The sequence below is a fragment of the Theobroma cacao genome, chromosome 4 (genome assembly GCF_053813885.1).
Source record: "Theobroma cacao isolate CCN51 chromosome 4, ASM5381388v1, whole genome shotgun sequence".
Lineage (NCBI taxonomy): Eukaryota > Viridiplantae > Streptophyta > Magnoliopsida > Malvales > Malvaceae > Theobroma > Theobroma cacao.
In genome coordinates this window covers 38,792,261-39,329,064 of record NC_142642.1, presented here as the reverse complement: position 1 = coordinate 39,329,064, position 536,804 = coordinate 38,792,261, and the positions used below count along the sequence as shown (strand labels likewise).

General features: G+C 35.6%; 96 protein-coding genes, 3 long non-coding RNA genes, 3 other non-coding genes and 12 pseudogenes across 162 annotated transcripts in view; 51 read left to right on the top strand and 63 right to left on the bottom strand.

Annotated features, from left to right (window-relative positions):
- The window catches only part of SYD (P-loop containing nucleoside triphosphate hydrolases superfamily protein), a 19,069-nt gene extending 7,808 nt beyond the window's left edge, over positions 1–11,261 (top strand). For 3 of the 4 annotated variants that reach the window (XM_007035392.3, XM_007035394.3, XM_088805375.1), the window contains exons 17-33: positions 1–47; positions 145–317; positions 414–627; positions 805–930; positions 1,022–1,111; positions 1,340–1,456; positions 1,570–1,650; positions 1,967–2,074; positions 2,531–2,700; positions 3,307–3,385; positions 3,474–3,548; positions 3,757–3,854; positions 3,962–4,069; positions 4,356–4,413; positions 4,531–4,761; positions 4,872–6,096; positions 6,199–11,261. The exon at positions 1–47 is cut by the window's left edge and continues 50 nt beyond it. In XM_007035392.3, the coding sequence (XP_007035454.3) occupies positions 1–47; positions 145–317; positions 414–627; positions 805–930; positions 1,022–1,111; positions 1,340–1,456; positions 1,570–1,650; positions 1,967–2,074; positions 2,531–2,700; positions 3,307–3,385; positions 3,474–3,548; positions 3,757–3,854; positions 3,962–4,069; positions 4,356–4,413; positions 4,531–4,761; positions 4,872–6,096; positions 6,199–11,129 (7,931 nt within the window). In that variant the 3' untranslated portion in view covers positions 11,130–11,261. The remainder of the gene's footprint in view (positions 48–144; positions 318–413; positions 628–804; positions 931–1,021; positions 1,112–1,339; positions 1,457–1,569; positions 1,651–1,966; positions 2,075–2,530; positions 2,701–3,306; positions 3,386–3,473; positions 3,549–3,756; positions 3,855–3,961; positions 4,070–4,355; positions 4,414–4,530; positions 4,762–4,871; positions 6,097–6,198) is intronic. The other variant, XM_088805376.1, reaches the window with a different exon arrangement.
- A 336-nt stretch (positions 11,262–11,597) lies between these two features.
- LOC18603419 (bifunctional 3-dehydroquinate dehydratase/shikimate dehydrogenase, chloroplastic-like) lies at positions 11,598–17,368 on the top strand. The gene is made up of 11 exons (XM_007035387.3): positions 11,598–11,879; positions 11,973–12,217; positions 12,601–12,706; positions 12,913–13,131; positions 15,259–15,605; positions 15,859–15,922; positions 16,007–16,115; positions 16,195–16,338; positions 16,446–16,594; positions 16,823–16,985; positions 17,102–17,368. The coding sequence occupies exons 1-11, from the start codon at positions 11,859–11,861 to the stop codon at positions 17,140–17,142; spliced, it is 1,608 nt and encodes a 535-aa protein (XP_007035449.3). The 5' UTR covers positions 11,598–11,858; the 3' UTR covers positions 17,143–17,368.
- Positions 17,369–17,699: 331 nt separating this feature from the next.
- On the top strand, positions 17,700–20,570 carry LOC18603418 (Tetratricopeptide repeat (TPR)-like superfamily protein). Its single transcript, XM_018118858.2, has one exon. It carries the CDS (start codon positions 17,985–17,987, stop codon positions 19,869–19,871), a length of 1,887 nt encoding a protein of 628 aa, XP_017974347.2. The 5' UTR covers positions 17,700–17,984; the 3' UTR covers positions 19,872–20,570.
- Positions 20,571–21,142: 572 nt separating this feature from the next.
- On the top strand, positions 21,143–26,282 carry LOC18603417 (DNAJ heat shock N-terminal domain-containing protein). The gene is made up of 2 exons (XM_007035385.3): positions 21,143–21,297; positions 22,863–26,282. Exon 2 carries the CDS (start codon positions 23,031–23,033, stop codon positions 25,965–25,967), a length of 2,937 nt encoding a protein of 978 aa, XP_007035447.3. The 5' UTR covers positions 21,143–21,297; positions 22,863–23,030; the 3' UTR covers positions 25,968–26,282.
- A 604-nt stretch (positions 26,283–26,886) lies between these two features.
- TRNAP-UGG (transfer RNA proline (anticodon UGG)) lies at positions 26,887–26,958 on the top strand. Its single transcript has one exon. It is a non-coding gene; the product is annotated as a tRNA-Pro (tRNA).
- A 104-nt stretch (positions 26,959–27,062) lies between these two features.
- Positions 27,063–27,134, bottom strand: TRNAP-AGG (transfer RNA proline (anticodon AGG)). The gene has a single exon. It is a non-coding gene; the product is annotated as a tRNA-Pro (tRNA).
- A 117-nt stretch (positions 27,135–27,251) lies between these two features.
- Positions 27,252–33,175, top strand: LOC18603416 (BRCT domain-containing DNA repair protein). Of its 5 annotated transcripts, none has more exons than XM_018120284.2 (10): positions 27,252–27,442; positions 27,584–27,728; positions 27,903–28,301; positions 28,430–28,480; positions 29,003–31,479; positions 31,564–31,833; positions 31,912–31,992; positions 32,252–32,363; positions 32,451–32,517; positions 32,789–33,175. In XM_018120284.2, exons 2-10 carry the CDS (start codon positions 27,602–27,604, stop codon positions 32,880–32,882), a joined length of 3,678 nt encoding a protein of 1,225 aa, XP_017975773.2. In that variant the 5' UTR covers positions 27,252–27,442; positions 27,584–27,601; the 3' UTR covers positions 32,883–33,175. The 5 variants fall into 5 exon arrangements, with proteins under 5 accessions (XP_017975773.2, XP_007035440.3, XP_088661971.1 ...); XM_007035378.3 differs by having other exon boundaries at positions 27,572–27,728; XM_088805845.1 differs by having other exon boundaries at positions 27,252–27,446.
- Positions 33,176–33,382: 207 nt separating this feature from the next.
- LOC18603415 (RING/U-box superfamily protein) lies at positions 33,383–38,330 on the bottom strand. The gene is made up of 8 exons (XM_007035377.3): positions 37,940–38,330; positions 36,309–36,719; positions 35,910–36,030; positions 35,153–35,462; positions 34,803–34,875; positions 34,316–34,406; positions 34,149–34,228; positions 33,383–33,822 (listed from the first exon to the last, which is right to left on the bottom strand). Exons 1-8 carry the CDS (start codon positions 37,994–37,996, stop codon positions 33,688–33,690), a joined length of 1,278 nt encoding a protein of 425 aa, XP_007035439.3. The 5' UTR covers positions 37,997–38,330; the 3' UTR covers positions 33,383–33,687.
- A 1,006-nt stretch (positions 38,331–39,336) lies between these two features.
- LOC18603414 (DNA mismatch repair protein) lies at positions 39,337–41,600 on the top strand. The gene is made up of 3 exons (XM_007035376.3): positions 39,337–39,576; positions 40,372–40,480; positions 41,223–41,600. The coding sequence occupies exons 2-3, from the start codon at positions 40,384–40,386 to the stop codon at positions 41,345–41,347; spliced, it is 222 nt and encodes a 73-aa protein (XP_007035438.1). The 5' UTR covers positions 39,337–39,576; positions 40,372–40,383; the 3' UTR covers positions 41,348–41,600.
- A 5,444-nt stretch (positions 41,601–47,044) lies between these two features.
- LOC148763393 (peroxidase 3-like) lies at positions 47,045–48,991 on the top strand. Its single transcript, XM_088805814.1, has 4 exons — positions 47,045–47,340; positions 47,604–47,795; positions 47,869–48,034; positions 48,368–48,991. Exons 1-4 carry the CDS (start codon positions 47,053–47,055, stop codon positions 48,772–48,774), a joined length of 1,053 nt encoding a protein of 350 aa, XP_088661940.1. The 5' UTR covers positions 47,045–47,052; the 3' UTR covers positions 48,775–48,991.
- Positions 48,992–52,005: 3,014 nt separating this feature from the next.
- On the top strand, positions 52,006–53,618 carry LOC18603412 (peroxidase 24-like). The gene is made up of 4 exons (XM_018119136.2): positions 52,006–52,312; positions 52,434–52,628; positions 52,717–52,882; positions 53,005–53,618. Exons 1-4 carry the CDS (start codon positions 52,076–52,078, stop codon positions 53,409–53,411), a joined length of 1,005 nt encoding a protein of 334 aa, XP_017974625.2. The 5' UTR covers positions 52,006–52,075; the 3' UTR covers positions 53,412–53,618.
- A 983-nt stretch (positions 53,619–54,601) lies between these two features.
- Positions 54,602–55,172, top strand: LOC18603410 (Heavy metal transport/detoxification superfamily protein). Its single transcript, XM_007035372.3, has 3 exons — positions 54,602–54,634; positions 54,720–54,801; positions 54,907–55,172. Exons 1-3 carry the CDS (start codon positions 54,602–54,604, stop codon positions 55,170–55,172), a joined length of 381 nt encoding a protein of 126 aa, XP_007035434.1.
- A 1,322-nt stretch (positions 55,173–56,494) lies between these two features.
- On the bottom strand, positions 56,495–60,786 carry LOC18603409 (putative 1-deoxy-D-xylulose-5-phosphate synthase, chloroplastic). The gene is made up of 10 exons (XM_018120108.2): positions 60,282–60,786; positions 59,808–59,942; positions 59,527–59,691; positions 59,257–59,407; positions 58,526–58,797; positions 58,163–58,436; positions 57,736–58,043; positions 57,329–57,610; positions 56,934–57,218; positions 56,495–56,822 (listed from the first exon to the last, which is right to left on the bottom strand). Exons 1-10 carry the CDS (start codon positions 60,417–60,419, stop codon positions 56,664–56,666), a joined length of 2,169 nt encoding a protein of 722 aa, XP_017975597.2. The 5' UTR covers positions 60,420–60,786; the 3' UTR covers positions 56,495–56,663.
- A 2,740-nt stretch (positions 60,787–63,526) lies between these two features.
- On the bottom strand, positions 63,527–65,261 carry LOC18603407 (Ribosomal protein L33 family protein). Its single transcript, XM_007035368.3, has 2 exons — positions 65,130–65,261; positions 63,527–63,829 (listed from the first exon to the last, which is right to left on the bottom strand). The coding sequence occupies exon 2, from the start codon at positions 63,825–63,827 to the stop codon at positions 63,651–63,653; it is 177 nt and encodes a 58-aa protein (XP_007035430.1). The 5' UTR covers positions 63,828–63,829; positions 65,130–65,261; the 3' UTR covers positions 63,527–63,650.
- A 17-nt stretch (positions 65,262–65,278) lies between these two features.
- On the top strand, positions 65,279–67,514 carry LOC18603406 (Cox19-like CHCH family protein). Its single transcript, XM_007035366.3, has 3 exons — positions 65,279–65,421; positions 65,542–65,762; positions 67,154–67,514. Exons 2-3 carry the CDS (start codon positions 65,575–65,577, stop codon positions 67,284–67,286), a joined length of 321 nt encoding a protein of 106 aa, XP_007035428.1. The 5' UTR covers positions 65,279–65,421; positions 65,542–65,574; the 3' UTR covers positions 67,287–67,514.
- A 535-nt stretch (positions 67,515–68,049) lies between these two features.
- Positions 68,050–71,787, bottom strand: SCL28 (SC35-like splicing factor 28). Its single transcript, XM_007035365.3, has 7 exons — positions 71,447–71,787; positions 71,154–71,231; positions 70,758–70,922; positions 70,585–70,643; positions 70,417–70,456; positions 68,419–68,766; positions 68,050–68,317 (listed from the first exon to the last, which is right to left on the bottom strand). The coding sequence occupies exons 1-7, from the start codon at positions 71,620–71,622 to the stop codon at positions 68,308–68,310; spliced, it is 876 nt and encodes a 291-aa protein (XP_007035427.3). The 5' UTR covers positions 71,623–71,787; the 3' UTR covers positions 68,050–68,307.
- Positions 71,788–73,934: 2,147 nt separating this feature from the next.
- Positions 73,935–79,723, top strand: SPL7 (squamosa promoter binding protein-like 7). The gene is made up of 10 exons (XM_007035363.3): positions 73,935–74,657; positions 75,121–75,293; positions 75,404–75,621; positions 75,726–75,800; positions 75,907–76,014; positions 76,604–76,721; positions 77,052–77,187; positions 77,393–77,552; positions 77,856–78,422; positions 79,126–79,723. The coding sequence occupies exons 1-10, from the start codon at positions 74,101–74,103 to the stop codon at positions 79,435–79,437; spliced, it is 2,424 nt and encodes an 807-aa protein (XP_007035425.3). The 5' UTR covers positions 73,935–74,100; the 3' UTR covers positions 79,438–79,723.
- A 98-nt stretch (positions 79,724–79,821) lies between these two features.
- Positions 79,822–80,769, bottom strand: LOC108661790 (uncharacterized). Its single transcript, XR_001927622.2, has 2 exons — positions 80,689–80,769; positions 79,822–80,587 (listed from the first exon to the last, which is right to left on the bottom strand). It is a non-coding gene; the product is annotated as an uncharacterized LOC108661790 (long non-coding RNA).
- A 1,788-nt stretch (positions 80,770–82,557) lies between these two features.
- On the top strand, positions 82,558–86,323 carry LOC18603403 (Major facilitator superfamily protein). The gene is made up of 18 exons (XM_007035362.3): positions 82,558–82,962; positions 83,237–83,299; positions 83,383–83,472; positions 83,571–83,630; positions 83,728–83,793; positions 83,884–83,949; positions 84,039–84,114; positions 84,254–84,318; positions 84,404–84,496; positions 84,590–84,670; positions 84,756–84,840; positions 84,930–84,976; positions 85,069–85,131; positions 85,227–85,286; positions 85,379–85,432; positions 85,512–85,571; positions 85,695–85,809; positions 85,892–86,323. The coding sequence occupies exons 1-18, from the start codon at positions 82,783–82,785 to the stop codon at positions 86,005–86,007; spliced, it is 1,440 nt and encodes a 479-aa protein (XP_007035424.1). The 5' UTR covers positions 82,558–82,782; the 3' UTR covers positions 86,008–86,323.
- Positions 86,324–86,938: 615 nt separating this feature from the next.
- LOC18603402 (LEC14B homolog) lies at positions 86,939–91,653 on the top strand. The gene is made up of 11 exons (XM_007035361.3): positions 86,939–87,073; positions 87,545–87,595; positions 87,678–88,173; positions 88,314–88,433; positions 88,557–88,634; positions 89,034–89,210; positions 89,384–89,461; positions 89,610–89,785; positions 90,036–90,194; positions 90,716–90,776; positions 91,111–91,653. The coding sequence occupies exons 3-11, from the start codon at positions 87,793–87,795 to the stop codon at positions 91,294–91,296; spliced, it is 1,416 nt and encodes a 471-aa protein (XP_007035423.3). The 5' UTR covers positions 86,939–87,073; positions 87,545–87,595; positions 87,678–87,792; the 3' UTR covers positions 91,297–91,653.
- Positions 91,654–92,416: 763 nt separating this feature from the next.
- Positions 92,417–93,363, top strand: LOC18603401 (Low-density receptor-like protein). The gene is made up of 2 exons (XM_007035360.3): positions 92,417–92,765; positions 92,916–93,363. Exons 1-2 carry the CDS (start codon positions 92,618–92,620, stop codon positions 93,035–93,037), a joined length of 270 nt encoding a protein of 89 aa, XP_007035422.3. The 5' UTR covers positions 92,417–92,617; the 3' UTR covers positions 93,038–93,363.
- A 7,378-nt stretch (positions 93,364–100,741) lies between these two features.
- On the top strand, positions 100,742–106,176 carry LOC18603400 (nucleoside hydrolase 3-like). The gene is made up of 13 exons (XM_018120315.2): positions 100,742–100,893; positions 101,138–101,436; positions 101,644–101,823; positions 101,982–102,092; positions 102,226–102,561; positions 102,658–102,834; positions 102,998–103,282; positions 103,515–103,637; positions 103,835–104,032; positions 104,328–104,581; positions 104,674–104,875; positions 105,206–105,511; positions 105,646–106,176. Exons 2-13 carry the CDS (start codon positions 101,257–101,259, stop codon positions 105,940–105,942), a joined length of 2,649 nt encoding a protein of 882 aa, XP_017975804.2. The 5' UTR covers positions 100,742–100,893; positions 101,138–101,256; the 3' UTR covers positions 105,943–106,176.
- Positions 106,177–107,414: 1,238 nt separating this feature from the next.
- AHP1 (histidine-containing phosphotransmitter 1) lies at positions 107,415–109,044 on the bottom strand. The gene is made up of 6 exons (XM_007035354.3): positions 108,847–109,044; positions 108,500–108,630; positions 108,306–108,374; positions 107,914–107,985; positions 107,745–107,817; positions 107,415–107,656 (listed from the first exon to the last, which is right to left on the bottom strand). The coding sequence occupies exons 1-6, from the start codon at positions 108,904–108,906 to the stop codon at positions 107,597–107,599; spliced, it is 465 nt and encodes a 154-aa protein (XP_007035416.2). The 5' UTR covers positions 108,907–109,044; the 3' UTR covers positions 107,415–107,596.
- A 2,464-nt stretch (positions 109,045–111,508) lies between these two features.
- LOC18603397 (2-oxoglutarate (2OG) and Fe(II)-dependent oxygenase superfamily protein) lies at positions 111,509–114,475 on the bottom strand. Its single transcript, XM_018119505.2, has 7 exons — positions 114,232–114,475; positions 114,080–114,137; positions 113,899–114,003; positions 113,398–113,455; positions 112,529–112,704; positions 112,119–112,188; positions 111,509–112,025 (listed from the first exon to the last, which is right to left on the bottom strand). Exons 1-7 carry the CDS (start codon positions 114,375–114,377, stop codon positions 111,730–111,732), a joined length of 909 nt encoding a protein of 302 aa, XP_017974994.2. The 5' UTR covers positions 114,378–114,475; the 3' UTR covers positions 111,509–111,729.
- Positions 114,476–114,750: 275 nt separating this feature from the next.
- Positions 114,751–118,770, bottom strand: LOC18603396 (Protein kinase superfamily protein). The gene is made up of 9 exons (XM_088805394.1): positions 117,388–118,770; positions 117,077–117,192; positions 116,558–116,983; positions 116,225–116,476; positions 115,972–116,126; positions 115,766–115,845; positions 115,533–115,668; positions 115,302–115,451; positions 114,751–115,221 (listed from the first exon to the last, which is right to left on the bottom strand). Exons 1-9 carry the CDS (start codon positions 117,534–117,536, stop codon positions 115,036–115,038), a joined length of 1,650 nt encoding a protein of 549 aa, XP_088661520.1. The 5' UTR covers positions 117,537–118,770; the 3' UTR covers positions 114,751–115,035.
- On the bottom strand, positions 117,088–122,045 carry LOC18603395 (PH-response transcription factor). 5 transcript variants are annotated; one of them, XM_088805396.1, is made up of 9 exons: positions 121,615–122,045; positions 121,435–121,503; positions 120,878–120,934; positions 120,739–120,778; positions 120,433–120,525; positions 119,974–120,198; positions 119,557–119,599; positions 119,220–119,298; positions 117,088–117,192 (listed from the first exon to the last, which is right to left on the bottom strand). In XM_088805396.1, the coding sequence occupies exons 1-9, from the start codon at positions 121,891–121,893 to the stop codon at positions 117,187–117,189; spliced, it is 891 nt and encodes a 296-aa protein (XP_088661522.1). In that variant the 5' UTR covers positions 121,894–122,045; the 3' UTR covers positions 117,088–117,186. The 5 variants fall into 5 exon arrangements, with proteins under 5 accessions (XP_088661522.1, XP_017974993.2, XP_017974991.2 ...); XM_018119504.2 differs by lacking the exon at positions 117,088–117,192 and adding an exon at positions 118,920–119,135 and having other exon boundaries at positions 120,739–120,763; positions 121,615–122,043; XM_018119502.2 differs by lacking the exon at positions 117,088–117,192 and adding an exon at positions 118,920–119,135 and having other exon boundaries at positions 121,615–122,041.
- A 7,055-nt stretch (positions 122,046–129,100) lies between these two features.
- LOC18603394 (proline-rich nuclear receptor coactivator) lies at positions 129,101–130,350 on the top strand. The gene has a single exon (XM_007035345.3). It carries the CDS (start codon positions 129,332–129,334, stop codon positions 129,905–129,907), a length of 576 nt encoding a protein of 191 aa, XP_007035407.1. The 5' UTR covers positions 129,101–129,331; the 3' UTR covers positions 129,908–130,350.
- Positions 130,351–133,464: 3,114 nt separating this feature from the next.
- Positions 133,465–134,429, top strand: LOC18603393 (protein DMP2-like). The gene has a single exon (XM_007035344.3). The coding sequence runs from the start codon at positions 133,630–133,632 to the stop codon at positions 134,203–134,205; it is 576 nt and encodes a 191-aa protein (XP_007035406.2). The 5' UTR covers positions 133,465–133,629; the 3' UTR covers positions 134,206–134,429.
- Positions 134,430–136,012: 1,583 nt separating this feature from the next.
- Positions 136,013–137,042, top strand: LOC18603392 (protein DMP2). Its single transcript, XM_007035343.3, has one exon. It carries the CDS (start codon positions 136,297–136,299, stop codon positions 136,846–136,848), a length of 552 nt encoding a protein of 183 aa, XP_007035405.3. The 5' UTR covers positions 136,013–136,296; the 3' UTR covers positions 136,849–137,042.
- Positions 137,043–137,994: 952 nt separating this feature from the next.
- Positions 137,995–140,142, bottom strand: LOC18603391 (DNAse I-like superfamily protein). Its single transcript, XM_018119255.2, has 4 exons — positions 139,018–140,142; positions 138,726–138,933; positions 138,507–138,636; positions 137,995–138,427 (listed from the first exon to the last, which is right to left on the bottom strand). Exons 1-4 carry the CDS (start codon positions 139,944–139,946, stop codon positions 138,159–138,161), a joined length of 1,536 nt encoding a protein of 511 aa, XP_017974744.2. The 5' UTR covers positions 139,947–140,142; the 3' UTR covers positions 137,995–138,158.
- Positions 140,143–140,721: 579 nt separating this feature from the next.
- On the bottom strand, positions 140,722–142,917 carry LOC18603390 (tRNA/rRNA methyltransferase (SpoU) family protein). Its single transcript, XM_007035340.3, has 4 exons — positions 142,510–142,917; positions 142,314–142,415; positions 142,088–142,214; positions 140,722–141,303 (listed from the first exon to the last, which is right to left on the bottom strand). Exons 1-4 carry the CDS (start codon positions 142,915–142,917, stop codon positions 141,083–141,085), a joined length of 858 nt encoding a protein of 285 aa, XP_007035402.3. The 3' UTR covers positions 140,722–141,082.
- LOC18603389 (pyruvate, phosphate dikinase, chloroplastic-like) lies at positions 142,879–149,641 on the bottom strand. Of its 2 annotated transcripts, none has more exons than XM_018119547.2 (20): positions 148,998–149,641; positions 148,588–148,650; positions 148,057–148,290; positions 147,800–147,937; positions 147,410–147,572; positions 147,051–147,286; positions 146,823–146,951; positions 146,445–146,624; positions 146,121–146,258; positions 145,861–146,025; positions 145,602–145,763; positions 145,432–145,521; positions 144,929–145,067; positions 144,620–144,797; positions 144,171–144,300; positions 143,949–144,077; positions 143,552–143,689; positions 143,399–143,476; positions 143,188–143,279; positions 142,879–143,109 (listed from the first exon to the last, which is right to left on the bottom strand). In XM_018119547.2, exons 1-20 carry the CDS (start codon positions 149,007–149,009, stop codon positions 143,067–143,069), a joined length of 2,637 nt encoding a protein of 878 aa, XP_017975036.2. In that variant the 5' UTR covers positions 149,010–149,641; the 3' UTR covers positions 142,879–143,066. The 2 variants fall into 2 exon arrangements, with proteins under 2 accessions (XP_017975036.2, XP_017975037.2); XM_018119548.2 differs by having other exon boundaries at positions 148,588–148,647.
- A 787-nt stretch (positions 149,642–150,428) lies between these two features.
- On the bottom strand, positions 150,429–159,012 carry LOC18603387 (pyruvate, phosphate dikinase, chloroplastic). 2 transcript variants are annotated; one of them, XM_007035326.3, is made up of 21 exons: positions 158,855–159,012; positions 158,396–158,717; positions 157,239–157,295; positions 156,694–156,927; positions 156,390–156,527; positions 155,908–156,070; positions 155,501–155,736; positions 155,247–155,375; positions 154,842–155,021; positions 154,407–154,544; positions 153,985–154,149; positions 153,739–153,900; positions 153,558–153,647; positions 152,981–153,119; positions 152,598–152,775; positions 152,207–152,336; positions 151,871–151,999; positions 151,483–151,620; positions 151,312–151,389; positions 150,933–151,024; positions 150,429–150,839 (listed from the first exon to the last, which is right to left on the bottom strand). In XM_007035326.3, exons 2-21 carry the CDS (start codon positions 158,690–158,692, stop codon positions 150,797–150,799), a joined length of 2,916 nt encoding a protein of 971 aa, XP_007035388.3. In that variant the 5' UTR covers positions 158,693–158,717; positions 158,855–159,012; the 3' UTR covers positions 150,429–150,796. The 2 variants fall into 2 exon arrangements, with proteins under 2 accessions (XP_007035388.3, XP_007035391.3); XM_007035329.3 differs by having other exon boundaries at positions 158,396–158,720; positions 158,855–159,006.
- Positions 159,013–161,622: 2,610 nt separating this feature from the next.
- On the bottom strand, positions 161,623–166,180 carry LOC18603386 (putative E3 ubiquitin-protein ligase RF298). 5 transcript variants are annotated; one of them, XM_018119965.2, is made up of 4 exons: positions 166,019–166,180; positions 165,704–165,749; positions 163,325–165,470; positions 161,623–162,264 (listed from the first exon to the last, which is right to left on the bottom strand). In XM_018119965.2, exons 3-4 carry the CDS (start codon positions 165,461–165,463, stop codon positions 161,722–161,724), a joined length of 2,682 nt encoding a protein of 893 aa, XP_017975454.2. In that variant the 5' UTR covers positions 165,464–165,470; positions 165,704–165,749; positions 166,019–166,180; the 3' UTR covers positions 161,623–161,721. The 5 variants fall into 5 exon arrangements, with proteins under 5 accessions (XP_017975454.2, XP_007035387.3, XP_007035384.3 ...); XM_007035322.3 differs by having other exon boundaries at positions 162,100–162,278; XM_088805545.1 differs by lacking the exon at positions 161,623–162,264 and adding an exon at positions 162,780–163,205.
- Positions 166,181–168,075: 1,895 nt separating this feature from the next.
- Positions 168,076–168,676, top strand: LOC18603385 (Cox19-like CHCH family protein). Its single transcript, XM_018119277.2, has 3 exons — positions 168,076–168,244; positions 168,345–168,390; positions 168,481–168,676. The coding sequence occupies exons 1-3, from the start codon at positions 168,104–168,106 to the stop codon at positions 168,534–168,536; spliced, it is 243 nt and encodes an 80-aa protein (XP_017974766.2). The 5' UTR covers positions 168,076–168,103; the 3' UTR covers positions 168,537–168,676.
- Positions 168,677–169,460: 784 nt separating this feature from the next.
- On the bottom strand, positions 169,461–171,354 carry LOC18603384 (uncharacterized). 2 transcript variants are annotated; one of them, XR_016025881.1, is made up of 4 exons: positions 171,217–171,354; positions 170,191–171,081; positions 169,856–169,918; positions 169,461–169,785 (listed from the first exon to the last, which is right to left on the bottom strand). It is a non-coding gene; the product is annotated as an uncharacterized LOC18603384 (long non-coding RNA). The 2 variants fall into 2 exon arrangements; XR_016025882.1 differs by having other exon boundaries at positions 169,461–169,742.
- Positions 171,355–172,320: 966 nt separating this feature from the next.
- Positions 172,321–176,068, bottom strand: LOC18603383 (F-box protein At3g07870-like). 2 transcript variants are annotated; one of them, XM_018119974.2, is made up of 3 exons: positions 173,582–176,068; positions 172,773–172,908; positions 172,321–172,690 (listed from the first exon to the last, which is right to left on the bottom strand). In XM_018119974.2, the coding sequence occupies exons 1-3, from the start codon at positions 174,775–174,777 to the stop codon at positions 172,688–172,690; spliced, it is 1,335 nt and encodes a 444-aa protein (XP_017975463.2). In that variant the 5' UTR covers positions 174,778–176,068; the 3' UTR covers positions 172,321–172,687. The 2 variants fall into 2 exon arrangements, with proteins under 2 accessions (XP_017975463.2, XP_017975462.2); XM_018119973.2 differs by having other exon boundaries at positions 172,321–172,678.
- A 140-nt stretch (positions 176,069–176,208) lies between these two features.
- On the bottom strand, positions 176,209–178,001 carry LOC18603382 (peptide methionine sulfoxide reductase B5-like). The gene is made up of 3 exons (XM_007035316.3): positions 177,802–178,001; positions 176,627–176,783; positions 176,209–176,513 (listed from the first exon to the last, which is right to left on the bottom strand). The coding sequence occupies exons 1-3, from the start codon at positions 177,897–177,899 to the stop codon at positions 176,328–176,330; spliced, it is 441 nt and encodes a 146-aa protein (XP_007035378.1). The 5' UTR covers positions 177,900–178,001; the 3' UTR covers positions 176,209–176,327.
- An 899-nt stretch (positions 178,002–178,900) lies between these two features.
- Positions 178,901–187,697, top strand: SAC3B (SAC3/GANP/Nin1/mts3/eIF-3 p25 family). 2 transcript variants are annotated; one of them, XM_018119135.2, is made up of 15 exons: positions 178,901–179,262; positions 179,692–179,787; positions 180,113–180,346; positions 180,919–181,161; positions 181,507–181,731; positions 181,821–182,080; positions 182,356–182,456; positions 182,539–182,754; positions 183,359–183,586; positions 183,662–183,753; positions 183,832–183,925; positions 184,175–184,267; positions 184,360–185,300; positions 185,375–185,489; positions 185,771–187,697. In XM_018119135.2, the coding sequence occupies exons 1-15, from the start codon at positions 179,150–179,152 to the stop codon at positions 187,550–187,552; spliced, it is 4,833 nt and encodes a 1,610-aa protein (XP_017974624.2). In that variant the 5' UTR covers positions 178,901–179,149; the 3' UTR covers positions 187,553–187,697. The 2 variants fall into 2 exon arrangements, with proteins under 2 accessions (XP_017974624.2, XP_088661705.1); XM_088805579.1 differs by lacking the exons at positions 178,901–179,262; positions 179,692–179,787; positions 180,113–180,346; positions 180,919–181,161 and adding an exon at positions 181,218–181,420.
- Positions 187,698–188,003: 306 nt separating this feature from the next.
- On the bottom strand, positions 188,004–192,214 carry LOC18603380 (Protein phosphatase 2C family protein). 3 transcript variants are annotated; one of them, XM_007035309.3, is made up of 4 exons: positions 190,483–192,214; positions 189,919–190,050; positions 189,139–189,379; positions 188,004–188,527 (listed from the first exon to the last, which is right to left on the bottom strand). In XM_007035309.3, the coding sequence occupies exons 1-4, from the start codon at positions 191,392–191,394 to the stop codon at positions 188,511–188,513; spliced, it is 1,302 nt and encodes a 433-aa protein (XP_007035371.3). In that variant the 5' UTR covers positions 191,395–192,214; the 3' UTR covers positions 188,004–188,510. The 3 variants fall into 3 exon arrangements, with proteins under 3 accessions (XP_007035371.3, XP_007035372.3, XP_017975056.2); XM_007035310.3 differs by having other exon boundaries at positions 189,158–189,379; XM_018119567.2 differs by lacking the exon at positions 189,139–189,379.
- Positions 192,215–196,122: 3,908 nt separating this feature from the next.
- BUD2 (Adenosylmethionine decarboxylase family protein) lies at positions 196,123–198,303 on the bottom strand. The gene has a single exon (XM_007035307.3). It carries the CDS (start codon positions 197,765–197,767, stop codon positions 196,733–196,735), a length of 1,035 nt encoding a protein of 344 aa, XP_007035369.1. The 5' UTR covers positions 197,768–198,303; the 3' UTR covers positions 196,123–196,732.
- Positions 198,304–205,658: 7,355 nt separating this feature from the next.
- On the bottom strand, positions 205,659–211,572 carry LOC18603376 (clathrin adaptor complexes medium subunit family protein). The gene is made up of 8 exons (XM_018119524.2): positions 211,375–211,572; positions 211,023–211,169; positions 210,290–210,601; positions 209,425–209,717; positions 208,414–209,309; positions 207,802–207,858; positions 207,607–207,654; positions 205,659–207,471 (listed from the first exon to the last, which is right to left on the bottom strand). The coding sequence occupies exons 1-8, from the start codon at positions 211,440–211,442 to the stop codon at positions 207,400–207,402; spliced, it is 1,893 nt and encodes a 630-aa protein (XP_017975013.2). The 5' UTR covers positions 211,443–211,572; the 3' UTR covers positions 205,659–207,399.
- GATL4 (galacturonosyltransferase-like 4) lies at positions 205,907–206,965 on the top strand. Its single transcript, XM_007035305.3, has one exon. The coding sequence runs from the start codon at positions 205,907–205,909 to the stop codon at positions 206,963–206,965; it is 1,059 nt and encodes a 352-aa protein (XP_007035367.3).
- A 679-nt stretch (positions 211,573–212,251) lies between the features above and the next one.
- LOC18603375 (F-box/RNI-like superfamily protein) lies at positions 212,252–216,324 on the bottom strand. Its single transcript, XM_007035300.3, has 8 exons — positions 215,901–216,324; positions 215,285–215,530; positions 214,623–215,029; positions 214,210–214,395; positions 213,812–214,004; positions 213,396–213,472; positions 213,089–213,239; positions 212,252–212,885 (listed from the first exon to the last, which is right to left on the bottom strand). The coding sequence occupies exons 1-8, from the start codon at positions 216,165–216,167 to the stop codon at positions 212,589–212,591; spliced, it is 1,824 nt and encodes a 607-aa protein (XP_007035362.3). The 5' UTR covers positions 216,168–216,324; the 3' UTR covers positions 212,252–212,588.
- A 2,058-nt stretch (positions 216,325–218,382) lies between these two features.
- Positions 218,383–223,869, top strand: LOC18603374 (Mo25 family protein). Of its 2 annotated transcripts, XM_088805921.1 has the most exons (12): positions 218,383–218,730; positions 219,431–219,478; positions 219,549–219,713; positions 219,790–219,908; positions 220,199–220,273; positions 220,983–221,076; positions 221,184–221,243; positions 221,561–221,626; positions 221,717–221,815; positions 222,365–222,409; positions 223,087–223,186; positions 223,343–223,869. In XM_088805921.1, the coding sequence occupies exons 1-12, from the start codon at positions 218,608–218,610 to the stop codon at positions 223,429–223,431; spliced, it is 1,083 nt and encodes a 360-aa protein (XP_088662047.1). In that variant the 5' UTR covers positions 218,383–218,607; the 3' UTR covers positions 223,432–223,869. The 2 variants fall into 2 exon arrangements, with proteins under 2 accessions (XP_088662047.1, XP_007035360.1); XM_007035298.3 differs by lacking the exon at positions 219,431–219,478 and having other exon boundaries at positions 218,385–218,730.
- A 978-nt stretch (positions 223,870–224,847) lies between these two features.
- Positions 224,848–226,566, top strand: LOC18603373 (BSD domain-containing protein). The gene has a single exon (XM_007035297.3). It carries the CDS (start codon positions 225,102–225,104, stop codon positions 226,218–226,220), a length of 1,119 nt encoding a protein of 372 aa, XP_007035359.3. The 5' UTR covers positions 224,848–225,101; the 3' UTR covers positions 226,221–226,566.
- A 1,524-nt stretch (positions 226,567–228,090) lies between these two features.
- Positions 228,091–230,658, bottom strand: LOC18603372 (Bax inhibitor-1 family protein). Its single transcript, XM_007035295.3, has 4 exons — positions 230,326–230,658; positions 228,908–229,021; positions 228,653–228,810; positions 228,091–228,532 (listed from the first exon to the last, which is right to left on the bottom strand). Exons 1-4 carry the CDS (start codon positions 230,591–230,593, stop codon positions 228,326–228,328), a joined length of 747 nt encoding a protein of 248 aa, XP_007035357.1. The 5' UTR covers positions 230,594–230,658; the 3' UTR covers positions 228,091–228,325.
- Positions 230,659–231,988: 1,330 nt separating this feature from the next.
- On the bottom strand, positions 231,989–234,224 carry LOC18603371 (Tetratricopeptide repeat (TPR)-like superfamily protein). The gene has a single exon (XM_018118703.2). It carries the CDS (start codon positions 233,890–233,892, stop codon positions 232,060–232,062), a length of 1,833 nt encoding a protein of 610 aa, XP_017974192.2. The 5' UTR covers positions 233,893–234,224; the 3' UTR covers positions 231,989–232,059.
- A 489-nt stretch (positions 234,225–234,713) lies between these two features.
- LOC18603370 (protein FAR1-RELATED SEQUENCE 7-like) lies at positions 234,714–237,888 on the top strand. 3 transcript variants are annotated; one of them, XM_007035292.3, is made up of 2 exons: positions 234,714–234,932; positions 235,437–237,888. In XM_007035292.3, exon 2 carries the CDS (start codon positions 235,472–235,474, stop codon positions 237,743–237,745), a length of 2,274 nt encoding a protein of 757 aa, XP_007035354.3. In that variant the 5' UTR covers positions 234,714–234,932; positions 235,437–235,471; the 3' UTR covers positions 237,746–237,888. The 3 variants fall into 3 exon arrangements, with proteins under 3 accessions (XP_007035354.3, XP_007035352.3, XP_007035353.3); XM_007035290.3 differs by having other exon boundaries at positions 235,432–237,888; XM_007035291.3 differs by having other exon boundaries at positions 235,428–237,888.
- Positions 237,889–238,947: 1,059 nt separating this feature from the next.
- On the top strand, positions 238,948–240,042 carry LOC18603369 (F-box/kelch-repeat protein At3g06240-like). The gene has a single exon (XM_088805801.1). It carries the CDS (start codon positions 238,948–238,950, stop codon positions 240,040–240,042), a length of 1,095 nt encoding a protein of 364 aa, XP_088661927.1.
- Positions 240,043–242,081: 2,039 nt separating this feature from the next.
- On the top strand, positions 242,082–243,519 carry LOC18603368 (F-box/kelch-repeat protein At3g06240-like). The gene has a single exon (XM_007035288.3). The coding sequence runs from the start codon at positions 242,220–242,222 to the stop codon at positions 243,336–243,338; it is 1,119 nt and encodes a 372-aa protein (XP_007035350.3). The 5' UTR covers positions 242,082–242,219; the 3' UTR covers positions 243,339–243,519.
- A 646-nt stretch (positions 243,520–244,165) lies between these two features.
- LOC18603367 (F-box/kelch-repeat protein At3g06240-like) lies at positions 244,166–245,961 on the bottom strand. The gene has a single exon (XM_018118713.2). The coding sequence runs from the start codon at positions 245,916–245,918 to the stop codon at positions 244,494–244,496; it is 1,425 nt and encodes a 474-aa protein (XP_017974202.2). The 5' UTR covers positions 245,919–245,961; the 3' UTR covers positions 244,166–244,493.
- A 1,593-nt stretch (positions 245,962–247,554) lies between these two features.
- Positions 247,555–248,450, bottom strand: LOC18603366 (uncharacterized). Its single transcript, XM_007035286.3, has 2 exons — positions 247,736–248,450; positions 247,555–247,616 (listed from the first exon to the last, which is right to left on the bottom strand). Exons 1-2 carry the CDS (start codon positions 248,448–248,450, stop codon positions 247,555–247,557), a joined length of 777 nt encoding a protein of 258 aa, XP_007035348.3.
- Positions 248,451–249,499: 1,049 nt separating this feature from the next.
- Positions 249,500–250,495, top strand: LOC18603365 (F-box/kelch-repeat protein At3g06240-like). Its single transcript, XM_007035285.2, has 2 exons — positions 249,500–249,599; positions 249,672–250,495. The coding sequence occupies exons 1-2, from the start codon at positions 249,500–249,502 to the stop codon at positions 250,493–250,495; spliced, it is 924 nt and encodes a 307-aa protein (XP_007035347.1).
- A 983-nt stretch (positions 250,496–251,478) lies between these two features.
- Positions 251,479–252,576, top strand: LOC18603364 (F-box/kelch-repeat protein At3g06240-like). Its single transcript, XM_088805800.1, has 3 exons — positions 251,479–251,950; positions 252,092–252,237; positions 252,319–252,576. The coding sequence occupies exons 1-3, from the start codon at positions 251,479–251,481 to the stop codon at positions 252,574–252,576; spliced, it is 876 nt and encodes a 291-aa protein (XP_088661926.1).
- Positions 252,577–261,920: 9,344 nt separating this feature from the next.
- LOC18603361 (uncharacterized) lies at positions 261,921–264,097 on the bottom strand. The gene is made up of 4 exons (XM_018119133.2): positions 262,744–264,097; positions 262,367–262,533; positions 262,307–262,325; positions 261,921–262,202 (listed from the first exon to the last, which is right to left on the bottom strand). Exons 1-4 carry the CDS (start codon positions 262,795–262,797, stop codon positions 261,993–261,995), a joined length of 450 nt encoding a protein of 149 aa, XP_017974622.2. The 5' UTR covers positions 262,798–264,097; the 3' UTR covers positions 261,921–261,992.
- Positions 264,098–264,375: 278 nt separating this feature from the next.
- Positions 264,376–267,231, bottom strand: BAM1 (beta-amylase 1). The gene is made up of 4 exons (XM_007035278.3): positions 266,389–267,231; positions 265,707–265,917; positions 265,459–265,569; positions 264,376–265,370 (listed from the first exon to the last, which is right to left on the bottom strand). The coding sequence occupies exons 1-4, from the start codon at positions 267,216–267,218 to the stop codon at positions 264,564–264,566; spliced, it is 1,959 nt and encodes a 652-aa protein (XP_007035340.3). The 5' UTR covers positions 267,219–267,231; the 3' UTR covers positions 264,376–264,563.
- Positions 267,232–270,184: 2,953 nt separating this feature from the next.
- LOC18603358 (uncharacterized) lies at positions 270,185–277,400 on the top strand. Of its 4 annotated transcripts, none has more exons than XM_018119910.2 (16): positions 270,185–270,591; positions 271,477–271,629; positions 271,805–271,921; positions 272,027–272,111; positions 272,489–272,597; positions 272,703–272,770; positions 272,851–272,976; positions 273,056–273,133; positions 273,257–273,993; positions 274,278–274,481; positions 274,591–274,651; positions 275,266–275,379; positions 276,226–276,339; positions 276,449–276,556; positions 276,843–276,914; positions 277,077–277,400. In XM_018119910.2, exons 1-15 carry the CDS (start codon positions 270,524–270,526, stop codon positions 276,867–276,869), a joined length of 2,169 nt encoding a protein of 722 aa, XP_017975399.2. In that variant the 5' UTR covers positions 270,185–270,523; the 3' UTR covers positions 276,870–276,914; positions 277,077–277,400. The 4 variants fall into 4 exon arrangements, with proteins under 4 accessions (XP_017975399.2, XP_088661659.1, XP_007035334.3 ...); XM_088805533.1 differs by having other exon boundaries at positions 273,056–273,175; XM_007035272.3 differs by having other exon boundaries at positions 273,056–273,993; positions 276,449–276,535.
- A 3,457-nt stretch (positions 277,401–280,857) lies between these two features.
- On the top strand, positions 280,858–287,030 carry MOS2 (D111/G-patch domain-containing protein). 2 transcript variants are annotated; one of them, XM_088805278.1, is made up of 2 exons: positions 280,858–282,408; positions 287,012–287,030. In XM_088805278.1, the coding sequence occupies exon 1, from the start codon at positions 280,948–280,950 to the stop codon at positions 282,343–282,345; it is 1,398 nt and encodes a 465-aa protein (XP_088661404.1). In that variant the 5' UTR covers positions 280,858–280,947; the 3' UTR covers positions 282,346–282,408; positions 287,012–287,030. The 2 variants fall into 2 exon arrangements, with proteins under 2 accessions (XP_088661404.1, XP_017975170.2); XM_018119681.2 differs by lacking the exon at positions 287,012–287,030 and adding an exon at positions 283,502–283,863.
- On the bottom strand, positions 284,980–287,378 carry LOC18603356 (agamous-like MADS-box protein AGL80 pseudogene; annotated as a pseudogene).
- Positions 287,379–287,516: 138 nt separating this feature from the next.
- SMAP1 (small acidic protein 1) lies at positions 287,517–287,981 on the bottom strand. The gene has a single exon (XM_007035263.3). The coding sequence runs from the start codon at positions 287,903–287,905 to the stop codon at positions 287,723–287,725; it is 183 nt and encodes a 60-aa protein (XP_007035325.1). The 5' UTR covers positions 287,906–287,981; the 3' UTR covers positions 287,517–287,722.
- A 151-nt stretch (positions 287,982–288,132) lies between these two features.
- Positions 288,133–290,369, top strand: LOC18603353 (uncharacterized). The gene is made up of 2 exons (XM_007035262.3): positions 288,133–288,536; positions 289,590–290,369. The coding sequence occupies exons 1-2, from the start codon at positions 288,204–288,206 to the stop codon at positions 290,121–290,123; spliced, it is 867 nt and encodes a 288-aa protein (XP_007035324.3). The 5' UTR covers positions 288,133–288,203; the 3' UTR covers positions 290,124–290,369.
- LOC18603352 (putative defensin-like protein 165) lies at positions 290,295–290,855 on the bottom strand. The gene is made up of 2 exons (XM_088805799.1): positions 290,804–290,855; positions 290,295–290,648 (listed from the first exon to the last, which is right to left on the bottom strand). The coding sequence occupies exons 1-2, from the start codon at positions 290,853–290,855 to the stop codon at positions 290,422–290,424; spliced, it is 279 nt and encodes a 92-aa protein (XP_088661925.1). The 3' UTR covers positions 290,295–290,421.
- A 1,197-nt stretch (positions 290,856–292,052) lies between these two features.
- Positions 292,053–296,544, bottom strand: LOC18603351 (Peptidase S41 family protein). 3 transcript variants are annotated; one of them, XM_088805133.1, is made up of 13 exons: positions 296,363–296,544; positions 295,313–295,673; positions 295,068–295,217; positions 294,635–294,717; positions 294,271–294,479; positions 294,001–294,069; positions 293,580–293,698; positions 293,205–293,280; positions 293,088–293,129; positions 292,892–293,000; positions 292,604–292,694; positions 292,419–292,512; positions 292,053–292,338 (listed from the first exon to the last, which is right to left on the bottom strand). In XM_088805133.1, the coding sequence occupies exons 1-13, from the start codon at positions 296,468–296,470 to the stop codon at positions 292,329–292,331; spliced, it is 1,521 nt and encodes a 506-aa protein (XP_088661259.1). In that variant the 5' UTR covers positions 296,471–296,544; the 3' UTR covers positions 292,053–292,328. The 3 variants fall into 3 exon arrangements, with proteins under 3 accessions (XP_088661259.1, XP_088661258.1, XP_088661260.1); XM_088805132.1 differs by having other exon boundaries at positions 292,597–292,694; positions 296,363–296,543; XM_088805134.1 differs by having other exon boundaries at positions 292,597–292,694; positions 295,313–295,521; positions 296,363–296,502.
- A 3,627-nt stretch (positions 296,545–300,171) lies between these two features.
- Positions 300,172–302,028, bottom strand: LOC18603350 (ammonium transporter 1 member 1-like). The gene has a single exon (XM_018119969.2). The coding sequence runs from the start codon at positions 301,943–301,945 to the stop codon at positions 300,479–300,481; it is 1,467 nt and encodes a 488-aa protein (XP_017975458.1). The 5' UTR covers positions 301,946–302,028; the 3' UTR covers positions 300,172–300,478.
- Positions 302,029–302,822: 794 nt separating this feature from the next.
- Positions 302,823–304,014, bottom strand: LOC108661643 (ammonium transporter 1 member 1-like; annotated as a pseudogene).
- A 1,310-nt stretch (positions 304,015–305,324) lies between these two features.
- On the bottom strand, positions 305,325–311,463 carry LOC18603348 (P-loop containing nucleoside triphosphate hydrolases superfamily protein). The gene is made up of 15 exons (XM_018119867.2): positions 311,175–311,463; positions 310,728–310,985; positions 310,288–310,472; positions 310,010–310,204; positions 309,255–309,431; positions 308,765–309,150; positions 307,994–308,174; positions 307,601–307,723; positions 307,392–307,508; positions 307,060–307,164; positions 306,670–306,810; positions 306,495–306,560; positions 306,152–306,310; positions 305,748–305,829; positions 305,325–305,658 (listed from the first exon to the last, which is right to left on the bottom strand). Exons 1-15 carry the CDS (start codon positions 311,371–311,373, stop codon positions 305,606–305,608), a joined length of 2,427 nt encoding a protein of 808 aa, XP_017975356.2. The 5' UTR covers positions 311,374–311,463; the 3' UTR covers positions 305,325–305,605.
- Positions 311,464–311,972: 509 nt separating this feature from the next.
- Positions 311,973–314,902, top strand: LOC18603347 (Haloacid dehalogenase-like hydrolase (HAD) superfamily protein). Its single transcript, XM_007035254.3, has 5 exons — positions 311,973–312,377; positions 313,087–313,129; positions 313,593–313,653; positions 313,741–313,875; positions 314,225–314,902. Exons 1-5 carry the CDS (start codon positions 312,041–312,043, stop codon positions 314,387–314,389), a joined length of 741 nt encoding a protein of 246 aa, XP_007035316.1. The 5' UTR covers positions 311,973–312,040; the 3' UTR covers positions 314,390–314,902.
- An 832-nt stretch (positions 314,903–315,734) lies between these two features.
- LOC18603346 (uncharacterized) lies at positions 315,735–317,394 on the top strand. The gene is made up of 3 exons (XM_018119315.2): positions 315,735–316,364; positions 316,692–316,793; positions 316,906–317,394. The coding sequence occupies exons 1-3, from the start codon at positions 315,810–315,812 to the stop codon at positions 317,044–317,046; spliced, it is 798 nt and encodes a 265-aa protein (XP_017974804.1). The 5' UTR covers positions 315,735–315,809; the 3' UTR covers positions 317,047–317,394.
- Positions 317,395–318,792: 1,398 nt separating this feature from the next.
- On the top strand, positions 318,793–321,974 carry LOC18603345 (Major facilitator superfamily protein). 3 transcript variants are annotated; one of them, XM_088805352.1, is made up of 3 exons: positions 318,793–319,622; positions 320,289–320,999; positions 321,087–321,974. In XM_088805352.1, the coding sequence occupies exons 1-3, from the start codon at positions 319,100–319,102 to the stop codon at positions 321,437–321,439; spliced, it is 1,587 nt and encodes a 528-aa protein (XP_088661478.1). In that variant the 5' UTR covers positions 318,793–319,099; the 3' UTR covers positions 321,440–321,974. The 3 variants fall into 3 exon arrangements, with proteins under 3 accessions (XP_088661478.1, XP_007035314.1, XP_088661479.1); XM_007035252.3 differs by having other exon boundaries at positions 318,794–319,622; positions 320,289–321,974; XM_088805353.1 differs by having other exon boundaries at positions 319,407–319,622; positions 320,300–321,974.
- A 254-nt stretch (positions 321,975–322,228) lies between these two features.
- Positions 322,229–324,818, bottom strand: LOC18603344 (pentatricopeptide repeat-containing protein At5g16860-like). Its single transcript, XM_007035251.3, has one exon. The coding sequence runs from the start codon at positions 324,366–324,368 to the stop codon at positions 322,452–322,454; it is 1,917 nt and encodes a 638-aa protein (XP_007035313.3). The 5' UTR covers positions 324,369–324,818; the 3' UTR covers positions 322,229–322,451.
- A 1,699-nt stretch (positions 324,819–326,517) lies between these two features.
- Positions 326,518–328,048, bottom strand: MYB305 (myb domain protein 305). The gene is made up of 3 exons (XM_018119295.2): positions 327,799–328,048; positions 327,339–327,468; positions 326,518–327,241 (listed from the first exon to the last, which is right to left on the bottom strand). Exons 1-3 carry the CDS (start codon positions 327,950–327,952, stop codon positions 326,728–326,730), a joined length of 798 nt encoding a protein of 265 aa, XP_017974784.2. The 5' UTR covers positions 327,953–328,048; the 3' UTR covers positions 326,518–326,727.
- Positions 328,049–335,860: 7,812 nt separating this feature from the next.
- Positions 335,861–337,509, top strand: LOC18603342 (Surfeit locus protein 6). Its single transcript, XM_007035248.3, has 2 exons — positions 335,861–335,995; positions 336,244–337,509. The coding sequence occupies exon 2, from the start codon at positions 336,244–336,246 to the stop codon at positions 337,285–337,287; it is 1,044 nt and encodes a 347-aa protein (XP_007035310.3). The 5' UTR covers positions 335,861–335,995; the 3' UTR covers positions 337,288–337,509.
- A 960-nt stretch (positions 337,510–338,469) lies between these two features.
- LOC18603341 (AWPM-19-like family protein) lies at positions 338,470–339,526 on the bottom strand. Its single transcript, XM_007035247.3, has 3 exons — positions 339,276–339,526; positions 339,009–339,186; positions 338,470–338,902 (listed from the first exon to the last, which is right to left on the bottom strand). The coding sequence occupies exons 1-3, from the start codon at positions 339,397–339,399 to the stop codon at positions 338,668–338,670; spliced, it is 537 nt and encodes a 178-aa protein (XP_007035309.3). The 5' UTR covers positions 339,400–339,526; the 3' UTR covers positions 338,470–338,667.
- A 2,999-nt stretch (positions 339,527–342,525) lies between these two features.
- LOC18603340 (histone-lysine N-methyltransferase family member SUVH9-like) lies at positions 342,526–347,741 on the top strand. Of its 2 annotated transcripts, none has more exons than XM_018119981.2 (2): positions 342,526–344,820; positions 347,251–347,741. In XM_018119981.2, exon 1 carries the CDS (start codon positions 342,688–342,690, stop codon positions 344,752–344,754), a length of 2,067 nt encoding a protein of 688 aa, XP_017975470.2. In that variant the 5' UTR covers positions 342,526–342,687; the 3' UTR covers positions 344,755–344,820; positions 347,251–347,741. The 2 variants fall into 2 exon arrangements, with proteins under 2 accessions (XP_017975470.2, XP_007035308.3); XM_007035246.3 differs by lacking the exon at positions 347,251–347,741 and adding an exon at positions 344,951–345,453.
- A 538-nt stretch (positions 347,742–348,279) lies between these two features.
- LOC18603339 (uncharacterized) lies at positions 348,280–350,690 on the bottom strand. The gene is made up of 4 exons (XM_007035243.3): positions 350,447–350,690; positions 349,301–349,371; positions 348,864–348,999; positions 348,280–348,551 (listed from the first exon to the last, which is right to left on the bottom strand). Exons 1-4 carry the CDS (start codon positions 350,601–350,603, stop codon positions 348,466–348,468), a joined length of 450 nt encoding a protein of 149 aa, XP_007035305.3. The 5' UTR covers positions 350,604–350,690; the 3' UTR covers positions 348,280–348,465.
- A 156-nt stretch (positions 350,691–350,846) lies between these two features.
- Positions 350,847–353,699, top strand: LOC18603338 (putative F-box protein At4g22660). The gene is given in 2 exon segments (XM_018119132.2): positions 350,847–350,885; positions 352,177–353,699. Coding segments are annotated over 2 exon segments (1,404 nt in total). The 3' UTR covers positions 353,542–353,699.
- A 638-nt stretch (positions 353,700–354,337) lies between these two features.
- Positions 354,338–356,980, bottom strand: LOC18603337 (MDIS1-interacting receptor like kinase 2-like). The gene is made up of 2 exons (XM_018119130.2): positions 355,072–356,980; positions 354,338–354,893 (listed from the first exon to the last, which is right to left on the bottom strand). Exons 1-2 carry the CDS (start codon positions 356,834–356,836, stop codon positions 354,541–354,543), a joined length of 2,118 nt encoding a protein of 705 aa, XP_017974619.2. The 5' UTR covers positions 356,837–356,980; the 3' UTR covers positions 354,338–354,540.
- Positions 356,981–358,319: 1,339 nt separating this feature from the next.
- Positions 358,320–360,502, bottom strand: LOC18603336 (uncharacterized). The gene is made up of 2 exons (XM_088805912.1): positions 360,370–360,502; positions 358,320–360,242 (listed from the first exon to the last, which is right to left on the bottom strand). Exon 2 carries the CDS (start codon positions 359,912–359,914, stop codon positions 358,502–358,504), a length of 1,413 nt encoding a protein of 470 aa, XP_088662038.1. The 5' UTR covers positions 359,915–360,242; positions 360,370–360,502; the 3' UTR covers positions 358,320–358,501.
- A 2,734-nt stretch (positions 360,503–363,236) lies between these two features.
- Positions 363,237–364,070, bottom strand: LOC148763392 (putative F-box protein At4g22180; annotated as a pseudogene).
- Positions 364,071–366,259: 2,189 nt separating this feature from the next.
- LOC148763391 (putative F-box protein At4g22660) lies at positions 366,260–367,898 on the bottom strand (annotated as a pseudogene).
- A 3,729-nt stretch (positions 367,899–371,627) lies between these two features.
- On the top strand, positions 371,628–373,316 carry LOC18603333 (Calcium-binding EF-hand family protein). 6 transcript variants are annotated; one of them, XM_088805258.1, is made up of 4 exons: positions 371,628–372,056; positions 372,135–372,189; positions 372,796–372,858; positions 372,962–373,316. In XM_088805258.1, exons 1-4 carry the CDS (start codon positions 371,713–371,715, stop codon positions 373,061–373,063), a joined length of 564 nt encoding a protein of 187 aa, XP_088661384.1. In that variant the 5' UTR covers positions 371,628–371,712; the 3' UTR covers positions 373,064–373,316. The 6 variants fall into 6 exon arrangements, with proteins under 6 accessions (XP_088661384.1, XP_088661385.1, XP_017974780.2 ...); XM_018119291.2 differs by having other exon boundaries at positions 371,629–372,056; positions 372,796–372,882; XM_088805259.1 differs by lacking the exon at positions 372,135–372,189.
- A 5,720-nt stretch (positions 373,317–379,036) lies between these two features.
- On the bottom strand, positions 379,037–381,037 carry LOC148763390 (uncharacterized). Its single transcript, XR_016025962.1, has 3 exons — positions 380,835–381,037; positions 380,104–380,183; positions 379,037–379,235 (listed from the first exon to the last, which is right to left on the bottom strand). It is a non-coding gene; the product is annotated as an uncharacterized LOC148763390 (long non-coding RNA).
- A 3,252-nt stretch (positions 381,038–384,289) lies between these two features.
- On the top strand, positions 384,290–394,984 carry MSH1 (MUTL protein homolog 1). Of its 4 annotated transcripts, XM_007035235.3 has the most exons (23): positions 384,290–384,614; positions 385,262–385,400; positions 385,490–385,587; positions 385,969–386,044; positions 386,142–386,261; positions 386,595–386,642; positions 386,943–387,007; positions 387,303–387,388; positions 387,805–387,969; positions 388,581–388,690; positions 388,788–388,893; positions 388,987–389,062; positions 389,644–389,702; positions 390,165–390,232; positions 390,463–390,636; positions 390,744–390,950; positions 391,268–391,524; positions 391,610–391,753; positions 392,275–392,332; positions 392,625–392,924; positions 393,597–393,747; positions 393,829–394,307; positions 394,420–394,984. In XM_007035235.3, exons 1-23 carry the CDS (start codon positions 384,496–384,498, stop codon positions 394,645–394,647), a joined length of 3,333 nt encoding a protein of 1,110 aa, XP_007035297.3. In that variant the 5' UTR covers positions 384,290–384,495; the 3' UTR covers positions 394,648–394,984. The 4 variants fall into 4 exon arrangements, with proteins under 4 accessions (XP_007035297.3, XP_017975471.2, XP_088661573.1 ...); XM_018119982.2 differs by having other exon boundaries at positions 393,597–394,307; XM_088805447.1 differs by having other exon boundaries at positions 384,291–384,614; positions 385,272–385,400; positions 393,597–394,307.
- A 245-nt stretch (positions 394,985–395,229) lies between these two features.
- On the top strand, positions 395,230–397,687 carry ATSEC20 (Sec20 family protein). The gene is made up of 7 exons (XM_007035234.3): positions 395,230–395,688; positions 395,951–396,020; positions 396,275–396,330; positions 396,505–396,580; positions 396,701–396,737; positions 397,014–397,128; positions 397,217–397,687. Exons 1-7 carry the CDS (start codon positions 395,402–395,404, stop codon positions 397,455–397,457), a joined length of 882 nt encoding a protein of 293 aa, XP_007035296.3. The 5' UTR covers positions 395,230–395,401; the 3' UTR covers positions 397,458–397,687.
- Positions 397,688–397,965: 278 nt separating this feature from the next.
- On the bottom strand, positions 397,966–398,876 carry LOC18603330 (Adenine nucleotide alpha hydrolases-like superfamily protein). Its single transcript, XM_007035233.3, has 2 exons — positions 398,429–398,876; positions 397,966–398,309 (listed from the first exon to the last, which is right to left on the bottom strand). The coding sequence occupies exons 1-2, from the start codon at positions 398,842–398,844 to the stop codon at positions 398,144–398,146; spliced, it is 582 nt and encodes a 193-aa protein (XP_007035295.1). The 5' UTR covers positions 398,845–398,876; the 3' UTR covers positions 397,966–398,143.
- A 756-nt stretch (positions 398,877–399,632) lies between these two features.
- LOC18603329 (F-box protein SKIP23-like) lies at positions 399,633–400,981 on the bottom strand (annotated as a pseudogene).
- Positions 400,982–401,771: 790 nt separating this feature from the next.
- On the bottom strand, positions 401,772–402,830 carry LOC18603328 (F-box protein KIB4-like; annotated as a pseudogene).
- A 681-nt stretch (positions 402,831–403,511) lies between these two features.
- On the bottom strand, positions 403,512–409,602 carry GATB (GLU-ADT subunit B). 4 transcript variants are annotated; one of them, XM_088805868.1, is made up of 9 exons: positions 409,297–409,436; positions 408,314–408,993; positions 407,713–407,925; positions 406,660–406,800; positions 406,349–406,552; positions 405,613–405,810; positions 404,804–404,872; positions 404,198–404,314; positions 403,512–404,110 (listed from the first exon to the last, which is right to left on the bottom strand). In XM_088805868.1, the coding sequence occupies exons 2-9, from the start codon at positions 408,938–408,940 to the stop codon at positions 404,030–404,032; spliced, it is 1,650 nt and encodes a 549-aa protein (XP_088661994.1). In that variant the 5' UTR covers positions 408,941–408,993; positions 409,297–409,436; the 3' UTR covers positions 403,512–404,029. The 4 variants fall into 4 exon arrangements, with proteins under 4 accessions (XP_088661994.1, XP_088661990.1, XP_088661991.1 ...); XM_088805864.1 differs by lacking the exons at positions 403,512–404,110; positions 404,198–404,314; positions 409,297–409,436 and adding an exon at positions 409,452–409,602 and having other exon boundaries at positions 404,551–404,872; XM_088805865.1 differs by lacking the exons at positions 403,512–404,110; positions 404,198–404,314 and having other exon boundaries at positions 404,551–404,872; positions 409,407–409,465.
- A 9-nt stretch (positions 409,603–409,611) lies between these two features.
- TRNAS-AGA (transfer RNA serine (anticodon AGA)) lies at positions 409,612–409,693 on the top strand. Its single transcript has one exon. It is a non-coding gene; the product is annotated as a tRNA-Ser (tRNA).
- A 279-nt stretch (positions 409,694–409,972) lies between these two features.
- On the bottom strand, positions 409,973–411,416 carry LOC148763389 (putative F-box protein At4g22165; annotated as a pseudogene).
- A 1,052-nt stretch (positions 411,417–412,468) lies between these two features.
- LOC18603325 (uncharacterized) lies at positions 412,469–414,251 on the top strand. 2 transcript variants are annotated; one of them, XM_007035226.3, is made up of 3 exons: positions 412,469–412,604; positions 412,845–412,961; positions 413,658–414,251. In XM_007035226.3, the coding sequence occupies exons 2-3, from the start codon at positions 412,862–412,864 to the stop codon at positions 413,876–413,878; spliced, it is 321 nt and encodes a 106-aa protein (XP_007035288.1). In that variant the 5' UTR covers positions 412,469–412,604; positions 412,845–412,861; the 3' UTR covers positions 413,879–414,251. The 2 variants fall into 2 exon arrangements, with proteins under 2 accessions (XP_007035288.1, XP_007035286.1); XM_007035224.3 differs by lacking the exon at positions 412,469–412,604 and adding an exon at positions 412,637–412,766.
- A 692-nt stretch (positions 414,252–414,943) lies between these two features.
- SETH1 (phosphatidylinositolglycan synthase family protein) lies at positions 414,944–417,072 on the bottom strand. 4 transcript variants are annotated; one of them, XM_007035221.3, is made up of 2 exons: positions 416,905–417,072; positions 414,944–415,965 (listed from the first exon to the last, which is right to left on the bottom strand). In XM_007035221.3, the coding sequence occupies exons 1-2, from the start codon at positions 417,004–417,006 to the stop codon at positions 415,015–415,017; spliced, it is 1,053 nt and encodes a 350-aa protein (XP_007035283.3). In that variant the 5' UTR covers positions 417,007–417,072; the 3' UTR covers positions 414,944–415,014. The 4 variants fall into 4 exon arrangements, with proteins under 4 accessions (XP_007035283.3, XP_007035284.1, XP_007035282.1 ...); XM_007035222.3 differs by having other exon boundaries at positions 414,944–415,936; positions 416,905–417,068; XM_007035220.3 differs by having other exon boundaries at positions 414,944–416,089; positions 416,905–417,064.
- A 179-nt stretch (positions 417,073–417,251) lies between these two features.
- LOC18603323 (3-isopropylmalate dehydratase large subunit, chloroplastic) lies at positions 417,252–421,948 on the top strand. Its single transcript, XM_007035219.3, has 15 exons — positions 417,252–417,513; positions 417,608–417,742; positions 417,833–418,003; positions 418,414–418,566; positions 418,678–418,746; positions 418,841–418,957; positions 419,448–419,522; positions 419,703–419,780; positions 419,905–420,000; positions 420,145–420,194; positions 420,535–420,589; positions 420,776–420,907; positions 421,137–421,184; positions 421,294–421,452; positions 421,615–421,948. Exons 1-15 carry the CDS (start codon positions 417,460–417,462, stop codon positions 421,753–421,755), a joined length of 1,533 nt encoding a protein of 510 aa, XP_007035281.3. The 5' UTR covers positions 417,252–417,459; the 3' UTR covers positions 421,756–421,948.
- A 422-nt stretch (positions 421,949–422,370) lies between these two features.
- On the top strand, positions 422,371–427,423 carry LOC18603322 (3-isopropylmalate dehydratase large subunit, chloroplastic-like). Its single transcript, XM_007035218.3, has 15 exons — positions 422,371–422,870; positions 422,984–423,115; positions 423,220–423,390; positions 423,844–423,996; positions 424,111–424,179; positions 424,282–424,398; positions 424,894–424,968; positions 425,156–425,233; positions 425,343–425,438; positions 425,589–425,638; positions 425,963–426,017; positions 426,125–426,256; positions 426,479–426,526; positions 426,625–426,783; positions 427,002–427,423. The coding sequence occupies exons 1-15, from the start codon at positions 422,817–422,819 to the stop codon at positions 427,140–427,142; spliced, it is 1,530 nt and encodes a 509-aa protein (XP_007035280.1). The 5' UTR covers positions 422,371–422,816; the 3' UTR covers positions 427,143–427,423.
- A 2,694-nt stretch (positions 427,424–430,117) lies between these two features.
- On the bottom strand, positions 430,118–432,842 carry LOC18603320 (auxin-responsive protein IAA12). 2 transcript variants are annotated; one of them, XM_007035216.3, is made up of 5 exons: positions 432,322–432,842; positions 431,433–431,752; positions 431,017–431,134; positions 430,728–430,789; positions 430,118–430,626 (listed from the first exon to the last, which is right to left on the bottom strand). In XM_007035216.3, the coding sequence occupies exons 1-5, from the start codon at positions 432,696–432,698 to the stop codon at positions 430,577–430,579; spliced, it is 927 nt and encodes a 308-aa protein (XP_007035278.3). In that variant the 5' UTR covers positions 432,699–432,842; the 3' UTR covers positions 430,118–430,576. The 2 variants fall into 2 exon arrangements, with proteins under 2 accessions (XP_007035278.3, XP_007035277.3); XM_007035215.3 differs by having other exon boundaries at positions 431,433–431,749; positions 432,322–432,839.
- Positions 432,843–438,392: 5,550 nt separating this feature from the next.
- LOC18603319 (uncharacterized) lies at positions 438,393–441,057 on the bottom strand. Its single transcript, XM_007035214.3, has 2 exons — positions 440,924–441,057; positions 438,393–440,803 (listed from the first exon to the last, which is right to left on the bottom strand). Exon 2 carries the CDS (start codon positions 440,152–440,154, stop codon positions 438,712–438,714), a length of 1,443 nt encoding a protein of 480 aa, XP_007035276.3. The 5' UTR covers positions 440,155–440,803; positions 440,924–441,057; the 3' UTR covers positions 438,393–438,711.
- Positions 441,058–441,530: 473 nt separating this feature from the next.
- TPR4 (Tetratricopeptide repeat (TPR)-like superfamily protein) lies at positions 441,531–445,098 on the top strand. Its single transcript, XM_018119801.2, has 7 exons — positions 441,531–442,598; positions 443,145–443,311; positions 443,543–443,627; positions 443,733–443,969; positions 444,078–444,250; positions 444,438–444,585; positions 444,685–445,098. The coding sequence occupies exons 1-6, from the start codon at positions 441,804–441,806 to the stop codon at positions 444,583–444,585; spliced, it is 1,605 nt and encodes a 534-aa protein (XP_017975290.2). The 5' UTR covers positions 441,531–441,803; the 3' UTR covers positions 444,685–445,098.
- A 331-nt stretch (positions 445,099–445,429) lies between these two features.
- LOC18603316 (nuclear transport factor 2-like) lies at positions 445,430–450,042 on the bottom strand. Of its 2 annotated transcripts, none has more exons than XM_007035204.3 (10): positions 449,820–450,042; positions 449,550–449,672; positions 449,280–449,414; positions 448,444–448,750; positions 447,771–448,033; positions 447,468–447,657; positions 447,123–447,244; positions 446,976–447,041; positions 446,439–446,520; positions 445,430–445,889 (listed from the first exon to the last, which is right to left on the bottom strand). In XM_007035204.3, exons 2-10 carry the CDS (start codon positions 449,586–449,588, stop codon positions 445,666–445,668), a joined length of 1,428 nt encoding a protein of 475 aa, XP_007035266.3. In that variant the 5' UTR covers positions 449,589–449,672; positions 449,820–450,042; the 3' UTR covers positions 445,430–445,665. The 2 variants fall into 2 exon arrangements, with proteins under 2 accessions (XP_007035266.3, XP_007035267.3); XM_007035205.3 differs by having other exon boundaries at positions 445,430–445,868; positions 449,820–450,037.
- Positions 450,043–451,787: 1,745 nt separating this feature from the next.
- On the bottom strand, positions 451,788–454,501 carry LOC18603315 (28 kDa ribonucleoprotein, chloroplastic-like). The gene is made up of 4 exons (XM_007035203.3): positions 453,919–454,501; positions 452,686–452,787; positions 452,212–452,484; positions 451,788–452,107 (listed from the first exon to the last, which is right to left on the bottom strand). Exons 1-4 carry the CDS (start codon positions 454,369–454,371, stop codon positions 452,054–452,056), a joined length of 882 nt encoding a protein of 293 aa, XP_007035265.3. The 5' UTR covers positions 454,372–454,501; the 3' UTR covers positions 451,788–452,053.
- A 1,699-nt stretch (positions 454,502–456,200) lies between these two features.
- Positions 456,201–463,223, top strand: LOC18603314 (pentatricopeptide repeat-containing protein At2g03880, mitochondrial-like; annotated as a pseudogene).
- On the bottom strand, positions 457,607–461,608 carry LOC18603313 (receptor-like protein EIX2). Of its 4 annotated transcripts, none has more exons than XM_088805101.1 (4): positions 461,460–461,608; positions 459,419–461,333; positions 458,155–459,388; positions 457,607–457,936 (listed from the first exon to the last, which is right to left on the bottom strand). In XM_088805101.1, exons 2-4 carry the CDS (start codon positions 461,166–461,168, stop codon positions 457,915–457,917), a joined length of 3,006 nt encoding a protein of 1,001 aa, XP_088661227.1. In that variant the 5' UTR covers positions 461,169–461,333; positions 461,460–461,608; the 3' UTR covers positions 457,607–457,914. The 4 variants fall into 4 exon arrangements, with proteins under 4 accessions (XP_088661227.1, XP_017974427.2, XP_088661225.1 ...); XM_018118938.2 differs by having other exon boundaries at positions 458,155–458,716; positions 460,862–461,333; positions 461,460–461,595; XM_088805099.1 differs by having other exon boundaries at positions 458,155–461,333.
- A 4,869-nt stretch (positions 463,224–468,092) lies between the features above and the next one.
- On the bottom strand, positions 468,093–471,650 carry LOC148763388 (receptor-like protein EIX1; annotated as a pseudogene). Its single transcript, XR_016025898.1, has 2 exons — positions 468,620–471,650; positions 468,093–468,408 (listed from the first exon to the last, which is right to left on the bottom strand). The product of XR_016025898.1 is annotated as a receptor-like protein EIX1 (transcript).
- A 4,522-nt stretch (positions 471,651–476,172) lies between these two features.
- On the bottom strand, positions 476,173–480,056 carry LOC148763387 (receptor-like protein EIX2). Its single transcript, XM_088805141.1, has 2 exons — positions 476,682–480,056; positions 476,173–476,485 (listed from the first exon to the last, which is right to left on the bottom strand). The coding sequence occupies exons 1-2, from the start codon at positions 479,709–479,711 to the stop codon at positions 476,456–476,458; spliced, it is 3,060 nt and encodes a 1,019-aa protein (XP_088661267.1). The 5' UTR covers positions 479,712–480,056; the 3' UTR covers positions 476,173–476,455.
- A 6,331-nt stretch (positions 480,057–486,387) lies between these two features.
- Positions 486,388–490,038, bottom strand: LOC18603308 (receptor-like protein EIX2). Its single transcript, XM_018118832.2, has 2 exons — positions 486,999–490,038; positions 486,388–486,777 (listed from the first exon to the last, which is right to left on the bottom strand). Exon 1 carries the CDS (start codon positions 490,036–490,038, stop codon positions 487,003–487,005), a length of 3,036 nt encoding a protein of 1,011 aa, XP_017974321.2. The 3' UTR covers positions 486,388–486,777; positions 486,999–487,002.
- A 4,743-nt stretch (positions 490,039–494,781) lies between these two features.
- LOC148763386 (receptor-like protein EIX1) lies at positions 494,782–497,572 on the bottom strand (annotated as a pseudogene).
- A 3,899-nt stretch (positions 497,573–501,471) lies between these two features.
- On the top strand, positions 501,472–505,616 carry LOC18603306 (uncharacterized). Its single transcript, XM_018120275.2, has 2 exons — positions 501,472–503,876; positions 505,329–505,616. The coding sequence occupies exon 1, from the start codon at positions 501,694–501,696 to the stop codon at positions 503,611–503,613; it is 1,920 nt and encodes a 639-aa protein (XP_017975764.2). The 5' UTR covers positions 501,472–501,693; the 3' UTR covers positions 503,614–503,876; positions 505,329–505,616.
- Positions 505,617–505,802: 186 nt separating this feature from the next.
- LOC18603305 (uncharacterized) lies at positions 505,803–509,025 on the bottom strand. Of its 2 annotated transcripts, none has more exons than XM_018120276.2 (5): positions 508,641–509,025; positions 508,412–508,540; positions 507,782–507,877; positions 507,587–507,682; positions 505,803–506,846 (listed from the first exon to the last, which is right to left on the bottom strand). In XM_018120276.2, exons 2-5 carry the CDS (start codon positions 508,488–508,490, stop codon positions 506,593–506,595), a joined length of 525 nt encoding a protein of 174 aa, XP_017975765.2. In that variant the 5' UTR covers positions 508,491–508,540; positions 508,641–509,025; the 3' UTR covers positions 505,803–506,592. The 2 variants fall into 2 exon arrangements, with proteins under 2 accessions (XP_017975765.2, XP_007035255.3); XM_007035193.3 differs by having other exon boundaries at positions 508,648–509,024.
- A 262-nt stretch (positions 509,026–509,287) lies between these two features.
- Positions 509,288–513,094, top strand: LOC18603304 (S-adenosyl-L-methionine-dependent methyltransferases superfamily protein). The gene is made up of 4 exons (XM_018120144.2): positions 509,288–509,621; positions 509,897–510,125; positions 510,954–511,106; positions 511,428–513,094. The coding sequence occupies exons 1-4, from the start codon at positions 509,403–509,405 to the stop codon at positions 512,132–512,134; spliced, it is 1,308 nt and encodes a 435-aa protein (XP_017975633.1). The 5' UTR covers positions 509,288–509,402; the 3' UTR covers positions 512,135–513,094.
- Positions 512,323–513,094, top strand: LOC108661804 (mitochondrial import receptor subunit TOM9-2 pseudogene; annotated as a pseudogene).
- A 322-nt stretch (positions 513,095–513,416) lies between these two features.
- Positions 513,417–515,513, bottom strand: LOC18603303 (putative pentatricopeptide repeat-containing protein At5g52630 pseudogene; annotated as a pseudogene).
- Positions 515,514–518,819: 3,306 nt separating this feature from the next.
- On the bottom strand, positions 518,820–520,560 carry LOC18603301 (plasmodesmata-located protein 2). 2 transcript variants are annotated; one of them, XM_007035188.3, is made up of 3 exons: positions 519,622–520,560; positions 519,294–519,407; positions 518,820–519,154 (listed from the first exon to the last, which is right to left on the bottom strand). In XM_007035188.3, the coding sequence occupies exons 1-3, from the start codon at positions 520,406–520,408 to the stop codon at positions 519,147–519,149; spliced, it is 909 nt and encodes a 302-aa protein (XP_007035250.3). In that variant the 5' UTR covers positions 520,409–520,560; the 3' UTR covers positions 518,820–519,146. The 2 variants fall into 2 exon arrangements, with proteins under 2 accessions (XP_007035250.3, XP_088661319.1); XM_088805193.1 differs by lacking the exon at positions 518,820–519,154 and having other exon boundaries at positions 519,187–519,407.
- A 2,993-nt stretch (positions 520,561–523,553) lies between these two features.
- Positions 523,554–526,773, top strand: LOC18603300 (TLD-domain containing nucleolar protein). Of its 3 annotated transcripts, none has more exons than XM_018119533.2 (8): positions 523,554–523,988; positions 524,598–525,079; positions 525,181–525,253; positions 525,377–525,457; positions 525,624–525,687; positions 525,949–526,036; positions 526,143–526,227; positions 526,321–526,773. In XM_018119533.2, the coding sequence occupies exons 1-8, from the start codon at positions 523,890–523,892 to the stop codon at positions 526,330–526,332; spliced, it is 984 nt and encodes a 327-aa protein (XP_017975022.1). In that variant the 5' UTR covers positions 523,554–523,889; the 3' UTR covers positions 526,333–526,773. The 3 variants fall into 3 exon arrangements, with proteins under 3 accessions (XP_017975022.1, XP_007035247.1, XP_088661582.1); XM_007035185.3 differs by having other exon boundaries at positions 526,520–526,750; XM_088805456.1 differs by lacking the exon at positions 526,143–526,227 and having other exon boundaries at positions 525,949–526,091; positions 526,258–526,773.
- A 256-nt stretch (positions 526,774–527,029) lies between these two features.
- Positions 527,030–533,382, bottom strand: LOC18603299 (pre-mRNA-processing factor 19 homolog 1-like). 2 transcript variants are annotated; one of them, XM_007035184.3, is made up of 18 exons: positions 533,198–533,382; positions 533,025–533,110; positions 532,682–532,753; positions 532,528–532,590; positions 532,071–532,157; positions 531,426–531,570; positions 530,737–530,858; positions 530,506–530,622; positions 529,903–529,998; positions 529,752–529,811; positions 529,479–529,553; positions 529,269–529,373; positions 528,695–528,811; positions 528,517–528,594; positions 528,345–528,441; positions 527,999–528,050; positions 527,608–527,678; positions 527,030–527,525 (listed from the first exon to the last, which is right to left on the bottom strand). In XM_007035184.3, exons 1-18 carry the CDS (start codon positions 533,208–533,210, stop codon positions 527,410–527,412), a joined length of 1,572 nt encoding a protein of 523 aa, XP_007035246.3. In that variant the 5' UTR covers positions 533,211–533,382; the 3' UTR covers positions 527,030–527,409. The 2 variants fall into 2 exon arrangements, with proteins under 2 accessions (XP_007035246.3, XP_017975021.2); XM_018119532.2 differs by having other exon boundaries at positions 530,737–530,852.
- Positions 533,383–536,804: the final 3,422 nt, after the last annotated feature.

Here is a 536,804-nt window from a genome sequence, read left to right as displayed (position 1 = left end):
TGAATGGCATTCTTGCTGATGAAATGGGTCTTGGGAAAACTGTTCAGGTATTTGTGGTTCTGAATCTATTCAACTCTGAATTGCTGTCTATAATATGATTCTGTTGTCAAATTTTTACATTTATACTATTATGTGTTTTTGTAGGTTATTTCTCTTATTTGTTACCTAATGGAAACCAAAAATGATAGAGGACCATTTTTGGTGGTCGTACCATCTTCAGTGCTGCCTGGATGGGAGTCAGAAATCAATTTCTGGGCCCCTGAGATAAATAAAATTGTCTACGCTGGGCCTCCGGAAGAGAGGCGTAGATTATTCAAGTAATGACATGTAGACATGAATAAAAACCTTTCTTATCCTATACCTTTTTGTTACTTTACATTATCTGTAAGCCTGGTTCTCCATTTCTGTTGCAGGGAGAGGATTGTACAGCGGAAATTTAACGTTCTTCTGACAACATATGAGTATCTAATGAACAAGCATGATAGACCAAAACTGAGCAAATTACACTGGCATTATATTATAATTGATGAAGGTCATCGGATAAAGAATGCTTCTTGCAAGTTGAATGCGGACTTAAAGCACTATCAGAGCTCTCACAGATTGCTGTTGACTGGAACACCACTACAGGTTACAGATAATTTTCTTGGGATGTTTCTTTTTTTCTTTTTCTTTTTACATTTGTAATGGACACTTGCAGCCACTTCCCTCTTGGTGACCCAGCTGTATTTCCTGCTTTTTTTCTCTTTTGAGTTTTTGGTGTTGATGCAGTAGAAGGACTAAGTTGTACCTTGTTTCTTTATGTAGAACAATCTTGAGGAGTTGTGGGCACTGCTCAATTTCTTATTGCCTAATATTTTTAATTCATCAGAGGATTTCTCTCAGTGGTTCAACAAACCATTTGAGAGTAATGGGGACAATTCTGCTGATGAAGTAAGTAGTGAACTTCTTCCATCTAGCTACCAACATTGTTTACTGGATTATCATTGAACATTATGTGCTTATGCTGGTTGTTTTTGACTAGGCCCTACTATCTGAGGAGGAAAATTTGTTGATCATTAACCGTCTTCACCAAGTTCTTCGACCTTTTGTACTTCGAAGGCTCAAGCATAAGGTTTGTATTTACAGGGATATTATGTTAGGTATCATTTTTTCCATTGAATATTGATTGTCTGTGCATGTTTTTATGTGTCTCATTATAAACTAACACTTAATTAGAACTTAGGAAATATTGAGGGGAATGATATCTTGAAGTCATTGTTTTGTATGGTATTAAGATGCTCAGAAAATTTAAAATTCTAGTATGCTAAATGTTTTTGTATCTTCTTCTTCCTTTTGGTAGGTTGAAAATCAACTTCCTGAGAAGATTGAGAGGCTTATAAGATGTGAAGCTTCTGCTTATCAGAAACTTTTGATGAAGAGGGTTGAAGAAAATCTTGGTGCAATGGGAAACTCTAAGGTTTCTTTTGGAAATTTGATTCTCTTTTATTTCCATGCAAAGCTAAAAAAATTGTAATCAATTACTATTTTAGACATTTACTTTTGCTAGTTCTGATCTTTCTTCTTTTGCAGGCTCGGTCGGTGCACAACTCTGTTATGGAGCTTCGTAATATATGTAATCATCCATATCTCAGCCAGCTGCATGTGGAGGAGGCATGTCCCTTTCCTATACACTAATGCTTAGTTTGCTTTTGATAAAAAATTGTGGAAGATGAAAGATAAGAAAATATAAAATGGTCTTCTTTCCAAAGCTTCCTATGGACCTTTTATTTCTTTATGTAATTAATTCTGGAACAAATCAGTGGTTTTTTAATATCTTTATTTTATGTGATAAGTTGGAACACGCAATAGTTAAAGATAATGTGGTTCCAATTGTTTGCTTTCCTGTAGTGAACTAGGGGATCAGTAGTTGGCTGGTATAAGTTTTGCTTCTTCTGGTGAAACTTAACTCTTGGATCAATTTTTGTAGGTTGACAATTTGATACCACAGCATTATTTGCCACCAATGATTAGGCTTTGTGGAAAGCTTGAAATGTTAGATCGACTACTCCCCAAGTTGAAGGCAACTGATCACCGGGTACCCAACTCTTCTTATATGGTTATGTTAAGATCTAATAATTTCTAGAAGCTGCCTTTTGATGCATTATGATATTATAGTAGGTTGTTTGGATGAAAATTTGTGATGCTCAGTTGGGCCTTTTGTCCTTTTTATTATATCTTATTGACTAATATTGTTGTTATATTCTAGAAATTTTGTGTTGATTTTTCTTGTGCTTTCATTTTCTGTTTGTTTTGTTCCTCTTCATTTGAGATGGTGGTGCCATTTATGGTATTTGGCATTCTATATTTAGCCCTCTTTGTTCTTTTGAATCTTGGTGGAATGCATAAGAAGCAGTGTTAACATGACCATCTATAATTTTTCAAGCAAGAACCTCCACCTTTCTTTCTCTTTTAATGCATGCTTGTAAATATTATAGTTTTATTTTGAAAATAATTTCCTTGAAGGTTTACTCCTTTAATTTGAAATTTGTAGGTTCTTCTCTTTTCCACGATGACTAGGCTGCTTGATGTTATGGAAGACTATCTCTCCTTAAAACAGTACCGCTACCTTCGGTTGGATGGGCACACATCTGGGAATGATCGGGGTGCACTTATTGATAATTTTAATCGACATGATTCCCCCTTTTTCATATTTTTGCTCAGGTAATTTTGTCTCCGAAGTCCACACAAAGAAAAATGAAGTCATAGGGATAAAGCATACCCACCCCCCACCAAAAAGAAAAATAATGAGAAAAAAAGGGTCATCTACGCTTGTAGTGATTCTGACCTGCACTGGCTTTTTAAATGAGAATGTTCTTTTACGGATTGAGATAAGGGATTAAAACGTTGTAGAGGAGGAGTGTAAGGAGAGAAAATTCTAGTTTAGAAGTTTATTGGAACTCAGGCATGTTCTTATATTATCATTTATTCTATTTTGTCTTGGCGGATAATATATGGTAGGAGGTTGAGACATTAAAGGGGATGAAGGACTTAAATTTTGGATGTCTAATATGTAGTAGGCATCTTTCTGAAGTTAGAAGTTAATTTTTGAGACATCTTTTTTTTTACCTACAAACCTCACTGTTGGAAATTGCCCTTTCACTTCTGGCAAATGTTTTGGGAGGTTGAAAAGAACTTAATAGGAAGAGGGTAGGATGAGACTGGGAGTCCTTGCCTAACTAATTACTGGTTGTTAGGGGGTGTGTGTGTGTGTATGCTGTTGTTTGACTACCAAGTAAAGTTGTTCTGATATTTGAACATTGGTATCAGTATTCGGGCTGGTGGTGTTGGAGTCAATCTTCAAGCTGCTGATACTGTGATCATATTCGACACTGACTGGAATCCACAGGTTGTATAGAAAGTTAATTTCACTTGACTAGAGTTTGTTTTGTTATTGGTTTTAATTTTTGACTTTTATTTTTTTGGTTGGTCCTCAGGTTGACCTGCAAGCACAAGCAAGAGCTCACAGGATTGGCCAGAAGAAGGATGTGCTTGTCTTACGTTTCGAAACAGTATGTTTGTATTCACTAAATAATATTTGGGGTCAAGTGCCTTTTTTTCAAAAGTTATTATACAAATTTTTGATCGTAACTTGCTTTTTTTTTTTTTTAATTATGTTTTTATGACTACGTTAAGATTCATCTTTTCCTATTTCATGGGGGTTGTTTTGTACCTTGAATGCTGTTTGATAAAATTATTAACTATATTTGCTGTGATAAGGTTCAAACTGTTGAAGAACAAGTCAGAGCTGCTGCTGAACACAAATTAGGAGTTGCTAACCAGAGTATCACTGCTGGCTTTTTTGACAACAATACCAGGTAAATTGGGATGTTTGTTGAGCTATAGTTTATTGCATGGAGTACAAGCATATTCAAGATGGTTTTGGCTCATGTTCTTAAGGATATTTTTGTGATTTTATTGACAGTGCTGAAGACCGTAGGGAGTACTTAGAGTCCCTCCTTCGAGAATGTAAGAAAGAGGAAGCTGCTCCAGTGTTAGATGATGATGCTCTAAATGATGTGTTGGCCCGCAGGTTTCATTTTAGATTTTTTTTCTTTTTATTGATGCATCTGGAATTGACTGGTGAAGAATTCCTAGTACAGATAACATATTTTGAGCAGTCAGCTTTGTCTGCTTTAGGCTGCATGCACTTGGAAATCACTGCTTTTTCCTTTTAAGATACTTTTGAGTTTTTGTACCGAGCCAGTTTTATTTGTTGTGCCTTAATTAGCATGAAAATTACCATGTAATAATATTTATGAGCTTTTATTGCCCACATGATTTTGATATTAATTTTTTTTGCATGTCGACTGATACAGTGAGTCTGAGATTGATGTGTTTGAATCAGTTGATAAGCAAAGGCGGGAAGAAGAGATGGTATGCATACAAGTCTCTTAGACAGGCTGTTTCTTCAGTTGATCATGTGCAGCATAAACGTGGTTGGCCTGTGGCTTTACTTCTGTTTTGATGCCAGCTTTTTTAATGAACATGCAGGCAAAGTGGAAAAAGTTGGTATTGGGATCAGGGATGGATGGCTCCAAGACTTTACTGCCTTTACCATCTCGCCTTGTAACAGATGATGACTTGCAAGAATTTTATGAAGCAATGAAATTGTATGATGTACCAAAGACTGGGGTGCAGCCTAATGTTGGGGTAAAGCGGAAGGGTGAAAATCTCGGTGGTCTTGATACTCGGCAATATGGGAGGGGAAAACGAGCAAGAGAGGTTTGTTTGTTGTCTTTAATTTTTTTTACAGCCTTGCTTGGTGTTGGAGCTGCCTTTATAATTGAATATGAACTTTGGTTTATATTAATCTTAATATTTTGCTATATTAGGTGCGATCGTATGAAGAGCAATGGACAGAGGAGGAGTTTGAAAAATTGTGTCAAGTTGACTCACCTGAATCTCCTAAATTGAAGGAAGAAGCTGTGGAGAGGAACTTGCCAAAAGATGCTTCAGTGGAGACTGTTAGTAGCACAGAAGCTAATGCTCCAGCTCCACCACCTCCACCTCCTCAACCACTTCCAGTGGAGCATGCACAGCAGCCACAGCAGCAGAGCAAAGATGCAACACCACCATCTAAACGGGGCCGTGGAAGGCCAAGAAGAGCAACTGCAGATAAATCTCCAACTACACAAGTGCTTCCAGCACCTTCTGGAATCAGTAAAGTGGATGCCGGGTTACAGAAAGTGTTAGAGTCTAGCTCCTCAGCATCCCCTGCTCCTGATCCTCATAATAGTACAGGAGTTTCTCAGAACTTGCAGCCGAGTATGCCCTCTGTTTCTGCTACTCCTGATCAATCTAATCCACCTGGATTCTCTCCAATGGTGCAATTAAAAGGACAAGGTCGAAAGGCTCAAACTGGAGGGCAAGCACCTCGTCGAAGGGGAAAGAAACAAGAGCCAGCTTTCAGCTCTGCCATCGATGGTTTAGCTGGTTCTCCTCCAAAACCGGATGAACAATCTCAGATTAAATCAGTTAATCCAGCAGATAGTCAAGCTGTTGCTATTAGTGGAACTGTCCCTGGTGTTTCCAGTGTTCCAAAGACTGAGTACGCCAATCAGTTACCCACTTCTGCAGGTGTGGATTGTGCTAGTGGAACCAATCATCCTGCTGGTGCCGGGATTAGTTTGAACTCTCAGTCAACTCCTACTCCCTCTGGTGCACCAATCACTCAATCAACTCCTCCTTTGCCTACTGTACCTGTCCAAGTTAAAGGCCAAGGCCGTAAGGCTCAGAGTGGGTTAGGACCACCTAGGCGTAGGGGAAAGAAACAGGCACCAATATCAGCTGCTTCTCTGGATGTTTCAGCTGGTCAGGATTCAAAATCAAATCCACAAGCACAGGATAAATCTGCAGATGCATTTCCAAATAAAGTCATTGCAATGAGAGGTAATCAAGAAAATGACACTGCTGATGCGACAAAGCTTATTCAAGAGCAAGCACAGGGAACGAAAGCACCTGCTGCCATAACTGCTCAGGATCAACATTCTACTGAATCTCAAAGCAAGCAGCCAGAAAGCTCACAGGCTGTGCATAATAGTACCGCCATAACCCTTGGTAAGAACATTGCATTTTTTAATCTGGATGAAATTGATGCATCATTTAATTATTAATTCAATGGATATCATACTGTACACTCAATACGTGAGACTTTTGCAGGTCCTGCTGTGGTACAAATTCAAAATGCTGATGTGCATGAGAAGGCTTCTGTGATTACGGAGGTTTCACCTGAATGCAGCTCTCAAAAATCAAAGTCTGGTGAGGTATGTGGTAACCAAGGTGGTGCTGTACCAGTTATACCTGTATTAAGTCATACCTCAGTTGAAGTGGTAAAGAATCAAATTTCAGAAGATAAAGTGCATGCAACTATTTCAACTGTGAAAACAGCATCTTCGGTTGCTGGTGCTACAATGGATTGTTTGCCTTCATCAGATCCTTTAGAAGGTGCCAATAAAACCATGCCTAGAGCCACTGCAAAGATTGCTTCCAGCTCTCAGCCTTTTCCAACTTATGCTCCTGTTGCTTCAGCACCTCAGTCTGTTGCTTCTTGTCCCGCTGAATGTGTTCAAAGTAAAAGGCCAGGTCGAAAGACCACAAATAGGGCAGAAGCACCTAAGCGTAGAGGACGGAAACCTGTGATTCCTGACGCTTCATCTGGTCAGGACTTGAAAGTAAATTCTCAACCCCAGAATAAATCAAGGGATTTATTGGTCAATAAAGCTCCTACAATGAAGAACAGTCAAGATTCTGGCCCTCATGAACTGGCAAATGTTACTCAGGTACATGCATCTGAAGTTCATTCTCCTGGTGCTTTAGTTGGTCATGATTCGAAGAGAAAAGTGACTAGTGCAATTCAATTTACTCGAATTCAGACTGCTGATGTAAATGATGTTGCCCGAGTGATGAAGGAGATTTTTTCTGAAACCTGTTCATCAAAAACTAAAGTTGGTGAACCTGCTGGGAGTGAGGGCTGGAATACTCCTACTGCACCATTATCAAGCAAGACGCTTGAGGAGGTAACCAAGAACCAAAGTTTAGATGGTAAAACATGTGTCAACTCACCAGCTCATGATCAAGCTGCTGCAGCTTGTGATGTTCCGACTGAAAAAAATACAAAGCAGGCTGAGACCAAAGCCGATGCAAAAGAACTGGAGGACAACACATCTCTTGTGGTGAAGGACTCTGTTCAGAGAGCTGATTCTTTGAAACCTAAATGCAAGACCCATACCGGCTTTGACAACATTGCAGATTCGGGACAAACTACAAGTGAAAATTCAATTACAGAGAGTAATATGGAGGTTGATAGTACATGTCCTCTCAATGCTGGTGAGAAGAAAGATGTGTGTCAAGGACCTCCTGGTCCTGGTGGTGATCACACAGGTTCCAGAGTTCAACCTGACCCTCCTGGTCCAATGGACCTGCCTCAAACTGCTGAGAGTGATAAAACCAACATAGCGCCTGTTTTTAAAGAATCTCCTAAAGCTGATAATACATGTGATAATTCCAGAGCGGTTCCATCTGTTGCAGGTGTGGTGGAGCCTTCTATTATTGACTCTGAAACCAAAAAAGAAAGTCCTAGTATGACTGAGATTTATCCTGGGAATGAAGTAGAGCCTTCTTTGAAAGAATCTCCTAAAGCTTCTGATGATAATGGTAGAAGTGTTGGTCTTAATGGTATTCCTTCAGAAACATTGGATTCGGATCTATCTGCTGTTAATTTGAGTGGCATATCCTTTGACAAGTCAGACTTGCCTTCTGTAGTCTTAAAGTGCTCTACAGAAGCCATTGTTGTTGAAGGTCCAGAAGTTTCAGAAAACTCAGACAACCTTGGGGCTACTGCTGTGGTGGACGATGCAGCTCCAGCCTGTGAGACTTCTATTTTGGATGAGGCTCCTGTTGACAATTGCGACGTGGATGGTCAATTTGGTTGCGGTGAAGCTAAGGGTGACCCTGTACCAGAACCTTTTCTCTCTACTGCCACTGATTCTACTGATACAGAGCTTGTTCCACAAGATGGCGGGGGCTTGCAACAACCACTTGTTGTTAAAGATGGGGAGGGTGATGGTGTTGAGATTCACAATATGGAAGTAGATCCCTCTGAAACGGATGTGCCCTCTCTGAATGATTTTACTGTTGAATCAGCCAGTAGGGATCCTGCTTCAGAATTTAATGGTGGTAAGCAACTGTGTGCAGGAGTTAAAAGTACTAAGGGTGATTATGTTGAAGTTTGTGATGCAGAAGTTAAACCCTCAGTAACACAATCATCAGAGCCAGCTATGTCATCTCTGGAAATAGCAGTTCCTGTTTCTGATAATTTACAGGACAAGAATATTGAACAACCCAGGATAGATGCTGATGCAAACAAATCAGAGGAGAAACCTCCTGTTGTGGTTATGACCCCTATTTCGGAAAGTGTTTCTTTAGTATCTCAGTGCCAGGCTGCTATTGGCTCTGAGAACATTTCAGATTCCAGAAAGCTTTCGTGCGAAAACTCAAACACTGAGAGCAGCATGGGGGTTGATTGTAAAGTTCATCTCAGTGCTCGTGAGGAGGAAGATTTTGCTTCCCAGGGATTAAAGAGTCCTAATGGAGATAGCACTGACCTGACTGATGGGCCCTCTAGCAACCAAATAGAGTTATCTGTGGCATCTCCTATTAAGGTAGAACCTCCTCAGTTGAATAGTTGTGGAAATAAAACTGAGATCTCTTCAATGTCTCCTTGTGATGTTAGTAAACTTGAATCTCTCATAGACTCTACAAATGGAAGTGATGTTCGTAATCATTCTGAAGCTATCTCATCTATTTCTGTTTTGATTGCGCCTAATGTGGCCAGCTCTGAAGACAAAGAAAAATCTTCCATGGAATTTTCAAACTCATCTCCTCTTGATATTAGTTCTTCAAAGGCTGGTGCTGCTTGTGATTATTCTGGAGTGACTGCGGTAGTTCCTTTGAGTTCAGATCATTCAGTTGCTGGAAGCCTTCCTGATCTGGCGATTCCATCTGAAAACAGTTCAGAACCTTCTGCTAGAGAGTCTTTAGGATCTTCTGCTATCAATGTTGAAAGTGCTGAAGGTACTCCAAATGTCATCAAATTTCATGATGTTGCTGATAATCCCGGAGAGTCTTTACCTATTACCATTGGTCCAGATAAGTCAGGCACGGTGGACACACCTGCTATGGTTGAGAGCAATTCTGAATGTGAAGCAGAGCCTTGTCCAGATAAGTCAGGCATGGTGGAGGCACCTGCTATGGTTGAGAACAATTCCGAATGTGAAGCAGAGTCTTTTCCAGATAAGTCAGGTGTGATGGAGGCACCTGCTATGGTTGAGGACAATCCTGAATGTGAAGCAGAGCCTTGTCCAGATAAGTCAGGCATGATAGAAGCACCTGCTATGGTTGAGAACAATTCTGAATGTGAAGCAGAGCCTTGTCCAGATAAGTCAGGCATGGTGGAGGCACCTGCTATGGTTGCAAACAATTCTGAATGTGAAGCAGAGCCCTGTCCGGATAATTCAGGCATGGTGGAAGCACCTGTTATGGTTGAGAATAATTCTGAATGTGAAGCAGAGCCTTGTCCTGATAAGTCAGGCATGGTGGAGGCACCTTCTGTGGTTGAGACTAATTCTGAACGTGAGGCAGAGTCTTCTTTGGAATCTTGTCAAAAAGCTTCTGCCCTCGATGTTGAGAACCTTGGAAGTGCTGCAATGTCCAAAAAGCCTGATATTAATGATGTTCCTCTTGTGACTTCAAGTATTTCTCCAAGTCCCATTCATTCAGCAATGGTGGAACTTCCTGCTATTACTGAGAGTGAATTGGGAAAGGCAACAGAACCTTCTTTGGAAGAGTCTTTACAATCCTCTGCCACTGAGAGAGGAAACCTTGAGGCCCTCAGTGTTTCCACCAAATCACATGCTCTTAGTGATCATTGTCCAGAAGCTGTAGCTGCTGAATGCTGTGGTGAAGCCTTTATTGGAGGTCCTGAAGTTTCACAAAAATCTAATGATCCTGGAGCTGCTCCTGTGGTGGTTGATACAGCAGCAGGTGACAATCATGTTTCACATCAGGCTTCTGATAATGTGGATGGTCCATCTAGTGGGAGTGAAAATAAGAGGGACTCAGTGTCAGACCCCATACACTTGGTTGCTTCAGAATCTACTAATATAGAAACTATGCCAAAAGATGATGCGTTGCAAGTGTCATCGTCTGTTGAAAGGGGTGATGGTAATTCTGTTGATGTTAGCAATGAGGAAGTAGACCCCTCTGGACAGCCAATTTCTTCTATGAAGGATTTTGCTGCTGAATCTGCTAATGTAGATTTTGTTCCTGGGGATCATGGTGAGGTGAAGCCCTCTCTGGGAATTGAGAGTATAGGGAGTGATCATGTTGACAATGATGCTGACCCTCTGGAAATAGAAGCATCCATCGAGCAAGATGTTGTGGGTGTACCATCCGGCATGGAGCTTGTTCCTGGAGATCACAACAAAATGCATCTTGAAGTAGGAGTTGCAAGTACCGAAGGTGATAATATTCAGGTTAGAAACACAGAAGTTGACCCCTTGGAAGCTCATGCAACTTCATCAGAATTTACCACCAAGGAATCCCCAAATGGAGAGCATGTTCTAAATGATCAATCTCAAGAGCTCCCGGGAATTGAGAAGATGGAGGCAGACAATGTTGAGGCTTCTACCATTGGACTAAACTCTTCAGAAGCACAGGAATCTTCACTGCAATCTGGTGATTCTGATAATAGAGAGCTTGTTCAGAGGTCTGAGGTTGATCTAGTTGAGCCCTGCAATGTGGAATCAGATCCCACAGAAGGACCATCCTCATCACAAGTTATCTCTGATGCATCTGCCAATCCAGAGCTTACACATAGCGATCAAGTTAGAACCGACCTTCAATCAGAAGATCATGGTAAAGCTTCTCAGCTGCCTGAAGTTGAAAGTACCAATGTCTCCAATATGGAAATAGATCCCACAGAAACCAAAGCTTCTTCACCAGGTGGGGATGAAACTGATGTCTCCAATATGGAAATAGACCCCATAGAAACAAAAGCCCCTTCATCGGGTGCGGATGGAACTAATGCTTAGATTAACTCGGGATGAAGCTAGAGTTGTGTAATAGACAGAGGTGTCATTCTTTTGATCCCCTTCGCAGTGGCACACTGAATCATTGTTTCAAATTTGTAGATATTTATCTAAATCTTATCGCAGTTGTAAATACCTCCGCTCTTTAGCCGTAAGCCTGAGCATCAGCAAAAATAGTTGGTTACTTTTACTTGCTTTCTCCAAGTCCAAGGGTTGAAGAATTTAGAAAGAACTGCTGAGCAGTATAATGAAGTAGCTATTAGCTGATCTTCCCTGCTTCTTCTTTAGATCCCCCTTTCGTCTCCCATTCTTAAACCTCTAACTTTACATGCCATTAATTATTAATACAGGACATTGTTTTAAAGCTAAGTTGGGATTTCCATATGCAATTATTTAGTGAAGAGTTTTTGCATTTATAGGATCAAGCGTACATCAAGGATTGCGATTCGCCCATTTTCGCACCCACCAACCAAAATTTTGCCACCCCAGTCAAATAATATTCCGAAAAAGAAAAAAGAAGAGGCAAAGATGCTGTAAAACCGAAGTCTCCTTTACATAGATTTCACCTTCACGTCCAAGAACTTACTCAGAGCCGTTGATTTCCCCACCAACCAAAACCAAATCATCCTTCCCACCAACCAATTTGGACCCGAACTATAAATTTAACCACCGACCCGAGGAACACCTTCTCTTCCAACGAGTCTTCACAGTCAAAAACACCCCTTCGCACAAATGGACACTCTCAACCCTCTGGTAAGCTTTCCTTCTTTTTCCATGTAGAATTCATTTTTGCTCAATTGTGAACAGGGCGAGATTGTTGATTGTTTTTCTGTTTCAATTTGGTAGCTTGTTTCATCTTCTGCTGGTTTGAATATGGAAAGTAGAGGAGGCGTGTGGAAGAATCCCACACTGATATGTGTTCCGATAATGGCTGATTCTATCGCTAAGATGGTCGTTGACATGGCCAAAGCTAAAGCTAGTTCTGCTGATCTTGTGGAAATTAGATTGGATACTTTAAACAGTTTCAATCCTTATGAGGACCTCAAAGTTTTAATCAAAGAGTGCCCTTTGCCTACACTGTTCACCTACAGGTTTCAAGATTTGATTTTTCTTTCCAACTTGAATGCTTTAGTTTCAGGAACAACTTTTTATAGTTTGCGTGCTCAGTCAAGTTTATGGGTGTTTTCCTTTTTCTTTCTTTTGTAGGATTTCCTCTTTACCTGGGTTGGGATCTGTCATAAATTGTAGTTTTGACCTGTAAAGTTTCGGGTTATGCCATTTTCATTTTTTTCTCTTTTCGATGGGTCTTTTTCCTTTTTCGTGGCTTCCACTTTATTGATGTTGGGAACTTTCAGACAGTCTGCCTATTGTTGCAAGCTTGTTCCTTTACTTCTTTTTTATGGTATTCGGTTGCTTAATTTATAAATATCAGTAAGTGTAAGTTTTTTTTTCTTTTTCTAATTTTGTCTTACAGACCAGTATGGGAAGGTGGTCAATATGATGGTGATGAGAAAGAGCGATTAGATGTGCTTAGATTAGCCATGGAGCTGGGGGCTGATTACATTGATGTTGAGCTTAAGGTTTTCTTTCTCACTTAATTGTAGCTTCATAAAGTTTGAATTATATAGTGCTTATTTCTTACCATTGGTTGAAACATGACTTCTTTTATAGGTAACCATTTAGGTAAAGTCTACTGAACTTATAGTGATGCAAATATTTTTGGTAACCATTTAGGTAAAGTCTACTGAACTTATAGTGATGCAAATATTTTTTGCTCTGTGTGAAGGTTGCCCATGACTTCATGAAATCCATTGATGGAAAGAAGCCTGAAAAATTGAAAGTTATAGTGTCTTCTCACAACTATCAAAGCACTCCATCTGTTGAGGAGCTTGGCAACCTTGTCGCAAGAATACAATCAACTAGAGCTGATATAGTGAAGATAGTAACAACCGCCTTGGAGATCACTGATGTGGCACGCATTTTTCAGATAACAGTGCATTCTCAGGTAAGAAGCAACATACCTTGAATATAAATCTAAAATAAAATCTTATAACGTCTACTTTGTGATTTTCTTTAAAATGACTTGTTGAACTGTGATATGCTGGGTTATTAAGAATTGGTTAAGGAAGTAATGGGTTTTAGATGAAAAATGTTCCTCTTTTTGAAATATTTCATAGGTAATCTTTTTGTTAAAATGATTAACTTGACTGAGTTGGACGAGGAAATTTTGTTAAGTAACTCCTAGATAGAGTGTAGGAGATGTCAGTAAAAATCTCACTACGTAAGTATACATATCGAATAGATAATATATTAGCAAGTAGGGTATCGATCCCACAAGAAATTGATCTAAAATTTTACTAAGTACTAAAATTAGAACAATTTAATCTTATCCAAATAATCAAAATTAAATAATTAATTAAAATTAAAATTAAAATTAAAACTAACAGGAAAAATTAAAATAATAACTTGAAAAAATATCAAATCAACAAATCTAAGATTACAATATCCTTCACACTTCATCTAAATCTTACCTCTCTTTTTTAACTTATTTTAATGGGTTGAATTACTAACTTAGAGTCTTAAATTATTTATAAGGGTTTCCCTATTCATCTTATAAAAATATCTATTTTAATCAAAACACTATATCTCTATGTGAATTGAAATTAAAACAGACTCATTAAGTTCATGTTCTAATCTGACTACATATGGCCTATAGGTATATCTCTATTTTATTCGCAAATCAATTAATATGATCATATGCTATCTCAATTTTGGTCTATACTAAACTCTATTTTCCAAGTTTGTTTAGGTTCCTAGATTAATTTAATTAGTGGTCAGGCAATTAAAAAACATTAAGAACAAATTGGAATAAACAATTCAAATCCCATTAAAGATAAATAAGAAAGAGATTAAAAATTTAGACTATATGTGGGTTCAATTGCAATCTTAGAAAAAGAAATTTAGCTACTCATAATTACAAAACAAAATAGCATTTTATAAAATTCAACTATTGAAAGTATCAAGAAAGATAAAAGCTAAGGAAGAAAACAAAACAATATTTTTTGCCTTGATCTCCAAGTTTCAACCTTAACTTGTAACTTCTTGAATCTCTCAAAAGTTTTCTCCTTAATGTTGTTAAACATATTTTATTTATACTAATAAACTTAACCTAAAGTTCCTTCAGCTGACTTAGGGTTTAATTGGGCTTAAAAGTATAATAAGAGGCCCAAAATTCAATTTTCAATCTTAACAAATTTCCATTCCCGGCACAGTACGCCTAGCTATTTTTCGACGTAATTTTCTCCATCTTCGAGGCAGAATTGGGCAAAGTGATCTTCATGAAAGTTGTAGCTCTATCTCTTAGCTTTCCACTGGTCCAAGAATCGCATCATTTGGAGTTCTGTAGCTCAAGATATGGCCAAAATACTGAAGCATATGCAAGCAGATTCTGGGTCTTTTAACATCTTACTTTCCAAAATTAAGTCCAATCACTTTTAATCTTACAAAAGAAATAAAAATCAATAAATAATAATCAAATTAACAAGAAAAATATAAAATTAAAATAATTAACTTAAAAGTAACCTAATAATAAAATCAACTAAAAATAAGTAAATTATAATTAAAAATTATGAACTTAGCTAATATTTAATAATAAAATTAAAATAAAATAATTCTATAAAATAGAATGATCAGGAGAGCATTAGGATGTGCATTCTTGAGTAGATTCATATTTTGTTAATGCAGTGTCTGATTTTTGAATACTGAAAAAAATGCTTCTTAATTGATGGGGACTGTGCAGCAGCGGCCATATTGTTTATGGCAGAGTGCTCATTCTTCTGTGCCAAGCCTTTTGCATACTGATGATAGTTGCCAAAAGGGTCTTTTTCATCGTAGTTATTTCTGAACTAGACATCAGTGAAATTTACCAAAAGAAAAAGAAAAGATCTGAAATTTATTCTTGAATTTGTTTACTGCAGTGAAGTATAGTGCTTATTATTTTCTTTGGTCTCCCTTTTGGACAACTTCCTATATATTACTGATAGTTGTCAATATGGACTATTTTATGTTTTTTTTTTTCAAGATTTTTCATATGATTAAACTTAACTCGATTCATCGTTGCTGAAATTTTCAGGTTCCCATAATTGGACTTGTTATGGGCGAGAGGGGGTTGATTTCACGGATTCTTTGTGCAAAATTTGGTGGCTATCTTACTTTTGGGACACTTGAGGCAGGAGTTGTTTCAGCTCCTGGTCAACCAACAATTAATGATCTTTTGAATCTATACAATTTCAGGCAGTTAGGTCCAGATACTAAAGTGTATGGAGTTATAGGGAAGCCTGTTGGTCACAGCAAGTCACCTATGCTGTACAATGAAGCGTTCAAATCAGCTGGTTTCAATGGTGTCTATGTCCACTTGTTAGTGGATGACTTATCAACATTTCTCCAGAGTTACTCGTCCACTGATTTTGCTGGATTCAGGTCCATTCCCCTTTTGGACATTGCATTTCTTAAACATAAATTTCAATATGTTTGCGTAATTGCTCTTGTGCTGGTTTTTACAAGCTCTATTTCTAGAGTAGTTTAACATATGGTTGTAGTTACTAGTTCAGCCTATTACTATACTTTGTACATTGGTTTCATGTAGCATATGTTGCAAGATGAATCTGCTCTAGTGGTGTACTGGACTTATGTACTTAAGTAATGTGGTTGCATAACATTATTTAACATGCAGCTGTACAATTCCTCACAAGGAGGCTGCAGTGAAGTGCTGTGATGAGGTAGACCCAATTGCTAAGGTAATTGATGGTTTATTCGTCTAGCAATCGTAATGTTGCCATCTTCATCAATGTAGTTTGTAATTCTTTGATTAAATATCACAGTCCATAGGAGCTGTTAATTGCATTATAAGGCGACAAAGTGATGGGAAGTTATTTGGTTACAATACAGACTATGTTGGTGCTATTTCTGCCATTGAGGATGGACTACCAGGTTTATTGCCCTTCTTAAGCTATGTAGTTTTCAACTGATTTTTTGTTGGACGTTCTTTATTCCTATCGTTTCTTGACAGCTAGATTAAACACAAGCAATACTGCTGGTTCACCCTTAGCTGGTAAGCGGTTTGTAGTTATTGGTGCTGGTGGTGCTGGAAAGGCACTTGCTTATGGTGCAAAACAAAAAGGAGCGAGAGTTGTCATTGCCAATCGCACCTATGGTATATGGTTCTTTCTTCTTTGTATAGCATACTAGGGAAGAATTTTTCCTGGTTTAGTTTGGTAATGATTTGAGATTTATTATTTAATATATCTATTTCACCTGTAGAACGAGCCAGAGAGCTTGCAGACATAATTGGAGGAGATGCTCTGTCTCTTGCTGATTTAGCTTGTTTCCACCCGGAGGAGGGCATGATTCTTGCCAATACAACTTCTATCGGCATGCAACCAAATATTGATGATACACCAATTCCCAAGGTTTGCCACCCTGCCTTGCAATCTTTCCTTATAAATATCACATCCTCGTTTGAAATTTTTTTGAAGCCACTTCAATGCTTTTTTTTTCTTTTCACAATAGAGAAAGGGGAATTTGCAATATTCTTCCTCTCTAAGGAAGCCTTGAGTGATATGTTTCGCAAACTTCCGCATATGGACCTGTAAAACACATTCAAATGGGAGGGAATTAAGCCATTTCTGTTTTTGCAGGATGCTTTGAAATATTATTCACTGGTTTTCGATGCCATCTACACGCCTAAAATAACCAGACTCTTGAGAGAAGCTGAGGAATCTGGAGCCACGATTGTCTCCGGGGTGGAGATGTTCATCGGCCAGGCATACGAACAGTTTGAGCAGTTCACTGGGTTGCCAGGTAAGAAGAAAACTATCTATTGCGTGTTATTTCATGGTCTTTTCGAACACTTATACTTAATTAATTTTCCTTGATTTCTTCAATCTTCCCCTGTTCTTTCATGGTCCCGCCTGCAGCGCCAAAGGAGCTGTTTCGGAAAACTGTGTCAAAGATTTAGCTAATCTTTCCATGTGCACCCAATTTTTTACCATTCATTTTTTGAGGAGGCAGTGTGATGGCAGTACATCTCATTTGTAATACACAATAACCCAACTTTCTTTCATGGGAAGTTGCTTTTATTTACTTCATGGGACCTCCTAATGAATGTTTTGGAGGATGTATGCAGCTTGTTTGCCCTTTGAATGTATAGCTGAGATAATTGCAAACTTGAGATTTGTCTGCAAGATATCTGACTTCAGATAAGAACGGATCCATAATTTTAACTCAAAAAATATGTCTATGAGAATGAGAGGGTTGTGTAATGTTCTCGTTATATGAACTCTTTTAATTATAAAAAAAGATTTATTTTGATCCGAGTTTACTTTGATCTCATCTTTTATCGAAGTATTTTACTTCAATGAAAAATTAAATAGGCATAGAAAGATTTTATAGTAAAATTTATATTATTTTTTCTTGATGTAAAATAAAATAAATTTTCAACTTTTTGTTAGTAGAAGAGAAAAAGAATCAAACTTTTTTAACTTTAAACTTTTATATTAAACGAATGATGATTGATAGATCACGTCTGAATACTATGTAAGTCTCAACTCTCAAGAAAACATAAAGGAAAAAGTATAGAACAACACCATGTTTGTGAAGGAAAAGACAACCCAGGCCCAATACGAAATCTTATTTCCTCCTTTGATGGGCAAGATGAACAGACAAGACAACCCGGACCCAAGGACGAAATTGAAAAACCCCCGAAACAACCGCCAATTGGAGATTTGAAATCGTTTTTGTGCTTTAAAACATTGCTTGCTTCAACCAAACTTTTCGGAACTCAGTTTCGAAACATGACACATGCCTTCAACTCTGCATCAACTCACGACCAAGATCGTGTCTTTATCACGGTCCGGCCTTATCACAAGCGCTCGCAAACTGTTCGACGAAATGCCTCAAAAGGACTCAATCACTTGGAACGCAATGCTTTCAAGCTACTCCCAACTGGGTCTTCACAAAGATGCTCTCTCTCTTTTCCATCTCATGAGAATCAGCAACGCGAAGCCCGACCACTTCACCTTCACATCAACTTTAAACGCTTGTTCCGGCCTCGGTTCACTTCAGACCGGAATGAAAACCCACGCATTAATCATTGCTTTTGGGTACCAATCCTTTTTACCTGTTAGTAATTCTCTCATTGATATGTATGGGAAATGCTTAGTTCCTTCTAGTGCAAGAAAAGTATTTGAAGAGATGGGTCAAAGTCAAAGAAATGAAGTAACTTGGTGCTCTCTTTTATTTGCTTATGTGAATTCTGGTCTGTTGAATATAGCATTTGAAACCTTTTATGGAATGCCAAACAGGGTCTTAGTTGCTTGGAATATTATGATTTCGGGTTTTGCTCGATTTGGAGAGGTTGAAGTGTGTATTAATTTGTTTAAAGATATGAGAGTGAGTTTGTGTTGTTGTCCGGATCAGTGGACTTTTAGTTCTCTAATGAATGTGTGTACTGAATCATTGGAATACACATGTGGGTGCGCTGTGCATGGTTTTATTATTAAAAGTGGTTGGAGCTCAGCTTTGGAAGCTAAGAATTCAATTCTAAGCTTTTATGCTAAACTAGGTTGTGTGGATGTTGCTATGATGGAGTTTGAGTCTGTAGGGTTGCTCAGTCAAGTGTCTTGGAATGCTATGATTGATGGTTATATAAAAATGGGGAACACATGTGAAGCCCTTAATGTGTTTCGGCACCTACCTGAGAAGAATGTGATTTCATGGACGTGTATGATTGTGGGGCATGCAAGAAATGGGGAAGGAGAACAAGCTCTTAGCTTCTTTGTTCAGATGGTGAGAAGTTGTGTACTGCCGGATGATTTTACATTTGGAGCTGTACTTCATGCGTGTTCAAGTTTGGCAGTACTAGGGTATGGCAAAATGGTCCATGGTTGTGTGATTCGATATGGTTTTCAAGCCTATGTCTATGTTGGCAATGGCCTGGTTAACATGTACGCTAAATGTGGGGATATCAAAGGGTCAAGCTGTGCATTTAATAATATTCTTGAGAAGGATTTGGTCTCTTGGAATGCAATGTTGTTTGGATTTGGAATGCATGGGTTGTCTAGCAAAGCTTTACAGCTATATGATGATATGGTGGCACATGGGGCAAAGCCTGATAAAGTAACCTTCATTGGCTTGTTGACAACTTGTAGCCATGCAGGGCTTATTGATAAAGGTCGTATATTTTTTGATTTGATGGGCTCTGTATGTGGGCTAACCTATGAGATGGATCATGTAGCATGCATGGTAAGTATGCTCGGCCGGGGTGGGTATTTGGCAGAGGCAAATGAGTTGGCTAGTAAATACTCAGAAAAAGAGAGAGTTGAGGCTAAGAGCACCTCATATGAATCCTTGCTAGGAGCATGTTCCATGCATGGGGATGTCGGAATGGGGATTAGTATTGGGGATCGTTTACAAATTTTGGAAGCTCAGAAAGATATGGGTTATGTGTTATTATCAAACTTGTATTGTGCTAGTGGGCAGTGGAAGGAAGCGGAGATTGTCAGGAAAGCAATGGTGGATAAAGGGGTAAAGAAAATGCCTGGTTATAGTTGGATTGAAGTGAAAAATAGGGTGACGGTTTTTGTTGCAGGACACATTTCAGATACATATATGGAAGAGTTATGTAAGATTTTAAACTCTCTTGAATTGGAAATGAGAAATCCATACTTTACTAATTTTGAAGTTTGAAGCAATCTGCAATTTTTCTGTCGTAACATATGGCAGAAACCAGTTTACATTACTTATTTACGCAAAGGTGCCGCATCCAAATGAATTTAACTACATTTTTTTTGACTTGGGATCAAAGGACACTTGCATTCATATGTCTTAAGCTATCTTCTTACAGCAGCCAGTCTTAAGGTTGTTATGTCCAAATACAGAATCTGTAGCAAAGATATGTGCAGGGGCAGAGTTGGAAAAGATATATGCAGGCTCAACACTTTACTGACAGACAGATTCCATTGTGGTGTTTACTCACTGAGGTTATAACATAATGTCAAAAAGGGCTACTTTCAGATTAAAAAGTGCTCAGAGGCAAAAACCCAGTGCTCTTCTGTCTTCCCAAAGTCATGTTTCCATTACAATAACAATGTTGCTCCTATCAGCTGGAAACTACAGTGCTTGGACTTGCCGCAAACTTTCTTCCCTTGGAAACCATGAGGAAAAGGGAATGAATTCACTGCTTGGTTTGATGTTCATTTGACTCCAAGTCAATCAATGAAGAATAGTGATGCCATTGGGCCCTAGAGCCTTGAATTAACTCCATAGAATAAGCATGCCTAAAGATCACTACTTGGGCAATAAAAGAGCATTTTGTCACCTCTTATGGTGTATGTCAAACTCAAAAAAAGTAGACATGTCAAACGGAAATTGATTCCTTTACTTGCATTCCTAGGTACTGGGAAGAGTTTGATGAGCCAGTGACCCATTCAAGTCCTCAAGGCTGGCTACTTTCCCACTAAATCTGCTTCACAGCTCAATCCAAGTTTTTTATTATATATATAACAATAATAGTAATGGATAGTACATTTCTTCAGATTATTTAGAACTAGAAATCAAACAATAAGGATTAGTTCAAATTCTTTGGAAAATTAAATTTTATAATTGTTTTCTCACGTACTTAGAGTTAAAAGAGTTATTTATACATTAGATAATCAATCATATTTTCGAATTTGAATATGAAAAATATTATTAAGTTTAGTTTTGATTTAATTTAAAATTAAAATATTATTTTTTTATAAGTAATTTAGATTCGATTTGATTTAATTCCATTCAAAAATATTATTATATTAATAAATATTATATTTTAATTTAAAAAAATTTAGTCGATACATGGACACTTATATTATACAATAGTAAATCGATGAAAATACAAGGGCATTTTGGAAAAAAATCCTCCCCAATTGACCCTCATTTTGGCCAAAATCACAATCATATCCAACATTGACCACAAAAAAAGTGGCAATAGAGAAATTAAGTAGTACTCACACACTTTTCTGTTCCTCTCCAATTTGGTACTCTCCTTCTCGCCTCTGGATTCTGTCCCTTTCTCTAATCCCCTAAACCCCGCCTATTTGCGACTTGTTGCCCTTCTCTTTTCGAATTCAAAAGCCAGGCAAGTTTCATATCTCTGCTTCTTCCCTTTATCGATCTTCCGATTTTAGGGTTCTTTTGGGTTTCTTTGTTTGAAATTTTTGACTTAGTCCCACTGGCATTATTCTGGGTTTTGCTTCATGGAATTGCTTATGTGCATGTTTCTTCATTTATGTTTGTTAATAGATTCAATTTGGGTTTTGGGTTTTCAGTTCTGTTTAGTTTGCGGGTTTGAAATTGTTTATCATTAGGGCTTTGGGTCTTAAGTTTTGAGCATTATTTGTGTTCTTTTTTATGCTGGAAAGAGGGAATTTGTTTGGTTTCTCTGTTCATTTATTTTATGGGTTAATATTCTTATAGCAATGTTAATGGAAAATGTGATGATTATGTGAAAGATATGTGGAAAGTTGGAACCTTGTTAGTCATATTTGATATGCATCAGGGGCAAAGCCAGGATTTTAGTTTTGGGGGGCCAGGAAAAGAATAATATATTAATTATAATTCAAATAAGAGTAGAAAATAAGAAAGACAATCTCTTTGATAAAAACCATAGTAAAAAAAGTATTTAAAATTTAAATAATAATTAATTGCATAAAAAGCAATTAATGCTTTTATTAGTAAAATATATATAAATTGGAAACATTGTAATTCATATTGCATACTGAAGAATTGAATACAATTTAAAGTTTAAAGAATAATTTTCCTTAAAAGTAGAATAGAATTTGCAAATAAGTTTTTTTAAAGAAACTAATTTAAAGGATGAAAGAAAATAAAATAAGAAAAGTAAAATGAAAGTTGCATGCATAATTGATTGTATCCTAGTCATAGCAACTGAATTTTCTTTAACTAATATATTTTTTTCATTTGTCTTAATGTGTTAATTAGAGTCAACATTCGTATGTGATTGATTGAGAAGGAAATTTTCATGATTTAAGGAGTTAATAATGAAGTATAATAATACTTATATATAAAAAAGACTCAAAGAAAATGAAATTAGTAATTAAGATAAACTAAAAATATAGCAAATAATTATTAAACTTACCATATTAATCACAAAGTTTGACAAAGGAAGTGCCATGTTATAAAATTTTGGGGGGTGCCAAAATCATAATTTCCACTTGTGCTTGAGAAAGTAAATGTGTTCTCTAAAGTTTCAAGAGACCGGGGTGGGCCAGGGCCACTGCCAGCCTCTCCCTCCTCCAAATTTGCCTCAGAATTATGCATGGACTTGTAATTTTCTGTTGTGCAGTGAATTATTCTTTGGTGTTACTATGGTCTCATTTTAGGATTTCATGTTTCCTTGTTGTGGTCAAAAGTTGAATTCTAACTTGTTTTGTTCCATATGAGGGTTTTGCTCACTTCATGTGAAAGAATGCTGCAAGACCTTTCTCTTTCCCGTTACATCTTCAAAGTTAATCCTTCTTTGTGTTGAGCCTAGCATTTGTGTCTTTATGCATGCACACCCGTGTATTTTGAGTGTGATATTGGTTATGAAATATCAGCTTTTGATTGCTTTAAGTTTATTTCTTTCTTTTGTTTAGTCAAATATAGGTTCTTAATTGGTCTAATTACATGAAACTTCTGCAGGAATCATCCAGAGGTGAGAGATGAGTTTCTTGTCTGTTGGTTAAGAGATCCTGGAGGAAGAGTACAAGATTTCTCTTTGTAGTTAATTACATTAGTCTATTAAAAGCAATTATCTGATCATTTTGTCTGAAACTGATTAAACCACCTCCAGTCTGGATTTTGTTGGTGATGGACTGCAACAAGGAAGAGGCCATCAGGGCCAAAGACATCGCGGTGAAGAAAATGCAAAATAAGGATTTTTCTGGGGCTCTTAAAATTGTAGCCAAGGCCCAACAACTTTTTCAGGATCTAGAGAATTTATCTCAGATGATAATGGTGTGTGAAGTGCATTGTGCTGCTGAGAAAAGATTGTTTGGTAATGAAATGGATTGGTATGCCATACTTAAGGTTGAGCTAACAGCTGATGCAGCTACAATTAAGAAACAGTACAGAAAATTTGCCCTCCAACTTCACCCTGATAAGAATAAGTTTCCGGGTGCAGAAGCTGCTTTTAAGTTGATTGGGGATGCACAAAGAATTCTTTTAGATCAAGGTAAAAGGTCTGCACATGACATGAAACGAAAAGTGACTATTAATAGACCAGCTCCGGCAGCAGCATATCGGCCCCCACAGAAGCCAAGTTGGTACCCCCATGCAGCTGTTCCCAACAATTTCCGTGCCAACTTTCCTGACTTGAATTCTCAACAGCAGTCACAGCAGAGCCAACAACCAACTCAAACTGGGTTCTCCAATGGCCGGCCAACTTTCTGGACCAAGTGTCCTTATTGTACAGTTAGATACCAGTATTATGCAGAAGTACTTCACAGATCTCTTCGCTGTCAAACTTGCAACAAGACCTTCATTGCCTATGATTCAGGTGCAGTTCCACAGGCAAGTAAGATGAGTCAGCCAAAATTTCCCCAACCTAGAGTTGTGCAGAATCAGGGTGCTTTCAAAGTTGGTCAGGGATCTCCAGGAAATTTTGCTGCTGAGAATGCTAAAGCAGCCTTTTCTCCAAACGTAGTTCGCACTTCAGAGGTTGGGACGGAAAAAGTGAATGGTAAAAGAGGAAGGAAGCAAACTATTGAATCCAGTGAAAGCTGTGACAGCGAAAGCAGCAGTGAGTCTGAAGAGGATGTGGTGATTGATGACAATGGTGATGTTCTGGCTGGAAAGAATTTTGATCGTCAGGTAGAGCAGAATCTGCGGAGATCTGGTAGGCGTAAGCAACATGTTTCATATAAGGAAAATTTAAGTGATGAGGAGGACGTGGTTAGCCCTCCAAAGAAGGCTAAGGGAAGTGGATCACCCTGTGCAAATGAAGAGGGTGAAGAAATGCTGAAAGATGACAAGTCTAAACTCAATAATCAATCTGGTGTAGCTGGTGAAGTGAAAGAAGATCAGAAAGCAATGGAACAAAGAGAAGGTACTAGGTTAGGGGCGACCTTACCCAATGGGAAGAAGGGAATTGGAAAAGGATCTGAAAAGGAAGCTGCCAAAGAGGATGATCTTAAGAAAACCACGGAAGCTTATGCTGATGGTGTTAAGATAAATTCAAACCCTGATGACAATGGTTCTGAGTCACATTCGAGCATCAATGAAACAGAAGAGCCCATGGTTTTTAAATACCCTGAGCCAGAGTTTTATGACTTTGACAAGGAGAAGAAAGAAGGTTGTTTTTCGGTTGGCCAGATTTGGGCTCTGTACGATACACTGGACGCCATGCCTAGATTCTATGCTCGGATCAGAAAAGTATTCTCTTCTGGGTTCAAGCTGAGGATAACCTGGCTAGAACCGGATCCAGATGATGAGAATGAAGTAGAATGGGTCAATGAAGGTTTACCTGTATCTTGTGGTAAGTTCAAACATGGGGTCTCTGAAATCACTGAAGATCGTCTTATGTTCTCCCATTTGCTATATTGGGAGAAAGGAACTTTTAGAGATACCTACAAGATATTTCCAAGAAAGGGAGAAACTTGGGCCCTCTTTAAGAACTGGAATATTAAATGGAAGTTGGATGCTGGCACTGACCAGAAATACGAATATGAATTTGTTGAAATTTTAACAGAGTATGCAGAAGGTGTAGGTGTACATGTTGCTTACTTGGCTAAGGTAAAAGGCTTTGTGAGTGTCTTCTGTCAAACGAGTAAGGAAGGAGTTGATACATTTCTAATTCCACCTGATGAACTATTCAGGTTTTCCCACAAGGTTCTGTCCTTTGTACTGACTGGTAAAGAGAGAAAAGGTTTGCCAAAAGGTTCCTTTGAACTTGATCCAGCTTCTTTGCCTGCTCATCCTGAAGAAATTGTTGCTCCCGAGGACTTGAAGGTGGATGGTGATTGCAGACATTCTAATGCTTCATGTTCGAGTTCTTCCGAAAAAGTGAAGCCAATGATGGAATCTGAAAAAAGTGCTCCTCCAGCTTCAAACCTAGAAGCCTTTGAAATTCCGGAATCAGAATTCTACAACTTTGATGCTGACAAATCCCAGGAAAAGTTTCTTCTTGGTGAGATATGGGCATTGTATAGTGATGAGGATGGCTTGCCAAAGTACTATGGTGAGATTAAAAAGGTTGAGTCCAACCCAGTTTTCAAAATACATGTGAGATGGCTTGAACCTTGTTCATCACAAAGGACAACCAAGTGGTATGATCCAGCGATGCCCACTTCCTGTGGGAGATTTAGGATTAAAAAGGGTGGTTCCCAGAACTACTATACCTCCACTGTTACCTTTTCTCACAAGTTAAATGCTGAGTTTACTGGTAGGAAGGATGAATATGCCATCTTGCCTAGAAAAGGTGAGATCTGGGCATTGTATAGGAACTGGACTCCTAAAATTAAATGTTCTGACTTGGAGAACTGTGAATATGACATAGTGCAGGTTATGGAGGAAAATGATAGGTACATAAAGGTGTTAGTTTTAGAGCGTGTGGATGGCTTCAATTCTGTTTTCAAGGCCAATGTAAAGGGACTATCTAATGTTACAGTGGAAATCCCTCGGGTGGATCTGCTTAAATTCTCTCATCAGATTCCGTTCTTCCAGCTAACCAATGAGAGAGATGGTAGCCTGAGAGGCTTCTGGGAACTTGATCCTGCAGCATTGCCAGTACATTATTTTTCTTCTTAATAGGAGTAGGAAGGTAGAAGTCTTGTGCTGTCCCTTTTTATTTTAATTTTTAATGAATGTCTTATAGCTGTCTTTCATACCCGATATGTGTACATTATATGCTCTTCCATTCAGTGGGTACTTTCCTTACAAGGCTGATGTCTAAGACAGAGAACAACTTTTGGAGAAAGTCTAAATTTCTGAGATGTAACTGGCTTCTTAAGTTATTAATCTCATTCAATCATGTTTTAGGCTTTCTCCTCAAAAGGTGCATGAATTGAATTGGTTGAGGATCTGAATGTGGTTCCTTCTGGTTATTACTGACCAGTTTAATCAGCTCTCTATATTGTGGGTGTGAATCTAGTAACAATGTAACATCAGTATCTTCTTCCAACTCTCACCCTTCAATGTAAAAGCTTCTTTTTGGTAGATGATCTGACTGCCAAAAATAATGGTATTATGCTTAATTAAATTAGTAACCAACCGAACAACTAAATCAAGGTACATCAAATTGAATATATTATTATTATTATTATTTGCATTGAGCATTTATAACAAATATATCTTTCCTCCAAAAATTAACTTAATGAGATGTAAAACGTCAACATTTAAATTTTAAAAAAATTTTGCATTTGTTCAATATGCGATTCAAACATTTTATTTATTCTTTTTAAGGGCTTAACATAATATTCTCTTTCATTGTTATTGATCATTTTGTCTATCTTTTTTTTAAAGTACTTAATGTGAATTAAGTCTAAATTGAATATGTTATAATACTACTTTATCACGAAACATTGCGTTCTCTTCAAAAAGGTTAACATGATAAGATGTGTAATACATTTATAAGATTTTCAAATTTTTCCACGGATGAAATTTAAATATTATGGTAAAGGACATTTTTTTTGTTTTCCTTGTATAAAGACCCACAAAAAGATGTGGTGGGCGTTTGGTCTAGTGGTATGATTCTCGCTTTGGGTGCGAGAGGTCCCGAGTTCGATTCTCGGAACGCCCCTCAAAAGATCAATTTATGTTGTTGTCTTGTTTAAGTCAACGAAGAGTTAGGTTTTTCCCTCGTTGACTGGCGTATTTTCATTTTTTACTGAAAAAAAAGGCAATGGGGCATTCCGAGAATTGAACTCGGGACCTCTCGCACCCTAAGCGAGAATCATACCACTAGACCAAATGCCCTGCTTGATTTCCTCTCTTTTTTCTCCCTACTTCAACGTAAAATATTTATAAAACCCTTTCCGCCTTTTCTACTGGGAAAGTAGAAGATGGTAGCAAGACGTACAAGAATATTCTCTCTCATTTTACAAGACCACGACCCTCGAACCCAACCAAAAACTGTCTCAATTAAAATACCCCAAATCTTGCTTCAATTTCCCTCCAAAAAATGTCCCCGCCATCTCACTCCTTCTTATTCCCTCCTTTTTTGAAACCCTAATCCCTCCCCTCTCTCTCTGCGTGTGCATGTGTGTCTGCCTCCTTCCCTCTTAGTAGGTTATTTCTCCGATTTCACGCGTATTGTCTCTCTTTTTATGATGTAAAAAGTCTCTGCTTTTTTAGATATTTAATGTCGATTTGGCTTTCTCTTTCTTTCTTTCTTTCTTTCTTTTTTTATAAAGTTTATTTCGCAGATGAATTGAAGTGAAAAAATGGGCTCTCTTGGAGACGACAATGGCAAAATTAAACCTTCTCAGATGAACCCGAAGACCGATTCTTCTCTTGCCGAGACGCAGCCCTTTGACTTCGACTCTCAGTTTTCGCTTCCTGCAGTTTCTGGTATTTTTCCTTCAAATCCTTAGAGGGTTGTGAGGCATTGTCATGATAATTTTTTTTAATAATTTTCGCGTAAATATTTTAATTATTACTTATTTTTGTTTTATATTATTTGAATTTTATGTGAAATGTAATTACTTATGTGAACATGTGTTGAAAAAATTTAAAAATTTTTAGGTGACAAAGTTGATAATGAGGATGATGACGGATTACAATATTTATGGAGTTCGGCTCCTTTCGATGATGATAATGTTCCAGGCGAGGATGCATTCGAAACCCAAGTTGTGAACTTTTGTGGGGAAACTCAAGTTTTGAACTTTGGCGGTGAAACACAAGTGTTGGATGATGTAGATTGCTTTGAGAATATGGAGACGCAATTGTTGGATGAGTTTGATGACGAAGTTGCTCTTGATAATGATGGTGAAGGAACAGACGTAACTGAGGTTTTGGCTGATGGTGATGAGGACTCAAATGATGATTTATCAAGAGGAGATTGTGGTCGATTTTTGGGCCAGGAGGAGAAGAAGGAATCTTTGGAGCAATGTAATGCTTCTATTGACGAACAGAGGAGTTCAGGTATACTTTTTTTATTGAACCTTTTAGGAATTCATTGAAATATTCGCTAGAAAGACCTGTATGTTTTGCATGCCAGGAAGTTGTCACTTGTGTCTGAATTAAAGTTAAAGATGTGCTGTGTATTTCAGCGGTCCATGTTTCTACACCAGATGTCGAAGCTGTGCCAGAATCGAAACCTGGTATGTTTTCTTTGTCTTCTTCATGGTTACAAATGCATGATTATTGTCAAAGTTTTCTGGGAATTTCTCAACAATACATGGCTCTATATCAACTACTCATTTTCTGTGTAGCTGATACTTATCACTTAACAATATGATGAAACAGTTTGGTATACCTTTGTAGCACTTTTCTTTACCTGTGCTCATACTTGCATCTGTTGTCTGAAAATTTGTGTGCAAGATTAAGCTACCTTTAGGAATCAATAAAAAACCTTTTGGACTAAGGAAAATTACTGATCTAAATTCTATATTTCATCAACATTTCCAAATGATTCCTGTTTTAATCTAGATCAGCTGTGATGATGAGTAACATTCTCTTTTGAAAGAAATTTTCTTTAAGTGGTTTAATTTCTCTAAGTAATTGGCATTTGGCAGCATCATCATCTCATCTTCCAACTTTCAAGATGGTGGGAAATGATATTTGGTCAATTTATTAGATACCGGGTCATTCTATTTTCTGCTAACATTCATTATTTTCCATAGGATCTGTGCGAAGGTTTACTTCGGTTCGTGCAGCATCCTTGCGGGCCTCTGGTCTTGCAGCCCGCAATGCAGCATTACGGGGAATGAACAGTGAGTCTTGTTCTATCCGGACTGATAGTCAGTTTTCAGACCAGTGCATAGGCAATAGTGATGGTTTGAATCCTAAAGTTGAGAAGATTAATCAGGCACATGATCAGGGGAATCATGATGAGAAGTCAATCAGTTTAAGAAATGGAGTCAATTGCAGTGTTGGTTGTTCAACTGCAAGAAAACTTTTTGCTGAAAAGGAAGGACCTTTTTGTCGCGGTGAAAATGCAGATGCCAAGGAAGGCTTGCTTCAACGTGATGGTTCATTGGCAGGTTTCAGTTATATTGATTCTCAAGAACCTGGGGAGTTATCTCAAGCTAATGCACTTAATTTTGTGGAAAGGTTCGTAATTGATAATTTGATGGAGCTTGATGGTGAAGTTGATCTTGGAAAAAGTACTAGTGGAAAATCAAAACTTATTTCAAGTGCCAAAGGTTTGCAAAGTTTGGCTAAGAAAACTATTGAAAGAAGCACAGCCGGTGAAACAAGGATTTTTGACTGGGATGATTTTATTGAGGATGAAGGAGGGGGTGATATTTATTGTAGAAAGAAGGAAGAATTTTATGGTAATGAAAGTCGTGCTCGGAAGTCTTCTACCCATCCCCAGAAGCCTAAAGGAAGGAAACTAGATGAATCTTGTAATGAAGACCGACCAAACTCCCATGATAAAAAGATAGTTTATTCTGATTCAAAATTGTTGTTGTGCAAGTCAAATGTGAATGGCAAGAAAGTAAGTGAAGGTTCAATGAATTTTAGAAAGAATCTTTTCAATGAGTCTGATGAACAATTCAACTCAGATTTTTCTAGAGGACAATTAGAAGCCACTGCTTCAAAGACAGGTGCTCCTGAACTAGTAAATGTAGGTTTCGACACTCAGATGGCTGCTGAAGCCATGGAAGCCTTATTCTATGGGGATGGGGCTACTGGCCAGAATGCTAATCGGGGTGCTGAAAGCATAACTAAGGGTTCCTCTAAAGGTTCACTTAGAGGAAAATCTAGGAAGAGAGTTTCTTCTAGAGAACCCACAATGGGAAAGGGTGTTCGTTGTTCTGATGCTGGTCCAGTTACAAGGCGATCCAAGAAAACTAAATCAAGTAAAGAGTGTTTACTTTTGCAGGAGAAACATTCCAAAAATGTCAGGAAGGAGTGTGATACGGAGCTGCTTCTGCCAGAAATGAAGAAAGCTAAACAAAATACTGACGAGCACCAAATTGCTGGTGGCATTGATATGTTCAAAACGCCCTCTAAGAGTATCAAGCAAAGAAAGGCAGGTGGAGCTTTGGAAAGGAGTCAATATAATGGCACCAGAAGATCAACTAGGGGCAGCTCAATTAAGAAACGCCATCCTGAGAAGGTTCATACTTTTACACCCATTGCTCATCGAACAAGGCAGTCCTTGGTCATGAATGTACAAATGTCTGAGACTCAAGCAAGTGATTGGAGAAAAGGTAGAAAACATCAAAAAGAGGTTGATTTCCTTCAAGAAAACAGAACTGGGAGTACAGATATTAAGTTATCTGCAGTGTCAAATGCTAAAGGGCAACTTTCTGAGTTGGGTTCCAATCAATCTGGAGAATGTGAAAATGTCAAATCAAGTGATAATGACCAATTGCATTTGGAGTTGATTGCCAGGAGTAGCAATCATGCATTGAGCTATCCTAAACAAAGAAGATCCTCTTGGAAAATGTGTGTTGATGTTGGTGAATCTGATAACTTAAAAGCGCAGTCTAAAAGATCTGTTCTGCAAGAAGACAAGGGACAATCCATTGCTGTGCTCAAAAGGTCCAGAAGCAACAATAGAAGCACTCATATTCATTCAAGCACTAGGAGGATAACACGATCGTCTGTGAATTCTCGTCCAGTTCTGTACTTTTCAGACCAGAATCCAGAAGGAAAATTGTCTCATCAAAGTTCAGATAAAGAGGGTTCAGAGGATGATGTGATCGATTACAATTCTACTGAGATGAATGGGAGGATGGTATCTACAAGAATAACCGGACCAGAGCCAGCGAAGTCAGCCAAGCACTCTGATGGAAACCGAGATGCAGTTTCTTCACCAATTGCAGAAAGTGTAGCTGTGAATGTCACTTTAGATAAATCACCGAAAGAGAAATCTAAATCACCTGGTTCTAAATGCACTACACCAGTTAATTGTCCGACACCAATCAACGCTGCCTCACCTGTTTGTATGGGTGAAGAATATTATAAACAATCATGCAAGAAGAACCTTTCAAAATCTTCACTTAACAAAGAACTCAAAAGTTTAAGCCCCATCGAACCAGAACCTATTTCACCTTTAAAAGATATGAGGAAGAGAAGGGATTTGGCCAATGTTAGAGTCTTGTTCAGCAACCACCTAGACGAGGATATAATTAAGCAGCAGAAAAAGGTACTAGTTGTTTCTGATAACAATAGCTCCTTAATGATACACAATCTGGTCTAACTAAATCTTATGCCTCAATTTTGTCACCAGATCTTGGCCCGCCTAGGTATCTCTGAGGTGTCATCTATATTAGATGCAACACACTTCATAACTGATAAATTTGTGCGCACTAGGAATATGTTGGAAGCAATTGCTTCTGGCAAACCAGTTGTTACATATTTATGGCTTGAAAGCATTGGACAGGTTAATATTCACATTGATGAAGAAGCTTACATATTGAGGGACATAAGAAAAGAGAAAGAGCTTGGCTTTTGCATGCCAGTTTCTTTAGCACGTGCACGCAAGAGACCCTTATTACAGGTAAAGTTTGTCTAGGTTTTTCTTGTTGCATTGGACACTTGTTCCATTTAGTTCTTTACTATAGTGACATTTATGCAGGGTCGAAGAGTTTTTATCACCCCAAATACGAAGCCAGGCAAAGAAACAATCTCACATTTGGTTACAGCGGTTGGTGGTCAGGTATGTGGGCAGTTCCCTACACAATTCTTTCAGAGTAGCATGCATTAAAGATTTGTTTTGTCACGAAATTTTATATAAATATTTTGAGTTGGGTGCTGTATCTACCCTTTTTCTCTGTGCATGGTTTTGCATCTCTCTCTTTCTCAATTGGTCCACCTGTCAATCCCCAGTTCTTTTACTTAATACGTTTGGATGCTTCTAAATCCTATTAAAATATTGATTCCTTTTCTATGCTGATTTCTTCCAAGATGCTTTCCAGGCTGTAGAGAGAATTGGCAGATCTGCTACGAAGGATGACAAAGTCCCAGATGATTTGTTGGTTCTATCATGTGAAGAAGATTATGTGATCTGTGTTCCTTTTCTTGAAAAAGGTTATAAATGCTTTCTTAGTTATCTCCTTGCATGTCTTATGAAATTTGGACTTTTATTAGAATCTTTTGCTGCCTTTATGCTTTCAGGGGCAGCAGTATACAGTTCAGAGCTGCTACTGAATGGAATAGTTACTCAGAAATTGGAGTATGAGAGGTTGGTACTATCTTTATGAAACATGACTCTTCAGTTTTTGTGCTTTTGTTACAAGGCAAGGGAGCATGGCTGTCAACCATGAACAACAGATAAAAAATTTATATAGCAGACTCAACTGGCTGTCAAGGCCTTCTTGAGTATGATCATTTTGTTATTTTCTTGTCCATGCTCTCATTTATCTAACAATTTGTTCTTTGATGGGTTATATATTGGCTGAGATGAGGAACGTCTACATTTGTCGCATTCCTAACACACTTTTACCTGCTGGCAGGCATCGGCTCTTTGCAGATCATGTTAAAAGAACACGCTCTACCATATGGCTGAGGAAGGATGATAAATTCCTCCCTGTGACAAAGCATAAATAAAGTTTTGTGCTTTCTTTTTTATTTTCTGCTTCCTTTGAATTTTCTTCTTGTTTTTCCATTTTTTCAGCACGCTGTTTTCTTAGTTAGAGAATTTAGGATGTAATGAGCTGTACATAGTGTGGATTTCTTAGATTTATTTCCTTGTAGAATTAGTTTAGCTGTATAGTAAATGCTTAGATGTGGGTTTGATTTATTTTTCTTTAATTTATTCATAAATTTGCCATCATGTATAAATTTGCTGTAACTTTTTCTTAATGAGAATTCTTTGCTGATCTGTGTACTTGACAATGCAATCATCAGGGTGCAAAATGGAATTTAGTAATGTTGTCTATATAAAGAAGAATCACTATTTTTGTTGATTTCTGTTTAGTTCTCTTGTTTCAGACCATAGTTCATTGACTTGCCACATGGATGCTGTGCTAGTTTGTGATCATCACAGGCAAATTGATAACTGGACAAGAAATGAATGATGGGAGTGATACGAGTCAGAATGCTAGATCTTGGGAAAAAAGAAAAGAAAACCAACTCTATTATTCATAGGCCATTTTTGCTTCAGTAAAATTATAATACAACTCTCCTTACTGCTGTTACAAACAATTTCAACCTAATACTACAGAATAAATGGAAAAAGGATTGTCCAATATTTAGCACCAGACTACCCCTTTCTTCCATGGCATCATACCATGGAAATAGATAAAAACTTTATTCTTCTTACTTGAATACTTCAGCAACAAATGTATGTACACCTAAGGCCTCAGTAAATAAGTAGCATCAAATGTATGGACCTTCTCGTTCTCCAGATCCGTCACACCGGGTTAGAATTTTGGGCTACCTGAACTCGCCATCCAAAACAGTAGATATACAATGAATTGAGTGTCACTGCTATCCCCAAACTTAACACTCCCGAAAGCAGTATAGAGAAAACAGCCTTCAGATGGAGCTGCAAAGACATTGAAATGCCTTGATCACAATTAGTTCGGAAAAAACTATTTCAAGCAAATAATTTGAATTATCTCCAACAATAACACTTCAAGTTTCAGTTCCTGGATGTATTCTCAGCTACATCCTTCAGTAAAAAGCATTCAAAACATATCTATTGATACACTTATGAGAATTGCTTTAAAAAAGATGCTAGTTTGAGAGAGAGAGAGAGAGCGAGGTGGGGGACATCAACACTAAACAGTAAAGGATAGAACAAGCCATATGTCATCATGAAATTTAGTAGATTGAGCAGAATAATATAGAATACTTTTAATTATTGCTCACCACAGAATAGAATATATGGGCATTCAATGCCACAAGTGCGAATTCAAGAGCTGCAAAGGTCCATATGTACTCCTTGATTGCTGCAAGCCAAACAAGACAACATTAAGACAATCACAAGTCACAACTCATACAGAAACAGAAACGTGATTTCTGAGGCTCAGCCAGACCTAATAAGACTGCAAAGATAGATGCTAAGAGGCCCAGGGTTAGCGCAAATGGTGCTGCGATCATAAGTGCTTGGGTCTTCATTTGTTGAATCTACAAAATGATAGGCATAAAATCAAAATTGTCAAGCTAGCGAGGATGATGATCTGATATAGAAAGCCATGTGTTGTATAAAACTATAGGTGAGAGAGAGAGAGATATAATTCAGGGGCCATAAAACAGTGATATTGTAAGTTGGAAGTACAATTATGTATGTTGGAGCAATTTAAAATTTGCACGTGTAGAAGGTTGAAAGGCTAATCTGAAACCAAGTCTTTCCCCAGATCAGTAATAAAAATATTGCTAATAAAATGTTGAATTGCTTAAGTTCAATGTTTACGAATTAGGTTGAGCCGTTAAGTGGACTTAATAGGCTTGGATAACATCCATATCAATAAAATAAAAAGATCATTCTCCAGCTCAAGTTTCTCATAAGGCAAAATGGCATACCAATAGCTGCTCCAGGAAGAAGAAATAGCATATTGTGCTAATTAACACGAGCACCACAAAGTCCTGCCAGGCACTGCATATTTGAGGTAAGTATTTAAATTAGAAAAAGATAAAGAGGCTAATTCTAAAGAAACTCATGCTGTGGAATAATTATTGATGTTATTATTGACTTGCTCAGCTGTGAACTTAGTATCAGTACCACAAAACAGAGTTCTAAAATGAAAAAAAAAATCAATTCAAGCAAGCATTTGAATAGAATGCTATTAGATTCAAGTTCATTATAAAAGTGTCAACAGTTTAAGATCAAAAATAATTAGATGCAAGATAACAAAATTTATAGTTAATACTACCTCACGGACTCTGATGGTAAGCTCTGTGAATTAATGCTCTGCCTATTACCCCTACGACCAGTAGGCACCCGCAGTAAAGTTACAGGTAAGTTCCGCACTTCTTGCCTACATACGTCGCAGTTTTTGTTTCCTTTTGTACTAAACCATTTAACAGCACATGCTTCATGCACAAGTTGTAAGGCACCTTTGCAGCTGCATTCCATTTTGAGTGTATTTCCCTCTTCACATTCATCCAAACAGATTCTGCACACAGCTTCCTCTTCAGGAATCTCCTCATCATTGGTTTCTCCAGGAACAGGATTGATTTGATCTGCATCCTCACAGGAACAGGAAATCAACCTCAAAACCAAGACCAATAAACCAACAATAAATCAAGTCAAAAGTTGAAAATACAGAGTTGCAAGTCTAGACAAATTTTCATGGCTGAATGTACTAGAGTAAGCAGCTCAAATTTTAATATAATTTAATTATAATGCATAAACCAGGCTAATGCGGCAGTTAATCTTGTAGAAGAACTTTTGGTATCTTCTGGAAAATTATATACAACTCATTTGATTCTTTCAACTTTAATTGCAGAAAAGAAAAAACTTAGCTCAGATATTAAACTGCCAAACTATTTGACTCCATTTGCTACAGGATGACTCATGTCAGACAAGTATGAGGACCTATGAGTTGAAGTAACGACAATAAAAAGGAACTTGAATAATGGAGTAAAAAAATAAAAAATTAGTCATTCAGTGCATGTACCAGTACATACCATCGCTATTATCTGCAGAGACATGCTCTTTACAGGTATCAAAAGATGCAGATCTCACTATAACAACATTTCGCCCAGGCACCGACAGGGACCTTGAAACTACAGCATGCTTTGCTCCTTTCTGCATGAAATTTACTGTAACCATCTCAAAATGCTTTTAAATTATTTTTACACAACTTACTTGGAGATTTGTCCCATATAAATTTTGGCTAAAAATTTTGCCTTAGAAAGTGAAAATGTTTTGCTAAAAAAAAATTTGGCTTTTGTAATTGTTGGCATATAGATATGTTAGTACCCAATTTTTTCTCCATTGATTGTTTGGATAAAGTTTTCAACAGCTGCAGCGGACAAAACAATAATTCAAAGTTAATAAAATAGTCAGAACCATATGATACATACATTTGATTTATTCTGTTCACCAGCCATCCTTGCTGAAGCAGGCATGGGAACCGATGGGGACAAATTTGATGCAGGTGTAACAGGCAGAGATGTACATCTTTTCCAATTGAATGGGGATGGAAAACTAGCCATATTAGAACTTTCAGGGCCTGTCTTGCTGTCTGGAGTGAGGAGAGAGCTTCCCTCACCATCAGCTACAACACCTTTTTTCTTGAAACTTAAGCCACGCAAGAAGCCTCCTGATGATGAAGTACCTTTACCGGAACCCAGGGACTGAAGTAAACCTTTTCCACTACGGCTACCAAATCCTAGGGGTCTAGGGGGTATTTGAAGAGATAGATCTAAGCGCCTACCACTCGTTCCAGGTTTAGAAACTTCGCTATCTGAGGGTTCCAGAATTGGAGATTTTGCCTGCAATTAATGAAGGTTTAATTACATTTCCAGTCATTTCTTTAATAAGCCTTTGCAAAAAAATTCAACAGTACAACAAATCATGTGACATCTCTGATCAGAGGGCATGCCAATTACAAACCCAGAATTTGATTCCATTTTCTTTTTCCTGGATTAGTGATAAAATCTGAATATCAGATGCCCTAGATGCAAAACATCTAGAGGCTAGATCCAAATCAGTATTTCATGTAAGTGTTTGGGACATAATCATTGGTCATGCGTGAAAATTAACAGCTCCTAAATTTCAGGTCTTACCTTGAAGAGGCCTCAGTTTGGATCTAAAAAAGAACAAGGTAAACAAAAAGGGAGATGGTTATGACCTTATCACAAAAAGTGTCCTTGCTTAATAATTTACACAATTTTCTTGTTCCCGATCCTATTCTTTCCCTTCATAAGGAGAAACGAGGGATGCTTATTGCTTTGATTACTTCTAGGCAGAGCTATAACGAAAAGAAAAATAGGGCAAATGTAATGCTCCTAAGTCCTAACAATATGCGTATATATCATATTTCATAATGTTGCCTTTCTAAAAACAGAAAGAAAGAAAGAAAAAGATAACAGTCCCCATTGCCATTGCTAATATGCTCGGTCCAACCATGCAAAGAGAGTTATCCAAAAGAAAAAAAAAATGATATTGCTAGTCATTTCCAATCTAACATAATAATTAGGATATAAAACAATCATGTCACAACATATATACAATGATTAAGGAGACAAACAATTAAAAACGTCACAACATACTCAAGAATAAGATAAGATCAAATGCCTAATTATATGTCAGAAGTAAACTTAACTATCAAAACATTTTTTAAGGGAAAAAAAAACTATTTCTAGTTAGCATTCCCTTTAGGCCTTTACCATTACGAGATTAAAAAAACAAAAGAGCATAGAATTAATCAGAAAGGGCTTTTATAAACCACAAACATACAAATGAGACAGAAAAAGACACCCTAAAACATTGAAATTATCAGCAATCTCAGATTATATGACAACACCACTGAAGTAACAAAGGTTTAACTACCAAACTACACAAGCAAAATCTACTTTCAACACAATAAGAAAGCATCACTTAAATTCACACACACAATATTGAACCAAAAACTGAAAACCCTTCAAACCCTTTTCTAAGTATATAAACGTTAAAAGGTAAAAAGAAAAAAAAGAAAGTGATCACGAAGAACCTGAGAAGAACCCTTAGAAACTCCATTGCTGAGAGCTTCAGCTTCAGTTGCTTGCATTGTTTTCTTGGGTAAGCTCCCAAGAAACCCAGGAATAAAAATATAAGATAAATGAATAAATCACTGACAATAAAATAAAAAAGAATAATATGAAAGCAAGCCAACAAAGATTGAGAAGACGAAGAATCAAAAGACAGTGCAAAGCTAGTAATATACGGAAGAATAAATCGAATAAAATATTATTATTTTAAATTATGTTATTGACTAAAATTTCCAATAATTTTGACGAGTTAGAGGGAAATGGGGGGGTTGTGTGGTCTGGTCGGACTGACTTGGGAAGATGACGAGAAACTCTTGTCTGAAAGAAGGACCGTCCCTCTTTCCGTTTCCTTGCCGCTTTGTCATGTCGTCTTTGTTCGCTTTTTCTACAGACTTGCGATTATCGTGAGTTTCCTACTCGCTTTGGATGCTTGCCACTTACACAATGATGTCATTTTTTAAAATTTTATTATTTTAACATTCCACTCCAAAAATTAAAAAATAAAAAATTTTTACTTCCTTAAAATTTTTAAATGGAATAAAATTATAGAAGTACAATAATAGTTTAATCTCGACATTGTCCTTGGTTAGATTAAAATAAAATATTTACATTTAAAAATTATTCTCTCTATCTTTGAATATTTATTTTTTAATTTCATAATTATTATGATAAATTTTTGTTTTTTATGTATTTTATGAAAAATTTGAAATATTTTATAAAAAATATTAAATATTTGTAAAATAATTTTTTAATTTTTCACGTTAGTTTCACGTGAGAGTGGGGATGATATTTATGTAAATGGAGCAAGTGGGAGAGTGGAATAAATTTGGAAGTTATGAGTGGGTCTAGGGTTACAATCATATATTCATTACCCTAAAATTGTTAGGAAAATTCCCATGCCCAAACAAGCCTCTTTTTATATTTAAACTGGTGAAACCCCATTCCACCTAATTTTCTCCCACAAATTTACTTTGTTTGGGGGAAAAAACGACAGGAGAGAAGAATTTGTTTTCCTCTCTTTATATTATGTTTAAAGAGATGGAAAATAGAAAATAATTAATGATTGAATATAAGTGAAAATATGTACCTAATTAATTAAAAAGTGTAGAGATACTCGTAATTTACAAGAATAGATTTTATTTTTCTATCAAATAAAATTATTTTATTTTTTAATGATGTATAAATTAAATAATAATAAATATTTAAACTTTTAACTCATTAATTAATATATAATCTATCTACTTAAAAAATAAAATTTAAACTTTTTTTTAATTATAAAAAAATAATAATAATAATAAAACCCAAGATGTTGCCGTTTCACTTTCTATTTTCCTGAATCCGGTGTTGCGGATTCCCACTGTAAAGTGATTAGGCTGGGAAATGTCATTCCCTTCCGTCACGCAAGGAAAGTAACTTTCTTTTGGGAAGGGAAAGTTATAATTTTTTTTTTACCAAATTGTCCTAGCCATTGCCTGACACTCTCTTCTATTTTCTCCTTCTCATCTTCTTCCTCCTCTCGCCCCTGGTGGAACCTTAGCTACTCACTTGCACATTTCGGTCAAATTTCACGGCCGAATCCGCCGCTTCTTGTTCTTCTCAGGTAATTATTCATGCATCTCTCATGCATTCCTTTTTTCTTTTTCTGAGAATTAGGACCCTTTTTCTTGAGGAAATTAGGGCTTTTTTTTAATACTTCTTCTTTAAAATGCTTTTGTTGGATATTTGGGTTATTGGAGGTGTGATTTAAGAAGGTGTAGTCATTTTCGTAGATATTTTCTTCAAACAGTTTTGGAAACAACAAAGCTTGGGTACATATTTTGTCCCAAGTTGTGAACTTTCTGCATTTGGTTGTCTGTCTGTCTATTTTCCTATAACAATTCACAATTAGAAGAAAGATGAAATTTTCTGGGAAGAAGATTATTACTGAACAATGGCATTTCCCGTATATCTGTCAACTTTATGTCTGCCTTCAATGTTGACGACAATATTTTGCATCGCCGACTGGGATTCCCTCGGCAGCGTCGGTGGTGGCGGCGGATAGTGAGATGACGGTGCTGTCAGCCGGCTGGACCGCAGTCTCAATTGGTTTATGAGCACATTTCTCTTTCATCCCTCTTCCTCAAGCAGCTCAAGGTCCCTTGTCGTCCCTGAAAATTTTGGATCACAATAGAAGAAAGTTTTTTTTTTCTTTCTTTTGAGTCAAGTTGGAATCACTTTTTCTAGACAACAAATTCCTAACGATAAGAATTTTGCTTCATATCTGTTTTGCAGTTTTAGTTAAAGTATCAAATATTAGTCTTTGTAATTGACATCTCTGTAATACAATTTAGCTGGAGCAATATATATAAATATATATTTATTGAAGTTCTGAATGAGCTATTATTATTTTGTGCAGTAAATAGAAAGAATGAGAATAAAGTTTCTTGATTGGTATTTGAAGATTGCGGTTGGTTCAGCTCTAATTGGAGGTTCCATGGAGATGTTCATGATAAAGACTGGCTTCTGTGTGAGAACCCTCCAATTTTTTCCCCTTTCATCTATCTAAGTTGATTCCATTTCAGCATGTTATGGTTCATTCTTCATAAGGAAAAAAAAGGGTAGTTATTGTTTTTCCGTCTGCTCTGGTTGTTGTGGTTTGATGTCTTTATGATTCCTAATTTTGGGGTAGAAGCGATAGTAGTATTTCCATATTATTGTTGTTAAGTTCTGGCTTTATGTTGAAGTTATTTTGATTGTCAATTCAAACTTTCGAACCCAAGGATGATTTTGTTTTGAAATTTTCAAAATTTTGTTATGGTAAGAATGGTTAATTTTGAAGTCTCTAAGTCATATGAATGGACACCAAAGATGGTCTGAAATGTGGATCTAAAATCTTATTTCCAAGTCCTAATTTCTTATATTAATGCTATGAGTATGGTCAATTTCATAGTCCTAATAATTTAAAATAATATCTTACTGCTATCAGCTTATCACTGTATAGTTAGTGAAAACAAGCATCAGTGAAAGTTAGTCGTGGTGGAACCTTAACAATTGGTTGAAAGAGATTCGGTTTGAACTGTTATTTGTTACCCCTAAATCTAAGTCGCCTTAGTGTTTAAGGTAAAAGAAGATTGATAAGGTCCCTAACTATTTTGGTGAAAGATCATAGCCTGAGTTTGGCTGTTAAATGGTATGCTATATGGTAATTCATCTTGCCACATTCTGGTCTGTAAGTCTTGATTGAACCTTTAGCTTTGTATGTTGTAGATGACAAGGTGACTGTTCTGGAATCAGAGAAGCGCGCTTGGGAGAGTTCCCCTGAGGCTCAAACAATCAGGGAAGCTCTTAATCCTTGGAGAAATCATGATGCACAAGAAAGGAAAAATTCCTAATAGGGTTACCTCTAGAAATGGGCTCTTCTTACTGTTTTATTTGTTCATGTTCTGAGCATAAAGCTGGTTATACAGCACAATACACTTACTGGCATCAAGAATGAACGTGTTCATCTGAGTTTTGATGTCGGTTCTGAAATAAGTTGAGTAGAAACCCTTTTGATGCCTGTTTTGTAGATCAATTTTACTTATTGATAGGCCAATTTTGGAATGAATTTAGTCATGCAACTTGACTGGTGTGCCATTTGCCTTATATTTGGCTATGATTTTTTAAATTTACAAATCTATTTATTCATTAATATAATCAAATGTTTTAGACTGATAATGTGTAAGAGATGAATGAAATATGGCTGATTTGATTACAATCTGCTTTGAGGACATTTTTGCCTAAAGGATTAACAACAAAAATTTTCGAATATGTGATTCATTTTTGTAACAGAGTCTTGATAGGAACAAAAAAGGGAAAAGAATTAAACAATTCATCAACAAGCTGGAATTTCTTATACGATTTGTTTGTAGTGAAGAGCATCAATACAAATAAAGACATAAAACCATTCTGGTAGTTAAGAATATGACAATCTTATTTGAGCAAGTGAGTTGTCACCAGTTTTCCTTGAGATAGTTCTAGCGGATTTGTGTATTCATTGTTTGTATGTCCAAGTAGGCAAATTGATTGGCTATTCCCAAAATATTATCTTATAGTATTAGTTATACTCTTCCAGAGGAATCTAAGCAATTGTCATCCTAAATTCATTCTTGCACTTTGCTTATAGACATTGCATGGCTGTACAAGTATCATTACCTGATGTTGCAAAACTACTCCATAACAGAGAATCAGAGACTAGTTTTGATCTTCTGATATTTGTTTATATGATCCCCAAACATTGACATGGATGATTTCTTCTAGCATGTGGATCTTGCTAGCTATTATCACTACTCATAGACCGTAGATTCTGACATGATTATGTTAAGAGAAACTTTGGATTTGTCCCTAGAAGGTTATGTGATTCTCAATGAGTAAACAGAATATTGTTATTTTTTAACATCAGTGTTCTTCAAGTGGGTATGACTGCTAATTTGCTTCATTTGTTCATCCTGATCTGTCATCTATTATTTCTCAAAAAGTGCCAAGGATGGTTGAATTAACAATCAAGGATAGCATCACACTTTAGAAGGAGTCAAATGGGGAGGATCATTTGGTGGTTGCTGGTTGCACATCAGTGCCTAACAGCCGCAGCTAACTCTAATTAGGAGGAGATGCAGGTAGAGAGCCAGAGTCTTTCTAGCACCTTTTTGCTGTTTCTTTTGCCCTTTCATAAATGAACAAACAGAAGGCAGGAAGGGATGATGTCAGTATAACATATGTTGGGCATATGATCATGAAAAATCCTCCTGCTTAACAAGTAATGCTGTAAGGAGCAAAGTTGCTTAGCGACCCTTTTAAGCACTCGTTTCATTGAGAGTGTTGTAATCAAGAAGCAACCAAATTACAGGATTTTGATCATGAATCTCATCCTCCCCAAACTCCAATAACTATACCTAGACTTAATATTCATAAATCAAGACCACTTGACAGTAGTGAACTTTTACCTCTCTATTCTTTGAGTTCCATTGGTATATATATTTCAACCCCGTTTCCAATTTCATCATTTGTGTGTACTTTTTACTAATTCATCTTTTTGAATAAAGTGAGTGATGATCTGAACATACATAGTTTCTGAAATTGACACAGTTCCAAACAGGCTCAACGTTCAGTCCTTTCTTTTTTCTAATATTTTGACCTCAGACATGCAGACAACATGTCGCCAAAATATAGTCTTGAAAGAAAAAGAAAAGAGTGGGAAGCATCCGATCTTAAGCTGAGTGCTGCTGCCTCCAATGAAAAGACTTTTAGTGCTCATCACATCGAAAAAAATGTTGAAGCCGTGCGTCGGTAGAACCCAACAGCTAATATGTCCAACCAAAGAAGTAGTAAACAAAGTTTAATCGTTTTATAGTACATAACAAGAACACAAGTCAAGGGTACTGTTCCATGGAATTCTCAACTTTGCCCTCAGCAAGAGCAAGCGTATCAACTTGGAGTTCCTAATCGCAAAGGGTCTTCGAGAAATGATTGCCTAAATTCAATTCCACGAGTGTTCGACAATGGTGGTCAGTGGCCCGAGCTCTCTGTTGCTTGAGAGAAGTTAAAATATCACTGTAAAACCACTGTTTATATATTCAACCAGAACTTATTGCATGGAATGTGGAACACTTTACCGTCCTTTGGACGGTTGGTAACCGTAGTGCCTTAAACAGGTCGCTAAATTAGGAGAGATGCGATGGGGAATTAAGGCGGTACAATGAGTCATCCTAGCATCACACAAAGCTCCTTGCTGGTACAAGTTGAAACAGTACTACTTCTAGATTAATTACCTTTGTTCTGATTCACGGGGTTTGGAATAGACACGCAATAAATGTGATTCTGATTACTGATATAATCTTTGTTTATGGACATAGTCATCCAATATCCTTTGCTTTAATTATTGCATTTCATGACTTACCAGTCCAACATATTCCAAGTGGTTTTTTATTTAGTTGATTAGGGTCTGTTTAGTCCCATCTGAAATGGTCCCTGGAATTAAATTCTAGAATACAAAAGCCTGTGCTGATGGGTCATGGATGTGCAACGAATAAGCAAATTCTTTCTCTTTTCCACCTCTTTTCCAAGCCTCCATGGACCAAGAATTCAAAAATCGACTGGCTGGTTTTCTTCTCTCTCTCTCTCTCTCTCTTTCGTGTCAAAAGGAGCTATAGACCATGACTTGAGAAAAGAGCAATGGATGGATGACATGAAACCCACCAATAAAAATGGATTTTCAAGCGAGAACCTAACACCTTTTAAGAAGAAAGGTGAAATGTATGGGCGTAGTCAATGCTCATCAATGACAATAACTTATTCACCGAAACGATATAAATATGAATAAACACTAGACAGAAACAGCATAGCTTTACCTAATGAGAAATTTTTTTTAAAGTCTTAATAGAACAGTGACGACCACTCTATTTACTTTTCTCTATGTACTATAGCTTTGCATACATGGACAACAAGAACGGAATAGTGGATGTTACTTGCTTCCTCCTTGTCGAAGACAGCGGGGACTCTGAGCTGGACTGTGAACCCATCATCCAGCAGTGCCACAACATGGATGTAGGCATAGCTGCTGATGAAGATGATGCAGAGTCATGCAGCTGTGACACAAGTGAGAGACTCGACGATTGTTATGAAGTTCTTCAACTTGATGGCGACCAAGATTTCAGTGATTGGGATGAGCCTGCGGATGGTTGGAGCAGTTGCGAGATGTGGTCTATAGATGAAGCCTTGGGATATGCATCAGCCGAGGAGGGAGAAGAGGAACCGAGGTTTGATATCAATTTGTGCGGAGAGGTAATGGATGGTATGGAAGACAGGCTCTTCTGGGAGACTTGCATGGCAGTTGGATACCCTTGAATGTTGCTTCTTTTTTCTTCTTCTTCGTGTTCTTCTTTTTAATTATTTTGAGACTGATAAGACGAGAATATATCTGCTGCACTTTTCTTTCTTGAAGAAAAGAGAGATTGCTTCCAACAGATTGCCTATAGAATCGAAAAAATGCATACAATTATCATTGAGTTAAATATTTGTAAATATTATTTTATGTTCGAGTGCAAAAACAACTTTGTAAATTATATTTGTCTAAACTTTAGATTAGTGGGTTGGTTATATGTATTATGTTTTGCCTATTAAGAATTGTCTATTAAATCATATTTGCCTAATGAGAATTGTAAATAGATGGGTCAATAGCATTCAAATGGTTACTTTTGGGATCAAACTATCATAAACCCCCAGTTTCATCATATAGCAACCATGATATCACGCCCCAAAAATAATTTATTAATAATTATAAGTAAATTATTATTAATATTAATTATGTGAGGTGAAAAGGTTGGATAGAAAGAAAATTTAAGAAAAATTGGAAAGAAAAGGAAGAAGATTGGACCATTTTGAATGGAGCAAAAGGGTGCAATGCCAAACCCAATCTCAAAATTAATTTTCCATTAAGTCAATTAATCTTATCAACAGAGCAAATGGGTAATGGGATATGGGTCGTTATTTAAATACAAATTAAATGGGTAATGAACGAATAGTTGTAACCCGACCCATTTATGACCTATTGGAACTCATTCAAACTCGTTGATTATTTAATTACATATTTTTGAGGATTTTCAAATGAGAATAATTTAAAATTAAAAAAAAAGAGCCTTAATTATTGACTAATTTTATTACTAATTTGACTTCCTATATATTTTTTGATTTAATATTTAAAAAATTGCAGTGATATTGACTCGGTTAAGTGTATGGTCATTAGTTACTATAATAACTTTATATTTTTTTCATGAGGAAATATAATATGTAAGATTCGGCAAACAACTCCCTTTTATTTTAAAAGAAACTGAAATTTATAATTAGATATATTGCAGCCAATAACACCAAAAGTTTAGGTTTGTGTTCATGTTTATTCTTTTCACATGAATTTACCCAGAAAAATTAAGTAAAGCACAGTAAAAAAAAATATTTTCCTTTAATAATTATCAATTGATAAAAATTTGAAATTCATATATTCAAAAAAATTCAAACTTAATAAAATGTTCAAGTTCAATAAAAGATTCATCCGATTTTTTTTTACTTTTTAATTCATATAAATAACTAATTAATCAATTTAATTCTCTAAAGTTTAATTAATTTATTAATATCATATTCTTAATAAAATATTTATAAATCAAACCTTACAATGTTATTTTTTAAAGATTTTAATAAATACTTTCTCGTATATACTAAACGTTATAACATTAACTTCTTATCATTAATTTAATATCCAACAATTATGATTTTAAAAAATTAAAATGATGAAACAGACGACTTTGTCTTAAGTATAAAATCTATAAATAAAATAATACAAAAAAGGTAAAATAAAATATTAGTCGATATTAACCCTAATTTCGAACTATCTTTTCATTGAGGTCAGCTTGATAAATTAAAAGATTAGGATTTCGTAATAGAATTAGTAACATTTGTCACTCATGATGGTGTAGAAAAGCTTGGTGGATGCAACTAATCTTTCAGTCTTCTTTGTCAAACATATATATAAATTGCTTTTACCTATTCTATTTTTTTTTTTACTCTTTATTTCAAGTCTATACTCCATAGTCCTACATGAGATTTCCACATTTTGGTTGGAAGGATTGGTTCAATTGGTTAACAACTACCATTTCTTTTTCTTTTTTGCTTAATTTATTTTTTTCGAAGTTTATTTTTAATGATGAAGAACTAATTTTATAATAAATAAATCTTTGAATCTTTCAATATTATGAAATCATTTCAGGATGACCGTGTAATATTTTTTTTTATAAATGAATAAAAAAATTTAATGGCTTAGCGGCAATACCTAATACCTGCATTTGTAAGAACTACTTGAGTTCAAATTGTTAATTTATGGGTTTAATCCGTTATGGTGCAGCCACATCTCAACTAATACAGTGAATAAAAGTCAAATATTCTGAAACTTTTGACCCTAGACATTAAAATTGAGGCTTTTTATCCATTTTTAAAGCGGGGTGATTAACTGCTCGCAGTGAGGAGAAGGTCATCAACTTTGTATATAAGGATGCAATGTCTTAGCTCAAAAATGCAGCAAAATTTAAAGAGACAGAAGCTCAGAAAGAGATCAAAGAGAGAGAGAGAGAGAGAGAGAGAGATGAAGAATAGTTTGGTTTTCTCGTTGATTTCTCTGATAGGATTGAGTGGATTTGTGGGAGTACTATGCCAAGGAGGGGCGTTGTGCAATAGCTTTTATGAGACGAGTTGCCCCCTTGCTGAGCATATTGTTCAAAGCATCACTTGGAAATATGTTGCTAGCAATTTTACTTTGCCTGCAAAATTTCTAAGAATGCATTTTCATGATTGCTTTGTCAGGGTAACTACACTAACACTCATATCTCATATAGTATCTGCTCCATATTACCATGTTCTTTAACATTAATTCTTGGTGTATCACTGAAACTAAAAACATTTGTAAGATCAATGTTAAAAACCTTCAAATTTGATGTGTATGCTACTGATGTTTTCAGTATTTTGCATGAGAGAAGATTCCCATTATTTTCCAGCATTCATCAATCAGTGCTTCCAAATTAGTACTATAGTTCTAGTTTGAGACAGTGATTTTGGCTTGTTTCTTAGGGTTGCGATGGCTCAGTGCTGTTGGATTCTACAGCAAATAACTCAGCGGAAAAGGAGGCAATTCCAAACCAATCCTTGGCAGGATTTGATGTTATTGATGAGATCAAGAGCAAGCTAGAGGAGACATGTCCTGGAGTAGTCTCTTGTGCGGATATCTTAGCTTTAGTAGCTAGAGACTCGGTTTCCTTCCAGGTAAGTTTCAGTATTCATTACTTAAGCAGTTAACAGTACTAATATGATGACCAACTGAACATGTACTTTTCAGTTTGGAAAGCCATTGTGGGAAGTGCCAACAGGGAGAAGAGATGGAACCATTTCCAGAGCTTCCGAGGCTCTTGCCAACATTCCTTCACCTTTCTTCAACTTCACCACCCTGAAACAATCTTTTGCCAACAAAGGCCTTACAGTTCAGGATCTTGTTGTTTTGTCAGGTAAAGTCTATATAATTTTGAGAAACTAGAAATACAAAAGCAACAGGGCTTGCTCCCATGCAAGTGTCTGCTGCAGCTACTTTGCTTGGCCGCAGCCTGAAATTCCAACTAAACACTTCAGAGAAAGTTAGCTTTAATTAAACAACTCTCTTTTACCTGCACCAATCACAGAGTTTCAGAAATATAAGTTAAGGTCAAAGAGCTTAACAAAATTCTATTTTAACACCAAGCCCATCAAAATGTTTTGAAGTGCCACAAAAAAAAAAAAAAAAAGAAACTAATCCCTAATAAAATAGATAGAACTGGTCTAACCTGGAAGGAAAACTTGGTCAGGTGGACACACTATTGGAGTAGGACATTGCAATTTCTTCAGCAACAGGCTATACAATTTCACAGGAAAAGGTGATGCAGATCCATCTCTAAACTCAACTTATGCTGATTTCTTGAAAACCAAATGCCAAAGCCTCTCAGACAACACAACTATAGTGGAAATGGACCCTGGAAGCTCCCTATCTTTTGACAACAATTACTTCACAATCTTGAAGCAAAACGAAGGTCTCTTCCAATCTGACGCCGCCCTATTAACAGACCAGGGCTCTAGCAATATTGTTGATGAGATGCTTAATTCGAAAACATTCTTCACTGAATTTAGACAATCAATGGTAAGGATGGGGACAATTGAAGTGCTTACAGGAAGTGCAGGAGAGATCAGAAAAAAGTGTACTGTGATCAATTCCTGATGATGGCAAGCTGTCGTGCTTTTGAAGTTTGGGGTTCTTCAAGTTCAAGTATTTTCAAAAGGAAAAGTTGTTCCTTTGTTTCAAATCATGTGAAAATAATTTCAATGTTTTTCCCTTTGAAGTAGCTATCAAAGTCTTGTTTAATAACTAGTTACATTTTTGTTTGGGTTTCATGTTCCATGGAAATAAACATATTTCAATGATTGGCTCGATTCAACTTTTTTATATATATTTGACTTAAAAAGTCTTCCAATATTATTGAATCAACTAGAGAAGTTGTCTAACAAATATAATAATAACCTCTTTAGAAAAAAACAACTCATTAATTATAAGTTTACCAAGCTTTCTTTCCCTTGTTTCCATGGGAGCTGGAGCAAGGTTTGCGGCTAACCCTATAGCTTGATAGCTAATTAAGCGTCTAAGCCTCCATTACCATATGCCTATCTTGTTAAGTTAAACGCTGCATTTTGCAATGACAAGTTTCTTACATTCTAAACCGACATACCTCTGGGTTTCATTATTGCTCGGGTGATCATCACCTTGCACTTTTCTTGTTTCTTGCTTGAATTACATGATTAATTAGAGTAAGCAGCAGTTGTTATTCCATGTGCTGCAGGAGTGAGATGCTTCATTTCTGTTGGATTCAGCTGGTGGCAACGCATCTGAAAATGATGTCATTCATGATATAATTACAAGTTAAAAAAACTAGAAGAAGACCATGAATGACCTGAAACTGTCCGCTGCTCCGATGTCATCGCCTTGGCCGCGCGAAATGCTGTTTCCTTTGGTGGTTAATTTACAAATGAAGTTAAGTATACCTTACTCAAGTCGAGATGGCAGGTCAGAGATTACCCGAAAAAGCCCTTGGACAGCTTTGCATCCATGGTAAAAGCCATGGCTGTGGTGGTGAGGACAAATAAGACATCTCTCTCGATGATTATGTCGGGTATTATATTCTAGGATTAGATACATGTAATCAGATTCAATCTTAACGATGAAATACATATTTAACATATTAATCATCCAACTACTTACAAAAGTGGGGATGCACCCTGGGAACTAAATCCAAATTTCAGCAACATTTGGAAGAATTTCAGAGAACCCTCATGTTTTCTTAGCTCGTTTTGCACAATCATTGATGAAAAAAAAAATGAGTGTCATGCATCATGCCTCCAGGAGATAATGAATCGAGAGATTCGGAAAAAGGCTTAAACTTTAAAATAAGTTTTTGTATTATACTCGTTTATTTAATTAAACCCTTTATTATTATTACATTCAAACAAACTTCTAAATTTTTACTTAAAATTAAATCTTAATAAAAAATTATTCGTTCGCAAATTCAATATCAATTTATATTTTTTATTTACATGACTTATGACATGATTTGATAACATAATTACAAGATAAAATCACAATCAAAATTAATTTCTAACCGTTAACTGATCGTAAATCACTAATAAAAAAATAATTTTGAAATAAAATATGATTTTGTGCATCCAAAGAAATGATTCCATAAGTATCACTTAATTGATGATTTTAAGGGTTGGTGTTGATTAAGGCCAGCCTGAAGTGCAAGGAGAAATGTCAAAATCAAGGAATATTGCTTTATGAGTTTGATATTGGTGAATGTTTTTAAATTTAGAGGGGCCTGCATCCTTCCCCTTATAGTACACAGAATATAGTACATAAATGCATGTAATAAATCTCAGTTCAAAATAGACTGACCAAGAAATGAGAATACATAAATGGCATTTTCAGGATTTGACGAATATTGGGAGTTGGAATATCTACATCGTGACAGGCACAAAAGGAAATTCTAATTGTGTGGAGAATATTCGTACTAAAGCTTAAACAAGTTAGTGGAGACTTATTGGGTTAGACTTCCATTCGAGAAATCTAAAAGAAGATCAAGAGACTGAATGCTAAATGTCTAACCCTTTATTATAGTTTCCAAAAAGAAAAATTAAATCTAATCCTTTATTAAAAGCGTATTTAAAATAAGCTAAACACCGTACGCGAGTCCAAATACCAAAAATATATATTGATAATGTTATAACCAAAATTTTGCATCGAGTCCCAAGGGCAACTCTCTCTGACTCTCTCCACCCTTTCTTTCTTTAATGAAACAAGGCACATGTCATTGCTAGTGTAAATAATTTAATCAATCAGTATAAAGACCACAGCACTAATCCCTGGGTAATTACAGCCTGTCCAGTTCGTCTCTATAGCCCATTGGATTCCGGAATGTCATTGAAATTTTAAACAAGGAAATTTTGTCTCTTGGAGGTGTGAAACAAAGTGATAAGATCATGAGACTTCGTCCAAGTACAAACCAAGAAGAAGTATTAAGTAGAGAGAGGAGCAGAGCTTGCAACTTGCACTGCAATTGCATGACATGACTCTGAGCAAATTTACCCTAAATTCGAAGGAAGAAACCAAGGATTTGATCAAATGACCGCCGGGAATCAAGGTGCCGCGCACTGCCACCCTCGTCACAGTTGTGTTTATGTGTATATAATATTTGTGTAAACGGTTCACCGTGATATCATCCATGTTTTAGGGAACATTAATTTCAGATAAATTTTTCCTTTCTTGGTCTGGAAACGGATTTATGGTTATTTTCAAAGAATCAGTTAATTGCTTCTAAAATCTCTGTGAAAAATCCAGTTTTATTTTTACCGTAAATCGATAAATTGTTGTTGTTCATTATAAGTTTGTAACTTATAAGTATTTTCGACAAAATATTTTTCGTCAATTCTACGAAATATTTAATTTTATCTAAATTTTGAAAAGAGAAATTATTGATTTTTTTAAAATGTGAGATTCGGGTATTTATCAATTTCACAAAAGCAAAGAGAAAGTTTGTGTTCATTCTTTATTACATATAAGTGCAAATAATTGGAGCTCGGATTCCTCAATTGGGTTGTCACCCTAAAATGTTGATAAATTATTGATTAAAAAAATAAGGTCAAATGAATGAATTAGTTCTTAAAACTGGAGGTGGCCACGGCCTGATCCAGTCTCATCTGGTTTGTTTAATTGGGAAGGTTCAGTTTGAATAATGGAGAGTTTCAAGATATATAGTTAGATTGGCTTTGGAGGAATAAAAAAAAAAAAGTGGGGGGGTCATTGACAAAACCCTCAATCTAAGGTTGAGGTTGATTTTAATATTGTTATACTATCATCCTAGCACATCCATTTCCTTGTCTATATATTGGAAACTATCTCGAGTTGTTAAGCACTCAGCTCGATTGTGTTTTGATCTTTTCTTCTTCAATTTTGATTCTAAAATCCGGTGAAAATGAAGGCTGGATATAGCATTTTCGTTCTCTTTGTTTCTCTCGCTTTGTTTGGAATAGTTGAGGTTTGCAATGCACGTGGTGCGCATGGGTTTAGTAACCTGAGTTACAACTACTATAGGAGAACTTGCCCACGGGCTGAGAAGATTGTTAGAGGCATCATCCGGGAAAGAGCCCGGACTAATCCAGCTTTGGGTGCTAAACTTATCAGGATGCAGTTCCATGACTGCTTTGTTAGGGTAACCAATACAAAAATTTATTTCAAAACAATGTGCTTTTCTTGGTTTCTTAGGAAGCCAAGCCAAGTACTGACTCTATTTTTGTTTCTTCTTTTGGTGATGAACATGTTTGTTATGTTAGGGATGTGATGCATCTGTGCTGCTGGACACAGTCAATAGCAGTTTTCCGTCTGAGAAGAAAGCAGTTCCTAATCTATCTTTGTCTGGTTTCGACGTGATCGACGACATCAAGACTGCACTCGAAAAAGCTTGCCCAAAGGTTGTTTCCTGTGCTGACATTCTTGCCTTGGCAGCTCGTGATGCAGTTTCTGCCCCGGTAAACACCCAATTTCTAAAGTGAACTATACAATGCAGCAGCAAGTATATATAATTAGTAACATTTCAAATCTTTTGTTATATTACAGTTTGGGAGGCGCCTCTGGGACGTGCCTCTTGGAAGGAGAGACGGTAGAATTTCCCTTGCATCTGAGATCAATGGAAACATCCCTGGACCCTCTGCAAATTTCAGCAGCCTGTTGCAAACATTCAACAAGAAAGGTCTTGATGTTAATGATCTCGTAATTCTTTCAGGTATAAGTTTCCTTTCTGATTTGCCTATTTATACACGCACAAGCATGTTCCTATGTTGACAAAAGCTTGCCTTAGTGGCATGCATGTGACATTCGAATAAATCTATGAATTTCCCTGAACAGGTGCACATACCATCGGTGTTTCTCACTGTGGAGCTTTCTCAAGGAGGCTTTACAACTTCACCGGCAAAGGCGATGCTGACCCTAGCTTGGACCGAACATACGCCATCTTCCTGAGAAAGCAGTGTCCCAACCCCGCAAGTCAGACAATCACTGTGGAAATGGATCCTGGAAGTTCACTGAAATTCGACACGCATTACTACGACGTCTTGCTGCAAAACAAGGGGCTTTTCCAATCCGATGCTGCACTTCTTACAGACGGGCACTCGAGAGGGTTGGTGACTACGTTACGAAGAAAACGTTCATTTTTCCCTGCCTTTGCGACATCAATGATGAAGATGGGAGCCATTGAAGTTCTCACTGGAAATGCAGGAGAAATCAGGGCAAACTGCCGTGTTGTCAATCCATGAAAAGGATTGCATTTGCATCCCAATCACTTGCATTGTTGTATTGCATTCAAGATTCTAGAGAAAGAATATGAATTAATACAACAATAATCGAATAAACTTTTTAAGCAAATTAATCATGTGTACTATTTTGATGCAATGTAATAAACTGACTCAGAACTCAGAAAAGTTAATTCATTGTAGGCATTTTTTGCCTATATTCATCCTCCATTTTGCAAGCTTTTTTAGCTGTTTCTTGCCAAGCTGTTTCATTGCCCCATTTTTCAGTTATCCCATATTGAAAAATTAATTAAATATAATTTACAGACAGTCCAAAAATCCAAATCATATAAAAAAAATTATAACAATGTTTATTCCAAGTAGCACATGATTTCATCAATTACAACATTATCTCTTTTTTGTATTGTACTTTTCCTTCCATTTAAGGCATCAATCAATGAACATGTTTTTCCAGTCAACAGCTTTTTTTTTTCTTTTTTTTTTTGCTAAGTTCCTTTGACTTTATACTAGAATTTTCTAAGTTATTATTCCATCTGTTACACCATGTAGTACCTTTCACCATGCTTGGAATTCTCCCTTGATTAATTAAAGCATCCAATTTCTCTCTTGCTTCCTCGTCTCCATACCTACATATTCCAAAAACGTGTCGATTTACTTACATAATTAATAAAATATTAGGTTTTAATCAAATATCATCTTAACAATTCATTGCTCTTCAGCATGCAATAAGTTTTTTGTATTAATGTCATTTTTATCGTTGGATTTTTTATTTGTACTATTAAAATTCAAAATTCAGAATAAAATTATGAGAGAGGAATTTTGTTTTTAATTTAATGTAAGAAATTGACTTGACTCCATCCCCTTAACTCGAATTTATGATCTTCATAAAAAAAATAATTTAAGATAATTAACAGTCAAATTTCATATATAGGGCAGTTACTTGGCAAAGGGCAATAAAGGAATTAGAAATTTGGTCCAACTTGATTATTGGGTAATCACTGGGGAAGCGCAAAAGTTATATTCTTTTTATCTTCCCTAAAATTAACTGTTGGTAATTCCCTCTTTGGTATATAACCGCAACCTTAATCATACAAATTCAAAATATTTACTGCCATAAAACCACACCTTCCCCTCCATCTCTTCACATTCCTTTTCATGCTTGTGTTTTGATCCCTTCGGTTTTTACAGTTTCAATGGCAAATGAGAAGAAAAAAGATGAAAAAAAGGTAAGACTGTAACATCTCGCCAACCCCATTACATCCATAATTCTACTGGTGGGATTGATTTCTTCTTCCCTTGTTCATTGGAAAGGTAATTGTTGCAGAATTTAAAGTTTCAATGCATTGCAATGCATGTGAAAGAACTGTTGCCAAAGCCATTGCTAAATTGAAAGGTACCCTTTTCTCCAATTTCATGTAAATTTTCCCATGATAAACTTTCATTTATCGGATTGATAATGTTTTTTCTTTTTTTTATCTTGTTCTTTTTGCATATACAGGTGTGGAGAAATTTACGACGGATATGAATAAACACAAAGTTGTAATATCGGGTAAAATCGATCCGCAAAAAGTGTTGAAAAAACTAAAGAAGAAGACAGGAAAGAAGATAGAAATTATGGTTAAAGAGAAAAAAGAAGAGATTTCAAAAGATACAAGTAACGAGAATTGTAAACCGTTTGTAAATTCATTACCGTTGAGTAGGTGTAATGAAGCATTGATGATGATGTTTAGTGATGAGAATCCAAATGCATGTTCAATCTTGTGAAAGAAAATTCATTGCGTCTCAAATTGTATTAGACATTGTGACAAAGACAAAAGATAAGTTTAGAGATACCAAATGTATTAATGAAATAAAGAAAACAACTTGATTATTTTGGATTGTCTAACTTTTTTGGTTTTTATCCATTAGTTCTTCAAAACATGGACTCAAATGGGACAAATAATATCAAATTTACTAATTTTGATAAGTCGATAAGATTCAAGTTATAGATGAGTGATGACCATATTCATTGAATTTTTAAATAAACACATCATCTTGTTATGTATATCTTGAGGGATGATATGATAGAGAATTACTCTTTCTGTCTCTTTTTCTTTATCAATCCATTTTTGTGAAAATGACCAACAAATTTAGACAAAGGTATACATTACAATTGTTATTTAAATAGCTTAAAAAAGCAACCAATTGACTCATTTTTCAATTCTCTTTTCTCCATTAATACCACCATTTCCTGTCTCGAGAACTTACTTTCTCCTCCCTTCTAGTGGTTTCTTTTCTTCTTTGGGAATGGCATAGAGACAACAGCCAATCAAATATCTCCCACTGGCGAACCCTGCCTAACATTGGACTTGGATTTGAAAGCAGAGTGATGGGGTAAATGTTTTAGATATTGCTTTTGGCTTTTTTTTCCCTTTGGTTTTGGTACACGCAATGTTATGACGAGGGTCATATCTTTTGCACCGCCCATTGCTTCGTTGAAGAAGAGGTGTCAATTGCATACAAACGAAAACCCCACCAGAGTTTTCTTTGCCTTTTGCCAACCTGACTTTCCATGGCTCTTTCCTGCACAAGCACCTTTGCATTTCTACAAACAGTGAAGCCTAACTATCCATTGGTTGTTGGAGTTCATTAAAATTTGTAATGGAAGTGAAGTCAAACATGCCCCAAACCTTTTTATCCATTAATAAAGAGAATGGTGCGTTGGAAGCTTTACCTTCCACTTGCAAGCTGCCACCCCACACCTATTGTTTTAAAAAAGGGCAGCTATCTAGGTCTTTACCTGTTGAAAATTCAATGCCACTAACAAGCTTTTGAAGACAACTACAACTTGGCCAAGTGTCATGCATGCATAGATTTAACTCTTAATGTTCTCATACATGTGTCACTGTTGATGACATTGCCATCCACTAAACCTGAATGATCTAACAACATGCTTGACGGTGGAAGAATTTCATAAAACGCAGGATGGCTCCCTTTGATTTAATACCAACAAATTGCTGACAACATGATGGGCTAGAAGATAGGACAGTAGCCAATTACTTAGCCATAAATGTACTATTATGCCAAAGGTGGCAAGACTTCCAAGATTTGTAAATTCAGATATTACTTCATAAGTTTAAATCAAATTGTTCTGTTACATATTACATTATATGGCAAAGTAGTACAATTCCTAGGATGTGATTCTTCTTTTTACATCAATGTAACAGGAAAAACAAAATTTTGTACATTATGGGAAATTCAAGCTGATGGGGTTCTTCAGTTTCTTGAGGACATAATCTCAAGAGCCTCTCTTTTTTGTCCGAGTACATTGAATACTGTCGCAGCAATGTGTGATGGTGTAAGACCAGCTTCGGCCAACTGGTCAGCTGGTGATCCATGGTCTATATACCGATCAGGAAGAACAAGTGGCCTCCACTGCAAATTAAATGGGAAGTTTCAATGCAAAGAAAAAGGATTCTATGGCTAAACCACTTCCAATTACTACAGCTATGGACGAAGTTCAAGTACATGATTTTAGATTGGTACCTTTACTGTGCCATCAAGAAGACCGTCAAGGGCAAGGAACTGTGCGACATGAGAACCAAAGCCCCCGATTGATCCTTCTTCCACTGTAATGAGAACCTCATGTGATTTTGCCAGCTTGCGGATGAGAGTGTGATCCAATGGTTTACAAAATCGGGCGTCTGCAACTGTCAACCGTAAGCCATGTGATGCCAATAAAGAGGCAGCACCTAAACAGCTCTGAACTGCTGATCCATAGCCTAATAGTGCCACTCTTTCCCCTTCAATCAGTACCCTGCCTTTTCCAATCTGTAGGAATATTAAAAGCATTTTGAAATTAAGTAGTTAGTATGATTCCTTAAGTGTTTTCTTCTTCTTTTTCACAATAGGAACATGTAGAAGCTTGCGTCGAAAGTCACCTCAAGTGGAACTCCTTTGTTTCCAGGTGGCACCTGAACTCCCAACCCATTTCCTCTTGGGTAACGGAAACAGCTGGGACGGTCATCTATGGCAGCAGCCGTGGCTACCATGTGAAAAAGCTCAGCTTCATCAGAGGGAGCCATGACCACCATGTTGGGGAGGCATGCCATAAAAGTGACATCAAAAGCCCCGCAATGCGTGGGACCATCTGCACCAACAAGGCCAGCTCTGTCCATTGCAAATCTTACAGGCAGCTTCTGCAGATCAACATCATGTACAACCTGTTGCAGCAAATAGAGCACATTCTTAATGAATTTGATGCAGAATTTTGAATTAGTACACAGAATATTAATCTTTTACAATTTGTAAAAGATAGGAAATAATGTAGAAAGCTTTAGTAGCTTGCCTGGTCATAAGCCCTTTGCATAAATGATGAGTAGATTGCACAAAATGGTTTGAGGCCTTCACAGGCCAGACCTGCGGCAAAAGTGACAGCATGTTGTTCTGCTATCCCAACATCAAAACATCTCTCTGGGAAACGGCGAAGGAAGAGATTTAATCCTGTTCCACCTCCCATTGCAGCATGGATGGCAACAATATTTTTGTCAGCCTCTGCTTCTGCAATCAAAGCCTCTGCAAAATATGTAGTGTATGACTGGGTAGCAGAACTGCCTTTGAATTGCTTTCCAGTTGCCAGATCAAACTTTACAACTCCTGAGAAAAGAAAGCCAAGTACAATTTATTCTTTTTTATTCTTTAAAGTAATGTCATAAATCAAGTTGGTTAAAGTAAATCAAATGAAGTGATATCTCTTCTAAAAAGGCTTTTTATACCATGGTACTTGTCAGCAGCTCTCTCTGCATATGGATAACCTCGGCCTTTCTCAGTGACAACATGGATCAAAACCGGACCTGTGGTTTTAGTACTCTTAACCTCTTTGAGAATAGATACTAAATCATCTATATTGTGACCATCAACAGGTCCAATATAATATAGTCCAAGCTCTTCAAAAAGTGTTGACCCGGAACCACTGATCATTCCACGAGCATACTCATCAACCTTTGCAGCCAGTTCATGCATAGGCCCACCAATTTGCTTGGTAACTCCCTGCAACAAGTCCACATTTAGTTCCAGTTACTTTTAGTTTCCAGGCAAAATATTTTTATTTATTCAACTTCTACACTTTTCTACTTTACCTTGGCAACCTCTCTTAGTTCTCGAAGAGGCCTGTTTGATTGCAGCCTACTAAGAGCACTGCTCAAAGCTCCCACAGGTGGTATAGGTCCATCTAGCGTAGCAGTTGGCAGAGAAACTTGTTTATTGTCATTAAGAATAACAATCATATCAGAATCCAGGTATCCCGCATTGTTCATGGCTTCATAAGCTTGCCCTGCAGTCATGGCACCATCACCTATAACAGCAACTACATTATTCCTTTCTCCCTTTAGATCCCTGCCCACAGCCATTCCTGTCCACCCAAAACATCAGCACGATTATATCTCCGAAGACCGAGTGAACAAGGCTTTACATAATGGAATAAAAAATAGGACTTCACCATATTGACTTCAATAGTAATGACTGGGGAGAAAAAGCAAAAGTTCTTGTCCTGTAAGGTTATAACACAGCAAAAATTGCATGCTAGCAGAAGAATAAGGCATCTATATCTAACCACTTCTTAGAAAAACATCCCAGAATAAAAAAGATAAACAAAAATATATATGCACAGCACTTTAGTTATGAAGAAATTATTCAAAAGATTTACATGCAACACAAGGAAAACCTTGGGACAGATTTTAGAAAGAATTGGTGTATATACTTTCCACAGGTGTTATCTTTGACTAGGAAAAATTTGAGTCCAATATCGGTTATGTGTTACAACTTATTAACCTTACTCTGCAAAATGAATGGAAAAGGACGAGGTTAATACCCAAGCCTGCAGAGATTGTGGTTGAACTGTGACCAGTGCCAAAGCAATCATATTCACTCTCTGATCGTTTTGTGAATCCTGCCAATCCATTAGTTTGCCTCATAGTATACATCTTATCTCTTCTCCCAGTCAAGATTTTGTGAGGGTAAGACTGCAAATCAAATGAACTCTCATCAGAAGGATTTTTCTTTTTTCTGTTAATTAGAGTAGTATTAAGTCTTTCACAGTAAGCTATAAGAAAGGAGACACTAAGAAAAATGATAATTGAACCTGATGACCAACGTCCCATAATATTTTGTCTTTAGGGGCATTGAAGACATAATGAAGAGCCACAGTGAGTTCAACCACACCAAGGCTTGAGCCTAAGTGACCCCCAGTTTTTGAAACATTGAAAATTACGTCAGACCGCAATTCATCTGCTAGTTGTTTTAGTTCCTGTGTTGAGGATTATTCAAACATGCAGTTTAGGAGAGTTCCCCATATTCCCATATCAAGAAAGAGATTAAGGTGTCATAATTCAAACATAGTTTGACATGTTTTGGCTGTTTTACCTTGACAGAAAGATTTTTCATGTGTATTGGATAGTTTATAGTGTCCAAGAGAGGTGTTGGTGGTCTCTGGGAGTGATATTCTGCTCTCTCTGATAGTGATGCACAAACCCCACCTGGCCTTTTCCTGACCTGCACCTAATCAAAACAAAAACACCAATTTCTTTCAACAAAAGTTTCGTATACTTCTAACTGAAAACCCAAAAATTCACTGAATTCCAAATCAAAGAGGGAAAACCCAAACCAAGGAATGGATAACAGAAAATTTAAAAAGAGAATATATTGGCGGGCTCTCCCTTTCTGATAACTAAACTAAACCCGGTAAACAAGACTCAAAAACCTTTTAAATAAAGTAAACAACTTCGAATTTAGTAAAAACAAAGAACCAAGTTTTAAAAAAATTTGACAAAAATGAACAAAACCCAGTTTTTCTCTTCACATAAAAGACAAGTGAACTTCCATTTTGACATTACAAACCTGATTGAGCTTATGTAATGGCTGGAAAAGCAGATCTGTCCCACCAAGCAAATGGGAAGCAAAAGAAGTAGACTTTTGAGGATCTGAAGCTGCTGCCCGGTTGATATGAGCGGGAAATGAAAATGCACAGAGAGCCATGGCCAAGAATATACAGAGAGAAATGGAACTATTAACAGGCCTCTTAAAAAAAGCTGTCACTAGAGCTCAAAATGAGAACAACCCAGAAAAAGTCTCCGCCGTTTAGAGTGCAAGAGTGAAAGAAATCCACTCAACGAAGAAGATTTATAAAGTATTTGGTCATGGCTATGGCCTGTCTTTTCACTGTGTTTATTGCTGATGCTAGTGGAGGAGTAACTTGAATTTGGACTAAGCCTAATTTCTTAAAAATAAACAAACATAAATAAGAAAAAAATAAAAGAGAAATCAGTCTTCCGAACACGCCTGTGGACTAAAAGTGACGGTTAAAAGACTAGAAAATAAACCAAGAAAGACACGGAGCTTTTTAGTCTTTGGCTTTCAATTCATTACAGGGGTTTTATTATTACAGGGACAGCAAGGCTAGGCTGCAATGCTTCACGATTGAGGTGGCAGGTCGTTCTCTCATTGGGCCACGTCAATGGAAATCAGGAGTGGATAGATTGGGAGATAGATTGTGCAATGCCCGCCTACTTTTTCCATTGTATCTATTCCTCGATGGAGAGATGGGTTTGTCCTTTACCACCTACAATCTGGTCTCCTAGGCTTTGGATACTTCTGTCGTCTCATTGGTTGATGTGAAAGGCGTATTTCACCTCTTTTATTCTTCATTTTTGTGAATCCTACCATCATTTTCAAGTAAACTATGGCGTGTACACATTACTAAGTTTCAGATTAATTGTTTCAAACTGTACTTTCCATGCATGTCTCACGTGGGTTACAAAATAGTTTAGGTAGCCATTAAGGGTCCTGGGCCTGCCCTGTTCATAACCCAAGAGAGAGTTAAATGAAATAATGGAAAATTTAGCCATGTTTAGTGATGATATCATCATTAATCATCTTATAATAACAATCATGGTGATGCTGCAATGCAAGCAGCCAAAGACAGATTGCCAAACCAGGAAACCACTAGTTCTGTGGGTATCAAGCTTGCCTTTGATTCTTCTCGGCCAAAGTACGATAAAATTGGCTTACACTTCTATAATTTGAACTTTTTTCACCTAACGTTTTGTATATTTTTTTCAATTAGTTTTTTATAGATAAATTTTATTTTCGAAAAGGTCGCAGCTTCTATTTTATAAAATAATCAACAAGATATTTTCTATTCAAAAGTTAGTCAATTTTTTTATATTTGATGAATATTTTGATAATTTTATTAAAAAAATTAACATTGTAAATGAAAAAATTTAAAATTACAAGAAATGTATGTAAATTTTTTTTTTATTAAAAAATTTAACGAATTGAATTTTATAAATTTTTTTTTAAATGACACTTTAAATTATATCATTTTAATTACTTTGAAATGACTCATTGGTGCCACCTAAAGGTAAATAGCCAAAATTAATGTACCATTAATGTGTACTATTCTTCTTTTGATTGGTCAAAAATAATTTTAATCAAGATAAGGATACATGCACAATCTCATTCTAGTACATATTCATGCCATGTCAAGATAGCTAGTCAAAATTAAAGTATCATTAATGTTCTGTTATTCCTTTGATTGGTGAAAACATAATTTTAACCAAGATAAGGATATATGTCCAATCTCACTCTAATAAACAGTAGAGAGGATGTAGGATTCATAATTCGTTTTTAAGATCGTGACGTCTTTTTTGATATGAAAAAGGAGAGGATGTCATGATCTTATCGAAGAGTTATAAATCTCACATCTATGTATTAAAATGAGATATAACATTTAAAAGTTCACACTATTTTTAATTTGGGGTTTTTGTTAAATAAATCGTGGTTAAAATATACAATATCTTACAAATTTGTGTAGATTGTGAAAATAAAGGAAAAAATGAGAAAAAGAAAGCAGACTTAAAGCCTAGCTATCCTTCAATTTTCTATTATGAAAACCAACAATTGGCTCAAAAATTGGCCTATGCTCCTCTGCTATTATTGAAAAGAATAAATGAAACAAGTTCTGACCATGGAAAGCACTATCTTTCTCTGAATATCAAGATTAACTTCTTAATTCTTTCATTGACTTCCAGAGGTTATTTGACAGTTCCAAGTCTTAATGCAAATTTCCAGTCAGATCATTGACAAATATTATCCTTTGCCAAACCATGGGCTGCTCCAGGGATTGATTGCTTTTGGCCACCTTGACTTGACATTCATATTCAAGTCCATTTTCTTTGTACCAAACATGTTTCTGGCAAAACATTGGAAAGGTAAATGAAGATGCCGCTTGCTGAAATGGAGAAAAACACAGCAGAAAGGCAGAGAGAACACTGCAATATGGGCAACCCCATTAACTCGAGGATAAGAACCCTCTGTCTTTTTCAATCAGTACTCGAATTCTAGAGCCAATGGCAGTGATCCATTAAGATGGTGCAAGGTGCAAAGTTTTTTCAAGGAAATGGGACACACTGACGGCAAAAGCCATCTTTGGTAGGCCAGATACCATAGAATATGAAATCTGCAAAAATTGCCAATCCATTATAATTATCATTCATAGACAGATAAAGAGAAGGAGCTCTGATAAATAGACCAAGGCTTTTCCTTGTTTCAATTTGCTTGACAGCTCGATTCTTTCCCTTGTGGCTTGTGCCATTATCAATGGCCAAAGGAACACAACATTTTTTTATCTCACACCTCAATTACATTTTCAGAACCCACGCCAACCCCACCATGCATATCACGGAGGACGGAGACCAAGTTTAATTTAGGGAGAAACACGTGCCAACTACCATCACAAACATGTACATGAAATGAGAAGACAGTGCCCAATTTGAAGAGTTCCATCACTGGAAAACATGAAGCATGTGATCTATGCCATAATGTGTGAAGTTTGTGAATTTTTTTTTTTCTAGGATTAAATGCTTGTCATTGACAAGTTCATAAAGTCATTGGTAGTTTTATTGCCAGTCATCTACATAAATAATGCAGCATTTAACACATGATAATGATCCTCAATAATTCAAACTTTGGGCCATATCCTGGAGGATTAAACCAACAGGCCATATGGCAATGAAAAAATCATGCTCGACTTGAGAGAGGGAGGGAGGGAGACAAAAAGGGAGCATAATTGATGGAGAAACAAATACAAATAAAGACAGACGCACTTTATTCAAGCTCACATAATTTGATATTGTTGACAAGAAACAGCACTTGTACATTGATTTAAAATTTGATGGAAAACAGAGCAGCTGATACATAATAGGTTCCTTATTTCATTTTTTGTTCTGTGAAAAGAACATGGCGATTTACCCGAGGATCATACTTGCGAAACTCAAGTTTCTCTGCCACTTTCTTAGCACTTTTCCTCTTCACATAGAAGAACCCAGTCCCAGCAGCCGAGACAAGCCGGATAAACATAAAAGTCTTTTTCTTCTTGTCACCCATTCCTGAACGTACAAGGGAAAACACAATCAAATCAGTAGAAACAGAAAGTTTTTATTAAGAAAACAATGTCTTTACAAATTAGCAGTAAGAAACATTTTTGATCCCACCATTCTGTATATGTATGAATAAAAGTGTATTTATTATATAAACTTAATTGACCTACAGTTTTAGATCCACACATGCATATAAATTTGGGCTTCACAGCAAGTGAGCAACCGTCTGGGTCCAAATACATACAATAAACATCAAATATGTCGACAAAAAACACATAAAGCACTCCACCATCCACATCCCTACAGCACTCAAAAAGAACAGAAAGTTTGCACTCAATCGAGCGGGGTGGCCCCTCCAGTCCAACAATTCCAGTCAATTTGAGCCAGGAACAAATATTTAGCTGAGTTCAGCTCGACTTGAATGACTAATTGATTATATAAACAAATCTTTTTAGTTTTTATTGAAGTATAAGTTAAAAAGTTTGCAGAAAGCGGGAGGGAGGGTGTTAAGTGTTCAAGGAAACAATAACTTTCTGCCCCTTAATTTGTGGCTGTAAGTATATAAAAATGAAGAAACTTTCTAATGTTGCAAATTGCAAATACGAATAAATCATAGTAACTAGCTTATTAATATAGGAATTAACAAAATAGCAAGAGCTAAATTTCACAGTGCGCAACCGAGCATTTGGCTCATTGGTTTGTGCATGATCCCTGCCTAAAGAGCAGGGTTCGAATCCCCTCTCCCCCAATTGTAAAAAAAAAAAAAATTTCACAGCATTTCCACCCCGTCAACTCATTTCCTTCTCTAAAGCTACCAAAAAAAAATCCTAAGACAAACACTAGTAAAAACTAATCACCCAATTGCTAATCAATCACCATTTCTGTAGGTTTAAGAGCATACATCTAAGCTAAAAAGCCAGAGACATTGCTGAATAGCCAAACCCCACTCTGCCCAACAATTTAAGTCTATCAGATGCCAAGCATTTCATCCACTTCAGAAGAAAAATGGGTTCTAGCCACAATTCAGAACACAAAGCTAAAACATATAGTACTACAAAGAACCATCACTCCTAATGAAAAAAGAAAACCCATCTTTTGCAACAATGCAATGAAAATGAAAAGGCAACTATTTGGTTCAAATCAATACTTGAAAATTCCACGCTAATATCAGATCAAATATCTCTGTAAATTCCAGCAAGCTCAACACTTTCTCTACCACAGACATCATAAGGAACAGAAAGATGAAGCAAAGAAGAGATATCAAGGAAGTCGCTTTAGCACTAGATCAAGTAACAAAATTTGAACTTACTGTTAAATTGTCTCGGAAATCACTGTTTTGAGATTGGCTGAAGAGAAAGAAGGGCAAAGAAATTGAACAAAGCCGAGGGTTTTGGGGGCCAAGTGAGCGAGAAATACAAAACCCCAGAAGCTATATACAATGACATAAATACCCTTCAATCTAAAATGAATTACCAATTGGTTCCACCGTTAGCATCGGTTAGCATTTCCTCAGTGTCTTCACTGCCCTAGAACTTTAGACCCCCATTTCTCTCCCTCAGTCTGCTCTCTCAGTTTAAGCAAATACTCAATTAATTGATAAGGTAAACGATTAATTCCCAATAAATTTTCTTTCTTTTTTCCTTAATTGTGGAAAACTTGGAACTTTTTGAGAAAAAGTTGGGATCTTTCTTTATTCTTCGTTTTTCTTGGGATTGGTGCAGAAAGAAGTGATCTTTGTCAGGGGTGGGGTGGAAATGGCGAGCGTGGTAGATGCGGTGGGAGAACCGATCCCGACGTCGTCGGTGCTGATGTCAGCAGCTAAGCACATAGAAATTACATGTATGTCGGAGAACGTGGAATTCCTCAAGTGTAAGAAGAAAGATCCAAATCCTGAGAAATGTCTCGATAAAGGCCGCCAAGCTACTCGCTGTGCCCTTGGCGTGTAAGCATTGATTTTCGGTCTTCGATTTCTCAAAATTATTTGTTTTTTTTTTCCTTTTTTTGCTAAATTTTTTCATATAAGATAATGTTGGAATTGAAAAAGAAATTGCAATGGTCTGATTGAAGCCAAGATTAACTAGGACTATTGGATTTTAATCCTTTTAATGGAAATGTAGCATGTGAGAACTTTTGGAATTGGGTTTTCAAAGGTTTTATACTGTGAAAGTGAAGCTAAAAAGAACATGGGATTGGCCTCATCACTGCGAAAGGGGGGGGAGGGGGGAGGGAGGTGGGGGAATGAGCCTTTAGCATTGGTTTCGAATTGTTGATTGAAGCTAAGTTTAAGTTTTGTTAGGAGTAGAAGTGCTTTCTTATGATTAGGCGAAGTAGATTCTGATTAAGCCTCAAACTGATGATTTTTCTTCCTCTTGGTATGTTAGTTTGGTTTTGTGGTTAATTTGAAGAAGTTTTACATCGGTGTAACATAGACGAATCAAGTCGTAATTAGGTGGCCTTCTCTTTGTGTTGAATGTAACCATAGGGCTACCGACTTTCTCTATTTACAGAGTAGGTGTTTGCCATGTTCACCTACTTTGTATCCGATTACATGGGAAGAAGCATTTTGTAGCTTAAAATGCCCTAAATACTGACTATCTTGTGGTTCTTAGTTGCGAGTTACCAGAAAGCTACGGTTTCCATTTTGATATAGAATCTTTATGAAGTTCCAAGGCAACAATAATTAGATCATGGCAGCATTACATGATGTAGAGTTCTAAAATGCTAGGTCATTATTTCTTTAGTCTTTTAGAGTGCATATCTGAAACAAATTAGAACTCAAGTGATTCAAAATATCCTCTTTAAGTTATGGTACCTTTCAATCTTTTATCTTTGTAAAGTCTGCTCTACTGCTTTTTGTAGCAATAGTGATATTGAATCCCTTGAAGGTAAAATGTGGGAACTCGATATTTCACTCTTTTCTTTCTCTATCTGCCACTTTAATTTCATTCCAACCAAATAAGGTAGTAGTTTAACCTCATTCCAATTGCTTAGTTTCTTGGAATGGCTTTCTTTTATATATTAAAGCACACATCCTCTTTGCTTCTCTTTACTGATCAGTAGGAACATGGTACCTTCCTATTCCTGGGTTAGATTGAACAGTCGGTTTTTCTTGCCTGTGAATCATCTGGACTACTAAGTTAGCTTGTATATTGATGCTCTATGTAGACAACTTAAGTTCATAACAACCGTTTATCGAAATCTAAATGATTATATATGCATGAATGTAGCACAATTTCCGGGGAACTGAGCATTACCCTAATACACGTTACAATGAGTATTACCTCATTGCTTTAATAGATTGTTTTCTTAATCATGGAATGTTTGACTTTGCAGGCTAAAAGATCTTTATCAGAGATGCAAAGACCCAATGGAAACTTACGTCGGATGCATGTATTACCACACGAATGAGTTTGATTTATGTCGCAAAGAGCAGCAAGCATTTGAGAAAGCATGCCCTTTGAAGTGATTGGCAAACAAACACCTGTAGTTCCATGGTTGAAATAAGTTAGGCCAGTTTGCAATGAGCAAAAACTGTTGTTGCGTACACTTATATCCAGCTTTCCATGCGATACGCATTGTCTCCCTTTTGTATGGTTGAAGATTGTTCTTGGGAAAAAATTTTTTCATTTTCAAGCGAAAATGACTCCACTGCCATTTTTGAACATAATCAATGATGAGTGATTCATTCATGATCTTTTCTTTTGTTATCGGCTGCTAAAAGCATGTAGGTTTTTGGGAACCGAACCACATAAATCCGGTGCTCTGCAGTATTATAATTCTTAGTACTGAACGTAACCCAGAATCAGCCTTGTGTCAACTTCTTGAACATAACAGAGAGCTCGTTTTGTTTAACTGGTAATGGGACCTTTATGAACTTATTTGGAGAGAGAGAGCTTAGCATCATGATGACTTGAAAACCCGCCAGGAATAACATTGTCTTTGAATAAAATCAAAACTGCATCTTCCCACATCAACAATGAGCATAGACACGAGAAAAGGTTTACTTGGCAACTTCCAATATTTCAAGAGACCTATCATACACAATATTCTCAACTGCATTAAGTAAATTCGAATGTCCTTCTGGTGGATTCTGCAAGACATTAATGGGTTAACACCAAAAACGGTGGTCGGCAGCAACCACATTTCACTCACACCTCAAACCGCAAAAGCAGGGAAAGAGCATAGAATAAGCTCCATCAGAAATCACAACTCCAATTTGACACATATACTACAGATCAATCCGTTAAAGATGGAAGGTAGATTGCAACATCAGTCAGACATTGTATCTCAAAATCCTTGAAAACAAGATGCAGCCATATCTCTTAAGAATACTTAAAACTGCTAGAGTTTGAAAACGTCCTTAAGCTACCCTACTAACTCATAATATTGCTTTCACCTAAAATAAACACCAAAGTAACACATATTACAGTTTCCAGCAGCAACCACATGCACATCACCACAAGAAGGCACCATAATTGGAAAAGCCACTAGCGAGGACTGCAGAGAAGAAAGCACCACAATTTATAACTTCAGCTCTTGTGCAGGACTCCAACTGCAAGTATCAATAAAAATTTGTCAGAAAGTTGGAGAGCACCTACCTGAAGGATCGTGAACGAGACCTTGAAGGACTGAGACTGTCACGCCTTGGACTCCTTGACTGGCCATGCGCATAGCGTCTCTCATCATGGGAACTCCGACCATTCTCCCTAGGACTTGGGGACCTTGGCTTGGTTCTGTATTCCCTATCACCATGTGGAGAACGTGCAGAAAGAGACCGTGAAACAGATCTAGATCGCCTGGGAGAGCAATAATCATCTTTTGCCCCATGATCCCTTGAAATAGATCTAGATCGACTGGTAGAGCGATAGTCATCTCTCATGCCCCGATCCTGTGAAATTGACCTAGATCGCCTGAGGGAGCGGTAATCATCTCTCACTCCCCGATCCCTGTCCCCAGTTTCAAGTGAAAACAGAATGCATAAGAAACTATTACTCCATACAAATAACACATATATTGACTATAAGGGCAACAAAATCTATTCAGTGCATATAACAACAGTACATAGAATGTATAGAAAGGAGTATTTTTCATTAAGGGCAACAAAATCTATTCAGTGCATATAACAATATTACATAGAATGTATAGAAAGGAGTATTTTTACTCTTCACAAGGCAAACCTCTTCCAATATAAAATAGATGATACGCATGAAGATGACAACAATTTTCTACAAGCATCCTCGCACAAATCAACGGATTTAAATATTGACCTTTACCTGCACCTTTCCAGTGTTTCTGAACAAATATATAACACTTGGATCCAAAAACTGAGTTAGGCTCTATAACGTTGTACTGGTTGATCAGCATCTGACAACTTCATAGCTCTCTTTGCCCCAACTTTCTAAAACCTCAAATTATCTTTTTCTTGGACAATGCCAACAAATCTCTACCAGTAAATACTTTGATTGGCTTCCTTTGTTTGAGGATGATTCTTTGACCAAATATAAGCTCTAAATTCTTTCTTAACTGGATAGTATATGAAAAGAAGATATCAAACTTAACAAATTTTCTCATGAAAAAAACTAATTAGCAACTCATATGCAAACGAAAAAGATAAGGTACTCCTGTGATTTTAATCATCTCACAAACATTTTAGCTGGTCAGTTCATTCAATGGCAGCAAGCCTCACAAACCCAAAGTCAAAGAACAAGACCCCGTTCAATTTGTAGGCAATAGCTGGTGAAGGTGGAATTATGGAAAATACTTATGGAGAAGCTTTGATAGAAAATCAAGTTGTCCATCACTTTATGATCTCTTTATCTTTATTAATCCAGAAGACTTTAAAATCTCCCTTTTCACTTTACTATCTGCATAAACAAGGCCACCACAGTATATATTATTTTAATCTACTGGAGGACTTAGCATTATGTCTAAGCGACAACAATCATTGAATATTAAAACTTAAACAAACACAAAGGAAAAACAAACGGAAACTATAACTTAAGTTTGGCAGCTTCCAAAAATTTAGCTCTCACCATTGTAATGCATAGCTTCATTATCACCATTAACAAATTCAATTGAAAGAGATGAGAAGGTAAACAAATTTTTCTATTTCACTGGTGATATAACATCATCATAATGCTAGCATTAAGTGAATAAGAGTAAGAAATTAAAAAAAAGATAAAGAAATTATCCATAGCTACAACTTTTATTCATCTTCCTAACTATGCCACATGGGGAAACCCACAGAAAGTAGTAACTTTTGGACACTTGCATGAAATGAGGCAAGACAATATTTGTTATCAGACTTGATTACCATCATGTCAACATTAATAAACAACTTATGAGTTAGAGTACTGCCAAAATTATATGGCCAGACACATCATAACATTCCAATTGCTCTCAGCTTCATGGGTTATAATTTCCATATATTCCTCTATAATCAAAAGAAAGGATAATAGAATCCATAGTCAATAATCTTTACCACACTATAAATGTTGAACAGTGGAGTTATAGAATAACTCAATGCCAACAAGAAGAGCCACTACTTATAAATTAAAAAGGAAGCATAAAATGCCTCAAACAAATAAAATTCAAACCTTGAATCATGCCTAGCAGGTGAAGGCGAGCGAGAGTAAGCTGTGAACAAAAACAACAATAATTAAGCTTGTATTAAAACAGAGAATTATCTTCACAACCATATCCTATTAATGAGGTCTATTAAAAAAAAGATAAGAGAAAAGCATAAGTAAAAAATTTAAACTGACAGCGATATCTGCGTCTTGGGGACCTTGGTGGTGTTCTCCTGCTTCCTCCATGTCGACCACTTCAAATGAAATGAAAGAGTAAACAATGCTTGATCACGTCAGCATTTTATTTTAACACTCAGGTGGCAGAAAATAACCATGAGATTACATAAGAGAGAAACTAGTTGTGGCACCTTGTGCGGGTACTCAAGCGCATTTCTTGAGGAGTTTTTCTATTCTCCTCAGCAAAAACAATCCTTATCTCACGTCCACCAATAACTTGATGATTCATTCGTTGTTTTGCTTCAGCTGCATCTTCACCATATCGAAACTTCACAAAACCAAAGCCCCTTGGCTCCCTACAATTTCAAATCATAACAAACCACAATAGAAGTTGGACACCTTAATTGTTACGAAAAACAAAATATCAGCAGGCCAACAAACGGGTAGAAAAACAATTTCTCTAAGAATATTATTATGTTCTTATTTTCAGTTCAAAGCAATACAAGTATCAACATACAAATCAAAATCTAAAATATCCAGAGAAAAAAAACAAATGAATAAGAATATAAAACCGAGCAATAGCATACCCGGTGTAATAATTTTTCGGCAGATACACGTCCTTCACTGGACCGTACCGCTCAAACGGAACCCTAAGATCTTCTGGCCTGCAGAGCACAATGAAATCAAACTTTTAAGTCTCTCTTTCCAACAAGAGAAACTTCCTATGACACAAATTTTAATAAAAAATTCTTCAAAAATTTAACTAAATTCAAATTTCCTATCCTCTATTCAATCGAATAAAAAAAACTAAACAAAATTACAGTTAAAGACTTAAAATCAGTGTTTATGAATAAATGGAGAGAGAGAGAGAGTTAAAAACCTAGCGTCGAGAGGGAGATTGCGAATGAGCAAGCCGGAGGGAGCAGGGGATCGGCGGTCTCGGTGAGAGCGGTGACGGTCGCGAGGGTCATCCTCGTACTTCTTCCTGCCACGTGTCGGAGTCCTGCTACGGCGACGTGGACTGTAGCTTCTACTTCGGCTCCGATACCTCCCCATCCCCTAAAGCAAAACACAAAACCCTAGAGCAGAAAGGAGAGAGATTGAGGGGTTTCTTTTCTTTTGGGGGGGGAAGGGGTATTTAGAAAGTTTTGGAGGGAGAACAGAAAAGCAACGAGGGGATAGACGAGAGCGAAAGCAAAGGTAAAATTTACCTTTAGTGAGGGTGAGAGACTGAGAGTGAAGGGTTAAAAACATAAGGAAAGCAACTGCTCTTTTCCAATCTCTTAAACATTAGTCAAAGTCAATGACTCGGACGAGATTTTAAAGCCCATTGGGCTTAATCTCATTTCGTTGACATGTCTGAGAATAAAAAAGTGGACGAAACTTGTACGGCCTCATCGCACCTTGTTGGGCTTCGAGCCGTAGTGCATGATGGACTTGACACACAGATTTGAGCTCATCTCGATTATCATTAAATCAAATATTCAAGATATTTCCAATAATATCTTAGGCCTCTGGAATTTGTATATTTAACTTGAAAGTTTCAATTAAATTATATTATTATTATATGATTCAGGATTTACTAAGTCTCTATATTTATACTGGTAAAAAAATAAAAATTTAAAGCCTTATTCAAAATTTTGTTCTTCGTATAAAAGTTCAATTTGAAAAAAAAAAGAAAAAAAATTTTACTGCACCTTGATTAGATTAAACTAATTTCAAACTCAAATTGAACTTTGTGTGTTTACTTATATATTTATATTGAAAATTTATTTATTTACTTTTAACCAACTAAAATAATGTGATCATCAAAACTTCAATAGTAAATGTGACATTTATCTCAATTATATAATACAATCTTTTACATATATATATATATTCATTTATTTATTTTAAGATCTAACATTTATCAATATTTCATTTCAAGACTCGACTTATTACTATTTTCAATCCAATTGTGATGTACCCTTTTGAATTTTATCCATTTAAGAAAATATTTATATACTAATGTTAAATTTATTTACTTTTTAAATTAATAAATTTTTAAAAAAATTGAATTTTAATTTAACGAAAATAATAAATTGAATTGCTGAAATGAAAATTCGACACAATTAGCTTGTCATGATTGGGTTGTGCTTATGAATTGAAAGGTAAGTTCAGCCTTATCTTTGGTAGTTGCTTTCTTTCTTTAAAGCTTATGCAAACAGTTTGGTCACTAATCCTTACTTCAAAAGCAATCCTCAACCTTTTCATGCAAAATCCTGTTCCAACTAAAGACAGATTTCAGTATTTCAAACTTAACATGAATTATTATAATAATTGGAAATTGCTGAATGAAAATATTTTATTTTATGGTAATGATAATGGCAAGCATGATCAATTGATGAGTGACAATTAATATTCTTATATATTTTTAATCGCCATCATTAAGTTATTGTCAAGGCATCTAATGAATATCATGAATTTTTTTTTGTTGCTTTTCTAATTTAATTTTAAAATTTCAATCATTGTAAAAATCATTACCATTAAACAAAATTATATGTTACGAGTTATTTTCTATAAACCGAACTAATTCATTTTTTTTATCTACAACAATAATATGTTCGAAATTCAATTTTATCTTAATTTAAAAGATTATTGATCTTGAATATTTCGTCGAATCATTGAGTTGCGTTTACCAATAGAGTAATGTGATAAACATCAACCCTAATTCAAGGAACGAAACAAGATTGGGGTTGTTTGTTTGAGAGTTGATATTGGAATCGATTTTGACAATAGTAATTATTCAAAATCAATGTAACTTAACTTAGGAATCAAGACTCTAACAAAAAAAATAAAAAATCAACATTAAATCATACACAAATTCATCGTCTTTAAAAAATGCTACATGCATATTTAATAAAAAAATCATGTTTTTAAAATTAACGAATCTCTCAAAACACTTGTTAAAATTAATTAAATTAATATTTTTAAATTTAAGAACAATTAATATATTAATTATAAATATGTTATTATTTGGCATAACAATATGCTCTTTTTTTTTAATGAAAGGCAATAATAATAATAATAAACTTTATAAGAAAAAATCCTTTGGACAGCTTTGAGGCCAAAGCAGCACCATCTAAATGTATGACTTTTGGCTTCTGACAAGCATCTTCCCCAATAATATCCGACTTTATTGGAGCAAACATGTCATCACATATCCTCTTCATTTCTTTCGACAACGATCCTCCACCTTCCAACTCCCACGCGCTTCCCTTCCACGCATTCTCACAACCCAGCGCGTGCCTCTCCTGCGCGTTTCACCGTAATATACCATGTCGGCACATTAACCACAATTGCGGAATTGCCTAATTTATTAATAAAAAAAAAAGAATACAGTAAAAAAAAAAAAAAAGAAGGGAACGAGTTCGACTCGAGACGCCACCTAATCTTAAACTGACCCGACCTCCTCCTCGATTTCTTCCCTTTTCCGTCAACTAATTCAACCACCACTAACCAAATCATCTGGACTTTTTAGGGTTTTTATTTGTAATGGAACGAGCTCCATCTTCTCCTACAACGCAGACGCCACGCGGAGCTCGTCGGTCTAAGGATCCAGAAATGGACGTTCATGTTGGGGTGAACGAAGCTGACCCGACCTCCTCCGTTTGGGACTGGGGCGATCTCCTTGACTTCACCGTAGACGATCACTTCTCCATCTCCTTTGACGACGAGAACTTATCTCCTTATCCTTTAGAAGCTCCAGCTCCGGATTCGGATCCAGTTCCAGGGCCGGATCGTGTCAGGAAGCGGGACCCTAGGTTGACTTGTTCAAATTTTCTAGCTGGTCGCATTCCGTGCGCGTGCCCCGAGATCGACGAGCAAATCGAGAAGCTTGAAGAGGAAGAGGCGGGGGCGCCGGGGAAGAAGCGAGCCCGAACAGGTAGGATCGGGTCAGGGACGTGTCGTTGCCAAGTTCCGGGTTGCGAAGCGGATATTAGCGAACTTAAAGGTTACCATAGGAGGCATAGGGTTTGTCTCCGATGCGCGAACTCGAGCACCGTTTTGATCGATGGAGAAACCAAGAGATATTGCCAACAGTGTGGCAAGTAAGCTCTATTGTACTCTCTTTTCTTACTTTTGCTAATTTTTTGCCTCTGCCATTCACGTTTTAGGTTAAACTTAAGTCAATCTGCTTATAATTTATGCTTTATTGTTGATTTTTAAGGATTTAATGAAGTATAATTGAATGCATAATTTATTTGTATCTTTAGGTTAGAAGTGAAATTTTAGAATTACATTTTAATTTTCGCAAAAAGTAAATAGAAAAAATAACAACAGAAGGGAGCCTTGAAGTTGTAATTCAATTTTCCCTCTTTGCAAATTCAGCGGAATGTACAATTGAATACATACTTTGTGTTTTTGGTTAATGGAAGTCTATAGAAGTGATAATTTTGAATTCTAGACCATGAATGAAGTTGTTATTTATGGTTAGATGTAAAAGCTGGATTGTTTTGGTTATTGTTATTTCTTGTATTGAACTGTTTATTTTGTCTATCAATTACTTGTCAGGTTTCACCTGCTGTCGGATTTTGATGAAGGTAAAAGGAGTTGCCGAAGGAAACTAGAGCGTCACAACAATAGACGACGTAGGAAGCCTGTTGGTTCTAAGACTGTGGCCAACAATGAATCCCAAGGGGCTGTGCAGAGTGAAGATGTTGCTTGTGATGGTGAAGCAGGAAAAGGTTCTATAAATTTAGTTTAATGAAGCTAGTTGTGGATGGAATCATCCTTCCTTGTAGGAGCTGCAAGTTTTCCTTCCATGTTGGATAATGTGTTCTTATGTATTATACAGATGGTTCAAGCTTGAGTGGCCAGATAGCTGAAGAAGAAGCAGCCTTCGAGTCTGAAGACGGGCGTGGTTCCACTCATTGCTCAGCTCCCATGTTACAGAGTGTTAATAATGATAGTGTTGTAACTCTTATTGACACTGAAATGGATGGAAGGAAAGATGACTCCAAGTTCTCACTTTCTACTTCTTCCTGTGACAATAAGACTGCTTACTCATCTATGGTGGGTTCTTTGATTTGTTTATGCTATCTGCATTTTATCTCAGTTTTTGTTCATAAGAGGAAGCTTGCCAGTGATATATTTATTGATTGTGTGTTTCATTATAGTGCCCTACAGGCAGGATCTCATTCAAGCTTTATGATTGGAATCCGGCAGAATTCCCTCGAAGACTTCGGCACCAAGTATTTAAAGAATTACTCTTACAGTTTAGTATTTAAATAAGTAGAGCCATTTTTTGTGGTTAGAGATCTGAGGAATTGATTGACATGTGGCTAACTGAATCTACAGATTTTTCAATGGTTGGCCAATATGCCTGTTGAGTTGGAAGGCTACATCCGCCCTGGTTGCATAATCTTAACTGTGTTTATTTCAATGCCGAAGAATATGTGGAACAAGGTAACAGTTCAATCAGATGGTTTTGATCTCTTTTTAAGCTATATTTGATCATGTTTTGACCATACAGACTTGCCTACATAAATCACAGACATCAATATCCAAGTTTAAAGCCAATAACATGTTGTCCTCTTTCTTTTTCTCTCAGCCAGAAATGTAAGGAGAAAAAGCTTTTGCTGATATTCCCTTAACTACATAGTTTTGGAAGTCTTGAGTTGTTAATCTGGTATTTGTAACTTGCTTGTGTTTATCAGCAACAAATGATCATTTGGTATATGCCTATATGGTATATTCATCAAATAACTTAGAATGTACATAAGAATGCAATTTGTTCTAGTGTGGAAATTTTGTTGGTTATTGTGGATGTGCATTAGGAAAATTCCCTAGATATCACTATAGACAATTTGGAAATATGCTATGTTCTTGAGTGTTTTATGCTCTTATTTGTACTTAATTAATGTCGATAGTCAATATGAATGTAGGCCAACCTTGTGATTAGTTTTTCTGTCAATTGCTCTTGCATTTCTGTCCTCTTTCATGTTTTTGGCAGATTTGACAGGAACTAACCTCATTTTTTTCTTCTACCAAACAGTTATCTGAAAATCCCATGACCTACATGCATGACTTTGTCTTTACGCCTGGAAGGATGCTATATGGGAGAGGCTTCATGACTATTTATCTGAATGACATGATTTTCCGTACCAGGAAAGGTGAGAATAACATGTAAATTTCACTAACACATTATTTTCATTTTCATTTTACATTTCGATGTCTGCATTTGAAAAGCTTTGAAGCGATGGTATATTGGCATTTCTGGAAGATAATTTCCAGTGAATGATTTTTTTCCTTATGTGCGGTCATGTGCCAGCCTTAGCAGCATGCATATAGGAGTTAAGATTTTGTATCATGGATTAGGCTCTTGATTTCATATTTATTCTAAATTGCTTCGTTTCCTTGTTTTTAAATTCTTCAGTCTTCTAGGTGGCTGCATTTGATCCATTTAGACCTCTTAGTGTGATTAATGTATCTTGCTTGTGTAGATGGAACTTCTATGGTGAAAATTGATATGGAGATGCAAGCCCCAAGACTTCATTATGTTTATCCCGCATGTTTTGAGGCTGGCAAGCCAATGGAGTTTGTTGCTTGTGGAAGTAATTTGCTGCAGCCCAAATTTCGGTATGGGTATTATCTTTATAAATTATTATGTGTAAAATTTCTCTTTCCTCTTGATTTTTATCGCATTTATTACTTTTTTTTCTTTCTGTAAAAATCTTTAGTTGACAATTATAGGAACTGTATTTCTTTTCAAATCTCCTTTATGTTGTGTCAGAATAGTGAATTATTATGATATAAAGCTTAAGAAAGATGATAATTATTCCAGGTTTCTAGTATCTTTTGCTGGAAGGTATCTGGCGTATGATTATTGTGTTGCATCCCCACATGTTCAGAGTAAAGGGGATTCTCCTAGTTGTGATCATCGATTATACAAAATACACGTCCCTCTAACTGAACCTGATCTCTTTGGTCCTGCATTCATTGAGGTGGGTATTGTGAAAGTTCTGTCTGAATATTTGGATAATTGTCTCATCTCAAAGTGAATGTTTGACAATTCTATTTCAATCTATGCTTTATCTTGTTAAATGGATAGAGGCAATGTTATTCACATCCAATACTTCTTAGCTATTGCTGGCATGCGATAAGATTATTACAATTATATCAAATCATTTTCTTTATCCCCTAAGTTTAGGTGCGATAAATTTATATCGATCTGGATGAGGTTTTGCCTTAATATGTTTGAGTTCTCTTATTGGGGCATTTTTTTCATTTATGGATGTCTTTTGTAGGTTGAGAATCAGTCTGGATTATCAAATTTTATTCCTGTCCTAATTGGAGACAAGGAAGTTTGTTCTGAGATGAAGTCAATACAGAAGAGGTTTGATGCATCTCTTTTTCCGGGAGGATCAAAAATGTCTGCAACTGGGTCATTGTTGGAGGCATGCGAAGCTTCAAGTTTGCGACAAAGAACTTATTCTGAACTTGTTTTAGATATAGCATGGTTATTGAGGGAGCCTAAACTGGAAAATTTTCAAGAGATGATGGCCTCTTCTCAAATTCAAAGATTCAATTGTTTATTGAGTTTTCTCATACACAACGAATCAACAGTCATTTTGAAGAAAGTATTACAAAATCTGAAGATTCTGGTGGAGAAGACTGGGTTTAATGGAGCTAATGATTCTGACATAAGATTATTCGAGAAACATATGGATTATGCTAGAGACATCCTTAGTATCAAACTTCAGAAAGGTGAAAGTCTAGTGCTGCATTCAGAGTACATCGAGCGAGAAAGAAATTGGTGTTTGCAGAGCAGCTTTAAAGATGATGAGCTATCAGTTGTTCCAAATGCTTTTCAGGTGAGAACTGAATTTTATTAAATAAGCCAATTTTTATTTTCTTGTTTTGTATGTTCTAAATAAGGCACAATGGTTTTGTATGATCCATGTAGTATGCACCATGTCTGTGGAGCAGTGTTTGCCTGTTGATATTTTCTTCCTTTTGGTCAATCCTCTTTAATTTTGTCTCTCCTTAAACCTCATTCTCTTTTTTCTCTTTTCCAAGCTTGTCTCCCTAAAACTATTCTTTTTCATTCTGTGAGCTATACACACTTGTCCAAAATCCACTTTGTTCTTTGATGGTTGGCTGTGGCACTCTTTGCACTCCTCCCTCTCTTTTCGTCTTCATCCAAGTTTACGATCTTTTTCTTTTTTCTGGCCATGAAAGAAATGTAGTAGTGTTTTGTGTAGAGCATATTTTATGTTTCCCTATCTTGAGAAATTTCTGCCATAGCATCTGCTATGTATAAATATTTGAGACGTGTTAAAACTTCTCTAGTGTGCTACAAATTTGGTGTTATGCTTTATGAAATTTTGAGCATTATGGTGTCTTAATGCATAAAAAGCGTTTTACTTTGTGTCAACCAGGGAATAAATATATTTCATTACAAAACATATCATCAAGGAGAATATAAGAGGGATTTCGAAACCTCTTGAGGTCATTTTATTTATCTTTTTACATATTATACTTAATTCCATGCTTATAATGTTGTTTTATTTGCAGGACTTGGAGGAAAGAACAAATGGTAAATTACGAGCAATGACGGCATCAACTAGTTTCACTAGAAGTGAGACTGTTCCGCTTTTAAATAGAGAAATAATCATGAATGTGAACCTTAACAAGGAGTGCCCAAGAAAATCATGTAGTCCCATTTTCACCGCCACAACATTGAGATCTCGTCCTGCTGTATTAATACTTGCTACTGCTGCTATATGCTTAGGGATGTGTGCAGTCCTTTTCCACCCTAACAAAGTTGGTGAGTTTGCAGTAACAATACGGAGGTGTTTGTTCGACAGGGTTGTAGATGTTGAATAAGGTCTTCAAACCAAATAAGTGCCATGGATCTCCTCATATGTAAATACATAATGTATGTTAGGTTTGATGAAATCAGGCTGTCGGAAGCTTCAGCATGTGAATGTACTCCCCGGTTTTGAATTTGATTTCTTCGATTTATTTGACCTCTGTTTCCTCAATCCAAGTGCATCTGACAAAATGGGCAATCTAGAATTTGTAGAAGTATGAATGGCAATATTGCAGGATGTTGAATGTAAGACTGAGGGACCTCAGTTATTGTAAATCTTAAATCTACAATTGTTAAGCAGTTTTAGTGTGTTCGTAGTTCCCTGTATTATTTTGTTCTATTCCATGGGTTGGCTCTCAAAGCATTATCCATGTACTGAAAAATTTTCTTTCGGCAAGTTATTTTCCGGTTACGAAACCAAGTCTAAATCAATATTCAGCTTCTCAAACTCGCCAACAACAGTGACTACAAACCTGGTCTTGTTATTTGGTTAAAAGCAGGAAAGAAAAACAAACACAACAGAACAGAACGGTATTGCGACAAACTGATCTTGCAGAGGCGTCGATAGGATGTGAAGGCAAAGAAGACGACAATGAAAGATGAAAGCCAATAATAATAACTGAAAGATCGTAAGAGCATCAACTGCGATACAAGTAGGAATGTTACAAGTTTCCTACAAGCAGCAGCCAATTACGATCCATGGACCATGGCCATCACACCAGTTCAAACCAAACAGTCCGACCCCAAAACTTGAACGCTATCTGGCATTCAATTCTGTATTGGGCCGCTCAGTTAGCTTCATCCCTCTCCTTGTGAAAAGTAGCCATATCTCCAGACCTTGGCATTTCTACATATAAAACAGGCTTTGGATGAGAACAATTCAATTTAGTGGAGCTTTCCCCGGGGAAACTCTTGAACTGCCGCAGAAATGGGGTTGGGATTTCCCAAACCTTCTCTTAACATCGGTTTTCTCTTTACTCAAACTTTGAATGGAAAGAGAGCTTGGATTGAGCTTCAATTTATTGTACTAGTTTTTACTTGTTATCCCCGGCAATAATGCACTGCCAAGGTTTCACTGAACCTTTCTTAACGTTTACTTCCATGGATTGGAGTGGTTGTTCACCCGTCACCATGCATGAAGCTTCCTAATAAGATCAGCGAAATCTGAATAAACAAACAAATATTACATATTAAATCATACAGATGAGCCACGAGGAAAATTGGCAAAATAAACAAGATTGGTCGAAATTTGGCACCAATCTTACCCCAAGTTGAGGAAATAGAAGCTATGGTTTGCGTAGGCTCTGACTCAGATTGACAAAGGCATGTCGGGGAAAACAATTGCTTTTAAGTCACATACAGCTAGCTTCCTAACTTTCTTTTTTAATGTACGTTACTTCCTGTTTGTCGATTGAAATCTTGTCCTTTTGTTCGAAATGGGACTTCCCCAAACAAAAATTTAATCTAAGTCCCTTGATTCTTGATTTAATCATGTGACAACAAAACTTTAGGTTTTGCTGCCTTAATGATTATTTGTGGGCTGTCTAGGTAGCTGTCTATCAATAAAGAAAACAAGGGTAATTATTAATAATTGTGATTAAATAAGTTAAAAAAGGGGTTAAAGTTATACTTATAATAATAACCCTAATCTTGTGCCATCATAATCAATAGGGTGTCAATGAACGTACATTAGAGAGTGACAGCACAAGTTGCAACAATTATGAATACATGACAAATTTTGAGATACAACAAAAAGTTTTTTGTCACTTGTAGTTTCAGCTTAAGGCTGGTTAATGTCATTAAGCCTATCTCATGTACTATGTTGTTTCTATTTTTCTTTCTTTCTTGAACACCCAACCACATTAATTAGATACATCAAATAGGTTACCGTCACATAATCACAGATACCAAACTCTCATCATTGTACTAACATTTTCATGATGTGATACATAACCTTCAAGACTTTTTTTTTAATTTTTTTATAAAAGCACTTAAACATTAATTACCATAAAAAAATCTTTGGATAAACTGTGAAATAAATGTCCATTATTGAAAATCATATAGTATTAAGTTTGATTTTTTAGCTGCTCTTTTCAATACAATTAAGGTTCTGCTTGGTAGGAAGGAAAATTTTTTCCAAAAAAGGTTTTCATGAATTTTAACTATTTGGAATAGAAAATATTAATTTTTCATGTAAAATATTTTATGGTCAATAAAAAAAATACCCGTTGATCATGTAAAATGTCTTACTTCTTAAATAATAAAAGTTAATGGGAAATATTGAGTTAGACTACCTATAATTTCTAAATTATTTTCAACCTTTTTTCAAAAAAAAAATCAAAGCATATTAGTCAAATTAAATGGAAAAAATTCAACTAAATGGCAAATGGATATGGGACCAGATCATAGTAGGTGTACGACATTAATTATGCCCTTAACAAATATCTATGGTGGAAGTTACTTAATTATCCTCTAATTACATTTAAACAGCAATTACCCTTTTCTTTTCTTTTGGATATAGGCATTCTTTTGACATGATTACCATTAATGTTTACTAAAAATGGTTAATGTTAATATAGTAATAGTTTTTTTACCTTTTTCTTAATACCAATAACTTTTAAACAACTAATAACATAATTTTTCAACTTAATTCATCAAAATCAAAATTTTTATTTTAATTTTCGTGAAAATTAAAGAAATACACATACGTAGAGATGAAGAGTATATATATAAAAGATTTTGATAAAATCGAAACGAACAATTTTAGTCAAACACGAAAACGATTACGATAAATGCCTACCAATGCTTTCATTTGACCAATTGATTTTAAGGTCAATTATGAAGTTATAATACTAAGCAAATTGTATCAGAAATGTCCAATAGAATTTTTGCGGCTTCTGCATTTCAAGATATCCATTTGATGAATATGTAACGAAGATAAAGCTGTTCCATAGTTACAATGCACCACGTCAGTGGCAGCTTCGTTCTCACATGGAAATCCAGCCCTTTGCCAATCTGCCAATGGCGGGCTGATCTTCCTCTGACTCACTCTTCAATCATTGACAACAAGACAAATATTCTATTAAATATGACGCCAATAATAAAATTTTTTCTGTGTGAAGACAGAAAAGGGCCAAGGAAGAAAGCCATGGATGGCCATTTACTTGTCTAAATAGTTAAATAAAAATATCTACATGTCGAAGAGTGAGAAAAATCTTGAAGGGGTGATGTCTATATAAAGCTCATCTTCAAATCTGGCTTTCACGCACACCTTGGCTGCTACTTCGGCTGTCTGTCTCTCTTTTGGCTTTCTTTTTCTGCTTGGACTCCCAGGTTGTGTACTAGAGAGGGAGAGAGAGATGGCAATTGGGCAGTTGAAAGATGTTGAAACAGGTGAAATTAATGGCCTTGAAGATTTAGAGAAACCATTGATTGTTGAAGAGCAAACGGTTGTCGGTAGTGATGAAAGTGGATCCATTTGGATGGTTTTGATCTGCACATTTGTTGCTGTCTGTGGTTCTTTTGAATTCGGATCTTGTGTGAGTACCTTTACTTCTCTGAAACTTCATATTTGTTTTGTCATTAAAGCTTTCAGAACCAAGTTTTCTGTTTCTTTTCTCTTCTTTTTTCTTTCACCTTCATCAGTTTGAGATAGCTCCTGGTTTAAACGAAGTTCTTGGTTACTAAATTGTTTTTCTTTTTTCCTTTGTGTTTTTGTTTTTCATTTTGGTTAGGAGCCAAAACTAGAAAATGAACAAAAAACCAACCAAAAAAACAAAAGGTTTGTTCAGCTTAAGCTAATTCTTTTGGCAGGTGGGCTATTCAGCACCCACTCAATCTGCTATCAGGGAAGATCTTAATCTGTCTCTAGCTGAGGTTGGCCTTCTGTTTCTCTTTCCATTCTTGATTAATGCTTCCATATTACATAAGGAGTCACTAACCTGTTATCAGAATTTCAGTTCTCAATGTTTGGCTCTATCTTAACAATTGGTGCAATGCTTGGTGCTGTCACTAGTGGTCGGATTGCAGACCTCATTGGTCGAAAAGGGGTATGTTAAAAGTTTCAGAATGTGATTGAAAAAAAGCAAGAGTTTTTAAATTGGTTGTCTCCATTGCACTAAACTTCCTGGAATCTTCATGGAGTCAGGCAATGAGACTGTCAGCTGCTTTCTGCAGTACTGGATGGCTTGCTGTATATTTCTCTAAGGTATGCACTTGCTGCTCATCTCAGACTACTTAAGATTTTGGCAAAACCATCAGAAAATTTTGATAAAGTACCTACATTTGCATGTCTCCTAATGTAGGGGGCTCTGTCACTGGATATTGGAAGGTTTTCCACTGGATATGGCATTGGAGTTTTCTCCTATGTGGTAATTTTTCTGAAAAAACTATGTATTTCTTGATAGAGTACTGATAACTGATAAGTAATGTTTTAATAAATTTACCAACTAAATGAACAGGTTCCAATCTTCATAGCCGAGATAGCACCAAAGAATCTCCGAGGAGGACTCGCAACATTGAATCAGGTGAGAGCCTGGAAGAATCATAAGACTTGTGAATAATGGTTAGCAGTGTGGTCTCTGTCTTCACCCTCCTCACTTTCTTTTCCATGCAGCTCATGATTGTTACTGGTTCATCAGTTGCATTTTTAATAGGAACAATCATACCATGGAGGGCACTGGCTCTTACTGGTAATCCTAATTATTCTTCAAATTTGTAAATGTACCAAGATTGTGATCTATGTTCTTTACGTAAATTATCAAAGCAATTAATCATAATCAAAAGCCAAAGAGAAGATTATTAAACTAATTGTTGGTATTATTTTTGAAGGACTTGTGCCATGCATTTTCCTGCTTGTTGGTCTCTGCTTCATTCCTGAATCTCCTAGATGGCTGGTAAGCATTTCAATAGATACTACTTCCACACTTTCTATAAACAAAATAAAAGCATGGCATAACTGCTGAAAATTATCGATGGCAGGCAAAGGTTGGCCACAGCAAAGAATTTCAGGTTGCTTTACGAAAACTTCGTGGCAAAGATGCTGATATCACTCAGGAAGCTGCAGAAATTCAAGTATTTACCTTCAATTATAGACTACTGAAAAATCACTAGTACCAAGTTGACATACATGTAATAGCTATGCTCATTACTTTGGTGTCTGAACAGGTATACATTGAAACTCTTCAAAGCCTTCCCAAAACTAGAATATCGGACTTGTTTCAACCAAAATACTTTGGTTCAGTGATTGTGAGTTACTTCTTTCTTGACATCTGATGAATTAAAGATTCTTGCTTTAGTGGTTTCTAATACAACCTTTCTGTATGATGTTCAGATTGGAGTTGCATTAATGGTATTCCAACAGTTTGGAGGAATCAATGGAATAACCTTCTATGCAAGTGAAACCTTTGCATCAGCTGGTAAACAATAGATTCTAGGCACCTTATTTCAATGCCCGTTGTCATTAGACTTCCATATTGAAACCCAAAACTCTATAAACAAATTGCAGGCCTTTCTTCAGAAAAAACTGGAACCATAGCTTATGCTTGTGTTCAGGTAATTACCTTCTGTCATTCTGATAAAAAAAAAAAATTCAATGAAAATTCTTTTCCTTTCTTAACTCAGCCATCTGAAAATAAATTTTATAGGTCCCTATAACTATTGCTGGAGCAATGTTAATGGACAGGTCAGGAAGGAGACCACTCATAATGGTAAAAAGTCATCCCATCATGTTTTGGTTTTCTTCTTACCTCTCGAATTTTGAAGGGAAATTTGGTATGAGAGCATATGCTTTTTCCATATACAGGTGTCTGCCACTGGCACATTTCTTGGCTGCTTTCTTGCTGGCACTTCTTTCTATCTCAAGGTAAGTCGTAATAATTGTCTATCTGTGAAATGATCTTTTGTCTAGCCCTTCCTGTTTCAGTTGTTCAACCTGTTCAATGATTTATGAATCAGGACCACAGTCTTTTGCCTGAATGGGTGCCAATATTAGCTGTTGGTGGAGTATTGGTAAGTAATATGTCTAAGATCTTACTATTTGTTTGTCCCTTTTTCACTCTAAATTTCATATTTTTTCCAATGTTATCAGATTTATATAGCATCTTTCTCAATTGGAATGGGAGCAGTTCCTTGGGTAATTATGTCTGAGGTGAGCTGGGATCCTCTTAATCTTGTTTACTTTAAACCAGATAAAGCCATAAGGAATTAATTAGGATTCTGACAAGGACAGTGCAGAATTAAACTGAAAACCTATTGTTTTGGGTGTGCCCAGATTTTCCCCATAAATGTCAAGGGAGTTGCTGGCAGCTTGGTAGTCCTGGTGAACTGGCTAGGTGCTTGGGCAGTCTCCTACACATTCAACTTTCTCATGAGCTGGAGTCCCTCAGGTGAATAAAGCAAGAACCTGGTAACTGTTTCAGAACTAAACTCTGATTCTGTCTCAACATGTTTGGTTTCTGTCATTTTCAGGCACCTTTTTTGTCTACTCCGGATTCTCTGTGATGACTGTCCTATTCGTGGCAAAGTTTGTCCCAGAAACCAAAGGGAAAACACTGGAGGAAATCCAGGCATCCATCAATTCATAAAGGGGCAAAAGCAATCTACTGGTTCAAAGCTTATAACACATAAATATCTGCAGAAGATGCCGAAATTTCCAAGTCATGACACCGCATGAATTGATGGCTTCGACCCCGTACTCAATTCTTGTGGACTACCAATGGATCTGATGGAAAGTTATTACTGGATAAAGGATCATGCAGCTCTAGGCAGTGTTCCCCAGCTCATTTTGCCTTTGTTTATTCAATTTTAGGATAGGATAGATATAGAATAGATTCTCTCATGTTAACGTAATAAGCTCCAAGCATGGTAAGCTTATATGAATGAAGTCTTGCTTTGTTAGAATCTTCTTGAGTAGACCTATCCATGGGCCGGGTGGCTCATTGGGCCCATGGGCCTAACCCGATGGAGTCAAGTCTTGGATAAAATTGTTAAAATCCAAATTCAATTTGATTCGGGATATTATCATATTAATAAATTATTTTACTTAATATTAATTTTTAAATAAATGGATTGGACTGATTCTTAAATTAAATTTTGAAATTGTCAATCGAGGTCAATTTGGAGAAGTAAGGTTCAAATTCAATATTTAAAATTAACACGTAATTAAACTGTCTAAATTTTAAATTTAACTTGAATAATTTAACTAATTACTGAATTAAACTAGGTCAAAACCTTTTGACCATAATATATTTACACCATTAATTATCAATTTATCACGCTAAAACTTCAAAAACAACAAAAAAAAAAGAAAAAAAAGTGTAAACCTTAAAACGCACCGTTTGGATCACTTGTTAGTTGTTACTGCAAATTAGAAAAGTGCGGAGAGCAATATGGGAGTACTTTTGTCGTCACTACGCACGTGATTACACGACACATGATCATGATCGAACACGTGTAACGTTGTCTTCCAATGAACCGTACTTGTCGCTTATACTTCTCCGAAGAGGGAAAAGGAAAGGAAAGCCATTTTTCGTACGCAAAAATGGTAATAATAATAATAAAAAAAAAAAACACAAAGCGAGTATATAAAGGACACTTTGATCAATCAACCCTCTTTAGATCCGCTGTTCCGCTGGCAAACTCAAGAAGGAGGTAAGACACGAAATTTGTTACTTTGATTTTTTTTTTCCTGTTTGGTTGCTGAGAAAATGGAGGAAATCAAGGAATTTGAAAAGCTGAGTGACTGTTTCATTCAAAAGAAAAGAAGCTGACTGTTTGATTTGAATAATTCTCTTTTATCTTGTAGTTTTCACTGTTTTGTTTGACCGGACTGATATCAATTCTCTTCCTTTTCTTAATTTGATCAGAAAAAGTTTGTGTTTGTTTGTTTAGCTATTATTTCAAAGTTTGAAACTTATCACTTTCCTCTTGTTTTTCTCAGCAACCAAACAGATTTTTTTTTTCTTAGATATTCAGTTTTGCGATGTTATTTGAATTGGAGCTTTCACCAAAGCTTCAATTTTTGGGGAAGTTATTAGTATTACTTTTTACTGTAAAAAAAACTTTTAACCCTACAAAGCTTGATTTTAATTAGTCTTATCACTTATGTGGCTCCAAATGCAGATAATTTGAATGTTAATGAAGCAAAGTACCTGTAAATTTTGGGAACAAAAGGTGATTTTTTCATTTTTAAATTGTTTGTGTTGTTGAAGAGCTTGAATTATGACATTTTAAGTAAAACTGTCTCTATTTGCAGGATCGGCAAAGGAGAGAACTAAGTTACAGATTTTACAGTGATATGAAAGATTGCTGGGGTTCTACATTAAGTGGAAATTGTATATTTGGTTTTATTTATATAGTTGGTGTACATAATGAGTAGGCTTCGGAAGGATGTTAATGCTTGTAATGAAGGGAATGCCCTTAGTAGAACTTGTGCAAGACAAGGTTGTAGTGAGAATTCTGGTTACCTTGATCATGATATTTTTCAACTCACAAACCTTAGATCAGGACCCCATGACCTTTTGTCCCGGGGTGTGCCAGGCAGGATGAAACTACCTGTTTCTACGTTGAAAATGTTGGTTGGGCGAGAGGGTAATTATACGGGAAGAGGTAGATTTACACCAGCTGATAGTTGTCATGTTTTAAGCCGGTATTTGCCTGTCAATGGTCCCTGGTGGGTGGACCAGGTGAAAAGTCGCGCATATGTCTCTCAGTTTTCAGCCGATGGTTCTCTTTTTGTTGCTGGATTCCAGGTATTGTTTCATTCCCTTGGGCTACAAATGGAATAGTGATCACTTGTATAGTTGTTTCACTCACTGGTTATTTGGCTTTGCTTAATGTGAGTGTTCATTATCTTATTCTTTGACTGATTTTACTCATTTCCTTGAGGCAGAGAAGCCACATTAGGATATATAATGTGGACAGGGGATGGAAAGTTAAGAAGGACATCATGGCTAAAAGCTTGAGATGGACAATTACTGATACCTCTCTTTCACCAGATCAACGTTTTCTTGTAAGTGTGTTACTATTGTTTGTTGGGTTAAAATTTTTAGTTACTGGTATTCTTTCATCATTTTGTCCCTCTCCCCTCTTTCTTTTGGTTCCATTTCATTTAACTTAATTGCTATTATTGCAGGTGTATGCTAGTTTATCCCCTATTGTCCACATTGTGAATGTTGGATCCGCTGCAACAGAGTCAGTTGCAAACATTACAGTATGTTCTAAAAGTGCTACTAACTTCAAAATTTATTCTTTGTAGGAATATTGACTAGTTTAAGTATTATTGCAAATGAATATGCTCAATGTTGCCAAATAAAATGAGCTCTTCTCTGTAATCTTAGATGTCAGTAAATGGTTATGAAGTTTATGAACTAAAGAAAATGCCATTCTGCCTCCAGAAATGGATTAGGTAATCATTACATCGGATGGTCTGAGAGAAATATTTAATCTGCTTCATTCTCAAGAGCATCTTTAAACGTTAAAAATTGGGGGTGAGGGACTTTGTATTGCTAATTGCTATGATAAAGTCAATTAATACCAGCTGCAAGTCATATCATCCATTTTGAGTTGTTGCTTTTGGTTCTAAATTAATACTAGCTCTTTTCTTATGCAGGAAATTCATGACAGTTTGGATTTTGCTGGTGATCATCATGATGATGATGGATTCGGGATCTTCTCTGTGAAATTTTCTACTGATGGAAGAGAGCTTGTAGCAGCAAGCAATGATAATTCTATACATGTTTATGATCTTGAGGCAAAAAGGCCTAGCCTTCTAATCCCAGCTCACAAGGTATCACAATTAATTGTCATGCCAACACATTGTTAAAGTCTTTTTCCTTAAGTGCAGGGCGTCCCAACTTCCAATGATTATCTTAGTATAAAATTTGGCTTTATTGAATAGATGAATATCAAACTTGAAGGTGTTTAGAGATACTAAAGTCCTATTCCCAATTTCTCTTGCAGTCTGATGTCAACACTGTGTGCTTTGCAGACGAAACTGGGCATCTCATATTTTCTGGCAGTGACGATCATCTTTGTAAGGTAAATTTATACGTTTGTCACGTTGAAGATTCATGTAATGTTGATCCCAACTTTCAGCAATTATCTTATATATGCTAATTTGGCGTTGGTTGAAATCAAAGTGGCATCTTGTATGATTAAAAAAGCCCTTTTTTATTGGCTTGAGCAGGTGTGGGACAGGCGTTGCTTTGTCACTAAAGGAAAAGCAGCTGGGGTCTTGATGGGACACCTAGAAGGCATTACATTCATTGATAGCCGTGGAGATGGCCGTTATTTTATTTCAAATGGAAAAGATCAGACCACAAAACTCTGGGATATACGAAAGATGTCCTCCAATGCTGCATAGTAAATTTATATTAACTCCCTTTTCTACCTCTTGAAGTTTTTGGCATTACTTCTTGAAGTTCATGATATATTTTTTTTTTTTTTAATTTGATATATAAATCATATCAGTGAAATATTGATTTTAGTAATTATTCAGTAGTATCAGCTTTGAGCTTACAACTATGCTCAAATTTATAATGGTTAAGGGCTCTGGTCTTTTTTGCCAATGCTTTCTGTATTTCTTACCACTAATATTTATTTCTTTAAACAGCACTCCAAGGCTAAGAGATCCTGAGTGGGACTACAGATGGATGGATTACCCAACTCATGCAAGAGCCTTGAAACATCCCCATGATCAGTCAATAGCAACATACAGAGGCCATTCAGTGTTGTGTACTTTGATTCGTTGTTACTTCTCTCCATCGTATAGGTAATCTAATATAGGCATGCCATGGTTGGGCTGTGCTTCATTAAAAATGCTTGCTTGTCTAACTTTCTCAAGACTTGGGCTATACTTGCACCTTTTCTGAAATCTTAGTCTGAATCCAGCCAGCTGAAAACCTTTCCTGAGGTCACATGGTTTGATCTCTTTTCTTTCATTAAGACTGGGCTTTAGCTATAATTTCACATCTAACCTCCACATTATATTTCAACGTTTTACGTTAAGTGGCTTGATATGTGTATCATACAACTTAAGTTTGCCTCATGACTTTGCTAGCCAAATTGGGTAGTCATTCCGAGTTTCTGACCCCCTTCTCTCATTTCAAGTTTTGCAAATTCTGCTAGATTTTATCAACAACACCTTTTTGAGTTGAGTTGCTGGAAGAACTAGACAGTCTGGTTATTAACTTCTTCAGGTTTAGGGTTTACATTTACCCTTGAGATTGTGCATTCAATTAGCAGGTGCAGGCCTTTACAATATTTTCTAACTTTGCAAATCACATTTTGCAGCACTGGTCAAAAGTACATTTACACTGGCTCTAGTGATGGTTCTCTTTTTATATATGATTTGGTAAGTATCCCATTTCATCATTTCTTTTTCCAACTAATTTATGTAAGATACTCCTTCGTTCTCTTCTTTCCCCCCCTTGAAAAAGTTGATCAGTTGGATGAAAAATATGGACGGAATGCTAAGCTGGCTTCGGAATCTATACTGAAGTTTATACTTTACATCTTTCTGTTCTTGCTCTGTAAAATTTGCCTATGGGATTGGATTGCTTGCTTAGATTATGGTGTTCTAATCATTTCTAAGCTGTCCCCTGCCATGGAACCTATCTGAGCTCAGTTAGACACCATTTCCTTTGCCATTATCTCAAAGCAAGTTGTAACTAGGCTATTCTTTGTAGGTGAGTGGAGCTCAAGTAGCAAGTCATCACCATCACGACGCTCCAGTGAGAGATTGTAGTTGGCATCCGTTCTATCCAATGATGATCACCTCCTCCTGGGACGGTGTCATTGCCAGATGGGAATTTCCCGGCGGCAATGAAGAACCCTCACGATGGGAGCCGAATCATAGAGGACCTTTCTTTTGAAAATCTCTATGGGTTCCGCAAGTACAGGTTAGATACCATGCAAGTTTATCAATCCTCTCTCCTGCCTCAAAGAGTGCAACAGTTTGTATAGGTAAATTCATAGAGGTTTTGCTTAATTTGAATTCAGCATTACAGAAGTGGCTGGAAATAGGGCATGGTAAAAATGTGTGAAAAACCATTTTGTTTGACCACAAATGTATGTAGTTCAGCTCTTTTGCTGCTTCTATGTTCACGTTTTTCATGTTGCTATTATTTCTTGCGGGTGGGAACCAAACATCAAGCATTTGTGCTCAAAACCAGACTTCAACTTTAAAAAATTTTGGTTGAATCGTCTAGCAGGATACCAGTTACTTGTTAGATATCTTGACTCGTATCTTATCTTATATGATAGCACTTTATATTTGATTAAATTTTTGAATTTTTATTTGAATTCATATTCAAAATTTTTAAATATTATATACAAAAAGTAATATATATAAAATTAAAATTTAATATTAATAATTATTATTTATAATCATATTCGAATAATGAATATATAAATTCAAATTTTATAAAAAATCGTGCCGTATAATAATTTTAAAGTAAATATTTTTCTATTTTTTAAGTTTTAATTCAAATTTCAAATGATTTTATTAGTTTTCAAAATAAACGTTATGTCTTAAAAAAAATCTTTTGTTGAACTTGTGTATTCAGCTATTAATTAACGGTTAATGTTTTCGTTAGTTTGATGATATAATAATATTAAAATGATAAATTTTTTTATTAATTTTAAAAATTATTATCATATAATTTTTATTAATTTAAAAAAAGTAAGGGAATAAGGATAAATGCTCTCCAAGGGAGACTGGTGCTCTCGCACTTATTTTTTTTTTTTAAATTATAATAATTTTTAAATTAATAAAAAAGTATTTTAGTTTAATTTTTTAGATAAAATATTTATTTTAAAAATTAATAAATTCGTATGAAATTTCTATTAAAACTAAAACAGCATGCTATTTTACCCATAATTTTATTATCTGAATTGTTGTCAAATCTGATTATGAATACCTTAATTGGTAGCATAAGGCAAGATCGAGATACCAATTTAACATCATTGTTTAATCACACAAACCTTGGATCAATATAATCCACTGGAAACGACACTTAAACTTACTACAGGCTATGATATCTGGGGGAATTCCAAAGCTCACGTGGCATCACCTCCTGCATCGGCGCATTATCTCCCGCTGATTGTTTTTTTCCTTCTTCCTTTCATTGCTCCTGTCGTGCTCTTCACTATCTAGAGAAATCTTCTCTCAAGGAAACCAATCCAATCAAATCAATGGCTTCACCAACGGCTAAGATCGCATTCCGCACAGTAATAGGGGTTCTCCTCCTGCTGGCTCTCTTCTACGTCGGCCGTCCTCTTTACTGGAAAATCTCCGCCACCGTCCACGACATCCGCCACAACAAGCAAACCGTTCAACAAGGCAAAAACCCACTTTTAAAATAGCCTTCTGTTTCTCTTATTTCAATTTGTGCTTCAATTTCTGATGCTGTGCAAAAAACCTTTTTTGGTATGATAATCTTAGTCCGTGCTTTTGATTTCTGACATTGTTGTTTGTGTTGGGTATTTCCAGGTATCTCACAGATTATGCATGAGGCCCAGAAATCCGTGGGGTGGTTTCATGATGAATCCGACTCGGGGTTCCGTGAAGATCGCAAACAGGCTTCAAGGAGATTGCTTTTCAAGGTCTTGTGATGGGATTTTTTCTCGTTTGATTCCTCAATTTTATACAGTTATTGTTAACTTGTTATGTTAGTCAATGGCGTAGATCTGAGTTGCTCTTTGGGTGATTAATAATTTTAGTTTGGTTTATTTCAAGTAAAGTTACGAGAACGCTTTGTTGCTGTTTTAAATTGAAGGGTTTGGTTTTGTCTGTGTTTAGAGCAAGTGTAAGAGTTCTTCATTTTGTGATTAAGTAGAGTTGTACTGTTTTTGATGCATACAATTGTAATGAGTTTCAATGATGCTGTAACCAGAATTGTAAATGAGATGATTACTCTTAAGACTTTTGCTTCTGTCAAGTGTTGGAAATTTTGGCGTATGGTGATTGAATCTTTGGTTATTACTCCATGAAAGGAAACCTTTCCCATATCAATCACATATTGATGAAATGATCTCTTCTTTGAGGACTTAAAATGTTATTTTTTTTCCGAAATTCGATATCTCACAGTTAGATTACCGAGTCTTGTTCTGTTCAGAAGGAAGTGTCTGATTATCAGCAGCACCAGAAGAACTTGTTGTGCAGTTTCATCTTCATCAAACACTTCAAACTTCAGGACTTGTCTACTACCATCGGCAAACCATATGTGTATCCCTCATTGTTGTTTGATGTCTTTTTCCAGCTTGATTCCAGTGAACAATCTCATATCCATCGTTTCAATGTTTGTCAATTGAAACTTTACTCTTGACTACATTGCAAAGAGAATACCAAACCGTTCAACAAGGTTTATATCAGTTGTTTCAGAGTTTATTCATTTTCCCTGTAATCAGCCTAAAATCTTATACTGTTGGAAGTCATTCAACAAGGTTATAATCCAAACTCTCATCAGTTCTAGCCAAGGCATCCCCAATGCAAGCAAATTATGAATCTTTCTAGCAAATCTGTATGGAATCCCTGGGCTATTAAGCCCAGAAAATGTAACTTTTAACCAGTTCTGTTATAGTCCTTTTGGGCTTAGGCTCCCATCTACTTTCCCCAGGTTCAAGTTAAACCCAAGTTTACTTGGTGGGTGTCGTTTGAGCTATTGGGTTAGCCCAACCAACCATTTCTCCATCTAAGCCTTTTATGATTTGTAAGAATCACCCCCACAAGTACATTTGACTAGAACTCCAAGTACCAATAATGCAAAGATGAACATAGACTCTGGAATCTTTAGACTTTGGGTGTCCACTGTGAGTTTTTGTTCAATTTTATTTTGGTTTATTTCGAAAAAAACAGAAAAATTCAGAGACAAGAGTATATAAATTTATCGATCTTTGTCGGTGTCTTGTCTCATGTTTCCACAAATTTCATTGTCTAATCTCTATTCATTGAACCTGAGGAAATCAAAAGGCAGGTTTATAATCATCTTGGAAACAAATATGTGGCACTTGCTTGAGCTTGACATCAAAATGGAAACCATAAATTCAAAAGCAACGACTAAGGCAATGAATGCCCTTTGGCTCCAACCCTAGTTTCAACATTCTTGTACAAAAAGTGGGCCCCCTCCCCTTTTCTTCTTCTAATACGCTATCAACAAGTAAATGGGAAACAGAGCAACGATTGGCTGAAAAACTTCTAGGTTTCCTTCACATCAACTCTATGATTCCATTGTCAAAGTCATAAGCAACATTATTGTAGCACTGGAAAAAAAAAAAAAATTCCAACACCCCTTTCCTACCATCTAGCCGCGCAGTTGCGACTTGGGAGCCCCCTCCTTTATACGTACCTAAAGGATCCTTTCACATACGTGACATGAGATTGACAATTGACTTACATTTATTTTAATAATTAAAACCCAATAATAATATGGTCGGAAAAACAATGATGTGAATTTACAAAAAATGTTATATTCAAATTTTTTCATTTTTGAAATAAAAACGTTGCATATATAAAGTTTTTTATTGTCTCCAAGATTTGATGGTAAAAATATTATAAAAATTGAATTTTGATTATTAATTTCTCAAGGGGCGATCATATCAACATTAATGCATTAAATCTCATTAGAGTTTAACAGTTAAATGTATTTGGACGAGAACAGTAATAAGATAGATGACTTCCATATAAGTCGTCGTCTTGCACCATTTAAAAGAAGTTTATCAAAAGAAAAAAAAATACTATTACTTTGCAATTTTCTATTGACTTTGTCTGCAATTGGTCTCATATATTTTCAATCTGTAATCAGTGAAAAGCATGATTACATGTGTTTGACATTGAAGGTTGCATAAGATTCTTAATATATATATATATATATATTTGTAAATGTGTAGATTCTAGTCAACTAAAGCCCCATTTCTTAATGGCCACGCTTGTTGGTGCTTTGATTCTTTGTATCAAGCCATCGAGCTTGAGCTTTGAAAATAGATTCATTGAGTTGAAATTAATTAAAAAATTTGCTGGCAGGATTGTTGTTTAGCTGGAGAATCCAATACATATTCAACGTCAATTATTGTAATCTTCTATCTGTTCATAGTAGAATCTCAAATGCTCTCTATCCAATAGATTGCACAGCTAAGTGTGACATCTTTTCTATGTCTTTGCCGCACACTTTGCGGCCAAACTAGCTGTTCCAGAAGACCTCATATCGTCTCCTTAAGTAGATTTATAGTATGAATTTTTTTTTTTAATAATTAGAAAGAAGATATTCGAAGTTTACTCTTTAGATAAGAGATTATACACTAATAAATAAATCAAATGCTCGAGTGCAGATTTATAACATGATTTTTAAGAAATGTTTTCAATTTTTATCTCCAAATTAACCATAGATACCATGTTATGTAATCGATCAAAATAATCAAGCAAGAATTTTTAAATCGAGTTGAGTAGTTCGACTCATGAATAAAATTAGTTAGAATTATTTTAATCGTTAATTAATTTAAGAATTATTTTTTTATTTTCTTAAAATAGAACATATATTTATTTTTTTCAAGTTCATTTATCTTTGATTATTAAATGGTTTTCCATTAATCATCTAAAATTCATTTAATATAAATGACTTTTTTTTTTCAAATATAAATACTACTCCCTCCCCTAAAAAGGTTAAGATTAGGAGGGGATTAGTTAGGTAACTAGACCTTGTTATAATTATTCATTACGTTAGGTTCGATTTGATTAATATTTTTATTTTGATTATTTATTATTTTATTTTATCATAACCAAACCCTAAAATCTAAACCCTAAACTTAAAGTAACCTCCCCTCATATACAAATAATAAAATGTGAAAAGTCAAATTGATCATGAGCAAATAATAACAATTTCATGCAATGTTATTATTTAATAAATTGTTTTCTCAAAAGAAAAAAGATAAAGTGAATTTTCTTTGGATGAAGGGGGATTTCATTAATTAATATCAAAATAAAAGAATCAAAATTAGAAAAACCAAATCAAAAGTATCACAACCCTAAAAAAGTTAGTGCTTGGGGAGGGTTAGGAAGGAAAGGATCATGAGGAGAGAACAATGGCTTAAAAAATAAGGAAGAAAAAGATGATGCTGCTAATTAAATTAGTCTAATCATCGAGTGCCCATAGAAACTATAAAGTCTAATTACCTAGAAGAAAAATGGGCAATTTGCTTTCAGTCTTATCCTCAAAGCCCCCTCCCCTCCTCCCCCAAGTTTCTTTGCAAAGTCTATGCATTTTTTGGTAGGTTCTGTATACTTTCTTTAGTGGGGAGGAGGATGTGATCAAGCTAATACCACTAAGTACAAGATTGGTGACTTCTAATCATTTCTATTCTCTCATGCCTCTTATTTTTAAGTCTTTGCTTCCAATCCCTAGCTACATCACAAAAGGCTAGTTACCTTTTTATTACAATAAATATTTATTTATTATTATTGCAAGGGACCAATATCCTACTTAATGCCATGTATTTTTTTTTGTGATAAAATATGTTTAGAATTTCAAATTCTAATTAAATTGAAAGAAGATTTTCATATCTTATTTCTTTTACATATGATATAAATAGTAAATTTTTACGTGTTTAAATTCGTTTGACACCAATTACATAAGTATATCATATTAATCCCGACGTAAACTCGAATTAATCACAGTAATTTTATGTCTAAAATTATAATATAAACTAGATAATTTTTTTCATAATGTGAGAATGGTCCATATTCTCAACTCTTTTAATACTAATTCCCATGTGGTCCAAAGCCTTCCTTGGTCAATAAAGATAAACGATGGGCATTCATTGTTGATTTTGATTAGAGGAATAACCCACAACTCAATGGGAAATGATTTGATCAGTTAATTGACTCCTAAACTTTCTTGCACAAGGAGTGAACACGTTATTCTAGAAGAAACTCACGTGGGTTTTATTGGTGTTTGGTAACAAAGCCAATCCTATTCCAAGATATGCCCTAGCTTTGCAATAACAAGTTAAGATTGCTTCTTCTTTTTTTCCTTGGGTTTTGTATAAGCAAACAATTTAAAATTTTAATCATGGATTTTGGTCCCATAAAACTCTATTACGTGTCCGAACACTCTCATAATTAAGGATAAAAAAACGAGTCTTGACCGAGATAAAGGAAAAAGGATCGACGGGTAAAAGGAAAGCTCCTTTTATCCACATAAAGCTTCAAAAAATATATATAATTATTTTCTAAAATTCTTCTAATCCCCTTTTTAACTTTGCATTTTCTACTTTATCCAAAATATTGTATTAAGCATGCACTTTTATAGAGCCTCCACCATTGTGAAAAAGGAAGTTATATGTGGGACTATCTCTCAACCCATAAAGCCAATTCTCATTCAATGGTTCGGAAACAACATCTTTCATTAGTGGAATACCCTTTGCCAACTAATCAAATGAGAGTCCTCTAACTATAAATGGATTTGTAGTCAGGATTATTCTGACATTCACTTTCTAATCCCACTTTACATATTACCAATTTGAATATAAATTAAAAAGAAAATGATCATCGAGATATAATTTAATCCTACTTAAAATACGACAAAACTAAATCAGATAAAAGAGATTCGCAATCGATTGTCTAACGACAAATCAATCTAAAAAAACGAATAAGTAGTCTCTTTTAAACCATAATGACAGGCTTATACGACAAATTAACCTATTTCACTAGTATATCGAGAATTAAATTAGGATCTCAAACTTTCTTATAAAGGTAGATGCTATTTTAGATTATAAAATCAAACTTTATAAAGAAAATGATACTTTTTGCTCCCAATTTCTAAAAAATCTAAATTATATGTATATGATGTGACAAGAAACAGAAAAAAAAATCGAGATTAGATTTTTTAATATTTAACAAATAATTCAATAAAAATAGTTAAACCTCGAAGTTTCAATTTTGCCTAATAAATTGTGGAACTTGTAATTTTTCTTTTAATAAAACCCACTTTTAATTCTTAATAATACATTGAATATGATAATGATTTTTGGTTCCAACCAGTCCAAGATTGAAGATTCCAACCGTCAAAACTGAAGAAGAAAGTGGGTTTATTGGCTGAAATTGGATTACATCATTACTTCTAATTAATTATAATTATCAACTTTAATAAAAAAAATAATTTAAAAACAATGGACAAATAAAAGGTAGCCATCCATCCACGTTTGAATCCCACGAAGGGAAAAACATTACGTAGGAAAAGCACAATAGGGATTTCTTTCTTTATTTTCAGTTGTCAAATCAGATTGAAGGAAGTGAAATACGTGGACCAATAGGAATTCCCCATTTCAGCAAAGGGTTTTTCAACGTCAAAGTGGGTCACACGACTCGGATTGGGATGTTAAAGCAGATTTTCAACTCTTTTAACCCAAATCTTTTTCTTTCCTTTTGGTCGGTTAATTGTTTGTTGCCGCTGTCTGCTAATCTTTGATTCACATTCAAAAGGGAAATTACCAATAGCTTTTACCCCTAAGGTACGTTTAATCCAATTTTCCATCTCGTATTTAAGAATCATAAGTCTAATCGAATTTCAAATTTCGAATTTTTATCTTTATCATTTTTTTTGAGATATTTCGAAATAAAGGCACTTATTACTCTTTTTTTCTTTATATTATAATTTTTTTAAAATTTTAATATAAAATATATCAAAATCAAAATTTTTATCTTAATTTTTGTAAAAATTAAAAAAAAAAGATAATGTCCCTGTATATCTATATATATATATATATATATATATATATATATATAATAATATGAATAATAAAAAATATTTTTACATTTGAACATTTAGTTTATTAATTAATACATGATTCCTTATCAAAAATATAAAATTCGAATCATCTTGACCTCAATTATAAAAAAAATAATATTTCTCTACTTTTGTTGATTCTCTACGAATAAAGAACCAATAATATGCAAGTTCCTACTACCTAACTACAGAAAAATGAACAGAAAAACCCAAATGGTCATTTAATTTATTATTTAATACTGAATTTTAATTGACCAAAGAAATGCTATATATTTAAATTAATTTAAAGTAAGATAAGTACCCGAATGATATTGGGTCAATGAAAATAGGGTGATTAGTCCCAATAACGTGATCCATGGTAAGCTACTTGGAGGACACAAATCTAATGAAATATTCCATCGTCTGATCTCCATAAACCCCTGATTTACTCACTAATTAAATCCAATCAGATTTGGCTTTGTGTTAATTCCTGGTCTGCTTTTTTCGGGTCAGCAAGATCTTCATGTGGGTTCCACCCCAACCCCCAATTTTTTTCCTGTACTCTTTATTTTTATTATTATTTTTTATATATTTTTTAATTTTATACAAAAAATCATATATTGATCAATAAATTAAATCTTTTCGAGTGTTACTTCTTACGTTGAACAAGGCAAAGAAATCTTTACATCTTTTAATGGTTAGAGTTCCTTACCAACCAAACATGTCCAAAAATCAAACATTTACATTAAAAAAAACACAAAGGCACTGAGAAACTCAGAAATGTCCAAAACCCCAAAGACAAAAGAAACTGAATAGATGATTTTACAAATCGAAACAAAATGAAACACCCCCGAGAAGTCAAACCATATTGTCCAAAAATGAATTTAATATTTCATTGGCTTGTTAATTCAATTTTGGCAGTCCCAACACGTGGATTATATAAAATATATTATAAGCCCATTTGCTCTCCTTGAATCCCCCCCCTATATTTCATGTGATTTTGTATTTCTTTAAATATTTTTCCCATAGATTGTATGGAAAACCACGGGGGATTTGGGAAATTCAAGTTATTTTCATATTAGATATGATTTTTTTTTTGAAAATCAAATTTGATATGATAATAAGCCTGTTCACACAAGCTTGATTTTTATTTATAAAAATAAAAATCTTCTGCTTCAACTTAATACTCTATCTAACCTCTATTTTATAACTTCGCATGGTACATATGTATTGCAATAACTCTTCACTTAATTATTTAATTTTTTATAAATAACATACAATTATTAATTAAAATTTAACATGATATCAGAGCATGTTATTGTCTCCTCTTAGATAGACAAATAAGTATTATTCACCCCTTAATTTACTGTTTTTAAAATTTAAGTAAATACCACAAGGTAAGAAGTCTTTGGTTTCGTTTAGCTCTTACCTGCTATACATGTTTTTTCCCTGGTAAGCTAGTACTAGTCAATCATAGTAACCATAGGCGACATGATCACGTCTCTCTGGCATGTATGACTCTTAAAAAATTCAACTTCAACAACATTATAAAAACTCCAATCTCGTTCCATTTGATCTATAAATCAATGGGTTTTTTTTTTTTTTTTTGCTTTTCTGTTGCATAAGAGTTGTAGGAATCTGATCCAGTACAGTTAGAGAAGACAGAGCAGCATCTCATTTGTCTCTTCTCTGTCCTACCGCCGTTCTCTGATGGTAACCGGCGTTTTTACTGCTTTCTCACGTGCTTTATATCAGAATATTATCATTGAAGCTCCTGTTCCTACTTTATCTGGACAATATTGCAGAAAAACTGTTTTGTTGCATCCCCTATTTTGTATTATTATTATTATTATTATTTCTCATCATATCTTTTAAGTTATAGAGTCTTTGACACTGTTAAGGATAACATGTTCGTAGAGCTCACTCTCTGACTGATCTTTCTTTGTTGTTCTTTTAGTTACGAATGAGGTTGATGTAACAGTCTTTCCAGGGGATCAAAAGCAGCTGTTTGATCACTTGTCATTCTCGGGAGGGAAGAGAATTTTTGTTGGGGGAGCTGTGACTGGAGGAGACAGAATGTTGTGGCAGAGAAACTTTTGGATAGCTATAATTTTGATCATAGAAGTCTTTGGAGCAAGTCTTTACACCATTCAGGCCAAGCCTCATCGGATTCTTTTGGATACAGATGTGGATACCGATGATTTCTTTGCTCTCTTGTACCTCTTGAAGCTTAACAGATCAGAATTTGAACTGGAGGTAAGCTTGATGTAAAAAGCTCATGCTTTAAGCTTACATTCAACACAGACAAAGTTGGAAAACCCTGCATGAGTCATGGTTAAACATGTTGGGTTTTTCCTTATCTTGAATTCTTTCTTAATTTGCACATATGGCTCTTTTGAGTTCTTCAAGGAAACATTTCTTCATGACAGAAACTCTCTGGTAATTGATAATGATCTGATGCAGGCAGTCACTATCAACCCAAATGCATGGACTGACGCCGGGCATGCCGTGAATCAACTTTACGACATTCTTTACATGATGGGCCGCGATGACATAGCTGTTGGAGTAGGAGGAGAGGGTGGAATCCTGGAAGATGGTACCATACTACCAAATGTCGGTGGATATCTTCCAATAATTGAACAGGTCAATCTCTTTATTTCCATCTAATTATTAAAAAGTTAGATGTATGCACAGTAGCATCTTCCTCTTACATTTCTGATCATTATTAAAAGTTATGCTAAAGGTTGAAATGTCATTCGGCTTACATTGTTGCATGTTGAATTTGTAATTGTACTTATCAGGGGATGACAACAGCAGGAGGTTGCAGATATAGGCAAGCAATTCCAGTAGGCCTTGGAGGAAGATTGGATATAGACACTAACTATGGCATTCGAAAAGCATTCCTTCCACAGGTATGAAGTTTGCTTTCATTGTAATTGAGGGGTAGGTGTTGTGTAGCAGCCCAGGGAAGCCTGGAGTGATTTATAACTTCCCTTTTGGCCATATCATCTAGATTTAGAGCTTATGGTTTCTCCATGGAATCAGGGCAGCAGGAAATATTCTCCTCTTCGACAGCCTACAGCTCAGCAAGTGATGATTGACAAAATATCTGCAGGTCCTATTACTGTGTTCGTAATCGGAGCTCACACAAATGTTGCCATTTTTCTCATGAACAATCCTCATCTCAAAAAAAATATTGAGCACATATATGTGATGGGTGGTGGAGTGAGGTCCAAAAACCCAACAGGTTGCTGTCCCAAGAATGCCAGCACATCTTGCCAGCAGCGCCAGTGCGGTGACCGTGGGAATCTGTTCACAGACTACAACAGTAATCCTTATGCTGAGTTTAATATCTTCGGAGATCCTTTTGCAGCACATCAGGTAACTGAAGAAATTGCCTTCTTAGAAAATCCTCGTTGACTGATTGCATATGGATAGAGACCTAAGAGTAACAAATGTATGCGCCAATATTTGTAGGTGTTTCATTCTGGTATTCCAGTCACCCTTGTTCCCCTGGATGCGACAAACACCATCATGATCACTGAGAAGTTTTTTGAGGCATTTGAGGAGAGCCAGGTCACTTATGAGGCACAATACTGCTTCCAGTCTTTGAAAATGGCTCGTGATACTTGGTTTGATAACCAATTCTACACAGTAAGCCTTCTGCAGAATGCTTGTGCAGCATTCTTTTAATTCATGTTGGTAGAACCTTGTAAGGGATACTAATATCATGTTTCCACTAGTTACCAACCATGCAATGCGTATGCAACAACATGTTTTCTGGTGTTAATGCCTTTATTGTTGCTACCTTCTGCAGAGCTACTTCATGTGGGACTCCTTCACATCCGGTGTGGCAGTCTCAATCATGCGTAATTCACACAAGAATAATGGGGAGAACGAATTTGCTGAAATGGAATACATGAATATAACTGTAGTTACTTCGAACAAGCCTTACGGAATATCTGATGGTTCCAATCCATTATTTGATGGCCTCAAAGTTCCAAAGTTTAATCTGAAGAAAGGTGGGGTGCATAGTGGTCATGTCCAGACAGGACTTCGAGATCCATTTTGCTTTGTAGAGAATGGAAAAGGGAAATGCAAGGTAATTGCTTTCTGTCAGTGGTAGCATAATGGAAAACTTTCCAGTAGATGAAACAAAATTTCATCATGTCTGAGTCTAGTGTACCACCATAGAATCTACACTCTTCTCTATATTCCAGCTAAGTGGCAGATAATTTTTTAGGTGACAAGTGACCTTTTAGTGCATACTTGCCTTTACATCTATCTAATTGTTACTGACTATCTGGAATACTTTTTGCATTACAATCAAATAGGATGGTTACACAGAGGAGGTAACTGGTCCAGATGCAGTTCGTGTTCTTGTTGCTACAAGGGCAAAACCTAATCAGGACGTTAGCAGCAAACTTGACCGAGAATTTTTCATAAGTTTCTTGGATGTAAGTTCCTACCATTTTTCCTGAAAAAGAGATTGAAGTTTTATTATGTTACTCTGATTTGTCTGATATTTACTGATGTTATGTCAGAAAGTGATGCTATTCTTGCTTTTCAAAAAAACAAATTGATGCTCTTCTTATATTTTCCTTTTGCAATGATCTGTGTACTAATGAATGTCACACACATTGCTGGAATGCAGGTTCTAAATCGACCTGAACATGCTGGGAGGTTCAATCTTACCACAGAATTTCCTTATTACAGAGAAGTTCTTTATAAACCAGATTTTAAGAACAAAAAGTTGGGGAAACCTGTTGTTTTTGATATGGATATGAGTGCTGGAGATTTTATGGCTCTATTCTATCTCCTTAAAGTGCCTGTGGAAGTGCTCAACCTCAAGGTAAGTGGTTTCAGTTTTATCAGTTTCACTGGCTATGCATCATATCCACATTAAAAGCTTAACTGAGATGTCAGCACTGGTTTACCAACTAAATTGACACCAAAATGCATGTATGAGCTCTCAAAAGAATGGATATAAATGGCCTAATTGTGTTAACTATTAGGCGATTAGTACATGTTGCTTGCTACTCAAAAAGTATATAGCACAAAATAGGTTCCACTGAATGAAAGTAGAACGAATTTGGTTTGCCAATTATTAGATAAAGCTGCAGATTTGATCCTTCTCTTTTATCCAGGCAATATTGGTAAGTCCAACCGGTTGGGCTAATGCTGCAACAATAGATATCATCTATGATTTGCTGCACATGATGGGCCGTGATGACATTCCAGTTGGTCTAGGAGATATATTTGCAATGAACCAGTCTGACAAAGTTTTCCCTCCTGTTGGAGACTGCAAGTATGTCAAGGCTATCCCACATGGAAGTGGGGGATTTCTGGATTCGGATACTCTTTATGGGCTAGCTCGGGACTTACCACGAAGTCCTAGAAGGTATTGCTCCTATATCCTTGTTGTTCTCCCTCACTCTTTTGTCCTGTCCTGAAGAGCTTAGAACTGAAGTATAGTATTGACTTTCACTGCAGGTACACAGCAGAAAACTCAAAAAAATCTGGAGCTCCTCGGGATACTGATCACCCTGAACTAAGACAACCTCTGGCACTGGAAGTTTGGACTTCAGTATTGAAAACTCTGGATCCTGGATCTAAAGTTACCATATTGACAAATGGACCTTTGACTAATTTAGCCAAGATTATAACTGAAACAAATACAGCTTCACGAATTGAGGTAAGTGGATTTTATCTCTTCCTTTTGCTCTGCTATGTGAAACATCTGTAAGGAGACAATTCTATACTAGACAGTCCAAATTGATGAATAACACAGACAGCAGGTTACTTAATCAAAGTCTTTCAGAAATCAACTACCCTGTCGATAGCTGTAGGCAGTAGTGACCAATATTCTCTGTGGAATACTCTCAGAATCCTAAATAGTTATGCAGCTGAGTCTGAAGCGGATGGATTTGATAGAACCAACCTAAACGCATGATATACAAGTATTCTGTAGAATTTATGTTTGCTGTATAATGAAACCAACTATTGATTTTCAATGGAATTGCAGAAAGTGTATATTGTTGGAGGACATATCAGCCGATGTAGCCATGACAAAGGAAATCTCTTTACTGTTCCTTCCAACAAGTATGCTGAATTCAACATGTTTCTTGACCCTTTTTCCGCGAAGACAGTCCTCGAATCAGGACTGAACATCACACTCATACCACTCGGCACTCAGCGTAATGTCAGTTTGTTTGCGGAGACCCTAGGGAGGCTGAAGCTGACAAGGAAGACTCCTGAAGCTCAGTTTGTCAAGCGCCTGTTGTTCAGGCTATACACTTTGCAACAAACTCACCACAGATATGGCCATATGGTAATGTTTCTAATCTATAAACTGCTTGATGTTGAGAAAATGAAACTTTCTCCATTGTAGAACCCTCCAAATTATCCTTGTTTCCTTCCCTGCTTGCTTTCTTCTGCTATAACTGTTATCTCTTTCTTTTGCAGGATACATTCTTGGGTGAAATCCTCGGCGCAATATTCTTGACTGGAGATCATCCCAATCTAAAACCCACCTTGCAAGAAATGCCCATCAAAGTCATTGCTGAAGGTGTTGAATCCAGGGATGGACAGATTTTGATTGATAAAAGGCAAGGCAAATCAGTCAAAATATTGAATAATGTTGACCCTATGGCCTATTATGATCTATTTGCCAATAGATTGGGTGATAAAAAGCAGTCCGCTGTGTTAGGAAGCTATGATGAACAGAGAATAATGTGGAACACACCGCCTAATCAAACTTAAGGAGTTTCCTCCCATTAGGAATTAAATTTTTGTATTCCTTGAAAACAGAAAATTCAATTTTTGGTTTCATGATAGAGCAGAAGCTTTATTTGTATTTGCTCATGTTCTCCATAGCAGAATCTCCTTAGAAGAAACCAACTCTGTTTTATGTTCAGATTAACAAAATGCCATAGCAACACAGGAATACTTTCATACCACTGAAAGTATGAATCAAAGTTCTCTTTTTCTTCCTTACTGTTCCTATCCCGGCTGAGTTATTCCAAGTCTTGCATCACTTTATGCAATCTTTAAAACATTGACCAAAAGATGATAGTCATTAATTCTCCACCAAAAGTTGCAGTCAAAGATTGGGGACCAGATGAACTGAGTTGATGTTTCTTTACAGAGGGTTAAATGTGCTTTGCGTGTTACTGTTTCCTATCTTGGGTTTTAATATTACTTGTTGATTGGCCTGTCAAAGAACTTTCTCTTCCTTATTTCTTCTTATTGCTTTTGATGATGAAACATTCATATTTTAGAGAAAAAAGACCAAACATTTACTGATGTGATTGCCCTTTTCCTTGAAAGTTTCTTCCTTTTTTACTTAATTAACAAAGTATTGGATTGGAAAGTAGGAAAGAAGACTCCAATTTCCAAGTTGCTGTCCATTGGCAGCAGACAAAGAGACAGACCCAACAGATTACGATTGACATTTCTGAGCATCATATCTTCATAAATGGATTTATATTCCTAAATTCCTACAATGGGGAGAGAGGGAGAACAGTAGTACGGGGGGTAAATGAACATGAATTGGCTGTTGTTTCTACAATTTGATTAAACCGCAGAATTCTTTTCTTGCCGCTTTAAATGAGTCTTTTGAAAGCATGGATGCCAACCAAGAATGCTTGACTAATAACAGTAATTAGTAGTAACGGACAATGATTCTTTGGAATTGAATGTGTGGGGGGTGTGTGGCAAGAAACGACATGCTTATGCTGATCGCCTGATGGGATTTGTTTCCTACAATGGGAACTTCGATACGAAGGGGCTTCCAAAGCAGGAAGTCTAGCTCTCTCCCCCTGCTGTCTCGCAAAACATCAGATTGAGGAGTAAATTGCGGGAATGGCCAATATCCTACTTTGGGGATCATACGCCACCAATTCAGTATTTGGCTGTATTGACAGTTATGTAATCACCCGACATGAGTCATGTGTGCGAATTCACGTGTGCATGTATGTGTGTGTGCTTGCTGTTAACTGTTGACCTGTTACTAAATGATGGGATCTAATCTAAATTCTGTTCTCTTTGATCCATTAGCGAAGCAGCATTTCATGACAGTCTTCCACTCATGAAAGACGTGATGGCATGTTTGTAGAACCACCCAAAGCAATGAATGGCATTAGAAATTTTAGCAATTCTAGTGCTTCACAAACTGGACATGAGTCACATGAATGGAAGAAATAGTAGTAGTGAAAAGAGAAATATCAACAGAGTTGGTGGAACTAGCAGGAAATCTCTTTGTTCATGAAAGTCATACAAGCACAAGCTCACTGGTAAGAAGAAAGAGAACCTTATAGTAAGTGACAGAACGGAAGTGATATTACAAAAACCACATGTGCTACTGTTATAAACCATCCCCAAAAATCTTGCTTTCCCCTTCATGTTCATGATGGCCTTACAAACCCATTTCCATCAAAGGAATTGACCCACCAGCAGCCACAATCTGTTGCTCTAGCTGCAGCAAAACAATAAGAAGAACCAGTTTCATAACTCAAGTCATGAATGAATCAATATCATTTGAAGCAAAAAAATAGTGCACTAACCCTGAACAGAGTCTCGAGCTTGTTCTTCACAAGGTAATACTCTTGTTTCACTTGTTGAAGACATCTAAGGCACCTGCAAAAAATTTTTTTCAAGGTTCATAAGCTTTGGGTAAAGAGGAACAGAATAGGAGAAGGACAAAAAGAAAGCTGACAGAGTAAAGCAACTCACGCGTCAATGTTCTGCTCCTCACAGAAGTTGCGGAAAGCAATGCAAGCATTTTTAACTCTCTGTGCACCAATGCTGTTAAACACGCACATACACATCAACCATTGACTCTCATCAAACAACAAAGAGCAAAAAACAGGAACAACTCAACTTTCTAAAAATCTTGTCTCAACTATAACTTCTCTATCACTTGAATGGTCAGATCTAACAAGTTCAGACCGTTTTTCATTTGAATTACCCTACTTTTTGTAGTGCAACTATAGGGTTCAACTACTGATGAAGAAAAAACAGAAATTTCCAAAGAGAGGGAACAGGAAAGGCTTCATAAGGCAGATCAGAAAAGAAGGCCCAGGTTGTCCAGGTTTGAAACTAAAGAAAGGGAACTTTATAAGTACCTGGAGCTGCTACCCTTCAACTGATGAACATGAGCATCAACTTTTTTGAAGTCTACATTTGGCTGATCTCTGTATCAGAAAAAGAAAAGTTAAGGAGAAAATAAAAAAGAAAAATTCAAAGATGCAATGATAATAATAATAGTAGTAAAAGAGAGCCATGGCAAGAATAAAGCTGACACAGACTGAGATCTTACAAAGCCATGGTGAGATCATTGAGAAGTTTTTCAGAATCATCGAAAAAGAGAGAAACAACTTCAACAACAAAATCTGGGTTGCTCTCATCCTGAAGCTGCTGAAGCTGTAAAAACTGACCATCCAAGAAACCCTTCTCTCACCAACAACAAAAACAACCACCCAAAACAGAAACTATCAAAACAAGACCGAGCAAAAAGGAAAACAAGATAAAGCAAACAAATCAAACATACCAAAACAAGAAGAAGAAAACAAAGAAAAAACAAACCCAAAAAAGAAAATGAGTTTTTTGCTAACAAACTTGTACACATTTCAAGTTGTTTTCTTTCTTCCTTTTTTGGGTGTTTACCTCCATAAACAAGGATTTTGTGTAGTCCACCAACCTTCTCTGCATCTGACCCACCTCCATGCTCTTTGCCTTTGTTTTGTTCCTCTCTCTGCACACAGGCACAAAACAACTTCCCACTAACAAAAGCTCTATGACCCAATAAAGCTGAAAGTTTGTGGCTTAAATTTTAGATCTTTCGTTGGAATGGAATTATAGGCACAATCACAAAAACAAAAGGGTATAAATGCTTTCACAAACCTTTGAAAGGGATTTGATGAATTTAATGTGCCGGGAACAAAACTCCAAAAAAACTCTCCCCTTACTTTTCTTAAGTTATTTGTCTAGGAGTGCTAGTGCTGCTACTACTTCTACAGTCTATAAAAGTCTATCCTTCTATTTCTCTGGATTTGTTCTTCAATGCTTGTGTTCTCAGTGTTTTCTTACAGAATCATAGCCCCTCTCCTTCCCTTACATGCACTTTCTCTCCTTCTTTGGCATTATTTATAGGCATTTTAAAAGCACCCCCCCTTCCCCCACTCTTCTCCTTTGCCTCCTCCTCTTTCTCTCTCTACAAATTTTATTCATTTAATTACTTTAACAATATTTTATATGAAAAATTTTTATCTTTAATTCCTTTTTCTCTTTTGTTTTTCATGTTGGCTTGAACTATTGGTCTACGTTGAAACGTCACACATGGTGTTGACGTGCAAATGACTTCAGGGCCCAAGATTTTTGTTTATATATATGAATATATATGAAAAAGTAAAATGTACCCAATCATTGGATTTAATAATGAATGTATAATTTTTTTATTATAAAAATAATCAGTAAATTTTGTATTAATGAACAATAGAAAGAATCCTTTCCAAGATAAACCATTTGTGAAGTAATTCAAGATGAAACTATTGACTACAATGGCATGTGCATTATCAGATAATGGGATTTTTAAATTTTACAAATGGATTTGTAGAGTTTAAAAACTCTTTGATCATGTGTAGCAAATTTGTAGAAGCTCCAATTAAGTGCAGAAATGGGTCTTTAGGTAACCTGATTGCAACATCACCGTTTAAATAGGGAGAAGAGAAAGAAATGGACCTGCAGAGAAAGTGAGGAAAGTTTGTATAATCCCATCAGTCCCTCAAAAAATGGAGCTATCAGGGAACAGGTCCTGTCATCACAAGCTGGAAATGCTTGGGTTTGACTGCTATGTTATGTCCTTCATTTTCATACTGTTAGCATCATAATAACGTAAACATATGGGAAGCACCAAGCCCTTCATGTAGTCTTTCTTAGGCAATGTTCTCCTTCTCCTTCTCCTTCTCTCCCTTTAAAAAAGTTTAGAACAAACTTTTTCCAAGATAGCATTGTTTATTCATCGCATCCTAAAAATTTTATTTTTGAATTATTTTCGTGTTTATATTTACTTCTGCGTTATATTGATTAGTCCTATATTTTTAATGGAAGAAGTCGATTTTCCACGAATTAGTCCATGCCATGTGGCACTGATCGTCGAAATCAGCCAGATGGCAAAAGGGGATTGGTGATAACACTTGACTTAAAGGCCTCTCCATTAAGCATTGATCTCAGCATGTTTTGCATATAATAAATTTTAAAAGATCGGAAGAATCTTGCTAGGGAAGAAGCAGACTTACAGACAGCTAATGTTGGTTCTAATTAGTTGGCTTTTGGTTTCGATGAATAAAGAAGGGACAGCTGGAGAAAAGATATGGGCTTAAGGTGAGAAATCCTCTGTACCCTTTTGGCCATTCTTCTCCATGGACAACCACAAACGTGCAACGGAGAATCCTTATCGTTGTTAATATTTTATTGCTTGGAAAAAGAAAAAAGAGAGGAAAGGGGAACACAGTTTAGGTGATTTGAGATGTCCTTCTCTTTTAATTATTCTTTTGCATATCATGGAAGATTACATTTTCAATGTGCTTATGATGGACGTTCCCATTACTTGCACTTTGAGCTTAAATCAGGGGAAAAGCCGGTTGTTGATGTTGTTGGTCGACATCGAAAATATTGCAATATTGAATTCTCCGAATGTTTTCTCCTTTTTGGTTTCGAAATTGAAGTTTCAAACTTCTTAATCGAAAGCTCGAAGGAATTATCTATTTTTACGTATTATATATTTTCAACAATTATGATATAATATATCAATCCATATTCATACATCGACTCGCACCGTTACGTTACTTTTAATATAAAATTAACGATTTTGGATAGAAGAATCTGTCGATCCAACCATTGAATTTGAAAAGGACAAAATAGGATACAAAGGCCAGTGGTGTATGAGCATCTGGTTCAACCTCTTTTTACCGACTTTTTTTTCAACTTCGCCTCAAATGAGAAGTTTCAGGCACCTAAATGAGATCATTGATCACGTATACCCACCACAGAACAGGTTGACCACTAACATGCTAGGCATCAATCTGGGAACATTTCCTTTAGCTGCAGATTCCGTGGCATCATGGGTCTGGCTGGAGACAATTTCCCACCTACCGCCAACGTCACCTCATTTTCAAGCACAAGTAGAATATGGACAAACTTTGCAGCTACCTGACAAAGACTATGTATGAGAAATGAGAATCTTACTAAAGAAACAAGTTAACCAAGCTAATAAGACCAGATCCTGTTGTCTTATAGGAATACTGTTCGAACTATCTACATCTATACGTTTCATTTTCAGACGATTGGATTAACAAATGGAGGATGAAATAGAGTAATTGATCAGTACAGGTAAAGGCAAATGCGTGTTTAAAATACATGTAATTCGACTATGTTTGTGAAAGCCGTAACAGAGGAGTGTGTATTTATAATAATCCACCAAAAAATTAATAAATAACCACTAGAGAAAATCCAGCTGCAGATGCTGTCATGGAAGCATGTGGTGTACAACTAACATACTTTACAGCTTCTCCTACAATAGCCAGGAAGCGCTGCAGATCCAATCATATACTCTGGGTTCTTGGAGCACTCACCAAGAGCAGCCCATCTCTCACAACTCTCATTCAAATCTGTGCAGTTGCCACCGGCTTCCAAATTCTTGTCAAAAGAATCAACATGAATCCACTTTGTTGCCGACCATTTCTCACCTTCAATCACTGGGCACCCAGCATGCAGACTGCTTGGGTCAGGTATAGCAGTTGGGGAGAGACTGAAGAAGAGAAGGGCATCTCCTCTTCGTGGTTTCACTAAATATTTCCAAGGTGGATATACAAAACATCAATTAATTGCTAAACGAAACTATATGAACAATTCAGAAAAGCTTTTCCGATGTTGCTTACCTGCAATTCCCTTCTTTGCACATTCTGAGAGGTCATCATCTGTTGCAGGAGTCTTACGACGTGAAGATTCCTGATGATGAAGTTCAATGAGAAAAAAATGCATTATGCATTATCATTACTTGAGAGAGAGAGAGAGAGAGAGAGAACAACTGCAGTCATCCGCACCCAGCACCTCATTACCCACTTATAAGAAGGGAAGCCAGGTGGGAAGCTTATTCCATTGCCCATCCATGAGCATGTATCTTGTACATAAGAACTGATCTCAGAAGCTTCTGAGGATAAACAGAATCATCAAGCTTACAAAATGTTCAAGCCACTGGAAAACAACAGTGGCTTAAATAACAGTTGACTGCAAGCATATGAAACAACACAAGAAGAGCTCTAATAGAAATAAGGGCACTTAAACAAACCTCTGCTTGGGGGAATATTGTTTCACCACCTTTGGTCACATCTGTAAGATACATCAGCACAGTTGCTATACGGTGTCCACCCCTGGCAATATTCACCTTGTCGACAAAGTAGTCGTAGTGTGGATCATATTTCTGTCCATGCTCATATCTCAACACTTGTATGTCTTCCCCATTTTCTGGAAATCAGAAAAAAATCATGTTAATATGCATTTCCTTAATTTAACTACAATTGCTAATTTCTATTCAAACATGTATATATCTGGTTTTCTACTTATCATATCACAAATGAGATTTATGTGTCCCAGCCAAAAAGTAGCATGCAGCTTTACAATGATGACCAGAAGATGATCACGTAAACATGATATACATATTGATATATTCACAGATCATAAAACAAAAGGGTTGCATTCCAGATGCATAAATTAGCAATCTAGATATATAGTTCACAGACAAATAGGAATTAACTGCAGACAGAAATGTGCAAAATAAACTGCCTTTTGTCCTATGAAAAACATTTAACATCTTGTGTGCCCACATCATACTTATTGGTCAATTTCATGATTATGAACCTTATCTTCTAAATAAGGTTACATAGACAAACTGGTTGGAAGAATCACAGTAGCAGAATCTAGCTAAATCTTGATCACTTGAAGATACTTTTCAAAAGTCCCTGATATATCACTATGGTGTGCAAGCAATCTTCACAGCTTATTTAAATGTCATGAAAACAGAAATTTGTAATTTAGACATGGAACTAATAAAAGTGGTCTTAATAGACCACCGAAATTAAAATATGGTAAAAACGAAGATCAAGATTCAAGAGACATAGAAGCTTGAGCAACAATCTTTTTGAACCATAGTATACAAACCTTTGGGAAGAAATGTCCATGTTGAAATCTTGTCCTCTATACCAGCAACAATAGGATCCTGCAAAAGAAAAAAAGAGCACGCATAATGCTCCTCACAGAATTATCCAATGATCCAATGCACACATTTATTTAAAGCATAATGAGTTCCAGTGTTGTGAGTGCTTCTTTCCAAAAACTTATGGCTAAAAGCTTGTCAGATTGAATTCTTCTGAGACCATCATTAACATCTGCTTACGAATCAAGCCTATAACAATACAAAAGCATGAAATTATCTATGGCACTATTAAATGTTAGTTATAAAAAGCACGAAATTGACTACCATTTTAGCAAAACTCTACCATAATAGCTACTATTCGATATCTAATGTCCTACCAATGTCAGAAAAGGTAGCTGTCAGGTAAAGCTTACAGCTTGAAATGCCAAGAATTACACTTTCCATAATTGGCTAAACAAGAAAAAATACGATTGAGAAGCAATATCAAAGTTGATAAAAGATTGAACCTTTCCCTTAGATATAAACATCCCTGAGCTCGTACGGACTTCGCTAAGCTTGCTCTTTCCACTAACATTATCAGCAACTGCAGATCTCTTTAGCTCCGATTTCGCCTTCAATAATAATAAAAACTAAAATTAAATGAATTCAGGTTAAAAATGAATTGACGAAAGTGTAAATTGAACTTACGAGAGAGATCAAATGATCGCATTCGAGGTCCGTTAAGAAGCCTTCATAGACAAAAGCCCTGCAAAAAGAAGGGAAATACAAAAAATTGAAAATTTTACTAGATTCGCTAGCCAATTCAAAAGAAATCGAGAGAGATATAGAGGGAGAGAGACCTAGGTTTCCAGGAAACTTGTTTGGCTTTAGCAGGATTGATGATGGAGCTTGGAGGAGTTAAGAACGAATCACAACATTGGTACAAGATTGAAGCGATTGAGAGCGATATGGCGAATTGGAGAGGAAAACTCCTCGCAGCAGCCATCGTAACGTAGAATTTGGATCGCGAGAAAGAGAGAGTGAGATTTTACGGGAAAGAAAAGTCAATGTTTTCTTGGGAAAACGAGACTTCCTGACAATAATTCTTCGCTCGTTTCTTTTATGTCTGGCCATCTGGGATAGACAAAACGTTGTCGTTTTAAACATCATCGCTTCCCAAAATTTTGCTAGTCTAGACGAGTATTAATTAATTTGTAATCTAAATCAAATTAGTGGTAATAAGAAGTAATTACTTCCATCCTATACGCATTGTTTTATTTTCAGCTTTTTTTTTATCCTTGTTCAATAAAAAAAATCGTAAAATCATCAAAATAGTCGTGTTTGTAATTTATAAATTCGAGATTTGATATCTTTTAAAATATCGAAATTGTAACTGTAATTTATAAATTCGAAATTTTAATTAATAAAAAAGAAATGTATACAAGAATACAACTTCCCTCCTTCAAACTGTTCTGATCCCTCAACTTTTGGGGATGCTTCATTGCTGAAACTAGAACTCAATACAAGACTGTAAAGAAAAGCTGGAAGAAATCCACAACTCCACAGAATTTACAGCTTTCCATAGAAGAAAGAATTCAGATTTCAAAGTCACCTAATGAACATAAAAAAGAAAAGGACTAGGGAAACCTCTTGTCAATGTTTGACTAACAAAGTTCTTCATTGGGCTGTCCTAAAAGAATCTCCATCTGACGAAGATCGTTCAAGTACTTTGTTGAGTTGTATTCTTCTGCATCATGGATCTCCTCCGAGTAAGTCCTCTGAAGGATAGACTTTTCGCGATGTTTTAGCATCTCCAAGCAGGTAAGATCACCCTTCAGGATGTCTACAACCTGCAGGCAAAATGCAAAGTTTTTGAATCAATCAGGATACAGCAAATATTTAATTCTTCGGGTTGTTGATTCGGACATGCCTGGCTCATTTGGGGTCGATTCACTGCAGACTGATGTATACACATAGAAGCTGTTGCAGTAACACGGTTCAACTGGTCCACGTTATAGGCATCCCCCAGGGTTGGATCAACGAGTTCTTCGATCTTGTTTTCTTTGATCAATGGTTTTGCCTGCAACAATTTTGTTCAAGGAAGTTGAATCATGGGAATACTCTCAGAACAGTGCGACACGGTGGTGTAAAGCAAACCTACCCACATTACAAGGCTTTGCTGTGAACTATCCACGGCTTGCCTGCCAGTGATGAGCTCCAGCAGCAGTACCCCGAAAGCATAGACATCCGTTTTTTCATCTACGATGCCATGCATGAAGAACTCTGGAGGAAGGTAACTGTCAACGACAAGGAATTATTCTGTTGAAATTTCTTTATGTAATGAAAGAGTTTTTAAGGTTCAGAAATCAAAAATGGGGTTTTCAAGTTACAAACCCAAATGTGCCTTCCACTCTAGAGACGGTATGATGAGTCCATTGATCAGGTAACCACTTTGCAAGCCCAAAATCAGAAATCTGGATTACATTTGGAAAAATTCAACCTTAAGCAAGGAACTTCTATAGGAAAAAACCTATAGTTTTGCATAGCTGCTGCTCCATTCTTCTGCAGTTCATCAAAGTTGTTCGAGTTTCAAGATGTACCTGTGCATCAAAGTCCTCTGTGAGCAGTATGTTTGAAGCCTTGATATCTTTATGGATGATTCTCCTCTGGCAACCTTCATGAAGATAGCTGAGGCCTTCAGCAGTCCCTACAGCAATCTTGAATCTGATGCCCCAACTCAGTTTCTCCTTTGGACCTGGATGTGCATAGCAACAAATTTGAACCGCTAAATTTTTGCGTATTAAGAACATGTGAAGAAATACCAGAACTAAAAGAGGTTTCGGAGAAACAAACCATAGAGTAATGATGCCAGGCTTCCATGGGGAGACAATTGAAGAACGAGGTGCATCCCTCCTTCAACCCCATACCCGATTAATTTAGCGATATTGGGATGGTCAACATGAACTATAATTCCAAGCTCAGACAAGAAATCCATGGTCATCTCTTCTGATGAACCTCTGGTTAGCCGCTTAATTGCAACAAGCTTTCCACTTTTCAACTGCCCTTTGTAAACTTCTGCATACCCTCCTTCTCCTATCAAATATTCTACTCAAAAACAATAGATGCGACATAAATGTTTGTCAGGTGTAAATTTGACCCAAAATCAAGTAGGAGGAGGAAATATACCATGGCTGAAGTTATTGGTTGCTTCATGAAGCTCTGAGAGCGAGAAGTTCTTCCAGGTAGATTTGAAACAGCATAGTTCAGCATCCAAAGTTGAAGATAGTTGTGGAACCATGTCATCTCTAACTCTTTTGCTCTTTCTTCTAGTGAGCCTAGGCTTTAGAGGAGGTAGGGTTTGAAAGGGGATTCCAGGTCCTTTCTTCAGTAAGCGAAAGAAGCCACGCCAGTGAACAGAAGTAGCTGAACTCTGATGATTTTCAGAGTCTGATGAAGTGCTGGCCTTGGAAGAAGTTGGCTCAGATTCTGCAGATTCTATAGATTCCACACTTCTTGATTCTATCGATTCTAAACTTGTTGAGCAGTCCTCGAGAGCAGCTGTTGGAGATGGCTGATCTATTCTCTCTACTTCGGCGCCTAAAGATGCCAAGTCTAACATGATAGAATTGTAAACATAAGCAAAAAATCATTAAAATTCTCCTATTCTATGTCTAGAGAATTTGGAAATGGATGATTAATTATTACCAAGAGATGATATTGAGTCAGAGAAACCAGCACGATGTCTTCTCCTCATATGACGAAAAGGCTCCCATTTCCTGGCAGTTTTGTGGGAACCATTGCTGTCAACGGATAATTCACCACTACAAGAGGGAAAAAGAAAACAGATGATATGACAAGTTATGATAAACAAGCAAAAACCCAGAATGGCAATCTGGATTATCAGAAGAAATAATGAACAGGAAGATCAGAAGAGCCATTGAAACATCATCTGTTACAAATGAAGGTGATGAATAGAAGATAAAAGAACAAAGCCTGGAAAAAAAGAAACAACAAACCGAGAAATAGGTTCCAATAATTGGTAATTAAATGCAGCAAAATTGTAGGGAATTCCATGGAACAGACTTAATATTTTGAACTCCAATTCTTCTCGAGAATTACAAGCTTCTATTGCTTCCCTCCATAAAAAAGCAAATAGCATATGCATTAGGAATACAAGAGAAATCCTAGTCCCTCCTAAGCATTGTGATTTTGAAAAATAAAATCTATTAAATCTGAGAGAATCAAAACAGCCAAAGGTATATTGAAATCATTGAAGCATAAATGCATGAAACTTCTAATTCAGATGGAAACATGAAGGCTCCAAGCCTGAAAGCCAAAAGCTTATTCTAGGTGATAATAATCCTTGAAGATTGTTAAACAAACAAAACCCAATGCTGCAAACAGGAAAACAAATCATAAAGAAACCAGACTCAAAAGCTAAGAGCCTGAAAAGTATGCATGCCAAGTACCATGAGGTAGCAGAATTAGGTTCTCTGGCATCCCTCATGGCTTTTCAGAGGTGACCAAAGACCAGAAGCCAAAAGAGAAGCTAAGGAATGAGAGAGAGAGAGAGAGAGAGAGAGAGAGAATGAGAATGAGAATGAGAAAGATGAAAAATGGAAGTAGCGGGTTGGCATTATTCTCTGAGCTTTCTCTAATATCCATATTGTTTTTTTGGACAGATCACCTGATTTTTGTGCCTAAAAGTAGGCTATCCGGCATTTCCTCCTTCTTAATCCATTCCCTTTTTTTGGCAGAGATCTATAAAAAATAAATTGAAAAGAGAATATTTTGATCCTATATTTAGCATATGTTAAGGAATGTTGAAGGCTTGTCAGAAGCACGTAACGGGATCTCTTACAAGTTTCAAGTAACAGCCATTACAGCAATGTCTCCCTTATTTTGGGTCTTTGACGCGTGGAACAAACTTCCATTTTTTTTATACCTTCGACCAACAAAATCCTTCTGGTTCAACAAGACAATCCTGACATGTTGAGAAAACAGGGGAATTTGCCACTTTAAGTGCAGATTCAAACCAGATGAGCTGGATTTCCCACAAGAAGTACATCATCAGAAAGCCTTCCTTCGAGCTAAGTAAAGCAAAACAGGGAGGGATTATTTTACCCCAAGCCATTTCATCTTCGTATCTGCTTGTCAGGGCCAGCAAGGGTGGAAGCTTTCAGCCCAAGTTTAATTATTACTATTATTTTTCACCAGTTTAATCAAATTTCTTCTTTGCTTCTTCCTTCCCTCACTTCCCCAGCCTCTTTTTCTTGGTGAGGGCCACATAGCCTAAAATGTTACTCCTTAACAATGATAAAATCTTTTACTACAAGTCACAAGAAAGTATGATCCTTAGAGCAAAATACAAACAGAGATCAAGTATTTCTACCTTTAATTGAACAAGAAATTTCAGCCAAAGCCTCAGGTATCCTGATCAAAGAAGTTTAAGTATGTTTCTTGTTCCTTTCGACATGCATTTTTTTATGTTTCTCACCATTGAAACAGCCTCATGCACAAAGTTGCATCCAATACAAGATATATGGAGTTTTTCTGAAGGTGTCACAACACAGGCTTTATTAGGTATTTTACGCCAAAAAATGTAATATAAGTCACAAAGTGGAAAAACCCGAAGATCACAAAAGCTAGGTACAATTTTATCTCAGCTGATTTAATGGACATTGCGATTGATTAAACCCTCAAATATTGCATAAAGATCTCTGTTATCTGGGCCAAAAATCTCTTCTCCCTTTCTTAAAGTCTCCTGGATAATTCAGATAAACAAGGAAACGAACATGTTACAATGAGAAACAAATTTAAAAAAAAAAATGGAAAACAGGTTGCATACTTCTCTCGTTTGCTTGTGGGAATTTAGCTCTTTAACATTGGCCAGGAAGGCACCAAACTGCTCATAAGACAAACGGCTCCTGATGAAACAAAAGTGGTGGTCAGATAGGCAATTTGTTATAAGCCATGCCTTCAGGTGCAGCTAAAACTTCAAGGCTGGTGATATAAATCGATACCCAAGAACAAACTGTGAGGAATTTTGATCAAATTCACATGGGCGTTTCCTTAAACTGATAAAATAAGCTCTATGATCAGATATGTAGATTCTGCATATTTCAGTGTACATAACAGTTTAATCTTTCCACAATTATATGTTTTCATATTATGGATGTATTTACCTGACTTGGCGGAAGAATTCCTTTCCATCAACCCGAGTGCGTCCTGACACATATCCAGAAAGAAGTCATATATTAAATACTATATAGTTGCTTCCTTAAAATTAGTTAAGCTGTTTCTTTTATCATAAAATCTAAAAACTCTTCCGGTATCAGGAAATAAAATTTCATGATAGTTGCAACATTAATATAGTGGGGTGCCCCAGCCACATATACATCAATATAGCTCCAGTGACTGTTTTTCATTTCCTTTCTTCTCTTTTCAACATTCTCTTTCAGTTAATGTTTATATCAAGATGGTTTGACATTTAGAGTTCTTTGTTAGCAGTTCATTTAGTATTGCATAACTACCACATCCAGCCCTACAAGCAATTAGATTCTGAATAAGTTATTATCCTAGAAGAAAGTTTCACAGCTAACCTGTCTGTGATCCACTGTCGGAGCTTGACATTGGCAACCTATCATCAAACATGCCTCTTGAGGTAGAAAATGAAATTGAATGTCTCTTAGGAGACACTGGCTTAGATGTTCTTGTGGGAGATACAGAAGCTGACAAACTTGGTGGAGAACCTGGAGGAGTTAGCCGAGGTGAGCTTGTTTGTGACGCTAGCAGGAAGCTATGTGGCATGCCAGGTCTTGAGGCTGCTATTATGATGGTACTTAGTAAGAAAAATAGACAACAATATTGAGTAAGAAATGGAAAAGAATTGACTCAGTTGCAAACATTTGCATTTTTTACATGATACCACGCATGCTTGAACAAACATCCATGAGCAGAGAACAGGAAGAACTTCAGTAATGTGTGGAAGACATCAAAAGTTGAAATAATCATGTTTATGAATAAATTCTGCAACACTGCCAAAACCAACAAAGACTTACCATCTGTGTCACGATCCTCCACTAATGAATTTCCCGTACCAAAGTGCTGGCTACGCATTGAAGAAGTTCTTGAAGGCAAAGTAACATCATTTTCTGAAAAGGTCAGAACAAACCAAGGGTTATATCATAATAAAAGGAAAAATGTTTAAGCACGGACCAACAGCTTAAAGCCTTAAGCATCACAAAAAGAACTATGAGGAAGGCACCTTTTATTGATGCATTTAAGATTCAATCTAGACTATAGATACACTGCATGAATGAAGTTCAAACGAGCTCAACTCAGTCAATGGGAAAATAAAACCATACCTGATGGTGTTGGCTTCGCTATGATCTGAGGACCCCCTGACTATAGCAAAGTTAGCAAGTCCAAAAACTTCAACAAATTATCCTAGAAGAAACAATTCTTGGAATAATCAATAGAGAACTCCGGTGGAAAACAACTTACAGAACTTTCCTCATCCTCTTGAAGCGACTGCATAAGTGTCCTTCTAAAGACCTCCAACTGTGCATGCGGAAGACGGTACAACTTCAGACTACGTTGTCTAATAAAACGATTGTACACTACTTGCCATTTTCCCAAAGACCATTTAGCTCAAACCACATCATCCTCTTGCCTGTTCAGAGGCATCTATGAAGGGGACACTCAAATTTCTAGAATTCTCATCATTTTGTACCACAAAATACATACATAACCCACAATATGATAACATTACAAATCATCATGAAATGCTTATGCCTTCCCTTACCAGGCATCTAAGAAGGGCACATTGGCTATAAAAATTTAATGGGCACCCTTTGTTTTGCATGAATGTCAAAATATCCTCACCATTTCAACTGCTATATAGCTCATATTACACATACATCGAAATACTTTCTTCTTCTACTTCCTTTTGTTCAATCAAATTTCCTTTTCTCTTAATAACTAAATTGTATTAAAAAAATAAAAATTTACAAGCTTTAGTCAACCAATGAACCAAAAGTCAAACCCCATTAACATTTTACCTTGGAAACATCTCTCTGAAGCTTCCTTACAGTGTTGGAAAGCGAAGCATTATCTTTCATCAAGCTCGCCTACCCCAAAAAAAAAAAAAAAAGAAAACAGAAAGAGAAAAAAAAAGTCAATTATTCATTTATTAATTTCTTAAAAAGGGCAAGAAATTAAAGTCAAAGCCGATGTCGGACCTTCTGCTGGTCGGCCTTAACGAGTTTATCCGAGGTTTCAGACAAAGAAGCATCGAGGGAATCGATCTGGGCATAAAGGTCGGCGATTTGTTGGTCTTTCTCGGCGAGCTTGAGCCGAAAGGAAGAAGACTCAGCTTCCAGTAAGGAGACACGTGTGGAGAGTGCAATGGAGGTGATCTTGCGGGCCACATCGAGTTGCTCGAATGGATCCGAGGGTAGTACTTGCAAGACTTCCTCGGGAAGATCGAAGGTCGAACCACCCGATTCTTTCCCCAACATTTCTCTCTCCAATCTTCTCTATTCTATCCTATTGTTGCTTACTTTTTTCCGTTTTATTTTTTTTTTTAAATTTCATTTTATATTGCATGAAAAGTAATGGGGATTGGATAGATGGGGATTTGGTCAGTTGGACATGGGGTCAGAATTGAGAATGTGTGGGTGAGTTGTTCTGTTTATTATTACATTGTCTCGATAAAACAAGAACCAACATGTGGCTTGTGAATGGATAGGCAAAAGACAAAAAGTTTCTAGTGGTCTGGTTTTTATTGCACTGCTGATTTCCTTTTTCCTTTTCGGCTTTTCGTCTCAGAATCGGGCAGAGGGTTTGGTCCTACAATGGGATTGGGGGGGTGTTAGGGTGGCTTTGTAAAGTGAGAGTCCTCTTTCATGGGCTTGGCAGGCTATCTTCAGGAAAATGGGCTTCTTCTTTCAGTATGGTTTCTGGTGCAGAACTGCCTGTCTCCTGGAGTAACCCAACAGCTAACTAGTCCATTAACCTCCTGGAAAAGTGGTTCTTCCTTTCCTTCTGTATGGTTTTATTGCAGAACTGCTTTTCTGGGGCCTGATATGCTTCCCGTGGGGACTGTCTGTCCATTGCAGACGGGCGGAGCCTCCTTATGGAATGGCCCCATAAAATTTTAAAATTTTATTACATATTAAATAATTTTTTTAATTTATTTTATGAATTTTCTTAATAATCTCTTCAAAATAAATTTTATTTAATAATGAATATAAATAAAAAATAAAAAAATAATTTCATATACTTGACTTAATTTTAAAATTTTTTTATTTTGTAATTTATATTATATTATTATTTATTTTTATTCTATTTATTCATATGTTTTAAATTTTTGTAGATTTTCTTTCATAAATTTATACGAACCATCAATCGTATTTTTTTCTTTCTTTTTTATTATGTCATATGTAGATTCCATATTCTACTCATCATGTTTTTTTTTCTTTCTATTATGTAGATTTTATTTTTTATGATTTTAATTTTTAAAAATAAATAAATTATTATATAATTTCTAAATATAAGTTACACCGTTGTTTAAAATTTCATCAATATATTATTTTTTATTCAGAACAACCAATATATCTTAACATGCAAGTTACAAATTTTAAGTAACAAGGATATACATATAAATTGATGGAATGAAATAATTGTATTTCTTTCAATACAATTTTATCTATTGTATTTATTTTTAATGGCTCTCAAAATAATTTTTTATTCAATAATTAATTTTATTCTTCAAATTGTTTGATAATATTAGAATTATTATGGTTAGCAAATTGCTAGTTAAGCCCAACAAATAAATTCTAAACTAATATGTTAATCCTATCAAATTCACACAAAAAAATAAAAGTGAGCGTACTAATCCAAACCCATTAAATTTTAATATAAATTTAAACCTATTATAACATATTATATTTTAACAGTCAAACCTAATAACTTATCATAACATATTATATCTTAATAATTCAATCTAATATGTTAATTAGCAATTTAAGAAACAAATAGAAAATAAGAGAAAAGTTAGGATGCATAAAGTAAATAGATAATTCATTTAAGTTTGAAAAATTATTTTCTCTTCCATTCTTGCGCGCAAAGAGTGAAAGAGATTAATTTTATAGTTCTATTCAGTCATTTATATAAATAACACCGTCATTATTATTAATGTGCATTTTTTATTTATTTAATTTTTTAGATAAATAATAATTGAATTATATATAAAATTATTGTTAACTGTTTAATATTTTTTTCTATTTGACCCTTTCTTTGAAAATACTCTAACTCCGCCCTGATTGCAGAAGCAATGGAGTCAATATATATGAACTGCCTAACTTCAAAAATAAGCTAAGAAAGCCATGTTGATCATGTTGTTAAAAATCAGTTCAGTCTCCGGGAAACCAAGATAGTCCACAAAGTCATGGAAAATAAAACATGCCAGGAAACCGACCAAAACCCAATAACATAAAAAACATGTGAGGTCAGAACAGTTGGGTTTAGAGGCTTTGGAGCCAAGATTCTGAAGTCTTTTATAAAAGGGTGAAACTTAGTGGTAGGTCTTTTGATATGGTAATCTAGAGATAACATAGTTCATATTTGATAGTGAGTTTGATTCTAAAGCAGGTGCCTACCAACTCATATGGTATCAGAACTTCATAAGCATATGTATAACTTCTATTTTGATTGGAAATAGCTGTAGTGGGAGTTGATAAGCATGTAAGTTATCAAAAAACAAAACCGGATGCCTGAGTCATCCAGCACTTCCCAGGCTTAGCTAGGAGATCACCATCAGTGGGCAAATCTATGGGACCATGAAGTTAAATCATTATATCCATCCCAAATTCTTCATCATTGAAAAGCAACACAAGTGGGCAAATGAAATTGTTGAGTGAACAGAAGCCAGATTCACTGATCTGCATCATATTAATTAACAGAGAGAAAAAAAAAAAAAGATTCTCCAACATGAGTTAAACCACACCGCAATGGAAAAAGAAAAAGTAAATTAATTGCCTTCACTCTGTCCTTGGATTCATCTTCTTAGCCTCATTGGTGAATATGGGTCAGTTCCAGTTCAGTCCTTGTTAGAAACCAGTTCCTATCCGCTAAGGGAATCTGTTCTAATTTTTGGACCATGAGTGGAATGTTCGTCCTTGTAAACACCAAAGAGGGTGGTGACAAGTAGTTTGTTCTCAGCCTTGTGGCCTTCGGGAATGTGACAAGCAAATTCCCATCTTCCTTTCACATTCAAACTAAATTTATTGCACCCCCTTGCTACTCAATTCAACAGAAACAAAGCTATTATCTTCAGCAACCCAGTTTTGACCAAAAGGGCACTGCTCAAGACTTGACCAAATAATGATAACATCACCCAAAGGTGTTGGCTTAGCTAGCTCAGAGTCCACAATCAAATCCAAAGAAAAGCTCCACAAGGCAGGTCAACTATCATTGGGTATTAAGGTAAAATATATATATATATATATATATATATATATATTCCCCCATCCCCATGGGTGACCACCTATATAGTTTTTCTAAAGGGCATGAACCTTAATAAAGTTTCCCCATGGTTCTCAATTCTCATCATAAACTTTAGCTTTATGCTTTAATCTTTATATTTTATTTTTTATTTTATTCTATTTTTCTCTGTCCTATTTTTTCTTTCTAGGAGGATGTTTCCACTTATGCTTCCCAATGCAGTACCATCTTCTTTTTGTATAAAGGGCAATGAAGATGGGAGACAAGAAAGCATTATTGCTTCCTTACACTTCACTTCTCAAAAATTGAAAATTGGAAAACCCCACCTTTCTTTATCAGATTTGTTCCCTTTTTTTTATTTCACTTTCTATTTTTCTTCCTTTTTTTAGTGGAAAATTATTGGGAATTACTTGGGGCCACAACCAGATAATCAAAGGTCCACTCAGTTTTATTCTTTAAAAAAGAAAGAAAGAAAGAAAATTATATACTTTTTGCAAAGCATTTCATTGATTTGAGCACCTTCTTACGATAAGTCAAACTTGCCCCTTTCTCTCAAAGAATATTTCAATTTGTTTCATAATGATACCATTGACAGCTTCATTGGTTTTATTAAGAAAAGAATCATAATGCAATGAAATCATGTAAGATTAAAATCAAACATTTGGAAGAGTAATATGGCAATTTCCAAAAATAAAGATAAATTTTACCTACATATTTTATAGTTTCAACTTTTTCAATATAACACATTGTAGTTTCTTTTTTTTCCATTAATATATTATGTATATCCATTTTTTTTAATATGAACCCAGTGGCTAACTTATGTTTCCACAAAAGATTAAACTATTAATTTTGTTCAGTAAAATTACAAAAAGAAAACCTTAAATGTTAATAAATAAAAACTTAAACAAAAATTATCCAAAAGTGTTAATTAAGAAAAAAAAAACCACGAAAGGTGATGAGTGAAAAAAAATGAAATTACAAAAAATATAGATAAAATTTACCTTAAAAATAATACATTGAAAATGGTCGATATATTTTAAAAATATGTAATAATTAAAAATGACTATTGACTTTTAAGTAATTAACCTTGGTGGGAACTTTTTTAAGCACTTCAACCTATGTTAACATTAATTTAAAGATTAAAATCAAGATTAAAGATTTCCTCATAATTTTGTATTCTATCTTTAGACAGCTGTGGAATATAAAAAAACAAAAAACTATGTGAAACCCTTGACATGTCTCAACAAACAGTAACATGATTTTGATGTCTAATTCAATGAAGATGCATCATGTACCACATATATATAAAGAAAAAGATAAAGAAAAAAAAACCTTTATTTTAAAACTTTGATTAATTTACTTTTTTTGGAAGAGAAAAAAAGTTGTGGGGCATAACAATAATTTAGAGAAATGAGTGGAAATCAAGAGGCCATGTTGCAATGATCTTGAATAAAGAAACATTAGGGAACAGGAGAAAGAATATTATTTAATAACCATAACATGTGAAAACCCTAAATTAATGATTTCCTAACCATGGAATTAAATTAATTAACTTTTGATCTGAGTCAGATGCTAATTGGATTCTAAGCATATAATCTTTTTTCATTGTCATATCTACATGATTGTTTTATTTTTTGAATTTTTTAAAATATAATAATGTCATTTTGTTCGACTTTTATTGTTTAGTTGTACACAAATAGTATGTAATGATTTATTTTATATGACTAGTTAGATAATGGAATTGTCAAACACTTTAACCTCTCTTTAATATATATTAATATGAATGATGATTAAAAATATATAAACAATTATTCTGGCTAAATTTTTAAGGTAAAATATTATCTCTTTTAACTTTTATGCATAACTTCACATGAATTCATTAGTATTAAAAATAAACAATCTGTAAACATTATTAACAGAAAATATAAAAAAATTAAAATATTATTTATTATTTATTAATTTTTAAAATTATTATTGTATAATTTAAAAAAATTAAAAAAAGAGACATGTTCTTTCCTATGGGGAGCACCAATAAGTGCTTTTTTGATTTTTTTTTAAAATTATATGATAGAAATTTTTAAAATTAATAAAGCATACAAATATCATTAAATTAACAGTTGAATTTATATGTCTAACGAAAGATTTTTTTTGGATAGAATATCTATTATGAAAACTAATGAACTTGTTTGAAATTTTGATTAAAACTTATAAGTGAGAGTATTTTACCTAAATTTTTATGAATGATGAAAAAGTGATAAAATAAAATTATTTTTTCTTTTAGTCAAAATAAATAAATAAATATTGTAATATAAGTTAATTCTGTCCAATAATTTAATATGCGACAAGGTTATTAACATTGTCACGGCATCATGAATAAATCCATGATTTTTTAAAATTTTGTATCTTTAAACAACAAAAAATATTATGTTACAAAAACTCAAAATGTTATTTCATTAATTGATTTTTTTCTTGATAATAATTAATCATTTTAAAATTCCCATGTTCTTCATTTTGCCGAAAATTTCAGTCCCAGCTTTCAACTTAAAAGAAAAAACCAACAATAATTTATTTGAATATTAAAAAAATTGAAGCTTCATTGTCAGTGCTGATAAAACTTAATGCTAGCTGGGTCAAACAAAAGAGTGAATCACACTCCAAATATGACTTTGAATAGAGATATATCTACACTTTTCTTAGACCACTTCAAGCATAAAAACGTCAACAATTTCCCATTTAATTATAAATTAAATTAAATAAAAGATAGTATGAATATTTGATCTTAATTTAAGAAATTAACTTTATTTTAATATTTTAAAATTTAACGCATTTGATCATAATCGATAATTTATCACATATATAAGGTTATAACTGAACAAAATTGAAAATTAATTCAAATAACGGGCTTAAAATTTCACGATGTGAACCAAATTATAAGAATAGGTTTCCTTTTAGTAATGAATTTTTTTAGTTGATGAAATTTTCTTCAGATCAAGTTATTTACAATTTTTAGAAAAAATAATTAGTAGGTGTGGTAGTTAATATAGTTGTCTTGTTGTGAACCAAATTCACCCTTACTTAAAAAGGTTTTTATTTAAACAACAAACAAATTTATTAATTAGGCAAAGTCCTATTTCTAAGAAACATGTATTAATATATTTAACCCTAATTTCCACAAGGGAAACTAATTTTCATTTAAGCATCATGTACTCACACTTACTAAAAATTGCTGATAATTGATGGTGAAAAGTAAACATGATTGATTAATACGATAAAAAAACAATACATAGTTGAAAGAGTTTAGATTTAAAGTTATTATATTACATATATTAAATGAATTTAATTTTTTTAATTAATCGTATTATCATATCAATTCATATAATATAATTGATTTGACTCGTTTATAATATTTATTTAAACAAATTAATAGTGTTAATGTTATTAAATAGATTTTGTCATGTCATAAATTTAAATTGAATTTATTTAATAAATGTATTAATTGTATTAATAAATATAATAAATATATTTATTTATATGTTTAAAATTTTGATAAGTTTAATTAATTATATCAGGGGAATATATTTACCGTCTGTAAGTTTGTTGTAGGTGAAAGGCTAATATTTCTAATAAGAGACCAGCCATCTTTCTGTCCCATCAATATCAAATTACTCCTTTGATTTTTCACAAGGCTTTTTTCATGGCAAGATTTTGTCCTTTTTGTATATATAAATTATAAATAAAGAAAGAAAAAAAAAAGTAAGAATTTGATTAATGGGCACACAGGAAAGCAAACCGAACCACCACTGTTCACCACATAAATGAAAGGCAACGTCATTATCCGGTGTGGTCCCCTCACCTAAAAAAGAAATAAAGAATTTCCCATAATAAAAAATAAAAAATAAAAAAATTCTACAAGCCGACAACTAACGATTTCGACACCAAACGTCCGTTACGCTCTCAAGTATCATCAAATTAGAACTTCAGTAACGACAATTGAACAAAAGCCAATCACTTAACGGTCTCCGTTATAACAAACAACCCATTTTAATGGGGTCTACATGACATGGACCCCGGTCACTTCAAACCCGAGCCGCCCGGGGGGGAGGGTCCACCCGACGCGTTAATACAAAGACAAAGACTGAGGAAGCTCACCACGAACCCGACCCACCCACCCTCTTTTTCCTCGCCATTTCTTTCCTTTCCCCCCACTATATATTTCCCTTCCCTTATCTCTTTCCTCTCGACAGATTGAATCACAGCAGAGCAAACAAAAGGAAGGGAATTTAAGAAAAAAAAGGGAAAATTCAAGCGAGCCTCCCTTCTTCCTTTGATTTCCCCTTATGAGGAAGAAGAGATCGTAGAATTCTCGAGTCCTTCCTTTTTTTTGTTGTAAATTTATTCATCTAAATCGCAGTTTCTTTTCAATTTTTTGGGGTGTGTTTCGGGCAAACTAATATGGGGACTGAAGTTTTACGGCCTCAGGATTGTTTGATCGAAAGGATCCGGTTTGCTCCGACGGCTTGTTCTCGCCGGAGATACGGAAATGGTAGCTTTAACCCTAGTTATTATTATAATAATAACAATAACAACAGCGGAAATGGTAGATTTAACAGGAAACCCGCTCACAGGAAGCGGACCGGGTCGGAGCAGGCGATATCGAAGAGATCTAGTTCCGCCGATGACTTGAAGACGGTGAGGAACAATGTTACGATGGAGAAGGTTACGCTTTTGAGAAGAGGAGAGTCGTTGGATTCGAAGATCAAGAGCAGCAGCGGTGGAAGGGAAGGCGGGTTGGTTGTTACGGGTACGGATCGTTTGGGTCCGGCTCCTGAAATGGTCCCGAAACAGATCAAGATTGTGGATATTAGGTCTGCGGTGACCGCAAAATCAGACGTGTACGCCGGATCTGCATTTGCGGTCTCTCCGGCTCCGAGTTCACTTCCTTTGCCGTCTTTCTCGAAGAAAAAACAGGTTTCTATCGATGATTCAGCTACTAGGGATCTCCGTCGTTTGCTCCGACTTGATCTCTGAGATCCTAATGTAGATTTGGATCCAAAAAAGAAGTATCCATCTCTTCGTCATTATATATATCTCTTTCTCTCTCGCGATCGGTTCGTCTCTAGTTAGATCTCTCCGGAAATTTCAAGATCCGATTACCTCCGTGATATTTTTTACAAAACGGTGGACGGATTTGAAAATCGGAGAAAAGATTAGGGGCGATTAGATAAAGATTCCACGTTGTTGTATCAGTTTATGGGTTAAAAAAAAAAGTATGGGGCTGTCTTTTATTATGGGATGATGAAGAAAAATGTAAAAGAAGGAAGAAAAATTAAGGGGGGTTGAAATGTAATATTAAGGAATTGTAGGTGTGGGGTTGGGTTCTTAATTGTCGGGCTGTGATGAATCTGTGTTATGCTCTGTTGTGAAAAAGAAAAAAATTGTAAGAGAGATTTGCAATCTCGTCCCTTTGTTCAGTTTGTTGTAAAGTAAAAGATAAATTAGGGAGTAATTTGAGCAGATTTCTTTTATAGTTTATCTTTTGTTAATAGATCTTTAGATTTCTGTTTGGGTTTTTTTCTTTGCATTTCCTTTCAATTCAAGGAATGGAAGGAAGAGGAAAGGGGTAAAGAACATTGAGAGGGCGGATGCATTTGGAGACTCAGTATTAAAGACTTAAAACGCTTTTCCTTGTGTGGTGGGAGTGTCGGCTTGGCGTGAGCCGTGTGGAATCCTTTCACGTTATGTGGGCACGGGGCGACGGCTTCCGAGTCTTGTCCCAATTATTGCACCATGGGTCCTCCCTCAATCTGAACCATGCAACACAAAAATCTAATGCTCATAAATTGAGGTCTCAAATTTGCTTTAATTATTATTATTTTTGCGTTCTCTCATTGATTTGGAGGAGATCATGGCCATTCATTCACGACTTGTTAGGTAAGAACTATGAAAATTTATGGTAAGAATTGATGCATGCAGCGTGGCACAATCTTATGGGAGAATCGATTGAATATTTAACTAGTTATATTATTTTCAATTTATGAGATTTGCAGGTTGATGTGGATTGTGACATTTTGTTATCATAAATATAATCAAATAGATGATCGATGATTAATCTTCTTAATTTTCTCTTGAACTATGATGGAAGATTGGGGACCGTGAAATTATTTCGAAGTAGTTGCCAATAAAGGAAATTGCTTGCGAAAAGTTTAATGCAGTGTGTGTTACTGCAAGTAAAGGAATACTATTAGTTGTTTGGAGATTTCAGTCTCCAATTTGGACGCGGCTGGTGTGATAAGTCAGTTCCTGACTTCTTCCTAATTTCCTATAGAAAGGTCTCTATCATGTTTAGGTACAGGGGGAAGGGATTTTTTCTTTCCCCTTGGATTCTCAACCAAAGACTTTGATTTTTTTATCTTTTCTTGTGTCTTGTGAGTTTGTGATGTGCAAAGATTTGATTGCTAATTCTTCCAACCCCTTTACCATTTTGCCAAATGTTTGAATAGGTTTGGTGCCCTTGCAAGTAGGAGACTGGAAAAAAGGATCCAAAAGTTTGAGGGGGCATAAATTGACCATGAAGACAAATACATATCATTCAATGCTATGCACAGTAATCATTGGTTTATTTCAGTCATTTTTGGGTAATACTTTTTGTTGTTGAATTTTGTTTCATTCATTTCCAGCCACCCAATTTAGCTAGAAAGAAGAAAATGCCTGGCCATGGACGGAACTTGGAAGTGTAGTGCATGCTTCCTATGTGGGCCTGTGCTGTGTTCTCAGAGTTTAAGACAGATCGTAAGCAGTAATGAGACTGGAGCCAGCCTTGGAAGCCCTTCTGCCTAACGGGGGATGGCCCAAAGCACAATCTTTCATTCCATACTCCCATATTTCATACCATTCATTTCTAGGTGAGTCAGTCCAATTCCAAAGATGAAAAGCAAGAGATTGTATGCTTTAGTAGCCAGCAAAAGTTACTAGCAAATTCAAAGGCCAGTTTCATTACATTCTAGAAGAGACAATTTTGATTTAGTTTCTAGTTCAAAGTAACTCACTTACACCAACCATGATAATTGCATCTAGGAAAATTTAGTTAACTAGATCACAGAAACTTCAATAATTATTAATTTTGTAAGTTCCCTATTCCATATTTAAATTACCTAAAAAGCATCTGACCCATTTAAAGAAACAACCATAAGATTGTACAATACTCTCCTTAGGAGTTGAAAGATTAGCCTGATAATGATCGAGCTGCTCACCAAACTTGTGACCCAAAATCAGGCACCAATTTGGTAATTAGATTAAAAACTGTAATTGTACAATTTATTAGCCGATTTTCTCAATTAAACTCAATTAATACGGTTTTGGATATTTATAAATGAATACAGGTAGATTTTGGATTGAAAAATTAATACTCGAAACGCTTTTGGATAGAATTTGAGTTTGAGGGTTAAGATTCTCGCTATAAAAAATTGTTTACATATAAATAGAATTAGATGTGGATATTGAATAAAATTCGTTCCAAACCAGTTGAATGAGGGAAAAAAAATTTAAATTTTTGCAAATATCATGATTTGAACCTTGGCAAATTCATCTTCTCTCAATACCTTAGTCCAATTTATGATTTTGTAATAACTTGACAAAATAATATATATATATGATTTCACAATTGATATTTTATTTCATATTTAATTATTATTTTTAATGTGAATTTAGAAGTAGGTTATCATGTTAAATTTACTTTGTAAAATTGACGAGTTTCTTTATAAAAATATTTGTAATATAATATTTTAATTTATAAAATTAAAATTCTGGGTTGGATAAGATTGTATTCGAGTTTTTTATATGATATTTACTAAATAAACAATTTGAAGTAATTACCGAATATCATTAATCAATTTCGAGTGCTAATCTGCTACTCAACCGGCTCTAATTAACAATTGACAAGACTTAATTGTCTTGTTGATTATGCAAATCTTTAATTTGACGCATTGCTTACATTTAACTTCTATATGCACTTAAGACAAGCATAAAAATGATTGCACATCTCTCAAGCAATACTTATTTTAGGGATTTATATATATATATATATATATATATATTTAGCTCAATAATAGCTTCCAATGTCAAATAATTAATTAACGTAACACGTTTTTACATATGGGTCTTAATATAATAAACTAAAAAGGGTATTGGGATAAGGATAAATATTGCTAGCTTAAACAAGATTATTATACTCTATCTAGTAAGAGTAATTAATTAATTAATTGATTTAGTCAAATTGATTAATTAGGAATTTGTAAGTGAAAACAAATCAAGAAGTGATGAATGCAAACCCTGTTTTAGTGGAAAAAATGAGATCATTTACTTGTCTGACCCAAATTAAAAATTTATAATAATATTCATAATTAAAATCTTGTACATTTTGGATGCTCTGACTTATAAATAATTGGTTTTTATGTTGAAATCAAAGCACAATGATTTGCTTTGAATGTTTGGTTCATGGGAAAATTGATTGAAGATAAGGCATGTGTGGCTTTGTAAAAAGGGTTCAAACCTCATGCTTAAAGCAAGCTTTCGAAGAGTATAAGCAAAACCATTCTATCTACAGTAGCCCAATATTACGTAGAAGTAACTCTCTCCTATCCCTCAACCTCCACCGGCCCCCTTCTCTCTATAAATATTCCTCAGGAATACCTCATTTTCCAGGAAAATTAAGGAACTTCACTCCCGCATCTACCTCCCCAACCCTCCCAAAAATGGCTAAATCCAGCACCTCTTCCTCGTCAACTTCCATCTCGGACAAAACATTTACAAGTATCGGGAACCTTATCAAGCTCCTCCCGACAGGAACTGTCTTCATATTCCAGTTCCTGAACCCTATCCTAACCAACAACGGTGATTGCAGCCCTGCCAACAAGGTCCTCACCAGCATTCTCATTGGCCTTTGCGGCTTCTCCTGTGCTTTCGCTAGCTTTACAGATAGCTACAAAGGCAGCGACGGGATAGTTCATTATGGTATAGCCACGGTTAGTGGTCTTTGGCCTTCTACAAATTCGGGTTCATCTAACTTGTCAAGCTACAAGCTGACGATCAGCGACTTCGTCCATGCATTCTTCTCTGTCATCGTCTTCGCCGTGTTGTCTCTGTTGGATTCCAACACCGTGCAGTGCTTTTATCCATCGTTTGAGTCTACGGAGAAGGCTTTGCTCATGGCTTTGCCTCCTGTCATCGGTGCAATCTCGGGAACACTCTTCATGGCACTCCCTAACAGCCGCCAGGGCATAGGCTACCGTTCTAGTACTGATTCCTCAAGCTCTTCGAACGACTCTTAATTTGCTTGGTTCATGAATAAATATTACTTGGTTTATCAGGATTATTAGACAAATCTTTGTAATCTTCTTTGTTTGTTCTTTCCCTTTTTACTTTGTAAGCAAAATATTTGTTTGATGAAATGTAAGAGGGGAGAAGGATATGCCAAATGCATTCCAGCACCCCTTGAATTATTTTATGTACTAGGGTTTGATGTATTATGAAATAATGATATTTTTCCTTCTAAGCTTTTCTTAACTTTGAAAACAACTTTTAAATTGAAAAAATAAAAGATAATTTCATTATACAAAATTTAAGGAGATAATTTCATGTCCTAATTAATGATCAAAATTCTTTTTATTAGCATATGGATCATGCAAATTAAGAATATATGTCTCAAATTGTAACAAAAATTGAGGGTTCAAAACTTGGGTAATATCACAATGAAATTCTTTTGGTGACGTTTTTCATCATAAAGAACAAAAAGAAATTGTAGGGGACGTTTGGAAGGGGAACCAATTTCGTTTGAGAAACTTAAAAGATAAATAATACATTAAGTTTCAACGCACATGACGTATTTTAAAAACAAATTTTCAATAATATTTAAATGTTTTTTATTTATTGTTACGTAATTAATCTCGGAAATGTAGATTTTAAAATTTGTAAAAAGATATATAAATATTTTTCAAAGTTTCATGATAAACAATAACTTAATTATGTTTGACATGCAAGAAAAAAAAAAAGGTTAAATGTCAGGAATTTAAGCAGCAAGTTCAAATTTGGATTTCTCAATTCCAAACAAGAGAATAAATTGATTCATTATCTTTTTGCTCCAAACTGATTATAATCAAAGTCGTTTACGTAAACTATGCAATGAAATTCAGTACAAATTATGTAGTTAAGTTCAACACCAAACAATCAAAGAAGGAGATGAAGAGTAAGTAAAAGAACATGTCAAATTGGACAATGGCCAAAGGCAGATGGCAAAGGACAATGATCCATGCATGGGGACATTTTCAGTCAGTATAGCATTCCCGTTGCAAAGGGGCAGCAGCCCTCTTAAATTTCAACAGGCAAAGGCTTTAGAGATTGTAATCATCTGGTTGAATGAGGGGATCAGACTGGTAGTTAAACATCTCCATTAGTTTTGCTTCAAATGTCGTGTCTATTTAATACTATATGGTTTCCCCCATTGCAGAAAAGTCAAGTTTAACTATCTTTTCCCTATAATTAGTGGTCTTAGCACGCTTGTTTGACATCCAAGCAACACCCAATAAAGTTCTTAATTAGCTTGCATGAACTGGATTATCTTGTTCTTTATCTTTTGCCAAGAAAATATAATCAGAAACTTGACAGTTTCCTCAGAAAAAAAATCTGTATCTTGAGGATACCAGGCAATGGTTAGCTGACTCCCAAGATAATAAAAACCTTGCTCACAATGTTTGAAAGACATTGATAGGTAGGTTTTCTTCTTCATCAAATTGTGTTAAACAAGCAACCCCTTGGCAGTAGATATAATACTCTGGATTAATTAAGCATAGCTGGCCTTAAATAATACTAATCTGACACATTCAACAAAAGAAAAAAAAGTGTTACGTAAGGGATCCTAGAGCCAATTAGAACCTTGATTTATCCCACTAAGAAATGAGAAAAAACAAAACAATGTAATATGATTCTTCTTGGGATGTAAGTTGGGTTCCTTTTGATTGGTTGATGCTTAATTTATCTCACATGTTCATTTGAGACCAATCTGAGTGCAAGAAGTTTCCAATTCTACAAGGTTAAAGGCAAAAATTAATGCAAGATTCTGCATACCTTGAAAACAACTTGTTAACAGATTTAAGCTCAAAGCAAGTGTTTTACGTTTCTAACTATTATTCTATCCTCATTAGGTCCTCTACGCATCTCTGTGAATACTTCACTGAATTTTACGTGGAAGCAATCCTCTCTATTTTCTTTATCCATTCTCTCCACTTTCTCCTAAGGTGTTTTTTTACTCATATAGTCAGATTCTTCCCCTATAAATACACACAAGAACAGGCTTACTATACTCCAAATCCTGAAACATTTCTTTCGAGGGTCACTTCCTGGTTTGAAAGCAAAACAAACCCAAGATGGAACTTGATTCAATATGCTCGAAAATCGGCAACCTTATCAAGTTCCTTCCAACAGGAACAGTCTTCGTTTTCCAATTCCTAAACCCTGTTTTCACCGACTATGGCAAATGCGACAGGCTTAACAAGTACTTGTCGGGCATCCTCATTGGCCTCTGCGGCTTCTCTTGCATCTTCAGCACCTTCACCGATAGTTACAAAGGGAGTGACGGCAAAACTCACTATGGGGTAGCAACTTTTAAGGGTCTTTGGCCATCACCCAACTCGGAATCATTGGACTTGTCGAGCTACAAGCTGAGGTTTGGCGACTTCGTTCATGCTTTCTTTTCAGCAGTCGTGTTTGCTGTCTTGGTCCTTTTGGAACCTAACACCGTGGAGTGTTTCTACCCATCGTTTGCAACCAGTGCCAAGGCCTTGGTCTGCCTTGTCTTACTGCCCCCGATTACGTTTGTAGTTTCTTTGGCATTCATGTGGTTCCCTGTCAAGCGCCATGGCTTCGGGTATACTTCCACTGAGCAATCTTCGAATAAGATCGACCCGCTTCTTCCATAAACAAATTTCTTAATTAAAGTTTCTGTAATGTTAATCAAGTTTTGTACGTTTTGTTTCTTTTTTTAAGTCTAGAGTTCGTGCAATTAATATAACAAGTGAATGATGGAAGGATGGATCTGTGCCATTTTTCATTCTCTTGAATTAGTATGTACGTAAGTTTGTTTCCTTATAAATAATGGGGTCTGAGTTAATGATGTTTTCCTTTTTATGGTTAATAATTTTCTTTCTGAAAAGTAAAATCATATCCATAGAAGGCATGGGACAAGTCTATTGGTATTTTCAAAAATTAACTAATACTAGTAACAAATCCTGATTGTAATTAATTTTTGGTCTTTGTAAGTTTATTAGTTAAATCATTAACCGGTAGGAAAAATATAGTGAAACGATTACTTTTTCGATTGAACTTTTAATGATGGAAACAAGATTTATCATTCAACCAAATCGCATTTGTTGAATCACTTTTGATCGATATGTCATTGTTTGTTATGATATGTTAATATATTATGTTATTATGTCACATCAAATACAAAATATTACTCAAATAAAGATTTATTTTATGTACTTATATGGATTTATTTCCTCTAGTTGTGATGATTTTTTCTTTCATTTGATAACATGATGGAATTGAATTCTAACAGTTTCTTCTGCCAAAATCGAGAGTAAAATATCTTGGGCCTCTTTAATGGGGAGTAGACTTTGATGTACCTTGCACAATAAGCATTTAATTTACAAGTGTTTAAAAATTCTTAAGTGAATACATTCAAGAATAAATTTAATCTAATGTCTAATCAGCTTACAAGTTGAACATTCTTTCATTTAGATTAACAAACTTGCATCAGAAATTTTCAAAGGCTATGGAAGCAGCCATGCTTTTCCCATTAGTTTAGTTACACAGCTTTCTCTGACAGAATGCTTTCATTTTCAACTTGCAACTTGAACGTATAATTAATTGATTTTAATTAATTGGTTTGTTGCCTGTTAGTTGTTTTAGAGAGAATGACTTGTGAAATTTGCTTAGCCTCCTGGCAAGTCTATATTCTGCTCCATGTTTGACCCCTGGATTATGGGCTTGTGGTGGTTTACCAACCAATGACTTGGCAAACTGCTGCTCATTTTGATAATCAGTAGGAAGAAAAAGAGTGAAAGTTCATTGTAAATACACATGCTTGATCTATATTTTAGATTAATTTCTGTGAAATTATGTGTCAGCCATCAGGAATAGATATTGATATACATGCAATTTATTTTGGTTCAAGTACCCAATACGAGCATTGAAGCTATCTTAATGACAATGAGAAGGAAAACCAATTTCAAGCATTTAATTTCCATATGCCTCCAGAAGAGCAGCTAGAGTTTGTCATGCGTATGACCTTCTTCTGGGTAGGTTTCCGGTCTCTTTTGATGACATTTTGCTGAGATTTCTCACCTCCTTTCACCAGATCAACCTTAACAATATGGTGATCTGATGTACCTTTGGATGAAATGACTGAGTAGGATCCAGGAACAAAGTTGTATGGGGAGTTTGATGATGCCAAAATGTAATCCACACGCGTGCCATACTTGCATGTTCCTTGGACATCTGCATCAGCAGAATTCATATAAACAAGCATGAAAACATGTAAAAAGGGGGACAGTATATACTAAGATAGGTCATGTACTTTGGCCTTTGGCTATGATGACCACTGGTTCACATTCGCCCGCATAGTCTTTAGCATCTGTGTATTCTCTTCCCCTCAGCAACTTCATTACTTCAGTTCTTGGTCTAGGCTTGCCTATGTCCTCATAGTACTGCAATATTGGCATTGTCTTAAAACTAGTGTACTGGAAGATCAAGCAAAAATCCTTCTTTGCATACAGCTCTAATGTGGTAGAATTACCTTGACTATGTCTGTCCATCTCTCTGATGAGTAATCTGATCCATTCAGGGAGTTCAAACCTCCTAGTAATAGGTGGGAAGAGTTGTTCGATTCAGTTATTGCTTTTATCTGCTTCATTCTCCAATTCTCATCTAAATGGTCAAGTTGGGTGCAGTAGAAGTTCACTTCTCCTGCCCAGGGTACTTCAATTGTGGCCTTGAGCACATTCCTGGGTTAACACCCAACATGAAGTTAGTAAGAATCATGGCTTTGCAAACGTCATTGGCTTTTTCAGAGATCAAGGAATGCTCACCTGAAATCGTCATCATCAGCTATCTTTTGTACTGTCCATCTCTTGATCGGCCATTTTGACAGGATGGCGTTTCCGTAGTCCGGAGCCCAACTTTCAGCAAAAACATACTTCATCCCGAGGGCTGCAGCTAAATCGGATAAAGGCTTCATGCCTTTTTCTTCCTGTGCCTTCACATCTTGAAGAGCCAGGATATCAGCATCCACCTCTCTAAGCACTTCTGCAATGCTTCTACCACTTCTCAAGCTCCCTTCATTCCAGAAGTTAATCATACTGGAAGGTAAACAAACAGGGGACCTCATAATGACATTGTTCCTGTTGATTCTGCTGGTGATCATGTCTGATGCGCCCTCTTTTACATCTTCCACAAAGGTGAGCAGTTTCCTCTGTGCCAATGAAATCTCATTATCAGGAAGGTTGATTGACACCTTCTGTTTCGATCTGGAGAACTTCTTTTGCTTAGAGATACTGTCAGGACTGGTGTGGGAATTATGCAAGGGAGATTGCTTTAGTATACTCTTTGGATAACAATTCGGAGACTTTGTGTGAAGGTTGAACTGGAATGGGCTTTTTAATGCCATATAATCCTCCTCTCCATAGCTGAACAGACCTGCTTCCTCAGCTTCTGAAATGACAGGAGCAAGGGAGAACATGGCAACATTAAATGTTGCAATTCTTATTGGCCTTTTAGGATTGGAAAAACCCAAGTCGCCATACAAGTGAATGCTGGAATTCTTGGTGCCAAGATCTCCTTTCCTCTGACCTTTCGAGTTCAACCTCCCCAACCTCCTGATGATAACCTTCGGCCTTGGTCGCTTCCTTATCAGCCACCTTATTCTCGAGCAAAGCTGACACATTTTTCTTCTGAAAATACCCAACATGTAAGCTGCTTGATTGCCGCAAAAGATCCCTTCAATCTTTCTGGTCTGCATTGGAAGTTTCAGCCTTTACCCACTAAAATCCCAGGAAAATGAGATAGTTTTTCCTCAACTGTTAGATGGGATGAGTAGTGAAGAAAGCTCTAAATTGACAGATTTAGCAGGCAAGAACTGTGGATGCAGAGACTGAGAAAATAGTTAAAAAGACAAATGATCCCCAACTGCCCCAAGTAGAGTGGCGGGAGTTGAAATTTGGCGCTAGATTGTTGATCTCCTTCAACAACACGCCAAAACTACACTAACTACTACCACTGAAACAAAGGTTCTTGCACCTCTCTTATTGGACCCACAATGTACAGGAAAGTAGGAAGTAACAAGTACAAAACTACTGAAAAATCTTACGTAAGTGATGCAAAGGTCTTTGCATCGAGCTACAGCTAAAATCCCAAACTTTCCTCAAACGGTTACCAAGACTTGTCTGGATCTAAGATTTTAGCAACCTTAAATGGATTCCCTCTCTTAATTCCTGTAGCATGACACGGCTTAAATGCAAACAATAAATGTCAATCTCAAATAAGAGAACAATGAAAAAAAGATGCGTAAAGTTGAGGCCAAAACATGTGTTACATATGGTCATGTCTGGTTTAATGTGTTAGCCGTCCTCAGAAAATGAAGATCCCCATGAGTTTAATCTTTGGTTTTGGGGTCCTAGCCTCCTAGGGCGTTCAATGGGGTTGCAACCCTTGGAAGCCTATTGACATTGTATCTCAGACAATACACAGAAAGAGAGAGAGAGAGAGAGAGAGAGAGGGTTCTACATATACACGTGAAATTAAATTACTGCCGCAATACTTATGAGTAATTATTATAAAAAACAAAACAATAATGTGATCCTTGATATGACCATTACAATTTATAAAGATGCTGACCAAAGCAAACCAATACAAAATTCAATTATTGTCCAGTCATTTGAGGTGCCCTAGGTCTGAAAGGACTCCCTTGCAACCCTTTTACTCAATGGATTCACAGACAGCAATTTCTTCAAAAATCGGGCTTCTCTTCTGTTCATGGTTAGGTAGAAGCTGTTTGCCACATTTCAATGAGGGGGACCATTGGCCCAAATTTCTTTCCAAAGTTCAGTGGCAAAGTTTGTATCATCTGCAGAGAAATTCGATCTTTGATTCCTTCGATCACTCCTCAGTAAACACTGAATCCAGAAGATTAGCAGAAGATGCACCATTTTTTCCTTCGTCGAAGAATCCATTGGAAGCATTTTCCCTTCTTGATTTTCGCTCTTCAATGATAGAATCATCTGTTTCCGTGCAGTATTTTCGGCTCACCTGTTTCAAAGGTTTCTCAGCCACAACAAACTTGTTTCCATCACGAATTCTCTCTGAAAACCCTGCCCAAACTGCACAAGGGCATGTATAAGAAGATCGGCAGATTGGTTGCATAAGTAACTTAAAGAGAGATAACATAAATCCCAGTATTCCCTTCAAAGTCAAGTAAAACATGTTCACCAGCTTAAACAACATCCAGTTAGACTTCATTTGACTGCTCAACTGAAGTAAGGATCACAAGTTGCACATAAGCAATAAAATGTAGACACAAGTCAAGGAACTCTATTGAGAGGTAAACACTACTTTAAGTTTGCATGACGGATAATAAGAACTAGGAATCAGCACAAAAAGGGCACTAATGACTAATTGATAAGAACAAAAGAACCAAGTTCAATAACTTAGATGTATACAACATGTTCACGGATATGATACAACTCATACTAGTTACTCGGAGAACCAATCTGGTAGGAAATTGTAAACAACTAGTTATAACAACTTTAGGATTTTATAGGTTAATGATCTTGACTGGTTTTTCTCTAAAATTTATGGCAAGCACACCCATCTTCCCAACAATCCTTAGCAACCTCACAAGAAGAAACTATAGAAAGATTTCACTCTTCCCCATAATCAACTATACTGGTCATTAAAAAACATTCAAGGGGATTACAAAAGTTAAAGCTTCAATACTAAGAAACTATCTACTCCGAAGGAACATTAACAATCACAAAAAAGCCATGAAATGAAGCAATTCAACCACCACGATTGGTTAAACTTATTCATCTAGAAAAGCTCATAGAAAATGGGCATGCTGACAGTTACAAGCATTTGTAAAGTAGGATTAGAGGTTTGCAATACCTCCAAAATGATGCAAAACAATAGAAGCAGCAACAGTGACATTCAAAGAGGCAGTGCCACCTCCATATTGAGGAATGTAAACAAAGAAATCACACATCTCACATTCCTTAGCAGAAAGCCCCGTTCCCTGCAAAGCATTAGATAAAGAAAAAAAATGTTAAAAGAAAAAAGAAAAAAAAAACCCAATAATCAGAAAATTCAGCTAAATTTAGCAAATGGATTTTACCTCATTACCAAGAAGAAAAGCAGTGCTTTTCTTGAAAGGATGCTCAGTTACTGAAACGGCACCGTCGGTGATCTCAACCCCACAAATATCACAATCTTTCTCCTTACAATGAAAAATACAGTTAATTTAAATAAAAGGTTGAAAAAGAAGGGATTTTGGGACATGGGTTTGTTAGGGAGAGGAAAAAGATGTTTACTTTGAGGTAAAGGTTGGCGTCGGTGAGGGAATGGAAGTGGCGGAAACGGAGGTGGGAAGTGGAGCCGTGGCTACCAAAGGCGTTGAAGTCACGGCGGCCGACTATAATTATTTCACTGACGCCGAAGGCGGTGGCACTTCTAGCTAGCGTTCCAACGTTGTGCTTCTTTGCTATGTTGTGGACCACCACGTAGCTCTCTATCGCCATGTTGTTTCCCCTCTTTGTGATCTGCGAAGCTCGAAAGCCATGGAGGGGTTTTTCTAGGGTTTTATTTTTAATCCTTTTGCTGTCTGCTTTTGGGCCCAAAGCCCAAGACCCACTTTCTTTAATGCTATTGTACACGACTTTCACTACATGAACAGACCTCCATCCACAAAGAGAGAGTGCTTGTATTATTTTTTTATACATTTCAACACAACATTACCATGGCAGATTCTTCCTATTTACAAAAATGTGCATGATTTCTTAGAACTATGGTATTATTTTTGCACAATATCATCCATGACTGATCTATATTGACAAAAGTGGAAGGAGCTGAGTTGTTCTTGGAATGGTACTCAGAGAGCAACTTGAGCTGCTGCTAGCCTTGCAATGGGAACCCTGCCAAGAATTTCCCTTGTTTTAGGATTTCTGGAAATGTTAAGGAAACCAACTTTGAGGTGAAAAACATCACATTACCTGAATGGAGAACATGAAACATAGTCAAATCCAGCCTCTGCAAAGAATGCAATGGAAGAAGGCTCCCCACCATGTTCCCCGCATATTCCAACCTGTTACATTAAAAATGGTACAGATTTGGTATTGGAAAGAGGCAGAGAAGATATAAGCATTGCAGAAAAAAAAATCATTGTAAGGAAGCTCTCCAATTGATCTAATACTATGTTCTTGCCTCTAGGCCAGGCCTGGCTTGCCGTCCTTTCTCCACTGCAATCTTAATAAGTTGGCCTACACCTTTCCGATCGAGTACCTGCAAGCAAAATGTTCCATTTACTTGACTCAGAAGCCTTGGAATTTAAGGATGATGAAAATGGCGCTGACTAACCTCAAATGGATCACTTTGTAAGATGCCTTCTGATAAGTACAAAGGAAGAAATTTGCCTACATCATCTCGAGAAAACCCAAACGTCATTTGTGTCAGATCATTGGTTCCAAAGGAGAAGAATTCTGCTTCCATGGCAATCTATCAAAACGAAATAAAGATGTAAGAACTAAGTTGGGGAGAAACCTACATAAGTTTCTGACATGGATACCCTAAAGCTTAACCAAACTAGAATGGCATGAATCTTAAAAATCTTTCCACCAGACACCAATCTGGAGGTTGATTGTTGTTGCAACATGTTGGAATTGTGAAAGATACTTGGTTTTTGCTATTGATCATGACCTGGCTAGTATAAACTCAAAGTAAAAGAAATGGTAGACTGAGAATCTATGTAGCATACTTCATCAGCAACCAGGGCAGCTCTGGGGATCTCAATCATTGTCCCAACTTTATAGCTTATGGAAAAACCCATCTCAGAGAAGACTTCGTTTGCAACACTGTGGATTAAACAGACTTGGTGTCCTAGTTCCTGCACTTTAAAACATCAGTCTTCCTAAAGAAAAACCTAAGAGAACAAGAAGAAAAATAAATGAAAACACACAAAGGCAGAAGAGAATTATACCTCTGGTGCTCCTACTAGTGGGACCATTATCTCAGGAAGTACTTTAACTCCTTGGTTGCTTACTGAGACAGCAGCCTGAAAGATTGCCCGCACTTGCATCTGAGTAAGCTCAGGAGAGGATATTCCTAACCTGTTGGCAAATGAAGGCTCAAAATCATAAACTGTATAACTCATATTGGAGTTTTGAGAGTTGATCTCTAACGCACAGCAGAACAAAGCAGAAGCATCAGGAACTTTCGTTTTCTGTACATGCTACTTTTTGCATGTATCATAATCCAGTTTCAGAATAGTTCAATATCATCAAAAGGGTTATTAAACTCAGAATCCTTCTTCAATGTGCTTTCAGAAGGTCTTAGTTCAGACTACGATAAATGGCTAAAGCAGTGGGATATTGTGAGCACTAGTACAAAAGAAAGAAATTCAGAAACGCTTATCAGAAGTAACAGAACCTGCAGCCCCTCAAACCAAGCATGGGATTAACTTCTGATAGCTTCTCGATTTTTGAGAGAACTTCTTCTTTGCTCAAGCCAGTCTCTGAAGCTAATTCGTATACTATCTGTTCTGCATCACCCTTGGAAAGAAACTCATGAAGTGGAGGGTCCAGCAATCGGATTGTTACAGGAAGGCCTAAAATTGAAACACTTAATATAAGATAATTGACAAAGCAAATCAAATGAAAATGATAAACACCATTAATTTGTCAGTCCAGCAAACAGAAAACTACGGAAGAAAATAAATGAATAAAAAGAGGAAGTTACCATCCATTGCCTTGAAAATTCCCTCAAAATCAGATCTTTGATAAGGAAGCAACAGCTCTAGTTCTGCTTCCCTCTGTTTAGGTGTTACTGCCATGATCATCATTCTCACAGCCTTTATCCTCTCCTCTGAAGCGAAAAACTAAAATTACCAAACAAGAAAGATTGGAAACTCAATAAATCCGGTTATAACCATGTAAGCTCTAGGATAATCTACACTAATTAAGCCAATGACCAAATCGAGTTGTGAGACCAATGCTGTCTCTTAAATCAGTGATCCAGATAACAAAAGTTCCATAATACCTGTCATATAAATTGTTTGAAGTTTAAGGAGAAATACAGTGTGAAGAAAAAAAAAAAGGTGATTCGTCCAATTGTCCTGCTTTATCTCTCTTCATTTCCCACAATTCTCTCCTTTGTTGTTATCTTTGATGGTTTATTCACAGTTAACAATTCGAATAGCAGATATATGATGCTGCTAAAGGTGTGAAAGAAAAAAACATTACCATATGTTCTGTCCTACAAAGACCAATCCCCTGGGCACCATTCTTTCTTGCAGTCAGTGCATCTTCAGGCGTATCAACATTTGCCATAACCTATAACAGCATATCCACTATGATTCTTTCTATCTACTAATGTAAAAGACAAGAACAATGTAGCAGTTAATTGTACAAACCTTAAGGTGCCTAATTTCATCAGCCCATGACATAAATGTTTCCAAATCAACACTTAATACCGGAGGAGAGAGAGGCTGTTTTCCCAGGATCACTTCACCCGTTGCCCCGTTGACAGAGAGCCATTCTCCTTCTTTAAGCATCATTTTCCCGATCACAAGAACCTGCTTTATTGATAAGGTAACATTACAAGATCCCCTTTCATGAAACAGGTATGACGCAGGACAGAAAGGGAAGATGGTATAAGAGTTAGAGGTCGACCTTCTCAATGTCATTTACTTGTATATCAGAACAGCCAGCAACACAGCACTTTCCCCACCCACGTGCTACAACAGCTGCGTGAGATGTCATGCCACCTCTAGCTGTCAAGATACCAGCAGCTGCATGCATGCCTCCAACATCCTCTGCGCTGGTCTCTGTCCTTACCTTCAACCATAAACAACAATAAAAGCGTTCAGCTAGCGGAATCAATACTATTTGCCCGTACTATACATTTTTGAAGCTAATTCATTAGCATATACCAAGATGACACTCTTTCCTTCAGCATCCCATTCTTCCGCATCCTCAGCATTGAACACAATCTGCCCTACTGCTGCTCCAGGAGAAGCAGGCAAGCCCACAGCAAGCACCTTGTCTTTGTAAGAAGATGGATCTTCGAACTAATTAAAGTAAACAAGAAATATGTTGGAAATACAGGAAAAATCATCAAAGTTTACTTTTGTTAACAATTGCCCAAGCCTGAAGCATAGACAAGGTTGCAAATAGAACTATGCTTTAAATGATTCAATCTTGTTTTAGAATACATCAGATTTTCATTGCTTCTACTGTTGTGTGGAAATTATTACCCAAGGATGAAGAAGTTGGTCAAGATGACGCGGCTCTACCATCTTAATTGCAGTTCGAGTGTCAACAAGCCCTTCATTAACCATGTCTACAGCTATCTTCACTGCACCTTTTCCAGTACGCTTCCCTGATCGACATTGTAACATCCATAACCTATTTTCTTGTACCGTGAATTCAATATCCTACATTTGCAGGGAAAACAAAAGGCTGATTAGTTTATGTCAGAACTGTTTAACACATCAGGTATGACTGAATATAATACAGCTTAACTTGTACAATAATCTATCATTGATAATTCAAGATAACAAAGGGGAATAAACACGGGAATCGATAACATAAGTAGAAAAGTATGATATTCCAGTTTAAAGTGGAAAATTTACCATCATATCTTTGTAATGTTGCTCAAGAATTTTGCAGTTCATAACAAGTTCTTTGTAAGGTTCAGGCATGTGACTTTTCATGGTATCCAAGTCTTCTGGGGTTCTGTTTCCGGAAACCACATCCTCTCCCTACAGAAAGAGACATGTTTTAGCCTTGTTATATGATAAAACCATCAAAAAGAAGAAAGAAAATAGTAGTCAGACAGAGGTGATGCCAGTGTGTGTAACCTGTGCATTGACTAAAAATTCCCCATAAAGCTTCTTTTCACCAGTGCTTGGATTCCTAGTGAACAGAACACCTGTCCCTGATGTGTCTCCCATGTTTCCAAACACCATGCATTGGATGTTTACTGCTGTTCCTTTCAACCCACTTATTTTGTTAATGCTCCGATATTTAATGGCCCTTGGGCTATCCCAAGAATTGAAAACTGCTTTAACAGCCAACTGTAACTGCTTCTTTGGATCTGCAAATTGATGCCAATAAAAGAATGTAATCTTGAGTTTCTTCTGTAATACTTCAAAGGAAAAAAAGGAAAAATATCAAGCATGAGCTTCTTTTAACTCCATAATTAGGATGGATAAGATACCCGAAGGAAACTCTTCACCCTTGACTGTGAGATATACATTCTTGTACTGCTCCACCAGCTCCTTAAGATCAGATTCAGTTAGCTCAGTGTCAAGCTCAACCCCTCTCACTTGCTTCATCCTTGATATCTTCTCCTCAAATGAGGAGTGTGGAATGCCCATAACCTCAAATTCAACAAGAGGAGGTTTTAACAAATTCAGCAAACTTTGAAAAATAGATACAAGACTGATACTATCAAAAACCAAAATATTAGTTGGATTGCATTCATTAAGGGAATCAGACAAAGCTGGTTAGCCAGAAATCGGGCAGAGCACAATGATTAAATTAAGCTTTGACAGTTGAAAATTAAGATAAGTTAATGCATAGAACTGCATCAAGAAGAAGTACTTACAACATCCCCAAACATGTCTAGGAATCGTCGATAAGAATCATAAGCAAAGCGCTCTCCACTTTTTGCAGCCAAACCAGCAACCATATTGTCATTTAGTCCAAGATTCAGGACAGTGTCCATCATGCCAGGCATTGAAATCTAGACATATAAAGCACAAGTCAGTCAATAAACAAGATTCTCTGACATACTTAGTGGTGTATAGGTTATTCCAACCATGCCTGCGTAAGCAATTAAAATGGAACTTGGCAAGATCTTACCGCTGCACCAGAGCGGACAGAAAGGAGAAGTGGCTTGGAAGGGTCACCAAGAAAAGCTCCCATGTCCTCCTCCACAGTTTTCAAGCCTTCCAGTATCTCTTCCCATAGTCCCTCTGGTAGTCTCTTGGCATTCTGCTGATACTCCTGGCATGCTTCAGTTGATATGGTGAACCCAGAGGGCACTGATAATCCAATGCTGGCCATCTCTGCCAGGTTTGCTCCCTTGCCCCCCAACTACAATATTAATTGGCAATGCATTCATCCATAATCTGTTTGATTCCACTCGTATAACATGCCAGCTGGATTGAATGATCTTTGAACAAAATTTAAGCTAAATATAAAATTTGATCCTTGTAGGAGCTTCTGTGACAAAAGTATAAATATGCTCTTCCTTTTCTCTTGATTGCATTTTTCGTCGTGGACAATTTACAAATGAGTTCTTAAATATTAGTCAAAGAAACATTATCGAGGCAAGAAGAAAGGGAAAGAAAATTAGTTCCTTGGAGGACAGGAACTTTGAAGAATGCTTACCAAGGACTTCATGCCCTTGTTGCCTTCACTCCTTCCTTTGCCAAAGGTGAACACCCGCCGCTGCTGCATAAAGAAGTGGGGTTTTATAAGTTATAAGCTTGCAAATCTTCTTATTGGATAGCACTCTTAGCATTAACTTAACTAAAACTCAAACTTTTTTTTCAAGTTTTTAACTGCTATTAATCATGTTTTCATCATTGGAAGATCGTGGGAAAGGTAGAGAAGTTGTTTTTGAACATTATGACTTTTCATGTCAAATCTCACAATAAAGCAACTATGTGCCAACTGCCAAGGTTCACCCTCCAAAAGAGTATAGCTGCTAAAAAACTTAACAGCTAGAAAGGTTCTTACTCAATTCAACTCTTTAACCAACCAAAAAAATGAACCAAAAATCAAAAGAAGCACATTACCCCGATCACCATGATGGTCAGTCCGACTCTGCAAAGAATCCAACCAAGTTAAACCACTTGAATGATTGAATCTTCAGCTGACCGTACAGGTAAAACGAAATAAAAGAGAGGATAGCTTCAATAGGGTGGCAAAAATTCTAGCCCAGGGATATGCTACTGAAACACTCAATCCTCAATGTCATATGCCAAAGTGTTAAGACTGTCAAACGACTAAAGTCTCTTTTATACTATGAACAAGTGACTTGATAGTGTCAGAGTCACCATCTATGCCATGGGACCATTGCATCTATATAGGTATATCCCTTCATCAGCTCCTTTTTTTTTTTAATCCTGTGGGAATCTGTTGGTATTAGACAGGTCAATTTGCAGCAGACTTTCATGCATACTTCAGCCAGCACTCAGCAACTAGGAAGTGAGCATTGCAGTTTTTGTTCTTCATTTTTCTTGCCTCCTGGTTTGAATTGCCCCGGTTTGCTTGTTGAGTCACTTCATCTTAAGTTCATAGAGACAATCCTGGTCTTTTTTTTGTTCCCTAATTTTTTCACTTTTAAATGCATATCTTTATACATCGTTGTCGATGACGATGGAAGAGGTTTTCCTTGGCAGAACCTTGGAGCGCCCATGGTTTTGCGCTTTGGTTGCTGTTGAACTTAAATTAAAAAATAAAAAAGACCACTAAACAAAGATCCATACAGTAAAGGCTCAGCCCAGGTGACCCAAGCCCTCAGCCGAACCAATCATAAAAGATCATTAGGATCATTAGATAAGGATTCCAGGTATGATATTTTCATGTAGCTCCAAAAAGCTGTTGTGTGTAATACTTGCTGACTTTATGCTTTTGTTGACCTTTTGACGTGTGGCTACTTATCTGTTTAACATGCAGACGTTATATCTACTACGTGCTACTTTGCGTGAGAGACTCTCAATCTAATGCAACACTTGTTCAGATAGTTTTAACAAGTGTACTCTCTTGTTTATTGTTTTTTATGACTCATTGTATACATTGAATGACTTGTAATGAAAAGTATGTATGAATCTGAACCAAGAAATGGAAGCTCTCTGTGTGCCCCTGTTTCTTGTACCAAAGACAGAACTTGGTTCTTTATTATCTGTGTCATTTGATAACAAAAGCAGATAAGGATGACACTAATTTTAACTTTTAACTTATCAGGGTGGACACAGAAAAGAGCCTTCCCCATAAATAAGGTTGGCTTTGGAGGGAACCTAGGTTTTGCTAATCACCTGGAAACGGGGAAACTATGGGCATGCATGTATTAGATTTTAAGGTTTTTAACAGTACAAGAAGCTTTGTTCAAAGCTTTGAGCTCGATGTCACAAGCAAAGACACAGTGATTTATTTTGTTGGTGCAATGAACTGTCAAAATTAAGTTCCTTTAGGGTAGTAAATAAAAAATAAAAATAAAAATGTAATTATAAGAACATGTTAGTTTATGACCTAAATGTTTATGATAAGAACATGTATAGTTTACTTGTACAAAATAACAAGCCATCCTATTTTACATGCTATTGAGCTTACAAAGACAGAATTAGAAGATATAGGCCTGCTGAGCTTTTTCTTGTAATTCTCAAGTCTCAGCTCCAACTCGTGTCAATATCATAGGAGCTGACTGTTATTCAGTATTTACACTTTTGTATAATCATATGTTCATGGTACTTTTCTTTTTAGGCCTTTTAATATGACAGCAATACGGTTGCAAGAAATTTATTTACAAGAGCATAGGAAAGTTACAGCATTTCATCCGACATGGAGTTGCTTGGTAGCTCTCAAGATCTTCTTTTCAGATGGCAACTTGAGCTGCTGCTAGCCTTGCAATTGGAACCCTGTCAAGGCAATTTGAAAATGAATTTGATCCGGTTTTATATGTAAACAAGTAGTATATAAATTACTGTTTCAAGGTATAAGAAGCATCCAACCTGAATGGAGAGCATGAAACATAGTCCAATCCAGCTTCTGCAAAGAAGGCAACAGAAGAAGGCTCCCCTCCATGCTCTCCACAAATTCCAACCTGTTCATCATCATTGTATTATTCCCAGAAGAAAATGTTTGAAATCAGTACCCAAAATATTGACAAAGGGTGACCTACAATCTGCTTGACATCTAAATGTACAGATGAATGTCTTTGTTTTTGTTTCTTGTAAGAAGAGATCGACACTGCAGGATTCCATGTCCATTGCAAGCAATAGGTTGATACCAAACATAGTGATGGGTGAAGAAATTCTACCCCTTGTTCATGAAATTGTGATAGTAAGTATGGTATAATATTATGCCTGCTAGTAAAACGCAAGTACTTGCCTTCAAGCTAGGCCTAGCTCCACGACCCTTTTCTGTGGCAATTTTGATGAGTTGGCCTACACCTTTCTGATCAAGTACCTGGCAATTCATTTACTAATTGTTGGTATTGAATTTGAAACGGTATTCTGTCTTCAGGGAAGGCTAATGAACACTCATATACTGTTGACCAACCTCAAATGGATCGCTTTGAAGAATGCCTTTGGATAGGTATATGGGAAGAAATTTGCCAACATCATCTCGGCTATACCCAAATGTCATTTGAGTAAGATCGTTGGTTCCAAAGGAGAAGAATTCGGCTTCCTTTGCAATCTACCATGATCAAATGTTAAATATTAGGCATACTTGTCGAGATTCATGAACATTTCTCAACCTTTATTAACCACAAAAAATAATATATCAACTATTTTACTGAGATTCATATCTGAAATGCTTCTCCTAGGAGAAAGTACAGGCAAGACTGCAAGTTTTATGCTCAAGAGTTTGAAGACAACGAAAATATACAAAACCCCGCTATTACAGAGTTTAGGAAAACAATGAGGAGATAGTTTGTTTAACGTACCTCATCAGCAACTAAGGCAGCTCTGGGGATTTCAATCATTGTCCCCACCTTATAGCTTAAGGAAGAACCCATCTCAGAGAACACTTTCTCTGCAATACTCCGTATTAAACTGACTTGATGACCAAGTTCCTGCAACTTTAAATTGTCAATTTTTTGCAACATCAATGGATCTGAGTGCTTAATCATGAAAATAGAGGAAACCCCATCAATTTTGATGTGTTGAAATCAAAATCAATCAGGAAGAATGAATTAGAAGCTAATTCTGAAGAATATTGACAAAACTTTGTAATGAAGATATGGAAAACACAACAGAAGCAAGAAGTTAAGGACTCATGCCTGAGGGGTTCCAACAAGGGGAACCATTATCTCAGGAAGAACTTTAACTCCTTGGTTGCTCATTGAGACAGCAGCCTGAAAGATTGCACGCGCCTGCATCTCAGTTAGTTCAGGATACGATATCCCCAGCCTGTTGACAGAACATCAAAAATCCATATAAACAAGATGAATTCTACGATAATCCAAATTCGACCTATACTCTATTTGGCACTTTCATGTGCTTCATTCATTATTTGCATGTACTGTGATAAAATCAGAAACCTGAATATTTCATAAAGATTTTATATCCTTATGCAACTAAGAAATAAAAAGGAAAAAAAAATACTGTCAGCTTTGAAGGTTCTAAGAATCAAAACTTAGACTAGAAAGCTCATTAAAATGGAATATTAACCTGCAGCCACGGAAACCAAGCATGGGATTCACTTCTGATAACTTTTCAATTCTTGAGAAAACTTCATCTTCAGTCGTGCCGGTCTCTGAAGTTAACTCACTTACTATCTGTTCTAGGTCACCTTCGGGAAGAAATTCATGAAGTGGAGGGTCTAACAATCGGATAGTTACTGGAAGGCCTGGAATTAAAATGAAATTCACACTCATCACTAGAGATGTAAACTAAAAGAGGAAAATATGTTCCTGTTTGCAAATTTTAAGCACCAATAGAGCTCCGACCAGGTTGGCATCACACTGTTAGTATTTCAATGCTACTGAGCTTGTAAGTCCTTGGACAGACAATGACACATACTGTAAAAGAAAAACAGAAGATGAGGAAAGTACCATCCATTGCACGGAAAATTCCCTCAAAGTCAGATCTCTGATAAGGAAGTAAGAGGTTAAGAGCTGCTTTCCTCTGTTCTGGTGTTACTGCCATTATCATCTTTCTGACAGCCTTTATCCTCTCATCTGAAGCAAAGAACTGAAAAGGATTCAAAAACATGAAGCAATTAGTAATTCTATTACCAGATATGATTTTTAAATATAAAACTGTCTGTTTTCAATGCACAGGACAACATACGTCCATAAAATGCATTTAGGATAGAATTTGATTTGACATCCCAAAACAGTATGTTCGTTCTCATTAACTAACAATTCATGCCAAAATTGGGGGGATGATAAGGATACTCCCCTGTAATCACCAAAAGAGAAAAAACAGTATATAATGCCCTCTCTCAACTGAATATGTAAGGCATGCATACTCTTTTGAATGCATATAATGAACTGATGGTAGTCCTGTGTAGTATATGAACCATCAATCTGCATGGAACTTGTAATATTTATTCATGGATCATTAAAAATGCTGCAAAGTCAAGGAGTTAATAAAAGACAAAGTCAAATATGATGACAGAAAAGTTACCATGTGTTCTGTCCTACAAAGGCCAATCCCTTGAGCACCATTATTTCTAGCTGTTAGTGCATCTTCAGGCGTGTCAGCATTTGCCATTACCTGTCAGCAAATTATAAGGCTGAATCAATCGAGAGACCTTCCAAATACTTAGGTATATAGCACTAATGGCCAGCTGAAGGACATATAGAACCTTGAGGCGCCTAATTTCATCAGCCCAAGACATAAAGGCTTCTAAATCACGACTTAATGCTGGAGGAGCTAGCGGCTGTTTTCCTAGAATTACTTCACCAGTAGAACCATTTAGTGAAAACCATTCTCCTTCTTTAATCACCATGTCTCCAACTGTGAGAACCTGCATTATAGATAAAGCAGCATATACAGCGAACCCCATTTCATGAGAACAGGCAAATTATAGGAGGAGGAAGAATAAAATTACCTTCTCAGCATCATTCACACGAATATCTGAACAGCCAGAAACACAACACTTTCCCCATCCACGTGCTACAACAGCTGCATGAGATGTCATTCCACCTCTAGCTGTCAAAATCCCAGCAGCCGCATACATACCTCCAACATCCTCCGGACTGGTTTCTGTCCTTACCTTTACACATGCAAAATCATGAGAGTGTTCAGTTCCTCAGATTATAGAAAAAGGAAGTTTAACTGCATAGTACACAGTTTTCTCACTGATAATGTGTTAGAACATAGAAGATTTCAGTAGTTCACACATCTGAATGGCTAAGCCTTTCAACAGGCAGTATCTTTTTCTCAAAATTACACATAATTTATACTTTTTTGAATTCAGCTTAGAATAGGATGATAATAAAATGTTATAAATGGACATCAAGATGAGCATACCAAGATGGGACTCTTTCCTTGTGCATGCCATTCTTCAGCATCATCAGCACTGAACACAATCTGCCCCACTGCTGCTCCAGGAGAAGCAGGTAACCCCGTGGCAACCACTTTGTCTTTGTAAGCAGAAGGGTCCTCAAACTAATTGGACCGAACATAACATTAGTCATGTTATCTTAATATTTACCAACTAACTAAAACATACTGAAAATGATATGATAATGATAGCCGTTATTGCATATTATTACATCAATCTGTTTCTGTTGTCCTCTGCATCAAAGATTGGTTTTTGTTCCCTCTATGGATAGTTCATCAATGCAAAAGTAAAGGTGGTCCTATCATTCATAGTCCATGCTTTTGGATCTGTACTTCAAGTTTGTTTTCAAATAAAAACAAAGAAAGCATATTTCCCTCATATTTAGTGTCTGGTGCACATACCTGTGGATGAAGAAGCTGGTCAAGATGTTGTGGTTCCACCATCTTAATTGCAGCACGTTTATCAACAAGTCCTTCATTAACCATGTCTACAGCTATCTTTACTGCACCTTTACCAGTACGCTTTCCAGATCGACATTGCAGCATCCATAACCTATTTTCTTGAACTGTGAACTCAATATCCTGTGTTTAACAAAGGGAGCAATAACCAAGAGTTAATTCTTCGGCTATTGGTTCAAGAGTGATCACCATGATATCTGTTTAAAAGATAATTTGGGAAAGTATTAAAAACTGGAAATATAGGTTCAATTTGTACTATAAATTACAACAAAGAATTGCACTAAATTAAAGTTGTCAATATACAAACTTGAATGAAGTTTTATATATTATGCAAGTAAAAACTTTTACCATCATATCCTTGTAATGTCGCTCAAGAATCTCACAGTTCTGCACAAGCTCTTTGTAAGCCTCAGGCATGTAACTTTTCATTGTGTCCAATTCTTCTGGTGTTCTAATTCCCGCAACAACGTCCTCTCCCTTTTCAGAGCGATTCATCAGTTACATTCATAAATTACCACAAAAGAGTCTTATTCTAATTTTAGAAATATGGAGAGAAATGAGGGAGTTGTGTAGAGATAGGAACTTTGGTATATGTTTACAACCTGAGCATTGACTAGGAATTCTCCATAGAGTTTCTTTTCTCCAGTGCTTGGATTTCTAGTGAATAAAACCCCCGTCCCTGAAGTATTTCCCATGTTTCCAAACACCATGGTTTGAATATTTACTGCTGTTCCCTTTAAACCAGTTATCTGATTGATGCTTCTATACTTAATGGCCCTTGGGCTGTCCCAAGAATCAAAAACTGCCTTAACAGACAACAATAACTGCTTCTTTGGATCTGCAAATAAAGATGCATCAAAGGTGAGAGTTTCAAATTTATCATATACATTCCAAATTTGAGGATAACTTAGTTTGCCAAACCCTTACGTGAAATCCACACTTGAGTATATTCAAAATTATAATAAAAGTTAGTACAGTGAGGAAAATTGATTCGAAGTTGCATTCCTACCTGAAGGGAACTTTTCACCCTTGGCTTCTACATAAACATTCTTGTACTGTTCTACGAGCTCTTTGAGATCAGATGCTGTTAGATCAGTGTCAAGTGTAGCTCCTTTTGCTTCCTTCATTTTCTCTAGCCTCTCCTCAAACAATGAGTGTGGAATACCCATTACCTAAATTATCAATGAAAAGAGTTTTGACAAAAACTCAGCAACAATGAAAAGAGATGACAAAATTTTTTTCGGAGGAAACTATCACAAATACCTTTGAGAAAAAATTTCAAAAAGTTGCACTAATTGACGAAGTTCAATGCATTTAGGTGGTTAATGTGTCTCACTGGATTTTCTATTTTGGGCCTAATCATTTCATTGAGTTAAGGTCAACCGAAAAAATTGTGTGAAACACATTAAATAAGAAACTCTGCTGACAGTGCATTTATTGAGATATGTTAATGTAATGAACCATATCAACTCATGAAAAAGAATAACTTACCACATCTCCAAACATATCGAGGAAACGTCGATAAGAGTCATAAGCGAAACGCTCCCCACTTTTTGCGGCCAAACCAGCAACCACTTCATCATTCAGTCCAAGGTTAAGGACAGTGTCCATCATACCAGGCATCGAGATCTAAACATATGGAAGAAATATCAGTCAACAAGCAAGCTCGATGTTCTACATACTGCATGTTTGCTGCCTAGAGTAAGAAATATGCCATGCACAGTTGCTTTAATTACCAGAAGCTGTGCATAACCCATAGGATCATTGCATTATTTTAAGCATCCCAATCCCTTACCGCAGCACCAGAGCGAACAGAGAGGAGTAGTGGCTTTGCCGGGTCACCAAGGATACAACCCATGTCTTCTTCCACACTCTTCGAGCCTTCCAATATCTCCTCCCACAGGCCTTCTGGTAGCTTCTTCCCATTCTGCTGATACTCCTGGCATGCTTCTGTTGATATGGTAAGTCCAGGTGGAACTGATAACCCAATGCTGGACATCTCTGCCAGGTTTGCTCCTTTCCCCCCTAACTACATTAATAAAAAAAAAAAAACACATTCATTAATCTGTCCAGAAACTCGCAATTTTACATAATAACCTGGTTTCTAGAGTGCATATATTGCACAAAATAAAATCAAGAGGATTTAACTGAAAATGTGAGCCAGTGCCATAGCAAAAAATATGTTTGAGCCCTATTCCAGCTTGACTTTTCAATACCATGGCATGCACGCATCCACGTAGAGATAAGACATAAAAAATAATATAAAAAAGACTAATAACGATAAAAATTTTGAAAGTTTCGTGAACTAATTGTTGCATAATAAAGATGAAGAATGCTTACCAGGGACTTCATGCCCTTATGGCCTTCACTCCTTCCTTTTCCAAAAGTAAATACTCTCTGTGCAAAGAAGTGAAGAGTCAATACAAGCTTGTAGCTAGTCCTTGCATTCTAAATTACAGATTTGGCTAAGTAGATGATACCATTCTAGCGGTGGATTTATATCACATCTGGTAACAAGCAAAGTTGCAGCAATCATGCCTATATGTGTTAACATGTGTATTTATATCCTTTTTTGGATTTTCATGGAATTAACATTTAAAGGCATTACGATGGTGAATTCCAGGAGACAGCAAGCAGGATGGGAACGAAGCTATTGCTATGCCGCATTGATGAATGCACATTCAAAGTCATCTCTTAGCTTGTTATGAAAAGACAAACACACGACCATAGATAGAACAAGGGACTTAATCACTTTAATCACGAAAATTATATTTATATAGACATTACATGTAGGTATCTCCTGGTTCCTACTCTTAGTAAGTACTATCAGTTTATTCATTCTATCAAACTTTTTTAATTCTAAATCTTGTTAGTTATTTTTTTTTATTTGAGAAAAGCGGAGATTCAATGCCCTCGAGCAAGAAAATTATACACTAATTATTGAATCAAATGCTTGAATACATTTTTTAATTAACTTAATTAATTAGTAAGATAATCTTGGAAATGTAAGATGAACAAATCAATGAATCATACTCCAACACCATCTTCTTCCCTCCCATCCATGGTCCCACTCAAAACTACCCCAACGACCGGAAATGCTCCATTTTGTACATAATAGGGCCTATCTTAGTCCGATCCAAGTATTCAACCCAAAACTTTGCAGCTCGTTACAGCCCAAACTAAGCCCCCATTGGCCACTACCCGACAGAACTAAAGCTGGCTAACTAACCCAATCCCAAGCCATCCAGCGGTCCCATATATTGCAGCAAGGTCATGCACCAGAAAACTGACATATGAGCCCAGAAACATGAAAGGCCAGCCCAGATAGGTCAAAACTACAAAAACTACTGCCACCTTATCCTTCATTAGTATTACATCCTAAAGAAGCTGGTTAATCTTGTTTTAGTTAATTGGGCTCATGCTTGCTAATCTAATTTTTAACTACTGAGTTTTGCATGCAGTCTTAACTGATAAGAGAAGAAAAAGAACGAGTATACCTTCTCCATAGTCCGTGTTGGATCAGACACCGGCGTAAGTATGGCTTCCGCCACCGTCTCAACCTTCCTCTGTTTCGAACTCGACAACTTCTTTCCGTTACTACGGGGATATTCTTCGGTGACGCAACGAGCAACTCCAAGACGACGGACACACCTTGGCCTCGCACCAAGAAATGAACGGTTCTCTCTAACGAGATCAAAGTAATGATGATGATCCGTGTACTTTCCCTTGAATAGCCCCTGCTTACATACATCTGCCGTACTCCTTATAACTATTCCTTTCATAGCCGAAGACATTTTCTCTTTTCCTCAACTTTTTATCCTGCTTAATTCGATTTGTTTGAATAAATTTTAAAAAAAAACAGCAAAATTATGAAGAAATAAACAAAAAATTCAATGAAAGTAAATAAAAAAATGAATTAAAAAAATAAAAATTTGATATTGGAAAATTGATGCTACCTGAGCTTGGAAAGAGAGGGAAGAGTGATTGATTCTTTGAACCTTCGAGGCGGAGAAGCAGACCTCGGATGGAGTTAAAAAAATGGCGGTTGGTGTTTTATATATTTATTTATTTATTATAATAAGTTTTAAGAAAATAAAATGAATAAAAGCAAAATAAAAAGGCTTTGATGAATGACATGAGTGGATGGGATTGCGGTTATAGCGCTAAGTCATGGGGGCTAAAGGAACTTTGAATTCCTCGAATTTCCTTAAATGCCCTCGTAGGAAATGGAGAGAAATTCTCGCTACAACCTCGTTTCACGAAAGTTGCGAATCATATTCCAACACGTGCCTCGTCGCCATCTACGTGTCATTTTTGAATTGGTTGTTGGTGGGTGTTGAGCTATTTTGTCTTGTGTGTTGCATGAGATTGCGTTGTTGTCCTTTTTCTTTTGTTTTTTTTGCCCTTTATTATTAAGAATTTCAGGATGTTGCATGGCACGCACATTAACAACAAAGGCCCATTCAACGACAAAAGAGTTCAGTTTCAGCAATGGTTGGAAGGATTTAATTCCTATTTCAATATCAATATCACCGTCCATTTCTATCCCAATTGAATGTATGTTCATGGTTATTCTCATGTGAGAAATACAATAACATATTTAAATCTCTATATTCTTTTAAATTTATTTTTAAATTTCACTTGCACGTCCTGTTATCATAAATATGATATCACTAAAAATTAAGTAAATTTTAAATTTATTCTTTCAGTCTACATTTTCTGAACAAATAAATTAGTTGTTAAATTGAGTGTGTTTTGATATTTTATTAAGTTAAACTAACGATATAACTCCTTTTGAGAATATAATTATTTACAAAAGATTAATTGAGAAAATAAATACGATATGTTAATTATATGAAAAAAGAAAAGGTATAAATCATATGAGATGGAAGTGAAATTTATCATTCTTTTTATTATTTTTTCGGTTGAACTTGACCTCAAATTATATATATTTAAAAAATTTGGGTTTATCAAATGTCATATCATAAGATTTTACAAATACATGAGGTTGCAAAATTGTAAAAGAAAAATGCTACTACATAATAATAAATACCTTATAAGATTTCTTTGTCACCAAATTAATTGGAGAATAACATCCCATGTATGAGGAACTGCGAATCTGTTTTCGTGGCATTCAATCAACACTATGTCGCCTTTGGGTCTTTCTCGATATTTCTTAACTTTGTTTGTCTTTGGACCACAATTCAAATAACATGTATATATATATATATATATATATATGTCATTTCATGAAAGCCTTAAGATATTATTGTAGTAGATAAATATAATTAATGGGACAAATTGGTCGTCATTCACAGAACACAAAGCAATAGGACATTTTAGGGAGTTCCATTCCATTGGAGTGAGGGATGATCTAGTGGTTGAATCTGGGTATGATGAATAGAAGAAAAACCATAACCAAAGAGTGTTTACAGTAGTTGTTGAGTGTACTTTGACTCCACAGGTATCATGCCACGTGGCTAAGCCATGGACACAAGAGGGAAACTGCAATCTTGCTCTCTCCTGCCTTATCCTTCCAAATATATATACCTATCAGCTCTCAACTCACTCTCACATATGTATGAATCATGGTGGTGATGGTGGTGATTATGATCCAATCAAACTCCTTGGAGTCACACCAATTGCTATCATGGAAGCCTTTTATGGACGTAATCAAGTTAATACAATAAAAACCTAACTCAAACTCAAAAAATAATCTATCAGATTAAGTGCTAAGTTAATCTGTCTTTTTGCTCAAAGAATTAAGTTCAAATCTCTCATTTCCCAAATCAAAATATAACTTAGAATATCATAAATCCTTGGAGCTTGTTAGACCTTAGATCAACACCTTCTCTAGACCTCTCCTGCCTCCAAACTCCAATGGATGAAAGAGAGAACAGCATAATGACCATGCTGCTTCTAACCCGAGAAATCGGAATGACAAAAGGTAGACATAAAGAAGAAGAGGAAGAAGAAGAAAAGGAAAGCATGAAAGTCCATGCTGTCAATGTCTGAATGTAAACAAATATAACAGAACTTTCTTTTCCTTATAAACGGAGGGAAAGGGAAAATAAGACAAAGCAGCCCTTGTTAGTTGTTACAGTGGAAACTGTGAAAACTAGAGTCAGTCTCTTGGCAAGACATGACACTTGATAAAGCAGCAAATTGCTAAAAGTTAATATTGACAAGAACAATGGAAGGAGACTCATAATGTTAGGAAATGCAAAATAAAAGCACAACTCTATATATGAACTACTAATGTGAAATGCCTCTAGTTAAAGAGCTGGTTGTCTATCGAGAAACATAGGGTTTAGAAGGCATATAAGGAAGGAAACATATAAAGAAAGAAATAATTTGCACCCGAATATTTAGTTCATTGGTTGGTGCATGATCCCCTGCCTAGAGAGCAGAGTTCGAATTCTCCCTCCCCCAATTATAAAAAAAATAAAAATGCAATATGTAATTAACTTCAGGTGCAGCTTGAAAGTTGCTTTATTGTTCATCAATTGATAGTGAATATCAAACGGGTTTAACCTGTATCTCGGTAGTCAAAGCTACCCCTTAGAAAGTATTCCAGTAAATACTAAAGAAACTCACAGAGAATCACATACTTTAGACCTGCCTTCTGTCTAGCTTAGTATGTTAAACTAATTAACTCTTATAACCACTTGAAATAAGGGGGAAAACAAAATGAAGCATCATCTTGCACCGTAATGCAACTTAATTGTCTCAACTCTCAAAAGGTGCAACTCAAATGCATTATTCAATTCAAAGGAGTCCCACAAACATTATTCAGAACACTCAACTCACTTCAAGATTAAAATTAAGAGCGAGCATAACGTACAGGAATACGCCGCTGGATGGGACTCCTACAAGAAGGACAGTCCTTCATCCCTTGTTTCTCATGGAGCTCATTGCATGTAGTACAAACAACCTGATGAGCACATGGGATAAAAACCACAGACATCTCCTCTGACAGGCACATCACACACTCACGTTCACGTTTCACACCTCCTCTTCCTGAGAAGTCTTGGAAATCTGTCACAACTTCTGAGATAAAAGGGGTTTGAGACTCCTTTTGAGCCATGCCATATTTGCTGTCTATAAATCTGCCCACATAGCTTCCATCAATGCCCCTTCGAAGTGCAGCAATTTTGGAAGAGTCTGTCTTCAGTCTCAATTGAGAGATTTCCTTTTCAAGTTTCTGAATATCCTCTTTGTACTTCTGCAAACTGGTTTCTGCTTTTGACTTAATCATTAACTCCTTTGATTTTGCTGAAGCCTCAATTTTTTCTCTTTCCTTTCTTATTGAACTAGCCTGAGTAAGTACTTCTTCCTTTGCCTTCTCTTCCTGTTGCCATCTAGCCTGAGATAGTTTTCCTTTCCAATGAGAACAGGGCAATAGCATAAGCCATAATTACAAGAAACACCTACTCAGACAAGCAAGGGATCCCTTTGTTTTTTAACAAACTAGCAGCGTACCTTCAAAGTCCTGACATAATTGTGGCTTGAAACCATACATTTGATATGTTATATCCAGTCAGTTAGAAAACAAATAAAAAAACTCTCGGAAGCAGCTTGAAAAATTGTGGAAATATGTGTAAGGTGAAGTGAATATGCTATAGGACAACTCCACACCCAAATGCTAGGGCATAATATGAAATCAGAGCTAGGATGTAGTGACTACTACTTTCTGTCCAATTTTCTTCCGAAAATTTGGAAACAAAAAAAAAGGTAGTAATAAATAGTCGGAAACGTGTATAACTTAAAACATAAAGTATAGAATTGGCCCACGAATGTGAAGATATATTGGCAACCTATACTCTTCTGGCATGTACTAGAATGGACAATCTGAAAATACCCAGACTCCTTTTCTTTGCATTTGCATTACCTTTTACTAGCAAAAACAGATCTTTTGTGCACATTACATGCACAAGAACCCTTTACATGCATTTACCATATTCGTTTGCCATCTCAAAGGAGTATCCCAATTGTGTCTGCCACACTTATTTGATGTGAATGTCACACCAACTACATGGAATACATGACACCTAGAGAATGCCATGCAAAAGTTTTAGATTCAACACTTCCAATTTGGGGACTTCAGAATTGGTGTCAATTCATTAAAACACTTTTCACAATCCCATCTATGAACTACCTCTCTGGAGCAGTTTGGCAACTTCTTTTGACCATTCAAAATATGCAAGATGTCAAAACATTACAATGTGAGGATGATTCTCAGAAATCTGACTTGTCTACATCAAGTATCGGATGCTTTCCTCACCATGTCTCATGTTTACAAAGCTGCTGGTAGAAATTTATTATAAATTTATAGTATATCAAGGATTACCTCTTGTTTCTACGAGGAGAAAATTGGGGGAGAGAAAGAAGAGATAAAGAAATGCTTGGAAATTAAACTTACATACCTCAAGCTGTTCTTGGAGAACTTTAGCCTGCTGTAGTTCCTGCAACAGCTGGGCAACCTTACGCTTTTCAGTCATGAGCTCTTCCTGGAAAAAGGTTTTCTGCTTCTCCCAAGACTGAACTTTCATTAGTGTTTTTTTCTCTCTCTTCGACACCTCCTGACAGCTAGCTGCAGACTCAGCTGCACGTAATTTTGCAGCCTCCATCTCCTGCCGTAGTGCTGCATTTTCCACCTCAAGCCTGCGCACAGTAGCATTAGCACCATCCACCTGCCCACCAGCCTTACTCAAAGCACTCTCCATCTCAACAAGCTTCTTCAAAGTGTTATCCTCCAAAGTTGATTTCTCTTTCTTGAGCCGTTCAACTTCTTCTTTCTCTTGCCTCAAAGTCTTAAGTTCAGCTTTGTCCTTACTTAGTCGACGAGCAGCTTGCATAACCTTTTGATTGGCCCATTCTGTCCATTCCTGGAGCTGATTTTGCAGTTCCTGCACCCTAGGGACCAGCTTCAGAATCATCTCATCCTTCTTATCCTGAGGGACCCACTGCCCCAGGGATTTATCATATGGCATCCCAGCATAGCTCAAATTAGCAGACTCACAATGAGAAACAGAAGGCACTACAATTGAGTTGCTTTTGGTGGGCAGTGAGAGCGAAAGCTCAGTATCAGCAGTTGATAATGCAGGTGGGTTATTGATAGGTAGTAACGCAGGTGGCATGTTTACTTGGGGTGAAGTGGTTGCTATATTGGTCTTAGGCAATGCAGAAATATTATTACCATTATCTAAGCAAAATGTTGCAGAAGAAGAGGGTCCCGAATTGACAGAAAGATTGTGACTCCCATTATCTTGAGGGATATCAGCTCCCATTGCCTTAATTTTCAAGGATGCATTTTTTATATTGACAGCTGCAGAGTCAGAGACAGATTTTAGTTTCTTGTCCAATATTAAACCTCCCAAACCACTCAGTTTAGCTCTCGATGACCCTCTAGTTCCATATGTCCTGTAGTTTTTCTCCAGATGAAGTGACTTCTGCCGAAGAATGTATTCCCTCTTGGTAGAGTGAATCTTTCTACTCCCCACAAACTTTTCTTCCAGTGTTGAAGACTGAGATGTTCCTGCTGCACAGAAAGTTTTATCTGCACTATCAGAAATGGAGCTTGTTCCCTCTTTCTCTGAGACTATACCACTTAGAACAAGGGAGTTCTTAGATTTTGTTGTGCTATTGACTCCCATAGATGGTGCCTTTGGAAGAGAACTATGAGAACAAGGAATGCAAGGAACAGGTTTACAAGGATTAGGAAAATTCATATCAGAACTTTTAGCTTCTGTCTTCAACAGGTTAGAAGTAGAAGAACTCCCATTGGAAGCTTCGTCGCCAACAAAACCACTCAATGGGTCACCATCCATAGAACAAGCATGCGATACATTCATGTCACAAATCAACAAGCACCACATTGCATCCCCAGTGCTGAAGAAAGGCCGAACCTCTCGAAGAACACAAACCAGTTCTGCTAATATATACTTTTCCAGCTGCTGTAGATCCTCAAAACAGTGGTCCCTGGAAGAGTTGATGTCTTGGCCACTTCTAAGAAATGCTAAGGTATTATCCACTATATTTGAAACAGTATCTTTACAACCATAACAAAGGCCAGACCTCAAGACTGCCTTAGTAGCAATTTCTTCTGTGTAACCACAAGCAACAATTTTCTTTATTGCACTCTTGAATATTGCATCCAAATTGCTTAAAACAAGTTCTTCTAGCTGAGATTCTGTGAGATCACTCCAATCAGCATCTTGATATTCATCTGCTTCTATTTCCTCTCTAGGCTGGCTTGGCCCAACCTCAGAAGAACCTACCGTGCTGGACAATCCCAGGTCAAGTTTTAATCCATCTGAATGATCTTGGTTAACACCGCACAAGTCACATGCACTAGCTTGACCATGGACTGGGGTGATTTCAAACTTCTCAGCACAAAATTCATAACTTGGATACTCGTTTTGAGGTGAAGGTATAATCTTATTTGGATCGCCTAAAGGCGGATCAGCCCGGAACTTTCTCTTATTCCTGCTACCTTTTTCTTGAATTGATATCAAGGGAGACACTTGACTACTACTACTACCGTTAAGAACCATTGATGCCATTTTCAAGCTGCATCCAGAAAAACCAACAATCCAATTACATTTATCAAACTATCTATCAATCCTCAATGCAAAAACTAAACTATCCAATGACCCATTTCACCAAACCCAACAAAAAATATAATATGCACTCCAAAATTCAACTTAATCAGCTCATTAGATCATACACTATCAAACTAGACATAGTAATAATATCAAATTACACATTCAAACCAAAAAAATAAAAAAGGACAACAACCGTACCTTTATATCTCAAGTATCAAAATTAAAATCACCAAAAATCAAAATTCTGCAACAAAAGAAAAAAGTAATCAATTAAAAAAAAAAGGAAGACTACCGGATTCTAGAATTAATCAATGCATTAGCAAATTACCCACTAAGTAAAACTGCAAAATTTTTATTCTATCTATCAATTTTTAATATATAATCCAAAATTAAAAATAAGCCAACAGATCAAGAAAAAAAATCCAAAAAGAAAAATCGATTGAGTAACTACTGAGGCAACAAAAGATCCTTTTATTTGATTTATGATTTGATTTCGGTGATCGAAATACATACCCAGATTATAAAACTTATTTGTTGAAGCAAAAATCAAAGGTAAGACGAATCTCAGACCATCGGTGAAAGGTAAGAGAATACATATATATAGAAAAGAAGCAACTCTTCTCTTTTTTTTTTTTTTAAGTTTTTTGGGTTTATTTTCTTTTAATTTATTTTACCTGCATTGAAGGTCTCTCTGTCACTCTCTAGATAAATATTTTTGGTTTGGACAATTTTTTTTTTTTTTTTTGTCTGTGGAACCATGGTTGGCAATTTCGCTGTCTTAAACTAACCATGGTTAAGGAAAATTACACCTGATTTAGATTTTTATTCATTTTTTTAAAAAATAAAATGGAATTAAAAAATATCATCATTATTTTTGCAAAGAATTTTGAAAAATACAAATAAATTTATTATTTTAAATTATTTTAACATCATATTAAATTAAATTTAAGGTAAAATATTCGTACTTATTAAGTTTTAATCAAAATTCTAAATAAACTTATTAATTTTTAAAATAAACACTCCATTTCAATAGTATAAATATTGTTAACAAAAATTATAAAAAACAAAAATATTTTTTTATTAATTTAAAAAATTATTATTATTTTAAAAAAAAATCGATCGATGCTTCCACCGGCCTGTGCTCCCAAATATCAAGCTCCCAAGAGAGCTCCAGTGCTCCCCAAATGGGGAGCTTTTTTTTTTAATAAATAAAAAATCAATTAAGGGAAAATTATCTTTGTATCATTATCATGTCATTAATTTGATAAAAACACTAACGGTTAATTTAACTGTCTAATAAAAAATATTTTTTTAGATGAAGTGTCTATTATAAAAATTAATAGATTTATATGTAATTTTGATAAAAAAAATTAATACGTAAGGGTATTTCATCATTAAATGTAACATTTATGATCAAACTTTTTTTTGTTATTAATTGTTTTGCCTAATTTACAGAAAGAATTCAATAAAGGTAGGCTAAATATAAATTTTATAAACTTATATTTTAAAAAAAAGTTGTTGAATTATTTTACTTATTGAACATAAAAAAAATATTTTTAAAATTGTGTATCACACAAATCCTTAATTTTAATAAAAATTTTAAAATAATAATATTTTAAAAAAATTATAAACTATTTATAAATTTTAAATAAATTTTTATACTTATATCACATTATTAATTATCACTAATCAAAACATTATTCATCATTTTTATGTCAACATGACGTTAATGTGATATTAAGATGATGCGTGAAAATACTATATCAGCATGTTACATTGTTATTTATTATGATATACAAACATGTCACGACAACATCATGTGATATAAAAATAGCATGTGATGTTTTGACTGACGACAGTTAATCAATTGTTAGTTATAAAATCTTATTTGATTTAAAATAAAAATACCAACTTGATTAAATATAATAAAAAATTAAAAACTTATTTAAAATTTTTTCAATATTTGAAATTTTTTTTTACGTATTATGATAGTTGATACTTTTCGCTCATGTGATATATAACATGTCTTAATAACCTTAATTAAGACATGAACAGATAATAACAATTAACATCAAAGTTGTAACGATTTTAGATATAAGTATCATGACTTTTCAACGTCTGAATATTTGGTGCATGATCCTTTATTTAGAGACTAAAATTTGAATATTATTTTCTTAATTAAAAAAAGGGATCATGACTCTCTAAAATTTTCAATGTTTTGTATTGTAGTTAAGTTGAAAAACACAAAAGCTTTGAAAATTTGGAACTTGAAACTTCTTATAAAGAAAATTGAGTTTTAATTGATTGACGTGATGATTTCAACAAACCATTTCCACATTGTCTTAATTTTAAATTGAGCATTATCTTTATATTAAAAATTATTAATAATTTAAAAACTTTTGAGTTAATGTTATATATATAATATAAACTTGATTTTTTATTAGAATTTATTAATTGTTTTTTTTTCTTTTTTCAATTAAAAACGGTTTAAGCCTAATGGTTTTGACCGAAGACCAAAAAGAGCTAAACCACACGCTACAACAACCCCACACCACCCCCCCCCCCCCCCCCCCCCCCCCCCGCACCCCCCAAAAAAAAATGGACCAAGAAGCGCCACCGCCAAAATCTCCGCCCCTGTCTCAACCGCAGCAAGCGGTGCTCCACCAAGACGACGCCACCGACGACGATGAGAATGTGAAGCAGCTCGAGGAATGCTCTGCTCTCTACTTGTCCTTGCAAGTAAATAAAATATTCTCTTTTTTTTTTTGGTTCTTTAAACCACTCTAAAACCCTAGTTTAAACCCTTTTTTTGTTAAATTTTCACTGCATATGTTTGCAGGATTGTCTTGTTAACAGCAACAGGAATTGGAAGTCTTGTCAAATGGGTATGCTTTAAACTCCTTCATTTTCTTGTTGCTGGTAATAAACCCAGTTGGAAAACTTGGCTCCTTGACCAAGTTTCTGTTTTTTGACAGAGGTTCAAGCTTTGAAGGCATGCAACGAGAGGAGGAAGAATAGCAAAGGGAAGTGAAATTTTTTGCTGTAAGATTGAGGAAAATTGCTTCACAAGTTCACAAATTCTGAGCAAAGTTTTGATTTTTGTTGTTGATTGGGCTGAGAAATGTAATGCAACAGCTATTAATGGACTCCATGTTTCTTTGATCTTGACAAGTACTTTGTAGAAGATATCTTATGAGAATTTATCCTATTGTTCTACCAAATCTTAACTTGTCAATCTGCATTTGCATTTTGGCCTTCATAGAAAATGTATTACTTTAGCAACTGGGTGAATAGAATCCTTCATAAACTACAAAAAAACTCCTCAGGGGAATTTCTCTGTTGGTACTGGGAGCCTGTAATCTTTGATAACATGATTTTTACTGCAAATATGTTCTCAGTTCCTCCTTGACTCTTGGTTTAGCTTAACCAACAACATGAAATGAAATAATTAACTTATAGATTCTAGAATGAAATGAATCAGAATAGAAACATAGGACCTCTCTGCCTGGTGACATTACTGCCTGCCATCCTTACTGTCCCTTTAAAAATAATCTTTATTTAATCAGAATTAAATATAATCTTGCTCTGAAGTATAATGCAGAAAGCTTAAAATACCAAAAATACTTTTAATTTTATGAGAAAAACAAAATTTAAAAGTTGAGAGTAATTGTTTAACAAAGTAGCACAATGGGCTGGTTTTCCTTTCATAAGGGAGAAGTTACAACAATGGAACAGGAAATCATATCCACTTCTCCAGGATGGAGAACGAAGAACCCAGGTAAACTTTAGGTTGTTGTAATGGGCATAGTTAACATCTAACCTAGAAAGATGTTGTGGGGGAAAAGGAAAAATGAATTTCATCATTCAACATAGTTCAAAAATAAAAAGAGCTTGATGAATAGAAGTTGCAGCATCTAATAGCTGCTTTAAAAATTAAAATGAAAGTTTCCAGTCATATCAAAAGAACAATGTAATTATAACTTTATCTGCATTTTTGGTCTTCACAGAAACAGTGTTACTTACTATAATTAACAATGTAATGAAGGTAAATCAAAACATCAACAAAACCCTTCATATAAACTTAATAGGGTAAATGAAGATTTCTCAAAAATGGAACTTCACAACGGGATTGCTCTGTTTGTTCTCCAAGACTTTCACTTTGATATCACAGCTTTAACTGCCCGTAGCTAACCGCTAAAAGGATGCTAAGTTCCCTTCCCTTGAGTCCTTGACTTGGCTGAAAGGTTGTCATTCCATGATTGCGAAATTGCAACCAACAACTGGGTCAAGGAAATTATCAACTTATAGATCCTAGTATGAACAAATCAGAGTATAACAAAGGAAACTCACAGTGACTTTTACAGAAGACCTTGTCAAAAGCAGGTGCTGCCATCCTTCCCACTGCTTCTCTTCCTGGATAATATCAAAGTGTCATGCCAGTCATTCAAGAGGTGCACAATTTGCAAAGGGGTGATCTAAGAAGCATGAACTGACAATGTTTGGTGTAAATTCAACCCTGTTTACCCTGTTTCAAATTCATACTTCTACACACAACTTATTAAAGGACATGATTTTTAACACAAATAGTCAAATCCTTGTACCAAGAAGACTTATGATTGAGTTCGAAAGGAATATAAAGATGCATCCAATATACACTAACAGATGCAAGGATTATAGTAGGATACCTTGATATCTGTTCTCCTTTAGCAAAATCATCCAGTGAAACAAAGCATGGGGTGTATCCAATTGTGGTGAATTCTCCCATGGTTCGAAAAATTCTAGTGTCTCGAAGGCTTCCTTTTTCCAGATTGTAGCAAACTACAAACTCATCATTGAAGGAAATCAGGATTTCCCCATTCTTCAAAAAGATTAGTGGATAATAGTAGTCAGTCTTGCAGTCAGTCACATAAGGATTTATTCGAAACTGTGTAGTCCAGGATTCCTTGACACCATAGTCCTTCGTAACGCAAATTTCTAATTCCCAAGCACCGTTGGCACGATAACAACATGCAGATAGACAGCCATCAAACACCCCCAACCTCAAACGATCGAATGAAAGCATGTCTAATTTGAATTGAGGCGGTGCAGGAACTTCTCCTAACAGGTCCTTCTCAAAGTCAAAACAAGTAATTGCACCATAACAACAAACAGCAAGGTTATTTTCAGTAGCCCAATGAAGAGTTTCATGCAAGAAAGTGTTAAAAACTCAAGGAACTAATTTCACCAAGTGCATTTCCAATGCTTCTCCATGATCCTGTACCCAGAGTGTATATTTCAGCCTCTAGTAGATACGGCAGCACTTTAAAAGTATGTAACACCTTGAATTCATTAGTTCTGACATTGAAGCCTAAAGCAAAAGATTTATTATATCTCCCATAATCATCAGGCACCGGAATAGTAATGTACTCACCTAAAACTGGGTTGCATACATAGATTGATCCCTCTTGAACCCCGGATAGGCAAACCAGCCCATTGCAAGAATTGACAAGGTCACATTCATAGTTCTGTAAGTCAAATTGTTTTGCGAAATTCATCTTCTCGAACCAGAAGCGGTTTGTGCCAGAATCCTCTACCACCTGGGATAAATGCAATATCCTCGGTTGGCGCTTATGCGGTTTCTTTTTATCAAGATGCAAATGGGTGATATTGAAAGGTGAAGTTTGGCAAACTGTGGATCAGAAATTATACGAAACCAAGTTTTGCAGACGCACCTGCATTTGCCGAGGGCCTTTACAGGAAGCCTTAAGAATATCTCCACGATGATACTCGATGGGAAATCTGTCAACTGCCATTCTGTTTCTTCTTTTTCAACCCTCTTTGGGGACCCCGATCCTCTTTTTATCTTTTCGCCATCCATGAAAATTTTTTTTGCCCACTACTATTTTTCCCACTTTTTTCTTTGATGAATTTAAGCTTTTAAGGAGGGAAGAGGTAGGAGAGAACTGTTCCTAGGTAAGCCTCAGTTATGGGGTTGAAAGGTGAACTTGGTAGCGGGATTGTGGGCGGGCTCTAGATGCAGGGCTACCTTTGATGGGCTATTTGGCATATATGGGCTTCATAAAATTGTTTACCCAAGAATTTTTTTCAATAATTTTTAACAAATTCAACTTATTTTATGAACCCTAGTTCAAAATTATCTTTGTTGCTTTTAATGAAATATGGCTGAATTAATCTAATTTGACAAATGAAGGGTTTTTTTTTTTTTTGAAATGGGATTTTGATGAGGAATATTCATGGAAAGAAACTCAAAAATAACATTGATAAGTATTCTAAATTCTGATTCTTTCATGAGGCAGCTGCACTTCTTTCCAAAGACTAACACGAGCTAATTGTCAGACTTTTTTATGTTTGAGATTTTATTTGTTTTAGTTAACCAAGGTCAAGAGGAAGAGCCTTTACATGCATTTATCAGTAAGATGTACTAGTAGCTTTATGTTTCAGGTTCCAGGTTCCAACCTGAATTCATACCAGCAGAATGTTGCTGAACTGCTGATAAAGTTTCTCAAAGAATAAAACTACCATAATCTCCATTGAAGGTCGAAATTCACAAATGGCTACTTCAATCTAATTAACCATTAAAATGATCCTCGGATAAACAAGGGTTGATTGTCAAGTGCCCTGACTTTCTTCAGGTGAGAGGATTCAGCTGCAGGTGGAAGATTGATTGGCATCCCCTATTTCTCTTTTGAATGGTAGCAAATGGATGCCACATCTTAAATGACTTGAATGCCATGAATGCTCTCCCTAGTTTCTAAGCTACAATGGTCAATGGCCCTGAAAGGTCTGTTTCTGGGGATATAAGAGGACTGAAAATATTACTTCAAGGCCTGAAAACTGGGCAGTTCTCTATTTATTTTGGAAGCATATCTACTCTTCTATTAGCATACTAATCTTTCCCTCCAACAGGAAGATGTCTCGATATTTACAAGCACCAACAGCAGTAACAGCCGATTTAGTAATACATCGCAAATCGGGCATAGTGTTCAATGCCGGAACTCATAATAAAAATTCCAAAGGACTTAGTTGATACCATAGTCAAAATGGCTCCTCATTTATTAATTACCATTTTCCTCTTCATAGACTCCCTAGGGTCAGAAAAGATTTCAAAGGAGCAGCTTGGTGTTTGTCACAAGCTGTACATATGATCTCCGAGTTTCTTGCACATAAATCTTCCTGAAAATTTTACTTTTTATGTTTCATTAAATCACAACCAATGCATATTAAATGCGAGACTCATATAAAAATTCAAGGAAACAATATAACTTACAGGGTAATTTACAGCTCCACAGGGAGCACCAAAAGCTGGAATACTATAGCCAGGGTTAATGAGTGGTGCTCCACAGCCAGCACAAACTTGGAATTCTTCTGTACAGAGCTTTTCGTATTCTCTGGTGCCTTGGATCCTATATATTAATAACATTTTAGCTTATTAATTAACCATGTAATATGGGGAATAGAACCATATGGATTTGTACATGGAAGAAAATCAATTAGAACAAGTGTCCAGAAAAAAACAGACAAGGTTCATGTCTCAATCTAACATCTCAAGCATCAAGCAAGCATGTGTTAAATTATCCAGAAACTGCATTTTATAAATAAACCACTAGCTTCAAATGGCTAAAGCTCTGTCTATCACTAAAATGGCATGAAAGGCATTTTCTTCAGACCAGCAGTTTTAATATTATGTCAACAACCAAAGATATAGTCAAGCAGCAGGTGATGAAAGAAAATTCCCAAATCACTGTAATCCTAGTACTAAAGTGCATTGCTATGTTGAGTTTAGTTGTATATGATGCAAACTTCATGGTATGTATTCTTGAATCAACAGAACTCTGCATCATCAAATATACTATAGCACCAAGGAAACAAATCAATCAACTTCTGAGAAGAAAATATCTATTGCCACTCATTTGAAACAAAGCAAATGCATGAGCATTTCATACCGGCGAAAAAAAAAGTCCAATTTCAAGACATCTATCTCACCAAAATCATTAGCTGAAGTCTAAGCTATCAGTTCTTTGGCTGAAATTCTAAATTGATGAAGCATATGCCAATTTCAGGCTTGTATTATAGTACCTTGAAATTTGCTCTCCTTTTGCAACATTGTAAAGAGAAATAAAGCAAGGGATGTAAGCAATTGCATCAAACTGTGAGCGAGTCCGGAAAAATTTAGTTCCTCGAAGATTTCTCCTCTTCTGATTGTAACAAACTACTGCATCATTATTGTACAACATCAAGATTTCTCCATTGTTCAAAACAACCATTGGTTCATAGAAGTCCCAGCTGCCTTGCTTTGGGTACAAATTTTCAATAACAAACTGTTTGGTCCAAGACTCCTTGACACCATACTCCTTCATAACCCAAATATCAAATCGTATCGAATTTGTGAAGTAAATTATAAACAGACAACCTCCTAGCACTCCAATCCTGGCGTAATTTGTAAATTTCTTATCCTCTTCACGAAAATGATCAGGTGGGGGAAGTGTCCCAAACTGCTCAGTCTCAAAGTCAAAAGAATGTATAAATTCACTACCATTTGGAGTACAAGGAAACCAGTGAAGAGTTCCATTCAAAAAAGCATTGAAAGGTAAAGCAACAGTGTCAGTAGGTGCATTTCCAATGCTTCTCCATGAACCAGTCCCAATGGTGTATATCTCAGCCACTACATGACGTTCAGCCGATTCGATTGCTGGATAATAGCTTTGCAAAACTTTGTATTGATTAGTCACAGCTGAATAACCAAGTCCCCAGAAAGTACCTCTATGCCTACCCTTATAAGGTGGTTGAATTGTGATAAATTCACCCAAAATTGGGTTACAAACATAAAAGGAAGAATCTTTTTCAGCTCCAACTAAACAAAGCAAGCCATTGCATGCATTCATATGAGAAATATCGCAAGTGGGTACGTTTGATTTGGGAGTGAAGTTCATTTTCATGACCTGGCAATTTGCACCATCGGCTTCAACTTGGGCTAACTGGAGCCTCTTCGAAGCATTTTGGAGTGGCATGGTTTTGATTAAAATGCAAAGGGGTGATCTTGAAAGGTGGAGCCTTGCAAATTCAGGATCAGAAATGAAACAGAGGAATCTCTTGCAAACGCACCTGCAATGGAAAAGGGTGTTGATGGGAAGCCTTGAGAAAATGTCAAAGATTGTACGGCGTGGGAGTTGAAAGAAGTTGCAAGGATTGGCGGTTGGTTCATGTCCTACAACTCCTCCTCCGCCTTTGCTGCTGCTTGATGGATTGATCGCTGCTTTCTTTCTGCCCCTCATTTTTTTGAGACTCTGTTTTTGTTCTCGGACTTGAAATGGGTTTGAAAACTCTGAAATTTAAGACTTTATAAAGTAGAAAACTTGGAATGATTTAAATGGTAAAGGCTTCATTTTTATAATTGGGAAACTAAGAAAACCCTAATACAGGATTTTGGCGGGTATTTTTGCTGCTGTTTGTTCAATCTTTGTTTCTTTTTCCCTGAAATTTTTAATCTGTTGCAAGTAGGGGATTACTAGTTACACTGTCATCGACTTCAAAGTACTATCGCAGAGTTGCTTTGAGCACCACAAAACTTTGTCTTGTCCACTGGTCTTGATGTCAACTTGCAGAGTTGCATTGGTGTAGTACTGTGGTCGGTCTATTTCCATTGATGACGGCATACATCTAATTTCTTTACTCGATTACTGAAGCTATAACCCTTTTCCAAGGAATAGAAAAAACTTGACCCCGTATTTGCAAGTTTGCTCTCGTTTCAGTCCATTAGCCAAAACCAAAGGTCTGATATATACATTCAGAGCAAGGTTGATGTGATGAATTGGGACTAACGCCCTTTTTCGATGCTTGTGGAATGCTCAACTGCAATGGTGTTCTGCAGCAATTAGCTCTTTTAGTGCTTTGCCTTATAAAGCATCCAACGCTGGTTATGCTGAGAGCTATTCTAACCATCTCCCTTTTCTCACCTTCAATATATATATGTGTGTGTGTGTGTATACATATGTATACATATGTAAATATCTAATCTATATTGCATGACAGGACGAAGACTGTTGTTGCCATCTTGATAGGATTTCGTTTCCCCCTGTGGACTTGTCTGTGCTAATCTCTAGTGATTGTCTTTCCACTTGGTAATTTGGTCGGGCTGTTTAGCCCCTTTGTTCTGAACAAGAAAAAAAAAATCACTGTCCTTCCTGGCAATCAGTTCCCATCTGTGTTCCACCCGTTCCCATGGCACAACCGCAACCGAGATGATACAGGCTCTGTGATTCCAAGACGATTTCACATACTGCTATACACTTCTATCCTCCAAACCCCTCCAAATCAACCACAGCATTGTTCATGATGATCCAGAGATAGAAACAGCCATCCAATCACATCTCATCGTATAAAAGCTTAACAAATAACTTTCTACAATGTTCTGCACCCGAACATTTGACTCATTAGTTGGTGCATGATTCCCTGATTAAAAAGCAAAATTCGAATCCCCCTCCCCTAATTACAAAAAAAAAAAAATTTTTACAATGTTCTGTTATTCTCTTGTCAATGCACACAAAAGATGACTTGGGAATTGATAGGAATGGCACAAAATCATTTAATGTCAAACAGAGGCTCAAAAATAACCAAAATAGTCATGAGCACCAGACCATTTGGCTCATTAGTTGATGCATTCGAATCCCCTATCCCCAAGTCAAAAAAAAAAAAAAAACCCAAAATAATCATTAAGTCAGGAGGCTTTATTGGAAACCAGCACAATTAGTTTACAGTTTTCACACTCATAATTATACTCACCAATTTCATTTATTTGTTACAATTGTACACTTCAGCTTGTTCTTTATGCTGAAACAACTTTTTCCTCACAGGGAGGAGCAGAATTAGCAGGAACAAACTTGATCGCAACACTGTTGACACAGTGGCGTTCATCTGTTGGCACTGAGAACCCCTCCCCTTTAAAAACATGACCCAAGTGCCCCCCACAAGCTGCACAAGTAATCTCAGTTCTTCTCTCATCAGGATCAGGCTGCAAAATCGTTGTTTCCATGTTTAGGATCCAATAAAAGGCATAACACTAGCATGATACTAAGAGAGAGAGAAAAAGGGGGGTTGGGGGATGAGAAAGAATTTGAAACTCACAGAGCGGTTTATGGCCCCAGGGAAACCCTCATAGAAAGCAGGCCAACCACAGCCAGAGTCAAATTTGGTTGTGGACTTGTAAAGCGGTTGCCCACAACCGGCACAATTATAAACCCCTTCATCAAAAAATTTGCCATATTCTCCAGTTCCTCGCATCCTGCACATCATCAACCTATGAGCACACCAGACCAAAGTATCTGATGCTACATGAATTTCATCAGGTTAGCACAAGAAAACTAGTAAGATTCCACGTTCACAAAAATCATAGTTTCATAATCATCAAGGAAACACTTTAACTTTCAGGACTTCGGAATTTGGAAATTTTATGTTTCAACAATGACATGAAGGAAGTGTGAGGTGCATGAAAGGGAAGAAGGTAAAAAACAAGGATTTCATCAATGCAAACCAGTGTCTCTAGACTTACATAAAATGCACAACTCTTTGTCATCACTTATAAATCAAGAACTTGCTACCAATTTTTGAGCTCTCTTTCCACAGTGATAAGTCAATACAGGAGACACAATCTCCAAAACATTATTAGGAAACAAAGACAAGTACCCCAGTGAGACCAGCAGCATGTGCAAAAGAAAGAAAGCCATTGACATTGACTTGCTAGAAACTCATTTTTCTAAGGGCATTGCCTACTATTTTCACATTACACAAATCCACCACTGCCATTCAAGTATATCAAATGTTACAAGAATCTGTAATCACCACTCTTCAAAATTAGACAGAGAACTTTTGGGGGAAAAAATCTTTCTTTTTCCCCAATTGAAATCCTTTTGTTAATCAAATATTCTCCCACCAGATACCAGCTTGGGACCTTCTTCACAGTTTCTTCCCCATACCTCCTCCTTTTCATGTTTTAAGACAACAAATGACCACAACAAGAGAACCAAAACCAACTTTTCAGGTGAAATTCTAAGATTTAGCATAAGAAATTACAAAAATCTAAAGCAATCAACATGTTCACAGTCCATCTGAAATTTCGAGACAAGGTCAACCCAATCAAATTGACCCCAAAAACACAAGCTTTCCCATCCAAAGAATTGTTTGATGGGACAAAACAAAGATACCCAGATTCTAAAACATGTCAGAGATTCTAAAAACCAAACAACGAAGAAGGAAAAATAAACATGTACTAATGAGATTCAATGATGGGATTTTGTTTTTACTCGGTTCCTTTCTGGCGCAGAATCCGGAACTGCTCCGGAGACAGAATTGCCCGCCATTCTTCCTCTGTTTTCTGAACAGAACCTGATGATGCGCTCATGTTGACAGCCGCAGTTGCAAGTTCTAGTCTCGTACTACCACTTCTTTACCTAAAAAACCCACACGCGAATCTGCAACCGAAAAGAAGATATTTAAAATGAACCTGGACAGAAACTTCAATTAAGAGGGGAATTTCAGATTCATCCAGAATCATTGGGCATTAATATCTTTTAGACCCCTCATTTTGTCTTAAATTAGTGTTTTTCCCCTCCCAAATTTAATTATGAGTCTTTTTAATGCTTAAAAAAAATAAAATATTTCAATTTCATTTCAGATATTAAAAAGTTTAAAAATGTTGTATAAGTTAATCTTTGAAAAAAGAATATAATTATGTAACAAAGTTGTATCAGAATATACTTGAATAAAATCACATCGAATAGGTAAAAATTTTAAAAAAATTAATAAATATGAATATTACACATCCTATCAAATAAATTTTTTGACAAAAAAGAATTATAAATTTTCCATAACAACACATAACCCAGATATGTTTAATTATAAATTTGTGTTAATAACAACATAGCTAAAGTTCTTGCCTTTTGTCTTTTCTCTTCTTTGCTTTCAACAATAAGAGTTATTTCAAAAAATTGTAATTATAGTTCTAATGAATATTTACAAAGGGTGAGTGATTTATGAAATTCTTTTATGATTTCTCAAGTAATGGGGTTTATTTATAAAATTTATTATGATTAATTTTTTTTAATAAATAAAGAGATAAATTCAATTTCAAGCAAAGAAAAGGATACAATTCGGGTGTAAAAATAAAAATGCAAATTAAGTTTATGTAATCAAACAAAATTAAAAAATGTTATTATTTTCTTAATATTATGGGCCAGACCTGGCCCATAATTGGGCCGAACAATTCTTCTGGGAGGATTCTAAAAGGCCATTAAGGCCCATTTTGAATCCAGCATACGCCCAAATTTGGAGTGTAGTTTGCTGGGCCAGCTTTTCTTAAAAGAAGAAAGACCAGACCGGCTTCGGTTTCAGTCTGAGAAAGCTTTTGACAGCTCAAATTCTTGGTTCTTCACTGTTTTCCTTTCTCTTGTCTCTTTTGATTCAAAGAGCCTGGAGTATAAAACCAAGATCACTGAGCTCTGAACTCCAACATTAACAACCAAGATCCCAAAGAAGCAATTATAGTCTTATACCCATGTTTTGAATGAATTGGATATGCGTTAAAGAGCAGAAGAGCAAGAACAAACAACAAGAGAAAAAGAAAAACCGGGAAGGAAAGAGGGAGGAGAAAGAATGTCAGGGTTTGGGAAGCATTCAGGTCCGACAACTGCCCCAAAATCTGCAAACCCATTTCAGATTCAACGTCCTCCTCCTCCTTCATCCACTGCCCCAACAAGATCCTCCAGGTATTTTGCTTGAAAGTTTGTTTTTCTTTGGCTTTAATTTGATCTTCATTTCTTAAGGTTCAAGTCTTTAATGGGTTTTTCTTTTCAAGGTACTTCTTTAATGGTTTCTTATTAGTTGGGGGTTTAGGACAGTAGTTGCATTGAAGGAGGGAACAAAGAATGTAGAAAAGGATGAACCCTCATGATTTTGTTAGGGTTTCGATTGCTTATTTGATTGCAAATTTACATTTTTATACACCAACTATACTTATGGAACGGAGGTGTAAGCTTTTTTTTTTTTCAAATTTTAAGTGAATGATTTTGGCTTTATGGAACCTGGGAATTGCTTTTTTTTTTGGTGAATCTAGAAGCATAATTCACTTTTTTAGTTGCACATTTGGTTCTTCTTTTCTGTTGGTTAAAAACTTACGGATTTTGTGCCAACTATAGGGGAATTGAAGCTGTAGATAGAGTGCGGCGACCCCCGGCAGCTTTTGAGAACTTCAGTCCTGCTGTGAGACCTCATCAGTATGGTGGAGTCCAAAGGTATGAGCGTATGAAAGTATAGTTTTTTTTTTTTTTTCTCTTTTTGCCTGATGTTCATTTCCTTCATTGTTCAAATTTCTTTCTTCTGTTAATGGCAATAAGGCTTCAGTTAGGTAACATGCCACTTAATGGAGGGAGAGTTTATGTATCAGTTCTATGAGCCACAAATAAGTTTTCTCTATCGAAAATTAAGTCTTGAGTTTAGCAATGCATGTCATCTTGTGTTTTCTTATATCTGTTCTTATTTGGGCAGTTCTTCTGATTATAAAATATAGCCACATGTTTGTCCCTGAATGCTGTATTGATAGTTTTTATTTTCTTCCAGGCCCATTGAATCTCCTCCTAGATGGGCTGGTGGGCAGGGTTTGTTAAAAGATGATGCTGCCCAAACTCATCTCAGGCCACCTGCAGTAGCATCATTCATTGCTTCACGTATTTCTGAAACTAGTGTTACATCTAAGATTGCCCGATTTCAAGAGTCAAAGAGAGCTAGATCACCTCCATCATTATCTGTAGATGACACTGTACCAAGAAACTCCAGTCAAGCAATCCTTCAGAGGCATGTTCAGTCTATCCTTTTCAGCACTACTTGCATGTGACATCATAATCTTTCTTGATATTGGCTACAGATTGGTGTCAGTATTTTAATAACATATTGGTGAAATCTCCACTTTGTTTTTCCCTTTTACATTCCCTTTTCACCAGAAACTTCTGATGATGGCTTCCATTATTTGTAGTTCTTGCCATAATGTTTGGTTCTAGTTATGAGGGGTGTCTGTCAAGATGGTACAAGAAAGTCTCGTCTATCCACTTTTTTAACCCATGCTTTAGACTTGTGGCTTGAATGTGACTTGACTCTTGTCGAAATTACTATCCTATAAAAATTCTAGAGTGATTAATTCTTTTTTCATACAATCTCTAGTACTTGGATTAATCGACTGTTCCATTGACTCCAATATGCATTTGTGTTCAGTCATGGTCCTGGGATTCTCATTGAAGGACATTCCTTTGTACGATACAGATTTTTATGCCAGTACTTTTGTTTTAAGGCTTGATTATATTGTATACATTCTACTACATGCTGAATCCCCTGCAGTTACAAGTTTTGGCAGCTATTTTGTTTTCGTGCAGGCCTTCTTTTTCCCCCCCTATGCAGCACAATCCTGCCAAGTTGCCAGCCACTTATCCCAACTTGCCAGCTCATCAGGACCAGTCTGTGGTCTCATCTCATGTAGGTCCCACTGGTTATAGAAAAAGCTTTGTCAATGAAGTGCCTGATATGCAAGCCCCAAAACAAGCCAGGTTACCACGTACACAACCTGCAGAAGAAGTTACCCCGGAGAATTTTCTATCTGTTCGCAATGGCTCTAAAAGGTCAATATGCAATCTTAGCAGATACATAAATCTTTTTTTCCCATGTTTTGTGTTTGACAGTCATGATCTTAAAGGAGGGTAAACAATTTGTTCTTTTTTTCTCTATTTTCTTGCATCAAATGAGGACACTACCTGATAGAAGTATTAAAGAAAGAACCAGGCAGTGTTGTAGGGGTGGGATTCACTTGAAATTTCGTTTCAGAACTGAAAAATTATGTGCTCATGATACAGCTTTCTTTACTGCCTTGCCACTCTCATGGTATGTGGCTTTGTGCAACACCCCCCCCCCCCCCCCCCAACCCTTTTCTATTCCATCACATTAAATTCAGTAATTTATTCTTGCAGGCCTTCTGGATCTCCTCCACGGTTAGGTACCAAGTCAAATATTCTTTCTTCTAGCTCTGATGTCCCAATTCGTCCGAGATCCTTGCCTTCTGCACATGGTATTGTTTCTACTGCAGTGAGAAACACTGGGCTTCCGGTTTCTAAAAGAACAAGGTCTCCTCCTTTAATTTACCGTGATGAATTTCTTGAGGAAAACTCCAGTCCCATTGAAGATGGTACTGAACGGTAAAATTTATAATCCAGTGATAACATTGATTAGCCACTGATTATAACTTTCATTTTAATATTAATTTCAATCTTTCACACGATTGCAGAGAATTGCAAGCCAAAGCAAAGCGATTAGCTCGTTTCAAAGCTGAATTGAGTGAAACTGTTCAGATGAGTCCTCCTGATATTGTAGATCAAAGATTGTCTGCAAATAGATTTCAGCAAAATGTGGAAGAGAGGAAGAAACTTGTTGGGGAACATTCTACAGATTCAGCTGGCGATTTCTTGAATGACACTGCTTTATCTGATTTTGAGGGCATGGAAACATCCAGCATTATCATTGGGTTATGTCCAGATATGTGTCCGGGTATGTGTCTGGACCCTGAAACCTAGGAGCAAGCTATTAACAGGAATAGTTGAAATGAAACTTTGAGAAAGTTATGTAACTAGAATGTTGAGGGAAAACTACCATTCTTGGAAACAATGAGATCCTGTTCTATATTTAATCTCTCTTAAGCTTCAGTTTTATCTGATTTTCTAGTGTCTTCAAGAAGCATATATCCTATTATTGCATGTCAAAGAGTTGGCTAACTGACAGCACTTTCTTTTATTGATGTGATTTGAATCTTGCTTCAATTTTAGAGTCGGAAAGGGCAGAACGAGAAAGAAAAGGTGATCTTGACCAGTACGAACGCTTGGATGGTGATAGAAATCAAACAAGTGAATTCCTCGCTGTTAAGAAGGTAATTTAAAAAGAAACTGCTTTTCTTTATGATTTCCTTAAGTGGTAAAGTATGATGGATATGCTTACTTTTACTATTACAGTACACTAGGACAGCTGAGAGAGAAGCAAGTTTGATACGGCCAATGCCAGTCCTGCAGAAGACAATAGATTATCTACTCAATTTGCTAGATCAGCCGTATGGTGACAGGTTTCTTGGAATATATAACTTTCTATGGGATAGGATGAGAGCAATTCGAATGGACCTGAGGATGCAGCACATCTTTGACCAAGGGGCTATTACTATGCTAGAGCAAATGGTATGTCCTTGCTACTGTGTCTTCCTTATCTGTTAGCACATTATCGTGATTCGTGAATACTTATGCATCTCGTAAAACCAAACCAGCAAAATATTATTGGAAAAAAGTTCATTTTAGTTCATATAGGTTAATGGAATTTAATCCTGTTTGTAATGCGCATGTGACTTATATTACCTGAATCATTAATAAAGTTCACGTTATAGTTGTTCCTGTTGGGGCTTTAAATGAGTACTGCCATTCTGATTCTTTACCGCTATCATTTTTATCCTAATTCAAGTTGCTTGCAAGCCACTGCTGTTGCAGGCAAGGTTTCAGACACACAACATGTATTGTTGTCATGTGGCATGTGAATACTGCCACCAAAGCTTCTGACCTTTTTATTTCCATGAACTACATGGCATTTGTCACCCTCTTATATTTAAACTGAACAAGTAAATATACTGTGGCATTCTCATTGGTCTTGCCTACACTTTAATCCATCCATGTTTACCTCAATACTTGAAGCATAAGCTGTAATTTGTTGCATTTAGAGGCAAATGTTTTGACTCATTCCATGACTTGTACTCTAAGACTAATTAGTGGTGCTGATTACTGTGGTTGTCAGATAAGGCTTCACATAATTGCCATGCATGAATTATGTGAATATACCAAAGGGGAGGGCTTCTCTGAGGGTTTTGATGCACACCTAAATATTGAACAGATGAACAAAACATCAGTTGAGTTATTCCAAATGTATGATGATCACAGGAAGAAAGGAATTAATGTTCCAACAGAAAAGGAGTTTAGAGGTTATTATGCGCTTCTCAAACTTGACAAGCATCCTGGGTATAAAGTAAGTCCCTACCAATGGCAAATCAATTATACAAACTTCATCAACTTCTCTTTGAAAATAAGCACTCCCCACTAGGTTGAACCTGCTGAGCTCTCATTGGACCTTGCTAAGATGACTCCGGAGATAAGACAAACACCGGAAGTGCTCTTTGCTCGTAACGTAGCTAGGTTGTTACTTTCCTTCAACTTTCATTGCCACTGGAGTGTTGAACTGGGTCTAACTCTTTAAATTTTTGGCTCTTCCAGGGCTTGCAGAACGGGTAATTTTGTTGCCTTCTTTAGGCTTGCAAGGAGGGCAAGTTACCTACAAGCATGCTTGATGCATGCTCATTTTGCCAAGGTAGGTATGATGGATTATTCCATCTCCTTCCCACCTACAAAGGAAAAAACTCACCAATTCTTTGTTTTCCTTTCATTCCATATCATATCCCTATTCCTCCCATATCCTTAGTTTATGATGTGCTATTTATGGAAGTCACAAGTCTTCTTGAGTGTAAATTATGACATTTTCTCTTATGTGCTGCATAACTTTTGTTTCTTTTCTCTTTTCTATATCATTGCGGGTGATAAATTATGGTGCTTTGATCAGTTACGAACTCAGGCCCTCGCTTCTCTACACTCCAGTCTCCAGAACAACCAAGGCCTCCCTGTTACCTATGTTGCCAGGTGGCTTGGTATTGAGGTAATATTTCTTGCCCTAAATGCAGATTACATTTTTTTTTCATCTTCATGTTAAGTTCCTTATCTTATGCTGCTTCTGGTGGTTGGATTTAGGAAGAGGACATTGAAAGCCTTCTAGACTACTATGGCTTTTCGATAAAGGAATTTGAAGAGCCATATATGGTGAAGGAAGGTCCATTTCTTAATGTTGACAGTGACTATCCTACCAAGTGTTCAAGACTGGTTCATCTAAAAAGATCAAGAACAATAGCAGAGGATGTTGCAGTTTCTCGTGAACTGACATCCTTGCCCATAAGAGCAACCAAGGAGAGTCAACTCGGTAAAATATATAAGCAAAGGTCAAATGCCTTCTCTTCCCCTAGAAGGGCGAGTTCAGTTATAGCAGTTGATGAAGAAATGCCTGATTCTAAAGTTGTTTCTTCTCCAAAGGATGGTGTGCAACTGCATTCAGTGACTGAGACATCTATAGGTGTTCAACAGCTCCAACGTCATCTCAAGACTGGTGCCTCCTTCAAACCATTGGATTTCTCTGTGTCTCGTAGTTCCCCTAGATCACTGCCAGCAAAAGTTGCAGTTATGGAGAAAGCAAACAATGATGCTCTTTTCACCATATTGCCAGAGAGGGCAATCACTTCTGGCACAGAACAAATGCCATTGCAAATTATGTCCAAAGCATCTCTGCCAGAGAGATCCACTAGTGGTATATTTGATCATGCTGTGGAAAACTCCAAACCTCAAAGTATGGCTATTGATAAAGTAAAATCTCTGCCAGCAAGATCACCTAGTGGCAAATATGATTATATTACAAAGGACTCAGTACCTCAAACTATGGCTACTAATGACTTAAAATCTCTGTCAGAGACACCAAGTGACAAATATGATTATGCTTTGGAAAATTTAGTACCTCAAGGAATGGCTGTTGATGATTTAGGAGATGAACCACCAGATAGTCATCTAGAAATTGAGAATCAGGAAACAGTAGCAAATAATCAAGATAAGGAAGTTGCTGAAGCGAAACTCAAGTTGATCCTAAGGTCTGCAACATTGTCAATCTGGTTCTGGCTGTCACCTAGTGTTATATTTTTCTTACTTGCATCTGTCCTGTCAGGTTGTGGAGACGACGGGCTATAAAACTAAGGGAATTACGTGAACAGAGGCAGCTGGCAGGTGAAGCTGCACTAAGGTCATTACCATTGGGTATTCCAGTTTGGCAGAACAAAAATGTACGATTTTTTTGTTATTCTGCTGTGATTATTAGTTTTTCTCATTGTTTACTGTGTAAGTAATTCTAATTGCCTGTTGTCATTTCTTATTTGGGACATTGACCCTGAACTACAGCCCCTCTTTCTCCTAAAATCTCCCAGTTTCTGTGATATTTATTCAACTTAACTGCTACTTACATATTTCTATGTTGTATGGACACACACTTCATTAGTTGGCAAAGTTGCCAATTCTTCTGTACTTTTACTGTTTTTATTCATATTCTTTTATTGTTCCTTTGTAGCAATGGAGTACATTTGGTGAGCTTGATTTTGATCATGTCATGAGGGAGAGATATGAAAAACAGGAAAGATCATGGTCAAAGCTGAATGTTTCGGATGTAGTGTCAGGAATATTGGCTAACAGAAACCCAGGTGCTAAATGTCTATGCTGGAAAATTGTGCTATGTTCTCCGGAGAACAAACAAGGAGACCAGCTGATGCAGAAGAGCCAGGTTGCCCATTTGGCAGCAGGCTCGTGGTTGTTCTCTAAGATCATGCCTTCCACAGGAGATAATAATGATGATGATTTAGCAGTCTCATCTTCTGGTTTGTCAATATGGCAGAAATGGATTCCTAGCCTATCTGGTACTGATCTAACATGTTGCCTGTCTGTTGTTAAGGATGCAAATTGTGGTGATCTGAATGAGACAGTATCTGGAGCAAGTGCGGTTCTGTTCCTTGTATCTGATAGCATTCCATGGAAGCTCCAAAAGATCCACCTTCATAACCTTCTAACATCAATTCCTCCTGGTTCGTGCTTACCTCTTCTGGTCTTGAGTGGCTCTTACAATGTAGAAGGTTCAGATCCTTCCGCAGTTATAGTTAACGAATTGGAGCTGCATGACATTGATAAATCACGAGTAAGCAGCTTTTTGGTTGTTTTCCTTGTTGGTAAGCAACATCTGGAACACTCAAATTGGTTTTTCAGTGATGAACAGTTAAGGAAAGGACTGAAATGGCTGGCCAATGAATCACCTGTACAACCTGTTCTTAGTAGTGTGAAGACACGTGAACTTGTAATGTCTCACTTGAGTCCTTTGTTGGAGGTGTTGGATAGGATGAGTGATCATGAAGTAGGTCCAAGTCACTGCATCTCAGTCTTCAACGAAGCATTGGATTGGTCATTGGGAGAAATTGCTGCTGCTGTTAAAGCAAATCCTACCAACTGGCCTTGTTCTGAGACCATGCTGCTGGAAGATTCAAGTGATGAGCTTTTAGCAGTGAAGTTGTTCTTGCCAAGTGTGGGATGGAGCTCAACAGCAAAAACTGCACCACTTGAATGTGCATTGAGAGATTGTAGACTGCCCAGTTTTCCTGATGATATCTCATGGTTGCGAAGAGGTTCCAAGATGGGGAAAGATATTGATAACCACAGATTACTACTTGAAAGTTGCTTCATAGGATACCTAACACAATCAAGCAAGATGATGGGAATTCCACTAGCTACAAAAGAGACGTCTGTAATGCTACAAAGAAACACACAGCTTGAGCTGCACGGCATGAGCTACTATCTAGTGCCTAACTGGGTCACCATTTTCCGAAGGATTTTCAATTGGCGTTTGATGAGTTTATCAACCGGGGCCTGCTCTTTAGCTTATGTTTTGCAGTGTCATAATGTTGCTGCGAAGTTGGGAGATATACCTAAGTTACAGGATGAAGGTGACACTTCACCTTATTTTTGGAGCTATCCATCTCTAGACGAAATAATCGAAGTTGGCTGCAGCCCCCTCAAGTCTCCGAGGGTTGGCTTGGATCCACAAGCTTCTCAACAAGAGACAGTCCTCGACATTGAAGTTCAGGAGGCTGCTACGACAAGTACCTCCTCCATAAAGGATAAAGGAGATTCTTCACAGAAGCATGGATTGGCTATTGCAGATGATGTTGCTTGTACGATCAGAGAATCAAATAGCAGTTACAGTGAAATAGTGATGGCTAGAACAGAAACGGATAGATTAAGCCAGTTGCTGGAGAAATGTAACATAGTACAGAATAGTATAGGTGAGAAGCTATCAATATACTTCTGATATAGGAATCATTCTGATGGAAGAACTTTTGTAACTTCCACATCATCTCTCCTTAAGAAGAGGCGGTTTTGTATTCTTAATATTGTTCCAGTTTTTTCTCATTATGATGAGGAAATAACAAGGCTTTTGCACGTATTAGGCAGCATGTTCTCTCTCACTAACCTTAAATAATTAACTAGTGAAAGGAGAACAATAACAGAACTTGCTATATTCCTTGTAGAACTATAACCACTCCTATTAAGGAAAAGAAAAATAAAAACAATTTTTCTTTTCATTTTTTGTGTTAATAGAAAAGTTCAGGCAGACAGACAGGCTTTGGAATCCCCACAAAACCTAAAAAGAAGCCTTCTACACATTTGAGTAGTGTAACTTTCATCTTCAAGAGTATCGTGCAGCATTCAAAGCTTTGAACAGAGCAAAAATGAGAATACCACTACATGCATAGAGCATAGATCATAAAACCTGTTAATTTATCATTAAGTAGCTTCTGTACCATTAAAGTCATTCAAATTGATATCTCACAAGAAATTTACAGAATCCATCGTGGGCAGTTAGCAATCAAGGTATATCTCTGCCTCACCCATCATCCCAGCAGTGCTGGAAACAATTGAGATATCCTCATGGGTATGCTTTAGAGGCAATAAACTAGGGGAGGTTCTTCCTCGAAGATCTTGACATTAGAAAGAACATACTTCCTAATCCCCTTTCCATCATCTTGTGATCATCAACTCTGAACTTGCCAACAGAATTTCCTTGAATCTCTCCAAAATGGATCTTTACTCTACATGTTCGGATAACCAGATGCAAGATTACAGGCAGAAGGAGCGCACTTTTCTTCAACAAATATCATGGGGTTAACCACCACGTTATCAGCAACATTGGCAAAATGTCATAGGGCCTTGAGATCATTCACCATGAGAATCTTGTATGTGGAAAAAACAATTTCCCTTTGGTTCCTTTAAGCTAACCCACATCCTGATAACAGCCAAACAAAACTGTGTCAGTTTATAACTAAAAACTAGTACTTAATTTGCTCAATTAATATTTTTAAAGACGAGGTGCAACAAGATGAAGCAAGTATCTCTTCTAGAGAGATACCAACCACTATTGATTATTAAAAACCAGTCCACCCCACATACCTACATGTGTGCATATTAAAACGATGAAGATACACTTTCAACTTATTCCGCCCTATAGCATGTCACTCACTATTACTTGATGCATTTTATTTTACTGACAATGACACAGAAACCAAAAATCCTTAATATAGCAAGGAAGAAAGACGGTACAATTCCTAGGTTTTCTCCTACCTCTCAGGACATTTTTTCCCCTAATTGGTTTTATTTGAAATTTTGTCAAGGGTATAACCAATGAGTCAACCAACAGAGTTGGCGGACACCAACTCTTCCAATGGCTATATGTATAATAGTATTAATATACATATTGAAGAAAATCAGATGAGACAGGTAGCAAATCATAAAAAATAAGGGATGAGGCGGCTTCTGTCAGATCAACAAATCTAATAGCGGCAGTGAATGAAGAACAGATTACTCAAAAATATGGAAGGATTAGAAAATATTCCAAACCATAGCTTGAGTGACCAACCAATTGCAAAGGCCTCTGACGCATTGGTGATGGAACAACGATAGCTGCACTTCGATTCATTGAAATACTATGTTGGCAAGACTGCTGTATATCTGACAAACCACTTCTTACTGAAGCATAGGTTTCTGACTCAGAGACACTGGACACATCATGAGTTCCCTTGACTGACCTCATAATCATTGGCCTGTAATCTATTCCACTATCTGTGGCACCAGCACCCATCTGCAGGAATCCCAAGAACATCAGTTAATTGCAATGCAATTAATGAAGTACTAGGAAATAATGCCTACTTTGAGAGCATCAATAGATTACACAGAATATTTACAATTTCTTTTAGGCCAATGAAAATTTACAAATTAATATCACACATTCTATAATCTATGGCCACTAAAAAAGTCTTTTTAGATTAGAGCTTCCCTACAATTTTGTATTGGGCAGGAAAGTGCAAGTTATATCACTGCAAGGCACTATAAGCAAATCCATACTTTTTTTTATCTTTAAATCAAGATAGATTTTATGACTCTAATTCAAACTAGGATAATTCGATGCTCTTCTAAAAAAAAAAAAAAAAACTAGGATAAGTTGACATGATACTGCAAAGTGCAAAGTGGAACTTTCTGCTGAGCAATCCTAAAAGATCACACTTCAATAACTTCTGAGAAAGAATACATCACCAAGGGACAAAACTAAGCCATAAAGCACAATTTGTTTTTAAATATTGAGAAAATGAACAGCCAGAGAAAGATTTAAATAATTCATACATTAGACAAGTCTTTAATCTGTACAATGATGATTGTGATATCATCAGTCCGATTTTCATTCTCCAACCATAGTTTGTAGGATTCTCCAGCAATTGCAGCACATGCATCCCGGGGATCTGTGTATGCTGCTGCCTATGTGAAGAAAATTATAAATTTGTTAAGGAAATGCTCAAATAATGACTCAAATATCTTGCAGTAACCAGCAGGAACAATAGATTGCTACATCTAAGAAAAGCCACTTATACATATGAATGAGTTATTTTCATGATAATTTCAACAAGTGGAGAGATATAACAGTTCATAAAGCAAAAGACATGGGAAAATGCTTTTGCACCTTGCTTCATTTTTTAGCGTCCTTATCAAACTCCATAGTATACTATAGGTTTACAAACATCAAGTTGCAGGGAACATGCATTAAAGCCTTCTGTATTAAACACTCTGGCAGTTGCATGCAAAAAAAAAAAAGGCAAATATTTCTCATAACAGCAAACATTCAAAAGTCAACAGATGAATGACGGATATACAATAGTATAAACAAATGGGAAAAGAAGATAACGGTCATACCATGTTGACAACAATTTGGCTACGGAGAAACTCGAAAACTCCATCACTTGCAACAACAAAGAATTGATGATCAGGTGTAAGCTTAACAATTGACACCTCCGGAACAGCAATCACACCAATCTTCTCTGCTGTACCATCTCCTACACTCCTTGTAAATGCAGTACCCGGATACATCCCATTCGGAACCCACAACCTTGGAGGATCACCACCTTGACTTTCTTCATCACCCCAATTTTGAATATTAGGGTCTTTAAGACCTTCCACTTGATCAACACTCAAAACCCTGGCCCCACAAAGCTTAACCCTATCATATTCATCTTTCCTAAATGGTGTTTGATCCTGGGATAAATCCTCAGCCAAAATTTGATTTCCATCCTTGCGAGCAATCACAGCTCTTGAATCACCCACATTAGCAACATAAAGAGTATCTCCAACAACAAGGACAGTTATCGCCGTGGTACCACTCATAGTATCATCAATCTCACTATCATGTAACTCAGAATTTGTAGCTAAAAATGCTGAAGTATAAGCTTTTAAAGGATCATCCAACAATGTGGGATCATTAGATAATATCTCTACAAGTCTATCCTTGACAAAGTTTGAACATTGAGCACCATATTGACCATGTCCATCAAATACACCAAAGAAATGAACATTTGGGTTACCTTGAACCTGTATTTTCACACAGAAACTATCTTGGTTTTCCCTCTCAACTGTGTCTGGATAATAACCATGCTGAGTTAAGATTGAGTACTGCAAATTAAAGTTGTGAGATGGAACAGGAACTAACTCCAATGACCTTTGTGTAAGAATGTGTTTGTTAATGTAAGGCCTCATTTCTCTATGGTGATCTGAATCACCATCTGATGATGATGGGTATTTACTACAACACTTTCCATGAACACAACCCATGATTTCAAAACGGAAAGTAACGCAGAAAAAAAAACAAAAAAAGGGAAAAAATTTTCAAAATGTAGCTTACGTGTTTGTTAAAAGGCCTAAAAGAAACCGGATGTGAAATGCAGAGATGGCGTAGATGGAAGCAGTTTTAGGCGAAACTGGAGAAATGGGTTCTTCTTAAAGTTAACATTTTGGGTATTTTTAAAGGAAATTTGGCTAGAAAACATGCCTTAAAGAGAAGAAATTGGAGAGAAAAGAACAAAGGAAAACAAAAACCCAGAAGGAAAAAAGAGCTAATTTTTACGTGACAATGCAAACCAAGAGGAAGACAACAGGAAGAAAGAGAAGAGAGAACAAACCCTTCAACAAGCCAAAAAAAGAAAGAAAAGAATAAAGAAAAGAGAAGAAAGAAAAGAGAAAAAGCGGAACCCTAAATCAAGACAGGGAAAAAAGAAGCAAACATTTTGAGGATTCAGGGGATTCCTTCTTTAATTCAAGGCAAACCCAAAAAAAAAATTGTACTTAACTTGTCTTGAGAGAAAACAAGATCAGGGTCTCAAGAAGGCAAAGAAAGGAACCAATGAATGACCCCAAACAAGAATTTACAAAACAAAAAAAGAAAAAAGAAAAATGTAAACCCTAAAGCTGAGGGAAGTCGAGGGTGGGTTTGTTTCAAGTTCTCAACTTTCGAGAGAGAGAGAGAGAATATCAATGTGTGTGCATGGGTGAGCTTGTCCTTGCCCCGGGAAATGCAAAAACAAAGGAATGGAAATAAAAATGGAAAAATGCTGGTAATAAAAAGCTCATTTTTCGAGGAACAAAACAACACATTTCACACACCAAAACAATACTGTGAATGTGTGATGGAAACGTTCTGGTTTTAATGTATCACTGTTTTTTCTTTTTTTTTATTTTTGAGATTTCTATTTTTATAAATAAAATATTTATATATGATCGGGTTTATGATAAAATCTGAATACTACCATAATCGAATTTGAGTACCAGTATTCTAAAAGTGATATCCGAAATGTATTATAATTCGAGTTAGTAATAAAAATTTTATTAAAATTTGTCTCAAATTTAAATATAAAATATTTTAATTTTATATTATCAAATTACATATTTGTAAAAATTTAATCTATTGACATTTTTTGGACAGAAACGTGAACAATGCAACTTCTGGTTTTGTCATGAAAATTCATTAATTCTTGAGATTTAATTCAAGTACATTTAAAAATTACATTGAGTTATTTACGATACATTTAATAGTATATTCTTTTATAAATATAAAATAGGTTTATATTAAATGCATTACAAACATATATAGTATTTCTACATTATCATTTGCGTCTTATTAAAAATATATAAAATAAGACTTCATAAATATTCAAAAAAAAATTAAAATAAATATTTTAAAATTATGAGTATTTAATTTTTAAATTTATTTATTAATGAGGTGATAACATTTAGTTTGTTGATAGTGTATTGAACATATCGAATATAGACTCATTTAAAATGTACTTTCTAGAATAATAAAAAAAATAGTTAATTACAACAAAGGGAGACAACCACAACCCTTTTTCACTAATGAATTTCCCATTGTCACAATTCAAATTATGAATTTATGATCAACATAACATACACCCATCCTTATTAATCTTAATTAATACCAAATTATTAAATTCCAATAGAAATAAAAGGCTAAAAAATAAAATAAATTTCAATGAAGAAAATACAAAAGGAATAAACTATTTTTCTTTCCCCTTTATCACAACAGGTGTGTGTGCTGTCCAGTAGACAGTAGTATGATTTTCTGAATTAAAACTTATCCCTTTGCATACTGCAGTATACTTGCATGCATCCCAAGTATTCCCCTAAGTGAGGTTTGGGTAGGATTTTCTCAAGTGATACAATCAACAAGGCAGGAGCAATCTCCATCTGTCTTAAAGCTCATTATTTGATGGCATTAGGTAAGGTTGGTTGTAACTTTTAGCTTTGTCCCCTGATCTGTTTTGGAAGTTTCCTAACAATATTGAGAGTTCAGGACAAGGACTGCCCTGCTGCACCCCACCTGCCCTGAGAGAGTGTTTTCAAGCAAAATTCCAATCCAAAACTGCTTTTTGGGAAGAAAAAGAAGGCTTTGGGTTGGGTTAACATGACCTTTCAGTCCCACCAATGTTCTAGATTGTATTTGTTATTATCTTTTATCATACCTTTCCTTGCAGTATCTCCTTCCTTCCCCATTGATCTTGAAATTCTTTCTACTGATAAGCACCAGAAAGAGATTGGTTTGCACATCAATCTTCTTGTATATTTCCATTAACAAGAACCTTACCATACTTAAGTCAATCTCAAAGGATAAACTTTCTAGTTCTATTTTTGCTGCCATCCTTATTTACATTGACAATAATCATTGACCAATGAATTGCAGCTCTAGACCTCAAGATTCAATGCTTTGATTTGCATCAGACATTAGAAAAAGTAAACCAGCATGCATAGACATAGATCTGCTTATTTTTGGATTTTCAGTTTTTAGGAGTTAAATGAATCTAAAATCATTATCCAAACTCTATCCGACTCGTAACGAATAATAATTTGACTATTTAAATATTATCAAAATTTAATTATATGATGCTCTAATTTTATTTAATCAAATTAAATAATATAAACTATCATTCCTAAAATGTACCACACTAAGTCCTTGCCCTTAATTTTACAATTTCAGAGCTGGGAAAGCAAAAAGCTCAAAAGTGTAAGCTATGCCAAGCTGACACCTTGCAATTTATAAAGCTATAAAGTTACACTACAGAACTTTCCAACCCCACTTTCCAAGAAAGAAAAATTGGAATAGAAACAGTAAGGCAACTCATGATTGCAAAATTGGTTGAAATTGGAAATTTTGTTGTTTAATTCTGCCTAGTGACAGGTAATTAATCCCCACTAACTTTGTGATAGGCTACCTGTTTAAGTCCTAGAGGTTTCTGCTGTTCTCAGTGTTCCCTACCAAACCAATTTGTACCTACCATAACAACAGTTATTCAACATTGCTCAGTTATTTAAACTTGAATCTGGTATGGGAATTCAATTTAGAAAGGGCATTTAGCTAAGAATTTTCTTTCTGTTACCTGATTTGTAACATCCAAATTGATGAAGTTGAAGCCTGGGGAATACCAGCAACAGAGTCTGGAGATCAAAAGGGTTCCTTCTCCTCAATGTGGTAAGCAAATGGCATTATTTAACCACCATATTTTAACCTCAAATGAATCTCCTTTACAGTCAAAATCATTAGATGAAAAGTTCATGATTTAGAATGGTTTTAATGAAAGTTTTCGTAATTGAATTATAAGTTAATACGACAATCACGTATTTGTGGAACATGACTATCATTATTAAAATTACATTCATATTTTTATGTTTTAAATTTAAAACATTACGTACAGATATTTTCTTGTAAACCATACATAAATATATGCATACTCTTACTTGAAAGCCAATAGTTTGCAAAGAATAAGCTTGTCAAATTGGATTTAACAATTTTCTCTTGAAAAGAAGGTTTTAGTTACTTACTATAGCCTTGTTAACAAATTTTTTTTGTAGGGAAAAGTCCCTGGAAAAGGATTCTAGTAGTTCCCTTTTCAGACCAACTAGTTAGTGCAATCAAGACTTCACCTAGGGTTACTGCCATATATTATACACAGCAGAAAGACATCAACAAATTTCTATTTTGTTGCCATTTAATTTAACATTTGAAATAGAGTTAAAAGCCTGTCTAACAGCAGGAAAAGCCCACGCTCAAAAGAGACCATGTTGCTTGTTGGGGTTAGAAGCAAGCCCAACCTACGTACAAACCTATTTAATCCATTTTCCACTGACTAATAATCATAAACTCATTTGACTCACTAATCATATACAGAGTTGGGAACGTTGATTGATTGAAACCTAGGGGTTCTTTCTAAGAGGTTGTCCCTACTTTCTAAGGCCAAAAGAGTGGGAAAAAGGGTCTTTGGAATAAGCCCAAATCATTTCCTTCATGATCAGAACCACCCAGTCTCAATTTCTATAGACAAATTGGAACTGAATCTTTCTTTTTGTTTGGATAGAATGGAAAACAACTGACTCTTTTTCCATGCATTGCTACTTGCTGGTTCTCAAGTCCCCCAAGCCATCTACAATGGCAGCCAGAAATTGGCTTTACCTACCATTTCTGAATAGGCCCAGTTCAAGATTTAGACCCCTCAGAGGGCTTGGGCCTTGCTTTTTGATTATATCAGAATGATGGTAGCGCTCTAGAGTCTCGAGTCTAGAGAGAGTTTGGAGTTTCAATCTTACCAAATGGTCATGGCAATTTTCAGTTGCTTTGCACAATCCCTTTGATGTATAGCAGTTTCAATGCATTTAGCAAACCAGCAATGGCATATACATTGGAAGCCGTTGCATTTGTTTTCTTTTTGTGTTTATTTTTTTTCTTTTTTTATCATAAAACCAACAATTTCGAATGAATGATATTACAATCACGTGTAAATTATGTAACAAAACGACAAAAAGCTATTTAAAAATTTTTTCATTACGATAAGATATGTGGTGTGGTGACTTCCACGCGAGCTACATAATCATGGTAAAAGAAATTTTCCAATTCATTTGTTTCAACTTAATTTTCGTTCGAAATTGCATGAATACGATCAATTCGATGAACCGATATAGCATGAAATACATAAAAGTGGGGAAAAGAGAGAGAAAGAATGAAAAAAGAAGAAGTGTGATTTGTTTTTCTTGATCACCTAAAAACATATAAGACAAAGGGAGGGAATGGAATGGAAAAAGGAAAAAAGAAAAGAAAAATAAGGAAAAAGAAAGAGGGGATGGGTGGGAAATAAGCAAAAATAGAAAGAAAAGTTTTCATTTAAACCTCAAAAACATGAGCAACTTGTTTTTTTTTTTTTTTGGATATCTCCCCTCCACTACACAACCTCAAAAATCTTTTAGGCGTGACAAGCCAAAGTGGGGTGCATTATCATGGTGAACCCAATTTCCCACATCTCCCCATCCCCACCTTTATGATTCTGCCACGTCATTGCCTCTTCCCCCCTTCCACTTTTTATCCTTCTACTGAAGTCAACCCCACATTCATCACCCTTTTCAACCAATGAAATCTCTCCACATTATCACATCTGTCTTTTTTTTTTTTTAAACCCAATACCCAACAAAAATATGATCATCCTAAGAATTCCTTTTGCCCCAACTAAAAACCTAGACTTTCACTGTTTAAAAGTTTTAAACCCCTCCCCCATTTTTTATCTACCTTTTTGTTTTGGTTTTTTTGTTTGGGTTTTTTTGTCTTCTTTTGCCGGAGTTATTTCCGGCGACACGCCGTGAATGTTTGGAACACAATGCTACCGGCGGCGGGGAACTCATCCATTGCACAACTCCGGCATTTGAGTCCTAGGGGTTCCATGGCATGTGCCACCCTTGTCCAAACTTCGTGGCTATTGCATGTTGTTGAGATGGAGAGTGTGGCTGGCCTGAAAACTTGAACAGCCTTCTTCAGGGTTTCGACAATGTCTTGGTCGTCGTAAATGGACCCGACGCACTCGAAGCTAGCGTAGCTGTAGCCGTCTTCAGGGGTGACGTGGATTGTGGAGTAACGGTCACCGTCAATGCCGTTCATGGAGTAGCCGCAGGGGTCGAATGCGAAGTCGCAAATGATGGCGCCAGGGTTGATGTTGTCGATACCTGTTAGCTCTGTCATTTCCTTGCCAGCCGAGTCCCCTGTTTTGCTATCCCCTGCCCGCTTGAAGAATTTACGTGCGAGGAGGCGGTCGAGTTCCGTCATGCATACTTCGACAGTGAAGGTGACGTCGGGGGCTTTCAAGGCGTAGCGTGGCATGTGGGTTTGGCCACTGGCTGTGAAAACGTGCCATGAATAAGAAGGGAGTTTGGAAGGCATGACAGAAGCTTTCCTATAGCAGAGACTGTTGGGCAGGTTTTCTTCGATGTAAATGACTTCTTCCTTGAAGTTGGTGTGAGGGAAAGGTTGTGACTTGGGGAAAATGAAGCTGCCTCTGGTGTACCTACACCCGCACAAAGTCAGGCCAAGCTTGTTCGCATAGTGGATTAATGGACGGATGGATTTGAGCAGTTGGGTGGTCCCGCAGGTTTTGATGATGATCTTCGTAGGGTAAACGAAGAGACTGGATTCCGATAACACGTAAGCATCAAAGAAATGGTTCCCGACGGCTGATACAACAGTGCATTGGACAGCATGTAGAACTTGCTCCAGTGATTCCAAGTCGAGCAGCCTAAGCCCCATGTCAATATTCACCGGATCATCCCCAAAGAAATGGAGCTCTAGGCGCTTCTCAAAGCCTTCAAACCCTGAAACAGCCATTTCTCAAAACCTGGACAACAAACAAAACACAACACCCAAAGACAGAAACTTGGAAAAGGAGATATACTATTGAATGGAAACGGGGAACCAAAGACAGAGAGAGAGGTTTAGTTTTATGGTGTGTGAGGAACTACAGGTGAGAGAGAGAAGTGGGAGGTATATGGGATTTTATAGGTGGGTTGTGAGAGAGAGAGAGTGGTGAGCTGCAGGGCAAGTGAGAGAGAGAAGGGCATGCGGGTGAGGCAACCAAGAATCATGATTGCAGGCATAATGAAGTGAATAAGATGATGATATGTTGTATACAAATTTCCTTTTCCTTTCTTTTCTTTTTTTTTTTCTTTTTTCTTGTGTGTATGTATACGCAAGAGAGAAAGAAATCTTTCATGAGACAAAGGATGCAAGTAAACGGGATATATGCCCACGCGCATGCATTTCAGGTTCTTGTCATGCACTCACTCTGCCAGCTTTCCAGTCAGTTCCAATCACTATTCTTCCATTACTCATGAGTACCAACAATGAACAATGACCCCTTTAGCTTATCTCTTTATTTGTGGAGTAGAAGATGCCATAACTTTCATAAACAAAAGAAAAAAAAATACACTACCCTCCTCCTCCGACTACTTACTATACTGTATATCCTTTCTGATACAAATTTTTTATACTCGGAAGGAATACTGATTTAAACCCTCCCAACAACTTGTTCATATCAATTCTAACAGTATCAGATTTGTTAAATTGTTCCATTCTGATGAATTTGAGTGTGATGAGATTGTGACGGAGGAACGAACTAATGAAGCATGGAAAAGGAAAAGCATTCGTTTTCTGATAAAGTGATTATGCTGATCCATTCAAACTTGTGTTCATTGAATAATTCAAGGTACTGATTTAAAGATGATGATGTTGGGGGGGGGAAACACATATACATTTGGAGGGACCAATATAGTCATAGGCATAATCCTGCTTGTCCATGAACATTTCACTGAGAGTGATTAAGAACTTTGTCTCAGATTTAGTTCACATGCACATATGTTGTTATTGTACAAACACTCCTTCTGTCGGCTTTCATTGGTTTCAAGTAAAACAGATAACAATGAGTTCGCAGTCACTGTTCCTGCTCTGTTTTTTCACTTCTGAAAAAAATTGGAGGACTTGACCAGTTTTGTCTTTGAGAAAGTACTGTTCACAGGCAAACTTTGATTAGCCAACAAACTGGGATTTTCGCATGGGATCATCAAATCATTGAAAACCTTTTTGGGAATGTGTTTTATTTAATTAGAAAATTAAAAAAAAAAACCTGCCAAAATGGGAGTTGAAGTCGAGTTGAAAAAGAGCAAATTGAATCCTTTCCATTAAAAAGGGGGGTCATTCAAAGAAAAAAAGAGAGAGAGAGAGAGAGAGAGAGAAATCTGACGAGGATTGGGTCAAAACTCATGGAGGAATTACTGTTTATAAGTCATTCGCATGGGCGTTCTACAAGAACCAGCAAAATAATGATAGGCTGGACCAAATGTTTCTATGCAGGACAAACAATCATCTGCCTTTGCAAATGAGAAATGACTTGGGTTGGATTGGGGTGAGCCTAATTTTTTCTGTTTATAGATGTTCTCGAGTAGCAGCCTATAGGGTCAGGAAGCAAACAAGACAAAACAGGACAAGAAACAGAACAGAACATCAACACAAGAACTTATTGCACCAAAACTAAATCTACAAAATGAGCAGCCCCATGAGGTTACACCATAATTTTGAGGAAAACCCAACATCTCAAGCATGATAAACGATCCATTGAAGTGAAAACCATAGTAGGAAAGAATATGAGAGCAAACTGGTTAAATGGACAGCTTTGTCCATCCCAAAGAAGGCATATGCTGATTAAGAAAAGCTAGACGTGCCAAAATATCATCAATATTACAGGGTAAAATAATAATTATGCAGAACCACAAGTCTGCAGAGGGAAAAAAAAAAACAAAAGGAATCAGGCGTGGCAGCTAAATAATGAGAATATCCTTGAATTAGGGGAGGCCCCCGTTCGTGAAAATCAAAAGCAATCTCGCATCATTTTTATTCTCCATGAACAAAAGAAAGAAGAGAATTTTCATGTAGCTTGGGGGCATTATCATCATTTGTTCTTTCCTTTTGCGTTGCTTAAATGCACTCTTCTTAACCATATCCCCTAATTCAAACAGGAGCAGTTCTTTCTAAACGCAACAGTTTTAATCAGTATCACTTTTTTTTGGAGTTATGAACAGGTTTAATTATGCCAATGATCATCATTTTCTTGTCAAATCTATGACAACTTTTCTCTGTTAATGCCTCAGTTTGTCCTAACATCACTTGAAAATGTTGTAATACAAGTATATCCTCATGGTTTTCTTCAGTCTTCTGCAGTTCCCTGGAAACTGCAGATAGTATAGTTTCCTGTATGATTATGTTGTTGTTTTGTCATTGTCATAAATTATGGTTCTTTGATCATTTAGCAGAACAGAAAGTTGAATAGGGTTCTGTTGTAGCTTTAATGAAGATTGAACCCTAGGGGTAGCAAAAAAAACATTTGTATTAAAATAATGGGGACGAATGGGAGGTAATTAGTGCTTGGTTTGGTTGGGTTATGGAAGTAGTTTCCTAATTGACTTAAACTACCTTCCTCATGACAATTTGCAGCCTCTCTTGGCTTTTAATTTAAGACTTTACACCAAAGATTACAATAATAATTCAACATGATAAAGCTCCAAGGAAGCTTCCCCTCCCAGAAGTATACAGGACAGATACATGAATAAGCAAAATGAGGGGAAAAAAATACACAAGGAAAAGGAAAAAGGGTACTCAATTCAACTCAACTGAAACCCCATGATTATCTCAAAAGCAAGCTGGTTAAGAGTTGGGAAATGGTCCAAAGTTTAAACAGAGTGAGTGAATATGAAACTGATGGTAGGAAATACAAAGGGAAAGGGGTATATGACAACAAAATGAAGACAAAGGGAGAGGGTGGGAGAGGCAATGATGGAAAATGGTGAGTTTAGAATCAAAATTTGCAGTTTTAAGAGGAGGAGGAGGAGGGAATGATTCAGAATGTATGCGTCATGAATAATCTTATGGGTGGCTGGCAGCCCCCATTATGACCACAATCCCACATATTGAGCTGCACGCGCACCCACCAAACTCAAGCACACAAAAGCCCCCAACCCAACTCTATGAAAGAATGAATGTTCTTTAGGGTTTTTTTTTTTTCTTCTTTTTGGTCTGTCTCTCTCAAACACAAAAATGGTCAAACACTTGCAACAATAATACCCATACATTTGAGATCAAATCTTACTTAAAAAGTCTCAAACTCAACCAAAAACCCTCAACAAAATCCCACCTTTTACATCAAAAGATGCAACCCCAAAATCTTGCTTTGTTAGGATGTTAATTTCTCTTTTGAAAAAGCTTTGGGTAATTTGAATGGACAAAGAAAAGGATCTTGCCAAAAGAGAAAAAAAAAAAAAGAGAAAAGAGAAAACCCAACTAAGGCCTAATCCTAATCTTTTGGTCCCACTTTGTTACCTTTTTAACCTCTCAGTCTCACCCCTTTCTTCTTCTTCTTCTTCTTCTGCTTCTTCTTCCCAAAGAACCCAAAATCATGCAGCCTAAGCACCCCATGGCTGGGTCCCGCGCATCAGTTCAATGTGCCCCCCGACAACCACCGTGGCCTGGCCCCATTGCAAACTACACATCATCTAATGTGTGCCCTAACATCTTGGCATACAAAGGTCCAGCCTTGAATTCATTCTTGGGACAAACAGTCCCCACGGGGTCCTTGGTTGTTCAACATCTGCATTCTTCCTGGGGCATGGAACAAGTTGCCTTTAGCCGCCATACATGCTTGCACGCGCACCCATTGCCACACATGTGGCAATACTGTGCAAGTGCAATCCCCAAAGATTAATGGGTAGTTCCTCTTTTCCTCCCTTTGGGAGCACTAATGAATGAGTATGAGGCTTTGCTGAGTGCTACTGTACCATGCGCACAAAAATTTTGTTAAAATTGTACATAAAAGGCCCACCACCTCTTCGTTTTTTAGGATGTGCTGCCACTGTTCTGCTTGATAAGATAGTGCCCAAACGCTTTGAGAGCTTTGGGTTTTCATTTTCATGGGATGCATCACTTTCAACTTGTCAAGCTGCTTGAGGGGGGGAAAGTATGTATATCAGGGATTGAATGGTTTTAGTTCTGAGTTAAGTCTCCATTGACTTCCCTAGTCATTGACTTTCCCGATTTACACAAACCCACAAACTTGGATTTGGTGGATATATATTTCGGCTAGCAACTTTCCATGACATTCCATTAGGACTACAGTTTCCCTTGTGAAATAAAAAAAACACCCCAAAAGCAAATCTTCTGAGGCAGATATAGCTGTTTTGTGGTCTGATGGCATTAATTTTTGATTGGGTTTGGGACCTTTTTTCCATATAATAAGATCCAATGTTGGGTAGAGACTGCAAGTGGGGAGTAGCTACCTAGCATGAGCATGCATGTTTTAATCAAGTATTGTATGTTTCTAGGTAACGTTTGGTTGAACTACACTTAAAGATGAATGTGGTCACCACCACAGCAGAATTTAAATGGGAAATTTTGGGCAGTGGTGAACCATTGACAAAGATGGAGCTGAAGTGAACACCCCCCCCATACCATAAAAGAAATCGATGCTGAAAACTGTCCTAATCTAGTTGGATATGGCTCCCACAGGAATCATACCTCGTAGGTGCTAAGATTTTTGAGGCAAACAAGACATGTTAGGGAGCTTTTAAGTGGCCACAACATAATCTTGAAAAAGCTAGCCCCACAAAGTCAAGTAAGTCTGTCTGTCTCTCTCTCTCACCCATGAAAATGAGTGAAAATACATGCCTCGAGCCCCAGGATGGGAAAGGCCAAAAATCTATTATCCGACCAACAAGGATGGAAATATATATATGGGGGGGAAAATATAGACAAAAGGAGAAAAGGGCATCCAATTCCAAGCCATCAACAGCACAACCCAAACACGCCACATCATTCCTCGTGCTGATCTTGTGTAGGATTAAAAACAAGAAGCACCCTTCTCCTTAAGAAAGAGAAAGGAGAGAATATGCAGAATCTCTCTATGCCTTTGTGTCTGCCTGTTTAGAAAAATGAATTGCTCCACGCAAGAATCATTTTACTGTGTGTGACACCTTCTCTCTGACTCTTTACCCAATTGCCCTGCCTTTACACTACTACTAGTACTGTACTGTCTCTCCTGTCTTATTCGTGACCTTTCCCGTACAGTTTAAGTCTGCTTTGTACAGGAGTTTGCTTCTGTCCCACCCCCAATCATGCTCTCTGCCTCTGTTCCAATTCACTCTGCTTTCCTTCCATTTGAGAATGGAACCCCCCCACCACCCGGATGCTGCCTTATCTAAAGATTTTTCCTTAGCTAGTTCTCACTCCTTTGGTTGTTATGTATCTTACTTTGATGTCAGAATACCATTTCACTGTTTACTTATATCAAATTCAAGCCTAATTGACAAATGAATTGGTTTCTAAATACAACTAACTGATAAGAATGAAGGGTTTTGTTGCAATATGGATGACATAACCATGCGTCATTCCTTTTCCATATGCCTCTGGGTGCCGAAATTGGACCAACCCAGAGTAGCACATAAAACCAGTAAGTGGACCCAAAGGAAAAATAGGAAAAAAGTGAGTGGGAAAGTGCATTCTACAGCCTACTACCTCCAGCAACGGAGAGAATTTCAAGAGATTTCATGAAATTTAGACAGACCCCAAACATCTCTTTTAGATGCCATTGATAATGCAAAAGGATAGGGGAGGGGGGTCAGGCATGGATATGTAAACATGGAGGCCATCATGTTCCCTCTGCTCCAAACTCTCTGCCCTCTTCAAAAAGCTGGTCACTATTAACTTATTAAACCCAACTTTCTACATCCCCTGACTCAAAAACCCACCTAAAAACCAACCCCCCTCCCTCCCTTTTTAACATTTCTCTGGACAAATCTCTTTGAAAAGCTCCCCTACAGTTTCTCCTCACTTTCCCCAATGAGAGTTTTTGGAGAAGCCAAAGTTTATTGTGCTATGGTGATTAGGCTTTTGGGACAGTGGACCAAAAGATAGAGAGCACTGCCGACATCTTGGAACTCTTAATACCGGTTTTAATAAGTGCTTAGAACAGCATATGAGAATCTAAATGTGTACCACTTATGATTACCTACCATTTTGCCAAAACCTTATCTAGGATATGTTGTCAAAGCATATCTCTAACCTTGTTACTCCTCCCTTTGTTGGGTTCTTTTTTTGACAAAAAAAAAAATAAAACACTTTTTTTTTTCTTTTTTTAACACGAATATCAGAAAATTTACTTATGCTTGAAATTGGTTTGTTTAATGTTGGAAGTTTGATTATTTGGCACAAAAGATGGACACAAGTAGTAGGATTTTCTTGCAGACCAAACAGGTCCTTAGGAAGCCCACCAACTGGTTTCATTAGGTTCTCTAGGGAGACAAGAATCTATTACTCTAGCAGTAGGGGAATGAGATGGGGAAAAGAAGTGTATCCTGCTAAAAATGTAACATAATGATTGTAATGTTGATATTGTTATGAGTAGATTATATGCTTAACGTGACATGCATGATACAGCAGGCATCAACTTAAGAAATTAATTCCCTTTTTTTTAATTAAAATATTTCAATGCCAAGTGTAGAGAATCATGTTCCATCAAGTAAACAGTAAGAATCCCCTACTACATCTATTTGTATTCATGATCCCATTTTGCCATTTCTTCTTTGGTTGCCTTCCCCATCTTTCTTGCTCATTGTTTCTCTAATAATTTATAAGAATACTTTTTCAAATTAGGGCTTGAATTGGAGTTCTACTTTCAATTAGAGCCATTGGCATGGTGTACTCTTATTCCCTGGTTTTTTCTTACCTTTTTCCCTTTGATCAGTAGATTAAATTCTGACAGAGCACACAGGAAATACAAGGAAAGCGTATTGAGATAAGTCAACGACCTTCTCATTTCGTTAAGGAATACGCAACCCATCCCCACATGGGATAAGCCATAAGTCCAGCCTCCCCTGCATTTTGAGATACGAAAACATGTGTTTTTGACCTTTGCTAAAAAGAAAAAATGCATGCGCATATGTTGAGACCACATCACTTCACCAGGGGCTCAACCAGGTCAAAGTTGTCAATCATTGCCTGCCTGCCTGCCTACTTCGTTCTCTTTCAGCCTTCGGTTCAGTCGATGGACAAAAGCCTGGTGGGGATCAGCTCGGACGGGCTAGAATGTGGCCCAGGTACAAGAATTTTGGAACCCCAGACAAGTCAAGAACTGGGCTTCTATCGGACTCTGTGTCTTTGGGCTTACAATGGTTCAACAATGGCGTTTTGTCATATATTCAGGATTCTATTTTTAGGACATTAGTTCTCTGGTTGGATAGTCTTCCTTCACCTGGTATTTGTCTTCAACATTCTGCTGCAACAAATATCTCAAAATAAATAAATATTGTTAAGGCAAACAACAGGTAGAGGTTACGAAAATTGTTCTGATAGACAAATTTGCAGAGCTTTACCAGGATTCTAACCTCTGTGGAGTATTTCATAAAACCAAAAGAAACCCCCTTTTTTAGCAAAGTCAAAAACTAAGTGGACGTGGGAAATTGAGATCAAACCAGACCAAACAAAATATGTCTGAATGCATGCCATTGCATTGCAGGGCATGCTCCATGCAATCCTCAAAATGACTCTCCACCGTTGTTCAAAAATGGGCAAACTTCTTTCGTCTCTCAAAATGGGAAGTTAAAAATTAAACAAGGAAATCTCTAAAATTCCCCAAATATCTCCAAAAATCTAGCTATCTCTATCTTCTCTTGATGTTCCCTTTTTGTTGTTTCTTGAGGACAGGCCGTCCGTTTTTCTCTTCCTTACAATTTGCAGCCAATTCTCTCATTCATCCTAAACCATCAAACAAGTTTTCTACCAACCTCTCCTTTAAACCCTTTTTTGTTTTGGGGTGCCGTTAATCAGTTTTTTTTTTTTCCCTACATTTTTTTGTCTCAATGGCTGCTCTATCTTTCATCCTCTAACCTTGAAGTCAACCCCCACAAGAACCCCTGAAGAAGGAACAGGATGGCCTCGTGGAGAACCTCGACCTCTATAGCCTCACTCCTTGGCCTCCTGTCCTTTCTCCTCCTCCACTGCAGCACCACCTCTACCGCCATTCGTGTCAGCACCATCATCCGCAACCCTTCCCCAATGAAACTTCCCATTTTCCGGGAAGCCCCGGCTTTCCGAAATGGTGACTCGTGTGGATCAGAGGAGGCTTACAGGATACACATTGCTATGACCCTTGATGCCAATTACCTCCGTGGCACAATGGCGGCGGTTCTATCCATGTTACAGCACTCAACTTGCCCAGAAAACTTGTCATTCCATTTCCTTTGCGCGCATTCCGATAGTGAGCTCGTTTCAAGCATAAAATCAACCTTCCCTTACCTGAATTTCACAATCTATCGTTTCGACTCAAACCGAGTTCGTGGGAAGATATCCAAGTCAATTCGACAGGCTTTGGACCAACCTTTGAACTACGCCAGGATTTATCTAGCTGATATACTACCAGCTGATGTGAAAAGGGTGATTTACTTGGACTCGGACCTCGTTGTTGTCGATGATGTAGGGAAGCTTTGGGGTGTTGATATGGAAGACAATGTGCTAGCAGCACCCGAATATTGCCATGCAAACTTTACTCTATATTTCAACGATGCTTTCTGGTCTGACCCGGTGCTGTCAAAGACATTCCAAGGAAGGAACCCATGCTACTTCAACACGGGAGTAATGGTGGTGGATGTAGAGAAATGGAGACGAGGAGGATACACGAAGAAAGTTGAACAATGGATGGCGTTTCAGAAGCAGAAGAGGATCTATCACTTGGGTTCTCTGCCACCATTTTTGCTTGTGTTGGCCGGGAACATCAAGGCAGTGAACCATAGGTGGAACCAGCACGGATTGGGTGGAGACAACTTCGAAGGAAAATGTAGGAACCTCCACCCTGGTCCGATTAGCCTTCTCCATTGGAGCGGGAAAGGCAAACCTTGGCTTAGGCTAGATTCCAGGAAGCCATGCGTGGTTGATCACTTATGGGCTCCGTACGATCTTTACCGTTCATCAAGGCATTTTTTAGAAGACTGACAGAAAGGGAGAAAAAAAAAATGTTAGAGACACGGAGAACCATATACACACATACATATATAATTTGAGAGACGGGAAAGGTATAGTAGAGGAGAACCAAAGCAGGCTTTAACACAAATTTAGATTTTGTAAAGAAGCAATGAAAAGTTTTATGTGATAGTAGCAGCAGTTATTAACTTGTAATTGTTTATAGAGTTTTGTGTATGATTTAGAAGACATTAAATTCTTGTCGATCAACAGAATCTTTGTTAGATATGTAATATGAAGTGCTAATTAAAGTTTTAAAATAAAATACCAAATTCTTGATCTTGTAATAATTACATAATACAACAAAAACAAAAGTTGTAGCATTTTCAGTTGGGGCAGCCGATTGCATTGCCTGCCCCTGTTGCAAAAGTCCGTCTCTGTTGGTGAGCTGTATTGTATGCTTTTCGTTACACTTTTGCAGATACAGCAGATGGGCACTTCCCCAATGTATTCCACAAGATATAGTCCCCGGAAGCAATCTGTTAAAAGTTAAACCCACAATGTGCAATGAAAACATGAAGATACCATGCATTAGGTTAATCGTTGTCAGCCCTTTCAAAAGGAATGTGAAGCTAATTCTATCGAAATTTAGATAGGTTTCGAGCTCATCGTACCTGAGTTGATAATTCCACAGGTGCTTTTACAGCAGGATAGATGCTTACCTATGTACAGCACGACAAAATATAAGAAAGCTAGCAACTTCAGTATAATAAAAACATTTCCATTGATGTTCTTGTTAGTTGTTACAGCATGCAGTGTTGTCGAACTGGAGTTAATCGTGGGAGGCAAGTTGGAGGATGTAGACTTACTGATTTGGGATCAATCGACATTCCAGATAATGATGCCCCAACAATCTTGAAAGATACCTGTAACCATGAATGAGGATCAGTGATATGCACTATTGACTGTCAATCACCACTCTACAATATCCAACAAATACATGTTTGATCTTTTTTTATCCTTTTGGGGCCCTCATTTTTTAAGGTAGGAGATGCAATCAGTCTTTAGCAACCCCTTGAATGCTGTCATACCAAACTTTACTCACAAAGGAACCAATATTAGAAGAAGCGGCCAAGACAGAAAACCTGCAGAAGATGGATCCTTAATGAGCCAGCTCTATAGGGCTATAGGCATTCTCTTGAGAGGCTTGAGCAATAGTCTTACTTAAGCCATACCATGCTAAGGATTCAAACCTAGGACTATCTAGCCACTTTCACATTTACCACTAGGTCAATGGGATTCAGTGGTTCAAAAGAAAAGGTTCAATTATGGTTTACAGACCACACCCATTCCCCTTTTCTTTTAGGTACAAGAAGAAGTCTGCAGATGACAAATTAGCAACAAACAGAGTAACTTCAGGTAATTTGCAGAAGTCAAAAAAACAACCAAAAGGATAAAAGGTTCAAGACAGAAGAACATACTTTCGCATAGTTGTATGCCTGCCAGCTAAATGGCTCCTCTAGATCAACTGGAGGAAGATCCTTACTCATTTTCTCCATCAAGAACTCCTCTACATTTACCATATTATTAGTACTCTCTGTCTCATTATCACTATCATCATCTGCTGTGCCTTCAAAGACTGACCTAAAGGAACTTAATCTTTGTGTCTGCCATGGTGCAAACCTAACTGTTCCAGGGAAAGTTGCCTCAATACTTTTCCCTGAAAGTCCTCGTCCACTTGTTATAATTTTCCATTCGACAGAATGCTCTACATTTGAAACTGTTCCAATCGATGGAGTCCCATCAAAAGATAAAATCCTTCTTCTAGGAAAAGGCATAGTCACATTACAGAACTCCATTGTCAAAGGGGACTTATAACCTTCCATTAGACGCAATTTGAACAAAAATGCACCTTCATCCTCAGAGACCATAGACAATTGATAGAATCCCTTTACAGGAGGTCCAAGGCCACATGCTGCCTGATAACGCATCAAAACAAAATTACCCAAAGGCGGTGAGAACATCAGAGCCTGCTTATCCACATTTTGTTCTGGAACCTGAGCACAGGGATGGAATGATAAAGACTCAATCTTAGCTGTGGTCAACCCTGTCAAGGGGAATGACACATCAGGCAGTCCTTCCAATTCTGCTCGACAGTTTATCTGCCCAGAGACTGATAATCTATCAGGAATCTCATCTCGATCATACATGGCAGCATGAAGAGTTTCATGAATGGTGAATAGCAATCTCTGCTTTCCTTTGTACAGATAAGGCTTCCATGCTGGTTGCTTGAGGTCCTGGGGAGGAATATCTAATGAAGAAAAGCCATTAACCTTGATAGAAAAAATATTGGAATAGCTGAGGTCCATGGGTGTTCCTGTATAAAAGATAAATAGTCATTATTAAATAGTTTTGGCAAATTAACCATAAGCAAAAGAAAAAATATACAAGGACATCTGTGATGAGAAATACCATAATGAAAAAGTACCAACCAAAAGGCATTGCGCTACTTATGAAACTTCTAAGTGCATCTTTATCCAAAAGCCTTGAACCAATTTTTGGAACATCAGATGCAAGAGCTCCTATCGCAGCAGTGCCAGAGGGTGTAGAAGATGCAACAGGTGCAGCTACTGGTTTTGCCCTTGAGGAGATACCTGATATCCCAATACTTCCAGTTAGTGAATCTAACAACCCACCTACTGATGGTGATGCACTTACAACCACCTCAGGTTCTACTACATCCCCAGTAACTATGTCACCAATGGCATGAGCCACCATGAATGCCCTGCAGCATAAGAAAAAAAAGCACTAAAACAATCAGCTACCTCCCTTTTTTCCTAGTAACAGAGAGGATACAAAATTGCGTAATGAACAGAAAAATAATGAACCATTTCACAATAACTGAATTAAGAAAAAAAATTTTAGACAAGTTTTGTTTCATTGGAAGTGTGAAGCAGTTCTACTACAAACTCAAAGCACAAAACAAGCTGAACACCAGATTTAGTCACAACTGCAACAGAAGAAATTACATGATAGAAAAATTCTCATAGCTTTCTATTCTATATGTGACACGTCATTAAATGAACTGAGAACATGCAGGACAAAATGATTTCACATTCCTTCATGGCTATTTTCAAAATAAAAAATGCATACAGTGATAACAACAAGAAAATATAGGAAATGACTATGTAAAGCCAGCTTAAAAAGGAAAATGAACAAACAGAATAGATAAGTTCTTGAAAGAGGAAAAGGAAGATAAAGAAAGATTTATAAGAGATGATTTTATTTTTAAAAAAATGTGGAGATAATCTGCTGGCACTATGTTTTCTGAATAATATTGCAAGTAACTTACCATACCCTGTGATGGATGGAAGATCAAGGAGTAGAGAAGATAAATGTTCATCGGTCATGACAGCATTTCCGCAATCAGATCTCTGACACAACTTAGCATAAGCCTTTACATGCCTGGGCTCAACTAAAGGCAGTATAAGGATGCAATAAGGACCCTTTATGTGCAATGCTAAGGGCCACAATAGATTATTCTCTCCTTCCTCCCCTTTGTTTATGTAAAGGCCTATAATATGACGCGTAATTGGATCATCAACCCATGAATCAGATCCTTCTCTTGACTGCGTTACGCGTATACCAAATCCACGGACAGACCCCTCCCTACAATTGGCAGCGAAACAAGTCAAAAGTAACAAAGCACAGATATTTGAATTGAAATTAAATTTGGAAATGCAAGTAGCATCATTTACACAGGATATATCATATAGCTATAGGGTGGAAATTTTATGCACTTGTTGGTTGTTACTTTTATAATACTTTGCTTTCGAATCGAAACGCAGCGTTTCGGTTTTTGCTTCCGGAAGAAAAAGGTAAGTACCGAAAGTAACAAACAAATTGAGCCTTATCAATAATGATTTCGTTAATTTAAGCAACTATTTAATTTCATAGTAAATTAGTAAGGCCACAATAATAATAACACTCATATGCAATTTAAGCAGTAAAAGAAGTAATCAATAATAAAAGTTATGTTCATGTCATTAATAAAAGAGATTCGTAAATGGACACTAGAAGATTAGCTAACCTTCCCTTTCTCTCAAAGAAAGCGGCAGCTAACTCTGAATCGGAGGGAAGCGAAGAAAATACAGTGTACTTAACAGGATCATCGACGGAGCTCTCTTTTTCACTCTGGACAGCAGCTCGCCACCGCTTCTCCACCACCGGAAACCTCCTGAACATTTAAACCAAATCAAATCAAATTTAGATTATCTTTTTCCTTATCGAAATTCTTTGGATCTTAAGCACTTCTCCTTAGTAATATCAAGCTCCATTTTCAAATCTCAAAGCAAAAACAGGAAGAAAATAAATCCCTAAAGAATATTCGTACAAATGAGAGATTAGAAATGAAAAGGTGAGTTCCCGGTTATGGATTAAACCTGGAGAAAACGACGGCGTCGAAACTGTTGAGGATCCACAGTGCTCTGATACTGCAATCGTTAGGCATGACTTTGCTCTTTTACCTTTTTTTTTTTCTTTTTTTTTTGAGAGAGAGAGTTGAAGACGGGAAATGAAGGTGCCGAGAAAAAGAGCCACGGAAGGAAGGCGTTGGTTCTCTTTCGGAATCTGGAAACTGTCCGATGCTTATTACCAAAACGCATCGTTTCGTTTCAGTAAACGACGTAGTATATTGTCATCGAGACAGGACCACGACAGGAGTCCTAACCAATGTCAACGATGTAATTGAAAAAGTTTTCTAATATTTCTTTCCCCTCAAATCTACCACCATTTAATTATTCTAATATAATATTTTAAAAAATTTCGAATTATTTAATAAAATAATTTTTATATTTTCACTTTAAATCAAATAGACTTTTATAATAAAAGATTGATTATCCATCATTAATTAAAACATCAATAGTCACTTTTATTTCACATGAAACTACCTTAAAAGATAAAAATGACACAACAATATTATCATAACACATTAAACATATAATATTATCATCCACTGTAATGTATCAATATATCATATTAATATTGTATGATATAAAATAATAAATAATATTATTTTGAACAATAACATTTAATTAACTATTAATCATAAAAAATTTAAAATTTAATTAAATATAATAAAAAATTTAAAATTTATTTAAAATTTTCTATATCATGTCAAACTATATTTGATAATTTCTTAGTCCAATTCATTATTGATTTTTTCTTTTACACTAAAATGAATGTCTCGCGGACGTCAACAATGTGTCATGGGATTAATATGTGGGTGAAATTCAAAATATGTAGCAATATTCTTCCATCTTAAACAAAAAGATTTAGCATGTAAACTAGACAATATTTTGAAGGAAAATACAGAAAGAAAACTTGAAAAGCATTCCTTAACCTAAGATTTCTATAACTAAAATGTACATAATTTATTAAAGAAAATGCCATACAACAAGAACCTTGATATTATTTCAAAAAAAAAAAGAACCTTGATACATGGAAAGTGACTTGGAAAAGGCAAAAAAAAAAAAAAAGAAAGAAAAACCATTAAATAAGCAGGAAAGGCATGTACAGTAAAAACTTGAATCTTCTTCATGTCATGTTAGCTGTTTGAGACGTGGTCAGCTTGATTTGCACAACTCGATGTCCTAAACTACAGGTCCACGCAAAGATAGGAGAGGACTGAACCGGCTCTTCTTTTGGTTCTAGGGCTAACCTTCCATTTCTCGACCAGGACCTTCTTTACGCTGGGGCAACTAGAAACCACGGTGGCAACTCCGGCGGCGGTTATGCTAGGGCAGTAGACCATGTGGCAGGACTCAAGCATTTGGCAATTTTTTACGAGGTGGGAAAGACCAATGTCGGTTATTTGGCGGCAATGTGAGAGGACTATGTCCTTGAGTAAGGGGCAACCTTCACCTAACTCAGCCAATGCCATATCTCCCAAATTCTGCCATAAAGGAATCAATAAGCAAATATTAAAAAGGAATTGCAAGCAAAAGAAAACACCAATTGGATTGAGGGGGAGGACAGAGCATCAGAGGTTGCAGCACACGGACCAGGGTATACAAACAAAGTAAAACAGAAGTACATGCACGTGAAGAAGCAAAGACAAGGAGAGGGAAGGAGGGGGGGGGGGGGGCGGGGACACACCTGGAGAACACTAACATCTAGGTAGGAGAGTTGAGGGCATCCTCTTGCAATGGCTACAATTCCAGCATCACCAATTTGGTTGCAGCCACTGACATTTAGATGTTGTAAGGGGCATCCCTGACCAACGGCAATAAGAGCCTCATCCCGCACCCTAGTAGTAAAAAAGCTAAGCTTAGACAAAATGCGAATAGGTGCACCATATTTCAGACAAAACAAAAATTTCACTAACAGCTGAAAACATGTAGCAGTGTGGACAAATAGCATTATCACACAAACTAAGCAGAAGGGAAAGTACAATGAGACACACCTATCACAAAATCGAAGACTAAGATCCGTGAGAGAGTGACAATTCTCACCAACTGCTATGATTCCCTTGTTTCCAACCTATTGACAATGAAAAGCATAAAAGTTAAGGATTTATATCACCATTTTTTCAATTGCTGAAACTGAAATAACAAACGACTGAAAAAGCATCCAAAAAAAACCAGCAAGTCTACACAAGATGGAGACTCAAAAGATGAAGCATTACAATATCTGAAAAATTCTTGCTTAAAACATTTCTGAGAATATTTTGAATCAAAACTATATTCTTTAAATAATGAACCACCTAATTTCCATGTTACATACAAAAGAAAAGCATCGTGCATCTAGTAGTGGTTCAAGCAAATTGTCAGCGGAGGAATAACTCCATCAGAAGAGAGAGAGAGAGAGAAAGAGAGAGACCTCATAACATCTCCTAATATGGAGTTTCTTCAAATTTCTGCAACCATATGCTATACTGCAAATCGCTTCATCTCCAATGCTAGAGCAATCTACCAAGTGAAGAGCTTGCAAGTCTTTACAGCCCCTTCCAACTTCATAAAGAGCAAAATTACCAATTCTTTGGCAGTATAATAAAGCCAACTCAGTAAGGCGCCTACACAAAATCAAGAGCTTCAGAATTAACATAGTTCAAAATTTTCAAGAAAATTATAGACACTTGGAAATGTTGATTAACTACAGTTTGCAAGCCCAAAAATGCCCAACCATAGGGATTGGGTATGAGCCCTAGCTCCTGCTAAAGCCTGGGACTCTTGCCTCCTTAAAAAGTAGCAGGGGAGAAAAGTAAAAGAGGAACATACGGGCAATATTTCCCAACAGACTCCAGTCCAATGGTTCCAATATTGTGGCAGCCATTAACTTCAAGATGCGTAAGTTCAGTGCAACCAGTGGCAATTGCCTCCAGACCCTTGTCGCTCAGGAAATAACAATCACTCAGAGTAAGATTTTTTAGCTTCTTGCACCCTTTCCCAACTGCACGAAGACCCCTGAAACATAAATCAAAATTATATTCAACAATCTTACCATGTATCACTAAACATAATCCATAGACCTTAGAATTAGACAACAAAACTTTGGTAAAGCTCCACTTTTTTTCCAAAAGATAGAATTAGAGGGGGGAAAAACAAACTGGTCACATTGACGTAGGATATCCAATTCAATTAGGGTAATATTTCTATCATCTTGCATAAGAAATCCAAGAAGAGTAATTAACTTGTCTGTAAATTGCTGGAAACTGTACAAGGCCAACATTTCCAATGACAAACAAGAAACTCCCACAGCCGTCAGTGCCTCATCTGTAACATTAATACATAGTAACTTCAAGACTTTTAAAAGAGGACATCCTTGGGCAATAGCAAGGATCCCTTTATTGTGGATAAACTCTGAATCTAATGACAAGGTCTCAAGAGATTTGCAGTGAGACCCCACAGCTTCCAATGATCTGTCAGTTATTCTGGCACAAGCAGCCACACCAAGAGATTTCAATGATTTCCCACAACCAGTGGCCAAATCAACCAATCCTGCATCAGTCAAGCTTTCACAGAAACGCAAATTTAGGTCCTCGAGTTGCTTGCAACACTTGCCAACAACAGCTAGACCTTGATCTCCAACATAGCAACCCTAGAGAAAAACATCATAATCAACAGAAGTTTATGTAGTGCACTTTTTACTGAACATGACAAGTAGAAATTCATAGAATATGGTTCTGCAGTTTAAGTATTACCGACTGAGGATGGACACTTGACAGCGGAATATATACATATCACTAGGTAGTAGAAATAATTTGTTGTAACAATAAGCCATAAACAACCAAAATGAGCTACATGATAAAGTATATCACCACGCACTCTCTGCTACAACGCAATGAAAAATTACCTGCAAATCCAAAGATTTCAAGAAGTAACATTTCTGTGCAAGGGACATTATGCCCAAACTTGTAACATTAGAGCACCAGATTAAGCTCAACTTTTCTAGTTTAGAAAAGCCATCGGCAACTGCAGTCAGACCAGCATCCGTCAAACAGAATGATTCACACACCTCTTCTTCGGACCCACTTTTTTCACCAGCATAATGCACCTTGAGAGATGTCATAGCATTCTCATCTCGACCACGCCTTTTCCCCTGCACCAACAGTTTAAACCACCTCTTTAACATGTCCATTTCGTTCCTTCTTGCTTCTGGACGTAAAAAGCAAGAAACACCTTTGGATATAAAAGGAAACAATATTTTATAAAATAAATATTAAAAATGTAATTATTTTTTCATAGCAAATGTAAATGATGTTCCTTTTACATGAATATACTAATTATATTATAATCAATATTACGTTTCAGTCATTTGTTTTTAGGGTTAAATCAATTATGATTTTTTATTTCAATCAAATAAAGTATTAAAGATAGTAATAATTATCATTTCCAATGCGCATAAACTTACAAATTAGGCCAAAAAATTCTCAAATTAATCTCAATTTAACGAATTCGAGGTTTGTTACCACGTTGACAGGTACATAAACGGACAATCTCTCGTCAATGTGGACGGCTTTGACATTGACGAAGCGTTGAGCGAGGAGCTTGACAAATAAGTCGGGGCTTCCTGAGGCGTCGATGCGGAGGGTGCTGCGGCTGAGCCTTTCGAGGCCGAGCCACCGTTTACAGACGAGGGAACAGGCGTCATGGCTGGCTTTGGAGTCCACCCGCCGTAAGATCTCCAGGATCAGCTCGTCGGGAAGACACGTGTTGATCCAATCATGGCCTCGCATCGGGGACTTTCGCGAATTTTTTTCTTCCTTTTTAGGATCTCGAAACGGAAATTTTTTTTTTAATTTAATTTTTCGAACGTGATTTGGAGAAAAGGAAGGAGAAGACTTCGTGCTTTGGGTGTGAGTGACAAATTAGCTTTCGTTGTAAATATTTGGGCAATCGGTTGAGTCGGCAGGCAACTGGGAAAACACCTTCGTTTTCATTTTATTCCCGGTAATGCCACCCGCCCTTTTTTTTTATTGTTGTTTGTAATTAAAACGTGTAAGGACTTTAATTTGGCCAAAAATAGGACGAGTTATTTTTATCTAATATTGGATAAATTTGATAAATGAATAATTATAAGATAAATAAATGATGGAGTAATAGCTTGAAAATAATAATTATCCTACTATTTATATATATAATTATACAATAAAACAAATTTACTAATTAAAATTTTTAATTACTAAATTTGATATTTTGTCAATGCATCTATTATTAAAATTCGAATTTTAAGAGTAACAAGATCTTATTAGGAATTAATGGATCCGAGATTTAATAGTTTTTTTATAAACAATTGAATATTTTGTTTAAAGTAAAATCATATAAAAATTTAAGGATTTTTCATATTTTTTTCATTTATAATCTTTTTATATGTTGTTCAATTCGATTTTTTATTTATTTTATTGGGTATTTAAAATTGAAAATATGGTATAAATATGTATTTCTTTTTCTTTTCTTTTTGTTTTTTCGACTTAAACTATAGAAAAAAAAAAGGTGAGAATGTGTATGTTCACAATTAATTTTTTTATTCATTTACATTTAAATGGTTAAAATTTGAAATTTGAACTATAAAGCTTTTATATTAAAATATTGAGGAAAGATAGGATTTATGAAATAATCTAACTTATTTTTTATAACATAAGGATCCAATGACTTTCACGTGTAAATAAACAAAACTTATAATTGTCATATTTCCTTTTCATAGTTTTTATTACTAGATTTGTATTTTAGTGTTGAATTTTTTTTAAGTTACAATTACAAGTAAAATTTTCAATTATAATCAAATAATTTTCATATGTATCACAAATTACATTAATAAAAATACTTAATAAATTAATAAAAAATTAATTAAATTAACATATGGTGAAACTTGAGCTTAAATTGAAAAGTGAAGTTAAAATGTTAGCATGTAGTGAATTCAAGTTCAAATTTTAAATTACATTAATCTTTTCACATTGTATTATAAAAAATAATATGATTTAAAAATAAAAATATATAATATTTTAAAAATTTTGAAAATTTTAAATAAATATTTTTGTTTTGAATCAAATAGACTATTGTGACAAACGATTAAGTAACTATCATTAGAAAAAATGTTACCTATCATTTCTATGTCACCTAACGATGATGTAGAATATGAAAATATTATGTAATTATATCATCGTATAAGATCAATGTATCATGCTCTTATTTATTATGATATGTCAACATGTAACATCAATATCGTAAAATAACGAATGAATTTGATAGATGATGTTCTAACTACTTATAATTAATTATCATGTAATTATATTATCATATCACATCAATACACTACATTATCATACATATTATATCAATATCAGTATATTATATTCTTATCTATTATAACATGTCAATATGTAATGTTAATATCGTAAAATAACGAAAGAAATTGATAGATAATGTTATAACTAATTATAATTAGTTGTCATGTAATTATATCGTCATGTCATATAAACACACTACATTATCATACATATTACATCAATATCTTAAAATGACAAATAAAACTAACAAATGATATTGTGATTAATTATAATTAATCATTAAAATTTATTTGAATTAAAATAAAAACATACAAATTTGATTAAATATAATACAAAATATTTATTTTATTTTTTTAATAGCTTAAGAGTTTTTTTAATATTATATCAAATAAAAAAACTATCTTATAAATCGTGATCAAGTTTAAAAATTTTGTAAGCTGATTTATATATTTTTTGTGTTCATTTAGATAATCATGTTAACTTAATTATTCAATAATAATCTTTATTTATAATAAAATGAGCACATGGTAAATATAAAAATCATTTAATAAAATCGTTAAAATCAATTGTTGGTATGTAATAAGGATGCAAGTCAAATGTGCATTAATAATTTATATTTATCAATTATTTAATAATAATAAATAGTAACAAAGAATACTAAATTATTATTATTTTTGCCATAGACTTGCATGTTTTCTTTTTCACTTTTTGAGCAATTTCTGTTGTCCTAAATTCCCATGAATTTCAAGTGAAACAAAAATGTGAAAAGTCTCCATGATCAACAGATCAATCGATTAATTTTGCCTTTTTCTCAATCTACAAGTCCTTCATCGAAGCGAAATTGAGAGAATTGAATTTGGGTCATATCATTTGCAATAATTGATCGATCATGTCTTTCTCATTCTTCAAGCCGTCGAGGCCGAAAACCCCGCAAGAGGTAGCCAAGGCGATCAAGGACAGCCTCATGGCACTCGACACCAAAACCGTTGTTGAAGTTAAAGCCCTTGAAAAGGTCTACTTTTTTGTTTCTGGGGTTTCTTTCTTATGCTCAAATTTGGTACAATTTCATACATTATTTGAATTCCTTTTTGTTTTGGGATTTCAGTTAAGTGGGTGAGTTTCAAATTTGTTATAAAATTGGAATGATCAAATGGGTTTTAAGAATTATTTTATTTGGTAATGGTTTTGGCATTGATTTTGCTGGTTGTTTTAGATGTTTTACATGCTATGTCATTTACTTTGCTGTTCTTCCCATATCTTTGGAGCTCTTTGCTTTCCCAACTTGCATGAAATGCTAATGATTGCCATTAGGATGTCAGTAATGAAAATGTTCGCAAATGTCATTTGTTGTAATAAAAACCAAATGGCTAATGCTTTGTTTCTTTTTCTTTTTCTTTTTCTTTTCTGTACATAAGAAAATCCATTGCCCTTTGAGCTACGGCAATGGAGCTACAGCAATGGAGTTAGCTTTCCCATCTAAGTCCACTTCAAGATTTGAATCTGAGACCTCCAAGTTGAATGTTTCCAGTTCTAAACCTAGGGGATAAAGAAGGCAATGCTTGCTTGGTTTCTATGCCTGCCAATGTTTGCTCATGGGATCAACACCATTTTAGCCTACTTTTCAGTACATGTTAGACAGAAAGATGTTTGGTTGCGGATGGATGATTTTTGTTTTAGCAACAAGCAAATGTTGGGGTTTTATTTTATTGCAGGGTTTATGTTCAGAAATGAAATCAAGAACGGACTGCCGAGGCATTCAAGTACTTTGTTAACTACCCATTTACATTTTCAAAAATTTGGATATCAATAGTTTTGTTTTTATTGTCTTAGGCTATGGAAGAAGTTGAAAAGAATTTTGTGACAATGAGATGCATGCTTTCTGGAGATGGGGAGGTTGAACCGAATGTGGATCAAGTCTTACAGCTGGCACTTGAAATTTCGAAAGAGGGTGTTCTTTCTCTTGTTATTCACAAATTACCCATACTGGGATGGGAAGTAAGTTCTTGATATTCTACTATTTGGCTCATATATGTTATTTAAAGGCATGCCAATGGAATATGTATTTTTGCAGGCAAGAAAGGATTTGGTACACTGTTGGTCCATATTGTTGAAGCAAAAAGTTGACTCCACATATTGCTGTGTGGAGTACATTGAGAACCATTTGGAGTTACTAGACTTTCTTGTAGTTTGGTAAGGTTATGAATGCATTGTCTCATTTATCTTTCTCCATGCCTTTTTTTTATTTTTGAGCTTTAAAATCTCTATAATATGTTGTCTATTACGTGCTTAATAAAGAGGTCATAAAACTGGTTTAATGTGACACTTTCTCTCTCTTCTCTATTTGTTGGGTTAAGAGTGGGTTGTTTATCTTTATAGGATGGCATTGACCAGTATTTATACTGAAATGACATGGACAAAATCATGCGTGCTATTTAATCATTAAAAGTTGTGTAAGACTTATTGCTATCTTTTGGAAGCAGCTATGATAACAAGGAAATTGCTTTAAGTTGCGGAAATATGTTGAGGGAGTGCATCAAATTTCCAACACTTGCACAGTAAGACATTTGAGCTTTATGCCTATTTCTTCATATGATTGAAGTATATTATAATGTTGCTAAAATAATGCTAGGGTTAAAAATGTTACTTATATATCATCTAAATTTTGGCCATCTTTCCATGTTACCTTGATTGATATCATCAATTTCATTTGTATACTCTTTTCCAACTATGGTTTTAGATGTCTAGCGTGTACCAATTCTTATGCATGAGGCTTTCTTGAGATGAGGTAGTGAAGAAGCAGAATATACATGAAATATGTTGGTTTAAGCTCAACATCCAGATATGACTCCAGTTCTTGGTAGACTAATTAATGATCACTTTCAATATCTTAAGGTATTAACTTGAAACTTAAGTTCCTGGAGATAAACTCTTTTTAGTATTCTAAAATGGTATGTTTTAAATTATCAAGTGCAAAGCATATTATGAGGATTTTGAGTAAAAGAACCTTGCATGCTGGGTATTCAGGAACTGGTTAAGTTTAGAGGTTGGCACCCATTCTACTTCAAAAGTGCTGGTTGCTGCTTTTGTCAGATGTCAAAATTTTAGCTGGTTTGTGTTGATGAACTAGTACAAGTAAATTAAAGGAGGAAAAATTGGCTGCTAGGGCACTTTTTTCTTTTTATATACATGGTTTTTGTGCAAAATGTCTTTACTGAAAAGCAAGTTTCACTTTTTCACCAGTTATATTTTGTAGTGATTTTTCAGATACATATTAAAGTCTGCTAGCTTTGTATTGTTCTTCAAATTTGTGGAGTTGCCCAACTTTGATGTTGCTTCTGATGCATTTTCAACATTTAAGGTTAGATCTATTAGTTGTTAAGTCTTACTGGTACTTGAGATTAAGCAAATACATTTTCAGGCTCCATGCTTTCTTCTTCTTATGCATCTTTCATTGAATTTTCTCAGGATCTGCTTACAAAACATGGAACATTGGTATCTGAATATTTGACTGCTCATTATGATGAGGTACATTAACAACCTGCCTACTCTCATATCTTTGTGACTCGGGACTGATCTAGGCGGAGCCTGATTTTGCTTTAAGACTTTTAGTGGAACTATGTTGATTGAATGTTTCAACCTAGAAGATCTGCTCAGCTAAATAATTTCTTTGAGAATGTTTTATTTTGTTTGTAACCTTTTGGTAAGGGACATCAAATGCTACCCCTGATTTTTTGTGTATCTGCATGTTGCAGAGCTGTGAAGGTGTTTGTCTTCGTGATTTTGTTAAAATGTTCATCTTCCATTTCTCTGTTACCTTATCTAATGAGAAAATGTTGTTCCAGTTCTTTGATCTGTACGAAAAACTCTTGACATCTTCTAATTATGTGACAAGAAGGCAATCTTTAAAGGTTGGTTTTCCCTCTCTCTTGCTCTCTCTCTCTCTGTTTTGCTCTGTTGCTTGGTAAGATATCTTAATGCTGCAATATTTCTGGATTTAGCTTCTATCGGAATTTCTTTTGGAGCCTCCAAATTCCCATATAATGAAGCGCTACATTTTAGAAGTTCGGTATTTGAAAATCATGATGACATTGCTAAAGGTATGGCTTCTTCTTAACTGGACCTTTTCTCGTTTCTGATTGTTTTGGTGTTAATTGGTTTGAATTATCCATTGGTAGCCATGATGTCTTATTGAAATGGGTTCTGATTTACATTCAACAATCATACACTCTTGCATCTTCCACTGTCCACTATTGGGCCTGAAGAGACATGAGAGATGAGTGATGCAAGGGTGAGAGGTGGTAGTGCAGGATGATATTTTTGTTTTATGGAAACTACTCAACTTATTAAATATTCTTTTGGCCTTTCAACTTTGAGTGATGCTAGGGTGAGAGGTGGTAGAGCAGGATGATACTTTTGTTTTATGGAAACTACTTAACTTTTTCAATATTCTTTCGGCTTTTCAACTTTGAATGCATTGGACCTAGTGGACCCATTTGAGCTTTCTGTTTTAACTTGTATGTCGGATAAGATTGTCTCAGTCTGATTCCTTGATACATCAAATATCTTAACTGTTGAGAAGAACTTGTTTGAAATTGTCTATTGTATGGTTTGACCTTTTTTTTCTGCTCTATTTTGTGTCAAAGCAGGATGCAAGCAAAAACATTCAGATTTCTGCTTTCCATATCTTCAAGGTGTTTTTCCCCTCTCCCTCTCACTCATTCACACACATAAACAGACATGCATGGACACATCTTTTTTGCTAGTCCCATTCCAGGCCTATCTGCAGGCAAGTGCATGTTCTGGCATGAATTCTTAAGAATGTGTCTGTTGTAAATAAGTCTCAGGGCAATGTGATAAGTTAATAATTAGACAAGAAAGATGCCTGATGGTAGGCATTAGTTTGAAACTGATGGGATGGCACTTGTATGCACCAAATTGAACTTATTTGGTAAGTTTATCATACTAACATTGAGAGAAGAACTGAGTTGTTTCAAGCTAACCTCTGTTCAACTTGGCTGTGAAAGTTCCCAATGTCTCTTATCTCTTTCTCTCACTTCAATTAACCCTAAACTATGTCATAATAAATGGAAAATCCTTCACATCTTATGATGGTGATAAGATGTTCTCAACTGCTCAAAAGCTATTCAGATATTAATGTTGAAGATAACCTCTTCAGACTGAAATTTAGCCTTGGGCACATTATGCATAGGAGTATTTTTCCTGCTGCATTTTCAAAGCCAGTTGGCTCTTCTCGACATAAAATTACTTGGACTGTTGGATGCAAATTACTTATATAAGCTAGATAAAAGGAAAAGGATTTTACTATCTAATTGCTAGTATTGTTTTTCTCCTTTGCTATCACATGCAGGTTTTTGTTGCTAATCCTAACAAACCAAGAGAAGTAAAGATTATTCTGGCCAAAAACCATGAGAAATTGCTGGATTTGCTTCACAATCTCTCAGGAAAAGGTACTTAATCTTTTGGCCATACATTTTCTGAAAAAATGGCACCAGATACACGGCTGGGTTATAAATTTTCTATTTGAAACTTTGTTTAAATGGTTCTCATAAATGGAATTTTAGTTTTCTTCCTGCTAATCTGTTAAGAAATAATTGTTGTCACAGGTGCTGAAGATGAGCAATTTGAAGAGGAAAAGGAACTAATTATCAAGGAAATTGAAAGAGTATCCAGGTTGCCAATTCTTGATCGCTAGGTACCTTCTCGTTGATATCTATTCTATTAAGTGCTAATTCTGAGTGATGATCTTCCATGGTGTGGAAACTGTCTGCCAAGGATAGAAAGTTGCATTTAAGGATTATCTGAGCCCCTGGTTTTAGAGGATATATGAGAAATTGTAAGCCCTTGTAATATCTTGTTAGGAGCGTCTCTGGAAAGTATGGTATTGTTGTACAAGGTGTGAAGAAAAAATAACTAGATTTGACTTCTAAGTGGCCAAAAAGGGTGATTGTATGAGCATCTGCCCACTCATTGTGCTTTAGTGTAATACCATGTAAGTGTTGTATGACCCGGGTGTGTAGCATAATTGAAGCATTTTTCCCCTTAGCAAGTAAAGGTTTGGTTTGTTAGTTCTTTGTCATGGAATCCTGTGAACATTCTTCAGTGATTGAGTAATATGATGGAATTTGCTGTATTATTGGTACTTGGTAGCTAGCTATCTTTCTAAGATACTAAAGCAAAGCTTCCCAAATAGAAAAACTTGACAGCCTGCCGTTTTTGAGGTAAGGGACTGTGAACCATTGGGCACATCCAGAGCATTTGAAAGGATGGGGTTTGGCAACCCTTGATCAGGGCATCCAAAAGTTAAATTCAAGCTCATATTATTCATTTTCTCTGTTTGTTAATATACGAATTTTGGAAGAAAGATGATTCGAATCTGAGTTTCGGAGATGAAGGTAGATACACTTAGCTTAGAACTGATGTCGAAATCGAACCAAGGTTTATCTTACGCACCATAATAAGGTAGTTGATTTAAATTATTGAACTTTTGTATTTACCAAATCTAGTGTAAAGTGTCCAAGCTTAAAGAAGTGACATGGTTTGTATAATTAATAATTATATATCAAAATATTTGATTTATTAGTTGATATTTGTTTTTTTATTTAAAAGTAAAGTTTATTTTTTTTAATTAGAAAAAAAAAAAAACTACACGAGTGAATCATAACAAACTGCCTTTCTTACTCATGCGCGGATGTCTTAATCTTGTCATCATTAATTCAATCATTAAAAGACTTGTTTCATAATTCTTAAATTTTAATTTTCAACTTTTATTTTTAATATTCATGAAATTTCCATAACAAGATAAATATGTTAAAAAATTTGTATTTTATAGATTATCATTATAAAAATTTTATTTATTATTCATAAATTAAATGTTATCATTTCATTAATAAATAAATTTAAAAATTAAAAAAATTTGAAAAATAAATGTTTATTTTGAATATGCTTAACAAAGTTAGGATTTGGAGGGTCAATATCATGCCATTTTCTTGATATAAAATTAATAAAATAGTAAAATTAGTTATAATAATGTAATTAGAGATGTGATTAAAAGCAAATTCTTAGTAATATTAATAGTTCTACTAAATTAAAAGCTGAAGTGTTCAATTTTTACAAAAAAAAATGGAAAAGTTTAGAAAAATTGGAACACCTCTCAAAATCGGCAATCCCTATCGCCTCGGACCGGCATGATCTGAGCTTCCCATGTGACTTAATTCCCAAGTCTCCCCCAAAACCTTCTCTCTCTCTCTCTCTCTCCCTATCCTTTCAGAAACCCTGATTTCGCATTAATATAAAAGAATTATAAAAGAGAAAGAAAAAAGGAGTGTTTTCTTCTGTTCTTCCGATTGAATTTGTGCAATCTCAATGGATTTCTTCAAATCCGTGTTCTCCGACGATGCCCAATGTCAATTCTCCGATCCACCCACCGACCCGAATCCGAATCCGAATCCGGGATCGAGGTGGAGCTTCGGCGGCCTAATGAGAACCCTTGCCGACAAGTCGGAGTCCGTGATGGAATCATACCGGAAGGACTTGGAGGATTTTGGATCCGGGTTAAAGAAGGAGACCGAGATTATTCGGAGCGTAGCCTCACAAGCCGTCAACGATTCCCTCGAGATCGGCGCCTCTGTTGCTCAGGAAAAGCTTGAGTCGGTGGGACAGGCCATTGATGACATCGGTAGCTCCGTTTGGAAATCAACAGCTCAGATCATCGCTCACGGTAAAGACACGTTCTTATCACCGTCCGACGATGATAATTCTGATTCTGAAAATGCTAATAGTAAGAAATTGAATATTAGTAATAATAGCAGCAATGAAAAACGGTACAGTCGTTTTGAGATGCAAATTCGAGCGCTTCAATCCGATAGAAGTACTTATTGTGCGGAACCGGAGGATTTGGAGGATTTTGAGAAATGGAAATTAGGGTTTAATTTGGAAGAAAAACAAGGGGAAATTGAGGATTTGTTTAAAGAAAATTCGGTTATTGAAGATACTTTCAAAGAGGTTGCTTCTGATGAAATCGAATCTAAGAGATATTGGAGTAATTATTTTTATAAGTTGAGTAGGCTAAGGAAAGCGGAGGAGGCGAGAGCTAAGCTTGTTAAACGTGCAATCTCAGGGGAGGAAGAGGAGGATTTGAGCTGGGATATTGATGAGGATGATGAAGAAGAGAGTAGAAATTCAGAGAGCGAGAAGAAGAATAATTTGACTGAAGATGGTGAGAAATGGTTGAAAAATGAGGAGGAGAAAGCAGATTCGTGTAAGGATAGTGATGTTTCAGTAGTTTCAAGCAATCTATCAATGCCTGAGGAGGAAGGGTGGGATGAGATTGAGGAGATACGGAGCAGTGATGAGAGTAAAGGGGAAGATGTTGGGAGCGGTAATAGGGTTGATCTGCGAAAGCGGATGATTGTTGCGGAGGAAGAGGAGGATTTGAGTTGGGATATTGATGATGAAGAGGAGGATCGGCCCGTTAAAGCTTGATTTGATATTGATATCTACAAAGGGATCAAAATCAAGTGTTAAATACTAGAATCATTGAAGTTCTTCTAAGATGATTTTTTTGTTTTTTAGATTTTATAGTTTACATATGATAAAAGATAATAAACATTGCAGTTCATTATGTAAATATTTCTCAGTCATTGGATTCAATTGTATAACTCAATTTTTTCTTTGAATTTTCATAAATATAAATCAGTCTATGTGAAACATTGGCAGAATTGTGTCTTTCTGATTCAAAATAGTCAGTCTACATGTTGTATGTTTGATCTAAATATTCAAGGCTATGATTAATAAACAGTGAATATTGATACTTGATTTTCTTTCTCAAGTATGTTCTTCATAATTTCTGGTTTTTGTCAAGATATTTTCAGCAGAGATGTCTATGCTTTTTGTTGTAGATTCCTTTGTGCTGATAGAGATTAGCATGTTGTCAAATGAGACGTACTAATTCCAACAAACTCATCTCAATCTTATTGCCTTGCTCCTTGCTTCAGTCGCTTGAATACCAAATTATTTATATGTATCTTCTTCATCTCAATCTTATTGCCTTGCTCCTTGCTTCAGTCGCTTGAATACCAAATTATTTATATGTATCTTCTTCATCTCAATCTTATTGCCTTGCTCCTTGCTTCAGTCACTTGAATACCAAATTATCTATATGCATCTTCTGGGCTTTCTTTCTATCATTACAGTGTTTGGTCGTAGTTGGGGTAAATGATGGTATGCTAATTTATATTTTATGAAGTACTTTGTTATCAGTTTGGTATGAATGATCATTAACTTTGCCTTTTTGTAGTGAAATTGACACTAGAGACCAATTTTGGTGCTTTTGGGATGTGTATCTTCAAGGCCATTCATCCATGTTCCCTCTACCCCCTCCTCTTTGGCCTCTTCCTATGTTCTTTGCTTTCTTCAGGCATAGCCTTATTGGCAATATTTCTTTTTGGTCATTCATTTTCTCTCCTTCTTTGGCCACCATTTTCCCACTGTAGTCTCCCACGTTGACCAATATGCTTTAGGGATGATGTTGTTTTGTTGCAAGGCAAACGAGATGCGGGGTACAACTTAATATTTGCTCAATTGGTGATTGCTCTACTTGTCTCATTAGGGGATGAGACCCTTTGTTTTCCCATTTGGCATGAATATGATTTTAGGCATGGTTCTCATTTCCTTTTAACTTCTTGACCAACTGTTTGGTCCGAAGTCTCAAGCGGCTCTCTGTTTCTTATATCTCTATGGTTCTTTGTTCACCATTCTTTCCATTGCCCTTGAGGATGGAGGAGGGCGCGAGGTGGGGGTGATTCGATGATAAGCAGCCCGGAAAACCACCGGTTGGGATGGTTACATTGGTTGTGCGGAATGGCTAGCCCGCTTTGGGGTGGAAGGTTAGGGTGACCCAAGTCTCGGCCTAAGAGCAATAAGAAGGTGAAATGAAGGCTTTGGGGTACAAATGGTAAGGAGAGTAGAAGAGAATGAAAGTAGGAGAGGTTTATGCCTACTCAGTTGTTACTTGTGGACTATGAATTTATATTTTTACTCAAACTCCCAATAAGAAAGATGAAGACTTTAACTAGCTAACATTTCTCCTTGATATGCCAACTCCCAATTTCAAGGATTAGCACATTCCAAGAAACGGGGCATGAAAATAGCCCAAAGACAAGATGCTGATCTGCAGCAAAGCATGAAGCAAAGACTGCAGCCATTACAAAAATCTAGGAAGCTTGTTTAAGTTCATTGCTAGATCGATTGACAATGGCTAATATACAATCTCTACAAGGGTAAGCAATTCCCCAACTTAAGCAGCTTCATGAACAAAAATTACTAAAGAATAATAAAAAAAAGGAGACTGATATCAAACAAGAAGAGAAATGCAATAGTAAAGTTGGGATAATCCCAATTATGCATCCGCATATCACAAACTTAACAGGTTAGAAAATGCAAATTGGAGCAGCCAGCACTAGTGCTGGTACAAAACCACAAGAGAGAATATACTATATAGAAAATTAATACTTTTCCTATGCTTCACACGATAGTTCCATGGCCATATGATTTCTTGCCAATCTCACCTTGTGAGAAATACTGTACATCTAATTATCCCCAGATCTCAGCACCCGCAAAATGGAAATGAACAAATTCAGGATGTCCAAATAGAGAGCAGCAGAGGCCAATATGTAATCATCATATGTGAAGCGCTTGATCAGGTTGTCAGTGTCATAGACAATGTATCCACAGAAAATCAAGGCACTAATTCCACCATAGATGGCAACAGATGTTGGGCCGAGTGGGAAGAACATCTGCATGATAATAAAACATATACCGAGTCAGATGAATCCTACATTTAAGTATTTGGAAGCACAAATAATCATATAGCGTTGAACTTCCAATTGCATAGGTAGACGACAGACACATCTCACCTGGATTAGACCAGTTAGGATGAGGATAATAAGGCTGGTGAACAAAATTGGGCCAAGATAGCTAAAGTCCTTGCCCTTCTTAGATGCCCAGAAAGTGTAGCCAGTAAGAGATGTAACCACACCTGCTGTCAAAATCAGTGCTTCAAGCACAATTCTTCCTGAAATCATACAATGAAAGCAAATAGTTAGAGTATAACTCTATATTTATATCTAAACCTAGGATTTGTTAACAGAAAACATCAGGTAAGCACTAACCATCAGTATTAGCACAGCTCACACCAACTGTGAGACTCAGTGACACAGTGAAGAGGCCAAGGACGATCAAGTTCACAGGGTGCTTTTGGTGATAGACGTGCAAGGGCCACAACACTGCATGAATTAAGTTTTATAGTAACAATAAGGCATAGCAGCGTGACACAACAAATGAAACATGGCTCCTTCAGATATGAGTAAATGCTTGGGAGAAAAGGAGGCCTTTATAATTCAAGCTAGTAGATTACAAATAAAGTCAGGGAGTTCTTAACTTGTCTGCTTTTAACCATTTTAAAAGAAAGATATGTTTTATTCAGGTTTAATATCAATCTGAAAATAAGGTTGAGGGCAAATATGACTTCAATGACTACTGAGAGTCTGAGACCAATCTTACCAAACTTATCAGAATTCAAATAAAGCAAATTTAGGTCATTATAAGGGGTATACAGCATCAAATTTTAAGTTCTAAGTTTACAAAAATTATAGGTCATGAAAACTATTAACTACCAAATATTTTAAACCCAAACAAAGAGAAATGTAAATTAGTAAAAGTTACAAGAAAGCTCAATGGTTAGTCATTTGCCATTGATTACAATAATTATTGGTACCAACTGCAGCACAAAAGCCGGTAAACAGTTTCAAACAAAGGTAAAGTTATTATGGGAAAGCAACAAAGTAAACAAAACTCACACAAAAGCAATAGGCTATTGCTAATATGCTTTCCAGTATTTACTTTGGTTTCAAAGTCTTAACTCTCTACTTCTCTTTATCATATTCCAACATACAAATCATCAAAGCAAAGTAGAAGGTCTCCAGCATTAGTTTCTGTTACGAATAGTGCACAACACTTTATTTAAAAACCCAACATTACAAATTAAATGACACAAAAAGAGACAGCAATAAGTCCTTAAACTATAAATTACCTATGAAAAGCGTCGGAATAAAGCAGCAAACAGATAGAATCAATATACAGTGACAATGGCAGAAAACTGTCAAATCCTTACTTAAGCCCTACAGTTAAGAATCTTTTCTACACATAAATCCCATCAACCCTTTCTTCAAACGATTCTCTATTTTCTTTAAAAGCATCATATATTGCAATTAAATTCTATCATCATTTTATATAAATTCAATAACCCAGCTTTGCTCATCCATCGAAACCCTGATTATAGAGATGGATTTAATCTAACCTTAACCTAACGCTAGAAAAAGATTAATTTAATCTAACCTTAACCTAATGCTTCAAAAAGAACAACTTCAGAATAAAAATTGAAAAAATTTTGCTCTAATTCACATATAATAGTATTTAAAGGAACCCTAACAAACATTTCTTTCAAAAAAATTTAGAATTTACCAAGATTAAAGTGCGTGAAAAAAAAATCAAAATGAAACAAAAAAGGAAAAAAAGGAGAGGAATTTACAGATGAAGGGGATTAAACAGAGGAAGAGTAAGAGGCCAGAATTTCCGCGGAGGAGCTCGTTGACCGGAGCCGACAACACCACGAAGGCGGAGACCACGGTGGTGAGAACCAGCTGTGCCGCCAGGATGCCGTAAACCTTGCGGATAAAGCCCCATCGCAACTGGTTCTCGCCGTAGCTGATTCCCGGGTAAAGAGTCTCCCCTGACTCTAGATCTATCTGTTCCGCCTTGCTGGCGCCCTTGCTGTTCACGCGCTCGTATCCGTTCATCGTCTTTTCTCTGTTTCCTTGCTCCTTCTCTTGTTTTCTCGTAAAATGAGATGGGTAGAAAGTCAAGTAACCGTGGGAACATATATAGAGAGATGAAGGTAGCCAATCAAAATGGTTGGTAAGGTGGGGTCCACGCGTTATTAAGAAACCTGATAATTAATCATCAAATGTTTACTTTAATTTGATTGGGAGTTTATAACTTTTTTAGATTTTTTCAATTTGACCTTTATCTTATTGTTGGAGTCATCCAATTAAAAAAACAAAACTCAAAATTCTGTATTATAAAACACTTTAAATGGTGATAATTAGTAATAATTTTTTTGGTATAATATTTAAAAAATTATTAAATTATTTAAAAAATTTTAAATTTTTAAAATTTTTTTATTATATTTAATCAAATCCATGAAATTTTACTTTGAGGTAAAAAGGTCTTTGTGACTAATTAGGAACTAATTGACCTTAATTATTGATGTGGAAGACGAAAAATGCTATATGATCAAATCATTTTGTTACATTTATATGTCATGTTATCATTTATTATGATATATCAACATACCACGCGATATACAATAAACAAGTGACATAACATATTATAAATGTTATAAAAAAATAAAAATTTATTTAAAATTTTTAAATAGTTTAATTTTTTTTAAGTATAATGTCTCTCTCTTTTGTTTCAATGAGAAATGGGAGAACTTTACAATTGAGAGTAGGGTTTTCAATTGGAAATTGAGTTGATTTTAACAACTCAAACTATAGGATCATCCCCCATGGGTAAAATTTCATGGAAATGTGGAAATTGGGAAATTGAAACTTCAAAGTTGTACATGGACATACTCAAAAGTCCAATACCATAATTTCTCAGAAAATCCATGGATAAAATTTCTGCAAATTTGTAAGCATAAACCCCTTGAAATGTCAACACTAAGTTCAAAATTTTGGCATATTTATTCAATGAAAGGAAAATGATGATCACAGAGACTAGATTAACACAATCAACAATGGAAGCATGTTTCTCATCAATGAGGAAAAATAATAACTAGAATAAATTTTTCAAAGTTGTTGGGGGAGAAACAAGGTAATCAAATGAAGAGCTTGCTGAAAATGAGACAGACTCATGGTTGACTTCTATTACATGCTAAAATTCGGAATTTTAAAACCAATAATTTCTTTGTTGTATTGTTCCTTTAGCCAGGGCAAAGTATGTTAGATGTAGATATATGCAGACAAGCTTCAGATCGATTGAATGTCATCCATTGGACAGCATTTTGCTGTTCTACAATATATGCAAGTTTCAACTCATTCAACATTAACATTCATCTTATTAGTTGGTTGTCATAAAAAGTGAAAATCACTGCAATGTTAGTCTCGAGATGATCTAAAGATACCCAAAGCAATCAAAAGAACATGCATCGATTATCTTTGCTAGTTCATCATAGATACGTTACAAAAAGGAAAAGCTTTGCTTAATTTATTTCTAAAACCTCTCCTAAACATGATTCAACAAAATGGGCATTTCGTTCGCAAAACTTGGTAACCAGGGAATGGCATATGCCATTTCTAAGTGCATAACCTATTCTAAACATAAAATCCAAAACAAGTAAAGAATCATCTAACCTATCACTTTGTGAGAGACACTGAACCAGTTTCTCAAAAGTCTCCTTTCGTGGTTTGAGTCTATTCTTCAGCATTTCTACCAACCGTTCCATCCCCTCTGCAACATATCCTTGCTCACACAATCCAGCAATGACATGATCATGTGTACAGACTATTGGTTCTAGACCCCTAGTTTGCATATCATTCAACAAATCTTTGGCTTCTTGCATGTGACCCACCTGACATAGATTTTTGATTATAGGGGTATAAGAGGGAGTAGACGGCTGTAAACCCTGTACCAAGAGTTCTTTCAGAAGATTTAGACTCTCTACAATTTTCCCTTCCATGCAAAAGCCCTTGATCAGAGTGTTGAATGTGATTAAATCACGAACAATGCCCTTTTCAGGCATTTCTTCAAATAAACGATAAGCCTCATCCATCCTTCCATGCCAACAAAACCCTGCTATCATGGTATTGTAACTCACAGTGGTTTCTCCGTAGCCTCTGTCCAGCATCTCCTTAAATAACTTTTCTGCCTCTTCGAGGTCATGGACCTTGTAAAGCCCATGGAGAAGTGCATTATAAGTGTATTCATTTGGGAGCATTCCCTTATTAATCATCTCAAACCACAGTTTTCTAGCATGCCCAAGCCACTCCATCTTACATAGACCATGAATCATTGTTGTATACATGACCCTGTCTGGAGCATACCCTCTATCCTTGAGATCATTGAAAATCCTGTAACCCTCCAGCCACTTTCTCTTCTTACAGAGTCCGTTAATGATTTCCTGATATGTATAAATATCCGGAGCACGATTCCTAGCTATCATTGTGTGAAGAAGTTCAGATACTCTACCATAATTCCTTGTCTTGCAGAATCCAGCAATCAATTTGTTAAAAACAACATTATCTGGCACCAACCCATCTTCCAAAACCTGTCGAAGAAGCTCATAACCTTTCGAAGCATTCCCATCATTACAAAAGGCTTGAATCAGACAACCAACAGTCGCAACATCAATATCCACCACAACACCTGAATCTATCATATCCTGATACAATTTCCACACAAAATCATTCCTGCCAACCTTAAGAAAAGCCAACAATGCTAAATTCCACGTTGCTACTGATGGACGATATCCAATCTTATTCAACATGGAAAACATCTCAACTGCTTCTTCGACCAATCCAACCTCACAAAGACGTCTTAAGTAAAGCTCTAAAGCACGCGGCTCAGGGCTGAAACCAGTCTGTTCAAGAAAATTTCTTGCTGCTTTACAGGCATTAGCCTCCACAAGCTTATCAAAAAGCACATTACAGGAATCAAGGTCAGGTGAAAAATCATATTTAGACCGCAGCCAGTGAAAGAAACACAGAGAGAGAAACACATTTTCTTGCTGTCTCAAAAGCTCCCGAAAAAACACAGGATCCGAAAAATTAAAAGAAGGGAACTTTGAGAGCAGATTTTCCTCCCACCTGGGTATTGTTCTAGTAATCTTGCAAACTTGCTTTACAATGTCTAAATTTGGTTGGTTTATAGCATCATCCGTTTCTCTACTTTGGTTTTGAATTTCTCTCAATTCCTTCGCAATAAAATTCGTTTCTTTGGAATCTACACTGAGATTTCTAATCTGGGTATTAGGGCTTTGGAGTCTACGAGGGTTTTGCCTAAGTAAGGTTATTAGGAATGATGAAGCTCTGGCCATGGAATATTAGTGTTTTCACTAATTTACATTAATGGGTATTTTCCATTTAAGGCAAAAATGGAAGATTTAAGGTAAACAACTGAATAGGTACATAGAAGAATCAGAATGGAACTTACTGAGTTATTGGATTTGGAATTCCAAGTTGGAACATTGGAAGATGAAATCGTATCCAGCGAGAGAATGACTGTGCAAAGATTGAGAGTGAATTCAACTGCTGTTATTGTCAGTTTGACAAGAGCAGAGAACAATACAGAGAGAGAGAGACTGAGGAACTTTGTGGCTGAAGCTCTGTTCCTCTGCCTGGTGTGGGGGCCTTCTCTCTGTTTTTTAAGTAAATTTAATTAATCAATTTTCATGAAATATAATATAAAGTTTATATTATAAGTGAACTAAATATGATTTTTTATTAGTAAATAATTTTAAAAATTGAAAATTTTAAATAAATATTTATTTTAAAAAGTTAAATTTTTATTTTTGCATATTTATGAAATCATATTATTAAGTGTTAACATGTAAATACGTAATATATCAAATATAAAATCATATTTAATATATTATTTGTGTATAAATATTTATGAATGAATTAAATATAATTATGTTATTAATAAATAAATTTAAAAATTAAAAATTATCCAAAATATAAGATAGTATAATAGAATCAAGAAATACAATAAAAATAAAATTCAGAAATAGTAATAGAATAAAAAAAACTAAATAAACATAAAAAAATGAAATAACTATATATATATAAAAAAGAGACGTGATGGGCTATAGTAACTATATAGCAAGACAGAAAAGAGAAGAGCCGATGCTGAAGAAAGCGGTCAATGGAAGATTAGGAGCCAACAGCAGCATTAACCACTTCTCTTCTCTCCTTTCAAAACCCTTAATTTTCCTATCTCTTATTTTCCTTCTGCCCCATAATTTCCCGCCAAAAAAAGGAGACAAATCAGAAGCAGATTATACAGATTTAGTGATTTGACTCTAGACCCGGAGATGGGCATTGATTCAGGCTCAAGCCACTTCACAGATTTCAAAAGGTAATTCATTGTTCACCTTTTCTTGGGGTTTGGGGGAGGAGGGGAACCCCTGATTTTAATTTGTCTTAATTTGCCGTTAATCCAGTTGTTATTTGTTTGGCCGTTGAATTTTAATGCTTTCTTTGAGCTTTCTTATGTGATTGAATTTCTGGGTTTCTCTTCATTTCTTCATCAAATTATTGTATATGTTAATTTTTCAATTCCTAGTCCATTATAGTGACTCCACATAGAAGTAAAAGAAAGGAAAAGAACGGTTTTTTTTTTAATAAAAAAATTTTTCATTTGGATTTTAAAGATGCAGGTGGAATCTTCATTCTTTTGGCTTTAATCTGTTAAATGATGCATTTATACAAAGATATTGATTAATCAAGAAAATTTTGAAGAAAATTTGCACCCTCAGAAAAGCAGTACAAGTATTTTATTTGGAGTTGCTGAGGTAGAAAGATCAAAGCCATATTTAGGTGATCTTCTTCTAATTATTTGATTTTAATTAAGGCAGCTCAGATATAAATGCTAACAGTGGAGAATGCGTGAATGCTATGTTTGTGAAAGCCTACCCTGTTGGTATGGTGCATATGCTTAACAATGGTAATGTGGAAGACGAAGGAGAGTCTAGAATGGAACCATACGTGGGTTTGGAGTTTGATTCAGCAGATGAGGCACGTGAGTTCTATGGTCAGTATGCAATCCGTGTCGGGTTCAAAATTCGGACTGGTCAGCTGTATCGCTCAAGAACGGATGGGTCAGTTTCATCGAGAAGATTTGTGTGCTCAAAAGAAGGGTTTCAGCTGAATTCAAGGACAGGTTGTCCTGCTTTCATTAGGGTACAAAGACGTGATTCAGGGAAGTGGCTTATTGACCAAATTCAGAAGGATCATAACCATGAACTTGGGCCTGTAGGCGAAAGCCATTCACCTATTTTGCAGCAGACCCCTCCTGTGGTTACAAAATCATTGGTTGAAGTGTTGCGTAGGCCGAAAGTCAAATTGCTGGAAGAAATAGATAATGGGGGACTGATCCCATCTGGCATCATTAATTTCAAACGGCACAAACGAGGAGGAGATGGAGGGCAATCTATAGCTGAACCATACACGGGTCTAGAGTTTAATTCAGCTAATGAAGCATATGGATATTATCAAGCATATGCTGAAGGTGCTGGGTTTAGAGTTCGGATTGGTCAGTTGTTTCGCTCAAAGAATGATGGTTCAATTACTTCCCGCAGATTTGTGTGCTCAAAGGAAGGGTTTCAGCACCCTTCAAGAGTAGGTTGTGGGGCATATATGAGGATTAAGAGGAAAGACTCCGGCACTTGGATAGTAGACCGTCTTCACAAAGATCATAATCACGATCTTGAAGTGCATGCGGTGTACCAGAGGAAATTTTCCACAGCTTCAAAGAAATTATTAGAGGAGGAAGCTGGTGGCCTGGCCTCTATGGATCTAGTTGAAGTAAATAATGGCAAGCTTGTCAAAAGAAGGCAAGAAAACAAAATTGGAGCTGAGTGGTACTCTGTACTTTTTGAGTATTTTCAAACCAGACAAGCAGAAGATACTGGATTCTTTTATTCAGTAGATGTTGACAATGGTAGTTGCATGAGTGTTTTTTGGGCAGATGGCAGGTCTAGATTTTCATGCAGTCAATTTGGTGATGTTATTGTTTTTGATGCTTCATACAGGAAAAATAACTATGTGGTGCCATTTGCAACATTTGTTGGAGTAAACCACCACAAGCAGCCGGTGCTTCTTGGATCTGCTCTGATTGCTAATGAATCAAAGGAGTCTTTTACTTGGTTGTTTCAAACATGGTTTAGGGCAATGTCTCGGTGCCATCCCAAGTCAATTATTGCTGATCAAGACATGGCCATCCAGCAAGCAATTGCTAAAGTCTTTCCTGGGACTCATCATCGTTTTTCTTTGTGGCAGATTAGAGCCAAGGAGCGAGAGAATTTCCGGTCAATGCCTAATGAATTTAGATATGAGTACGAAAAGTGTGTCTATCAAAGTCAGACAACTGTTGAGTTCAATACCACATGGAATTTGCTTATTACTAAATATTGCTTGAGGGAAAACATTTGGCTGAAACATATGTATGAAAAGCGTGAAAGTTGGGTTCCATTGTATTTGCGGGGAAAATTTTTTGCTGGCATCCCCATAGGTGAAAGTGTTGAATCATTATTTGGTACACAAGTAAATGGTCAAACACCACTTAGAGAGTTTATCTCACGATATGAACAGGGACTTGAGCAAAGTCGTGAAGAGGAAAGAAAAGAAGATTTCAATTCTTTTAATTTGCAGGCTTATCTGCAAACAAAGGAACCAGTTGAAGAACAATGTAGAAGGCTCTATACTTTTACCATCTTCAAAATATTTCAAGATGAACTTCTCCAATCTTATAGTTATATTGGGATAAAGACTTACGAAGAAGGGGCCATTAGCAGGTATGTGGTTCGACGGTCTGGGAATGAGAATGACAAACATGCTGTTACCTTTAGTGCAGTCAACCTCAGTGTTAATTGTAGCTGTCAAATGTTTGAATTTATAGGGGTACTATGCAGACATGTCTTGAAAGTGTTCAAACTGTTGGACATGAGGGAACTTCCTCCTCAATATATCTTATATCGGTGGATGAGAAATCCCGAGTATCGTATTCTATGTGGTGCTGAGTCAGGGATAAGCTCCCAAGAACTAAAGGCCTTTATGGTCTGGAGTTTAAGAGAAACTGCTTGTAAATATGTGGAATGTGGGGCAGCATCTGTAGAAAAATATAAACTTGCACATGAGATTATGCGTGAAGGTGGAAAAAGGCTATGTTGATTGAGATTACTTTTTGTAATAACCTGTTTAGGTTAAATCATGTATGTTGAATAGCATGTGTAGCTAGTTTTTTGACTGGTTGGATGTAACTGAAGACTGTTAAGTTGTTTTTGGATAACAATGCCTTGTGTCCATTTGAATCATACCTGTCAATATTGCATACCTCCATAGCCATGTTCTTTTTTCCGTTTTTCAGAGACCATGATCTTTTCCCCAAAAAATAATCAGAGACCATGATTTGATGATTGTTAAGCCACAGTTTTTGGCACAATAGTTTTGAAAGGACCACTTCTCCTAGTGATACTTGGGTAAGTAAGAGCCGAGTGCCGTCTAGAGCATAAGCACAAATGCTGACAATGTGTGTAAACCAAGTAGATAAACTAGAGCTTGTTTTTAAGTCAAAAATGACTTACACCAACATGATCATGCCTGGAGCAAGACCCTTAGTATGATCAATAATTTCGTAAGCATATGCCTGCTACGTTCTACTTCCTCAAGGTAATTACTAGGAGCAGTGTCCTTGTATTTCTTCCACTGAACGGGTTGCTGCAACACTTCAGACTCAGAAATTTAAATTAACACCATGTAGTTTTCTTACCATTACATGTTAAGTTTGTAGGCTTTTTCATCACCAAAGTAAGTTTGCTCGTTTGTAGGCTTTATTTTTGTTGATCTTCCTTCATGTTCTTGCTATTGCTTGACTGCAATTTTCGGTTCTCTGTAATGTTTACCAGCACAAGCAGCGTCTATTTTTGGGCCTTGTATGTACAAAATAAGCCTAAAGCATAACAACAAAAAGTCCAACTTCAATATAGACCGTGGGCTCTCTGAGAGGCTAAGTAAAAGACTAACAAAGTGGAATAGCCATTGCATGTGAACTTGGGTTTTCAACCCACATAGAATCTTCCGACTCTGATAGTCACAGGAGCACTTTAAAAAATAAGAATGAAATGACAGAGAATTGAATCTGCTTCATCGTAGAAAAGAAACACAGTTGCACTAGGAGAGAAACTATAAAAGATTTAGGCTTGATACCTAAATAAGTCTCTTCTGAACTACACCAGAGTGAGAGATTAATTAATTTAATCTGTTTTAAGGTTGGCTTACAAGTTATATAAAGAATAGTATCGAAAGAACTCTTCCAACCTTACTTCATGCAGCCGCTCTCTTAGAAGAGCAGTATCCGAAGAAAGCAAGACAACATGGCAAGGCCTAATGACGTTCCACAAGATATTTTAGATCAGATACTCTCACGCTTGCCTGTCAAGTCTCTGCTAAGATTCAAGAGCGTCTCCAAGTCATGGAGGTGTTTCATCTCTAGCCCTCCATTCACCGGAAACCATCTCCGACGAGCATCATCTCTGGACCCTGGAATCACTGCTCTAAAGATTCTTATATCGAAACCTGATGGATTCAGGTTCGTAGATTGTGAACCATCGCACTTCCCTGCTGCCGTACGCCTTCGTTTTCCACCAAAAGTAACACCTGATATCAGTGATCATGTCCAGTTGTTCGGTTCGTGTCATGGCTTGGTATGTTTAGGTGTTGGCAACCCCAGGCATCTGGTTTTGTGGAACCCATCAACCGGAGACTCCAAGACTTTGCCAGATAATTATGATGTTATACCAGTTCCAGCTATGTGGAATTGTATTGGGGGTCTTGGTTATGACCCATCCTCTGATGATTACAAAGTGTTTCTAAGTAATAATTCACTGTTTGTGATCTTTTCACTGAGGAAAAATTCGTGGAGAAGGATACAATTAGACTACGGGCCTTGTGTCTATACTAATGGGGTTTATAGCAATGGAGCTCTCCATTGGAAGAATTACGGCGATGGTAGGATCTTTGGTTTTGATTTAGAGACAGAGAGATTCTATCTAGTGCCAGGACCTGACCTTGTCAATAACGATGCGCTCTACTTCCAAAGAGGCACTTTATTTGAAGTCGGTGGAGAAAGACTTGGCGTTGGTGGTTTTGAGTTCTGGTTGATGAAGACACATGGCGTCAAGGAATCTTGGACAAGGATACGTAATACACCCGAGTTTGATGAATGGCCCCGTATCTGGAACTCCTTCAAATGCCTTTTAGAAAACAATGATTTTATAGTACTAGGTGGTCTACAGCAAGAAATTATAACGCATAATGCTAACGGAATCGGAAGACAAATTAAAAATACTATGATTTGCGATGATCCAATTGCAAGTTGGTGTAGAGACTGGAAGGTTCGTGGTCATCCGCATCGACGTGAAGCAATTGCATATATGGAGAGTCTGATTTCACCTCATCTCAGTCATTAGCCTATCAGGCACGGAACAAGAATAAAATAACCAAGTAGATGAACTATAACTGGTTTTTAAGTTAAAAATGGCTCACAGTACCAACATGATCATGCCATCAATAGTTTGCTTAAGGATATGCCTGCTACTCTTTACTTCCTCAAAGGTGGAAGTGTCATTGTTTTTTCTTCTACTGAATGAGTTGCTGCAACATTTCAAACCCAGAAATTTAAAATAGACTATCTACTTTTCTTACCATTACATGTTGAGTTTGTAGGGTTTTTCATCACCAAAGTAAGTTTGTAGGCTTTCTTTTTTCTGTTGATCTTTCCTTCATGCATGTACTCTGGCTATTGATTTACTGCAATTTCCTGTTCTTTGTTCTGTTTTCCAGCCCAAGTAGCCTGGCCTTCGACATACAAAATAAGCCTAAAGTATGACACCAATGTGTCCAACTCCAATGTAGACCATGGGCTATCTAAAAAAGACGAAGTAAAATACCAACAAAGTGGAATAGCCAATGCATATGATATTGGGTTTTTAACCCACAGAATCTTCCAATTCCACAAAAAAAGGGGAAAATTCATCAAATAAACATATTATCAGATTCACAAGAGCACTTTAAAACATGTATCATTGGGAAAAAAAAGAACTTAATAACCCCTGTGAACTGAACAATACAAAATACAATCCAAGAAAGAACCAAAGTCATTGTTGACATTAAATGTGCAAGAATCTAAAACTTGAGCCTGTGCTCTGAAAGATGGTCTTGTTAGAAGACAAGGTTCTCCCCAAATATAAAGAAGATCATCCATAACACTAATGGGTCCACGAGGAGCATGTGTCACTGCACACTCATCAGGCTGGGACCCGAAAGTGTGTGCAGACAAAACCTAGTATAACAAAAGAAAATGATGGAGTTTCGGATTAAATTGATAAGTGGAATGATGTATAATTTCAGGATAATAATAAAAAAAAAGTTGAAAAAAAAAGAGAATAAAGGAAATTATTTATTTGAGGATTTGATTTGTAATGGGAATTTAATTAGGGGGGGGGGGGGGGGGGGGGGTGGTGGGATTAAGAAACTCTGTTCATTTTTTGTTTTGGTTTAGGGAAGGGTAATGGTTTAAAGCTTTTAGCGGAATGAGGGAGGATAGGGAGAAGAGCAGGGGAAAAAGTAAGTGGGTGGGGGAAAGGTTCATCAGGGGGAGTGAAGTTTAAGGATATTCTTTAGGGGGTGCTATGAGTCTAGAATTAGGTGACATGACAGTGGATGTTGAAAGAAAGTGAGAAAGCTTGATTTGTTGAGTGGGACTCGGAAAATACAAAACTTATTTAGTCATTAGAGTAGGAGTGCTGGTAGGAGTGTACCATCCACGATTCGAATGGCGAGGAGAAAAGTTCTACTACTCTTACGCCATGGAATTTTTTTTCTTCTGCTGCTGTTGCACCTTGGCTCTTGGCATAACAGGGTGTATGATCAAGAGTCTTTTCCAGCTGCAGGGTTGTGAATCATCACAAGCTGAATGAAATGAAAAAACCAGCAAGGGTGATGAAGAGAAAATGAATTCAACATGCTGGAGAGAAAAGGTTAGGGGAAGCAAGGGAGCACTAAAGCACGGCAACAGAAAGTTGGAGTGCTATGCTGCTGGTTGAACAAGGTTTATCACAGTTTCAACAATGAGTTGAAGCTGCTCCAACTTTTCCCTTAAATGTTTGAGTGATCTTTCTTGTTTGCTGGTTGAATATTCTGCTGCAGTTTATCAATGGAAAGCTGTTGCAGGTTCATTACAGGGAGAAAGAAAACCGTAATCAGTGAATGTAATGCTGGGCTTGCAGGATTAGCTTTCTTTGTTATGGTATGCAAGGAAAATTATTCGTTAATGATCAAATATATAGCAATCATATTTCTTAATGATCAATTTGAATACAAAATAAGAATGAAAAGAAACACAGTTGTATTAGGAGAGAGAATTATTTGTTGCTCCTGTATTTCCATTTGTCTCTCCTAATACAACTGTGTTTCTTCTTCTAAGATCATAAATAAAAACTAAGGGGTGGAAGGTTAATTGATCAATCTGTTCCATGGTTTGCTTAAAAAGTTATAAAAGGAACTACTATTGAAAGAACTCTTGTAACCTAACTTCCTGCAGCCGCTCTCTGAGAAGAACAGTATCTGAAGAAGAAAGCAAGAAAACATGGCAAGGCCTATTGACGTTCCTCATGATATTCTAGATGAGATACTCTCACGTTTGCCTGTCAAGTCTCTGGTGAGATTCAAGAGCGTCTCCAAGTCATGGAGCCGTTTCATCTCTAGCCCTCCATTCACCAGAAACCACTACCGACGAGCATCGTCACCGGATCCTGAAATCACTGCTCTAAAGATTCTTATATCAAAACCTGATGGATTCCGGTTCATAGATTGTGAACCATCGCGCCTCCCTGTTCCCGTACGCTTTCGTTTTCCACAAACCAGAACACGTGATATCCATGATCATGTCCGATTCTTCGGTTCGTGTCATGGGTTGGTATGTTTAGGCATTGGCAACCCCAGGCATCTGGTTTTGTGGAACCCATCAACAGGAGACTCCAAGACGTTGCCAGATTATTATAAAGTTTTGTCAGTTCCAGCTATGAGGAATTGTTTTGGGGGTCTTGGTTATGACCCATCCTGTGATGATTACAAGGTGATTCTAACTGATAATTCACGGCTTCTGATCTTTTCACTGAGAAAAAATTCGTGGAGAAACATGCGAGTACGCAACGGGACTGGTGTTTTAACTAATGGGGTTTATAGCAATGGAGCTCTCTATTGGAAGAATTACGGCGAGGAGAGAATCTTCGGGTTTGATTTAAAGAGCGAGAGACTCTATGAAATGCCACAACCTGACCTTGTCAACGACGATGCGTTCTACTTCCACACAGGCAGCTTATTTGGAGTCGGGGAAAGACTTTGCGTTGCTTGCAGGAAACCGATTACAAATGACCTTCGTGGTGGTATTGAGTTCTGGGTTAGTATGAAACCTGGCGTTAAGGAATCTTGGACAAAGATACATAGAATGCCCAAGCATAATCGATGGTCTTGTTTCTGGAACTCCTTTTTGTACCTTTTAAAACGCAAAGGTTTCATACTACTAGGTGATCCACAGCAAGAAATTAGGACGTATGATGCTAACGGCTTTGGATTACAAGTCGAGAAGACTATGTTCTGCAATGATCCAAGTCGGTGTAAAGACTGGAATGCTCGTTTTCATCCCCATCGACATGAAGCAATTGTATATACGGAGAGTCTAATTTCTCCAAATCTCAGTAATTAGCCTGTCAGGCAAGGCAGAAGAATTCATATACATGTTAAAAAAATGAGGTAGATAATCACTTTTGAACATTGCTTAACTCCTCCTATTGTTGCATTCTCTTATACCTTAAAGATTTACCATCAGCCTGTAATTGTTGTTATTATGCATTGAGGATTTTATAATTAAAACGTGGTTTGGCCAAGTTACTTGTTAGAATGTACAGTTCCGGGAATAACTGGAAAGCTCTGGTCACTTGGGGTTGATCTAATGGAACGGAAGTGAAAAATCAGCAACAAAATGGACCAAAAGCCAGCTTATATATGTTCCATATGTTTGTGAAGATGGAAAAGTTAAAGATTGTCGAGTTACTAGAACAAATTGTTTGTCTATGTATGTAATAAATCCTTCACATGGTTTATTGAAGGGTTGAAGTTCAGAGCCTGGTTACATATCGAATGTCTTTTTAGCATTTGAGATTGACCAGAAATAGATCAATATGTTTTTCAAGTGCAGGCTCGATATGGGAAAACCAGGAGGACTGATAAAGCATCAGAATTGGCTTTGTTGCCTTCTATATGGGATTTTGTTCTCTTCTGCCCAATCCCCATAGATACCTAAATCTCAGCAAATCAGGGATTTTTCCGTATCTCAGGAAATATTGAGGGAAAGCTCTTTGAAAACTAAGTGATGCACTGAAATTTTGAGATCACTCAAACTTTGCCAAACACAAGGCAACCGGTATTTAGTCATCTCTCTAAATGCCTGCCAAAGGAGGAAATAGGTTCTAACTAAAGGATCAATAAAAAACAGTATCAGATAGACTAACTTGCATAAAATCATAATAAAAGGGAGACTGGAAGGCTTCATGACGACTTATAGGTTCATGACCGAGAACAGGAAGGTTTGGCACTCAGATCCTCAACCTTCCTGTCCAAAAAAGATAAACGTGAAAACTGAACTGTTCATTTTCTGCCTCATGTGTCAACCGTTTGCACTCAAAGTTGCCACAACATATGTATTGAAAGAGATACTTTAAGCACAAGAGTATGAAACATGTATTCTAGGGAGCAGAGCTCACAAATAAGTAAAATTACAGAAAATAATAGGAACAGATGCTATTAGTTTTTCATCTTTAGCTCTTTTCACCATCCCCAGGCTCCTAAATTTCGTTGGTACTCAATATTGCATCTGCATTCCACTCCTACAGTAGCCATTGGGTGAAATGAGGCTCTCCAAGTAGGTATCTGCTTCAAAACCATCCCCAGCAGGAATGCCATGAACTTCTAAGTACCTAAAACTGTCATCTTCCAAGTTGTACAGCAACAGTTTCCCATCAACCTCCAGCAGGGCTTCTCCACTGTGTGCCAAACACAAAGGCTTCATGCATATGTATGAGATACTGAGGGTCAATTTAGTCCATGATTCGCCTATGCCATACTTGGTCATCACCCAAAAATCATTGTGCATCTGATTGCGGCTATGAAGCACACAGAGGCATCCATTAAGAACCCCTACCACAAATTCAAAGCTAGTATCGACAACGTCAGGTGCAGACATATCTAAAAAAACCTCTTTTTCTAAACTAAAAGCAGCAACCACACACTCATAATCCGCCCCATCTCCACGACTGGCCATCCAGTGAATAGCCCCATTGAGAAGCACTCCGGATTCATACACATTATCATCAAATGGGAAACTCACAACCTTTCTCCAAGAATCAGTTCTTAATGAGTAAACACAAACAGTTCCACTCCCTAGTTTCACCACCTTATAATCATCATTAACAAAATCAAAACCAAACCCATAAACACTTAAACCACTAGCAGCATACTCGGAAGGCGGGTCAGGGATTCTTTTGGATTCCCTAGTGGAAGGGTTAAACAAGAAAAGAGTATCTTCATCTGGGGCAATACAAACCAACCCATTACAAGAACCCAAGATATCAACCCAATTCCTTGGGTTCACACAACATGGCAAGTTTAGCTTTACCATTACAGGAAATTCATCATCCTCACTTCTTTCACAATACAAAAAACCATCTTTAGCAGAATCTAATAGCTCAGCCAATCCATTTGGGTTGTCTTTCAAAGGATAATCAAGCTCTGAAGCTACCAAATTTTCATCACAGCTAGCGTCTTTACCAATTGATTCATATTCAAGAGAGTACAAATTATGTGAGGAAATGATCACTCTTTTCCGCTGAGAATAAAAGTAATCATTTTTAATGGTTTGTTTGAGGTGGGCTTTGGCTAACAGGGGATCTGATATAAGAGAAAGCCAAAGTTTGGAAACGCACCTGAATTGGCAAAGGGATTTGATGGGTAATCTTGAAAGGATTTCCACTATGATTTCTTGGGGAAGAATCGGAATTTCAGCTTCTTCTTCAGCTGCTGTCGGTAGCTGCTGAATTATTCTTTCTTTTTTCATGACTTCAATTGTTCTGTAAACTCTTTTGCTCTTTCTCAAGAAACAATTTTGATGGAAATATGGAGCACCCAAAGACAAAAAAGATTCCAGAAAACAGAAGAAATGAATAATAAAAGAAGAAACGAGAAGAAAGGCTGGAAGTGAGCCGTTTTCTTTTTGAGTCAACTTGGACATTCTTTATCGAGTTAACTCAGGCCCAGCCCCTCTTAAAGGATAAATGTTAAATTTGCCATGGCGTGTATATATGCCTTTTTCAATTTTGTTCCCCTTTATTTCACATCACATGTGAAAACCTATAAGATTAATTTCCTTTTCTCATTCTACTCCATTTAACTCATTCAATTCTTTTTCCAGTTTTTTTTTTTTAAATTAAAGAGAAAGTCAAATAATTCTTTTTTTTTTTTGGTTTTTTAAAGTGACAGTGACTATGAAATTCAATTTGCACATCTTCTTTTCAAGTTGTTGAAAAGTTTAGTTTAGGTAGAAGTAGAAGTTTGAAGAACCAATCCAAGTTTAATACAACTTCGTACAATGCTAGTGTTGTGGGTTATTGTCCCAACCTCATTATCCAAGTTGCATTCTTTGCTTATTCTTTCTGTTTCTTTTACAATTCTTAATTAATTTCTTAACTTAGAGAAGCAATTATACTCTGCCCCTTGGGTCTATAGATTTATTAGCATGCAAAGAACTATTTCATTCGTGCACTGCTGCAGCCTACCATTTACACTAGTTGAAGCTTATTCTCTAATTTTTCTCTTGTTATGAGTTCTTCTAACTTGATCACAGAGTTTCTTTTCTTGTAGCATACTTAGTTGATCTGTATAAATCCTTCACATTGCTTGAGGTTCAGAGCAGTGTCACTTCGATTTTCTTATCAGCAACTGAAACTGACTGTTGACCATTCAACAACTGTCATTTCTGTTTCCAATCTTTGATTGACCTAAACTGACACGAATCTGTTTTTCCATCGGCGGACTTGGGTACTGTTGGATGCAGCACAAGGCTCTATTTAAGGAATCCTGAGACTTATCACATGACCAAAAGGATTTGCTTGGCATCAGAAGCAAATTGGAAGATGGAGTGAGAGGAGGGAGTAAAAGAAAGTACCATGGCACCAACTTCCACATTGCTTGTAATGAATTTGACACAATCAAGTCATTTTGAGAACTTTTAAGTTGCTTGTAGCCATTTTGTTCATTGAAGGCTGTAAGTAGAAATAATGAGTAAGATAAAAAGAGAATGCTGTCGATAACAGAAAACTTATGAATCTTGTTAACATCAATTAAGATCAACGTTGTTGATCTCGTATTATAACACAAATCTCAACAGAAGTCTAGTTTCAGTTGCTTCTTGTATTGTCCAAACTCATCAAAATCTTTTAAGACAGGAAATGAGGAAGTCTATGAACTTGGAGAATTGCCTAAACTGCAAGTACTACAATTTGTCCTTTATTGATTATATGAAACTCAAAGAAGAGAGAGGGCCAACATTTGGTCGCAGATCATGCCAAGCCAAAAGGCAGATGGAATGCATATTTTTTCGAATTATATTTTCTACCTTCCCACCTAATTTTCAAGTAGAGGAAATCAAAACTGCTATAGAAAACAGATAAAAATAATACCAAGATATCCATCAAGTCCTGGCTGATGGACTCAGATGTCGAAATAGACAATGAACATTAATCTTATAGATATTTTATTGATTGGTAGCAATAGTCATTAAACCAATGAGAAGATCAATCTCACGGTTCTTTTATTCAGATACAAATCTCAGACATAATATATAATTTGAAAGAGCAAGCTACAGCAGCCTAGAATTTGTTGATACACTTCTGGTAGCAGTACTTTACATAGCCTGCCACTTTCTTCTTATCTGCAAGAACAAGAATACCAAGAAGAGTCTTTTTTATCAGAAATCAATGAATACAGCATTGGATTCCAAAAAGAAGAATTACAAGGGTGAATGGAAGTTAATTTAGGTAGTTTTAATACCTGATTTGAAATTTTTGGGCATGGACTCTGCACAATGATTAGTACAATTGTAGATCAGCTGCGAGTAAAGGAGTATGCATCTTTTCCTGCAGACTTTGTTGCATAAGTTATGAAGTATAGGAACTTTCTTTCTCATGCACGTTGTAGCACACTTTGTTTTACAAGTGTTTTCTGGAGTCCATGGACGTTTTGGAGAAATTGGAGCTTGTGTAGGCAATGGGGTTTCTGGAGGTAACGGTGTTTCTGAAGGCAAAGGTGCAGGAGATTGAGGAGGCCGACGGATTTCAGAATGTGAATCAGTTTCCATGGCCAACTGTTGGGTCTCAAGGGCCAAACTGGAGTCTTCAGAATCTTGAGGAAACTCGAATTCTGAAGGCAGAGAGGTTTCTTCAGAAAATGACTGTGTTTCAATGGGCAAATGTTGGGTCTCAAGGGGCAAACTGGTGTCTTCAGAATCTTGAGGAAATTCAGAGTCTGAAGGCAGAGAGGTTTTTTCAGAAATTGACTGCGTTTTCAGGGGCAACTGTTGGGTCTGGAGGGGCAAATTGGTGTCTTCAGAATCTTGAGGAAATTCAGATTCTGAAAGGAGAGAGGTCTCTTCAGAAGAGGGATAATCAGAAGGAAATAATTCTTGGGCTTGAACTGCAACTAGCAGAAGCATAACGGAGACTACCTTGGTTATCACAAGTCTCTTCTTCATGGACATTGTTTCCATGGTCTTTTTTTCTCTTGCTCTCACCTTTCAAATCTTTTTGCTGTTGAGTTGCTAACCACAAACAAGAATTTATAAGCCTGGAACCTTGTTGCCACCCATTGGAATGCCATTGATTGCTGCATATAATAATTGCTAATTTGTACATAATTGAGGTGTAATTGAGTGTAAAACATTGAAGATCAACTTCTAAAGTTTTAAGAGCTTTGATATGGGAGATTCAGTACCTTAATTCTAGTACTGATAGATTGTTAGAAAAAAAAAAAAAGAAAAAGAAAAAAGAGAGAGAGATCAATGATTTCCCAAATCATTTACTTGTCCCTTCTTTCTTTCATCTTTTCCTTGATTGATTCTCTCTTTGAATGAGTTTCCAAATACTATAACCTGCATCATTTATTTTATGATCCCTTCAGTCATGGGTTTGAGCTGGTAGACACAGGGATTACAAGAGCAAAAACTGTTAACAAATAAAACAAGGTCCTTTGCTTTGATATGAGAATCTCAAGTCTGACACTTCTTTGCCATAAAATTGATGCTATAACCTTGCATTCTAATTACAAGGGTAGTAATTTTGACACTCATTTTTTGTACCTTCTTTAAATGACTTTATGTCTGGACTTTATATTAAACGTACTGTCAGTATATATACTATCAGTTGTGAATTAAATGTAACGACCCTTTAAAATAAAATATAAAAATTGAAACCCTCAAAAATAAAATATGCAAGGTCAGTGTTTGAATTATTCTTCACTTGTTAGTTTAAAATAATTATATAAATCATTTAGTTAAAGTTATAATACAACACTAATATCTAATTAGATTACAATATCTAGTTAATAGTTATAATATAATTTAATTAGTAAGTTAGAGTTTATATATATATATATATATGTACTAAGAAAACATGAGTATATATGCCTTCTTAATCCCATGAAATAAAACTGCTGCAGCCTTTGGCATGCAATAGTCGGCAAAGAAAGAAACCCATCCAACCTTCATTAGACAATGGCAACGGCTGATTTGCATCAAGTTATTATAGAAGAGGTATTCTTATGGTTGCCTGTGAAATCCCAGCAGAGATTCAGGTCCCTGTCAAAGTCATGGGGTTCTTTGATCTGCAGCTCCCAGTTCGCCAAACGGCACCTCCAACAAGTATTGGAAGACTCCGAAGATCAGAATTCACAACATTCTTTTATCAACGGATGATGACCTCAATTTCTTAAGAGAATCCGAAACATCTCGATTTTCCGCCGAAAGAAGCTTGGGAACCTGTCAGACTTCTAGGTTCCTGCAATGGTTTGGCGGCTGTAGCCCTTAACGCCACCGAGGATTTGTTTATTTGGAACCCAACTACCGGAGACTATAGGAAGTTGCCAGATCCTTTTCTTTCATCTGAAGCCTATCTTAGTCAGCTTTTTGTTTATGGTTTTGGGTATGACTCATCCACTGACGTTTACAAGTTGTTCCTTGGAAGGACTGAAGGCGTGGTGCAATCATCAATGGAAGCTGAAATTTTTTCACTGAGAAGAAATTCCTGGAGAATGATTGAAAACCCTCCCTACCTTGAAACTAATTATTCCAACAATGGAACTGAAACGCCTTGCTCTTTTGTCAATGAAGCTCTCCTTTGGTTAGTAGGGTGGTCTATGTCATTCAACAGAGAATTTCATGACATCCTTTATTTTGATTCAGCGGGAGAGAATTTCGATGAATCGTCACCACTGCATTGGCGTGGTAACCCTTTTAACTTGAGGTTTTGCCTAACTTTTTCTATTGCTAGTTTGTTTCCTTCTCACTCGTGGTGGGTAATGGAGGACTTTGGCAGTACGGGTTCCTGGACTAGATTGCTTCGCACTGAAAGTAACTACCTTTGTTCCTTTCAGGCCTTTCGCCTTTCAGAAAGAAGAGCAGTTCTACTTATAATCAGGGATGAGGATGATGATGATGATGATGAAGCGAAGTTCAAAAAATTTAGTATTCGGAAAGACCCGGAACAGTGTGAAGCTGTTGCGGACATGGAGAGTCTAGTTTCACCTCATTTCTATTAACCTTCCTGCGAATGAACAGCAAAAGAGGGACAAAGCAATTCCGACGAGGAACAAGAATATGTTTCTTGAAAGGTGCTGTTCCCCGAAACAGATCAATTTGTTCAAACTTCCTTTAATTTTGTTTGAACCAATGCATTTTCAGGGAAAAAAACTTTATCATGATTTATGTCAGAAATTACTACAGCTGCTGTAATTTCCATGAAAACCAGTCAAAGAAGATTGCATTTATAACTTTTCTGAAGGGAAACTGGGTTGTGCTCAAGTGAAGTCCTGCACTTCCAAATACTCCTATATATGTAGTGATTAAAATCATAATATCTATAGTTTCTTTCATAATTTTACATCTAGTGTCCTTTAGTTATACAATATGTATTTTATTGTTTAAATTAATCATCTAGCTCTTATAAATTTGAATAATGGTATTATAATTTATGATTTATATTTGATAAATTATCATTACGTAATATAGTGTCAATCTCATAAATCTAAAAAAATAAATATTCAAAAATCTTTCAAAATAAATATTTTTTAAAAATATTTGTTCATTAACAATTAAAAATTTATTATTTAAAGAAACAATTAAAATTTTATTTATTAACAATTAACAATAGATAACATTGGGTTTTTTAATAATATATAAAATTATACCCTGAAAATACATTAAATAATAAATATAAATCATATAATTTATATGAAAAATAATCACATATCTTTAATGCCGAATACATTTCATTCATGATAATAAAAAAAGAGTATTATCCTATTGAGAAAAATAGCTGATATTGACATCCTAAAGTTAATTAAAGATTAGTAAAATAAGTTTTTAGCCTCAGTTTTAGTTCTACTGAAATTGAGCTTCCCCGACAGGTTGAAAACTTGTGCAGTTGTGCTTGAATCATTGATTATTCATGAATGAAAAAGAACAGTCCCAAGGTCTATTTAACCCTGCCTTGGGCTTTAGAATGACAGGAGGAGGAAACCAGATGGAGCAAAAGCAAAACAACATGTCGAGGCCAGACCTTTCTCAAGATATCATAGAGGAGATACTCGCACGATTGCCAGTCAAGTCTTTGCTGAGATTCAAGTGCGTTTCCAGGTCATGGTACTCTTTGATCTCCAGTCCTTCATTCGCCAGAATGCAGTTGGAACGAGCATCGGGAACGAGTGTTCTTATTACATCGACCCCTTCTCGCCTCAACTTGGTAGATTACGAAGCATCTTTTTGCGAAGTACCCCTTGATTTTCCACCAAAAAGACAGGACCATCGAGTCAGGATCATGGGATCATGCCATGGATTGGTAGCCGTGGCTCTTGAGAAGGACAAGGTCTTTTTGTGGAACCCATCGACTGGGGACTACAAGAAGTTGCCAGATCCTTGTTTTCCATCAAGTGGCGCTCTTTATTGTCATGGTTTTGGTTATGACTCATCTACTGATGATTACAAAGTGCTTTTGGGTGTTCAGACATGGCGTCCAATCTCATATGATTTTTAATCAGAGGTGACAGTTTCCATCTTTTCACTGAGAAATAATTCATGGAGAATGATTCAATCACCCTCTGTCGACTTCTCGTCTCTCCTTTTCCTAAATCTTTCAGGGTTTTTTGTCAATGGAGCTCTCCATTGGCTGACAGCCAAAAGAGTGACAGTAGAAATCCAAGCTTTCGATTTAAAGATGGAGAGATTTAGCATAGTTCCAATTCCTGATCAGCCACAAACTTCCTTCAATTATTTGAAAATCGGGGTTCTTGATGGAAGACTTTGCTGAACATTTTATAATCATAAATTTTAACTTAATCAACCTCTCTCCTCCTACCCTGTTGAGATATGGGTAATGAAGGATTATGGTGTCAAGGAATCTTGGACTAAATTTCTGATTGTTGGAGAGAAATCTACGCTTATGCCTCTATGCATTTCAAAAGGCAATGAAGTTATATCAATCAATGAGAAAAAGGACTTGATAAGGTCTGGTGCAGAAGAAGCAATATCTGAGAAATATAGGATCTGTAAATGTGATGCTGAAGCTTTTGGCGACAATCATAGAAGGCATCAACATCAATGCCACGCCATCGTGTGTGCATAGAGTCTACTTTCGCCGAATGTCCATATCCTTATTGAAGATGAAAAGCAAAAGCAAGGCAGGCACAGAAAAAGGAAGAACATGTCATGAGGTGTTTGTCCTTAAATCCTTAGGACGAAGTTAATCTTTTCTGGCTATATGTTTTACATCACCCCTTCCTTTATTGGATTACGTTTTTCCAGCCTAAAGGGGCAATTCCACTCGATCCTGGGTTCTAAAGATTGAACTTGATGGGACACATTAAGCACCTAGAATTGTTTTGAATGCCACCTAGAATGGTACAAATACACATTAAGCAAATTAGCTGGTCATCTTTTGTATTTGTACGGTTATTAAATATAATATAATATTTATGTCTTAAAAAAAAGTAATAGTGCCACCTCGTAAATTTATAAAAATAAAATTTGAAAAATCCTTTAAAATAAATATATTTTTTAAAATTATATGAATTTTTTTAAAAAAAAACTCCCAAGTTTTTATTAACATATGATAACATTTGCATTATTAATGAAATATAAAACATACACACCAAAAATACATTAAATATAAATCTTATAATTTATATGATAAATAGGAAAAATAATCACACACATATTGTACTCGTAATTAAAAAAAAAAAAAGAGTATTACCCTATTAGAACTTTTGTAGGCATCCTAAAGTTAATTGAAGATTAGTAAAATAAGTTTTTGCACTCAGTTTTACTTCTACAAAATTGAGTTTCCTTATTCATCAATGAATCGAACTGTCCCAAGGTCTATTTAACCCTTCCTTTGGCTTTTGGAGTAACAGAAGAAGAAACCAAATCGAGCTAAAAAGCAAAAACATGCCGAGGCCGAACCTTTCTCAAGATATCATAGAGGAGATACTCTCACGATTGCCCGTCAAGTCTTTGCTGAGGTTCAAGTGCGTTTCCAAGTCATGGAAGTCTTTGATATCCAGTCCTTCATTCGCCAGAATGCAGTTGGAACGAGCATCGGGAACGAGTGTTGTTATTACATCGACACCTTCTCGCCTCAACTTGGTAGATTACGAAACATCTTTTTGCGAAGTCCCCCTTGATTTTCCACCAAAAAGACAGGACCGTCGAGTCAGGATTATGGGATCATGCCATGGATTGGTAGCCGTGGCTCTTGAGAAGGACAAGGTCTTTTTGTGGAACCCATCGACCGGGGACTACAAGAAGTTGCCAGATCCTTGTTTTCCATCAAGCGGACTTCTTTGTTTTTATGGTTTTGGTTATGACTCATCTACCGATGATTACAAACTGCTTTTGGGTGCTCAGACATCAGCGTGGCATCCAATCTCATATACTTTTTGCAAAGAGGTGACAGTTTCCATCTTTTCACTAAGAAATAATTCGTGGAGAATGATTCAATTTCCCTCTGCCAACTCCTCGATTTTCCCTTTCCTAAATCTTTCAGGGTCTTTGGTCAATGGAGCTCTCCATTGGCTGAAAGGGAAAAATGTGACGGTAGAAATCCAAGCTTTCGATTTAAAGACGGAGAGATTTAGCATAGTGCCAATTCCTGATAAACCTCAAACTTCCCTCCATTACTTGAAAATCGGGGTTCTCGGTGGAAGACTTTGCTTAACATTTTATAATCATAACTTCTGTCTTAATGAACCTCCCTCCCACCACCCTTTAGAGATATGGGTAATGAAGGATTATGGTGTCAAGGAATCTTGGTCTAAATTTCTGACTGTTGGAGAGAAACCGATTATCTGGCTTATGCCTCTATGCATTTCAAAAGGCAATGAAGTTATATCAATCAATGAGAAAAAGGACTTGATAAGGTCTGATGCAGAAGAAGCAATATCTGAGAAATTTAGGATCTGCAAATGTGATGCTGAAATTTTTGGCGGCTTTCATCTATGCCACGCCGCCGTGTGTGCTCGGAGTCTACTTTCGCCGAATGTCCAAGGCAGAAACAGAAAAAGGAAGAACATGACACGAGGTATTTATCCTTAGGATGAAGATAATCTTTTCTGGCTATCTGTTTCACGTCATCCCTTCTTTTATTTGTTTCACCAGCATGTGGATTACGTTTTTCCAGCCTAAAGAAGCAATTCCACTTGCTCCTGGGGTCTAAAGATTGAACTTGATGGGACTCATCAAGCACCTAGTTGATTTGGATGGCCCTCTACTCACAGGCCAACTTTGTGTCGTTTAATTGCTAGTTTTGCAAATTCTAAATAACACTTATGGTTTGAAAGAACTACCATGTTTATTATCTTCCTAATTTTATTGGCAAAGAGTCGTGGTAGATTCAATGAATTTGCTAGAATTAGAGAGGACGCATTGTTTCTTTTCTTATTGATAAATGATTCATACATAACAAGCTTTTTTATATATCGATGTTACAAGATGAGGATCATTAAAAGGAGCTATGTATTTTTTGAATAGAATCTAACTTAAAATCAATTGACAATAGGTGAAGAGATCTCTTCCCTTAAATATAGAATAATCTATTTTCATCGATTTTCTATTGATTTTGTGTTAAATATCCATTTTAAAAATGCTACCTTTCATTGATAATCTTTATTCTTTTGATTGTTAATGAGTAGTGACGGAACTGATCAATTTTTATTGGGGGGTCAAAGATGAAGAAGAAAAAAGATTAAAAATTGTTAAAATTAATATGTTGAGCTTAACCATTAACAATCAAAAGATTCATAATGGACAATTATTTTACATAACATGTAAATCAAAAGAAATAAAAAAAAACTTATGACAGTCCTCTAAAAAAGTTTTGTTCGACAATAGTAATGTTTTTCTCGATATAAAAAACTAAATTATTTGCAAGAAACTCATTATCTATTTTATTTTGGTGTCTTATCTTTATCGACTAAAAAATTAATGCAGTCAACATCTAATATTTTTATTTTATTCTATTTAAACTTAAAATACTAAATATTAAACTATAATGTATAAAATATAAATAGTTAAATATGATATATAGAATTAATAAATTCATCATATATATATAATCAGGATTGTTTAAAGATTAAATACTCAAAATAATTTTCTTTCAACTAAATATAAAACGTAAAGCACATTAAAAAAATATACTTAAGATAATTTCTTCTTATATAATTAGAATTAATAAAAAAATAACATATTGGTGAGACTTAAAGCAACAACCAATAATGTAAAGCTAGAACTTATATTTGATAATTACATAATAATTTTTTAATTTTTAAAAATTAAAATTATTGAAAATAAAATCCACATAACGGAAAAAAATGACAAGTAAAAGATTGAACCTACATAATAAAAAAAAATATGGTTGATGGTTCGAGCAATTTGGAAGAGAAAATCTGTAAAAATATAAAACATATGAGTAAAAAGAATAGAATTGAAAAAAATAAACAAATATAAAAAAATTAAAAAAAAAATTTACTTCAGATGTGGAGAAACTTAAAGAGTTAGGGAAAAATTTAAAAATTTAAGTAAAATTAAAAAAAAAAAACTTGTAGAGTCATTTTATTTTTTTTTTATTTGTATTAATTATTTTAAAGAATTATTTTAAAAATATATAATATATAAAAAATTTTAAACATTTTGAATCAAGGGACGCTCCGCCCCTGCTCCGCCCTTGCTAATGATCGAGCAACATAATCAGCTAGTAATTCTTGATCTGTCTATAAGCTCAAGGCCATACAAAAATTACAAATATAACAGATAATTAATTCATGAAATCAAATAACAATCTTTTTCTAATTAATGTAAAATCAATCTAACAATATTCTTTTCATTCTTATGCAAGTCTCAGCCACTATCTCAAAACAAGGCAAGATTACAGCAGCCTAGGATTGCTTGATGCACTCCTTGTAGCAGATATATATCTTTCCTCTTCATTCTCTCAAAGGCAATTAATGACATTATAATTGTCTTATATGTTGCATCACAACATTCAGAATTTAATACTTCCAACTTTTTTAATTGAAAAAAAATTGAATATATATATATATATATATATATATTCAGTACTTATCTTAATTATATTATTTATACCTAAAAAATTAAAAAAGGTGACATATAGCTTCCGATAAATAACAAATTCATATTTTTTTAGTGTTACTAATTAAAAATTTTTTATAAACTTATGAGAACTACATAAAAATAAATAAATGAAAATCTAAGTAAACAGGACTTGACACCCTTGAAGCATCTATTCATAATTACTTTTGGGTTTGTAAATAATAATATACCTCTTATGATTTCAATTTTTCTCATATGATTTTTTCTTAATTAGCATCATAAGAATTTTTTTTTTCAAATATCACTTTGGAAATAATTTCAAATCCCACGAGAGATTAGACTATTAATATTATAAAATATCTTTAATGTGAACAATAAACTAATAATTTTGAATTGAGAGTATTTCGGTAATTTTTCTAAATAAAATTATGGCTCTTAATTTTTTTAGGGTTTAGGGTTAATGTGTAACAGTACTAGTTCCTAATAAATACCCTTGCATTAGAAAGCTGATGGAACTGATGAAGAAGGCATGGCAACATCAATATTGCCTTAAGAAATCGTAGAAGAAATATTCCTAGGATCGCCTGTGGAGGCTCTGGTAAGATTCAAATGCTTGTCGAAGTCATGCAACTCTCTGATCTCCAGTCCTGCATTCGCCCGATTGCACTTGCAACGAACAAGGAAAGTTCCGAACATCAGTGCTAATCAAAAGGTTCTCATATCGACATGTTTCGACCTGAATTTTTTAGACTACGAAACGGCGTTTGGTGATGATCAAATTGCATTGATACGCCTCGATTTTCCACCAAAGAGGCAGATTCCACCTCGATTCAAAATCATGGGTTCATGCAATGGCCTGGTAGCTTTAGCTGATCTTGACAAGGATTTCTTTCTGTGGAACCCATGAACGGGAGACCACAAGAAGTTGCCTTATCCTTATTACGTTCCAATAAATGGAGGGTTCATATTCGCTCTTCGTTATTGTGCTTCCGAAGATGGTATCTTTAATGGTTTCCGTTACGACTCATCCTCCGACGATTATAAAGTGCTTTTCGGCATCCGGAGATGGCGTGGTACTCTGGAAACCAGAGTTGCAATTTTTTCACTCAGACAAAATTCGTGGAGAATGGTTCAACCGCCCCCTGCCAACCCTCCGGTTTTCTTCTATCAATCAGGGCCTTTCGTTAATGGAGCTCTCCATTGGTTAGGGAGACATGGGAATGGGATCTTCGCTTTTGACTTAACGATGGAGAGCTTTAGCACACTGCCAACTCCATACTTGGGTCAAACTCCATGTTTCTGTCGCTTGGGGGTTCTAGATGGAAAACTAAGCTTAAAGTTAAGGTATAGAAATAATGATGCCGAACCTCCCTCCTCCCACCTCCACTCCCATGAGTTATGGGTAATGAAGGAGTATGGTGTCCGGAGTTCTTGGACTAAATTGCTTACTGAGGGGGAGTTGTTTTCGAATCCCTTATGGATTTCGAAAGGCAATGCCCTTATATCATTCAGTCGCCGCGGATTGATGAGGTGCGATTGCGAAGGAACAAAACCTGAGGAATTTAAGATTTGCAAGTGTGACAAAATGTTTCACCTACATGAAGCAATCGTACATGCAGAGAGTCTACTTTCACCGAACAGTATCAATAGCTTTGATTCAAGTGAAGAAGAGCAGAAGAGGCCGAGGAGGGAAAGGGGGGCTAGTAGGGGCACCCGCCCCCCCCCAAAGTTTATAATTTTTCCTTGTTTTGATTTAAAATTTTATTTTTATTTTTTAAAAAATTTTATAATTTTGTCTCCCAAATATTAAATTTTTTGTTTTCATCTCCTCAAACCTGAAATTCTGGCTAGACGAACACGTGAGCTAGTAGGTATCCTGAAAACCCTTTTTATCATTGTTTCACCATTGCTTGCCTTAACTCATCTCTAATTTCCTGTAGCCGCATTACAGTATTCTCTCCTTACAGAAGCAAGGGAAAGGATTCTTCTAATTACAAGCGTTTTAATTTTATATGCAAAGATTTTATTAATCACTTTCCTAATAAGCACTTGAACCCAAGAGAATAAGAAATTCATAGAAATCTCTTTCCCTTCGCAGGTGTAAGGACCTAATCTATCATGTTTTGTTTGTTTATAAGTATTCTTCATATCCAAGACAATGGCATCTTATTTTCAGGTAGCTAACATATCATTTTCAGGTCCATCCATTGGATTGATGCTTGAGGTATTAGAGTTCCATCACTTTTGGGCATTGAGAAGCTCATACTTTGTGGACATTTTTGGTTGAATCAGAGACACCATGGATTTGGGTGGCCAATTTTCGTTCCATAATACTGTTATGTGACATAAACTTCAATTGCTTTTGTGGTTTGAAAGAGTTATCATGCAATTAGCATTTTATTTTTTTTAATTGTCAGAACTACAGTAGATTCATCGGATTCTTTATTGTTTGATTTCAAATTAAATGCTAGATGGTAATTCCTTGTGAGATCTGGCATAAAACTGAGCTTTCCACTTTCTCTAGAAAAGAGGGAGCTGGTAAAATAGGGAAAAAAAGAAGCAAAACAGCTGATAAATACTGCATCTGTTAATTCAAGGATTCAGTTACAAGAGAGAATAAACCGAAGACTTTTCTTAATGTTTGATATGAATTCTCCAACCTAGAATTAATGTTCAATTATTCCTAAATTGCCAAAAGAAAACAACCAAATCTGCATCTAGCTAGTAAAGCTGCTGCATCTCATTCCATAAGCAAATGATCATCTCATTTCATAATCACCTAGACGCTCTTGATGGAAGACTTCGCATGGTTAACATTTTATAATCATAAATTTTACCTTAATCAACCTCCCTCCTCCTACCCTGTTGAGATATGGGTAATGAAGGATTATGGTGTCATGGAATCTTGGACTAAATTTCTTACTGTTGGAGAGAAATCTAATTTCTGCCTTATGCCTCTCTCTATATATATGCATTTCAAAAGGCAATGAAGTTATATCAATCAATGAGGAAAAGGACTTGATAAGGTCTGATGCAGAAGAAGAAGTATCTGAGAAATTTAGGGATCTGCAAATGTGGTTCTGAAGATTTTGGTCAGTATTATACAATGCATCGACATCGATGCCCAAGCCATCGTGTGTGCACAGAGTCTACACTCGCCAGCATGTGGATTACGTTTTTCCAGCCTAGAGAAGCAATTCCACTCGGTCCCTGGGGTCTAAAGATTGAACTTGATGGCACACATCAAGCACCTAGAATTGATTAATTTGGATGCCCCTGTACCTACTGGCCACCTTTGTGTCGTTTAATTGCTAGTTTTGTAAGAGTTCTAAATAACATTTATGGTATGAAATAACTAACATGTTTATCATCTTCTTAATTTTGTTGACAGAACTATGGTAAATTCAGTGAATTTGCTAAAACTAGAGAGGACACATCGTTTCTTTTATTATTGATAAGTTATCTATACATATCAAACTTATTTATATACCAACAGACTCGTGAATGGAAGCACTACCTTCTTTGATATCATGTTGGACGAATGTCTAATTTAAAATCAATTGACAATAAGTAAAGAGGATCTTATATGCTAAATAAGGGGTATCCCTCTCCATCAATTACCAATTGATTTTAAGTTGGATATCTGTTTTAAAAGTTTAAGAAATACTTTAATTTGAGCTAATATTCAACAAAAACCCTACTGTAAATCTGCTCTATCCAATTAATTAGCCCTAGTTGGTTATGTCTTGCAACGAAAACCTGTGGCAAAATGGACTACTGAATGGGTAAAATTCAAAAATCTCATTCAATCATTTTAAAAGGACACTTTGGTCTCTCTTATTTTAAAAACATAAATCAACCCATAGAAAAGAAATGAGAGACCTTGCAGCCTCCATGGGATCCAAGTTGGTGAATCTTTTCCTCTTCAAATTGCTGTGGCCAAGAAACATCAACAATTTCTTCGTATTTCTTTTTTCCTTTCAAATAAAAACTTTTTTAGTTAAAAGAGTTAAATTTTTTAAAAAATGAAAAAGAAAAGAAATAAAATCTAAAGGGAGAAGAGAAAAATCTTCGAGCAACAAGATGAAAAAAGGAATCGGAAGAATGAGTATTGATTATAATAAGATTCTTCAAGTGGACCAAAATGCAAAAAGATTGAAGATTTGACGAAAGCGTATCAAATTCCTTTAATTTCTTTTCATTAAGTTTTTTAGGAGAGAAAAGGAATGAGCAGATTTTTCTAAAGAAGATATTTGTGTCTAAAATAATTTCATTTTTTTTAACAATTGACTAACAATATTAACATTTAAAAGGTCAAAAACATCATTTTTAAAAAACATAATCATCTATTGAGTCTTCAATCTGTTTAAACTAATAAGACTATACGAAAATTACAAATATAACACATAATTAATTCATGAAATCAAATGGAAATCTAATAATATTCTTTTCATTCTTATACAATTCTAGCCACTATCTCATAATTGTAGCACATATATATATCTTCCTCTTACTTCAATCAAAGGCAATGACATTATAATTGTCTACAAATTTTCAACATTCAGAATTTAATACTTCCAATTTTTTAATTGAAAAATAAATAAATAAATAAATAAATATGCAATACTTATCTTAATTATATTATATATATCTATAAATATTTCAAAAAGGTGACATATAGCTTTCAATAAATAAAAAGTTAATAATTTTGTAGTGTTACTAATTAAAATTTTTTTATAATCTTATGAGAACTATATAAGAATATATGAATACAAATCTAAGCATATAAGATTTTCTTGACACCTTTGACACATTTATATATAATTTCTTGTTCGTTTGTAAATAATAATAAGGTAAACTCTGCTTATACCTTTTATGGTTTCAATTTTTCTCATATGATTTTTTTCTCTTAATTAGAACCATAGGGATTTTTTTTTCAATTATCACTTTGGAGATAACTCCAAATCCTACAAGAAATTAGACTGTTGATTAATTTTATCCAGTAAAATTTAAAAAAAATCTTTAATGTGAACAATAAACTAATAATTTTGAATTGGGAGTATTTTGGTACTTTTACTCAATAAAATTAACAACCTAATTTCTGGAAACAGAAGTTATAGGCATGGTGTTAATTAAAAATATATATATCCAGAACGTGTTGATTGAAAAAAAAAATTACAAAATGTCTTTGAGAAAAATTAAAATAGCAATCAAGAAATATTACATATGTCTTTGAGAAAAATAGCAATCAGACTATAAATTGCTGATAAATATTACATATGTTATTCAAGGATTCAGTTACAAAACAGAATAAGCTGAAGACTTTTCTTAATGTTTGATATGAATTCTCCAACCTAGAATGTCCAATTAGTCCTAAATTTCCAAAAGAAAACAACCAATTCTACTAAAGCTGCATCTAATTCCATAAGCAAATGATCAATCCTTTTGACTCCATTTCTTGTCGTTCATTCCAATTGTGTTCTTCACAGTTTCCATAGCACCCTGAGCCATGCCCTTCACTTGCTTTCCAGTCTGAAACAAAGACATATTCCTCTTCAGTCTCCTAACCAAAGCACAGAACAGCATGGCATTCCTTTCAGGAAATTCATCAGAAATGTTCCAAAAGGTCCCAACATTTGAGAGAAACTAAATTGAACCAGTATTTCACCCTTATTGTTTTTACATTCTTATTTTGTACATTAGCCTTCAGCTAACGATAGAGTGGTTTATCCGCTATCTGTTTATTGTACCCTAAAATGGGGTGTTATTCTTGAAAACCAAAAGAACTTATAAAATTAGTTATGTATCACAAAAGGTGCATGACACGTGAAGCCGGAATCTGCTGAAGAAGGAAACTAGCAGTCTGCTCCTGTTCTTGCTGATCAGACTCTTGTGCTGATTGAGTAGCATTTGCTGCGCTGTCTCTTGCTGCATTTGCTGTATCCTTAGCGGACTGGGTCACTTGTTCTGTTTTAGCCTGACCAATTCACAAAAGATCGTCTTAATAACCCTAGTTGCACATACCACCAATAGCATCAGGCTATGAAATGAAAGCCTTCGCTGTTATTTCTCATGGGAGAGTACATTTGAAATCAAATTCTCATTAATAAATTTAACTTGAAGGTAGAATTAAAATGGTAATGAATAATGATGAGAACCCTTTATTTTTCTACGAGATTTCCCTTACCTGGGTCTGGCCCTGAGTTTGGCCTGCACTGAGAGGTTGCTGAATGTTGGACATACTGTCTGATACTTGAACACTAAATTATTACCTTGAGAACCTTGAGTTAAAACAACAAAATTTGCCTCTGTAAATTAATACAGGGTTATTTGAGGTTTTTATAGCAATAATGGAGCTGCACAAGAATGAGATGTGTGGACCATGAAAATTTTGTTTGCGAGTGCAGAGCTTGAATTGTGCATGAGGATGCTTAACATGGTCAGATGATGCAGTTCGTCAGTCTGAGACAGGTGCGCTTCACCACACATTAAATTGGTTCCCCAACAGCCATCCCTCCCATTGCTAGAAAATAGCATTTCCTTTGCTTTTTTTTTCAGCTCCTCCTTTACTCTAGGAATGGTATTTCATATTCATCCTAATATATATCCTTGTATCTTAAACAGATCTATACCGACTTCTTTTTATTTATTTCTTTTGGCTGAATTATGACTATTTTCTACCATGACAAGTTAATGAAGGTCTAAATGTTAATCCTGCAAAATTTTGTGCTCTGTATAACAGTAGAAGGCTCAAGCTGCATGAGAGCCTGGAAGAATTTCTCTAAGCTTCACTTTTGATTCCTCATTGCTTTGGTCAACATTCATATAACTCCCGTTTAAAGCTGGAAATGCATCTTCTTTGAAATGCAGTAAATGATTGGCACATGAATGGTTCCAACTTGGACCAGCAATGGTTAGTGCGTGAACATGGAAGACTGCATGGAGATATGGGAACTTTTTTCCCTCCCGTGAGCATTCTTCCAAATTGCATTGCATCAAAAAAATCTCCATATTTATCATTGCAGCCATTACTTTTTATGTCTTACCATGCTTTTGTCTGGTTTGTATCTCAACATTTGAACCACAAGGATACAGATATTGTGGCATCGAAGAGGAAGAAGAAAAGAAAGAAGTATCCTCATGAGCATTTAATTCATGTGACTTATCACATTACAATGGGAAAAAGGAAAAAGAGAAATGGTTTAATCATGTGAAACTTTTCTTGTGGCTGAAAAATTATGTTTGGAAGCCAAGAAAGATGGCCACATGAATAAAAAACTAGTTTGGACTTCGCTGCTCCTCTTGCCTGCTAGAGAAAGATCAGGATGGTGAAGGTCACATCTAATGGATAAGTTTTCTCACAAGAATTTAGTATAAACCACAAAAATTGTTTAGGCCAACACAGAGGAGGAACGAAGCGTGAAAGGAAGGGAACTGTGAGTTCAATTACAACCAAAACAACCATTCATTAGTGGTTTAAGTCACATGATATATTGCTATTCTAATAAAACCATCAGAAGGAAAAAAATTTTGAGGTTTGGCTTGAAATAGTTAATCTGGTTTGCCTCGTTCTTTGTTAATTTTGAGAAACATATCAAGAATACGTTTGGACTTCATGGCCTAAAATATGAAATCAATCTGATGTTAAGAATACATCAGACTCAAAATGTGTTGCAATTGAGTTTTGAAGACTAGCAGTGTAGGTTTATTTAGCATTGCTTGCAGGATTGCCCATAAAATTTTACAAATCATTGCAGAGAGCAGATGTCCTATCTGAAGAACCAATCAAGGCAAGGGACAAGGCCAAAGTGAGTATCTGTTTCGTGGGATATAGGTTTCAACTATTGGAACAAAGTTACATAGAATTCCATCTTATACAACAACATACATTCTTGATAGCCACAGCATAGGTTAAAAAAAAGCTATAGCAAAGCAGGATCCTTAAGACACTATTATTGATCTAACTCTGTACTAAGCTACCTTGCCCCAGTGCGAAAGAACGCCTTGCTAGTGACTAAGGGCAACGGCAGCCTCCTGAACCAAAGGCTGGGTGACATGGACAAAATGTTCGGCTTCCCTCTCCACCTGCTCCCAACACCGATAAGCATCTTTTCCCTCGTTCATCTTCTTCACAAACGCTACAAACCGTCTCCAGTTTTCTGGCTGAAAGAGGGATGGGTTCATCCTCAAGTATGTAAATGCACACATCTCCCTATCATCGGAGGAGCCATCGATATTCAATGATGATGCTTGTAAGATCTGATCATGGGCATACTCATCATAACGGGGCAGTGCATTCTCCCCTGCAAGTGGAACTTGTGCTGCTGCAGTAGCTAAAGCCACTTGCCTGACTAGCTTCTCAGGTGCACATAGCGCATCCTGTGGCTGCTCATGATCACGCATTTCTATGCAAGTGAAATTGAAAACAGCACCATGTCGTGCTAGCATTTGAGCAATAGGGAGGTAACCGTCTCGGAACCTTGTGTTATAGTACCCTGCTGTGAGTTCAGGGGCATGGGACCGGGTACCATAGTGCCAGTGGATTCCAGCAACTTTTACAGAGATCTTAACACCTGCACCTTCAAAGACTGATGTAGCTGAAGATAGAATTCTCTCACCATGGTCTAATAGCATCTGAGAATACCAGGAAAGGAAGAATTCACCATAGCGACTATTCCAACCACCACCTTCTTTCTTGAAAAATGGCGTATCTTCTGGCCAATAGTTGTAGTGGCCAGCATCAGTTGGGCCTGTGCTACCCCATTCTGGCTTACCAACCGCTTCAGCTGCTGCTTTCAGGCTGCTAAGCATATACTGCATTAATTCAAGACCCATATTAGCCGAGAACAGGAAAGCTGCAACAGGGTAGCTAAAATAGAAAAAGAGAGAGTCTGCCAAGTACCTTATCATAACATTGGAAAGCTCCAATTCCAGGGAATCTCCATGTTCCATCCTGCTCTGGATACGAAGGATATCGAAGCTCACCTGCCGGACCCATTCCCACCTGGATTTCCTGTAGGAACAACCATTGGTTAATTGCTTAGCTGCTGATTCCTTCCATGACATATGAAGCAGACTCAAATTTGGAAAAAAAAAAAAAAAAAACTAGCGAATTCGATATAACATATGCAATGAGTAACTAGAAATTACCACAATGGTATCACCAAGTAGATGCTTGAAGTTGTCTCTGAAGGCACGCATGAAATCAGCATAACATTGAACAGAAGTACGACCCTTCAAGACTGGAAGGGTATCACAACCAAGTGAAACATATTCATAATTCCTTCTTCCCCATTGATCTGTGTATGCAATGTCTGGATCCTTGTCAATCTCTTCCACAACCCACTTGGGCAAAGGAATACTGTTCAAAAACTAAAACCATTTGTTAAAAAAAAAAAACCAAAACTAGAATTATGTTGTAGTATCAAATTAGAAATTGCCAACTTCCATGTGGGGCATGACCAATTTCCATACAACCCCCCAGATCTCTGCCAAGTGGGATCCACCACAGAGATGGAGAGGCATGAAACCACCATACCCTCCCTAATGCCACGTAAGCTTATGTTATCCCCTTCAACCTCCAAAATTAGTAAAGCAAGCTTTATACTTATCCAATCTTTTGCCTTGTCATCAACAATGAAGCAAATCGTGACAGCTTTATCCTTGATTTTCCCAAATTCATCAAATGACCAAAAGATTTATAGATTATTATTTTCAAAACGTAATTGCATAACTCACGTGACTATCACGTGTTATTATAGAAAAGAAATGAAGGGCTTCAAATTTAAAGAGAAATGATTAAATGAATGACAGGTAAGAAGAAGATACGCACGTGCAAGAGTCTCCGACGTTGCCGCCACACTGATGAAACGACATGACAGCCTGGACTTTGAGGCCGTGTTTCTTGGCCATCTCGAGAAGCTCGGCGTAGCCACCCCAATTGTAAGCACCCGGCGCCTCCCTCTCCACAAGCCCCCACCAAACGTCCACCATTATCCCCTCAACTCCCGCGCTTTTCAACGCGTGAAGACTCGCATTCATCGCCTTCTTCCTATTCAACGTGTTCCCGTACGTCACGCTATCCAACGGCATCATCACGTACACCGGCACCCCTCTCTTCTCCTCCTTCCTCCCTCCCTCCTTCCACGCCACTCCCGCCGCCTCCTCCTCCACCGTCTCCGGTGGCGCTAACGTCGTGAAGGCCTGGCAAGCTGCTGAGAGATCCGGGCGCAGCATCGGACTCATCAAAGGCGACCTGCTTCCGGGGCTGCGCGGTGTCAGGGGTGGAGTTAACGAAGGTGGAGATACAGTGTCTTGTGACGTCTTACATCGGAGATTGGCCGCCGGTGCTCTCCAAACAGCCGACGCACTCACCGTCCCAGAAGATAGTTGTTCTCCATTGGAGACTTCGGTCGGAATTTGTGTCCCGGCGAGAGTTCCAATCTGGCTTGCCAAATTCAACGCCATTATTTCTTTTGAATTTTCTCCCAAGTAACTGACAGAATGAGAAGGAAAAAGGAGATGAAAGTTCCTTAACGAAATGTTTTTTTTTTTTGGTTTGCGTTTTTTTTCTTTCTTTTTTTTTTTTCGGTTTCGAGATTTCGGTTGGAAATGTTTAAGACACTGAATGTGAGGGGAAGGAAAAAGGGTGGACGGGATCATGTATATATAGAGACGAGATCGAGATAATCCATTTCCTTAACCCGTTCGTTTCTCGACACGTAGCTTCAGAAGCTACGTGGAGGAAGGAAGGGCAATCGAGGAGGCGACGGCTACGATTGCTCGACTCACGTGAGAGTGGACGGTTGGATTGATTGATGTGCTTGAAAGTTCCAGTGGAACGCGCTTTTGTGGAATAAAGGATTAAAAAAGGTAACGAATGAAGTCAAGACACGTGGTTTAGAAGGGACAGTTCACGTGTCCCACTCTTTCGGCTTAAGGCATGACGCAGGAGGATTTTGTTTTTTGTCTTCCTGTTTTCTAAGGCTACTCTGACGTCCACGAAAGGGGAAGAAAAGAGAGACCGGGGAGACACGTGGAAGGTTTTGACGGGTACTAGGACGGCAGATAATGTCACCCATCTGTTGGTTTAAGGCACGTATGGACCGAATATTGGATGATTAGGCATACGTCAGCGGTGGAAAATGAACATGAGATGTGGGCTGACTCATCTGATTGACAATTGGTGGTCCTGATTCATTTGGATTTTGGTAATTGATTTATGTGTGGGACCAGTTTTGAATCTTGGGGTCCATTTTGAGGATTACCGCCAAGTTCCTTGGAAGATTTGTAAAGCTAAGGCCTAAGGGGACCCATAAGGGGAAATTAGATTATCAGAATCTTAGTACAAAAAAGATATAGAGTTTCACACCCTTTTTTTTTTATTTTTTCTGAAATATAGTAGGCAGACAATCATGATAAGATGTTTTCTCTTCGTAATTTAGTTTGTTTCTTATGATGTCACACATGTTTTTTTTTAATAAAAATAGTTGTAACTAGTAACTAAAATCTTGGTCTATTAATGTTAAAAAAAAGGAAAGAATTTATATATTTTAAAAGGAAAAATTTTACATTTAATGTATTATTGAAATTTATATGCATGTTCAACATAAAATTAATTAATAATAAATAAAAAATACTTGATTATATTTATATGCTTAGATACATTCATTGTAACATACGTGGAATTTTTATCCTTTTAATGCTCTTTTTCACGTGTAGATGTTACAATCCAATTAGGTGATATAAATCAACAAATGGAAAATTCATAAAAGGACCAACAAATGAGGTACTACCTACTTTGATACAATGTTTAATTTTTAAAGCGGATAACTAATAAAAAATCAATTAATAGACTTGATAATTTTGTATACAATACGAACATAACATGGATTTAAGCGGATTTGGATTTAGATTGATCGTGTTTCTTATATTAATCGTAGTGACACAGTTAAGCTACAAATAAATCGTATCTTAATCGTGTTATCATATACTCGTATAACCAATAACTCGTATACTACCCATTTATTTAATCGTTTTCATATGTCGTGTAGGCATATTTAGTGTATGGTTAAAACCCATTTATTGATCCATATAAGTATTAATATTTTTATGATGATTAAAATTTATTTATATTGAATTTTATTATATTTGGTAAATATTATGATATTTATAATTTTTTGTGATAAATTCGAATAATATAATCCTATTTTACTTGCATATATTTCAATTTAATCATTTTAATTATGTTAATCGTATCAATTGTTTAAACATGTTATCAATTGTATAAATTTTAATCAAGTAGATTGTGTTGTGTCATATAAAATTTAATTGGAATCATGATTATTCATGATTCTTAGAAGTGAAAAAAAATAAAAAATTGGAATCAACAACAAAAAATCATGAAAATTTGGATGAGACTTGGAAATATAAATCCTTTTTGGGAATGGGAAAAAAAATACAAGAATATTCACAAAATCCAGCATCTTTCCATAATATTCTACAATATTCTTTGGGAGTAGTACTCCAAAAACAATGGACCCTATTTTTCCAGCACCACCTCTGCAAAATAAATAAAAAAATAAAAATTGAGGTTAAAAGGAAAAGCAAACAAATGAACTGAAAAAGTAATGAAAAGAAAAGAAGAATCTTCCTTCCACTTGTATTCTTTAGGCTCATTAGCTCATGACTTTTTGTTTTTTATTAATTTTTATTTTTCTCTATTATTATGGGTTTGTCACCTAATATACATTAAAGCCCAACAATTGATTGAATTTTGGAACATTGGGTCCATATTCTAAACTAGTTTATTGGGTTATCTAGTTTGAGCATTTAAAACTCAATTTAATTTGGCAATTAATGAAAAATATCATTTATCATTATTTTTATTTAAATTTAAATAATTATTACGATCAAGAATTACATCGTTCTCAATAACAAATGATCTCACGTAATAAGATTTATATTTGATTTATTATCAATGTATAAATTTTATATATTATCACTAAATCACATATTCTATCTTATTAATAGATAAATTTAAAAATTCATAATATTATAGATCTCAAGTAAAATTGTTGAGATATTAAATTCGAGTCTGGTTGATGACTTGTTTTATGCAGGTAAGTGAGAGATGCAATTTTCAAAATCTATTTTTAAATTTAAAATTTAAAAATTTTACTAAAAAATAGTTAAATATATGTTTTAATTTTAATTAAATTTTAAATTCATGTCGATTGTCCCAATAATAAAAATGAAGACAAAAAATTTCTTATTTGAGATTAAAAATTATAATTAATAAATTGATACTACCTATTTATAATTAATTATTTCCAAAAAATAATTAGTAATAACTAACATAGAACAAGTAAAAAAATTCAAGAATTTAAGAATAAATTTAATATTAAAAAAGTAAAATAGCTTCTTTTTTTTTTTTTGACCTTTTAGTTCTCTTTATTGGGTTCCCTTTGGACCACTTGTAAGCACATTATTGGGCTTCGATCAAAGCCTAAGACGCGTCGTCACGCGCCAAAGCCCATGTTTGGAAGGGTATTGTAGTCAAATCACATGTCAACCGAACCAACAAATAAAAAAATAAAAAGAAAAATAAAAATTGTCCTTCCAAACCGAGTCCCAGAGGCGGAGCCACGGAGCACTTATTTTAACTCTTGTACTCGCTTTGGTGTTTTGTTTCCTTTAATTTCCTTCTAGGTTTTCCTTAGAAACAAACAGAATAATCTCCATACACACGAAAAATAAAATGAATAAATAAAATATTTCGACTAATTATAATTAACACGTATTCATTTAACAAACAAATTCGAAACCTAACTCCTTTGCCCTCCATTTTTAAACCGAAGGGAAGAATCTTTCTCACCAAAGTTTTCGTTTGCTTTTTTATTTTTTTTTAAATTAAAAAAAAATGCTGAGAAAATTTTGAAGCGTGAAAATTTTTGTGGGAATAAACGATGAGGGATTCTTCATTATGGGCCGAAGATTTGAATGCGCCATCGACTTCCAGCTCGCGAAGGCCCAGGTAAGGATTTGTTATGCCTATAGATTTTGCGCTTTTTTTTTTCCTTTTGAGGTGAATTGGATTTGGGTTTGGATTTGGATTTGGATTTTAGGGTTTCTTGGATTCTGATGGTGAGGATTCGGATTTAATTTGGGGAAATTTGATGGAAATTTAGGATCGTAGTTGGTAGTTTGATTAGTAAATGTGATTGAATTGGGGATTTGGATTTGTTTTGCATGTAAAATTTTGAATTATGAGTTGTTTTATGCTGGATTTAGAATTAATTTTGACATTAAGCTAGGTTTTTTGTCTTTCGGTTATTAAAAATTTTTGAATTTCTGGACATTTTGTTGCCATTTTTTTAATCCAAAGCATAAAATCTAGATATATAAATTTTTTTGAATGTTCATAAATTGTCAAGAACTTTCAACCAAGTCTGATAAAACAGTGTTTTAGAGGGATGATGATCTTTTTTTTCATTCGTTTTTGGCCAAATGAGTATATGAGATCCATGGTTTAATCAATACGTTGAAAAATGTTGGGTTACTATACTGGAGTTTGGAAGTACTTTCAATAGCAACAATTATATAATTTTAGGTTTTATATTGCAAGGAAACTGTTTTGGAAATGTTAATTGCTCGCTGATCAAATAGAAAATAAAAATTCACCTAGATTATTGTGCTTGTGCATTAAGAACCATCTAAAAAGGCCATGGAGACAAAGAGTGCCTAAACTGTGAGTTTTAATTTTAAGTGGTGAGCTCAGGTGTCAACGGATCCAATATTCACATTGTCCTTTGGGTACTAATTTGGTTCCCACTTATAGTTCATTTATATTGATTTGAGTGCCTATTTTGTTATTTAATGCTAATGCTGAATAAGTTATATTATGTTTTGCTTGCATTAGCAATGTCTTTCAATTATTGGCACGGAGGGAAGTTTCTCCACGAACAAAACGGTCATCAAGAAAGCTATGGGGAGAAGAGCCAAAGAGCCGTCATGATTCCTTTGGGTCAACGTGTCAAGCAGCAAGAGATGCTAGACGTGATCTTCTTTCCTGGTAATAGCAATTTTTTTTTTCAGTTTCATTCAGAGTTTTGTAAGTGGAAGTCTCTGATTTTTCTCTTCGGCTTTGTGGTCCATTGTTTTTGTTGGCATGCATGCTTCATAGAATTATGTTCCCTTTTTTTAGTAAGGATTCTGATTAATTTTATTGAACTTCAATTATGTTGCAGGGTAGAGGCAGAGTCATTGCGGCATTTTTCAGCAAAATACTGCCCATTGTTGCCTCCTCCAAGGTCTACTATTGCTGCAGCTTTCAGTCCTGATGGAAACACGCTTGCTTCTACACAGTGAGTTGCTTGTTCCAATATATTTTTCCTTGTAATTAGGTATTCAGTTAACTTCACCCTAAGATTGGCTACAGTTTTTACTTGGATTTTGGTCTTTTCCTGCAGTGGAGATCATACTGTTAAGATTATTGATTGCCAGACTGGAAGCTGCTTGAAGGTATTGACTGGTCATCGGAGAACACCTTGGGTGGTAAGCTTGCTGATAACTTTTTGCCTTTTAAACTTATTTTATGTCTACCCATTGCTTCAGCCTACTCAAATGTGTTCAAAAATTAAGTTTGTACAAAAGAAAGCTGCTCAAGTCATCTGCATGTGTCTGAAATACTGCAATTGATTGCTAGAATGCACTCCTTTTGATGCTTTCAAGAGTATGTAGTCTGTAAATTGCATTTTACAGATCTTTGTGTCCAGCACAAGAAGATAATGGATAATTTATCTTTCATTAGATTTTTAGCCAATTTACTTGAACCTTGAACCCCTCCTTTCTGAATGCGTAACTGGTTTTATATATGGAATGTTTATGTCAAAGCACAGCATCAATAATTTGTGATGCTGAAATTTTTACAGGTTAGATTCCATCCACTGTATCCAGAGATCCTTGCAAGTGGAAGTTTGGATCATGAAGTTCGCTTGTGGAATGCAAATACTGCTGAGTGTATAGGATCACGCGATTTCTGTAATTACTTATAAGGATTCCCCCTTCCTAACATTTTTGAATTTAGAATTTATGAAGTTTTTTATGCACTGTTTGTAATTGCTCATTCTTCTCTCCTCCATGCAGACCGTCCTATTGCTTCTATTGCTTTCCATGCCCAAGGAGAAGTTCTTGCAGTTGCTTCAGGGCATAAGGTGAGGAGGATTGTTTCATTATATATGCATTTTTTATCTGGATTATTATGCAACTTTCCTGACTTAGAGCTGTTTGTCAGCTATATATATGGCATTACAACAGGAGAGGAGAGACATCATCTCCAGCAATTATACTGAAGACACGACGTTCACTTCGAGCTGTACATTTTCATCCATATGCAGCTCCTTTTCTTTTGACTGCTGAGGTGAAATTTTGGTCCCATCAAACTGATTATGTACTTGAGACTACTCTCCTATTAATTAGATTTCTGGGCTGATTTGTAGGTCAACGACCTTGACTCATCTGATTCATCGATGACAGTTGCAACTTCCCCCGGTTACTTGCGTTATCCTCCTCCCACTGTATATTTGGCAGATGCTCATTCTAGTGATCGTTCTAATTTGGCAAATGAACTTCCTCTCGTGTCTTTACCTTTATTGATATGGCCTTCATTTGCTAGAGATAATGGGAGAACATCTTTGCAGCATACTGATGGCGACGTTGGTTCAAATGGTGTGCATCAGAGAGGTGATCAATCTGCCTCAGTACGGCTTCTGACCTATTCAACTCCAACTGGGCAGTATGAACTTCTGTTGTCTCCTATTGAACCAAATAACTCTTCTCCGTTGCCAGAAGAAACAGGAGCCAATCCTTTGCCAAGTGAGATGGAAACTGATGGTTCTCATTCTGCAATGGAGCCCATGGAGACAATGGAGGTGCAGTCAGTGGAGAGAAGTAATCAGTTTTTCCCTTTTGGTGATCCAACCTCATGGGAGCTACCTTTCTTGCAAGGATGGTTAATTGGTCAGACCCAAGCTGGCCAGCGCAATATGCGTTTGGCTACTAGTGCTGGCCATGAAAATTTGCTTCCAGCTGGTGAAACGGGAAATTCTGCTTCAGTAGTTTCTTCAGGTATGCCCACCAGCGTTAGTCAATCAAGAGTTGCTGGAAGATCAAGTTTGCGGCATCGTTCTTCACGTTCTCGCATGATGTCTTCAAGCGGATCTGGTGAAGCTGGTTATAGCAACATCATGCATGATGGTAGTGATCCTCAACCTGCTGTAAACAGAATTCAATCTGAACTTGCTACATCTCTAGCTGCGGCGGCAGAACTACCTTGCACTGTGAAACTTAGAATATGGCCACATGACATGAAAGATCCTTGTGCTTTCCTCGATCCAGAGAAATGTCGCTTGACCATTCCTCATGCTGTGCTTTGTAGGTGTGTTCTTTTGTCCTGTAGTTTTGTGAAAACCTTGTAGATTGTTATTCTTTCTTATCTAAGAATTATATGCATGCAGAATACCACATTGTTTAGTAATTCTTCCATTTTCCTGCTCCAGTTTTGATCAGGCAGTATTTCAGCTTCATCTAAATGAAAGTGAAATCAATAGCGAAAGGACTAATCTCCTTTTGCCATGTTGTCATTGTTATATTTCTATGTATGCTGAAGAATATCACTGATGCATCTTTTTCAAACTGTTGGCATTTAAAACATACTTGCAGTGAAATGGGTGCACATTTTTCACCTTGTGGGAGATTTTTAGCAGCCTGTGTTGCCTGTGTGCTCCCTCATTTGGAAGCTGATCCTGGTGTACAAAGCCAGCTTAATCCTGATGTAACAGGAGCTTCAACATCCCCCACACGACACCCAATTTCAGCTCACCGAGTTATGTATGAGCTTCGAATATATTCCCTTGAGGAGGCAACGTAATCTCGAACATCTTATAAATCTATATTCTGTATTCTTAGCTTTTTTTTCTTCTGCTTACAGTTTATAAAGTATTCTTTTGTAATTTTGATGTTTCTTTTTCTTTAGATTTGGACTGGTACTTGCTTCACGGGCAATAAGAGCTGCTCACTGCCTAACATCTATTCAGGTCAACCCTCCTCCCTTCCTCCCCTTTTCTCTCTTTTCTTATATATTATGCTCTCTTGTTTTGATACTCTTATAAAGATATTGTGAGTTAATTTCAGGCATTAAGTACTACTTATATATATGGTCTTAAAAATTAATGCCGAGTCCTTTCTCTCTGTTGTAATCCTGGTGGTCTTTATGAAAGCAATGGTGTATTTTTTTTTAACCCTCTTTAGATAGCTTTGAGCTTCGTCAATCTTCAACATCAGTAAGGCTAGTTGTGATTGTATATTTGGTTTCAAAATCCTCTTCTTTGCTCTCATAATGTTGGTTTGTAGGGAAGGAACGGCTAATAGTTGTTTGTTCAAAAGCTTTGTGTACTAATGAAGTTATTATATTTGTGCTTTATTGGGGTGGAATAGCATTACAAGCACCAATATTTATGCAATGAAGTACTGAGTTCTGTAGCTTATTGCCGTAACTGTTTTCAGTGAATCTAGTGCCATGGGCGGTCCATGCATATTTAGAAGACGCCTGCATGCTGCAGTGAATTAAACCAGAGCAAACCTTAATACTTTTTTTAATTGGATGTTCCCAAAGTTGTGATATGTATTAATTTTGTTTTCTAATTTGCAGTTTTCACCCACGTCAGAGCATATATTACTTGCCTATGGTCGTCGCCACAGCTCACTTCTCAAAAGTGTGGTGATTGATGGAGAGACCACAGTGCCCATTTACACCATTCTGGAGGTAAAACATGTGATTTCCTATACCTATGTATTTGTAGTTCCGGTTGTCTCAACGTTATTGAGAATCTGTTACTCCTAGATGTTGAATGTTATTTTATGTTTCTTGCATGCTTTCAGTGATGGTTATTTGATGGCCAGCACACTGGAATTCCATATGCTATGTAAATATTTGGGATAGTTGATACGTTTCCTTGTCTTTTAAGTTTAATATTATTTGGGCTGGTGTTATATCCTGAATAAAAGGCTTGAAGTCTTACTACACTACTTTAAATGGAAATTGGGGAATAGCTATTGTTGAAAAGAGATTGGCAAACTAGAATGCCATTAGAATTGGTGTTTCTTTTACTGAAAGGCATACTTCGAAGAATTCATGCTCTCTAAACTGTCTCCCTTTCTTCATTCTTGAATAATGGTATTGTTTTTCCCTACTGATTTTGATTTCCCTACTTATTATATCTGAGGATTACGCTGGTATTATTGTTTCAAGTGGGTATGGATTTACTTATATACTGGAATTATAAATAATGAACTAATACCCAAAAATTTCAACCATTTAGCTCCTATATTTTGCAAATACGATGAAGCATGTCAAACATACTTCTAAGTTGTGCACTTACACAAAGGATATCAACTGTGCTGTTCTAATGGCCATTTCTCATAATGTTTGTAACGCGCTTAGGATATTGGCAAATTATTTGCTCTCTGCAGTGCTTGTATTTCTTATAAGTCCTTATTGTGTATGGAACTGTATGTGCTTGTGGTCTTGTCTTAAGAGTATAAAATCCCCTCTATCTTGTACTTGAATTTGGGCATTTCATGTGCTTTAGTTTACTTCTTCACTACTCAGGTTTACAGAGTTTCTGATATGGAACTTGTGAGAGTTCTTCCAAGTGCAGAAGATGAGGTAAATGTGGCTTGCTTTCATCCTTCTGTTGGAGGTGGCCTTGTATATGGAACAAAGGTCAGAATTTTGATGTTTCAATGAATCTTTATATTTGTCTTTTGCCACTAATCCTGTTTTTTTATATGCGGCAACTAATTCTTCTAAATTTCTGCATGTTGCAATGTAGGAAGGAAAGCTAAGGATTCTCCAATATGATAGTTCTAATGGTATAAATCATAACTCATCCAGTTTTATAGATGAAAATATGCTCGAGGTAGGAGGCCCAAGTTTGCAGGTTTATTTTCTTGGATCTCTTTTGAGTTTAATTGACAAAATTTCCTTTTCATTTGTTTCTCATTTTATTTCTCCCTCTTCTTTGTTGAAAAATATCCTTTTTTCTCGAATCTTTTAGTTTGCTAGACATTTCAAATTTGTCTAATACGTATGTGGACAGACTGATTTTCTGTTAGTGGGATTATTCTGCCCATATCATTTATAGAAAATTATAATGACCCAGAGTTTATCATTTGTCTTTGTTATCATATTTCGATATTAACATTATTTTTTATCTTTTGTTGTAGGTCCCAACATATGCTTTAGAATGCTAGTGACCAATAAAGCCTATACAATTGACTTGCAGCTCGGCTTAGATGGTCAGTTTCCTTATTCATTTTCTAAATAAATGAAAAACATTTCTACCAGAATCTGTCCTGATACATGTTTGAAAATTTGAACTATATTTGCTTATACGTATCAGATTTCATCCCTTGCCTTGTTTACAAAACATCTGCTAATTCTGTGTCGATGTGCTTCAGGATGACATCACAGCATTCGTACTGCAAACTTTTTTGCAAACGAGTTATGGCCATGAACTGCACACACCCTCGGTCCCTTTGTAAAGTTTACCAGCTGGTAGTTAGATGGAAACACTATCTTGTATTTTCTATATGTTATTTCTTAGAAACACTGTTTACGTGGTAGAAATTGATCTAACTTGAGCAAGGTGAATAGAGTTAAGAATGGCGGTGTTGTATCTGCCTGCAGGTTTAAAAATGGAAATGCTTTGGGTTTGTTTGAGGGCATGATGTTTATTGACACACAAGATTTGGCGAAATATAATTTAGCTTCTAGAATTTGTACCTCTGTTGTCATGAATTCTCCTTCTTATTCAGAGGCTGTTGCAGTTTTCCTTTCAACATCTCTGGCAGATTGTTGACCCAACCCATCATTGGCTGCAAAAATTAAGCAGTTTCTTCTTCTTGGCATTTACCCAAGTTGAAACCTGTAACTAAGCAGATGGTAATCGACAGATTTAGATTCGTCAATCTCTAAGACAAGACAAAGCGTGTTCCACTTCTTTGCGTTGGATATTCTCTCACTTGTCGGGGGTGATTGGATTAGCTCGATCCAGAAGCAGTCAACAAGGGCTAATTTAGAAAAAGTGAGAAGTTTAAGGGCTTATTTAGTATTTTAGAAAAAGAATAAACACGTTTTCTCTTTTTCCACTTTTTCATTTCTCCATTATTTTTATCCTTTCTACTAAGTAAAGCTCGGGTCACTCTTAAATAAAAAAAAAAATATGGTAAAATACACTAATATTTTTAAATTTTAGTCATAATTTTACACGGTTTCGTTTTCGATACAGAGTCTACCTCAAACATGTAAATGACGTTAATGTACAAACGTGAAATATTTACAATATTTTTTTTTTACTATCTTTTTCTCTCACATCGATCAGTGACGTTTCCTTATATGATTCGATCGAGAAATGTCAGATTCGGCTGAATTTTCTCAAGGGAGCATAATCTGAACATCAAATTCAGTAAAATATAATAATAAACATGCAAGTATACAAGTAATTTTATATTTTATTAAATTTTATTATTATACAGATAATTTATACTTATACATTGTATACGTTAATAATAAATTAAATATTGAGTTTTTTTTTGTGAAAATCTTAATGAGAAGGAAAGATCATTATTTATAATACTTTAATGATTCATACGATAAGTAATTATATAATTAAAATATGTCTTGTCTACTAGTAAGACAAGTTTGAGTTAAGGAAAGTCACAAGGTTACTACAACCTTTGGCAAATTCCAACTCGACCGTGGGAGAGTTCGAACATGGATTTCATTATGGGCGTTTCTAAAGTGAATGGATTGGGATGCATTATGGTCATCATGGACCATTTCTCGAAATATGCAACATTCATCACTGCAAGCTGTGAGTGTCCAACAATGAAAGTTGCAGATCACTTCATAACTCACATTGTCAAATATTGGGGAGTTCTGTTGAGCATAGCGAGCAATAGAAATGCACGCTTCATAAGGAAATTTTGGTCAAAGCTATGCAAGATGATGGGTTCACAATTCAACTTTTCGACTAGTTTTTATCCATAACTAGATGGACAGATCGAGAAGGTCGATGCGATGTTGGAGACTTGCGACATTCTGTTCAAGGCACCTAAACTGATTGGCCAAAATGGCTAGACACTGCTTAATTTTCTCACAACTTATATCGTAGTGAGGTAAAGGGGAAAAGTTCGTTCGAGTTAAAAACAAGACAACAACCTCTTACATCAAGCCACATGGTTGACAGGTATACCGGAGAATCACCCGTATCATACAAGTATATGCATGAATGGTAGGAACAACTCAATCCTGCTCGCGCATGCTTGCTTAAGGTTGCCAAATGCACGAAGAAATGGGTTGTCAATCTCGAAAGGAGGCAAGCTTCAATGTAGGAAACTTGGTACTAGTTAAACTTCACCTAGTACTCAAGACAAGAGGACTCCAAAATGAATTGTTGAGGCTACGAAGGGCCTTATTGAGTGACCAAACGAATTGGTCCAGTAGCATACAAACTTGATATGCCACCTAAACCGAAAGTCCATTTGGTTTTTCACGTTAGTATGCTGAAGCCATATCAAGCAGACAAGGAGGATCCAAGTCGCGGAGACAGTCATAAAGTATTAGTGGGTGTACGTTCAACATATAAGAAGGAGGTGGACACAATTCTTGTTGATAGGGTATTGCGACGCTAGAACTATATGTCACAATACCAATACTTGGTAAAGTGGAAAGGAGAGCCAAAAGAAAAAGCTAGTAGGGAACCAACAGAGGACTTATGGTAATTCACGAACTCAACTGAGGCATGCCATTGTGAAATAAAGTGGAGGAGAATGACATGATACACGAGTTCAACCCAGCCAACCATTGAGCCAACATGTTGACAAAGGATCTTTTATGCGCAAACCGCACTACTTCCGATCACCTATGCGAGATGCCATGCAAATGGCTAAGTAGGATTACGGACCTGGTGCATAAAGCCCCACGTGAGGGCTGCGTGTGTCACGCCCATTTTGTGGTGAGGGGCGGGCCAGCTCGATGGCAAGGGTTTGGGGCTCGAGAGTAGGCAAGCCATCGAAAATGGGTGAACAACAAGGGTTGGAACCTCAATTCGATGCCAGGGTAGCATTGTGGCTCGGAGGCATTGGCACCCACGAGCGAATGAGTGCACAGGCTAGCAAGCAGATTGGGCGCGTGGGCCAGTAGGCAGATGGGGTGCTCAGGCTTGTAGGAAAAAGGCATGCAAATTGGGGCGAAAGTAGGGCACGCGGGCTGCCAAGACAATCTACCTGATGAGCGGAAAACACTAGCTAGATCGGAGCCTGTTGGGCAACTGTTGCCTGTCGTTGGTAATAGTGCCAAGGGCGCGTCAAGAAGTCCAACAAGGCTCACAACAGCCCCAAGCCGTTGGGAATTGCGGCTCCAAGGGGTCCTAAGCTTATATAAAACCCTTGAGCCCCTCATTTGAAGTTAATGACTCTTGTATTAAAATTTTTTGTAATAAAAGCTCTCTTTTTTTGTTTGTGTTTGCTTAAAACGATCCTAACTTGTTCACTTGATAAAGTTAAAGTTAGTAATCTTCCTACAAGCCCTTGAGTAAGATAAAAGTTAAACTGAATCAAGAGAAAAATATCATGACACGTGCACATTCATTGCATGCCAGTGGACAGTGAGCATTAAAGTCGCATGAATGTCGTGCATCCCAAGGTCGAATCTTTAGGCATCGCAAAAATAGGCGTTGCGCCAAGGGAAACCCGCACACGGGTTCCACAACTGCAGGCCACACGTCCCAGACAAATTGCACAACACCGGCTGCACAACATGGATCGCAAAGGAGCCGCACGAGAGCGCACAGGGTTGCATGATTGGGAAACTTTGAGAACTAGGACTATAATACTTAGAAATCTTTTGTATTTAGAATTCACTTTTATTTAATTTACTTATAATAAAGTTGTGTTCTAATTAGAAATAAAAAACATATTTTATTTAATATCTTTTAATTGAGAGTAAAATATTTATTTTATTTAAATATTTTATAATGCTAATTATATTCAAATTAGAAATATAGCACTGTAGTTTTAAGATTTAAGAAATCGGCTATTATAAATAGCATTATTTTGATTTAGACATTCAAGTAAATTAGACACTACCATCTATTTAAAAATTAAAAATAAAAAAGACACTACCATCTATTTATTTAAAATTATTTCTACCATTTATTTACTTAAAATTATTTTCTCAAGGTCTCGTCTTTCCGCATTCGCAATATTTGAGTTTACTTACACGCAGCGGTGACATTCTGTCTCTCTCTCTCTCTCTCCCTCTCTGGCCATGAAACTCTCCTTCTCTCTTCCTTCCAAATCAAAACCCACCCAGAAAACGTCCATCCCCATCACCTCCGCCGCCCATGAAGACCAATACCACAGAGAATTCGTCACGGAATTCGACCCTTCTAAAACCCCAGCCGACCCCAACTCCAAACCCTCCTTTGTAATCCCTCCCAAACAAAACGAATGGCGTCCCTACAAGAAGATGAAAAATCTCCACATCCCTCTCCAATCCGACGGCTCTCGTGATCTCCAATTCGAGCTCGAGTCCTCCTCCGATCTCCCCCTCCCCAATTCCGACGCCAAAATCTCTTACGGTCTCAATCTCCGCGACAACTCCGCCAAGAATGATGCGGGTGACCAACAGGGGATCCCCGAATCGGCAGCTCCCGTCGAGGCAGTCCTTCTCCAGAGTTTAAAAGAGGATTTGAAGAGGTTGCCCGAGGATCGAGGGTTCGAGGAGTTCGAGGATGTTCCGGTGGAGGGTTTCGGTAAGGCTTTGCTTGCTGGTTATGGATGGGTTGAAGGGAGAGGAATTGGGAAGAACGCCAAGGAAGATGTCAAAGTAAAGCAGTACGAGAGGAGGACCGATAAGGAAGGGTTAGGGTTTAGTTCTAAGGAAAATAAAGAAAGATTACCCGGTTTCACGAATGTCAAACAGAAACATGACACAGAAGAAATAGTGAAGGAGGATAAAGATGGGTTTTTTGTGGGGAAAGATGTGAGAGTGATTGAAGGGAGAGAAATGGGTTTGAAAGGTACCATAATGGAGAAATTGGGTGGTGGGTGGATTGTGTTGAGGTTGAAGAAAAGCGAAGAGAAAGTTAAAGTTCGTCTTTTTGAGATTGCCGATTTGGGATCGAGGGAAGAAGAGAAGTGTTTGAGAAAGTTGACAGAGTTAAAGATTAGGGAAGCTAAAGATTTGAAAACCAAGGGGGATGAAAGAAAGGTTAGCAAACGAAGTAGAGAGAGTGAGAAAAGAAGTGAAACGAAGGTTAATGTGGAGAGAGTTAGGACTAATGGCGATCGAGGGGTTTCTTGGCTTAGAAGTCACATTAGGGTTCGGATTATTAGTAAAAATTTGGAAGGGGGAAGGTTGTATTTGAAGAAAGGGCAGGTTGTGGATGTTGTTGGACCATATATGTGTGATATATCAATGGATGAGAGTAGGGAGTTGATTCAAGGTGTTGAGCAGGAGTTGCTTGAGACTGCATTGCCAAGGCGTGGTGGTCCTGTTCTAATTTTGTATGGTAGGCATAAAGGTGTCTATGGAAGTTTGGTAGAGAGGGATGTAGATCGAGAAACAGGTGTCGTAAGAGATGCTGATAGTCATGAGTTGCTAAATGTGAAACTTGAACAGATTGCTGAGTATATGGGGGATCCAAGCTATCTTGGGTATTGATTATGGCATTTGCCTTGGCTACACTGAACTAATCCATGACATGCCCTCTGATCAAATTAATAGGTATTTTGTTCTAAACTGTCCCCTTTGGTATGTCGATTTATGTATACTGTCAAGTGCTATGAAGAACACTGAATTTTCTGTTGTTTGGTCCAAAATTGTGAGGACTTTGCTGTTCCTTTATTTATACTTAATGTATCAACTTAGTCCATTTCCGTTGTTCGATTGGAAGTTTAAAAAAGTTTATTGAATAACAAAAGAAGTATTCAAATTATTGATTAGAATTCCTTTCAAACTGAGTGAGAATGGTCTTCTTCCTCACCCCAACCCTGATTCTCACCATGACACTAAAGAAGTGTGGAAATTAGGGGGATGCTGACTTGGATCCCCATAAGGTAACTGGAATGAACAAAAGCTTGAAAGTGTTTTCTTTTTTATGTTTATGAAGCTGATAGCTGGTATTTTCTTGGCCTGTTCTGTCCTCTTTTTGTCTTCTGCTTTTCTTCTCTGTGTCATCGCTATCAGGCAGTGTGGCAAATTAGACTAATGTTAATCCAAATGATGCTTAAAGAGACCAAGAAGTGAGAGAATGGTATCTTGGATGCTTTAGTGACAAAGGGGCCTGTGTGTTCTATCTAGAGGTTATGGGCTCGAAAGAAAGTGGTTCTCTGCTTGATATTCTCATGAAATTCTGCGTCTGTGCTTATGTGTTTGGTTATAAATACTTTCCTTGAAGATTAATATATTTACTTTAAAATTATTGTAGATATGTAGGTATTTTCTGCTAGTTTCCCCAGCTTTGGTAGTTATTGGTTGATAACTATTTGGTGAAATTTTAGTTTATTATTTTTTTAAAGTTACGTATATCTAAGTTTGTCAGCTCTCCTAATTTCTGAAATTGAAAATGCAAGGAGATTCTTAGAAAGCAGTGAGGAGAAAGATTTTTGTTAATCAACTTGTTTTCCGCTCACTTATTCTGCTAGTTATTGTAGGTATTTGCTAAAATTTTTTTGATGTTGCTGTAAATTAATTAGTTGCACATGACTTTTTCCTTTTTGTTTCTTTCGTATCCCCCTTGTCTAGTCATTTCTTATAGTGATTTACTTACTGCTTAACTTTAGAATTGTAATTTGACCACAATTTATATATATACTAGGCACCGTGGTTAGGGTGTTCATTGTGACACTGGATGTGTGAGGTTAAATAGCAAGAACAACTTATCTACAAAAGCAGGGGTTGATAGTCCCTTGATACACAATGTGGAAGCCTCATCCACTTCCTGCCTTTCCACTTTTAACTATTTGCAAATTCAAATTGGATATAGTCTATGATTGAGGCTATATGTAATATGATGTTTCTGTTTGAGTGAAGGTAATTTGATAGTAGTGTAATCATGCAGAATGCTAATTTTGTCATTGAAGCTTGTATTTCTATAACAAGTTTACTTTGGAATATAATGCTGGAAGAAGAGCATTCTTTTAACAGTTTAAATATTATGGTGAATTATGAATTGAAGAAGATGAAGGGAAGATGGGTTGGTGCACTTATGTCCGGGACAGTAGATTCTAGTGCAAATGTACATATGACCCATTTGCAAAGAGAGTTGTCATTTCATATCAGATTGCTGTACCTTTGTCTCTGTACAATGCACTTGAGGTGCAGTTAGGATTTGGTCATTGCTGGGGAATTTGACAAAAACTTTGTGCATTCCATATCAGAATAATTCTTTTATCCTATATAAAAGAAACTGAAGTTTAGCGTATAACTACTTGGGAGTTTTATTAGCAGAGTTTGCTGATTCTTCATTTTCAACGAGTTTGCGGAGTCTCTTGAAAGGCTCGCACTCTGTTCTCAGTCTTGCGAAGCTTTCTCCATCTGTAAGCAGTCCATGGTGCCAAACCACCATAAACAAGTGTGTAGGACGCCCACGCATAAGGATAAGTTTCAGAATGCTAATTCACTTTCTAATATCGTTTTTGCACCAGTTCCATCAGTCCTGTCACTGGAGTACTTGTGGTTTGCTCAGATGCTTCTCCTCGCTGAGTTGCCATTTTTGGCCTTCTGATGCTATCAAAACTGGCAAAGTGAGCAAAACAGCAGAATGAAGGTAGAACTTTTAACCTGGTGGCGGGAAATATTGGAGAGTAGCAATGTTTACCCAGAACTTGATATCGCATTTAAAATATAAATACTCACAACCAACCAAATGCATACTCGTCCATAATCAGAAGTTCAGCACTGATTTGGTAGGATAGGGGAACAAGCTAAGAGAGAAACCTAAGTGATAGCGCATCTCAAGTACAGCCCTAGATATGCACTAACAAACCTGTATAAATACACTGGTGACAACACCGAATCCGTCAGATTAGAGAAACTGGATCAATATTAAAATCTCTTACAAGTTTAATTAAGTAGAATCCATAAGATGACATGTATACCATACTGCAATTTAGCAATAGCATGACAAATACCACGAGCAAAAACAAAAGTAATGGCTTCTTGTCACTTGTCCGATGTCAAGGAATGACCCTTTTTTGAGAAGTGGGGGCAAGGCAGCAATATATGTTGTATGGCCTCACCCTGCATTACAAGCTCATCCATTCCCACTTGAAATTCCAAACAAAAGAAACTAAGAAATTCCATAACTTGGATAGTTTTTATTTCCCAGTCCTTAAATTGGATCTGGGAAGTGCAGAATCCTCGACCAGGAATCAAACACAATTTTAATCTATCAAAATGACCCGATCAAAACCTCCCTGAACCCGCTATCTAAACCAAAATATTAAGGTTCCGATTAAATGATTTGCAACCCACACAATTTTGTTGAAGAATAAAGACTCAAATATACCAAAAGCAGGGTTGGAAGTATGAGATCTCAGGCAATTGATAGGATAAAAGCAATGCCAAATGGTGACCAGTTTAATGTTTATTCATGTAGAGCAAAAGAGATTCCACATCTAATCTCAGATGAAAAAAACCTGTTATGCTCTCTACTTTTATTTCCATTTTCCTGCTAAACTTGATCAGCCCTTCAACCCCTTGCTCTCGATCTTATTCATCACAAACTTAATCTTTTCCTTCAACAGATGAACCAATTCTTCCGAACGTTGTAAACTATTGAAATCATAGTTGGTTTCGGCCAACGCAAGTTTCACCTCCAGCTCTCGGTTCTTCTCTCTTTGCTTCTCCAACGTTTCATTCATCTGCGACATGATTCTTCTGAGGAGAACCTTCTGGTCCATCATGTACTTGCCTTGTTTCTCTGCAGGCAAGTTGTTGAACTTGTCGAGCACATGGAATGCCTCGATCGGGGAAGGCCAAACATCGGGTTGGGTATTGTAACCACTGAAAATGATTGCACAGGCGGTAACACCGCACAGGGTTGTCAGCTCACTCAGCTTCTTCAGCAGCCCGGCCTTTCTTTTCTTGAGTGTAGCTTTCCTGACAGATTCATTGGGAATCAACTCATGCTTAACCTTCTTTCTTCCCATGGTTTATAACCCAAAGAAAGGAATGCCACACCCTTTTGTGAAAAAGATACAGATATAGATCCATGGACATGGCTATTAACATTTATGGTTGAATACTGTAATGGGGTAATAACATGGTAACTGAAGAAAACAACTCATGGTTTTCTTCATGAGCAAATTCCGAGGCAGGGACGGGTGTGAACTGATAAATGAAAGAAGACTTTCAAACAATACTTATTGAATTTATTAATTGTAAGCCATTTCATGGATAGAAAATATGGTATGGAATTTATGATGACAACTAAGGAAAGATTCCCCAGCAACAGGAATTCCCTAAGCATTGATTGTAGAGAAACAGTTCCAGCATCAGACACAAAAGAAGTTTTAAAAATGAAGATTTCAGCCTTTAAATAGTCATTAACTGGCTATATAATTAACTTACTAGTAATTGTTCGCCGCCAGCTCCACAGAAAAGATGGGTGCATCACCATTTTTGTCGCAGAAAGAAGGCTCATTTATATTGTAATCTGAGAATTACTCTGAAGGCCATGATTTTACTCTGAAGACTCAAAACCGTATGAATGTTTGACAAACAATTGAAGGAAAGCCTTGCTTCATACAGCCATTGATAACAATTTAGATACAAGCCATAAGCAAGGAAATAATGTGTAATATTCCAGGCTATTCCCCCTCCTTCTTAGTGTTAAGAAAAGATTCACTGTACCCATTACTTAGTCAAAGCTGACAACAAAGAACGAATCCGATTTCATCTAAAAGAAGAAGAAAGCAAATTAATCAGACAGTTCTGTATTCATCCATTATTCTGTTCTGCAACAGTTATCTCATTCCTCCATTGTGCAATCTGACCCAATGGTATCCCGAATTCAAAACAATTAGCCTCTTTCTTTGTTTCTGTTTAAGTTGCTATACACTACAACCCTATATTATACTCCCTCCAAAAGCTTGAGTTCTACACTAAAAAAACTCAAGCATTCCATTGATACACATTGCTAAAAATGGCCAAGTGCTCACACTCTCACTTCCTCATCCTTGTTCTGGTTTTCTCTGGTTTGTTTTGACTACCCCTTCCCAACATTACATTTTTAAATAACACATTATATTTTCATAGAAAATTTGTTGATATTGGGTTTTGAAAATTAATCTGATTGCTTGGGATTTTTTTTTTGTTTTTACAGATGGCTGCTCAATGTATCCCAACCAATCCTGCTGCTCCAACAGTTTATGAATGTTTCTGTCCCTTTAAAAGCCAAGGTTGAATTTATTTCTTAATCATAGCATATATGATATACTACCTTCCATTATGTAACCTAAATGATAAATAAAGTCTTTAATATATCTAAAGTTGGAGATTTTAAAATTTAAGAAACAACAAATATTTTTTTTATTCTAAAACTATTCCTTGGGCAAAAGATGTGGAACCATGCATCTTACTACTCAATAAATCCAGCTGCAATGATTGGCTTATTTAAATTTTGGATGGAATATCTTGTTTTAGAATTAAAAGATAAAGGCAATGTCCCAATCTAATTTAATCAATGAATAAAGAGTTCCCATTCCCAAAATTCTTTAATTCCATCCTTCAAACATCAACTTGTGGTGTAGTGTATTTCTAAACTCTAAAGCTATTTCTCAAATTCATGAACTAAATAGTAACAAAAAAGTAATTGAAAAGAGGTTCGATTAACCAAAGCCCTAGGCTCAAAAAGACTATATTTATTATAATGATAAAATTCATACACTATGATATAGTTTGCAGAGGAGATAATCCATGGAACAGTTCAAATTCGACTAAACTGAACAAACATTTGAGAAATTTTACTGGGGAGAAACCCTGTAAAGGGAAATAAATAGAGAGAGAGATAAAGATGGGAACTTGGGAATTTTTTTTAGTTGATGTCGGAGTCATCGAAATCGTCTTCGAAGTTGTTGAAGAAATCGGCGTCGGCGAGCTTGTTGTCAACAGGGATGGAGCCTTCGCCGAAGATCTCGAGTGGGTCAACGTCGTCGACTTCCATGGCTGAGCCTTGATCGTCTGGGTCTACCATGAATTCCATCGGCATTGGCCTCATCTTCCTTTACAGCTTCTAGGGATTTTTTTCCCCCTCTTTTCTCTAAAGGATCTGATACAGGGCAAGACGGAAATCTTCCTACGATCGATTTTATATAGAGGATCTTCTCTGAAAAACGGTGTCGCTTTAGCTATTGAAACGAGGCGTTTTCTGATTTATGAACTAAAAGTTGAAACGACGTCGTAAAGAGCTGCCAGCTATTTTATCATCAAACGTTTTTTCAATGGAGCAGCAAATAAGAACGTGGCAAAATGGCAGAGAACGAAACAGGGGAGCGCGCCGAGGCAGAGAACCGGAAATGGAAATGGCAGCTCAACCATCCCCTTGGTCTTCCTTCATCTTCTTCCCACACTACAACGACATTCAGCTCCATAATAATCTCATCCATTTCCCATTCTGCCCTCTCTCTCGCTCCCATTTACGCCGCCGTCTCAGCTCGTATGCAGCCAGAGATAGTAGGAGAAGAAGAAGAAAGTGGGATTCTAATGCTGAAACAATTCGTGCCAAAGGTTTCAGCTTCAACACCCAAAACGACGACGAAGAAGCAGATGATGATGATGATGATGATGATGAAGAAATTGCAAGTTCTGGGATTTTGGATGAAGCTATTGATAGCTTTTGGATTTTGAAGGTTCAATCTTTTCATTCCTTTTCCCTTTTTTTTCTTTGGATGTAATTTTAAAGGTTGAATTTTGAATGCTGGGTTTTTCATACCAAAGGGATAGAAAAGGTTAGGCTGAGTTTTGGGTGCTGAGATGCTTAAAAAGTTAGCAAAGTTTAATACTACATTATAAGTGGATGTTATTGAATTTGATGCATGTTTTCAATATACAGTTACCCTAATTTACCATTTATTTTTATCAATGGAATTAGCTGAATAAATCAATAATTCTGGGAAAACTATTTGTGGCCTGTTGTTTATTAACTTTGGATGAGGTATGCCTTGTTCATGCAATGCTCTAAAGCATAGTTGGTCTGATTTGCTTCCTTTTGAACAAGTAGTAGAATGAAAAAAAATTGATTTTGGAATTAACTTAATTCTTTCATTTATTGGGTTAGTCAAATAGGATTTTCTTCTGTGGGACTTTGCGTCGTGCTTTGAATCTTAGTAACAGGCTAGCATATGCTGTTCTGCCACAGCTGTAAACTATGTGATGCAATGAACCTTTTGCACGTGACTGACTCTCCATGGGAATAAAGGAATCCAATCCCAAGGCTCCTAATTCCCATCAAGTATTTCGCTAACATATTGGAAAATCCTTTGATGCACGGTATATTGTCCTTCACAATGAGGAGTTTAAATGGCATCTTAAAGAAGTTAACTAGTTTGAGTACCCAAAAAACTGCATTGCAGCTTTAGCATGAGGTTTACCTGAACTCTTTTAAGAAGACATATAAGCTGATCATGTTTGAGAAACAGTGTTAGCTTCCTCACCATATCGCATGATTTTTTACCTTGGACACACCATTTGCCACTACAATTGGCAGCTCTTTAGGCCTCAGTACTGAATCTTGCTCTATATAGGAATATAGCTTTAAAAGAACAGTTGCTAAATTATTTGTTTTTCTTTTTCCCGTTGGATCATGTCCTATAGTTGGTTCCCCCCAATGTTATTTTATCAAAAGTTAGTGTCATGGTAAATCATTTCTGTTATCCCAATATATTTGCTGTTGGTCAATGCAGGTTTTCAAATCCTTTGGTTGGGCGCTACCAGCCATTTTACTTTCCTTGTTTTTTGCCACGGGCCCAAAAGCTTTCCTCATGGCATTAGCACTTCCACTTGGGCAGTCAGCAATCACTTTGGCATTTCAAAAGTTATTCGGAAGATCACAAAGCAAGCAGAAGCGTAAGACCAGGGTTAGGAAAAGAACAAAAAATACATCTCCACGCACTGTAAAAAATGTTAAAATGGAGGAAGAAGTACAAGAAGGCCAACAGAGCAGAAAGGGAATGAAGGGTTATCAATCATGGGTAGTTAGTGATGATGGTTCTGTCAATGAGGGTGGCCAAGATGCACCCAGCTTTGGTGGATGGGATGAGCTAGATGGAATGGGTTCGACGAGAATGTCATCAACAAAGGCAAGCAGCTCAAAAAAGACAACAAACGAGAAGGGCAAGTTGAGTATGAAAAGAACTAACAGTGATGCACCTTTGCTGTTGAGATTGTTGTTTGCTGTTTTCCCATTTTTGGGTTCCTGGACTAAATTGTTCTGGTGATTCTGTCTAGCACTCTTAAGGTCGGAACATGACAATCTTTGCTCTGTTGTGTTTAGGCCAAGCTACAGTCTGAGGGTTACTTGTTCCGGTTCTTGCTTGACTATTTTATAGGTCATGCTTGGATCTGAGGGTTATTTTCTCAGTTTTCATCTTAGATTCTTGGGGTTCATTTAGAGCATTGCTTGTCATCAATTGTTTTTTCTACAAAATCCTGTCGCATAACATGAAAGTAACATACTAATGTAAGTGCTTCACCTTTTATTTTTAAGTCTTCCTCTTTGCTTACAAGAAATAAAAATCAACAGTCATAAACACAGAGACACTTGAAAGTTGGGTTTAGAGGAGTGCCTCCATTCTCAACGCATTGACCTCCATTGGATTGGTGCTTTTCAAAACACCTCTCCTTACAATCCTCAAGTACGCAATTGTTTGGATCTAAGATCTCTTCACATCTTTGCTGTGCATCAATCTGTGGTGCCATTGAGACAACTGCACGAACAAAAATCAAACAAAACAACTTAAACTCTCAAACCCCCCAAAAAAAAAAATTAAATCATAAAGAATTTGAATCGAACTTTTTGATTAAAAAAGGATGATCATTGAATCAATTACTTAGACGGTAGCGTAACGCTTTTGAAAAGCTATGAAAGTAATGAGTTAAAGGGATAAACAAAACATACGAGTCAAGAGGAGAGCAAGGATGAGAAACTGAGTGGGAGAAAATTTGGTCATGGTTAGCAGGATTACAGCAACAGAAACGTTATGCTTGAGTGTGTGACTTAGCCTTGGAGGTTTGGAGGTATATATATGCATGCCTGTACTAATTGATATATGAAAGACAATAAAACTCAATTGGATTCTTGCATTCTCTTGCCATGACAAGGCAATTTCAAGATTTACCTGATAAAGATTTAGCAATTATATTAAATTTAGAATTTCTATTGAGGGAAGTAAATTTAAGGAAATGTGGGACAAGTATGAAGCAAATTTGTCAAAATATGGAAAGAAATCAGAAATTACATTAAATTTGAGATTCTTATTTAATGTAATTTGTCATAATATGGAAAAAAATCAGCCATTATATTAAATTTGGAATTCCTATTAAGGAAAGTAAATCGAAGGACAGATATGAAGTAAATTTGTTAAAATATGAAAAGAAATCAGACTAGATAATGTTTAAAGAGTCAATTGACAGAAATATAATTCTTCTGCCCTCCCTCACATTGTACCCTGCTCCCTATGTCCATACTTAGATCAATGTCAAGTTATTGTCTCATGTTCAGATTATTGTCTTGTGTCCAAAAACCAATTTGAAGTGGCCCCTTTAATGTTAATTGCTATTCCCCTTAATTTCCTTTTTCATTTTCTTCATCATGTATTGCAAAAACATTAGGTTAACATGGACACTTATTAGATTGAAATTAAATTATTTATGATTTTTGTTGCCTAATATAAATATTATAGAAAAGGCAAGAGTTAGGTACAATTCCTTTACTGATTTATTCACCATGTTGTCTATTTGCAGGTAAAAGAAATAGAAAAATCAAATTGAACTGCTTGAGGCCAGAAATCACTAGCAACAATTATCTCTAGAAATATAAACAGATAAGATATCCGTTATTTTTTAAATACCCTAACTCGAATTTTATAAATACACGGTTAAATTGCTACTCAAACTCCTATTTGAATATCTTAGACATTACCCGTTAAAAATCCATCCCTATTAAATACCCGATTAAAATAAATTTAATAAATATTATAACAATTTTAAAAAGTATATAAGCTACATATATGTGGTGAAAGTTGTGGTTATGAACATCCAAATTTTATGTCTTTGGAAATAAACCAATGTGACCTGAAATACCCTTTTTTCTCTCTCGTAAAGAGAGAAACTTTGATCTCTTGTTTATGTTGTCAAAAGGAATTGGATGCTTGTACTGATCAGAACATTGAGAGTTAAAAAAATGTTACACAGTCAAAAATAAATCTACATCTCCCCAAATGAAAATAAAGCTATGAAACCTTCAAAGAATGTAAATTCGCAAAGAATCATGTTCCTTAACAAGATGAAGCTTCAGAAACGAAATTGTCATCTAGAAAATAGTTGGACATTGTTGACATAGCAAGCAGAACCAGAGTCTTGAAGGCAGCCACAAAAAGCATCCTCATCTTTGGGAAACGAGTTTGGGAGAGGATGGTCCGGAATCACACCGATCTACATGGAAGAAAGACCAAAAAAGAGTTAGTGAAAGAGAGAGAGACATAGTTGTAGAAGGACAGAGACTAGAAGTAAACCTTGTCAATATCATTATGAGCAGGTGTCTCGTAACGAGCAACGGTAACAGCCAGGCCAGAGCCATCAGATAGCTGAAAAACTGACTGAATCTTGCTGCAGAGTGGAATGCGTGCATCGTTGTGGTTAGGTTATAGAATATAGGATGCTTGTATACACTGTAGGGGCAGAAGTAATTACCCTTTACCATATGTGGGTTCTCCAAACAACACAGCACGTTTATTATCTTTCAATGCACCAGCTAAAATTTCACTTGCACTTGCAGTACCCTTGTTCACCTAAAGGAAATTCAGATGATGGAATTTTTTAAGAATGAAAATCCATCCTCTCTTACTCTCTCACATACAGAAACAGACTAACGTGATAACAGTCAAAACAGGAAGGACCTCACAACAGATTTCAGAATAAAATACAGAATTTATATAACATCCAAGAAACATAAGTCCTAAGCAGCAAAGCTAATAACCAAGCATACCAGCACAGCTAGGGGTTCTGAAACTGCTATTGCAGGGACTCCATCTGTGTCATATATATCTCGAACACCACGATTATCACAAATATACACAATCACACCTTTGTCTAACCTGTTCGAAAGAAACTAATGATGATAACTTGTGCCATGAAACTTAACATGGATAAAAGAACCTTTAAATTTGAATGGTTTAACTTACCAAATCTTGGCAGTTTCAATTCCTTCTGGGAAAAGACCACCACTGCAGCAAATTTAACCTTTAAGAAAGCCTGTCTTAAGAACAAGTTTAAAATGGATCATGTTGAAAGCTAATCACCTATTATCACGAAGGTCCAACACAAAGGCGTTAACCCTATTACGCCTTAAAGTATCAATTGCTTCCTTGACAGCAGCTACAGAAAATGTAAAGGTTCAGGACAATATCCTAGATATAAACTGGAGAACAAGAGGGGAAGGGGACTCTCTGACAAAGATCTCCTTCCCCCCTCCTTCCTTTCTTCAAGATGCTAATGAGGCTGGATAATCAGAAAAAAGTGAACAAGCATGCACTAAAAGAGAAAATAAATGAATAACTTCAAAAGTTTATCATTTGACTAAACTCCTGAAAAAAATTGTCGAACCTAAAAATTCACAGCTTCAGTCCAAATCCTTGACAAAACAAAGAGTACTTGCAGTCAATATCTCAACTTACCGGAAGCCTTTTGGTTGAATGATGTTAGCTTAATATAACCAATTCTGGGGTAGTTCTTTTCTGAACCAGGAATCTCACATAGTCTTGACTTTACAGGATTCAGTGAAACTTTTTCTCGCCTAGAAAGTAGCAGTTGGTTAATTTTAAATCTTTCACATAATAGATGTAGAAAGAAAGGAAGAAAAGAAAATGTAAATTCTGTACTACTGAATTACAAGGAGCACAACAGGATAACTAGGAATAAAATGGTAAAATCCACATTCTTATATTGCAGTTCACTCCATTGGTAAAAGCATAATAACAACAGTGACACCAATCTTCAGATGCTGAATCAATTACCATTGGCAGACCTTGGACAAAGTTAACTTTTTTATTGAGTACAAATGCATCATAAGAAATTCAAATGAAACACTTAACATACGTTAGAGCCAAGTGCTTTATTTCTGGTCCAGTTTGAATTGTTATTTCCACTGAACTTCCTTCTGCTCCCCTGTAGTTATGTCAAAAGCTGAGCATAACAGTAAATAATAGAAAAAGAGTGGATAGATAGACACACACACAATAGGAAGATGAAGGAAAAGATCTCTATCATAAAAACTCTGCTGAATAGATATTTCTTCACAACTAAAATAAAAAATGAGAGCTGATCAGGCTTCAGCTGACTTATAAATAAATACAGTGACACGCTTACTGCAATCTCTCTGCTGCATCATAAATGCTCATGCTTTCTGTGCTTGTATTATCTATTTCCAAGATAATATCACCAGATAAAATGCCAGCCTGATATGCAGGACCTCCTGGAGCAGCCGAAATAACAACAAGCCCAGCTTGTGATCCTTCAGATCCTGTTGGGTAACCTATTGCTAGTCCTATACCTGTAAGAGCCCCTTGAGTTCCAGACTGCCTTCAGAGAAAAATTAACACATTTCAGGGAAAATAACATGTTAAAATAAATGTCTACAGAAAACAACAATATTTCAATGCTTAATAATAGCTACCATGTTATCCAGGCTAGAATTCATTAAGTTAAGACATGAGAAGAAACAGCCTCATACCTTCAAATTCTTAAACTTCTCAGGCTCCAGAAACCTAGTGAAAGGATCATCCAGTGTGGCAAGCATCTTTTTTATGGCCATGTCTGCATAGAAATGTGCAATTAGAACTTAGAATAGCAGTATGCTACTTACAGAATCATTACTCTTCACTAATTGCGATGGAATGATTACAAGATAATTATTTAACTAATTCCCATCTCAAGCAGATGAGTATACTATCTCCTCACATTACTACTACAAAATTGAATGAATGATCAGGTAAACATTTATGAAATGATATGAGATATGAAATAATAGAAGACAAAGAAATCAGCAATACAGAAACAAATATGCATGTTAATCAGGTTGTAGTCCTTTTTTTCCGTATGACATTTTGCTTTGGGTTACATGTTGCAAACTACCAAACATAAAATGCTAAAGGTATTCCATATACATGTCTCTTCTCTATTGTTCATTGGTTCATTTCGAAGTGCATTTTCTCTGTAGCGAAACCAACTTTGCCCATTGAAAGTTTTGTCAATATATGCACGGTCAATCGTTCTCCATGCCTCTAAGAAGAGGAGATTCTCTTCAGAGAGGGCCCCTGTACAATATAAAAAGAATTAGTATGAAAATGTGACAAAAAAACCCCCCATATGTTGCAGCACATGAGACTACTCTTCATAAAATCAAACATACATGAGAGTGTGTTGCTAGCAGCAATGGAAACTGACGTAACCAGCAGCATAGCAGCAACTAAGCGAACAAAAACAACAGAGGCATGTCGTCTGATTTTGTCTGAATGACTCATCAACTTTTGAAGACTACTTGTATGTTTCCTCAATCTATGCGAGCATCCACGACTTATAGCAAAACAACTAGACTGAGATGAAAAGGTTTTATTCAGCCTGCACAATGGGTGAAACAAGAACTCATGTTTACAAAGTGCATCAGAACTGCCACAAATTCCACTCCGGTTGACATTTGTCCTTATACACAATATCCCACTCAATAAACGAGCTTCAATGACCCTTACAGGAAAAGATTTCCATGGATGCACCTGTGAATAATCCATTTGAAAAATAAGAACTAAGAGAGGCTCACATATGAATTTCAGTATTCACACATTCATTCGGCAGATTCATTCAGAACATGCTTAGTTAGGGAGAAAATTTCAGGTACTAGAAATGCCAGGCAAGAATAAGTTTGATGAACCGAAACAAATGTGTCTCATTCTTTATGCAATGTCTATTGCCTAGATTAACTCTATACAGATGATCGAGTGATAGGAAATCTCTCCCAGCGATACAAGCCATGAAAAACAGACGATCAATACCATGAAGGAGGTAAAAGTGCAATACCATGGCATTAGTGGCATATCACTTACTTCAAACTCAAGCTCCAAACAATTGCAACCATAAAAACTAACCAAAACCTATCAAAAGAACAAAAAGACCCAGTTTTGAACCAACCCAAACTGCCAAGAAACAATCACAGAAATAAACCAAAACTATATTCTTATAATAAAGTTCAAGAATCAAGAAAAACTTTACAACAACCCAAAGTCATAAACTTTCTATGTCAGACACTCATTTACTATCCTATGAACTCTAAATTATAATAAAAGCATAAAATCATTACCATGCAAACCTTCAAAATTTTACAGAAAAAATCAGTAAATATCAACTCTCTTTATAACCCAAAATTCAGCAATGCAAGAGTAAAATAGCAAGAAAAAAAAAAGATTACCTGAGAAACGATGGAAGGCTTGAACGTGAGAATAAAGGGTTTCTTGTGGTTCGACAAAATGAAATGAGGATGTGTAGAAGTTGCAGTAGAGCTTGCAAGGACTTCCATGGACAGCCCCACAAAGTTCACTTCATTTCTTTGCTTTTCGTTTTTGGTTTCCTTATCGTTATTCTTGGAGATAGCAAATGGAGCCGGGTATGAGTTTTGAGATAAATTGGGCCTAAATCACCGCCAAATGTAAATTCCAAGGCCCACTAAGTTAAGCCCCCTTCCTTTTCTTTGTTTATCGTAGTGAATTTAATTTCGAAAAATAAAACAAATATTTTCTCGCTATTATGATTTTTATTGTTTTACCTTTCAGCATTAAAAATTATGATATAAGATACATTAAAGTTATTTTTTTTAATTTCGTGAAAATTAAATTAAAAAAAATAAAATGAGACAAAGAGAATAGCTAACAACATCGCCATTAACAATAAAAAAATCTAATATCATATAAAATTAAAACGAAAATATTAATTTTATGTTGGGATTGTTATATCTTACATATTATGATTTTAACTCACATGGGGCCTTCACATTGTAATTTCCTTAATCAATGGAGGGTATTTCAGGGATTTACAGGTGAGGATCGTGTTCTCTCTTTGTAAGGCATTGGTGTGTACTTTCCTTGGTTTCTATCGCTGTTTGGAGATTGAGGGGGGTTTATTGTGAGTGTTTTTGGGTTCTATTATTGGCTTGGCTTTGCTTTTCCTGTGTCTTCGTATCTTTGCCTAAGCTTGTTTGTGATTTGATTGCTGTGTTTGTGTGTTATAATATAATATAATGGATTTTGGGAATAGCCTGCCTTGTTTGAGGCCAATAGTCTAAGGCATAATAAGTTGAAAGAGGAATTAGATTTTATTCTAGGGTTTCACACTCTCCATTAATTGAGTTTTTTTTTTTTTTTCCAAATTGTCCCATCTCAAAAGTATTAACAAAATCCACAGAAACCAAGTGATTTTGACTTCAAAAACGAGATTTGAGTTTGGGTTTAAGGTCGAATAAGAAAAAAGTTTGCTTGTCTTGATTAAAAACTGAGAAATTTTCGATACAGTTCTTTGTAAAATGTGAAGTGTGAACACTGCATTTCCCTTTTTCCCATATGGGAGTAATGGCGGAGGCCGCCCTGCTTGACCTTGACAAGAATCAACGATCATTGATCATGTGACAAAATGCTAACTAGTGCTTTCTGCACTTTGGGGTTTTTGTTATAATTACTGCTGCAATTTGAGAAAGTTAAAAAGAAAGGAAGCCGTACTGATTGTTATTCAAAGTTTCTGGAAGTTCCATGGTCAACAAAACATTTCCAAGTCCTCAACTTTGATGACAATGATGTGTCACCAAACCACTCACCTGTTTGTTCGCTTTGGGTGTAAGCCTGGAACTGTTGACGAGCAAGCCTTCCTGGACCAATCCTGGACCATGAATAGGAGCGTTTACCAATTAAATTCTTCCGTTATACTTTTTCTTTTTCCCGCTTTTTCTTCCTTTTGTATGTCAGCTCAATATTGCAGTTCACTGTGATTTTTGTGCTTAGAAAGTTGGACTCATTAATGGGGAAGATTGCCATCTGAGATATAGCATTGGGTTGCAGATTGAAATGCTATGTGATAATGTTCTCATGTTTAACTATGGAGGTTAGTAAAAGAATTTCTGTAAAGCAAACAAATAGATATCCAGCAGGGACTTTACTCAAGGACAGGGCCGGCCCTTGGGTGAAGCCACCCAAGCAAGGGCTTTAGTCCCCAATTTAGGAAGGTCTCAATTTTAACCAAAATTTATAATTTTATAATAATTATAATATAATTAATTATATTAAAAATATATAAAAATTAAAAAATATAAAAATAATTAATAATTAATAAAATTATTTATTTTTTTTAATTATGTGTTTAATAAATTTTAATTTCTTATTACTTTTTTATTTTTAAAATATTATTAATTTTTAATTATATTTTTTTATTTTCAATAAACTAACAGTTATATGTATTTAATTATTTTTAACAGTTATTTTTTTCTCACTTATTTTTTTTATTTTCAATCAACGTATTTAATGATTTTCAACGGTTATTTTTTTTTTATATATAAAATTAATTATTTTTTCAAAGTATAATATTTATTTTTGAAATCTTTCTTTCTCATTTGATCTTTCTTCCTTTAACTTCAATTTTTCTCTAAAGAATACACAATAAGTCTGTTCTTTTATTATCTTCATAAAATTATGAGTTTCATTTGAAAGAATATTGCTTTAATGTTGAATGTTCTTTAAAATATAACAACTATTCTGATATTGATGGTTTATATTTATTTTTAAAATTAAAAATTTTAAAAAAATTATATAAGAAGAAAACAGTTCAATTGATATATTTAATCATATAAGAAGACTCGATTCTTTACCAAATGCATATATTATTTTTAAAATAATGTTAACAATTCTAGTAAGTGTTGCTTCAGGATAAAAAAAATTTTCAAAACTAAAATTAATAAAATTTTATTTAAAATTAATAATATCTCAATAAAGATTAAATAGATTGACTATATTATCAATTAAAAAAATATTAGAAGAACTTATTATAAAAATTTAATTAAAAATTTTATATGTCAAAAAATTAAAAAAATAAAATTTTAATAAAAAAAGTATTTAAATATTTCATTTTAATCCTTTAAACTTATAGAGCCGCTGCTGTTAAGGATCAATTTTCAACGACCGATAACTAACCTGCTTTAGGTCAGCATCACACTGTAAATAAGCACTACTGTCATCCCTTGCAGCTTCCAGGTAGATGCATCCAAAATGAGTTTGTAGAAATCTGCAGCATTTCTTAAAAGCTACAGAACAAAATGTTGACTTTGGGGGTTCCTAGTTGCCAGTGTTTAAGGGCAACTAGCGTGGTCTGAGAGTAGATAAGATAAATGAGTGGCGCTCTGGCTTTCCAATGAAAACAAAGCTTGAAAGATTGTACGTTGGAGGAATGGCCATGGAATGTTTCTTTGTCACAATTAACATTTTTTCCGGGGATAAAAGAAAAGAATTCACTCGTCCGAACATGATATTGCTAAACTAATGTGAACAGTAACTGAAAGATAGATATGGACAAATGTAGATTTCGTCAGATGGAAACAGAACTTCAGGTTGGTTAGCTAAACAAAATTGCAATCTTCTTCTCTCACTGTGACTTCTGGGTTTCTATTCATCCTGTGGAATTGCAAAACTTAATTGTGTTGGATGCTTGACCTTTTGAAACCCAGCTAATTTAACCCCAAACTGAGCCTGCAAATCTGACACATAAGTTAAAAGCTAATCTCTAGTAAGGAAGATGATGGATTCCTGCAGAATATGAATGAGAATCCAGAGATTTTTTCACATCCACATTATTTTTTTTTTCCACCCAAGACATTTTGCATTTGAGATTCTGAATAAAATACAGAATCCCATTGAAGGAAAGGTCGACCAGTTCCAAGTTTGTAGCCAGCTAGTTCCACACTTCACAAGATTCTCTCCCCCACAGGCATGGGGACCCATGAGAATGGCTAAACGTCACATGCTCATTAATGAAAGAATCCAACTTCCCTGAAATTAATGTCAAAGACGCAATTGCTTGTTTTTCCCTTCTTTGCATCACTAGGAAAAAGCCAAAGCAGCCCATAATCCTTGGCGATTCCTTACCTCACCTTTCCCTAAGACAAAAAAAGAGTTTGAAAAGTAAAACAAAAGCATCTTCCAAGATAGATTCAACTATCTGCCAATGGACTTGTACACACCACCATAACCAAAATCAATACATTGCCATATTATAATATGGAGTACCCAATTTTTCAACATTACATGAATTAAGAAGAGAGAAAAGAGACTTTTTTTGGTCAAGGCCTCCCATTATCTTCAACAAGAACCAGCCACCTACCCATAAGATTATCTTACACAAAATCCAGAAAGATATTTTTAAACAAAGGAGCCATCTTTTTTTTTTTTTTTTTTTTCTGAAGGGAAGGAAGGCGAGGAGAGGTATCAAGTCCTCCTAGGATAACCCAAAGGAAAAATTAAGAAATTGAAGTTGAAAAAGAACAATATATTTTTTAGACTGCAGGAGGAGTTGGATGACTTTCAATTTTCCTCATCTGAATCCCTTGCTTATGTGATTCATCTTCATCATGGTATATGTACGCAAGTCCTCCATGCCTTGTCAAGTCCATACCAGCCATTTCATCATCAGCTGAGATCCTCAAGAGGCCAAACTTATGGAGAAGATAAAACAAAGTCCCCATTGTAGCACTCACCCACCCAACGATAACCAAAATCTGGATAATCTGAGCAGCGAAGAGCCTCCCTCCACCTCCCATGAACAGCCCATACTTGACCGGCCTGCTGCTGGGGTAAACTTCCCTGACATACTTCTTAGTAGCAAACAAACCTGTGAAAAGCACGCCCCAAGCACCACATCCACCGTGCAGTTGAGCAGCCTCTAAAGGATCATCAAACTTGACTTTCTCAGCCAACTTGTTGCATCCGATCAACACTAAAGCAGCCACGAACCCACATATAACAGCAGCCCAGGGTTCAACTACTGAGCACCCTGAAGTAATAGCAGCAAAGCCACCAAGCAAACCATTGCACACATCAGTCACATTCCAATGACCAGTCAAAATCCTTTTCCCAAAAAGAGTAGTCAACGCCGCCGTGCATCCAGCTAGCGTGGTTGTCACGGCCGTTCTTCCCACCGCACTCCACTGCCCGTAAAAGTTCCCAGAAGCGTAAGAAGGGGAGATTTTGTTGAATGAACCAGGATTGAACCCATACCAACCGAACCAAAGCATGAAAGTTCCAAGAACAACAAGGGTTGCACTATGACCACGCAAGGCTACTGATCTACCCGAATGGTCGAAGCGGCCAATTCTTGGTCCTTCAATAAGTGCACCCCATAATCCGGCCACACCACCAACTATGTGAACAACCCCGGACCCGGCAAAGTCAATAACTCCACTATCAAAGAGAAAGTCATCGTTTCGGAAAGAACTTGCCCAACCATCAGTCGCCCAAAACCAATGAGAAACAACGGGGTAAACAAAACCGGTTAAGAAAGATGAATATATAAGATAAGCAACAAATTGGGTTCTTTCAGCTATTGAGCCACTGGTGATTCCAGCAGCTGCTATAGCAAAAGCCCACTGATAAAGGAAGTTGCTATAATCCAAGGAAGAGGAAGAGGAAGGAATCGATTTTAAGCCAAAGTTGTGGCGGCCAATGAAGCCATTAGAAGGGGAACCAAAGGCAAAGGCGAAACCGAAAAGGTAGTAAAAGAGGCCACCAGTGGCAGCGTCAAGGACGTTTGTGAGCATGATGTTCATGGTGTTTTTGGCACGGACTGAGCCAGCACAAAGCATGGCAAAGCCGAGCTGCATGGAGAAAACAAGGTAGGCCGAGAAGAGGAGGTAAGTGTTGTCAACAGCCAAGGAAGAGTCACTGAACTTGTTGCATATGTAGTCGGCTGCGGCGGTGGCGTTGGGGCCTAGGAGCGGAGCTAGGTCTGCTGAACAAGTAGCCATGCCTAAAAGGGCGGAGAGCAAATGAAGGGAAAGAGAAGAACTAAGAAGGACTAAGCATAGAGAGGGCTATAGCAGCGAGAAATAAGAGCAGATGTTTATATAGAGAAGACTTGGGTAAAAGGTAGGAAGGAAGACTTTTCATGTTCACCTACTTGTGTGGTTCAGCGGGTGCTTTTGGTTTTAGATTTCTTTAACCAAAAAACAAACTAATTAATTATATTATTATTTTTTGTTTTTAATAATAAAGTAGGTCCCATATAGAATATTCTTTGTTTGTTGAATATCTTTTACAGAATTATTTATATACCATCCTTATAAGAATCTATTATAAACCTTAGAAAGAATTGAGTTATTGAAAAAAATTGCAAATTTTTTTATTTTTATTACATTTAATTAAATTTTTTTAATTTTATTTTATAAATTGAAAATATCACAAAAAAAATCTGTGATTTTGTTTTAAGAAAAATAATAATTAGTGGATTTTTTTGGGTGTAGTTTGTGAGTTTTGGGATCGAATAGTTGGGGGCAATTTAGGAAATAAGCTGGAAGATCTGATCATCACAGTTGTTTTCTTAGTTGGCTTGACAGCTTTTAGCCCTGTGTCTCGGGACATGCATGCACCCGCTACTTTTGGTGAAGACCACTCATTTTTTTTACCTTAATTTGTTTGGTTGCTAGGAAAATTTTAAAGCTCTAAATTATTCTTGAGGTGGGAAAATTGGGTGTTAAATCTTTATCAAACAGTGGTGGAATCCAGCATTGTGGCCTGTATATTTCCTTCCTTGCGTCTGTGTTTGATCTTCATCATGGTAAACGTAAGCAAGTCCTCCATGGCTTGTCCAGTCCATGCCAGTCATTTCATGTTTAGCTGAGATACTCAAATGGCCAAACCTATGAAGAAATTAAAACAAAGTATCGATTTGTAGCACTCACTCACCCAACAAGCTGCCAAGAGATTGGCTCCACCACCCATGAACAAACCGTACCGAACCGGCCTGGTGGTGTAAACTTCCTTTACATACTTCTCAGAAGCCAACAGGCCTGTGAAAATTACTCCCCAAGCACCGCAGCCACCATGCAGTTTATCAAAACAAAGGCAGCCACGAACCAGTAGCTCAGGGGTTCTACTGTAGAGCACCCTGGAGTTATAGCTGCAGAGCCGCCAAGCAAACCGCTGCATACATCAGTCAAATTCCAATGACCAGTCATAACCCTTTTGGTAAAAATAGTAGTCAATGCCGCCGTGCAACCGGCTAACGTGGTGGTCCCCGCCGTCCTTCCAACCGCACTCCACTGCCCGTAGGAGTTCCCAGAAGAGTAAGCAGTCAAGATTTTGTTGAACGGACCTGGGTTGAAGCCATACTAACCGAACCAAAACATGAAAGCTCCAAGAACAAGACGGGTTGCACTATGGGCACGCAAGGCAACGGGCCAATTCTTGGTCCTTCAATAAGTGCGCCCCATAAACCGGCCACCAACAACTATACGAACGCCCGCTGAACCGGCGAAGTCAATGACGCCACTACCAAAGAGAAAGTCATTGTCGGTTCGAGGGACACTGACCCAACCATCACTAATCCAAAACCAATGAGAAACAACGAATTGGGTTCTTTCATCTACGGAAGTGCTGGTGATCCCATTAGAAAGGGAACCAAAGGCAAAGGCGAAACCGAAATGGTAGTATAAGAGTCCACCAGTGGGGACCTTTGTGAGCCCGTCGGCATGATTTTCATGGTATTTTTAGCGCGGACTGAGCCAGCACAAAGCATGGCAAAGCCTAGTTGCATGGAGAAGACAAGGTAGGCGCTGAGAAGACAATGTAATTAAGTTTAGTGTTGTCAACAGCAAAGCAAGTGTCAGCGAGCTTGTTGCAAATGCAGTTAACCGCGGCTGTGTCGTTGGGGCCTAGAAGCGGAGCTAGCTCCGCTGAACAAGTAGCCATGGCTAAAGAAGAAATCAAGGAAATGTTAATGGAGCTAGAGGAGGAGGGAAGACTTTGCTTGGGGCAGTTGCCTTTCAGGAAACCGTTAATCAGATGCTTCAATAATCGATTATCTGTAATGAATAACTCACCAGAAAGAAAAAAAAATGTGCAATTCATCCTTTTTTTCCTTTAAATCCCAATTTTTTTTTTCAGTTGTTGATGATAGACGTTGATCAGAGCATAGTCAAATGTTTTAGAAATAGTAGACAGGATACTTAAATTTTACGTAAAACAAAATAAGAGTTCTAATATTCTATATTTTATTAAATTAATTTTTTTAAAAAATAATAATCTCGTGACGTACAAATATGAAAATCTGATGTATCACCAATATTTACATTCAACTTGCAATATTTAAGAAATGCATGCCGTATTTCTCTTGACAAGAAAGTTATGACCTCATTCCCACTTTGAACAAAGAGTATATTCATTAGCTTGGCATCCAAATTACGCAATGATCTGTAGATTATTCATCAGCTAGTACTGGACTTGGTTTGTGATCACATCATTCAAATTATAGTATTGTTCCGTACGCTGACAGCTAATTTAGTTGACTAATCCACAGAGGAAGCCAATTCAGAGAATACAAAATCCTAATAATCAAACCTAACAAACTGAGCTGTACGTTTTTTCCAGGCTACAGTATGTTTCCCACAGATGGAAAACGAAACCCATATTGAATAATTCTTCTGGTCACCATTTTCATATTTTTCGGCTGTTGATTCTGCGACGATTATGCTAAGGATTAATAGTATTAAATCACCAAATTATTCCTAATTTCAAAGTCAGAGGTATGTTTATCATATAAACAAATAATCTTTAATCATAACCAGGTAGGGAGAATGCTGTCAACACCTGCAATGTAGACCATGCATTTGTATGAAGCACCCTTGATTGTTTAAAAAGAACATGACAATGAGATTTATTTTTAGTTTGTGGCCACAATAAACATTATTAAGTTCAGAAAAGAAAGAATCTTGTAGATATTTTAAAGAACTATTGCAGACTAGGAAGACGAATTCTTCAATCTTGCACGAAACATGAAAAGAAATGACAATAGCCTGTTCGTCATGCTTAGTTTTAATTTTTTTAAAGTCAATATGATTTATTTATGACAAAAATTAAACTATCACTATCTTAAGACTCAAGCTGATTAAGAAATAATACAAAGTCAACTTCTTGAGATGGTACTACAATATTGAAACTCTGCCTGTGGAATCCCCAGCTAAACGTATACACCGATGAGATTGATTCACATTCAATTTTATATCGAAAAAAGTAATGCATGTGAAATGGATAGCATAGAGGTTCCAAATCTGCGCGAGATTCCATAGCAGGACATGGTTTTCATGTTTATATAGAGCTTAAAGTGACAAGATCAAGTAAGACCCAAGCAGCCAATGAAATCATGCAGATGTGCTATTTTCATATTATCAATTTGCATTTTACAAGAAAGCGATTAATAGAAGCAAGATCAATTGAATTTTTCAAAATTCTTTTATGTATGACTAGCCTATGCAGGATAATAAATTATAGGCTGAACAAGGAACTTAACTTTCACAGTTAAGTGTTTTCTTTGAATAATGAATGAATACTGGGGGAGAGCCAACTTCCACTTGCCACTTAAGGAAATATACCAAATTGAAAAATAAGAAAACCTGGGGTAAGCCATCTACTCACTGTCTCCCTTCTAATTTTTTCTTCTGCTTTCTACGCTGGTCACGCAAACCTGGAAAAAGAAACCAACAAAAGGCTAAGATTGGTCTCTTGACGAGAAGCGTGGCAAGGAAAATAGAAAAAAGGTGAAGAAAATATTACGTTTCTTCTCCTCTTTTCTTTTTCTCCTCAAACTCTCCACATTTCTTCGCTTTTCTGCCATCTCTTTCACATCCATGTGCACCTGAAAGAGAGAGAGAGAGAGAGAGTGCACCCTTAGACTAAAAGTGGGCCAACTATTCACTCAATGGTAAAGTTGATAAACAATTGAGCACAAAGGCATGCTAGTGGGTTATCCATTATCATCCTGATTAACTGGATAGGATCTTTGCGTATCATGGTTTCAAACATCTCAGGCTAGATTTTATAGGATTCCCATATCAGCCATTTCATTTGCACATCAGCATGACTTGTTACAAAATATAAAACTGCTCTATTAGTAGAAGGTTTCCTGTGAGTGGTACAGAATTGAAAAATAAAAGAAAATTAATCTTTAAATTAACTACCTCATGACCAGCATTCCGAAGTGCCTGGAGTGGTTCCATGCAATCTTGACCAATAACCATCAACTTCCTTCTCTTGTTTTCACCAGAAACTAAGTTGCCACCTACATTTTGCTTAGCCAATTCTTCAAATTGATGTTGTATAAGATGTGTAACACCAGCCTGGAAAAAAGGAGTATAAGCCGACGAAGTTAAAGCCTTCCCCAAAACTATTCAATTCATAACCAAATACATACTGTATATTGCACCAGCAAAATTCATGAGATTAGAAAGTCTCACAAAATTGTTTAGGAAATAAAGACCAGAAATACCAGTCAAATGTCAAAGAAAAATGTTAAAAACTCACTGCAGCTGGATAGCGATGTGAAAATGATTTTGGACGTAACGGTCGTGAAAGCAACAAATTGAGCTCCTGCACACACCAAAAAAAGGAGAAGTCAGAATGTGAAGCCCATTTGTGCTTTAACTGTAAAAGTTCAAAGGTTTTGTACAATAGTTATTTATTCATAGCAAGTTAAAACCTGCTGTAACTTCTTTAATTGATTGGAGCTGGCTTTCTTTTGCTTGAAATTGTTCACTCTTTCCTCTTCACTGTCATAATTCTCCATTACTAATTCTAATGACTCTGCACTCCGTTCCAACCAGCTTTTGTTTGCCCTTTCCTACAGGAAAATAAAATAAGTTTGAGAATGACCAAGAAATAGTAAATTTAAAATGGGAAAGAGTCCAATTCAGAGAAAACTAAACCAAGAAATAGGAAACAAAAAAAGAAAAAAAATCAAGCAAACAACCAGCTAAAAACCATTTCAAGCAAGACATGACCCAGGCAGAGATACAGGACAAGACCAACCAAACCCACACACCACACTGTAATGGCTTGTAAGAAATCTAAATTATTAAAATTTATATACCTGGGAATCCTTCCGCAAGATCTTGTCTATTTGGCGTGCTAGAGATAGACGTTTCATGACCTCTGGCAAGTACGAGTTCTCTAAAGGAAATTGTTTGATGCTTTCCTGCATATAAAGCCAATGCACTTGTAAAGATGTAAGTCAACTACCAAACGCAAAATATGATTTAAGAGCTAAGAAGAGTAATTACTTGTTCAAAGTAGAATAATAATATCAGAATCTAGTTAGCTAAACACTTATATCAGCTTTTTCTAATTTCCCTTTCTATGATATGATAACAAAATGGGGAAAATCTAAAGAAGAATTGGGAACTTTTCCTTCAAAAATAGTACCTTAGCAAATGATTTGCACAGAGATGCAAACTTTGAGGAATCATTCGGAGAGATAAGAGCAATGCTGCACCCATCAGACGAGGCCCTAGCAGTTCTTCCACTTCTATGTACATAAACCTAAAACCAAAGAACAATAATTAAAATTCAAATATAACGACTAGAAGAACTTCAACCAAAACTTGTAAAAGGGTATTTCAATGTTGACCTACTTCTGCTGAATGAGGAAGCTGATAGTGGACAACAGTTCGAACACCAGGAATATCAAGGCCCCTTGCTGCAACATCAGTGGCAACAAGAATGCCATGTTCATTTGCACGAAAACGGTCAATGGCCTGCATCAAAAAGGGAACCAGTAGGGCTACTTTCAAGAAAAACAAAAAGGCCAAAATTTGGGTATAATATCAACAAAAAAGGTGAATACAAATTGCAAGAAACTGTATTGTCGGGAGGGGGGGGGGGGGGTTGTGGTGTCACACGTTGATAAAGAAAAAGCCAAAATCTTGATAATAGCTTGAGCATGCAACAGCAGAACATGTCTTCAGACCAGGCTATGTTAAAAGAAGCGTGCAATCAACTATAAATGCAGTCAGGGGAAAACAAACCTTCAAGCGAGCTCGCTGCTGCATCTGAGCATGAAGTGTTGAAACATTAATGCCAAGGATGCGCAAGAGGGAAGAAATATGACGCAAAGCTGCAATTGATGTACAGAAAACAATTGTTCGCCCTTCTCCATGAATGCTCAAAATGTAATACAAATAGGAATCTTTATCTTCTTCCCTGCATCTGCAGCATTCATGAAAAGGTATTATTCCACTAGAAGAAGATGATATTATTATCCCGCAAATGCAGACAAATATTACTCTAATTTGAAAGTTGCATCATTCATTTTTAATTATAAGAAAGCATAAGGACTATACGAGTAAAATGGCAATTAACATAGGCAATAGCAACAAATCCATTCTCTTGTGCAATAAAATTCATCTATTATTTTGTCATAATCTTATGGGTTGAAAGAAAAAAGTATTTGATAGTATAATAAGTGATAACTCATTAAAAAAGAGAGAGAGAGAGAGAGAGAGAGAGAGAGGTAGAGAAAAGAAAAGGCAAGCAGATTATGCTGTAAAACATACCCAACATAAATTTTAACAAAAAGCTTTAAAGCCACAGAAGAAAAGATGGTTTGAGAAGTAAGGGACTATTAAATTCAGTCCACTTATTTACATGCATAGCAAACAATCCATGCTTACAAATTCAAATGATAAAATTTAAGCATTAAATATCATGCTGTGAAATGATTAAATACGAAGCGAATCTGCGTTTGTGAATAAAAGCGTTCAACAAGCAAGATAGTAAAAGAAAAGTAAAGGACTTACTCAATAAAAGATTCCTCAAGGTTCTTTGCTAAAATTGATGCATTTGTCAGATCAATAATGGCAGCATTCGGTCTCATTCCTGCTCGCTCAGATAGAATTTCGATAGAATTCAGCCCCTCAGCAGGCTGCTTGGATTTTAATGAACCACGCTTTAGCTTCTTGCGAAAATCAGCAGAAAGTGCTAAAGTTGCAGAAAAAACAAATGTTTGTCTTTTCTTTCTTGATAAGCTTGAAACTGTCACACAATTCTGTGTGTTTTGAGATTGTCCTTTGGTAACACCAGTGGTCATAGGAAGCATTTCAATTATTGACTGTAACTCACGGAAATGCCCCGCTTCAACCATTCGATCAGCCTCATCCAGCACAAAGAAAGACAATGAATGTAACTGCCAAAATGATAATGTCAGAGTAATGGTGCTTGACTTTTGACCAACACAGGTCACAAAAACAAGTATCAGTTGCTTAGAATGAAAATTGTCTTACAACTAACCTCAACAAGATGTTTTTCCCCCACTGAGATAAGCTCCCATAATCTCCCTGGAGTTCCAACAATTATCTCAGGCCTTGTTTTCAATAGACGTTCCTGCTTCTCTGCTGACATGCCACCAACAATAGGAACCACTCTAATGTTGATACCCTTCGAAACTTCCTTAAGATGATCAGTAACCTGGAGAAAGAAAATAAATGTCCAACAATAAGCATACTTCCACTTGATTGAGTAAAATAGGAACACAAAACATCTTAAGCTCCTCCAAGCACAACCCTTTTTCATAAAAATCAAGGTTAAGTTTAGCATTTTGATGCTTACAATTGCTGCAAGCTGGATGCTGAAAACAAGTATATAAAGTACCTGAAGCAACTCCAAGCTGAAATCCTTGCTATTATATTCTCAATTGAGCTTGGTGAACTTAAAAGTTCAAACACCATATGTATAATTTTTTATGGTTTTCAACCAATAACATGCAGGATATTTCTCAACTACAACAATTCATGGAGTTAGACCCAAAGAGTTTAACAAATGCTCCTAAGGCTTGTGCACGGTAACAGCAGTAGAGGAATGTGGGAAAAAGGGTACTGGAAAGCTTTAGCATTGAGGTTTTAACAGACAAAACAAAACATTATTTATTCTTATCCAAACACGCAAGCAACTAAGATGGCCTATATGGTGTGAAAAGGCCTACTTTGTTGTTGTATACAGGCAACTGAGATAGCTGACAAAAACAACAAAAAGACATAAAGGGGTACCTGGAGTGCAAGTTCCCTAGTAGGAGTGATAATAAGAGCTCGTAAAACACCTTTAGGAGCAAACTTTTCTGCTTCCTCCCCCTTCTCCTGAATCATGTTTGCAGCTTTTTCCCGTTCTTCTAAGAGACGTTGGAGAATGGGCAGGCCAAATGCTAGTGTTTTCCCAGATCCAGTTTCAGCAGCACCAATAACATCCTATCCCATAAACAAATTACCATCACTGTGAAAGAGATACCATCATTGACCACGAAACACTTCATACAAGATTCTACACAAACCTTCCCTTGATGAGCTGCAGCTGGAATACAAGCTCTCTGTATTGGAGTTGGTTCCTTGAACCCAAGCCGAGATATTGATTTCATAAGCAGGGGATGAAGCCTCAACTCATTCCACGCATAAAATTCAGAGTAAGCTTCAGCTTCCTCAAGCATCTCTTCTTCCTCATCATCTTTGCCGTCACTGACTGCAAATACATTGACTATTGATGTAATTATGTTGATTAAACTAGTCTAAAGCACACCAGCAGCTGCTACTTACTACTGCATAAAAAGCTTGTGAAGAGATCTGATCGTTTTAAATTAAGCTTAACATTGTCTCAGACAACAAAAAGGGGCTTAAAAAGTAGGAAATTCCAGGTAATTAAAGCAGTCTTTACCAAATTATACACTCTGTGTAGTACAATCAGTGCATATAAGAATCAAATACATAAAGCACTAACCAACTGTAGATTCCTCTCCTTGTTGAGCTGTTTTTGCCTTTCTCTTCTTATTCTTCTTTTTCTTTTTTTTAGCCTTCGCATTCTTCTCTTCTGCCATTTCATCTGCAGGTTCAGCTTCAACATCTTCAGCAGAACCCTTAGTGACTTCTTTTAGCTTCTCTTTCTTGGATTTTGATTTTTTATCAGATACTTTCTTCTTAGGTCCAGGTACATCTAAACCATAATTAGCTTCGTCAATCTCTTCAAGGGAAAGAAAACCTGCGTTCATGATAATCAACAAGCATCATGAACTAGGAACAAGCTAATTTCTCATTGAAAACTAAGCCAAATAGCTACGTTGTAAAAATCAAACGGACAATAACCAAAGCTCTAAACTTTAACACATGAAACATTAATTTTAACAAAATAAAAAACGAAGATGGGATTTTCGCTTCTTAGAAGGCTAACCTCCATCAAGGTCCCCAGAGCCAATGAAGAGAGAGAAAGTGTCATCTTCTTCTTTGTCGCGAAGAGAAGAGTTCCAAGGGAGCGAGTCAAGTCGTTCGAGTTCTGGGTCATGTACTCTTCTCTTTCTCTTTTGCTTTCTCTTCTTTGAAAGTGAAGCCGATTCTTGTTCTTGTTGTTGCGGCGGTGACACTGCCGCCATTGCTGTGAATCTTGTGTGTTTTGTCTGCTGAAAAAACGGTAACAAGATACTACACAACGCTGGGGGACACTTTGCCTAGCTTTTAAGGTTTTATCTTTCTATAAGGTCGTTTTATGCCTTACGCTGTGCCGTTTAACAATACTCCTTTGTATTTTTCTATCTATAAGAAAATTGTTTGAGCACTTTTTGCATTAGAGTTAAATATTTATTATATATCATTTACCAATTTATTTATTACTTTATAAATATTCGTATTTATAAAATATATCACAGAATTAATTAAAATAATGAAAAAAATTATATTTATCTTTTTTATTAAAAAAATAATATTTTAAAACTTTAAAAATTATTAAAAAATTCAAAGAAATAATTATTCTCATATTACATATTTCATTTTTATTTTAATTTAAATCAATTTTTATAATTAATAATTAATTACTTACCATTAATAAAAAAATTCATTTATCATAAAAGTTTATTTAATTTAAAATAAAAATATAAAAATTTAATATAATAAAAAGTAAATATTTATTTAACATTTTCTAAATGTAAAAAGTTAATCCGACAAACATTCCGTCCCCTCCTCATTTCACCACCACTCATTGCCCACCAAAATCCAAAAATCTATAAGCACATTGTCAAATATACCTTTGCTTCTTCAATCCCGATGCCCTCATTTCTCTCCAAATCCTTCCTCCGTTTGCCCCCCAAATCCCCTCGCTTCTTCCGCCACTTTCCCATGTCCACTCTCACCACCAAACCTCGGCTTCGCGGCGTCGTTTTCGACATGGACGGCACCCTCACCGTCCCCGTCATCGACTTCGCTGCAATGTACAAGGCTGTCCTCGGTGACGACGAATACAAGAGGGTCAAAGCTGAAAACCCGTGTGGGATTGATATTTTGCACCACATTGAGAATTGGAACCCCGATAAGCAGCGAAAAGCTTATCAGATTATTGCTGATTACGAAAAACAGGGCCTTGATCGCCTCCAAATCATGCCTGGTTAGTGTTTGGTTGCTGGGAAAGTGAATGGAAATTGTTAGGTAGAAAAGGGTAGATTTAGGTTTCCGAAGCATGCTACTGTCTTCGAATTATGATATGATATTTCTTTTAAGACTCCAATCTGAAGACATTCGAGTTTTAATTTCAAGTGTTAGGGGATTGAATAGGAAAGATACCCTTTTGAGGGAATCTGCTGAATGGTTTCTGTGTTTTATGGTTTGGTTGAATCAGTTAGTATCTACTGGAACAGAACATGGTATTCCTTCATTTTTATTAGGAAAATGTTGGCTTTTTTTTCCTGGGGTTTATTGCAAAATTAGCTGATTGATTGTTCAGCTGGTGAGTCTTTATACTGTTCATGCAAGATTCTGTCACCGAACTGGGTTTAAGATTATCCTTGGCAAGCTACTTCCTATGCTTTGTTTTGCGAAAATCTGGATGTATTTCATGGGTTCTCGATAGTTTCAAGGTAGCAAATGTTTGGGAGTAAATTGCTGGACCTGGTGTTTTGTTTAATTTCTTTTCATTAGATGTTTGCTTTGGAGTTACCTTTATTCTTGCTGGGACTCTCCCTTTTCTGCTGAGAGGGAGTGTGTTTGGTTAAAAATTTTCACCTGTAATACTCTCTTTGAGCTAAATAGGACTTAATTATTTGCCACCTTACATGCTAATTGATTTAAGTCGTGACATTTGGCCGATAATTGTGCAGGTGCAGTAGAGCTTTGTGGTTTTCTTGATGCAAAGAAAATAAGGTGAAGTTCCAGAATCCTTTAGTTTAGTGTTCTTTTTCCTCCTAATACTTATTTATCTTTCATGTACAGATTACTGTGTAAGACATGGTATAGATGGCTGCAGGCATTATAGGCTATTATCTCACGCTAGATCACTGATTTTTAACTTATGTCCCATGTGGCAGCTTGACCTTTGGCTGAGTTATATGTCTACTTATGACAGCTGCACTACTTATTCTTAATAGCAGACAGTTTTGTTAGGTTTCATTTTGCTGTCTTGAATCATTTAATATACTAGCTAAATGAAATTGGCTGGCATGTTAATTGTTTGCTCCTAGCAGTACTTTCATACTTGGATCTGCCAACTGCTTTTGCTTTCAAATCTATTGCATTAAAATCTAAATATTTTCTGGATGTGCCTTGTTGAGTAACCTTTTCTTCATGATGTTTTTAGATGCTAACAAACGCCTTCCATTTCTTTCAGAAGGGGACTAATAACTCGCAATATCAAAGAATCAGTTGATCTGTTTCATCAACGGTTTGGGGTAAGCTATTTAAAGTGTGAAATTGAACTTTTCTGGACATTTTGTTGAATTGGGGGATTGAAATCTCACTTACACGTGTTGTTTCAGATGATGTTTTCTCCAGCACTCAGCAGGGAGTTTCGTCCTTATAAACCAGACCCTGCTCCTCTGCTACATATCTGTTCCACTTGGGAAGTTCAACCAAATGAAGTCATGATGGTTGGTGATAGTCTTAAAGATGATGTGAGTGTTTCTTCGCCAGCAACAACAATAAACAAAGAACAAATATAATGGGAAAAAAAGAAGATCATGTAACTCTTTTTTCATCTTCATGGCAACTATGTTGCTTTTGCCTTCATGCACATGTTTGTTGTGGTCATGTTGCATGCAATTCTTTGGGATATGCACCTTTGATATGATATTTACAAACTATAATTCTTGCGGGAAATGGGGAAAACAAGAAAGTCTTGGACCATTTCATTTTACATCGCATTACCTCTCAGGGCAGCTGCATGCAGAACTCAAATTTACCATTTTAAACTATTATGACTCTGGCAAATGGACTCTGATTAGATATATTTACTTTTTGCAGGTGGCTTGTGGGAAACAAGCGGGAGCAGTTACATGCTTGCTTGATGAAAGGGGGAGGTATATCTCTCAAGATTTTGCCAGATTGGATCTAACACCGGATTTCAAGGTGTCTTCCTTAAATGAAGTTTACTTCCTTCTGGAATCCAGTTTTGACCTAACACCCTGATTTCCAAGTCCATGGTTGACAAATGGTTTTATACTTCATGGAGTAGCTGATAGTTGTGCTTTATCTAGTGAAAATCCTACACTAGATAGGATAGCTCTTTTTTTTCCATTGTTCCCAAGAAAGTTTTTAACAGTTGAGGAACACCTGAACAGTAGATAGCAGTAGGTAAATAAAAAAAATCAGCCTTTAAGTATAAGATGCTGTTCCCGTTATCTGGAGGATAGTTGAAGGAGACCTTGTGTTTGAGTTGATCACCAGCAGGATAGCAGGATATCACCATGGAGTTTGGAGTTGTTTTCTGTTGCTGAAGAACACTGGAGAAGACATCATTCGAATGTTCATGATGTTTTTCACATTTATTCTCGATGCCTTGCTGTTCATGTGCCTTTGTAATGTTGGGCATCCAAGGTCTTTGTTCTACACGTGGATGTCCAACTGTAAAGAAACATTTGGCCAATACTATTTTGGACAATTCATTTCATGCTGAAGAAGTACTAATATCCTTATTAAGTCCCATAATTCTAAAATGTTAGTGTGGTTGAAAAAGGTAGTGGAAAATATTCCTGGGCAACGTTGGTATAGCTAGAGGTGTGTAAACGGTTATTTTGGTTAGTTTGGTTTGAATATCTAATAATCGAATTAACTGAATTTATTTTTAAAAATAATTAAAATCAAATCAAATTATACAAATAACTGAATTAACTGAAATCGAACTAATTCGTTAGTTCGGTTCAATTTTTAAAAATCAAACTTGATAAAATGTTTATTTTTTTGTTTGTATATATTTATTTATATTGTATTTTTTTAATAAACTAATACTATAAAAAAATTAAAAATAATAATAATAAATTATAATAAATAAGATGGACACTCATATAATTAAAAAAAAAAAACTAAAGAGAAGAAGAGATTAAGTTTAGGATTTATTTTTCATGTAAAATCCTCATAATACTCTTACTTAAATTCGATTAGTTCGATTAAAAATTTTTTTAATTGAAATCGAACCGAATTAATTTTAATAACTAAACTATCCAAAAAATTGAACTAATCAAACAAAAAAAATCGTACATATTTTGATTCGTTCACATTTGCTCACCCCTAGATATAGCTGATGTGAATGGTATCAGTTCACTAATGTTAGCCTTCAATCTAACTAAATCAGTATAAAATTATTGGAGAAAAACATGACAGGTTATTCTGTTATTATCATGTTTGGCGTGGCATGTTTCCATTGGTTCATTGGTCCATGAGTTACACTTTCAATTCAGCCGTTAATATAAAGGCCGCCATTTCTCAGTTCCTCTGCATTTCACCAATCAGGAGAAATAAGAAAAATAAAATCCAAAAGAGAGAAAAATAAGAGCTTGATTCAATCAAGAAACCATTTGAGCCCAAATCAGCCAAAAGAACAAAAACAAGAATGAGTAACGGTGACCAAGAACTCAGGGACCATGAAACAATCAACTGCGGGGAAGGAGAAGAGCTCCAGGAATCGCCCCTGGACCTCTCTCTCCTCCGCATTGACAGCTTCAATAATGGCACCACCACTGACGTCAGCAACACCCACCGTAATCACCGCTCTTCTTGCGCCTCCTGCGGCGGGACTGGTTATATTAGTACTACTTCTAATCCCATGAAACGTCCCTCGCCTGAGCCACTTACGGAGCCAAAGCCCAAGAAACTCGTCTTGGACCGCAACCATCCTCTCTTTGGCTTCTCCAAGGTTTCTCTCCCTCCACCACCAACTCAATCTTTACCTATCCTTCGACGCTGCGTTTCTGATCCTTCCAGCTCTCCGGGAACCAACACCCAGTCGCCGCCTGGGAATGCCAACATTGTGGGGGAGTCACCATTGTCTAAAGGAAGTGCCTCTGCGTCTGCTTTGCCTCCTAAGGCGCCTGCGCTGAGGAGATCAGCTTCCGACCCATATCCTTCCCCAGGCAGGACATGTAAGGAGGAAAGTCCTAGTGCTAAGGTTCGCATCTTTTTTTTGCATTTTCTTCTCTCTCTTATGTGGGGTTTAACAAATTTGTTGCTTGTTGAAGGTAGTGATTAGTTTAGACAAAGATTCTTTGTATTAATAGTAGTAACTATTGGTTTAAGGCGGTTTCTTTTGTATTTCGCATAGTTCTATAGATTTGTATTTCTTGGATTAGATGTGGGTTCCATATTCTTGCATCTTGATTGTGCCCTTGAGTTTGGTTATGGGGTCTTCCTGGATTCTGTGATTGATTTGATTAAGGATTTGTTGTCTAATGTTGGGTTTTCTTTAAAAAATGTGTGGTGATGGGGCTTATGGCAGAGGCTGAAGAGGATGGAAGATCGCATGAGGGAAATGAGCAAGTGGTTCCATGATGCAATGCGTGAAGATGAAAATATGGTCTGCGCTGAAGAGGCAACAAAGGTTGGATTTTCTTTCACAAAATTATCCTTCATTGTCTGTTTGGTTTCTAAGAAAATGGCATAAACGAAATCTCTATCACAAATCCCCGTTCTTGTTGTTGTTGTTGTTGCAGGATGACTATGAGTTAGAATGTGAAGAAGATGTTAGCGTAGAGAGAGAAGGGGAGTGTGTAGTCATCTGTTTCAAATGCCCCTGTGGCAAAGGTTATAAAATTCTTCTGTTAGGAGGAGACTGTTACTACAAGCTCATCTAGATTTAACTGGTAATTAGCTCCAAATGCTGACATCCGCTACTGATTGAGTTTCCATCAATTTTGGCCTAACTTTTGTTTCATAAGATTGTCTCAGCCTCAATTAAGAGTTAGTCCCTTATAGGCTTTTGTTTTTAACTTTGTTTAACTTTCATGTAGATGATGATACCTTCATCATCAGTCTCAGGCTGAGGCCAATTGTCCTTTACAGAACTGATCATTTCTAGGCCAAAATTATTCTCATAAAGCTCAGAATCAATTACATGTGATGTTGTCGAGATTATCGAATGAGCACATTGCTGAAGAATGTAATAATGGAGGGTTTCTGGTTTATGTTTCTTCTTTTTTTCCGAGCTCCGGTTATGAGTTTTGGCCAAAATGCTTACCCTTTACGTTTTTCATCATTTCATGATCACTGGACATCTCTTCTTCAGCAAAATTTCAACCATATGTTAATTTTGTTCCCTGTTTCCCCAAGAAAAGACAAAGGGGAAAAACTCATTCTTTCAGACCACTAAATTCACTCTTATTAGCTCTCTCTGAAAATTGATCAAATCCTGAAGAATGAGGGCGGGTTAACTAATGTTGCTATGGGATTTTCTGATATAACAATGACTGATGCAGTAGATGCTCCAAATAGCAAACAGTGCTTAATTATTACTATTATTTTCTTTTTTGGGTTTACTTTGATTCAGACACTTCTGTCTTATGTACCTGCAGACTTGGATGGTTGCTAGAAATACACAACTGCGGCTGCTGGCCTCCTTAGATATTCAGTGTCTGATATGAAAAAGGATCAGTCTCCCTGTTTCTGTCTAACAAAATTAAAATCATGTATACTTTACAAGTTCACATAAAAAGGAAACACCATTTTCCGAAAGGTAAAGGGCATCGAACAAGTTGATGTTTCAGCCAAACAGTCTTACAGATGATAAGGGGAAGCTAATCCTGGTACTATTAAGGAGTCTCGTCCAGCCCTGTCTTGAATGTTTATTAAAAGTCTAAACTCTTGATGCAAACAAGGTTGGTTCTGGTTTTCACAAACAGTCATGTACCCGAAAGACTCAAGTTTGCTTTCCACTTTCCTTCCAGTAAGTTAGCTCGTTGGCTTTCCTTTTCTGATTCACAAGGTTCCAAGTGCCAACCTAGTCACGTGTTGCTGGCCTCCAAGATTATCTAAAGTCTAAACCAGCCGCTACCTTGACACCTAACTGAAGATATGGAGACTTCTTCATCGTCACTTATGAGCCACATGGGCTCCCATTTTGGTCCTCAATTTGCCGTGATCAGAAACCAAGTCAAAGAACAGCTTGGCTCAATCCAGGATCAGGTTTCAGTAACAAAACTAAGCCTAAAACCAACAATGCTGTGGCTTTCCTATCATCATTTCCCACTTGCTCTCCTTTCAACATGACAAGTACTAAGAGAAACTATGCTCGTTTGCCACACTGCCGGCAGGGCCCTTGATGTCGCAATCTGAACAGAGCGTGGGCAACAAATCGTCAACCGCGCGTGTGCACGTTCACCACTCTGTTAGTTTCTTGTAGAAGAGTTGAACTGGCAACGGTTCATAGGAATCCCCGGACACGATGTTACACGTGTTGTCATAATCATCCCTTTGATTTGACCCACAACACCTAGATCCTAAGGCTGGAGCCCACTACCCTAACACTGGCCCGCGTTTTAGGACATAAGGAGCGTCGTTCGTTCGTTTTAGGACATGGTTGGGACCCTCCAAATCTCCCCCAAGAAAGGCCAAGACAAAAAACCCAGTAATAAAAGCCGGAACCCTCTGCATTTCTCTCTAGCGGCCCTCAAGTCTTCCACCAAGTAGTAATTTTATTTCTTTTTTGGGCTGTGATTCTGCTTCCTATGTTTTCTCCAGATCTTTCTCTTCTCTCTAAACTCCTCGGTATTTGAATTTTGATATTCTTTCTTCTCTTTAGAGTAACATTTCTTCCAAAGTGGGATATGTTTATCTCTTTCATACGTCTGCATATAAAGAATCCTTCCATTTGTTTTCAATCTGAGTCGAACTCTGAACAAGCCAAGAACAATGATTTACCCATTTTGTTCCACAAAAAACCCAATAAGTTTAATCAATCCAAGAATCCCCAGAATCCAGGAGAGGTACACAAAGTTATCTAACTTTCAGTTAAGATCAATATTCAGGTCTTTTCAGCATCATAATCCTATTCCTAATAGCAATACAGTTAACAAGGACATAAAACCCAAAACCCAACTCATAAATCCTATCATAGTAACCAACCCAGATGAGGTTTCTGTCAGGATTGGCAGGATAAGCAAGGCATATGAGGAGAGGAAAGGTTTATCCCAAGAAGGTTTTAAGGAAATGTTGGCTTTGTGTGGGTTGGGATATTGGGTGCAAGGTTTTAGGTGTTTTCCATGGTTGGCTCTAAACTTCCACATGGCTCACAATCTAAACTTACATCCTTCAACGTTGCAGCTTGTGCAGAACTCTGGTAACCTTCCCATGGCAGCTAAGCCTCTGTATGGAATTCTCTCTGATGCTCTCTACATCGGGGGTGCTCATAGAATACCTTATATTTCCATCGGAGGTCAGTTAGTATCTTCCTGATAAAATTTTTACATTTTCAATATCCTTTCTTCCTTTTGGTTCTATTAATGTTTTTATGTTTGTTTTCTCTTATTTGAAATTTTTCTGATTGCTGCAAACTTAGTTGTTTTAATGAGTTTGAAATGCTTTTAAATCTGTTGTTTCTATTCCTTTGCTCTTTATTCCTCCCTTTGTCTGGTTTCGGTTTCTGGACTTCTCTTCCTCTTTTTTCCATTTAAGTATGCCCTAGATTCTGTTTTTTGTTTCTTCTGTTTCCTTATTCCAAACCTTCATTTCCAAGGCAGTGGAAAGTAAAATGGTAACTGCGTGTTCAAGATTCTGAAATCTGACTATGGAGATAATAGGAACAAAATTTGAAACGAAAATACTCAATATACTGACTTATCTGGTTTTAAAATTGTTAAAGTCATGCAGATTATATGCTATTAGATTATGTTATTCTTCAAGTTCTAGGAACTTTAAACTCATTACTGGGGAAGAAAAATCCAACATCATTGCTAAGGATTGAGTAATTCATCCCTTGGATAACTTCTTACCTGAGACTAGCTAGGATTATAATTGAACATTCTACAATCTTAAGGGCAAGAATCGTTTCAATCGGTTGATTGGAAGACTGAATGAATGTTACTGACAATCCTACTTTCAGTCCTTCTGCAGGTCTTGTCTTGGGGGCAATTAGCTTTGATTCCAGTTGCAGGTCAAGCCCTTCCTACCCTCATGGCATGTGTTCTTCTAAGTAATCTAGGAGCATCCATTACAGAAGTTGCAAAGGATGCTCTTGTGACAGAGTATGGCCAAAAACAGAGAATTACTGGACTCCAGTCTTATGCTTTCATGGCTTTAGCTGCTGGTGGGATCCTGGGCAACTTACTAGGGGGATATTTCTTACTCAAAGCACCACCCAGAACCATGTTCCTCATATTTTCAGTTCTATTATCTCTTCAGCTTGCAATTTCTTTATCAGAAAGAGAGGAAGGTCTTGGTTTAGCCCAACCTTTGGATTACATTCTTAAAAGACAAACAATTTCAGAAATTATCAGAAAGCAGCTATCTGATCTTATGATTGCCATCAGCGAGGAAAGCATATTCCGACCTCTAACTTGGATTGTAGCTTCTATTGCCATGGTTCCTATTCTGTCAGGCTCAATCTTTTGTTATCAAACTCAATGTCTACGTCTTGATCCTTCAGTTATTGGAATGTCACGAGTAATTGGCCAATTGATGCTTCTATCCTTGACTGTGCTTTATGACCGCTATTGGAAACATATTCCCATGAGGAAATTGATTGGTGCTGTACAGGTTTCGTACGCATCTTCCCTTCTTCTTGACCTCGTTTTAGTAAAACAGATCAATCTAGGTATGGGAATTCCCAATGAAGTGTTTGCCCTTTGTTTTTCTGGTTTAGCAGAAAATCTTGCACAATTTAAGGTTCTTCCTTTTTCAGTGCTGCTGGCAACTTTGTGTCCACGGAGTTGCGAAGGATCTCTTACTTCTTTCTTAGCATCAGCATTGTGCCTGTCATCAATTATTAGTGGATTTTGGGGAGTTGGGTTGGCTGCTTTGCTTGGAATACAATCTGGTGATTACTCACGCTTGCCTGTAGGAATAATGATACAGTTCCTTGCAGCACTATTGCCTTTAGGATGGATTCATCAAGTACCAATGTCTCAACCTGTTCAGAAGGAAAGAAAGAAAGGTCTGAGTAAAAGAACTCGAAGAAACAGAAGGATTGGAAGAGTTGTGATTGGTTCAGTTTTTGTTTACCGGCGAGAAAGAGAATCTGAGGTACAGAAGTAGAGAAGTTATTCAGTTTGGCAGTGAGAACCTCTTATGGGCATGAGCTGTAAAAGGAAAATGCAGGTTGAAGTCCCATATTTTAATGACTTGATGCCGCCATCTGTGAATGTCAGTTCTATCTCAAGTACCCTTTGGTGTCAACCATCATAGAGGTCAGATCATCACTGTGCACCCAGCAGTTTTTCAACATAAGCAAAGGTCTTGCTTTCGAACATTATTCTTTTTGTCCTGAGGTCTGGCTGTGGAATGAGAATGCCATGCATTACTTTGGAAATTTGTTGAAATGGTCGATCTACTTCTTTCCAAGCTTCCTGCAACAAAATTGGCTATCAGTACCAACCAAGTTCAGATATCTGGGAACCCATTAGCAAAGGATGATGAAGAAGATTCGGTATGGACCTGTGAAAGATCCCTGATCATGTGCAGACGAAATGAATTTGTAACAGAACATTTACATGGTTTTGTAGTTTGTAGTACAGGAAAGGTCCGATTTTGAGAAAAATAAGAAAAGAGCCACAGCCACTTATCAATTCAAGCGCAAGTGTCTTTACAATTGGTCTCTACACATTTTCTTCCTCTAGACTGTTTTGGCAGTTCTGCTTTCAGTTTGTGCGTGTAATTTGTAAAGTATAATCAATCCAGCTTTTCGATTATTTTGAGGGCATTGTCTACCAACCTAAGATTACTCACTCCAACTGGGAATGAAACCTATGCGAAGTAAAAATGGAAAACAGGAAACGGGAAGGGGGGGGTGTGAATAGACACTTCACTTGCTTTGGATGGATGGTATACACTATAGATAGCACCATTCTTTTATTATTGCCCTTTGTTAAAGAAAAATAGTAATTAAAAAAATTAATACGCCATAAAACCAACCTGAAATAGTTAGATTTTTCTACGGATTAGGTGATAAACTCATTGATCATGATTGCCCGAATCATATCTACAATACAATACAACTCATATGTGATGCCTCCGGTTGCCAAGAGAACCACAGAGAGACTATCAACAATTAATAACTAGTGATCTGTGTCAACTCTTCAAAATCAGTAGGATAACCGGCTCCCTTCATTATAAAGATGAGGTCATCTAGTATCTCATAAATCGAACTGGAATGAGGATGTGCTTTATCAGCCACATAAAAGCAATGAGTCTTGCCATTCATGCTAATCCAGCTGCACCCAGGTGCCTTCCTCAAACCCCTTTCCTTCATCATTTTTCTTAATCCCGCCACAGCATTCCATCGTTTAGAAGAAGCATGTAAATTTGAAAGTGAGACATAGTTTGAAGGATTTTCAGGTTCTAACTGAATGAGAAACCTATAGGCAAGGTCTTGCATCTCAAGATTCTCATGCATTACGGAAGCACTAACAAGAGCCCCCCAAACACTTGGCCCAGGTTCAACAGGCATTGTTTTGATAAAATCTAATGCTCGATCAAGCTGCCCTGATCGACCTAGCATGTCAACTACACAAGCACAGATCTCAACTGTTGGCTTCATCCCATAGTCATTTGTAATTGATTTATAAATACTAAGACCTTTGTTTACCAATCCCGACCTTCGGCAAGCAGAAAGCACCCCTACCACTGTTATCATGTCTGGTTTAACCCCAAGCAAAAGCATCTGGTCAAACAGACACATGGCTTCTTCACCCTTTCCATGTAATCCATATGCACAAATCATCGAACTCCAAGATATAGAATCTTTACAGAACAAACCATTCTCAAAAACTTGTTTAGCACAATTCAAGCTCCCACATTTTGAATACATATCAATCAACGCATTACACAAGGCCACATCATGACTCAGCTCCTTTCTAATTGCATAACCATGAATCTGTTTTCCAGCCATCAAACCAGCATAGGAGCTACAAGCAGGAAGAACATTCACAAGAGAGACTTTATTGGGTTCTATTCCATCACGCAACTGCATTTCCTGGAAAAGAACCAGCGCTTCATCAAAATCTCCATTGTCAACGTAACCATTGATCATTGCTGTCCAAGCATAAACATTTCTAAACCTCATCCTATCAAAAACATTTCTACCCATCAAAACTTTACTATTCCTTGAATACATATCGATCAAACAACAACCCAAATGAACATCAGAACCACAAGCCGAATCCAGTTCATTCTTCAAAATATAACAATGAAGTTCCCTCCCATAATCGCATCTCCTAGTAACCTCCTCATTGCCACTCAAAGGCAAAAGACTCGAAATTGTGAATCCATTAAGTTTCACTCCATCAATTTGCATATTTTTAACAACTTCCCACAAATCCTTTCCCAATCTGCAATCCCCAGCATTCGCATACCCTGAAATCAATGCATTCCAAGACCCCACATTTCTTTCAAACATTTCGTCGAACACTTTTTTCATCCCCTCAAATTCTCCACATTTTCCGTACATTGAAATCAAAGAATTGGAAACAACAACATCCAAAACAAACCCAGTTTTTATACTTTTACAATGAACCAAATTCCCCACTTTCAAGTCCCCGATTTCACCGGCAACTTTCGAAACCGTTGCCAATGTAAAATCATCTGGCTTTGCATTAAAATGGCCCATTTTACAAAACAAATCAAAAGCTTCAATAAACGAGTAACTTTTGAGATACCCATTAATCACCGAGTTCCAAAGACATATGTTCTTTTCTTTAACTGAGTCAAAAACGACTCTTGACTCAATTAGGTGCCCAAAAAAGGCGTATAAAGAGAGGAGCTTTGAGGCTAAAAACGGATTTTGAGTGAGCCCAAGTGAGAGTACTCGAGCGTGGGCTTGCTTGGTGAGTCGGAGAGATTCATGGGTGGCTGAGAGATGGAGGAAATGGAGGAGATTGAAAGGCGAGTCGAGCACAGCAGCAGATGTGTAATAACGGATGGTCTGGGTGGTAAATAGGTTGCGGCTAAGGGGGAAGAAGAAGGTCATTCGGATTTGAATTTTGGCGAAGACAATGATGACGATGATCGGATAAGAATTACGGTGTATGGGTGATAAATTTAACCAATTTTCATATTTACCCCCATGAACCTTTACCTCTCACTTGGCAAAATCTATCACTCCATCACCCTTTTGTCATCACTTACTCTAGCTCTTGCATACTTCAAACATTAAATCGACAAAAAAAAAAAAAAAGAAGCATATGAGGTGGAAGAGAATCTAGGTTCAAATCTGATCATGGATTTGTTGATTGAAATAAAATGATAAAATAAGACGCACTTTGTTTGCAGCTTCACTTCAAACTCTTAATAAAGGAAAACATATGGGGACAAAGATAACTAATAAAGCAAGCACGGATTGTACTGCTTCCAAAGGTTTCCGTATCAATATGCTTTTCTATCTCTTGTTCTTGTTCTTGTTCTTGTTGATAAGAGAGCTTTCATCATTTTTATTTTGCTTAAAGTCACAGAGATGCTTATTCCGTACTTTTAAATTTTTGTTGAATATTCATTCTCCAAAAAATAAAAAAAATTTGTTGAATATTTGGATTATTTTTTCTTTTATTAACCCAAAAATTTTAGTGTCGAACATATTTTTATGCTTTAAAAATTCCTAAAGTAGCAATAAATACAGTGTAACTCATTGTTTATGCATGTAACTTCTGTGATCACATGGCTTCAAAAATTTATATGATACAATCAAATTAATAAAAATTCATATTCGAAAAATACAATCAAAAGTTAAAATTGTTACAGTGAACCGATTTTATATCTATTCATATTTTGAATTTTTTGTAATTATAAATTATTGTAATAAAAATACGAATTATCTACTAAATCAATTCACAAAGTAAAAAAAAAAAAAGACTACTCATTTATGAAATAGGATGGGCAACAAGACAACTTATTAATAAACCAGCATGGATTCTAGCATAATAGCAAATCCATGGTGAATTATTTATGAAGACAAGTAAAAAAACAACATATGACTCAAGGAAATCAGGGAAAGATAACATCGGAGATTAATGCAATCAGGAGAGAATCAAGTTCTGATCTTTAACATGGGATTTACTTATAATAAAATAATAATAAGACAGCACCTTTGTTTCTAAGTTACTTCTTCCACTTTTGTTCCTGAATGTGACCTCACACCCAACCAACCAAAAAGGGAATTGTACTTATTTCCATTGTACTCCGTAACCAACCCCAGATGCTTTCTTAGCACTAATTCTATGCATTCATCAGAGCCAGATAAGGGAAAGAAGAAAGAAAGAATGAAAGAAGACTAGCCATGGGGAGAATAATTAAAGGAAATTCATTGTTGGAGAATTGTCCACAGCAAGGACAAGATGTAACTGATGCTGATAGATGTGAGTTTAGGATTGAGATTCTAAATTCGGGTTGTAATAATTTTTTATTGCATAGAAAAAATTATCATGAATGAAAGCTAATAACCTCGTTAATTTAAATTTTATCTTGATTATGAAAACTTACGAGTAAAATTGTTTGATCTTAATCTATTTCGTCGACGGGTAATTAAATAGATAGATGTGAAAGCAAGATAATATAGTTGGAAATTTTTCTTTAAAGCACGAAGTAAGCTTAATGAAAAGAGAATCTAGTTCTACCCTTAACTTGTTCTAGCTTGAACCTAGGCGTATACAATTAAAATAAAGTAATCTTAGATTATATTCTAAAACTTTATAACTATTTCTTTAGTCAAAGAAATGATGAAATGGTTTTTATTTTAATGAGTGCATGGCAGCAACATCTGCCAGCACAAGAGGTTTAGCTGTGATCATGCTGATAAAAAGGATCTTCATAAAATATATGTTGAGAGACTTTTAAAAAGAAGTTGAAGTTCCTTAATCATATGCTTTAATCCTCTTTTGGCGCTAATTTTATGGTATTAATTATACTCAAAGATGTGACTTTTTGTCATAGCTAGCATCCGAATGTGCTTGCTAGTTGTTACTGCTTAACTATGTTGATTCTTTTTCTTTTTCTTTTTTTTGGGTTTTTGTCCTTCATTGTTGCTTCACTGCTGGGGAAAGCATTGAACTGATTGAGTCTGGGGTGTCTGGAACTCCTGTTCTTGAATTTTTCCAACCAATAAAGTAGGCATGCTCATTTTCGTGCAAAATTGGTTCATTTTATTGATAGGTTACATCATAATTAGGCTTTACTTTGCATTGGTCACAACTTAAATTTTCACACCTTGATTATCAATCTAAGGCTCCAGATTTAAGAGCCTTCTCATTTGATGAGAACTAAAAGGACAAACACTAAATAGTAGGAATTAAGGGGGTCTTCTCATTTGATAAAGACTGAAACTACTCAGAAAGAAATTAACAGAAAGGGGCCACTAGATTGTGCAAACTAGCTTTACTTGTTGCACATGCCGAACCAAAAGTTCCATGGACATCATCCAGGTTCCACAAGCCATCCCAAAGAATTTCTTCGTTCGAGGTATCACTCCCGGAAACATTGCCATTGATCATGGGGTAGAAGAAGCCTTGTTCCTCTGTTGTGTTGGGGTATGAAGTAGCCATTTCTTGCCTCAGCTGTGGCACATATGGAGCTCTATGCTCATTTTCATCAAGCAGGGACATGATCCTTTTCATGTCAAATTGATTCAACTGTAACTGTTGCTGTTGCTGTTGTTGCTGTTGCTGCTGCTGTTGTTGTTCTTGTTGTTGCAGTAGCTGCTGCTGCTGAAACTGTTGCCTTTTCAGCAGACGAGCTTTTGCCTTATCAGAGTTATCTGGTGATAGTTTAGCCTTTTTCTTGAAATGGGTCCTCCAGTAGTTCTTGATCTCGTTATCAGTTCTTCCAGGCAAGCTTCTTGCAATTGTTGACCACCTGAAATTTGTTGTTTCCATCTTCCTAAGTAAACAAGTTCCTATTATATGAATAGAAAATTTGCAAACTTCAGGCCAAGTTGTGTTCAGATCATTACCTGTTTCCCCACCTTGCATGAAGCTCAAGGATTATACTCTCTTCATGAGGGGTTATTTGCCCCCTCTTAAGGTCTGGCCTTAAATAATTCACCCATCTCAGCCTGCAGCTCTTTCCATTCCTTTTTAACCCTGTACAGACAGATCATTAAAAGAAAAAGATTATATGTTTATTCAAAAGATAAAACATGCCTAGATAATGCAATTCTTGGCAATCATTGAATCACCAAAAAAAGATAAAAAAGAACATTTATAAACCAAATTAAAAACCCCATCTGCAGTAAAGTGACTCTCCTAAAAGTCCTAATTAATAAGCTGGATTCCTTCCCACTTGATGCATTTATTGCCTTGATCAAATGCATTGTTTTCTAACCTCCATGCCAAAAGAAGCTAGTACATAAAAAAAGCTAGTGCTAAGTTGGAGAGTAAGAGGATAAACATGGTTTGTGCTACTTTGCTTACCTGCAAGCCTAGCTACAGAGTTCCATCTGCCTTCACCATGTACCCTGACATACTCAATAAGCAGCCTATCTTCTTCAGCTGTCCAGGGACCTTTCCTCCACCCCTCTTCAATAATACCCCAACCCAAGTGTCCAGCCATCACTGCCCAAGACATGTAAAAGGGGCAAAACGAAAGAAAGAAAAAACAAAGGAAAGCTCCACCTTTGATAAATGCTTTGAGGTGAAGTTTTTTTTTTTTTTTTTTTCTGTTTTTTTTGTCTAGCAAATTCTATGCCTTCTGGGGTTAGTGTGTCACATATTTATATATGCACTGAAGGTCCCCCCCTGGCCTCACCCCCATCAGTCATTTTCAAAATCATCCCCATCTTTTCTGTGTTAAGGTACACAGCTGATCTCTTTAAGATACCATCATCATCTGTCAAATGACCCATGTAACCTCCCCTCCTCTCCCCTTGTCATCCCAATTGACAACTAGCTGTCACCATTTTTCCAATTCAAGAAAGTGGTCCTCATCATGCCTTTATGCAGACAACTTCATACTGAACTGCCAATCACAAAATTTTACATGTAAATTTGTTGGAAAACAGGAAGGAAATTGGAACATAAAAATTGGGGTTACCATGAAATTGTGTAAGGGATATTAAAGTCAATTACCATTGAATTGCAAGAACAAATGGGAATGTCAAGACATTGGGTGACATGTTCTTAGAAGGACCATTATCCAATTAGCATATATTTGTTTGATGCTAAAGAGAAACAAAAGGAAACAGGAATCTCATGGCTTTATGCCACGTATAAGCTAGGGCTTATGCACATTGACACTAGGAATTAATAGCTCTCAAAAAAGCATAATTTAAGAAATAGGACATAATTAAAAAAATAATATAAAGTGGGTGGCCGATTTTTTTCGTTTTTTTCGCATGAAAATTACTGGACGACCAATGAAAATCTACCAGCTGTTGGATTTGCTTACTTCTTAAGGAGATTGATTCATGTAATCTCCATTAAATCTTAATTAAATAAAATTTGTTGGATTCCATTTTGAGGATTGGGAGCATTAAAATATACATACTGTTTGATGTTTTCTGAACGTCACCATGGACAGGTGGTCTCTTCTAGATTTTCATCCTGGATAAAGACAAGTTTATTTTGAGCCAGGGAGTGCATAGAGTTCCATGCCCTTCAACCTTGAGTAGCCACAACATCTATAAGTTACACTAATCCTCATAAACATAAATATCAATTTTGTGTAGCATTATATAATAGGTGGAAAAGATATGTTCAAAGTCACTTAAACTTAGTTCAAGTATTAAGAATTTAAGATGATATAAAACTCATACAAAAATCTTATATTCAAATCGTAATATCAGAAGACAGAATTTGAGATATATATAAATAATTTCAAACGAGGTAAAGGAAAATTTTTGTACGGACGGCTAACAACTACCTAATGGCATGGAAAATATGTACTCCACGTGTCATTTTATTGTTGTTACTATACTTAATTAATCTGTTTAGCCTCTAATTACCTGTGTTTTGTACAGATTTTAACACTTAAAAAAAGAGGCGGGTTGAAGCCAAAAGCTTGAAGCCCTCCTTTTGAATACTTGAATTGCTTCAAACTTTTTGTTTAACAGCTAAGCATGTGAGCTTTAGTGATTTAATTAGTACTTTTTTGTCTTTTTTAAAAGAGTAAAAAAATGTACAAGATCTTATTTGGTTCGTGTTTTCTAAGTTCTATTGTCTTCATGTCTTTTCAAATTAGATTTCTAAGATTAGGATAGAGGTTTACGCATGTCGTGGGGTTCTTAAGCAGTATTAATTAACTAATTCTCCTTTTGTTTTTTTCTTAATTGAAAGGGTACGTTATTAGCACGCTCATCTTTATCTAGAAACCCTGTCAAATTACTTTGATTTATAGGTATATAATACTAGGACTCAAATTTAAATCGATCGTTACTCAAATCATACGTCATCTTTACGACTTAAGCTTAACCCAAATTTTATTGCTTGATTTTTAGTAAGGATGTTAACGAATAAAGTACTTATTATTTTAAAATATTTTAACTCGAACTCGATTCTTTGATACGTGATTAAATTTTTGAATAATTATTCAAACTCGTGCTTAAATATTTTTTTAAAAATATTTAAATTTATCAAATATTTGATTATAAAATACCATTTATATCCCTAATTTTCATCCCCGGCGGTGTAAAAAGAGTTTATTCGGTGTACATGTCAATTTCGAATTGTTTTCTTCTAAAATATTCTTTAAACTAAGACTCCGAGTCTTTTCATTGAGCAATTTTTTATGGAGTTCTTTCGGTTGAGTCAGAAATTCACTAGAAGTGGAGCCCATTGTTAAATGTTAACAAGCCTTAATGCCTTTTGATTTTGATAAGATACATTCTGATTTTTCCTTGGGATTAAAGAAGTAAATCATACTTAAATTAGTATGATTCCCACATCTTGATTATACCATGCTATCTACATTCAAGATTGGGTTGCTGCAAAGAACTGATAGCAATTGGTGAATTCTAAATTTAATTACAAATTAGTATCAAAAACAAAATTTTATTCTACAATTTTCGTTTTAAAGAAAAGTATTTGTATTAAGTGTACAATATTTTGCTTGATATAGAAAGAAAAGTAAAAAAAAAAAAATGAAAAACGTGATTCCCATTCTCCACTTAAAGAAAATATCTTGCATCAAATTATACTTTTCAGTTATTTTCTTCTTTTAACAAATTGAAAAATAATTTTTGCAGAAACTTTTTTAGTTAAGTCAGGATCTCTCAATTGAAGTGGTGCCAGCAGTTTAAAAAAAAAAATGGTTCCAATCCTAGAAATTGTGTTTCTCAAATTAATAGTTTACATTGACAAGACAAGACATTTGGTTGTTACCTTTGGACAAAAATAGAAATAATACTAGGATTAGAATGATTCCCCACATCTTATACTTGCAATTCGAGATTGGGTTTGCCTTCTGTTTCTGGATCGTTAATGGTGAAATACAGCCAACTTGATGGATACATTTGATTTTATATGCCAATAAATTGCCTTCCTCTCTACTTTCTCACCTTCCCCTTTTTTTTTTCTTTTTTAATATTTCCCTCATCGTTTTAAAAAACATTACGGAATTAATTCCACTAGAGGATTTTTGTCGGAATATTCAACGGGGTTTTTACGGATTTTCGATGAAATTATCGGTTTGTATCCTTTCACATGAAATCATGATTTAATTCTTGTTTGAATTGCAATAATGTGGTAGAGTCAAAGGTAAAAAAAATTGACTTGTGAAACATAAAGGGGAGTTGATGTTTCCACCAATAACCCTTTGTTTAAAATTTCCACATGACAATAATTGAGAAGTTGCTGTGATTTTGTTCTCACTAGGGGATTCCTATTAATTTACACAGAAAAGAGAAGTTTCCGGCACTACTTCACAATATATATATAAAAGCAACCAAAAGTGAAAAGGTTTTGCCAACCAAAGGGGGGCAGAGGTGTGATTTTCATGTCCTTTGGCTTTAAACAAATGCTAAGAGTCTTAATTATACTCATTTTATAATTAGTATTAGTTTTAGATCCCACCTTAAAAGATCAAAAACCATATTCTGCTTAAATTATAAGATTAAATTAATTAAGCTCGTAAACTTTTATCTCGACAATTTATACAATAGTTTTTTGATGTCCGAATTATATTGATAAGAAAGCGATATAAAAAAAAAATCGTACATGCAAAATATATTAAAGTATAACTACAAAGGTTTGTTCATTAGATCTTACCTTAAAAGATCAAAGACTTGATTTTGCACTAACTATAAGATTAAATTAATTAAACTCGTAAATCTTTACCTTAAAAGTTTATGCATAGTTTTTTTTTTTTTTTTACATTCAAACGTATATACAAGATATATTAAAATACAACTACAAAGGTTTTTTTAATTTGATGAGTTTGATTAGTAGAATCGATACACAACATAGACCGAAAGGAACCGAAAGGAAAACTCACTTAAGTTAGGTTCGAGTTGGTGATTATCCACGGTTGTAGGGCAAAATATCAACAAATTGAACTGCAAATTTGACTAAAAAAAGGAGTCTTTAAGGGCATTGAGCATAGCTATCAACATAGGCCGGTAAAAAGTGTGCTTGAGTAATTTGCTTAGGCCAATTTTTGGATTTGAATACTAATTAAACGATTAATGAAAGAAATGATCATATGCTGGATGGGCTTGAACCAATGGAAAAAATGAGTCAAATGAAAAAATCTGCTCTCATTTTGACTGTACCTGTCGTTTATGTCATAAAAGGGAGCCTGGCAAACAAGGGCCAATGGTGCTTGTGGGAAAATTATTCCTTAGAAAATTGGAGGACCTAACTTTGATGCTAAACATGTTTTTTGCATTTCGTTTTCAACCCTTTTCTCCTTGATTTTTCAGAGTTACTATTGGAGACCTAAAATTTTCAAGTCTAACATGTTTTTTTGGCATTTCATTTTCATGACTTTAGGTGTTGTTGAGGATCCATAATTATATCCAAATTTGGATTTTAAATTTTCATCATCAGATAAGCATATGTCGTAAGATGATGTATAAATTCATTTTTTTTTATACTTCATTGGGTTTTTTTTTTTTTTATATTCATTTTCATGACTTTAGGTGTTTTATGATGGTCCAAATTGAAATTGGTTTTCAAAATTTTATCACGAGATAAGCATGTATCATGGTCCCCAAAAACAATATACAACTTCATTTTTTCCCCCATAATTACTTGATATTCCTCCTCCATATTCATTTTTCTTCCAAATAAAATTTTTCTTTTTCATTCTTCTAGATAAACATCTCCATTAGAAATAAATTTCGAAGATGGAATCATTGAAAACCAAACTTGCTCTCGTCAATCTCATACTTAATCACACTTTGAGCTGTTGGGCACTACCGACTAAATCCAGAGAATGTTCCCTTTCCCTTGGACAAATTATGTAATCAAATAAAGGTCTCATGCCAAAAGCCTAGAACTCCTAGAGATAAACTAATTAAATGCTCATCCTAATCTTTCATTAATGGTTAGGTGCTGGGTCCAAAGCATGTACTTTTCCTTCACCTTTGACTCCAAAATGTTAGTATTGCTTTTCCCCCTTTGATCCCCACGAGTGTGCAACGATTTTGATGCCCTTTGCTGCTCCTGGTCAATCAGTCAACCATGGCCATTGAGTTTATCCTTCATTATTATTTGATTTTTTTTTCTCTCTTTTACACGCCTCCCACACGATTTGGGTAGGCAAATATTGCCATCATCATCCTTACCATAATCCACTTTTATATTTTTTTTATACATTTATTATGCTTTTGTCTTGCTGTAATACCAAGCATGGATTCAATATATGCTTCTCTTTTTCTCTGTTTTTTGCTTGTTTTCCGTTTATGTAATTCAAAGGGTGAAATCAAGTCTTCCATTGATGTGTTACTACCAACAGTCTCTTGCTCCTAATTGTTTATTCCCGTTGTTATAGCCAAACTATACATGCATAATACATGAAATATACCAGCAGAATTAATCCATCACCATAGATGATTTTGAACATGCAAACCCTGGATATGTGAACTAGTGGGCATACCATGTGCACCGCATGCATGCATCCTGGTTTCAGAAATGAGCAATACAGAGAAGCAATAGATATGATTAATTTGAAAAGGAAAACTAGGCTTCTTTGCCACTCAGATTGGGTCGTCAAGACCTACCCTTAAAGAGAAGTCTTTGATAGAACAGAAACTCATTTCGTTTTCATCACTTTTTGAGTTTTCATCAGCTTTTGGTAAACGGATGACCTTTGATCATAAAAATTTTGGAAGTGGGAAAGCCAACTTTGTAGTGGTAATTGGTTGGCGTTATTCCTGATGAACTGCCCCAACTTGGAAGTAAGTCTCAGCTGACCCTTTTTTTTCCATCTGAAAACAACATTAGCACTAGAGCAAAAGCAGCTAAACTTAGCCAAAAAACAATGATTGACTGGTGAAATCAAAATGGGTACATATCATTTTCTTTCTAATGTATTTGTACTTGAAAACAAAAGTCGAAACAGCAGAGATATTTTTATTGAAAATTTATTTGTCAATGTATTTGAACTTAATGCATACTGTTAATCATTAAGATTGAATCAAATCTTCTGCCTAATCTAAGACCAAAGACTTGAATCATCGTAATGCACTAATACAAGTTTTTTTGCTGATTGCATCCGGATCGAATTTCCATCTTTCTAGCGAAAATCTCTTCAGTCCTTCACTCTTTCTGTTTTATATATGGATATTGGAAAAGTTTAAAGTTTAAGATTCAAGTATTGCAATTTATATGAAGCTTGGGGTTCTTAGTTTAATCATATGAAACAAAACCAATGTTCTGTGTAGTATTTGTGACCAAATTAGAATTGTATTAGTGTTAGATGTTCTATTTCTGTATGAGAAGTGCTGTTGCTATGATCAGACTGGAGCTTCTTGGGTTAGACAGCTTTTCTTTTCCAAGATCAGACACAAGTGGCAGGTGTAAAGTAATGAGATGATTTCCACCATGATTTTCTGACGATTAAGTCACTATTTGCAATAAAAAAATTCGAAATTTGGAATGAGATCATCTCATTTGAAAGAGAAAATAAAATTATTGTTAAATCGTTTCTGTAGTCCAATTTAGAGAGTGATAATGTAATATTCATATAATGTTTTAAGACGTTCATGTTATTTAAGAAAATTTAAATAAATTTTTATTTATTAATTGTATTTAATTAAATTTATATATTTTAATTTTAAATTAAATTATTTTTTATAATTAATAGTTCACTAATTATTATTTGTTAAAATGTTGATAATCATTTTATATCTATGTAACGTTAATTTAGTATTGATGTAAATAGTAAAAAATGTCGCATGGTCATATAATCATATCATCAATTACAGGTTAAATTATGCAATTAGTTCATGTACTTTATCAAAATGATAGATTTAGTCACTATGCAATAATTTGTAAAAATTAAGTTTTTATACTTTCCGAAATTGACAATGTCAGTCTAATATATTAAAAATTTTCTATTATCTATATTGATATGACATTTGGTTGTATTGATGTGATATTTTTTTGTTGATGTGAAATTAAATTTGAAAACATGGTAATGATAATATGGCATTTCACGAATGATGTAATAAGAATGTCGATATGACATGATCAAGTACTAATATGGATTTTATAAGTATGGACATAGAATTAAATAGTGTAAGTTAATAGTTTTAAACAAGATTAGAAAAAAAATCAAAATTGTGAATAAGTTTTTACAATTTAGGGAAAGAGTGTGTGAGAGAAAGAAGAATTACATTTCTATCCTTTATAATTTAAAATGCTGAAAAGTGTACTGCAAAATAGATAACAAATACCATATTATCATTAACAGATCATCATATTCAATATCGCATTAGTAAAAAAATACCATGTTAGCATAAATAACAAAAAAAAATTAATATTATTAACAATTAGATTGATATTGTCAATTTTAAAAAATAAAAAAATTTAATTTTTACAAATTATTATATAAGAACTAAATCCACCATTTTATCAAAATATAAAGACTAATTTCATAATTTAACTTTTATTATAATATATCAACATGACATGTCATTACTCTATAACATAAAATCACAAAATGATATTTTGATTAACAATAATAATCAACAATTGATTTAAAATAAAAATATAAAAACTTATTTAAACGTAATAAAAAATAAAATTTTATTTAAAATTTTTAAATATTATGCTTATGGTATTTGAATCTTACTTGTTTCAAATATGAAAGGTAGAGATGATGATACGATAATTTACTGGAAAGGTGTAAAATTAAATAAAAAATTATTTACATTAAAATTATCAAAATTAAAATAAAATTGAGACATGTAATTTCAAATCTATTCGAGCTCGAGCTCGAATTGCTCTCCAATTCTGACTGAATCAGCTTGCTTCGTTGGTGTAGAATTTTATGCTTTAAAAAGAAAGAAAAAAAAAAGGCCGATTCCACACCGGCCCGGTTCACGGAAACATGCCGGTTCACTTCTACATATAAAATCCTCAATTTTAAAAGCCTCGGCCTTTTCCTAGTTTCCTCCTCTGTTTCTAGGGTTTCCGTGGAAGTCTCCATTACACTCTCAACTCTCCAAAGGTACCTCTCTCTTCTGGTTGATTCTTTTAATTTCCATTTTTCTTTAAAATATTAAGCGAATTTTCATTATTTTACAAATATTTTTCCTAAATAAGCTGTATAGAGGAACCCTAAAATTTTGGGATATTTTTGTCGGTCTGAATTCTTTGATGTTAATAGAGTGTGAATAATGAGATATTAGATGTTAAATAGCAGATGAATTATTTCCTAAATTTTGGAAAATTTTCAATTTTTAAATGTCTGTGCAGATGGGGAAGAAAAATGAAAAAACTTTGAATGAGCCCGTGTCGACACTTGATTTAAAGTCTATGATTCATGAAAATGCTTTGTTCTTTGACAAATTGATTGAGTTAATCCCTGCAAGGTTTTATCTATCGAATGAAAAGGATAAACCTTGGTTTCAGGGTCTTAGCAAAGCCGAGAAGGCTTCTGCTAAGAAGCAATCCAGAGAAAACATTAAGAAAGCCCGGAGAGATAGGTTAGATCCCAAGAAGTCGACAAAAACGACCCTTGATCTGTTGAAGGAGAATTTGGAAAAGGAGAAAGTGATTAAGGAGAGTGATGAAGAGGAAATTGAGGTTAAACCTATAATGTCTGATTTAGGCAATGGTGAGGAACGGTCGGTCACTTATGAAGAACTTAGGCAAAGGCTTCGTAGGAAAATCGAAGAGCTTCGTGGTGGTAGAAATACTGGGGGTTCGGATAAAGGGAAGAAGAAGATTGAGAAGAAGGGTAATGTTCAAAAGAAGCGAAAGAGGGATAGTGGAGCTGAAGAGAAGAAAGTTACTAGTAGTACTGATAGGGATAACGTGGAGAAGGATATGGAAGAGGCTGCAAAGGAGCTTACTTTTAGTCGGGTTAAACTTGGGGATGAGGAAAAACATGGTAAGAAGAAAAAAAGAAAACTTTCAAAGTTCAAGGAGCTTGAAAATGCAACGAAATTACAGGAAGCTAAGAAAGATCCAGAGAAAGGTGAGGTTATTGCAAAGAAGCATTCTTGGAAGGCAGCGATGGATAGAGCTGCAGGGATTAAGGTTCATGATGATCCAAAGTTGTTGAAACAGAGTATACAGAAGGAGAAGAAGAGGCATCAGAAGAATGTTGAGAAGTGGAATGAGAGGGTTGAGACTACAGAGAAGTTGAAAACAGAGAAACAACAGAAGAGGTCAGATAATATAGCAGAGAAGATTCACCAGAAGAAGATGCGGCGTATTGCAAAGAGGGAGAAGAAGCTGTTGCGACCAGGGTTTGAAGGTCGCAAGGATGGTTTTATTAATGAAGGGTCAACCTAGTGTTCTTTTCTTTTAAATGTTGCATATCCTGTGGCTTTTGTATGGCTGTTCCTTTTTTATAAGAGTTGTCATTAAGATCATATCACTGCTCAAGGAAGATTACATGTTAGGAAGGCTGTTCCTACTCTTCTTTCCTTCTTTTTTCTACCTAGTAGAAAGTGATGAATGTTGTTCAATAACTGAATTCGGATTTATATACTGCAAAAGGTTTGGTTCTGATTATTTATGCCCCCATCTGTGCCCCTTGAGCTTCAGCTTACATATGTACTCGCAATTGCTGCTAACATAGCTAATAATTATTTTAACAACAAAAAGAAGATTGCTAATTATTTGGGTGGTTCATTTAACCATATTGAGAGAAGAAACTGTTGCGAGATTGGATCAATGTAGCTCATGTTCTTCATGGATAGTAGAATGCTTACTCTCACTAGTCAATAAATCTCACTAGTCAATAAATCTTGGAAAAGCAGGAAAAATATTTATTACTGCTGGCATATTGTCGACTACCTTTCGCTTATTCCCCGGGCGGTTGAGGCATTTTTGCTTGTTTAGTGGAAGGCATCTCCTGTTTATTGTCAAAATGAAAAGAAAAGAGTGCTAACAGATGATCAAGCAACCGTAACCATTTGATTCTCTTAGTTGGTTGTAAATTCTTTCTGTTAGATGCCTTTAAGTACCAAGAGGATCGTGAATTGTTGGCAGTTATGGGTATGCTTTAACTGTCATTGTTTGTCACGAATCTTTCCAAAGTAGACGATTTTGTTCCATTTTGGAATAAATTTTGTTCCAATCTGAAAGAAGCTGAAGAGTAGAGTTGGAAAGGAATATCTCATCATATAGCATGGAACATCATGTTTGCAGAGTATATTGTCAAAACCCAATCCTGTTGCTATCATGCGTAGTTTAACCACCTGGCAGTTGTTTTGCTTAAAGCCAAACCCTAAAATAAACCCTTTTTATTGGAAAGAAGAACTTCTGTTTCAACATATGGATGCAGAAAGCAGGACGTAGTTTTCTTGGGAAACCCTGATTTCTGTAATAAAGGAAAAAAAATGCTCCCAAAGCAAATGTTTTGATGAGCTGCTGTTCTCATGTCTTAACATTGGGTCAGGTTTAATGTACTAATCTGATTAAATTTGTTGAAATATAAAGCCATTGAAATAATGAAACTCCAACCAACCATTTGGCAACCAAACCACACAAAATGTACCATTAGAAAGAGTCATGAAAATATTACAAACCAGATGCTGCAAATCCATGTCCAACTCTACTTACACAACTACATGTAAAAGTTTAGGTCCGAATTGAACTGATAACTCCAAATCAACAAAACGGAATTGAAAATAGACGTTACAATCATCTAGCAACAAGTATGCTCCTTCAAACCCTAGTCCCTGCCACTGCAGTGCCAGCCTTTGGCCCTGGCTCGTCCGCAGGTCCACGGATGCCATAGTCAGCGTCTCGGTATCCTGGTCCATACCTGCTGCTGATTACACCAGCATGGAGCAACATGACGTACAGAAGTTGGGTGAATGTAAGGATTATTATGAATGCTTCGAGTATTCTCAGCCTCCATCCTCTCCAGCTTCCTATGTTTATATGCTTGCAAGCAAACCTGCGTTAGGAAAACAGTTTGGGAAATCATCAAGCTTTTCTTGTAGGATGTAAATGGAGTAATTGGTTATTTTTATAGATGCGAAAAATGGTAAAAATCAAGTCACCCAAAGGCTAGTGCAGTCAAGGCCCATGCTATAAGTGAAGATGATCCTGCTTCAGCCAGAGTATCAGTTCTCCAAGACCTGATATGGTGCCCTCCTGCAAACTTTGATACTATGCCTACTACAGCAGCCAACATTGAAAAGGTCAGGAAGAAACCTGTTGCTCCATTTCCCCCCATACCTGAAACATTTCCCTTCCGTGTTAAAACAAAGCCTAGCAGCTATTTAGTAAAGATCAGGGTTAAGAAATGAAAAGGGAAGGGAACTTACTGGGGTGAGCAGTCTGGGCATTGATATACCTATTGACACACCAGCTAGCAAAGCCCAGCACAATGAAATACATGACCAGGTTCAGAAACAGCAAGGGAGCAGCTATGTTCCTTCCTACAGCCATCCTTTTCTCTTCCCTCACAAAAAGAAAGAAACCCAAGAGAACTCCCCCTCAGACAAAACACCTAAAACCCAAACTTAAGTTGTTGATCGAAACAAATTTTCCTCTCTTTCAGCTTAAGCTTTTGGTAAGGCCGAGAGAGAGTTGGCAGTGGAGACTATATAGAGAAGTTAAGGTCATGTAAATCAAGTGGCAATACGTGTAAAGCAGTGAGCCTATGCATGTGAGCTTCTGGATACAGGTGGAAGGACACTTGTCGAAAATGGTGTTTACGTTTCCAACGATGCCTTCTCTCTTGCAATCTCGAAGCTTTAGATGGCATGACGGTGTGCATATCCAGTGTTTTCAGAGAATATTAGTATTACCATATCCATATACTTTTCAGCTTCAAACTTCTTGTCTACCTATATATAGTATATCATTGATTGTTTAGCCAAGGAAACCTTGAGTTTTGTAAGAACAGAGAGAATTCAGAAACCATTGGTGACATCATGTTACAGTGTGATAGGCCAAATCATTCTCGAATGTTTTGTGCGAGGAATATGTCACGATCTTGGTCACTGTTAGCTCTATTCCAATAAACCACGAGAAAAGTAATTGCTCCTTGTTGAGATTGAGGCAGAAAAGTGCCTCTCACCATAATTTTGGTGAAATCATATGATTTTTACAACTGATTTCTGTTGTCCCAAATTTACTTCTTCTTGACATTTATAAAATTGAAAATTTCAAAAAATTTTAATAATATCGGACCTATCTTTTTCGATTATTTAACAAACATATTAATTATAATATCGAGGTTATTCATCATAATTTTTTCTAAAATTCACGATTGTGATTGGATAATTATAAAAAATATAATACAAAAATTGTATTTAATACATATAGTCTAATATTACGGTCGTAATCACGACGTAATGTTCTTTTGACAATTTATAAATATGGGACCTACTTATATATAAATTGATTCTAACTTAGAACAGATGTGGACAAAATTTTAGAGGTTTGAAGGATATTTTAATTTTTAGATTTCTCAAAATATTTTGGATGCTTAATTTATTAAAAAATTTAAAAATATAAATGACAAAAAAATTTATTGATAAATTATTGGTTTGAAAATAAAGAAACAATTGAAAAAAACCTTTTTCCCATGATCCCACCTTCCCTCATTATTATTTAAGTAATATATTTTATTTGTGGAAAAAAAAGAATGAAAAATAAAGAGGTAAAATTACCAAGTTCGTTTGCATGGTCCTATCCTCACCTTAAAATTGATAAATAAATCAAATCAAAGTTAGATCGAGCTAATTAAACTCAAATTCATTCACAAATCAAGGATTAGAGATCTAATTAATCTAATACAAATATAGATACTCGTTTTATATTTTGTATAAAGTCGTGTTACTTGTCTTATCACTTCTTTCACTTTTTGATTTAATATTTAATTTTTTTAACATGATATGTAATTACTTAATTAATTTTAAAAAAAAATTTATCAAAATATGTGCAAATCAATTAAATAATAGATGAAATTATCTTTACGATAAAAATAATAAATCATTATTATATTAGATGAGACAAAAGGTTTTGAAGAAATGAAAATGTATATATAGAGGGGGACAGTATAAATATTTTAAGCAAGCAATAGTTGGATTTAATAGCTTACCAGTACACGCCATTTATATAAAATTTTAAGTCAATTTGATATACTTATAATATTGATCGAGAATACTACTGTGTCCTGTTAAGATTTTTTTATTATTAAACAAGTAATTGGATATTTTTTATTAATTTAGAATTCATCATAGATCACGAAATCGAATGGTTAAATTAATAAAATATAAATTATGTAAAAAGATATGAAAAAGTGTAAAATTAATTTAATTTTTCAAGTGTTTGACAAATTTTTCTTAATTTAATAATAGAATTTCAAGAAAATAGAAAAATAAAATCATAATTTCGTATCAAAATAAAAAGTAAGAAAACTAAAAATTAATGTTTATATATATAAAATATAATAAGGTTTTAATGTTTATTCTTTTTCCCTAAAAAAATCACTAGTATATTGAAAAAACAAGTGCTCAACATTTAATATTCGTATTAATAGTAGAAAAACTAATTTTACATAGATATAGATTTAAATAAAACTATGTAATTTCAATTACATAGACTCACACATATTAGGTATTCAACATTTAATATTCGCATTTATGATGAAAAACCAAATTTTACATAAAATGGGACCCATTTGTAATTTTATAAATATTGCAAAGAAAAAGTGATATAATATACATTGATTATTAGTTTAAAAAGTAACAAAAAAATTAAAAAATAATTGATATAATTCCGATTAATAAATGATCAAAACATTTATATTTGGTAAAAAATACGGACAAATTTGCTAATTGTTAATAAAAAGAAAAAAGTAAACGTATATAACTGTTAAAATAATTTTGGATATTGTAATTTTTACACTCATATATTTTTCCCTTTTTTAATTATTTTATCCCTTAAAACTTGTTCAACTTTCAAAACCTTTTTTCATTAGTATATAAAAAAGGGAAATTGATTTAGAATAATTTTCCAAGTGGACCCCACCACATGTAGCTGAGATCATATTTACTCTTCATGACAAGGCATGATGCTATTTGTCAGCAACCGAAAAAGATGGTCCTCACCGTGCCACGTAATCACCTGAGCCTCTGTAACTTATAATATAAAGAAAAATAAAATGACATAAAATCCAAAATTATTAATTTAACAAAAATACAAAATTCAATTCTTGGAAAAATTAAAACTTTTTGTATCGCAATAAATTTAAAATACACAATGTAATATTTTCATTCAATCTTTTTTATATTAATATAAAATTTAATTTTTCAAAAAATGCAAGATATATTTCAAAGTAATTTAATTTAAAAAATATGTATTAAATGATATGCATAGAGTACGATTTACTTTCTGTATTTAATTAAAAGAATACAATAAAATTTATAAAAATTATATCATATTGCATACGTATTATATGATATGTTTTTTTTTATATTTAATTAAAACAATATATCATAATCATTCGTATTTGTTATTTTGTTGATATCGTAACGTTTGGTGATTGATAAATATGGTTGCTAACAAAATCCGTTTTCTTACCCAAAAAGTAGCTGAAAAGAAGTTGTCTTTTTTGTCCCTCTCCCCCTCCCTCCCATTTCCTCCAAAATATCCGCCATGGAAGTACCTTGAAAAACCCTAAGTAATTTCCTTCACATTCCTCTTTAAAACCTGACTGACCACCCAATGGGTTCTCTTGTACCCTTCCAAGACCTCAATCTTTCCCCAGAACCTCCCCAAACCATCAGCGTCGATACCCCCCCGTCCGTGACCAGCACCAGCACCATCACTTTCTTAACACCCAAAATTGAACCCAAGCAAGAACCTTTCGACGAACCAGCACCAACTCAGACCAACTACAGGCAAATAAACACCCTCTTTTCTCCTTCCAGTTCTGCCCCTGAGTTCCCTTCTAATCTCGAATCTACCCCTCTGTCTAACATTTCCTCTTCCACCGATGACCAAAACGCCCTTTACTCCGAATACTTCCGAATCTCCGAACTATTCCGCTCGGCTTTCGCCAAAAGATTACAAAAATACGGTGACATCGACGTCCTCGACCCAGATTCCCGGGCCATCGTGCCCTTGCCCGAAGAACAACGCGAACCAACCTCCGAAACCTCCCCAATTAACACCTCCAACCCTGACCGAGCTCTCTCCGTCGTCGGTTCACGTCGCAGGGCGGGAAGATCCAACGAGCTGGTTCGGGTAACTAATTTGGGAATCGAAGACGAGAGGCATTTCCGGGACGTTGTGCGAAGAACCCGAATGATGTACGATTCCCTCCGCATTTTGGCCATTTTGGAGGAAGAAAAGAGGAAGGGACCGGGGCACGGGAGACGGGCACGTGGCGATTTGAGAGCAGCCGCGTTGATGAGGGAGCGAGGGCTGTGGTTAAACCGTGATAAGAGAATAGTGGGTTCAATCCCAGGTATTGAAATTGGTGACTTGTTCTTTTTCAGAATGGAGCTTTGTGTGATGGGCTTACATGGACAAGCTCAAGCCGGGATTGATTACTTGCCTGCGAGCCAGAGCTCGAATGGGGAGCCAATTGCCACCAGCATTATTGTTTCAGGTGGATACGAGGATGATCAAGATGCTGGGGACTTGATAATTTACACTGGTCATGGTGGACAGGATAAGCTTTCACGGCAATGTATGCATCAGAAGCTTGAAGGAGGGAATTTGGCACTAGAAAGGAGTATGCATTATGGAATTGAGGTAAGGGTGATTAGAGGGATTAAATATGAGAATAGTGTTTCCAGTAAAGTTTATGTTTATGATGGTTTATATAAGATTCTTGATTGTTGGTTCGATGTGGGGAAGTCAGGTTTCGGGGTTTATAAGTATAGGTTGTTGAGAATTGATGGGCAACCCGAGATGGGTAGTTCGATTATGAGGTTTGCTGAGAGTCTTAGGACTAGGCCTTTGTCTGCTAGGCCGATGGGGTATTTGAGTCTTGATATTTCAATGAAAAAAGAGAAAGTTCCGGTTTTTCTATATAACGATATTGATAGTGATCATGATCCTATGTATTATGATTATCTTGTGAATACTGTGTTTCCTCCATATGCATTTGGTCAGGGGAGTAATCGTACTGGATGTGAGTGTGTTTCGGGGTGTACGGAGGGGTGCTTTTGTGCTATGAAGAACGGGGGTGATTTTGCTTATGATCATAATGGTCTTCTCTTGAGAGGGAAACCAGTGATATTTGAATGTGGGAATTTCTGTCAATGCCCTCCAACTTGTCGGAACCGTGTTTCACAACATGGGTTGAGAAATAGGTTGGAAATATTTAGGTCAAGGGAAACCGGTTGGGGAGTCAGATCCTTGGACTTGATACAAGCTGGTGCTTTTATATGTGAATATGCAGGGGTGGTTCTCACAAGGGAGCAAGCGCAAGTTTTCACTATGAATGGCGATACGTTGATTTATCCCAATCGGTTCTCTGAACGATGGGCAGAATGGGGGGATTTATCTCAGATATTTGCAGAATATGTGCGTCCATCATATCCCTCAATTCCACCTTTAGGTTTTGCAATGGATGTATCAAGGATGAGGAATGTTGCTTGTTATATGAGCCATAGTTCCAGTCCCAATGTACTGGTGCAGTGTGTGTTGTATGATCATAATAACTTGATGTTCCCCCACCTTATGCTTTTTGCACTGGAGAATATCCCTCCTATGAGGGAGCTTAGCATTGACTATGGTGTGGCTGATGAATGGACTGGGAAGCTCTCTATTTGTAACTAAATAATTTAGAGGAGGTTTTTGGATTTTGATGTGGTGCAGCAGGGCAGTGGGACATGTCGGACTGAGGTGAGCTTAACTTCCAACTGCTGCAAGCATGTCCAGTCATATATCTATTTTAAAATCATATTAGTTTGTGCTGTAGCTGTCTTATATTTAAATTGCTTTTGATATATGTCTTTCTCATGCTTTTTTGTAGTTCTAGTTGTCTGCCTTTTCATCTGTTTGTAGGTGATAGGAATGTTATTCCTTGTGCAACTTCATGCTGTACACATCAAGTAGTCAACCATATACAGGAGGATGGAACTTTTAGCATTTACACAGTGCTCGATGAATCTTATTTCTGATGCAGTTGCTTATCTTCTAAGTATATGTTTGTTTTCTTCAGTGCAGTGTACTTCTTTTATGTAATATATGTGGTGTTCTAGTCTACTAGTCTGACGTACTTAGATGGGTCTTTTAATTGTTTCCTACATATCTTTTGTTTTGCCTGTTCAAATTTACTATTTATGTCTGGCTGACTTCTATCAAATGATTCTTTTTAATCATTCCCGCTCATAAATTTTAAGAACCAAGGAAGACATAAAGTTGTTATTTGGTTATTTCATGATTGGATATTTCCTTGATCTAGCCAAACCAATTTAAGTTTGATTGATCCTTCTGTTCTTGTACTCTTTTTGGTTCTGTCATTGGATTCTTTTCCTCTGAAGGAAGGGGGGTGGGGGGGGGGGGGGGGGGGGGGGGAGGATATAAGTGGTGTTTGGTAGGTCCTTCATTTTTACAATTAAGAGTTTATGAGAAATTGCTTAGTCATCTAGAAGTGAGGAACTGTGTTTTAGCAGAAGGCGAGTGACAATATATGTTGAGAAGTTAAAACCTTACTCCAGCATGTTTTCATAAGCCTTAAATAATAATAAGTGTTTAAAACACCTGTACTGCTTATGAAATACAGGGTCTTATGCAATCACCTCCTCCACCTTGATAAGACCAATGGCAAGGTGCTATTATGAGTTTGTTTTGAATCCTTGTCCTCATATTTAAGGATTCTCAGCAAAGTGATTCATAGATTACCACAAATCTTCATTACATCCCATGTGAATAAAAAGCCATAGGCTTGTTTCTAGTTTTTATCATAAAGTATAAATTTAACACTTTTGACTTGTTTCAACTTTTAATGACTGTGATGAATTACGAACAACAATTTCCATGATAATAATATGCTTCAAAGTGATTGATAGGTGCTTTTACTGTGTCTCTGGCTGTTTTAATGACTTAAAAAGTCGTTAAAGCTAATTCGGCCTAAGTGTTCTCTAAATCTTGTGGAAGTGGAATGTCGGAGATTGATAATATTCTGTTGGATCTGGTTCAGTGGGATCATACTGAAATGCTTGGAGCTTTAAAGCTGGCTCTGTTGAATAGTGGAAGGCTAGGATATTTTTTTCAGTGAATGGAACATTTAGTTGTGGTTGTGAAATAGCCTGGCAAGAGACTGTAGGAGGCTGGGATAGGGTGAGTATATATGGATGCAATTAGTGATTGTGAGATTTGAACATTCTCATCCTGTATGCTGCTTCTTTAAATGTTGCTGTATTGTCTCCACATTAGTCATTTGTGCTGTGCATATGACAGAAATAAGCACCATGTCAAAATGGTTAAAGGTTTCCGGCATGGTAACATGCATAATCGTATTGCTTATGAGACATTATTAAAGTTACGTAAGCTTATTGGTTCCCTATAGGGTCTTGCCAATTAAATTCATAGGTGTCATGCTTCTTTCCACATAAAGGGCAGAGTCATAAAACCATGAAGTCTGGTTAATTCATCATTCAATGGCTTACTATTAGTTTTATCATTTGGAGGAAGGGAAGGGAAGTCAAGGGGGTTGTTTTGATTACACTGCATGTGCTCTACTTCTGTGTTATGCTCCTTCGACTTGTTGGAGGATAATGTCTTTATTGGAGGTTGTTTTTTTTTTTTCCTGTTTGTTGGAATTTTTAAAATATAGATATGCATGGAAAGTTCGAAGTGCTATTACTTGTTTTTGATAACTTTTTCATTAAATATACTGATATATATCTCCATATATTGGATATGCTGATACTTGGTCATTGAGCCTCTTGGTACTTGTCCATTAATGTCGAGGCATATTCTATACTGTCAGTGTATAAACTTCTAGACTATTTGAAAATGTGTGTTTTATGTCTTGGATAATTTTGACATGTTTGGTTACATGGGAAGGTGATTGTATGCGTCTTGGACAGATTCCACATGTTCTGTTACTTTGGAAGGTGAGCGATCATAAAATGTATGATAGGTCTGGAACAATGTAATGGGCCATATTTACATAGTTTGGTACTATTATTCATGTCAATAACACTATTAAAAGAGTTTGTTGGATATTTTACTGCCATTATAAAACACTGCTAAATTTGCTGTAGCCTTGTTGTTGTATTAAGTAATTGTTTATCTGCAGTTGCTCACTTCAATGATTTTCTGCAGGTGGGGATTGGACGATGCATCTAAAACAGTTTTTATCTGGTTCCTTGAATTTTTTGGCCCCCGTCCTTTTCTTTGAATGTTGCTGCAAATGTGACACTATCAGATAAGATTTGGCCAATCTGCTGCCTCAGATCTGCGCTTTCCTTGCCTTGACTCTACTATTAGTTTCCTGACGGTTAGAAAAAGTGGGAAATTGATGAACAGAATTTTTGGGAGAGTATGGTTGCTGCTTCAGTGTTCTGCTGACAATAGTTTATGATCCTTTCGATGGACCTCTGTAATGATGCCTTTGTACATGCTTTTTCTACCGGGAATAGTCATCTTATGCTTTTGTAAGCTTGTACTCATGACTCTAAAACCCTCAAGACCTTTTCATTTTAAAAATTTTCCCCTGTACCCTTTGTATATATGAGGTCCAAAATGGACATGCTTGTACAGGAATTGTATCAGTGTATTTGTAGTTCAATGAAGCAAAGCCCACGTATCTCCAATGTTTCTTTCTTTTTACCCTTCCTATATTGGATGAATTGAGAGATAACTTTCTACTTCTATATAGACTGGGGCAAGAGGAATCCTGGAGAGGTTGTGCCAGTGAAAATAGAGCTAGTGAGCTAACTTGCTGATGTATCTGTTACTCTAATTTCATCGCAGTTAAGTGTAATAGGTCTGTTTTTCTTTTGCCCTTGAAGGTAATAAGTAAGGAGGCTTAATTTTTTTATTGCAAGGGCTTGTTATAACTAGTGCGACAAACCCATTTTGCTGACTAATGAGTTCTTAATAGATTCATAACTGGTTGATGAATAGATTCATGAATACAGAGAAAATTCTGAAGAAATTCGGTTGTTCATTAAACAAGTTTGATAATATTCTGGTGATTTAAGGAACCGAGAGGAAATAAATAAATAAATAAATATGGAACAAGCATTATCAAAGGGGATGACAGGGTGCATTTTGGTTTGGATACTGTAATCTCTATGGTATCATGCCATCACGTATCAATTAGCAAATAAAACAAGAAGGAAACCAAGATTGTAAGATGAGACTTAGTTTGCATTATCATCATCTCATGAAGTATCTATCACAATCTTGTGTTGTTCAATGCTGTTCCATAGAACAGTTGGATATATCTACATGTACAGGAGTAGTTTTCTTTATAACTATATCATTTGCCTATAATTGACGAATCCAACCTCAGATTTTACGCATAAATGGGGATTAAGCTTGAGAGGTGACTGTTCCATTTTTCTCCAGCTCCCTCTGTCTAGCTCGCTCCATCTTCCTTTTTCGCCATTCTTCTAAAGCTGTAAAATTTATAAATGTAAGTCAAACTGCATTCACAGTTGAGCATATAACTGATAAAGAACACTGCAACAAAGTAACTAGCAGAAAAATTTAGCAGTTAACATGTGTCATTGGTATCAAACTATCAAACTGTGGGAGGAAGCTTTGCCTGAATCCTCCACATGGTATCCCAGAGTTGACATATCAAAGAAATGATTGAATTCGAAAGAAATGAAAATGCATCCAGGCTGATGATGCCAGACCATCAGCCTGCAGTTTGATACCAATTTCATAGAAGAATCATGTTTTGCAAGTGAGAAGCAGCTGGTCACCTTTCAAGCTGGCAGCGTCATTTAAAGAACGGAAGTCCTTCAATCTTTTAGAAAGATCAACTGCAGCAGTCTGCTTTGCATCATTTGGTTGGACTGTTTCTTGTTCTGCATATGCCTCTTGCTGAATCTCCTTCACCTAAAATAATGAAAATATTCAACCATGAAGAAAACCATTTTCAAAATATGGACATGTTTAACAAACATTCAACAACTGATGTTTGTTTCTTACAGACATTAGAATGCAAGATATCCATTTTAATGCAACTATGCTATTGAAATATTACACCCTGATAAATCAAATAAGAAAAAGGGGGAGTTGAAAAATGAAAAACAAGATACTAGCAAATTTTTATACATCACGTTGCTTAATGTTTTATCAAGTTTAACCATACCTTGTCATGAGCAGATTAAGGTTTTAGAATCTATGGTACGCTTACCCTTTTTATCAGTTCCAAAGGTTGCAAAGCAAGGCGTATCTCTTCAGATTCCTTAATGTAATTGAACTCAACTGCATTGACAACATTAAAGAAAATGCTCTCCTTAGAGAAAAACAATAATAACAGAAAAATGATGAAAACAAAATGCCCATTTTTTTTTCTTCAGTACATTGTCTCATTTAGAGTGAATATCTCCCTTTACATCTTCCAATAACTCTTCCTTCTGCAAGAGAACCCCATTGAAGAGGGCGAGATGGAAGATGGCCCTTCCGGCTTTTTGACGATGGATTCTCTCAAGAAGAACCCCAAAACTAATTTTCCTATAGATGGTCAAATTACAAGAGAAAGATTCTACCCTGATAAACAAAGCCAAGGCAGTGGCATAAATAAGCTGAGGACGAATCTGGTGTATAATACACAGATCTCTAAAGCCAAGTTATGCATTTAAAAGTATTTAATTTAACACGATACAACAGGTTTGTATCTTTATGAGAGAATCAAACCTGAATGAAGGGTATTGGTTCAAAACTGTGACCCTAGTTGTTTCGGTTAAAGTGATATGTATCCAGCTTAGAAGGACCATCCGAAAGAGGAAGCAAATAGGTGCAAGGAAGCACTTAACCATTACCAAGGTGTAAACACCAAAGAAGCATTTGGATTCAATGCCAAATCAAAACCCAAAAAACTTTGAACAAAAGATCCCCAAAAAATGGATTGCAACCAAATACCTGGAACTCCCAATTTTAACATCAAGCAACTTCTATTTAGGAGCAGGAAAGCATTGGTCTATGCATTTGTAAACCAAATTCAGTTTCCAAAACCCCTAAAACAATCCCAATTCACAGACAAAATCCTCTACTTTACTTCCATATCAAAATCCTAAATCCCTCAAATGAACAAAAGATCAACCATTTATAGAACAATAAGAGCTAAATACAATCCAAATCAGACATATACCCATGATCCCAAATCCCCCCTTGAAACACAAAACCAATAAAAAAGAAGTACAGCTTTAACACCAGAAACAAAATCAACAACTACCCATGTTAAGAAAAGAACATCTCATTCCAAATATCCAAGCCACTGAAGCAATGATTCAAATGAAAGAAAGAAAAATGGAGAGAGAAAAAGAAAAAAAAGAGGAACCTGAATTGGGTTGGTTAGAGGAGAGTTTGGTACGAGAAGAAGCAGAAGAAAGAAACCATTGAAGCAAGAACAGAGCAGCTAACACATTAAATATATTCAACGCTATGGTTGCGCTCTTTAAAGATAATCTCAGTCTCCACGATTGCTGTATCTCCATTTTCTTTTCCCCTTATTTCTCTTTCTCTTGCAGTCCTGTTCTTCGTTCCTACTGTCCTCAGCTTCAAACTTTATTTGCTTGTGTTTATTGGTTAGGCACCTGCAGGGACCCCTTTGGGCGAGTGTCACGAGCTGGCTACGTGTAAAGGGACCCATTGGCTCGTGGAACGCACTGCCAGTACATGACGTGCACCTTCTTTTTAATCTGGAGTTTGGAGTTTTAACTTTGTCTGAAGTCCAAAGAATGAGTCAAACTGAAACAGTTGTTGGGGTTTTTGTCTTGGTCTGACGTAAGTAATACCCGAAATTATTGCAGAGATTAATTGAGAAATTATTTCTTACATATATTAGTATATATTTAATTATTCTTTCCAGGAAATGGGTATCATACATAATTTATTGAGATAAATTTCTTTTGGATCATACATTTCATTAGTCAACTGATATTCCAATTTATTTTTAGATACTATATCTTAGTTTGTTAGATATACCCTTGATTTAATGAGAAATATTTTAATAACAATTTTATATTGATAATTTACTTTTTTTTTTTATCTTTAAAACTAGAAAGGAGAGTACATTATCAATTTAATTCTGTAATTAATTGGATTAAAATTTATAAAAAACCCATTAATTAAAATTTTTTATTTATTGAACTATTAATTTCATTAATAGTTTCAAGATTAACAATAAATTAAAATCTCATAAGGTGTTGGTATATTTTTAAAACAAAAAATTATGTCAGAGAATGTGATACAGTGTGACTATTACATTCCCTAAAGAAGAGTGTTGTTGCTTTTTGGGTGGGCGCTGCCAATTTCTTTTTGAGCATCTTGGTTTATTTTTCAACTGTATATTTTCAAGCTCTTTCCAAGGAGTCTTTTATTATTCAAGCATAAGACTCTTCATGACTTCTACTATTAAGAAAATATCAATTTTTTTTAAAAAAAGTTGTGTCTTAACAAAGTAACATATTAAAAAAAATACTTCTATCCAAAAGTTATTAAACAATTAAAAAGATATCACAGTTTAAAAATTTAAATATAAAAAATTATTTTTTCGTATTATAGTTTAAAGATTATACTTTATAAAATAAATGATTATCTTTTTATAAGATAATTATTAAAATAATATCTTTATTCAAAAGTGTATCTTATAGAGTTGTCTTTTAAAATAAAAAGTATATTATTAGAAAAAAATAATTACAAATTTATATAAGAGATTTACTGTCAATCATTTTTAATATGCTAAAAACTAATAAAAAGAGTAAAAAAAATCAGGAAAAATGTTACGATTTGATAATAGGCATAAACCCGACAACGGTTAAGTACAAAATTGGACATTAATAATCTCAAAGATAACTTCAAATTCTATTTAAAGATACATTTTGAATTTCTTGAAATAAAAATTTCATTAGTTTCAAAATTTAATAATAATTTTGTTTATACGAGGTAATCTTATTCCTAGAAGTATTTGATGCAATTTTGCCTAGTTCATAAATTAATTAATTATTATTACTCCAATTTCAGAATTTAGCACTTTTTTTCATAATCTTCTTATAATGACGTTCCAAGCTAAAAGAATGGTTAAGTATCGTCGATTGTTCTTCCACCAAGACGAGGAGGAGGAGGAAAAGTCATGATTCATCAACCCCTGTTGATCAGGTTCCTGCTGATATGCTGTGGTCTATCTTCAATAGGCTCGATGTCATTGATATCATTCGAGCGAAACTTGTTTGTTCCTCTTGGAACTCACTTGGAGAAGAGCTTGTCCCAAGGACCCCCTGGCTTATGCTTCCTTCAAAAGAAGAAGTAGAAGGAAGATATGATGCTGATAACAATGCCTACAGTGGCTTATTGAAACTTGGGGAGAGTCAGGTTTGTAGCCCGAAAAAGATACCAAAGGAATTCAGGGAAAGTTGCTGCGTTGGATCATCGAACGGGTGGCTGATTTTCCTGGAGGAAAAAGCTATGCCGTTTCTATTCCACCCACTCAGGCGAGTGAAAATCCGACTTCCTTCATTATATGCTATGCTCGGTTTACAAAGAATGGAAAGAAAGGCGGATGGCGTATATGACATCTCATATTTTGAAGATTCTGAGGATTATTTTAGGCTAATAACTTGTCAACATAAAAAGCAACACCTACGAGAATATTTCATGCAGAAAGCAATCTTGACTGGAGAACCCGATTGCAACAATAAAAAGTATGGTGTGATCCTGTCGTGCAATCATGAAAAGATTGTATATCATGAAAGTGAAGACAGTTGCTGGACTGAACTACCTGACGCTAGGCATCCGCCCTACCAAGATATCATATGCCATGAAAACCATCTCTTAGCATTGGGAAACGGGAATAATATTGAAATATGAAATTTTCAAGGCGGTTTTATGAGGAAAATTAGATATATTGAGCCTCCTTTTCCTGAGAAGTCACTCGCCAAAAGAAATTCCTTGGGAGATCTTTGTGCTAGCAGGTTATACTTGGTCGAATCATGTGGGGATATCCTGTTAAGTGTGAGGTTTATCGGCGAGTTTGTGGAATCGGATGGGACACTGATTAGTGAAGAAGATGCTTTGTATGGTATCGGCATACAGCCTAAGGTTTGTCCTTATAGAACATTTTTATTCCATGTTCATAAGTTGGATTTCATTGAGCTAAAATGGGTGGAGATGAACTCTTTGGACGATTGTGCTTTGTTCTTGGGTGGAAATCAGTCTGTTTCAGTTTCAGTTCAATCTTTTGCTAACTGTGAAAAGAACTCAATTTATTACACTGATGATTATTGGGATAGAATGACGGAAGATTACTCATATGGAGGTCACGATCTGGGCAAGTACAACCTGAATGATGGAAGTGTCAAGCCAATTTATGAATTCTCTTTAGATAATGTTCTGCCACCACCCTGTTGGATCATCCCAAACCCCAAGCCATGCTAGAGAAGCCTTACAGTCTGCTGCAACTTTCTGCCTTTCTTCTCGACAACAACTTTCTTAGATTATGATGGATGTTTTATGTTAAGAAAGGCTTTTGATGATGTATGTGAAAGATAAGCTCTTGCAGTGAATAATAGCTTCATTAAGAATGAATGTAGACTCCTGAGCTTCTATTTTGCTTATTTTGTTTTCTCCTGCTTTGAACTAAGCCTAAGGTAATTAAGGAAAGAAACTTCATAAGGCAGTCCAATTAGTTTGTTTTCTTTAACTGGTTTTGCAAAATCTTCAAATAATGATGTGGGACTTAAGACAAAAATAGTGTAACAAAATTGCAAGTCAAATTGGATGGCTTTATAGAAATATTTAAAATTTCTACTTAAATCTTATATATTTACCACAAAGACTAAGCTTAGACGGGAAAAAAAATTGTGACTTTAAGTCAAATTGTGAATGTTTTAGAGGAGTTCTGGTTATAATATCAGCAATATTCCATTATATATGTAATGCATTCTTCATCTGAAAATTTGAATAGTCTTTATAATGCATAGTCCATATAGCATTAGTGATATCAATAGTTCTGAGGGAGATCGAGAGATTTTCTCCTCTAGAAGAGTAGGGTTATCATTACCAATCAAATAATGCTTTGACTAGAAGAAAGTCGGCTGATAGCCATTCAAGTTAGTGGTGGAAATGTTGCCCACATAGTGGACTAAACAGAAGAAGCCAAGAAGACCTATGTGATGGAGATTCAAGTCAATGGTGGAAAATTTTGCCAGGAATCTGGGTCATTCTTAATGCATCATCTGTCAATGAGTTTGCTTCTGCTTTGGTTTTTATCATTGTTTCCAATCCTAGGAAATTTTCTTTACATATTTACCGAAGCTTGAAAACATGTGAAGCTCCAAAAAAGAAGCAGCTGGAGGTTTTAATTGGCTGCTGCATCATATATCAGACAACATTAAACAAATCAAAGAACTTGCTATCAAAGCACAGTACAGAACTTTAGAGTAGTTTTGCTAGTTTAATCATGTCTAGTGGATCCAACAAAGGTGGCTTTTGAGCTGAAAGCTGGTGAGAAACTTGTCGCATGGTTGGCCGAGCATGTGGACTGGTATGCAGGCAGGAAAATGCTAACTTTACAGTGAAGACTACTTCCTCTGCTACCTGGTCTATTGGAGGTGGAAGCCGATGATCCAATAAGTCCTTGAGTGAAATTCGGTGGGTGGTGATTGATGTTGGCAGTGAGAGAGACAATAACAGATCTTCTGGATGCTTTCCCATTATGATTTCCAATGTCAACACCCCATAGCTATAAACATCACATTTTTCATTTGCTTCCATTCCATAAGCTAGCTCTGCAATGTAAAGATTTCTTTTCGTTTTAGAACATTCAAAGGAATTGCTAATTTGTGAAAGAATTGAAGAGGTCTTATCCTGAGAGCGTAAATTGACTGATAAACCAAGGCTCAATCATGCTTTATTATCTTTAGCATTTTAACAATAATTTAAAAACTAGGATGGTAGAAAATGTACCTGGAGCAAAGTATCCAACAGTGCCGGCAAATGAAGTCGACTTGGATGAATCAGGATTTAAAATCCTAGCAGTTCCAAAGTCTGAAACGTGAGCTTCGTACTCTGAATCCAACAAAATGTTGTTGCTCGATATGTCTCTATGAATTACAGGAGGAAGACATTCATGATGCATATAAGTTAAAGCGTTTGCCACAGCTTTTACAACTTGTATCCTCTTATTCCAGTCTAACTCCCTTGCTTTTGCTTCACTTTTAAGTATCTTTGCCAAGCTTCCCCCTTCAAGATACTCATAAACCAAAAATGAGTATTTAGCATGAGAACAAAAACCATAAAGCTTGACAATGTTTCGGTGCTTTACTTCTGTCAATGCATTGACCTCATTGCTGAAAGATTTGAGATTGGCCACTTCATCATCATCTAATTCATGAAGCTTCTTCACAGCAACAACTTGTCCTGTTGGAAGCTTAGCTCTGTAAACACTTCCAGACCCACCTTTTCCAATGCAGTATTTGGAGTTGAAGTCCTCTGTTGCTTGAATGATGCATTCGTGCATCAATTTCCCATCAAAGCCCCATATGCCGAAACAAATTTCCTTTTCCTGTTCTCTTGTTTCAATCATATTCTTTGCTCTGCGCGACCGAGTAAAGAGCGTTGCAGCAATGATGAACAAAAGGATTAAAGTAGCCAAAAGAGGGGCTACAATTGAAATCAAAACTTTTTTGCTGAGTTTCCCCTTGGATTTTTTTACCATGGTGCGGCAGGTCTCTATAGCGGTTGTGTTGCCACACAAGCCTTTGTTATGTTCAAGTGCTTCTGCTGGTGCTCTACTGAAGGCTTTATTGCTAGGGAGAGGACCTGCCAACATATTGCAGGATACATCAACAGTTGTCAAGCTCAACATCTCATCAAAGGTGGTGGGAATATAGCCGGAGAGCTGATTGTGGGAAAGATTTAAGTTTTCCAGGCTCGTTAGCAATCCAAGTTCTGATGGTATTTCTCCTGTAAGCAAATTGAGGCTAAGATCAAGATTCTGGAGAGAGCCTAGACGACCAATGTGGAAGGGTATCTTTCCAGTGAACCTGTTATTGCTCAAATTCAGGTACAGTAGTTTTGAAAATTGTCCTAATTGTCCAGGAATTGAACCACTTAATCTGTTTGCTGCAAGGTTAAGTGTTGCTAAATCAGACAGAAACCCAAGCTCTGTAGGAACACTGCCTAAAAGTTTATTATCATTCAGTTCGAGAGTGAACAACAATGCCAAGCCACCTAGCTCCTTTGGGATCCTCCCTGCTAGTTGATTTGCCGATAGGTCAAGAATCTGTAGGTTGGTCGCTTTGGCAAGCTCAGCAGGTATTGGACCAACGATCTTATTGTTGGAAATCCTGAAGCTTGTCAGCTTATGACTCAGGCCCCAGTTTCGCAAAAGCTCACCAACGAACTTATTGTAACTCAAATCAATATAGTTCAAGTTTGGGTATACGCCAAAAACCTCTGATATGTTTCCTATGAGTTGATTCTCTTCAAAACGAACTCTAACAAGTCTGCTGCAGTTTTTCAAGTCTTTCGGGATAGGACCTACAAAATGGTTTGTGTGCACGGATAGTCTTTCGAGTAAGCCACCAGAGCATATACGATCTGGTAGGTAGCCAGACAGCCTGTTAGTTCCCATTAACAATATCTTCATTGATGTAAGGTTGCTAATTTCTGCAGGAAGTTGACCACTGAGGTTGTTCATCGGCAGTTTTAGATCAGTAAGGGATGCCATCCTTCCTACCTCTTTAGGGATGTGACCAGTCAAGTGATTAAGTGACAAGTGCAATCCAGTGAGCTTGGTCAAGTTCCCAATTGTGGGTGGAATTGATCCGGAAAGTTGATTGATATTAAGGTAAAGTATGTTCAAGTTGGCTAAGTTTCCTACGGACTCTGGGATAAAACCATTGAGATTGTTTGCTGATAAATCAAGGTAAGACAGTTCAGAGAGATTACTGATATGGGCAGGAATGGTTCCATAAAGTGAGTTGTTACTAAGGTCCAGGCTAAGAAGGTTAGGGAAGGATATGAAATTAAAATTCTGGAGCGTACCTTTTAATTGGCTGCTTGTAAGGTTTATATGGATGATGCTACCAAATTTATCACAAGTGATTCCGAACCACCTGTCACAAGGAGGAGTAGCATTGCTTGGAGAAAGGTCCCAGGAAGAAAGTAGATCAGAGGATGATTTGTCAAGGCTGTCTTTCCATTTGAGAAGAGCCCCTAGTTCTTGTCCATTTTCACTATTGGCCAAAGAAGCAAAAACAGCTACACTTGAAGAGGAAAGTAGGGCAATGACAAATAACAAAACTTTGAGTTTAACAATCTGGATGAACGATGCCATGACTTTGGCAGCAGAGATTAATCAGAAGCAATGAGAAATACTGAATAGCCCTCTTTCTCATCACAGTCTTTTGTATCTATGTTTTGACTTACTACATGACAATTAGCCTGATTTTTCTAAAATGCGGATGCCCCTTGGAAGGGTATAGGAAAGAAATAGTTTGAAAATTAGATCTGGTTGGACTGCATATCTTTTCTATGTGCAATGGGCCTTTCTCTTGACAAGAAGACTTTCCTTAAGGATTGAGTATGCAATTAGAAAAAGATTGGTTTGGTGAACTATGAAAAAGACTTAGTGGTGTCTAATCAGACTCGTAGGCACAGAAGGCAAGACTTGCTTCAGCTTTCCCACAAGCTAATTATCTATTTGTTGTCAATGCATCCAGCAATCCAGCCAAACATTTTATGTTTCTTTGTTTTCGACTTTTTTGTCCTGTGGAAAAAGAGACTAGAAACTCTGTTCCACACTATATTTGAGCATTTCAGTAATTGTTAGCAGAGATTGGTAGACAATCATGACTGGTCATGAAGCCAGTGTTGAGTTCAGAACAGCATTAACTCTGATGAGCATATTCGTTCTATTGATCCGATGTCTGGTTTAAACTAATCTCAGATCTCCAATTAGTTATAGTAATATTTGTAATAACCCGATTAGCAAACCTTTCTCATTAAGAAAGGAAAGATCCCTTCTTGGTCATGGTCAATTTCGAGACAATATGGAGGGAATCTTCTTCCTTGTTCCATGGGTAGTGTTCACTTTGCTAACATATTCATTATTTAAGTAGAATGCACGTCTTCTTGGGGTTTACAGATCAGTAAGTAGGCTCTCTCCAAGGGGAGAATAAATCAAATTTTTCATTAGGTGCACCTGCAAATGATATCCCCTGGTGAGTTCCCAGTGGATTCCAGTATTATTGCCAAACTTTGTGTAAGACACAAGGCACAACCTCAAACAAAGAACAAGTAATTACTCAAAACGACAAAACCTTTGTATCTATACTAGATGTCACCAGTATTTCCATAACCCAGAGCAAAACTTACACGAAAGTTTTACATGTCAATCATAAACAACAAGTTTCTTGTATTCTTCACCAGCTATGGCTAATCCCATGACCTGCTGAGGGTTCACAATCCCCCCTTCCTCCAAGAACAGAGTCAGTAGATTCTTGGAAAACCCACTCACCAGTGCTACTCCATTCTGCATAGCAACCACTGGAGTTGAAGATGAGTTTCGCAAATTCCAAAAAACAATCTCCGGCACCCTGCTGTACCCAGACTCACTATACTTCCTCTGTATAACTTCATAATCCGTCTCCCACTCCTTCTGCAGTAAGGCCTTTCGATTATTCTTCCACTCCTCCAAACGCGCCTGCATTTTCATCTGATTCTTCCCCCAATAGTTCTCATCATTCTCTGAATCTTCATCACTGTCCATTTGCTCCCAATATTTGCTACCATTCCCAGTAGCTGCATCAAATTCCATATCACTGAAAACAAATATCCTCTTTATTAGTTGATCTTCACTGAGCTTTCCTTCCACTGCAACTGATAATATCTGATCAAAGACTTTCTGAAAATCTGTGTTAGCACCCCAGTCCATATCCCTCACAAACTGAGTTTTGTCTTTGAGAGTATCTCCCTGAATCAAGTGAAGCTCTGGATTCGCACTGAAAGTAATCACTTTTCCCTTCCAAGGCTCCTCACTGAGCTCAGAAACCAGCAGACCAAGAGCCACAGAAACCTCCATTGGTATCCCTTCCATACTCCCGGAAACATCACAAACTGCAATACAATTTGTCAACTTCCCCTTCTTTGCAAGATCTCCTACCATTCTAGACCACTGTAGCTCGGCCACTTCCCCACCATCTTTATCATTCAATGACCCAATGATTTCATGGGGAAGCAACGCTCCTGCAGCAATCTTTGCCTTCCCAGTCTTCACCTTCACAAGATACTCTTGAAACCTCTCATTATCATGCTTCGCAAACAACTCCTTGTAATTCTTCATTGCCACAGATGCCACCCTATTGTAAGGAAGCAAGTTCCATTCATTTGCACTCATATAAACCTCCGGCAACTCAAGTGCCTTATGCAATGGAACAAGCACTTGTTTTCTCAGTCTATCCCTTACCCTATACGCATAATGCCCTTCCTCTAATCCCTTGTACTCTTTCTCACTCTCACGCGGGAAAACTCTCCGGGCAATCCCCTCACATATCAAAGTAGCCTTATCATAAGACGAATCAATCGAAGGACACCATTTCGCAGCCAAACTTAACTTTAACAATTTCTCGTCATTCAAATTCTTAATGTCAGATTTCAAGTACTCAGCGAACAATTCAGCAACACAATCAAACAAAAACCGATAGTTAGAATCAAAGTTATACTTATCTAAAGCCCTTTGCGCTTTTGCTTTCTCCCTCTCTTTCCTCATAATCCTAGCTTTCTCTTTGTCAATTCCACTACCCATTTCCTCCACAGTTCCTAAAACCCCATCGATTTCTTTATCTGAAATCTCTTCTTTTCCATCACTTTCTTGCTTGAATCTTCTCGAAGGCTTACTTTTCTTCGAAAATCTTTTCCATCCTCTTTTTCTATCCTTGAATTCCTTTTTCTGGATCTTTCTCGATTCAGGTCCTTCCAGGATCCGGTAAAGAATCTCTGGGAAATCCTTAAAATACCCAAATTCAGCAATAGACTTAAGATTAAAAGCAAGGGTTTTGGGATGATTACTATAAAGCCAAATCGCCGCCGTGTAAAACCCTTCTTTATCAGATTTCCCCGTCCCTCTTACACCCCTGAGATTACAAATCAATTTTAGAGTGGTTAAAGCATCGTGTGCCCAAGCCAATTCCAGCCGTTGGATTAACTGGTCAGACGGCGAATCAGGAACCACGTGAAAGAAAAAGTCCAAACAGGGATTACCGGATGAAAGAAAAGTTGGAGAAAAATTTTCCGTTCTTCCCCTGGGTGGTTCTCCGGTGAGTTTGAGGTCTGCGGCTTGAGTAGTCAGAGATTGCACGATAGGGTCGCTGCTGGTGGTGGTGTTTGTGGTGGAGGAGGGGTTTAACGTTGGTTCAACGGTGTGTATCTCCGGCGGGCCATGAAGTTGAGCGATGGATGTCATATTGTACTTGAAGTGTAAAAATGATATGCTTTGGAATATAAAGCACGAAAGAACGAAATAATCAAAGCTACTTGGACACCAAGCTTTGGGTTAAAGCAAGAAAGAACACGTCACCTCAGGAAGAATCAAAGCTACTTGGACACCAAGTTTTGGGTTAAATGCTTAAAATGGGTTAAACATTTGGAATTTTTTTAATTAAGGTAAAATATTTTAATTGTAATAATTAAAATGCAAAACATTTTTTATTTTTTAAAGATTAAATTGATAAGGGGATGAAACGTTTATCACTAGTGATAGAAAATCATGTAAATTGATGATATGACAATTAACTTGAAAATAATTATCACACGTCATATTGAAAATATAATTGTTACATGTTATTGTTGAAGACAATATTGTTACTCGTCATGTAGTTGTTAGTTGAAAATTTAATTGTTATTGAAAAATTTAATTGTTATATGTCATATTGAAAATTTAATTATTACACATCATATTAAAAAATTTTATTGTTATATGTCATGATAAAAAAATTATTACATGTCATGTTATATTGAAAAATGTTAATGTTCACGTCATACACGTGTCTTATACACATCAAACATCTCTCACTTTAGTCTTTATTTGTAAGAAAAAGAAAAAAAATTAACCCTTAATTATTATAATTAAAATATTTGATCCTAAATTGACAAAAATAAAAAATTTTGATCTTAAATTGAACATTTAGTCCCAAATTTGTGATTATGAGGTTAATTACAAATCAATTTGCAATAACCATGGTAAAATATATTCATCCAAGGTTGATAAAAACCAAAGACAGTAACAATAATAAACTAAAACAACAAAAACCCCAAAATGAAGTCAATGAAATTGAGGACCAAAAAAGTTTAAATTTCCCATGGAAGCAGCAGATTCATGTCTCTGTATATTGTGCATCAAGAACAATCAAAATTGGCGACTTATCACCTCAGAAACAAGGTTGGTAGAATGGCCTGACAATTGATCTATCATTAAAGTTGTATATGCCGCAATCAGAATGGCCAAGTTCCTTTGCTTATAGCCTATTATCACCAGGAAAGTAAATCGAGTTCTCTCTGCATTCTGGAATATTGTGGCCTGCAATGGAAATGGAGTGGTTCCCACCTAAAAACAGCACATTGGTGTCTAAAAGACACCATATCAACCCAGATTTTCTGATCCTTAAAAACTTGGTATAGCCATGTCTCATTGGAATTCGGATTTCGCCCCTTTGCTGCCTTGTAATACCTTACAACAAGTAAAAGATACCCTGATGTCCCCACTATGTAACATGGGAAGTCTGAATAAACTTTCGATGGGGTGACAGATTTTCTGGGGCCAGGGGGCTTCCATTTCCATTGTTTGACAAGAAGAGACCCGAGCTTCAAGGAGATACTGGTTTACCCCATAGCTTATTACATCAAACTGACCCTTTATAGAAGATGACATCATTGTAGTCGTTGACTTGAAGCCATTACAACTTGGTTTTATACACTTGTCATCTCCAAGAACACAGAAAGCGAGCATGCCCTTTTCTGTAACCACCAATGTACATTAGTTAAGACTCCAATGTTTTCATTAATGAGAGCTGGTCAGGAAGACAACACTGCTTTACCAATGGATTTAGCAGGCGGCTCATGTCCTGGTAAATTTTCAGCCAATGCCAGCCGACATGCAACTTGGGTATAATTGACTGCACATCAATTTTGTTATTCTTAAAAACAATTTTAAAACTATATATGAAAGAGTAGGCCAAGGCCAAGATATTTTTCAACTATGGCACAACTTGGTAAAGAGAAAAAACAAAAGAAACAGCATGTGACAACCAGTCTATATAGTGGACAATGTCCACGCACATATTCTTCCCAAAAGTGAAATGCTGTTTTTCTTATTTAATTCTTGCTGGTCCGACAATAATAATATCCACATAATATGATAATCGGTTATATAATGCTGCAAACCATGCTCCTGCCTATGTAGACTTTACATTTATATATGGAATATTGCTGATATTATAACCAGAACTCCTCTAAAACATCCACAATTTGACTCAAATTCTCAATATTTCCATCTACGCTTAGTCTTTGTGGTAAGAATATAGGATTTAAGTCGAAATTTTAGATATTTCTCTAAAACCAACTAATTTGACATGCGATTTTGTTACACTACTTTTCTCTTCTGATCTAAGCCTCAACAATATAGATGCTTTTCATCGGCTGTTGTCATTTGTACAAGAACTTAATATATAATTTGCAATACTTTAATCTTGCTTAATAGCAATACTGTGAAAAAACAGTAACCCCAGATCATGATTTTGCAAAACCAATTAAACAACACAAACTAAAAGCAGAGGAAATAGAATAAGCAAAATAAAAGCTGAAGAGTCTACATTATTATTAATGAAGCTATTATTCACTACAAGAGCTCATCTATCACATACATCATCAGAAGCCTTTCTTAACATAAAGGACGCATAATAATCTAAGACAGTTCTAGTCGAGAAGAAAAGTAGTTGCTGCAGGCTGTAAGGCTTCTCTAGCATGGCTTGGGGTTGGGGATGATCCAACAGCGTGGTGGCAGAATATTTTCTAACGAGAATTCATAAATTAGCTTGACACTTTCATCTTCTAGGTTGTGTATGCCCATATCGTTATTTCAATATGAAACCACCTTGAAAATTCGATATTTCAATATGATTCCCCTTACCCAATGCAAAGAGATGATTTTCATGGCATATGATATCTTGGCAAGGTGGATGCCTAGCGTTAGGTACTTCAGTCCAGCAACTCTCTTTACTTTCGTGATATGCAATCTTTGCATTATCACACAACAGGATCACACCGTACTTTTTATTGTTGCAATCGGGTTCTCCTGCCAGGATTGCTTTCTGTATGATATATGCTCGTAGCTGTTGCTTATTATATTGAAAAGTTATTAGCCTTAAATTATCCTAAGAGTCGTCAATACATGTGATTTCATATACACCATCTGCCTTTCTTTCCATTCTTTGTAAACCTAGCAGAGCATATAACCAAGGAAGCCGGATTTTCACTTGCCTGAAAGGGTGGAAAAGAAACGGGACAGCTTTTTCCTCCAAGACAATCAGCTACCCGTTTGATGATCCAATGCAGCAACTTTCCCTCAACTCCTTTGGTATCTTTTTCAGGCTACAAACTTGACTCTCCCCAAGTTTCAAAAAGCCACTATAGGCATTGTCATCAACATCATATCCTCGTTCTAGTTCTTCTTTTGAAGGAAGCATGAGCCAGGGCGTCCTTGGAACAAGCTCTTCTCCAAGTGAGTTCCAAGAAGAACAAACAACTTTCGCTTGAATAATATCAATGATATCGAGCCTGTTGGAGATTGACCACAGCATATCAGCAGGAACTTGATCTACAGGGGTTGATGAATCATGACTTTTCCTCCTCCTCTTCGTGGAAGAACAAGAGGCGGTACTTGTCATTCCTTTAGCTTGGAACGCCATTGTGAGAAAACTATGAAAAAAAATGTTAATTTCTCAAATTGGAATAATAACAGTTAATGAATTGATAAACTTAAAGTTACTTCAAATCCTTCTATTACCTAAAGCAGGATTATTGTTAAATTCTGAAACTAATGAAACTTGTGTTATAAAAAATCTTGTAAGGGTGGGATGGGATTTTAATTCAATTAATTTTTATTAGGATTTACAATATAAATAGTATTATTAAAACATAAACTAGTACAATAATAATAACTCATTATGATGGCATCAAAATTACATATATATATATATATATAACTTGTGCTACTTAATAAACAAAATCTTGAAACAATTAATGAAATTAACAATAAATTGAATTTCAGTAAATAAAATTTTTAATTGATGGTTTTTATAAATTTTAATTAAATTAATTGGAGAATTAAATTGATAATTTAGTCTCCTATCTTGTTTTTTTAAGAAAAAAAAGTATATTATCAAAATAAAATATTTTTTTATCATATCAAGGGTAAATCTAGCCATATAAGATATGATATCTTTTATATAAATTTGACTATCAGTTGACTAATATAAAGTATGATAGTTAATTACATGAAACTGATCTTTTATAGAAGATGACATCATTGTAGTAGTTGAAGCCCTTACAACTTGGTTTTATCCACTGATTATCATCTCCAGGAACACAAAAAGCAAGCCCTTTTCTGTTACCACCAGCCTATATTAGGAAGACTCCAATGTTTTCCTTAGTGAGAGCTGGTCGGGAAGACAAAGCTGCTTTACCAATGGATTTAAATGGCAACGCGACTGTCCTGGTAAAGTTTCAGAGTACAAAATTATCTCTCCATCCAGTAATGTGCCTGGCAGAGAGGATCGTGCAAGCGAAAAGGGATGAAACAGGAAGGGATTCAACTTTCTGTCCAAAAGCACCAGCTATCCATGGGAGGAACCAATGCATAAACCTTGGCAGAACTGCCGTGCTGGAACGTTCTTGAGAGTGTAAACCTTTTGGTTTTCAAGGATGAAAGAGCCAAAAACTGTTGTTGGGTTCACTACCATTTCTTCCCCAATATTCTTTTGCTTGAGGAAGATATACAAGAGCCAAGTGGTAAATGTCTCGCATAAATAGTTCAAACCTGACAGGCTAGGTATAAGAAGAAAAATTGAAACAGAGTACTGTCTGCCTAATATTATTCTGCTCATTTCCATTTCATCCCATCTTTCAACATCTTCAAGAATTCTTAAAACTCAAGCCCCAAGGCGGAAAGGTCCTTCAAAACTCGAACCTCCAAAATTATAGATATTTTTTTATGAAAGCCATATTCAAAGTTCAGATGAAAAGATCATTAAAAGTCATTATTGGCTTTTTCAAGCTTGGAGCTACCTTGCAATTCAGTGTGAGACTTAATCGAAAGGGAAACATTCTGAGATCGTGATCTCCGATTCCTTTTAATTATACCCAAGTTGAATGTTGGGGTTAATGCATGAAAAGAGACTTTTTTGCAATTTGCCAGCCATCCGAAATCATTCTTTCCATTGTTTCCAGACTTACCCTGATCAATTGCAATTTGCCAATCATGAGAGTTACTTCCAAAGCATTGGCTGTACATCAATTTTATTATTCATTTCAAAACAATTGTAAAACTATATATGATAGTAGGCCAAGGTCAACATATTATAATGCTGCAACCCATGCTGCTGTCTAGGTAGACTTTACATTTATAAATGGATAATTGCTGATATTATAACCAGAACTCCTCTAAAACATCCACAATTTGACTCAAATTCTCCAAGGTTAGTCTTTGTGGTAAGAATATAGGATTTAAGAAGAAATTTTAAAATATCTTTCAAAAAAAAAAGAAGAAGTTTCAAATATTTCTCTAAAACCACCCAATTTGACATGCAATTTTTTTACAGTACTATTTTTGTATTCTGATCTTAGCCTCAACAATAACATAGATGCTTTTCACCAACTGTTGTCATTTGTACAAGAACATAATGTACAATTTGCAATACTTTAATTTTGCATGAATATCAATAGGTTTAATAGCAATACTGCAAAACCAACAGTAACCCAAGATCATTATTTGAAGATTTTGCAAAACCAATTAAAGAAAACAAACTAATTGGGCTGCCTTATATATGAAGTTTCTTTCATAAACTACATTGGCAAAATAGAAGCTGAGGAGTCTACATTAATTATTAATGAAACTATTATTCACTACAAGAGCTTATCTTTCACATACATCATCAAAAGCCTTTCTTAACATAAAACATGCATAAAAATCTAAGAAAGTTGTTGTCGAGAAGAAAGGCAGTTGCTGCAGACTGCAAGGCCTCTCTAGCATGGCTTGGGGTTTGGGATGATCAAACAGGTTGGTGGCAGAATATTATCCAAAAGAGAATTCATATATTGGCTTGACAATTCCATCATTCAGGTTGTATATGCCCATATCATGACCTCCATATAAGTAATCTTCTGTCATTCTATCCCAGTGATCATCAGTGTAATAAATTAAGTTCTCTTCACAGGTGGGAAAAGATTGAGCTGAAACTGAAACAGACTGATTTTCACAAAAAACAAAGCGCGATTGTCGAGAGAGTTCATCTCCACCCATTTTAGCTCATTGAAATCCAACGTATAAACATGAAATAAAAATGTTCTGTAAGGACAAACCTTAGGCTGTATGCCGATAGCATATAAATCTTTTTCACTAACCAGTTTCCCATCCGATTCCACAAACTCGCCAATAAACCTCACAACTAGCAGGATATCCCCTCATGATTCGACCAAGTATAACCAGCTAGTACAAAGATCTCTCAAGGAATTTCCTTTGGCGAGTGACTTCTCAGGAAAAGGAGGCACAGTATACCTAATATTCCTCATAAAACCGTCTTGAAAATTCCATATTTCAATATTATTCCCCTCTCCCAACGCTAAGAGATGATTTTCATGGCATATGATATCTTGGTAGGGCGGATGCCTAGCGTCAGGTGCTTCAGTCCAGCATCTGTCTTCATTATCATGATATGCAATCTTTTCATCATTGCGCAACTTGTTCACATCATACTTTTTATTGTTACAATAGGGTTCTCCTGTCAAGATTGCTTTCCGTATGAAATATTCTCGTAGGTATTGCTTTTTATATTGACAAGTTATTAGCCTAAAATAATCCTCAGAATCGTCAAAATATGCTATTTCATACACACCATCCGCCTTTCTTTCCATTCTTTGTAAACCTAGCAGAGCATATAATGAAGGAAGTTGGAATTTTCACTTGCCTGAAAGGGTGGAATAGAAACGGGACAGCTTTTTCCTCCAAGAAAATGAGCCACCCGTTTAATGGTCCAATGCAGCAACTTTCCCTGAACTCCTTCGGCATCTTTTTCAGGCTACAAACCTGACTCTCCCCAAGTTTCAAGAAGCCACTATAGGCATTGTTATCAACATCATATCCTCCTTCTACTTCTTTTGAAGGAAGCATAAGCCAGGGCGTCCTTGGAACAAGCTCTTCTCCCAGTGAGTTCCAAGAGGAACAAACAACTTTCGCTCGAATAATATCAATGATATCAAGCCTGTTGAAGATAGATCACAACATATCAGCAGGAACCTGATCAACAGGGGTGGATGAATCATGACTTTTCCTCCCCCTCTTGGTGGAAGAACATGCGGCCGTAAAAAATAAATATTTAATAAAATTGTTATTAAATTATTTTTTATCACATTAAGGTAAATCTAACAAATTAAGATATGATATTTTATAAGATTTATATTTGATGCACTGACAGTGTATAACTCTTATATACAGTCAGGACATCAATTGGTGTTACCATATTAAAAAATAAATTTAACATTTTAAGAGATTTAAAAATAAATATTATTAATTTTAAAAAATAAAAATATTTTTTTTCTCTCCAACTCCGTCTCAACCAATCTCTTCTTCTTCTCATATTATTCTACTCCCCTTATAATTTCAAAACTCTAAATTCTTAATTTTGATTCTTAAAGATAAAATTTATTTCAATCTTCTTCTTACTTTATCGTTTTTTATATATTGTGATTGTTTATTTATCACTTAATTTTATTTGAAACCCAGGCGATGAAGAAATCATTCGAAAGCGTCAACGTGATATAATCTTGTGGGACTCACACTGTAAAAAAGAAAAATGAATTTTTATTTAGGATTGTTTTTCGGTTCATCTGTTCATAGATGTAAAAGGAATTGTGCTCGATAGATTTTTGTTTTGTCCTATTTAATCTCCAACGAACTTGGAATATGTGGGCCTGCTGGGTGTTGAAGAAAGCTTGAGTTCTAGATTTTTTGAGTGCTGCACGTTGCTATGCAAGTTGGAACCTGCTGCATTTATATTCCCGGAAGGCAATTATATTTCTTCGGGAATGATGTTTTGCTTTCCCATTTTTTCAATTGCTTTATTCATTTCAGTCAACTGGCAAGTGATCAGCCATTGCTCAACAAATCAAAGATTTTACCTCATTATCTATTATCATTTTTTGAAAATAATATCAAATAGGAGAGTGAAATAAATATTAAGAATTAAATTAAGAAGAAGAGTAATATAATATTACTTTGAAGAATCAAAATTAAGAATTTAGGATTTTACTTTGCAAAAAATAACTTAAGATCTTGAGTCTATTGTTGTTGAGGGAAGAAGAGGAAAAGATTGAATAAGAAAGAGTAAGAGAGGTAAAAATTTTTTTAATTTTTTTTAAAAAATAATAATATTTATTTTTAAGTCCTTTAAAATTTTGAATTAAATTAAAAAAAATTAATAATATTTATTTTTAAGTCTCTTAAAAATATAATTAAATTATTTTGTGGAAAGTTGTGTCTGGATAATGTGTTTTGTAAGTAGGGGTGATTTGCAGGTGATTTTTGGTAACTTTTGTTTATCTGATGGTCTTGGATGGAGCTGCGGATTTGATGCTACATAACATGGAAATGGAAATGAGATGGCTTGCAAGAAGTGCTTAATGAAGAGTTATATTTTGTGTGATCCTCAAGTTTAGGAAAGATGATAGAGATTTTCCCATCAGTATTGTGCAATGTTGTCATTTGGTATGTCATGACCATAAATTTCTTCAGTGGTGTGGAATTACAACAGGCATAAGCAGATTGGTGGGGACCATGTGAACACTTCAGAAGGTGCTGTTTGCTAGGTGCCAAGGTGCTCTTTAGGGAGCCATGACTGGACAATCAATGAAGAATAGAGCTTGTCTTGGGTGGCTGTGATTTTACAATAGGCTGTCGGTTTTTGATTTTTGGAATTGCACAATGGTTGGTTGTTATGCAATAATGGTTCTTTTGTGATGGCGGTGTTGTTGCTGTGCTTGAAATAGCAGGGAACGTTGATTTCTAGTGTTGTGTAATTATGGTTTTATTTTTTCTAAGTCAAGTCAAGAGCAATTAAGATGGCTTTTGATAGATTCGGGTATCACCCTTGAGTACCTAATACTCGATTTCGATTATATTTTTTTTATAATTTTATATAATTAAACATAAATTTATATAATTAATTTATAAAATTATGATTATTAATTAATTTATAATATTTTTTAATATATACTCTATTTATTATGTTAATTTATAAAAAATATAATTACTATTATATTTTAAATATAAACATATTTACTTTTTATTTTGTGTTAACGTTATAAAAATTATAACTTATAAAATTATTAATTATAATATATATCTTTATTTATATAAACTTATATACGAAACTTAATTTTTTTTTAATTTCATGTAATTAAAGATAAACTCATATTATTAATTAAATTAATTCATAAAACTATAATTATTAATTAACTTGTAATGTCTTTTAATATATATACTTTATATATTGTATTAATTTACAAAGAATATAATTACTATTATACATATATACTTTTATTATATTTACTTTAAATATAAACATATTTATTTTCTATTTTGTGTTAATATTACAAAAATTATAACTTATAAAATTATTAATTATAATATATATCTTTATTTATATAAGCTTATAATATATATACTTGTGAGATTAGAATAGTTTTGGAACCTAGATATTTTTTTTAATTTCATATAATTAAGGACAAATTTATATAATTAATTAAACTTGTAATGTTATTTAATTTATTGTTTAGATATTTGTTTTTAGTTATTTAAGTTCATATTTGAGATATTTGTTTTTCATTATTTAAATTTCATTATTTGTGTGCTTTTATAGATTTAATTATTAGTTAATTATATGGAATATGGATGAAAAATATTATTGTGTATGAATATAGATAAGGATTCGGGTTCGAATAATTGAGAACTCATGAAGATCATTTTAATAATTTTTTTACATAACTGGATTTTTAAACAAGTTCAAGTAATTATCAAGTAGCAAATATATATTAAAGTTCGGATTAGAGTAATAAATTTAAAAAATATTTGAGTAGTTATAGGGTTCGAGTATCTCAAAATTAACAAGTACCCTACCCATTGACATCCCTAGTTCAAACCGAATTTACCATGCCATGGAAGTCTTTTGCGACCTAAAGAAGAGACTTGAAATGACAATACGATTGTGAGGCTAATAAATTTGTTTTAAAAAAAATATTGTACTTACTTGATTAGATTGATATGAAAAATATCTTAATGAAAAAGTGAAAATAAAAAGTAGATATTTTTTTTAATTTATCATTAAATTCTTTTCATTTATTTTATATATAAAATAAAATTTTCCATCCACTAATCCACCTTTTGAAATTGAAGATTTATTTGACACAAATAAAACATCAAATATAGATATAACCCTTTAAAATTAAATTAACATTTATTTATTTTATTGTAATCTTAGTATCATTTAAATTGATACTTATACACACAATTTGGTAAATGTCTATATTGTGGAATAAGTCCTTGTATATGTTTTTCTTTGAAAGTGAAAATTATTGTCGGTCGAGATACAAGATTGGAAGGAATCTATCGACTTGCAATTTATTTCATAATGTTGTTTCTACCTAGTATTGGTCATCGTTATATAATGTTTGTGATAATATTGTAGTGATGACAAACTTTCCAGAAACTTGGGTGTGCTTTGCGTCACCTATACGTTCAATTTACAATACTCCAATGACTTAGGATACCAGTTGTGTGCCCACAAGGGACTCAAATTACACACCATGCTCCAAGAAATTGCACTCGCCCCTTGACAAAAGAGTCTACAAGTTGGTTGACTTGAACGGGCATTGATTGCTTGGAAATTGTCCAAGCAATTTCCATGCATGAACCACCATCCCTAATTTATGTCATGCAAACATCTATCATTGTCTGACTACCATTCATTTTCCCCTCTTACTTAATAAACATACATCCAAGTTGGTAAAAGAAAAAGAAATGAAAACTACTTATACCCTTAAAAACGTCCATATATATGTTTTTTTCAGAAAGTATATTTTGGAAACTGTCCACGCACACGTTTTTTCTTGCCGGTCCAATGCGGGAAATGAGCAACTCCATTGACTTGCAATTTTGCGTAGTATCATGATGGTTATATAATGTTGCTGCCTCCATAATATCAAAATAAACCATTTGTCTTTGCTCAAATTGAAATTATTCAGAAAAAAAAAAAAAGTCATCCAAGCTTCGATAGAGAGATGGACAAATTGCGCCAAATTGCTAATGCCTACTATGAGCTTGCCCCCAAAAATATTCAGAAGGAGGCTCAAAAGTTTTTCAATGAAATTGACTTCAATGGTGATGGGCATATAGAGCTCGAAGAATTCCTGGAATTCATGAAGCAAAAACCATGTGACGCTTATAGGAGTTCTAATTTGTTCAAGGAGCTTTGCGCAGGAAATGATGCCAACAAATTGGGGTTCATGGACGTCATGACTCTCTACTATATAGTTCAAAGTGGAAGGCCATTTTGCAATGGTTGTGATGAATTTATCAAAGATATCTACTTTTGTTGCGTGGAATGCTTCCACAGCTCGACCAAGTATTGCCTTTGCCTTCAATGTTACAAGGCTAAGAAATATAGAAGTCACCCTCATCGTCAATTTTTGGATAACTTCAGTTTGCTTGAAGCCAATAGGAGAACTGCATTAAATGGCGTAAAATTCCCAAATCAGGTTCGTCGGTACTAACTCGTAACCAAACTGAGAAAATTCTTCGTTGATACAATTGTCAAGCTTGCTATACCTTTCTCCTTGGCTAATATTTTCTAGATAAAAAAGTATTCACAAAGTGTTAATAGAAAAAAAAAATCATAAAGTGTCATATAAAAAAAATTAAAATCATAAGAGATAAAAGGTGAAATTTATCTTTTTTTAAATTAATAATATATCTCATGTCTACATTCTACAACAAAGCCAAAGAAGGTAGTACTGCAACTCTTGTTTTACTTGCATATATGACTGTATGTATATATAATATATCAAACAAATAGAATATATTATTATCAGCAATATATCCTCTGATTTCAATATTAAATTTACAAGCAATATTTTTTTTACTTTATTAAAATTTTATAATATTCGTATAGTTTAAAATCTACATGTTTGTGATAATATAATCACTGTTGAAATTAAGAAGGACAAAACTCGTAATCCATGTATTTGTAAAATTTAAAAACTCAATCACCAAAATTTATATCATAATAATCCAAAAATTTTATATATTTTATCCTTGATTCAAGTTTTAATATTCATTATTATCATGTACACATTCTTTCTCAGGGTTCATCTCTGCGTATGTATGATGTGGAAGACGATGGAGAAAACTCTGGTGCAATTGTTCCGGTAGTGCTCAATAAAATTAAGGTAGTACGTGCTGCTGCTTTTTCTTTTAATTAATTTATATCCTTGCACCTAATAGCAATAATGACAATCCTCCCTCCTGTAGAAGAAGAAACGGGAGAAGATCAAGGCCGCGCTCAAAAGCTTTGAGAAAGCACCTCATGCTGGAGGCGCTGTCGAGACAATACCAGTGTGTCGCATTCAGTGAAACGCAAGGCCGGCTTTAGGATTAAGTCATCAAAGTCTTTGCTTTAGGCTTCATAATTTTATAATGTTATATAATATAATTATTTATATTAAAAAGTTTAAAATTAAAAATAATTAATAAAATATTTCTTAAATTAAATATTTATTTTCTTTCACTTCCTATCTCTTATTAATTTTTAATTATTTATCTTATTTCTTTATTTATGTAAAAGTCAAAATAATTAATAAAATTACATATTCTCTCACTTTTTCAATTATATGCTTAATAGTTTTTTATTTTTTATCACTTCTCAATTCACATAATACTAATAATTCTCAATAAATATAATATATTTTTAATGATCTCCAACTAATAATAATTTTTTTTAATTTCAATAAAAAAGATCTCATTTAAATATTTAAGTTGATTATTTGGAGTATGTATTCTCTTCTTACAATGCAGGAGAAGTAACGAAGAGTTGGAAGGAGAGTGTCAAAATCATGAAAAAGTCCAAAATTACCATTTTCACAATACAACTATTGAATATAATTGTTGAATTTAAATTAAAGTTACTTTTTTGGACTAATAAAGATTTTGTTGAAAGGGAAAAATGATATATGTACAAATTTTCAATTCTTTATCCATTCATCAACTCTCACTACTTAAATAATTAAATTTTCTTGTGATTATTTGGACTGTTTGCTTATTGTGATTTTCTTTTATTTATGACAATAATGAAGCTTGTTTTAAAGATGGTATAGTCATTTTGAAATCTGATAGGTAGAGTTTATTGTTGGAGATGGTATGTGTGATTTCTTTCTATTATGTATTCTCAATTGTCTTAAATCATATTTATTAATTTAATTGTTAATTAACGATGTTAACAATCATTAGTGAAAAACATTATTTTCAAATAATAAAAACCAAAAATGTCATTTTTAGGGTTTTTTTATATTTTATCCAAGTTTTTAGTATATGATTTCAGTAATTGGATAGGATAAAAGTTAAAATTAATATTGTTTCATATCGTATGTATGTGGTGCAGTACATGTGTAATATTTGATTAAAACTAGTAAAGATAAAGGAATACTAGTTGAAAGAGAAAAAAAACCAACATATTTAGATGAAGTTTTCAGTATGTGATTTTATTAATTAGAGAGGATAAAACTTAAATAATATATTATTTCGTATCGTACGTGTGTCGTGCGATACACATAAGAAATCTAATGATAATAATATAATATATAAATTTATATAATTTTTCATTAATATTGTAACAAATCGTATAACACATATTGTATACATTAAGAAGATGCATTGGGCAGATTGGACTAAAACCACATTTTCATGTTCAGAAGGGGACTAGATATCCGAAACATGAAAGATGTCTATAAGGCGTTTACATTTAAATTATGGTGGAGATTCCAAACTGGTAATAGCTTATGGACACAGTTTCTGAGAACCAAATATTGCCTTGGCCGAATACGCCAATATGTCCAACTGAAGCTACATGATTCTCAAGTTTGGAAATGGATGGTTGGTGGTTGGGATGTGGCTCTGCAGAACACTCGATGGAAGATAGGAAAATGGGAACTTTTTTTCTAGCATGACTATTGGATGGGAGACCAACCCTTGGTAACTTCGTTCCCTTCATTCAAGAACGACATGTCCTTTGTTAATAAATTTTATAATAGTGATAGCTGGGATGTTGATAGATTGAAATTATATTTGCCTGTGAATTTAGTTGATGAGATATTGCAGATTCCTTTCGATAAATCACAGGAAGATGTAGCTTACTGGGCCCTAACTTTGAATGAGGAATTCACTACCTAGAGTGCTTGGGAGGCAGTAAGGCAACAACAATCATCTAGTGCAATGGGTTCATTTATTTGGCATAGAAGTATCCGATTATCCATTTCCTTTTTCTTATGGAGAGTACTTAATAATTGGATTCCGGTTGAGCTTCGGATGAAGGAAAAAGGTATTCATTTGGCTTATAAATGTGTATGCTGCAATTTTGAAGAGTCACTAATGCATGTCCTCTGGGATAATTTGGTAGCGAAACAAGTTTGGGATTTTTTTGTAAAATTTTTTCAAACCTATGTTTCAAATCCTCAACATGTTTCTCAGATTATTTGGGCATGGTATTATTCAGGTGATTATGTAAAAAAAGGTCATGTCCGCATTTTAATTCCTTTATTTATATGCTAGTTTTTATGGTTTGAAAGAAATGATGCTAAGCACAGGCAACTGGGTATGTATTCTGATAAAGTGGTGTGGAAAAGTATGAAACTTTTAAGGCAGTTACAAGATGGTTTTCTTTTGAAACAATGGCAATGGAAAAGAGATACAGACATAGCAGCTATGTGGGGTTTCATATTTCCCCCTAAATACTATACAACTCCTCAAATTATTCATTGGGTAAAACCCTCTACAGGTGAATACAAATTGAATGTAGATGGCAGTTCCCGGAATTGTCAGAGAGCAGCAAGTGGAGGATTGCTTCATGATCATACAGGTAAGCTTGTCTTTAGTTTCTCAGAGAATATAGGTCCTTGTAATTCCTTGCAGGCAAAACTACGTGCATTGCTCCGAGGATTACTCTTATGTAAAGAACGACATATTGAGAGGTTGTGAATAGAAATGGATGCGTTGGTGGTGATTCAAATGGTTCAGCAAGCTCAAAAAGGGTCCTATGATATATAGTATTTGTTGGAGTCCATCAGAAAGTGTCTGAGTAATATCTCTTATAGAATTTTGCATATCTTTCGAGAAGGTAACTAAGCTGCAAATTTCCTGTCAAATCAATGATACACACATTAGAATCTTTGTGTAATAACTGAAGCTCAAGGTGAATTGTATGGTATGCTTAAGTTAGATAAGTTGAATTTACCTTATGTTCGATTTAAGTAATTGTAAAGGAGTAGTACTCCTTATTTATGTTTCTTGCTATTCTAGTTTGTTTTTTCTCTGTAATAGTGGGCGACCTCTATTTTACTGTAGCATCACTTGTTATGCACGTAAATTAGAGTTGTCTACTTTTAGTGCTTTTTCGATTTTGTCTTATGCTCATGTAATTTTAGAGGTAAGGTTTTGGTTCCCATCCCCATTGTACTAAAATTTTCAATTATTAATAAAATAATTATAAGGTAGTTGGGTCCTGCGAGAATTTTCAACATAAAAAAAAAATATCGCGTGTCATATATATGAAGTAATTGATTAAAGAGGGTGAATGATTAAGAGTCATTGTTTCATATCATATGTGTATTGTGTGATACACATACGATATTTAATGATAACGATATAATATATATAAATTTGTATAGTTTTTTACTAGTATTGTAACAAATTGTGTGTCATATATATATATATACAAAAATGAAATTGATTAAAGATGGTGAAGGATTGAAAACTCTTGAAAATGGTGATGTAGTTGAAAGTAATGAGTTTCTTCTTTTAATTCATATTTCATTGATGTGTTTATTAATTGTTTTTGTTAATTTTGAGTTGATGCATTTATTAGTTTTGACTATTTACCTTGCTTTACACTAGAATTTTACTTGATAGAACCAAGTTTTATTTTTTTATTTAAACCCTTAAAATATGTATTTTAATGCTAATTTATTAATTAAAAATTAAAAAATTTTTAATATATTAAAGTTTAAGGGAAATATGATTTTTTTTAATATTTTTTTCTAAAATCTAAATTTTAAAGATTAAAATTTATAAAAATTAATTTATCAAGTTTCAATCAAAAAAATAAATAAATAATAATTTTTAAATAATTAGGTAATATAAAAATTAAAAAATATATTATTTATATCGTACATGTGTCTTGCGATACATGCATGGGTGGACCCATGTATATATATATAATAAATAAATATTTTTTTAATCAAATGGTGTCATGTGTTTTTGATTGCAGTGAGAATCCATTTTGGCTGCAGTCAAAAACCTTATACCTTAAACATGAAAAAAATAGCTCTAAATCAGAGAGTTTCTCACTGCAGTAAGAATTTATTTTGGTTGTAGTGAGAACATGTCATTTAATGAAGAAATTTTTGCGCGGGGTTTTATGGCTAGGGCTGAAAGTGAAAGGTTTAAATACATGTTTTTGAGCTAAGAAAATGAGGATTATGAGAGACCATTTTGGGCAAAAAGAGGCAACAACCAAAAAGGAAAAAAAGAGAGAGAAATCAAGAGCTGAAGGATCAAAAAGCTGCAATAAATCATTTTCTCACTCTAGATTTGATTTTCGCTTTCTAACTCTTTGTGTAGAACAATGCTTTACTTTGTTGAAATGTGTATTTTCCTATTTAATATGTTAAACTGAAATTTTTAATCTAGGATTATGGTAGATTTTAATATATAACTTGGATATTGCGTTGGTTTATTGCTTATTTTCAATGAAAATATTGATGTTTACTCAAATTTGAGTTTATTGCAAATTTATTTGCTTGATCACCATTTAAATGTGTCTAAGTATTTAAATGATACTTAAGAGAGTTAGTCTAAATTAGACCTTAATTTGGGCAATGTGTGTTCAATACACTTATAAAGGAATTTAAGTGTTTTGATGTGCAATTAGAGTAGACATACATTTAATTATCACACATAGTCAATTTTTAGAACCTTAGCTTAAAGAACTTAATTCAGTTGTTTCCAATAGACATATAGTGATTTAATTAGGTTAAGCAATTGTGTAATATCTCGACGAAGAATTACACATACTTTAAGATTATAGACTAACATCAATTTTCATTAAGATTAAGTAATTAAGTAAACACAATTTCAAGTAAAATATTAAATGATACCATAATCCTAGACTAGTAAACCATTACTTCCACCTCAATTTGTTATTTACACCTCTTAGATTAGAGTTAGTCAATTAGATTACTTTTTAATCATAGCTCAAAATTTGGCACTTGGATAAAATTAGCTCGTTTTAATTTTAGTAATTAGCAACAACTATTAGATCAACTTTTCGATGGATCAACAAACTCAACTCATCACTATATTACTTGTTGCGATCGTGTGCACTTGCACGTAGTCTTTGCTTGTATTTTGCATTTAATTTAAAGCACATCTCATATCACACAAGCAAAAAGACTTACACAATAAGTTTTGGCCTATAGTAACTTTCCTCCTCTCAATCTTTGGTTGTGTTTTTCACTCTCTCAAAACAGCTCAATTGGATTTCAATTGTAAATAATTTTCAATACAAGTTAAGTTTTTAAATATTTTATGTCTAAATATTTTTTGATTAATTTGATAGTTTGGATTCATAATTATAATCTTGAATTTATTAGTTTTTCTTTTTTTGATTTATTTTGTAGATATTGCTTATTTGATTTTTGTATTTAACTTTTTATGGTTTGTAGATTGTTATATTTAATTTTGAACAATGAATAAAAATTTGTCATATTATTAGTTGTTGAACCTGATTATTTGTTATGTAAGATCATATTTTATTTAATTCTAATATTTTAGTTTATGCTAATGAGTAGTAATTTTTAACAAATTTTTATAATTTTAGATAAATAAGCCATGGAAAGATATTCTAAAAGAAAAGAAATTGTGTCACGACCCGGAACTCCCATCGAGCCAGTGACAACCGCCGCGACGTCCCGATAAGCACTCATTACCCCGAATGTCGATCGAAACCCCGCAAGGCTTAGCATCAACTTCCGCATCTCCCCGGTGAGCGACAATTAGATAAATCTCGCATTTCAAGAAAACATAAGTTGGTTCCAACTCAAAATAATAAAATATTATTTTCTAGCTCACAGAGGCATTTTCGTCAAATTTTTTTTTTTTAAAATTTTGAAATCCGAAAAATGTAATATGTAAGTGGAAACAAATATTTCATGATTTAAATTAAATTTTGAAGTCTACAACATTCATTTAAATTAAAATTATAGCTATTTGAATATAATAAAAACATTAAATAAAATATTCTATTTTCTTAAAACACAATATTTTCAAAGTCTTCTTAAAATAACTTTTGTAGCGTAAAAGTAAAATAAATTTAGTTATATAGTAATAAAGATAATTAAAGTATGAAATTTCGTTTACAGTGACACGTGGGCCCCTAACTAACCAAGAAAGTGTAGAGCTACGAACCCTTACTTCCTATGATGCAACTTCGAGATTAATTCTCGTCTTAATCAACTATCGACAAACTGTCCTGAGCCTGAAAAATGGATAGGAAGAGGGGTGAGATTAAATAATCCCAGTGAGTAAACAATTACCATCAAAAGCATCTAAAGCCGAGTAGATGGAGACAATATAAAAACGTTATATCTCAATAATGTTCATAACACAAAATTCGTTTCAATCTATACCAAATAATTTCTTTTCATCAAAATTTCCCCGACTTATGAATTTTTTTAAACTTGGCCCCTGCCAATATCATTCTCGCGGGTACCTTCGTCAAGGTATCCCACTGAGACCGCCAAGGCTGTTCAATGACCCATACCTATAAACATGTTTTCACATCTGACACACAGCCGTTCCTTGGCGTTGGCTGAGTCTCACTCTCACGTGGTGGCCCGAACGTGAGGTGCACTCAAATCATACCTCAGGAGATACTTCACCCAACATCTCCCCCTGGAGGTAAGTATATAATTGAGTTACCGTGCCCCTCTCATAGGCAGTCCACGGAAACCCCCACCACTGCAGTGACCGTTTAATATACCACCAGACCAATAAAAATTCCAGTAACATAATGTGGCGAATAAAATATAATCCAGTCTATCGAGACCAATCCAAAACAGTTCATATACTTCATGCCAACCTAAAAAATTTAGCCATCATGCTACCATAGTGTCATAAGCCACAATTTCAATAACATATAAAATCATAAATTTCAACACAGTCTCCATATACTCAATTTTCCCCAAACAATATTAGTTTTCAAAACCAGTAAAAATCTCATTTTTTTATTAAAAAACATTTTAATTGGAAAATATAATATTTTATAATTTAAATTCACCATTCAATAAAAGCATCAAACAAGTATAATAACTCTAGATATTTAAGACGATAAATTGTCCACTCACAGTTCTAGGAGTCGATGTACTCCTAATCCCAGTCTTCAAGCACAATTTTGGTACTTTTACCAGTGTAATTTGCTCACCACCTATCCACAATGTACAATACATAATTCACCACATCAATGCTTGACCATTATAAAATCAATTCAGGCTCGGTATATATGCATGATATGACATGCAACTTATCCGACTACCGCTTAAATGCGGTGCTGACCTAATTCGGCCTATTACCCGATTAAATTACTAACGCGTCCAATTTAATCTCAAATTAATTTTTTTCAGTTTCTATACCTCAATTGCACCCAAATTGACTTAATGTCCCTCGGTGTGGTGCAAATTATCAGTCCTGATAGCAAATTACGAAAATACCCCTAATGGGTAAAAATTCATATTTTTGCTCCAAAAATTTCCATTATTTTTCTAGACTCATAATTCATCATTAGTCATCATAATTCCTCAAATAAACATCAAGATCATCAGCCAATATTCCCCTAGAAAATTCAGCCAATAATGGTAATGGAGGAAAATAAATTCTTTTCTTGTTGTTTTGTTCCTAAATATGCTAAACTAACACTAAACACTAACATAGCTCAAAATCAAATTTATCTAACAACTTTCTCTCTCTAAACCCATATGACCAGAATTCAAATCATCCTCAAATCACATGATTCAACCATGAAAAATGATGGAAAATGCATGGGAAAGGTAAAGCACAAGACAAATTTAAGAAATGTTACCTTTTTTCACTTGATTTTTGAATTTCCACCTATTTTCCCTTTAAATTTCTTAGCTAGGGTTTTATTTTCTCCTTTCTCTCTCTTGTTTCTTGCTTGGCCGAATGTTGAAGAAGAAGAATGGGTGGGCTGATTTTTTTATGCCTTTTTTATTGTTTAATGAAATAATATTATTTTATTCATATTTTAAATATTTTATTAATTCATTTTTTTTTTCTAGCCATCCATTTGTCCTACTTTTTCCACCATGCATTCCCTTTGACTTATCCAAGTCTTAAGTGAAATTTCCAGATTTTTCCAAAGTTTTGGTGAAGTAATTTTTGATATTTACACTTTTACCCCCGTAAAAATCAAAAATTACATTTTTGCCCCAAAAACTGAAAAATTGTCCATAGACATATTTTTTATCCCTTATACTCATATCATTCCCCAATTTTTCAAATGTGATCTAAATTCTCTCAAAATCTCAAATTTTATCCGCAGATGGAAAAATTACAATTTTACCCTTATATAGTGAAAATTTCAATTTGACTCCGAATTGATCCTCGAACTCCTAATTACCATTTTGAGTCATCCCTGAACTGTGAAACTCTTAATTTCACCTTAAAATTCCTATTTGAACTAGTTCGAGGCTTAATCGACTTAATGATACCATTAGAGGCAATATCGTCTTTTAACGATTTCTCGAACTTCCTAAATATACAAACATTCTATCGAGCATGTGAATGATATTATAATTATTTTACAAAGCAGGGTTTGACAAATTGTCTCACAAGAATTAGATTCTGTACAACAACAACAACAAATTCTACTAATGATCATAGTCAAAATTTGTCTAAGCAAAGTTGTAATGAATTTGATTTAAGTACTCTTCCGGCATATCCTGAATTAAGGAAAAAAATTTCTGAGTATCATTATAATGATCAAGATGAATTAGAAGAGCATATTTGTAGAAAGGGCCACTGATACTATCATACAATGTTTTTAAAATATGAAAAATCGTCGTGGATAATTATAGTTTTTTTAGATATTTTTACTTTTAAGTATTAAATAAATGTATTGAATTTATATTTTCTTTAATTTAATTTTTAAACTTCTACTTTATGAATTTTAACATATTTATTTTTTAATTATTATTTTAATTATGACATCACTTAGAAAATTCTCTAGGTCCGCCTTTGGATACATGTACGTTATTTAATAGAAGTACATAGTTATCGATTCGTATCTTTTTCAATTAGTATTGTAACGAATCGTACCATACGTGTAACATATCATATAATTTTGTAATTATATATATAGCAAAATATAATTAAATTTTTCAATAAATCTTAAATAACTTATTGTCACCTTTAACTTCATTAATATTGCGATTGCATGTTTAGATTGATATGAAAAATATGATAGTGAAAAGGTGAAGATAAAAAGGAGATATTTTTTTTTGAATTTGATAATATATTCTTTTTATTTATTTCATATATAAAAATTTTCATCCACTAGTTAATCTTTTTAGTGCTTAATAATTTTGGTTTTGCATATTAATTCTTTTAAAATTTGAAAATTTATTTGACACAAATATAATATCAAATATAAATATAAAACTAAAAAGAAATATATATATATATATATATATATGAATTTGTCTATATCGTAAAATAAGTCCCTGTATATGTTTTTCCCATAAAGTGAAAATTATCGTCCATTCGAATACGGGGTTGGGAAGAATCAATAAACTTGCAATTTGTTTCATAATGTTTTTTCTACTTGATAATCATTTTGTTGCCTAATTAGCTATTGTTCCCTTCAATTGCTTAATTCTTTTCCTTAATCATTTTGCCTAATCATTTTGGGGTTCATGGACGTTATGGCTCTCTGCTATATGGTTCAAAGTGAAAGGCCATTTTGCTATAGCTAAAAGAATTCCTTCGACGTGCAGATATACAGTTTGAGATTTGTTGTACGATTTGATAAAGATTCAATTCGCTTCGCTGTATACTAATGAATAATTTAATTGAACTGAGGCCGTTGTCGTGTCGTTGTCACTGTAATTTCTTTTTAATTCTTGTGCAAAAAGTTATTTTAATAATTATTTATAATTTTACTCGTATAAAACTTTTTATTATTATTGCAAAAGATTTAATAAAATAGAAAATTTGTATTTAACAAACTTGAAAGGAATGATTTCCTTTTGTACTTATCTTTTTTGATTTTACCTGTTTATAATTCATCTCATTTTATCATGACATAAAAATAAAACAATATTTTTATTAAGAAACATGATTTATTATTAATTATTGTTTTATTAATTTTTTTTGTAATTTTACATGATTGTAAATTATTTTATATTGAATAATTTTTTATTTTCATATAAAACATATTAATATAATTTAGACATAATATTCAAATAAGTTCTTAAATTATTTAAAAATATTCAAATAAGTCTTTATTTTTTGTTTTGTTTAATCAAAACCTATACTTTTATTTTGAATCAAATAAGTTTTTATGATTAATGATTGACTAATAATCATTAGTAAAAATATTACTTATCCTTTTATATTTACATGGTACTGACATGATATTGATGTGGAGAGTGAAAAATGTCACATGATCATGTTATTATACCAAATTAACATGTCATGTCGTCATCAATTATGATATATTAGCATATAATCAATTATGATATTTAGCATGCCATATAAAGCATCACACGACATAGAATAACAATTGATATTTTGATTAAATCAAATTAATAGTAAAAATTTATTTGATCTAAAATAAAAAGTATAAGAATTTATTCGATTTAAAATAAAAGTACAAGAATTTATGTGATTCAAAAAAAATATAAAGATTTGATTGAATGTAATAAAAGTATAAAAACTTATATAAAATTATTTAATATAATTTATGAGTTTTTTTATATATTATACCTATAATTTGATACAAGTGCATATTTTTTATTTTTTTTTCCATAACTTAAAAGAAATGAAGTGAAATTGCACATATTAGATTTAGACAAAACATCTGATACATCTTACTCAATATCTCTGTCAGCTAAAAGACAACATTGGACCCCATCAGATCAAAGACCTCTCCAGGAAATCCATCGTTACGTTGAAAAAGTTAAAAATAGAAAAGAATTTATATAAAACAAATATATTAAACATGAGAAGACAATCAATAAGATGACAGTCAAAGAGAAATTTAAATAAATTTTATTATTTTTTATATTTTTATTTTTAATCAACTAAATATATATAATTAATAATGGATTTAATCAAAACATTAACTCTCATTTGTTTGCCATTTTACACCTATATAATGTTAAATCGTTTAAAATTAAGAATATATTTGATAAAAAAATACAAAAATTAAATTAACTATATTATAAAATAAAAAATTTATTTAAAATTTTCTGAATACTTATGGATTTGTGAAATGCTGCATTCAAAAATAACTCTTTTTATTTTTTTTTCCGTTTCTTTGTGGCGGGAAAGGGGCTGAAGAGAGCAGAAAAAAAAGCAGAACTTCCTCCATCAAAAACCCCAAACCCACTCCCCCCAAGAAAAAAAATAAAAACCGTAGCAATTTCTTGAAAAGATTATCCGGTTCAATTCTCTAATTTTCCCACCACACAAGGCGAGAATTGAGAGGCTGTTTAACCAGCATGTACTGGTTAGCAACGCGGAACGCCGTCGTTTCAATCCCTAGATGGCGTTCTCTTGCCCTTCTCCTCCGTTCCCCTCTCAACAAATACGCCTCCTTCAACTCCTCGTCACTTCTACTGTAATCCTTTCCCTCCCTCTTCTCTGTATTTATATTCTTATTATTATTATTTTTTATCTAGCCCACGCCTTGTTTGGTAAAAGAGTAAACATTGTATTTCCATTGTTCGGGTTATTAATTGAAAATTGTAGGGTTTTTTTTTTTTTACTTTTATGTAAATGGTTGGATAAAGTTAATTTCTTTAACTGGAATTGCTTTAAAAATGTCATTTTTTTATATATCTTTGTGGTTCATAGCCCGGTAAAGTACTGTTCCCTCTTTAAACTATGCATTCTGCATTGTTAGCGTAATGAACATTAGGACATTTATAAAATTGTTAATTTGGCTGTAACTTGCTAAATTATTATTCAATGTTATACCTAGCATTACCCTCAGTTATTATACTGACCCGAGTATTTCTCAAAAGTTTGTGATGAATTGGAAAATGAGAAGCATTTCTGATAATAGGATTGTTCCTTACTTGCTATGCATTTCTTGTTTGTCGAGGGTTATTTTATTGGTAAGAATTATAAGGGTCATTGTCGTTCCCTTTAACTACTGAAGTTTAAGCTATTTGTTTATCTATGTTACACATGTTTTTTGTTTGGTCTAAGAGCTTGTTGCTAGATGTCTAAGCTAGTTTATATATATCTGTTTATTGACAACAGTGGAAGACAGTTTGGGCAGATACATTGTTTCAAAGATAAGAAGATTTTGAGAGAAACCACCAAATTTACTCGGAAATTTAAGGCACCGAATAGGGCCCTAGATGATAAGGATCTTTCTCACATAATTTGGTGGAAAGAGGTGTGCCTTTTTTGTCTGCTTCATTAAAGTATTTGATTTGTACATATTGGATTTCTTGAGCTCTTATATTTTTTATTATTTTATTGCAGAGACTGCAGCTGTGTCGGAAACCTTCCACTCTCAATTTGGTTAAGAGGCTTGTGTATAGCAATTTGCTTGGTGTGGATGTTAACCTGAAAAATGGCAGGTGATATATATAGATACTTGTCTTCTGTTTATGTAATTATATTTCTGTGTGGATAAAATCTTATCCTTTGTGCTTTTATTTCTCTTGGTAACAAAAGAAAAATTTGTTTTTTAACATAGACAGTAGATTTATGATGCAGTACTCTAATACACTCTATCCTTTCTTTTAAATATATTTAGACTTTTCATTATACAATTTCAATTTAAGATATGTTAGCATGGACGATTGAGGACTGAAAACTTTGGTTTGAAAAACCATTGCAATTCATGTTTCTACAAGAATTTAATCCTTTCTAGAAAAGCATGAGAATCAAAATAAAGTTGGTTCTTTTTCTCTTTGAAGGGCTTGATAGATTTTGTTTTCTTTTTTATTCCATTGCAGTTTGAAAGAAGGGACACTGAATTGTGAGATTTTGCAGTTCAAGTCAAAGTTTCCACGTGAAGTTTTGCTCTGCAGGGTATATTACAGAATTCTTTCTAATACAATAATTGCTTACTTGTTTCATTTTATCTTACATGATGGGTGCTACAGCATTCTTTTTAATGTGTCTTCAGGTTGGGGATTTTTATGAAGCCCTCGGAATAGATGCTTGCATTCTTGTTGAATATGCTGGTTTGAATCCTTTTGGTGGTTTGCGTTCAGATAGTATTCCAAGAGCTGGCTGCCCTGTTGTGGTATTGGATCTATCTTACTTTGCTTGTTTTTGAGGTTTAATGAAGAAATTATCTTATGCAATAAGGTTTTCTTGGCCAGTTAAAATATTTCTTATGTTCTTACATACCTTCAGAGAGTTATAAAAAAAAGCAACAACAACAATAATTAGTGCGAACTTGTCAAGCAGCATTCGATTCTTGGCTTTTGCATGAACATTGAACTATGCTGTATTAGTTATTACTTTTTTCTTTGTTTTAATTATATCTTATGCAATTACTCCTCTGGACCATTTGATTTATTCTCTTTGATAGTCTGTTCTTCATAAAAATTTTGATTAAATGCTTCTTCTGCAGAATCTTCGCCAAACTTTGGATGACCTAACACGTAATGGTTATTCAGTGGTGAGTATATTGAGTATGGTGATACTGATGCATCTTCTACCTTTCAGTCTGAATTCAAGTTTGGAGTTGAAATAAGAAATAAATTTTGGTTGGGAACTGATTCTTTGGGTCTGAATCGTAGAGAGTCTGGCTAGTTAATTGACATGTTGGGAATGACCTTATTTTTGTAACATAGAAGCTTAATTTATTTCTATGCAACAATAAGTTCTCAGTGGTTTCAAGCTGGATGCCTAGATTTTTGCTATTGCCAACAAATCCTCTGCTTATTATAGCTTGTTTCTTGTGGCATGCCTCTTGTAGTGCATTGTGGAGGAAGTTCAAGGTCCAACACAAGCTCGTTCTCGTAAAGGACGTTTTATATCTGGGTAATAACATTTTAATGATCACCTTTTAGCTCATAATGCTATTACATTATGTTGTGCCCATTGGTGTTGATGTGATGGCCATCGCTTTGCAAGTAACTTTAGTCAATAGTGTACATAATCAGTTAAAAGGTGCCTATTTTATGTGGTTTTAAGTTATTAAATTTGGGGCTTAGAAAGTTGAGATTGTTTTTATGGTGAAGTTTATATATTTTTCAGTACATATGTTTTAATTTAACTGATTCCTTTAAGTTTTTTGACATTCATACCTTGCTCTGACTTGCTTTTAAGTATTCAGGCATGCACATCCGGGTAGTCCTTATGTATTTGGACTTGTTGGGGTTGATCATGATCTTGATTTTCCAGAACCAATGCCTGTTGTTGGTATGAACAATTACTCCATTATTTGAAATCTTGTTTATTAGATAATGTGCTTGAGAAAATATCTCTTGTTGATCTCTTGCAAGCTTGTTATGATTTTATTGAGTTTCCCTGAATTTCTCTAGCCTGTATATTGTCATTCTTGACTGCAGCCGTCCCTTTTCTCTTTGTTATTCTTTTATGAAATTGCAACTATGCAACCTAAGTACTGACACAATGGCTACTGTTGCATCCATTATGAATGTCTATTGAGCTTGAATGCTTGAATCTCATTCTTTCTCTTTGTTCTTGAATGCATAAATGCTTGAATGTTTGCATACCTGTGTATTGAGAAAGACAGACATCTTTGTTATGGGTGCTTTTAAATTTGACATATGTAAACTTTGGCTCTTATTTATAAATCATCCTTGGCTCTCTAGGTATATCTCGTTCAGCAAGGGGATATTGCATAACTCTGGTTTTAGAGACTATGAAGACATATTCTTCAGAGGATGGTCTTACTGAAGAAGCATTGGTAACCAAGCTGCGAATGTGTAGATACCATCACCTGTTTCTGCATTTATCGTTGAGAGACAATGCTTCAGGTTTGCAGATTCCTTGAGAGACATTTCCATCACAAGAATCTTCAAAGGAGGCATTTTATTTATGTTACTCTTCAAGGAGGGGATTTTTATTTAATATAACACATGCATGCACACACGACACATATACATATGTTAATGAGGAATGTTAATGACCTGCTAAATGAATAAAAACAAGCATATAAAAGGTATGTTACACAGGACAAGGTGCACTGAAGTCTTTAAAGGTGTTGTATAAATACAGCTTAAAATGTGTATGTAGTTGAGCATTGTCATAGACATAAAAGGCTCTTGTTCTCTAGTTTTTCTACTAATCTCTTCTTGGTGACATGTAGAAGTAATTCTCCAATTCATTGTCATTCGCATATTCATTCAATTGAGATGATGTGTTGATTTTGATAAACCTAATGAATTATTGTGTTCTAGGAATGTTTCAGGAAGAGCACTGCTTATGGTTTTTAATTTCTGGTACAGAGGAAATTTGCTATGAAGTAGCATTCATGACTCCCTGTTTCATAAAAAATTCTATGCGAGGAGTCTGATAAGTGGTCATTTTGTCTGTTTTGATGCTAAATTACATGGTCAGATTTTCACAGTGTTAGAGGCTCTTGCAGGAACTTGTCGTTGGGGTGAATTTGGTGCAGGAGGCCTGTTGTGGGGAGAATGCACTACCAGACATTTTGAATGGTTTGAAGGCAATCCTGTCACTGAGCTGTTGTATAAGGTTCACACTTCAGATGACCTTAGCAGTGTCTACACTTTAATACGTGACACATTTTTGCAGTTATACAGTTTATGGATTTGTTTCATCCATCTTTTAGGTAAAGGAGCTTTATGGGCTTGATGATGAGGTTTCTTTCAGAAATGTCACTGTTCCTTCAGAAAGTAGACCCCGTCCTTTACACCTAGGAACAGCAACGCAGATTGGTTTGTTTAGCTTCTTTAGTCATTCCAATATCCAATTGTCTTTCTAATACTGAGTCCTTGAGCAATTTCTGTCCATGGGTTGTGTTATTCCAGGTGCCATCCCAACAGAAGGAATACCTTGTTTATTGAAGGTGCTGCTGCCATCAAATTGCACTGGGCTACCTGCTCTGTAAGTGAAATCTTTTATTTTGCCTGACATATACTAGTGAAGAAGTTATTCAGATGGTGCGTATTTATGCAATTAGATCAATTTGTTCTGTGGTACTTTTTCTTCTCTATGTTGTCATTTTCAGGGGATTGCTTATCGCTTCAGTCCTCTTGGACGGTGCTAATTATGGATCATCTAACCCTCACATTACATATCTCATTGCAATCAAAACTAGAGAGGAAGTAACTCTTCCCTTTCCATGCGAAGTGCTGGAATATAGATCTACTGCATCTGAGGCATTAGGCTCTGTTTTCTCATGTTTCGGATTACTTATTTTTCCTTAATTATTGTGATTTAATTCATTGGATATGAATTTTGTTCTGTACTATTTCTCTTCCATTTCATTGCTTTGTTTTCTTTGCCCCCTTTTGACTAATTTAACCATTTTGATCTAAGTTTGGGAATAGTTACAGTAATTTATGTATAAAAGTTGATTTGTAATGGGTGTCTGATTTAACTCATCTAGTTGTGATTGAGATCTTCTCATGTGACCTGTTTAGAACGATAATTGCCTCCTAATGTTGTTACCCACTGATTCTCAGGTATATTAGAGATCTTCTTCTTAATCCTCCTGCTCATGAAATTGCATCTACAATTCAAGGTGAGCTATTACTTGTAATATGTTTTTTATGCTGATGCAATGCTGGCTATGGGGTACCGGTATATTTTGAAAATGTGCATTAGTTAAACTAGGTCATTCCATTATAAGCTAGTCTTGCAGCTTTAAAATTTCTTGGCCTAATTCTAACTTGAAACCATCATGTAAATTTCATTTTTCTGTTATGTTATTTACTAAAAGTTGTACCGGATATGTAATGGGGAGTTTCCAAAAACTGTTTCACCAAAGATGCTTCTTTCAAGGACTCATGCTACTTAGGTGACCAGAATCTGGATATGAGCTTTGCAAAATCCTAAAACCTTTATAATCATTTTGACTAAGCATTTGTGCTATATGTCATATCACTTGATTGTTTGATACATATGTGATTCTCTTAAATGTGCTAATTTCATAGTACATAAAAGTACAATTTAAATTCTGTACTAACTTGTACTTGACGTGCAGCAACTTGCAAACTTATGAGCAGTATCAAATGCTCAATTCCTGAGTTCACTTGTGTCGCATCTGCAAAGGTTGTATTCTAATTACTTTATTAGTTTTTTTCTTTTTTTTCTTTGCATTTAAGATATTACTTTTGGCTGTTAGTAATGAAGGAATAAGTTTTCTAACATAAAAGTGTTATATGTTATTAGTTTACTTTTTTTTCTTTTGTCTTGCTTATTTGCATTTTTCATGTTTTTTGTTTTATTCCTTTATTTGTGCTTCTGTATCTGATTCTTAGATTTGACCCTGTGTTCTGCAGCTTGTGAAGCTACTTGAACTAAGGGAGGCCAACCATATTGAGTTTTGTAGAATAAAAAATGTTGTTGATGAAATACTGCACATGCATAGAAGCACGGACCTCAAAGAAATTCTGAAATTATTGATGGATCCTGCATGGGTGGCAACTGGGTTGAAGATTGACTTTGAGACACTGGTAAGTGTTGCGGCCCTTATACATAGGACATGAAGTGTAGTGACGTTTATTATGTTCTTTAGAATTAAATGTCCCTACATGTGCTTTTTGGGTCTTGTTTATTCCAGGTTGATGAGTGTGAATGGGTTTCAGAGAGAATTGGTCAAATGATTTTTCTGGATGGTGAAAATGATCAAAAGATAAGTTCTTATGCCAATATTCCTGGTGAATTTTTTGAGGACATGGAATCTTCATGGAAAGGTCGAGTCAAGAAGCTCCATATAGAAGAAGAAGTTGCAGAAGTTGACAGCGCAGCTGAGGCCTTATCTTTAGTGGTACGTCTATTGTACAATATTTTCTTCTATGGCTAGAATTATGCTGGTTTTTCACTTTGTCCCTGAATGCAACACAGTTTGCTCTTTCCAGTTGATGATATGACATCATGGGTTGGTTACTGACTTCATATAAAATGCTGATGAGTTGGAATTTTATTGGACTAAATTTTGATTTTTCAGTGCACCTTTATAATTATGTGGAAATTGGCTAGGTGCAAATGTGTGTGTGTTAGGCTTTTCAATGTTCTTTGTTAGTCTACTCCTTTCTTATAGCACATGCAGTGCTCTTTATTGTTGGTTATTTAACATTCTTGTAGGTTACTGAAGATTTTCTCCCCATTGTCTCAAGAATAAAAGCGACCTCAGCTCCTCTTGGTGGCCCAAAGGGAGAAATATTATATGCTCGAGAGCATGAAGCTGTTTGGTTTAAGGGCAAACGGTTTGCACCAGCTGTATGGGCTGGTACTCCTGGCGAAGAACAAATTAAGCAGCTTAAGCCTGCTTTAGATTCAAAAGGTAGAAAGGTTGGAGAGGAATGGTTTACCACAATGAAGGTGGAGGACGCTTTAACGAGGTGTGCTACTGAAGTTTACTAAGTCCCTTTACTTCTGTTCTTCACAATAGATTGATGATCACTAGAATATTTTTATTTGTGTCAGGTACCATGATGCTGGTGGCAAGGCAAAGGCAAGGGTTCTGGAATTGTTAAGAGGACTTTCTGCTGAGTTACAAACTAAGATAAACATCCTTGTCTTTGCTTCTATGCTGCTTGTTATCGCAAAGGCATTATTTGCTCATGTGAGGTCAGTTATACATATTAACCAAATAAAAGTTTGTTGTCTTGTCTCTATGTTGACCTTTTTATTTTTCCTCAATGATTTCTTAATACATTCATAGCATGGTGAATGAATTGAAGATTCATGGAATAATTCCTAAAACTGTTTACAGTTTGCACTTTATTAAGAAATTCTGATTGTTTAATGCACTTCTATGCTGTTTTGGGAGCTTGGTTAGCTTTATATCAGTTTGAACAATATTGTATATCAATATGAGAAACTCTTGCATTCTGTTCCTTGCCTTGATTATACCTTCAAATTTGTGAAGCCCAATGTCTCAGCACTTAAAAATAAAACCTGAGCTCTGGCCATTTTATTTTATTTTTATTTCTCATTATGAGTTATTAGAACACTTTTCTGCAAAATATTAATTCTAAAGGCAGATTCCTTTTTCTGAAAATTTTGGAATTATCAGTCTATATAAAATTCCCACTACGTGTTATTCTTGCCCAATATATTCCAATTATGACTTAATTGATATTTTACAGTGAGGGGAGAAGAAGGAAATGGGTTTTCCCTATACTTACAGGATTCAGTAGTTCAAAGGTAATTCTCCAAAATGTTAATTATGATTGGCCTTTAGTTTGTGCCATTTTGGCAGGGTGATTATATCTACTACTCTTAGTTGATCTAACATTATTATATGCAATGAATGATGACAACAAGCATCAATGGAAAAAGAGCAACATATGGGATGATACTCAAGTTAATTATCAAACTACTAGTGCAACAAGTTAAAAAGTTCAAGATTTTGAGTTGCAACACTAAGCATATCTCTTTTGCTAATATTATGGCATTATACATAAATAGCTTCTCCCTTTTTATGTATTGAGCTCAGGGTGGAGAATCATTGGATGAAACAAGAGGAATGAAGATAGTTGGTTTGACCCCATATTGGTTTGACGTGTCAGAAGGCTGTGCTGTGCTTAATACAGTTGATATGCAATCGTTATTTCTTTTGACAGGACCAAATGGGGGTGGTAAATCAAGTTTGCTTCGATCAATTTGTGCAGCTGCATTACTTGGAATTTGTGGATTTATGGTTCCTGCTGAATCAGCCTTAATTCCTCAATTTGATTCAGTAATGCTTCACATGAAATCATATGATAGCCCAGCTGATGGGAAAAGTTCATTTCAGGTATGTTATATTCCTGATATATATTTTAATGGTAAATAATTATTGTTTTACTCCACAGAATCTCTCTTACAGTAGTAGCAAACCAATTTTTGGCATGCAACTCTAGCTGATGTGTGTGGCTGAAACAGAGGGACAGTTGAATAGATTTTTCCTTTTGCTCATGCTGGGTTTCTCTGTCTTACCTGTAGTAAACATTCTTGGCACTTTTTCTCTGTATCCTTTCCTAAATCTGAGCTTTTTGCAATTTTCTATATTAAGTGTCAGCGAAAAAGGGCCAATAGAAATGTGATTATTCTTAATCTTTTGTCTAGTTCTCCCCTAACTTCAGAGCTCTTTGTTTTTACCAAAAAGTCTCATCAACTAAAGCAAATCTAGCATTATACATTTTCAACTTACAAGTAAAAAGAAATTAACAATTTTTCTATAGCAAAATTTGTTAATTTCCTTTAAAATTATTTAATTCAACTTACTAATATTCATTTCTGGTTAAGCACACATAACAAAGATGCTTTTCTGCATGTAGCATAAAATTGTCAATTTTGAAGTGTTATCTTCCATTTTTTAACTCTTTAATTGCTCCCTCAACACCATGCAAAGTACATCAGAGCATCCTGAAAGTTCTTTTTTATCAGGAAATTGCAACATGCATCTTTCTTTGTTGTAAATTCTCAGGTAGAAATGTCAGAGCTCCGATCCATCATTAGTGGAGCCAGTTCAAGGAGTCTTGTGCTTGTAGATGAAATTTGCCGAGGAACAGAAACGGTGAAAGGGACTTGCATTGCTGGTAGCATCGTTGAGACTCTTGATGAAATTGGCTGTCTAGGTATCATATCCACTCACTTGCATGGAATATTTACTTTGCCACTTCGTACCAAAAACACCATATATAAAGCAATGGGTACAGAATATGTTGATGGACAAACAAAACCAACTTGGAAGTTGGTAGATGGGATCTGCAGAGAAAGCCTTGCATTTGAAACAGCAAAGAAGGAAGGAGTTGCTGAGACAATAATACAAAGAGCTGAAGAACTTTATTCATCAGTCAATGCAAAAGAAGTATCTTCAGGAAGATTTAACACACAACTAGCACAGGTTGGTTCTGAAGGAGCCCAACTTCTATCAAATAGGACTCAAGCAGGATCTCTCTGTCATAAGAGTAAGCCAACAAACAGAATGGAAGTCTTACAGAAGGAAGTTGAGAGTGCTGTTACCTTAATTTGTCAGAAGAAGCTAATGGAGCTCTATAAGCAGAGAAACACATTGGAACTTCCAATCTTAAACTCTGTTGCTATTGCTGCTAGGGAACAGCCTCCTCCTTCAACTATAGGTGCTTCTTGCTTGTATGTCATGTTCAGACCTGATAAGAAACTATATATTGGAGAGGTATTTCTCTGATCTACTTGATGTTTTATTATTGATTTGACCTTTTACGTTACACACAGAAACTTGTAGCTCCAACGTGGATCTTATACCATGCATTTGTCTTTGCAAGCAGACGGATGATCTTGATGGTCGAGTTCGTTCTCATCGTTCGAAGGAAGGAATGCAAAATGCAACCTTCCTTTATTTCATTGTTCCAGGGAAGAGTATCGCTCGCCAACTAGAAACTCTCCTGATCAACCAACTCTCAAGTCAAGGCTTCCCACTCACCAATCTGGCCGATGGCAAGCATCAGAATTTTGGCACATCCAGTCTCTCATTAGGCAGCATAACTGTTGCCTAATGAGTTAAAAAGGAACCGTGGTTCATGTTTCCATCGAATGTAAATGTAATATTTGTGACAACAACAGATTTCGAATCCATGTAGCAGTGGCTGCAGCAATTTTGCTTTTGATTTCAGTTGCTCCACTTGCTGTGTTGTACATGCAATCACCCATGTAACAAAGGGTAAAATTTTGTTGTTAGAACTTATCAGCATGTATCTATGAGTCCATTTTGAGGTGTATATGAGTCAGTGTTGCACCTTTGCCTAGCATTTCAGTCTAGGATTTTGTAACAACTTATTATTCTTATAAGATTAAAGTTTCTTATTATCAGAAAAAAAATTAATGTAATTTTTATTTCGTTGAACTTTTCTATGTTCATTTTAAAGATTAGAATCTAAAACTTCTATCGATCAAGTTTTAAACTTAACATTATGATGCTTCTCGAGAATAAGATTAAGAATAGTAAAGACTAAGTTTTGAGCTTTAATCGTTACGGAGATTAAGGTTTCTTTTAATCATGGGTTTATGCTTTGCGTTGAATTGTTGATTCATTAATACTAAAATGTTATATATATATATATAAAACCGTTATAAGGGAGCTGCGCGGTTTGGACGACTCTCTCTCTTATAAGGAAAGAAAAATTCTTTTCCTCTCACCCCTCAAATCCCTCGAAACAAATCTCCTCAACATTTTCCATTTCACTTTCCCATCAACCAAACAGACGAGAAAACTTAACGGAAACTTAAAAAAAAAACAAAACAAAACAAAAAATGGACAAGGTAGTGGAAGAAGTGGAGAAGACAAAGAGAGAGTGGGACGAAGCCTATGCAAAGACCCAAGAGCATGTAAAGGAGATTCAGGAATATGGGAAATCAACAGTGGAGGAAACCAAAAACAAAAATTCATTGCCCAGATTAAATGGGTTGGCTCAAGATGGATTGGCTTTGCTTAATTCGTTGCAGTTTAATCTTGATCTTCATGCTCCACAGCTTCCTACTGATGAAGAGGTCCAGTCTGCTAAAGCTTTGCTTGAATCTTGGAAAAGTCAATGCCAAAGGTAAATTAACCGCCCATTTTTTTTCTCTCTTGAATGGAAATTTTGAGTTTGTTTTCAGCAAAGATGTAATTTTCTTGGTTGTTTGCTTTTGGGTTTTTAGTCCTTGTTTCAAAATTGAAACTTTTAATTCCAGTGTTATTGGTTTATTTAAGATTTTGTTTTTCATTACTTGGATTTAGTAGCAATTTAGCAAAGTTTGTTGTTAGTATTTTAATTGCTCTTATATGTTCTGATAGGACTTGATTGTTATTTCTGTGATTAGTTTGAGATTGAGTTTAAGGAATGCGAATTTGCAAGCAAAGGATAATATGAGGAAAACTGCTCAGAAAGAGGTAATAGATTTCTTTTACAAAGGTTGAGTTTTTTTTTGCTTCAATTTACCATTTTTTAAGATCTGTTACACACTGATACTGATATCCCTTGGTTTAAACATCTTTTTGTTGTGACAGCATCTGAAAATGGATGTTTTTCATACCTAGTTTGATAGTTGTGCTGTTAATTGCATTATGATTTTTCATTTTTGTCATTATTTTTTCAAGAGAGACCAACTTACGGATTTGATTTTATATTTATGTATGTTTTGTAGAGAGAACTTCTTCTGGGTGGTGGAGAAGAATCCACGATTCGTCGGCGCAATTTGCAGTATGTATTACTAGTATTTCTTTAGCTTTTGATCACATTGATATTAATGTACCTCCCCGTATTTTCATGTGATTGTTTGTACATTGGGTAATTTTCCTTGACGGTAAAATACAATAATTTTCTGGTATTTAATTCGCTATGTTGTTTTTCATGTATAATTCATAACCATTTCAGGACAAAGGCTGGAATGACATCTGCTGCAGAAAGCATCACAGAGAGCCTTCGCCGTACACGACAATTGATGGTTCAGGTGAGTAATGTGTTTTTTCCGGTTTGTTTCTTCCTTGTGTTTATCATCAATAATCTTGTAATATGGTTCTTTGTCGGTTGCTCAATGTGATTTCGTTGCGTTACATCTACATGCATATAGGAGGTGGAAAGAAGTACAAGCACGCTCATGACTTTTGGTAGGTCTTTCTATTCCTATTCCAAAATGTATTATTTAGCGAAACTTGCTGAAAATAGTGTGGTGTTACAAAATTCAGTACTTGAGGTGGCCCTTAGCTGAATGATTCTATCCAAATGACACTGTCCTGTTTATCTATGAGGTTTGATTACGGGTTGATGTTCTGCTCAGCAAACTGATATGAATATTCTGTTTTGGTTTGACCGTTATGGTTCAGAAGGACAAAGACTGGTTTTATGTGCATTAGATTTGTTGACTTTTATGTGTTAATGTATAGAGGAATCAACGGGAGTATTAAGGAAGGCTGAAAGTGAATACAAGGGGCATCGCTCATTGTTAATGCGAACCCGGAATCTACTCTCCACAATGCAGCGTCAGGATGTTATTGACAGGTATTAAGAAATTAGGTTTTCCTTTATATTTTTGTAGTGACTAATGATCTGAGGATATCACTATTGATGCTGCGTTTTGTTTGTTCAGGGTGATACTCATAGTAGGATTTGTCTTGTTCTCTTGTGCTGTACTATATGTTGTTTCAAAGCGTATTGGCATACTTAAGTTGCAGAGGACAGTCACTGCAGCCATAAGGGCTGGGATGGCTGGAAAACCAGATGTTGCTCGTAGAGCTGTAGAAGAAGGTATTAACCATGCCCAATTTCCTGGCAATGTAGTTCCCAAGGTGGGAATCCCTTTAGAGCAACCCATGCATGATGAACTTTGAGGTAATGTAGTTTATGTTAAAGAAACTACATTGCCCATCCAATGCACGGGTTTGTTTTTGTTTCTTTTTTATGAGAAAGGAAATTAGTTTAAGAAATGTTCTATTCATAAAACATAAGAGAATGAGTAATGGAGCTGTGATATGGAAGGAGAAGCACATACGCATTTAGAAACACAACTACAGTACATCTGGAGACTCGAGTTATAATACATGACTATTGTTTAGGTTCATTCATTCCCAACTTTATTCTTGATCTCACTTATTATAGTACGTTTATATAGATAACATGTCTAGGAATGCGTCTGGCACCCATTTCCCTCCTTTCTCTTGAAATTAGATTATTCTGGTGAAATATGTAGGTCTTGAATAATAATTGAAGCAAAGATAGTTGATAAAGTAAAAACAAGAGCAAGATGACCTTGGTTTCAGCTGTATCTCATTTTCTGGATATGGCTGCAAAAGCAAGTCATTTTCCAAATTCAAATATTTACAGTTTCTATGTATTCAAACTGAAGAAAAGCATACATATGGAACATTTCATCACTAAAGCGAAGAAAAGAAAAAGAAGGGATTGAATGAAAAATCAACTAAATATGGCAAATTTATAAGATATAGTTAGCTCTTGTGATCAAAGGGATTGCAAATTGATGACCAATGCAATGGTTGGTGAATAAATGTAAGTGCAATTATGCCAAGAGCCAAAAATTTTTATGGGTCTTTGTGTTTAGGACATAACCACCATTTTGTCCCCTTTTCTGCACTCCAACACAGGTGCATTGGCTGTTCTCAATCAAATAATCTGCTGTGTCTATCAGTTTTGCTCCTCTCATTGACCCGCTAGATCGCTTATATCTGTTTAGGACAGGCAGAAACCAGCCCAAAAGTCATTAATTAATCTCTTGCTTTTCACCATTCATATTTGCCATTGATATGCATGGCAAAAGACTAGAAGAGAAGGGTGTGAAACTCACCCAAGTATTGCTGAAGAGAGACTCCGCCGCTGCCCTATGATGAGAAGATCGATTCCTAAAGCTTTGCACTTGGAAAGAATTACGGTAGCCTTGTCCTTGCCATCCATGTCGGTTTTCTCTATACGTACAGGGATATTAGGCTGAGCAATCTCACACGCACGTTTCATTTGGTCAAGAAAATCTATGTCAGTTGAAGCTCCTTCAGTGGCGGAAGGAGCTGTGGAAGCCGAAGAAAAACTGGGTTTCCTGAGGAAAGTAGAGAATGTGTTTTTCCATGAATTGGGGTTCTCAACATGAAAAAGAATCAGCTCGTCTTGCTCTAGCATTGCATGGGAAAGAGCATATTGGAGGGCAGCCGCTGAGTGGGGGGTCGGGTCAGCTACCACCATTACTTTCCGTTCCGGTGGAGTCACCATCAATGGCCACCGCAGCAGCAGCAAAACAAAACAGATGAAAAAACAACCACCACCACCTAGAAAGAGAGGTTTGGAATTGCGGAAAAAAGAATGGCATGCAATATGAGGTTGTCATTTTGGTTATGAGCTTATCCGGAAGTTAACCATTAACAAATAGTTAGCTTTAATTTTGTGATTGACAAGTTAAGAGATCGGTGGCTTTGAGCTATTTTTTGGGGGGTTATTAATTCAGTTCTTTCTGGTTGTATGCTAAATTTAGTGAATAATAAGACTTGGTCAATGCCCCAAAGGCCAGAACCTCTTGCAAGTGAAACAACAGCTGTTTACACTTTACAGGGAGAGGACTGTTGATTTTATCAAATTCCAAAACAAAAGTAATCATGAGGTAGGATAGCGGTCTCATTACGTTTCCCTGTACCATCTTACAATCTCCATTGTAGCTAGTAATAGCTAGTAAAATTCTTCCATGAAAATGGGTAGAGATGATTACTAACAGAGTTTGAACCTTAAAGTGGCATCAGTAACAGAAGCTTAACTTTTACCAGTTTCCCAATCCTTCCACTGACACATTATTTGAAGATTTTGCAAAGCCAAATTAAACAAAACAAACTATTTGGACTGCTATATAAAGTTTCTTTCAGAAATTATCAAGAGAGCTTGACCGGAGAGATCAAACAACAAGAAAAGCAGAGGAAATAAAGCAGAATAGAAATTGTTTTTCATTACAAGAACTACTCTTTCACATACATCACCAAAAGTTTTTCTTGGCATAAACAATGCATAATAATCTAAGAAAGTTGTTGCAGACTGTAAGGCTTCCCTAGCATGGCTTGGGGTTGGGGATGATCCAGCAAGGTGGTGGCAGAATCTGCTCTGAAGAGTACTCGTAAATTGGCTTCACAGTTCCATCCTTCAAGTTGTATACGCCCATGTCATGACCTCCATACGAGTAATCTTCCTCCATTCTTTGAAAGTAATCATCAGTGTAATAAATCAAGTTCCCTTCACAGTCGGGAAAAGATCGAGTCGAGACTGAAACAGATTGATTTCCACCCAGAAACAAAACTCGATCGCCCAAAGTTGCCATTTCCACCCATTTTAGCTCATTGAAATCCAACTTATAAACATGAAACAAACATGTTCTATATGAACAAACCCAATCTAAAACATCTCCTTCATGAACAAGTTTCCCATCCGAATCCACAAACTCACCAATGAACCTGACAACAAGCAGGATATCCCCACACGATTCGACCAAGTATAACGAGATAGCACACAGATCTCCGAAGGAATTTATTTTGGACAGTGACTTCTCAGGAAAAGTTGGAACGATATGTAATCTTTTTGACATAAAATCGCCTTCACAATTCCATACTTCAATATTATTCCCCCCACTCAATGCAAAAAGATGATTTTGGTGGCATATAATATCTTGGTAAGGTACATGCCTGGTGTCAAGAACTTCAGTCCAACAACTACCTCCACTCTTATGATACGCAATCTTTCCATCTTTGAACAGCAAGATCACACTATACTTTTTATTGTTGCAATCTGGTTCTCCTGCCAGGATTGCTTTCCGTATGAAATAATATCGTAGTTCTTGCTTTCCGTAGCGAACCTTAGAATAGTTAAAACGTTCGACTTCAAAGTCTCCCTCCGCGGTTCTTTCCATTCTCCGTAAACCTAGCAGACCATATAATGAAGGAAGTGCTATTTTCACTTGCCTGAAAGGGTGGAAGAGAAACGGCACAGCTTTTTCCTCGAAGAAAATCAGCCACCCGTTTGATGATCCAATGCAGCAACTTTCCCTCAACTCCTTTGGTATCTTTTTCATGCTGCAAACCTCGCTCTCCCCAAGTTTCAAGAAGCCACCGTATGCCCTCAGATTGGCTTCAGTACCGTCTCCTCTTTCTACTTCTTCTCTTGAAGGAAGCATAAGCCAGGGCGTCTTGGAAACAAACTCTTCTCCAAGTAAGTTCCAAGAGGAGCAAACAGCTTTCGCTCGAATAATATTAATCAAATCGAGCCTCTCGAAAATTGACCTCAGGATTTCATCAGGAACAAGATCAAAAACGCTTATATCATCAGGATTTTTCCTCCTCTTTTTGGTGGATGAACAATCAACGTTACTTGCCATTCTCTAAGCTCGGAACACTATTATGAAAAAACTATGAAAGAAAGTGCTAAATTCTGAAGTTGGAATACTATCAGTAAATAAGAGATTACCAAATATATAAGCAAAGTTACTTAAATTCTTTTACAAATAGGATTACTTGGTAGGAGTAGAATTATTGTTAAACTCTGAAACTAATGAAACTTGTATTTTAAGAAACCTTTAAAGGGTGAAGCGAAATTTTCATTCAATTAATTTATATTAAGATTTATAATTTAGAGTTTGTTTATTTTGACGTAAAATATTTTTCAAAAAATATTTTCAAGACTGATATTTCCTAAAATATGGATTTAATAAATATTAATATTTAAATTAAAATATTAATATTTAAATTAAAATATTAAAAAAATTAAAAATATATTGCTATTTAACTTTAAAAAAATTTTAATTTAAAATATTAATATTTAATTTATTAAATACTATTAAAATTAAAAAAATATTTTTTAATGAAACTATTCAATATAATTAAATTTTTTATTTATAAATTAAATAAATCTTACTAATAATTATAATAAAAAATATTTCAATAAAAGTAAACTTTTACCAGTTTCCTAATCCATACATTATTTGAAGATTTTGCAAACCCAAATTAAACAAAACAAACTATTTGGACTGCTATATAATATTTTTTTAAAGAATTATCATTCAAATAAGAAAGTTTTGCCAGAGACATCAAACAAGGAGAAAAGTAGAGGAAATAAAATAAGCAGAATAGAAATTGTTTTCCATTACAACAACTTATCTTTCACATACATCACCAAAAGTTTTTCTTAACATAAACAATGCATAATAATCTAAGAAAGTTGTCGTCGAGAATAAAGGCAGTTGTTGCAGACTGTAAGGCTTCCCTAGCATGGCTTGGGGTTGGGGATGATCCTGCAAGGTGGTGGCAGAATCTGATCTGAAAAGTACGTAAAACGTGGTCGGAAAGTTCCATCTCTGATTCTTGCTGGCATATCTGCTCTGAAGAGTAGTCATAAACTGGCTTGGTAATTCCATCTTTGATAGTACAAAGATCTCCAAAGGAATTTGCTTTGGTCAATGACTTCTCAGGAAAAATTGGAACGATATGTATTCTTTTTTACATAAAATCGTCTTCGCAATTCCATATTTCAATATTATTTCCCTCACTCAATGCAAAGAGATGATTTTCGTGGCATATAATATCTTGGTACGGTGCATGCCTGGTGTCAAGAACTTCAGTCCAACAACTACCTCCACTCTCATGATATGCAATCTTTCCATCTTTGAACAGCAAGATCATACTATACTTTTTATTGTTGCAATCTGGTTCTCCTGTCAGGATTGCTTTCCGTATGAAATAATATCGTAGTTCTTGCTTTCCATAGCGAGCCTTAGGATAGTTAAAACGTTCGACTTCAAAGTCACCCTCCGCGGTTCTTTCCATTCTCAGTAAACCTAGCAGACCATATAATGAAGGAAGTGCTATTTTCACTTGCCTGAAGGGGTGGAAGAGAAACGGCACAGCTTTTTCCTCCAAGAAAATCGGCCACCCGTTTGATGATCCAATGCAGCAACTTTCCCTCAACTCCTTTGGTATCTTTTTCATGCTACAAACCTCGCTCTCCCCAAGTTTCAAGAAGCCACTGTATGCCCTCAGAGTAGCTTCAGTACCATCTCCTCTTTCTACTTCTTTTGAAGGAAGCATAAGCCAGGGCGTCTTGGAAACGAACTCTTCTCCAAGTAAGTTCCAAGAGGAAAGATCAAAAACACTTAAATCATCAGGACTTTTCCTCCTTTTGGTGGATGAACTATCGACCCTACTTGTCATTCTCTTAGCTCGGAATACCATTATGAGAAAACTTTGAAAGAAAGTGCTAAATTTTTAAATTGAAATAATATCAGTAAGTAAGGGGTTGTAAAATATATAAGCAATGTTACTTCAAACTCTTCTATTACTTGGTAAGAGCAAAATTATTATTAAATTTTGAAACTAATGAAACTTGTATTTTAAGAAACCTTTAAAGGGTGGGATGAAATCTTGATTCAATTAATTTATATTAAAATTTACAATTTAAATAAGATTTACAAAAATCAGACGAAAGAAATATCTGCTATAGTCCCAAGTTTATTTCGGCCGGTAGAAACTGGGTCCAGGAAACTTTTGCTAGGCCGAAGTTTTCTTCTGTCATTTAACTGGATAGAGATATATACATATGTACATACATATATATATATATATATACATATACATATATACATATACATATACATATATATTTATATATATTTGGAGATTTACATTGGATTGTCTAACCTCATAGACAAGTCGACAAAAGCAATCTACAAAACGAACACCAAAATATGGGTCATTAAAAATAGGAGCGTCCAAGCAATAACTTGGTTATTGCTGAAAAACGCCATGGCGGTCCAAACGACGCCATTTTGCAAATAAGAAAAAGGCAAAAAAGATAAAAGCCCAAAACTAGGGCAATGGCTTGAATTCCGAAAAGAACACCCTACTTTCTCCATCTTACTATCAAACATGGCCTGCCATCTGCTGATATAATAAATCATTATAAAGTTACAAGAGGCAGTCATCAGTCTTTTAATATCTCATTTGTTCCTTTTAATGATACAAGTTATCCTACAAAAAGAATTAGTCCAAGAGAAAGGAGATTTTCATGTAATCTACTACAAGATGGTGCCATGTAAAGTATTACATGAACTCGCAATTGATGACTCCCAAAATGAATCAGATTTCGATCTGCCCCACCTCTCAGTACATAATATGATTCACAGGCAGAACTTTCTTTGGCTGCTATGGTATCTGAACCTTTTATTGGTGGAGCATCACGAGCTCACAACCAATCAACCAAACTTCAATGCATTATCAAGCTGGAGAAAGGATAGACCAAGAACAGAAGAGTACAAGAAAGTTTCTTGGGGAAGAGAATATGTTTGCATGGGCATGCACCTGTATCTACTATTATTACTGTTTTTATTTATTTTTTGAAAAAAAAAATCCATCTGATACCTACAAGAAACTTTTCAGCTTTTGGCATTTAATTTCTCCAAAAGGATTTTGTTCAAAAGGACGGGGTTTGCTTTGCCTTTTGATATTTTCATTACCTGCATATAATCACAATTTTCAGACGAAGAGTAACAAGTACCAACAACTTCATATAATAGCAGAAAATGTAGCTACATTTCCCATACCTGACCGGCAAAAAAACCCTGTAGCTTAGTTTTGCCACCACGATATTGTTCTAGCTGCTTTGGGTTTTCTGACAGCACTTTATCTACCATTTTCCCAATCTCAACAGGATCTACTATCTGCAAATTTTGGAACATATGTTATCTTTCATATTTCTCAATTAAAACAATTATTTCAGTCACAAATATCAAACACATTACAAATCATGTTAGTTGGATTTAGGTGTATATCAATTCTCCCCCTATATATCACTTTATGTAACTCCCATTCAACATATCTACTAACATGGCACATTTGGTGCGAGGAACAACAAATTTCACTTTTCAATCCCAGGCCGAAGTCAAAGATATGCACCTTCCAATTAAGTTATAGATTGGATTGAATTGAAGCTAGTGTCATCAATCGAGTCTCACTTATCTACAAACAGCATTCACCAAAAAGTTTCCCTCAGTTTGCACAGCAATTTAAGATTACTCAAGCTCAAACTTCTAGTTTCTCCTTCCATGCTCAAATACTACAGGACTAACACTTCACTGCTGAGTTTATCTTAAAAGACATATACATCTATGAATAAAGGGGCTTGGAAATTGGAAAAGTAGCTAACTTGCCTGAACCAGATCCTTCTCTTCTATCAGTCCCTTGACGGTACCACCTTTGGCTAGCAGCTCAAACAATATCTGCAACATTGTAGGAGAAATTGTTACAAATAATTGAACTACAACACTTCCAAAGAATAATAGTTTTGTACAAAAAATTTAATAATTCTTTTTCAATCATTTATATACAAGACAGTATCACTTCCCAAAGGCATCCCCTACAGCAAACTTGTAAAAATATGACAAATGTCTCTACTAACTCATATAATACCCGCATATTACACAGTTGCAGACTCTCAAAACTTTGGGCTGTTTCACCAGTTGCTAAACTTATGGTCTTAATATGTCTCTAAGAGCTTATATCTACGACGTAATTTCTTGCTCACTTAGCACTACATGTCCAAAATTAACAAGTTATTTTAAATCTTTATCAGCAGAAAGTTAATCAGGCATTTAGCGGAGGGATAAGAAGCAGGAGAAAAACTTTTATAACTAATTATCTAACTGATAAAGAAAAAAGGTTTTTATTTCTCCTGTTCTCTTTCTTTCCTTTTTCCTTTTTCTGTATGAGTGTGTGTGTGTGTGTGTGTGTGTGTGGTAGAGGAAAAAGACACGGAGGAGAAAAGCACTTGGAAAGATTATAAAGTTTGGATTAAAAAAAAAAACACGAACAATAATTATATATCCAAACAAACTATAAAATCACATCTACACAGTGGAGAATAATAGCTAGTAAAATTCTTCCATGAAAATAAATAGACAGGATTACTAACAAATGTTTGTACATGAAAGTGGCATCAGTTAAAGAAGCAAATGCTTACCTCCTTTCCAATCTTTCCACTGATAGTCCCACCTTTAATGGAAGCTATCAGCTCTACTAGCTCTTCTGGCATAAGTTTGATCTCATTAATAGAAAGCTTTTCATTTTTCATATAGGCAGCAATATCACCCATTATCCAATTGGCAGCCAACTTAATGTCAGCACCCCTTGAAATTGTTGCATCAAAGTATTCTGCCACCTAAGACATTAATTAAGTACAGAAGAAAGCACAATTTAGATCATTCTAGTATAATCCCATAGAGGAATTAAGAAGGATGCAAGGACTTGCAGTGATGTTAAATAAAATTTCATAAGGAAACTGCCTGCAAAGCTTAATTAACACTGTTTGTCCAAAGAGGGCCAGGAAAGATGAAGGAAAACATTACAGAAACCAAGGGATTCATGTCCTAAAGTGATGCACTCAAAAAGTATACCATAAAATTGGAATACTAGGCTCATGTTGTTAAATTGGTTCAGGGGAAGAGTGGCACTTAATCATACTCTGAAAATAGCAATAAGAATTATTTCACGAGCAACAAGCTACAATAGGTTAATACATTAAGTTATCACACTTTTAATATCACAATCCAAGGTAAATCTAATGATACTTTTCCAATTTATTTCTTCAATGTTGCCTTTAGCTCTTTGGGTTTCTGAATCCAGACTAATGATTGGGTAGATGCTGGTCGAAACATTACTAATCATTATAAACATAGGATAGTACTTTGAGGACTCACATTTACGTCATTTGCCAGGAAAAGAACATCCTGCATGCTTAGGCCCATCTTCTCATACCTCCGACGCTTCATTTCTGGAAGTTCTGGCAAAGAATTGCGGATGCCATCAACATATTCCTGAGTGAGAATAACTTCGGGGAGGTCTGGTTCTGGGAAATAACGATAATCAGCAAGTCCTTCCTTCTTCCTCATTGTAACTGTTTTCTACATAAAATGTTGAAGGTTTGTGGAGTTCATAAGTAACAATGAAATGACAGGTCATCCATTTCTTATATATGGACACTAAATTGATATTAAGATGCAGCACTAACCTGAGCACCTTCTTCCCATAGACGAGTTTCCTGTACAATTTGATCATCATGGCCTTGACTATGGAGAAGCGCCTGCCTTGATATCTCGAAATCAATGGCCCGGTTAATTGATGAAAATGAGTTCAAATTTTTTATCTCAACCTGCCAATATAATACAGGATTATACATGTCAGATGCTGCAGAAGTACTACCAATGACATGCCTCTGAACTTGCCAATAAGCATAATTGCAAAGAATTACTAGGGCTTAACATTAAGATCTTGGCTTATTTAGAGAAAGCAAGGAGGAGGGGAAGCAAAATCAGCAATGCCACACTCCCATCACTTCTGCCCCAATGGTGCAGTTGGCTGCGACCAATTTGGACTGTGTCATCAAGGCTTCCTATAACGCTAGTCAGAATTGGATATATCTTGCTACATTCTAAACTTTAAAGAAAACAAGACTTCCTTTCATGTGATTAAAACAACAGAGAGCCTGAAAAAGGGACAACTTTCACTTCAAATACTTGCTGTTGTTGTTTGTTCTTAACAGTTTCACTGTGAAGTTCTCTGAATTTTTTTTTTTTTGAAAATTAGATTCATTTTAAATCAAAAGCAGGGGAGACCCCTGAATATACAAGCCACTGAAACCCGACAATGGAGGTATCAACATGGGATCAGTTGACAGAACCAGGCCTGCAAAAATTGCCAGTAAAGTCCTCTGAACTTTTAAACAGGGCTTTAATCAAAATAAAGTCAGTAGCTTATTTTTGCAGGATATTGAATAATCAAAATAAATTCATGCAGCCTTCCCACAACCATGAAGACCAAGGATTGCAAACCTATAAATATTTTAGGGCACTAAATTAACCAGCTCTCCACTGTCATCAATTCCTTTGACTCACCCAGTTTATTGTCCATTCTACTTACTTTGGAAGTACATGCATGCTGATTATTGTATTTATTAAGTTTTCTATCAGCAAGCCAATAAATCATACCCCATACCCCTTAAAAAGACATATTCTAAACCTTAGATCCAAATCTTTTAAGCATGGTATATGAAGCCTCTATGTACCTTTGTCCCAAACTCTGATTGCCCAACTGGTCGAATTGATACATTTACATCACAGCGAAGTGAGCCTTCTTGCATATTTCCATTACTCACTCCCAAGTATCGAACCACCCTCTGTAACTCTGCTGCATATTCAGCAGCTTCAATCCCAGTTCTCATATCAGGTTCAGAAACAATCTCAAGCAAGGGCACCCCTGCTCTATTTAGATCAACCTGCAAAAGATAACCAATGGTGTCAATTAGCAGAAGAAAAAGACACAATAGAATTGCCTCCTAAGCCCTCTAAATTCGGCAAAGGAGACAAAAGAAAGGAAAAAGAGATAGCATAACAACTTTATATCTCCCATTAAAGTGCCAACAAAATGAAATACCGTTATACATGTATAAACAAACTACATGATAGAATCAGCACATAAATTAACTTGAGTTAACCCACAAAAATTATGACTAGAACCTTATTGCAGCAAGAGTAATTGCAATGCTGTTAGACAAAGAAACTAATTTCATTTACAGAAGAAAAGAAAATGATATGCTATATGATTGTATATTATATTCAGAAAACTTTTGAACAGATATACTTTAATGTTAGAGAAGTAATTTCCTGAGAATAATCTCCATTTCCAGAATGAAGTAGCTTCCCTGCATCCTCCTCCATGTGAACTCTGGTAATACCAAACTTCCTATGACCACCACCAAACTCAAGAGGAAGATCCAAATCAATGTAACCACCAGTTGCAATTGGGATATCAAACTGAGATATTTGGTAACCCTTTGGAAGGTCAGGATAGAAGTACTGCTTTCTATCAAACTTTGAGTTCAGAGATAGCTTGCAATTGAGTGCAAGACCCAATTTCACTGCGAATTCAATCACTTTTGAATTTAAAACCGGCAAGGCACCAGGCAATCCCATGCAAATGGGGCAGATACTGGTATTTGGTTGGGATCCATAATTGTAAGGACAACTACAAAAAGCCTTGGTGAGAGTTGAGAGCTGGACATGTGTCTCTATCCCAATTATTGCCTCATAGTCTCTTGTAATCTTGTCAGGTGTTTTGCTCTGGGTATGTTGTGAGACTTTGACTTTGGGAGGCTGTTGCTTTTCTTGTGTTGCTGTTTGAGTTTGAGTACTTTTCATTGTGCAGTAAAGAACACCGTTCCTTCTCCTACATATTGCAGTTGGGTAGAGCAAAAACGGGTGGATTTGAATAGTTCTAAACAGTGTGGAAGCCATCTTATTAATTGTTCACTTCAGCTATTAAATCGTACAATTCAAGGACTCTCTGCCTGCAAAACATCAAACAGGTCATCAGCAAGCTGCAATACACTGCCTAAAACAAAAGGAGGGAGGAATAGCAAAAGAAAAGGTTATACAAAGCTTAAAACTTTGAACCAAAAAATGATGAAAGACAAAACTTGTTGAATACCCAGTTTGAATTTCATGCTTAAAACTTGAAAGTCAATTAGAATATGCATTTATTCATAAATGCCCAGTAGGAATTTCAGTGAAAAACTCAAAAAAGGAATGATTTTGAAGGATACCCATTAAAGGAAAGGATTTTTAGTGTAAAAATATAGAAGAAGAATTACAAGTGAAACTGCCAAGGCAACATATTGGTTATTCATTTTATCCATAAGCTTGTTTGAAGCAGACAAACATAAGAAAGAACAGAACTTTGAAACATATAAAAGGCATTTACAATTTGAAAGATTAAAAGTGCAAACTAAGGATAGTTCCTGCTTACTTGTCTGAATAACAAGGAGACTAAAACTGAGAGGCTTAACAGCCTACCACCAGTCATCCACATGAACCAAAATAAAACCAACCGATAGCAGAAAATCAATTTCCAACTCGGTTCAAGTGTTCAAGCACATCATAGTCTTCTTGGCAGGTTTATCAACATTGTGGGCGTGCCGGAGTGGTTATCGGGCATGACTAGAAATCATGTGGGCTCAGCCCGCGCAGGTTCGAATCCTGCCGCTCACGAAGATAATAATGTTTTGGTTTAAGGTTTCCTCCAAAGTCTCAAAGTATGTTTTGATTATTGAAACTTTAATTGTTGGGCTGCAACCATTGATTTTGTATTGCAATGCCAAGAAGAAATCTAAGAAAAATATAAAAAATTTTAATTTTACATGTAAATTTGCAAAACTCACTTGCTTTGTCTAGAGTGGTATGTTTAGAGCTTTACCAGAGACATCAAACAACAAGTAAGCAAAATAGAAGCTGAAGAGTTTACATTCATTATTAATGAAGGTGTTTCCATCACAAGACATTATCAAAAGTTTTTGTTGACATAAAATATGTCTGAGAAAACAAAGGCAGTTGCTGAGGACTGTTTGAGTTCTCTGGCATGGCTTGGGATTTGGGATGACGCAACATGGTGGTGGCAGAATACTTTCTAAAAGAGAATTCATAACTTGGCTTAACCCTTCCATCTTTCAAGTTGTATATGCCCATGTCATGACCTTCATATGAGTAAGCATCGTCCATTATTTTGTCCCAATATTCATCAGTGTAATAAATTGAGTTCTCTTCACAGTTAGAAAAAGATTGTATTGAAACTGAAACAGACTGATTTTCACTCAAAAACAAAGCACGATCGCCCAAAGTTAACATCTCCACCCATTTTTGCTCATTGAAATCCAACTTATAAACAAGAAATAAACGCGTCCTATATGGATAGACTGTAGGCCGTTTGATGTTAGTATTGAAAACAGCTTCTTCACTAACCAAATTCCCTTCCCAATCCACAAACTCACCAATGAACCTCATAACAAACAGGATATCTTGACATGAATCGACCATGTATAACCTGCTAGTACAAAGATGACCGAAGGAATTTCCTTTGGCAAATGACTTCTCAGGAAAAAGATGAACAATAATGTTTTTTTTAATTCATTAAACCATCTTGAAATGTCCATATTTCAATAGTGTTCCCTCAGTCAATGCAAGGAGAAAATGTTTACGGCATATAACATCTTGGTAGAGTGGATGCCTAGCGTCAGGTACTAAATTCCACCTCCTGTCTCCACTTTCATAATGCAATACTCTTTCCGTCGTTACGCAACAGGATCACAACAAACTCGGTATTGTTGCCATCAGGTACTTCCATCACGATTGCTTTTAGAAAATATAATCGTAGTTGGTGTTTATATGGACAATCTTTATATATACCAAAATCGATTTCGATTTCGATATCACGCTCCGCCTTCCCTTCAATTCTTAGTATATCTACCTGACCATGTAATGGAGGAAGTCGGATTTTCTCTTGCCTGAAAGGCTGGAATAGAAACGGCTCAGTTGTTTCCAGCTTCAAGAAAACCCGCCACCCGTTTGATGATCCAATGCAGCAACTTTCCCTGAACTCCTTTGGTATCTTTTTCAGGCCAAAAACCCGACTCTCCCCAGGTATCAAGAAGCCACTGTAGACATTGTTATCAACATCATATCCTCCTCCTACTTCTTCTTCTCTTGAAGGAAGCATAAGCCAGGGCGTCCTGGAAAGAATCTCTTCTCCGAGTGAGTTCCTAGAGGAGCAAACAGCTTTTGCTCGAACAATGTCAATGATATAAAGCCTGGTGAAGATAGACCTCAGGATATCAGCAGGAACTTGATCAAAAAGGGTTGATGAATCAAGCTTTTCTCTCGTCCCTTTGGTGGAAGAACAATGGAAGGTACTTGCCTTCGCCTTAACTTGGAATGTCATTGAAAGAAAACTACGAAAAAAAAGGTACTTGTCTTCTCTTCTAATTCAATTCTATGATAGAATTATATGCTTAATGTTTATTGTCATATTCATGTGATGAGATTGGCCGCAGCTAATTACTTCTCCCTTGTCAATGTGTACAGGTTTTCAGCCAAATGGACAAGCTCCAATCTCTTCTACTGACAAGTTATTAACAACACAAATTCGAGCTACTTTAATATGTATATAATAGTTCATTTAATTTTATGTTTATATTTGTTTGACATTTTAAGTTATTATGTTTATGATAATTTTTAATCGCATCAATTTAATTTTGAATTTCATATTTTAATATGTATTCTTGTTATAAATTTTGAATGTCAATTGTGAGTAGCGAAGATTGATTATTATGATATTTATTAATTTTGTTGATAATTTAAATAAAATTTTATCGATAATAATTAAATTACCTACGGAATTCCATAATAATGATAACAATACCAACATAATTATGTTAATAAATTTTTATGGAATTTTGTAGATATTAACAAAATTATGAACGGAAAATTTTCATGAAATTTCATCGGTAATATTCGTTGGAACAAAATTACTAATCGAAAATTTAGCTTTTTTTTTTTTACAAATTGATATTAAAATAATAAAAAATATTATAACTTTTTTTTATAGAAATTTGTAGCTTTTTCAACAAAATATTTTTGTCGAAAATTTTCGACGAATTTCCAACAACGAGCATTACAAAAGACCCCTTCAACAACGAAATTTTCAACAAAATTTTATTTATTAGCAAAATTACTTCTTATAGGAATAGGATTACCTGCTAGGTATAGAATTGTTATTAAACTTTTGAACTAGTGAGACTTGTGTTCTAAGTTCTAAGAAACCTTAAAACGGGTAAACAATTTTCTATAAAGTTGGGAAAAAAAAAAAGAAAATCATAGGAAAGAACAAAAGGCTTTGGCCCAAAAAAACTGTGGCTACGCGGCTGCGCCCCATGTTTTGTTTGGGTCAGTTGCAGATGGGCCCAAAAGTGAGTGAACTCGTTCTGATTTTAAGTTCGACTCAAAGCACCCTGGGAAGAAGAAGGCTTCCATCTCTAGTGCTCCTCTCAAAACTACCAAACCAACAAAAAAAATCATCATTAAAAAAAAATAAAAACCGCAAGAAACAAAAGGGATTTTACCATTCAAGGTTCTTTCATATCTCTTTTTAATGTAAATTTTGCTTATATTCTGATTGATTTCAAAAGTCTGCTTTCGATCTTTTCCTTCTCTGAGTACTGGTTATTTCCCAGTAGATTCATTCATGCTTTCATGGCAACCCAGATGTTGAATGAATTTCCTTCCAGTCTGGGTATTTTCCAAATTTGTAGTATCAGTGGTGAAGTGATTAGTTTTTATTTTTAATTAATTTTATCTGTTTGCTTTGTAGATTGTGGGGGATTAAAAATGCCTGCTGGAGTGGTTCAGAAGTTCTTTATTACGTCAATGTTCATGTGGGTAGCTCCTCTTGCAATTCTATATGGTTTTAACCATAATTTACTTCCTGGTAAGACCCTTAAAACCTGTTAATTTAATGTCTCAAGGATGGCTTTTTTTTTTCCTTTTATATTATTGTAGAAAAGAATTGTAAAATTTTTGTTATGTGCTATTGCTACTGATTTATACTATATTAGGTTGTTTCAATCTCTTTTCTTTTCTTTTCTTTTCTTTTTTTTTTTTTTTAAAAAAAGGAAATTGGGTGCCTTTCACCAAGTTTAGCAGGTTGTTATTTATTCATGAGTAGTACATCTCTTAACTGTTAGCTTCTGTAGTATAAATCAAGGCTTAAGTTGGTAATATATTTACAGTAAAATCATGGTTGGTGCTTAAAACATTAAACCAACTGGTTTTGCAACTTGGGAGCTCTTAGTTGAATTGAATAGTTTACATGTACATAGGTGCAAAATCACTATTTTCTGATATCTTGTAATTATCAGTTCTTCCCCTACATAGCAAGCAGGGTTATTCAGTTGATATACTGAACCACCATATAAATCCCTCCAATATGATTTTAGCAAGTTGATCTATGCAGAATCACCATCAAGAAAGTGTTTGAATAAAATTTTCTCTGATAGTATAATTTATTATCATTGCAACAGCATCAAGTTCTGGTAGTGAATAACCACGTTTCATATCTGATAGTTCTTTTAGGCTATATATAATCAAGTTGACTGAAAAAAGAAGCATCATTTGTATGAAACAGGTTTATCAAATTTATCTCCCAATGCTATGACGCTGTTGAGTGGATTCGCTGCTGTAATATCAGTCAATATAGTCATTGCATTCTACATTTGTATGGCAATGAAGGAACCTTCAGATAAGCATGAGCCAGATCCAAAGTTTCTTGCTGATGCCAAAGCTAGTGTAAGCCAGCCAACAGGTGAAGCTACCACCTCTTCACAATCCCAAAAGAAACAAGAATAGAATAGCTGAAGCCCTGGACAAGTAACCATAGTGGAGAGAATGTAACAATGGGGTCTGTGCTCACTGCTTATGAGGCAGAAGTTGATTTCTTTCTATATTTTGTTGTATATTTAGGCTCTTTGCTTTTGATCTTTTGGTATCATTCTTGAGTTTTGATTCCAATCTCATGAGACCTGCACTTACTGAACTTATACTAATTATTCAAGCTGTCAGCCCAAGCTTTTTCCAGTGTGTGATGCTGGTGTCATAATCCCACAGTGGATGTTGCATTTAAGTGTTATACTTTGAATTTCCCATCACTCTGTACCTTCTTGGTTTGTGTGTAAAATCACCAGTACATGTTTAATACAGTCAAGATTTTCTGTTGCTGATAGCTCTTGCAACCAGGACCCGGTGGTAAAGATTGTTCATTCCATATGCTTCTTGATTGAAAAAATGCTATTGCTTAGGTTTATTAACATAGGTAGTAAAGGTAAGTCCATTCCAATGAGGTGGAATCATATATATACACATACCGAGTCCCATGGTCTAATACTAACCAATAGAAGCCAGGAGATTGAGGCATGCCTAGAAAATAATGCTGTTGGGCATCCATGCATTCATGTCAAATGAATATTTCAAGAGGGTATAGGACAGGAAATTTGATAAATGCATACCAATTCATTTCATCCTCCGAAAATGGGGCTGTTAATGTTATGCAAATGATATCAATTGCTATTAATGAAACATTCTGATATAAAAGAACACTGGTTTTCATTGTTCACTGCAATTTCGACACGGTGCAATGAGCACATTCGCTTGAAATTTAAAGCATATGACAGTATGGGTCCTTTTTGGCTGAGATTATAACATGCAATACATGATTAAAGGTTAGTTGCAACATCTACTTAGCTAGCTTAGAATGTACATTAACCTTATTTCTGATGATTTCAGCATGAAACAATTGAATAGCAAATACCTGCTACTTAAGCCAGGATCTTTTGTATCAAAGAACCACCCATTTTATAGCAAAGCATATTAAATAGTAACTAACAGTTGAAAATTAAACATAAGTAAAGGAGACAATTTTACAAGCAACTGAATTCTTATTAAGTTTCAAAATTTCTGTTCAATAACTGAAGGTGGCAAAAATGATCTCAATCTGTAATGTCAAAACAAAGCTTAGCCTCATCCCAAGGGCCATTGATCTCAAATTTGTATTCCTGAATCCTTATAAGCCAGTAAGGACAAACCACATTAACAAAGACTAACATTCCCACCAGTAGCACAAAAAGTAGGCGATGCAGGCTATAAACAAAAGTCAAAGTCACAGCCATCAGTGCAAAGGAGAACAGAAGGTGCAAGCGAAAAGAATATTTCCTGATACAATAGGTGACCAATGGTGCAAAGAGGAAGACTTGTAACGAGAATAGCATAATAGCAAACACATGTAATCTTGATGGTAGTCGAGATGCTAGGAAAACTGAAGCAACGATAGAAGCATTCAAGGAAATACAACTAGTCAAGTTAGGATTCTTAAGAGCCCCTGGAGCTCTTATTGTAGATCCAGAATAGTCATGTAAGAAAAGATGAAGCAAGAGAAGTGAAACAGTTACTGACCAAATGGAATCAGAGCTAATGGACCTCGTCAAGGTTTGGTAGATAGGGGCCAAAACATACAAACCAGTGGTAAAAAAGGAAACATTGAGGACATAGTGCAAAAGAAGGTTGAGGGAGAGCATTTCTTCAGTTAATAGGAGAATTAAGAAACCTGAACCAAGAAGGCTTACATCAAGAAGCAAGAGGGAGTTTTCATTGAGGGTTGACCTAAGAGTGTAGGTCCAGACAAGCACCACAAGAGCAACAATGCATAGATATTGTGAGATAGACACTGAATCTTGCATCACCTTAAGCATATTCCTTTTAACAACATTAGCGTTCATGACCATGTCTTCAAGGAAAGTGCCATCTGTGTGATTGTCATCAAAACCAGGTTGCATCCCTCCATATGCAACTTTTCTCCATTTGCATCGAGTTGGAAAAGAATCACCACTGGTGCTTGTATCCATTACAATAGCCCTGCTGTATGGCAAATGCAGCTTCCTGAGCTTCAGATTGTCATAAAGCAAAACATTTATCTTCTAGTGCAACATTTGCTTCCATAATATTTAACTCCTTCAGATTCTAAAAGGCAATCTAAGATTCAAGATTGTTTTACCACCGCAGGATTTGCTGGAACATTAAACAAAGAAAGCTGTTGAAATATTGCACAACTTAATCCAAATATATTAAGAGCTTTGATATTTTAACAGCTCAAATGATCGGATTGTCTATCAACTATGAACAGGAAAGGGGGGCCCCAATGTTTAAAACATGCATCTTGAATTTCTCTTCGAGAATAGGCTATAATATGTGCAATGCCAATATTAAAGAGGAAGAAACCACTTGGCTTAAAAAAAGTTGGAAGCAATAATTAAACATATGAATGGAACTATGTTTATTTTTCAGTAAGCCAAGCGCAATAGGTATTGAATTTTGAAAAGGAAGCTCATAGTCAGAAATGAAAGCCTGTAAAACAAATTAAAAACTCTAAAATCAAACACAAAGGGGTTTCATCATTTGCCCTCACTTGCAAAGTTAATAATCAAAGGCAATCCCAGTTATCCAAAATTACAAATATACGAAAGCTGATTCAAATTCTTCATTCAAACATTAAAAATAATAAACACAAATCCAGAGTCTCAGACAAAAAAGTGCAACATTTAGTCAAAGCAATTAAAGAGAGAACCCAGAATTAACTCATTACTAATGCTTCAATGGCAGACCCCAAATAGATAATCATCAATTAAATCTACTTTTTGACGTGGGATTGTCTCAAAAATCAATTTTCAACGCACAAAAGTGAGAACAAATCACAATAAACAAATTTCCCAACTCAAACCAATCATCTCAGCATAGAAATTGATCAACAATTGCCCATGTCCAGCACTTCCAGCTATAAAATCTTAGACTTAACTATTAAAGGAGAAGAAGAAAGAAGATTGTACCTTAAATTCAGAGAAGAAGAAGCGTTGGAGTTGGGTTGGGAAAACTGGGTTTTTCTGGGTTTTGAAAGTTGGGAGCTTCAAGTAGGTTGATTGAGAACGCATTGAAGCCCAGGGAGGGAAAGTTAACGTTTTTCTGTTTCCTGGTAGAGAGAGGGCCACAAAGTCCAAGTGCCCAACTAAGCCTTATACTCAGCCCAAAGAAAGGCAAATTGAAGTTATCAATTTCAGTTACAAGTTACCAATTACCAGCACGTGACTCGAGTGACAACCAAAGGCAAATTAACCCACATTATCATGACAAATTTAGAAGCTGTAGTGTGACGACTATGTAGTTGTTATCTTGTGAAGATTCCGTTTAATTGGGAACTATTTACGAAAACAACAATTGACCACACGCCACCACAACCAGTCTCCCTGCCGCAAACTCCCTGCGCTAGAGCTCGTCACATTTCTCTCTGCGCTTGCGCCGCCTCTATTTCAGACAGCATACAGAAAATCAACAGCCCTTTCCTCCTTTTACATTTCTCTGATCATTAAATAGTAGGGCTGAGTCTAATGGCATCCTCTTTGGTTTCTCCTTCTCCAACTTCTTCCTTCATCAGCAACAAGGTCAGTGCTCTTGATTACCCACGTTCTAGGTTTTGATTTTTGTTGATTATTTTGACTAATAAGAAAAAACCTTTTTTTTCTGTTGATTGACCAGAAAGATTTGGGCTTCTCTGCTTTTCCTTCGACATCTCAAGTTGCTATTCGCAAATGCAAGAAACAAGTTTCCAAGCAAATCGTCTCAGTCATGGCACCCCAGCAATCAGAGCGTAAACCAGCCACCACCGGCTCTGTTAGTTCCTTTTTTTAGTCTCATTGATTCTTTTTATTGATTGTTCAGTGGATATTCATTGATTTTTTTTTCTATTGTGTTCTGTTTCAGGTGAAGACTGGAATGACAATGACAGAGAAGATTCTTGCCAGGGCCTCTGAGAAACCACAGTTGAGCCCAGGTGATAATGTTTGGGTTAATGTTGATATTCTGATGACACACGATGTTTGTGGCCCCGGTTCCATTGGTATCTTTAAGAAAGAATTTGGTGAAAATGCTAAGGTATTCGATTCATTAGATTCATCTACTATCTTGCTTGCTTTCTTTTTTCTTTTTGGTGGGTTTAATTTTTTTCTCTTAGGCTAATTTGTGCATAATTGAGCTCTTGATGATGTTTATTAGAATTTTAAATAGCTTTTTGTGTGTTTTTGTGATTTGATGAAATGACACTAGCTATGTCACTGCTGTGAGTTTCTTCTCGATGGGATACTGTTAAAGCTTGGAAACTTGTTCTGGTGGTTTCTCTTACTTTTTCGTTTCCCTATAAAATACTTAACATTTCTTTTAGCTTAGTAACTTAATTATTACATTGGTAGAGTAGAGCCTTGTGAGTGTGTGTGTGTGTGTGTGTTCACAACTATCTATTTGCAGTGGCTGAATTCATTAACTGTCCCATCATTTTGGTATTGAAGGTTTGGGACCGTGAAAAGATTGTTATTATACCTGACCATTATATATTCACAAGTGATGAACGTGCAAATCGTAATGTGGATATTTTGAGGGATTTTTGCAAGGAGGAAAATATCAAGTATTTTTATGATATTAAAGATCTTAGCAATTTTAAGGTATGACACTCTTGATCTGACAATTCATTTTCTAATCCACTATTCTGAGGAACTCGGGGTATATTCTCTGTTTATTGATGTAAAACTGAATTGTAATTCATAACATTGCAGGCTAACCCTGATTATAAAGGTGTATGCCATGTTGCACTTGCCCAAGAAGGTCACTGCAGGCCTGGGGAGGTATCAATATTTTACCAAAATTGTTGAATTGTTAAACTTCAATTTATGGCTTATGTTTCCGAACTGCTGTTAAGTTCTTTACTGCTGCCTTCAGGTTTTGTTAGGGACAGATTCTCACACCTGTACTGCTGGAGCATTTGGTCAATTTGCTACAGGAATAGGAAATACAGATGCAGGCTTTGTCTTGGGCACTGGGAAGCTTCTGCTCAAGGTTCGTTAACTATGCTGTAATGTTACACTTGATTAAACATGTTTCTTATCTTCTTTTGTGCATTCCTTGATATTCATTTGGGTTTCTGCTAGTTTTGTAACTTGTCAAATGTTCTCCTTTCCTCAATATCACTCTTTTTTCCTTCACTAATTAGTCAGGCATTGTATTTGGCTACCTTATCTGCTTCTTAGAGTTACATTTTTCCATAAAATTATTGACATTTTTTACTAAATGATAGTGTTTAAGATGATCTAACTTTGTTAACCGAAGTCATTGAAGGATTTTTTTGGCAAAGTTTCAGTGGCTTGATGAGTGGTTTTTCACTCCATGTTTTTTGATTTAGGCATATAAAGGTTTTATATGATAATTATCTTGAGTTTTTCTTTTGTGAATGGATGTTGATGGTTTGTATGAATTTTGAAGGCATGTACAAACAGTGGATCAGATGGTGTAATACTTACATATGGTTTTGTTACATGTTCAATTGCAGGTGCCACCGACTTTGAGATTTGTGATGGATGGTGAAATGCCTCACTATTTGCTTGCAAAGGATTTGATTTTACAGGTAAGTTCATATATTGTCAGGCACTTGTACTGTTTTGGTGAGCAGGAAGTCATAACTGTGCTCTCGTGGGTATATTAATCTTGTTCATGTTGCATAATATTTTTATCCATATATTGGTAGGTCATAGAATGAGTGTAGCTTTTTGTTCTGTTTTCTAATAAAATGGTTGATATTTTGCAGATCATTGGTGAAATATCTGTAGCTGGTGCAACATATAAATCCATGGAGTTTGTTGGAACAACTGTTGAAAGTTTAAACGTAAGTGAGTTTGAAATGACCCAAACTGATATAAAGTTATGTCTTTAAAAGTCTTTTGAGTTGGATTATTTTCTCTCTGAAAGAAAGCATGAAGTTAATTTTTCTGATTGCTTATACTGGCTAGATGGAAGAACGTATGACTTTATGCAATATGGTTGTTGAAGCTGGTGGAAAGAATGGTGTTGTTCCTGCCGATAGTACTACATTTAAGTACCTTGAGGTGAGTGCATACTTGATTGTATTTGGTCCAATTTACTGCTTGGATCAACATGTACTCTTGCAACGAAGTTGTTTGCTTTGAATATTTATTGCTGCTTTCCTGCCTAGCAGTGGCTTATGGGGTTATATCTTCTGCTTTGCACAGGATAAAACATCTGTGCCATATGAACCAGTTTATAGTGATGCACAAGCAAGGTAGACTTTTATGATTAAATGGCTAATCAAGATATCATTTCTTATTATTACGCTCTTGTATGCTGTTGTTTCATTTGGTTTGGTGGGAGAGTGGTGTCATTCTTTGAGTTATTGTTCTCTCATATGAAAATTTATATCAGATTTGAATAAAATGATTGTATAAATACAATTAGTTATGTAAGTATCAGTATGTGTCACCATGATTTATACCTTTATATAATGGTATTTGAGAAAAGAAATAGGATGTTGGTTTTATGTTCTTACATGGTTTGTTGTGTCACTTCATGCTTGGAACTGCATTAAGATGAGTGCTTATATATTTTCATCTTCTGGCTTTCAGTTTTCTTTCCGAGTACAGATTTGATATCTCAAAATTGGAGCCCTTGGTGGCTAAGGTGGGTTTCTCTATGAAGTCAACTAATGGGCTCTTTTTTCTGTATCCACCTCCACCCCCTTCTCCCTATCCTGTTTCTCTTTACTAGAGATTATCTCATAAAAGTTTCTTTTTACTTCTTCTTCTTCATCTTCTCTTGTGTATGCATGTCCTAATACTGCAGTAATATTTTAATTGTATTTTGCAGCCACATTCTCCTGATAATCGTGCTCTGGCAAGAGAATGCAAAGATGTTAAAATTGACAGAGTGTATATTGGATCTTGTACTGGTGGAAAAACAGAAGATTTTCTTGCTGCTGCTAAAGTGTTTCTAGCTTCAGTAAGAGTCCCTGTTTCCATTTTTGGTCCTTTTTGTTTTACATGCTGAAATCAGTTGAGACTGAAATTCCTGTGGGTAAAGGGGAAAGGTAACATAAGAGAGAGGGAGCTCCAACATTATTGCATTATCAAGAATCAAAATTGAGTTGCAGCTTATCATATATATATATATATTGAGTCGCAGCTTCTTTGTCTTTAGCTCAAAAAATTTGATTTGCTTGAACTTGCAGGGTAAGAAGGTCAAAGTTCCCACATTCCTTGTCCCTGCTACACAAAAGGTACGATTCGGTATTATTAATGTTAAATGTCATTTGGTCTGCAATTAGAATTAAGGAAGAAGGAGGCAATGATGAAAGAATATGCCTATTAACTTGGTAAAATTAGCAGGTTTGGTTGGACATATATACTCTCCCTGTACCAGGAGCTGGTGGGAAGACGTGCTCCCAGATATTTGAAGAAGCTGGCTGTGATACACCTGCAAGCCCTAGCTGTGGTGCTTGTTTGGGTGGCCCTAAAGACACATATGCACGCATGAATGAACCTAAGGTAAGTTGTCCTTTCCCAAGCAGGATACCTTCAAAAGCATACAATTTCTTGCCCATGGTTTACCCTTTTGGATTTTGAGTAGAATTTAGAGATTAATCTCATGAAAATGGCACACTTCTTTGCTCTTATTAAGGAATTGTTTTAACGAGATCACCCTTGCAGGTTTGTGTCTCCACAACAAACAGGAACTTCCCTGGTCGGATGGGACACAAGGAAGGCCAGATATATCTTGCTTCCCCATATACAGCAGCTGCATCAGCCTTGACTGGTTATGTCACTGATCCAAGGGAGTTTTTGCTGTAGAGACTTTGAGTAACTTGTATAAGTTTAATGTATAACAGGAGAGAAAATGGAGCTCTAGTGTTGGATACCATTGTGCTAATGATGTAAGATTTTGTTTAGTATCTCCTTTCTTCATTTTTGGTGTATTTATGCCAGAAATACAAAATTGGAACATCTCTTTCTTAAGCTTGAATAATAATGTTATTTGGTAGCATGGTGAAGGATGTTTGTGCGAGTATCCGAACAGGAGATTCTGGATTATTAGTATTTGTTCACTTGGACGAAAAACACCTATAAGAACAATTTTCCTGCTATTTGAAATGTGAAGTTCTGCTTGGAGAACCTCTTTCATTTTCATCAATATTAAGCAATAACTTTACTTTGTTGGGGAAGTTACAGAATATAGTTTGAACCGGGCCTAAAGCTTCCCTCGGGTTTTCCCTGCCAGCTCTTAAGTGGGACAGGCCAAACTGGTTTAGGGTTCTAGCAGAGAAGACTGAGGAAATCACACTTACTAACTTGAACCACAGCTGGACGATCATAAAGACCAAAAGGGAATCTGCTGAAAAATGGTCCAACAATGGTAAAAGAATGATAGGACAGATGTTCCATACTAATTCATGTCTGAGTCATGCAAGGAAGTGAAATGACAGAAAAAGGATTAACTTAGACTACTCGGGAAAATACTTAACAAAATAATGTTCTTTTTCTGCGTTTGGAAACTTGATATAAGCTTCCTTGGATCGTTGGCAGATTATAGTGGAGCCCAAATAAGCAGACTAGGGCTTCGACTGAAATTGTTTTGCATGTTTTCTGCATGAGGTGGCTGCAGACTTTTCAAGAGGGCTCCGCCAGTTCTGTAGCCGAGATGAACACACCCCAGGCCCCACCAGTTCTGCAGCTGAGATGAACACATCCCAGAAATATCTCTCACTGTGTTCTCCGTCAAAGTCGTGTTTGACGTTCTCTCCATTTTTTTTTGTCACCAATCAAACAGAAAAAGCCGCCTGCTTTACATTACATTACTCTGATTATTAACCAAAAAAGGTCGTTCCTGGGAAGGAATTAACTGATCCGTGATCATGGCATCTTCGGTGGGTTTTCCACACCCAATGTTTTGCTTGTTCAATAACAAGGTAAGTAGTTTCACAGAGTTATCAAAGTTTCCTTTACTCCATGTCTGTTTTTCTTTTATTGTTAATGATTACTAGTCCATGTTTTGAGCTTGATCTTTTTGTTAATCGACCAGAAAGATTTGAGCCCCTCTGCCTTCGCTTCAACATCACAAACCATTTACAAATGCAAGAAACCAGTTTCCAAGAATATTGGGATGGTCATGGCACCACAACAATCAGAGCACAAACCTGCCACCACAGGCTCAGTTAGTTTTTTCTTTTTTCTGAACCATGGATGTCATGTCTATCGATTGATTATTGAGTTTTCATTATTGTATTTCTTAATTTCATTTTTGCTTTTGGATTTCAGGTCAAGTCTCCAATGACTATGACAGAAAAGATTCTTGCTAGGGCCTCTGAGAAGCCCCAGCTGAGACCAGGTGACAACGTTTGGGTTAACGTTGATGTATTCATGACTAATGATATTAGTGGTCCTGGTTCCATTGGTATCTTCAAGAAAGAATTTGGTGAAGATGCTAAGGTACCTTAATTATTATATTCTTAGTGTAGTTTATTCATACACTTGTTTGGATCGCTCTACTAACTTATTCATTTTCTTTTTCTTTTTCTTTTCAGTTGGTTTACCTATATGCTGTTTACCTACAAATAATTGGCTTTTTGTGTGTTTACATCTTCATTTCACAGCAGAACCTTTTAATTTGATGAAGTGACCATAACCATGTCACTGCGATAAACTTCTTCTCATTTCTTTACTGTTCAAGATGTGAAAGTGATTGCCCTGTTTTCTCCTATGTTAATATTTACTTGTTCCATTTCCATAAAAAATGCTTCACATTTCCTTCAACATGGCAACTTCATTATGAGGTGGTTGTATTGGTATAGTGGAGCTTGTGTGTGTGGGCATGCATGTTTAGAGCTGGCTATTTGCAGAGGCTGAATTCAATAATTAACTACCATCATTCTTGTATTGAAGCTTTGGGACCGTGAAAAGATTGTTGTTATACCTGACCATTATATATTCACAAGTGATGAACGTGCAAATCGTAATGTGGATATCTTGAGGGAGTTTTCCATGGAGCAAAATATCAAGTACTTTTATGATATTAAAGATCTTAGTAATTTTAAGGTATGACACTCTTGACCCCTGTAGTTCCGTTTTCTAGTCCACTATTCTGAGGAATTTAGTATATACTCTCTGTTTATTGACAGTAAAACTCATTTCTAATTCATACCATTGCAGGCTAACCCCAACTACAAAGGAGTATGCCATGTTGCACTTGCTCAAGAAGGTCATTGTAGACCTGGAGAGGTAATGATTCTTATACTAAAATCGTTGAAATTATTAATACTCTACTTTAATTTAAACCTCATGCTGCCAAACGGCTGATATGTTCTTTACTTCTGCCTTCAGGTTTTGTTAGGGACAGATTCTCATACCTGTACTGCTGGAGCATTTGGTCAGTTTGCTACAGGAATTGGAAATACTGAAGCAGGTTTTGTATTAGGCACCGGGAAGCTTTTGCTCAAGGTTTGATTACTTTAAGGTTTCAGTTGCTGAAATGTGTTTCTTATTTTGTTGCTCACAATCTCTATTTGCCATTAATTTTCAAGAAAGAAAAACATTCTCTGTTTGCCATTAGTTTTCTACTAGTATTGCAATTAAATTTAGCTCATCTAATTTCATTGCTTTGCTATTTCATTCCCCAGATGGATTAGACATTGTATTTGGCTACACTGGCTGCTTCTTAGAGTTACATTTCCCAATAGATATCTCGACATTATTTCTTTTTACTAAATGAAAGGGTTTTAAGAGGATTCAAATTCATTTACCAAAGTTGTAGAAGGATTTTGGCATTCTAGCTGTTTGTTGAGTGGTTTTTCATGTTTGTTACTTTAGGCATCTATATGTTTTATCTGATGATTATCTATTTCAAGTCTTTCTTCTGGGAATGGCTATTGATGTTTTCTCCGAGTGAGGGCTGATATTATAGTAATGTGGGGTTTTGTTGCATGACACTTGCAGGTACCACAAACTTTGAGGTTTGTGATGGATGGTGAAATGCCTCATTATTTGCTTGCAAAGGATTTGATTTTGCAGGTAAGTTCAATTATTTTCTCGGGCAATTGTTTCTTTTTGACAACTATGAAGTCAATATCTAGTCTTGTCGAAATACGACTCTCGTTTGTGATGCATAATGTTCTTATTTATTGGTATATTGGTAGATCATAGAATGAGTAAGGCAGTTGTTCTGCTTTGTACCCCAAGAATGGTTTCCATTTTGCAGATCATTGGTGAAATTTCTGTAGCCGGTGCAACATATAAATCCATGGAGTTCATTGGCACAACTGTTGAAAGTTTAAGTGTAAGTGAGCTTGAAATGATCCAATTCAGTCATTGGAAAAATTCTAAGTTAGTTCATTTCAACGGTACAAATCATGAATTCAATTGTTCTGATCACTTGTACTGTGTAGATGGAAGAACGGATGACATTATGCAATATGGTTATTGAAGCTGGTGGAAAGAATGGTGTTGTTTCTACTGATAGTACTACATTTAAGTACCTTGAGGTAAGTGCAAAACTCATTGAATGTATTTGGTCCCAATTTCACTGCTTAGATCAATGTGTATTCATCCAACAAAGTTTTCCTCTTTGTATGTCTATTTCTGTTGTCTTGCCTAGCAGTGGCTTATGGAGTTATATCTTTTGCTTTGCACAGGATAAAACATCTGTGCCATACGAACCACTTTATAGTGATGCACAAGCAAGGTAGAGTTATATATTTCAAGACATCAGTTCCTATTTTTCTATCTTGCTTGTAGTTTTTATTTTTTAGTACCTTTGATGTGAATCAAAATGGACATTTTCTGAATCTATATGTTAATTTTGTTCTGTCCTTTTCTAGTTCACATTGGGGAAAGCTTTGCTAAATTCTTAGGAGCTGTCTGGTAGAGAAGATCTGACAGTAGCAACTTTGATAAATGATTTTCATAAACATAGTGGTTGCAGTTGGCATCAATTAGTCGTTTCCTTTCCTGCATGGAGCTGCATTCGAATAAGTGAACTTACTTATTCATATCTTCTGGCTTTCAGTTTTCTTTCAGAGTTCAGATTTGCTGTCTCAAAGTTGGAGCCCTTGGTAGCTAAGGTGGTTGTCACATAAAAGTTGCTGTTTTACTTCTCTTTCTTCTTCTTTCTCTGTGTATGTTAATTAGCCCTTATACTTGAGTAATTTATGGAAAATAAATTTTGCAGCCTCATTCTCCTGATAATCGTGCTTTGGCAAGAGAGTGCAAAGATATTAAAATTGACAGAGTCTATATTGGATCTTGTACTGGTGGCAAAACAGAAGATTTTCTTGCTGCTGCCAAAGTCTTTTTAGCCTCAGTAAGAATCATATATTACCATTTCTCATCCTTTTCAGTTTTAGAGACAGAGAGAGATAAAGAGATCCAACATTATAGCATTAAGCATCATCTTCTGTATGAGAATCAATATGTTTTGTTCTGTACAATCGCCGTCACATTTTTCACATTGTTGCTACAAGTTGGCAACTGTTTTGAATGGTAGGCTTAGAGACAGTGACAATCTGATTTGTCTGAACTGCAGGGCAGAAAGGTCAAAGTCCCCACATTCCTTGTTCCTGCTACCCAAAAGGTGTATGAAGCTGTATCATTAATGTTAAAGAAAAGCATCATTCAACTTGCTATAACAATAAATGAATGTTCCTTATTATTAACATGGTAAATTGGCAGGTTTGGATGGACATATATACTGTCACTGTACCAGGATCTGGTGGCAAGACTTGCTCCCAGATTTTCGAAGAAGCTGGCTGTGATACACCTGCAAGCCCTAGTTGTGCTGCTTGTATGGGTGGCCCTAAAGACACATATGCACGCATGAATGAAGCTCAGGCAAGTTGTCTTCTTCCCGACCTTCAACAAGAAGAATTCTTTTTTACTTTCTACTATAGTTATATAACGTGAAGGATGATTTACCAAAACAAGAAATGGTGTCAGGACTGAGGACATTGAATCTCTTAAAACCTAAACTTGGAAGGACAGTAGCAACCATTTATACTATTCTGTTTGCTCTTATTAATGCAATAATTTGAATGGGATCAACCTTGCAGGTCTGTGTCTCAACAACAAATAGAAACTTCCCTGGTCGGATGGGACATAAGGAAGGCCAGATATATCTTGCTTCCCCATACACAGCAGCTGCCTCTGCTTTGACTGGTTATATCACTGATCCAAGGGAGTTTTTGCAGTAGAAATGGGACCAGCATGATATTTTATGAGTATTTTGTATTTTGTACTACTTCTAAGTCCAGAGAGAGGTAGACAGAGATGCAGCTGAGGTGCTGGGTAGTGTTGTGCAAATACTTTAATATGTTGTTTTCATGACATTTCTTCAGCTTTAATAGCACTAATGTGTACTGTATAGTAGCAGAATAGTTCAGGAAGCTTGCATAAGGAAAAGGACTTGTTGCTGATAAGAATATCTTATTATATGTGATGATTTTCATCACTTAAATGAAAAATTCTACCAAAATATCTAGTCTGAGATGAACCATATCACCAAAGAGGCGATGAATTGAAGAACCAAAAACTGAAAATAAGCAAAGGGAAGGGATAGAAAATGGAAAGTTGGATGAAAAAGAGCTTATCATTCATTCCCTATAGTTTGGAGTGTGAAGCTGTAAATGGTATGGTAATCCAAACTTATTGGAAGCATTATTTCTTTCCTTCTTCCTAAGTCTAAGCAGTATTTTGAAATATATATGGAGCATTTGCGGCCCAAAAATGGTTATTTATGGACCCTTTTTCCTAATATTTGAGATATACTATGTTATCTTGATAAAACTTATAATATATATGGGTTGTTTTGTTTAGGGAATGGATGGGATACCTCTGCTTTGTGTTCTTTTTGTAAAGCCTGGATTTCAAGTTGATATGATAGTAAATTAAAATCTGGAGCTGAACTGGTTTTCTTACAGGAAATTGCTCATCCCTTGTTAATGAATGAAATGCTTAATTTTCAAAAAAAAAAAAAATCTTGATCAAATTTGATGTGATCAGCATTTACAACATATTGGCTGCAGAAGTTTTTACATTTAACCAAACTCATGGGGCCAGCTTGCCATGCTACTAAATTCTCCTTTCCTTGTCTTGAAACACCACTACATATTTCATATGCCTTGTAGTAATAAGCAAAATGCAAACCAGCTAGCCTCTAATTGACTGCTCTAAATTGCAGAAAGCTCTATCTAACAACGTGGAGAAATCATGCAATGGGCATCAAGGGGCCCTCCACATGCTGAACCAGTGGGATTTGTCATTTGTCCCACACTTGTACAAATTCATATTGTCCGCCATATACTGCCCTGAATATATAAATATGAACCGTACGGCACAAGCAGCAGAGATGGAATTAAAGATAATGATCTAACATACGCTTTTACTCATTGAAATGTCTCAACACTCAATTGAACATAATAGTGAACCATCTTTTCTGTTACAGGCAATCAAGAGCTTCCTAGGATTGCAGGTGGAGCCAAAAATATTGATGAGATGATATGGATGATTAAAGCCCTTTCCAGCTGTTGGGGGTTCCAATGCTATTATTTGTGTTTTGCATGAGGCTACATGAAAAAACAAGCTCTGGGACAAAAACAAAGGAATGTGCCTTGGATAGTGGGTCTTAGATTTTAACTTTCATTGCTAAGTTGAGAAGGAAAAAGGTTGAAAAGGCATGGGAAAGAAGACATCCTCAAGGTGAAAGATCTTCATAAATACACGAGGCTTTCTTTGTTTTTGCAAGATAGAGAAACCAGGAAGGAGCATTCGAGAATAGAAGAGAAAAGTTGCACAGAGCTAAGCATGAGAGCCATAGTAGAGAACAGTTGTATCTCAATCAATTAAAAGAAAGTCATTATGCTAATGGGACACCACCATCATAAATCAATGGCTAGTAATCTGCAGTCAAAATCAAAATGATTGCATAATCTTAAGCACCAAGTGTGTCCCCATTTCTTATGAGCAGTATCTTATAGCTCTCATGCCTTAGATTACATTCGATTGGATCAAGCACCAGAAACAACTTTTTTTTCTTTCAAGGACTTGACCTAAAAACTGTAGCAAATTGGTTGGCAAAATGAAATATTTAGGACCACTTGCATAAATTTTCCTATGATTGCAAAGCTTTTAGTGTTTGTCTCCTTTGTCCACCACAAAATTCCTTTGGTTTAGGCATCAGAAATCTGCTTAATCCTAGTAACTTTTCACTGTCAATGTTTCAAAACCAGAGTATTGTAATGTTTCTTTCTTTTCAGTAACTCCAGCTTGTGGATAAGTTTGTTGTTTCTCATCCTGAAGGTTTTATGGCTTCAAATCACTGATTAGACCCTGAAAAAACATGGCTTCAAATCACTGATTAGACCTCAAAAAAGGATTTTCATTTCTTTGTCCTCTTCAACCTCTCAGTCTCAACCAATGTTATTGAAGCTCAAAAATCTCATTTGTCCTCTTCCCATCGAGATGAAAGAAACATGGATATGAACTTTCATTTAGGACTTGGAAGGATCAGGGAGTTTTAACATGCTATTTCAATTGTATTTGTCCAAATGAAAATGGTTGGGAGATCGCATTACCATGCTTCATAATTGAGTTAGAGATCATACTGTACTGTGGTTATGAAGTTGTTACATTACATCAATAGTTCCATGACAATTGCAAGATTTAGGAAACAATTCATTGTTGTTGGTTGTAACTGCAGCACTTACTGTAGACAATGATGGTTCTAAGACAAAGCCAGCATTATCATATCCACCCACCAAGTTTTGTTGCCATGCTTCTTCCATAATTTCCTGTCTCATAGCCTGCTTCCTCTGTTCTACCTCCGTTTCTTTTATATCTCTGGTATGTGATGCCATGTCGCTTTGACACCTTATTGAACACATATTGAACATCTCGAAGTAGAGATGGGAATGGAAAATGACCATTTATACACAAGAAACTGAAAGTTTAAGATTGTGTTGAACATCTTGAAGTGATACATGGGTTGTTTTCGTTTTACAAAGAAAGCTACAGGTAATGGTAGCATTCCGGAGTTTTATTTCAGGGTGATGTTAGAGCCTGAGTCCTCCATGCAATAACAACTTCAGGTAAGCTTAGAAGTTAAGAGTGGTTAGGACAGCTTTGATTCTGCCGCAAAAGATTCAATTAATCAGATTGTGTATGCCAAATCTGCCAATAATAAAACACTCAGGACTTCAGATTAAAGTATAACATAAAGAAAACATGGCCAACCAAACAGGAGGGGAACACGACATCAGAATCACACAACCATTTCTTCTATCACAAAAGTAAATCTGAGCTGCTTGATTGCAGCAAAACTCAAAACACTCTAAGATTTCAAGTACTCCCATATTTACAGTATGACAAAACAGCATTCAGTCAAGGTCGCAGGACTGTATGATGGCACTATATAAAGGGCGAAAACTAAATTGAATATGACCTAACAAAAACCAAAAAGCAGCAAGAACCATGTAATGATTTTGAGAACGACTCTAACAAGCAGTGAGAAACCAATCTTGGCAAAATGCTTCAACTCATCAACTTCTCTAGTTTCCTTTAGCTTCTGTGTTTTCAAGCTGTGGATTCTCTTTTCATCTTTCTGGAATTTAAATGACAGATGGCAATGATGCTAAATGGGCTTGCTTCTTTGCCTTTCATTCCTATCATGAAATCTTGGAGCTGCAACAAATGAATAACAAGACTTAGAATCCAAAGAGAAGGAAAAACACTGTAAAACCAAATAAGTACAAAAAATTGTTTATTGTGCTTTTTCTACATACCAAGTCCATTGGCCTCAGATGTCCTCATGATTCGGAGCCTTCTGACTGAGCTGAGAAACATCCTGAAATACGACAAGAAACAAAAAGCATACTATGAGCATCATAACATGGAAATCAAATCAAAGTACTTTCCATTCTTTCTTCTTTTTTGGCCTTCTATTGCTTTTGAAAGGATGGTGAAGGCCCAAGGGTTTTCATAAACTTCCATTGCATGTCCCCACCCCCTCTGCCCACCTTTATTCTCTCTCTCATCATGGACATTTACAATTAGCAAAAGATAGCAGCATACCTCCATGGGACATCTCCTACAAGCATCCAGTCTCCCTCTTTGTCTTCATAAGTCAGAACAAATTCAGATGATCCATCCAAAAGCTTAGAGGGCTTCGTTACTTGTTCCTTCTCTGCACCTACAAAAGGGTAATGTCACTTACAATCACAAACACAAATAACAACATATACATAGCTCGTCTATGATGAATTCCTTAAAAAGATCACTTTAACATCTTCATAGAATGCGGAGAAGAACGTAAAGCAAACCACTCTTTGGTTGTTAACAAAATATGGTCAATCAGAAATCAGTCTACCAGAATAACTTGCACAAGAACACAATTATAGAGGACCTTTTATTTCAATTGAAGAGAACAAAATCCTTTATTTGTTCACATGTCAAAATTCTGAAAAACAGAACATGGAAAGGGAACTTACCAATTGAGTTAATAGTTGGAGCAGATCTAAGAAACATATCTTCCAGTGCTTGGGCCAAACTCTCATAGCATGAATGAGCATTCAAATCCACCTTCCTTCCTATTGGAATTCCATCCATATTTACCTTAACAAACCCAAGATGCCCTTTTTCATTAACAGCAGAATTGATTTTGTTACCATTGTAAGGTTTCTTTTTAAAAGAATCCTTGGCTTTATCCTTTTCCCCAATTCCATCATCTTCAGCTCTTGGAGCCTTTGCTTGGTTAACCAAGCTATTCATCCTATAAGCCCTTATGGGTGGCCATCCCACAACTTGACTGCTGCCAAAAGAACCATATGGAACAATAAATAATCTAACTAATTAAAGAGGAAATATTTGCCAAAGATAAACATAGGAAAGTTTGTATACAACAAAGAGGATATACCACAAATGAGTGATATAAGATCTCAGATACTATACAATAGAGATCATTGAACCCCTTAACCATTATAATGCTCAAAACCATGGATAGAGCAGCTTTATTTATTTTTTCCTTTTTTCATTTGAAGGCTTTTCTTTTTCAATTAATTCTTTAAAAACTTAAAATAAGCCAGACAAATAGCCAGTAAAAGACATCATGGAACTAAATAACAGGGGATAGAGAAGCAATGAAATTTAACATCATATTCAGCTTGATTGTTAAACAAACTAAGTAGGAAAGCAAAACAAACTACTAGACATTTCAAATGGAACCAAAGACTCTAACTTTAACTAACTAGTTATGCCAAAAAGCCAGTAACAAAATTCAAGAATTTCTTTTTCTTATTTTCCTCTATACTTGTTATAGTTACCTGGCATACAAGCAATGATATTGATGAAAGAAAAGAAAACAAGTCTCAATGAACAAACCTGACACCAGTCGGAGATCCACCCTCATGAGAGACAGACTCAGCAGCTCTCTTGGTCCCAGAAACAGAAACAGAAGGACCACCATTATTAGCTCTATGAGAAACCACTGAAGGGAAGTCCTTTGCAGTCAAGATTCTACCACACTCGCCCCATGAAGAAGTACCGACCTTAGTCTTCCCCGTAGCACCACCACTACCACCAAGGCTCAGCCCCAGGCCTAGCTCCAGCTCACTCTCAGCTGGATATGAACTTGCCTCAGAAACAACCTCCACTTTTGACACTGCTGACTCATTCGTAGAAACCCCAGAAGAACCACCACCACTGCCACTACCACCACCACCACCACCACCACCAAGTAAAACTAAGCCACCTTCCATCACAACCAAGCAAGAAAATTAAGAAAGTTGAAGACTTGCACAGGTGAAGAACTAAGACGTAGTTTGAGAGGGAAAAAAGAAAAGGCTTGTTTTTGGGAGGGAGGGATAGAGAGAGACTGAAGTATAGGACAGGCAAAAGGCAGGAAGGTAGGTTGGGGGGGATGGTGGAGGGAGTGATGATGATGGGACCCATATGTCTGCTAGTGCGCCTAGCACTCTCACCACCCTCTTTTCTCCAAAAAAAAAAAGAAAACCTTTTTTTCCTTGACATGATCATGTCTGTTTAGAATCTGGTTTTTCCTCTGTTGGTTGAAAAGAAAAATAGAAATTATGAAATCCCAAAAGAGAAAAAGAAGCTGTAGTTCTGTAGACTACAGGCGGGAGGCATAAGGAAAGGACGTCTAGGAAGTAGGAGCAAATGTCTTGGTCTCCAAGTCTTGTAGTTGTGATTGTGAACGGTCTTTTTGCCATTTTTGTTTAAAGTAGGAGCAAATGTTACACATGTTCACATTATTCTTGACCATATGACTTTATTCATGATGTTTTCCAGACTAAGTGGTAGACTTTAGAACAACAAAAAAAATAAATGCATTCCAACAAGAATTTGCCATTTTCATTTAGTGAAAAATGCACATAACCAAATATCATCAATTTGTTCTTTTTCTTTCAATTACATATAAATTATGTTTATGTGAGAAATAGTTATTTAATATTTTTACTCGAATTTAACAATTTTTCTCGATTAAATCCTTATAAATTTTTAAAAAGTTATGTGGTACACATGCTTATACTAGCATGGACAATTACCTTTTGAAGGGTCTTCTATGACAAAAGAGGTTTGCTTTTGATTTGGTCTTTGGATTAATAAAAGAACTCTTCTTTCCTAAAGAAAAGCTCTCAGGTTGAACAGTATTTTTGATCATGGTTTGAGACCTCAAAAAGAAAAAAAAATACATGATGATTAATGTAGGAAAAATGGGTTTTAACATAATTAGGAAGATCTACTCAATGACAAATTACCTAATTAATATTAAATCTTTAATAAAAGAAAAATCCCAATTCTTAATGACAATTATGATACTCTATTAAAGTATAAGAAAGGCTTATTAATTTGAGCTTAGGTGTGTCTTAGCTTTAGAAAAAAAAGCATAGGTTAAAGTCTAAAGGCTGAGTCTTTTTAACAAGGGGGCAAAAACAAAGAAAAGCATATTCTAATCTCAACTTGCCCCACTTTTTCTTCCCTATGTGCTGTCTACTATTTCAAGGACAAACAGCACAAAACCTTGTTTTAGAAAGTTGAGACCTAAAGAGATACGCAAATTCCAAGTGGGAGGTGGGGTTGCCCAAAAAAGAAAGTTGAAAAAGCCAAAAGAAAAAAGAATTAATGGAAACATACTAATACAATTAACCCCCCCCCCCCCCCCCAATATATTTAACTCATAATTGGACCACAGCTATAAATATATCATTTTAGCATGCCAAGGATGCTCATAATCAATTGATTTGTTTAGGAAATAAAGGATGAGAAAACATGGAAAAAGAAAGAAACTTTAAGGATGGGAAAAATAGAATTAAAGTTGGGAATTTTTTTTTTCATTATTTGCCTCAAAAATATGGAACCATTGACCATTTTAAGTATAAAACAATGTTGTTCTTAGAAAAAGACATTAGACCCTCTCTCCTAAAGCTTAGGTTTAAGGATGTGGAATTGGAACTAGAGTCCATAATGTTGTGTTTTTCAATCCTTTGGGTCACCTTTATTTTATTCCCTTAAATATCTTTTTTTTTTTAAGTAATTAAAGACCAATATAGTGTGACCATAGGATACAAATATGTTCGCATGATAATAATTTCAATAAGCAAAGTGACCCATTAGTAATTTTTTAAAAATTTGTTACAAATTAAAATTAATGAAAAAATTTTATAATGAAAAAATTATATTCTCATTAATCACGAAAAAGATATTTTTATGAGTACATTTTATATTAAATATGTAAATGTTATAATTTTTAATTAAAATATAAGAAATATAGTTCAATTTTAATGCCAATGGCAGTTTAAAAAATATTTAAAAAATGAACATAATTTTCTTTATTTTTTTTATACTTGATTAAATTTAGGAAAAATGAAAAAGAGAGGGAAAAATTAGGGGAGAAGGAAAAGGAAAAAAGTAGGGAGGTTAGAGCGTACACGTATGTCGAGGATCCAAAGAAGAAGGGAGGGACTAGGGAGTGTCAAGGGACAAACCGACAAGGCCACGTGCTTCCACTCGCTGTTCAAACGCCACGTCATCCGACAAGGTACGCGGCTCACCGGACTGCCCTAACCTCTCTTTTGCTTATGCTTTTTTCGTCCGAGACAGCTTGGCACTTTTTCTGACTACTACATTTACTTATTTCCCCCTATTTTCCCCACGCGCTGTTCGCCCTTTTTTTTAAATTTTTCATTACGCCTACTAAATTTAATGGCATAAGTGAGTTAAATTGTCTCTTTAAAAGTATTTATTATCTCTAATTTCTTTTTCTAAAAAAAGAAAGAAATATTTTCCAAGGCTGTGAAGTGCACCCAGGTGAAGTAGCGCGTGGGAAGACCCACTCAAAGTCATTCCCTACCTCCTCTGAACATACATTAAAGAAGGCAATGGTACGGAAACCAGAAGGGTGGGTTTAACTTTAACAGAGCCCACAAATGGGAAAGAGGCTGAATATTCCTTTTTCGAGACTCACTAAAAACTTCAATTCTACATTTATTTATTTATGATTTTTGGGAATAAGTCTATCTTTTTTGTGTTGGTTGGTTGCTGTTTGCTTCGCCTTTGCTTTGCTCGGTTGGCGTCAACTGTGAAGTCTGTTGCCGTTGCCCATTTCTTCAGGCTTTTGGTAGGGCTACATATAAACAAACTGACCATTTTATCAACACCTCCATCATTAGCTTCTTTTAATATTGTTTATTTACTTTTTAAGTTACATTTATATTCTAACATTAAATTCATTACATTAGGTATGTCAAATTATCTCTTTTTTTATGAGACCATCCATATATAACTTTAAAACTTCGAGAGAAAAAAAGATTTTGAATTTTATTTAAAAAATAAAAATTATATATTAATTAATGAATCATACATTTAGATTAAAAAATTAAAGAATGAAGTGAAATTTTTTCTTTTAACTGTAGTGATTCCTTACATTGCAAATCGAAAGGTATGGAATCAAAACTTTTTTTCATAAAGGAATCAATTGAAGCAAAAGGGTTTTTTTTTTGGGTTGAGATGCCATATGTTTTGTTTGAGATGAAAAAAAAAAAAAAGAATTCAAATATATTCAAAGTCATAAATAATAAACAGACACGACAAGCTAATGGATGTGTTAAAGGTTACACAGAGGTTGAAATGTGAATAAATAAGTTCAAAGGGGGACTTGCGGTTCAGCAAAATGACACCTTGTCCAATATGAGAATGGGAATCATGGAATATGACCTCCTAGTTCATGAAGAGGTCCTCTTGCTAATCAGAGTTTGCCAAGAAATTTATATCACTGATAAGACATTCTGGCAAAGATGGGTTTCTATATGCATGATAGGAGGATTCTTCTGCACGATCTAGGCTATTTCAAGTAAGATTGTTCTGCAGAACCACACAGAATAGTACTGATAACCAAATTAGCAATGTCTTATCTGATGGTTCAGTGATCCAAGAGATTCTTCCATGAACAAATTTGCAATTCGTATGTGTATATGTAAAGCAGAAACAGGAGAGAAGGGAAAAGAGAAAATTCTTTGTAGAGTATACAGAAAAAGAATGGGACAGTGGATGGAAGTGTATTCCCACCATGGGTTGCTGCGTAACAGATTCTGATCAAATGGTAATGATGTGAAAGAAAGTTCCCTATTCTAGTTGATGGAATTATATACTTAAACGAAACCATAAGAATCATGCTTTAGTATGAATGGAATAGACCAAAGTAATTCATGAGAAAGATGCATTTCTTATGTATTTGTAACAGGGAAAGAACTGTAATGGAAAAATAGGAAACTTAAAAAGTACAGAGGCACTCAGAATCGTTTAGGCATAGGATGCATGGACTTTAGGAAAAAGGCGATAAGATTCACAGCTTAGATCAATGGCTGCATATCCGATAAACTTATCTTCCAAACTATTCCCCCCCCTCTTTAAAATGTTGGAGTAATATCAACTGAAAGGTCATCACTTAAGATATGGAGACATGAACTGATATAGAGTCTCATATAATATTAGCAACAAGACTGAGTTATTAACATTATCTAGTCGTCAGTTTGAAGGTGGTGGGGTCTTGACATTGAAAGCCAATTTTATAATGAAAGGTTCTGTTTGGATTAGATTAGATACACATACACACAAACAAAAGAGCAAATCCTTTTATTTATTTCCAGGATTGCCTTGTCATTCATGAGCATCATGGAAAAAGCAGAGAAAAACCCTGTGTTGGGGATGGCCATGAATACTGATCTTGACTCTTGTATTCAAGTGCTTTGCAACAAAAGTCAGAACAAATTTCAAGAGCGGAGCTGAGGGAGATGAATGAGTGATGAGGATTAATTAGATTAGTCAAAGCTGCAATTCTAAGATCATCATTTTATTTCGGAACTTGATATTTGGTGTCATGTTAGCTGTTATGATGCTTTTTTGAAGTTTGATTATTTGGTTGAAAACTAACTACTGGTCTACATGACATTTTCATTAAAAAAAGAAAGGGGTTCTGGGTTATAAGGACAATCGACAGTGACTGAAAAGTGGCAAAATTTAACAGGCTGAAGATCAGTAGCACATGGTGAACTGACTTCAGTAAACTGATCTGCCAAGGATGCAAAAATTACTTGGGAGAAACAAGCAGATTCTAACAGCCAAGGAAGTATGTCTCCACATAAAGACAACATCAGCATCAGGAACATGATCAAATCTGATATATAGTCATGAGCATCCATCTGTGTGTGTGTGTGTGTAGAATTAGGCTAATGAGTAATGACGATTGCTCTTACTCACAACAAAACAAAACTATCAATTTCGAGCTTCAGTCGATGGAAAGTTAAAGTGGTAAAAGTGATGCTTTCAAATAAATATATGAACTGTTTCTGATTAAAGAGTTTCCAAAGATGGTAAAAGCACACTAAATTCCAAGGAACAAGCATTATTAGTTATCCCCCTTTTTTTTTTCTCTGCAACTTGATGGATCTGAGGTGGTGATTTCAATCTATTGATCTTCAAGGTGATCAGGTAATGTGTTAGAAGAGTACACTTTTCTGAATTGTGCATTCAAATTCCTGTTGTCTGCTATGTTGTACCAGATTGATGAGGGGAGATTCTATTATTCTGAAGATCTCATCCCACAACAACAGTACTGTCACTGTGACCTATGCCTGCTGGACCCCATTAAGGCTTTGAGACATACGACAAGACTCCATTAATATACAGGCAAATGTTAGAGGCAACAGACAACCAATCCTTTGATTACATCCTCAAAACAAATGAAGTCAGCAACAGTATTAATTTTTACAGCCATTCAAGGCTTGCACACAACTCATATCTGATGTCTTATCGGAAAACATACAGCAAGCCATTTCATGGCTGACACTAAAGCTTCATTAATTAGAGGCAGGCATTAGTAATCCGAACCATGCATTGATTTCATCCAAGTAAACCTTCAATATTGAAACACAAAATTTCTCTAGCCCCTCCCAGAAAACACATATTAATGTTTGAATTATGACAAAAGGTTCATAAATTTCGAGCAACAACCCTCAACCATTAGCATCATTTTTCTTGTTCTTTTTCTTTTTCCCCCAAGTATAAAATGGGATGTGATTTCAGTACACGAACTACAAAACAGTAAGAAAAAGAAAAAGAAAAATAAATGGGAAAGAATGGCCTAAGCGACTTCCATCAATCTTCAGAAGCCATTGTCCCCCTCCATTTTGTACTCGTCCAAATAAAAAAGAAAAACTACTGCCTTTACAATTTAGTCCTTATGATTCTCAAACTTCAAAGGAAACTCAAGTTATCCGTGGAATGGGTTCGGCGCAACTTGCCCTTTTCTCTAGCTGCTGCTGCTGCCCCACTAGGCCCACAAGAAATGGAGATTTCACATCCACAAACGTTACCAAAACATGAAAACAAACCCTCATTGACAGTGTGTCTTCGAACATGTCTGGTTTTTTTGGTGGTTGTAGGAATCCCGCTAGACAGGTAACTAGAAAATTCACCTCGGTCGTACACTGGTGGGAGTTCGGTTCTCCACCTGTCCAGCTTTGACCGAAGCCCCTCGATGCTCCCATCTAGACTCCACTCGTCCACCAAGGAGCTCTCTGTCTCATCCATTCTGTTGGGGTACATGTTTCTGGCCATGGCTGCTGCCACCTCGGATGGGGATGGACCCAACTCTGAATCGGTGCAAAATGTACCCCCACCCATTTTTCTTGGAGCCCCGTAATCCAACCCGTTATATTTAAACCCACCCGGTGACTTGGCGGCTGATGATTTCACCACAGCTTTTGGACCGTTTTTCTCGTTGGCCCCCTTGTCTATTTTCTTGGACAGCCCCGTAACTTCCGAACCTTTTTTTCCTGGATCCTGGGACCCGTTAATAATGGAACTTGGTTTTCCCAGTTTACTCTTCTCAAATGTGTAATTTACCATGGAACTTCCCCTTGAATTAATTCTATAGGTTTTCCCAATTTCTGACCCGTTAACGATTGACCCACCATTAACCATTGAGCCCCCATTAACCACTGACCCGCCTTTAATGGATCTCTTGCTCTTTAAATCTGACGAGAACATCGAACTCGAATCACTCTTGGTTCGTCGGAGCATGGGTTTGATTAGCCCATTAAGCAAAAGCTGAGGGTTATTGCTTTTGCTAGTGATGGAAGGATTATTATTATTATTATTATTGGAGCTTTGAATCTCCTCACCCATCAAATGCCGATACCCGACCGCCGACGACCCCATTTGCATATACAAAGGCATGCTCCTCATTGAACTATCAAGCAACGCCACCCCAATGTTCAAAATCCCTTGGGGCCGACCCGATGGCCTCCAAACCTGAAGCGCCACGAACCTCATCCCTATCTGGACTTCGTGGCGATGGCGCGGCCGAGACGTAGGCGGCGATATGAGGTTTCCGACGATGACCCGGACGGTTCCCACGTGGATGTCGCGGAACCAATGGACGGCGTAGAGTTCGATCATGACGGCCGACGTGTCACCGTGGAGGAACTCGTCGTCGACGCGGAAAACGAATTTGTCGTTCCACGTCGGGTTGGTGTGGCCTAGGTTGTCGATTCGGGTCGACAGCTTGCGTTGCGGATGCACCCAAGCCACCGCGTAGGTCCGCATTTTGCGACGACTTACGGGCTCCAAGTCCTGGGCCGAGATCACATTGAGCTCCAACAGCTGGAATGGTGCTAAAACGTTCATATTCCTCATCAATATCAATATTAATATTGATATTGATATCAATACCAATATCAACGTCAAAGATTCGGCCCTTCTCTTCTTCGTCGTAGATTTTTTTTCTTCAAATAGGCAATCATGCAACAACTAATAAATCCAGTGCAGTTGTTGTTAATTAACGAGGAAAGATCCCATCTCGTCGTCTTCGACGACGACGAGGGAAGGGAGAAAGGTAATAGAAAGAAATGAGGAGAAAATAAAGGAGGGAGAGAAAAGAATTGATGGGCATTTGGAAATGGGGTGTGGCCTGTGTTAATAGAGGGAAACCGTTGTTTTCTAACGTTTTGTTAGTTATCCTTTGACATCCATGGGGGGAGAAAAAAACATTTGAACTGGGAGACTTTTGACTCTTTTAAGTGGCAAAGGATCGCAAGGTGTGTTTTCTCTTTTCCTTTTTAATTAGGATTATAAGTCAATACGTGGGAGTTTTTGGCTGCCCCAACCCAACCCAATCCTTTTTCTATTTTTGCCTGTGTTGGAACTTCCAGAAGCTCTTCCTTTTTTAGAAAAAGGACAAATTTGTGTTAGTCGTCTGGTTGAGAGTTGAGACCTTGCAGTGGCTGGAAGTGCAAGAGTGGGCAGCCATGGACTGCTTTTTAGGCGTCCTTCAGACTGCTGAATCCTGAATGCGTTCAGTTGTGGCCCATGGAAGGTAGGTTAATGTCGATAATACATTAAATATAAATTCAGGTAAATAAATAAAGAAAAAAAAAAAAACCTTCTCTAAGGGTTTGAATGACACCTTGCAGTTAATAACATGCTACACTTGCCATCTGATTAACCTGATCACCTGGCTCCAGCATTCCCTGTATTGTATGTAGTACCTAGAGATTAATGTCACACATTTCTGTGGCACATCTAACCCTTCCAAAATCACAACCAGGATTTGGGATGGCTCACCTCGCCCGACCGGAAAAACACAAGCACCCACCAATCTCTTCATCATCACACCACCTTCCATTGATGTTGCCTGTGGGGCTAGGTTAGGCTATCACCTCTTTCCTATTACAAGCATTTTTCAAGCAATAGGTTCCTTTTTGTTCTTCTGAGGTATGAAATCCTATACCCTTTTTTTTTCTGGTTTCATTTCTTGACTTAGTTTCCATTCTCTAGGCTAGAGAGTTAAATAATAATTAACCTGATAAGGTTGGCAGTTGGCTACTTGCTTCTTTGCTTCCAGAATCACAAAGCAACTCAAAAGAAATAAATTATTTGGTAAACTTCATGTGATAATGTTAAGTCCTTTACTCAAAAAGGAATCACATGCATCTTGTTATACTTGACTTTGGTATCAATCCAAGTTATTTACTTTTCCCACCTCTAGCAATTGGTAGTAACTGATAAAATTATGTTTTGCTGTTTCCCCTTAGAGCATGTTTCTTAGAACCAAGGAATAAGATACAGAAGAAAAGTAGAAAGCTTGATCTCAGCTCAAAACAAAAATTGCCAACCCCACTTAAGATTGCAGGCATAAGCATATGGGAGTTTCTTTTATTTTATTAATGTTGGAAATCAAATTGAGTTTAGTTTATTCAGCTTTCGTTGTTCACCAGCTCATAGGCACAGAATTTTATAATCTCAGGTAGGCAAACTGGATCAAGTATTTAAGCGGCACCAAGAAAATGCTTCTAAGAAGTTCATCAACCCCAGTTATAGGAAGCCTCCTCTTCCCTTTCTCTGATAGTCCAAACAAAGATCTTGATACTACTTATAGGTTGCTTCATGGTAACCATAGCAGAAACCTCTTCTGTCATGGTCAGGAAAACCTTAACTTGACATCATTGTCACATAATTCGTCTCCACTGTCTCATTCAACTTCTGGGTTCTCTGAATTCAATCAAGAATCTGGCAGTTTTCACCTTAGAGGCTTTCGAAGAGCTAAGTCTGAAGGAAGCTTAGAAAAATTAGATTATAGTTCTTGTGATATAGCTCAGTTTCTTGATTCCAGAACACCAAAGAAATCCTTTTGTAGGCATCATATAACAATGTTGCATAGTGCACCGTCTTTTTCGATATTCAATGAAGGGCTTGAAGATGGACAAGGCGGGGAGGAGGCATTGGAGAGAACAGTTACAATTGGAGAGAGCATTGATGCTGTAGGCAATGCTGATTTCAGCTTTGGGAAGAAGTGTATGGAATTGATTCAGGAAGAAGGAGAGGAGGAAGAAGAAAGAGGAAACAGAATTCAAAGTCCTTACAATGAAGAAGAAGTTGATCTTGAACCACCTAGTCCTCCCATGTATCTTGCAACAGGTCTTGGAATTGATGGTCCTGGATTTGGTACCATGGCTGATGCTGTTGATTTAAGCTCAATGGATCTTGATGAGGCTAGTGATCTTGAAGAGTTTCATAAGAGGCTGGTTAATGAGTACCCCTGCCATCCTCTGTTCCTAAGGAATTATGCTAAATTCTTACAGGTGAGACTGATTAATATATATTTCCTGCTTTCCCAATACTTTAAATTTGGCCTTACCATCTTAGGCATTTAAGATTTGAGATGTTTGCAGTAGAAAAGGTAATCTGTTTGATGTATGTGAACCCATTCTAGGTCATATGTAAGTTGATTGGCTGATATTTCTCAAGGAATATGTAGATAAACAAGTTCTCATAAGCCAGATTCAATAATTGACTGGGTTTTAGTACTTTTTTGGATGTAATTTAGATCCATCTCATAGTAGATATTACAGCAGGTGATCACAACTAGACTACCTAAGTGTGTGCCTTTTGAGTCACTGCTGCTTTTAGTTTAGTCCTAATTTGGACTACTGAACCAGAAGGAGCTAGAGGAAAAGAAACCCATCATTTCTCATCATCCTTGGATGTAGCATTTCCATATTAACATGGAGTTTGCTTCAGAATGCATTGCACAGCTTATGCAATATAGATTTTCTAGAATAAATAAAAAAATAAACATGATGTTTCAATTTTACGGGACATGATTCAATCTCTTTCAACCGTCTAAGGGAGATGTTCATGGAGCAGAGGACTATTATCATCGTGCTACTCTAGCAGATCCTGAAGATGGTGAAATTCTGTCACAGTATGCCAAAATAGTGTGGGAACTCCACCAAGACAAAGATAGAGCCCTTAGTTACTTTGAACGTGCAGTTCGAGCTTCTCCTCAAGATAGGTCAGTACTTATCTATACTTGGATGGATACTTTAAACCAAGGTTTCAGTTGAACTAGTTACCAATCCCCTCTGAGATATTTGTTGTTTAACTGGCTTGGTTTCATTGTCGAAAAAAATGTGGTTAACAACACACAAAGCTACATGGTTTATTAAAAACCTTGGCTACTGGATGTTGTTAAACAGTTCCAGAAGCTTAAGTTTAATTTGTTCATTTCCTTTTCTTTTTCCAGCAACGTCCTTGGAGCATATGCCAGTTTCCTCTGGGAAATAGAGGCTGATGCAGAGGAAAATAGAGAACAAGAAGAATACATAAAGGTGTTACTTGACCTATGTTGCAGCTATTTCATTTTCTTGTAAAGACTAAAATGTGGCATATTGTTGGCACTTGGCAAGGCTATAATACTTTTACTTTTATCTCAGGTTGAAGAGGAGAAAACTCTCAGGCTATCCAAGAACTCACAACCTATAGAAGAAACTGATCCAGCTAGCCTATCCTTGCACCCTCCCAATCCAGGAGGCTTTGGGGTTCATGCAGATTATGTTAAAGCAGCTAAAGGTATCCGGGATGTTGATGTTGAGGATTATTATAGGAGGATGGTTAAGGAAAATCCTTGCAACCCTTTGGTTCTTGGCAATTATGCACGTTTCTTACATCAGGTGAAATTTGTATATCCTGCTCAGTTATTTTCTGCATAATTAGCTCATTTGCTTCTTTTGAGTGCCATTTTCACCCTTGTAACAGTAACTGTCCTCTTGGAATGACAGTCTAAAGGAGATCTTGAAGGAGCTGAAGAATACTACTTACAAGCCATACAAGCTGACCCGGGCGATGGTGAAACCATGTCACAATATGCCAAATTGGTGTGGGATCTTCACCATGACCATAATGAGGCCTCACATTACTTTGAGCGAGCAGTAGAAGCTACTCCTGAAAATAGGTAGTTTCAGTTACTTGAGACTCTCTAGTCTCTATATGGAACAAAATTCTACTTTTATGAACTCAACTCATGTCCTATTTTCTTCTGCAATATCTTGGAGATCTATAGTAGGTTCTGAATAAAGATGGTAGTATGTTGTTAATGCCACCTGGCAAAATTCTTATTCCACTGTTTTTCTGCTTTACAGCCTTGTTCTTGCAGCATATGCTAGTTTCCTCTGGGAAACAGAAAAAGATGAAGATGGAAACAAAACGCAAGACCAAACTCAGGTTTCTCTTCAGCAAGCTCATAGGCCACTAGATTCTGATGCTTCGACAAAAGCTGAAGATATTTAGGTACTTAAATCACTGGTCTAATGTTTGAGTCAGCGTTCAGCCTATTATAATATATATATATATATATATAACATGTATATTTTTGTTTTTCCCTTGCAGGCAGAGTTATGGGTTTTATACTGGGGATTAACTTTATGTTGGGACAGAGGATTTAAAAAGGTTCAGGTGGAGTCAGATTCTCTGCTTGCTGTCCAGAAGATTTCTAACTAAAGTTTCCAACCGGAGCAGAATGCAGATCTACTCAAGTGTATCAGGGAGCTATTTCAACGGTCTTGGAACTGTACCTTAACTCACATCCATCGTGAAGTAAATCAATGTGCGGATTAGATGACCACTCACCATGAGAATCTTCCCTTCAAGATTACATATTATAGATTCTCCACCACCTAATATTAGTGCAATTTTACTTGCAGATAGTATGAGTATTTCCTGATCTAGAATGATGTAGTGAGCTTTATTTTTTCACTATTTATAAAAAATAAAAAATAAAATAAACTTTCAATATTCTACCAATATTTGGTTGTTTGTAATTAAAAGTACATGTAGTTTATCATTAATAAAAAAAAATTCAGAATAGACCTTCGTAAAAACCCTTAACCACCTCTTCCTTTCTATCTCCCAACCATATTTTCTCTTCCATTTACACCTCCAACTACAAATAGCCATTTACTTTCCCCTTCCCAATAGCAAAAGTTAGGATTCGCTTTGTATAGATTTGATGGTGACACTTGGAAATAACTTAAGTAGGAAAGAAAGATATGGAAGGATCAAGCAGGAAGACATATGGGGATTGTTATTGAATAAATAGACCCAACTTATGAGGCAGGCCATTAGTAAAAAGAAATGTGCCCAAAACTTGCAAACATATTGCCTATTTAAATGTTGAAAGAACAAATTTAAGTATGACGGATGCCCTTTCCAAAAATAATGTAATTCCTATTCCAAGCACATCTAAGAAAACTAGCTAATGAAAGCACCAATATATAGTTGTTGAATCTAACAAAAGGGTAAATATGCTCAATTGTGGCGGCTGGAACCAAAAGTTTGATCCCTCCATAAAAGATAAAAAGAATGCTGGCTCTATGAACTTTGTCCAATTCTGGATACTTGTTGGCCAGATAAGCCCCTGTCTTGGCGAGAAGTTGGCCTGTAAAAACCATTTCCTCTCGATCTACTGTAGTCTCGCTCACTTCCATCATAGGCACCCCCCCTGCCATAACTTCGAGCACCAAAACGCCCCCTTGGAGCATCAGTTTGATAGCTGCCTCGGCCTCTACCCCTCCCTGTCCAGAACATTTTAACCACTGGATAAGAATAGAAAACAAATTATATCAATCAAGATAGCTAATGGATTTCATAGCAACAGAAGACCATGTCGGTTCTTGATGTTATATTTGTCATCAAGAAACAAATATCAATTATTTCTACCGTGATGCTGCAATTATCATTTTATTTTCAGGATCTACAAGTTACAGCTATGAAGAAATTCAGCCCTTACTGCCTTCAAAGGTAAAAATCAAGAAAAATGACAGAAGCATCACCATAAACATATGGCGAGACACCTATATGTCCTACTTTGAAACCAGCTACAATCTAATGATGCCATTTATCAATCAGCATAAGCACATGGAGGGCGGCCATTATATAATGTACAATTATATGTGGGCATCTTATATGCCTATATTACATGCTACACCACACAGCTGCCATCAGGTGAGATGCTTGGCCACCTGATAGACAGCTGTAACGGGGCTTGTAAGATGCCCATGTACACAACATTTTGCTTTACAATATAAGTATTCTAATGGGAAAGAAATACAGCCACCAAAAGCAAAAATGAATGAAATACATACTTCCTCCTCGAGATGGGATAAAGCTGTTTGGTCTCCGCTCTTCAATGTACACATTTCGTCCAGCAACCTGTGCAACTCCTGCCTATATCCACATATGATTTGACAAAATTAGTACACAATGTTTATCAAAATGAAAGTCCTACCAGATCAAAAGCAGAAAAATGGATGGAAAGGGAGGATTGGTGACACAACTAAAAGATAACCAACAATTTTCAATGGTGAAAATGTTGATGGTTTGTCTTCATCTCCATAAGGAATTATGTATGCAGAAAAGAGAAATCAGGAGTGACAAACAGAAACATAGATAATATAACTAAAATGTTGAAATGTTGAATTTCCACCCAAGGTGCACAGAATGCACAAATCGATTTGGATTTTCAAATCTTATAATTCAGCCAAAGACTTTTCCAGTTTTCTTTTAAAAAATTTAACACTAAAAACTACGATTAGGTTTGCAGAATGCACCTTCACTGGGAAACAGCATAACTACTAAATAAGAGACATGTTCTTTTGTAGGTTATTGAAGAAAATTCAAACCTTGATTGCATTTTGGACACTTGTCATATCTTCAAATTCAACAAATGCATAACAGACACCAACATCCTGCACGCAACCAAAATGTTTTAGCATTAAAAGTAAGCAAGATTATCGTAATAGGACTACAAGAAAAGCCAAGACATGAACCTTGCGACTACGAATCACAACTCCATCAGGACTGATCTCACCAAATTTCTTGAATTCCTCCTCAATTTCAGACTCAGACACAGAAGAGGGCAAGTTCCTTACATAAACAGATTTTATTTCACCTAAAACACACAAGCAGCAAATTAACTATACATATTTAACTTCGAAACTATAGCCAACATGTGCCTTCTAAAGTTTCAAACCACATGAATATGTATTTGATGAATGTTTTGAGATATTGCAACAACAAAATCTTATGGAACTTCTATAGAATTGAAATTTCTTACATGTCATTATCTCATGTATGAAAATAGTTAAACACAACAGGAACACTTGAAGCTTTACCTTCATCTTCTATGGCAGAAACTTCCTCAACCATATCAGCCCCAGACCTTTCGACAGGACTTGAGGAGACAAAAGCTTGCTGGGTAGTGTGCTGGGGAGCGTGGACCCAGTCAGAAGCAGGTGGTGTGTTCTTGTTAATAGAAATCTGAGGAGCAACTGATGGTGCAGATTGTCCTTTAGCAACCCTTAACTTCAACAATCAAGTATAAAAACAAAATAAAATAGATCAACACTATGAGACAAGTCAATTTCCTAATTTAATAAACACGCATAAAAAATTCATGAGAGTATTGTAGAACATACAATAGAGGCATAGGTGTGCTTCTGGGGTTCCCCAACAGATTCCTCAACAGGAGGCAGATGCTCTTGGACAGTATTCACCATATGCAGAAGTGAACCATTTGACTCTTTCACAGAACTGTTATCCACAATGCTTTCAGATTCTGGGGTTTGCTGCAATCGTGACTCTGGGAAACTAAACTTGTCAACTGGGCCATTTTCTTTAACGTCATCAGGAGCCACAAACTCCCTTCCCTGGATATCTCCACCCAGCAAATAGTTTGAAACTGCAAAGAGAATCATTGCTATCAGCCAAAACATCTGGAAAATGCTAATCTTGCGCTACTATTTTTCAGGAGAAATTTATTATCAAGAGCAAAACTAATGCATATACATATCAAGAGCAAAACTAACACATATACATACTTCAGAATCACCTTATAATCAGACATAATAGAGACATCTGAAATTAATAACCTATGATTCCAGAAAAGAAGGGGAGAATTAGATCCCAAAGCCATCATAGAGAATTCTTTCTTTAAGATGGTAAATTCTTTTAAAGAAAGACAAGCTATACAGTCACACTGATTCCTCAAAATCATATATGTAATCATTGGATTTCAGAACAAAAAAATTTTATCAGGTCAACTGAAAGGAGAATCATAAACTTTACAAGTTAAATCGGATTTGTAAATACCTGGTTCTGGAATTGTTGCTGAAGCATTGAGTTTAGAATCAAGATTGTGCTGTACTAATAAGACTGCTGGATGGTGGTGAATTTGTTCCTCATCAATAAAGTGAAAAATGTCATTTAGAACAAAATAGCCTTTCTCTTGCGGTGCAAGGAAAAATGTTTGCACAAATTGCCTCCTGGAACTGAAATCCTTTACTTGCACAGAACCCGAAACCATCACTAGAACACCTCCATTCCAAGATTCAAGGGAATATGCTGTCTTGATCTCAATCCCGGTGAAGTTGAGCGACATAATGAGGGCATGGATTTGCTTTCAAATGAAAATAGGAGAAAAAGGAAACAATTAAGCCAATAGCTCCTTTCATCAAATGCAAAAACAAACAATAAAAATCAGAATGAAAATGGGAAGTAGAACCATAAATGAAAATGGGCATTGTTATGGAACTATGAAATTCAATTTAAGAAAGCATAACAGGAAAGGAAAATCGATTTTAATAGCTCAGTGGATGCATTACCGAGATATGGTGGAGATTGATGAAAACAGAATTGCAAGATATGAAGCATTATGCCATACTACTGCTTGCATAGAAGTGTATAATTATAAATTCAAACGTGATTATTGACATAGTGAGATTTCTGGACGGGGGCACTAATACATTCAATGATCTAAAATGTTGTGAATATCGAAGTAATCATCTAATTACATATATGACCCAACTCCATAAAATGCAACAAAAAACAGCAAATAACTTTGTTTTTGGAAGATGAAAAAAAAATATAAACTTGATAAACTTGATAAACTAAAGAAACAGTAGAGTAAAATGAGAAAGCGAAACTACCAGCATTGCAGTAGCAGTTTCTCTGTTATTGCCATCGACACGAATCATGGTACTGGAATCACTATAAAACTGGTGCACTAAGTCTGGCTGCTGTTGAAGTACCTGATAGTACTGCCCTACAAAATACGTTCCCACCTGAAAAACCCACAAAGAATAACAAAAAACCCAGATTTTATTTTCACTATACTCTTCAAAAAACCATTAAAAATCACAACTTTTTTAAGGAACAACCGGAAAGATAAGCACTAAAAGAATTAGCTTTTTCAGAACCTGAGCAGCGGTAACTGGAATGGGATAAGGAGTTGCCATTTCTGAAACTCCCTAAACTCCTAAAGAATTAAAAAAAAACCCTTTTTCAAATAGATCCCAGCACTGCTTCCACTTCCCCAAGATCTGCAACACCCCCAAAAACAAAAAAGCTCCCACATTTCAATACACTCAAATAAACCAAACAAATAAAACCCACAAAAAAAAAAAACACTATAAAACATGAAGAAATCTGAGATGGGGTATTTAGAGAAAACAAGAAAGTGTTGTTACCTATGGGCAGATAGATTTGAGGGAAGATTTTCTCCACCTGTTTTTTTTTTTTTTTTTTTGTGCTTTGTTGTAGTCTTGTTGGCTCTGCTGTCTGTGGACTGTTTTGAGTGTTTTGGGTTTTTTTTTTTTTCCCCTTATATTATTGTTTTTGGGATTTTCTTTTTTAATTTTGTTTCCTTAAAGGATTTCCAAATTTTGGTAGCCGTCACTATGAACGGTGGAATCCGTGTGGGCACTCCAAAAATGAAAAAGAAAATAGTAAAGGAGCAACCTTTTCCCTAAAGGGAGCCTTGGCTATCTTGCACCTTCTGTTGTCTGTTCCACTTCCACCCTTTTGCAAATTTTCTTTTTGTTGTTTAAAAAGATTTTGAGAAAAATAAAAAAGGGAAAAAAGCATAAAATGTTTGATCTTTAGGATTTTTGTAATGGTTTGTAGAGAATCAGAATCTTCTTAAAACTTTTTTTAACTTAAAAAGTTGTAAATTTTTTAACATTATATTTAATTTTTAACTATATTTAATTAAATGTATATATTTTTATTTTAAATTAAATAACTTCATATAATCAATAATTGATTAATTATCATTAATTTAAACATTAGTTGTCATTTTATACTTATATCAAGATAAAGTGAAAGGTAAAAATATTATATGTTTATATTTTCATGTCACATTATTATTATTATTATAATAGGTCATTATAACACATCAACTTCACGTTATATAAAAAATAAAAAATAATATTTTAATTAATAATCATTAATTTTAAATATTATGCCTTTTAATTTTAATTTTTGAAGAAAGGGTATATGCTTTTTGATTAAATAATAATAACCAACAAATGATAAATTATGATTGACTTGATCTCTTAGTTGTGCTAAAATTCAAGACATAATTATTGTCCTCAATGAAAAATGGTTGCAATTGTTACTGATTTTCCCAGCAAACTTGTATAGAAATATGCACATTGGGTTTGTCAATATTACTTTTGGGAGAACATCCGCTGAGATTTTGATCATGTGCTATAGTTTCATGCCTGCCTCATGCCTTAAAGGCATTCCACACACCCTTTACTGCCAGCAGTTTGTGTGTTCTGCTTGCTATCTTTTGGTTTTGTTAAAATGGGGAACTTAATCATTTTGGGTAATCTAAATGGACCTTACCAGTTTCCATCCCAAAAAGGGTTGAACTAAAAATGGAGACAAGCTGTTGGCTAGAATCATTGGCAGTGCCCCAACGCCTTTCTTTGTCAAAACTGTTCTTCTTGGCATAAGTGAATATCAACTAAACATCCAAACATAAAGTAGAAACTAGTGTTTAAGTTTATGGACTTATTTGGTTCAGGCATGCAATCCATATGAAATTCACATGGGCTTGACTAGAAATAAGATGCATCCTGCCACTGCAGCCCCCATTGTTATTTACTGGTTCTGGACTCATTGGAAATTCACAAAACTTGAAGGTTTGTATCAGCCCCGAGTTTTGTCCAACGATTGTTACTCGTTTTAAAGATTTTGAATTCCTTGAGTGAAATTAGTGTTCTTAGGTTTCAAATTTATGGAACTTGATGGATGAAAACATGCATGTAGCCATGTACTAATGCAAATGGAACTTTATTAACTATATCAGAGCTCAGAGTTTCAACAAATTGGTGCTGTGAAATGTCAGCAGGTATCTCTGCAACTAATATAACAAGGCATATAAATTTTAAAAATTTGCAGTTGCTACAAACATGACTTGGATTTCTTCTCTCTTCTGTGGATGAAGGAAATGATTTATTCTATTTATCAAGAACAGTAACTGATGGTATTACATAGTTCAAATTTAATGTTTCATGCTCTTTCCCCATCAGGGCATTAAAATGTCAAGTTCCTCAATCTTTGCTTAAAGATGGCGTTGGAAACTGCCTGTTCTTGCATGCTTACAACAGAAACTTGTTAGTTGTCAAAGTGTCAACTATGAACCAAAGGGAACAACTCTGAGATGTCTTTGTCCCATAAACAATCATAAGCAAAGCAACTATCAATATTAGCAAAGGTGGCGATGAAGAATTTGTTATAAGTTCCACTCAAGAGAGCTAAAGTGGAAAATGAGGTATAGACAAGGAGAAATGAAAGGGAATTTCAGGTCACTCAGGGTGACTGACTATACTATCTGAGTGACTCCCTCCTTCCATTTCTAAGAGATTGACAGTTACTGTAAATGCTTCTTGAATTCATGTTTCCAGTTGTGATCTTATGATCGTCTTCCTTGAGCCTGGCTCACCCGTATTGCCCTTCCTTCTAGTTCCTAAGAAATCAAGAAAATGGGAAAGTGATTATGGAACCTGCTAAATGGATGTCTGTTGAGGTTAATGATTAGCACACAGAAAGAACAAAAGGAGGAACTGATACCACTCCATTAAGAGATTGAAGGGCAGCTTCCATCTCTGATTTCGTTGAGTAGCTGACAAAACCGTAACCCCGTGACCTTCCTGTCTCCCCGTCATACAAAACCCTTGCTCCAACTACAGTTCCATATTCTTGAAATGCTTGTGTCAAACTTTCAGATGTGACAGACCATGATAGATTCCCAACAAAAAGCTTGTGTTCAGTTTCTGGATATAAAGGTTCTCTAGGTCGAGGTTTGTCTGAAAAGTTCACCCTCAAAGTTCGACCAAGATATTCCTGCAACAGGAAAATTCATTTAGGATTGAAACCTGAAGAAATAGGATTCGCTCAAACACTTTGCTCAATCACATTCTTAAAGTAGAGTAGTACTTTATGAATTAACATCCACCATTTCAACATAAGAGAACTAGTCTCCTATTTTGTGCTCAAGTATGCACATGCACTTATACAACAACAAATAGAGAGAGTGCTTCTTACGCTTCCATCCAGATTTTCAATAACTGTGTTACAATCTTCAACGGTGCTCATTGTCACAAATGCAAAGCCCCTGCTTTTTCCAGTTTCTCTATCATAAAGCACCTTAAACCATTCACAGAATCTATTAGAAAACAGAGAAATGAGATATCGCACAGAATGCCATAAATGATAGTGTGATGAAGGCAATTTGTATGTGAAGGCAAAGCTTTTTCATGTATAACTTAGAAAATATAAGGAGATAGAACATTGCATCTTAATTCAACAGAATATGCATGCTGCGTGAAATCTAGACACCGTTGTATCAGTAAAGATGAAAGCAAAATAAACCCTGCAATGGTTAATCAATAAGCTCAGTAACTCTCCCTTCAAACCTCTCGAATCTTAAACTTGTAAGTGAGTAAATAATCCTTCTCTAATCTTTCATCTACTGACGTGATTGCATATATAAGAAGGTTCAACATTTCTTCCACTTCCTAAATATCCTCTTTCTTGCAGGTGTTGTAACCAAAGAATGAGCAAGAAAAAGAAAATTCGGGTCATCAAATCACCATATTTGGAGATAACAGTGGTCTGATTTTGGGTTTTGCATAGTATATTTGAGTCTAACTGTGTAAATGCACCGGGAAACTTCCCTATCTGTTTCTTGTTATAGGTATTGCTAGGAATGATTTAAAAAGTAAAAAGAGTGGAAAGAAGGTTGATATAAAGAAGCAAAGTAGAAGAAAAAACTGCAATGTTAAACAGCGTGTGTAGATGTTCAAGACTAAAAGCTCGACATGGTTGAAGTTGAATGAAGCCTGAGCTATTATCCTAAGCTCAACCAGAATCAGATATCATTTTGAGATTTGATCATTCAGCATTTAGCAGGCCTGAGCTTATTCGAAACTTTACTCTCTAGAACCAAGCTGAATCTCAATCTGTGTCCTTTCAGCTGTATTTACAACTTTAACTTCAGTTTCATTCATGTAAACAATTGAAATTGGTTTGTAATTAGCTTAATGCTGCATTTATCAAGCCTCAAGATTTCCACCTTCTGCAGCACATTGATCTCATACTCTCAAAGCTTAAGATCCGGGTAATTCAGTCAGAGCAACTACAAAATTCCAATTATATGCCGGTAAGGAAGTAGAACGACAATTAATCTGCCTATCTCAATTCTCAACTAATAACCTTTTACTTCATGATACTTGCATCTTAACAACTCGTCTAGATTTGATCAGTCAAATTAATTACCTCAACAAGCTCTGGACTGCCATACTCCTGTATTATCCCTGCGAGTTGGGCACTGTCAACATTGTAAGGCAAGTTCCCAAAGTAAAGCTTAGTATTCACAGGAGACTCAGCTTCAGCCGCAGTCTCAGCCTGAGCTTCAGTTTCTCCTTCTGCTGCTACTTCTCCTTCCTTCACCTCTTCCTCCGCCAAACTTTCTTCCTCTTGGGCAGTTGCGGCGGCCTCTTGTTGGGCAACAGCAGCTGACACCTTAAGCACACGCCACTTTTGCACAGTGCCGCTGGTGAGGAAAAGTTCATGAGTGAAGAAAGAGTGAGATATTGATGATATCGTGCGAGACGATGGAAATCTAAGGACTGAATGATCAGCTGTCAATTGCTTAAAACGCATGCATTTGAGGGTCTGGATGGATGGAGAGAAAGATGAGCCTACTGCTGCTGCAGCTGTTGCAGCCATGGTAATATCGGATGTTCTTGTCGTTGGTGGCAGCAATGGATCAGTCAGTGCTGGTAGGTGGAGGTTTTTTCAGTTAAGAGGGATGTTGAGGCAGGAGCTGAAAAAGTTGCTACAAGGTATCGAACCGGAGGGAGTGTAAAGTTATCCAAGCTGATATGGGCAGATTCTGTCCAATGAGCTGCAGATAAGGTGAGTTCAGTTCACTTTCGGTATGGATCGGTTTTCTAGACTGTTAAACTGGGCTTTTTCCACTAGGACACTTCTTTTTCCTGGTGAGACTAGATCCTGGTTTATTTATAGTTTGTCCTCTGGACTTTGGTGGTATTTGTTCTTCTCTACAGTGCAGTAAATTTTCAGAACACAGAGCAATTCAGAGAACCATTAGCAATAATTAATGAGAAGGAATTGCATACTTCCCTAAATGATTATCATGTTTCAAAAATTATACTAGTAATTAGGATCCACTTAAGGGAGTGAATTAGAGACCAGAAGAAGATATAGCATTGTCTTGGTAAAATTACACAATTGAAAATAGAAAATTCAGAGTAAAGATGTAAAATTACAGTTTCATGGTAGATTCTGGGGTTCATTTTGAACACTGCTTGTCATCAAATGGTTTTTTTTTCCCTCAAAATCCTGTCGAATAACATGAAATTTACACAGGAATGAAAGTGGTGTTCACCTTTTTATTAACAAGCAAAAACACAGAGACACTTGAAAGTTGGGCTAGGAGTTGTGCCTCCATTGGAATTGTGCTTTTTCAAACGCTTGTTTTTACAATCCTCAAGTAGGCAATTGTTTGGATATAAGGTCTCTTCACATCTTTTGCCGTGCATCAATCTGTGGTGCCATTGAGACGACTGCAAGAACAGAAATCAAACAGACAAATCATAAACTTAATTGGATTCTTTAATTCTCTTTCCACGACAAGGTAATTTCAATGTTGACCCTACAATTTGGAATAAACATTTAGTAATTATATAAAATTTGGATTTCTTCAATTGAAAATAAATTGAGGAAATTGTGGAATTGATATGAAGTAAATTTGTCAAAATATGAAAAAAAAACAACACTTACATAAAATTTGAAATTCTTATTGAGGGAATAAATTCAGGAACAGATATGAAATATGGAAAAAAAAAATCAACAATTACATAAAATTTGATATTTCTATAAAGAGAATAAATTAAGGAACAAATATGAAACAAATTTGTCAAAATACGAAAAGAAATCAGACTATGATATATATACATTATATGGATACAATTCTTTTGTCCTCACATTATGCCATGCTTCCTATCCCATATTCAGATTAATGCTGTGTTCTTGTTTCATGTTCAGATTACTATCCCACGTCTAAAAACCATTTTGAATTGAACCATTAACGTTAACAGAGTTAACATTGCTATAATCCCTTTAATTTCCTCTTCTTCATTTTCTTGATCATGTATTGTAAAAACATTAGGTTAACATAGACACTTCTTCAAATGTAATTAAATTATTTATGAATTTTTTTTTTTTGGCCTAATATGAATAAAACAGAAAAGGCTAGAGTTGGGTATAATTCCTTTTTGTACGGACAACTCTCTTCTTCAGCCCCTTCACTCTTTTAGAAACAACCAAACATCCACAACAGTCTCAAACCTTGAACCTAACCCCTTGATCCCAAAGTCCAAAGTCTTATAAAATATGGGCTTGTCCAATAAGCCCATAACCCGTTTGACAAAATGCCTTGTCACGTGGTATTAGGTATACAATGATTCGTGGGTATTTTCAAAACGGGTTTTAAAGTAAAGCCTTGGCCTTATTCCATCAAATGCCAGAACGTGATGTCTGGGCTCATGCATGGCCATGATGTGGAAGGTGCAAGGAGAGTTTTTGAAGGAAAACTTGGAGAAGGGTATTTTATGAATGGAACGTTGGAGGAAGGGTTGAAGGTTTTTCGGGAGATGCCAGGGAAAGATGTTATATCTTGGAACTTGGTGATTGAAGGACTTCTGAATTGTGAAAAGTTTGATTTAAAAAGAATTGAGTTATAGAGATGTGTTGCTTCGCGGACAGTTATGATTTCAGCTTGTAAATTCTCTGAAGAGATGCCAGTAAAGGATGTTAGTGCATGGAATGTGATGCTAGAGGCCTATGTAGGCTTTGAGTGTGTTGACAAGGGAGTAATATTGTTCCAGGAAATGCCTGAGAAGGATTTGAATTCATGGAAATTATATTTTTTGGAAATTTAACAATATATTCATTTCGGAGGGAAACAATTTGTTGACCTCTTGAGGAAATTACACAAAGATTCAGATCTGTAACAGTTATAAAGGAAGAGTAACATATCAGAATCTTCGCAACAAAAATTGTAGCACCCATCTGTACATGCATAAACAGATATCCTGGTCTTCCATGGAGGTTCCAGTGACCAGCATAAGCGGCACACTCAAAAAAGCCCCCCTTGCTACATTTACATACACCCTCCTAAGCTTAACTACTCCCATGCCCAAAAGAAAAACATTCATCTGCTCAACATGATTCATTCCCCCTACCTGTACATTCATTACATGTCCAATTACAAAATTCATCACAAACACACAACCTCTTCCTGCATCATGATCAAACCTGTTCAATGGGGTCTAAACCGGCTGTCACAATATCTCAACATATAAGCCGCACAAATCAGAATTCATGGAAATTATTGATGAGTAGGTTGGTTACAAATAGTCGATGCTTTGCATTGTTTAATGGAAATGCCTACAAAATGTTGTAATACATTGAAGTCAATCTTGTTGGGGTTGATAAGAAATGGACTTGTCAAGTAAACTCATGCATTTTTTGAGAAACAATCATATAATAATGCTGAAAATTTTCAGAATATAGAACAATTCAGAGAATCATTGGCAATAATTAAAGAGAAGAAATTGCATACTTCCCCAAATGATTATCATGTTTCAAAAATTGTACTGGTAATTAGGATCCACTTAAGGGAGTGAATTAGAGATTAGAAGAAGATCATATAGCATTGTCTTGGTAAAAATTACATATTTGAAAGTGGAAAAATTCTGAGTAGAGATGTAAAATTACAGGCCATTAGCTAGTGTTGAGTTGCTCTCCACTAAAGTAACTTATTTATCTTATATAATTGGCATACAATTTAGTGTTCTAACCTTTGATCACTAAATTTGTTATTTGCATATTTTACTTTTAAAATGCTTTCGAAGGAAACAGATTAAGAGTTTCAATCTGAGAATGGAAATGGCTTTGCTCTATTGACTTACACCATCATCAACACTCTGTTTTTGAATTGTTTTGCTCTTTGCTCTGAAATAATCTTGCATTTCCAAAAGCAAAGTAGCAATGCCAAATTACTTTGCTACAAAAAACTGAAATAATAATACAACTTGAAAATCACAACTAAACTGATCAGCAAAAATCTGAAAGGGGTAGAGATCTACATTCCATGACTTGGTGCAGAAGATTTCCTGTAAATGAGTCTGCCCTCCAGATGTGGGGCTTCCAAGTTGAAGAACTCTGCATGATTTTGTTGAACAACTAACCAAATAGAGCCATTTTGCTGTCATAAGATAAGAAAAGAAAAGAAAGCATTGGTCTGAGAAGTTCAAAAGCACGAACAAATGTTCATCTGTTAAAACAAGTGATTGGAAAAACTGAATTTACCATAACCCTTGACTTCTGTAGGTGGAGCATTACACATGTAAATAATTCAATTAAAATATATTATATGTTCGTGAAAAATAAATATACAGAAATTGATTAGACAGATATACTTACGGAGTTGTTAATTTTCTAAATTTGTTTGATATGTTGAAAGGACCAAACACCAGAAGACCGAACACACTCCAAAAGCCAACGGGAAATCCATATGCCATGCCTAAACAGAACCAAACCGTTTCAAATCCGTTGTCATTTTCTCCACCTCCATTTCCAATATCGTCAGTTGTACCATTTGCAGAACATTTGTCTAGAAGTGGCGATCCACAGAGTTGGTTGCCAACATAACTTGATGAATCCAAGCTTTGTAACTGAGTGCTCGAAGGAATTTGTCCGATCAAGTTGTTGTCAGACAAGTTTAAGTAGCTCAAAAATGTCAAAGTTGACATGCTTTCAGGAATTGGACCAGACAATTTGTTGACGGAGAAATCAACTGATTCTAGTAATCCCATCAGGCCAATATTTTTAGGTATTGGTCCGGTGAAAAGATTATGTGACAAATTCAATGCCTGCAATCTCAATAAGCTTGTTACTTCCATGGGGATCTCTCCTGATAATTTGTTGTAAGAAAAATCTATGCTTCTGACCAAGTCAAGAGTTGTGTTATACTGAAGCATTCGGCCTTTCATGACAATTGATGCAAAAAAAGTACGGTAACGAATTAGATAAGACGTAACATTTTCCATATAACCACTAATCTTTACCATAGCACTAAAGTTACTTAAACATCTTGGTAAACTTCCGAAGAGATCATTATTAGCAAGGTCCAACATTTGGAGAGAATCAACAGCACACAATTGATCTGGTATGCACCCTGAAAACTTGTTTGAACGAAGCCTTAAGACTTTTAGCTTCTGAAAACGATGGTCTAGCCATTTAGGGATGTGCCCATGAAATCCGTTCTCACCGAAATCAAGTAGCACCAAATTTGTGCAATTTTTCAGCGATGGTGGAATTCTTCCGGAGAGGTGATTGTTTTGAAGATGCAATGACTGAAGGGAATGCAAAGTTCCCATAGAGCTTGGAATTCTTCCGGTAAGTTTGTTGTTATTTAAATCTAAGATCATCAAATTTTGCCAATTCAACCAACAATTAGGAATTTCCCCGAATAAAACATTTTCACCAAGATTAAGAATTTTTGTTGTCATATTCTCTTTCAACTTATAACACAAAAAAGAGAAAAGAGATCCTGAGAAAAAATTATTGGAAAGGTCGACAATAGACACATTGGAGGAGATTCGAGGTAATGGACCACTAAAATTATTAAAACTAAGGTCAATGACAGGATAAAAAATGACAGGATAAAAAACATCAGGATAAAGAAATGCAAAGCTAGATATATAAGGAATCTGTCCACGGATTTGGTTGTGAGAGAGATTGAAATGGCGAATTTGGAAGGATGAACTCCAGAACCAACTAGGAATGCTATCTGAAATCATTGAGTTAGAGATATCTATATATTTTAAATGTTTTTGTGATCGAAGCCACAGAGGAAACTGCCAACCTACACGCAAAGATCTCAATCCTAATATTTGGAGTTGAAAAGGAGGAACCCAACTGGGACTAACTCTTAAAAACATTGTGTTGTTAGAAGCAAATAAGACTTTCAATTTTGTAAGATTGCCAAAGTGAATTTCTGAAACAACACTCCCTAACAAATTATTAGAAATATAAAATATTTCCAAGTTTGCAAGTTGTCCAATTGACTCAGGAAGGTGTCCTGTCAAATTGTTCTGATCAAGTTCTAAATCTGTTAGGGAAGAAAGTTCTCCTATGGACAATGGAATGGGACCAGAAATTGAGTTATTATACAAACGCAGTTCCTTCAAATTCTTAAAGTTCACAAGTTGATTAGTTAATTGACCAAAAAGTTGACACCCGTTTAAATCCAGTACATCAAGTTGTTTAGAAACACATGCTGACAAAATTGCTAAAATATCAGATATATCTTGACTCAAGTTCACACGTGAAAAAAGGATTGACTTTAAGTTACAAAGATTTCCCATTGATCTTGGAATCTTTCCTTCAAGTTCATTCCATGAAAAATCAAGGTTAACAGCAGAACTCATGTTTCCTACAGCACTGGAAATTAAACCTTGCAAGTTGTTAGAGCCAAGGTTAAGAAATTGAAGAGAGTTAAGATTATACAACCAGTCAGGTATTGAAGAATTAAAATGGTTATTGGAAAGATCAAGGTGCGTAAGAGAAGTCAAGTTTTCAAGGCCATGAAATATACATCCTTGGAAATTATTATGACTCAAATCAAGGGAAACTAGGGATTTGAGCTGAAATATCCAGCTAAAGTCGAACAAGCCATTCTCAAAAGAATTTGAAGAAAGGTCAAGAATAGTAAAAGATGATAGATTAAGTTTTGTGGGTGAAGGAACTTGAGGAAGGTGACAGCTTGACAAATATAATTTCTCCAAGGAAGGAAGTGTGTTTAGTACTTTCAACCAATTGGAAGCCTTTGTAAGGTTCACATTACCCAAATCAAGGTGTTCTAACGAGGAAAGACCAGACAACCATTGGAGATTGGCAACATGGAGATGATCTTTGTCATCGGCGTAAAGATTAAGATACCGTAAACTTGAGAGGTTTCCAAGTTGATGAGGAACTAATCCTCCAAATCCAGCATTAGAGAGGTTAAGGTATCTTAAACTCTCGATAGAACCTAAGAACTGGGGAATGGGAATACCTTCAAATGCATTGTTGCTCAAGTCCAAATAAGTCAAATGCTTTAACTCGAGCAAGGAAGGGTTTATCTTACCTCTTAGCTTTGACCTCTCAAGGGCTTCATATTCAGCATCATTGGCATAAAAACCTACCGAAGAAGATAATGACGGATTTCTAAGATGGAGCTCAAGCACATGGCCAGTCACATTGTCACAAACAACTCCAACCCACCCACAACAATCTTCGTTAAGAGTCCAGAAGGCTAACCGGTTTGCATGATCTATGAGATCGTGTTTGAACATGAAAAGTGCTTCTCTCTCACTCTCAATGCAACCATCATTGAAATTGATGGTACAAAAGCTAATGCTAATGAGCAACAAAAGCATTAAAATAGTACTCATTGCTCTTCAATTTTATTCTCTTAACTTTTTTTTGATGTAGGGGATAGACACGCCCAAGCTTTTTATACACGGAAGAATACTGCCCGAGCCTTTACATTAGTACTGAATTGCCAAGTAACTTCCTGCTCCAATCAAACTTGAATAATTGAATTTCCAAGTAGCTTCCTGTTCCAATCAAACTTGAATAATTTTTCCATATGTAGACTTACCAAAAGCATTATAAGATGAATACAAAGCCAATGCAAGACATATGTTTTGCTGCTTAAAATTAATCTCAACAGTTTGTCTTACCTCGGACTACTTTTTCTATCCGTTGGTTTTCCTTTTGATCAATTTTATGAGTCTGTGAAATTTTTTGTGTGGACAACAGATTGTTGACTAATCATCACTTCGAAAATTCCATATACACACAAATAAATGCATAAGATCGTTTTATGAATAATATTTTCATAATAATGATTTCATTTGCAATCTTTACATGCATTCTGGTTTTTCCTTCGTTTTATTCCGATATTTTACATGTTGATTTAGGATCTTCAACTTGAGGTTCAATTGGCTGTTTTGCAAATATATATTTTAACCAATAGCTGATTGACACGAGTGCGGTCTGACGTGAACCTGAGCAAATAGGACCACCAGTCCACCGGACACCTCTCTTTTTCAGGCCCAACATTCTTTAAAAGCAACTGAACATCCACCACAGTCTCTTTTTCTATGCCTTTCTCTTGCTCTCTGCTTTTGACGAATGTAATTGTTGGATATTTTGAAATCGGTGAGGTTAGGAGAGCGATTAAAGTTTTCGAATTGATGCCAATTCAAGAAGTAACTGTGTGGAATGTCATCATATGTGGGTTGGGAGAAACTGATTGTTGTGATCAAGAAGGTTTTAAGATTTTCATCAGAATGGAAGAATCAGGTTTCTCCCCTGATGAAGCTACATTTACTAGTATATTAACCATTTCTTCTAATTGCCAAGCTTAGACCTCGGAAAGTAGAGTCTGTAAGTTGAATCCCTAAATCCATGTGTGAATATTAAAACACTAAAAGCATAAACTATTTATTGTTTATCTGTTTGGATTGTTGGGGCAACTGATAGCGAAAAAATAAGAATTTCTGATTAAGATTAGATATTCTTTTCGCACTTTTCTTTGTTTATGACTATTTTTAATGAACAAATATTGTTTGCTAGAAGGAAAGAATACCCCCTAAACCATATATATATATAAAATAAAATAAACTTTAGTAAAAGTCTCCCATTAAAGGTTTACTAGGTCAAGCTCTACACAACCATCAAACCATACTTGCGTAATAATAGGTGCAAAACACATAATTAATTGATCACTTTAATATTAATTTGACTCTCATATTTTGTTTCATGGATTAAATCATCCGACTATTTCATTAAAGCAAAATCATCAATTAATAGTAATCCACGTCACAGAAAATTCTAACATAGTCATGCACAGATAATTAAGGTGGGTTTAAATATTTTCACCGCAGTTTCTAATGCATTGGTCACTACGTACCAAAGTTGTGGTGGCTTGCACTCTGCGGCCATGATGTTATTTCTTGGAATTCTATAATATGTAGATTTGCTTACCATGGAAATGCTGAAAAAGGTCTCGAGATGTTTGAGCTTATGAGATTAACTGATGTTAAGGCTAATCAAATAACTTTTATCGGTGTTTTATCTGCCCGTAGCCATGCTGGGCAGGTAGAACAAGGTAAATACTACTTTACTTGTATGAAAAACAAATGCTCTCTTGAGCCAACAACTGAGCATTATTTTTGTATTGTTGATCTGTGGGGGAGAACTGGACTCATAGACGAGGCAATGAGTTTTCTTAATCAAATGACAGCAGATGGAATTGAAGTTCCTGCTAGTATTTGGGGAGCTTTGCTTGGAACCTGCGGAATGGAATCCACAATAAAATTGGGGTGGCGGTGATAGCTGCTGAGAGAGTTTTAGAAATAGAACCTCAAAACTCCGTTTTTTATACTTACAGAGTTACTGATTTTTCAAATTTGTTTGAAAAGCGAAAAGTGCATATATAGACCTCCATTGTCGCTTATTAATCACCAAAGAACAAAACACACTCCAAAGACCATATTTCATGCCCAACCAGAACCCAGTCCGCTTTAAATCTGTTGTCATTTTCTCCAATTCCATTTTCAATATTTTGCAGAACACTTGTCTGGATACACAAAGGTTGTTGCCAACATAACTTTGATGAATCCAAGCTTTGTAACTGAGTGCTGGAAGGAATTTGTCCAATCAAGTTGTTGTAAGACAAGTTCAAAAGGCTAAAAAATGTCAAATTTGACATGCTTTCAGGAATTGGACAAGACAATTTATTGATAGAGAAATCAACCGATACTAGAGACACAATTATCTATTTTTCAACAAACATAATTATTTATTTTATAATATAATTATTTAAACAAACATAACCTTTATGTAATGAACCACCATCATAATTGTTCAAAGGATTTTTTTTTATTCTTTCATAATTATTATTGAAAATGTCCAACATGATTTACTCCTGTGCTGCTGTTATTAGTTTTTCTCACTCTCTTCCCCATCAACTTTGATGGGATGGCCTAAAATTTCCATAATGCATTAATATTTCATTTGATTTAGTCAATCTTCATCAAAAACTAGTGTTATTACAAATTTTCAATTAATAAGCTAATTTATCATAAATTTGTGACGATGTGAAAAATATCAAATTCAACATGAAAAGTCTAACCCATCAGTCACGCCTGAAACATTTTCCACAAGAGTGACATTTGAAGAGTATAACAATTTGAATTGTCGCTTACCAATATAGCTACAGCAAGAGATTACGATGTTATTGCTTAATTAGTCCATTTTCCAACCTTTTGGCATCAATCTCAAATGCTTTAATGCTTTGCCCCCTCTTAACCTTTATTAGTTTGTTTTTCTTTCTACAATTCTTAACCTTCATTGGTGCATGGTGCCTATCACGGTCCGAAGATCCTTGATTAGTCTAGCCCGTATGGACTGCCAAGTTAGTCCACATGTAGGGGTCTATCAGCTGTCGCCTTGGCAACTAAGTAAAGTATTCTAAGACAGTTAGAATACTTTTTAAGAATAAAGTTTTCCTTGTTGATTACTTGTTCATCAAGGAGGTATAATTTCAGGACTTTACTTTTCTTATACTCTAAGGAAGTTTAGGTTAGATACTTTCATATGAAAACAATCTCAACAGTTTGTTATCTCGAACTTTTTTCTCTACATGTTGGCCTCCTTTTTTATCAATTCTCTGAGTCTTGATCTCATTTGTGCGGACAATACATTGTTGATTAATTACCAATGTCTTGATATTCAAATTATCCGTAAAGATATAGTCTTATAATATATATATATATATATAAAAGGATGGAAACACAATGTTATCTTAAAAAAAAAGTATGAAACTACACATAATTTAAATATAAAAAATGACGATTTATAATAAATAAAATATCTACACTTGATTTTAGTTTGTAAAAAATAGTACTAAACAATGACTTGGAATCTATTTGCAATGGTCAAAATATTCATTAAGTCCCTGTACTCATGTATTTTGTTTAAGTTAGTCTTTGTACTCAAAATCGAAGCAATTAGTCTCTTAATTTTGAAAATTACTTCAATTTAGTCCCTCTCTCTAACAACATGCAATTTTACTGTTAAAAGAGATGATGTCAACGCTGACATGGAGTAGATGTGGCACCAACATGATGATGTGGCACAAACATGATGATGTAACAATGCCACATGGCATTAATACAATGACGTGACAATGACATGCTGACATGTCTGCACCATGTGGCAATATTGATGTGATAGATCAAGAAAAAAATTTTTTAAAAAAAATTTGTGTCACGCCATATGGACTAAATTAAACAAAAATATGTAGTGCGTGGACAAATTAAACAAAATTGAAGTGTTTAGGGACTAAATTGAAAAAAAAATTTAAAATACAAATTTTTAAGTAGATAATATATATACTTATTAATAAGCCAAATGTTTAATTATAAAAGATTTATGATGTTAAGAAATATATATAAATATTTTTTTACTTGATCATTTGATTTCATAATAGATCGTTTTTGTAGTTATAAAAGGCAATAATTACTCTTTTCCTGGGTCACCCCTCAGTTTTCAAATAATCAAATAATCAAGTAAGAAATATTTATATATATTTTAACACCATAAATCTTTTATACTTAAATATTTGACTTGTAATAAGTATATGTATTATCTACTTAAAGATTTATATTTTTCAAATATTTTTTTCAATTTAGTCCTTTAATACCTCAATTTTATTTAATTTAGTTCATGTACTATAAAGGTTTATTTAAGTTAGTTCTTATGATGTGGCACATATTTTTTTAAAAATTTTTTTGATCTACCACGTGGCATTGACACATCAGTATGTTAGCGCCATGTTAACATTATCATGTTATCATATTAGTGTCACGTAGCACTGCCATATCATCATATTAGCATCACATCACCAAAAGTGCAATGTTAGCACCATGTTAATGCTGACGTCATCTCCTTTAACAGTAAAATTGAATATCGTTAAAGAAAGGAATTAAATTAAAGTAATTTTTAAAATTAAAAAATTAAATTATTTTGATTTTGAGTATACAGATTAAATAAAATAAAATACATATATATTAGAACTTAGTAAGTATTTTAACCATTTGCAATCTTTACATTCATGGAGGTTTTCTCAATCTTTTCCTATTGATTTAACCTATTCAACCTAAGGTTCAATTGGTTGTTTTGCAAATATGTATACCAACCATTTACGGGTTGACACGAGTACAGTCATTAAGCTGAGCACATAGATTCATCAGTTCACTTTACTACTGTTGACTCTTTTTTTCATCAATCTTGTTTACCTTTCTCTTGCTCTTTGGTTTTGGGCACGTTCATTCCTGGACTAAACCCAACTCTTCCTATAAAACTCGCCAGACAACTCTCATTTTCAGCTCCAGCAATCTTTAAAGAATAAACTCCACGTAATTCCCTTATAATATATTATTTTCTCACATAGTACATTGAGATTATTTTTTTCACATAAAATCTTGTATTTTATCTCTATTTTCAAAAAAAGATAATGGTGTTAAATTTTCAGTTAATTTTTTATAAAAAAAAATAATTTTTTTATGATCATTTTATTTTTTATTTGTTTAATTAAAAAAATTTGAACTTGTTTTGAATTTTTTTATGAATTTTCTGACTTCCTCTCCTCATTGAAGAAAAAGATAATTGAAATATTTTTTTACGTGTGTTTATATTAGTACAATAATTTGAGAGGATTGGACTCTGTTTCAAGTCAAAATCTTGAGACACTGTTTCTACCTTGATCATACTATAAATAGTTTCAATCACTTAAATTAGTTTTTGTTAAATTTTCCTTGCAATAATATAGCATTAACTCATAAAAAGAAAATAGTTTCTAATAACTTTTGCATCGCATCAATAGTAATTTACACCATTTTTTACTCATTTTTACCTAAATGGGAATAGCATAAAAATAGCTTTCTTCAAAGTCGTGCCAAATAGATTTGGATTGATTCCCTGAAGAAGTTTCCAATCGAAGGAAATGATCATAGAAGCTAGCATCAAGTGCACCATGCGAACTGCAAGAGGCAAAGCAGGGCAAATCCTCCGACCAGCTCCAAATGGTATATACTCAAAATCACGACCTCTGTAATCTAACCTACAATCAGGGAAGCTTTCAGGGCAAAATGAATAAGGTCGCTCCAGATTTTTGGGTCTCGACCGACAGCCCAGGCATTCACTAGAACTTGTCCGTTCTTGGGGACCGTGTAGCTGCATATCTCTACGTCATTTTTGGCTTTATAACAAAGAAAAAAAAATCTTTCAATTACTTGTCCTTGATCGAGCATTGAGATTGGAGTATAGTGATGTATTTAATATTGATTGATGGATTTTAAGGGCAATCCAAATGGCAATCAAGTCTCGTGGATCTTTTGTTTATACGTGGAACAAGTCACGATAAGAATTTTTTGAATCCTGCTGATTTTGTTTTGCTATGATAACAGTAATGAATCCATTATAAACCTTTTCAAAAAAATTTTTTGTTTCATTTACCATTTTTAGGAGGCTTAAAAAAAAAAAGAACTTCGAATTTAACTATATTTTCTTGATATATAAAATACTCACTTGATTTATTAGACAAGAGTGAGAAAGTGAAGAAGGAAAGTGAGAAAAATTTAAAAAAAACTTAAAAAATACTCAAAATTTTATTTTTTAATTAAATAAATGAAAAATAAACAATTTTTATTGTCTTTTTATAATAAATTAATTAAAAATTTAACATTATTATCTTTTTTAAAAAAAGATAAAATACAAGATTTTATATATAAAAAGAAACCTTAAAGTATTATAAAAGAACATGCTATATCGCAGGAGATCTACGTGGAATTTACCTTTCTTTAAAAGCAATCAAACATCCGCAACAGTATTTGAACCATAAACCTCACAACTCCAAAATTTCAAATTTCATGGAAAATGGGCTTCTCCAAGAAGCCCGGAGCCGGTTTGACAAAATGCCTCACGAAAACGTTGTCACTTGGAATGCAATGATTCGTGGGTATTTTCAGAATGGGTTTTTAAGTAAAGCCTTGGCCTTATTCCACCAAATGCCAGAACGTGATATTTGTACGTATAACACACCGTGATATCTGGCCTCATGCATGGTCCTGATGTGGAAAGCGCACGGGGAGTTTTTGAATGGATGGTTTGTAGAGATGTGGTGACGTGGAATGCAATGCTTGGAGGGTATTTTATGAATGGAATATGTGGAGGAAGGGTTGAAGGTGTTTGAGGAGATGCCAGGGAAAAATGTTATATCATGGAACTTGGTGATTGAAGGGCTTGTGAAGCGTGAAAAGTTTGATTTAGCTGAAGAGTATTTTAAAAGAATGAGTTATAGAGATGTTGCTTGCTTCTTTTTCCTCGTAAATAGTTTTTCATTTCCAAACACAAAGAAGCAATGCCAAATTATTTTGCTACAAGCAACCGTAATACTACAAGTTTGAATCACAACTAAACAAATTAGCAAAAATCTGAAAAGGGTACAAAGCTACATTCCATGACCTGGTGCAGAAGTTTACTAGTGCATGAGTCTGTCCTCCAGATGTGGGGCTTCGGAGCTGAAGAACACTACATAATTTTGTTGAACTCTGCTTTGGCCTGGGAAGTGCAAAAGAAAGAACAAATATTCATTTGTTAAAACAAGTGATTGTGTAAACTAAATTTACCACAACTCTTTAACTTCTGTGAGCAGAGCAATAAACACGTAATAAAGAAATTAATGGTTTTCAATTATATATGAAATTAACTTGTTCATTTAAATCGTTACGTGGTAAACATAAATAGAAATTAACTAGAGACATGTACTTACAAAGTTATCGATTTCCCAAATTTTTTTGAAAAGTGAAGAGTGCATATAAGGACCTCCATCGTCGCCTATCAATCACCAAAGGCAAAAACACACTCCAAAAGCCAATCACAAATCCATATGCCATGCCGAACCGGAACCAATCCGTAACAAATCCCTTATCATTTTCTCCTCGTCTATTTCTAGTAGTCTGAATTGTACCATTTGCAAAACACTTGTTTGGAAGTGGCAATCCACAGAGTTGGTTGCCAACAAAGTTGGACGGCTCCAAGCTTTGTAACTGAGTGCTCGAAGGAATTTGTCCGATCAAGTTGTTGTAAGACAAGTTCAAGTGGTTCAAAAATGTCAACGTTGACATGCTTTCAGGAATTGGACCAGACAATTTGTTGAGAGAGAAATCAACCGATTCCAATGTTCCCATCAGGCCAATATTTTTCGGTATTGTTCCGGTCAAAAGATTATGTGATAAATTCAATGATCGCAATCCTAATAAGTTTGTTACTTCCACGGGAATTTCTCCTGATAAATTGTTGTTAGAGAAATCTATGCTTCTGACCAAATCAAGAGTTGTGCTATACTCTAGCATTTGACCTTTCATCATAATTGATGCAACAAAAGTACGAGAAAGAATTGTATTCTCAAAAAATCGACCGCTCCACATTGATGCAGCAAGAGATGCATAAGTTTCCGTAGTACCGCTAGTTTTTACCATGGCACTAAAGTTACTTAAGCATCTTGGTAAACTCCCGAAGAGATTATTGTAAGCAAGGTCCAAGACTTGGAGAGAATCAAGACCGCACAATTGATCTGGTATGTACCCTGAAAACTTGTTTGAACGAAGGATCAAGACTTCTAGCTTTGGAACGTCATGGCCTAGCCATTTAGGGATGTGCCCATGGAATTCATTGTCATCAAAATCAAGTAGCATCAAATATGTGCAATTTTTCAGTGACAATGGAATTTCTCCGGAAAGGTGGTTTCCATTAAGATGTAATAACTGAAGGGACTGTAAAATTCCCATAGAGTTAGGTATTCGTCCAGTAAGATTGTTGTTATTTAAATCTAAGATCACCAAATTTTGTCAATTCATCCAACAATCTGGAATCTTCCCGAACAGAAAATTTTCACCAAGATTAAGAATTTGGGTTCTCATGGTCGCCTTCAACTTATAACACAAAAGAGGGAAGAGAGATCCTAACAAAAAATTATTGGAGAGGTCTAGAAAAGACACGTTGGAAGAGACTTGAGGTAATGGGCCACTAAAATTATTAAAACTAAGGTCAATGACAGAATCAACAAATGCAGTCCTGGGTATATCAGGAATCTGCCCATGGATTTGGTTGTGAGAGAGATTCAAATAATAAATTTGGAAGGGTGAATTCCAAAAGCAACTAGGAATGTTATCTGAAATTCCTGAGTTAGAGATATCTACATATCTTAAATATTTTTGTGAACCAAGCCACAGAGGAAACTGCCAAACTACATGCAAAGCTCTTAATTCCAAAGTCATAAGTTGAAAAGGAGGAATCCAATTAGGACGGACTTTTAAAACAAGTGGGTTCCTAGAGGCAGATAACTCTTTCAATTTTGTAAGATTGTCAAAGTGAATTTCTGAAACAACCCCGCTTAACAAATTATCAGAAATAGAAAACATTTCCAAATTTGCAAGTAGTCCAACTGACTCGGGGAGGTGGCCTGTTAATTTGTTCTGCTCAAGTTCTAAAACTTTTAAGGACGAAAGTTGTCCTATGGACAACGGAATCGGACCAGAAATTGAGTTATTAGATAAATAAAGTTCCGTCAAATCCTTAAAGTTCCCAAGTCGGTTACTTAATTGACCAGAAAGTTGACACCCACTTAAACCCAAGAAAACAAGTTGTTTAGAAACACATCCCGATAAAATTTCTAAAATGTCAGATATATCTTGACTTAAGTTCACACCTGAATAATCAATTGATTTTAAGTTACAAAGATTTCCCATTGATCTTGGAATCTTTCCTTCAAGTTCATTCCTTGAAAAGTCAAGGCTAACGGCAGAACTCATGTTTCCTACGGCACTTGAAATTAAACCTTGCAAGTTGTTACCGATAAGGCTAAGAAATTGAAGAGAGTTAAGATTATACAACCAATCAGGTATTGAAGAATTAAAAGTGTTAAATGAAAGATCAAGGTGCGTAAGAGAAGTCATATTTTTAAGGCCGTCAAATATACATCCTCGGAAACTATTACAACTCAGATCAAGGGAAACTAAGGATTTGATTTGAAATATCCAATCGACCCAGGTATTTTCAAGAGAATTGAAAGAAAGGTCAAGAATTGCAAGAGATGACAGATTAAGATTTGTGGGTGGAGAAACCTGAGGAAGTTGGCAACCTGACATATATAGTTTCTGCAAGGAAGGAAGTGTATTTAACACTTTCAACCAATTAGAAACTTCTGTAAGGATCACATTACACAAATCAAGGTGTTCTAAAGAGGAAAGACCAGACAACCATTGGAGATTGGCAACAGACAGATGATCATGATCGGCATGAAGATCAAGAATCTGTAAACTCGAGAGATTTCCAAGTTGATGAGGAACTAATCCTTTAAATCCAGCGCGGGAGAGATTAAGGTATCTTAAACTCTCAACAGAACCCAAGAACTTGGGAATGGGAATACCTTCAAACGCATTGTTGCTTAAGTCCAAATAACTCAAATGCTTTAATTCGAGCAAGGAAGGGTTTATCTTACCTCTTAGCTTTGACCTCTCAAAGGCTTCATGGTCAGCATCACTGGCATATAAATCTGCCGGAGAAGATAGTGGATTTCTAAGATGGAGTTGAAGCAAATGGCCAGTCACATTGTCACAAACAACTCCAACCCAATCACAACAATCTTCATCAAGAGTCCAAGAGGCCAACCGGTTTGTATGATTTATGAGATCTTGTTTGAACATGAAAAGGGCTTGTCTCTCACTCTCAATACAACCCTCATTGAAACTAATGTTAACAGTAACTAGACTGAAAAACAAAAGCATTAGAATAATACTCATTGCTCTTCAATTTTATTGATGAAGCAAGAAGTTGATGGTAGATTGCTATTTATATTGCCTTGTCTAAAATAGTAGTGTTTCAATTTTTATTTAATCATTAAACACATTAAAAAACTAATTTCATGTAAAGGCTACTAGCTAAGATATATATATATGTGGGACCATATAATTGCAATCTTCCAAAATTAGAAATATCAGAAATTTGCGTGACATTTGGTTTCGCTCATCATCTGCAGTGTGCTGCTATATTTAGTTTTTCTCAAGGTCTTCCTATCAAAGTTAATTCTGCATTAATACTGCATTTGATCTAGCCAATCTTCATTGGGATCTAGTGCTATTCCCAATTTACAATTAATAAATTAATTTTTTATAAATTGTGAGGATATGAAAAATCTCAAATTCAAAATTGAAAATCTAATAACGTGTAAAACATTTTCCACTAGAGAGGCTTTTAAAAAAGTAGCCGCAACAGAAGGAAATTATGATGGTTTTGCTTTGTCCCTTGACCTTTATTTATGGGGTAGACATGCCCAAGCTTTATAGACTTGATCCAAGAGTCAATGATACCGGTCAGGCCTAAAAGATTTTCCACTAGAGACACTTTTTAAAAAGTGGAACCTGTTTGAGTAAAATGATTTATTTACTTTTTGACGACTCTTAACCTTTATTTTGGTGTAGGGGACAACATGCCCAAACTTTTTACATTTGATCAAAGAGTCTACATGCTGTTCACACTTTAACCTCAGAAAATTTCCACGCACATTCTTCCACAAAACTTTGCATTAGAATTTTCCTTAAGGTACTGGTTAATTTGCTCCAATCATCTGCAAGTGATGCTGTCTTCTCTATCAAACTACAAGTAACTTGAGTTTAAATTTTTACAAATTACGTGATTTAGGCCCAAAAATTATTAAATTAATATTAAAATTTAAGTTATTACAATAATTTTGAAATTAAACTTTTAAGAGTCACATGATTTAGGTATGAAAAATTATTAAGCTCGTACTTGAACTTGAATCGTTATAATAATCATTGGAGATTGACAACATAAAATTATATTCATCATCAGCATCAAGATTAAGATACCATAAACTTGAGGTTTCCAAGTTGATGAGGAACTAATCCTCCAAATCCAGCTCTAGAAAGATTAAGATATTGTAAACTTGAGAGGTTTTCAATTTAATGAGGAACTAATCCTCCAAATCCAGCTCTAGAAAGATTAAGGTATCTTAAACTCTTGATAGAACCCAAGAACTTGGGAATGGCAATACCTCCAAATGCATTATTGTTGCTTAAGCCTAAATAACTCAAATGCTTCAGTTTGAGTAAAAAAGAGTTTGTCTTATAAAAACCTATGAGATCTTGTTTCAACATAAAGAGAGCTTGTCTCTCACTCTCAATACAACCATCATTGAAACTTGTACTACAAAAACTAATATTAGCGGTAACTAGACTGAGAAACAAAAGCATCAAAATAATACTCATTGCTCGTTCAATTTTATTGATGAACCACGAAATTAACGGGAGATTGCTACTTATATTGCTTTGATTTTAGGTGTTAAAATAATAAATAGGAATTGATTACAAAACAATATTGATATTTGATTTTCGCTTATTTGGAATCTAAATTAAGAATGAAAATAAAAATAGACAAAATCAATAATGATATTTTTCAAAAATATTTGACCACATATCTATAATGAAAATAAACTTTAATTTTCAAAAAATTTTCCATCTTATCACTTTTTTATCATAACTATAAAAATATAAATATTCATCAATTGTGTAATATATCCAAAACTTATACTTATAAATATGTATTCATTAAATAACGATCATTGAAATTTTTTTATTATAATTATTAGTAAGATTTAACTCTATTATAAATGTGAATTTAAAAAATGATGATCATTGAAATATTTTTTTATTATAATTATTAATAAGATTTATTCCATTTATAAATAAAAAATTTAATTGCATTGAATGGTTCTATTTAAAAAATATTTTTTTAATTTTAATAGTATTGTATAATTTAAATATTAATATTTTAAATTAATTTTTTTAAATTAAATGTTAATATTTTAAGTTAAATATTAATATTTATCAAACTTATATTCATAAATTTAGTATAAAAGTGTTTTTGTTGTTTTTTGTAAAATGTTTTAAGCCCTTTAAAGACGTAAGATATTTTCTGTGATTAATCCTGTTAACTCGTAGAATATTTTACAACTGAAATTAATTTTTTATCTTTCAAATAAATATAAATCTTAAAAATATTTTACTGTAAAACAAACGGACATTTAGTTTGTGTTTTTTTTTACAATTCTTAACCCTTGTTGGTGCATGGTACCATCATGTCCAAGTTTTTAGACTTGATAAAAAAGTCAACGATACTGTTTAAGCTTCTACATCATTTTTTCTCCGTAGTGTAGACAGCAATATAGGATGCAGACAAAATCAACGTAAAACATATGTTTTTCTTGTGGAAATCTCAAGCGCTTGTCCTATCTCGAACTTCACGTTGCCCTGCTTTTTGACCAATGTCAATTAATTTGTCACTTCTTAACCTTTATTTATGTATTTACTTTTGACGATTCTCAACATTCTTTTGCCATGCGGGGCAGACACGCCCAAACTTTGTAGACTTGTTACCAGCTTCAACGTCAATACAAAATTTCCAGGAACATTCAAGCTCCAATTAAATTATTCCATGGTGCAGACTTACCAAAAGCATTATAGGATGAAGACAAGGTCAATGCACAACATATATTTGCCAACAATCTCAATAGTTTGTCTTACCGCGTACTGCTTTGTCTACACGTTGGTCTTCTTGATCAATTCTTAAAGTGTTGAATGGTAGATCGTTGACTTATTACTAATGCTTTGTATTTTCAGTTTTCATGGTAATGACATATATAGTCCTCCAAAATTCCATATATATGTTCATCAACATTCACACGATGAATGCATAGAATGGAATCACGTAGAATATTGTTATAACAGTGAAGGGAAAATATATAATCTTACATAAAAAACAATTGAAATCACACAAAATTTGGAAATGAAAAATGACAATTTATGATAAATAAAAAAATTATGTTATTTCGTTGGAAAAGATAGTACCAAACAATGACTTCAAATGTATTCGCAATCTTTAGATGGATTTAAGCTTTTCCTTACTTGTATTGTGATTTTTTACCAACTGATTTTAACATATTCAACCTGAGGTTCAGTGGGTTGTTTTGCCAAATATATATTCTGACCATTTTCTGGTTGACACCACTCGAGCGGGGTCTCGCGTCACGCTGAGCTCATAGGATCTTGTTTACCTTTCTCTTCCTCTCGGGTTTTGGGCATGTTCTTTCCTAAACTAAACCCAACTCTTCCTATAAAACTCGCCAGACACCTCTCTTTTTCAGCCCCAACATTCTTTCAAAGCAACCAAACATCCACAACAGTCTCCAACCCTAAACCCCACAACTCCAAAATCTCATATATCATGCAAAATGGGCTTATCCAAGAAGCCCAGAACCTGTTTGACAAAATGCTTCACAAAAACGTTGTCACCTGGAATACAATGATTCGTGGGTATTTTCTTAATGGGTTTTTAAGTAAAGCCTTGGCCTTATTCCGTCAAATGCCAGAACGTGATATTTTCACGTATAACAGCGTGATGACCGGGCTCATGCATGGCCTATTGGCCGTATGTGAGATGCCAGGGAAAGATGTTATATCCTGGAACTTGGTGATTGAAGGGCTTGTAAAGTGTGAAAAGTTTGATTTAGCTGAAGAGTATTTTAAAAGAATGAGTTATAGAGATGTTGCTTCCTGGACTGTTATGATTTCAGGGCTTGCAAAAGCCGGAAGGATGGCTGAAGCTTGTAAATTCTTTGAAGGGATGCCAGTCAAATATTCGTGCATGGAATGTGATGCTAGATGGTTATGCAGGGTTTGAATGTGTTGACAAGGCAGGAATATTGTTTCAGGAAATGCCTGAGAAAGATTTGGATTCATGGATTGCTTAGGAATAGTAAATGCTTTGCGTTGTTCAATGGAAATGCCTACAAAATGATGTGAAACATTGAACTCAATCTTGTTGGGGTTGATAAGAAATGGACTTGTGAAAGAAGCTCATGCATTTTTGGAGAAACAACCACGTAATAATGCTGTAAAAATTTCAGAATCCAGAGCAATTCAGAGAATCAGGGACAATAATTAAGGATAAGAAATTACATACTTCCTCAAACGATTTTCAAGTTTCAAACATGATATCTGCCAATTTGGTGCTTCTTTTAGAATTAGAGAAGAGAGGAAGATATATGAAATAGAGAATTCAGATAAAGATGTAAAACTACAGGCCATTCGCTAGTCTTGAGTTGCTCTCCACCAAAGTAAGTTATTTATCTTATTTAATTGTTACACAATTTTTTGTTCTAAACTCTATTCGATCACTAAATTTAGTATTAGCATATTTTACTTTTAAAATGTTTTAGAAGAAAAATATATATATAGAGTTTCAATCTGAGAATGGAATGGCTTTGCTATATTGATTTACACCATCATCTCCCTCTGTTTTTGAGTTACCCTTCTTTTTGCTCTTAAATAATTTTTCATCTCCAACCACAAAGAAGAAATGCCAAATTACTTTGGCTACAAACAACAGCAATACTACAAGTTTAAAATCACAACTCAACAAATTAGCAAAAATCCGAAAGGGGTACAAATCTACATTCCATGACCCGGTGCAGAAGTTTCCTAGGACAAGAGTCTGCCCTCCAAATGTGGAGCTTCCAAGTTGAAGAACGCTACATAATTTTGTTGAACCCTGCGTTGGTCTGAGAAGTTCAAAAGAAAGAACAAATATTCATCTGTTAAAACAAGTGATTGTGCAAACTATTTAACTTCTGTAAGTAAAGCAATAAACATGTAATAGAGAAATTAATGATTTTCAATTATATATGAAATTAACTTGTTCATTTAAATTGATACGTGGTAAAAATAGATAGGAATTAGCCAGAGACATATACTTACAAAGTTATCGATTTCCAAATTTTTTTGAAACGTGAAGAGTGCACATATGGACCTCCATCGTCGCCTATCAATCACCAAAGGTAAAAACACACTCCAAAAGCCAACAACAAAACCATATGCCATGCCGAACCAGAACCAATGCGTTACAAATCCCTTGTCATTTTCTCCTTTTCCATTTCTAGAATTCTGAATTGTACCATTTGCAGAACACTTGTTTGGAAGTGGCAATCCACAGAGTTGGTTGCCAACAAAGTTGGATGGCTCCAAGCTTTGTAACTGAGTGCTCAAAGGAATTTGTCCGATCAAGTTGTTGTAAGACAAGTTCAAGTGGTTCAAAAATGTCAAAGTTGACATGCTTTCAGGAATTCGACCAGACAATTTGTTGAGAGAGAAATCCACCGATTCCAATGTTCCCATCAGGCCAATATTTTTAGGTATTGTTCCGGTCAAAAGATTATTTGATAAATTTAATGACCGTAATCCCAATAAGTTTGTTACTTCCACAGGGATCTCTCCTGATAATTTGTTGTTAGAGAAATCTATGCTTCTGACCAAGTCAAGAGTTGTGCTATACTCAAGCATTTGACCTTTCATCATAATTGATGCCACACAACTAGAAGAAATATTTATCTTCTCAAAAATTTGACTGTTCAAAATTGATGCAGCAAGAGTTATATCAGTTTCCGTAGTACCACTCGTTTTTACCATGGCACTAAAGTTACTTAAGCATCTTGGTAAACTCCCGAAGAGATTATTGTAAGCAAGGTCCAAGACTTGGAGAGAATCAAGACCGCACAATTGATCTGGTATGTACCCTGAAAACTTGTTTGAACGAAGGATCAAGACTTTTAGCTTTGGAAAGTCATGGCCTAGCCATTTAGGGATGTGCCCATATAATTCATTGTCGTTCAAATCAAGTAGTACCAAATTTGTGCAATTTTTCAGTGACAATGGAATTTCTCCAGAGAGCTGATTTCCATTAAGATGCAATGATTGAAGGGAATGTAAAGTTCCCATAGAGCTAGGTATTCTTCCGATAAATTTGTTGTTTTCTAAATTTAAGATCATCAAGTTTTGCCAATTCATCCAACAATTTGGAATCTCCCCGAATAGAAAATTTTTACCAAGAATAAGAATTTTCGTTTTCATGGTTTCCTTCAACTTATGACACAAAAGAGGGAAGAGAGATCCGAACAAAAAATTATTGGAGAGGTCTAGAAAAGACACGTTGGAAGAGACTTGAGGTAATGGACCACTAAAATTATTAAAACTAAGGTCAATGACGGAATCAACAAATGCAGTCCTAGGTATATCAGGAATCTGCCCATGGATTTGGTTGTGAGAGAGATTGAAATATTGAACTTGAAAAGGTGAATTCCAAAACCAACTAGGAATGCTATCCGAAATTCCTGAGTTAGAGATATCTACATGTGTTAAATATTTTTGTGAACCAAGCCACAGAGGAAACTGCGGACCTATATGCGAAGAAATTAAATGCAAAGTTATGAGTTGAAAAGGGGGAAACCAATTAGGACTCACTTTTAAAACAAGCGGGTTCCTAGAAGCAGATAACGCTTTCAATTTTGTAAGATTGTCAAAGTGAATTTCTGAAACAACCCCGCTTAACAAATTAAAACCAATAGTAAATAATTCCAAATTGGCAAGTAGTCCAACTGACTTGGGAAGGTGGCCAGTTAATTTGTTCCGAGAAAGAATTAAAACGCTTAAGGACGAAAGTTGTCCTATGGACCACGGAATCGGACCAGAAATTGAGTTATTATCCAAAGCAAGTACCTTCAAATTCTTAAAGCACCCAAGCCGGTTAATTAATTGACCAGAAAGTTGACACCCACCTAAACCCAAGAAATCAAGTTGTTTAGAAACACATCCCGATAAAATTTCTAAAATGTCAGATATATCTTGACTTAAGTTCACACCTGAATAATCAATTGATTTCAAGTTACAAAGATTTCCCATTGATCTTGGAATCTTTCCTTCAAGTTCATTCCCTGAAAAGTCAAGGCTAACGGCAGAACTCATGTTTCCTACGGCACTTGAAATTAAACCTTGCAAGTTGTTAGACCTAAGGCTAAGAAATTGAAGAGAGTTAAGATTATACAACCAGTCAGGTATTGAAGAATTAAAAAGGTTATCAGAAAGATCAAGGTGCGTAAGAGAAGTCATGTTTTCAAGGCCATCAAATATACATCCTTGGAAATTATTAGAACTCAGATCAAGGGAAACTAGGGATTTGAGTTGAAATATCCAGTCGACCAAGGTATTTTCAAGAGAATTGAAAGAAAGGTCAAGAATTGCAAGAGATGACAGATTAAGATTTGTGGGTGGAGAAACTTGAGGAAGTTGGCAACCTAGCATATATAGTTTCTGCAGGGAAGGAAGTGTGTTTAACACTTTCAACCAATTGGAAACTTTTGTAAGGTTCACATTACCCAAATCAAGGTGTTCTAACGAGGAAAGACCAGACAACCATTGGAGATTGGCAACATAGAGATAACTTTCATCATCGGCATGAAGATCAAGAATCTGTAAACTCGAGAGATTGCCAAGTTGATGAGGAACAAATCCTTCAAATCCAGCGCGAGAGAGATTAAGATATCTTAAACTCTCAATAGAACCCAAGAACTTGGGAATGGGAATACCTTCAAACGCATTGTTGCTTAAGTCCAAATAATTCAAATGCTTCAACATGAGCAAAGAAGGGTTTATCTTACCTCTTAGCTTTGACCTCTCAAAGGCTTCATTTTCAGCAGGACTGGCAAAAGTATTTGGAGTAGATAGTGGATTTGTAAGATGGAGTTGAAGCACATGACCAGTGACATTGTCACAAACAACTCCAACCCAATCACAACAGTCTTTATCAACTGTCCAAGAAGCCAACCGATTGGCATGATTTATGAGATCTTGCTTGAACATGAAAAGGGCTCGTCTCTCACTCTCAATACAACCCTCATTGAAACTAATGTTGACAATAGCTAGACAGAAAAACAAAACCATTAAAATGGCACTCATTGCTCTTCAATTTTATTGATGAAGTTAGATTCACTAGAGAGACTTTTAAAAAGTAGTAAGAACAGCCGGAAATTATGATGTTATTGCTTAAATTGTGAAGACATGAAAAATCTCAAATTCAACATTGAAAATCTAATAACGTGTAAAGCATTTTTCTCTAGAGAGACTTTTAAAAAGTAGTAAGAACAGCAGGAAATTATGATGTTATTGCTTTGTCCCTCAACCTTTATTTATGGCGTAGATAGACTTGATCAAAGCGTCAATGATACTGTTCAAGCCTCAACATCAATTCAAAATTTCGAAGAACAATATTCTTGCTCCAATTAAACTTGGAATAATTGCTCCATAATGCGAACTCACCGCAAGCATTTTAACAAGGAGACAAAGTCAAGGCAAAACATATGTTTTTCTGCCAGAAATCACAACAATTTGTCTTTCCTCGGACTGCTTTAATTTTCTTCACATGGTCCCCTCTTAAGTCTTAATCAATTCTCTGAGTTTTGGTAGCGTGGAAAGTAGATGGTGAGGATGTGAAAATTCTCAAATTCCACCTTAAAAGTCTAACCCATCAATCACGCCTAAAACATTTTCCACCTCAAATTCCACATAACAGTTTGAACTTGTTGCTTAACAATATAGCTGCCGCAGGAGATTATGATGTTATTGCTTAATTACTTTATTTTCCAACCTTTTGCTTTCAATTTCAAATGCTTTAATGCTTTGTTTCTTCGTAACCTTTATTAGTTTGTTTTTCTTTTTACAATTCTAAACCCTTTTTTGGTGCACAACCAAGCCTTTTAGGCTTGATCAAAGAGTACTAAATGATGCTGTTCAAGCTTCAACATCAGTACACAACTTCCAGCAACATTTTTGCTCCATGATGCAGACTTAACAAAAGAAGACAAAGTCAATGCAAAACATATATTTTATCTTAGTTTGTCGTATCTCGGACTACTTTTTTCTACACGTTAGACTTTTTTTTATCAATTCTCTAAGTCTTGGTCTTGTTTACGTGGACAATAGATTGTTGATTAATTACCAATGCCTTGATATTCAAGTTATTCGTAAACATATAGTCCTTCAAAATTATATATATATATATATATATATATATATGTATATGTTAATCATTTTCAAAATAATGATGGAAACATAACTTTATCTAAAAAATTATGAAACCAAACATAATTTAAATATAAAAAATGACGACTTATAATAAATGAAATATCTAAACTTGGTTTCATTTTGTAAAAAATAATGCCAAACAATGACTTACTTAGATATTGGAAATTTAAATATAAAACATAATTTAATTATTTTTTCCCTCATTTTATTTCATGCTTTTTTAAATTAGTTAGATATTGCAAATTTCTCTTTAACTTTTCCCAAAACTTTTGGCAAAAATCAAGAAAAATCTCCTCACCTCAAGAACATTAAAAAAAATCACTTATTTTCTTGAAAAGGTTCCATAGTCAGATTTATTTCAGTATTTTATAAGGAAACTTGAATTAAATCTTTCATATTTTTATTTCTTCTTATTTTTCTCTCTTTCTTTCTATAGTTTTTTATTCTTTTATTATTTTTTAACTTTCTCACAAGATAAGTGAAAATCTTCTAGTGTCGAAAATTTTTAAATTCTTTAATTTATTATTATTATTATTTTAAAGGAAATAAATAAGGATCAGTGATATTGAAAAGGTTCCTAAATTCTTCAACACATTCGGTAGAATTTTAGAAACTCCCTTCACTTAGAGAAATTCCATCATTGGTTAAAGTTTTTATTTGCTTGTATTTTTTGTTTCATTTATTTTAATTATTTAATTTAAAATTTATTTTTGATTATTTTTTTGTCCATAAACAAATAAAAATCATTTGATATTGAAATCTTTTTCAAATTCCCCAACACTCTTGGTAAAATTTAAAAAAATTCCTCACCGAGGAATCTTCAAAAAAATTATCATTTTATTTTTTATAATTATTTTAAAATTCCATTATTGGAGATTCTTATTCATTTGCATCTTTGTTTTATTTAATTGTTTTAACTATTTTTTATTTAATAAATAAAAATCTTTTGATTTAAAATATCTCTCAAATTCCCCAATCCTCTTCGTAAAATTTAAGAAAATTCTTCACTTAAGAATTTTCAAGAAAATAATTTTCTGGAAATTCCATCATTGGAGATTCTTATTTATTTCTTTCTTTGAGAAGACTAAGTGCATAAATAAAATATTTTAATAATTATTTAGAACTAATCTCTTTTATAAAGATAATCTTGAGAATCCCCCAACACTTGTGGGTCCCACGATTATCTGTACTTAGAAAAATTTGAGAAAATTTCAACTTGCAATTTTTCCCAAAAAATTCTTTTTTTTTTTAAATTAATTCTAAATTAACCACATTTAATTATATTTTTTAAATTAGACCTAAGGCTAAGAAATTGAAGAAAGTTAAGATTATACAACCAATTAGGTATTGAAGAATTAAAAGAGTTAAATGAAAGATCAAGGTGCGAAAGAGAAGTTATATTTTTAAGGCCGTCAAATATACATCCTTGGAAATTATTGGCACTTAGATCAAGGGAAACTAGGGATTTGAGTTGAAATATCCAGCAAAAGTCAGATCAAGGTATTTTCAAGAGAATTGAAAGAAAGGTCAAGAATGGTCAAGAATTGCAAGAGACGGCAGATTAAGATTTGTGGGTGGAGAAACCTGAGGAAGTTGGCAACCTGACATATATAGTTTCTGCAAGGAAGGAAGTGTATTTAACACTTTCAACCAATTGGAAAATTTTGTAAGGTTCACATTACTCAAATCAAGGTGTTCTAACGAGGAAAGAACAGACAACCATTGGAGATTGGCAACATACAGATGATCATCGGCATGAAGATCAAGAATCTGTAAACTCGAGAGATTTCCAAGTTGATGAGGAACTAATCCTTTAAATCCAGCGCTGAAGAGATTAAGGTATCTTAAACTCTAAACAGAACCCAAGAACTTGGGATGGGAATACCTTCAAGTGCATTGTTGCGTAAGTCCAAATAACTCAAATGCTTTAATTCGAGCAAGGAAGGGTTTATCTTACCTCTTAGCTTTGACCTCTCGAAGGCTTCATATTCAGCATCACTGGGATAAAAATCTACCAGAGAAGATAGTGGATTTGTAAGATGGAGTTGAAGCACATGGCCAGTCACATTGTCACAAACAACTCCAGCCCGATCACAACAATCTTTATCAAGAGTCTAAGAAGCCAACCGATTGGCATGATTTATGAGATCTTGTTTGAACATGAAAAGGGCTTGTCTCTCACTCTCAATACAACCCTCATTGAATCTAATGTTGACAGAAACTGCACTGCAAAACGAAAGCATTAAAGTAGTACTCATTGCTCTTCAATTTTATTGATGAAGCAAGAAGTTGATGGTGGATTGCTATTTATATTACCTTGTATAAAATAGTAGTGTTTCAATTTTTATTTAATCATTAAACAGGGTGACAAACTAATTTCATGTAAAGGCTACTAGCTAATATATATATATATATATATATATATATATATGTGGGACCATGAATTGCAATCTTCCAAAATTAGAAATATCAGAATTTTGCATGACATTTGGTTTCGCTCATCATCTGCAGTGTGCTGCTATATTTAGTTTTTCCCAAGGTCTTCCTATCAAAGTTAATTCTGCATTAATACTGCATTTGATCTAGCCAGTCTTCATTGGGATCTAGTGCTACTGCCAATTTACAATTAATAAATTAATGTTTTATAAATTGTGAGGATATGAAAAATCTCAAATTCAAAATTGAAAATCGAATAACGTGTAAAGCATTCTCCACTAGGGAGACTTTTAAAAAAGTAGCTGCAACAGCAGGAAATTATGATGTTTTTGCTTCCCTCAACCTTTATTTATGGGGTAGACACGCCCAAGCTTTATAGACCTGATCAGAGAGTCAATGATACCGGTCAGGCCTAAAAGATTTTCCACTAGAGATACGTTTTAAAAAGTCAAACGTGTTTGAGTAAAATGATTTATTTACTTTTTGACGACTCTTAACCTTTGTTTTGGTGTAAGGGACAACATGCCCAAACTTTTTACATTTGATCAAAGAGTCCATATGCTGTTCAAACTTTAACCTCAGAAAATTTCCACGCACATTCTTCCACAAAACTTTGCATTAGAATTTTCCTTAGAGTACTGGTTAATTAATGTGACTCTAGGTTTAGTCATGGTTTCAATCATATGCATGTGATGCTGTCTTCTCTATCAAACTACAACTAACTTAAGTTTGAATTTTTGAAGATTACGTAGTTTAGGTTCGAAAGTTATTGGACCAGTATTTAAACTTAAGTTGTTACAATAATTTTGAGATTGAACTTTTAAGAGTCACATGATTTAGGTCTGAAAAATTGTTAAGCTAATACTTGAACTTGAGTCGTTATAATAATCATTGGAGATTGACAACATGAAGATTATATTCATCATCAGCATAAAGATTAAGATACTATAAACTTGAGGTTTCCAAGTTGATGAGGAACTAATCCTCCAAATCCAGCTCTAGAAAGATTAAGATACTGTAAACTTGAGAGGTTTCCAATTTAATGAGGAACTCATCCTCCAAATCCAACTCTAGAAAGATTAAGGTATCTTAAACTCTTGATAGAACCCAAGAACTTGGGAATGGGAATACCTCCAAATGCATTATTGTTGCTTAAGCCTAAACAACTCAAATGCTTCAGTTTTAGTAAAAAAGAGTTTATCTTATAAAAACCTATGAGATCTTGTTTAAACATAAGAGCTTGTCTCTCATTCTCAATACAACCATCATTGAAACTTATACTACAAAAACTAATATTAGCGGTAACTAGACTGAGAAACAAAAGCATCAAAATAATATTCCTTGCTCTTTCAGTTTTTTTGATCAACCACGAAATTAATGGTAGATTGCTACTTATATTGCTTTGATTTTAGGTGTTAAAATAATAAATAGAAATTGATTGCAAAACAATATTGATATTTGATTTTCACTTATTTGGGATCTAAATTAAGAATGGAAATAAAAATCGACAAAATCAAAAATGACATTTCTCAAAATATTTGACCACATATTTATAATGAAAATAAACTTTAATTTTCAAAAAATTTTCCATCTTATCACTTTTTTATCATAACTATAAAAATATAAATATTCATCAATTGTGTAAGATATTCAAAACCTATACTTATAAATATGTATTCATTAAATAATGATCATTGAAATATTTTTTATTATGATTATTAGTAAAATTTAAATTTATTATGAATGTGATTTTAACGAATGATGATCATTGAAATATTTTTTGTTATAATTATTAGTAAGATTTATTTCATTTATAAATTAAAAATTTAATTATATTGAATGATTCCATTAAAAAATATTTTTTTAAGTTTAATAACATTGTATAATTTAAATATTAATATTTTAAAATTAAGTATTAATATTTATCAAACTTATACTCATAATTTAAATATTAACAAATGATGTCTTTCCTTACTCGTGCTCAACCTGAGGTTCAGTGGGTTGTTCTGCCAAATATATATTCTAACCAATTTGTGGTTGACACGACACGAGTGCGGTCTCGCGTCGCGCTGAGCACATAGGATCTTGTTAACCTTTCTGTTCCTCTCTGGTTTTGGGCATGTTCTTTCCTACACTAAACCCAACTCTTCCTATAAAACTCGCCCGACACCTCTCTTTTTCGGCCCCAACATTCTTTCAAAGCAACCAAACATCCACAACAGTCTCCAACCTTAAACCCCACAACTCCAAAATCACATATTTAATGAAAAATGGGCTTATCCAAGAAGCCCAGAACCTGTTTGACAAAATGCCTCACAAAAACGTTGTCACTTGGAATGCAATGATTCGTGGTTATTTTCTGAATGGGTTTTAAAGTAAAGCCTTGGCCTTATTCCATCAAATGCCAGAACGTGATATTTTTACGTATAACACGGTGATGTCCGGGCTCATGCATGGCCTATTGGCCATATGTGAGATGCCAGGGAAAGATGTTATATCTTGGAACTTGGTGATTGAAGGGCTTGTAAAGTGTGAAAAGTTTGATTTAGCTGAAGAGTATTTTAAAAGAATTGAGTTATAGAGATGTTGCTTCCTGGATTGTTATGATTTCAGGGCTTGCAAAAGCCGGAAGGATGGCTGAAGCTTGTAAATTCTTTGAAGGGATGCCAGTCAAGGATGTTCGCGCATGGAATGTGATGCTAGAGGGTTATGTAGGGTTTGAGTGTGCTGAAAAGGCGGGAATATTGTTTCAGGAAATGCCTGAGAAAGATTTGGATTCATGGATTGCTTACAAATAGCAAATGCTTTGCGTTGTTCAATGGAAATGCCTACAAAATGGTGTAAAACATTAAACTCAATGTTGTTGGGGTTGATAGCAAATGGACTTGTCAAGGTAGCTCATGCATTTTTGGAGAAATAACCACATAATAATGCTGTAAAATTTCAGAATCCAGAGCAATTCAGAGAATCAGTGACAATAATTAAGGATAAGAAATTGCATAGTTCCCCAAATGATTTTCAATATTAAAAAATTAGGACCCACAAATTAGCAAAAATCTGAAAAAGGGGTACAAATGTACATTCCATGACCTGTTGCACAAGTGTTGTGAAAAAATAAAGAAACAACAGATGGTCTTTCATTCAATATGTACTCTGCTATGGATCACTAAAACAGAGACTTAAAAACAGATTACACACATTATATTGCAAACAGAACTTAAACATGCAATTACATCAGAAGATTAAGATAACAACACTTGTTCTTTGGAGATTAACAAGTGTAAAACACCATGAAATGGATCCCATGCATACTACCACGTTGAGTCTTTCAAACGAGCAAAAAAACATGCACTGTGGGGCATGAGGTCCAAGTGGATTTCCACATGTCACAAGGTCCACTTGGCAAAGCAAGCATTAACTTCAACAAGAAGTTTCCTCGCACAAGAATCTGCCCTCCAGATGTGGGTCTTCAGAGTTGAAGAACACTACATAATTTTGTTGAACTCTGCGTTGGCACGAGAAGTTCAAAAGAAAGAACAAATATTCATCTGTTAAAACAAGTGATTGTGCAAACTAAATTTACCATAACTCTTTAACTTCTGTAAGCAGAGCAATAAACATGTAATAAAGAAATTAATGATTTTCAATTATATATGAAATTAACTTGTTCATTTAAATTGATACGTGATAAAAATAAATAGAAATTAACTAAAGACATGTACTTACAAAATTATCGATTTCCCAAATTTGTTTGAATAGTGAAACGTGCATATATGGACCTCCATTGGCGCCTATCAATCACCAAAGGTAAAAACACACTCCAAAAGCCAATAACAAATCCATATGCCATGCCGAACCAGAACCAATCCGTAACAAATCCCTTGTCATTTTCTTCTCTTCCATTTCTAGTATTCGGAATTGTACCATTTGCAAAACACTTGTTTGGAAGTGGCAATCCACAGAGTTGGTTGCCAACAAAGTTGGATGGCTCCAAGCTTTGTAACTGAGTGCTCGAAGGAATTTGTCCGATCAAGTTGTTGTAAGACAAGTTCAAGTGGTTCAAAAATGTCAACGTTGAGATGCTTTCAGGAATTCGACCAGACAATTTGTTGAGAGAGAAATCAACCGATTCTAGTGACTTCATCACGCCAATATTTTTCGGTATTGTTCCGGTCAAAAGATTATTTGATAAATTCAATGACCCCAATCCTAATAAATTTGTTACTTCCACCGGGATCTCTCCTGATAATTTGTTGTTAGAGAAATCTATGCTTCTGACCAAGTCAAGAGTTGTGCTATACTCTAGCATTTGACCTTTCATCATAATTGATGCAACAAAAATGCGAGAAAGAATTTGATAGTCTAGCATTTGACCTTTCATCACAATTAACGGAGCAAGAGATGTATAAGTTTCCGTAGTACCGCTGGTTTTTACCATGGCACTAAAGTTACTTAAACATCTTGGTAAACTTCCGAAGAGATCATTATAAGAAAGGTCCAAGACTTGGAGAGAATCCAGAGCGCACAATTGATCTGGTATGTACCCTGAAAACTTGTTTGAACGAAGGATCAAGACTTTTAGCTTTGGAAAGCCATGGCCTAGCCATTTAGGGATGTGCCCATGGAATTCATTGTCATCAAAATCAAGTAGCATCAAATTTGTGCAATTTTTCAGTGACAATGGAATTTCTCCAGAGAGGTGGTTTCCATTAAGATGCAATAATTGAAGGGACTGTAAAATTCCTATAGAGTTAGGTATTCTTCCGGTAAGATTGTTGTTATCTAATTTTAAGATCCTTAAGTTTTGCCAATTCATCCAACAATCTGGAATCTCCCCAGATAAAAAATTTTCACCAAGATTAAGAATTTTGATTCTCATGGTCTCCTTCAACTTATAACACAAAAGGTGGAAGAGAGATCCTAACAAAAGATTATTGGAGAGGTCTAGAAAAGACACGTTGGAAGAGACTTGAGGTAATGGACCACTAAAACTATTAAAACTAAGGTCAATGATGGAATCAACAAATGCAGTCCTAGGTATATCAGGAATCTGCCCATGGATTTGGTTGTGAGAGAGATTCAAATAATAAATTTGGAAGGGTGAATTCCAAACCCAACTAGGAATGCTATCCGAAATTCCAGAGTTAGAGATATCTACATATCTTAAATATTTTTGTGAATGAAGCCACAGAGGAAACTGCCGACCTACATGCCAATATCTTAATTTCAAAGTTGTGAGTTGAAAAGGAGGAATCCAATTAGGACGGACTTTTAAAACAAGTGGGGTCCCAGAAGCCAATAACAGTTTCAATTTTGTAAGATTGTCAAAGTGAATTTCTGAAACAACCCCGCTTAATAAATTATGAGAAAAAGAAAATATTTCCAAATTTGCAAGTCGTCCAACTGACTCGGGAAGTTGGCCAGTTAATTTGTTCCGACCAAGAAATAAAACGCTCAAGGACGAAAGTTGTCCTATGGACAACGGAATCGGACCCGAGATTGAGTTATTAAACAAATAAAGTTCTTTCAAATTCTTAAAGTTCACAAGTCGGTTACTTAATTGACCAGAAAGTTGACACCCACTTAAACCCAAGAAAACAAGTTGTTTAGAAACACATCCCGATAAACTTTCTAAAATGTCAGATATATCTTGACTTAAATTCACACCTGAATAATCAATTGATTTTAAGTTACAAAGATTTCCCATTGATCTTGGAATCTTTCCTTCAAGTTCATTCCCTGAGAAGTCAAGGCTAATGGCAGAACTCATGTTTCCTACGGCACTTGAAATTAAACCTTGCAAGTAGTTAAATCTAAGGCTAAGAAATTGAAGAGAGTTAAGATTATACAACCAGTCAGGTATTGAAGAATTAAAAGAGTTATCTGAAAGATCAAGGTGCGTAAGAGAAGTCATGTTTTCAAGGCCATCAAATATACATCCTTGGAAATTATTACCACTCAGATCAAGGGAAACTAGGGACTTGAGCTGAAATATCCAGCTAAAGTCGACCAAGGTATTTTCAAGAGAATTGGAAGAAAGATCGAGAATTGTAAGAGATGACAGATTAAGATTTGCGGGTGGAGGAACCTGAGGAAGTTGACAGCCTGATAAATATAGTTCCTGCAAGGAAGGAAGTGTATTTACCACTTTCAACCAATTGGAAACCTCTATAAGGCTCACATTACTCAAATCAAGGTGTTCTAACGAGGAAAGACCAGACAACCATTGGAGATTGGCAACATAGAGATAACCTTCATCATCGGCAAGATTAAGAATCTGTAAACTCGATAGATTTCCGAGTTGATGAGGAACTAATCCTTTAAATCCAGCGTGAGAGAGATTAAGATATCTTAAACTCTCAATAGAACCCAAGAACTTGGGAATGGGAATACCTTCAAACGCATTGTTGCTTAAGTCCAAATAATTCAAATGCTTCAGCATGAGCAAAGAAGGGTTTATCTTACCTCTTAGCTTTGACCTTTCAAAGGCCTCATAGTCAGCATCACGGGCATAAAGATTTCCCGGAGAAGATAGTGGATTTGTAAGATGGAGTTGAAGCACATGGCCAGTCACATTGTCACAAACAACTCCAACCCAATCACAACAATCTTTATCAACTGTCCAAGAAGCCAACCGATTTGCATGATTTATGAGATCCTGTTTGAACATGAAAAGGGCTTGTCTCTCACTCTCAATACAACCCTCATTGAAACTAATGTTGACAGTAACTAGACTGAAAAACAAAAGCATTAAAATAGTACTCATTGCTCTTCAATTTTATTGATGAAGCAATAAGTTGATGGTAGATTGCTATTTTGTCCCTTAACCTCTATTCATGTATTTAGTATGGGGTAGACACGCCCAAGCTTTTTAGCCTTGATCAAAGAGTCAATGATACTGTTCAAGCCTCAACATCAATGCAAAATTTCCAAGCACATTCTTGCTTCAATTAAACTTGGAATAATTGCATGCTCCATAATGCAAACTTACCATAGCATTATAACACGAAGACAAAGTCAGTGCAAAACATACGTATTTCTGCTGGAAATCACAACAATTTATCATACCTCATACTGCTTTTTCTTCACATTGGTCCCCCCTTAATCAATTCTCAGAGTCCTGTGTTTTGGTAGAGCGTGGAAAGTAGATCGTTAATTAATTATAAATGCTTGTTATTCACGTTATTAGTATTGATATAGACCTCCGAAATTTCATATATATGATCATCACAATTCAAGCAATGAATGCAAGAATGGTAGTGTAAAATATTTTATAATAGTGATCAAAATATAATTTCACCAAAAAAAGAAATATAAGATCATATACATGAATTCATTTTGAAAAGAAGGTCAAGATTATAACAAACAAAAAATGCGAAAAGGATATCAATTTTGGTTTCGCTTATAAAAGGTAATATTAAACAATGACTCCAAATATGAGATGGCAGATGATTTAAATATGAAAAAAAGCATAATGCTAAAACAAGCCTTTGAACTATATTCAAAATTTTTTTATTTTTTTATTAAATCCGTCATTAGTTATAAAAGCTTATTTGATTCAAAAAATAAAATATAAGAACTTATTTGGTTCAAAAAAAATATAAGTATTTGATTGAACATAATAAAATTATAAAGACTTATTTAAATTTTCTTAAATAGTTTAGACATTTTTTTAAATATTATACCTATAGAAAATAATAAATTACCATCAATGAATTACCCAAAAAAAAAAGGGATATCAAGTTTGATTTTGCTTGTAAAAGATAATACCAAACAAATGACTTAAAATTCATTTGCAATTTTTCCATGCATTTCATCAAATCAGTATTCATAAAAAAAAGGGTTATTGTCAATTTAGAATTAATAAAGTTAAATTCCTATAAATTGTGAGAATATGGAAAATCTCAAATTCAACATTATAAATGTAACCCACCAAATCCACCGGCCAGGCCTAAAAGATTTTCCACTAGAGACACTTTTTTAACAAGTCGAACATGTTGAGTAAAATGCTTTGTCCCTTCTTAACCTTTATTTTTTTATTTATTTATATACTTTTTGACGACTCTTGACTTTTATTTTGGGGTAGCGGACAGCATTTTCCACAAGAGAGACTTTTGAAAAGCAAAACAGTTTGAACTGTCACTTAACAATATAGCTACAGAGCAGGAGATTGTGATGTTATTGCTTAATTACTCTATTTTCCAACCTTTTGCTTTAAATTTCAAATGCTTGAATGCTTTGTCTCTTCTTAACCTTTACTAGTTTGTCTTTCTTTTTACAATTCTAAAACCTTTTCTGGTACACACCCAAGGTTTTTAGGCTTGATCAAAGAGTACTAAATGATAGTGTTCAAGCTTTAACGTCAGTATAAAATTTCCAACGACATTTTCGCTCCATGATGCAGGCTTACCAAAACAAGACAAAGTCAACGCAAAACATATATTTTTCTTGCGAAATTCTTAGTTTGTCTTATCTCGGGCTGCTTTTTCTACACGGTAGCCTCTTTTTATCAATTCTCTAAGTCTTGGTCTTGTTCATGTGGACCATAGATTGTTGATTAATTATCAATGCCTTGATGTTCAAGTTATTCGTAAACATATAGTCTTCTAAAATTATATTAGATTAAATATCTAAAAAAGTCTTCAAATTATATCAAGAAAGTCAATTTAATCATATTGATGTGTCATTTTGTTGACGTCAATGTCATGTGACAGATGAAATGAAATAAAAAATTACTAATTAAGAATTGAGTTTTTTCTCTTTTACCTATCCAAATGTATAAAAATTATTAATTAGAAATCTGAAACAAAAAATTAAAAAAAAAAACTAATTGCTTCAATCAGGTTATCAATATTTTTTAACTAATTACCATCTTCTTAATTTGAGTCATCAATCCTAACAAAAAAATATATTCCAACCTTTTTGGTTCGATTCAAGCCATTGGTGCTCACAAAGAAATATTCACTTTCTTCAACATTCTCTCGACCCAACATATCTTATAGTCAGAATATCCTCTCCCTGTTTGCAATACATATTCCTTTTCTAAAATTATTCTTTGGATAGTCTTGAATTTTTTAAAATTGTGAAAGATGTGGAGAGAGAATCTATTATTGACATTTATCCTCAAAATTGTATTTAGGTATTCTGGTATTTCTCTACATTCTCTAAACCAATGTACCTTATAGTCAGAATGTCTTCTCTATGTCTGCAATTCTTATTTTTTTTTTCAAAATTATTTTTTAAATAATCTTAAATTTCAAAAACTATGAAAGATGTAGAGCGAGAAACTATTATTGACGTCCTCTTCTCAAAATGATAGTTGGGTATTCTCGGATTTTACATTCTCAAAATGTGAGGATGTGAAAATCTCAAATTCCACCTTAAAAGTCTAGCCCATCAGTCACGCCTAAAACATTTTGCACAAGAGAGACTTTTGAAAAGCAAAACAGTTTGCACTGTCACTTAACAATATAGCTACAGAGCAGGAGATTATGATGTTATTGCTTAATTACTCTATTTTCCAGCCGTTTGCTTTCAATTTCAAATGCTTTAATGCTTTGTCTGTTCTAAACCTTTATTAGTTTGTTTTTCTTTTTACAATTCTAAACCCCTTTTTGGTGCACACCCAAGCCTTTTAGGCTTGATCAAACAGTAGTAAATGATAGTGTTCAAGCTTCAACATCAGTATAAAATTTCCAACAACATTTTAGCTCCATGATGCAGGCTTACCAAACGAAGATAAAGTCAATGCAAAACATATATTTTTCTTGGGAAATTCTTAGTTTGTCTTATCTCGGACCGCTTTTTCTACACGTTAGCCTCTTTTTATCAATTCACTAAGTCTTGGTCTTGTTTATGTGTACATAGATTGTTGATTAATTACCAATGCCTTGATATTCAAGTTATTCGTAAATATATAGTTTTTCAAAATTATATATATTAGATCAAATATATAAATAAATCTCCAAATTATATCAAGATAGTTTATTTAATCTTTATCTTTTTATTGTGTCAAACTAAATCCCTGAACTCTTATTTTGGGTTAAATAAACCTCTTTCACTAACTATTAATTAAGGAAGTTAGTCAATGTTACTATTAGTAATTTTTTATGCCACGTCATCTACCACGTAGCATATTGATGTGTCATTTTGATGACATTAATATCACATGACAGATGACATGATATAAAAAATTATTAACTAAGAATTGGGTTTTTTCCCTTTTATGTATATAAATATCCAAAAATTATTAGTTAGGGATTTGAAACAAAAAATTAAAAAAAAAAACTAATTGCTTCAAATTGATTATCATTATTATTAACTAATAACCATCTTAATTGAAGCCCTAGTTTTTAACAGAAAAACCTAATCCAACTTTTCTAGTTCGATTAAAGTCACTGTTGTCCACAAAGAAATATTCACTTTTTTCAACATTCCTTAAACCCAATGTCTCTTATAGTCAGAATGTCCTTTCTCTATCTGCAATTCCTATTCCTTCTCTAAAAATTGTTCTTTTGGTAGTTTTGAATTTCTTAAAACTATGAAAGATGTGAAGAGAGAATCTATTATTGACTTCCTCTTCTTCTTAAAATCGTATTTGAGTATTATTGAATTTCTATATACCAATTTTCAATCAAACAACAATAGTTTTAATCGAACTGAAAAAGTTGGATTAGATTTTTTTGTTAGGAAGGATGGTTTTAATTAAGAAAATGATAATTAATTAAAAAACGATTGTAATCGTTTAAAGCAATTACTTTTTTTTTTTTAGTTTTTTGTTCCAAATCCCTAACTAATCATTTTTGGATATTTGGATGGATAAAAAGGAAAAAACTCAATTCTTAGTCTACAATTTTTGATGCAACGTGACATTGATATCATCAAGATGACACATCAACATGTCACGTGGCAGATGACGTGGTATAAAAATTTATAGACTATACTGTTGACTAGTCACCTATTAGTGAAGGAGGCTTATTTTAACTTAACATAAGAATTCAATGGTTTATTTGAATGTAATAAAATGATATAAGCTAAATTAACTTTCTTAATATAATTTGAGAGCTTATTTGTATATTTAATCATTATTATATATATTAATATTTTAAAATAATGATGGAAACATAACTTTGCCTAAAAAAATATGAAACCAAACATATTTTAAATATAAAAAATGACGATTTATAATAAATGAAATATCATAAACTTGGTTTTATCTTGTAAAAAATAGTACCAAACAATCCTTGAGGGTGTTGCCTAGTTATTTAATATATTCAACCTGAGGTTCAGTTGTTTGTTTTGCAAATATATATGCTGACCAATTACTGATTGACACGAGTACGATTGTGAACTAAACCCTTTTCTTTTATATTGCACACTCTTTTCTTTTTTATCAGTCTTGTTCACCTTTCTCTTGCTCTCTGGGTTTGGGCATGTTCATTCCTAAACTAAACCCAACTTTTCCTATAAAAGTCGCCAGGCACCTCTCTTTTTCGGCCCCAACATTCGTTCAAAGCAACCAAACATCCACAACAGTCTCCAACCTTAAACCCCACAGCTCCAAAATCTCAAATTTCAGGAAAAATGGGCTTGTCCAACAAGCCCAGAACCTGTTTGACAAAATGCCTCGCAAAAAACGTTGTCACCTGGAATTCAATGATTGGTGGGTATTTTCTCAATGGGTTTTTAAGTAAAGCCTCGGCCTTATTCCATCAAATGCCAGAACGTGATATTTTTACGTATACCACTGTGATATCTGGGCTCATGCATGGTCATGATGTGGAAGGTGCAAGGGGAGTTTTTGAAGGGATGGCCTGTAGAGATGTGGTGACGTGGAATGCAATGCTTGGAGGGTATTTTATGAATGGAATGTTGGAGGAAGGGTTGAAGGTGTTTGAGGAGATGCCAGGGAATAATGTTATATCTTGGAACTTGGTGATTGAAGGGCTTGGAACTTGGTAATGGACCACTAAAATTATTAAAACTAAGGTCAATAATGGAATCTACAAATACAGTCCTAGGTATATCAGGAATCTGCCCATGGATTTGGTTGTGAGAAAGATTGAAATATTGAACTTGAAGGGGTGAATTCCAAAACCAACTAGGAATGCTATCTGAATTTCCTGATTTAGAGATCTCTACATATCTTAAATATTTTTGTGAACGAAGCCGCTGAGGAAACTGGCAACCTATACGCAAAGAGCTTAATCCTAACATTATGAGTTGAAAAGGAGGAATCCAATCAGGATGGACGTTTAAAACAAGCGGGTTCCTAGAAGCATATAACCATGTCAATTTTGTAAGATTGTCAAAGTGAATTTCTGAAACAACCCCGCTTAACAAATTATCAGAAATTAAAAATGCTGCCAAATTTGCAAGCAGTCCAACTGACTCGGGAAGGTGGCCTGTTAAATTGTTCTGATCAAGATATAAAACTCTTAAGGACGAAAGTTGTCCTATGACAACAGAATCGGACCAGAAATTGAGTTATTATACAAAGAAAGTTCCTTCAAATTCTTAAAGTTTCCAAGTCGGTTAATTAATTGACCGGAAAGTTGACACCCACCTAATCTCAAGAAATCAAGTTGTTTAGAAACACATCCCGATAACATTTCTAAAATGTCAGACATATCTTGACTTAAGTTCACATCTGAATAATGAATTGATTTTAAGTTACAAAGATTTCCCATTGATCTTGGAATCTTTCCTTCAAGTTCATTCCCTGAAAAGTCAAGGCTAATGGCAGAACTGATGCTTCCTACGGCACTTGAAATTAAACCTTGCAAGTTGTTAGACCTAAGGCTGAGAAATTGAAGAGGGTTAAGATTATACAACCAGTCAGGAATTGAAGAATTAAAATAGTTATGTGAAAGATCAAGGTGCCTAAGAGATGTTATGTTTTTAAGGCCATCAAATATACATCCTTGGAAATTATTAACACTCAGATCAAGGGAAACTAGGGATTTGAGTTGAAATATCCAGATAAAGTCGACCAAGGTATTTTTAAGAGAATTGAAAGAAAGGTCGAGAATTTTAAGAGATGACAGATTAAGATTTGTGGGTGGAGGAACCTGAGGAAGTTGACAGCCTGATAAATATAGTTTCTGTAAGAAAGGAAGTGTATTTAGCACTTTCAACGAATTGGAAACCTTTGTAAGGTTCACATTACTCAAATCAAGGTGTTCTAACAAGGAAAGAACAGACAACCATTGGAGATTGGCAACATAGAGATAACCTTCATCATTGGCAAGATTAAGAGTCTTTAAACTCGAGAGATTTCCGAGTCGATGAGGAGCTAATCCTTTAAATCCAGCTCGAGAGAGACTAAGGTATCTTAAACTCTCAATAGAACCCAAGAAATTGGGAATGGGAATACCTTCAAATGCATTGTTGTTTAAGTCCAAATAATTCAAATGCTTCAACATGAGCGAAGAAGGGTTTATCTTACCTCTTAGCTTTGACCTCTCAAAGTCTTCATATTCAGCAGGACTGGCATGAGTATCCGGAGTGAATAGTGGATTTGTCACAAACAACTTCAACCCAAGCACAACAATCTTTATCAACAGTCCAAGAAGTAGAGCTGGCAATTCGTGTTTTCGTGTCTTAAACGTGTCAGACACGATTAGACACGAAACACGTTAAGGCTAAACACGAACACGATACGTTTAATATTCGTGTCTTAAATTTAAAACACGTACACGTACACGTTTAATATACGTGTAACACGACACGACACGATTAACACGTTTTACACGTTTATTAAACGTGTCAATATACGACACGACACGATTAATAACACGTTTAACACGATTAAATAAAAATATTTATAATTAAATATAATTTTATTATTTAAATTTAAAATCTATAATTATAAAATAATTATAACAAAATAATAATAATAATACCATCAAATATAATGAAATTTAATATAAATAACATACATAAAATTCATTATCATACATAAGGTTAAAATACACATTAAATAATTATTAAAAATTATTTATATAAGGTTAAAATAGTTTTTAACTATTAATGTTTAATAGGTTAATAAACGTGTCATGTATACACGTTTAAACACGATAACACGATTAAGTAAACGTGTTTAAACGTGTTTTAAACGTGTTTGTCGTGTCTGACACGTTAAGACACGAAAATTTCCGTGTCTTAACGTATCAAATACTATTAAACACGAAACACGTTAAGTGTAAACCCAAAACCTGTTTAACCCATGTCTTCTCGTATTGTGTTAACGTGTTGTGTCCAAAATTATCAGGTCTACCAAGAAGCCAACTGATTGGCATGATTTATGAGATCTTGTTTGAACATGAAAAGGGCTTGTCTCTCACTCTCAATACAACCCTCATTGAAACTAATGTTGACAATAACTAGACTGAAAAACAAAAGCATTAAAATAGTACTCATAGCTCTTCAATTTTATTGATGAAGTTAGAAGTTGATGGTAGATTGCTATTTATATTACCTTGTCTAAAATAGTACTGTTTCAATTTTTATACAATCATTAAACACGTTTTTTTTTTTGAAAAGAATCATTAAATACGTTAACAAACTAATTTCATGTAAAGGCTACTAGCTAATATATATATATAGGATTTATATTTAATGCACTAACAGTGTATAATTTCTATATACTGTCAATTCACCAAAATGTGTCACTTCATTAATGTGATAAAATAAAAAACTTTTAAGGACTTAAAATTAAACATTAAAAATTTATAATGATTAATTAAATAAAAAATAAAATATTTTCACTTTTTAATCTCTCAACCATTTTTTTTTTCTTGTTCTCTTCTTTTCTATTTCTCTCTAACTCCATCATCTTCTTTTTCTCTTCTTCTTCCATTAAAATTAGGTTCTACAAAATTCTATAACTTCAAAAATAATTTTTAGATTATTTTCTTATTCTTTAGATATTGAGAAAATAAGATTCAAATAAATAAATCTTATTAGTATAATTTTTTTTAGTCAACAATTTTATTAAGTCTAAAATTGTTCCTTTTCCATGGGCAGTAGGTTTTTTTTCCCCCTTAAAATGCACTCATAAAACTCCAAATCCCTATAAAAATCAAAACTCTTTTGAGGTGTTACTTTACCATTTTACTAAAACCGAAAATGCTAATAAATTTAAATCTAAGATGTTAAACTAAATCACATGTTTTTTGGTATTTAAACCAAAATCATTGTTCATATGATATGTTATATAAATGTTTTAATTTTTAACTAAACCTCACGTTTTCAAGATTTTAAATAAAGAACATTTTTTGGCTTAATCCTATTAATTAGAAGCAAAATTGTTAACTTAAAAAAATTTTGCTTATAAGATTTATATATTTAAATCTTATTTTATTATTTTTTTTTAAGATATGTTTTCTCAATCTCTTTAAAAAAGAATAAGAAAAGAATCTAAAAATTGCTCTAGAAGTTGTAGAATTTTGCAAAACTTAATTTTAATGGAAGAAGAGGAGAAGAAGATGATGGAGTAGGAGAAAGATAAAAGATGAGAACAAGAAAGAGAACATCTTAGAGAGATAGAAAAGTGAAAATAATTTTTTTTGTTTAATTAATTATTATAAACTTTTTAATATTAAATTTTTAATCCTTAAAAATTTTTTACTTGACCTCATTAATGAGGTGTCATATCCTGGTGAGCTGACAGTGTATAAAAACTATACACTGTCAGTGCATTAAATATTAACCCATATATATATAATTGCAATCTTCCAAAATTAAAAATATTGAGAATTTTGGATGACATTTTTCTTTAAACTACCATGGTTTAGTGATGGTTTCGCTCATCATCTGCAGCGTGCTGCTATATTTAGTTTTTCTCAAGGTCTTTCTATCAACGTTAATACTGCATTCGATCCAGTCGATCTTCATTGGAAACTAGTGCTATTGCCAATTTACAATTAATAAATTAATTTCTTATAAATTGTGAGGATATGAAAAATCTCAAATTTAACATTGAAAATCTAATAACGTGTAAAACATTTTCCACTAGAGAGACTTTTATAAAAGTAGTAGCAACAGCAGGAAATTATGATGCTATTGCTTTGTCCAATTAACCTTTATTTATATACTTAAATTATGATGTTATTGCTTTGTCCAATTAGCCTTTATTTATAAACTAGTATGGGTAGACACGCCCAAGCTTTTTAGCCTTGATCAAAGAGTCAATGATACCATCAATACAAAATTTCCAAGCACATTTTTGCTCCAATTAAACTTGGAATACTTGCTCCATAATGCAAACTTTCCGTAAGCATTATAAGCTGAAGACAAAGTGAATGCAAAACATATGTTTTTCTCCTGGAAATCACGGCAATTTGTGCTGCCTGATCAGACTGCTTTTTCTTCACATTGGCTCCCTTTTAAAAAAAAAAAACAAGGGTTATTGCCAATTTAGAATTAATAAAGTTCAATTCCTTTAAATTGTGAGGATATGAAAAATCTCAAATTCCATAAACATTAAAAATCTAATGCATCAAATCCACCGGTAACGCCTAAAAGAGTTTCCACTAGAGACCTTTCTTAAAAAGTCAAACATGTTTGAGTAAAATACTTTGTCCCTTCATAATCAGGGCCAAAGCTTGTCAATTTTTATTCGGAGGCTAAAGATGAAGAGGAATAAAAATTTAAAATTTTCAAAATCAATACATTGCATTTAAACAATAATCAAAAGATTCATAATAAATAATAATTTTATATGACAAATAAATCAAAAGGAATAAGAAAGAAAAACTTAAAAAAAGTTGTGCTCCACAATGTTTTCTAAATTCATAAAATATAATGCATAAAATATAAATAGTTAAATACAATATATAAAATTTCACACGATACTTAAATAATATAGATAGAAAGAAAAAGATACAAAAAAAACTTTATTTTATCTAAGTTCATAAGATCATAAATCTCTCTTTTAAAGAATGAAGTGTGTTTCAATAGTTAATTACATAAGAAGAGGTAAAGTAAAATAAAAGAGAAAGGGAAAAAGAAAGAAATGGAGAAAGAAGTGTGAATAAACTTAAATTTGGATAATGTTATTAGGGCTTGTAGAATCATTTTATTATTTATTATTTATATTAATTATTAAATAAAAAATTTATTTTGAGTAGCATTAAAAATATATAATAAATAAAATATTTCAAAAATTTTAAAGGAACCACAGTCTCTATAAATATACTACTCTTTAATATTATTAAATATATAAATATAATAATTAAAAATTTTCAAAAATTTTGAGAAGCCATGGCCTCCTATAACAATATCACCCTCCGCCCCTGTTCTTAACTTTTATTTTGGTGTAGGGGACAACATGCCCAAACTTTTTAGATTTGATCAAAGAGAATATATTGCTCAAATTCCAACCTCAGAAAATTTCCAAGCACATTCTAGTTCTAAATATATATATATATATATGCAATTGCAATTTAGTAATATTCAGAACTTTGCATTAGAGTTTTCCTTAAAGTACTGATTAATATGACTGTAGGTTTAGTCATGGCTTGCTCAAATCATCTGCATGTGATGCTGTCTTCTCTATCAAAGCTGTTCAAGTCAGAAATAGCCTAAAATTTTCATAATGCATGGATATATTATTGCCAATTTATAATTAATAGATTAATATCAAATAAAATGTGAGGGTGTGAAACATTATCTCAAATTCAACCATAAAAGTCTAACCCATCAGTCACATCTAAAACACTTTCCAAAAGAGAGACTTTTTGAAAAGCATAAAAGTTTGAACTGTCACTCAACAATATGGCCATGATGTTCTTGCTTAATTATTACTCTATTTTACAACCTCTTGCTTTGAATTTCAAATGCTTAATGCTTTGACTCTTCTTAATCTTTATTAGTTTGCTTTTCTTTTTACAATTTTAACCCTTTTTTGTTGCACACCCAAGCCTTTTAGACTTGATCAAAGAGTAAATTAATGATAGTGTTCAAGCTTCAACATCACTATAAAATTTTCCAACATCATTTTTGCTCCATGATGCAGACTTACCAAAAGCATTATAAGATGAAGACAGAGTCAATGCAAAACATAATCTTTTAAAATTATATATATGCTAATTATTTTTAAAATACGAAATCAAACATAATTTAAATATAAAAATTGACGATTTATAATAAATGAAATATCTAAATTTGATTTCATTTTATAAAAAATAGTACCAAACAATGACTTTCAATCTATTTCCAGTCCTGACTTTCCTTGAGGTTGTTCTTTAGACATTTAACATACTCAACCTGAGGTTCAGTTGGTTGTTTTGCAAATATATATTCTAACCAATCACTGATTGACACGAGTACGGTTGTGAAGGTGAGCACATAGGATCATTAGTCCACCTTACTATTCCACCAATTTTTTTATTAATCCTGTTTACCTGTCTCTTGCCCTATGGTTTTGGGCATGTTCATACCTAAACTAACGCTAACTCTTCCTATAATACTCGCCAGACACCTCTCTTTGTCAGCCCCAACATTCTTTAAAGCCAACCAAACATCCACAACAGTCTCCAACCTTAAACCCCACAACTCCAAAATCTCAAAATTCATGAAAAATGGGCTTATCCATGAAGCCCAGAACCTGTTTGGCAAAATGCCTCACAAAAACGTTGTCACCTGGAATACAATGATTCGTGGGTATTTTCTGAATGGGTTTTTAAGTAAAGCCTTCGCCTTATTCCATCAAATGCCAGAACGTGACATATTTACGTACAACACTGTGATATCTGGGCTCATGCATGGTGGTGATGTGGACGGTGCAAGGGGAGTTTTTGAAGGGATGGCTTGTAGAGATGTGGTGACGTGGAATGCAATGCTTGGAGGGTATTTTATGAATGGAATGTTGGAGGAAGGGTTGAAGGTGTTTGAGGAGATGCCAGGGAAAAATGTTATATCTTGGAACTTGGTGATTGAAGGGCTTGTGAAGTGTGAAAAGTTTGATTTGGCTGAGGAGTATTTTAAAAGAATGAGTTATAGAGATGTTGCTTCTTGGACTGTTATGATTTCAGGGCTTGCAAAAGCGGGAAGGATGGCCGAAGCTTGTAAATTGTTTGAAGAGATGCCAGTAAAGGATGTTCGTGCATGGAATGTGATGCTAGATGGTTTTGTAGGCTTTGAGTGTGTTGACAAGGCAGAAATTTTGTTCCAGGAAATGCCTGAGAAGGATTTGGATTCATGGAAATTATTGCTGAGTGGATTGGTTACAAGTAGACGGTTAGTAGATGCTTTGCGTTATTTCATGGAAATGCCTATGAAATGTTGTAAAACATTGAACTCAATCTTGTTGGGGTTGATAAGAAATGGACTTGTGAAGGAAGCTCATGCATTTTTGGAGAAACAACCGTATAATGATGTTGTTTCGTGGACGAATGTAATTGTTGGATATTTTGAAATAGGTGAGGTTAGGAGTGCGATTAAAGTTTTCAAATTGATGCCAATTCAAGATGTAACTGTGTGGAATGCCATGATATGTGGGTTGGGAGAAACTGATTATGGTGAAGAAGGTTTTAAGATTTTCATCAGAATGAAAGAATCAGGTTTCTCCCCTGATGAAGCTACATTTACTAGTATATTAACCATTTCTTCGAATTTGCCAAGCTTAGACCTTGGGAAGCAGAGTCATGCACAGGTAGTTAAGTCAGGTTTAAATAATTTCACTGCAGTTTCTAATGCATTGGTCACTATGTACGAAAGATGTGGTGACTTGCACTCTGCTTTGCGGGAGTTCTTTAACATGCCGAGCCATGATGTTATTTCTTGGAATTCTATAATATGTGGATTTGCTCACCATGGAAATGCTGAAAAAGCTCTCAAGATGTTTGAGCTTATGAGATTAACTGATATTAAGCCTAATCAAATAACTTTTATCGGTGTTTTATCTGCCTGTAGCCATGCTGGGCTGGTAGACCAAGGTAAATACTACTTTGATTATATGAAAAACAAATGCTCTCTTGAGCCAACAACTGAGCATTATACTTGCATTGTTGATCTGTTGGGGAGATTTGGACTCATAGATGAGGCAATGAGTTTTCTTAATCAAATGAGAGCAGATGGAATTGAAGTTCCAGCTAGTGTTTGGGGAGCTTTGCTTGGAGCCTGCAGAATCCACCATAACATCAAGGTGGGTGTGATAGCTGCTGAAAGAGTTTTAGAAATAGAACCTCATAACTCTGGTGTATACTTAATTTTAGCAGAAATGTATCTTTCCTGTGGACGAGGAGAAGACGCTGAGAGCATTCGAGCACGCATGGAGGAGAAGGGAGTTAGGAAGCAACATGGGTGTAGTTGGGTTGAGGCAAACAACAGTGGCTAACCACATATTAGATATTTCTTTCTGGAGACAGTTGCAGTTCACAACTTGAGTTCAGCAGAATCTTGTGTTTTAAGACTTGCTGCATTGTCAGATAGACCCTGAAGAATCTTAAGTCGGATTCTGCTAATCATGGATGAAGTTATATTGCCACCGTGGAAAGAACTAAATATAACACAAGCTGACAAGGCTGTCAACCTGTGGCCGAAATCGGTTTGCTGGGGAGACTTGGGCTGTGCCCTTCACGTTCCACTACAAGGAATCAGGTTCAAAAGTTTTTATGAAACAGCATATATATGACACTATACATATAGTTTTAGGAATGAAAATAATTAATTATTATTTACACTTGGTGAAAAGTTGTAGAAGAGGTAATGTAATCTCTTTGTTTAAAGATTTCCCAAACAAGCAGGAATATCTACGAAGTGTGAGGAAGACTATATATTCCATTTGTCTAGAAGAGTTAGGTGCCACCCCAGAAGTCAGAAGGATAAAAGGTGCTAGGATTATGAACATGTTCAACTAAAGATCATAACAAATGGGATTATTTTGCCCATTATTGGATGGCCGTTCGAGTCATTTTGCACATTTTGGTGTGTTCCTAGACATGCAAGTTTCTTAGAACAACTTGGAAATGATCGGCTGACTCAATAATCACGTTATTACGTGACATAACCTTTCATATGGATAAACTCAACAATCCAATAGTCACATAACCTTGTGATTAGAGATGTTCTTCCAATAGTCATATTATTGAAAGATACCCTTGCAAACTTGAAAATACATCAACAAAATTTTTAAACATAAGAATTTATATGAAAAAAAAAATCTGAAAATGTCATATCACAAGTTACAGTCAACAGCTAACCAAAAAAATAAGGGTGTCGATCTAGAAGAGTTTAGAAAGATTTTAAATCTTGAGGATGCTGTACCCTACTACTTTGCTAGGTTTTTATATTCAATTTCTCCATTGTTAATGTATGTATACGCCTCCGAACCCCAAAGGCTAACTCACACACACTCAAGCATTTCCTAGACAAAAGCCAGCATAAGATTTTTGTGATTGAGTACTGTCAAAGATGGCCAAATTTTCTTTTACTTACTTTCGAATCCTTGCCCTCCTTGTCAATGGTTTGTTTTCTTTTCTTTTATCCCTCTCCAACTCTTACTTATTTGAGTTTGAAACTTAGTAATTTTTTGTTTTTTCATTTGATCTCTTATTACATTTTCTCGCAACTATGTCAGTGGTACCTTAAAACTGATGCACAAAAACCATACCAAGAGACATTGTATCCATCCAACTGCATCCTTGAGGATTGTCAAAAGAAGTGCCTGGAAGCTCATATCCATATTTGCTTCATATCTGTTGATTTTTCTTTCATATTTTGACAAATTTACTTCATATCAATCCCACAATTCCTTGGATTTATTTCTCTCAATAGGAATTCTAAAAGCTTTATGTAATTGCTAAATGCTTATGCAAAATTATAGGGTCAACATTGAAATTGCTTTGTCATGGCTAAGTCATATCCTCTCACTCGTATTCTCGTCCTTACTCTCTTTTTTACTGGTCTGTTTTCTTTATTCCTTCCAACATCCAAGTATTTGATTCAATGATCATCCATTTTAATCAAAGAGTTCAGTTAAAATCCTTATGATTTTATTTTTTTTCTTGGGGTTTGAAACTTAATTTGTTTGTTTGATTTTTGTTCTTGCAGTTGTATCAATGGCACCACAGATTGACGCACAGAAGAGATGTGTAGAGATCTTGGATCCAAACCGTTGCGACCTTAATGAATGTGGAGCTGTGTAATAAGCGGCACAATGGACAACAAGGTACAGGTCAATGCTTTGAGAATGGAGGCACTCCTCTGAACCCAACTTTCGGGTGTCGCTGTTTTTATAACTGTGTTGTTTGATTTTTTTTGTTTCTCGTCTTCATATGATGTACTTCTAAGCAAGGAGGAGACAGTTAATAAAACGTGAACTGGTTTCATTCCTCTGTTGCTTTCATCTTATTCGACAGGATTTTGAGAAAAAACAGTTGATGCCAAGCAATGCTCTAAATGAACCCCAAGAATCTAAGATGAAAACTGAAAAAGAGGTAAAGTAGCTCTGGTTGCTAAAACCACACAACAGATGTCTAGACCACATAGTTCTATTCTGCTTCAACATTCAAACAAATCTCAATCTAAAACAAAAACAAGAACACGGGTATATGCTCATAAGTAGACTTGTATAATGATGTATTAACATGAGTGATCCGGCTGCAAGCATGGCCTATAAAATAGTTGAGCAAGAACTGGAACAAGAAACCCTCAGACTGTAGCTTGGCCTAAACACAACAGAGCAAAGATTGTCATGATCCGACCTTAAGCTTGCTAGATGGAATCACTAGAATAGTTTTGCCATGGAACCTAAAAATGGGAAAACAGCAAACAACAATCTCAACAGCAAAGGTGCATCACTTATATTTCCTTTTGTACTCAACTTGCCCTTCTCGTTTGTTGTCTTTTTTGAGCTACTTGCCATTGTTGATTTTTTGAGCTACTTGCCATTGTTGATGACATTCTTATTGATCCCATTCCATCTAGCTCATCCCATCCAACAAAGCTGGGTGCATCTTGGCCACCCTCATTGACAGAACCATCATCACTAACTACTCATGATTGATAACCCTTCATTCCCTTTCTGCTCTTTTAACATTTTTTACAGTGCATGGAGGTGTATTTTTTGTTTTTTTCCTCAATAACTCTGTATGAACTCTGTAAGATATCCTTTCTCAATAACTCTGTTGTGTTAAAGACAAGTAGAAGCTTGTCACAAGGAATATGCTGTTTGCATACTAGAAAAAAAAATCAAAAAGAAGGTTAAGTAAAAAATAAATAGAAAAACCAAAAAAAAGGTTGTTACTCTGATTGAAGACTATCAGCTTCAAGTAAGTGTATAGGCCCAGTGGAAAATGCTCATACACCTAAGTTTCTATGGATCTTGCCAGCTTGGCCTTTCAGTTCTATGGTGTCTTCTCTGACTTGAAACTGTTGTTCCTGACCCTTTCTTTGGTTTAATTTCAAAATTACTGTCAGCATCATCCTTGGACTTTCTTGTCTTCACAGAACTTCTAGCAAAGATATGGCTTCGGGTTGTGTGTCTGTTTTGAACTGTAAGATGATTCTTCAAAGCTGCACAATGTTCCCCTTTAATCCTGTTATTATGCCCAATCACTGCATCGTTGTCTAAATAAAAAATTTCAGAAAGGCATGAGTTAGAGAACTTCATGGTATGTACACAGAAAATTGAAAACACATCAAGTAAATGTTGCAGCAATTTTTGAGTAATGAATCAGAAAAGTAATTATTTGTTGTTTCTGTGTCATTCATCTCAGCCAAATAAACATCATTACATTCAAGAAAAACCATAAAATGTGAGTCCTTCATCTAAAAGAATCATCATATAGATTATTTCATGATACTACAGGTAGCCCAGGGCTCCACCTGCAGTTATTTTTCTACTTAATGCATTAAGTTTTCTAATGATGCTGCAAAGCCTTTTTTCATAGACCGATTCGTTCATTTCAAAGCACTAGAATAAACTACACTAACACTATAGATAGCAAATCATCACTTAAATTGTATCCTGTTATTTTTCTGAGACTTTAATATGATTTGTTCATTTTAAGCAATAGCTTCAAAGACCCAAGGACAGGAAATGACCACTATCCGTGTGTAAAGAAGTGATTATCAGCAAAAATCTATCTTCTAATGGATGAAATGAGCAAGAAAAGTTTTAACCTCTATCCTATCATCAATAACAGTAAGAGCATCAAAAAACATTGCAGCATACATTTCAGAGCCTCAAATACAAGATAAATGTTTCTTGTAGCCACAGTGCCATACAGCACAAAAAACTTCGATTCTGTTGAAGGAAGAAAAGAAAGTCTAAAGTTCCATCTAATAGTGAGCTAAAATGTAATTACCAGGGCTAGATATGACAGCCCGAGGGCGTGGAGTCAAACTGACTCTAATATTTGGTCTATCCTCCTCATCAGTTGCTTTATTGTTCTTCTCTGATTCTGCAAATCAAGTAGACTAGATTAAATGAATTCAAAAATCTTGTACTGAAGCAAATTAGACAGTTGCATAGAACGAGTAGCATGAGGGCAAATGTCTACCTGCAGGTGCAGAATCTGAAGGCTTCTCTACTTCTGGTACATAAGACTCTGGAATTCTTGCTTTAGCAATCGGAGAAACATCCTGGGGTGTTTTCACTGTCAATAATTAAATAAGCTATTATGACCATATACCAACCGATCATCAACAGATTGAAAAGAAGATTCATCATAGCTTTAAAATGTTCTGAAAGTAAGCATATCGACATCATTATTGAAATTTAGCATGGGAAAGTTAAAAGCTTGAAACATGTAGGGAACTTCTAATCATTACTACTGGTTTTATGAGGAGATCAAACATATGATTATGATCATCCCTCAAACTTTATCCTTAAACAAAAAACTCTTTAAGCAGGCATCTTTTGCTTTAGGTAACAAACATGATTATATATATCAATCAACAAATTAGAATCTTTTTCTGTTATGGTCATAGATAGATGTCTTCAAAAAGTAGAACTTCCAAACTTTGACCAAATATCAAATTAATCAGAAAAATGTTCAAATACCCCCCACCCCCTGAAAGCCAAATATGTTGACAAATGCATATCCAAATTTTAAAGGAACCTGATTTACAGAACAATAAAAACTTTAAGAAAGGATGAAACAGAAAAGCACCAGCAAAGCAGAGAATACCTGGAAAATAAGAATCAAGCATGGAGAGAAACAGAACATCCTTCAAAGACAATACAGAGCTTATCTTGTAATCATGCATAGCATATTGATCATCTTGGCCTTGTTCTTTCACCTTCACCCTTGGATACACTAGAAAATTTCCAAACAATAACAAAACCCCATCTCAGAACAAAATCAAACTATCAATAATCAAATCTGCAAGAGAGTTTAAAAATGAAAAGAAAAAAACCACCAACTTGTTTTTATCTGGTTTGACTTGTGAGAGCTTATTCTGCTGAATCTAACTGGCGGGTGTTTCCGTTTAGAGCTTATCAATTAATCAAACAACAGACGACAAAAATTGAAATTTAACGGTATCCAAAGGATCTTTTGTTCTTATTTGGGGGAAGGGAAAAAGAAGTTTGAAACAACTTGGTTTTCCGATGTTGCAATGAATCACCGGGGTTTGGTCAACTTTGTGTCTTATACGTTTAAATGAGAGAAAGCATCACGTTTTTGTGTTGGGAAATGGGGGGAGTTTTGTTGAGTTCAGTCGGGTCGAGTCGAGTTGTCGAATAAGCAAATGCTAAATGGGACCCATTACCATATTTTTGTCAGCTGTTGGGTTTGATACTCTGATTTCAGAATCGGATACGCCTGCCTAAGTTGACCTTTCCATGTTCAATGGCTCTCTCTCTTTCTTGGCTTTCTGTTCTGTTTTTTGTCCCTTGGGCCTTGGCTTCTACTTAGAGGCCACATCTCCATTGCTCCCGGTGTGGCACACGCGCGGAAAGACCTTGTGTGGCATAATTTTAATTACCCAAATAAAAAAGAAAAAAAATTCAAACTGTTTCTGCTTAATAACGGCTAAAATAAATTACCACGGTTTAACTTCTACAGTGGCCATTGTCTTGTGAAGAAGCTGGTCTAAAACCTTAGTAACTTCAGGGTTTAAGCCCTAGTAGAACTTGGCAGAATCAGGGTTTTTCTTCTTACTGTTGATTCTTTATTAATGTGGAGGAGAGCGGGGTTGAGCTGGAGATGGAATATGCACCGGCGGTTGTGCACGGCGGCACCACGCCAAATAGTGGATGAAGGTGACTGGTTTTACTCCTCTGAATGGTGGGGGTCCGAATCCGAGTCCGAATTCAATGGAAACACCGTCTATCGCACCGTCTCCGAGAAAGGGAACGGCGTTGTCTCGGTCCTCGCTTACCCTTCTTCTAGACCGGTCAGTTTCTTCACAGCCCTTTCACTTTTTTCCTCATTTTTGCATCAACTTTGATTGGTTTCGGAAATCTTTTTTGGGTTTTCAATTGTTTTAGATATGCAAATTCTCTACCATTTTCTTCTCGGGTTTGAGTACAGTTAATTAATTTCTTTCGGTGGGAGTACTTAGTAATTTGAAGCTTTAAGCTGCTGCTGCTGCGAAATTCTTTTCTACATAGTGAATTGGTCGCTTTGATATAGAGAATAGATGATAAGTTGCGTTTTAAGCTTTTGCAGAACAGAGTTTACTGGCCAGAAACAGAGAAGTGGCTTCAGCAAAGATATGCAAAGATTGATCCAGGTTATGAACAGAATGGACATTTTAGAATACTTGGATATCAATGGCGTGTCCTTCGCTTTAATGATAATACTCGCCAAAGTACAGTTAAAATAATGGCTGCTTACCGGGAAACTGAACCTGGCTCTATATGCATCATGCAGCTGGCACAATGCCTGGCTATTCCATGTAAATTGCTCCTCTAGTTCTTTTTTTAAATTTGTCATTTGTCTAATGTTTCTTCCAAAGATCTAGTTGGTGGGTGAAGTTTCATATTATTTTCATTCTCATACATTTGATGCTCTTATGTATCCAGTCTTGTGTTTGCTATAGAATTTTGTTGGGCCTCACGAATCTTAACTCTGATGGTAGCTCTTCAGGATAGGCACTTTGTTATTATATCTCCCTTTGAGTTTATACTACCTTTTCTATATTTCCTCATCTCTTTTGAGTAGCTTATCTGTCAAAAAAGGAATATTGCTTCCTCTTCAGTATCTTCTAATCTCTTTTGACCACTTTAGGACAGGGTGAGCTCTTTCATATCTACTTAGCTGTCTTTATTAACATCTACATCAATAAATATAGTACCTTTTCTATATTTCCTGATCTCTTTTGAGTAGCTTATCTGTCAAAAAAGGAATATTGCTTCCTCTTCAGTATCTTCTAATCTCTTTTGACCACTTTAGGACAGGGTGAGCTCTTTCATATCTACTTAGCTGTCTTTATTAACATCTACATCAATAAAAGGATGCTGGGAGGAATAAGCGGTGTGTTCGAGTGAAAGATTAAGGATTTCATAAGTTATAAGTTTCTACCAATTTCTATATTTATTGGAATAAACCACTGTACTAACTCAAATTGTCACAGATGCATCCACACACCATCTTTTGTGAACTAATAGTATGTATCTTCTTAAGATGTAAGCTAGATTGCTGGCACAGTATGTATGTATTCTTCCTCTTGCATTTTAATGTTTGCTTAACTAATCTTATGATACATTTGATGGTACTGTTGCAGATGTCAAGAGTATGGTGTCACTTGGATTGTCTACTATAGTATCCTCTAATTACGATCTAATGGCAGCAGTAAATGGGAAGAAAAGGATGCATATTCTATGCATTGGTCATGGTGGGGGAAGCTTGCCATTGTTTCTGGCTAGTAAAATTCAAGGTAGAAGTTAGCTTTTTGTTTATAAACCTGTTTGCTAGCTCAGTATTGATGGTAAGTGAAAATTTTCTTCTTATGAGCAAGAAAAAAATTCAATCAATTAATGTGCACCAAAGACACAGAATCCTCATACTCGAAGTATTAGACACCACTTATCTTCTCATTTAAGCCATGTATTTGGTTAATACTTTCCTCAAGTAAGGTATTCCTTAGTCTAAGAGGAAAACAAATAATTCGGTTTTCTAGATGTCCTACTGAATTGATTGAGGTAAATCATTGGCATGCATCCACATCAACTGACCTTAGATTCTCTGCTTCTTCCAGGTGCTGTGATCCATGCAGTTGAAATTGACCCCATTGTAATTACAGCATCAGTCCAAGCAATGGGCTTTCCAGCTTTTTCTGTCATGACCCCATCAGGCAAACGTGCCTTGTCAAAACCTGATATTATTAATGAAGTAATGTGGAAGGGCATCCATGAGAGGCTCTACCTCTACGAATCAGATGCTGAGAAGTTTGTCGTAGAGAACAACAATCTGTATGATATCATCTTCATTGATGCTTATGATGGCGATGACATCTTCCCTAACAAGCTATGGGATCCACATTCCCCCTTTCTCAAGTCTCTCAGTGACCAACTCCACCCCAAACATGGCACTGTGGTGGTGAACCTCCATGCTGACACCAATATCTCAAACCCCAACGAATCCGTTTCATACTTCTACCAGCGTATTCTGCCAGTAGGAAAGTATGTCTCCAGGGTTTGCAAAGCATACAAGGATGTCCTCATCGGGAACGAACAAACAAGCAGCAATGGGAAAGCCGGGAGTGGTATAGGATTCACTATATCAGTACCTTGGGTGTGCAACACATCTCTAGTTGTGTGCAGAGGATTCGGGTTGAGTAGTGGACTTGTTAACAGGGATATGGTAGTGAATACTCTCATATCCAAATCTGTTAAAGTAGACCATATGTTAGACTTACCCTTCTCATGCTTGCAGTATATAAAGAGAGATTTTACACTCGTTTGAGTAAAGTTTGGGTGGAGGCAAATCCAAAATGCCCATTACAAGACATTGTGAATGTGGAAAACAGGCAAAGGAGCAAAATTTTATTTATTTATTTTTTTTATAAGCCATAAGTATTTCATTAAATGAGGTTACTTCAATTCCGTAACCCTCCAAATACACAAAAGCGTGGCTGTCACTCCAGAGCCCTTTACATATCTCCTGATCCAACCAGTCATCCTAGTTTCCGTCCTTACAAAAAGACACAGTCCCATAGAAGCAGCCCATAGCTATTTTGAACGCATTCCCAAACCCACCATAGAAAAGCACCTCAAAGAAAAGGAGCAAAATTTTATTGGGCAAAGGGTTTTGGGAAAAACCCTTCTCTTCGTCCTCTGTCCTCTCATTTTTTTTATCTTCAATTCCCAAAAAAGAAAGAAACATGTCCTTCTCTGGGCAAGGCAAAAAGCTAGGCTCCGGCGACAACGACGACATGGGCATCATCGCTAGACTCTCCCGCGCTGTATCCGACTCCCCGATAACGGACGTCACCAAGAGAGCGGCCAGCGACGCCGCCTACGTGACCAAGAAGCTGTTGAAGAGCACGGGAAAAGCGGCGTGGTATGCGGGAACCACGTTCCTGGTCCTCATTGTCCCACTCATCATCGAGATGGACCGTGAACAGCAATTCACTGATATGGAGTTGCAGCAGCAGAGCCTCCTCGGCTCACCCCCTCCGCTCTCTCCTCCAAAGTAAAAAAGAATATTCGCTTCTACGGTTTAGTTTGTGGGCTGTTCTAGAATTTCGTATATTGATGCTTGATTGGATTTTTTTGGATTAGATTTAATTTGAGGATTGTATGAGATTTTACTGTGTGAGAAGTATTCAGTTTCATGATTTCCTTGATGGGTATTGCTGGAATTTAGGAAATCATTGAAATTGGAGCAATGCATAGAAGATTTGCTTTGATTTGCTTTTTCAAATTTTTTGTTGTTGATAATATTGCTTTATAATGAGAAAATGAATGGGAAATTAAATAAAAAAATGTAAAAAAATCACTATCAAGTAAATGGGTGCCTTAAATATGATCTGCTCAGAGTCAAGAGATCGATTTAGCTTTGAAAATGACTGCTTTTAGATTGTTGGTACAATCAATGGTTTGAAGATGCCACTCATCTGGTTTTTGGAATGAGAATGCTTGAGAATTGATGGAAACTTGGGAGTTGAGTTGAGGTATTCCCTGGAGAGGGAAGGTGAAGATCCAGGGTAGCTTAAACAAGCAAAATTGGTTTTTTTAAGTTTAAATTAGAAAAAAGGTGAAGACTTTTATAAGTTACCAAAAATCCCTACAAGTACAACTACCATTAGAAAAGTTATGGTATCTGTTAACATCCCTTACAATGATCTCCTTCTCTATCACTCTGCTTATGTACTTAAATGCCTCGTGACAGTCTTTACAAATCCGCAGATTCTTTATGATCCTCAGAGGCTTCCCTGGTGGTGCTGCATCACTCACTATCCCATATGCTAAAGCCAACTTCTCACTGTGGTACCATAGTGCTTCTCGTTTCTCCCCTTTCCCTACTTCATGCAACATCTCATCCCAGACGGGTTTGTACCCTAGTTTCTCAATCTCTTCCATCAACTCCGCCAACTTGGCGTAAATTTCTTCAGTCCTCTCATGCTTCCTATCCCCTGCCCAAAACACATGAACATTCCCCTTCACTTCAAGCCAACTCTTCCCGCCTTCCTTCTTCACCCTCCTATCTTTCATCAACTTCCTCACTTCTGCAACCTCATCCCATCTCCCTGCAACTGATAAGACATTTGCAGCTATCACATAAGCTGAATCACCATTAGGATCCAACTCCAACAACCTCCTGGCCATCCTCAAAGCCATATCTGCTGCACCATGATGAGCACAACTTGACAGCAGCGATCTCCACACAGCAGCGTCAGGCTTAACCGGCATTGTCATAGCAATCCTCTCTGCATACTCCAACTGCCCAGCTCTCCCCAAGGCACCCACCAAACACGTATAATGCTCAAGCGCCGGTTCTATACCATACTCCAGTTTCATCCTTTCCAACCACATCTCTGCCTCACCAACCAAACCTGCATTGTAAAAACTCGAAAGCAGAGCCAGAAAACTATATTCATCAGGCACAAACCCTAGACTCTCCATCAACCGAAACAACTCAATTACTGTATTCTTATCCCCATGCTGTGCGTAACCTGCCATCAAAGCATTCCACCCGACAATATTCATCACCTCAATATTCTCATCAAAAACCCTTCTTGCATCCAAAACAAGCCCTGCTTTCCCATATCCATCAACCAAAGCACTCCCCACAATCACATTCTTATCAAACCCAGTAACCACCGCGTGCCCATGAATCATCCTAGATTGCTCCAAGGCTGCCAAATCCGCAACCGCTCTTAAGGCCCCGGAAACACTATACATAGTAGAACCCACATTACAAGATTTCATTTTAGCAAACAAAGACAAAGATTCATCTGGCTTAGAATTCCGCGCCAACCCAACAATCACTGCCGCGTAACAAACTTCATCTCGTTCAGGCATCTCATCGAACACTTTCCTTGCATCCACCGGAAGGCGATGTGTGGAGTAAAAATTAATCAATGCGGAACCAGAAAAGGGTTGGGTATTGAGGGAAAGCTTAAAGGAAAGAGCGTGCAAAGAAAGGCCGAAGAAAAGGCAACGAGGGAGGGAAACGCAGGTTTTGAAAAGAGAGGCTAAGGTACGTTGGTTGGGGAGGATAGGGTGGCGAAGCATGGAGAGGAAAAAAGTGAGGGAGAGTGAGGAATTGGAGTAAGCTGAGATGAGGGAGGTCCATGAGACGATGTTGGGCGATGGGATTTGATTGAAGACACGAAGTGAGGAAGCGAGGAAGTTGTTTTTGGAGTAGAGAGTGATTAGATTGTTGAAAACGGAACGATCGATGCGTGGGAATTTTAGCGCTTGGGCATGGATGATTCGTGGGTCGGAATTGGATTCTGGTTTCCATGTCGGGTCTCGTAGTAAGTTCATGGTAATGGCGGCATATTTTTCTTTCTTTTTTGCTTTGACTAAACTTTGTTTGGTTCTATTTTGCAGTTCTCAGTTCTCCCTGTAATAGATTCAGCCGGAGATAAAGTGTGAAGAAACCAAGAAAAAATGGACGAAAAATCCAAACCACCGACGGCCAGTCATCCCCCCACTCCTCTACTCCTACGGTGTCCCTCCCTCGATCTCCAAGCCACCTCTCTTCTTTCTTCCTCTGCCTGATATCCAGAAGCTTCCACTCTCTCCGTCACCTAACCAGCCATCACACCAAAATATCCGGCCTCTTACTTTGAGTCGTACTTTCACGCAGATTCATGAAGTCCAACCGTTATTCAGTCTGGTAATATTTTCATTAATTTAATAACATGATAATATTAAAAGTAATAATTTATTTTTTATTAATTTAAAAATTATTATATTATATGAATTAAAATTTTTCATTTTTAATTTTTTTCTATTAAAAAAACTCTCCTTTTAGCTCTTGTTACAAGCGGATCTCCCTCCCTTACGCTCCACTCTTCCCCCCACCCCCGTGCTTCCTCGGGAACACAGATCTCGCGCTCTCATCTGCGGTTTCAAGAGAGAGCGAGAGAAGAGGGCCACGACTCCCTTAGGTAGCGTAGGGTGCTCAGTTGACGACGTAAGAGAGCGTCGTTAAAAAATTTAAAAAAAAAAGAAAAAAAATAATTTTGTTATTTTATATTTATTTATTAAATTTATCCAATCGAAACGGATTATTTATTTTAAAAATTAATAAATTTACATGAAATTATAATAAAAGATTAAGAAAGTGAGATTGTTTTACCCAAGATTAAACAAATTTTTTCTTCACTTTATAATTTAATTTTTAATAAATTATATTTATAATATATATAATTGAGTTTAAAATATTGAGTATAGGATATCATTGGAATATTTATACAATCATATTTCAAGTATCGTGTATTTAAAGAGTGATATGTATATCGTATATAAATTTCCGATCGCACTTGATTTAAATCTAAATAAAATTTGAACTTTGTATAATCAAATCGGCTATTCACACATATCAGGATAAAAGATAGCCGTTGATATCCTTTGTTCTGTTGTTTTAAACTACTACAACTTGAGCAAACAATTCTTAATAACTGTGTTTAATGGCTCAATTTTCTTTTTTGTTATTCATTTTATTTTACAATAAAACAAGAACATGAATTAAAACAAAAAGTAAGGAGATGGTCTAGGTGAGTCCTCATCTCGCAGAGAACAGCCGATTATAGCTGTTGAATGTCAAAAGTGTTTAATTGGTACTGTGGGATCGTAGTGTGATCGCACTGAGAGAGCCTTCCCGTTATGGGGCACAGCTGTTTCAGCCGTTTTCAGTGTTGAAGCCCATGTGCCTCTTTTCATTATGGGAGGCAAAGGCACGGCAGCAACATTTCCTCCTTGCTGCCCTCACCATGTTTTCCCCCCAAGTAAACATTTGTTCAGATAAAAATTCATGGCATTTTTGTACTAGGTCCACTACTTTGCCATGGGAATGGTGCAGCTGAATACTGATGCTTGTCAGCTACTGACCTCACCCTCTCCTTGTAGATAGAGTAACATGGCTCAAATCTTAAGTTTCCATCTAAAACCCGTATCACCATGCTACTTGAACTCCTTAATTAAGTTCATTAACATAGTGACAGCTGAAAATAGGGGAATCTGGTGAATAGATGAAATGAAGGGAAAAAAGAAAAAGATCAGTTATGCTTTCAGAGTTGGAAAAATGGAAAAAGCTACATAGGTGCTGTTTAAAGACAATGCTTGGGACACAAGACTGAATTATTTGGTGTTGTTTTGGGATGAGCAAAACAAAATTGATCAGTGAATAAGACACTGACTGAAGGCTATGCTTCTGACAATCTAACTCTACCATCAAACAGTTTCTTTAGTGCGAATTCCAAAAGGAAAAGAGAGAGAGAGGGAGAGAGAATCATCATACTCCAAAAGCATTGGTACAAAACTGTAAAACACAAGTTTGGGTTATGGAAGTGGACCTCACAACATTAAACAGTTTGAATTCTAGCCACTTTTAGAAGTCTTAGTTTTTGCATTGGAAGAACAATACTTACCAAATGCAGAGTAATCAAGACCTAAATTGTGTTCATTTAAGACAAAATGATCTCTCTTAAGAAACCAGCCAACCCTGCAAAGGCAAAGCCATGTGACTGTCCTCACAGCCCATCAGCCCTCACTTTCCTGCCTTTTCACTGCTTAAATTTGCCTTTGAGATTTTGGGTTGGCTCCAAAATAATAGCTCTACACTCAAAAGCTTTGATTGCTTTTAAAGTTTTCAAATTTCCCATTTTTTTTAAACTACAAAAACGTGGTAATGAATGATTAGCACTTGGTAATGTTCTTTCTGAACATGATCACAAAAGTTCTTAATATAATTGCAACAGGGTCTAAATAGACAGCTGACTAGCTTACAGCTTTCCAAGTTCTTGACTTCTCTTCCTTAAGGAAAAAACAAAAAGGCTATTTGTAAATGTGAACTATAAGTCAAGAATATAAATCAATACAACTTTTACTGCTTAAACCTATTTTTTTCATAATAATAGAGGCAAAGGAAGCAACAAATTAAGGAGAAAAATTACTGATGAGCAGTAGGAAGCAGGCAGGACAGATGAGATAATTAATATCCTTACCACCACAACCACCATCCCATTTCTTTCCAAACTTATTAAATGTGACAAAAATTTGACTTTGAAATTATGCATTTAACTGTTCAATAATTGTGATCTACTCATTAATATATGATGAAAATGAAGAGAGCAAATGACAGTTTCCCCTTCTAAAATTTGGGTGATAAAGGCATAAAGCAACTTGCCAGCCAGGTCTTTGCCCTAAAAGACAACAATTGACAATGCAGCCAAACTGTGGTAATTAAGCTAGCTCTTCATTCTTTTGCTGTCTAGACAGAGAATTTGGAATTGAGCAAGGAAAAATAAGGTAGCATGAAAGATTTTGTAAAGAAAATCATTTGATTATGACTTCTTTGGACAACCCCAACAGTGGTTAAGGTCAATTATTTGATGTGGTTTTAGGTCCTAAACCTGGGCTTAACTCAAAGGAGAAAAGAGGAAGAGATTAGCAAAAGGAAAAAGAGAAAAGGAAGGAAAATTCTGAAAAAGATCAATAATACTAGCTTGAAAAGAATGAAAAATGTTAAATCCAATACATCATTGTCTGCAGCCTGTATCTTATGTCATGTGAGAGAACTTAACACGGACAAGCACTACTACAAAAGTACTACAATAAAAAATTAACGATGATTCTGCTCAATCTAGGGCAACATTTTCTAGAAACTCTACCCAACCATTTTTTTCTGAAATTATTTAAGTATTAGCATGGAAAAAGACTAAAAGAGTGTATAATTCAAATCAAAAGCAAAAGAAGGAGAAAAAATAAATAAATAAAGGAAGCATCATGGTTTACTCCAATTAGAAAATCCAAAAGATTTCAACAGTGTGGAGAGAGAGAGTGTGTGTGAGGCAGGGAACTACTTTATGAAAAGCATATAAAGATATGAAGAAAATGGAGAAGCATTAGTCTGGAGAAGGGAGAAAAAAGACAAAACACCCACATGGCCAGGGAAAAAACAAAAGAGGGCCAAATTGCCAAAGCCAAATGCTCAAAATCTCCTCTTTCATCCATTCAAGATGACAAAACATTAATTCTTTTATAGTTCCTTACAATATCCTCTTTTTCACCTTTGTGAAAAAATTCATGTTTACACTGCATGCCCTCCCCCCCTAATGGCTAATGCTTTCTCTGACCCTCCAATTCTTACCTAACAGTAACAGCAAAATCCCACTTCCACTTACTTTTATCTGACTCTCTTTCTTCACCAATTATATTCACCAGAAAACCCATATCAAATTTCAAAATAAGGAAAGAAATTTTCTACTAGAAAGAATCCACCTTTAAATGAACTCTGACCTTCAGGAATCTGAAAAGAAAGAAAAATAAATGCATATCAGCTAATCACAAAAACCCAAAGGAAAAAATGATACTTCCAACTTCTATACAACAACAACAAGCAGGTATATAGAATACAGATCAATTTTTTGAATCTCAGAAATGCATACCATCACGTTTCTTCATCACACCCCTGGCAAACATCAACAAAATGACAAGGAATCCCACTCCTGCTGCCCCCCCTAAGATTATAGCCACTGTCTTTCCTGGATTTTGCCCTGTCCCTACATCAATCAAAAAGATCTCCCATCAATTAATTTACATCCACTTTTTTTCTAATAAACCATTTAGAAGTCATTAATCCTGAAGGAAGATATTTTGAAGTCATTAGTCTATATTAGGACAGAACCCTTCCACAACTAAAAGGGCAAGCAATCAGCGTAACAAAAACTCAAAATCGATTACCACGAGAAAGAAAGGGAACCAATTTCTATTTACCTGATGAAGATGAAGAAGGGTGTGAATATGAAGATGATGAAGATCTTCTGGGAACCCCATTAGGATAATAACTGTAACTTATAAAGCACTTATGCAGATAGATTTGACCAGAGATGGCGCTCCCACATTCAACCTGAGCTTTTTGAACAGCAGTCTTTATGCACTCTCCACAATCTGAATCTCCAACATCTCCTTCACATTGCCCCAAAACATAAACAGATTGGTAGTTAGTGGTATAATAACCATGGCTACTAACCACCCCATTTTCCAAAACTGAAAAGGCTGTATCCCTCCTCTCTTCAAATCCAGAACCAGCAACATTTGTAGCACCACAAGTCTTGAACAGCATTTCCATTCCTGAAATTTGAGCAAATCCAGCAACTTCATACAGCATGTAGCAGCCATAAAGTTGGATTCTTGCAGCTATTGTCTTGCCACAAAGTTTGTTAGCTAAAGTTGGGAGCTGGCTGGCACAGTTGTAACAGTCACTGTTGCTGAGGTCTCCCCTACATTGAAAAAGACCGGTAATGGTAGTTTGACCAGTGCCTGTTGTTGTCTTGTAAAACTTTACCTTCATGGATTGTGAAAGCAAGGTTTGAAACAAGGCAGAGAGGGCCTGTGAGTACATCCCAGCTGGATCTGTGAAAGCCTGCTTTGCACAACCTTTATAGACCAAGGTTGTGTAATCAGAAGCAGATTCAACTAGTGGAGAAAGTTCAAGATTGGTAAACAAGAGAAGAAATGAGACGAAAAGAACGAAGGGTTTTGAAGAAAAACCAAAACCCATTTGTTGGGGTAGTATTGTTGGATCAAATCATGGCAGTTTCCTTGCAGTTTTTGTAGGGATCTGTAGGAGCTTAGTGGGTTTTAGCTAAACTGCACATAGATTAAAAGGTTTGAGTTTTCTGATGTCCTTGGGTTTAGTTGGTTTCTGCAGCTTCACCCTTGGAAAAGAGCTTTGGTTCTGGTTTTATTTTTGTGGTATTTGGGATTTTTCCCTTACTTTTTTGGGTGGCCTACCTCAGAAGCTGTGCACAGACCAGAGAGAGAGAGAGAGAGAGAGAGGTTTACCTTTTGCTCTTCACAAGAGATAGTACAACGCACAACACAATTGATAATAGAGAAATATTATTTATGGAAATGCTGAAACTGATTAAACAAGTTTTTTAATATTTTCAAGGGGATGAGAAGTAAATGGATTTAAGATAAGATAATCTTGAATAGTAGAAGCAATATTCCCTTCTTTAAAAGATAGTAAGAAGGTATGTATGTACAGGAATCTGATTTTGTGGGGGGGAAAGTGCCATGAAGTTTGACTGAAGTATATCTTACTTGAGACCTGCTTTGAATGCAATGCCTAGTGACAAAAGATTAGTAATAGTTTTTTGGGGGGACCTCATTTCTTAGGATGCATAGGGCCTGGATTTGAACATGAAAAAGGTGATGCTCTTAATGTGCATTAATTGAAATTGTTCTTTTCTCCCTTTTTTTTTCAATAAAATGGCAGCCTGGCATGTGTCTAAAGAATTGACAAACATAAGAAAAACCGCATGACAAAACCTTGAGTCATTCATAGCTGGCATCTTAGCATTGATTGATTAACTTGAAGACCAAGTTGAAGTAATGGTAGATTGGTTTCTTAATAAACTACTGTAGTAGTACATCTTTCTTCTTCTGCACAGTCATTTTATTTTTGTCAAACGGTACAAAATTTTAAAACTATAATAATGTCTGCGGTTGGATTGATTGGCATCAGACAAAAACATCAGATTATTCTGATGACTTCAAATTTCTTGGCAAACTTGTTCTATTTAAATTAGCATCGATCCATGACTGGGATTTGACTGTCACTTTACCTATCCATTTTAGCAATCAAACAAGCCAATTGTTTATATGTTTCTGACTTCTGTTTTTCACTATTTTAACAGCCGCTGAGGTTGGAAGTCAAGCACTTTAACACTGTCTTCATTATTTTGAAGGTTCTATTGTGTTTCTTTTGCTCATAATCATGTTGCCTAGTTTTGTGAATATAATAAATCTGTCAGCATCATTCCAGTTTTGACAACCAGCAGCACTGGTTTTGATTATGTTTGGCTCCTGCTTCTTGTTTTCTTCCCAGAGCTTAGAGAAACTCATTCATCAATCATAATGGCATTCACATCTTTTTTGGATTTCAGAGTAGCAAAAGGTGGTCATTTTAAAACTGAAGATCCTTTTTTCAAAGAGGGGGAGCGTTATTTCAGCCTAGCTTCATGACATCAACGTGTGGATCCAGGTCAAAGATGGAAGCGCCTAAGAGGCTCTCAAGGCTGCAAGTAGTAATCCTTTTTTTCCAATGAAGTTAGTATAAATTATGGAAACTTTTACTCAAGTGGTAAGAAAAGCATGAAAGCTTTCATAATTATGCAGATGAAGAAACTTGAAAATGTATAGCATTGACAGAAAACAGATCTTCTTCAAGCAGTATTTGCTTTTGTTCTCTCTTTACATTGGCAAGAGTAATGAAGGTGGGGTGCATTTGAAGGCAAAACCCATGGCTCAACTAAGAAACAATGTAGCTACTTGGGCTTAGAAATGATGTAGGACACTCAGGCTTGCTTTCTCCCTACAGAAAAAGAAAAAAGGGGCCAATCAATTTTTGATGGATTAAGTACACAAAAACCCATGCTAAAATGCCCGGAACTCTTGCCAAATCACCCAAAGAGAATCAGTCTGCAACTGCAACTGCTTCCCCCTAGCAGATTGTGTTCGATTTCATAGCTCCATGCCAGCTTTCTTTATTTCTGTATTTTCTGAATGAATACATGACAGAGAATCAACAGACAAATCCCTTTTGTATCTAAAACAATACATAAAATAATACAACTACTAATCTCTAATTTTTTGCTTCCTCCAAGCAGCTGGTAGCTGCTAAATGGTTTCCTTGAACACAAAATATACCTAGAAATGTAGTTGAAAATCTTAAAAGATGAATGTCCAAGATTAAGTATTATCAATAGAAAAGTTTGCCAAGAGGTCTTCTTCACCTAATCTTGTCAACAGCAAGCTTGACTATTAGATGTTAAGAGTCTTACTATTGTCAATGTCCTCTTCATGTTTGTTACTTTGAGTATATACTTTTAATGTTACAATGTAACTATTAAATATGATTAATATAGTAATATTGTTATTTACGAGGAAAAAAGCACACATTGTTAAATTAAAAATATTTTAAATATATAATTATAATAATGATTTTTTCATTTATTATTGATTGATTTTAAATTAAACGTCCATCTTAAAACAAATTTAATATAATTTTAAATCAAATGATATCCCTATTCGATGATACTGTTTGTTGATTCGTATCGTATGATATATACGTATTTATTACATATAAAAAAAATATTGAAGTCATGTATAAAAATATAATAATAAGAGACTTTTCGGATCACGTTTACTTATAAATAGTTAAGAACCTTGATTATTGGTTGATTAGTAGTTCCTAACTTCCTATGCTTGACATTTGACCTACCCAACATGTTGCAAGCTAATTCATCACCCAAAACAAAACTTACGAGAAATTAATGTTATATTTAAACTCAAAACTTTCCTTTTCAAAGATAAATTATTTATAATTAGATTAATATAATTAATATATATATCGTAAAGAATCAAAACTTTGACTCTATAATTAAATACCCCTTTTTAAGAAAAATTTATAAAAAATTTATCTTATGCATCGATGATTAGGTATTTAAATTCTACAAGTCAACATGAACACAGTTCGTTTTATATAATCATATCTATAATTTGAAGAAAAAAACAAAAAAAAAATGTTCAAGGAGATCATGACCATTCATTTGTGAAGAATCAAAGGTTGTGATCAAATCCATGATTTTTCATAGAATTAAAAAAAAGAAAGAAGATCCTCTAGTTAGAGAGGAAGAACGAAGAGTCCAGAATTCTAAGAGAACCAATGAGCTACCAATCCTAGACATGAAGGAAAGAAGGAGAGATACATATAAATACAACATCATTTTGTCCATAAAACAAGCAAAAGCCAAACACCTCACCTTCGCTCCCTTTTCTCTCCTTTTCTTCCCCATTTTCCCACCGACATCTCTCTCCCTTTCTCTTCTTCTATATGTTCTGACCCAAAAAAACAAAATAAAGAAAACCCTTTTTTTTTTGTTGCTTCAAATTCACACTCAATTTATTTCATTTGTTTAGGGTTATGGATTAACAGTAAATCATTTGAAATTATTTATTAAAAAAATATATTGAAAATGTACACATTGAAAGATAAAGTAGCGGGAAGTCTTTCACGTTTGTTTGCAGATTCACCGAATCATTCTTCTGCTTCTTCTCCATCTGATCTTTCTCAGGTGATTTCTTTGTTTTTTTTTCCTATTTATGTATTTATCACTAAGAAAAGCTTTTTCCTTTTGGGAACTTTTAGAGAAGCTAGATCTGGGTCATTGATGGGAAATCTAGTTATGGTAGCTAAATGTTATATTCATATGTTTTGTGATCTTTTTTAACCTGGGCAGCTGAAAATTATGGATTTTTTTTTATTTTTATAATTTATGATCTTTGAAATATTTGCTGATTTGGGTGATTACATTTTTTTTATATATATTTGATTCGTTTCATGTAACTTTGTGTTTGGTAGCTTAGATTATGCAAGAAAGGAAAACAGATTAATAATGTAATCTTTTCTCATGAAGTTTATATATATATACACACACTGTTTTGGCCTAATTTTTTTTTTCCCTATTTGAAGTTTCAATTATAAAACTTTTAGAAGTGGTTTTTCTGGATTTGTATCAAATTAATTATCTTTATTTCAAGTTTCATTTTTTCTATTATATGTTTCACCTATACCTAAGTATGTATTGGGAAGAGTCAGTAACTTCATTGCCTTTTAAGTTTCTAATTTACGTGTGAAATTTTAGTGAAAGTGATTTCGTGACGTAAAAATTTTGAATGTGTAGGCCAGATGGTATTCCAAAGGCTCAAAATCATTGTCTTCAGTTTTTTCTTTCATTATCCCTTCAGCAAGCTTAGGTGGGTCTAAATCGAATGATCATGATCTCAAGCCAATTCAGTCACATCCTGTTAGATGGAAAAATAAGACATTTGAGGTGCAAGATGATCCCCTGGATAGATGTGAAGAATACACCGATATTTATACCAGTGAAGACATAAAAAAGGTTTGTCAAGATAAGAAGAGCAATTGGACAGATAATGACATTAAGCAAACAGTTAGTCCTCGTGGTGAGGAAAAGGACCGTGCCTCTGAAAGGAGCAGCAGTGATTCCGATGAATTTCAAGAAGCAAGAGAGCAACAGAGTCCAGTAAAGTCTTCACCAAATCTCGCTGATGAATCTGTGTTTGTTAACTGTGATTTGTATGAATTCTTGGTGTCTTCCCTTCCCAATATTGTTAAAGGGTGTCAATGGGTGTTGTTGTATAGGTAAGTCTTGCAATAAACTCTGCAGTTCCTTGGTGAAAGCTGCTTTTGTACATTTGGTTTTGGATCTTGATTTGGTATTTACTCTTTCAAATGAAGGGCAGTACGTTGAAAGATGGTATATCACTTCGTACGCTTATTCGTAAGAGTGCTGAGCTTCCTGGTCCTTGTTTGCTGGTATGCTGATGTTTATATATTAACGAGTGCGATTGTCATTAGAGGTTGTCTATCTGAATTTTACAATGCTTAATTAGTTTTTAATACCTTGGGATTATTTGCATGCTGTTGTACAAATTTTAGATTACTGGAGATAGGCAAGGAGCTGTCTTTGGTGCAATGCTAGAATGCCCCTTGAAACCTACACCAAAGAGAAAATATCAAGTAAGCTAAGAGGCTGTTCACGTTATGAATATAGTTTTATTTACATGATGACTTGCTTTGTCTTTCTGATTCTTTGCATGTTTGCCATGTTTCTCTATGTCCTTTCATTTCTCACTATGTAAAGTATGATTCAGCCACCTTATTAGATTTCTGTCGTTTGTGTCAGGGAACAAACCAGACATTTGTATTCACAACCATATATGGTGAACCAAGGCTGTTTAGACCAACCGGTATGCAACTTTGTTGAAGTATTTAATGTATCTTATATCTTAGATAGTGAACATGTCAAGAGAAATGGGTACTCACTGCCTACACATGTAACAGTGAGATAGATAAAGAGAAAGATTGATTTACTGTATGCATGCTGTTTGAAAGATATGGATTTAGTTTGCTTGAGCTGATGTTGACATGGTTTATTTTGCTTTAGATGATGTTGAATGATTTTCCATGCAATTATGGATTCTGATCTTGTGTCATATTTATCTAAACAGGTGCCAATCGTTATTATTATATGTGTTTGAATGACTTGTTAGCACTGGGTGGTGGTGGTAATTTTGCTTTGTGCTTGGATGGAGATCTGTAAGTTCGAATTTGCAGTTTTCCCTTTTAGAGTTCTGCCAACTAGTCTTTTCTGGTAAATATTTTATATTCTCTTCTCATGATTGTGATTTTCTCATTACAATAGATTAAATGGAACTAGTGGACCTTGTGAAACATTTGGAAACTTATGTTTGGCTCATAATGAAGACTTTGAGCTAAAGAATGTCGAGGTAATTTTAGTTTCCTTTGACCAATTTCAGTTTCTGGTTTATCTATATCCCAACATTGAGTTTAAGACGAAAACACGAGTGACTATCTGATAGGATGCTGATTGAATTGAACAATGAGTTGGAGTATCATTTACAAGGAATCCCTGTGCATTTCTCGTCGATATCCTGTTTACATTTTTGGAGCAATCATCTTTCCTTCAGATTTATCAAGTTGAAACTTTTACAGGTTTTTGCCCTTTTTAACCCATTGTCTGATGGTATATTTGTATTGCATGTGCTTCTAACTGTGCAGCTTTGGGGATTCACGCATGCATCACAATACTTCTAACTGAAGGAAGGCTGAGATTTGTAGCTCATGTGTAATTCTTGTATCATTGAGGAAGTATTTATGTGGCCATTCTTTATTCTTTGACTTTGTACCACCCCTTCCTTGCCCTCAGTTTTGGGCTAAGATTGCATGTAATGGCAAATTGCTTGCAGGTTAAATTATAGGGTTTTGGATAAGTTATTCTCGAAGTGTCAATCGGAGTGCTGTGATTCACTTTCTTTTTGGACGTGTACCTCAGTTGTATTTGATAAAGTCATCGAAGGCAACCGTGGAAGATCCATTCTCCCTAAACGCATGATTATTCAGGCGAGTAAACTATCAATGACAATGGGGAATTGTTGGTGGACGATGCTACATCCCCTGTGATTACCACAGGGTGAGGGAAAGCGAGTCTAGCCTGATTAGCCAGCATGAATAGTGGCTCATAAGAACAACAGAACCATCCACTCAGAGCATACAAACAAACAGTTAAGATGGCTACACAATAACAAAAATTTAAAATAAAGATCCAATCAAGCGTAGGCTAGTAGAGGAAAATCCCATTAGTGACGTTTACAAATCTAGAGTTGAAAATTGTCTCTATGTTCTCTCTGATAAAGTGACATGATCGACTGGCTTTTCATTTCTTCAAAGATTTAGCTGATACACCGGCACATACACTTGCTGGAGGAAAGGACTGGCCAAAACTGGTAGAAGACATTCATGCCCTAGCCTCAAAAGCACAAAACTAAGATTTAAATGGACCTCAAAATCTGGCGTTTAACTTCAACCATGAAACAATAACAGTCACAATTAGCAATTGCAAGGGTGTTCAGGACCAGGACTTCTCCCATATATGTCAAACGGAAGGCCTTTTATGACTCAGCTGAAGCATCATCTTCAGGAAGGCCGAATATGCGGAGGTTGCGATCCATTGATCCCACCGCCAAGTACCTTGCATCTGGACCAAATTTTACACAAGTTGCTCTACCTGCAAATAGACGAGAATAAGGCACTTCAACTTCAACTGACAATCAGAAATAATAATATACTTGAGGGAAGAGAAGACGAACCTGTGCCAGACAAATCAGGTAAAGTTTTGATGCAAGTCCAGTCTGCTTTGACGCTGCCAACTTGGTAAACTCTGGAAGCACAAAATTAAATCAGTACCAACAAGTAACATGGGAAAAGAAATTTTGAAATAATATAATGGAGAAGATGAGCCTGTGAGACAAGAGAGAAAGGAAGGACACAAGATTTCTGACAAGTGGACTATTAATAATTCTTTAAATTTTAGTTAAGACGTGTCCAATTATCACAAAAAAAAAAAAAATCCCCAGACAGTTTCATAAGCATTCTATTGAAATTTCATTTACATACAACAGACCGTAAATCCAATTGAAGTTTTTGTCCAGAGAACTATCCTATGCCAAGACTGTATACAGAGGCCTTAAGAGCACCTACCTTATATCTGAGCCTGCAATTGCAAGGTAAGTTCCACTATGGTCGAAATCCACTGAAAAAAAAGAAAACAGAATTAAAGCTGTGCTGCTAAACCTAGCTCTTCATTATTGCCAACTCTGAACACAAGAAAGTGCACTTTGTTCATTCACTTTCTAATTTATGTTTTAAATCTGAAGTTGCTACTGAGGAAAGCCGGGAGTATATAGGAAAAACTAGTTTACTAGACAAAACAGTAAATGGGTTATGTCAAAAAAATCAGAAATATTGCTTGCTCCTGAGAGTGAGCCAATAGGAGACAAGCTACTTATATAGCCATGCAGGGGTCTCTTATAAAGATATTACATACCAGAGTTAGTTGGTGTGTCTTGATCATATAATTCAAATGATCGGAAGTTCTTCAATTTGCGCAGATCCCACAACTTAACACCATCATGTGCAGCAGTCTGCAGTTAAAACATAAATCAGATTACAGAATTCACAGCCATCAAGCTAATGAACAAATTTGGATAAGTGCTTACTGCAAGGAAGTAACCATTTTCTGAGAAAGATATGGCTGTTACTGCCCCAGTGTGACCATCAAAGTTGGCAACATTTCCCTGTAGGGTAATAAAATAAAGAAGAGAAAGTGGCTTTAAGAAAAGGGAACAGAATATCTGAAAACGTAAGTTCTGGTCTCCTAACATAGTTTCTACATACCCGACTCTTCACATCCCAAATTCTAACAGTAGCTTCGGTGGTGCCTGTCCCAAGGATGAGACCATCTGGATGAAACGCAGCAGATGTATAGCCCATGGAATTTGAAGGGTCTTCAACCTGCAGAAATAAAAATCTGACTATAATATCCTCTTCAAAATAAATGAAACAGAAATTAGGTTCAAGATAAAAAAAATCATGTTGCCATCAGCTCCACCAGAAACGAAAACGATGACTACATATTTCCATTAAAAGTCCTTAAGACATTTAGGGGGAATTTGAATACATGATAGAAATTCACAAGAAACTACTAACAGTCCAAATAACACTATTGAGTACATAAAACCATTAAAACTTCACATTTTACCTTCTGAGCACTTCATAAATCAATTAAACACGAGTTCTATTTATTATAAAGAACCAAGCATTCAGGGTCAATTAAAAAGATCCAAATACTATATAAGAGTTACTGTTAATTAGTAAGAGACCGATTACTCCATTTACTTCAGGAGCAACAAAAATGTTCACTGTAATGGAAAACCTTACAGATCAGAGAGAGAGAGAGATGGATTAGGACCTGTGTCAAGCATATGCCAGAGGAAAGATCATAAAAGCACCATGTTGTGTCAAGGGAAGCAGTTACAAAGTAGTTATTTGTGGCATGGACTGTGACAGCTTGCACCTGAAAGAGTAGAAGGTAGATTTATTCTTATGTTCACAAGACAGCAAATAAACCAGAATCAGAATTTGATAATCATGGCATATGTGGATTCAAACATATATTCACCTCAGCTGTATGATCCTTCAAAATATGCCTGCAATCGTACTTTCCATCTTCAGACCCTTGCCAAATGCGAACAGTCTGCAACATTCAAAAACCAATCAAACTGAGATGCAAGCTAAAACATAAATAAAATATGGACCAGTTCAGTTATAATTAAATGATTAAGATGCCAACACTATATCCTATTAAAAAACATCTGTTATGGAGCATAAACATAAATAAGGATCACAAAAGAGGAACAAAAACTGGAACTTGAGACTTGAGAAATTGGCTTACCTTATCTGCTGATCCACTTAAAAAAACATCATTCTGAGCTACAAATTTTACACTTGTAACCTACCCAAGAAGAATGTAGTCAGAAAATAAATTTCAAAAGAAAATGCAAACAACAGCAGCACTTGAACAAAACAGAGGAAACTGAATAAACCTTCTTCGAGTGACCACTAAGCGTTGATAAGATCTCTCCAGATGTTCGATCAAAGAGTACAGCACTTGAATCAATTCCTCCTGTGGCAACAATATCCTGACAACCAGAAGTAAAAGGATGTAAATGGACAAGCTTTGAAGAATAGTAAAAACATAAAATCCAGATCCTATACCAATTTACATTTTGCATTGTTATCTGTAAAACAGATTTCCATAATATACACTAATTCAGTGATTATAGCATTAGATAAATCCACTTGGCAGTTTGTACTCCTCTAAAAGCCAAAAAATGCAGTCACTAGACAGGCAACTGGCATAGGTTTTTCTGTTACATAGGCTGGATCAATATGGCATTAAAATATAATGAAAAGATAGGAAATAGCTAGTCTTACATCAACAAAAATGAAATTCGCTATAATCTTGGAAATAGCCTCTACATAAGTTCCAAATTTAACATTCAAACCTTGTTTCTAACAGATCTATTTTGGCAAGTAAATATCAAGTCCTCAATATGCAACCTCCAAAACATAATCATGTCCAGCCTAGAGAGGTGTATACAAAGTTTAGTTTCGTGAAAGGGATTTAGCTAAAAGGAGTACCACACCTTTGAAAGATTGATATCAATTGAAGTGATCCCTGGTTTGTTTGTCTTGTGAAGGGGATGACTAGAAAGTTGCGTATACCTCTCCAAAGCATCAATGGGAGCCAATGTCGGAGGTATCTGAAGAGAACACACAAGAAAAAAATTGGAGGGAATGGATCTCAAAAATGATATGAAGATGTTATCTACAAAGAGATACTTGGAATTAATCAAAAGATAATGGATGAAGAGTACCTGGCGCTTTTTACGCTGTTGTGACAGAGCTGCGTTACATTCTGTTAACTCAGCAATAATACTATCAGAAATCCCAGGACGCATTCTCTTTGCCCCAGGCCCCATATCTACATCCTCTGCAGCTATGATCGAAAAAGCAAAACTCAAATAAGATACTAAGTTAGTTAGAGGTAAACAAACATTGATGGTAAGTGTCAAGTTTTAGTTTGACTATAATTCTTGATCTTATTTGACTAGGTTTCTTGTTTGTGTATAACATTGAGTAGTTGTATGACCTTAAACTTCTTATTCCACATCAAATCCTAATCTCATTCTACTTTGGACTTTTATATTATAAAAGTGGATCTTTAGGCTTTAGAAGTGTGAGTAGTGCTTTCGGAGCTTTAGAAAGGTAACGGCTTGTAATTCTGTTTTTTGCTCTAGGTAGAGCTAGAGTGGTTTGGGTGAGTGTTCTTGAAAGTTTATTGAGAAAGAATGTGCAAGGGATCTTGGATTGGTTTGAAGAACCATAAAGATCAATTTATTATACTTTAATTTCTCAATAATAGAAGAACAATTTTATTCCGTGGACATAGGCAAAAGGCCGAACCACGTAAATTCTTGTGTTTTTCTGTTTGCTTGATTTCTCTAGGTATAATCTTTGTTGTTACTTGGGCAATTTTCATAACAAAAAGGTACTAAGAAAGAACCTCGCTTTCCATTGGTAAGAGCAGAAACATTGGCAGTAACTGCCGATGCTGGCAAGGGTGCCTGCCTTTCAGCCTGTGCAAGTAATGACCTGGCTTCATCCCTTTCCTTTTTAAGTCTTGCAATCACACGGCAGGCAGCATCATGCTGCATAAAATAATAATAATGATTTGAACTACATTACTTAGATAAAACTTAAAGAATCAGAAAGAAAAAACAGCAAAATTCATATCCATTTATTATCAGTTTTAATAACCTCATAGATCTTAAAAAGAGATCTTTTATCAGTTTACAGTTGAAAGTAAACATTTTTAAAGCAAAGCATCCACAATAAAGAAACTGCAACACCGACTCTACATCAATACTCAAGGCTAAAACGAAAGCCCTTATACAACAATTGAGCTAAATTACTCAGCTTCTTTGGGAATTTTAAAAGAAACAAAACCATTGGCAAGATTTTGACAAAAAGAGCTCATACCAGATTATCAAAAGGATTCTTTTTCTTCAATATAGACTAGGTTACTAACATATAAAACTCATGCTCTTTGTAATGCAGTGATATAACATAACATACAAAAACCAATAAATGAAATTATTATAGGAATCTAAAAAGGATAATTAGACACCGCTAACCTAATTGTTGTTACCTGGTAGAGTGCATGACTTAGCTCTTGCCTTGCTGCATGTAGCTGCTGCTCCAGTGCAAAATTGGATAGCATTAAAGCATCCCATTCCTGCAAAGAGGAAAGTAAGACAATATCAGAAGCAAAACAATAAAGAAAATTTGGTGTAAACATGATAAGATGTATTGTGTAAAGCAGAAATTACATTGGTAACAATTCCAATAAAAAAAAGGAATTATATGAAGAGCATTCATTTCTAGCTAAAAACAAAGTGGTAATATAAGACCCCTACTGTAAAATCAACAGCAGAATTGTTACAAAATTACACAGAAGAAGTGAAAATCCCCCCTCCCCACCATGCACTCGCATGAATACAAGCATAACAATGGAAAAGATAGTCTCAAAGCATGATGTACATAATGAACTAATTCAAACAAAAAAACTGAAAAAAGAAAGGTATATATGAATCAGGAAAACATACATTCTGAAACATTCCAAGCATCCCAGGAATGCTAGCCGCTGTTAACGATCTGGGCTTTACAATCTGCATCAAACACCATAAAAACAAACAAATCAGCTCACAAAGAAGCAATGAAAGCAAGTACTTGAAAGGTAAACATCAGTAGTAAAATCACCTTGCCGGTTTTGACCGGGACAATGTCGTCCATTGTAAGCGGTTCCCCTGTAACCGGACACTTCCCATAATCCTAATTAAAACAGCAAAAGATATATTCTATCAAACACGCAGCTAATTCATCCAAAATTTACGCAAATAACGATACAGTTCCAATATAAATCTAACAAAAAAATCAACTTTCAGAACAAAAAACGAACTTTAAAAGAAAAAACTTCAGGCAAATTTACAGTTTTCTAAGCAGTAAAAATTAAAAAAAATTAAATTGAAAGTAAAATTTTCAGTAACCAAACAGAAACCCTAGAAACTAAAAAAGAAACAGAAAGAGACAGAGAGATGCGAACCGAAATGTGTCGTTCGATTAAGCGTTTCTCGTAAAGCAAGCCGGATTTCTTGGAGACGACGGGCTCTTCCGGCACCTCGCCGGAGACTGCACGGACAACCCAAAAACTCAGATCAAACAGCGCTTAACAAAAGAAGAAAAAACTAAGGAGAGAGAAAGAGAGAGCGCGCTTACTTGAACAGTTCATGGTGAAAGAGGAATTAGGGTTTTTCCTATCCCTTCTTTCTTAGCAGTGAACGCCGCTGAAAGAAATGCAAAAACTATTCGGTAGGCAAAATGAAGAAGCAACAGCAGCAGCAGCCACAGCCACGAACTAGCAGCTAAAAAAGAGAGTGAGAACGAAAAAAGAAATGAAGGAGGGAGAGCCGAAGAAAAATAATAATAGCAAATCAAGACGGGTCAACCCATTAGGGATATTTTATGATTTAATTGGGCTTATTTTTGGCCCAATAGACCAGATCCAAATTTGGGCCCTTATATATAATTTTGGATCAGACGTTAATTTCTTATTCCCTGGAAGCCTGCTGCCTAATCATTGGTACAGTATTAGGCTTAAATACAATAATAAAGGAATTATCTCACTTACATGTAAAGTTAACTTTTTTATTATATAAAAAAATTATTTTTTTCGTATTTATATAAATCTTTAACTCTAACTAAAAATATAATCTGATTTTATAATTTAACTATCATATAATTTAATCATGATAGTTATCACATTATCAAGTCACATATCACGTGGATAAAAAAATCGATTGATCTTAATTGTTATTATTTTTAATTAAAGTAAATTTTTTTTAGGTACAATAATAAAAAAATATTGAGGTTTTGTCTGTAGTTATAGAACTTTTTTAGTATTTAAGCCTTGTTATTACCAAGTCATTTTAGCAACCTAGCCTGGTTTATATAATTGGCTTTAACAGCTGGCTTTGAAATTTGCAACGTTCTGGAAACTTTAGATGGGTTTGGTTGATGAATGCTATGTCTTTGTATGCATTTTATGTGACAGTAACGACACTCAACCCATCTTTTTATCTGTTTTTTTCTGGTGCTTTTGATCAGAGAGCATGGTTTATATATCTTGTGGGGTTAAGGGAAGTTCAGTAGCAGAGTTGGGATCCCATCCGGCAGGCCTCAGGTCATCCCTTTGGAAGTTGGTGACATAGTTGCAGTCATACTAAAACGAATCTGTTCAAAGATTTGACAGCTTCTCACTGAACCATGGCACACTCACAAGTTTGATTGAGTGTTGAAGTACCATAATAGAAGCCTGTTTGTCGTGCTTGCAAGAACAGTGAAGTTTGTTGCCATGAACAATGCTTCTGCTTTCATTTTTGATTCGTGAAAAAGAAAGAGAGAGACAAAAACCCCAAAGGCAAAAAGAGTGGAGCAGTATTTTTCCAGTTTTTGCATTAGGTGTATATATATATATATATATATATATAGCTTAGTGGGGCAGAAATTCTCTTGGAAAAATATCAGCAGACTTGAAATGCCCGTGGGTCGAGTCATAGATAGATTAGTTGAGAGTGCAGGTTTTACCCTGATTGGGAAGAACATTGTAGAGATATAAACATGAATATTTTCCAAAATGTGTATTTGCCAGTTTATACTCGTTTTGCATTAAAAAAGTGAGACACTCAAACTGATAAAAAATTTCAGATTATTGGTTTGTTTACTGCTTCAAAGCAGAATATGTGACTGGTAAAGGAGTAAGGCAAGATATATTCGCTGGCAAATTGGCCTTAAGTAGGTATAAATCTTGCTCAGACATCAATGTCAATCTTTCTTAGCATATGGCTCGCATGAATGATCTGATCTTAAACAGAGGAACATTGTGTGAAAACAAGGGCAGGCAGATGCCTGATGTCTTGATGTTAGATTCCCTCACACCAAGAAGCTGCTTAAGAATTTAAGATTAAGTGAATAAATCACTTTACTTTCGATTAATAGGAGCATAGAATCTGCACTTCAGCTTTTAATGAACCAGATTGGGTTTCCATCAGGTTAAAGCACCAGCAATGAAAAGCTGGGAACAGGTATTCAAAATTCAGCAGAGAAAGTGAACAAAATTTTGACTGAAAGCTGACTGGGAAAAGATTGATGCTGTACAACATCTTTGACTAAAGCTGATCACACTGGGAATTGTTGACAACATCGTTAGAAAGGTGGCATCTAACACGACAGGAGTAAAATCTATTGGATTGCATTAAGAGCTGGGGAACAAATCCATCTTCACTTTTGGCCTCTTGCATGTGGTGCTTTAAGGAAAAGAGATGGGACTGCAGATTGTCTGTAGCCAAATCGTTGGATAGAAAAGTATATTAGTAATCCATGTTTACAGGTGAATTCCTTTTTGCCTTGAATAATTATCATAACCTTAAGACACTGCTCTAGATATCATTTTTTAATTAACAGCTACGGGGAAAACCTTCAAAGAATGAGTAATTAATCTGTGAAATCTTTAATTAGAAAAAAGAGGCAGCATGTTAATTTCTTACCCTCCCATGCATATTTTTACTGGTCTGAAAGATTTTTGCAGTTTGACATTGCATTTGCAGTCTGAACCAACTACAGTGCCAAACCAACCCTTAGTCAATGCTGCTTAATTTGGCTAGACATTTCATGCTATACTAGCGTTTACTGCAATATACATATATATATATAGGAAAGAGACCTTTGGTTTAAAGCATGGGGATTAGCCATAAGAAAAAGCATAACATCATGCAACATTGCAGCAAAGGCATGCTTAAAACTACTAATCATACTGCTACGCATCATCTGCTTATGAGAGTGTCTCTTTCCCAAGTCTAGTATCGAAAAGCATAAGTGCTTCCATGGGAATAAGATTTATCCCTGCATTTCCTGACTCCTTCTATCCCCTCAACGCCAAGAATCTATGTCATCTTTTGTGTGTGAGTGAGAGCCGTGATAAGGTACAACATAATCTTTTATTCCAAGCCTAGCTAGGATAGTTTTGCTTTCTTATAATTGTTCTGGCCATTTAGTAAGAATATTTTTCACTCTAGGAAAGAATTTCCATCAAACAAGGAAAAACCAATTCATGCTAAACGAATTTTTTTACCAAAAAGGCAAGATGGAAGCTCTATGGAATAGGTTGCATTGCCATAGAAGGTGGTGAGGATCGATACAGACTAGAGAATTCGACCAAAATTGCATAAAGTTGGTGTCAAAAATAAGTTAGGTTGGTGATGGAAACCCTAGCATAATACATGTACACCCCATAGCTAGATAAATTTTTAGACTTAGAGCGTGACCCAAACCCATAATCTTGTGACAAGCAAGCAGAGATAAAATTCCTGTTCTATACACATAACACTCTATGGAAAGACCTTGAGAGAGGGTAAATTGCTACTCCAAAGCAACCTAGTGCATAAACTTTTTTGGGTCAAGGGGATGCTTGTGTAGTAGGTCTGTCTTTTCCAAAGACCAGGGAATCGAAAGGTGGAGCCAGAGCCAACATCTTGGTTGGAGTTTTGTTCTGTTGCCAAATTTTATGTTTGTGCTTCTTTTTATCATGTTTTGGACTGGTACTCACATACACTCTCTAAACATATTTTTCTATCCTAAATTCTTAATCAATTGCTTGAATCTTGAAAAAGAACCCAAAAGTGACAGTACGGTGAGTATTGAGAGATTGAGAGCAGCCCTTTAAAAGGTGAGAGAACAATTCAGAAGTAGGCCTTAGCCTGATGCTTCACGGGGCAGTGTCTTCCAACCAACCATTTCTCCGGACCCAAATTTTCCTAGAAAATGTAAG

Excerpts from the sequence above, each read along its gene's own strand:
- LOC18603364 (XM_088805800.1), top strand. The coding sequence starts at position 251,479 with ATGGAGCAAAAGCAAAACAACATGTCGAGGCCAGACCTTTCTCAAGAT. Across the intron at positions 251,951-252,091 it reads TGATTACAAAGTGCTTTTGG|GGTTTTTTGTCAATGGAGCT; the intron begins GTGTTCAGACAT and ends TAAATCTTTCAG. Across the intron at positions 252,238-252,318 it reads TCAATTATTTGAAAATCGGG|ATATGGGTAATGAAGGATTA; the intron begins GTTCTTGATGGA and ends TACCCTGTTGAG.
- LOC18603316 (XM_007035204.3), bottom strand. The coding sequence starts at position 449,588 with ATGGCAACTCCTTATCCCATTCCAGTTACCGCTGCTCAG. Across the intron at positions 448,034-448,443 it reads AGCAACAATTCCAGAACCAG|TTTCAAACTATTTGCTGGGT; the intron begins GTATTTACAAAT and ends TTCTCTTTGCAG. Across the intron at positions 447,658-447,770 it reads AGCACACCTATGCCTCTATT|TTAAGGGTTGCTAAAGGACA; the intron begins GTATGTTCTACA and ends TGATTGTTGAAG.
- LOC18603374 (XM_088805921.1), top strand. The coding sequence starts at position 218,608 with ATGTCTTTCTCATTCTTCAAGCCGTCGAGGCCGAAAACCCCGCAAGAG. Across the intron at positions 221,244-221,560 it reads TGACTGCTCATTATGATGAG|TTCTTTGATCTGTACGAAAA; the intron begins GTACATTAACAA and ends ATGTTGTTCCAG. Across the intron at positions 221,816-222,364 it reads TCATGATGACATTGCTAAAG|GATGCAAGCAAAAACATTCA; the intron begins GTATGGCTTCTT and ends GTGTCAAAGCAG.
- LOC18603308 (XM_018118832.2), bottom strand. The coding sequence starts at position 490,038 with ATGAGTACTATTTTAATGCTTTTGTTTTTCAGTCTAGTTACTGTCAAC.
- LOC18603407 (XM_007035368.3), bottom strand. The coding sequence starts at position 63,827 with ATGGGTGACAAGAAGAAAAAGACTTTTATGTTTATCCGGCTTGTCTCG.
- LOC18603348 (XM_018119867.2), bottom strand. The coding sequence starts at position 311,373 with ATGGCGGCAGTGTCACCGCCGCAACAACAAGAACAAGAATCGGCTTCA. Across the intron at positions 305,830-306,151 it reads TTCGGAATGCTGGTCATGAG|GTGCACATGGATGTGAAAGA; the intron begins GTAGTTAATTTA and ends TCTCTCTTTCAG. Across the intron at positions 305,659-305,747 it reads AAGAAAAGAGGAGAAGAAAC|GTTTGCGTGACCAGCGTAGA; the intron begins GTAATATTTTCT and ends TTCTTTTTCCAG.
- GATL4 (XM_007035305.3), top strand. The coding sequence starts at position 205,907 with ATGGCCTCGTGGAGAACCTCGACCTCTATAGCCTCACTCCTTGGCCTC.
- LOC18603402 (XM_007035361.3), top strand. The coding sequence starts at position 87,793 with ATGAGTAGGCTTCGGAAGGATGTTAATGCTTGTAATGAAGGGAATGCC. Across the intron at positions 89,462-89,609 it reads GTGACGATCATCTTTGTAAG|GTGTGGGACAGGCGTTGCTT; the intron begins GTAAATTTATAC and ends TGGCTTGAGCAG. Across the intron at positions 90,195-90,715 it reads TACTTCTCTCCATCGTATAG|CACTGGTCAAAAGTACATTT; the intron begins GTAATCTAATAT and ends CACATTTTGCAG.
- LOC18603346 (XM_018119315.2), top strand. The coding sequence starts at position 315,810 with ATGAGTAACGGTGACCAAGAACTCAGGGACCATGAAACAATCAACTGC. Across the intron at positions 316,365-316,691 it reads AGGAAAGTCCTAGTGCTAAG|AGGCTGAAGAGGATGGAAGA; the intron begins GTTCGCATCTTT and ends GGCTTATGGCAG. Across the intron at positions 316,794-316,905 it reads GCGCTGAAGAGGCAACAAAG|GATGACTATGAGTTAGAATG; the intron begins GTTGGATTTTCT and ends TTGTTGTTGCAG.
- LOC18603353 (XM_007035262.3), top strand. The coding sequence starts at position 288,204 with ATGGAAATGGCAGCTCAACCATCCCCTTGGTCTTCCTTCATCTTCTTC. Across the intron at positions 288,537-289,589 it reads ATAGCTTTTGGATTTTGAAG|GTTTTCAAATCCTTTGGTTG; the intron begins GTTCAATCTTTT and ends TGGTCAATGCAG.
- LOC18603330 (XM_007035233.3), bottom strand. The coding sequence starts at position 398,844 with ATGGTGACTCCACCGGAACGGAAAGTAATGGTGGTAGCTGACCCGACC. Across the intron at positions 398,310-398,428 it reads CTCTCTTCAGCAATACTTGG|ATATAAGCGATCTAGCGGGT; the intron begins GTGAGTTTCACA and ends TGTCCTAAACAG.
- LOC18603361 (XM_018119133.2), bottom strand. The coding sequence starts at position 262,797 with ATGTCCAACATTCAGCAACCTCTCAGTGCAGGCCAAACTCAGGGCCAG. Across the intron at positions 262,534-262,743 it reads AAACTCAGGGCCAGACCCAG|GCTAAAACAGAACAAGTGAC; the intron begins GTAAGGGAAATC and ends TGAATTGGTCAG.
- LOC18603396 (XM_088805394.1), bottom strand. The coding sequence starts at position 117,536 with ATGCATATGCTATTTGCTTTTTTATGGAGGGAAGCAATAGAAGCTTGT. Across the intron at positions 116,984-117,076 it reads TGACTCAATATCATCTCTTG|ACTTGGCATCTTTAGGCGCC; the intron begins GTAATAATTAAT and ends CTATCATGTTAG. Across the intron at positions 115,846-115,971 it reads CAGAGGACTTTGATGCACAG|ATTTCTGATTTTGGGCTTGC; the intron begins GTACATCTTGAA and ends AATGTAATCCAG.
- LOC18603306 (XM_018120275.2), top strand. The coding sequence starts at position 501,694 with ATGGTTTTGGGCATGTTCATACCTAAACTAACGCTAACTCTTCCTATA.
- LOC148763393 (XM_088805814.1), top strand. The coding sequence starts at position 47,053 with ATGCAGCAAAATTTAAAGAGACAGAAGCTCAGAAAGAGATCAAAGAGA. Across the intron at positions 47,341-47,603 it reads TTCATGATTGCTTTGTCAGG|GGTTGCGATGGCTCAGTGCT; the intron begins GTAACTACACTA and ends CTTGTTTCTTAG. Across the intron at positions 48,035-48,367 it reads GGATCTTGTTGTTTTGTCAG|GTGGACACACTATTGGAGTA; the intron begins GTAAAGTCTATA and ends AAACTTGGTCAG.
- LOC18603347 (XM_007035254.3), top strand. The coding sequence starts at position 312,041 with ATGCCCTCATTTCTCTCCAAATCCTTCCTCCGTTTGCCCCCCAAATCC. Across the intron at positions 313,130-313,592 it reads CTTGATGCAAAGAAAATAAG|AAGGGGACTAATAACTCGCA; the intron begins GTGAAGTTCCAG and ends CATTTCTTTCAG. Across the intron at positions 313,876-314,224 it reads GTGATAGTCTTAAAGATGAT|GTGGCTTGTGGGAAACAAGC; the intron begins GTGAGTGTTTCT and ends TACTTTTTGCAG.
- LOC18603339 (XM_007035243.3), bottom strand. The coding sequence starts at position 350,603 with ATGGAGATACAGCAATCGTGGAGACTGAGATTATCTTTAAAGAGCGCA. Across the intron at positions 349,000-349,300 it reads CTTTGGAACTGATAAAAAGG|GTGAAGGAGATTCAGCAAGA; the intron begins GTAAGCGTACCA and ends TCATTATTTTAG. Across the intron at positions 348,552-348,863 it reads TGACGCTGCCAGCTTGAAAG|CTTTAGAAGAATGGCGAAAA; the intron begins GTGACCAGCTGC and ends TAAATTTTACAG.
- LOC18603315 (XM_007035203.3), bottom strand. The coding sequence starts at position 454,371 with ATGGCTGCAACAGCTGCAGCAGCAGTAGGCTCATCTTTCTCTCCATCC. Across the intron at positions 452,788-453,918 it reads GCAGTCCAGAGCTTGTTGAG|GTGCTTTATGATAGAGAAAC; the intron begins GTAATTAATTTG and ends GAATGGTTTAAG. Across the intron at positions 452,108-452,211 it reads TTCAATCTCTTAATGGAGTG|GAACTAGAAGGAAGGGCAAT; the intron begins GTATCAGTTCCT and ends TTGATTTCTTAG.
- LOC18603367 (XM_018118713.2), bottom strand. The coding sequence starts at position 245,918 with ATGTCCAAGTTGACTCAAAAAGAAAACGGCTCACTTCCAGCCTTTCTT.
- LOC18603319 (XM_007035214.3), bottom strand. The coding sequence starts at position 440,154 with ATGAGGAATATGAACGTTTTAGCACCATTCCAGCTGTTGGAGCTCAAT.
- LOC18603386 (XM_018119965.2), bottom strand. The coding sequence starts at position 165,463 with ATGGCATCAATGGTTCTTAACGGTAGTAGTAGTAGTCAAGTGTCTCCC. Across the intron at positions 162,265-163,324 it reads TTCTCCAAGAACAGCTTGAG|GCTAGATGGCAACAGGAAGA; the intron begins GTATGTAAGTTT and ends AAACTATCTCAG.
- LOC18603400 (XM_018120315.2), top strand. The coding sequence starts at position 101,257 with ATGTTGTGGCAGAGAAACTTTTGGATAGCTATAATTTTGATCATAGAA. Across the intron at positions 102,093-102,225 it reads GAAAAGCATTCCTTCCACAG|GGCAGCAGGAAATATTCTCC; the intron begins GTATGAAGTTTG and ends CCATGGAATCAG. Across the intron at positions 103,638-103,834 it reads TTTTCATAAGTTTCTTGGAT|GTTCTAAATCGACCTGAACA; the intron begins GTAAGTTCCTAC and ends GCTGGAATGCAG.
- LOC18603419 (XM_007035387.3), top strand. The coding sequence starts at position 11,859 with ATGGACACTCTCAACCCTCTG. Across the intron at positions 12,218-12,600 it reads CCTACACTGTTCACCTACAG|ACCAGTATGGGAAGGTGGTC; the intron begins GTTTCAAGATTT and ends TTTGTCTTACAG. Across the intron at positions 16,116-16,194 it reads CATTGAGGATGGACTACCAG|CTAGATTAAACACAAGCAAT; the intron begins GTTTATTGCCCT and ends GTTTCTTGACAG.
- LOC18603336 (XM_088805912.1), bottom strand. The coding sequence starts at position 359,914 with ATGGGTAGTGGAATTGACAAAGAGAAAGCTAGGATTATGAGGAAAGAG.
- LOC18603372 (XM_007035295.3), bottom strand. The coding sequence starts at position 230,593 with ATGAACGGATACGAGCGCGTGAACAGCAAGGGCGCCAGCAAGGCGGAA. Across the intron at positions 229,022-230,325 it reads CTGTTTAATCCCCTTCATCT|TGTTGTGGCCCTTGCACGTC; the intron begins GTAAATTCCTCT and ends TAATTCATGCAG. Across the intron at positions 228,533-228,652 it reads TCCTAACTGGTCTAATCCAG|ATGTTCTTCCCACTCGGCCC; the intron begins GTGAGATGTGTC and ends ATTATCATGCAG.
- LOC18603380 (XM_007035309.3), bottom strand. The coding sequence starts at position 191,394 with ATGGGTTGTGTTCATGGAAAGTGTTGTAGTAAATACCCATCATCATCA. Across the intron at positions 190,051-190,482 it reads GCCAAATTGTTGTCAACATG|GCAGCAGCATACACAGATCC; the intron begins GTATGACCGTTA and ends TTCTTCACATAG. Across the intron at positions 189,380-189,918 it reads AGATTAAAGACTTGTCTAAT|ATGGGTGCTGGTGCCACAGA; the intron begins GTATGAATTATT and ends GGATTCCTGCAG.
- LOC18603304 (XM_018120144.2), top strand. The coding sequence starts at position 509,403 with ATGTGGAGGAGAGCGGGGTTGAGCTGGAGATGGAATATGCACCGGCGG. Across the intron at positions 509,622-509,896 it reads CTTACCCTTCTTCTAGACCG|AACAGAGTTTACTGGCCAGA; the intron begins GTCAGTTTCTTC and ends AAGCTTTTGCAG. Across the intron at positions 510,126-510,953 it reads ACAATGCCTGGCTATTCCAT|ATGTCAAGAGTATGGTGTCA; the intron begins GTAAATTGCTCC and ends GTACTGTTGCAG.
- LOC18603415 (XM_007035377.3), bottom strand. The coding sequence starts at position 37,996 with ATGCAAGCAACTGAAGCTGAAGCTCTCAGCAATGGAGTTTCTAAGGGT. Across the intron at positions 36,031-36,308 it reads GTGAACAGAATAAATCAAAT|AAAGGAGCAAAGCATGCTGT; the intron begins GTATGTATCATA and ends AATTTCATGCAG. Across the intron at positions 34,876-35,152 it reads TTACCATCAGAGTCCGTGAG|TGCCTGGCAGGACTTTGTGG; the intron begins GTAGTATTAACT and ends TCAAATATGCAG.
- SMAP1 (XM_007035263.3), bottom strand. The coding sequence starts at position 287,905 with ATGAGGCCAATGCCGATGGAATTCATGGTAGACCCAGACGATCAAGGC.
- LOC18603397 (XM_018119505.2), bottom strand. The coding sequence starts at position 114,377 with ATGGCTGCTGCGAGGAGTTTTCCTCTCCAATTCGCCATATCGCTCTCA. Across the intron at positions 114,138-114,231 it reads CAAGTTTCCTGGAAACCTAG|GGCTTTTGTCTATGAAGGCT; the intron begins GTCTCTCTCCCT and ends TTCTTTTTGCAG. Across the intron at positions 112,705-113,397 it reads ATGGACATTTCTTCCCAAAG|AAAATGGGGAAGACATACAA; the intron begins GTTTGTATACTA and ends TCTGATTTCCAG.
- ATSEC20 (XM_007035234.3), top strand. The coding sequence starts at position 395,402 with ATGGACAAGGTAGTGGAAGAAGTGGAGAAGACAAAGAGAGAGTGGGAC. Across the intron at positions 396,021-396,274 it reads GGAAAACTGCTCAGAAAGAG|AGAGAACTTCTTCTGGGTGG; the intron begins GTAATAGATTTC and ends TATGTTTTGTAG. Across the intron at positions 396,581-396,700 it reads CACGACAATTGATGGTTCAG|GAGGTGGAAAGAAGTACAAG; the intron begins GTGAGTAATGTG and ends ACATGCATATAG.
- LOC18603333 (XM_018119290.2), top strand. The coding sequence starts at position 371,713 with ATGGACAAATTGCGCCAAATTGCTAATGCCTACTATGAGCTTGCCCCC. Across the intron at positions 372,190-372,795 it reads GCGTAAAATTCCCAAATCAG|GGTTCATCTCTGCGTATGTA; the intron begins GTTCGTCGGTAC and ends ATTCTTTCTCAG. Across the intron at positions 372,883-372,961 it reads TGCTCAATAAAATTAAGGTA|AAGAAGAAACGGGAGAAGAT; the intron begins GTACGTGCTGCT and ends TCCCTCCTGTAG.
- TPR4 (XM_018119801.2), top strand. The coding sequence starts at position 441,804 with ATGCTTCTAAGAAGTTCATCAACCCCAGTTATAGGAAGCCTCCTCTTC. Across the intron at positions 443,970-444,077 it reads ATGCACGTTTCTTACATCAG|TCTAAAGGAGATCTTGAAGG; the intron begins GTGAAATTTGTA and ends TTGGAATGACAG. Across the intron at positions 444,251-444,437 it reads GAAGCTACTCCTGAAAATAG|CCTTGTTCTTGCAGCATATG; the intron begins GTAGTTTCAGTT and ends TCTGCTTTACAG.
- LOC18603320 (XM_007035216.3), bottom strand. The coding sequence starts at position 432,698 with ATGGAAGGTGGCTTAGTTTTACTTGGTGGTGGTGGTGGTGGTGGTGGT. Across the intron at positions 431,753-432,321 it reads GGATCTCCGACTGGTGTCAG|CAGTCAAGTTGTGGGATGGC; the intron begins GTTTGTTCATTG and ends TTCTTTTGGCAG. Across the intron at positions 431,135-431,432 it reads TCCAACTATTAACTCAATTG|GTGCAGAGAAGGAACAAGTA; the intron begins GTAAGTTCCCTT and ends ACCCTTTTGTAG.
- LOC18603369 (XM_088805801.1), top strand. The coding sequence starts at position 238,948 with ATGGCAAGGCCTAATGACGTTCCACAAGATATTTTAGATCAGATACTC.
- LOC18603370 (XM_007035290.3), top strand. The coding sequence starts at position 234,889 with ATGGGCATTGATTCAGGCTCAAGCCACTTCACAGATTTCAAAAG. Across the intron at positions 234,933-235,431 it reads CACTTCACAGATTTCAAAAG|CTCAGATATAAATGCTAACA; the intron begins GTAATTCATTGT and ends TAATTAAGGCAG.
- LOC18603383 (XM_018119973.2), bottom strand. The coding sequence starts at position 174,777 with ATGAGGGGCAGAAAGAAAGCAGCGATCAATCCATCAAGCAGCAGCAAA. Across the intron at positions 172,909-173,581 it reads AAAGGAGAGCAAATTTCAAG|GATCCAAGGCACCAGAGAAT; the intron begins GTACTATAATAC and ends ATTAATATATAG. Across the intron at positions 172,679-172,772 it reads GTGGAGCTGTAAATTACCCT|GAAGATTTATGTGCAAGAAA; the intron begins GTAAGTTATATT and ends TAAAATTTTCAG.
- BAM1 (XM_007035278.3), bottom strand. The coding sequence starts at position 267,218 with ATGATCCCGTCCACCCTTTTTCCTTCCCCTCACATTCAGTGTCTTAAA. Across the intron at positions 265,918-266,388 it reads AACGTCGGAGACTCTTGCAC|TATTCCTTTGCCCAAGTGGG; the intron begins GTGCGTATCTTC and ends GTTTTTGAACAG. Across the intron at positions 265,570-265,706 it reads TACTTGGTGATACCATTGTG|GAAATCCAGGTGGGAATGGG; the intron begins GTAATTTCTAGT and ends TTGTTCCTACAG.
- LOC18603390 (XM_007035340.3), bottom strand. The coding sequence starts at position 142,917 with ATGTATAAAAAAATAATACAAGCACTCTCTCTTTGTGGATGGAGGTCT. Across the intron at positions 142,215-142,313 it reads CTTTTCTTCTTGGTAATGAG|GGAACGGGGCTTTCTGCTAA; the intron begins GTAAAATCCATT and ends AATGCTTTGCAG. Across the intron at positions 141,304-142,087 it reads TGTTTTGCATCATTTTGGAG|TTTGGGCAGGGTTTTCAGAG; the intron begins GTATTGCAAACC and ends GCCCTTGTGCAG.
- LOC18603351 (XM_088805132.1), bottom strand. The coding sequence starts at position 296,470 with ATGGAAGTCCTTGCAAGCTCTACTGCAACTTCTACACATCCTCATTTC. Across the intron at positions 293,281-293,579 it reads ATTCAACCAAAAGGCTTCCG|CTGCTGTCAAGGAAGCAATT; the intron begins GTAAGTTGAGAT and ends CATTTTCTGTAG. Across the intron at positions 292,339-292,418 it reads CTCATAATGATATTGACAAG|ATCGGTGTGATTCCGGACCA; the intron begins GTTTACTTCTAG and ends TCTTCCATGTAG.
- LOC18603387 (XM_007035326.3), bottom strand. The coding sequence starts at position 158,692 with ATGTCTTCGGCTATGAAAGGAATAGTTATAAGGAGTACGGCAGATGTA. Across the intron at positions 157,296-158,395 it reads CAACACGGACTATGGAGAAG|AGAGTATTTACTTTTGGAAA; the intron begins GTATACTCGTTC and ends TTCTTTGCACAG. Across the intron at positions 153,901-153,984 it reads GTGTGAATGATGCTGAGAAG|GTTCTCACAGTTGGAGACAT; the intron begins GTAATTTTATTC and ends TCTATAATGCAG.
- LOC18603391 (XM_018119255.2), bottom strand. The coding sequence starts at position 139,946 with ATGCAGACCAGAAAGATTGAAGGGATCTTTTGCGGCAATCAAGCAGCT. Across the intron at positions 138,934-139,017 it reads GCTGATGATGACGATTTCAG|GAATGTGCTCAAGGCCACAA; the intron begins GTGAGCATTCCT and ends GTGTTAACCCAG. Across the intron at positions 138,637-138,725 it reads GATGGACAGACATAGTCAAG|TACTATGAGGACATAGGCAA; the intron begins GTAATTCTACCA and ends CCAATATTGCAG.
- LOC18603337 (XM_018119130.2), bottom strand. The coding sequence starts at position 356,836 with ATGGCATCCCTTACTGATCTAAAACTGCCGATGAACAACCTCAGTGGT. Across the intron at positions 354,894-355,071 it reads TGTTGGATACTTTGCTCCAG|AGCTAGCTTATGGAATGGAA; the intron begins GTACATTTTCTA and ends TTTACATTGCAG.
- BUD2 (XM_007035307.3), bottom strand. The coding sequence starts at position 197,767 with ATGGCTGTTTCAGGGTTTGAAGGCTTTGAGAAGCGCCTAGAGCTCCAT.
- SETH1 (XM_007035221.3), bottom strand. The coding sequence starts at position 417,006 with ATGCGTTCTCAATCAACCTACTTGAAGCTCCCAACTTTCAAAACCCAG. Across the intron at positions 415,966-416,904 it reads TCTTCTTCTCTGAATTTAAG|CTCAGGAAGCTGCATTTGCC; the intron begins GTACAATCTTCT and ends GACAATCTGAAG.
- LOC18603301 (XM_088805193.1), bottom strand. The coding sequence starts at position 520,408 with ATGGGTTTTGGTTTTTCTTCAAAACCCTTCGTTCTTTTCGTCTCATTT. Across the intron at positions 519,408-519,621 it reads CCCTTCTTCATCTTCATCAG|GGACAGGGCAAAATCCAGGA; the intron begins GTAAATAGAAAT and ends TGATTGATGTAG.
- LOC18603323 (XM_007035219.3), top strand. The coding sequence starts at position 417,460 with ATGGCATCCTCTTTGGTTTCTCCTTCTCCAACTTCTTCCTTCATCAGC. Across the intron at positions 418,958-419,447 it reads CTGGGAAGCTTCTGCTCAAG|GTGCCACCGACTTTGAGATT; the intron begins GTTCGTTAACTA and ends GTTCAATTGCAG. Across the intron at positions 420,195-420,534 it reads TATAGTGATGCACAAGCAAG|TTTTCTTTCCGAGTACAGAT; the intron begins GTAGACTTTTAT and ends TCTGGCTTTCAG.
- LOC18603417 (XM_007035385.3), top strand. The coding sequence starts at position 23,031 with ATGGACTGCAACAAGGAAGAGGCCATCAGGGCCAAAGACATCGCGGTG.
- LOC18603366 (XM_007035286.3), bottom strand. The coding sequence starts at position 248,450 with ATGGAAACAATGTCCATGAAGAAGAGACTTGTGATAACCAAGGTAGTC. Across the intron at positions 247,617-247,735 it reads GCCCAAAAATTTCAAATCAG|ATAAGAAGAAAGTGGCAGGC; the intron begins GTATTAAAACTA and ends TTGTTCTTGCAG.
- LOC18603300 (XM_007035185.3), top strand. The coding sequence starts at position 523,890 with ATGTACACATTGAAAGATAAAGTAGCGGGAAGTCTTTCACGTTTGTTT. Across the intron at positions 523,989-524,597 it reads CTCCATCTGATCTTTCTCAG|GCCAGATGGTATTCCAAAGG; the intron begins GTGATTTCTTTG and ends TTGAATGTGTAG. Across the intron at positions 525,458-525,623 it reads CACCAAAGAGAAAATATCAA|GGAACAAACCAGACATTTGT; the intron begins GTAAGCTAAGAG and ends CGTTTGTGTCAG.
- LOC18603394 (XM_007035345.3), top strand. The coding sequence starts at position 129,332 with ATGGGGACTGAAGTTTTACGGCCTCAGGATTGTTTGATCGAAAGGATC.
- LOC18603393 (XM_007035344.3), top strand. The coding sequence starts at position 133,630 with ATGGCTAAATCCAGCACCTCTTCCTCGTCAACTTCCATCTCGGACAAA.
- LOC18603342 (XM_007035248.3), top strand. The coding sequence starts at position 336,244 with ATGGGGAAGAAAAATGAAAAAACTTTGAATGAGCCCGTGTCGACACTT.
- LOC18603358 (XM_007035268.3), top strand. The coding sequence starts at position 270,524 with ATGAGGGATTCTTCATTATGGGCCGAAGATTTGAATGCGCCATCGACT. Across the intron at positions 272,112-272,488 it reads ATCGGAGAACACCTTGGGTG|GTTAGATTCCATCCACTGTA; the intron begins GTAAGCTTGCTG and ends AAATTTTTACAG. Across the intron at positions 274,482-274,590 it reads TATTCCCTTGAGGAGGCAAC|ATTTGGACTGGTACTTGCTT; the intron begins GTAATCTCGAAC and ends CTTTTTCTTTAG.
- LOC18603412 (XM_018119136.2), top strand. The coding sequence starts at position 52,076 with ATGAAGGCTGGATATAGCATTTTCGTTCTCTTTGTTTCTCTCGCTTTG. Across the intron at positions 52,629-52,716 it reads GTGATGCAGTTTCTGCCCCG|TTTGGGAGGCGCCTCTGGGA; the intron begins GTAAACACCCAA and ends GTTATATTACAG. Across the intron at positions 52,883-53,004 it reads TGATCTCGTAATTCTTTCAG|GTGCACATACCATCGGTGTT; the intron begins GTATAAGTTTCC and ends TTCCCTGAACAG.
- LOC18603350 (XM_018119969.2), bottom strand. The coding sequence starts at position 301,945 with ATGGCTACTTGTTCAGCAGACCTAGCTCCGCTCCTAGGCCCCAACGCC.
- LOC18603382 (XM_007035316.3), bottom strand. The coding sequence starts at position 177,899 with ATGAGCGCATCATCAGGTTCTGTTCAGAAAACAGAGGAAGAATGGCGG. Across the intron at positions 176,784-177,801 it reads CTGCGCCAGAAAGGAACCGA|GATGCGAGGAACTGGAGAAT; the intron begins GTAAAAACAAAA and ends GATGATGTGCAG. Across the intron at positions 176,514-176,626 it reads CTGGGGCCATAAACCGCTCT|CCTGATCCTGATGAGAGAAG; the intron begins GTGAGTTTCAAA and ends ACGATTTTGCAG.
- LOC18603373 (XM_007035297.3), top strand. The coding sequence starts at position 225,102 with ATGGATTTCTTCAAATCCGTGTTCTCCGACGATGCCCAATGTCAATTC.
- GATB (XM_088805868.1), bottom strand. The coding sequence starts at position 408,940 with ATGGCTTCCACACTGTTTAGAACTATTCAAATCCACCCGTTTTTGCTC. Across the intron at positions 406,553-406,659 it reads TATGGGAAGAAGGTGCTCAG|AAAACAGTTACAATGAGGAA; the intron begins GTTAGTGCTGCA and ends CATTTTATGTAG. Across the intron at positions 405,811-406,348 it reads TCCTGGCAAATGACGTAAAT|GTGGCAGAATACTTTGATGC; the intron begins GTGAGTCCTCAA and ends TTAATGTCTTAG.
- LOC18603416 (XM_018120284.2), top strand. The coding sequence starts at position 27,602 with ATGGGCTCTCTTGGAGACGACAATGGCAAAATTAAACCTTCTCAGATG. Across the intron at positions 27,729-27,902 it reads TTCGCTTCCTGCAGTTTCTG|GTGACAAAGTTGATAATGAG; the intron begins GTATTTTTCCTT and ends AAAAATTTTTAG. Across the intron at positions 31,834-31,911 it reads GCAAGAGACCCTTATTACAG|GGTCGAAGAGTTTTTATCAC; the intron begins GTAAAGTTTGTC and ends ACATTTATGCAG.
- SAC3B (XM_018119135.2), top strand. The coding sequence starts at position 179,150 with ATGTCAGGGTTTGGGAAGCATTCAGGTCCGACAACTGCCCCAAAATCT. Across the intron at positions 182,081-182,355 it reads ATGTCCAGATATGTGTCCGG|AGTCGGAAAGGGCAGAACGA; the intron begins GTATGTGTCTGG and ends CTTCAATTTTAG. Across the intron at positions 182,457-182,538 it reads AATTCCTCGCTGTTAAGAAG|TACACTAGGACAGCTGAGAG; the intron begins GTAATTTAAAAA and ends TTACTATTACAG.
- SCL28 (XM_007035365.3), bottom strand. The coding sequence starts at position 71,622 with ATGGGGAGGTATCGGAGCCGAAGTAGAAGCTACAGTCCACGTCGCCGT. Across the intron at positions 70,923-71,153 it reads CCGAAAAATTATTACACCGG|GGAGCCAAGGGGCTTTGGTT; the intron begins GTATGCTATTGC and ends TTGAAATTGTAG. Across the intron at positions 70,644-70,757 it reads CGCTTGAGTACCCGCACAAG|TGGTCGACATGGAGGAAGCA; the intron begins GTGCCACAACTA and ends TTTCATTTGAAG.
- LOC18603410 (XM_007035372.3), top strand. The coding sequence starts at position 54,602 with ATGGCAAATGAGAAGAAAAAAGATGAAAAAAAG. Across the intron at positions 54,635-54,719 it reads AGAAAAAAGATGAAAAAAAG|GTAATTGTTGCAGAATTTAA; the intron begins GTAAGACTGTAA and ends TTCATTGGAAAG. Across the intron at positions 54,802-54,906 it reads AGCCATTGCTAAATTGAAAG|GTGTGGAGAAATTTACGACG; the intron begins GTACCCTTTTCT and ends TTGCATATACAG.
- LOC148763387 (XM_088805141.1), bottom strand. The coding sequence starts at position 479,711 with ATGAGTGCCATTTTAATGGTTTTGTTTTTCTGTCTAGCTATTGTCAAC. Across the intron at positions 476,486-476,681 it reads ATTTGGAAATCGATAACTTT|ACCAACGCAGGGTTCAACAA; the intron begins GTAAGTATATGT and ends TGAACTTCTCAG.
- LOC18603341 (XM_007035247.3), bottom strand. The coding sequence starts at position 339,399 with ATGGCTGTAGGAAGGAACATAGCTGCTCCCTTGCTGTTTCTGAACCTG. Across the intron at positions 339,187-339,275 it reads TGCCCAGACTGCTCACCCCA|GTATGGGGGGAAATGGAGCA; the intron begins GTAAGTTCCCTT and ends GAAATGTTTCAG. Across the intron at positions 338,903-339,008 it reads TTGACTGCACTAGCCTTTGG|GTTTGCTTGCAAGCATATAA; the intron begins GTGACTTGATTT and ends TTCCTAACGCAG.
- LOC18603375 (XM_007035300.3), bottom strand. The coding sequence starts at position 216,167 with ATGCGAGGCCATGATTGGATCAACACGTGTCTTCCCGACGAGCTGATC. Across the intron at positions 214,005-214,209 it reads TCTGTTGGGAAATATTGCCC|GCGCCTTACTGAGTTGGCTT; the intron begins GTATGTTCCTCT and ends GATTTTGTGTAG. Across the intron at positions 213,240-213,395 it reads AGTCTTCGATTTTGTGATAG|GGTGCGGGATGAGGCTCTTA; the intron begins GTGTGTCTCATT and ends TTTTACTACTAG.
- LOC18603322 (XM_007035218.3), top strand. The coding sequence starts at position 422,817 with ATGGCATCTTCGGTGGGTTTTCCACACCCAATGTTTTGCTTGTTCAAT. Across the intron at positions 422,871-422,983 it reads TTTGCTTGTTCAATAACAAG|AAAGATTTGAGCCCCTCTGC; the intron begins GTAAGTAGTTTC and ends TTAATCGACCAG. Across the intron at positions 425,234-425,342 it reads CAACTGTTGAAAGTTTAAGT|ATGGAAGAACGGATGACATT; the intron begins GTAAGTGAGCTT and ends TGTACTGTGTAG.
- LOC18603313 (XM_088805099.1), bottom strand. The coding sequence starts at position 461,168 with ATGAGTACTATTTTAATGCTTTTGTTGCTCATTAGCATTAGCTTTTGT. Across the intron at positions 457,937-458,154 it reads TTTAGAAAATTAACAACTCC|CAAAATGGCTCTATTTGGTT; the intron begins GTAAGTATATCT and ends ATCTTATGACAG.
- LOC18603395 (XM_018119502.2), bottom strand. The coding sequence starts at position 121,893 with ATGTTGGGGAAAGAATCGGGTGGTTCGACCTTCGATCTTCCCGAGGAA. Across the intron at positions 121,504-121,614 it reads TTAAGGCCGACCAGCAGAAG|GCGAGCTTGATGAAAGATAA; the intron begins GTCCGACATCGG and ends TTTTTGGGGTAG. Across the intron at positions 120,935-121,434 it reads TTCAGAGAGATGTTTCCAAG|TTGGAGGTCTTTAGAAGGAC; the intron begins GTAAAATGTTAA and ends CCGCATGCACAG.
- LOC18603299 (XM_007035184.3), bottom strand. Across the intron at positions 529,374-529,478 it reads TGAAGGATCATACAGCTGAG|GTGCAAGCTGTCACAGTCCA; the intron begins GTGAATATATGT and ends CTACTCTTTCAG. Across the intron at positions 528,051-528,344 it reads AGACACACCAACTAACTCTG|TGGATTTCGACCATAGTGGA; the intron begins GTATGTAATATC and ends CTTTTTTTTCAG.
- LOC18603371 (XM_018118703.2), bottom strand. The coding sequence starts at position 233,892 with ATGGCCAGAGCTTCATCATTCCTAATAACCTTACTTAGGCAAAACCCT.
- LOC18603305 (XM_007035193.3), bottom strand. Across the intron at positions 507,878-508,411 it reads GCTTGATTCTTATTTTCCAG|TGAAAACACCCCAGGATGTT; the intron begins GTATTCTCTGCT and ends AATTATTGACAG. Across the intron at positions 506,847-507,586 it reads GGCTGTCATATCTAGCCCTG|ACAACGATGCAGTGATTGGG; the intron begins GTAATTACATTT and ends TTTTTTATTTAG.
- SPL7 (XM_007035363.3), top strand. The coding sequence starts at position 74,101 with ATGGAACGAGCTCCATCTTCTCCTACAACGCAGACGCCACGCGGAGCT. Across the intron at positions 75,294-75,403 it reads TGATGGTGAAGCAGGAAAAG|ATGGTTCAAGCTTGAGTGGC; the intron begins GTTCTATAAATT and ends TGTATTATACAG. Across the intron at positions 77,553-77,855 it reads TTGGTCCTGCATTCATTGAG|GTTGAGAATCAGTCTGGATT; the intron begins GTGGGTATTGTG and ends TGTCTTTTGTAG.
- LOC18603385 (XM_018119277.2), top strand. The coding sequence starts at position 168,104 with ATGGACCAAGAAGCGCCACCGCCAAAATCTCCGCCCCTGTCTCAACCG. Across the intron at positions 168,245-168,344 it reads CTCTCTACTTGTCCTTGCAA|GATTGTCTTGTTAACAGCAA; the intron begins GTAAATAAAATA and ends ATATGTTTGCAG. Across the intron at positions 168,391-168,480 it reads TTGGAAGTCTTGTCAAATGG|AGGTTCAAGCTTTGAAGGCA; the intron begins GTATGCTTTAAA and ends GTTTTTTGACAG.
- LOC18603340 (XM_018119981.2), top strand. The coding sequence starts at position 342,688 with ATGGGTTCTCTTGTACCCTTCCAAGACCTCAATCTTTCCCCAGAACCT.
- LOC18603344 (XM_007035251.3), bottom strand. The coding sequence starts at position 324,368 with ATGACCTTCTTCTTCCCCCTTAGCCGCAACCTATTTACCACCCAGACC.
- LOC18603406 (XM_007035366.3), top strand. The coding sequence starts at position 65,575 with ATGGCGAGCGTGGTAGATGCGGTGGGAGAACCGATCCCGACGTCGTCG. Across the intron at positions 65,763-67,153 it reads ACTCGCTGTGCCCTTGGCGT|GCTAAAAGATCTTTATCAGA; the intron begins GTAAGCATTGAT and ends TTGACTTTGCAG.
- LOC18603392 (XM_007035343.3), top strand. The coding sequence starts at position 136,297 with ATGGAACTTGATTCAATATGCTCGAAAATCGGCAACCTTATCAAGTTC.
- LOC18603418 (XM_018118858.2), top strand. The coding sequence starts at position 17,985 with ATGCCTTCAACTCTGCATCAACTCACGACCAAGATCGTGTCTTTATCA.
- AHP1 (XM_007035354.3), bottom strand. The coding sequence starts at position 108,906 with ATGGAGGTGGGTCAGATGCAGAGAAGGTTGGTGGACTACACAAAATCC. Across the intron at positions 108,375-108,499 it reads AATGATCTCACCATGGCTTT|AGATCAGCCAAATGTAGACT; the intron begins GTAAGATCTCAG and ends TTTCTGATACAG. Across the intron at positions 107,818-107,913 it reads GAGGAGCAGAACATTGACGC|GTGCCTTAGATGTCTTCAAC; the intron begins GTGAGTTGCTTT and ends AATTTTTTGCAG.
- LOC18603352 (XM_088805799.1), bottom strand. The coding sequence starts at position 290,855 with ATGACCAAATTTTCTCCCACTCAGTTTCTCATCCTTGCTCTCCTCTTG. Across the intron at positions 290,649-290,803 it reads CCTTGCTCTCCTCTTGACTC|AGTTTAAGTTGTTTTGTTTG; the intron begins GTATGTTTTGTT and ends GGGGGGTTTGAG.
- LOC18603409 (XM_018120108.2), bottom strand. The coding sequence starts at position 60,419 with ATGGCTCTCTGTGCATTTTCATTTCCCGCTCATATCAACCGGGCAGCA. Across the intron at positions 57,611-57,735 it reads TGCAAAGGGCTTATGACCAG|GTTGTACATGATGTTGATCT; the intron begins GCAAGCTACTAA and ends TTGCTGCAACAG. Across the intron at positions 57,219-57,328 it reads ACAAAGGAGTTCCACTTGAG|ATTGGAAAAGGCAGGGTACT; the intron begins GTGACTTTCGAC and ends ATATTCCTACAG.
- LOC18603414 (XM_007035376.3), top strand. The coding sequence starts at position 40,384 with ATGAGAATAAAGTTTCTTGATTGGTATTTGAAGATTGCGGTTGGTTCA. Across the intron at positions 40,481-41,222 it reads CATGATAAAGACTGGCTTCT|ATGACAAGGTGACTGTTCTG; the intron begins GTGTGAGAACCC and ends TGTATGTTGTAG.
- LOC18603389 (XM_018119547.2), bottom strand. Across the intron at positions 145,764-145,860 it reads AAGTAAATGACATTGAGAAG|GTTCTTGTGATCGGGAAAAT; the intron begins GTCGACCTCTAA and ends TCAATAAAGCAG. Across the intron at positions 143,690-143,948 it reads CTGCCCTGGTTGCTGATGAA|ATTGCCATGGAAGCAGAATT; the intron begins GTATGCTACATA and ends TCGTTTTGATAG.
- LOC18603403 (XM_007035362.3), top strand. The coding sequence starts at position 82,783 with ATGGCAATTGGGCAGTTGAAAGATGTTGAAACAGGTGAAATTAATGGC. Across the intron at positions 84,671-84,755 it reads AATACTTTGGTTCAGTGATT|ATTGGAGTTGCATTAATGGT; the intron begins GTGAGTTACTTC and ends TATGATGTTCAG. Across the intron at positions 85,287-85,378 it reads GCACTTCTTTCTATCTCAAG|GACCACAGTCTTTTGCCTGA; the intron begins GTAAGTCGTAAT and ends TTTATGAATCAG.
- LOC18603345 (XM_007035252.3), top strand. The coding sequence starts at position 319,100 with ATGATTTACCCATTTTGTTCCACAAAAAACCCAATAAGTTTAATCAAT. Across the intron at positions 319,623-320,288 it reads ACCTTATATTTCCATCGGAG|TCCTTCTGCAGGTCTTGTCT; the intron begins GTCAGTTAGTAT and ends TCCTACTTTCAG.
- MSH1 (XM_018119982.2), top strand. The coding sequence starts at position 384,496 with ATGTACTGGTTAGCAACGCGGAACGCCGTCGTTTCAATCCCTAGATGG. Across the intron at positions 387,008-387,302 it reads AAAGGACGTTTTATATCTGG|GCATGCACATCCGGGTAGTC; the intron begins GTAATAACATTT and ends TTAAGTATTCAG. Across the intron at positions 391,525-391,609 it reads GTGGAGGACGCTTTAACGAG|GTACCATGATGCTGGTGGCA; the intron begins GTGTGCTACTGA and ends TATTTGTGTCAG.
- LOC18603368 (XM_007035288.3), top strand. The coding sequence starts at position 242,220 with ATGGCAAGGCCTATTGACGTTCCTCATGATATTCTAGATGAGATACTC.
- LOC18603365 (XM_007035285.2), top strand. The coding sequence starts at position 249,500 with ATGGTTGCCTGTGAAATCCCAGCAGAGATTCAGGTCCCTGTCAAAGTC. Across the intron at positions 249,600-249,671 it reads CCAAACGGCACCTCCAACAA|AGAATCCGAAACATCTCGAT; the intron begins GTATTGGAAGAC and ends CAATTTCTTAAG.
- LOC18603325 (XM_007035224.3), top strand. The coding sequence starts at position 412,727 with ATGGCAACCCAGATGTTGAATGAATTTCCTTCCAGTCTGG. Across the intron at positions 412,767-412,844 it reads TGAATTTCCTTCCAGTCTGG|ATTGTGGGGGATTAAAAATG; the intron begins GTATTTTCCAAA and ends TTTGCTTTGTAG. Across the intron at positions 412,962-413,657 it reads TAACCATAATTTACTTCCTG|GTTTATCAAATTTATCTCCC; the intron begins GTAAGACCCTTA and ends TGTATGAAACAG.
- LOC18603376 (XM_018119524.2), bottom strand. The coding sequence starts at position 211,442 with ATGCCTAACGATTGCAGTATCAGAGCACTGTGGATCCTCAACAGTTTC. Across the intron at positions 211,170-211,374 it reads GACGCCGTCGTTTTCTCCAG|GAGGTTTCCGGTGGTGGAGA; the intron begins GTTTAATCCATA and ends TTAAATGTTCAG. Across the intron at positions 209,718-210,289 it reads GATCTTCCATCCATCACAGG|GGCATTCATGGTGGCTCATG; the intron begins GTATGGTAAGTT and ends CTTATGCTGCAG.
- MOS2 (XM_088805278.1), top strand. The coding sequence starts at position 280,948 with ATGAAACTCTCCTTCTCTCTTCCTTCCAAATCAAAACCCACCCAGAAA.
- LOC18603401 (XM_007035360.3), top strand. The coding sequence starts at position 92,618 with ATGGCTTCACCAACGGCTAAGATCGCATTCCGCACAGTAATAGGGGTT. Across the intron at positions 92,766-92,915 it reads CAAGCAAACCGTTCAACAAG|GTATCTCACAGATTATGCAT; the intron begins GCAAAAACCCAC and ends GGGTATTTCCAG.
- MYB305 (XM_018119295.2), bottom strand. The coding sequence starts at position 327,952 with ATGTCTTGGGCAGTGATGGCTGGACACTTGGGTTGGGGTATTATTGAA. Across the intron at positions 327,469-327,798 it reads CTCTGTAGCTAGGCTTGCAG|GGTTAAAAAGGAATGGAAAG; the intron begins GTAAGCAAAGTA and ends CTGTCTGTACAG. Across the intron at positions 327,242-327,338 it reads CATGCAAGGTGGGGAAACAG|GTGGTCAACAATTGCAAGAA; the intron begins GTAATGATCTGA and ends AACAAATTTCAG.